This window comes from Camelus bactrianus, chromosome 9, assembly GCF_048773025.1.
Source record: "Camelus bactrianus isolate YW-2024 breed Bactrian camel chromosome 9, ASM4877302v1, whole genome shotgun sequence".
Lineage (NCBI taxonomy): Eukaryota > Metazoa > Chordata > Mammalia > Artiodactyla > Camelidae > Camelus > Camelus bactrianus.
This window is the reverse complement of record NC_133547.1, coordinates 46,087,126-46,663,841: the sequence shown is the minus strand read 5'-3', so window position 1 is coordinate 46,663,841 and position 576,716 is coordinate 46,087,126. Positions and strand designations below refer to the sequence as shown.

At 41.5% G+C, this 576,716-nt stretch overlaps 6 protein-coding genes, 1 long non-coding RNA gene and 1 pseudogene across 23 annotated transcripts; 3 read left to right on the top strand and 5 right to left on the bottom strand.

Annotated features, from left to right (window-relative positions):
* Positions 1-29,090: 29,090 nt before the first annotated feature.
* Positions 29,091-178,243, bottom strand: MAN1A2 (mannosidase alpha class 1A member 2). 4 transcript variants are annotated; one of them, XM_074370275.1, is made up of 13 exons: positions 177,248-178,230; positions 148,833-149,088; positions 142,140-142,236; positions 130,350-130,468; positions 124,841-124,921; positions 106,056-106,150; positions 101,894-102,017; positions 97,421-97,514; positions 80,054-80,169; positions 77,531-77,750; positions 74,616-74,710; positions 70,956-71,071; positions 29,091-29,464 (listed from the first exon to the last, which is right to left on the bottom strand). In XM_074370275.1, the coding sequence occupies exons 1-13, from the start codon at positions 177,547-177,549 to the stop codon at positions 29,461-29,463; spliced, it is 1,719 nt and encodes a 572-aa protein (XP_074226376.1). In that variant the 5' UTR covers positions 177,550-178,230; the 3' UTR covers positions 29,091-29,460. The 4 variants fall into 4 exon arrangements, with proteins under 4 accessions (XP_074226376.1, XP_045361815.1, XP_010966399.1 ...); XM_045505859.2 differs by having other exon boundaries at positions 29,094-29,464; positions 74,538-74,710; XM_010968097.3 differs by lacking the exon at positions 29,091-29,464 and adding an exon at positions 35,483-41,392 and having other exon boundaries at positions 74,538-74,710; positions 177,248-178,243.
* Positions 178,244-282,447: 104,204 nt separating this feature from the next.
* VTCN1 (V-set domain containing T cell activation inhibitor 1) lies at positions 282,448-346,544 on the top strand. The gene is made up of 5 exons (XM_010968120.3): positions 282,448-283,162; positions 327,372-327,436; positions 338,227-338,574; positions 341,619-341,897; positions 346,409-346,544. The coding sequence occupies exons 1-5, from the start codon at positions 282,897-282,899 to the stop codon at positions 346,531-346,533; spliced, it is 1,083 nt and encodes a 360-aa protein (XP_010966422.3). The 5' UTR covers positions 282,448-282,896; the 3' UTR covers positions 346,534-346,544.
* Positions 343,134-373,234, bottom strand: LOC105079391 (uncharacterized). 6 transcript variants are annotated; one of them, XR_006719805.2, is made up of 7 exons: positions 372,696-373,042; positions 372,395-372,511; positions 370,888-370,968; positions 366,768-366,901; positions 364,911-364,999; positions 360,693-360,789; positions 343,134-356,626 (listed from the first exon to the last, which is right to left on the bottom strand). It is a non-coding gene; the product is annotated as an uncharacterized LOC105079391 (long non-coding RNA). The 6 variants fall into 6 exon arrangements; XR_006719806.2 differs by lacking the exon at positions 370,888-370,968 and adding an exon at positions 367,354-367,458; XR_012509199.1 differs by lacking the exon at positions 370,888-370,968 and having other exon boundaries at positions 343,134-351,456; positions 355,319-356,626.
* LOC123612688 (U4 spliceosomal RNA) lies at positions 365,476-365,603 on the top strand (annotated as a pseudogene).
* TRIM45 (tripartite motif containing 45) lies at positions 373,128-381,991 on the top strand. 6 transcript variants are annotated; one of them, XM_045505885.2, is made up of 7 exons: positions 373,134-373,433; positions 374,284-374,534; positions 376,094-376,827; positions 378,012-378,141; positions 378,854-378,968; positions 380,649-380,775; positions 381,728-381,991. In XM_045505885.2, exons 1-7 carry the CDS (start codon positions 373,260-373,262, stop codon positions 381,874-381,876), a joined length of 1,680 nt encoding a protein of 559 aa, XP_045361841.1. In that variant the 5' UTR covers positions 373,134-373,259; the 3' UTR covers positions 381,877-381,991. The 6 variants fall into 6 exon arrangements, with proteins under 6 accessions (XP_074226373.1, XP_074226372.1, XP_074226374.1 ...); XM_074370270.1 differs by having other exon boundaries at positions 373,136-373,433; positions 374,002-374,534; XM_010968140.3 differs by lacking the exon at positions 373,134-373,433 and adding an exon at positions 373,474-373,543 and having other exon boundaries at positions 374,002-374,534.
* Positions 381,148-429,154, bottom strand: TTF2 (transcription termination factor 2). Of its 3 annotated transcripts, XR_006719797.2 has the most exons (25): positions 429,049-429,154; positions 428,866-428,968; positions 426,906-426,992; positions 419,959-420,025; positions 417,931-418,932; positions 417,488-417,602; positions 416,956-417,135; positions 414,918-415,045; positions 413,397-413,478; positions 411,463-411,582; positions 409,670-409,820; positions 407,500-407,605; positions 405,349-405,530; positions 404,477-404,630; positions 404,059-404,150; positions 403,144-403,226; positions 402,492-402,625; positions 401,352-401,522; positions 398,377-398,435; positions 397,376-397,526; positions 396,583-396,665; positions 395,139-395,213; positions 391,812-392,057; positions 391,033-391,121; positions 381,148-381,958 (listed from the first exon to the last, which is right to left on the bottom strand). XR_006719797.2 is itself a non-coding variant. In XM_010968151.3 (23 exons), exons 1-23 carry the CDS (start codon positions 429,074-429,076, stop codon positions 391,913-391,915), a joined length of 3,498 nt encoding a protein of 1,165 aa, XP_010966453.1. In that variant the 5' UTR covers positions 429,077-429,154; the 3' UTR covers positions 391,176-391,912. The 3 variants fall into 3 exon arrangements, 2 of the variants coding, with proteins under 2 accessions (XP_010966453.1, XP_045361828.1); XM_010968151.3 differs by lacking the exons at positions 381,148-381,958; positions 391,033-391,121 and having other exon boundaries at positions 391,176-392,057; XM_045505872.2 differs by lacking the exons at positions 381,148-381,958; positions 391,033-391,121 and having other exon boundaries at positions 391,176-392,057; positions 416,971-417,135.
* A 17,767-nt stretch (positions 429,155-446,921) lies between these two features.
* On the bottom strand, positions 446,922-486,466 carry CD101 (CD101 molecule). 2 transcript variants are annotated; one of them, XM_010968163.3, is made up of 11 exons: positions 482,394-486,466; positions 480,576-480,691; positions 478,577-480,478; positions 470,970-471,350; positions 469,195-469,611; positions 466,534-466,920; positions 463,194-463,577; positions 462,088-462,492; positions 458,749-459,159; positions 455,793-456,188; positions 446,922-447,845 (listed from the first exon to the last, which is right to left on the bottom strand). In XM_010968163.3, the coding sequence occupies exons 3-11, from the start codon at positions 478,617-478,619 to the stop codon at positions 447,610-447,612; spliced, it is 3,060 nt and encodes a 1,019-aa protein (XP_010966465.1). In that variant the 5' UTR covers positions 478,620-480,478; positions 480,576-480,691; positions 482,394-486,466; the 3' UTR covers positions 446,922-447,609. The 2 variants fall into 2 exon arrangements, with proteins under 2 accessions (XP_010966465.1, XP_074226368.1); XM_074370267.1 differs by having other exon boundaries at positions 447,703-455,698.
* A 154-nt stretch (positions 486,467-486,620) lies between these two features.
* On the bottom strand, positions 486,621-558,092 carry PTGFRN (prostaglandin F2 receptor inhibitor). Its single transcript, XM_074370268.1, has 9 exons — positions 557,734-558,092; positions 527,174-527,542; positions 524,176-524,589; positions 518,821-519,201; positions 507,995-508,420; positions 504,661-505,080; positions 494,357-494,464; positions 489,896-490,201; positions 486,621-488,366 (listed from the first exon to the last, which is right to left on the bottom strand). The coding sequence occupies exons 1-9, from the start codon at positions 557,780-557,782 to the stop codon at positions 488,200-488,202; spliced, it is 2,640 nt and encodes an 879-aa protein (XP_074226369.1). The 5' UTR covers positions 557,783-558,092; the 3' UTR covers positions 486,621-488,199.
* Between the last annotated feature and the right edge of the window lie 18,624 nt (positions 558,093-576,716).

The window sequence follows — 576,716 nt, the reverse complement described above, 5'->3', positions numbered from 1 at the left end:
GTAGGCCTGACCTCTCTGAGCTCTCGCTCTGGGTCTGCAGCATGAGAGCCACAGAGCTTAGAGCCTAGTGCCCACTCGGAGGAGCTGGCCTCACTCTCACTCTTTATTTCCTCCCCTCAGAACCCTGCTGGATTTCTCAGGTTAAAACACTCTTGCCCCCACCTTCACTCTCCAGCCCCACTCCTCCATCCCTCCTTCCTGGGTTCTGGTCACTCCACTGCCCACCCAGACAGGTTTGGGATGAGGTGTGAGTTGAGGTTGGGGCCACATTCCCAGCTGCACTTCAACAAAGAACCAAACGGGCTGAAGAACAGGGCGGGGCCTCGTTCACAGCAGAGAACATGCCGGCCCCCTTTGCTCTCCACCTGGGTACGTGTATGCACGTGCACACGGAGACGCACATGTACAATCACATGTGCATGTATATAACACACAAACATACGTGCCTGCACACAAACACACACATAGCTATGTGCACACACATGTGTACACACATACGTGCACACTCATTGACACTTGTACACATATACAGAGACACACATATGCACACACTCACACACATCCACACAAACATACCCATGTGTATACGTGCATATGTATCCTCACACACGTGCCAACATATCCACACGCACATATACACACATAAATACACGTATACACAAACACACACACACACACACACTCCCCACCTGCACCTGCTCCGCCCCTGGATCATGTGGCTTGTGGAGCATATAATGCTGTCTGTCCAGCCAGTTCCTCCAGCGAGGGTGGAGATGCTCTTCTGGGGGCGGGGCCTCACTCACAGGGGAGAACACGTGCTGAAGAGGCCCTGGGTGGTCAGGCCTCTCCCCGAGCCAGCATCTTGCAGGTGAAGGAACTGAGGTTCAGAGAATAATAAGAGCTTACAGTCTGCCGGCCAGCTTCTCAGCTCTACACGTATCAACCCGGGGAACACTCACCATCACCCTCTGTGGGACCCATTATCTCATTTTCCTACTGGGGAAACAGGCCCGGGGGTCACCACCCCCTAGGCAGTGGTGTCAGTTCAGGCCCCGCCCCCGTGCCCCGCCCCTCGCCCCCTCGCTGGGCTGCCTCTCTGCCAACTATGATGATGGTGATAGTGGGACAGAGCAGGGCAGAGGCTGGTGGCAGCGCCAAGTCAGGTTAGACCCAGCCTCTGACCCACACTGGTCAGCCTGGATAAGAGGCTGTCATTAAACCACGTGGTCGTTTACAGGGACACGATGACACGGCAGACAGTTGGGCCTAGGTTGAGAGCTGCCTGGGCATGGAGTGCGGAGCTCTGTTGTCTGTCCGTCCTGCTCCGCCGGTGTGAATGGCCCATGGGTCCCTTGAGGAGGGAGCCCAGTATCTAAGCAGGCCGGATGCCCGGTTTCTTTGGCGACTTGGCTCACATTCTCCTGGCTGTGCTTTTTGGGGCTTGATTGAAGTTTAATTCCAGCCGGAATGACTGGAAATACCAAGTATTTTGCTAGGATTAGGGTTTGGCTGGAAGAGTCAACTGCCTCTACCGCAACCAGGTACCATGGACCTTGGAGGATCGTTAATCCCAAGGAAATCTCTATGACTCAGCTCCGGTGGCTTCTTAGCCCCAGGAGGGCCAATGCGATTCACAGACACCTGGCCTCTGCTGGGCTGGGGGAAGGGAGAGGCGGAAACAGGATGGCTTGCTTAGCTCAGCGAAGCCCTGCCCTCCCACCCACGACAGGGGACAGGGACCCAGTCCAGCCCATCACCCATCAGCACACGCTGCAGAGAGTAGGGAGCAGGGGGCTCAGGGCACACGCACCCTGTGGGCACAGCTCTGTGTCCTGGGGATGAGCAGGCACCGTGAGGGGGTCTGGGGCACTGCTCCCAGCCCCATCACCACTTACAGTTTCTCCGCCTTGGCCGTATTGTGTAACTGCCCTGGGCCGTGGTTTCTCTTCTCTAAGTACAGATGATAAAAGCACCTCCCACACAGAGTGCAAAGATTAAATGAGGCAATGTTTTCAAAACCCACAGCACAGCGCCTGGCACGTGGAAAGCCCCAGATACATACTAGATATCGTGTAAAACGTATGATCCTCACACCTGCCAAGCTTTCAACACTCTGTGGAAGAAAACAGTCAAAAGTGTGAAACACCCTCCTTCCCAAGGTGATGGAGCTGGTTTTCCTTCCTGCCCGTCGGCTCCAGCCTTATGAAGATCTCAGCCAACTACACCAGAGAAAGATCTAGCAACAGGATCAGCCCCACCTGGCGGCTCCTGGCTCCTACGTGGCACTCTGAGCCTCCACAGCACTGCCCAGGGCAGGTATCCCAGAGTGATGCCTTTGCCCCACCCCATGGACTTGACTCCATCTTCCCTGCCCGGGTTCTTATGCCTGGTTCTGAGCAGACTCCTGCTGGCACCGCAGATGCCCTTCAAGGTGGAATCCTGCTCTGAGCCTCACTTGGTGATCAGTGAGCAGGCAGGGAGATGGCCCTTCCTTCTCTATGCCTAACTTCACAGGTCCTGCCATGCACAGATAGATCCCCACGGGTGCCCTGGTATCAACCGCCTCCTGGAGTCCCTGCCCTGTACCTCGCCTCTCCACAAGCTGCTGGAGCAGCTCCAGACCCTGCTGTGTGACTGGGAAAGTCTGCAGTGCCTTGCACCCAGTACCAGATGATCATTGAAGGGGCAGACCCAAAGAGAGGCAGGGGAGTTAGAGAGAAGAGAAGAGAAGGCCATGGGGAAAGGATGGCAGATGCAGAATGCCAGAGAATGCCAATTAGACATAATTTGAGGTTGAAAGCAGTCAGTGAAGACTTGCCCACTCTGCTCTCCAAGATACTTGTCTCACTCCCCAGAATCACTCTTGTTTACTCCAGCAACCCAGCAAGGACTTTATCAGTGATCCTAGCTCTATACCCATCATGGACCTTCAGTCCTCCCAGGCCCTGCAGAAACTATTCCTTCTGCAGCAGTACCTGCTAACCTACACTACTATGTACCATGAGTGAACTCCCATTCACCCCATTCACCCTTCTAAACCCAGCTCAAATGACACCTCCTCCAGGAGGTCCTCCACCTCCTCAGGCTTTCCCTGCACACTTCCAAAGTCAGTCTCTTGTGGAGTCCCATATTATGTGCCCTGCATCTATGTCTCTCTCTGTGTTGTGGTTTACTGGCTCATATGTCATCTTCCCATGCTCTGCTCGGGGCAATGAGTGTGTCTTACCCATCTCCACCTCTCCCACTCTCGTCAAAGAGCTCAGCACTGAGTGAAGCCTCAGCTAAAATTTGCTGTAATGGACAGCAACAACAACATCTTTTGACTAATTCTTGGTGCCCCTCTGGCAAAGCAAACCTAAAGTCCCAGCTCAAGCCCTCTGAGGGGCTGGCCATCTAAGATGGACATCAAGACAAAGTCCCAAACATCACATAGCCTAATGGATGTATCAGGATATGTCCACCCTCAGGAAGCTTCCAGAGGGGCTCAGAAGTCACCCACTGGCGTCCTGCAGTGAGAAAGTCTTCCTGGCAAGTGGAGATCTGAAGCTCCAGCAGTGCGAAGAATGAAAAGGCAGAGTGTGGCCAGAGCTGAGAGGTAGCCACTTGCAGGCCAGGAGCAGCTGGAGGAGCAGCGCTGGAGGAGGAGAAACTGGGCCAGGCATGCCCGCTATCCTGTGGGTCCCCAGGCAGGAGAATAGCACAGTAATGTCCCTCTCAGGCTAGGAACCTCACCAGGACTGAAAGTCCATTTCCAAAGAATACTCTGCACTGCCCCAGCACCAGGTCTGACTCTGTTAGGACCCTCCCGCCCTGGGCATCACCAGCAGGTGGGCGGCAGCTCCAAGTCTGCCAGCACACTGCCTGCTGCCCTGGCCTCCCGGCCCCCAGCACAACTGACCTCACATGTGCTGCTGCCACCAACTGCCTGCCCTCCCAGAGTGCTCTCCTCTCTGACCCACTGCCCCAGGCCACTTCTCAACCACCACCACCTTCCACCCAGAGACCTAGTGCCCAGCCTCTGGGGCCATGGCTCTCCCAGCCTTGCCCCTGAGATGCATGCAGACAGTCCCCCTGATACGCGTCCCAGACAATGAAAATGCGGAGGCAGGAGTGTGGTTGGCAGCACGGCGCAGGCTCGGATGGGCGGAGCTGGTGTCCTGTGTGTGTGCACGTGGGTGTGCCTGTGTCCCGTGCTCTGGGGTGGCCCAGGCCTCAGTCTCCTCACTGACTTCTGCAGGTTGAGCCCTGCTGGTGGAGGTGGTACTTGTCGGCATCGTCTGGCCATCTAAGCTGGTGGCCCCTGGTGGGCAGAAACTGTGCTTTACTTACCCCCACATCACCAGGAGGCACCGAGGCGGTGCCCTGTACACGGTGGGTGGAGAGTAAACTGCGCTGGTTCCATCTGAATAGCACTGAAGGGATCTGAAGCTGTCTGCAGCAGTGGGCGTCCCCCAAGCTGGAGGAGTGGGGCCCAGCCGAGTCTGTTGTGAATTTGGGCTGGGACAATCCTGTCTCTGGGGCTCACCTGTCCCAAGGTGATATAAGGCGGGGCCAGTCAAGGCCCACTGTTTGTTGGGTGGATGCCAGGCTCTCTCCCTTCCACCTGACACCAACGGCTCCAGGCCATGTGTGGGCCAGCAGCCCTCAGCCTGGACACTGTCGGCCTCCTCTGTCTTCAGGGCAAGGGAGGAGGGTGGAAAAAGACTGACCAGCAACTCAGACTCCTCTCCTCCTTAACTCAGGCTCAAACTCCTTGAAAGAGGTTGACTGGCCGTGGTCTTAAATGCCTTATCTGTGTGTGCCACGGCGGGGAGGGGTGCACAGCTTTGGAGACTCTGAGAGCAGAGCATGAGCAAAAGGTGCACTTTGAGGGGAGAAGAAAGCCCACATTTCTAGAGCAAATGCCCTGTTTCAGGCGCTGAGCCAGCACGTCACACGTGTCATCACTTTATCTTCACTGCAACCTGCGAGGCACCGGGATCCTCATTATACCGACAGAAAATAGGTCGCAGACGGGTTGAGTCATTGTCCGCAGCAGATGTGGGCAGAACTGAGGTTCAGATCATGTCTTTCTGTTTCCAGCATCAGTGCGACCTAAGAGGTGAAGGAAGGAAGGGGCCGCTGTGAGTTGCTGAGTAGGGCCGGGGTGAGTGGGGTGGCGGTAGCTGCAAATGGGCTGCTTTGGCCAGAAGCCAAGGGATGGGTACAGATCTGGGGCTCTGCGCAGAGAAGGCTCTGTTTTCCCGAGGCCAAGGTCAGTCAGTCTGGTAGGGGCCTGGGGTGGGAAGAGGGTCAGCCCCGGGAAAAGAGAGTTGCCGCAGCAGGGCTTTGAGCCAAGGCTGACAGGAGCCCAAAACAGAGGGGAGTCCAGGAGTCCTCACTCTTCATCTAAGGACCAGGAGTCCCTGTGACTGTGCCTCACCCAGCTGCACGACCACGGTCGCAGCTGGCATCTGCGTGGCACTTACAAGTGTCTGCACATGACCACGTTCCATCTCACTAGCAGCATCGTGAGGGTGTCAGGGAGATGAGGCAATGAGGGCTGCAGGAGTTAAGTGGCTGCCAAGGTCACAAAGGAATCAATGGCAAATCAAGGCTTGTGTCGCCCACACAAAGGGTAACATTGATCCTCTGTGCGTGCACTCGTACACAGGTCCCTGTGCCTCTGGAAGGCCGATGACCAGACTGGGTTGCCCTGGATGGGAGCTGGAAGAGTGCTAAAGACTGGACATTTGTATTCCTCCAAATTCATATGTTAACACCTGGGCCCCAGTGTGATGTATTAGGAGGTGGGGCCTTTGGGACGTGGTTGCATCCTGAAGGTGGAGCCCGCAGGGATGGGGTTAGGAGGTTAGTGCTCTCGTAAGAGGCTCTGGAGGGCTCCCTCGCCCCTCCCACCACCTGAAGCTGCAGGAAGATGACAGCTGACTGCGAACCCGGAAGTGGGCCCCACCAGGCACAGTGGCGGCCGGCACCTTGATCTTGGACTTCCCAGCCTCCAGAACTGTGAGAAATAAATGTCTGCTGTTTAAGCCACCCAGCCTGCGTTTATGTTACAGCAGCCTGAACAGACTAAGACGCAGAGTCAGACCAGGCCAGGGATGCCGGGACCCAGCCTTTGGAGGAGTGATGTCACCCGTCCAGCCCGTGCTCCCCAGGGCTCGGGCTGACTCGGCCAAAGCAAGTTCAGTCAACAGCCATTTGGTTTGGAGGCTGCTGAGGGACATTCGTGTTGGCACTGGGGTGGGCAAACATGCAGAGAGTCAAAACCAGCCAGCTAGCCAGCCAGCCACCCCGGCACGTGTGTGTGCACGAGGAGACCGCTGACCCCAGGTGTTCAGGCTATTCATGGTCCTTGGCAGTTATCCCTTTGGGGGTCAGGGGTGAGGGGAGTGCCTCCCTCCAGCCTTGCAAGTGGGAGCCTGGAAGGAAAGGAAACCCTGTCCTTCCCTGGGCGCAAATGCTGGTGCCTCCGGTGCTCCGCTAGGAAATAAAAATTACTTTCATTCCAGACCCCATCCATGTCTTCCCCCAGGTTCCCAGACAGGTATCCAGCAGACACGGGCCCTGGGGCCAGTGGGCCTGGAGCATGGTCCTCAAGGCCTGAGCAACCCCAACCTGATCCAGGCTCACAGAAGTCCCCCTAGTACAGGGACCAGCTGATATTTAGTCCCTCCAGTGTTTCCCAAGTGTTCTGTCCTCTGTCCCATTTTGGGTGTGTAGCACTACTTAGCCTGGGACACCAGCTGCCAGCGAACTCACTGGAAGTCGCTCTGCCAGAGAAACTTCCCCCCAGGGGCTCCCGTTTCCCATGTTAAGTCAAGTGCTCTAGGCCTTTGCCTGCACACCTGCCGGGCTTTCAGTATCAACGTGCTTTTTCATAAGAGGCATTTCTGAGTGCATCAAGGAAAGTCGCTTTTGTGTTCTCTTATTCAACAAATATTTATTGAGCTCCTTTATTGCCTTTTCCTTTGTTAAATAATTGCTTCGTGTGTACTTTGCAGCTGGATCCACAGAAGGCAGGCATTTCTCACCAGGACCAACACATTCCTGAGCCTTCGGCCCTTCCCCTACTGCCCCTTTGTGGGGCCGGAGGAAAGCTCCAGATAAGGGGCCCTGGCCAAACACAGAGCCCAGACAGATAAAGCCAGCAGAGGCATGTGGGAAAAGTGGGGGGAAGGCTGGGGCTTCGGAGACGAGAGAGGGTGGCCCTGTGAGGAGGGAGGCGACCCCGGGTGAGCCTGGGGACGGCCCAGGGAGAAGGCTCTACATGGGCCCTGAGCAAGACTGCGTGGGTTCCTTCCCTCCACGGGGCAAGGAACCCCAGAACTGAGGCACATTCAAGTCTGAGAACCTCTGGCCGAAAGGAATCCCTGACTTTCCTTCCCCTGGCGTGTCTCGGATCACCTGGGGGCTTCTTGATAGATGGCAGGGCCCACACCCGGAGTTTCTGACTCAGTGGTCTGGGGTAGGGCCTGAAAGTCTGCATTTTTAATCAGTTTCCCGGTGATTCACACTTTGAGAACCACTGTGTAAGGCTCACCCCAGCCAGGCCTTCCGATTCCACCCAAAATGGGGCTGAGGTCTGGCATTGTTCAGACTTGATGTTGCTGGCTTGTGGCTCTGGGCACCTCTCTGGCTGTTGACTCCCATGTGGCTCAGTGTGCAGGCCCCCAAAACCTGCTGTCACTGCAGGGGCTGGTTTCTGTCATGGTCTGTCCCACAGCCGCTTCCCTTCTGCTTCCCGTTCCTCCCCAGACCGCCAGGGGCACCCAGACCTCCAGAGGGGCACCCAAACCTGGACTGAGATCTGGGGCTCCTTGCCTCATCCTAAGCGGGACTTGGACCAGGGCAGGTGGGGCCTGTAGGGTTGGGCTCCTGAGGAACCCACGCAGGAGCACAGGAAGCTGCGTGGTTTGGGTCCGTGAGCCGTGCCCTCCCCTGCAGGGAAAGCTGGGGATCAAAGGCAGCACCTGCCGTCCTGCTGCTCCGCCACTGGGTCTGCAGCCTGGCTTCCCACAGGCCCCTCCACAACCTGCCGCCCGGGAGTGGGTCTGGGCCAGCACATCTTCGCATGCAGGGACTTCCCTGGCCCTGAGCAGGACCCATCGGGGCACCGCATTTCATCCCCTTTTAGCCCCATGCCAACCCTACTGAACTGGATACTTTCAGGACCCGGGTTTCACAGGTGCGGTTTCATGTTTTAGTCGCTTGGTTGAGGCTTGTGAGGTGCAGAGGCAGGACTTGAACCTGCTCTGCAGGTGCTTCTCCTGTCTCAGCCCCGACTCCCTGCATCTTCCCTGTGAGGACACCTGCTCCCCATCCCTACAGCTCGAGGGGCAGACTAGTGTCTCAGTGGCCCGCGGATTCCCTTTCAGGGATGGGCATTTGACTTGTTCTCCTGTCCCACAGCATGTGAAGGTGTCCGCTTTGTCCAGCGGCTCTGAGGAGTCTGCTTATGGAAGGGGTCGCTACTTCTGAAGCCTCCCCTCCCAGCCCTCCCTCAACCCAGCCGCCCGCTGGCATCCGCAGTGGCCTGCGGGCAGCAGCGAGACAGGTGAGGAAAGCCCACCCTGGTGGGTCAGCCTGGCGAGGCAGCGCCTCGCTGGGGCCCTGCTTCGTGCTGCTCTTGATGGCTTGTTTCCACTGTGTGTGCACGCAAGGACCCCACCGCTGGAGGAAAACAGATGTGACCGTTGTGTGGGCAGGAAACCACAAGGCAGCCTCCTGCCTCACCCATCCCCGTAACTCGAGGCAGCCTCACTGCTGCTGGCGGGGGAGCTCCCCGGCTGTGATGCCCCTGAGCCCCGGGGTTAACCTAGGATGCAGAGCGAGGGTGTCCCAAGGCAGCCGGAAGGTTGAGCTCAAAGCTGGGCAGCTGTCAGTAGGAATGGCCAGAAATGCAGATTGTCAGCCCCAACCCAGACCTACTGAATCACAGACTCTGGGGGTGGGACGTGGCAGTCTGAGTTTTAACGAGCCCTCCAGCTGACTGCAGCACCCCACAGCGGGGATTCCCAGGGGGCCCCATCCCTGTTTCCAACCTCTCCCCTCCCCACAAGCCCACACCTGGCGCAGTCCGGCCTGCTTTGCCCACGCTCCTCCTTCAGCCCGGCGTGTCCCCTCACCATCTTCCCCGCAGGCAGATTCCAGGTTAGCCTTTGTCACCCCTGGCCCACACGCAGCATCTTACTTCACGCCCTTTCACGGCTGTTTTCCTCCACATCTGACTTTCCCTGCCTGGGCTGTATGTCTGTGTTCCTGACTCCAAAAAATTAAAGCCCTTGTTCAGAGCGCACCTGCCTCCATCTAACACCTGTCAACTATTTAGCACGTGTCGCGTAGCGCTAGGCCCTGGGATGCGGTGGTGGACAAGCAGCAGGGCCACCGCTCTCATAGAGCTTGCAGTGCATTGGGGACACATGGAAGAGACAGGATGAGACCCTTACTGAGCCGTCTGTTCACCTACCCCTCCAGGCACCCATCAGGCCCTTCCTGGCTTCATCACCTCTGAGCTTGTGCTGCGCCCGACACCACGCCAGGCCAGCGCAGTGCTCCCAGCCGACGCCAGGCCCAGCGCTCAGCATGCATGAGCAATCCGTGAGCCCCACACACGGGCACACGTGTGCCCAACACACCACCCTCCTCACAGCCCTGCTGGGAGGTAGGGGAGAAGGCAGTGGGTGCAGCTGGGCAGGACCCTGGAGGCTCTCGGCGGCCACATCGTACGTCGTACAGGTTGCTGTTGGGAGCACAGGAAAGAGGTACAAGGGAATGTCTCCCTTCACTGAAAGCAAAGGATAATGGATGCAAACCATTTCCATACCTTGACTCCTCCGATGGACCAGCACCTCATTAGGTTGCCTCGAGCGTTGCTGAATCTTCCTTTGAGTGCTGTTCTCACAGATGCTGACCAGACGCTGGTCCCAGCCGTGGGGTCTCAGGCCTCTGCACCCTCCTGCCAATTCAAGACTGGCTGACCAAGAGTTCCTGCTGCCCATCGGCCAGACGGTATATCAGCGGGACAGTGTGCTGGGGGAGGGTGTGGCCTGTAGAGTCAGCCTGTCTGTGTGTGGTGTCGGGCACAGCATGTGCTCAGAGAGGGGACAGATCAAGTCCCTAATCCATTACCTACTTGCTGTGTGCCCTTAGACAAGTTACTCAACCTTTCTGTGCCTTCATTTCCTCATCCCACTCTTAAAATGAGATACTAATAAAGTCTATCTTGTAGGATTATTATCAGGATTAAATGAATTAGCACATATAACTTATTGAGTAAATACTCAATAGATGTTAGGAATTATATGATTGGTTGGTTGGATGATGACAGACTCAAAGTCCCGTATCTCTCATGGGGACAGGCATTTTCAAGCAGCAGATGACACCTGACATCTCAGCACCAAGCTTCTGATACGAGGCTGTCAGCAGGACAGGTAACGCCCTCTTGATTTACTGTCTGCCTTGCCAATTCGGGTTCCGTGGGAAGGTGCCCTGGGGCTTTCCACTGACCCATCGAATAGATTCATGGAATTGGCTATTTCCAGTTACTAGTTAACATAAGTTTTAACCAGTGTGAGGTAAGGTCAGTTTTCAGGGGATCGTCCAGGTGGATGAGAGAGAGAACAGACGCCTAAGCTGGTTACTAATCTACCTCCAACTGGCACTGCCAGCACCGCTCGTGGGACCGTGGGTGTCTCCGCCTTGCTTTTCTGGAAGGCTGCTTGGCAACACATGAAGAACAGTAAATGAGTTCACACCCTTTCACCCGGTAACTCCTCTTCCAGGAATCCTCCTCAAGGAAATGAGCAGAGAGGTGCACAAAAATTTTTGTAAGTTTGTCCATCATGGCATGGTTTGCATTTTAAAATAAAATAGGAACGAATGTCAAATACCAAGGAAATAGTCAAAGGAGGTACGTGCCCCGGACAGAATATTATACAGCCTTTAACAATGTCTTCAAGGGCTATTTCCCAGTGGCACATGGGCCGGTGTGCCTCTGTTTGCTCCTCTGTGAAAGGGGGTGAACTCACAGGCTCCCCTAAGCTTTAACTGAGGCCCTGAGTCTGGAGGATTGCAGGCCAGCTGGTAAGCACGCGGCGGAGGGGCTGCCCCCAGCTCCCATGAGATAAGGCCTAGCCTGCCATTTCAGCAAGAAGGAACACAAAGCTCGGGGGCCGCAGGTTGAAACAATGTTGTGTCAGCCTCACAGGAAGTGAGTGTAGGTGTGACTCTCCTCAACACTCCTCTCCGTCCTCGCTGGCTACCAGGACGCCTCCTGTCTGTGAATCCCCTTTGGGCTCTCAGAACACACTCTCCGACATCACTGCCGCCGATTCTCAGCCACCCGTGCCCCGGGCTGCACCCACATCGCTCCAAGCGCCCAGCTTGAGGGAAGTGGATTCAAATCCAGATACCGCCACTTAGTGGTTGTGTGAACCAAAGCAAGTCACCCTTGCAGGGCCTCAGGTTTCCTTTCCGTGGCTTTCATCTCTTCCTGGAGATGCTGCGAGGAGCAGATGTGGATGTGTCATTTCATCTGCACAGTACAGAGTCACGGTCTGGGCCGTGTATTTCAGGGGAGGAAACTAAGGCTTGAAAAGGCTTTAAAAAATCTTGCTCCAGGTCCTGGAGTTGGGCAGGCAGACACAAAGTTGGGAAGCACCCAGCTCTTCCAAAGTCCTAATCTTTCTTTTCTTTTTCATAACAGCTTTATGAAACATAATCCCCACGCCATGAAACCTCCTCCTTTAAACTATACAGTTCAGTGGGTTTTAGCATATTCACATAGTTGTACCCCCGTCAATACAATCTAATTTCAGAACATTCTTATCACCTGAGAAAGAAACCCTGTCTCCATCAGCGGTCACTCCCCATTTCTCCCCAACTCCCTTTGCTCAAGGCAACCACTAATCTACTTTCTGTCTCCATAGATTTGTCTAATCTGGGCATTTCACATGACTGGAATTACACGACATGGGCTTTTTGTGACTGGCTTCTTTCCTTTGGCATAATGTTTTCAAGGTTTGTTTATGTTGAGCGTCAGCACTTTATTCCTTTTTATGACTGAATAATATTCCATTGTGTGGGTATTTTGGTTATTCATTTATCAGTTCCTGGACATCGTATTGTGTTCACCTCTAAACTATTATGAACAATGCCACTACGAACATTTGTGTACGAGCTCTGTGTGGACATGTTTCCAGTTTTCTTGGGCGCATACCCAGGAGAGAAACTGCTGGGTCACCTTGCTTTACTGTACTGTTTCTCAGAACCTTTGACATAATATGCATTTTCCAAACTTACTTGGCCAGGAAACCTTGTTTCCACAAAGCATCTTGGAAGACTTTGGGAAAGCCTCATCTAGCCCAACCCCCCTCACTTTGGGGAAACAAGCCCAGAGGGGTTGAGCACCCTGCCAAGATCATACAGGAAGTAAGTGGCCAAGCCGTCGCAGAAAAAGCAGCAGCACGTGACTGTCTGAATGAGAAAGGCAAACCAGAAGAAGCATGAAGAACCTCTTCAATGGGAAAGCTACTGAGGAAACCGTAAAGGAAAAGAAAGATGAACACGGCTGCATACATAAACATTTCAACTTCTGAACCTCTAACTGCCTGTAAACAAAGTCAGCAAGTAGATGATGATATTAAAACAGACCACCCTATCCCAACCCTGGCTACACAGGAGGACGGTCTCAAGGGTGCTAAGAATTCCCATGCCCAGGCCTCGCCCCCAGAGATGGATGTCAGTTTTATAAGTTTGCAGGTGATGTGCATTTAGAATTAAAAGGTAGAGGACCGATTGTTAATGTAATTGTCAGATAAAGACTTACTGAAAGGGCAGTCAGAAGAAGTCCTATACTTCAGTAGAAGATCGGGCGAAACACGCACATCATTTGTCAGAGAAGACAGATAAGAAATATGAAAGAAAGTCAGCTTGACCACAAGCCAAAGAAGTGGAAACAATACATTCCTTAAGCACCTACCATGTTCCAAATAGCTTATGTTACAGTGTTTAAACCTCACAACAACTCCATCCTACAGATGGAGAAGTGGCCTGGGTCACACAGTCTGAACAGGGCCGCGTGCCCCTAGGGGGCAGGGCCCCCACACCCACCAGTCTGCACCTAGAACCTGAACTTAACCCAGAACAGCATCCTTCTTCTCCACAGTGGGGCAGTTTTTTACCCACCAAATTGGAAACACTCTGGAAAAGCTAACTCTCCACGTTGAAGAGGACACGGGGAGAAAAGCGCTCTCACCCACTGCTGGTGGAATTTTCGATCAGCACAATCTCTCCGGATAACCTTCTGGCGATGTGTAGTGCGGGTCTTAAAAGTGCTGACACCCTCTGACCAGGACTTCCACTCCCAGCAATCTTTTCTGAGGAATACGTACAAGTGAGGACACGAGACGTTCCCAGCAAAGCAGACTCCTGACCCCATGTCACAAAATGAGAAAATGGGGGCTCAGGAGAATCAGAATTTGCCAAGGTATCCTGGCTCACTGAAGACATGGGGTTGCCAAGCAGAGTCAGAGGCACTGAGCCAAGCTTAGTGGTGGGGCTGGCATCTCTCTTCCTATGGTCCAGGGGCCGTGTATGGCTCCTGCTGTAACAGCCCTGACCCTCCCAGCAGCAATGGGCAGCCCTGGCTGAATCCGGACAGGGCTGGTGGCAGCCATGGCAGGGGCTGGGGTGAAGGGAGGGCCCATAGACGGAGTTCAACACATTTCTCCCTGTATATTATATGTACGTATGTGTGATGATTATTCTTACTTGCTCAAGGATGCAAGAGGAGAAGTCATCAACCCATCACCGAGCACTCTGCAGGCACCATCACCCAGCAGTTCTGAGTCCACCTCCTGCTCCAAAGTCCTGGTGTTCAGGGTCCGTGGTTTGCTCCTATCTTAATCCCCAGCCCCTAGCCCAGGTGCCATCTGGATCATCTGAGATCAGGGACAGAAAATGTTAAATATTTAATCATTATTAGTTACCCTTCCTTGGTGACCCTTGCCCATCGGGTCTGTTCTGCGGCCGGGCAGTGACATCAAGGGCTGTTCGAGGAACAGGTCCTCATTGCAGAGGCCGGCAGGTTAGAGAGACAAGCCCTACCCCCGGGGGTATGTGACCTGGTTTCCAAATTATATGACCTTTGGAAGTCACTTAGCCTTCTTGAGTCTCAGGCTCCTTATCTATAAAATGGCTGCAATGATAGATTAGGTAGCCAAGAGGCATTCTTAGTAAGGCGACCTGGCTTCATCCAGATTCTGGCATTTCAGGGCCTGTCACGGGCCAGAGGGCAGATACGCGGTACATGCAGGCCTTCTCCATCTCCTTGGATCACATACTGCTTCCCCATCAGACCCACGTCCAAAAGTCAAGGCATTGCGCGGCTCCGAGCCAGGACTGGGAACCCGGTCCTGAGTTGCCCCGCCTCCACCTGGTCTAGGAGCGCTCCACGCAGCTCGACTGGGTCTCCTGAGGACAGATGTGGTCCCTGCCCCACCCCTGGCCTGCCTGAGTCTCACAGTGAGCACCTCCCGGGGTTAACCAGGCGGATAACAGGTCTCCCCAGCCCCTCCCCACCATTTTCCATTCTGTCACCAAGGTGATGCAGAGCTTTGGTCTGTGAGAGGAGAAAGCAGGTGCCTGAACTCTCCCAGGTCCATTAGTTGCTAAGTTGGAAATTACCCTGCAGCCTGGAGCCTGCGGGGCAGGCAGACGCCGTGCACCCTGGGGAGGGCAGCTCTCTCGGAGCGGTCTTGGAGGCCTCCACGTTTGCTAGCCTTGTCGCAGCCCCACATGTGCTGGCTGCCCCAGCTCACTCAGAAGTGTCCAGCCAGCCCTGCAGGGGAGGTCTGGCAGGGAAGTCCGGCCCCACAGCTCCTACAGGAGCTTCCAGAGACAGGGAATATGGTCATCTGTAAGGCAGGCCCACCCGCCAAACTTCACCCCTACCTTCCAGCCACAGGATCTAGAATTCATCTTTTAACATGTACAATTTTCCAGGCACTGAGCTAGACCTTTGAGAGACCAATTGCAGTCCCTGCTTCCTGGAACTCACAATCTAGTTGGGGCACTGACAAAAGGTATACAACACAAAAAAAGCCATGACAGGGGATGTGTGGTTTCTTTGGGAACACGTGTGGGGTTGAAGCAGGAGGCCTTCCTAGAGGAGGGGCTGCAGAAGGGCTGCGCCCCGGCTCATCCAGAGAATGTCTTGATTGATTGATGATGTCTGTTACTGAGCGGGAATAATGACAGGACTTGTACCAAATACTCACTGACCCTGTGTTAGGCCTTAGCATGAACGAGCTCATTAGATTCTTTCTAAGGAGCTGACAAGCGGAACTCAGGTTATTTTGATTACAGCAAACATTTATTGATTATTTCTTGTATGTCAGGCATAACCCTTGGGGATTTCACAACCCTCTGAGGTAAGAACTATTTTTAATCTCTGTTTTCTAGATGAGGAAATTGAAACCAGGAGAGCTTAAATAACTTGCCTAAAATCACAGCCATCAAATGTCAGTGCTGGAAGGAACCTCAGTGAATGCTGATTTGAAAACTCTTACAGGCGAGGAAAAGGAAGCCTTGAGAAGAGTTGTTTTGCCCAAGGTCATCCAGAGCTGGGAGGATGAGAAATGGTCCCCAGACCCAGCCAGCTGGGAGTTGGCTGTGGGCAGCCAGGGCCTGTCAAAGAGAGCCAGGCATCGTTTAAGAGTGGGACAGCGAATCGAAGACCACTAAGTGCCCTCAGTATCCATGCCCCCTTTTCCATTGGAATAAACCTTGTTGAGTTTCAGCTGGGCATGTGGCTGTTGCACTAGAAACTACATTTCCCAGGTGACTTTGTGGTCCACGTGACTAAGAGATGTCAACAAAAACAAGCCTACGTCACCTCCTGAAGACCAGCTGCACGCCCTCTGTCTCCTCCCTGCTGTCTGGCCCTGGACACACCGGTGTTGAGGGTAGCGGGGCCACTAGTCCCTGGATGGCCTCAGGGCACAGACCTGCCTACTCAGGAAAAAAGAGGACCCTTTAGGGTCTCAGGCAGGTGATGAAATAGCCATCTCAGAAGGGGTCTGTGCCACTTCAGCCCTGAACTACCTCCATGCATCCACCCAACCGCAAGGGGGCGGGAAATCTAACCCCACCACGCGCCTAGAAAGTGGATGGCCCCTGTGAGCAGCAATAGTGAACACCGCAGCCTGCTTTACCGTGCTGCCTGGGCTGGTCCTGAGCGGGCTGCCCTGCATGCAGTCCAGAGGCCAGCGTCTAGAACCACAGCTCCAGAGGCTGGCCCACAGGCCAGCATGGGGGCGGAAAGGCCTCCTGGGTCCCCTGGGCCACATGCCCTGCCGCGCCCAGAAGCTCCAGACGAGCGGAGAGCAAGCAGTGTGTCCTCCACATTTGCGTTCCAGCACCCAACCAGGGCCTGGCCCAGAACAGCAGCTCAACCCCAGGGGATGGACGTATGGATGAGGGGAATGCGGAGCGGCAAGTAGAGGAACTAAGGGCGTAAGCCTGCCTCGCGGGCGGCCTGCCCGGGGCTTGTCTGCTTCCTTCCAGATGCAGCTGAATCTGCTCCTCGGGTTTCTCAGTTGGTCTGATCTGACTGAGCAGTTCCACAGGCACTGACGGAGCATCCGCCCAAGGCCAGACCCTCTCCTGGACCCTTTGGGGCGACAAGAATAGATCAAGCACAGCTCCCCGAGGCTGGGGCTTCTTGGCCTGGAAGGACTGAGAGACAATACCAAGGAATGAGTCACCCAAGGTGAGACAGCCTCAGTGCGACAAGACAGGAGGCGAACCTGTGCTTCAGGAGCAGTGAGGTCTGTCACCTGGAGGTGGAGGGCGGGGGAGGGGATTTGGAAGATGCCCTGAAAAAGTGATAGATGAGCGAGGCCCTGAATGATGAGTGGGTCCTTAAGTGTTTGGGATGGAGCGATGCCAGGTAGAGGGACCTGCCTGAGTGAAGCAGGAAGGCGAGAACGTGAATGCCAGGCCCTGGGTCGGTTGGGCAGAGCCAAGAGGGCAGGGACGGTTGTCTGCCAGGGGGGTGCCTCTCGCTTCCAGCTCAGTGAGAGCCGGCCCTCCTGCTGCCCTGAGCGGAAGGCCTGGGCAGACCTCGCTCTTCTCCTGCTGTTTACCTTGGAGACTCATTTATCTCTTTGGGCCTCAGGTTCCTCCTCGTGAATGGGGGGCCCTGAACTGCAGTAAGTAGCCCAAGAGCCTCAGCAGGAGGGAGCTGTGTGTGGGAGGCGGGTCTGCTGTCCAGGGGCTCCGGTGCCAGGTTCTGCTCTGCCCCGAGGGCCTCTGGCACCTGCCAGCCGGCAGGCTGGTTCCCCGAGGCCCCACCCCTAGGGCCTGGGGCTGCACGTTCTCTCCAAAGGTGAAGGGATGACGTAAGCCAGGTCCCTGTGGACATTTCCCACTGGCTCTTCCTCCTCTTCCCAGGTGCTGATGACAGAAATGTGCCCCGGCAGCTGTGGGGAGAAAGGGCCTTTGACGAAGGGGGGCTGGGAGGGGTTCGGCTTTATTTGTTGACTATAAAAATGTCAGCTCCTTTGGGCAGCTTCTTGAATCAATATTTGCTGTTCTGTGGCTGAGTTCAAATGCTCAGTAATCCGCTCGGCCTGGCTTCTTCCTTCCTCACCTGGGTGAGGCCTCACACCCACAAACATTTGGCAGTGCCCCTCACTGCCTGGGATGGGGAGCCTGCTCCCTGCCCTACACCCCATCCCTCAGAGGGGCGGCCCCGAGAGCTCCGTGGCCCAAAGGTAGCTTACTAGAAAGAAGGGTTCCAGGAGAAAGCATTTCTTGGAGTTTCATTCTGTTCCTCTGAAAAATGGGCAGAATGATAACTCCTACTTCCCAGGGTGTTGTGAGGTCAGATAAAAGGAGGGACGTGCAAGGGTTTTATCAGTTGTCAAGCAGTGCAGCATAAGAGCCATGATGACAGTGGTGACGATGGCGATGATGGTGGAAGCCATCTGCTGAAGCTTTCCACGTGTTGCCTCAGGGCTGCGTGATCCTCCACTCCAGTCTTGTGGCAGTAATCTGAGAGCAAACGATTCTGCAACACTTTTCCTCGGGAACTTCCACACCAACTGGTAGTCCTCCACCTCCAGCAGCCAACCACCTTAGGTCTCTTTCTGGTAAGAGGCCAGTGGCATGTTAGCGGAGAAACATGGAGCTCTGAAGGTAGATGGATCCTGACTCCCCACTTAGTGCTGTGTGCCTTTTGGCCAATTACTTAACCTCTCTGAACCTCAGGTCCTCATCTACAAGATGGAACAACAAGGCTTACCCTGCAGAGTTGTTGTGGGGCTTAGGGACAGTACACATGAAACAGCAGGCAAGGGTATCGGATAGTTAGTGGGTGTATCACAAGTGTTCATCCCTGTGTTCACAGCTGGTGTCTCCCAGTCTGACACAAGTCTCTCTCGCACACACAGAACCTGCACTGGGAAACACTGTCCCGGGCATCAGCCTGGACAACACCATCCTGAGAAATCTTGAGGCTTCTTGGCTGGCGGCTAAGAAGCTCTCACTGTAGTGACTGCTTTCAAGTTACTCTGCCCCTCTGACTGCTTCTGTCTTTGATTTTTGACATTTTCATTCTGATGTGCCATGATGTGACTGTCTTTGTATCTATGCTACTTGGATTTCACAGAACTTTTAAATCTGTTGTCTGAATTTTGGAAAATTCTTGGCTAATAGCTCTTAAAATACTTCTTCTGTCCCATTCTTTCTTCTCTCCGAGACTCCAGTTGCATTTGTATTAGACCTTTGCGCTATTTCATGCGTGTCTCATGCTCTTCTCTATATTTTCCATCACTCTTGACCTCGCTCTCTGCTCTTCCGTGTGGACTTTTTTCTATTAACCTATCCCCCTAGTCATGCATTTTCTCCTCTGCTGTCCTTAATCTGCAGTTAAAGTCATCTGTGTAATGCTTAGTTTCAATTATTTTATTTTTTCAGCCCTATAGTTTCCATTTGACTCCAATTCTCTGGTGAAATTCTCCATCTTGTCATCATTTATTAAAAATATTAATCAATTATTTAAAAAACTGGATAAACTCCAATACCTGGACCATCCGTGAGACTGTATATACCATAAGTTTTTCTTTTCGTGGTTTTGAGTGATGTAGTTCTATTCGCTATCTTGCCTGGTATTGACTGGTGACTGTTGTGTATAAAAAGTTGCAGAGAGGAGCTGAGGCTCTAGATGATACACATTCCTCTGGAGAGGAGTTACTTTTGCTTTCTGATAGAGAAGGACAGATTACGTTAATCCGGTTTAGGTTTTAACGCTTCAAGGCTGGGTTTCAGTCTTTTATGAGCACCATATATTTCTAGTTTACCCTGATTCCCAGAGTCAGGCTCTTGGGGGTTATAATGGGAGGTCTGTGGTGTTTATTAGGATGTGTTCTTTGTGATCCTCAGACTCACATTTTTTTCCCTTGCAGCCTTTTAGACTACTGAAAGCTCTGTTCATCTCTCTAGCTTCTCAGCTCTGCTCCTCCTAAACTGGCAAAGGCCTCCAGGGAAGGGCACTGTGTTCATCTCACTGCATCTTTCCTCTCTCAGGGATCTGGCCACTCAAGTCCCAGGTACCTTATATCTAACTCTCTGATGCCTTCAAAAAGATGCTTTTTTATTTGCAAATGATGCGACAGACAAAGGCTTAATTTCTAGAATATATAAACAGCTCATAAAACTTAATAACAAAAAAACAAACAACCCAATCCAAAAACGGGCAGGAGACCTAAACAAGCATTTCTCCAATGAATACATACGAATGGCCAATAGACACATGGAAAAATGCTCAATATCACTAATTATCAGAGAAATGCAAATCAAAACTACAATGAGGTATCACCTCACACCAGTCAGAATGGCCAGCACTAAAAAACCCACAAATGATAAATGCTGAAAAGGCTGTGGAGAAAAGGGAACCCCCCTACACTGCTGGTGGGAATGTAGTTTGGTGCAGCCATTATGGAAAACAGTATGGAGATTCCTTAAAAAACCAAAAATAGACTTACCATATGATCCAGCAATCCCACTTCGGGGTATATATCCAGAGGGAACTCTCATGCAAAAAGATACATGCACCCCAATGTTCATAGCAGCACTATATACAACAGCCAAGACATGGAAGCAACCTAAATGTCTATTGACAGGTGACTGGATAAAGAAGTTGTGGTATATTTACACAATGGAATACTACTCTGCCATAAAAAGAATAAAATAATGCCATTTGCAGCAACATGGCTGGACCTGGAGAATGTCATTCTAAGTGAAGTAAACCAGAAAGAAAAAGAAAAATACCACATGATATTCATATGTGGAATCTGAAAAAAAAAAGACACTATGAACTTATATACAAAACAGAAACAGACTCATAGACATAGTAAACAATCTTATGGTTACTGGGGAAAGGGGGTGGGAGGGTAAAAATTGGGGGGCTTGAGATTTATAAATGTTAGCCACTATATATAAAAATAGATTTTTTAAAGTTTCTTTTGTGTAGAACAGGGAACTATGTTCAATATCTTTTAATAACCTTTAATGGAAAAAATATGAAAAGGAGTACATGTATGTATATGCATGACTGGGACATTGTGCTGCACACCAGAGATTGACACGTTGTAATCGACTGTACCTCAATTTCAAAAAAATTTTAAAAAATAGATGCATTTTTGTATTTTGCCTAGCTCTTATACTTTTTTTGGTGGGAGAGTTGATCTGCAACAAAATACCCCACCATTACTGGAAATATAAACTTTAATAATGTTATTCAGTGTGCTACTTCTGTAAACGTACTTCAGTCATTTAGATAAGCAGAACCAAGCAGAAGAGTTTGTTTTTCAGAGATTGTCATCACATTGGTTAATGATAAATGCTTTCCAAGGAGTAAGACCAGGGAATGGGGGTAGGGAAAAGGCAGTCGCAGCAAGAAATGGCGAAACTGAGAGAAGACATAGTCACAGAATAGAAAACCGATCTTCAGATTGACATTGGAAAATTCATAGTGAATAAATTAAGTGATTTAAGAATTACAAGCAAAAAATTTTGAGCACATCCTTATGTTGTGTCTTAAGAATTATAAACAGTGTATTTTACAGAATTACAGGCTCAAAAAAAAAGACAGTGGGCCATTTTCATCACTCTTCAGTAAAAGAGAAACTACGTGACTTTGGAATTGATTTGTCATTTACTTATATATGAGATGGTCAAACAAGACTGAACTGCAGCTGCTACATATTAGAGATGAGTTGATTTTTGTTAACTACTTAATATTCTATCTTAAGTAATAATACTAAGTTAGTGGGATTTGCTAACACCCAAAGATTCGTTGCAAAGAAGTAATTAATTTGCTGGACTCTCCTGGAGAGAGAACCAAAATAACAGACCTTGAGAGGGCTACTGTTTCTTAAATTATATATGTTAAAAAGATCCTCTTTTCATCTTTCTCTAGGAAAGATGCTGAAATTGGTGTGCATGCAGTACAATCTTAGACACAGATGGAAATTCATAGAAGATTTTGTTATTCTGAAATCCAGTTATGTTACTTCATTTCCGTACGTGTTTATCCCAGGTTTAAAGAATTACAAATCTAAGGGAGAACAAAACTCTGAAGTCTCCTTATGAAAATATCCCAACCGTACAAAACTTCAGTTTGCAGGACTGCTTCCATCAAATGGCATCTTCACCAGGAACTAAACCTTTAAATAGGACTTGAAATCAGCATTGTCTTGGTCACAACAGAGAAAAGAAAAGATTAATATGTTGGGGACATCACCGACAGGGCACCCTGTATGGGCAAGGAGACACTAAAAATAGATGGTCGTCCACCACACCTCGGCTGAAAATGAGCATCTGTCTGTGTGACAAATATAATGATCACAGGAGCAATCTAGCAATTTGTCTTGAAGCGTTGACAAATTATTGTTCCTGCATATATTATAATGCCGAACTTTAAAAATCGACCTCTGAAACTTTTAATAATAAATCATATTTAGTAAGGAAACTCTAAAAATAAAATTTCTGGTTTAGTCATGTCTCAAAAGTTCACTCAGTGATGGGTGATTTTTGGCTTCAGCTGAATAACAATTTTAGCCTGGCCATTCTGCAGCATTTTTATAGGGAGTAAATTTTTAAGATCTTGCTTGTCTGAAAATGTCTTAATAATTTGGCCAAATGTAAAATTCTAGGTTGGAAATAATTTTCCCACAGAATATTAAAAGTAATGGTCTATATGTTCTTGCTTCCAAGGTTGCTGCTGAGAAATCCAAATCCATTCTGTTCCTGATCATTTTTACCTTTTATCCCCTGACCCTCTTTAGAAGCTCTTCAGGTTTTTTTCTTTTTTAACAGTGTTCAGAAATGTCACAGTTTCATATATATAGTCTATTTTCATCTTCTGTGATGAGCACTCAGAGAGTCCTTTCAATGTGTAAATTCATGTTTTCAGTTTGGGAAAATTCTCTTTATTTCTTTGATGATTTCCTCTTATTCTCATTTCTCTCTGAGGAACTGCTACTATTTGGATGTTGGATTTTTCTCAGGAACTACCTTCTGCTGCTTGATTTGAGTCTGTTAAAATCTAAATGCAAGGTTTTTATATTTATCTTAGAAATTCCCTTATTTGTTGGGGGAAAAAAAAACCCCAAAGAAGAAAGACTAGTGGGTGGGGCGGTGGATGGAAATACAGGCTGGAGCTGGCCGGTTTCTCTCCCACAACTCCCTCCCACCACCAAAACAAGCTCCCACCTGACAGCAGAAAGAGAAACTGGCCCCACACCAGACAACCTGGTTTCCATTCGCAGCTTTGCCACTTACCGTCGAGCGATCCTGGGCAAGCCACCTCCATTTCTGGGTTGGTGTTACCTCAGACGTAGAAAGAAATGTGAAAAACAATAATCTGGCCAGCCAAGTAAAATTAAAGGCTCTCCTCGCACGGTGAAGTATGAAAGACTTGTGAGAGCAGGGACTTGAGATCATCCAAGTTTTGCTCAAGAGGGAGAAAATTTTATTGCAGCAACGTTAGAGTTGGTAGTTTTAAGATTCTGTGTGTGTCTGTTTCTCTCTTTCCCCCATGTTTTTCTAGTTTCTGAGACAGCAGGGCCTCAAAGGACAATTCCAGAGACAGGGTTTTAACGTGACATTTTGACAGCCACCTCCCTCAGCAGCAGGATTAGAAGGTCCAGATGGCTTAGAGCACTAGTGATGTCAATTGCAAGTGAAAAAAAGGTCAGCCTCTCGCAATTCCAGAGGCCTTGACGTTGAGCTCAGCGTTCAGGCCTGGCTCTCACACAAGGGCTTATGCGTCCCTGTTTGAGATCAGAGACCTGCGGCTGTCATTTTGACTGCAAGAGCATGGCCAGTTTGGGCTTGACCCCGGGGTAACTGCCCCTGCCTGTCCCTGCTGTCGCTGCCACAGCCGCAGCTCCGGCCCTTGTCATTCCTAGTCTCGACTCTGGGGCAGCTTCCTAATTCTTCTTCCTGCCCCCAGCTCGTGCCCCCGCAGTCTGCTCTCCATGCTGCGGGCAGTCTCATCCTTCTGAAGCGCAAGCCTGATGAGTCACTGTTTTGTGATAAACCCCTCAACGCAGGCACTTGGCGCTTCCCTGCCTTTATCATTTAGTCTCGCCTGGCATTAACAGCACATCACTGTTTTATTTTAACCGGACAATCTCTGCCCTTCCCCACTCTTGCCTTTAAAAAAAAAATGCATCAAGTTATTTCCTTTATTCATTTTTTTCTCCCTCTCTACACACTGGGAATGTCTGCATGCTAGTTCCATCCTTTCAGTGGTTACCTTCAAAGTTTACCATACACGTTTAGCCTAAAGTCTTAAAGTTGAACTGCCTCTTCCTTCCTCTCACAGAATTCAGCTCCCTTTGCCCCTCTCTGAACTCACACAGTGCTGTTTAGAGTATTTTTTTTTAACTCGGCAAAGGCCTTTTTGAGTTTACTGATATAGTTACCACTTATTTGCTTCCTCTTTTTCCTTGTGTATCATACCATCCTGTTGGCACCACTTTCTTCCTTGAAGTTTATTCTTTATCATAGTCCTCTGGTGGTAAATGATCTCAATTTTGTTTCCTATAACTACTTTGTCCTTATTCTTGAGCAATACTTTTGTGAAATACATAAATCTAGGTTGACAGCTTGTTTCCACTCAACCCTTTCTGGTCTACCTTCTGGCTTCTATTGTTCTGCTGAGAAGCTAGCATCACTTTTTAAGTGATCTGTCTTCTCTCCATCTTTGACGTCTTGCCATTTCACTACAATGTGTCTAGACATGGATTTCTTTGTATTCATCCTGCTCCTTGAAGTTCAGATCCAAGTATCCCAACTGCCTGCTCAGTATCTCTGCCCAGATACCATATGGCATTTTACGCCTGCTATGTCCAAGCTTGAGACCCTGAAGCCCCTCACCCCCAGCCTTGCTCTTCTTGCTATATCCCTGTATCAGAATGGTCAATTCCATTTTTGTTTCTCAAATTGAAAATATTTCACAAGTCCTTCTTGCTTCCCTTCTTGACTTTGTAAAGTTTATTAGCAACACACAGCCACAATCTTTTAAAAATACAAATCACATCATCTGAGTCCCTGCCCAAATCCTCCAGTGGCTTTCCGTCACCCGGAGAACGTAAGCCGCCTTCCTGATGTTGGCCCTTCCTCACCTGGCCCCTGCGTGCCTCTCCACCCCCACTCCCTCGCCCTTCTGCTTATTTATGATGACCCTGCCCCTGGCCATCAGACATGTTTCTACTTCTGCCATTCCCTCTACCTGGAGCCCCCTTCCCCCAGGGCTCCCAAGCTTATCAGCCACTTCATTCAGGTCTTGGCTCAAAAGTCCCCACCTCAGAAAAGCCTTCCTTCTCTAACTCTGTATTTGAAAATGAAACTTCAAAAAAAAAAAAAATTCAAAAGAAAAAATGCCTTCCACATCCATACTATTTGTCTCCTCCACCCTCTCAATTTACAACACTTGTCATCACTGACATTATGATGTATTTATTTATTCATTTGTTGGTATCTGTCACCCATCCCTGCCCTACTGGAATGTATGCAAATGTTTGGGACTTTATCCGGGTTATTCATCGCTGCATCTCCATGTCTAGAACGTTGCCTAGGACATAAGCATTTGGTGACTGTCTGGATGAATGATTAAATGAATGTATAGCTTGGCTGGGAAGAGAAAAAGAGGACAGGACAGATAGACAGAAGGGGGCGCAGAACTGAGGAGGGTTGTTTGAATTCTCTAAGACCAACTTCAGAAAGCTTTCCTAATTTCCAGCCGTGTGGTCTTCCTCTCTCCACCCACAGCATGTCATGCTTTTTTACCGCATGTAATCCACCTTGTAGTTCGGACGTGTTTACACTGTGATCTTGAGAACACGGACTTACTCACCTCTGCATCCTGGTGCCTAGCCTAGTACCTGCCATGTAACAGATGCTCACTTAATGCCTGCTGAGTTGAATTAAATCCACATTGGCTACACTAACTCTAATTCAAAATGTCTTTGCCTAATTGTTCACTGAGTCACTTTCGCAAAAAAAAAAAAAAAAATCAGATTTAAATTTTATTGACAAAAAGACTAGATGGAATGAAGCCCTTTTCAGGGCGCTTTTCCTGATTCGAAGTATCCTGAGAGCAAAGTTGAAATTATAATATTGATAGGTCCTTGAGGGTAGAGACTAAATATAACTAATCTTTGTAAACCCTCTAGTAACTCGGCACTGATTACAGAATGTGCTTTATAAATAAACAAGCGTTGCATGAATGGATGTTTAAACAAGCCTCCTCCCTCTTCATTTTTTTTTTTTTTTGGTTTCCTAATTTGCAAATTATCTCCAAGGAGAGTGTCTAGGACCCCTTCAAGCTAGATATTTTTAAAACTTCTAGCTTCTTTTAGGAGAGGGTTAGTGGTTCTTAAGCCCAAGAAGGTGAAAGCTAAGGGACACTCAGTCCGGCTAAGGTGTGCTGGGTGGCTAAGGGTTTTGCCCTTTGCATCCTCTTCTCTCCTGATATTGCTTGGAAACCAGGAAGCATGTCACTCAAGGTTCCTTCTGACATCCCCCGGCTCCTGGAGAGGCCAAGGAGAGCTCTGTCTCCCTGGTCTTGCTTTTTAAGAAGCTTGGCTGCCTAGGAGCACAGGCTTCAGGCTCTGAGTTAATGAGGGCGTTCTCCTTTCCAGGTGGTCTCCCGCAGTCCTCCTCAAGGGGGCAAGGCCTTGTGAGCTGAGTGTGCCCAGCTGGTCCAGGCCCTCGGCCTGAGCGGGGCCAACAGGGAGCGTGGGTGGAGGAAGGAGGAAAGGACCAGAGTGCGCGGAGGGAGGAGTAACGTGTGCCCTGTAAACCACAGATGTTTGCCAAGTGGAAAAATACCCAACCCTCAGAATGTTTCATTTTGTGTTTCTTAGAAACATTTCGTGAAAGGGGTCAAGTGAAACGCCATCTCTGCTGAAGCCAGGTGTGGGCCGCTTCCCTCTGTCCTCCACAAACAGGGCTGCTTTTCCCAGTATTTGGTCTGAGTGCCCAGGGGGAACTGCACACACTGCGACACTCGCCACTCGGGCGCCCTTTCCAGCAGCGGATCTCTGACATGCCTGGGAGGCTTCCAGCGGTCTCTAGTCCTCTCCTCAGACTGCGCCCTGGGCCGCACAGCTCTGAAAGCCACAGCCCGAGCCAGAGGAAGCTCAGGGCCAGGCTTCCGAGATCTGTCAGGTGCAGACTCCCGCGGGTGGCCCGGCGCTCCAGCTAGGCTCGTCCAGGTCTGGCAACACTCTTGGACCAGGATGGGGAAGAAGGGGCGCACCCAGCACTGCAGGAAATGTAGGCCCCCCATAACTTTTCTAGGGGGCTCTCAGGGGAGGTGGGCTTCATGCCATAAGCTAAAGTGGCCAGCGCTGGGCCCGCAGGTGGGCTTGATCAGCCCTTGGCAGGGGTGGTGTGGCCTAGCCATTAGGTTCCAAATGACCTGTTTCAAATGATTATGGGGGAGCTACTTAGCCTGAGGCCGTGTCCTCATCTGGAAGTGGGAGTGATCACAGTACCCTCCTCATGCTGTTATGAGGATTAGATGGGACAATGTTTGCCACGTGGTTAGCAGGGTGCCTGGCATTTTCGAAGGGCTTGGAATACAAGGGCATGATGGCTAAGCTGAATGATGAGAGCCTGAATTACAGAGGGGCTGACAGTCCTCACAGGATGTACAGCAACCATCCTCCACCAATAAAAGCTGCGGTCGATGGGGAGTTGTTGGGCAGGGCTGGAGCCAAGTGGTGGGTGACTCCTCAGCCCGGGATCCTGTCCCACGGGACGGACAGTTTAGGAAGCAAGGCTGGTCTGAGCCTCAGCTGGGTTCGTCTACTGGTGCCATGTGGGACAAACTATTTAATCCTCCCGACCACCCTGTGAGAGGTATGTATTAACCCATTTTTCAGATAAGAAGATTGAAACTTAGAGATGTTGGCATCGTAGCTCAGGGTCACAAAGTAAATCTGCACCAAACCTGCGATTTGAACCTCTAGTGCTCAACTTCACAGAATATCTGTCATTTCTGTTGTTGTTTCTTGCCAGCACTTAGACAGAACTGCCAAGTTTTAGGGACTCCCTTATTACATGAGTCTCTGGGTGAAAAGCTCCTTGCCCCTGACAGCCAGAGTGAGCAACTGAACCCCTCTCTACTGTTCATCAAACAGAAACTTCAAACCCCGTGTGAGGTTGCAAAGCAAAGGACCACTAAGAACAGGTCTGTGATGGTCCCACGATGGGGGCTGCATCTGACAGTGGCCTCCTGCCCAGGGGTTTCTGTGTCCTAGCTTCCTCAGTCCCTAGTTCCCACCCACTCTCCAAGCCTGTGCCTCCAGCTTCCTGCAGCTTTTCTCCAATAGGAATTGCAAGATTAATCTGTTCAAGAACACATTCCTAATTTCACCCCATCTAAATCTTACTGTTTCCTGTTCAGTAAATGGTAACTGCATTCTGCCAGTTGCTCAGGCCTAAAACTCTAGAGTCAATCTTGTGTCTTCTCTCTTTTACAGTCATAGCCAAGCCATGAACAAATCACGTCAGCTTCACCTTCAAATTACACACTGTCCTCACTGGTCCGAGTCACCATTCCTCACCTGGATTATTTCAGTAGCCTCTAAACTGGCCGCCAAATATCTGTTCTCCGCAAAGAAGCCAGAGTGACCCTTTAAAAGCACGGAGCAAATCACGTCGCACATTGCTCAGCCTCCCAGGGGCTCCTACCTCACTCAGCGTAAAAGCCAACCTCTCTGCAGCAGATGCTAAGTCTCAGGTGACTGGGCCCGTGGTCCCTCCAGTGTCCTCCCCTTCCACTCTCCCCAGCTCTTCTAAACATGTCATGCAGCCCTGCCTGGAAGGACTGGTTGCTGTAAAGTGTCATCCTGGCCTGGCCTTAGCATCTTAAATCTGATCGTACTAAAGATCACCTCTTTCCCTAAAATGACTTTCCCTTGTGTGTTGCAACCGGACTCCACATCCAACAAACCTTTCATTCCTCAAACTTCAGTCAAATGCTTCTGCTCTGAAAGCTTGAGTTAGGATGGTTTGGGTTCCTCTGCATTCTGTTCACCACCAAGTAGCTCTGCCTGCTCCCGAAGGAACAAATCTAGCCTTTAAACCTTGCTTTACTTAGGAAACTCACGTCCCCTGCTTCACGGTGGGGAAGACTTGGGGCTTGTTACCAGTAATCATGTTGCTGCCATGTCCTTCTGCCTTCTTGCCACCAGCAGTTTCTGTTTCCTAACCTCCAGTAGCATTTTGGGACACACTTTTACTGGAAAACATAATTTTTGGCTCTTCTAGCCCAGCAGATCCCCAAGTGTCACAGTGGGCTCTGTATCTTTAGTGCCTTGCACGATTATTGGCTTACAGATATTCAATAAATATTTAAAGAAAAATAATTCCTAAAGGACTTCAGCAGAGCTGTACAAATAATAACTGCGAGCAATTAGAATTCGACTCATAAAGTGTCATTAAATACACAATTCCACAGCATTTATCTGTTGTCCTATGTGAGCCAAAATCATTTGTAGGGTTCAAATTAGAAGTTTTCTAGGTCTGTCTTCTGATATGAAACATTTTTCATCTTTTAATAACTCTTACCTATTAGTTCAAAGCCTTTAAAGGAAGGGAGGTCATATCAAGAAGGAAATGGAAAAGTCTTTTTTAGGCAATATTTGTCTCGTTTGGCAAACGTTTCAGCACTGCCTTGGTTTCGGACAGGCATGCACCCTGGCTGGGGCAGGCGGAATCCTGTGCTGGGGCCGCCGTAGGTCCCAGCAAGTCCTGAGTATGGGCTTGCCTGCGCAGCCAAGAGCTGCGGCATCGCTCTGCTAGCCAACGGCAGGGTGAACTGAAACACTTAAGCAAGAGGTTCCACTGTGTCTCGAGCCTCCCAGGCTTCAATTAGCTGAAGATTAAAAAAAAGAGAGAGAGAGAGAGAGATTATCACTCTGTGGTGGCATCTATTTCTGGCTTCTTACTGATGAATCTTTTCAAAATACTGTGCCCACGCTAATTTGTTTTGGAGTCATCCAAAGTTTTGGTGAGAATTTTTGGAAGGTATTTCCAGGGAAGCCCCTTAATCTCTTTCCTAAATAACATTTGTTTTGTGTTATCTCACGGGCTCTTTGGTATTGGTGGATGACTGAACTCAGGTGTTCAGAAGGGAGAGTCCCTCCTGGGATCTTGGTGGGTGCTCCTATTGGCCTGCCCTGGGCCATGGACAAAGCGGTCTCGGGGTCTGAAAAGGACTGCACGAGAGGATTGCTTTATGGGTCTCAGTGAAGTGGGTGTCCTTTCCCAAGTCCATGGCTGATCTTCCCACCGGTGCTCTGGATCTCATATCTCCTCCTTCTTTAGGTATCTCTACCTTATCCAATAGCTCCTTTCCCCCTTACCTTCAAACTCTACTTCCTTTTAAAATTCAGTTCAAGTGTCAAGTACTTAAAGAATCTTTCTTGATTATCTTCTCCCCTCCCAAGCCCACCCTAAACGTGATAACATGCTCTTCCTACTCTGCCCCTACCATATGGAATGCGATCCTCTGCTACTGCACTTGTCCCAGGAGTGACTGGGCCGATCCCTGTTTGGGGGGAGATTTTATTTTGATTTCTATATACGTGAGGCTTCTGGAAACAGTAGGTGAAACCTCAGTAAATATGTGTGCAATATAATAACCATATTAACTACCTCATAACTCACATGCAAATTTTCTAGCCCAGGTTCCTCATTTTACAGAAGATACGCAGAGGTTCAGAGAAGCTGAATAACTTGCCTAAGGCCTTACAAACATTCAGGGGAAGATAAAAGACTACAATTTTGGATTCCTGACTAATCAGAGATCCCTGTTCCTCCTACTAGGCCCTTCTGACACTCTGTGAACCAACAACACTGAGTATTTCCCACATTTGCATAAAAAGGACACAATACATGACATAGCCCTTCTCTGATGTTTACACTCTTCCTAGTGTATATGGCTTTGATAAAGGTTTTGTTGCTAGAAAATTCCAAATCAAGAGAAATGGACCCTTCAATAGGGCAGCCTGCTCTGGTGGAAACACTGAGGTCTGGGTGTTTATTTAACAGATACATGAGTTGTTAAGTGAATTTAAAAAATGGCTACTATACTACATTCTTAAGTCTCTGACAAGCTAGTAGAGGACATTAAGGGCAAGTCCACAAATAAATATAAGGCAAAATGTGATAAATCATAAGAGAGTTAAGAACAAGAACAATGATGTACAAATACAGAAGAAATCGTTCAAACTTAGGGAAGTCAGGGAAGGTTCTGTAAAAGTTTCAGTGTATGAGAACACAAAAGACGAGTAGGTTTTGCTAGACATAGGTAAAAGCCTTTCAGATAGGAAGAGAATTGCTTTAAGGCTAACATTTCTAGAGGAATTTATAAATAATACTGATAAAAATATCCAGCCAGCCATCTTCTATTTATTCCTGGAATGGCAAAAGGCAGAGCGAGGAGCAAATTCTTTCCCCCAAAAAGAATAAAATAGAGAAACTTCTAGAAATTGAGCAAAGGCATACAATAAATCAAGAAGCATTTATTCAAGAAGAATTACTGACCGTTGGCTTAGAACAGCATATCTGTGGTATTTTAGCCTAGGGCTGCTCCCATCTCCTTCCAGCTCCCATCAGCAGGGCTGTTCTCCCAGGCAGGACAAGTTGGAAGGAGATGACTTGATTTGGAGAGGAGTGAGTGCAGAAAAACTCCATTCTCCTGGGCATTCTCAGTGGTAAATGAATAGGAAAGATTAATGCAGCTAGCCTGAGGTTTTGGTTCTGGATGGGACAAGCAACAGATTGGCAGACTGGCCAGAAATTTGACAGGGAGATAGGTCCGTGGAATGAGACAACCATAGTCTGCCTTGCTACATATTCCTGGTGGTTTGGAAGCCTACAATCAAGAACAAGGCAGCGTATATATTCAGGGGAGACTCGAGAGAGCCCTAGCTATCTGCACGCATTCCTGGCTGAATGTGAGGCCTTGGACACAGGCAGCAACTCACGAGGGCCCAGGGTAGAGGAAAAGCTGCATGAACTTGTAAGCTGCACGCATTTTGAACGTGTTCTACAACCTACACACAGATCTACTGGCAAGCGGTAAAAGCCCTTACTGGCTAAAGATATTTGAGGACAACTTCTGACATATCATTGGCCGACCACTAAGCTATGCTGACACAGAGGTGATTCCTAGGGAGCCACACTAAAAAAATACAAGTAAGATTCAAAACATGTAACACTGAGCAGAGACATCAATGGCCATATATGCCACAGGAAGGACGATCTCTATAGAATTAGTCCAGGGAAATCACTAAACAAACAAACAGAAAAATGGCAGGAGCAACGATTACTACCTCCTTGGGGGGAGGAGATAAAATCAGAATCCAAAGTTTCTATAATATTACCTAAAATATCTAATTTTCAATTTAAAAAAGTGATAAGATATGCAAAGAAACAGGAGCGTGACCTATTTTCAGGGAAAAAAAAAGTAGTCAGTAAATACTGTCTCTGTCACTGACCTCCACCCACTAGATGCCAGGAGCACCACCCCCGAACTCCCCAAGTCATGACAATCAACAGTGTCTTCAGACATTGCCAATGTCTCCTGGGGGAAGCAGGCAAAATCATCCCTTGACTGAGAGCCACTGCTCTAAAGCTACAGTAATCAACATAACGTGGTGTTGGTGTTGGCGTAAGGAAAGATAAATATCAGAGGAACAAAATTAAGAATACAGAAATAAAACCATACATTTATGATCAACTGATATTTTACAAAGGTACCAAAGCAATTTAACAGGGAAAGGACAGTCTTTTCAATAAATAGTACTGGGATACATAAGCACACACAAAGACAACTTTGGATCATACCATACATGAGAAGGTAAGTCGAAATCAATCATACACCTAAATGTAAGAACTAGAAACTATAAAACTTCAAGAAGAAAAGATAGGTCAAAGCCTTCATGACCTTGAATTAGGCAAAAAAGGAAAATCCATAAAAGAAAACATTATTAAATTATACTTTATCAAAATTAAAGTATTTTTCATTCAAAATACACCATTGAAAATGAAAAGACAAACCACAGTCTTAGAGAAAATAAATACAAAATATATAAAGAACTCTTACAACTCAATAAGACAGTCCAATTTTTTCAATGGGCAGAATATTCCAACAGACATTTTACCAAAGACACACACATAGCTAACAGCACAGACTCAACACCATCAGTCATCAGGGAAATGCAATTAAAGCCACATGCAGATACAACCTCACATCCGCTAGAACGGCTACAAAAAAGATAGACAGTAACAAATGGTGGTGGAGATACAGAGAAACGGGTACTCTCACTCTTGTACATCATGGTGGGTATGTAAAAACAGTCACTTTGGAAGAAAGTATGGTGATTTTTTAAAGTTATACGTAACTTTACCATATTGTCCAGCATTTCCAACTCCTAAGTACATACTCACGAGAAATGAAAACACATATCCACACCCAGATTTGTATGCAACGTTCATAACAATGTTGTTCATAATTGCCAAAAAGTGGAAACCAAAATGTCTATCAACTGATCAATGGGTAAAGAAAGTCCAGTATATTCACACAATGAAATATTTTCATCAATAAAAAGGAAAAAACTCTGGATACTTGTTACAGCGTAGACAGAGCTTGAAAACATTGTTAGGTCAAAGAAGCCAGATGCAAAAGACCACGTATGTATGATGTAATTTATACCAGATGCCCCCAAAAGGCAAGTCTATAAAGACAAAAAGCAGATTAGTGGTTGTCAGGGGCTGGGTTAGGAACAGAAATTGACTGCAAATGTGCATGGAAGAGCTTTGTGGATTGTGGAAGGGCTGTAAAACTCTATAAGCTTACTGAACATCACTGAAATTCCCCTTATAATGGGAAAGTTTTATTTTATGTAAACCATATCTCAATAAAGCTGTTAATTTTGAAGTTAAACAAAGCAAATAGCAAAAAAACCCAATTCTCTTATATTCCTACCATACAAAGATAACTGCTGTTAACTTTTAGTGGTTTTTTTTTTCTGAGTATGTGTTCTAACAAAAAGTGACTTTTATGACAGTTTTTAAACTGCTTAGTTCATATAGATTATTAATATATTTGCATGTCATTAAATCTTTAAAATAACAACGAAACTGCACATTTCATAAAATCATGAATAAAACTGCAAAACCACTTTAAAGACTATCCAATGTCTTCATTTTACCTGCTTTTGGTTTCAGTTTCCTTATGTATAAAACAAGGAGGTGGAACTAGATTGCTTTCTTGATTCTTTACTGCCCTTCCCCTCTTTATTAGGTTGTTTCTATTCCTTTTGGAATCTGTTGCTAATGAAAATAATTAAAAATAGCAAATAAAGTTGTGAGCTTATTTCAGTCCAGGTACATGGATTTTTCTTATTTAATTCTCCTAAAAATCCTGTATTATCCTCCTTCTACAGACAAAAAACATTAAAATTTTCTTAGGGTTAAGAAATTGAAATTTTCTTAAGGGGAGAATAGGAAGTTATTGCTTAATGATTTCAGAGACTGGAGTGATGAAAAAGTCTTGGAAATACATAATGATGATGGTTGTAAAACATTGCTAATGTAATTATTAATGCCACTGGATTTTACACTTCTAGCAAATATCTTATTGCAAAAAATTTCATTTAAAAAGAAATGTTAGGTCAGTCAACAAATTGCAGTCTCTCACCATCTGAACCCATCCATGCTCTTTTTAAAAAAATTTACAGCCTTATTGAGATATAATTTTGGCATAACATGGTGTAAACTTAAGGTGTATATGATTTGATACATGCATATATTGTGCAGTGATTATAAGGTTAGCTACCACATTCATCACCTCACATACATCTTTTTGGTATGTGTGTGGTGAGAACATTTAAGACCTACTCTCAAAGCAACTTTCAAGTATACAATACAGTGTTGTTAACTATCATCCCTAGAACTTGTTCATCTTATAAATGGAGTTGGTACCCTTTGACTAGCATCTCCCCATCTCCCCTCAACCTCCCAGCCCCTGGCAATCACCAGTCTACCCTGTTTCTATGAGGAACTCATACTCTTAACATGAATGCTATCTGCATGTTGACAGTCTTTTATAAACTAATGGAATAATGATGAAAATGTCAGGTACCTGGCAGACAGAGAGAGGCCCAGATTTTATCAAATTACAGTCACTGAGAGATCCTTATTCTTTTATCTGGTCCTGTTTTAGTTGCTTCTGAAAAGGTAAGTTCACAATTAATTTTGATGTATCTATAATGTAAATTTCCTCATTTAAATTTTTGATCAAGTTAAAATCCACTGTGCCAGGAAGAATTAGATCTCAAGGATGTAAACTGGCTGCTATTTCAGGTTTTACTACCACCTATTTGATGCTCCATGGGTACAGACTTTTAAGTGTCCTGTGCTTTTACAGTATCAACAGATTAAACCGCTGTCTACAGTCTAGCTGATCCTACTCCTCAAGTCTCTTGGGCCTATCTTTGCCTGAGAATCACTTAAAGAGGGTCAGGTCAGATTCTAATGTGACGGAATGAGATCCAGTGATAAAGGCAACTTTTAAGCTTGAAGGTCTCAGAGGTGGGACTAGACTAGATCTCAGAGAGAACAGGCAGAGTCATAGTATAAGATTGTCACACAGGTCTATAGTTTGTTTTCTTAAAATCAGATGGCATGAAAATTACCCTTTAAGCAAACTCTTCATCTTTCCATGACATCAGGAAATGTGAAGATTAGCTGAACCAAAAGAAAGACTCTCTGAATGTGGGAGACCAAAGACTACCAGTGACTGTAAAAGCCAAAGCTGTTCTGTAACCAGGAAGATCTGAACTCTGTTGTCATCAGTGGGAACAAATGAAGGCTAAACAGACTGTTCGCTTAAAGAGCATCTTTATTTAATCTTCAATATACAATATTACCTTTACTTTATAAAAATTACATATGGAGGACATGACTGGAAGTCCGTTCAGGAGTGGCCAGTGGGTACCGATTTAGGGGGTTATACTTGCCCCACCTATTAGTTTAAGGAAAAATTATACCAAAGACCTAGACCAGTGAGATTGAGAAATAGCATTTTAACTTCCAAATCCAGTGTAAAAACTGGGGATGCTTTATTCAATTAATCCAACAAAAACTAACTTCCAAATTTTCTAAAAACTGACTTTTCCCAAGAAAGAGCTGAGCTTATCTCCACGGGGTTTTCTGGTACACAATCTGCAGGAGAATTCTGTAGCATCTGACAGCTGCAAGACATTTGTAACGATGTAAAATCCTCGGCATGGCAACATGTATGTAATGTGGACGTATGTCTCTGTGAATTCACACTTAACATTCACACTGAGCCGAAGCCATCTGTAAGGTATGCTGGACCTAGAAAGGCAACTCATTTATAATGTGTGCTTCCCCTTTCACTCCGAGTACAGGCTTCCCCTCCTCTAAAATTTCCAAATACAGTGAAATATTTGATAAACTTCTTAGTGGAAAATCTATTCCCAGGACAATTGGTACACTGTATGTACGCACTAGCACTGTTGTGTCATTTCACGAGTTCTGCTGGGCTCAAGGTTTAAAACGGGTAAGTCGTTAAACAGTAGAAGTGTAAGGCTGAGGCTGAAGATGCTTTAATTTAAACATGATGCAAACTGACATTCTGAAATAACATTATTGACTGGAAAAGGATTTGAGGCAAGTGCAAGAAAAGAAGATAGGGAACTCCTCTTTCGGACACATCTTTTCTCTGCACTCCTCAGCCTTAGGCTGCTCTAGAGGTAACAGGGGCGGTGCCCTTCTGCAGTCTGAAAAAGAACAGTGGTTGCCAAATGGCAACTGAGGCACATAACCCATTTTCTGTTGCTTAAAAATTTTCAAGAGATTGGTTTCTTCAGCACAAAGGTCAGAAATTCTATCATATTCCTGTCAGAGGCCTCTCAAAGTATTCAAGTGGAGGAACTTTTGCAGCTCCAGCAATTCAGAGTCCTGGCCCAAAGGTCACTGAGCAGACAGAATGTGGAGCCAATATACTATTTTGACACCGCAGGGACCCTTCCTTTTGCACACTCTGGAATTGTGGCATTAAATGACAAGGCAAGGATAAGGGCTGATAGCATACCCCACGAACAAAAAATATGCCTCTTTCCAGATAGCTGTATCATATTGAAACCTGAACAGATTCCAGTAGAGTGTATCTATCTTCAAGACAACAAATATATAGCTTTAGGTTACACAAAAACATACAATTGTACATACATACATCTTTTTGCTTTGAAAGTGAATTATGTACTCAAAACCCAGATAAAAGATGCATATCAAAGATTTCAAGGTCTTACACCAATTAAATTGGGATCAAGGGTTACCAACTATGATCTGTGGGCCAAATCGAGCCCTTCGTGTTTCAGTAAATGAAGTTTTGCTGGAGCACAGCCACGCCCCTTCCCTCACATAGTGTCTACACCTGCTTTCACGTCTCAACAGCACACTGAGTAGCAGAGAGAGACTGTACGGCTCGCAAAGCCTAAAATATTTATTATCTGGCCCTTCACAGGAAAGCGGGCTGATTCACTATAGATCACAAAGAACATGATCTGCATGAGCTGAAGGAACAGAAAGTCATCTTCACCAGTGTTCCTGAAACAGAGTAAGTACATTAAACTCCAGATCATATTTGGTTATTCAAATATCCTGCTTAGAATTTGTGCAGCCAAAACCAGTTAACAACTCCTGTTTGTTAATTAACAAACACAGACAGTATTAACAATGTCTCTGTGCACAATTATATTTATGTATATACCTATGTAAAGAGTGGATAAGATAGGAGCTAGCCAATTTGAGGGTAAGAGAACCTAAAGAAAAACAGGAACTCAAAAATACCATTACTAGGAACTGTTATTAGGAACTTAGAAATATTTTAGTTTTCTTTACATTTAAAATGGGGCCATTACTAGGACCCACAGCAGAGCATAAATCACGTACAACTGTAAATTTTACCCATGAATTATGTGACAAAATTTTTTGAATATAAAATAACCAGCATTTCTATAAAACATTAACTTTTAATTATGTAATTAAAGTGATACAGCAAAATAAGAATGTTTTTATTTATTTCTAAAGTAAATATTTTAATCAAAGTTGCATCAGAAATCAAGTATTTCTTTGACATTTCCCGAGGCGTTAGTTATTAACTACAATTATAGCTGTTAGCATTATATAGTAACACATTGTTTAAAATATATTATAAATCACTTCTTTTCTTCTTTAATTTAAATGAAATATAAAATTAAGGATTTTGTAACATGAATCGTACTGGAAAACATTTAAAATGATACGAACTACTCATACAGAAAATGCCACTGGAATCACAAAATGTTCTAATACTTGAAAGTGCCTAGCACAATGCGTGGCACACTTTAGGTCCTCTGTGTTTGTTCACTCACTCTCTCATTCACTCATGCATTCATTTGAAGAAATCCAGGCCTAAGGAGAAACTGCATGGTGAGAATGGCAAGCACAAGTTTTACCAACAAATTTGTAGTTTTGACAAAGATTTTGGCAATGGAGAATGGAGATGAGAAGTTCATGACCAAAATGTCAAACTACTTGGTTAGCATCTACCAAGTGAAGCCCTGGGTTGCCCGAGAAGACACCACAGAGAATCAGGGTCAACAGTCTACAAAAGGAATACATTCCTTCAATACTCAGGTTTGATTTTTACATATAAACATCTGCTCAAAGACAATAAGTTGGTGTCAGAGATACATAAAACAGCACATCTGTGCAACCCACCAGAAAGTAAGAACCCTGTGACTGGGTACTTACCTCTCTGCACTGAGACTTCTTTTTGGTTGGGGCCACATTCTCTTGGTTTAACAACTTTATACTGGTTTGAACCAAAAAGTGTGATTCTAAAATTCTAACAGAAAAATAAATATAGAAGGTAGAGGGGTGTTCAACATCTCTATTTTATTCTTTTGTGTCCCAAACGTTCTATCTACTCCGCCTGCTTGTGCCAAAGGCACAAAGTAATGTGTCAGATTTTAAGGAGGCACCTGAAAAGGAACATCTCTAGGCTCTTTGCAGAAGGTCTTATAAATGTAGTAAGTATTTAACCTGAGTAATAAGGATTACAAAATGCAAAAGACTGTAAAAGACAGAATGAAGCGAAGAATTGGAAACTAAGCAGAATATGGGATAAGGACTGATCTTGGAGAAAATAATTTTTAAAATCTGTAACAAAAATAAAGCATGACACTGGCAAGCCATTTGTAGCTGACTTAAATTTAATTGCCTTTGGTATTCGGAGAAGGAAAAAAAAAATGGAAGCATTGTTATAAGCTCTAGTTATCTCATCATCAGGGAAGGCAGGGAGATGGTGAAGACTCTTCCTCTGTCCCTCTCAAACTTTTTTGTTTGTACCAGAACTGGCCGTGACTGTACACTTCTCTGCCTTCTCTCAAGCTCAGTCATCTGAGAAATACAAACAGAGCACTTGGGGTGGGGGTTCTGTCTTCTCATTTCTTGAGAAGCTCCTGGGGAACCAAGGAGGCCCCTTTCCTCTGTATTCCTCTAAATGAAGTGAGGGAAGGTTCACTGCCATCTACACAACTGTTCTGGGTCTTTTGCCAAGTCAAGCTTTTCATTTTTTTCAGTGACTCATAAGTGGGCCTGTGCTATTTTTGGGAGAAAAGCTAACACTTTTGAGAACCAAATACTTTCCCTTTTTCTTCTAAAGTTAGTTATCTATCCTTCTCATTTAAAATTAAAAAATTTTCAACTAGTAAAAGATATTACAATTTGAAAAGATTTACTAAAATTTAACTCTCCTAAAGATTTAAATAATGCAACTGGCTCTACATCCTTGTTTTCTATGTACACTGAAAATCTTGAGGTGGTTATCATTTTATGGATCATTTGCTGAACTGTGAGGACTGTCTGACTACTTGTGGTAGAAGATGATCACCCTTAGAAAATATTTAATTACACTAATTTATTAAACCTTTTTCCAATTTAAACCCACCACATGCTAATAAAAGATTAAAAAGAAAAACTATCAAATAAGATAAGCCTTCAGAATTCTAAGATGGGCTTCCTGCACACTTTCATAAAATCTTGAAATTCTGAGTAAATATCAAACTAATAATACTGCTCCCAACTATTACTGTCATAGAAGCTGTCTGTATTAAATGTAAAAAAAAGTATCTTGCATTGTGACAGAAATTCAGGGGACAGAAAATTTATGCCTTAGATATTTATCTTATAGTTCTTGATAAAATTTAAGTTCTTCCCGCCAAAATATAAAGAAATAATAATTTCTTTAAAAAGGAATACCATTGCAAAATCTATTGATGGAAGAGAAAGCCACTTAGCTATATCCCAAATTTAGTGTAATATGATTAATTATACCACATTTTAACCACTAAAAATTATTTTGAAGCTATTCTGATTAATTCTTTTGATTTCTGTAAGTATTCTTAGAGGAAAAAAGAGCTGAATTTATTTTTTACATATTTGTGAAAAGCTCACTCTTTGATGAGATAATAAATAAAGGATCCCTGGTCCCAAGAATAGTTAAGGAAGTTTGACTGCATTTTGTTTCTGATTTAATAAATTATCTAAGTAATTTGGCTCATCAAGGTAAATTCAGAGCTGCACAATAGTATAGTGAATTTTGCCAAGCCACATAAAGAAAGTTATAAATTGAGGGATTCTACTAAGTTTATAATGAGGTTATAGTGGACAAAATTTACTTTGTAGATTTGCTGGTTTGGAAAAATAATCTCCTATCAACAAAACCAAGGCTTTCTCTTAGAACAGGTTTCAAGGCAACAAACTGCAGCATTTCCCCCGCTTTTGTCATGCTACCAACACTAGACTGAACAACATGCACAAATCCCAAACCCAGGCTCTTAAAAAGTGGTTATGATAAATAGCAGTTTCAAGGATTCAATATGGAGACAAAGACATGAAAAGTACTCTTTGTGAGATCATGCTCCCAGAGAAAGCAAGTTTAACCACAAAATTTCAATGGAATAGACTGAGATTTGAAATGGTTGCCCGTCTGGTCATCTAATGGGGAACTTGAAAATTCACACAGAGATAGGTACTCTGTTTCTTTTTCGAGTCTTCTTGCTGCCGATGCAGTTACACAGTTCTTTTGTTCTTGTTTATTTTAATTTATTCTATTATTAAAAATAGAGGAAAAAAAAGGATAAACAATGTATAAATATTTTGATTTGAGAGCTGCTCCACTTTGGGAGGAAACAAATATATAATTGGTTCCAAAGGCCATCTCTAATTCCTGCAAGGTGCTCCACACTCTCGGCTTATCCATAGGAAATCTAGCCTCCATATTCTAGGACTCTAAAAACAATCTAGTAGTTACAGGCATCATTTCTCATGTGACCATCTCGTTAAGAATCAAAGCACATCAGGTCTCTGTCCTGCACACACCAGGGTATGTTTTGGTCAGGTATAAAATGGAATCATTTCAAAGCTGAGATATTTACAAGGTGAAAAGTCTTGCGGGGAATAGTCACGTTTCACCCTGCCATGTTGACTTAAGAGGTCCAGGTTTTCAAAAGGCCCCTCTCCAGACTAATTTCTGTAGTGGTCCATGTAAACAAAACACAGGTGAGAATGGTCTTTCTGGAGCTGCTTTCATCGAACAGCAGGATTTCTTGAAAGTGTGGTGTTGGCTAAATGTAACACAGGCAGAGGGTGAGCCTCTGTATTAAATACCCAGTGGTCTAAAGGTAAAAGGTCATCACTGGAGAACAGCAGATACAAATATCTGAAAATAAAAGGGGGAAAATGAGTTTCAATTAGAATTCAACACGAAGATCATGTGATCTTAGTTATAACGGCAGAGGATACCAATAACCTATTTTGAGCAGCTTTGATAAAAAAAAAACGTATCAGAGAATAAACCTCAGTCATTCAAATGATTAAAAACACAAAAACAATGTAATCCAAAACAGTGCATACGAACAGCCAGTAAGATGAACAACTAAACCTCTAAAATATGACAATTAAAAAACAAATTCCACATACCTGTCTGAAGCACATAAAACAAGGCTGTAAAATGGCACAAAACAAACCAATTCATAATTTTTCAGATATTCTTTTAAAAATCAGATGTAATATTAATCGTATGTTTTAGCAGCTAACAGAGCTCATAGTATAACCAGAAATAAATTATTTCACATTTATTAATAAACACTGAGGAAAATAAGTAAAATACATTATTTGGACACAGTAAGGACTTTTACACACTCCTAATATATTATTTTTTGCAGTTCTTGGAGCAGGGATTACAAACTGTTAAATAAAGGTTTCAGAAACATTATGGATTTATAGGAGATTTAACAATTTATGTCTCTCTTAATTGGTAATAGCATTATTTATATGAAGGCAAGGACTCCTGACCTCTCCATGAATACTGCAAGCCACAGTGGTAACTTAAAAGTTAAAAATGATAGTTTACACACACAATGATTTTTAACTATAATATCAGGCAAATTCCAATCTGAATTCTATTAGGAGGTCATCAAAGTAAGCATTAAAAAACAACTATACAGAGTCAGGATATCTGGGTTCTAACTCCTCATCTTAGCAGTAACTAGTTGAGCCATACCAGGCTTCAGTGAAGAATTCCTTTACAGTATTTTAGCTAAACTTACTTTGGGTTGCTTATCAACTTATAACTGGCAATGATGGAATGGAGAGTAACAGCGCTTCTAATCTTACTCCTTGAGCCTAGGCCTTGAGATCTGCTTGACTTATTTATTCACCAGGTTACAGGCAGAGAAGTTGGAACTGAAAAAGACTTGGATGAACATAGCAAGAGCCTCTCTGTATGAAGACCAGAAGCATGAGCTGTTTGTGTCCTGGGCACAAGTAGGTCCAGGGAGCTATGTTCCGTGCAGTTCCATGTCTCTTGGTTGTATGTGGGCTCACGGATCAGGCTCACCCTAATCTCACCACTTCTTGGGAGAGGAGTAAGTGAAGGAATAGAAAGAGAAAATGCAACATCCTGCGAAATGAATCCTTTCCATGAGGGATGTTACAGAAGTATAAACACAATGTTGTAAGAATCGGTAAGATAATGAACGTGAAGGTTTTAGATAACAAAAGTGGTACTATTATTTTTAAATAATCATTAAAAAAAATACCCTTAATACTATTGTAGGGGGTTGATTAGTGCCGCTCCTTCCTCTGCCTCCTACCAATTCATGTCCACCTGGAGCCTCAAAATGCGACTTTCTTTGGAAATAGGGTCTTTGGGGATGTAATTAGTCAAGGATCTCAAGAGGAAATCATTCTGGTTTTAGGGTGCACCTTAAATCCAACAACTTCTATCTTTACCAGAGAAAGGCAAGAGACGTTTGGACCCAGAGACACACAGGGAAGAAAGTCATGTGAAGGTGGAGACAAAGACTGAAGTTATGCTCCCACCATCCAAGGGATACCTTCAGAGGAAATTGGTTTCAGACTTCTGGCCTCCAAAACTGTGAGAGGATAAATTTCTGTTAGGGCACCAAGTTTGTGGTAATTTGTTACGGCAGCCCTAGGAAACTGGCACACCTCCCACACTTGGGCTTTCTAGGACACCTCTGGGCCTTAAGCAGGGGTTTTAAATAAGACTGACCACTTCTTGGAGAGTCAATCTCTAGAAAGCAGAGGCCACACTACAGATATCCAGATACATTTAAAATTTTATAGCAAAATAAATGTTAGAAATTAAAGTAATAAAGCTAAACAATTCATGTCAAGGACATGGTACACTATTGTTGATTTAAGTTTAAGAATTTTAACCTGGATTTTAAAAATAGAACAACTGGAGAAGTGTGTGTGTGATCTTTGCTGTGAAAGTTGGGAAAAGTCTACAATCTAACTTAGGTATCAGACTACTAGATATTTTTTCTTCTCATAAAGATTTTAAAACTGTAGTTCAAAGTTAAAGATAATAGATGACAAATGGCATGTTGACAAAGGCCTGTAACTATATAAAAAGGTGCTGTTAAGTACTTCAGCTTTATTGGATGTCTTGCTTGCTTTTTAGAGCTATTTTCGGGGGGGTAATTAGGTTTACTTACTTATTTTTTGGAGGAGGTACTGGGGATTGAACCCGGGACCTCATGCATGCCAAACATGAGCTTTACCACTTGAGCTATACCCTCCCTGCACCAGAGCTATTTTTAAATACTATTCACATACATCTCTTTCATCTTCCTCTTATCTTTAAAGACAAGACATACAGAGGTGATGGTGCTAGAAGTCATCTCAATCTAAGTGTTGGTGGTAACCACCAAACAGGTTAAGTTTTACAGGAAGAACAGTCAATTAAGTCTGAGGAGAAACATTTAAGTGTCTATGGAGAAATGGTAAGGCTAAAAGAACCTTAAGTTAAATTGTTCTTCACTTAATCCTTTACGTTTATCAAATGAGCCTTGATGACTTTGTTTATTCTTTTTCACAACTACCAATGGCAATGCCCAGGGTATTATGGATAGATGTTACAACTCTAGAGGCTTACATCAGGGACTACAAATAACTCATAAGAAAACCTCAGATTGTTTGAAAAATAATTTACTTAAACCTTCCATTCCCTTGTACTCCTAATGTTTAAATAATGTCTTAGAAACAGACTCGTGAGAAATCAAACTAAACTGAAGACACTCAGTGGAAATTATTTCTAAAACCTCTCCAAAAGATCTGCCTTTCTCCACACTTTTTCTCAAATCTCAGAGTTGTTTCTTGCGGGAAAGGAGTAGGGAAGAAAAAACTATTGAAACAAATGTGGGTACATTATAGATTCAAATGTAGTTTTAAAAAGATGACCTGAAGGAGGCAGAACATTTCTGGTATCTGCAATGGTTTAGGCTTCCTTTATATAAGGAAGCTGGAGAAAATTCATTTTCCTCTGCCTTTAGGGGTCAAATAAGTTAGGATGATTTTCCTTTAGGTTAGAGGATACCTAAACTACATAAACAGTGGGGATTATCTCATATAACAAAAAGCCTAGAGGCAGATGATAACAAAGGTTGGTTAATTCAGTAGTAAAACATTGTCAGATCTCTGGGCTTTTAAAGATTAATGAAAAAATATTAAATTTCTTCTGATGCCAAAAGACCTTATCCCTTTTTCCCCTTATCTTAGGTCATTGCCTTGAGAAAACTTCCAATTGTCCCTTTGATTTGTATGTAAATCTTTTTAAAAGCTTCATAAACCTCTTGCCAGCTTTATAATCTAGGAATGTTTTTCTTTTTTGGGGGGGGGGTTGTTACTCTTTTATTAAGTAAATAAGCTCCATCAAATACAGCCATTGCCAAATCTTGAAAAACTTTCAGAGGCAGACAACAAGAGGATTGCATTTTTCTCTTGGTTTGCTTTTACTGTCTAGTTTACCACAGATCAGTTAATACTCATTTACATTAAATAACTCAAAAAAGCTAAACTCAGAGATTTTATTATGATCTTCTTGACATTTCTTTTTTTAAACATTTTTTATTGATTTATAATCATTTTACAATGTTGTGTCAAATTCTAGTGTTCAGCACAATTTTTCAGTCATACATGGACATATACACACTCATTATCATATTTTTCCCTCTGTGATTCCCTGTGCTATACAGTATAATCTTGTTTATCTATTCTACTATTTTGAAATCCCAGTCTATCCCTTCCCACCCTCCACCCCCCTGGCAACCACAAGTCTGTATTCTATGTTTATGAGTCTATTTCTGTCCTGTATTTACACTTTGTTTTGTTTGTTTGTTTTTGTTTTTTAGATTCCACATATGAGCAATCTCATATGGTATTTTTCTTTCTCCTTCTGGCTTACTTCACTTAGAATGACATTCTCCAGGAGCATCCATGTTGCTGCAAATGGCGTTATGTTGTCGGTTTTTATGGCTGAGTAGTATTCCACGGAGAAAATTTTTGCCAAATGAAACCAACAAAGGCTTGATCTCCAAAATATATGAGCAGCTCACACGACTCAATAAGAAAAAAACAAACAACCCAATCCAAAAATGGGCAGAAGACCTAAACAAGCAATTCTCCAAGGAAGACGTACAAATGATCAAAAGGCACATGAAAAAATGCTCAATATCACTAATTATCAGAGGAACGCAAATCAAAACTACAATAAGGTATCACCTCACACCAGTCAGAATGGCCATCATTCAAAAAACCACAAATGACAAATGCTGGAGAGGCTGTGGACAAAAGGCAACCCTCCTACACTGCTGGTGGGAATGCAGTTTGGTGCAGCCACTGTGGAAAACAGTGTGGAGATTCCTCAAAAGACTAGGAATAGACTTACCGTATGAATCAGGAATCCCGCTCCTGGGCTTATATCCAGAAGGAACCCTACTCCAGGATGACACCTGCACCCCAATGTTCATATAGCAGCACTATTTACAATAGCCAAAACATGGAAACAGCCTAAATGTCCATAAACAGGTGACTGGATAAAGAAGATGTGGTATATATTTATACAATAGGAATGTTTTTCTTAAAAGGCTCGGGAGCCATGCCTTTGAAATGTAAACACCAGAGAAGACAGCACCCCAATCTCCTTGTCCCTGGAAGGTTAGGTGCCTTTCTCCAAGCTCTAACTACCCACTTGTTATAAAGATAAAAAAGAGTTATTATTTTTCTCTTGGATAAAGGCAACGAATATAGATGGCCACCCAATTACCAAATGAATTTAGAATGAACTATGTAGAATGAACTATGTATAGCAAGTGATGCTGTCAAGAAAGTGCCCTTGACCCTTGAACAATGTGGGGGTTAATCCAAGTTCTGTATCCACAGGCCCTCCCCATTAGTCGTTCCTCCACGTCTGCGGATTCAACCAACCTCGGGTATGTACTACCATAGTATTCACTATTGGTAAATATCCACGTGTAAGTGGAACTCACGTAGTTCAAACCCGTGTTGCTCAAGGGTCAACTGTGCTCTCAGATTAGGACAGTACATCATTTATCTTCAGATCATGTATGTAACTGATTATATCTGCCTCGTTATATAGAAAGGTGAGATTTCTTTCTGTTTTTGCAATCTGCCTGTGATGCAAACTGTAGTCTGGTTTAATGCTTTTTCAACAATAAAAATGTTTTCTTTCTCTGCTGCATGTGTGGGGAGGATTTTCTGAGTTGACAGGAGATTTTGTTTCTAATTTTTTCCCCCAATAATCATAATTTACATGATTTTCTTGACTTTCTCCTCATAATAATAAGATGTTCCGTGCACTGTATCTCCACATGAAAAGTCCAAAGTCAGAAAGTAAAGAGACGTATCTTCAGGTGTGGGTATATTTTGACACTCTACTAGGTATGTAGTGGTATCTCATTGTAGTTTTAATTTGTTGTGCTAATGATGTTGAGCATTTTTTCAGGATCTTAGCTTTTCAGTACAATGCCAGCTATAGGTTCTTCACATATGTCCTTTAGCAGGTTAAGAAAGTTCCTTTCTATTTTTTGTTTGCTACGAGCTTATTTGTCATCCTTACACCTTCTTTAAAGTGACGTGTCTGTTAACTCTTTTGCCTAGTTTTAAACTGGTTGCACATTACCTTATTGTTGAGTTTTTAGAATGTATTACATAATCTAGATACAAGCCCTTTAGCAAATATATACTTTTAAAAGATTCTATTTCAGTGTGTGACTTGTCTTTTTATCATTTCATTACATTTTCTCTCATTCTCTTTCAAATGTCTTTCAAAGAGAGATGTTTTTGATTTTTAGACCAATTGATCAATTTGTTCTTTTATGGATTATGCTTTTGGTATAATACCTGAGAAATCTTTGCCTAGCCCAAGGCCACAGATTTTCTCCTATGTTTTCTACTAAAAGTTATATATTTTTAGGTTTTAAATTTAGGTCTATAATCCACTTTGAGTTGATTTTTGTATATGGACATAGAAATCCAATGATTCTAGCAGTTTTTGTTGAAAAGCCTACCTTTTCTCATTGCACTGCCTTTGTACCTTTGTCAAAAATCAGCTTGCCTATATACACACATATACGTATATGGGGTTCCCCCCCAGATTCTCTTCTGTTTCATTGATGCTATTTGTCTACCAGTTACTATTATCTATTACACCAATACCACCTTGCTTTGATTATGACAGCTTTATAACAAATCTTGAAATCAGGTAGTATTAGGTTTTCAACTTTGTTCTTTTTCAAACTTGTTTTGGTTATTCTAGGTTCTTTGCATTTCCATATGAACTTCAGAGTTTATTAATTTCCACCAAAAAAGGCCTCCAGGGATTTTACTGGGATTGTATAAGTATAGATCAACTGAGGGAGAATTAACAGTGTAATGCTGAGTTTTCAGGACCACACACAAAATGACTCGCTCTCCATTTATTTAGGTCTTTAATTTCTCTCAGCAATATTTAGTTTTCAGTGTACAGGTCTTATATGAGTTTTGGCAAGATTTATCCCCAAATATTTCATATCTTTGTGCTTTTATTATAAGTGGCATTTTTGTTTTAATTTCTGCTCCTTCACTGTTAGTATATACAACTGACTTTAACATATTGATCTTCTACTTGCAACCCTGCTAAATTCACTTATTAGTTCTAGGAACTTCTTGAGAAACTCCACAGGATTATTATACAGTACAATCAATAGCCTCTTAAAAAAAAAAGAGGTAGTTTAATTTCTTCCTTTTCAGTCTGGATGTCTTTTATTTCTTCTTCTTGTCTGACTGTGCTGGTGAGAACCTCCAGTACAAGGCTAGATAGAAGTGAATAGATATTCTTGTCTCATTCCTGATCTTAAGAGGCATTTAGCAGGATCTTAGCTTTTCAGGACAATGCCAGCTACAGGTTCTTCATATATGTCCTTTAGCAGGTTAAGAAAGTTCCTTTCTATTTTTTGTTTGCTAAGAGTTTTATCAGAAATGGATGTTGGATTCTCTCAAATGATTTTTCTCTGTCTACTGAGGTGATAATAAGGTTTTTCTCTTACAGTTCATTGACTGATTTTCAGTTGTTAAGTCAAGCCTCCATACCTGGAATAAACCCACTTGGGTCATGATGTATTATCTATTTAATATGTTGTTAGATTTGATTTACTAGCATCTTTTTAAGCTATTTTATAGCTATGTTCATGAGGGATTTTAGTCTTATTTTCAGTGAGCTCTCTGCTGTCATTCTTACATTTGCTCCTTTTGTCTAACTTGTCTTTCTCCTCTGGTTGCTTCTAAAATTTTTGTCTTTATCACTATTTTTGAGCACTTTGATTACAAAGTGCCTTGGTTGAGGTCTTCTTCATGTTTCTTGAAGTTTGTTCAGCTTCCTCATATGTGGGTGTAGTGTTTACATCAAGTTTGGAAAGATTGTGGCCAGTTTTTTTTTCCTTCATCCCTCCGTCCTTCCCTTCAGAGAGACTCCATATATATACATACATGTGCAGTTGTTACACAGCTCACTGATGCTCTTTTCATTCTTATGATTCTTTTCTTTGCTCATTTCGATTTCTACTGTTATGCCTTTAACTTCACTCGTCTTTTTTTCTGCAATGTCTAATCTGCTCTTAATCTTATATGGCATACTTTTCCAATTCAGACACTGCAGTTTTAACTTCTAGAAGTTTGATTTGGGTTTAATATCTTCCATGTCTCTACTTAACTTTTTGAATATATAGAATATAGTCATAATAATTGTTGTTTGCTAATTCTAACATGTATGTAAGTTTGTAGTTTCAATTGATCATTCTCATGATAGGTCATGTTTTTCTGCTTCTTTGCATACATGATACCTTTGAGTGGATGACAGGCATTGTGGATTTTACCTTGTTGGTTGCTGGATATGTTTTTATTACTATAAATCCTGAGTTTTGCTCAGGAATATAGTTACTGGGAAACAGTTCGATCCTCTCAGGTCTTGCTTTCACAGTTTGCTGTGCAGACCCAAAGCCTGTAGATTATCCCCCACTACAGGCAGGACTGTCCTCAGTACTCCACTCAGAGTCCTGTGAGTTAGGAGTTTTCTCAGTCAGGCAACTGAAACCAGGTACTGCTCCTGGTCCTGTGCGATCATGATAAATTGAACCCTTTAATCCCTCACAGGTGATTCTTTCCTTTAACTCAGGCAGTTTCTTCATTCTGCTGAATGCTCCAGGGGGCTCTCCTGGGTTCTCTCTGTACAGCTCTCCCTTCTCTGCTACTCTCCTATGAACACTAGCTATCTTGGCTTCCTTGGACTCACAGCTCCATCTCCTCAAGGGATCTGCTAGACTGTGCCTCAGGGCCCCCTCCCCGTGCAGTAGACTGGAAACTCTATCAAGACAGCAAGCTGGGGCAAAAGCAGGGCCCTACCCAGTTTATGCCATGTCCCATCTCTCAGACACTACAGTCCTTCACTGCCTCTTGTCCAGTGTTTTGAAAACCATTGTTTCATACACAGTTTATCTGTTTGTTTCAGAGGGAAGGGTAAATCTGATCCCTGATATCCCACCTTGCAGGAAACAAAAGCCCTGCTCTTCCATCTTAAAATACGTTGTCAAATGATTTGCTGAACACCATTAACTATGTTTATGGAATCCCTTACCCTCTAACAGTAACCCAGCTCAAAAAGAACGTGCGATGCTGTCCAGCAAGAACTTGTTCTTAGGCACCCTCTCTGCTCTTCCTGATCACTGATCCCTAAGAAAGGCTTCATACCACGACTTTCTAGAATTTCATGAAAATGGACATTAAATTAATCTATTTTTATTTTTCTCAATCCAACCTTTCCCTTCTTTAAAGTTATATAAATCTGTTCTGTTTCTCTCCATCATTCCTGAAAGAACATTAATATTGATTATAAAATCACATTTGTAGTAGTATCTTGATATGTAATTTCTTTGGATCCTGGCAATCATTTAAAACAAGTTACTTCTGTCCCTTTGGGGCTCCAGTTTCCTCTCAGTCATATCTGTTTTCCCTTCATTACATTCCAGGGCAAGCTATAGGGGTTGGAGTTAAAGTACAGATGCTTTGGCATTTTATCTTATGATTCCCTTTGTAGCACACCATTGCTCCTCTAAGTTTCATTGTGGTAAAAACATGTAACATAAAATTTACCATCTTAACCGTTTTTAAATTCAGTAGTTAAGTATATTCACATTGCTGTGAAACGTATCTCCAAAACTTCTTCATCTTGCAAAACTGAAACTCTATACCCTTTAAACAACAACTTCCTTTTTGTCTCTCCCCAGCCTCTGGTAAACCACCTTCAACTTCCTTTTTGTATGAATATGATTATAAATACTTCACATAAATGGAATCATAACAGTATTTGTCTTTTTGTGATTGGCTTACTTCACGTCACATAATGTCCTCAACGTTCATCCATATAGTTGCTGTCCTGATTTTGATTCTAGACACCTATCTTCCATTATTTCTAGTGAATATTCTTTAGTCAGGCTAGTTTCCTTACTGTCTTTTTAAAGAAAGGTAGAATTTATTATCTCAAGCGGGATCCCTCTTTTCATGAAATGACTTTCTGCTTCCCATCGCCTATTAATATCTTATATATCATTTAATATCATTTCGATCTTTTTTCATGACCACTCTAGCTCACACCAAAGTTCTCTTCTCTGAATTTCCAAAACATTTATATTCTATTTAGCATCTGACTATGTATACTTTGCACTTCTACTGAATTTGCCCATGACCAGAAGAGATTTCTTAACTAGACTACATGCTCCTTGTGAGTAGAGAACATGTTTCATACACTTTAATTTTCAAATAGCACAATCCTGAGAAGAGAGCAGCTACTTAATAAATACTTATTGACTTGACTTAAGTTTGTAAAACAGCCTCAGGGTTAAGTGAGCAGAGAATAGCAGATAACAGGAGATTCAGCGCTACTTTTCTCATCCAGCTGAAAAAACACTTTCTCTAATGGTAGAAAGTTAACTTTAGGATACAGTTACAGACAAGAAAAAATATAAAACATAAAAGATAAATGGAAGAGAATAGTGGCTTTGTTTTTGAGTCTTCCCTCTTGAACTATTTTTTCCTGTCAAAGAATCCTGACCTCGACCATCTATCTCACTGATTCTTCCTCTCTCACAACTTTATTACTCAGATACTTTTGATGACAAACCTGAGTCATACTATTCTTGATGCTTTGTTGACAAAACCATTACCAGAACTGCCTTTGAACTTACTTCAAAACCTTGTTCACTAGGGAATTAGCTTTAATGGTCTGATAGCTGGCTAACTATACATTCATTTGCTTACACTGAGAATAACTTTACAGGCAAAGGAAGATAACAGTAGCTATGAAAAGAAGGACCGGAACTACTGGAGGATGTGATAACATCAGTCTCCCAGACAACAGTTTACTAGCTTCTTCCCCTCCTTCCTCTACTCCTCAATATTTTATTATGAAACTTTCAAACCTACAGAAACTTTAAAAGAGTTTATAGTGAAACCCATATATACTTACTTCCTAGACACTACAATTAACATTTTGGTATGTTTCTTTATCACAAATCTATTACTCTATTCATGTATTACTAGCTTCTTCATAATACTAAAATATTCCCCCTAGAAAAAGCAGCTAACTAGCAAACCCAGCTAATATCGAGAAAAATATGCTTAGTAAAATTGCTTGCAAACGGAGAAATAGAAGTCTCACTGGAATTTTTTTTTAAACCAGGACAAACTTAGAACAATAAACTTCATGCAACAATTTTACTTGAGTTTGGAGAGGAAAACTGTTGCCACAGATTTTAGCTCCTACAGTTCTTTCTTTGCCATCTTTGCTTTAAGAAGCACCAAGATTTAAAACATTTAGAATTTTATTTAGTAGCAAATTAGATGACATTAGATACTTTAAAGGGAAGAATTAAAAAATTCCTAGACAGGAAAAATTAAGAGCAAGCCACTTATGTGTAGCCAAATGGTAGACATAATTTCTTTTTTCCTTTCAAAACCGTATGACTAATGGATCACCAAAAAGTGAATAAACAAAATGTGAAGTGAATAAACAAAATGTGACATTGCTATACAATAGAATACTTACCGAGAGAGAGGAATGAACTACTGATACATGCAACAACACTGACTGAGCTAAAAAAATATGCTGAAAAGAATGCCAGGCAAAAATAAGTATTTAATGCATGATTCCAATTCTATGAAATTCTAAAACAGGCAACCTATAGTGCCAGAAAGCAGCTATGTGTTCAGGGTTGGGGTGGAACTCATTGCAAGACTAGGATGGAAATGTTCCATCTTACCTATGGCATTAGTTACCCAGGCTTACATATTTGTCAAAATACAATGAACTGTACACTTAGAATACTTCAATAAAGCCAATTTTTAAAGTTAAGAAAAAAAGACTGATAGAAAAGGAAAATAATCTTATTATGTTTTATTGCTACATAACTACAATTTGAGTTTTAGCTCCCTCTACTGTAGCAAAAGAAAACTGGCAAGGATATTTCAAGTACAGAAGTTTGGAAACTGAAAAAAATGCTTATTTAAATAGTGCAAGTAGAACTCACTCAGTGTGTGTGTGTCCCCTAGTGTCTATTATCTGGATTGCACTGACACTGTGGTTAAGTCCTAACCTGTTGGGTTAAGACCTAATAATGGTCCTTCATTGTTACCATTTCAGGACACTGGACTACATGAATACAGCAGTTAAGCAATCATTTGCCTACCTGATCTCATGGTACACTAGCTGCTCCTTTTCAGTATAGGAATTCCTTGCTCCCTGACTGCTTCTGTAAGTGGTCTACTGAGTCACAGGTGTCAGTGATTCTCAAAGTGCAATCCTCCAGACCAGCAGCATCAGTATCACCTTCAAACTTGTTAAAAATGCAGATTCTCAGAACCCACTCTAGACCAACTAATCAGAAACTGCGGCAACGGAGCCCAGCAATCCGTGTTTTGAGAAGCTTTCCAGGCGATTCTGGTGCATGCCCAAGTTTAAGAACCGCTGCGCTAGGTTTATCAACTCTGTGTGACTCCTAACACCGGTCAGTCTGTGCTGTTTCGGCTTCACTCCTTCACGTGGGCATCTGAACCTTCAACTCTCTACTGAAAACAGATCAACTGCCCCGACTCCCCCACTTTTCACAGATTGACTTGGGCCATTTCCTCTTGCTTTATCAATTCCTTGGCTCACTCATTTTTAGCTATATTCTAGCACTAACTGAATTCTGAGTTCAAGCCCTGAGCCTCAAGCAGGAAATAAGTCTATTATTCTCTTCTTCCTACTTCAATTTTTGTAAGATTTTAAAAAATTGCTGCTTTAAGTCAACTCTGTCTCTTGGAATCAAATGATTCAATCTTTTATTCCACAAATAATACTGAAACAAGAATGTGCGGCCCCACCACTGATGCTGGGGATACAACAACTCACATAAAATCGCTGCCTGCCTGGAGTCTATATTCTAGGTTGGGGGAATGATGCCTGAGGAAATCCTACAATATGTCAGAGGAGAGGTGCTATGGAGAAAATTAAACTAAGGGAAAATGAGGGACTAAGGGGGCAATTGGAAATTTCATATAAGATAATCAGGAATGTCCTAACATACACCTAGAAATTATAAAGTGATACAATTAAAAACTACTGCTTAAGACCTGAAACTGTAAAACTCCTAAAAGAAAACAGAGAAAGAGTTCCTTGACATGGGTCTTGGTAATGACTTTTTGGATATGACACCAAAAGCAAAAGCAATGAAGGCAAAAATAAATAAGTGGAACTAGATCAAACTAAAAAGCTTCTGCACAGCAAAGAGAAATCATCCAAAAGATGAAAAGGCAACCTACAGGAGAAAATAAAAATATATAAAGAACTAGTACAACTCAATAGCTAAAAATCAAATAATCCAATAAAAAAATAGGAAGAGAAACCAAATAGACATTTTTCCAAAAAGACATACAAATGGCCAACCACCGGTACATGTGAAGATGCCCAACATCGCTAATCATCAGGGAAATGCAAATCAAAACCACAATGAGATACCACCTCACACCTGTTAGAACAAGTATTATCAAAAAGACAAGAGGTAAGTGTTGGTGAAGATGTGGAGAAAAGGAAACCCTGTGTACTGTCGGTGGGAATGTGTATTGGCACAGCCACAGTATGGCGGTTCCTCAAAGAACTAAAACTAGAACGAATGTATGATCCAGCAATCCCACTTTTGGGTATATATCCAAAAGAAATGAAAACAAGATATCAAAGAGATACTTGCACTCCCATGTTTACTGCAGCATAAGCCAAGCTTCACAGTAGCCAAGATAAGCAAACAACCCAAGTGTCCCTCAACAGATGAATGGATAAAGAAGATGTGTTATGTGTGCGTATGCGTGTGTATATATATGCCACACTGTTTATAACAGCAAAAAACTAGAACCAACTTAGATATCTATATATACACACTAGTCATTCAGCTATGAGAAAAGGAAAGCTGCCATTTGCAACAACATAGATGGAACTTGAGTGCATTACGATTAAGTGAGATAAGTCAAAGACAAATATTGTTATGATATCCATATGAGGAATCTAAAAAAGCTGAACTTGTGTAGAAACAAGAGTAGAATGGTGATTACCAGGGACTGAAGGGTGGGGTGGGGGGGATTGGGCAGGTGTTAGTCAAGAGGTACAAATTTCAGTGAGAAGACAAATTCTGGGAATCTAATGTAGAGCACTGCAATAACAGTTAACAAATGCTGTATTATATACTTGGAAAGTTGCCAAGAGAGTAGATCTTTAAACGTTCTCACAACAAAAAAGAAATGGTAACGATGGGACGCGATGGAGGTGTTAGCTAGCATTATGGTGGTAATCACATTACAATATACAGGTGTATCGAGTCATCCCCTTGTACACCTTAAACTTACACAATGATATATGTCAATTATATCTCAATAAAGCTGAAAAAATACTACGTAAGAGCAGGGTACAGATGCAAATGGCCAACTGTTTTTTTCTTACATAACAAAGGCTAAAGATTTATTCGACACATTTATTGAGTACCTCACTTGTGTGCTAGGGAGGTGAGAAGAGTTAAAAGGAAAAGTCCTTGCAGTTATGAAGCTCACATTCTACTGGCGGAGACAGATAAAAAATAAGCATATATGTCAGGTGGTGACAGTGCTATGACGGAAAATAAAGCAGGCCAAGTGGAGAGAATAATGGAGTACAGATGATACACACATGTAGGGCATATTTTCACAGGCAAGGGTTCAAAAAATATAGCAATTATAAACGAGGGAGAGCGTGAATGCAATGTGTAAGTTTCTGGCTGTCAGGATTACTCTCTACTACATTTACAGGTGTATCCCTGGCACATATGACTGTAGTGTGGGTTTGAGGAGCCTTGTGTGTAAGCGGTCCCACAGGTGCAGTCACCCTCTTGTCACCTTTCACAGCACCTCAGTTTAATGAAGAAAGAAAGAAAAAAACAAAGCCTCAAGCTCTTTGAATTCTTCCCTTACCGTTAAATGAGCATGGCTCTAACAGCTGAAGATGGGCCTTTACGGGAAACAGCCCCTCCTGCCCCTCACCTATTCCTCACTCCCATACTCAGTGTCTCATTCCCAGGTGACAATTAGTTGGCTAGAGATTTGAAACTTTTCTCTAAGTCTAAACTTAGATTATGTTTTGTTGTAATGTTTTGTACCCTTCTGTTAAAGATACATAGCTGGCCTTTTTTTTTTAACTAAATAAACTATAGCCTTTCCTCTGGTCTCTGGGGGATGTGAGCTGATGGTCTTTAAAAAAAAGTACCTGTACTTTATAACAATAAGCATATGTTGGATGAATTATTTCATATTTTACATTGTATCATCACTATATTTTGATCACTATTTTCTCAATAAAGAAATAAAGCTCAGATCTATAATAAAGAGCAAAGAGGTAGAATTAAGAATCCCAGGAAATTATAATAGTTTAAAGGGGTGAGCAAATGTTGACTTTTCTTTTTTCCAAATGCTAAATTTTTATTCTCATTTATTTCCTAAGAACCTCCGATTGACTTTTAATCTGTGTTCTTAAACTATAGAAAAAAAAGTGATTTATTCTGAGTTTATTCCAAATCACTTAAAATTCAAAATAATTTAAAATAGACTTTAAAAAAAATTCTGCTCATTCAAACCTTACTTCAAGTATTATCTAAATGTTTCTTTACTTCTCAAATACTCTCTTGATTTGAACATTTACAGTTAGTTAATTTTCTGAAACACATATATTTTCCCCAAATTTCCACAGCTTTCTATCTGTGAGTTTTGTATAGAGTTAGCTCCCTAGGCTTATTTTGTTTAATTAAAGTTATCACAATTCAAATGCTTATGCCCTTTGACCCAGCCATTTTACTTCTAGAAATCTAATCAATATTTATATTCACATAGGGAGCAGAGATATATGCAAAAGGGAATTCACTGCCACACTGTTTATAACAGCAAAAAACTAGAACCAACTTATACACCTACAACAGGGTACTGATTAAATCAATCAGGATATATTCCTTGCTGGATTCATATATGTCTACATGTAAACTTTTTCTAGACAAAGAGTAAGACAAAAACATGCAAGTTTCAGAATAGCAGGTATATGTGATCGTACATGTGGGGAAAAAGTAAAAGGCTACTAAAGGATACACATTATAAATTTGTATGTTTGTATATGCCCAGAAAATTTCTAAAAGGATACATCAAGAACTGTTTAATAATACAATTAATTGACCCTTGAACAACGTGGGGGTTAGGGGCCCTGTCTCCATGTGCAGACAGAAATGTGTGTGTAACTTTTGACTCCCCCAGAACTTAACTACTAATAGCCTAATGTTGACTGAAAGCCTTACAGATAACATCGCTGATTAACATATTTTGTATATTACATGTATTATATACTGTATTCTTACATTAAAGTAAAACAGGGAAAATAAAGTGTTATCAAGAAAACCATAAGGGAAGAAAATATACATGTACAGTACCATATTTATCAATACCATAAGTTTATGTCATCTGTTTATAAGATGAATTTGCTGTCTGTACCTACATCAGTATTGTATATGATACGAAATAGTGCACATGTCGTATGTGTTACTGACACTAGACATCAAAATTGGAAGATAATGTGAAAAAGAAATTCATATTTATTTACAGGTATAAAGATTCATGCACTGATAACAAAGCAGCAGCAATATGACTGCTTAATGGTAGCCTAGTGTGCTTGATATGATTGCCTCACAGTAGCCTAGCCTATACACAAATAAATAAATTGGGAAATATTCATGGCATAGAGTTTTACAATCATATTTGTAATACAGAATTAGAAACATTGCTACATATTTCTAAAAACCACTATCTGTGGTGATAGGCTGATACCCAGTTTCTCCAATAATGAGAGAGGGGCATGCATACTGCACAGTAATTCTTTGAGAGCAAGTTATAAAATAGTAAGAAGACTAACACATTATTAATTTTATTTTAAACATTACTCATCTTATGCCGATGTAAGGATAGGGTATCCACTTCGGTACAAATCTTGCACACAATGTTCTTTCTACACAATGAATATGTCAATGATGATGACACAAAACGTCACGTACGGTACAGTTCTTGCCATACAGTTATTAGATTTTCACAAGAACACGCACACACGCACAACAGACACAGTTATTAACTGTATAGCACGATGATCTATTCATTAAGTGGAAGTGGATCATCATAAAGGTCTCCACCTCACTGACTTCACACTGAGCGGACTGAGGAGGAAGAGAAAGAGGCGGGGCTGGTCTCGCTGTCTCAGAGGTGGCAGAGGTGGAAGCGGGGGCAGGAGAGGCAGGCACGCTCAGCGTAGCTTTACAGAAATACATCATGACTTCTGACTTTTCTGCTTTTTCATTTCTCTAAAAATGTTTCTATGTGGTACTAATCCTTCTTCCGCTGTTTGCTTTACTTTCAGTGTCCTTATCTTAGAAGGTCCGTGTCGTAAAAGAAGTCAAAAGCAGTCTTGAATAACTGGAACCTTTCTTCAAGACTGTGTAAGGTCAGTTTGTTTTCTGGCACAGCTAGCTTCTTCTGTCTTCCTCCTCATTATCTGCCACTGGTTTGGAAGCACTAGTCTTCTGCTAATTCCTCTGGTGAGGCATCTAATAGCTTTTGAATTTCTCCAAGAGGTATATCTTGAAATCCTTCATCCCCCTCCTTTTTGCCATATCCACAATCTGTTTCATGATTTCCTTAACTGGCTCTGTCATAAATCCTGTGAAGTCACGCACAACATCCGGACACTGTTTTCTCCTGCAGGAATTTATTGTTTCAGGCTTGATGGCTTTCATGGCTTTTTCTTTAACAATGATGGCATCTTCAATCGTGTACGACTTCTAGACTTTCATGATGTTCTCTCTGTTGGGTTCTCTTCCACAGCACTGACCATCCTTTCCGTAGAGTACCATGTATAATGAGCCTTAAAGGTCCTTATGACCCCTGATCTAGAGGCTGAACTAGAGACGTGTTTAGGTGCAGGCAGACCACTCTGATACCTCCGGTGTTAAACCGGTGTTCTAGGTGGCCAGGGGCAGCATTGTCCAGTAACGAGAACTTTAAAAGGCAGTCCTTATTGGCAAGGTACATCCCGACTTCAGGGACAAAGCATCAACGGAACACTCTAGGAAAAGAATTCTCCTCCAGGCCTTTCGGTTATTGTACAACCAAAAGATGTTTTGCATGTGTTTACCTTTCCTCTTCAAGTCTCAAGGGTTAGCAGTTTTATAGATAAGGGCAGTCCTGATCACAACCTAACTGCATTTGCACAAAACAGTCGAGTTAGCCTATATCTTAATGCTTTAAATTCTGGTACTTACTTCTCTTCCTTAATACCAAATGTCCTCTATGGCACTTTTTCACAGAATAGGGCACTTTCATCTGCATTAAAAACCTGTTCAGGCAGATACTCTTTCCCTTCAATGATTTTCTTAATAGTGTCTGGGAACTCGTCTGCTGTCTCTTGGTTGGCAGAAGCTGCTTCTCCTGTTGTGTTATCTTGACATTTTTCAAACCAAATCTCTTTCTAAAATTATCAAACCATCCTTTACTGGCATTAAATTCTCCAGCTTTAGGTCCTTTACCTTCCTTTTGCTTTCAGTTGTCAAAAAAATGACTTTGCTTTTTCTCAAATCATGTGAGTCTATAGGTATGCCTCTTTTACAGCAACTCTACACGGATACAAAAGCTGCACTTTCAATACAAGACAAAAAGGTATTTTGCAAAAAGTGCAAGGTCCTTGTGCCTGCTGATGTAGCTACAGTGAAAGCTTCATGAATTTCCTTTTGATTCTTTTTTTAAAAAATCATCCTTACATTGGATCCATTTACTGTGCAATGGTGAGAAATCCCAGCAGCAGACCTCAATCTACACACATATCAAGGAATTCAACTTTTTCTTGTAATGTCATGACTTTTCTCTGCTACTTGGGAGACTGTCCAACATCACCAGTGGCACTCTGTATGGGGTCCTATGGTGTTAGTCAAGCTTTATGTTATCGCACTAAACATGCTGAAAAATATGCAAGGACTGCGAGAGATCACTTTTTGCTTGATATACAGTTTACTGGAGAGACAAACCACTCAGATGGAGATGATTAGCATCACTTGGCATTTTAAGCAGATACTCACAACACGAGCTCACTGCAACAGCAACAGGAGGTGGCTACAAAATTACTACAGTAGAAAGGATGTGCTGCAGCTATAATTCAATACTGCATCTTTACATTTGTTTCTATTTCTCTTGACTGTGAATGGTGCCATGTACAGTCTGCAGGTATGTAAGTTTTGACAAATTTTAATTTTTAGTAATAGGTGTATATTTTATGGTAGTAAATGATAAAATAGACTACTATGTACATATATTTTATGAATTCATATGTACCTGATTTTTTCCTTAATTTTTTTCAATATTTCTAGGCCATGTGGTTCATCTGCAAGTTTTTTCCAATTGTCACAAACCTACAAAAACTTCCTAATATATTTATTGAAAATAATCTGTGTGTAAGAGGATCTGCACAGTTCAAACCTGTGTTGTTCAAGGGTCAACTGTAGTTATCTTTGGGAAGTGAAACTAGAGATGGGATACAGAGAAACTTTAACTTTTCATTTTTTCTATTCCATACTACTTAATTCATTTTGCTATAGCCTCATACTATTTTTATAATCAAAACAATCTATATGAAAAACAACACATTACTCTTGATTTCTGAGGATCTACACAAGACAGAAGATAAATGTTTTATACAACTAATTTTAATGTAAGTCCTATGCTGTTAATTCTGTACACTGCAACAAACATTTGCACATATACTCTACCCCAAACATGAAATCCAGCACTGAGGACATTAATATTTCATGTAGACAATGAGAACAAGAGAAGTATTTTAAGTATACCTAAGGATGGATTAATTCTGTCTTAGTGTTAGAGAAGATTCATAGAGACAGTGATATTTGAGCCAGGCCTTGAAAAAGTAAAAGGATTTTGTTAGGGATAAAAAAAGAAATGATAAATTCCAAGCAGAAGAGAAAGCAAGAGTAAAGACAAGTGAAGATGTATGGTGGGCAGGTATGGACCAAATGCAGGGGAGAAGCAGTCTACCAGGAGAGGTGACTAAAAAGGAACACGCAGCGCTTAATTATTCAGTATAAGAGCAAAGAATATAAACACTGTGGAAGTAAGGAGCAAACTTTCCCACATGGGGAAGTACACCTGTAGAGTATAGTCCTAGAAGCAGGACTACTGTAGCAAAATTAATGTGCTCTTAATATTTCAACAGTTTCTTTTCCAAAGATTTCACCACCCACATCAAACAATATACACTCTCACTTCCAGTGTTTGCAAGTGACTAGACACTCTTGATCATACCAGAATGCAAACTTTTAAACTCTTAAGTAACTGGACAGTAAAACATGGTATTTGATTACTAATTTTCATTTCATTTCTTTATGAGTGGGTCAAATATTTATTTTTCATGTATTTATGGCATTTTCCATCTGTATTTTATCTGTATTTTTCAGTGAACTGCCTTTACTTACTTTAACTTAATACCTTTTCCTGAAAATTTTCACATTTTAAGAAAATCTACCCATCAAATGTATTGCAAATGTTTTCCCAGTGTGTCATCTGTCTTCTAATTTGTTTAATGTTCTTTTTTTTTTCTCTTACAGATGCCCATTTTTATGCAGTTAAAAATTTAAATCTTTTCTTCTATGGTTTCTGGGTTTTGTGTCATGCCATCTTCACCCACAGAGCTGGGAGAAAACAACTTCTATTTTTTTCAGATTTTATTTCATTTTTTATATTTAAAGCTATGTTCTATATAAGATCAATTTTAGTATTTATAGGGATCCAGTTTTATTCTTTTTTTTAATGGATATTTTTTCTAGCTTCATTTAATTATTTAACTTTTCCTCAATGATCTGAATTACCTTTTTTCAAAGATGACATTTCCACATATAAGTGGGCCTATTTCTGAACTCTGTCCTGTTTCATTGTTTCATTTACTCTTTTACCCTAATAAACCCTTTTAATTAGTACAGCTTTATAATAGTTTTTTAAATGATCTCTTTAATATACAAACATTATATACTATATGATATAAACTAGGTTATAATATATTTCATTATCTGGAAGCTCCTGTCTCCTGTGGTGATTGCATCCTTTGTTGGCATAGCTAAGCTGGAATTATATTTGTCAGAATTACTTTCTCTGTATGATTCTCGATTAGGGTTAGCCACAAAAAATATGCATATGATGTGGAGGGTGAAGTAAAGCAGGAACTATTATTCTTTGAGGGGCAGTGCAGGGTTGCTATGTGCTGCTCAAGTTACGCATGTTGTCAGTGATAACCTCGCTCAACTGGGAGGTGTGGGGCAGCTGCCAGAACTTCAATGTCTGCAGCTCCTATTGGACGTCCTTATCAGTTTCTCCAATTCTCAGGCCGGATATGTATAGCCCCATGGCATAAAGTGCCAGCTACTTCTGCCAGCTACCTGCTTATCAAAGCTGGAGGCAGTGAGGCACAGGTGTGGGACCATTTGTCCTCACTGAGTTCTAGTTTGCCCTTGTTCTCCTTTGTTTCACATCTATCTTTTTTCCCCAACTGCTAGCCCTACTGTCCCACAGTGACTTTATACCTGCTACCTTGTATTCTGTGTCAGGTATAATTCTAAGGGCTTCACTATACTAACCCCCATAACAACCCTTTGAGATGATACTATTATTAATTCCTCTTTTATGGATGATGAAGCTGAGGGAGAGAAATTAAGTAACTTGTCCAAAGTCACACAGCTATTAAGGCAAAGAGTTAAGAAAAGATAGATAAATATGAACTGGTTCAGAATACATGGTTAGATGTCTTTAACGTTTGACTAGCTTGGGTATATACAAGGTATACCTATTAAGTCTGTGAATGACACGAAGCTATAATAGCTAATACATTAAATGAAAAACTCAAGAATTCAAAACATTTCAATAAATTAGAAGAATATGTTAAATCTAACAAAATAAAATTTAATAAGGATAAAGATAAAATGTAATAAAAGTCAGAAAAGCTAATCATACCAATATAAGGGAGAAAATAATTATCTTAGTTCATGTTAAAAAAAAAGAGAGAGAGAGAGAGAGATCTACAGCAAAATTTCAAGCTATATTGACAGGGCTACCAGAAAACAATACAGTATTACCTTGCACTGAGGAAGGTATAATGACCAAATTAGGGATTGGTACTCTGCACTGGTTTACCCACATCTTGAATGTACTGTTCAGGCTAGAAAACCATGGAATCATCTCCAATGAAGCAAACCAGACTGGTATCAAGAAAGAAATATACAGAAACTTGCCATCTTTAGCCTGATAAATACAAGCATTTTTAGTTCTCATTCATGCAGAAAAGTCTCCATATTTCCAAAGGGCAAAACATGGATCCCTGAATGGAACTCACAGTGAAACAGATTTTAACTTAATATGAGAAAGATCTAATTAAAAGCTCTTGAGCAGTGGAATGGGTTAGCCTTATGAGGCAGCGAGCTGCCCATCAATTGAAGAGGTTAACAAAACACTTTATGACAAAACATTCTGTATATTGTAAGGAAACTTTTAACATTGGGAATGTCTGTGTGTGTTGGAGGGGGGAATGGGCTGCAGTGGTGCTGGACCTCTACATTTTTTTGTAGCTCAAAAAATTTCTTTTGATTCGAGGCACAAAGACAGCAACTGAATTTGAGGCAAAAAAATATGACTGCGGTTTAATTTATTTTTTAAAAAATTTTTATCTGATTACAAAAGCAAAACCAGAAATGGACTTAAAAGAGTAACACCAATTAAGCTAAGTCACAGTATACATTTTGATGTTAAAGACATATTAAGATGTTCATCTGTATGTTTCATATACACATATGTATATGCGCACTTAACAGCCTACTTAATATTATACTGTGACAAGTCTATAATCGCTATTGGTCCATAATATCCATTGTGGATGTGCCACCTTTTATTTCTTTCAACTAATACTGAACATATAGTAACGCCTTATTTTTATAACTGCAATAAACATCCTTGTACATAAATCTCATCCCATAGCTTTGACTATTTAAGAGTCTTGACATATTCTTATATAGTTTTCCAGAAATTTGCCATTAAATTTATAGTTTGAATTTTAAGAGACAGGAAGGGGAAAAAAAGCACACTAGCAAGATACACAGACAGACAGACAGGCACACACACAAAACAATTTCTGCCCCAGAGATTTTGATACAAGTGAAAGCAGGCACACTGTGATAGTAAACTTGGTCTTAATTTTACAGTATTTCTCTTTTCTTTTAACAACAAATTCATTAAGAAGACTATGATTCCAACTAACCTGCGATTTCTCTGAGCCAGTTAATGCCTGATAGATATGAACTCAAGAAAAACTGACTGAAAGGTAGCCCCAAGATGTACACTTTCCTCAGTTTATCAGACCTTCAAATAAAAATGCAACAGAACTGAGCTACTGTTTGACAAAAGCCCAGTCAAACCTGGGTTAATCATTATAGATACCGAGGTTACAGATATAAAATAATGCACATCTCCCTGGAAGTTTTTGTTAAGAGGAACTGATTTATGGCAGTAAATGGTACAAAGTGATAGAGCTATAGAGAATCCAAATGAGAAATGTTCATTTAACAATTCAAGGACTGCTGCTAGAAAACCGCTCCCAGAAGGCTCGGTGTTCCATCTGCTATTTCCCTTGGAATTCTTTTAGCTTAAGGGGCTTTTGCTCAACTGCTGTTTCACTAAAACCAATGAAAAGACAATCTGGGGAGGAAACAAAGCCATTACCAAAAAATATATTTCTATTTCCTGCAACTGGAGAAATGCAGCAGAGTAGTATTATTTTACCTACTTTTGTAAAACAATCCAGATTCCAAACAAAAGTCTAAGTTAAGGAATTTCATATGTTAGCTGAAAGCTATTCTTTCTTTCTTGCATAATTAACCCCTTACCTAAAAAGCAGACCGACTTGTATTTATTACTACTAATACAATAAAATCTTCAATTATCTAAATCTCCCCTCAAAACAGATATAAACATTCTGTAAATTTAATCTTGAAAAAATCTCTCCAGAGCCTTCTGTCCTATTCAATCTGGACTGATGACCCTCTTAATCTTCCTTTCACCTGTTCCCTGTATTTCATGTCTTCCATTCTAGTTTACACTCAGTTTTGATGGAGTAAGTCCTCTAAAACATTACTGAGAAAAAGTGCACAGAAGTAGATTTTTGAGACCTCATACGGCTAAAAACTGCAAATTCTAACTTGGAATTAATTTTCGGTCATAATTTTGAATGAACTGTGCCACCGCTTCTAGCCTCCACTGTTGTTCCTGAGAAATCTGAAGCCATTCTGACTCCAGATAATTTTTTCAAGATTTTTATTTGCCTCCTTTGGAAGTTATTAGATCTTTCCTTTATCCCAAGGGTTCTGAAATTCCATGGTGTTGTGCCTTGGTGTGGGTCAGTTTACATCCACTGTGCTGGAATCTTGATGGTTTCTTTCAGTCTGGAAACTTATGTCCTTTAATGCTGGGATATTTTCTTGAATTACCTTATATTCATATTTTACTTTTTAAAATAAATTTTAAAAACTCAAACTAGTAATGTATGTAATGCACATAGCTTTTATGCCTATAGTTTGATAAATATCTCTAACTCAGTACACTCTATTAGTATTTAGTGGGGCACTAAAATGCTCATTGGAAACTTGTAGGCATGTTATTAGCATTCACCACTGGGGGATGGGTGAGGAAATGGCCATTTTGTTGAGGGAAACTCACATATCAGTATCTATAGTTTCTTTTTCTTGTAGGCTAATCAATTTTCCCAGAAAATAATCCTCCAAGTTTCTATCCACTTTCAATTGTGCCTCATATCCCTAAGTCCAGAGCCTCCCTGATTTCGATCTCTTCATACAAGAAATCTCTAGTTTCATTTATGGTAGAGATCAGGCAGGGGTGAATTTAGGGTCTAACTACTCTTTATATATATAAAGTTCAAAAAAAATTCTATAGTTTTCAATCCTACTTTGTACCCTAGTCTTGGGTCCTGCAGGTTTTGAAGTTCTTATCAGCTTGCTTTATATTAACTTCCCCTGATACAGGTACTTAGCTTTCTCAGTTTTCCATCTTCTAAAAATAAGCTGATATTGCCTGTCTGCTGTTCATTTCTTTCTCATTCTTTTTATCCTTGTCCTTTACACCTTCCTAGTCCTCTAGTCATTTTAATGGCTTTTAAGAGGGAGTTGAGGATAAATGCAAGTGTTCATTCTCTAAGCTAAACTGTAAATCCCTTTCATTTGTTAGAAGTAGGCGTCTTCAAAGGTTCAGGTATGTCTTTTCTCTTCATCCTTAAAATCTTTCTGAACTTATCTTCTGAGCTCCAGATCTATATTTGTAAAAGCCTCTTGGGAACATATGTCAAGACTAACTCATTATCTTTTCTGAAATCGATTTCTTTTTGCAACTTGGTGTTACAATCCTTACAGTTACCCACAATAGAAACTTTAATGTTATCTCTGACTCTTCCTTCTTACTGAATCTCCCTATATCTAATGAGAAACTAGGGCTTGTCAATTCCACCTTTAGACCACTCTTATCTCATTCTTAACATTCCATTGTCTGCCTGATAACTACTTTCCTGACTACTAATCCATCCTATTATACCCACCCTGCCTTCCAGTCTGGTTTAAATGCCACCACTTCCATGAAGTCTTCCTTTATGCTTTTCCAAGTTCATTTAATTTGTCCTCCTTTCAAAGACTTGTACTTTATTAACATTTCTCTTATGCACTTAATATACTAACACTTCTTGCAAATTTGCATTCATTTTATTTCCTCTATTAGAGTGTAAGAGTTTTAAGGGAAGAGACTGAAGGAATCTATCTCTGATCTTCCTTATTAGTTTTTGTTTTACCATCAGCGTATACACTAAATGAATAAACACATTTGGGATGCTTGAGAGAAACAAGAGAAACAGAGGACACAGTCTTGTCTTCCAGAGAAGAAGGTGTATCAGTATGTATAGCTATGATGTATCTATACAGTAGAGCATCCATGATGAAATGTAAAAGGTAAAACGGCTCTCAACTTAAGTCAGGAACACAGGCTTTGTCATTTAATTGTGCAACTGCCCAGCCAATCTGCTGCCACCTCTGGAAACTAAAACACATGGATTGTTGCCTTTTAATGAATTCACAATAAATTTCAACCACTTGATACAATCTTAAATTAACAGTTACTCAGCTTTCAACAAAAGCTTATTTGAATTGACATGTGAGAAAAATCCGCCAAGTCATACTAATTTTCATTCCTCTGGAGTTTTACACTGTATTTTAACAATGAGAAAAACATAAACCTACAACTACCATTACTCTTCACAGAAAAGTCTTAGTTCAATTGCACTCTAATATTATGCCATCAGTTTTTATAAAGAATAAATCATATTAAGTGTTTTTCTGAGTCGTATTAAGAGTCTTCTGTAACATCACTGTTTAAAGATATTTACCATTATGTTGTAGGCTGAATCATATGAAATTGCCAATGTTCAACTGTTTACGACTTTTAAAAACAGCAATTTCATTTAGTTCATCTAATAGTTCAATATTTTAAAATTATGAACTATCAAATTAAGTCATCTTATAATTTAGCAGTAAGAAAAAATTTTGTCTCATCTGTCAACATAATCTGTTCTCCCAACTCACAGAGATGATAATGACACTGAGCAAGCTGCTTCCTTTTTGCTTTTACCTGCAAGGAAGCTTAGTGCTGTATGTAGTGCTTAACTGTGATAATTTTCTTAGCCTAGGTTTTGTTATAATTATCTCTGAGTCCTAGTTTGACTTTTTCAATTTTTATTGATCCAAATGTATGTTTGTGTGTGTGCGTGTGTATATATTATATATTATATATTATATACATATAAAAAACTGGGTACTTAGAGTACTATGTTGAGAAGCATTCTTCCTGAACTTGGCAGGGAAAAGTACGAAGGTCAACTAGTCACATCCCATACACATACTGCAAGGGGAAAAGCAGCATGCCACATATGTATTTGCAGCCCTACCCCCATGTGCTAAAGTGCTCAAGGTCTGTACTGATGAGGCATTTGAGAATTAATTAGGAAAGCCAATCTGCAAGAGCTAAGATCTGAACTTTATTTAGAGACAGGATAGGGGCATTAATTGATAGAAAGTGTAAAGGTATTCCTGCCAGAACCAATGAAATATTAACTAGACAATGAAATGCAAAGGAACAAATTTTATATAAATAGTTATAGAAAGACAGATAGATAAACTTGGTTTAAGAACAGAACATTTAAAGAAAAGAAGTGAGAAATCAAGCTAGACATGAATGAGCCATTGGAGCTTTTGGGCAAAAGAGTGACATGAAGAAAACGGTATGGGGATGTTGAAAATCAAGTAATTTCTTTTTAAGACTAGAGGAGGCCTCAAAATTAACATTTTACCACTACTGTAGTAATATTCAATTCAGGCAAAATGCCAGTAACACTGAGTAAAAGACTGCTAGAAAAAGGATATTCAGAGTCTCAAAGTTGTCATTCCACAGAGTACTTTTTTTTTTTTAATCTTTAAAAATTTTTATTTATTTATTTATTTTGGGGGGGAGTTAATTAGGTTTACTTATTTATATATTTATTTTTTAGAGGTGGTACTGGGGATTGAACCCAGGACCTCATGCATGCTAAGCACGTGCTCTACCTCTTGAGCTACATCCTCCCCTATTCACAGATCACTTTTTACCAAAAAAAAAAAAAAAATTTTTTTACATGACCTTATAATCAAACCTAAGCTTACGATTAAATTTAAAATCATCAATAATGAACTAAACCATTATCATGTTCCTGTTTATAAGATGTAATGAGGTCATATCATCTAAATAATATTCATGCCAAAAATGTTTAACCTAAATCTGATCAGAAGGAAACAATCACAAATATCAAAACTGAGGGACCTTCTTCAAAGCAACTAGTCTGAATACTTAGTGTCAATGTCACAAAAGACAAAAGAAAAATAGGGAAACTTTGTTCTAGGTTAAAGGAGACTAAAGAGACATGCCAAGCAAATGCAACAAATCATCCTCTATGGGATCCTAGGTTGGGATTTTTTTAAAAAGTTATAAAGTACAGTATAAGAACAATTGAGAAATAAAAGTGGACTACATAAGGAACAACAGTACTGTATGAATGTTAAGTTTCCGCAGTGTGGTAACTGTATTGTGATTACATAAGATACACCCTTTTCTTGAAAACTCTTTCATAAGCATCAGAATGCTGTGAGTAACTCTCAAATTTACAGCAAATAAATAAATACACAAACAAACGAAAAACCCAAATTAGTAGAACTGTGTGCATACGTACACATGAGGGTGAGGGAATGTGGCAAAAATTAACAAAAGGTAAACCGAGGTTAAGGCTAGAGTCATCATACTATTCTTAAAAATTTTCTGACCTTAAAAAGCTATTAAAAAAAAAGATTTTACATAATTTGGGTCAAATTCTAGAGTTGACAGATACGAAAACTGAAAGCACAGACATTTTATTTTGACATGTTCATTCAGCTAGGTTGTAGCAAGTATAGAATTAAAGCCCCTGCGGTTTTATCTCCGTCTGGTGCTCTTTCAACTATCTCATATAGTCTCAAGCTTAAGCACACGGGAAAAACCAACATAAGGGGAGGACTGGAAGCAGAGAACTGACTGAACCATCTTAGCAAAATAAGGGTCTTCACTAGGACTATAGATATGGAAGGGAGGGGGCAAAATAAAGAAACAATGTAATAAGAAAGTGATACATTAGAATAAGAAAAAAGAAATAATTACAATGTACAAGCTGAAAATATAGGAAAAGAAGAATATCAAGGATAATAAAAGAAAAACTGGATTAAGATGGTCATTTAGGACAAGACACTCAGTTTGAGATATGTACATTTAAATTATAATATACGACAAATGTAAGCTACAAGTATACGAGAATGTAAAGTCCAGGAGAGTAAGAACTTTTGTCCTTTTTGCCTACTGATAAATCCCCAAATAACCTGAACAATGTCTGGAAATAATGTTTTTTGAACAAACAAAGTGACAGTTTATGAGGAATTTAGGTAGAGACTGACAAGAAAATAGAAATGTGAGATTGAAGAGAAGGTATCAAGAACCTTACTTTGCAGGTCTTTAGGGAAGCAGACATATTTAAAGTCTCCACCTTCTTCCAGGAAAATTCATAGAGCGTTCTGCCTGGGGTTTTGAGTATAAGCCCAAACAATAAAGTGGTCTTTTCTCTTTTCCACTGTTCCCTTTAGATGTACCTTTACAGGAACTCTCATTGGGAGGATGAGTGGCTACGGTCATATACCCTCTAGTACCATCAAAACTCCACTGTTCTGGACAGATTTCATTAGCTAGAGCAAGGAGTCCAGGTGTGGTCCCAGGACCAGCAACATCAGCAGCACCTGGCAGTTTGACAGAAATGTAAATTCTTAGGTTCCACCCTAGATCTACTAAATCAGAGACTGTGGGCATGGCCCAGTTATCTGCGTCTTAAGAAGTCTTCCAGGTGATTCTAATGCCTAGTAAAGCGCTAAGCACAAAATAAAGGTACTCTGACAAAACATCTACCTCACAGTCCAACATCATTCTTCATGAGATGTAGCTAAACATTTAAGACTCAATTACATCAAAAGATATTTGTAATAAAATTCAGTGTAACATCACACAGTCGTAATTCATCACATAGTGACCATAGAGCAAATCCAGCCTACAATTAAAAAAAGGTTTTAAAGGCACCCACTTACTTTAATGTTTCAGCAAGAAAGAAGCTCTGCTGTACATCATCATGCGTAGGAGTAGAGGAATATACATCCTTCACCCCAGAAAATCCACCACTGACTCGGCAATACTTTTCAATAGCCTGTGAAAGAGATCAAAAGAATCAATTCTACATAATTTCAAGCTTTAAAGGACAAGTTAAGGAACCACAGTCAAAAGTTCACAGAGATCTACAAGAAAATTTAACAGTTTCAAAATAAGATTTATTATCAAATGGGAATAGTCTCATATTGGAAAAACTGACATATCTCATTTCCTGTAGAATTTCTCTCTCCAAAACTAATCTTTGTAGGACATCTTGTATTTTCCTAACTTAAGAGTCAAATTTAGGCTATTCACACTGAGTTAGAGACCTGTCTGGCACAATAAAACCTCATTAATTCTGACAATTTAAGAGGGAATCAGCTTGAATTTAAAATTTTAAATATAATTTTATCACTTCCAAGGATAAATAATAATCCAAAACATGCTAAAACTGTATTACTTAGGAGCTCTCCACAGCAATAGCAATGAGATATATTTACTGCAAACATCCTAAATGCCAGACAATGTATTGTCATAATCCTATGAGTTAAGCATTATAGGTGGTACCAACTGACAGGACGTGCCACCCACACACCTATTACAATAATAATTACAATACTGAGAACTAATGACACTTAGGTATTCACTACATGCTGAAGGCTCTTCTAAGAGATTTACATGCATTAACATTTAAATTTCCAACAACCCTATGAGGCTGTCTTAACAGTTGTACTTTTCAGATGGAAAATTGAGGCAAGGAGTAACTGGCTCCACATTATTAACCACTATGCTCTACTGCCCAAATGAGAGCTCATATTCTTATTTTATATCTTTTTGCATCTTTGAACATGTCTGAATAAAATACACTGAATCAAATGGAATCTATTCAAAACCCTGTTTTTAATTCAAGGTAACCAAATTTCTGCTTATGAAGATCTATCACATTCAGAATTAAGCCATTCATAAAAAGTGAAAGCATATGTGGGTCTTCTCTCTACTCCACCTAATCCAGGGAGATTCTGTCGAATGAAGGTGTGGTTATTTAACTCATCAATGCTGCTGTGGCCTGCTGTTTCTAGCCTTGCTACTTACTCTTCTGGCCTTCCTCCTTTCTAGTAAGAAGCTAATTAACAGTGGAAGTGTTTATTTAATCAAACGGTTCATTTTTATATGGTTCCATTTTGATTATAGCTGGGTTTAAAAGTCTCCTTACCAAAAGGTTTGATACTTTTCTCCACCCAAATATTTTAAACATACTTTGAAACACATGTTCTTCACGACGATCATGTGTCTTTACCACCACAGAACACTATCAGAGCAGTTTAAGGATACTATGAAAAGTAGTAGGGAGGCATGACTGATCTCTAAACCATTTAGAGACATTTCTCCAAGGCAAGTTTTCATGCATAACACATTCAAGTTTGGAAATCTGAAGATGTAAATGGAATAGCTAAAGCTACAAAAGACAGTGAGATACCATTATTCTGTCTCTACCCTGCAGCCCTCTTCTCATTATATCATACTTTTAATCTTGAATTTAAATTGTAATTATTTCAGTTCTCGTTCTTTATACTGAGTTTGTGTATCCACATAGGCTACAGAAGCAAAATTCTAACTCTGTAATTCAATATGGACAGATATGTTTTAAAGTTTGAGCTTGTCAAACCTCTTTTTAATAGATAAGAGTAGGGCCATACTTTAAGAAAGTGCGCAGGAAAAAAGAACCTTAGGAAAAGGCTAAAATTATCCTATGGCATTTCTCGATGAGAATATGTGTTTCTGTCACCACTCCTTACCACCCTGCCCCACATGATTCACATGTTTCTCCTATATTCCTCTAAATGAGAAGCATTAACTATCAAAGGACATTCAAGTCATACTCACTGCAGGGTTACTTTACCTGTTTCCCCTATATAAAATATTGCTCGACTTATGTAAGCATTAGTAAGCTACTGCTACCCAACAGAAGTGTGTGCATGTCCTATTCCTAAACCACTATGCCAACATTTAGGCTCTCTCTCAACTGTGACAGGCCTCTCCTGCATGGGAGGGTTTCACTAGCAGCTGTGTTCCCAATTTTGGACCCAGGTAGTTGGAGGAAAGCAGCACCAATAAATGCTGCATCTGTTCCTGTTCTATATTTGTAACCACCCTGCTTCCATTAATATTCTCTTGTCGTTAAACTCTATAAGGACCATCTATTCCTGAATGACAAATGACATATGAGTGTCCTTACCTTATTCCAAGTCTTTATCACATTATTCCTAGATTATTGCAGGGGTCTCCAAAACCCACATTTTGCAGATTATAATCAGATCCTTTTGTTATTCCCCATGAAAAACCCTTCAGTAGTTCCTTCCCCTTTGAAAAACATTTAGTAGTCCTGTAATGGGTCCTTAAAGTTAGGGAGCTTTGGTGGGCAGGAGACAGTGAAGGAGGGGCTTTTTAGACAGGCAAAGGACTTTCTATCCCCACCTCTCGAATGAAAAACACTTGCATAGTAACAGAGAAGTGTGTGTGTGTGCGTGTGTGCGCGTGTGTGTTATTCTTTAAACACTGAGTACGCACATCCCTTGATCTGGTATGTGAGGCCATCTCCACATAATGGCACACAACGGCTCCAAATGTCTCTTCCTCTGGATGTCACTGTGAAATCTTCTTTTACATAAATTGGTCTACATTCTGCCCTAAAACACATTTTGCACATTCTTGTCTGAGCAATTTACTAACACTACTTATCTCACCTGGAATGTCCTCGTTCTACCTAGACTGCAAGTTTAAACTAAACAATCTGAATATCCATCATAATTAGCGCTATTTAGCATAATTAGTATACCTCAGAGAATAAAATATCCCCTCACTCCCAGAGATAAGCTATACTTTCATGAAAATTCTAATGATTTTCTTCCTCCCAGGTACTGCTAACCATGGGGTTCTCTGAAAGGCTAGCATTTTATGAGTAAACCATTTGCTTCCTTTACTTACAAACCATTAAAGCTCCTCATTTCAAATACATGTGTACACATACATATGTGCGCATGTGTGCTAGGATGGTTCTTTTCGTCTTTCAATCTAGAAGAATTTTAACAATTCACTAGTCCTTCTGATGGTGATCCACTAAGGAATTACTCTGAATACAAGCTGAAGTAACAGGGGTACCTACCCAGGCTGTGAACCTGGGCAGTTTTACAATGATTTATTTTTTTCTCCAGAAGTTCAGCATTAATAAGCAAGTACAGAAATTCTATAACCATAGTGGAAAATTGCCATTTAAATTACTCCTTACGTTATTCAGTAAGAATGAGTGAATACCAGTAGGAAAATAGTTCTAACAGAGAACTAAACTGGATTCTAAGGTTTACCTCTACTTCTTAAGAAACTTACACCGACTGAGTTTTTCCATTAAGTAAGTGAAAGTAGCCCAACAGTTACTGAACTTGAGGTAACACGGATGAGGATACACGGCACTATAGGAGGCTTAACTTAACACTCTTGCACATAAAATGAAATAGTGGCTTATTTACCAGTGCTGCTTCCCAGCCCCACTCCCTATATCTTGGATCGTGAGTGAATCGCCATAGGTACCAATATGTTTCAATTACTTCTGGACGGAGGATGTAATACTTTTCAGCCTGCCGGACTGCCACGGCCTCGACTGCACCATCAAACTTGAATGATTCAGGACCCAGCTTTAAAGCTGTAACATGACAAAAGAAATAAATGAGCACAGTAAACCATTTGTGTTTGTTCAGCAGAGATTTTTCTTCCCCTGAAAGAATGCAGTATGAAGTAAAGTTATTTCTGTTGTTTGTTTTATTTTTATTGTTGCTGTTTTGCAAAATCAGTGAATTTAAAAGATCTACATTTGATTTTCTTATAAATATTCCCATTATTCTCACATGAAATATTTCTCATAAATACTGCATATCAACATACTGTTAAATCTAACTAAACCAACCAGGGTCTAGTAATCCTTCGGAAACAAATTCAAAGCTAGACATAAGCACATTACACACTCTGTTTTATTCCAAAATAAAATGAGACAGATAACTGTACTGTGCAGAATTACTTTTTAAAAAGTGAAGACAATTTAAAAATCGTTTTAAATAACACACATATAAAAGAAAGCATTTTAGAGCTCAGATCTTGAATTAGATTTAGTTGTAGATTGTATTCCTTTAAAGCATACTATAGTATGTACGAAACAGTGTATTTTAAAACTTAAACCAGTTTTAAAAATCATCTCTCTTCTTCTACAGCCTCTGTATATACAGTTAGGAAGAGATTCAAATTGCCAATTACTAAGAATTTATCAGTTTGAATAAATACCTGAAACCAACACAATATTGTAAATGAACTATAGCTAAATAAAAAAAAAATCGTAATTAAAAAAAATCATCACACATATATTTCAACATTACATAATATTCCTTAAAATGATATGATTTCCATTCAGGCTGGACTACAGTATTACATGAAAGGCTTTTTAAGAACCCCTTTCTAATCATACCCGGCACTCTAAATCCGGGCAGGATAAAATCACCTTCCATTGGGATGCTGGAGTCACACTCAATTATCACTCTCATCTGCCATCTTTCTTTTTACTAGTTTGTACCAGTGGCAAATACTTTTAAGGTCACTCACTTTTTCCGAAAAGTGCTGGACACTTTTATATTTTCTCATAAAAGGCAGCACAAGAATTATACCATAAATAAAATTATGCCACAGTTGTCAGCATGACAAGTGTTGCTGTGGCCAATTTCAGCATTACAAGGGTGGCACCATAAACGACAAATAACCACAGTTCAAAGAAGGTGAAAACACAGTCTTTCTTACCACACCCTACTCGCAAAAAACTCCCCTACAAAACCAGAAACACTGTAGTGATGCTAGACAGTACCATTAGAAGCAAAACATGCCATCCAAAGAGTAAATAACCATAATTTGCTTACTGCTAAGTCTCGGAAAACTAAAGCAGAACTTACGCAGGGGTTTTTAACCGTGAACTATATGGTAGGCTTTGGAAGAGAGTGATAATGTTGTATTCAAGAAGCCTCCGAAATTGTATCCAAAACTACATGTGTGCTCATAAAGCTCTGACCACCTCCTCAATAGGATTTGAGGTTAGGACTAATCAAGAAATTACCGGTATTTTGTAAGAATACTTCTATCCAGCTTACTGACAAGGTCTGATATGTGATCAAATCTTATTTGGCATTTAATAAATGTTTTTAAGTGATAAGTCAAACATCATAAGCACCAAGATGATGATAATCCAATAAATAGCAAGATACGTCATTTTGTCTGGATTTCTTGTTTTTCTTTTCTCAAAGACTGATTAAGTGATCACATAGAGTTTTCAAATGTTAATCTTAAGGCTAACTTTAAATTAGATAATAACTTCTATAATTATGATATTATCACCTGAATTGAAGTAGAAATTGGTTGCATGAACTAGTATTTTAAATTTCTCACTAAAACTTTTATTTCACTTATTGGTCATTCATAATGTCACAAATAAAACATACCAGAAAGATAACATATTTGTTCTATGAGGAGTTGGTGAGTAAAAATGTACAAGCCTAATATCACATCCATTACTTTGGCCAAATCACCGATTTCATGTTTCTGAGGGCATTATTTCTTAGGTGTTCTTTTGTTTAAGAAATGTAAAAAAATAATTTCATAACATTCTACCTTGCACTTAATTTCTATTCTCTATCTTAAATTTCCCATTTATACTTGCTATATCATTTCTAAAAGGAAAATAACTAATCTAACAAGTAAAAATTGGGTCAAAACCATAAATAATTTAGTGCCCAGGCAAAAAGAACTTGAGAAGATGCAAAAATTAAAGAAAGAGACATGCACAAATTAAAAAAAATTAAAGTAAAACATCAGATGTAATAAAAGTCAATTGTACGCCAATAAAAGATAATTCAAAGGCACAGATTAGTTTGTAAAATCATGGGAAAATAAAATTCATACAAGTCCTCCAAGATAGGCATCATCAAAGGGTCTTTTTAAAGGTATGAACAACTTAAAAATTATTGGTGAATTTACTGACAAACTACAAGTTATCTAGTTACCAATTATACATTCAATTTAACTGATATCTTTTGGTTATTCTTACTTTCACAAGAGGAGAGGCAAGGCATGTAACCTAAATCAATTCTGTAACTGATTTTAAGAAGCTGAAATAAATGGCTAAAATGGATTCTTCCATATTAAAATAAATTATGTTATCACATATATTCATAAAAGTCCTACCTATTGTCTTTAAAACAACTTCTTCAAAATCTTTATTAACAAAACCAGAACTCAGAATAATAATTTTAAAAAAGATGCAGGAACACATTTTCAGAATTAAAACTCAAGTTCTTGAGAAGATGATTTACTATATTAAATTATTTTGAAGTGAAAAATGCCTATATATTTTCCTTCTAATTCCTGGATATATTTTTAACTTTTTAGAAATTATTTTAGACTAAGTAATTAACATTATTAATATTCTTACCAGTTCTGTCATATGACTCATGACATGTACGTGCAATTTCCGCTCCGAGCTCTAAATAATGTCCAGCTTTATCCATTCTGGAACCATCTGCTCCCAGGACAAACATTCCCCCAGCAAAGCAGGCCAAATGCCCCATCTTCTTTTCTAAGTGCCCATTCTTCCATTCTCCAATAAAGGTAAGACCTCCACGGGACTTCTTAATAAGATGCTTTTCTATAGCCTACGAGAAAGAGTAGACACTCAAAGTTTAAGAGGCAAAGTTGCTAGTATTCAAATTTACTACATGCTTTTGGCTAACACAAAACCTTGGTAATATGACATTCTACAAAGCAGTAACCTTCCCAAACTGGAAGACAATTTACCATAATTAAGTTTGGGAGTAAACAATCAAGTTACACATAATCTTGAACAAATACCCCAATCATCACTATAACAAGACAAGGTGGGAGAGAGGAAACTGGCCTAAAGATTACCTTTCAATATAATAGTACCCATATTACAGGTTTTTTCTTCTTGATCTAAATGAAATTCATAATAATCAGTCAATTGGAATAACAAGTTGTAACTCAAAGGCTCTGCCGACTTATTTCTATTTCATACAACAAAAAATGAATAGAAAGAATAATATATAAGTTAATCAGAAAATAGGATTTTAATAGTTAAAATGGTTCCTTTTTCATGTAACTATACATCTTGTCAAAGTATTTTAAAAAGGCACATTAGGTGAGAAACCTTGTATGTTCTAAAACTTATAAAAATATTTGACAGTTCAAATTTAACTCCTTAGTCCCTTACTTCACAAACTTAGGCATTTGTTTTGGATGCTGTGCCATGGTTAAGAGGGGACACATAATAATGTCAATTTTATCCATCCTCCAAAAATGGCAATTTTACTTCTGCAATGTCAACTTTACTTAAGGGAGTGGGAATGGCAAGAGAAACTTGAATATAACACAATGTAGAGTCCAATAATCATATTTAATTTTAAAAATGAAAAACTTGTTCCTCTGAACCATGTTCTCAAACTTTGCTGAGGGGCCTAAAGATTAATTCTCTACCTTTAGAGTTACTTCTTTGTAAAAGTATAAGGAATTGCATTAATTCAGTTCTCTTTGGTAGAAATTATTATAAATGGCTAAGACTATACTTTTCTGACAATAAAAAGGAGTAAGACTCAACTGACATTTTTATTGCAGGTTGTTGTCTAGCAAGCTCAATAACAACCAGCTTTGGAAAAACTTAGCCTATACGCTTTAAAACAACGTTTGTTTTATAGAACTATAAGGACTAAGCCTTATTCATCATCTTATAGTCCACAAAGCCTATAAATGTAGTATGCATTTAACAAATGTTCAATTAATAAGTCATTTTAAATAAACAGTACTTTTTAAATAATTTCTAGGTTTAAAGTTTAATAACAAAATAAAACTCCAAATTTTCAAAATGTAGATCTTCATAAAGTATTTTAGAAGTCACATGCTAAAACAGAGATTCTTGATTACACATCAATTTAGTTCAATTTCTTAGTCAACAAAATCCTTCAATCCCTACTGAAAGCCTACGATGGGAAAACACTATATGTCATATATCACTTCAACGCCTGTATGTTTTTATAAACAACTATAGGGATTAGTTCCCTAAAAAGGATGTAAATAGGCCAATAAGATCCTTGGTTTAACTTTGAGACAAAACAACAACTATAACTCCAACTACTAATCACTGACTAGAGTCAGAATGGTGGTGTTATATACAAAACACACAACTTTTAAAAGTGATTAAATTATTACAGGGACATGGGTTTCTACCAGACCAGAAAACAAATAATTTGTGAAGTGATTAACATACTTTTCTATTTCACAGTTTTCACTTGGAAATATCACATATAAATGTTTCCAAGAAAGAAACTTGTTCCAATTTTAAACTGTCACAACACTGTGGTACAAGGTTATATAAATATACAGCAATAAAGAATGGTGGTTAATAAGTGGTGAAGACTTTGAAGCTAGACTCTTCAGTTCCAGGCTCCAACACTAACTAAGCTATGTGACTTGCAGCAAGCTCCTTAACTTCTCTGTTCCTTAAGGTCCTCATGTGTAAAATGGTAGAGAAGATTAAGTGATTTCACATATGTATGTAAAGGGGTCAGAACAGTGCCTGGCATATGCCAAGTACCATAAAAGTGTTTTGACCTTTCTATTTACCCATAAAGTTCTCAACGTGTAGATTTAATGGGTCATTTGAAAAAGGAGATGTCTATGGAAATGTATGTGAAGTCAGGAGTTTTTCCAGTCTCTGAAGGCAACAACCACAAGTAATTAAATTTTCATACATAAATATGCTACACTAAATTCCTTATCAATTTCTTTAAAGTGAAGTGCCATAATAAAGGAAAACTTTATATGATCATGTTATTAAAATACTAACAAACTCTAAGTGAATATATACAGTAAAGTGTTCATCAATCTCTATCAAATACATTATATATTCAATATATTAAGTAGGTAAATGTTCTGTAATAATTACCTCAATAGCATCATCATACATTTTCCTGGCCTCATGGTCTGTTTTATCTGACATCAACCATGCTTTCAGTAAGTATTCATAAAAACTGTCTCCCAGCCCGCCAACTGATGTATGATCTACAACAAAAGAGAAAAGAGAAGGATGGAAGCGGAGGAAAGATAAGACAGAAGACAAAAAACAATGTTCTTCAATTACAGTGACTGCACTATAGGTCAATAATTTAAACATTGTATTGACAGCCATATTTCCAACACATTTCAACTTTAGTCCATTAGGAGTACACCATAACCACTCTCCTCCACGTATGTATCCAGTTTTCTAGAAAATCTTTTTCTGCTGCATGTAGTACTTCGTTAGTAGTCTTTTCATCAGTTACAGTTTGTACATTGTCATACATCCAAACTTTTCCAGAATTAAAAGCAAACATTTTAAAGTATTAAAGGCTTTAACTATGTAAGCTGTGAGAGTAAATATCAGATATGCTTCAATCTGATGTTAACCAAGAGCTCATTTTCCAGTAGGAAGGTTAATGGTGATTTCTGTGGCACATGCAATAAATTAAAATAAATCTACCCAAGGAGCCCAAGAATTCCTTTGCAATCCCTTGCATAACATAATAAGCTGTTGAAATAAGACTCCTAATTACTACTTCACAAGCTATTACTACATATCTGTTTGTCCTACGTATTATCTATCTCATCTATATTTTTAACCCCATCCAATTTAGCACTATAACCCAAGGCAACTATACTTTTTTTCTCTCTTACTTTTTATAAACCCTGCCCTACATCCTTGAATTTTGTTTCAAAATTCACACCCTCCCTGAGAAGAAAAATACCACATTTCTTACAACCCTTCAATCACTCATATAGAACTATCGTTGGTTTTCCAAATTAATGAAAAAATATGGTCTAATTGGTAGGTTATGGGAACAACTGGCTGTTTGGAGAAAAATACGTATTAATATTTATATCTTTAGCTAATAAAAATAAATCTGTAGTGGATTAATGACTTAAAAGTAAACACAAAACCATAAGTATACCAGAAGAAAATACAAAAAAAAAATCTGCTCTTCCTAAGCAGATGATCTTCTTAAGCACGACACAAAATGAAGGTGCCATAAAGGAAAAGATTTAGTGTCATATAATAGTACAAGATACCGTAAGTGAATCTGTAAGACAAGAATAGAATGAAAGAAGATACCCGCAACATACGTAACGGAAATGAGGGGTAATGCCCCCAACAAAGAATTCTGATGGCTAAATAAGGAAGACATACAAGGCATGCACAAGTAATAAACAAACAACATAAGAAAGCTCAACTCCACCAGTGATCAGAGAAAAGGAAATTAAAACGAGATTCCATTTTTATCTCTTTAAATTGGCAAATACTGTAAAAGACTGTTAACAGCCAATCTTTTTTTTAACTTGAGGTAGAGTCGATATACGATATTATATAAGTTTCAGGTATAAAACATAGTGATTCACAATTTTTAAAGGTTACCTGTATTATACAATATATCCTTGTAGCTTCTTTGTTACACATAGTTTGTACCATTTAATCTGCTAATAAAAGCCAATCTTGATTAAGTTATAGTTCATAGTTGCTGCAACTGGAGGGCAATTTTGTAGTAGTTATCATAATTTAATCTAGGTTTTCTAGCTCTGGAATTATCCTATGACAATACTTGCACAAATACACAAATATAGATGTAAAAGAAAAGTTCACCCCAACACTATTACATTAGTAACAAAATAACCTCAAATGTCTAGGTAATTGGCTACAAAAACTACACTATAAACATACTATGCAATCATTAAAGAGAACCAGGTGAGTCTATAATCTGATAAACTGAAGGCTATCTATTCCATGCTGCTGGGAGTGGAGGGGGGAGCAAGTTTCAGAATTAGTTTTGATATTACTAAAAATTTGTATGTTTAAAGAATATTGTTGCAGACATAGAAAAGGTTTGAAAAAACAAGAGTCCTTCAATTTTTACTTTATGTAAAACTACTGGAATACATGTAACATGAAATTACGTTACCTTTTGTTGTAGAAAGTAATAATTGGGAGAAAAGTGCCATCATTCATTTTAAACAATATGTATAATACTCTAATAAAGTCACGTGTACCTTAAATAGCCTGCATTTTGAATGCTTTTTCCCACTTTTTTCTTTAATCATAAGTATACATTTCAACGAATCTTTACATATTTTGTGGATTGTGTGTATATACCCACAAAACCACTAGATAGATAGAGCGCTTCCAGCATCCCAAGTGTTCCTCATGTGACCCTTACAACCAATACCCAAACCTCCAAAGACAACGATTTTTCTGACTTCTAACACCATACATTTGTTTTACCAAGTTCAAATAAAATGGCAAGTTACTTTTAATTATGATGTTAGCTTAACGATCTTCTTTGTTTTCCATCTAAATATCTAGAAAAAGAACACCTCTGCTTTATGTAGGCTTCCTGAGTCTCTAACATTGATGATTATCAGAGAAGAGGCTTAGAGGAATAAAAGACAGAGTTACAATATGATTCCGTATTCCAAGCTTCAGACTGCATGAGAAAATCACAATTAAATTTCTAATAGCTTTAGCACTCATCAGATTTAACATTTAAGAATTTTATAGCTAGTAATACATGATGATGGGTTTAGAGGGTAAGTTATACTTAGATGCTAAATTAATTCTAACAGATTTAAACATTTTATACTTACAAAAAAATCATAAAAGATAACACATACTTGTAAAATATTAGAATCGTATTGAATACACCAGGAAAAGTCTCCATTACTTAATGGGTATTTGGGACAGAGAAAGGATTAGGGATGCCTTCTGAACACGCTATTTGGTAATGAACAAGAAGACAGTGATCTTATACTTAGAAAGCAGCTATTTTTCTTCATTTTTCAGTTTTATTAGGTAGAATTGAATTGTTACAATTTGACTGCACACATACTATATATTGCATGTAAATACATATACTCAATATAATGCATTTTTTTAGTTTACATATAAGTACTGATCATTGTTTCTAAGAACAGTTTAGAGTTTAAGCTTTTTAAACTTACATAGTTATCAAAGGAATAAAGACAACCACAAAATAAGAATCAACAGAATGCAGTAATCCAATCATAAAAGACAGTCAGATGTGCTTGCACATATTCAAGAAATCAATCATCTAAGTTATAAATAATAAGTAGTTCATTTGAACCTTTTTTCTTTTTTTTAGATTCCACATATAAGTGGTAATCATAGCATTTTTCTTTCTCTTTCTGGCTCACTTCACTTAGAATGACGATCTCCTTGTCCATCCATGTTGCTGAGAGCAGCTATTTTAAAATTACTGTATCAAAACAACCATGACAAAATATCCATATCAATACTGCTACCTCAATATCGTGGTTACGTCAAATGTCTTGACTCACTCAGTGAATGATACCATTAGAAACTTACCAGCTGCCTAGTCTTTTCTTAGACTTCATCAATTACTTGAAATCATACCATATTTTTGTTGTCCTCATATTTTTAACCATGACTTTCTTGTATAGCTTTTCTTTTATTCCCCCCAGATAATCTAGTTGCCTTTCTATTGTCTCCCACCCTTTGTTTTAAGCACAGTACAATATTTGGCTTTGGTGAAGAGAGGATATTCTCTTTTATGTTTTGTTTGCTTAAAAGGGCATTTTTGTCTACTGTATTAACCTCCTGGGTTTACACTAGTATCTGAATGCTTTTTAAAGTATCTAATGACCTGCAGTTAATTTTCATTCTTTCCTTTTGTCTATCTATAACTGTGTGTGTGTGTGTGTGTGTGTGTGTGTGTGTGTGTGTGTGTGTATGCGGCACATATATATATATACAAACACATATTTATTTACATATATAATATACAGTCTATTGGGAGAGCATGGATAATTGAAACTCTGGACAATCACAAACTTTTATTTTACCTTCTTCTTGACCCAAACTTTTCTCAAGTGTCACTCCCCTTTCTTTGTGCTATGTGACATTTAAAAGTAGTAAAAAGAGACAAGAAATAGCAGGAAGAAGTAGGGGAAATAAGGAAGACAGATATTCAAATGCTTCTTTTCACTGAGGGCTTGAATTTTGATCTGAAACACTGGTAGAACTTTGTGGAAAATCAAAGATGAGCCAGTTTCCCATCATTCTTGAAGACTGGGACTGAAGGTCAAATATTTAAAGTTGGTTATTGGTCATTCTTATATGTCTACAGTCCATTGGACCAGGAATACTTTGGAGTTGCTAACTGGAAAGTAGACATTTAGAAGATATTTTCAGCAAAAGAAGAGAATGAGCAATATACCTTATAACTCAGCCATTTTATTCTAATCTTGTCTTCTCTAACAATAGCTCCCTGCTACATGCTCTTAAAATACAAGTGCTAATATTACGAAAAGCGAATTACATGGAAAGCAATCTAATCTTTTCAAAGAGTGCTAAAAATACCAATCTGCAACCAAGAATGTTTAAACTTTCTTCCCTTTGCCTAGGATGCTAGGCAAAGATGAGATTTCAGAGAATACCCCAAGGGCTGAGCATGAGTGAAGCCTTTAGCTTACAGGAGTAAAGATCTTCAGACAAGGACATTCAAAGTGAATGCCTTATCATTACACTTCATACCGAGTCTTTAGATGCACAAGTCATTATTGTCCATGTCAATTCTCTGGAAGTGGCTGGTGATGGAAGGGTGTTTTTTTTTTTTTTTTAATGAGGAAACTGAGGCATAAGAGATTGTATTCCTAGACTTAGAACCTAGTGTTAGGTCCCATCTTTTTTTTTTAATCATTTTTGTTTCCCAGCCTTTCAGTCATGTTACTTGTACTTACTACTGAGTCACCCCCAACCCTCGTATTTCCCTAGAGGGATTCCTCCCACTCAGGTTATTATCTAAACATACTGTACAGTATCACCTTGAGACTTCTCTTTCCTTGCTTTCTGAGTTAGACCCATTATTTCCTCAATCCTATGTCTCAGTTTACACCTGTCATACTGAATCACATAATTTCCCAAGAAAGACTATATGGGATGTGACCGTAGTGTCTGAGAATGTCTTTACTATAAGCTCTACTCTTTATTTTATTTTGTATAGATATCAAATTCAAGATTGGAAATTATTTTCTTTCAGAGCTTCTGGAAGGCACTTCTCCAATGTCCTGTACACTGGTGAGAAATCTGGTGTTATTTTATAGCCTCAATGTGTTCTCAATTTCCCTACTCACACTCAACTCACCTTTCCAAGCTTTAAAATCTTAATTTTGACATTGGTTAAATTTATTTTCTACATTCATTGTGTTGGGCACTTTTCAAACTAAAGATTAGTATCTTTCAGCTCTGCAAAATTTCTCTTCTATTATTTCTCTGATTATTTTGTCTACTTCACTTGCTCAATTCTCTCTTCTAAAACTTATTAGTTGGAAATTGGACCTCTTGGACTGATTTTCTTTTAAAATTGATTCTCATATTTAATCTCTTAGTCTTCTTCCTCTGTATTCTGGAAATTTTTTAAAAATCAATTTTATCCGTTGGTCCTTTCACTGAAGTTTTAAATACTTTACATCTCTGAGCTCTCACCTATTACCTAATTGCTTCTTTTTTTTTTATAGTATCCTATTCCTATTTTATGAATATATTATCTCAAAGTTCTTTGAATAAAACAGGATGAAGAATATTTATTGACTTGCCTCAGTCTCTTCTAGGATCTCCTTTTTGACTTTAAATGTGCTTTACTCTGAAATCAACATGTAGAGAAAAGCATTAAAACATATATGTTATGCTTATTTATGATTATGGAGAACATATAATCTCTGTATAACATATAAACATTTGTATAATCTCTGCTTAGAATAATGCCAGTACCCCAAAAGTCTTTCATGTACCCCTTCTCAATCACAACTACCAATCCCCAAAAGGTAACCAGTACCTTTATTTTTTAGGTAATCACTTTGATTTTTTTATACAGGTATCACCTAATTCCTTCTCTCAATCATTATTGCTTTGTTTTTCCTACTGGCATATTCAACAGATGGCACCATTCATTCTCCTGTGTCTGGCTTCTGTATTGCAACACTTTGTAAGATTCAAGCATATTGCTGTACACAGCTATATATCATTTACATGCATTGCTATATGATATCCCATCATATCAATAAACTATTATTTATTTATCCATGTTTAAGTCTGAAGTGCTGGGTAGCTAGTGTGGGTTTCCTCCACTTACCAGCAGGTGTTCCTCCACTGAGTAGACCTGCTTGTCACTAGGTCTCCCTCCTGAGTGGGAATTCTGACTAGATGCTTTCTGTGTAGGCCACGTTAAGGAAAGGTGGGCTAACTGGCAGGCTTTGCTTTACAGTCAGGAATAGGGTGTATATTGTGAAACTGCAGATCAGCTCAAATTTTAGAATGAAAAGAGGCTTTATTCTGGGGTACCAACATTCATATGAAAAGTCTTACCTTTCCTCAATGAAATCATTCAGTTTTTTTAAAAAGAGCTTCATAGTTATGCCTACTGGTAAACGCCAGGAGTGATGCGGTGACTAAGAATTTCAGGTGGAGCCCATGTTCCCTATAACGACCTTGAATAAATATCTGCTTTTAGCTCTATTTTTCAGTTATGTATTCAATTACTTCTTCGTATTGTTTATGAACCCAAAATATCTCTGGGATTGCATCCATTGCCTTTTCTCTAGTCCTTTATAGTACATTCTAGGTGGTACCTCTCTTAGTTCTAGTCACCCACTCTCAGCCGCAAATTTGTTGAAATATCTTGTCCATTATGATCTCCCACTTGCCTCCGATTTTTTTTTTTTTTTACTATTATGTGTTTATTCCCATCTATATTTCTGTACCTTCATTTCACTGTGGATGGCTAGCCATAGTGATAAAGTTATATAATTTAATCTTCTACCATAAGGCAGAAATCCTAATAAAACTTTCTCAAGTTGACTTCTTGATAATGGATAACTCTGCAATTAGTTAATGTTGTATGTGTCTGACTTATCCCCCCCATCTCCTGGATCTGCTCCCACTGTTTATTCTATCACAAACAAAAACTAAAACATGTGGGAGCTTAGGGAATCTGTTTACTCCAGTATTTGCTGATGGTGTAGAACTAGTAAGCTTGTAACCACCATGTTATTCAAGATGATTCTACCTGTTATATAGAAAAACTTTAAAAAAATTTTTTTTTACTGAGTTATAGTCAGTTTACAATGTGTCAATTTCTCGTGTATAGCACAATTCTTCAGTCATACATGAACATACATATATTCATTTTCATACTCTTTTTCACCATGAGCTACTACAAGACATTGAATATATTTCCCTGTGCTGTACAGTATAAACTTGTTTATCTATTTTATAGAAAAGCCTTGTAAAAACTGTAACAGTTATATAATGACTCTTGTCAAGACAATCTTTTAACTTCATGCAAAATCCCACCTCCTTCCTGAAACATATACCAACAATAAATGACAAAATATTTATTAAAAAGCACAGCCATACTTGAAAAAAAAAAACTGTAGTGGGTGAGAAATACAAAGAAACTCAGAGTGTTAAACGTAGAAGTTTCTATTTCTTGAAAGTGAAGTAAATAAAGACATTTACAAGTTTACTTCCTCTAAGGTAATGCGGTTCAAAGCAATCACTGGTGGTGGGGACTCTGGGTACAGAATGAATTACCTAGACCAGCAGGAGGAAGCAGAAACAGCCGCACAATTGAAACTGGGATAAACTGCTATATATTTTGGGAATCAGATGTGTAACAGTCTCAGGAAGGCTGAGATTCCAGTATAAAAAAGGCAAAGTTCTGAACTGATGAGCCAGTGAAGGTATTAATAAAACTGCCAGAAATGAAAGAGCAAGTGAGAGTGGAAAGAAAAATACACACACTGTGAAGTTCTGGCTCAAGATAAGCTTGCAAATGAAAATCCCTATGCACATTAGGAAAATTAGTCACGAAAGAACTGCTAACAAATTCAGCTTTACAAACAGGAGAATTCACTATTCCAAAGAAAAGCATATAATGGAGTAGACTCTTAAAAACAAGTTTAAAATTAGTATATTTAAAAAGTGTACTAAGAGAGAAAATAAATGTATAAAGCCAAAACTAATACAATTACACTGAAAAATTGGCAAATACAGCAGGAGGTTTTAATACAACCTACTTGACAAGTGATAGATCAATAAGAAAATAAAATAAATAATGATCCTTAAAGTAGTTTTGTTAATGTGCTGAGAAGTTTGAGTTACCTTAAAGGAAATGAGACTCTGCTAAACTGTGAGCAACTTGACAATATTCATATTATTGGCTTAAGCTTCCTCCTATATCTTATAGCACCAGCATCTTATAGCATCTTATAGTAATGTGTGCTCAATAAGTCATTATTAAATGAAGGGCTAAATTTCCATTTTCAAGTGTGAATAGCATTTCACAATTATAGTAACTTGTGTTTAAGGTTATCTTTTCTTTTTTTAATGAACAAGATCACATTTTTAATAAAATGAATCCATTGTCATACTCTTTTACTCTTTCCAGTTTAGGGAAACAAATAATCAGGGGATGAAGAGCAATACCTAGCATAACACCTACTACTTAGTAAGTTCAACAAAAAAAGAAAATGAGCGTATTAAATACCCAAAGTACTCATTCTTTTAAGTTTTAATAAAATTTCCATACAAACATTTAAAAAATTTTCCTAATTCCCCCAATATGGAGATGTCCCTAATTGTAGTATATTCAATGTTTACATGCAACATACATTGGAAAGATTAAAAAAAAACCTTATAATATCTCATCAATGTGGATTATCAGAAGAATGCACAAAAAACTTGATACTAAAATTTCCTTTTTGGAGTTTCAGCATCTCCTGTAAACAAATCTTTGTGCTTAGGGCTTTTTAATTTTCTCACAGCTCAATGTCCGGATAAAATATTTCAAACTACTCAGTTGACTACAGTGGTAAGAATGTATGCTGTAAAAATACCCAAATATCCAATTCCATTCCTCTCCTCTCTCTTAAAAGAGTTTGAACTTACTGCTGCTTCTTTCTCATTATCTATTTGCTCCCTAATCTTCTGCATTTTTCTGGTTGTACCCTACCGCAGAGCCAGACCAAAATGGCAACACTACACTTTAACAATCTTTTCTTAGTCCCAACACATCAAATAAATTTTAAGTGTGTGATAAGATGATTAGATCATGCCGAGAGCATCGTGGAGGATAAATTTGTAAGAGGTGATAACTGAACTGAGGGAGAGAACTGAAGGTCTAAATTAACAAAAGGTAAGAAGTGAAGGAACAGATTTTTAGAGTTACTAAGAAGTTAAAAACAACAGAACGAGAGTCTGATCGGACGGTCAAGTTCCTGGCCTATGCCAGACTATGTGGAGTGTGAGTGAAGTAAGTTACAAGGAGTAAGTTCTAAAGATGAGATAACATTTTGTACATATTGAATTTAAAGTACCAATTAAATAGTCAGGAACAAATATCCTGTACATATGGGGATATGAGTTTAAAGCCCAAGACAAATCCGTAATGAAATACTGACTTATATTAGGCGAGGAATCAATTTTTTCTGTAAATAGATAACATACACGCGTTGTTGCATGCTCCTCTTCTGTTGTTATTGCTGCTGCTGCTGATTGCTTCAACAACCCTTTAAAAATGTATAAAACCATTTTTAGCTCACAGGTCACACGAAAAAACCCAGGCCACAGGTTAACCTGCTATAGTTTGCCAACCGCTGATTCGGATCTCATCAATATATAAAACATAGTTCATTCTGTAAGAAGAGATGAGATTGGTGAGGCAAATATGGAAAGGATAAGAAGTAGGAATTCTTAGGAATACATGAAGAGTATGAAATAAACTCTCATTCCTTTAAGGAGGCCTGGCCTTGTATCTTGCTTTGTACAGCTGAATGTGTAAAAAGTAACACTGTGCCAGTTTCAAGTCTAAATCTTAAGAGGACTTATATGCTTCACTTCTTTTCATGGGACCCTGTTTCTGCCATAAACAGAAGCATGGTATAGCCTGATAGATGATGAGAGACCACATGAAATAGAGCTGAATCTTCCCAAACGCAGCCAAGTTAGATCAGCCAGCCTCCAGGTGACTTGCCAGCTAACTGTAGACACATGAGCAAGTTCAGATAAGATCAGTAGATTGCCCAAGCCAGATCGGCAGAACCTCTTAAGTCAATCTGCAGATTTTGGAGAAATAATTAATTGCTTTAAGCCAGTAAAGTTTTAGAGTGACTTGTTATATAGCAATAGCTGACTAATACATCATCCTTTTTGGACTATTCTATAGGACAGTCACTGGGCCACATAAGAAATTAATTTCAGTGGGAAAGTAGAGAGCAGAGCCCAGAATGCAATGCATTGAGAAGTTAATAGGAGATACAAGAAAAATCAACAAACATAAACTATTCCTTTGGAAGGTTTTATCATAATAGGAAGAATAGATATGGAAGAATCCACGAGAAGGAGGCTATGGCACTAAAGAAGAATGAAAGGAAATACTGAGAGATTTACTGGCTAAAAAGGGACCAGGTAATTTAATATACATATAGTATAACTAAAACGGGAATTCCAAAAAAGAACGAGTTCAGGAGTTAAAAGAAGATGGAATACAGAACACAGCTCAAAGGACAAACACTAGACAGGACAATTAGTGTGCTGCTTTCTCTGAGACTGGAAAAACAGATAAAACCAAATGAGTAAGTAAATGAAAGCATAAGTAAAGAGATTTAGTCTATAGGATCTTTATTCTCACTTTGACTTAGAAAGCAAAGTCATCTAGGAAGGGGTAATTAAGTTAAAATTCAAGGACAACTGTTAGGAAAGAGAAATATATATATATATAAAATTTTAAAACCAGTAAAGAAAAAAAAAACCAATGAAACAAAAAATATAAGGCTGCATGGGGGAAGATATTTTAAGAATGCATAATAAATAGAAAAAAAACCCAAACAACATAATAGAAATTGATTTAGAAAAAGACTTGTGCTTCTTACCTGAGTTTACTCTGCAACCTGAAACAACCAAAAACATTGGACAATATACATGAAATGATGGTTTTCAAGACACTGAGCATCAGGCAACAAAGGACAGTGATCTCTGAGAAATGGAAAATGAACAAAGTGATTTCTATGACTAACCCCAGATTACAGCCTCAAAAGTTTCTTGGCAGAGGCACTGGAAGAAATGAGGCATAGTCAAGAAAAGACCAAGTCAGCCAGAGTTCATAGCCCAGTGCACCAGAAATAAGAGACTTGCACAGAAAGAGACACTCACATACCTACAAAGGAGTCCCCTTGAGCATTCAGCAGAGTACCTAGAAGCACATGCATGAGAGGAAACTGAGACTGATCAAAGTTAAAGAGTTGTTGGGGGTACCGGTGATCCAGTTGGAACTGGAAATGATAGATTTATAGTGACTTAAAGCTGTATTACTGATGATTTTCAGCAGCAATGCTCAGGAGACTCTGTGCGTGAATGGGGAAGGTACATCACTGGGCTGATTCAAGTATTGGGATTTGCAGGACAGATAACACAGAAGAATAAAAGTACTTGAGCACTGTCACACTGGTCTGGATTCTATGCAGTCTAGGCTGGATAAGAAAGGAAGCAACAGGCAATCCTGTGGTTCACACATTCAGGATCCTTGCTCCACTGCTCACCTATTTCACTGCTCTACTATTATCCCCAAATTCACAATTTTTACCATCAATGAGAACCTGAGCATTGCTTGTCAACTCTTCTATGACTCCTTGGTTAGTGTTCTTTCTCATTTCCTAAAGCAGATTTAGAAATGCCTTCTTCAAAAGACCTCTACAGTTCTACCTTCTTACTTATTGTCAGCAGACAACCAAGCCTTCAAATTCACAGAAAAAAATACAGATCACTGACCCCAAAATGTATCTTTCAGCTTTCAGCACCCCATCTATCAATTTATCTGTTCCCTTTGCCTGTTAAAAGGAAGAAATGTTCCTTCTCTGCTCTATACACTCCATCTAGCTCTGGATCCTAACCACTTCCACTTCCTTTTCAGGAGTCCCCTTCTTGGTTTATCTTCAACTTCTACCCTTCAGCTGAAACTACCTAATTATTATGCTTATAATTAACATCTTAAAATAACCTCATCTTTCTTGTTTCTACCATACTCTTTTGGGTTTGATATCTATCAAATGTTTATTGAAATAATGAAGAAAGAGAAATCATGGATGATGTCTAGACTTCTTGCTGGGACAAATGGGTGAACAATGAAAACTGGCAGTACTAGAGGGGGAAATGGCTTAAAGTGGAAAGAGTTTGAATTTGGGGCATGTTGCATTTGAGGGACTAGCTGGGTATCTAAAGAGATATAACAGACAATCAGATTTGTGGAAATTCAGAGAGCTAAGTTAGGGGTATACATTTGGGAGTTATATAAAAATGTATTTGAGCCAGGGGAGTTCATTCAGAGAGAATGCATGAAGTGATTAAAGGACACAAACTTTGAAGTATGGCATTCATAAAAGTCATTAAAATTACATGTAGGGCATTTTTTAATTTTGTACTTTGGTCTCACACATATACTTCTGGATATGTTGTAGATCTGAGGATTAACAAATACAGGAAAAGAAAACATAAAGAAGATGTAACAAAATTAAAGTAGGTGAAATAACAAGAAAAAAGCAGGGAAAGGCAAAAGTCCTTGGCATCATGGTTTAGGGGGAATTATTTTAGATACGTGAATTATTGCCAGGGTTACAGATTTAGTTACAGGTTACTTAGGTTATAGGATTTAGTTCCAGTCCTGCATGACAGGTTCTCTCTAGCTCTTCTAAACTGCTGTTTCAGTGGAAGTTTATATGCTTAATAAATAAACACACAGCAGAAGTCTGAGATCCATGGTTAACTATGGAATTTATCACCCAGTAGTCTGCATTTCTTACTTGAACCATTAAACCATGACTGCCTAGGTGTCAAATTTGATGAACATGTCACTCCCAGGTTTGAAATTTAGAAACTGGTAACACATTATAAAGTACTACTGAACACCAATGGTTCATATTATCTGTCTCAGCATGTCATGAAGTTAATGGCAGATTTCTAAGAATCTATTTCTTGAAGTGTTCTTACAGAAAATTCTGAAATAAAAGTTAGTATTTGTATCTTGTCGTTCAGTTTATGTAGCATTTTCAAATATATTATCTCATAAATAGACCCACATGATTATTTTATTAAAATAAGTACAATTAGAACAGATGAAGAAACAAAGGCATGAGGTTAAACAACTTACCTCAATTATTAAGCAATTATTAAGCAGGAAAGCCTGGATTAGCCTTCTAACTCTAAATATTATACCAATTCTTGTTTTTTCCATAAGGTTTAAATCAGTAGTACAAAATTTAATAAATCAGTAATGACAAATTTCCTATATTTTATTCACTTAAGTCATTAAATGTCATAGGCTAAATATTGTACTCAGAAAACTAGTGAAAAAATAAAGTTAAAAAAAAAAGATACTAATGATGTGCCTTTAAATCTAGGTCTCTTACTATAATCTTTTATATCTGTTGCCAAGTACTCTTCCTGAAGGTAATTACCATAATTATTCTCTGTGATTGCTGTGTGCATGTCACAGACATTATCATTACTCTAATTATAATACAGTTAGCCAAAGCTGAATTGTTACATTTCAGCTCAACTCACTGTTTGTTTTGCAGACTATTTATAGTTATGACAGATGTATACTGTTCAAAATATAATAATGGAACTTGATATACTTTTCAGAAGCTGATATAAAATATACAAAAACACTAAAAGGAACAAATTGGACAATTTAATAAGGATTGCAGCTGCTAAAGGGGATATTAGGGCAGTTCCCCTAGAATTTTAAAAACCTCTTGCCAAAACAACCAGTGAATAGCTCTTTATATAACATTCTCAAAATTAATAACTGCTGAGAGTGAATATACTCTAAAGAAGTAACTTGAATTTATTCTGTGGGAAAAACAAGCATGAATGAAAAAACTTTTTCACTGCAGTTTTGTGTTATAAATATATATGTGTATATATATATATATGTGTGTATATATATATATATATACACATATATATATATATATATATAAAATGGAAGTTGCCATTTTTACCATTTTTAAGTGGACTATTCAGTGGCATTAATTACATTCACAGTGTTGTACAAACATCACCGTTATTTCCAAAACTTTTTCATTATCCCAAATAGAAACTCTGTACCTATTAAGTAATAACTCCTCACTCTCCTCTCACCCAAGCTCCTGGTAACCTCTAATATATTTTCTGTCTCTATACATTTGATAATTCTAGGTATTTGATATAACTGGATCATACAGTATTTTTCCTTTTGCAATTGCCTTTTTTCATCTTGGCATAATATTTTCAAGGTTCATCTATGCCACAGCATGTATAAGAACTTCATTCCTTTTTATAGCTAAATAATATTCTATTATATGTATATATCACATTATGTTTATCCTTCTGTTGTACACTTTGGTTGTTTCTACCTTTGGATATTGTGAATGAGACCTTGCTTTCAGAATCTTTTGGGTATATATACCTAGGCGTATCAGATGGAATTCTATGTTTAACTTTCTGAGAAACCACCTGTTTTTCACAGTGGCTGCACCATTTTACATTCCCACCAGGAGTGTGAGAGGGTTCCAATTTCTCCATATCCTCACCAACATTTATTATCTGTCCTTTTGATTACAGTCATCCTAGTGACATCTCATCGTGCTTTGGACTTGCCATTTCCCTAATGACTAACGATGGTCAGCATCTTTTTCATGTTTATTTCCCATTTGCATATCTTCCTTGGAGGATGTCTATTCAAGTTCTTTATCCATTTTTTAACTGAGTGTTTGTCTTTTTGTTGTTGAGTTATAGAAGTTCTTTATATATTCTGGATATTAAGCCCTTTTCAGGTATATGATTTACAAATATTAACTCATTTATTTGCTATTTGATAAACTCTCATTCTGTGGGCTGTCTTTCATTCTCACAATAGTATCCTTTGATGCACAAAAGTTTCTGATTTACTAAAATCCAATTTATCTATTTTTTCTATTGTTGACTGTGCTTTGAAGAAATCACTGCCAAACCCAAGGTCATAAAGATCTTCCCCTCTTTTCTTTGAAGAGTTTAATAGTTTTGGTCCTTAAATTTAGGGTCTTTGAGTTATTTCAAGTTAATTTTTGTATCTGGTATAAGGTAAGGGCCCAACTTCATTCTTTTTCATGTGCCTATCCCATTTTCACAATGCCTTTGAAGAGAAAGAGTTACAATTTTAATAATTAAGATTCCATCAATACAACATTGTTGGTCATTTCAGAGGCTGGCAATTCTAAAACTGATTTTTTTTTCAGTATTCTTAGATTTTGGTGTGGAAGATAGCATCTTCTTTTTGTTTAGAAGTGTTTTTAATCTTACTTCAAAAATAATAGATTTCCATTATCAAACCTACATTAATAGAGGTAAACAAAAGAAGAAAAACCATTCAGAAAAAAATCACAGGTAACACTTTGGTTTCTATTCTTGTAGTGTTTGTTTTCTCTCTTTTTCTAAGTATCTTTCTAAATATTTCATATTTATCTAGGTCAAGTATTCTATAACATAACTTTTAATGGCTGTATTGTATACCACATCTGGAGGGACTATAATTTAATCAACTCTCTTTCACAAGATGTTTAAAAACTGCACTGTACGATGCGATAGGCTCTACCCACAAACAGCTTTTAAATTTAAATTAATTAAAGGCAAATAAAATTTAAAATGCAGTTCCACAACCATATTAGCAACATTTCCCATACTCAATAACCACATGCAGCTAGTGATTACTATATTAGATAGAAAAGATACGGAACATTTTCATCATCATAAACTTCTACCAGATAGGACTGCTTTAGAATGTTTCCAAATGATCCCTATTATAAATAACTCCAAAGTTACTGTAAATAACCTTTATGTATATATATGTACGTGTATATATATATATATATGTATATGTATGTATGTGTGTGTGTGTGTGTGTGTGTATATGTATATATACACACACATATATACATACACGTATATATATAGAGCTCCAAAAATTCCTTTGGAATACATGCCTAGAAATGAATTGCTGGTTCAAAGGTTATACAAATTTTCATACTTTCAGAAGCACTGGATTCAGGGATGTGTCCATTTCCTTTATCAGTTTGATAGATAAAGAGCAGTGTCTTCTGTTTAAAAGCTGTACTGATTTGATAAGGGATGTGGTGAAGTGGGAAGACAGAGGGATAAAGGGCTCTGGTGACCAGTCTATGGCAATGCTACAAACATGGTACCAAAGATGGTAGTTTCTGTAAATTCTAATAATGTAGCACTGGTCTACACAGAAAGAGTGTATTGTCACACTGCATTGTCTCCATGAATCATTAATTTACATTAACACCACTTTTAGGGTTAAATATGAACGTCTGTTTATTGTCCATTTATGTTTTGTTTTTTCATGAACAGAAAATATTTATTTACTGTTTTAAAAAAATCAATTCCTTCAAAGAGCAATTCTAAAATTCTAATAAAATCACCTTCTCCCCAAACAAAATACTGTCTCCTGAGACAGGACATAACGTCTACCACAGTCTCACGTAACAACTGGTATGATCCTCTACTACAACGTCTATCATGTTACATTCCAACTACCTCTATGTGTCTGCCTATCCCGCCTGCTAGCCTGGGAGCTGCCTGGATTCAGACCAAGTCCCATATATTTCTTTTCCATCTCTAGTCGCATCCAAGAGCCTGGTAAATAACAGACACTGATACCTTCTTTTAAAATGAATGACCAGGAGCTCCAGTTACACAATTGGTTAGCGCACGGTACTTATAAAATGAATGACCAGATGTGACTTGTCCAAGAGCAAGCACCCCATTTTCTAATCATTTAACATACTCAATTGTCCTTCATATTCCTTTACTAAACGCTTACCTCAAGTAAGGCTCTTATTTATGTGCAGATACAGTTTACAAATAAGGGGTTAAAAGCAAATGTCATATTATATTTTAGCAAAGTAATTACATATACATAAAATAAAATACTCTTGTGAGACGGGTTATTAATGTTTCCATTTTACAAATCAAAAAACTAAAGCTACAAGAGATTGGAATCTTGCCAAAGGTAACAGTACTAGTAGATCTCAAGGTTATACACTAACTGGGGTTTCTAACACTACATGTTAATGTATTTTTTCACTACATCAAGTAAAAGTTTTCAGACAAATAATCTTTGAACAAAGCACCAGCTGTAATAGAAATACTTACACTGACCCCAGCGACCTGTTCTTGGGTTCAAATAATTTGGATAAAGACCATTTGGACGATCCATTTTCTGAAGCAGTTTCCGAATATGCATGACCTAAAAAAAATAAAATAAAAATGCAATTAATGAATAAAAAATATCATTAAGGTTTTATATTAATCTAGACTTTGTTTTTTCACTCAGAACCTACACCACCTCCTGCCCTCCACTTCGTGTGTATGTGTGATGGTAAGAAAAGGCTTCTAGTTTTTAAATGACTCGTTATTTTAATAAGATGATATATAATCATTATTTAAAAGTCAAGCAACAATAAAAATATAAAGAAAAGATCACAGACAGAAACTAACTTCAATGCCAACATCAGTGATAAACATCATTCTAGACATATTCAATATGTACATAACTAAACATACAAAGAGAAATAATTTCATAGACATATAATCATAATAGGACGTTTATAATAAAAAGTAGGAAACCATTCTGCTTTTAATAGATGAAAAAGTAAAAGAAGTAAAACTAAACTGCTGAACTTTAAATATTGATCCCATAATAGATAACCCTAAATTCCTAAAATTCTAATTCCTAAAAGATGTCTCTAAAGTTAAAGGGGGGGAAAATCATGAAATATATTATGAAGCTGGAGACTTTCCCAGGGACTTCTGTTTTGATTCTTCTCTACATTGGATGATGATTTTTTTTAAGTGCTTAAAGAAAAAAAAAAAAAGAAAAATCACTAATGCATTTTATTTCCTGTATTTACTTGAGAATGTTATCTTCACATCCGAAAGATAACCTAGTTGGCATAAATGACTTGGGGAAACATTTTCTTTTTCACAAGGCCTTATATATAATTCACTATTTTCTGGACTTGAGCACAGCACTAAACATTTTAATACACAATTTCAAATCATCTTTCATTGCCGGGATTGTGTCATCATATCGTTTTAGGCTACATGGGATGGGCTCCGAGATGTCATATTACCTGTGTTCTTTCATGTCAGAGACTAAGTCTAGTACAACAATCTCAATCTGAAAAATTCCATGAATCAGGTTTAGTCAGTTCAGAATGATGTTGTTATGAAAGATGAAAAAAAATCAGCATTCTTTAGTCTTCTGGAAATTACGCATACATTGAATCCTCTCTTCTCTTTCACATCTATCATTTCCTCTCTTAATCTTTTTATCTATCTTTCAATGTTCATACGTTTACTAGCTTGTCTCAGTTGTGTCTTCTAAGACTCTTATTATACTTTGAATGTTTTCTTTTTGTTTCCATTTTGCCTTTCATTTTCATAATAACTTTATTTTTTTTTTACACTTTATTACTGATAACACATCTTATTGTCCTTGAGCACTTTAATCTCTATTTATTTATTTCACAGACGAGAGCTTCATTATCTTCTCTCTCATGGTGATGTTTGGCCTAGGTCTTCAATTGCTATTTTTGGAAAAGTATTTTTTGGCTGTCATTTATTTCTCGTGTTCCTTCCCTCTTTTTTTCCTAGTAATATTTTTGTATAAATTCTATACCTGTTTTTCGGGGGGAACTACTCATTGCTATTCTTCTTGAACCAGCTATTCACCAGTTTTGACATAAAAGGCCAAGGAGAGTCCAGAGGTCAACGTGCTTTTTTAAGCCTTTGCTTCTCTCCTTAGGCAACTGAAACCAGCAATGCAGCACTGCTCATAACAGAATCTGTCACTCATTCTCTTCCTTCACTGAAGTGTGTGGGCTTTGGTGCGTCTGTGAGATTCCTAACTGAATTCTGTTTTTATAGCTTCTCAACACATCATATTCAGTGGGATCCAAAGAAGCATCCACCATCAGCCTGTGATCCAGTTCTCATGTTGTTAATAAGGATTCAGTTTTGTGCCTCAAGATGTATCACGTACTTTACAGAGAACTGCTCTATTAGCTTTTTATTTTTGAAATCTGCAACCACAAATACCCTCTGTAGTTACCGAAACCTGTCTGTGACCTTGATTGCTTATGCCAACTTTTCTTCCTGTTTTGTTACATGAAGTATCAGTATCTCTTTCAATTCCGTTGAAAGTGGAGTTCATAGTTCTGTTTCTAATTTTTGTTGCTTTTAAGTGTGTTAGGTCCTCTACTTAAGAAATATCATGTTAGATTATCTCTGTTTCACAAGTTTATCATCTTTTTAATCTATGTTTTTCCCTATTTTAGCTATGAATATTTATTGCTTTTATTCCATGTCAGTAATTCAGTTTTCAACTATGTACAGTAAGTTATTTGTTGCTTTTCATTTATTTATTTTACAGAAATATATTATGTAAAGTGTCAATTTGTTTCTTTAGCTCTACAATCTTCTTGTATCATTTTATTGTTTTATTTTATTTCTGAGTTCTAATTTTACTGAATTCCATTTCTATTATAGTATGAATTGCTCGTGGTGACTTTTAAACTGTCAAACGGTGTTATCAGTCTTTTATATGCTATTTGCTGCCCTGCTTTTGTTTCCCAGAGTATGCCTGCATAATTGTCATGCTTTCTCTTTCCATCGTGCTCATATTAACTGTTAGGTAAGCTCTAGCCTGAACTTTGGTCTGATACAGTACAGATGAATTGTCTCAAATTCCTTCCTACTGTGTGTGAGCGGGGGCATTCCTCCTCTCGTGGATACAGTTTGAGATCTGGAGTACTAGTGTCCTCACTCACTTCCTGCAGCTCAGTGAGGATGGGAGGGGAGAACTCCTCTGGAGCTGGGGGCAGCGGTGCACTGGACACCCAGAGCACTGGCCTCCCTTGTAAGATTAGCAGGGAATATCAGGAGTTTACTGACTTGCTTTCTCTGCCCGGTAAGGATTTAGGATAGGGTAGGAGACAGACTTAACATACTATAGCAGAAATCTATTGTTGCTGCTGCTGTTGGTTTTTTTTTTTTTTTTTTTTTTGGCTGTCACATGTTTTGGACATGAGGTTGCAGCCTTTCTTTCTTTTCATTGCCATTGATGAATTTTTGTTGGTATTTATTATTTTTATTGTCATTGTTCATTTAATCAGGAAAGGAGAAATTCTGTGATCTGGCTCCATTTTGCTATCCTTACCTGAAAATTCTCAACTGATAAAATATTTCAGACACAGAAACGAATATATATAGATTCTACTCACACAGGACAACACTACACCACCTCTGCCATTCTGTTTACCATGACCCATTCACTTACCACTACCTTTGTCTGAGATGTGGTCACAGCCCTGAATTTTATGTCTATCATTATCTCGACTCTATTAAAACCACATTTGAATACCTAAATAACACACCTCTGCTTCTGGTCAACTTTATAATAAAGTTGTAGTATACTCTTTTGATTGATGAATGTTGACCATAATTAATTTTTTTTCACTGCTGTGTTGAATCTTATCACATAAATTGCTAATATAAAACAATGCTTTTATGTATATAATGTACATGTACATACAAAAGAGTGGAACTGCGAAGTTAAAGGGTATATATATTTTCAACTTAACCAGATATTGTCTTTTAAATTTAAGCCTTTCATGCTCCTGGAATTGTTATAGTCTACAATGCTACACTTGTCATAATGTTTCCACATCTATATGGGTCTGCTTAAGGGCTGTTTATCCTGTTCACCTGTCTTACTTGTGTCTATCCACCAGATCTATACTGTCAGTGTTGATAACTGGGTAATGCAAATCCACCCAACATGTTTTTCTTCAGGAGTATCTTGAATGTTTCTCTTCTATTTAAATTCTACAAGTGTCTAGTCAAGTTCCATTAAAAAAAACCCCAAAACAAAAGGGAGGCACTGAAGAATTCTTTGGCACTGAACTGATGCTAGAGATCAATTTGGAGATAACTGAAATTTTACAATATTGTTTATCTATACATGAACATAATACAACTCCCCATTTATTTAGGTCCTCTACAATGTCATTTAATAGTTTCAAATTTTATCTTTTGTTAGATTTATTTGTGAGATATTTATACTTTTGTTCCTACCACATAAGCTATGTTTTTAGAAATGATACCTTCTTGCCTGCTGTAGCTGGTACAAAGAAATACTACTAATTTTTAATATCCATATTGATCTTTCATTCAAAAAATAGATTAAGCTTATTTCTAATAATTTAAATGTAGATTGCCTTAATATTTTAGGTAATCACGTAATATGTGAATAATTACTATTTTCTTCCTTCCTCTTCAATTCTTTACCTTTCCATTCATTTTGTTTGTATTGTCTTGCCATGCTAAGTATTTCAGCACAATGCTAAACAGAGATAGTGAAGGAATTTTTTAAAAATCTACCTACTAGTGGTTATATCTTCTCAAATAACAGTAAGTATTTTAAATATGTTCTAAATAGAAGGGATATTTCTTTATATTATTTTAAAAAAGACAAACATCTTCTAAGCATTAATCAAATCTTTGGGGTAAATCTTAAAGACACTTTTATAACAAAGAAAAGAAGGCAAGAAAACTAAAACTAACCTTTTTGTAGTACACCGGGTCTCCTGTCAAGTAGCTGAGGTGGACAAACTCCATGTGAAGTGTACCAAATTCAGCAAGAATGCTGCTACCTGCAGATGCCCAGCCCCAGTTTCGCCCTACTCCACTGAATGAAAGGCAAGGTAAAAGGAGACAGGATTGGCAAAACAAAACAAACAAACAAACACAAAATTTCTTAGTGAATACATAAACTTTAAATAAATCTCAGAAATTATTATCTCAAATAAAACAGCTTACTTATATCTAAAATTTTTTTTTATTGTTTTAAAATTATTTAACAGAACATCCACATGTTCTAGAGATCAAAACAATGTAGAAAACTGTACATTAAATCTGTTTCACCCCATTCTCATTCCTCATCCCCTACCAGGCCCCAAATATAATCATTTATCAGCTTTTCATGTATTAGTACAGACATTTTTACACATACATAAGCAATCCAAATATATATTCTTATTTTCCTTCTTTCTTAAACAAAACATAGCAAAGTATACTTACTGTTCTGTACCTTGGATTTTGCTATTAAGATGTACCTCAGTAGGCTTCTGATATCAGTTCATAAACAACTTTCTCATTTTGTTTTTGTTACAGATGCACAGAATTCCACGACAGTAATGATTTTCAGTTGAAATGTCCCACCCCAGAGGCATATGAAAATGTCTGAGAGCATCCTGAATTGTTTCAAACCTTGAAGGTGCAACTTGTATTTATTGCACTGGGGTCAAAGATGTAACAGGACAGTATCATACAATAAAGAACTGTCCTGCCCCAAATGCTAAAAGTGCCTGTATGAAAACTACTACATTACATAAATAGATATAATTTATTCAATCAATCCTCTACTTGTGGTCCTTTAGCATATTTCTAATATTGTGCTATTATAAAAACTTACAGTGACTAATCTTGCCTACATTTCATTTGTGCAGGTATATCTCTAAGATATCTTCCTGCTGTTTTTTTTTTTTTAAAACCTGACTTATAAACTTTCACCGGAAGCCAGGCTACATAAATGAAAAGTGTAGATGCTTTGGATGTTGTCTTCTTTCTCAAAGTTAAGTTTCTTCTGAAACATAGATCATATATAGGCAGATTATCTTGGCTTTAGGCTTTATTCAGCGTAGTCTATTCCAGTTTTACCTTTACATCCAGGGAGTGGCCCTCTGGCATCTCAGCTGAAAGCCTGGCATGTTTACTGAGGGCCCTTCACACTGGCAGCCTTAAACACTAACCACTGTCTCCCCACTACCATGTAGTTGTTAAGTTTTCTCCATTGTATCTACTTGTATATTGGCAATTCAGCATGCTATGTTTCATTTATCTGTGTTGGAAAAAACATTAAAATAGGTATGAGGATATATCACTACCTTGCTTGAAGCTCTTTAATTTTTTGGTGCTATTTTTATATTGTTTTTGAAATTATGGTAGGCAAACGCCACTAACAGGTTTTTTTGAAGCCACACATGAGAGTCAAGGAAGAAATATGGGTACAGTAACTATGTAGGGTAGTCATTCATTTCACAAATATTAAGTGTCTACTACGATCTGAGAGATCGTGATATATAACCTGATATATAACATTCCTGTTCCCATAATAAATAAGACCATTTTAAACAATGATAATTGTTATGAAGAAGATTAAATAGTGATAGAATACTGAGTACTAGTGACAGAATGAGTCAGAAGACTTTACGTATAATGTTAACAGAAAGTGTTTCTGAAATGACACAATTTAAACTGAGATCTAAATGATGAGAAGAAGCCAGTGATAAAAAGCGCTGGAAGAAGAAAATTCCCAGCAGAGGAAACAGCACATGTAATGGCCCTGAGGAAAAAGAAGGTGGCTGGTGTGGCTAGAGCTCAGGAAGGGGAAATGAATGACACAGGACGAGGTTAAAAAGCTAGGTATAATCCACACCATGCAGGAGTTCTGTAGCTACGGTAAAATTTTAAAATTTTTATTCTAAGTATGATGAGTGTGGAGAAGAAATGTAACATAATATTTAAGGAGTAAAGCATACCATTTAGAAAGATTACCTAGGCGTCAGCATGGCAATTGGATTATAGTGTAGTCAAGTATAAACAAAATCCCTCTTCCATGTAAAAAGTTTCTGGCCAGAAGTCCCAAATGAAAATTTCATTCATAGTACATGTAAACACTTCAAAATACTAAATTCTAAACAAGGTTTTTCACTTATTTTACACACAGCCTCATGGGGCCCTCCACCTTGGCGGCCTTGAACACTAACACCTGTCTCCCCATGTACCATGCAGCTATTAAGCTTTCCCTTTGCCCTTTAGTCCCCAAACGCTGTTTTCTAGTTTCCTTGAGTCTTGTCCCGGGCATGTGCAGTTACAGAATCAGCCAACAATTTGAGAGAAATTTGTATATAACTTTTGGGGCCTTTAATCTGCAGTTCTTTCCTGTCTTGAGATTTCTGTCCCTCATGTTTCAACTTCTGTCAACTCCAAGGCCTGACCATAGTCTCCTTTGCTCCAAATGACCAGTACTTTAGGCTTGGCCTCAGCTGCTCTGCACTGTAATTTAGAACACGACCTCAGAGGGAGAGCCAGTGTTTCTACAGAGATGACCTTCTCGTAGTATCAGGACCCCTTGAGTCCTCCCCTGAGTTAGCTGCTCTCCAGTCCCTTCGAACCATTTTGTTTCTATGATTATTTTTGGTGGGAGAGTTAACCTGATAAAAGCCATTCCATGGTTGGAACTAGAAATCTAGATTAATCATTCAAGTAGCAAACTTCATGGGTTATTTCTCCTTCTACTTTCATTTCAGTCTAAGTTTGAAGTTTGGCAATGCTGGATTTCTCAGGTCTTTTCCATACAGATTATTATTATTAATAATCATAATCATAATCATAATAATCATAATAATAATACCCTGCAGTCTTTCTTCATCTCAGACTTAAATTGTAAGCTAATTAAATTAAAATGCTCATCTAAGAAAGTTATATGACTCTGACAACGGTATTAAAGGAAATCAGAAAATCTGTCATGAAGCTAAGGAAGGAGAACAGATACACGCACAACATCACTGGCCATATCCTTTTATGGAGGTTTGTCTGGAACTCCAGTTAGCTTTTTCCTCACAAAGAGGTAGTTTACATTATATACAGTGTATGAAATCAGAGAATAGTCAAGTCAGATTTAATGTTTAGTATTAAATACTAATTTTTCGACGTGAATTTAAACTCCATAAAGTTCTCCACTAGAAAGAAATAACTAAACTAGATTAGTTTTTCCAAATAAAGCTGTCAGAGAATCATGCCTCCAGAAAAACAAATGCTTCTAACTTTTATTCTCAAGAGCGTGGGGGCAAGGGGAATAAGAGTCAAATTTTCATGTAATTTCCAAGTTCCAATATTTACAGTGAATAATAATTTGGAGAAAAAATGAGCAGCAAAAATTTCAGTCAGTCCAAATGATTTAATTGCAAGTTAAAATACAGTGACATTATTGAAATTTTAATTTGATTTTTGCATGATTTAAAACCTTTGCATGATTACAAAGTTGTCCAAAAAATTTTTCATCTATTTCTTTGTGAAACCAGTGTTTTCTATTAGAACAAAACAGATGCCAAGAACGTTTTAAACACTCACTTTGAATTTCAATAGTGTCACTATTATAAAAAGGACCCTATAGTCAACATCATGAATTATGTCTTCCCTTATCATTGGTAAGACACTGAGCAAAATAGGAAGCCCTGATTTTAAGTTATACTGTGTTCCCTTCTGACTTAGAAAATGATCAACAGGTCATGTACAAAAAAGAAGAGAGGGAAAGTACTTTGAATCCATTATAACACTAAACGGAAATAAACAAGCAAATCTTAAAGAAACAACAATATTATAATACAGGTGAGGGAGAGAAATCTAGGCTTAGAAATAAGCAATAGAAATTGGAATACAGCTAAGGTAAGTGAACTGTTTCAAAGTAAAGAACATATTTTAAAAATCTGAAAATGTTTTAAAGAAATATGCTTTTGCATATATGCAGAGAAAAACAGTTTAACGCATAAAAAGTATGGTGGAGGCAGAGAATTAGAAATCTCTAAGACTTTTTAAAAAGGTCAAAAAAATCCGATAATCAATTCGTTTAGAACAGGAATAATCACATAAAAATAGAATTTACCTTTTCAGATTCACCATTGCCCAGGGGATCCCTGTAGGTGTGTTAAAGGCAGGAAGGAGTTTCTCAGCCAGTTGGACTGCTTTAATCTTGAATACCTGAGATAAAAATATAAACATTCATAAATTATAAAATTATTGGTGTCAAAATACTTCCTGATCTCTCACAGGATGCATACTACAATGTACTGGATACATCAAAGTACAGGGGGAAAAAAAAAGAAATTTCTTTTGGTACCATGGAGCATACAGCAATCAGAGAAAATGGTCGTAAAAGTGAATGGATACTGAAGAAAGCTGCGCAATGTTTAATGGCCTGAAACTACAATTAACTGAAAGGGAAGAACATAGTTTGGGTGTTGATATTATCTACATTTTCAGCTGGCAAAAAATCTGAGAGAAAACAGTAGGCTACGAAATTTCAATCCAGGGTATACAAACTTAGAACAAGTATTAAAACAAAAGAAAGAGACGCAATCCAATTTAGATAAATACCCTTGTATTACTATAAACATGTTTATGTCTCAACATTTCCCACTAAGGTTCAACCACATTTATTAAAAGAAAAGAAAATGTTTATGTTCACATTTCCAAGTTTTTTTTTTTGTGAGTTACAAATGCTTAACCCCTTAGTCACAATTGCTGCTTTTTTTTTTTTTTGGTACTCAAAATAAAAAATTACCTAAATATCAGTGGTTCCCAAAGTTTTAAACCCATGTACTAATACCAAGACATATGCAGTAAAATTTCCAATATTCTTAGTATATACCAACCAATAGATTTTTCAAATAAGTAGTTGAAAGTGTGGAACAGATCAAAGTTCTAAGTTGACATTATCTTAACCAAAGCACACCAAATTTATTGAGGGTATAAATTCAGAGAGGAATATGTGCACGTAGATAAAGCAATACGACTTTAAGATGCTTTGTGCAAGGTTCCTTAAATAAGGAAAAACTACTTAGCAGAACTTTCAATTAGATATTCTCATACATCAACAATTTACTATTTCCTTGAATACCTACTTCAACACAAAAATACCAGTGAAAAATGTAACAGTTTACGGTAAAGGTTTTAATAATTTTCTCATATTCATCCTATTAATTCAAAAAAGCAAAGATAAAATTTAGTTCTCTCTGCATATTAACATTTGTATGCTAGCAAAGAGAAATTACATTATATAGTAAATAGTATTGCTTCTTTATGAGGACAAAGGGACCAAGTTCTTATCTAAAAACTAATATTAATGTTACATATTTGTTAATCATATATTTTTGTATCAGATCTCTTATATATAAAACTAATATTCAAAATGGTAAAATGACTTACAACTTTTTCTAAATAGAAAGCATTCTCATTTTATTGCCAGAAGTAATCAGTGACATATTTTCTAACTTTCAACTACCTATGTCAGTTAACATATAGAGTAACCAATTATAGTACTCAGCCCCAAAAGAAAACACCACCCTAACGCCACTAAGAAAAACGTAAGTGTCTTTTCCAGTACTAACCCCTGACCACTCAGTTCCTTCTACAATGCAAACAGCTATCAGTTTCTTAAATATCTAGTAAATATTTTGTGCTAAATCAGTTCCACGGTACACATGGTTCCTAGCCATGTCACATCAAATCCTCATTTCCCATTTCTCAGAAGTAGAAATTCTATTACAGTTTGCACACACATAGTCTTTGCTTCTATCTCTCTTGCAAACACAGAATACGATATACACTCTTCTGAACTTGCTTCTTTCACTTACTGTACTTTGGAGATCTTTCCAAATCATTCCACAAAGGTCTACCACATCCTCCTGTTTAGTGGCTGCAGAATTCTCCCTTCTACAGATAATACTGTAATTTATTTAGTCAGTCTCCTAGTGATAGACATTTATTTGCAAACTATGTATACAATAAATTTCAATAGTGGAATTATTGAATCAACGGATATGTTTGTTTGTAATTTTGAGAGTTAATGCCAGTTTGTTCTCCCCAAGTTTCACAAATTTGTATTTCAACCAGAATTTATGACCAGTTGTTTCCCTGTATTTTTAACACAAAAGTTATCAAACTTTTAATTGCTGCTAAACTGATAGTTGAAAAAGGATACTCCATTGTCATTTTTATTCTCATTTCCTTTACTGTGAATGTGGTAGATACTCAACACTCATTCAAATCTCCTTTCAAGCATACCTTCATACATTGCAGAGGATGGAAAACTATACGTAACACTTCTTAGACTCCACTCCAGCTAAAAGTTCGAGATATGGCCTTGGCATTGTTGAACATACATAAATATGCATATTTGGAAGGAAGTAAATGATCTGAAGCAGTGGTCTTTCAAGCATAGTGGTGATGGCGTCTGATTCTTCTGTGCTAACTGACAGAAGTTCTAGTGACTGGTCCCTAGCATCAAAAGAAAACAGCTGGCAACAAAGGGAATGGCGATGGTGCTGGATAGTACCATGAAAGCCACATGGTATGCTTGAGCTTTTCTCCTGGCTACATGTTTCCAAGCTACATAAAAAAAATATATCTGATTTCATGGCCCTCTCAAAGATTCTGTTAGCTAGTCTGTACCTTCTAATAAATCACTAGATAAAACTGTTTTCTGCAACTAGGACTCTTGACTAGTAAGATAATGAGTGAATTGTTTACATGTTTAAGAACTTCAACATCATTTAAATGAAAATTTCCAAAACATTTCATTTCTTCACAGAATAAAACTTTTATGTATTCACTGTCCATTATGTAAAACTTCCCAGTTATTTTTACCAGAATAAATTATAAATAATGGAACTATGCTAAAACTGGTCGTAGGTTTAGAAGAATTACCTAGGTCTGTAAGAACTGGAAGAAATGGGATAAAACAGAATGTGGCAAGATTATGAAGCGCTTTAAAACTTAAGCAGTGAAAGTTAGGGTAACACAACAGATAACAGAGAACCACTGTAGATTCTTGAGGAGGAAAGTTATATTAGAATTCATGTACGCTTTTAGTTGTTTTTGTTATTGGAATATTTAAATTACTAAAGTAATCATCTTGCAGTCTGTTTCCAACCTGTCAGAGTTGGAATGTAAAACAGAAGTCAAGAGTTTATAATATTCAAATGACTCCTCACCTCATTCAGGGTAAAAGCCACAGTTCTTTAAAAGGCTATAAATCTTTTTATGAATGTATTACTTCTATGGCCTCACTCCCTCTTTTCTTTCCCCTTCAGTAACCTTCTTCAGCCCCACCAACCTCTTTTGTTTTGTCTGAGAATGCCAGTTACTCTTTTTCTCCACCAATTTCAACCAACTTTCATTTGCTATTCCTTTCAAATAAATACTCTCATAAACAAAATCCTCAAGCCTCTCTCTTATCTACTGCAGGTCTTTATACAAATGTTATCTTCGCAAGCTCTTCTTGATCATCCTACTTGAAATGAGAAAACCCCTTACCCACTTCCATGCTTTAGTTTTCTCCCTGGCACTTATCACTAACAGTGTATACATGTGTACGCATATGTATGTATACACATATTCTCTCTCACATATCCGCCTTTATTGCCTTTTACCCTCACAGCAGAATGTCAGTCATGGTTGAGCAAGAATTTTTTTCTTGTATTCACTGTTATATTCTTAGCACTTAAAAGAGTTCCTAGGGAACACAAGGTGCTCAACAAGTGCTGAATGAATTAATTTAAGAAGCCAAAAGGTATGCAGATTTATAATAAAGCAGTAAATTATCTTCTCTTCCAAGCCAACCCCATGTCCCTGAGATAGCTGATGTTAATATACAAGGGATGGAAGGACTTTTTATGATATTCTACAAAAATGTTGGGATGATGATGATGATAATGGCAAACATATATTAACCCACTTAATCCTCACAACAACCCAATGAGTTAGGTATTACTGTTACTCCCACTTTACAGAGTTGAACTGAGGTATAAAACAGAAGTTAACTTGCCCAAGGTAATACAGCTAGTAATTGACAAGCTTGAACCTAAACCTAGGCAAACCAGCTCCAGAGTTCATGTTCTTGCTTGACTACTTCACCATGTTAGTAAATAGAAATACAAACACAGACGTAAATATTCTATACCTTGCATTATTTAATCTTATAGTCAATAATTCCTTAAAACATTTCACTAATTTATTGCACAATTTTGCTCTCCTTGATCATTTGGCTAATATAAAATTCTATGTTGGCAGTTATTTTATCTCAGCAGTATAAAGATATTCCAATGTTTTCTGGCATCTACTGCTGCTGAGAACTCTGCTGTTAGCTGTCATTCTTCTGTAAGCAATCAGCCCTTTTTGGGAGGTAGCTCTTAATACTTCCTCCTCATTCCTGCTATTTTTCTCAAATATTGATTCTCTATCATTTATTTCATTAAACTTATCTAAGACTCCTCTGAACATTCATTGAAACTTCACAGCTATTTTATTTCTCAATTCTTTTTCTTACTTTCTCTCTTTGGCTCTCTACACTGTATTCTAGATGACTGTAGATTTTTTGTAGACTCACCGTCACCATGAACAGGGGCATCCTTACAGGCTGGACAGGTGTTCCTTAGGACCAAGTGAAGGTTACTACAAAACTGATGGTTAACATAGAGGTAAAAACACACCGCCTACTCAAAATGAGTCTGAAAACAGTATTTCACAACTCATGATGAAATCTAAGATTTTATTCTACTTGATAACAAGTTAGGCTGTCAGAGCTTTATGAACACTGGCAGAAGACACAAGACCACTGTGCCAGAGATAAAAGACTACATTATTCATAGTAAAGGGACAGCTAAAGCTTTCAAGTTTATTTACATTAGTCGTACACAGCCCATCCTCACCCCAACCTAAATCTCAAAGAGATGACCCAAAAGGTCCATGATGGATTCCTGCACACACAGAGCATTGCGTTACAGGAGAAAACAGCTCAGAGAATCTCTTTTGTATTAAATGAAAGCAAGTCTATTTGTCCACAGTAAGACATTAACTCAGTCCTCTAAGTATAACCTTGATATCCTGAGTAGAGAGCTGTCAGGAGCTTATATTCTTGGTATCCCAGCAAAAATGTGCAGAGATGCTAAGGCCCCATAGTGGGCTGCTTTCCTTAACTTTCCACATCAGCAGCAAAAGAAGTGCCTTCCTGGAGCAGGTGAATCCACTTTGCAGTTTTTCCAGCACTTGCAGAATCAGCCTCATTGCCCTCAACCCCCCACTCAAAAAGACACCTGCCAGCACACTTTCACCAGAGGTCTGAGTTTCCGCTTTGTACAGCCCTTCCTCTAATTTAGTTTCTAAGTTTCAGTAACTAAAACTCCTTCCCCATATTCCCTCAGCTCTGGCTGCTTCCTATAGGAGCAACCTCCATGACACCTTATTCTTTTTAATCTAGCGCTTTCCTAGTTAACTTTATACCTAGTTAATAACTATATATGAAATTCTCTCATTCAAATAACTGACCTGGTTCCTGTCTCTTTACTGGATCCTGACTGATAAATAATCCATATTTTGTTATTACCTATTATTAAATATTTGCTTATTTAAAACAGGAAAATGAAAAAAAGGAAAACTTAAAATAACACACAGTTCCTCTATTCTAAATCAAATTTCAATTTTTTGATATATTCCCATCCTCTATTTTTCTGTACATACATACAATTTTTTAGTAGCTGGATATTTTTATTGTCCTTTCCTGCTAACATAGTAAGTATCTTTCCAATTTTTACAAAATTGCCTAATTGACTGTATCCATTTCCTCTCCTTCCACTCTATTTCACCTGGCTTCTGACCCAATCATTCTACTGGAAGGGATCTTGTTAAGGATTAGCTACACATTTGAGCAAAAAGCATTTTAAGACATTATTGACCAGTTCCTCCTTAAAATGCTTTCTCACCTGGTATTCAATAATACTACAACCTCCCTGCCTCTTTCATCGACTCATCCTCCTCGTATTTGACCTTTAATGTTGTGCTTCTTGAGGCTTGATTCTAGGTCCCTTCCTCTTCCTATCTAAATTGTTTCCCTAAGCAAGTTCACATGTGCCTGTTTTCAACTATCAGCACAGCAACTGACTCTCAAATTTATAATTCCCATCAAGACTTCTCCAGTAAGTACCAGATCCTTTACATCTGTCTGCTACCTATTTCCCCTTAAATATAGCAAAATCCTCTCAAACTCAAAACACTTAAACTGATGATCTTCCTCTTCCAATCCAGATTTCTTAAAGTTGTTGATATCTAATACCACCATCAGTCCAGTACCATAGCCAAAAAATTGGAGGGAGGACCAACTCCTCCTTCTGCCCTGTTTCCCCCTCCAAAATATCAGCTAATCCTTCTGAATTTATCTTCCTTGAAATCATTTATATATCTCATTTCTACAACCTATTTTAGTTCAAACTCCTATTATTTCTTGTCCCAAATACTGCAGTGGATAACTGATTGGATGAATGGAACACATACGCCCATACACAACCCGCCCCCCACTCACGCTGTAACTAATAGTCTATAACTTGCTTTTGTAACTAAATATATTAAACATGTTTCCTCCTTGAATATATCAAACTTATGTTCAAGTTCAAGTTATATAGTATTCTACAGTAGCAGATGTATCAATTTATTCAACCATTCTCTCTAGATGAATATTCAGGTCTTTGCAAACACTATTACTATAAATACAACTGCAATGAAAAATCCTTCTGAATATACCTTACGTATCCATGTTGTTACTTTTAAATAGTTTCCTAGAAATGGGTTACTGGGTCAGAGATTTTTAAATTTTAAATGTTTACTCCACACACATCAAATTATTTTCCAAAAAGGTTGTTTATATTTTCTCATTTATATTCTCTCCAACACTGTATTACACATTTGTTAAAATTTAAATAAATTTAATTACACACTATACATTTAAAGTGGGAGCACTTTACTGTAAGTAAATTAACTTCAACAGAGTTGCTTAAAATAAATAAAGTAATCTTTGAGCCTTTAAGTTTTTTACCTAGCAGATAATGTGGAGGGGTAAGAGTCTATTTCAGGCAGAAAATGAAGATACAGCTCTAAAAACATATAGGGAAATAAAAAAAATGTGGTCTAAATACACAGTTTCATGCAAGTGGAATTTGGGGCCTCTCCTATATGACTCCTTCCTGTCCTGGATTTTACCCTTAAATTTCTAGCAGCTGTGGTAGCTTTAAACTTTTGTTCCTAAAAAAAACAAAAACTTTTGTTCCTGACATGATTTTAAACCAGATTGTTTTTTTCAACTTTCTTTTTCTGATATTTCGTTGTTAGTGTAAAGAAATGAAACAGACTTCTGCATATTAATCTTGTATCCTTCTACCTTACTGAATTTGTTACCAGTTCTAATAGTTCCTGTGTGGAGTCTTTAGGGTCTTCTATATAGAGCACCATGTCATCTGCATATAATGACAATTTTACCTCTTCCCTTCCAATTTGAATACCTTTAATTTCTTTTTTGTGTCTGACTTCTGTGGCTAGGACTTCTAATACTATGTTGAATAGAAGTGGTGAGAGTGGGCATCCTTGTCTTGTTCTGGAATTTAGTAGGAAGGTTTTCAGCTTTTCACCATTATTAGGTTGGCTGTGGGTTTGTCATAAATGGCTTTTATTATGTTGAGTTATGTTCCCTCTGTACCTACTTTGGTTAAAGCTTTTATCATGAGTGGATGTTGAATTTTATCAAATGCTTTTGCTGCATCTACTGAGATGATTATGTGGTAAACTGTCTTCTGATCAAACCAGTAATAACCATAATTCAACTATGAAATGGCATTAGTATTGTGACTTTAAACATGTATGAATGTATACAAATGTGTAGATGAACTCACACATTTAAGATTAGATGTTGGAGAGAATATTTAAAATGCTATCTGGGTCAGCAAAGCTTAGTGAAATGTTTTGCCTAATTATCAACCCATCTATAGAAAATGCAAAGGTGGAATTTTCTTTTTTGGTTTTTTTTTTTTATAATTCCAGTTCTTCTTTTTTTTTTTTTTTTTTTTTTTAAATGAAGGGGAGGTAATTGAGTTTGTTCACTTACTTTTATTTTGGAGGAGGTACTGGGGATTGAACCCAGGACCTCATGAGTGCTAAGCATGTGCTCTACCACTGAGCTATATCTGCCCCTCTAGAAAATGCAAAGGCAGAATTTTCAATTGAAATTGCAGTAACTTCTGGAGCAAAAATAAAATGAGAACTAGTACAATAAGGACAATAATGGCTAATATTTAAGCCAGAAAAAAAGTAACACTCTAACATTTCTTTTTTATTCAGAACTTTAGAGCAAAAAGGAGACACTATTTGTCTTAGAAAATATCCCTGTACCCATTCAGAAAGGATTTTACCTGTAGGCAACAGAGTACACATTTGTGTTTTAGTGAAGAAAAATTTTATTATTGTTATTGTTTCTTTTGTTTTTATATTCTGTGAAACATGTATTAAACCCCACATAACCACTTCTCTACTTAATCTGACAGATTTCAGATGGAGTTATCCACATAAATTACATTATTATGTTACTCAGGAAGGGATGTCATTTTGATAACCATTAAAAAAATGAGAAGAGACAATCCGGTAAAAGAAATATCATATATTTCAGGCTTACAACAAGTAAACATAATAAATCATCAAGATATTTTAACTTGCAAATATTTAATATAAATATCCTTGTTCTTAAGAAAATGATAAAGCTTCACATTTATAATATTAATAAATCACAAGACAGAGGAACACTTTGTTAGGATGGCATATAACCCTCATTTGGTTCCCTATACCAGAAAATAGAATGCATATAATACGTTCTTTATTCTAGCTACACAATACCTAAATATAACAAAGGCACTTTGCCATCTAAATTATAGTGAATTTTCTGCCATACATGAGACATACAAAGTTATTGTCTATTCAATATTAGAACAATTTTATATTCAATGTTTTATTTTTGCCAGATCTCAGGGATTTATTTTTGGTTTCCCAGAACAGATACAGATCCAAGCTTTCAGTGTAAAATGATCAAGTAGAAAAGTAAAATGGTCAATGAAATCTGATTATATGATAAAGTCAGAAAAGTAAAACATTCTCTCTGTACTTTTTAGTAGACTCTATCCTAAGAAATTACCTTATGGTATCAATTTTCAAATAAGTAAAGGAATTTCCCACCTGTTAGAAACACAGTATATTTACCACACAGGATAAAGTCAAAGGAGGAGGGTAAGTGTAGGAGTACCTAGTGAATACTGTAATACACTAGGCATCTTCACATAATTAATCCCCACACAACTCTCAGGTGAACTCTCTCACACTTTTATAGGTGTGGAAACTTAAGTTACAGAAGGTAACCAGCTTGCTGAATATTATTATAAAAAGGAGGCAGACAAGGGGTTTAATCCTCTAACTCCAACGTACCTGGGCTTCCTTCCACTTTAAAATGTTTCTTTTTGAAATCTGAGGAACTAAAAATGAAAATGCTGGTAACACTGTACGCTTTTTCAGCATTTTAGTGCTCTCCTATGACAACAGCAACCAAAATTTCAATATTTTGCTTCAACCTTCAGATAAGGAGCTAAATCAAACAGCAGAGGCTAATGTTTCACTTTCATAAGCTGTTCATAATTAATTTTGAGATCATATGCATTTTGATATGAAAATTAGTGAACTACACACAAAATTTAGTACTCCCTATACACAGATAAGCATGAAAGTAAGAAAAAAATGCTCTATTTCAAAGACTTCTTATAATATCAACCCAGTAGAAGAAAAATCTGAAATTGAAGTCATCGAAATAGTTCTATTTTTCTCTGTCATTTTTTAGTATTTCACTCCAGAAGCTCCAAAAGTCAGAGGTCTATGCCCATAAGTTATGCCTAGGATAGGTGGCAATGTCCTAGAGAGAGGGTAGGACCAACAAGTGGAAAGTGAAACCAGCCAAGTAAATGAGAGTGATGATCAGAGAGGTCCATGTGAGGACAATGCACTAAACAAGGCAGCTGCCTAAGAATAGGAAAAGTGGTTTCATACAGCAGGACTAAGCAAATAGGTAAATATATTAGAAATAATAGGAGGCAGGTTTCCATTACAAAAGAAAATGAAAAATATGAAAAGGCAGAAATCTAGAATGAACTTTATGGTGTTGGGTAGAAATTAGAGCTATTTACTGGTCTAAACCCATGGCTTTTAATACATATAGATTAAAACAGAGATGCATATGGACATAAAGATTAGGACGCATGCAGTAGCAACTAACAGCCGTTCATGGCGGGGAGAGGAACAGGGTGTAGAGACAGACCCTCTCTGAGGCACAGGCAGACAGAGTATGCCTAAAGTGGAGGGTAGAGCAATAGCGTTAAGGAAAACTTGCCTGCAAAGCAGGCCCACTCTAATTATAAGACAGTGTCAGAGGGATGTGAAGCCAGTGGTACACTGCAGGTAATGTCAGCAATAAAAACCCAAACTTGGTTCTACATACATTTTTCTTTCAAAAATGAAGAAGAAATGAAATAAAGACTTTCAGACTAACAGAAACTGACAGAATTCACTACCAGCAGATCTGCACTACAAAAAAAATGTTAAAGTTCTTCATTTCACTTACTCAAGGAATACATACAAGACAGAAATCTCAACCTACCCAGAGAAAGATCGATGAAAATAAATGAAGACAAAAAGGAATGCTCCTTTCTTTTTTAACAGTTCTAAATAATTGGCCATCTAAAACAAACATCAGTAGCAATATACCATGGGTTTTTAGCATTTAAAATTTTTTATAACAATGGAAGGAGGGGGATAGCTCAGTGGTAGAGTGTGTGCTTAGCATGCATGAGGTCCTTGGTTCAATCCCCAGCACCTCCATTAAAAAAAAAAACTTGAAAAAAAATTTATAACAACAAAGGAGCAAGCAACAAAGAAGCAAGAAAAAAAATAAAAGAACTGAGAATATACTCTTATAGGGTTATTAAAATACAAGTGGCATAATGTTGCTCGAAAGTAGACCAGGATTAAAGACGTGCACAGTAAACAAAAGGCAACAAGTGAAAAGCTAAAATTAAGTTTAAGGACCTGCCATAAGGTTATCAGCTGATTTTTCAGTAGAAACTCTACAGGCCAGAAGGGAGTGGCATGATGTATTTTAAGTGATGAAAGGGAAAAACCTACAACCAAGAATAATCTACCTAGCAAGGTTCTCATTCAGATTTGATGGAGAAATCAAAAGCTTTACAGATAAACAAAAGCTAAAAGAATGCAGCATCACCAAACCAGCTTTACAACAAATGTTAAAGGAACTTCTCTAGTCATCAAACCATAACAAAAGAGAATAAAATGAAGAAAGAGAGAGAGAGAGAGAGAAAAGACCTATAAAAGGTTGCTTTAGCATTTCATGGTCTTTTTGGGTTCCATATAAATTTTGGAATTGTTTGTTCTAGTTCTGTGAAAAATGTTGTGAGTACTTTGACAGGGGTTGCACTGGATCTGTAGATTGCTTTGGGTAGTACAGCCATTTTGATAATGTTTGATTCTTCCATTCCAAGAACACAAGAAATCTTTCCATTTCTTTGTATCATCTTCAATTTCCTTCATCAATGTTTTACAGTTTTCAGAGTATAGATAACCTCCTTAGTTCTAGGTATTTTTGGGTTTTTTGATGCAATGGAAATGTTTATACCAGTTATTCAATTCTGGTTTTTGAAGTGGAAAAAAAAAAGTGAGTGAAGGGCTGCAAATGGCAAAACATCCTTCTTTCTTATGGGTGATTTGTACTCCATTACATATATATTCTGCATCTTCTTTATCCATTGATCTATTGATGTGCAATTATGATGCTTCCATATCTTGGCAATTATAAATAATGTTGCTGTTAATAGCTGGGTGTATGTATATTTTTGAATTAATTCTTATTTTGTGGTTGGCTTTATTCCTTTGATAACTATGCAAGTTTAAAAAACTAAAGCTCTAAACATTCTTAGAAACAATGAACAGCACATAGATGTAAATTTTAAAAAAGTGTAGTATATTGTGTTGATGTATTTATATGCAAAACATTGTATATGTGCAGTCAAACTGTAACAATTCTACCTAATAAAACTGAAAAAATGAAAAAAAAAAGAAAAAAAGAAGAAAAAATTAAGTTTAAGTAGTGAGGCAATCAGAGATAAAAGAGAATCACCAAAAAATAAAACAAAATTGAGTAGAAAAAAAGGAAAAGAGGAATGAGGAACCAGATGGAAAAAACTAGGACAAACAGAAAAGAACAGAAACAGTAGATTTTAATAAAACCGTATTAATAGTTACACTGAATGTAAGTGGTCTAACACAAATTATAAAGACTGTCAAAAAGGATGATTCAGCATATGCAAATCAATTAATGTGATACACCACATCAACAAAAAAAGGACAAAAATCACATGATCATCAACAGATGCAGAGAAAGCATTTGATAAAATTCAACATCCATTCATGAGTAAAAACTAACCAAAATGCATATAGAGGGAACATATTTCAACATAATAAAAGCTATTTTTGACAAATCCATAACCAATATAATACTTAATGGTGAAAAGTTGAAAGTCTTCCCGCTAAAATCTAGAACAAGACAAGGATGTACATTCTCACCACTTCTTTTCAACATAGTATTGGAAATCCTAGCCATAGCAATCAGAGAAGAAAAAGAAATAATAGAGATCCAAATGGAAGAGAAGAGGTAAAACTGTCACTATAGGCAGACAAGATACTATATAATAGAAATCCCTATAGACTACACACAAAAACTACTAGAGCTGATAAACAAGTTTAGTTAGGTAGCAGGATACAAGACTAACATACAGAAATCTGTTGCATTTCTTTACAATAACAATGAAATATCAGAAATGGAAAGTTTAAAAAATTCCTTTTAAAATCACATCAAAAAAATAAAATACTTAGGAATAAATCTGACCAATGAGATGAAAGATTTACACACAGAGAACTATAAAGCAATGATTAAAGAATGAAGAATGATTTAAAGAAATGGAAAAATATCCCATGCTCTTAGATTGGAAGAATTAATATTGTTAAAATGCCCATACTCCTCAAAGCAATCTACAGATTTTATGTGACTCCTATAAAATAACCTAGGACATTCTTCATAGAACTAGAATAAATAGTCCTAAAATTTATATGGGAATCTCAAAAGACCCAGAATTGCCAAAGCAATACTGAAGAAAAAGAATGAGGCTGGAGGATTAACTCTCCCAGATTTCAGACAATACTACAGAGCTACAGTAATTAAAACAGTGTGGTATTGGCACAAAAACAGACATAAGGTTTAATGAAACAGAGTAGAGAGCCCAGAAATAAATCCACACACCTACAGTTAATTAATCTTCCACAAAGGAGGCAAGAATATACAATGGAGAAAAGACAATCTCTTCAGCAAGTGGTGTTGGGAAAGCTGGACAGCCACATGTAAATCAATGAACTTAGAACACTCCTTCACACCATACACAAAAATAAACTCAAAATGGCTCAAAGACTTCAACATAAGACAAGACACTATAAACCTCCTAGTAGAAAACATAGACAAAACATTCTCTGACATAAATCTTAGAAATGTTCTCCTAGGGCAGTCTACCCAGGCAATAGAAATAAGAGCAAAAATAAACAAATGGGACCTAATTAAACTTATAAGCTTTTGCACAGCAAGAGAAACCATAAACAAAACAAAACAACAACTTACGGAACGGGAGAAAATATTTGCAAATGATGCGACTGACTAGGGCTTTAATTCCAGAATATACAAATAGCTCACAGAAGTTAATAAAAAAAACCAAACAACCCAATCCAAAAATGGGCAGAAGACCTAAACAAGCATTTCTCCAATGAAGACATACAGATGGCCAGTAGGCACATGAAAAGATGCTCAATATCACTAATTACCAGAGAAATGCAAATCAAAACTACAATGAGGTGTCACCTCACTCCAGTAAGAATGGCCATCATTAAAATGTTCACAAATGATACATGCTGGAGAGCGTGTGGAGAAAAGGGAACCCTTCTACTCTGTTGGTGGGAATGTAGTTTGATGTAGCCATTATGGAAAACAGTATGGAGATTTTTTAAAAAACTAAAAACAGAGCTACCATATGATCCAGCAATCCCACTCCTGGGCATATATCTGGAAGAAACTCTTAATTCGAAAAGATACATGCACCCCAATGTTTATAGCAGCACTATTTACAATAGCCAAGACACGGAAACAATCTATATGTCCATTCAACAGATGACTTTATCCAGATGACTGTACAGTATACACACACACACACACACACACACACACACACACACACACACATACACACACAAATACTACTCAGCCATAAAAAAGAAAATAATGCCATTCGCAGCAACATGGATGGACCTGCAGATCTTCATACTAAGTGAAGTAAGCCAGAAAGAGGGGAAAAAAAATATGACATCACTTACATGTGGAATCTAAAAAAAGGACACAAATGTGGAAAACAAACTTAAGGTTACTAGAGGGGAAGGATAAATTGTGAGTTTGAGATTAGCGGCTACTAACTACTATATATAAAATAAACAACAAGCTTCTACTTTATAGTACAGGGAAGTATATTCAACATCTTGTAGTAACCTATAATGAAGAAGAATATGAAAAGAAATATATGTATATACATGTATGACTGAAACATTATGCTATACATCAAATATGACACAACATTGTAAACTGACTATACTTCAATAAAAACATATATCTTCTTTAAAAAAATCAAACAGCATAATTCACATTATCAACATATAAAGAAGAAACAGCATATAATCATCTAATTAAATGCCATAAAAACATTGGACAAGATTCAATATCCACTCCTGATTTTAAAAATCTTAGCAAATAGGAATAGAAAGGAACTTCTTCAAGATGACAGAGGACATCTACAAAAAACCTATGGCTAACATTACGCTTATTGATGAAAGACTAAATGCTCTTCTCCTAAGATCAGGAATGAGGCAAGTAAGTCCACTCTCAGCACTCCCATTTAACTTTGTACTTAGTGGAGGTTCTAGGCAATGTGATACAGCAAGAAAAAGAAATAAAAGAACTATACAAACAAAACTGTTCTCTATGCAGAGAAATAAAACATTTCTGTTCATTGATTACATGATTGTTTACAAAGAAATTCCAAAAGTATGTATCAAAATCCACTTAAAAGTGACTAGAATTAACTAGTGAATTTACGATAACCTCAGGGTATAAGGTCAAAATAAAAATAAATTGCACAGTGCACAACAATGTGAATGATGTTCTTTGTGACACTGAACCGTACACTTAAATATGAAAAATTTTAAGTTATGTGCATTTTACCACAGTTTTTTAAAATGATAGTATCAGGAAAGTTATCTAGAGAAAAACAAAATATCTTGAGCCAGCTGAAAATCTTAAGTCTTTATTATAGAAGTTTTTTTTTTAAATCAACTGTATTTATATATACTGGCAATGTACAATTAGCAACTGAAATTTTAAAATACAATACCACTTAGCACCAAAAAAAACATGAAATAGGTATAAATCCATCAAAATATGTATAGGAGCTGTAAAACCTACAACATCAATGAAGAAAATTAAAGGACTAAATAAATGGGAAGATATATTCATGGACTGGAAGGCTCAAAATTGTTAAGATATCAATTTTCCCTAAACTTATCTATAGACTCAATGTAATACCAATCAAAATCCCAGTAAGATATTCTGTAGAAACAAGCAAACTGATTCCAAAATTTATACAGAAAATAAAACTAGAATAGTCTAAAGAATTTTGTTTTGAAACAAAGTTGGAAAACACACAACCAGATTACAAGATCATAAAGACCATGATGATTTCACTTCCATAAAGCTATAATAATGAACACAGTATGGTAACGGAAAAAGGACAAATGCAGATTAACAGAACAGAGTCTAGAAGTAGACCCACGCTTGGTCAACTGATTTCATGTATCGTTAATTGATTTCAAGAAAGGTGCAAAGTCAATTAAATAGAGAAAGAATAGTCTTTTCAATAAAGGGTGCTAGAATTCTTGGATATCCATATGGAAAGAAATGAAGCTCAACCTATACCTCACAGCATATAGAATTTAACTCAAAATGAATTATAGATTTAAAAGTATAGTAAAGTAAAACTATAATACTTTCAGAGGAAAACAACAGAAACTCTTTGTGACCTTGGATTAAGCAGACATTTCTTAAATAAAATACCAATTGGACAAACTACAAAAGATGAAAACAATAAACTGGACTACTTCAAGATGTAACAACCTCAATTCAAGATACTTTTAATTCACTGAAAAGCCATAGACAGAAAATATTTATAAATACATAGGTTATAAAAGTCCTATGCCCAGAATATACAAAAAACTCTCAACAATCAGTAATAAGAAAACAAACCAAAAAAAATTTAACGGCAAAAGATCTGAACAATTAAAGAAGACATGAATGACAAATAAGCACATGAAAAGGTACTCAACGTGATTTGTCACTAGAGAAAAGGAAAATAAAACCACAATGAGATAATATTACGTATCTATTAGAATAGCTAAAAATAATAAAGAAACTCTCAATATTGATCATGATGGAAGGGAACTACTGGAAAAGTCTGGCAGGTTCTTCCAAAATTTACTTACTGTTTGATCCAGCAATCCTACTTCTAGATATTTACCCAAGAGAAATAAAATTTATGGTCCCACAGAATCCTACACTAAAATGTTTATAGCAGTTTTATTCATAATCTCCAAAACTAAAAACAGATTCACTGGTGAATGGATAAACTGTGTTATAGCCACACAACGGAATACCATACAGCAGTAAAAAGGAATGAATTACTAAATACGTGGATAAATCTGAAATGCATTGTGCTACATGAAAGAAGCCAATATTCCTAACTGCAGGGACAAAAAACAGATTAGCAGTTACCAGAGGCTGGCAGTATGGGGTGAGATGACCATAAAATGGTAAAAGGGAATTTTCTAGGATGACAGAGGTCCATATTTTGATTGTGCTGGTGGTTACTAGATTGCATGTACTGTCAAAACTTGTAAAAGTATATACTATAGTGGGTGAATTTTACTCTATGTAATAAGTAAAATCTCAACAACCCTGAACAAAAAAAATCCTATCAATTAATATACAATGATTTTATTCATATAAGCTAGGTCAGAGACTCTCAAAGTATAGAACTATAGTTTCCAAAAGCACCTTTAACAAGGAGTACTTGATAAAAAACATAAATAATGGTCTCCACTTTAAACCAACTGAGTAACAGTCTTATGAATAGGGCTTGGAATCTTCATTTTTATAAAACACACTATGTGATCTTGATAAACATTGCAGTCTGAAAACCTCTTTGCCAGAGTATAAATATTTTCTTTTATTTTATTAAATGGGAAGTGAAGTGTCCTGACAACAGAAAGATAGGCTGGAGATATAATCAAAGTACACAGTACACAGTACAAAGTACACAGTAAAGTCTGACAGTAAAATTACACTTTAAGATAAATATTATTTATCTAGTATTATAGATTAATGCCATTATCTTCAAACATATTTCTTCTAAAAAAATAATAGTACATGGGTATCTCACTCTTTGCAGACAAAAGCACACAAAGATAGATGAAATATTTAAATATAAGCATATACAATCATAAAAATCCAAAAAAGTAGGAATTTTTGTTTTGTAATAATTTAGACATAGGGAAGGCTTTCTAAGGACCAAAATCTAGAAGCCATAAATGGAAAAGCAATCCTAAAAATGACTATTTTAAAGTTAAATGTCAAAAAAAAAAAAAACAAACAAAACTGAAGACATTAAAATCTATCTTTATAGATTATAGACCTATAAACAAAAGATGCATTTTCTTAAATTTACAAAGAGCTTTTACAATCATTTAGACCAAGAAACCAATTAAATATAAGGGCAAAGTAGTTTCTCAGAAAACAAAAGGGAAATGACTATAACCTCTTCCTTTAGTTTCTCTTTCTCATATTCTCCAACCCCATCCTTTAACTCATCTGAGTAGTAAAAAGGAATTTCCCACACCCACTTCCCCACCACTGTACATCTCAAGTATGTCTTTGAGTATCACACCAAGATTTCCAGAAAGGAGAATCCAGAGTTGTTGTTTTTTTTTTTAATTCATAGCAATAAATTGCATTCAATTTCCAAATAGGCATTTTTATTAATTTTTAGACTTATGAAAGATCCACACTCATTCTTACTGATTCACTTAATTCCAATCTTATTAATTTATTTTCTCCCTTTGTTTCAACCATGTAATTAATTACAATGGCAAAATCCTAGAGAAGTATCACTCCTACAAAGGAGATGTGCATATAATGCTAGAATCTGTGATGAATTTGTTTTACTGAGATTCTCAAAATGGAAAAATCATTATTCCCAAGGAACAGAGCTCTATCTGAAGATCTAGTTATTTCAGCAAACCTGTAGATTAGTTCAATATCAGACAATTAAAAAAGATGACATGCTAGAGGGGAGGGTATAGCTCAGTGGTAGAGTGCATGCTTAGCATGCATAAGGTCCTGGGTTCAATCCCCAGTACCTCCATTAAAGATAAATAAATTTGAAAAAAAAAAAAAAAAACACAAAACCTAATTACCTACCCCCTCCGGAAAAAGTAAAATAAAATAAAAAGTAAAAAGATGACATGCTGCTAGGGAAATCTTTCATTTTACTAAGGTTCATTCACAACCTTTTCCCCACAAACAATATATTACTTGATTTTGCTCACCTCCTCTCCTGAAAGGTAATATGCTGCAAGTAGGCCTCCGATAAATCGAATATTGACTTCAAAAACAGACACCTCTGAATTCTGTGAAAACATATTGAAAATATTCATATATACGTAAAGCTGTAGAGGTTTCAAAAATCTTCAATAGTTCCTTTGTTCCTCACAAACACATTGAGAATTTTTTTTCCACTTTCTAAGTCTTCATTTCTCATGCAACTGCAATCTCACCTCTCATTTGTTAACATTATTGAAACTCCTCTATTAGTCACCACAGCTTCCTAACTGCCAAAACCAATGGGCCATTTTCATGTGCCTCACTGCGAAATTATCAAGCTATTTAATGCTGTTGACAATTCTCCCTTATGAAAGCCTCTGTTTCTTAAATTCTGGAATGGTGCTCTCCCTTACTGGTCCTTTTTTTTCTGTTCTAATCACTACTCTGTAATGTCTATTTTCACTTCTAGCTCTCTTCATGAATTTTCAATATTTTTCTGGATATAACTATACCAGTGTTAAAGGAGGTACCAAAAAATAATGTTAGATGATGGGCTTTTCAATTAATAATGCCAAAAAAACTGACTTGTAGGTAAGAAATCAATTTGGATAGTCATTTCATATTATATATATATTTATGAAATCCAAATGATTTAGAAGTACATATAGAAAAATTGCAATAAAAAGTAGAATAAATGTGACAATCTCTATACTTCTTGGAGAAAGCTTCTTTGTAAGGCTAAAATCAACAGCATTGGTAACAAATGATGATAGGCTTGAATTTCTCCACAATAGAAATTACTTATAAGAAAAAACCATGAACAAAATTAAAAGGCAAACAACTTACAGAAGGAAATTTGCCACAAATATAGCAATATTTATAACTTTACCACATAGTCTATAGGTTTGCATTTAGATATGGATTAAAGATATTGCTAAGAAAGACTCTAATACATGGAAAGAAAAATAGAAGTGGCAAAGAACTGACCAAAGAATCTAAAGAATATACAAAACTGACTAATAAATACCATTTATAATTAATTTTTAAATAAAAATTAAACAGAACTTATATATTACCCTGAAGTCTTTCCAACTTTCATAGGCAGAAGACATCATTTGCTAACACAAGCATAATTCCCTAATGTAGAATTTTCACAATACAATGTAATTTTTTAATAACATAACTGTCATCCCACCATGTTCTGGTGGCTAGAATTGACTGCAAGTGGTTTATATTACTTCACATATTCCCAGTATATAGTACACTGCAGGGTACACAATAGACATTTCACTAAACATAGAAAGGAAGGGAAAGAGGGAGAGAGGGCCTCTCTCTCTCACTCACTGGAACAATAATACCTTCTAATCAGTTTCCCTGACTTCATGCCCTCCTCCCAGCACTCCATTTATTCAGCACCATACAGCCGACAGTGGTGATGAACATTTTCAATCTTAAGGCAGCTTAGGTCACTAATCTGTGCAAACCCTTACCATGACTTCTGGCTACACTCAAAGTAAAATGACTTATAAGATCCAACATAATCAGGTTCCTCACAACCTCTCTGACATCATCTCCTTCCAATATTCCTTTTACTCACTTTATTGTTACCAAATGGGTCTACATACAGTTCAAGAATTGTCAAACTCACTTCTGCATCAGTCTTTATACTTTATCTGCAGATCTCCAAGCAAATTTCACTTAGAAAGTTTTTCTGACGACACCATATAAAATAGTGAAGAAATCCTCATCACTAATATCACTTACATTGTATTATTTCCCCAATTAATACTTATCATCATCTGAATACTATGTAATTATTTGTAAAATTTATACCTTCCCTCATAAAAGACAGAAATTTAAAGAAGTCCTAGAGGGAGAAAAGGGAGAGAATGAAGCAGAGGCACTATTCTCAGGAGTAACGACTGAGAATCTTCCTGAACTGATGAAAGCAAAAGTCTTTAGGCTGATAAAACACTGAGTCCTTTAAGGAATAATCTAAATACAAATACATGGTAATGGAATTCCAGAACAACAAAGCAAAAAAAAAAAAAAAAAAAAAGGAAATATTAAAACAAGAGGAAAAAGATTATCTTTTAAAATTAAACTGACAGCGTACTTCTCAATAGCATAAAGAAACAGGAAGACAATGGAACTGTATCTTTAAAAGATTAAGAGAAAATAATCAACCTCTAATTCTATACTCAGCTATAATACCTATTAGGAGAGAACTTGGCTCTCTGATATCCACATGGCTTTCCTTAGGTTTCTTCTCAAAAATGTCACCATAACAAGAGTCCTTCAGTAGCCACTGGACATAAAACAGCAATCTCTCACCAACACTTACTCCAATTCTACTTACTCTTCTTTAAGAGTGAGCACATATCACTATCTGACATGCTATACAGAACTTGAATATATAGTTACGATTTTTTTCCCAAAACTAGAATATACACTAGAATAAATTAGAGATAACTGTTTTTTTTTCCATTTCTATATCCATAGATCTAGAACTATGTCATGGAGAAGGCACTCAATAAATATAGTAATTTATTTATTCACTCATTATTTAATAGGGAAGTTTCAAATGTAAGTCGAGACCAACTAGACAACAATTACCAATAAGACAAGAGAGAGATAAGCTAAATTAAAGCATTCTAAGATTCTTATGTTTCTCAGAAGAATAGAGAAATTGGTTAATTTTAAACTTTGGTAAGTATACATATTAAAATTTTAATGGTAACCCCAAAATAAGTGGAAATGGAAAGTATAAAGTCAAACTAATAGAGGGAAAAAGAGATCTAAACTAAAAACTAGTAGAGGAAAACAGACATGAGTAATTTAATCCAAAACAAGGAAGACAGAAAATAAAAGCAAATGAAAAGTACAATAATAATATAGGCAGCAAAACAATGATGGAAAAGCCAACTCTAAAAATATATTATCATACTAAATGTTAACATTTCAGACTTAACAGTTAAAAGACTCCAAGACTAGACAAAAATAACAAAATCTAAGTACACACTATAGGTAAAATATACAGCTAACATATATGACACAGAAAGGTTAAAAGTAAAAGAGTGGAAAATGACTGTGCTGATTATTAAGCCATTTTTTTCTCAGCTTCAAATCCATCCTTCTACAGTTTACTTTGGTACACTGAAATTGGAACTCCTCAAATGCATTTCTCATTTCCCTTATAGGCCCTGCCAATAGGAGGTTCTACAAAGATAATACAAGGCTGAAGGAAGGAGAAGGAACTTACTCCTTCCAGTTTGCCTTTAGTTTCTGACAGTATCAAAGCAGCCGTGGTTTTTCACCGTGACAGTGGCAGTTAGTTCCAGGTTACAGTTCCCCCGCCACATACACATTCCCCAAATCAGCCTTCTTATGCCCCTTACAGATACCAAGCTCTAGCTGGCTACCCCCTCCTCAAAGGTCTAAGTCCCAGTTCTGAAATAGCCTGAGGCCCAAGCTACTGAATTTTAATGATCTCAACCACTTCCCATTATTCGTACAGATCCAGGCATGGCAATTGTTTACTGCAGTTCCTACCTCTTGGAATACCACAATGTTCTCTTTTTGTCTTGTCAGTTCCCCATTAATTGGTCAGCAATTCTAAACATTAAATCCTCTAATTTAAAAAACTATACAGTTCCAGTTCTTGATTGAGCCAACTGATACAATGATATACCAACAAATTATTAAGCATAATAAAGATGCCATGTTAACAAACAGGAGTGAGATTCACAAATGCCAATTCTCTCCAAATTAATCTATAAACTGCAAGCAATCTTCATCAAAATCTCAACATCGTCTTCCAAAACTTACAAGAACAAAGAACTGAGAATTGCTAAGATAATTTCCTAGTAGAACGAGATCAAATATCAAGATTCAGATATAGCTATCAAGCTTCTTGTAAAAATAGTGTAGTTAAGACTACAGTAAATATCTAGACTACTAAAATACTGATGTAGAGATAAAGAGAAAAGCCAGTAGAAAAAACAGACTAATATAACTAATATATGACTAATGTGGCATGTAAAAATAGCAGGGAAATAAATGTGCTAGGATCAGTTGACAGTTGCTATCTCACCCTACCTACATAATCAACTACATAAGGATTAAAGACTTAAATGCAAAAGTAGAACTTTAAAATGTTCAGAATTAAATATAGGAATACATTTTCATGATCTTGGAGAAAGAATTTCTTAAATAAGATACAAAAAGCATAATCTATAAGGGCTACATAACTATACAAGAAAAAAAATTACATTTCTCAGCCTCCTTTTACAGTAAGGCGAGCCCTTATGAGTACAATCCACTCAATGATATACAAGCAAAACTGGAGTAACCAACTTCTGAACATCACGTATCTTTTCTCTGTACCTTCCTCCTTTCTGCAGCTAGGAAGGTTTACCCACCTTGTCTTGAGGAATCATCTTGTATCATGAGGTTGAAGCTTTACACTGAAGCTCACAGAGCAGTAAGACAAAGGAACCTAGGTCCTTGGTCATGGAGGAACTACCCAAACCAGCTCTAAACTGCTTATATCTGCACTTGATTTGCATGAAAGAGAAATAAACATCTATCTTATTTAAGCTATTTTACACTAGGTTTTCTGCCATTCAGAGCCAAACTTAAACCTAACTGATTAAAAAAAAAATTGTTCTAATTGAGGTATGTCCAAAATGCTAAAATAACATAAAGGAAAGTGATCAGTTTTTGTCTAATTAGCATCAGGAAAGGCATCAGAGAAGAAATAATTATGGACTTAAATCACAATTTAAATGATTCAGAGTCTACCAAAGACAAAAACACATAACCAAGCCGCTTCTCACTACAGTCAGAAGGAATGGTAAATACAAATATCATGAAAGGTGATTATGAATATGACAAAGAAGTACACACATCTTTTAGGTGAAGACTGGTAATAATGAAAATAACTGCTATCATTTACTGAATACTTAATATGTACCAGATTATCCCAAATAATTCTCACAATACTGCAATAGGATTATAATTTTAATGACAGATTTAGAAGGAATAAGTAGCATGTAAGTTTCCCAAGCAGCACTGAAATGTAGCTGTGCTGGGCTTCGAACCTAAGCAGTACCAGTTAAAACTATGCCAAAATGCTGGAAGCATGAGCACAGGCCTAAATATGAAGGCTCATCAAAGATGTGCCAAATCATCACATCTTCAAAAAATAATAAAACACTTATTATTTAAAAGGTAATTGATGGTTTCCTGATATTTCGAGTTCAATGTGTGTGGTTTTTTTTTTTTCCTAACTCTTAACACATTTAACACCTTGCATTAAATGATAAGGGCAAGAAAAGTAAAAGGAAAATGGTGAAAAAGGATGCATATTTTATACAAAAATTAAACAAGAGACAATACCGAAAGAAGAAAGGGGACTTAGGATTTCCTTAAACTGCTAGTATAATGATCAAAACTATGGTAAGACTGTGCCTTTTCACACTCAGTCAGATACATTATCAATTGTATACTTACCACACTGAAATCAAGGTTGTTTTCAATCCATTTTTGCCCATCTCGGAACTCATCATGAAGTCCCATGATATAAAGAGTATCCAAAGCATCTACAATAGTAGCACCCATTTGTGAACTTCCTAAATTGGAAGGGGAAAAACTGTCATTAAAAAGATGTCCTTCATATAAGACCTATTTTAATTTCTCATATATAAAAAGTAAATCAAAGTAGGAATGTAAGGATGAAAAAGAATATCCAACGTGGTTCACTTTTCCATAATAGATAATATACATTGTTTAAAACATTTTCCTAAAGATGACACATTGCTAACTAATAAAAAGATAAAGGAAAACTAAATTAAAATTCTCCTTAGTTTTCTTCCTGGTCAGAATATGAGATATCTATCTACTTAACTGAGGTAGATTAAAAAAAAAAAAGATTAGTTTATGAAAGGGGGAGGGTGGTAACCATGCTCTTTTGGTTCAAATTAATAGAAAGGGCAAAAAAAAAAAATACACTTTAAATAATAATAGAAGTATAACAAGGCTATATTATAAATCATGGTAGAATATAAACTATAATTTAATCCTTAACAACCAAAAAGCAGGTAAAGCACATTGAGTATATTGAAAGTCATTAAATAAAACGTGAGTAGAGAAAATCAAAATAGAAAGATCTACCCATCTTCAAGAAAGATACCATCTTGATCTTACAGAAAATGCTTCAGGGAGCAAGGAACTACTTCAACAAAGCTAGCCCAATTGATAGCAAAACCAGATACTGTAAACACAAGAAAAGAGAACAGGACAATCTTACTAATGAATGTAACTGCAAAAATCTTGAATAAAATACTAGCAAAACAAATCTAGTAGTGTAATAATAATAATAGGGAGCAGCTGGGTCCTCCCTAACCCCAGAAATGCAGTTATTATTTCTACCTTCTGAGAATGAAAATCACCCACACAGCTTATTGTCTACATCTACATGACTTTACTATTACATTGTCTTCATCAACATGAGTTTACTGTTCTAGGAAACTCTTGCTCAGAGAGAAATGCTGCAAAATAAACTACTGTTTATTCCAGGAAATACTTGGAAGACCCATCAACTTTTTAACACAAAGTATCATATGATGGTTAAGACTCTGAAACTCTAAACCCTTTCCTTCTAAATTATCCATTTCGCAATCCTAAAATGTTATATCACGATCCTTACCCGATCATATCCAAGCTATAATCAATCATAACCCCTGAGCTGAAAGGCCCACGTTAAACTAGACTTAAAATCTTAATACATATCTCAGCTTTGTCCTTCCCATCTGAAGACTTACTAGGGCTCTGGTGAGGCAGTGATCTCCCTTACCATGGTAAGCATTAAACTCAGCTTTGTCTTATCAAAAAGTTATCTTGGTGATATTTCAGAAGTCGGCATTCGACACTACTTAGTTCACATTTTCTATTTCCTAGTCCTTCTTTTCTTTCCTTTCTAATTTCACTCCTTTTTCTCCTGAGTAAATACTGTTTTCTTGTTCTGGTTTACAGCTATACAAATTTGTTCTTATAATGGTTCTCCTTAACTTAAATCATATTTTCTTATCCACGTGTTTCTAATAATTTCTTTAACTTATCAAGAAGTGTATATTCTCACTAACAAGACAAATACACCACCCTCTGATAATTCCTTGGTTTTCTCCCCACTCAGCTCCCTTCATGTTGGTGTTAACCAGAATATTTGTTCTGTGTTATTACAGACACTTTCCTTTTGCTTTTCTTGATCCTCAGCTTTTTATGAAGATAACAAAAATTCTATCAAGCCATTTAATCAACCATATATCCATATCTCTTGCATAAAAACACTTGAATATGTATCTCTTTTTGTCCACAATTATTATCATGCTTATTTTAAATCCATAAGAGCAACTGTTTTTGTTATTTCAATTTTTATATGTACTGATGCTCAGTTCTCTAGTTAGTTATTTAGTCCTGTAAGTTCATGTTTCTCTAAGGTGCTGACTACTGTGAAATGGAAAAAAGGCCTGACCCACATATTTGTACCAATTCTGGTTTTCCAAAAGGAGAAGTTTGTGCCATGAGCTTAAACAGTACAAGGAAGAGAAAGGCAAAACTGAAATTAATCACTATGACTGTTTACCTAGACAACTCCAGATCTCAACTGGAAAAAAATTAAAAGTCTAAAACTACTTTGGGTCAAATAAGAATTAAAATGACACTACAGAACATTTAAAACATTAATAAACTTTTATTATGAGAACATGGGAATCAATTAAACCAGTTCTCAGAGAAAACCTTGTAACTCGAAAATTTGATACTGCTTAATAAGAACAAATGAAAACAACTACATTCTGAACATTCTACTGAGGAAGTAAGAAAAAGAATGACAAACTTGAGTAACAAAGTAGAAGAATCAGAAAAGCTAAACGCAGAAATTGATGAATTAGAAATAAAGGGGGACCTAATCAAACATACAAGCTTTTGCACAGCAAAGGAAACCGTAAACAAAAAAGACAACCTATGGACAATGAGAAAATATCTGCAAACAATGTGACTGACAAGGGCTCCATTTCCAAAATATACAAACAGCTCATACAACTCAATAACCAAAAAACAAACCATCCGATCAAAAAATGGGCAGGAGATCTAAATAGGCATTTCTCCAAAGAAGGCAAACAAATGGCCAATAGGCACATGAAAAGATGTTCAATATCACTAATTATCAGAGAAATACAAATCAAAACTACAATGAGGTATCTATCACCTTACACCAATCACAATGGCCATCATTAAAAAGTCCACAAACAATAAATGCTGAAGAGGGTGCAGAGAAAAGGGAACTCTCCTATACTGTTGGTGGGAATGTAATTTGGTGTAGCCACTATGGAAAACAGTATGGAGATTCCTTAAAAAACTAAAAATAGACTTACCATATGATCCAGGAATCCTACTCCTGGGCATATATCCAGAGGAAATTCTAATTCAAAAATATATATGCACTCCAGTGTTCACAACAGCACTATTTACAATAGCCAAGAAATGGAAGTAACCCAAATGTTTGTCAACAGATGACTGGTAAAGAAGATATGGTATATATATAAAGTGGAATACTATTCAGCCACAAAAAAGATTAAAATAATGCCACTTGCAGCAACATGGATGTACCTAGAGATCATCATACCAAGTGAAGTCGTCAGATGGAGAAAGACATATATTGTTATCACTTACATGTGGAATCTAAAAAGTGATACAAATGAACTCATTTACAAAACAGAAACAGACTCACAGACATTAAAAAAAAAAACTTACGGTTACCAATGGTGAAAGAGGGAGAGGGATAAATTAGGAGTTTGAGATTAGTACACATAAGTACTAATAGATACAAACTACCATATGTAAAATAGATGAACAACAAGGTCCTACTACATAATACAGGGAACAATATCTTGTAGTAACCTATAATGAAGAAGAATATGAAAAAGAATATATATGTATAACTGAATCACTTTGCTGTACACCAGAAATACAACCATGTAAATCAATTATACTTCAATTTAAAAAATTATTTTTTTAAGAAAAAAAAAGAAAGAAAACTGCCAAAATAATAAATTCAAGAAATGGTGCTATGAAAAGAACTATAAAATATATCTACAACTAATTTTTAAAAAGTAGTCAAAGGAATATAAAAACACAAGAAAGGAACTGAGAATGCATTAATAGACAAATACAAAGGAAATGAAGAAAACTATTTTTAAAAGCCCAGTTTAGTCATAGTTTCCAAATAAATTTGAAAATGAGTGAACTGATGATTTTCTAAGAAAATAGGTTTTATTTTGACTTACGAAAGAAGAAACAGATAATCTAAATATAAACAGACCAAGAAACAGAGGAAATTAATAATTTTCAAAGAGCTACTTGCTATGAAAGTATCATACTCTGAAAGGTTCACAGAATAAATTCTATTTTAATTTTAAGGATAGTAACTCCTATATAAATTTTTATAGGACATAGGAAAAGAGAGCTTAAAATTCAACTTACAAATTCTGCATACCATTGATGCAAAAATGTAACTTAGTAAGGAACTAAAACTATTATCTGATCTCATTCATGAGCATCGAGGCAATATTTAGGAATGTACTTGCCAGGTGTACGGTAAGTTTATGTTTAACTTTATGAAAGACTGACAAATGCTCTCCAGAGAGGATGATTTTACACTCTCAGCAGCAGGGTATGAGAGGTCTAGTTGTTCTACCATCCTTGTCAATATTTGACATTACTGGTCTTTTTAATTTTATTCATTCTAATGGCTGTGTAAGAAACTGCACTGTGGTTTGAATTTTAATTTCCCTTGTGACTGACGTGCTTATTGGCTTATTCGTTTACCTTCTTTAGTGGAGAATTACTTACATATTCTGAATACATCCTTATACATATATCACAAATATATTCTCTAATTCTGTGGCTTGCCTTTTCATTTCCTTAATGTCTTCTGGAGAGCAGAAATTTTTAATTTTCATAAAATAAAATTTATCAATTTTTTTTCTCATGGTTTATTCTTTTTGTATCTGAAAACTCTTTGCTTACTTCAAGGTCACAAAGATTTTCTCAAATGCTTTTTACTGGAAATTTCATATTTTTAGTTTTTACGTTTAAATCTGTGACCCATTTCCAAGCTCATTTTTGTGTACTACGTTGAAGAGTCAAGGTTTTTATTTTTCTATACAAATATGTAACTGATCCAGCACCACCTGTTGGAAAGACTTTGCTATAAAACCCACTGAATTATACCTCAGCACCTGTTAAAAATCAATTTAAAATGTATGTGCAGTTCTATTTCTATTCTTTTCCAGTGATTTCTACATATAACGTAATGCTAAAACCATACTGTCCTCATTACTGAAGCTTTATAGTAAATCTTAAAATCAAATAGTGTGTATCCTTCAACTTTTTCCTACCTTTTAAAAAATTACTTTGATTTATATGGAAAAGTAATTTTTACTGGGATTGCTTTAAACCTAAATATTGAATTTCAAGAGAACTGACATTTCCACAACATTGAGTATTCCAACTCATAAACATGGCAACTTTTTCATTTAAGTCCTTTTAAATTTCTCATGATAATCACAGTTTTCAGTGTACAAGTTTTGCACATATTTTGTTAAATTCATCCACATATACTTCCTATATTTTATGCTACTGCAAATGATATTATCTTAAATTTGCATTTGTAATCTTTATTGCTAGCATCTAGAAATATAATTAATGTTCGATATTGAATTTGTATCCTATGGCCTTATTACTAAATTTGTTTATTTGTTCTAGTGCTTTTTTGTTGTTTGGTAGATTCCCTAGAATCTTCTTCATGAACAATCATATTGACTACACGTAAAGATAGTTGTACTTCTCTGTTTTTAATCTTTGTATATTTTTGTCTCTGTCTTTCTTGACTGCACTGGCCAGGACCTCATATGTAATGTTACATAAAACTTGGAGAACAGAGATATCTTTGCCTAGTTCACAATCTTAGGGAATGGCGTCTAGTCTTTCAACATTACACGTGGGGATTTTTTACATTTGTTTGGTTTTGGGTGTGTGTGTTGGGGGCATAGTGGTGGTTAATGGGCTCTTTATCGGGTTGAGAAAGCTCCCTTCTAGTCCAAGTTTACTGAGAGTTTTTACTATGGATGGATATTAAGTGCTGTTAAATGCTTTTTTGGCAACTACTGAAATGATCATATGATTTTCCTCTTTTAGGCCCTTAATGTCTTCAATTACATTAACTAATTTCCAAATGTTAAACCAACCATGCATTTTAGGATAAACTCCACTTGGTCATGAGGTATTATTTTTTAATGTATTGCTGAATTAGAGTTACTAAGGTAAATCTAATTTGGTCACAGATTTTTGTGTCTATGTTCATGAGGGACATTGGTCTATAGTGTCCTTTTATTGTAATATTGTTGTCTGCTTTTGGTATTAGGGCTTTGGTGGTGCTACCAAGAAGACATAATAATCCTAAATGTGTAAACATCTAACAAGAGTATCTCAAAACATATGAAGCAAAAGTTGATAGAATTGAAAGGAGTAAGAAAGAAATCCAATATTAGAGTTGGGAACTTCAACACCCCTCTCTTAGTAATTGACAGCACTGCTAGACAGCAAACCAGACAGAGGGAGCCTGAACAACCCCATTAACCCATGGGCTCTAACTGACATGAATAAAACATTCTACACCGAATAACAGTCACAACACATATACACACTCTTTTCAACCACAAATAAACATTCGCCAAGATGAGTGTTTCTGGGTCATAAAGTAAATCTCAAATAATTTAAAAGACATGGAACCAAAGTATATTCTCTGACCATAATAGAATTTAGTTAGAAATCAGTAACAGAAAGATAACAGAAAAACCTCTAAGCATTTAGTAATTAAACAACAAACTCAAAGGAAGTTTTAAAACATACTTAATTGAATAAAAATGAAAACACAACATATCAAAATCTTTGGGATGTAGCTAAAGCAGCACTTAGCAGAAAATTAATAGCACTAAATGCTTACACTGGAAAAGAGGATCTTTAAACTACTCTAGGCTTCTACTTCAAGAAACTAGAACAGCAAAACCAAAATCAACCCAAAAAATACAGAAGAGTGGAAATAATAAAAGATAAGAGCAGAAATCAAAGAAATTGAAAACACAGAGAAAATATCAAGAAGAATAAGGAAAGCAAAAGTTGCTTCTTTGAAAATATAAATAAAATTGGTAAACTTCTAGTAGGACTGACAAAGAAAAAAAGAGAAAACACAAATTAGCAATATTAGAAATGAAACTACAGCTGCCACAAATATTCAAAAGGTATCAATACTCCAAACAACTCTATGCACATAAAATCAACCACTTAGATGAAACAGACCAATTCCTTAAAATCACCAACTACCAAAACTCACCCAAGGTGAAATAGGTAAACTTAATGGTCCTTACAGAGGAAATGAAATTGAGAAACTGAAGTTATAGTTTAAAAACCTCCCAGAAAAAATTAAAACAAAGAACAAAAAAACAAACTCCAGAGGCAGGTTATTTCACTGGCAAATTGTATCAAAAATTTAAGGAAAATATAAAACCAGCAGTACACAATCTTTTCCAGAAAAATAAAGAGCAGAGAACACTTCCAAACTCATTTTATCAGGCCAATATTACACTGACACCAGAACAAGACAAAGATAATACAAGAAAAAATACAAAACAATATGCCTCCCAAAATATGAATACAAAATCCTCAACAAAATATTAGAAATCATTAGCAAATTAGAAATGACAAAAAGAGTTTATACATACACACATGGAAAACAAGACACACTTCAAAAAGCATTGTAAAATCAAATTAATACTTCTTTTCCAAATCAAAATTATTTTAAATGCAAAGAGATTTATCCCTAACAAAAATCTTTCAATCTCCAGAATATCTAAGTAAAAGTAATTCATTGTGACTATTAATCACTGTTGGAAAAATTACTACCAGTGCTAACTTATGTCTAACAACATTTTCCTCTCCCCACTCACAAGTTACAGCTGAGCCCTAACCAGGCAAAGCCAAACGAATCTATCCCATCCCTCTGGGTATAGCATCTGGGTCAAGGATGGACACAGGGCCCAAATACATTAAAAAAAAAAAAAGTGGTTTTTGAGAAAACCAGGTGCTCTCTTCACTACAGTGTTCTCTTTTCTATAGATGTGGTAGTTTCTATAGATGTGGTAGTTTCTATAGATGTGTGATACGAAGTTTCCAGGTGCTGCAGCCATCCCACCTAAGAAGCCAGTCTGAAGACATAAACACACAGAAGAAAACAGAGGAAAGAGATAAAGAAAAAAGCTTAGTCTGGAATCAGATCTACTCTAGAGGATCATTGATCTGATTCAATTTCTTTTTTAGTTTAAGCCATTTTAAAATGGATTTTTGGTTATCTGCACATAAAAAACCCTCTGATGCCAAGCACGAACTAGGCAGAAGTCAGAGGAATATGATTTCCGTTACCATATAAAAGAATGTTTTAATAATCAAGGCTAAGAAAAGGAAATAGACAAATTTTAAATTGTTTTCCTTATAATCTAGAATATTGTGATTAAGGGTTCAATACCTGCCTATATGTTCCTACAGTAATAGGCTAGATTTGTAAAGTTCCTTCCAACTCTTTAAGATTCTGATTCTGTAAAAGCATACTGAATTTGGGATGTCAAATGAGACACTCAGAACTAGGGGTCACCCTTTGCTTAGACTTCTATTTAAACAAAATAGTGAAAAACAGATTTTTTTTTTTAAATGCCAAATCATACTCACTAGCAAGAATATGAGATATAGAGTGGGGAGGATACAGCTCAAGTGCTCCATTATTTAGAAGCTGTGTGACCTTGGGCAAGTCATTTAACCCTAATTGTGCTTCAGTTTCCTCATCTGTAAAATGGGAACAGTAATAATAGCACGTGCCTCATAGAACTGTTGTGAGTACTAAATAAGCTCATTCACATGCATCACTTAAATCAGTCCCTGGCACATAGTGCTTAGTTTATTAGTCTGTTCAGGCTGCCATAACAAAACACCATACACTATGAGGCTCAGACAGCCCAGAAACTTATTTTCTCACAGTTCTGGAGGCTGAAAGTCCAAGATTAAGATTCTAGTTTTTAGTGGAGCACCTTCTTCTTGGTTTATAGATGTCCACCTTCCTGCTGTTATCATACCCACGTAGCCTTTCCTTGATGTATGTGGCATGGGGAGAGAGAGCTTGTAGGTCTCCTTCTCTTTCTTTGAGGGTTCCAGCCCCATCTGATTAGGGCCCCAAACTTACAACCTCATTTAATCTTAATTACCTCCTAGAAGCTCTATCTCCAAATACAGTCACATTGGGAGTTAGAGCTTCAGTGTATGAATTTACAGGGGACAGGATTCAGTCCACCACGGTAAGCACTATAGAAAGATTGTTAATGTTAATACTATTAATGTGTATGTGACGATTGTTCTAACGGAAGATACAGTTTTATTCACAAACCCAGTTACAGAATCTCTAAAGCAAATAACTGTCCTCATGCCTCAATGAAAATTTAAACTTTGTATTATAAAATACTTAATTGCTATTCATTTATGTGATAATCCCTCAGAAAGGGAGGACTAAAGCTGACAAAATCTTGCTTTTGTACCAAGTTAAAAGACTCATTTTGTGAAGTCTCCCTTTCCAACTCTAAGCTCCTTTAATTTCTAAGACCTCAAAAATAACTTTACCCAGTAAATCAGCTTGAGTGCTCCTAATGACCAACTGGCAAGAACTACCCTGACAATAATCTGAACCTGCCATGCCCTGGTCATCATTTACCAATCTAACCAATAGTGATCTACAAAGGTCACTTTTGAAGAAGTCTGACAAAATTACCACAAATTAAAACCACCTTCCATTAAAAAAAAAAAAATGCTATTATTTTTAAAAAGAAAAAAACATTAAGTCAAAAGTTACCCATTAGGATTTAAAATTCAGCAATCTTTCCTTACACAGTTATTGCAATGATTAAATAAAATAAACGTATGTTATTTACCTACTACCTTGCCTAGGATTAGTATCCAACTGGTAAGTGTTAGTACATTAGATGTTCTAAGAAATACGGCTTAAAAGACCAAGCAGAAAATTAACATCCAACTCATTTTCAATACATGTTTATATTCCAAGTTTTTAAAAGGGCTCAGAATTTACCACTGAGTTTAATATACAGGGATGGTTACTTGAAGAGAGGATCTAATTTTAATTAATCACTAAATACAGTGTCTTTTACTACACTAATGTCTCATTGTGGCATTCATAAAGCAACAGGAACTCCTTCATCTGTAACCTCTGCTGAGGAAATAACCTTTATTTCATTAAATGATAGCTGCTAACTTCAATGTCATATATGAGATCACTGGTGACTTTGATTATCTAAAAGAAAATTTTTTCCATTATCCTTCCATTCCAACATCTCTCAAACCCAGGAGAAATTATCCTTTCAGCCATTTCCTTTTTTGACAGAAAACAATCAAGCATCAAACATATTATAAGAGAAATCGTAGAACTAGAAAAATTCTTCCAGAATCACAATAAAAAAAATATTACTTGGATTACTGTGGTGGTAGAGACAACTGCACTGCATATGACTAATATATGTGCCTTCTAACCCCATTAATATTTTCTTGCCTTCACCTACCATTATTTAAAAGATATACATCACATCAAGAAGGCTTTAAAATAGGGGAAAGAAGTGAAGACTACAAAAAACAGCTCAGTAATTCTCAAGACTAATCCTTGAGTTAAGTAAAAGCTGTTAGTTAAGTTAGTAAGTAAGTTAACTTACTCTTTTACACTGAGAAGTTTAACAAGTGACCTGAAGTCAAGAGAGGCAGAAAGTTAGGGCAAACTCTAAACACAGCTCTTCCCCAAACCTCCATCCCTACACACACTGCTAATGTTCCCCTTGGAACTAGAAATATACAATATAACTCACTCAACTTACCAACCAAATCACCTTGGGCAAGATACTTTTTTTTTTTTTAACATACATCGATAGTACTACTGGAATTTCCCATCTTTTCCTCCTCCTCTAAAATGTGTGAGTATTAGAATTGGCATGTGTTAAAAAAAAAAAATAGAAATAGGCACCTATCTTCCTTGATAGTAAAGAATAACAATGCAGAAGAAGCTTCAAAATACTCAAATAAATGACTAAACAATCTTTATGTAAATAGAAAATCTGTCACATATCTGTGTTTTCCAAAGCAAGTATAACTAAATCTTGACTGAAACTTGCCAAAAAAAAAAAGTTGCTTCAAGTTACAGTTTCATAGAAATACAGTCGTCCTCCCTTATCCAAAGGGGAATCATTCCAAGATACCCAGTGCTGCCTGAAACCCTGGATAGCACTGAACTCTATATATACTATGTTCTTTTCCTATACATACATACCTATGGTAGAGTTTAATTTATAAATTAGGCACAGTATGAGATTAATAATAATCACAAAATAAAGCAATTACAATAATATGCTGCAATAAAAGTTACGTAAATGTGGGGTCTCTCTTTCCTTAAAATATCTTACTGTACAAATTTAATCCCTTTTCCATCTTAACTAAGTACTAACTGCACTGTGGCCGTAACTTCTACAGTTTGAGGTGTGACAGCAAAACTAGCACACATTTCTACTTTCTTCTTCACAATTTCACAAATAGAAGATTTGTTCTTACCTTACATCTTTACAACCTCAGCATATGATTTTTTTCTTTCCTTACTAAGTCAGGAACTTTTACCTTTTCACTTAAAGGAAGCATTTTACAGCTTTTTTGGCAAATCCAAATTGTTGGCATCACTACTTTTATACTTTGGGGCCATCATTAAGTAAAATCAGGGTTACCTGAACACAAGCACTGTGATACCTCCACAGCTGATCTGGTAACCTAGATGGCTACTAAGTGACTAATGAGCAGGATAAACTGGACAAAGGGACGGTTCACACCCCAGGCTGGAGGGAGCAGGATGGCATGAGATTTCATCATGCTACTCAGAAAGGCACACAGTTTAAAACTTATGAATTGTTTATTTCTGATATTTTCCATTTAGTATTTTTGGACCAAGCTTGACTATAAGTAATTGAATCCAGGGAAAACAAAACATTAGATAAGGGGGGGACTACTGCACTCAGATTTTAGGAAGTACCTAAACAGTTAGATCCTACTTTAAAAATAAAGGTAGAAAATGAAAACAGTACTTAGAAAAAGTAAACTTACCAAATATATTAGTGGAGTGTCCTTTCCTTGCAATAGGTCTGAGTTCATTATGTCCCCACCCGTACATCCTATAATTATCCCAGGCATGTTTCATCATCTGAGAAAAGAAAAATTATAACTCATCAATTTACATTTTTCACAGACTCTTATCTTTATATTTCATGTAACTTAGTGATTCTATCCTTACAAACTTCTGTATCTCCTACATTAGTATATTATTCTATTAACATCTATGTCAGTATGAAAACACACATAACCATGTTTAACTTAAGTCTACACAACAGAACAAAAAATCGGATGTAATAAACAAGCTCTTTTTTACTGGGGAGGCAGGTGTCTGGCATTCTTTCCTTTTAGGAAGAATGAATCCTTTTGGAAATAGCTCCCCTTCCCTCACTGTGATTATACCAGAGTTGTCAATCAAGGGGCTCTGATTCCACAACCAATTAACACAGCCTGGCTGGAGTATCCCTTACCCTTAGACCAAAGACTAGCAAACTCTCCCTGTAAAGTAAATATTTTAGGCTTTGCAATCCACACAGTCTCTGTAGCAACTACTTAGCTGTTACAGCACGAAAGCACCCTAGATAACACAGAACCAAACAGGCATAACTGTGTTCCAACTAAACTTTATTTTAAAAAATGAGGCAGTAGGCAGAATTTGGCCAGCAGGCTGTGGTCTGCCACCCCATGACCTACACAACGTGACTGGGTACATGTGATTCAAGTAGGGGCAACAAAGTCCTTTCAAACATGTTGTTATAGGCACCAGGAGTCAGAGGGACTCTCTCATTTTGCAATCTCAAGGTCTATGTAACGTATAACCCTGGGGCTGATGGGAACTAACTCTCTCCCAACGTGGAGAAACTAAATAACAAAAGAAAACAGATACAGACAGATGCGTATTACTGACAAAAACATCTATAGAATTGGATTTAGCCAAGTTTGAAGTCCTAGTTTAGAACCACTAAGCTAATAAACACTTTTATATCAATTAGTTTGAACTGAGTTTCTTACAACCCAAGGAGTACTAAGCTACACAACAGCAGAGTACATAATTATGTATCAGCTGAATTATGTAATAGTAGTCTGTGGTATATCAAATATAATATTCATTAAAACATTTCTCAACTTGCTTTTTGCAGCCAGCATTACTCAGACACCAAAACTAGGCAGAGACATTACTAGGAAACTAAAAACCAATGTATCTCAAAAACAGATACAAAATTTAAAAAATTCCTTAATAAAAATTAATAATACATTAAAAAGGAACACACAATGACCAAGTGCAGTTCAACCCAGGAATATAAGACTAATTTAACATTCAAAACCCCATCAATATAATTCATAATGTTAAGAATAAAAAGGAAAAAAATCATACAATCATCATTCTAGATGCAGACAAAGCATTTGACAAAATTCAACACCCATTCATGATAAAAACTCAGTAAACTACAACTACAAGGAAATATCCTTGTCTTAATAAAGGGCATCTTCAAAAAACCTACAGTTTACATCATACTTAACAGTAGAAGATCCTGCTAAAGTTGAGAACAAACCAAATACATCTGTTCTCACCACTTCTTTTCAACAATGTACTGAAAGTCCTAGCCAGTGCAATAAGAAAACAAATAAAAGGCAAAAAAAAAAAAAAATCAAAAAGGAAAAGTACCTCTATTTACAGAGGACATGACTATGCACAAGGAAAATCCTAAGCCATCTTAAAATAAAAAGCCACTAAAACTAAAAGACGACTTCAGTAAATGAGATACAAGTTCAGAAAAGTAAAATTAAATATATTACTAAATGCTGGTAATGAAGAACAGACATAGAAATTAAAAAACAATTTCTTTTTATAATAGCATCAAAAAACATGAAACATTTAGGAATAAATGTAACAGGATATGTGCAAGAACTATACACTAAGAACTAAAACACACTGCTCAGAGAAATTAAAGAAAACCTAAATAAGCAGAAAGATGTAACCTGCTCAGGGAATGAAAGATTAAATATTAAGATGACAATTCTTCTCAATTCACCTACAGATTCTATGAAATCCCAATCAAAATCCCAGCAATCTTTTATTTTCACAGAAAAGTTAATTCTAGAAAGGCAAAGGACTTAGAATGGCCAAAACGATTTTTTAAAGAACAAAGCTGCAGGACTTACCTGTTTCAAAACTTACTGTAAGTTAAAGTATTCAACAGTGTCATATTCTCATTAAGGATAGGAATACAGACTAATGGAATAGATATAAATCCAGAGAGAGACTCAACATCTATTGATTTTGTCAACTGATTTTGAACAAAAGTGCCAAGGTAATTCAATTGGGAAAGGATAATCTTTTCAACAGATAATGTGGAACCCTAGAAAGCCTTACGGAGGAAGAATGAGGTACAATCTTTACTTCACACAATAAACAAAAAAACTTAACTCTCAACAGATCACAGACTGATATGCCAAAACTAAAACTAAACCATACGCCCACACAAAGACTTGTACACAAATGTTCACAGCAACTTTATTCATAATAGCCAAAAACTGGACCAAATGTTAAACAAATGTTCAACAGGTGAATGAATAAAACAAATCATGGTATATCCCATACAACAGAATACCACCGGGGGAAAAATTACCTTTATATGCAATCTACGTAGAGGAATCTCAAAAACATGCTGACAAAAGCCCAGAAACAAAATATCACACAACTTATAATTCATTTGATTGACACTCTAGAAAAGACTAATCTAATCCATAATGACTAAGAGCAGATCAGTGGTTGCCTGGAGCCAAGGAATGGAGTGGACTGACTAGAAAGGGGTACAAGTAAACCATTTTGAGATTATGGACATATTCACAGCTGGAGCACAATTGTTACACGGGTACGTACACCTGTAAAATCTAACATAAAGCCGTACTCTTAAAATACATACATTTTATTGTACATATATTATGTCTCAATAAAGCCGAATTTTTAAAAAATCTAATAGCCTGTCCTATCTTCCTCATTAGTAATTTTCGCTCTCCTGAGCTAAGAAGTTAAAGCTTTTTCACTTGTTTTTCTAGTTACCACTATATTTCTAAGTATAGTTTGTAGTGCTATTTCTTGATTTTTATAAAAGTTTTAGCTATTTAATATATTCCCCCATATTTAAGATAATTTAGCTCTCTCATACACTATCAACTCACCTCCACATATACTTCACCACATATATTCCCTGGCTCACATCCTCCTAATATAGTTAGCAACATGTTTTTCTTATAATTATTATATGACTTTATTCAACTTTTATTTTCCCTGCTGTAAACTACTGGTCTGAAGTTTAGTGGGGTTTTTTGTTGATGTAGTTTTTAACGTAGCAATTATTAATTTACTTTCAAATTATACTTGAGTTTCAAAACTTGCCTCAATATAATCAAACAGATCAAATAAACTATCAGTTCCATTTTATTCTAATACACCCTTCCTGAGGCTCTCTATCCTCCCACTCTCATCTGGACTTCTGTTCTCCAACCTGAAGCACAGCCATCATCCTGCTGATTCCCTTTTCCACATTCCTGAGAATGCCCTTCCTTTCTCTCTCTAGTGACAAAACCCCTGTTTCCAAAATTGCTTATCTTCCTATTTTTATGATGAAGCATATTTTCCAGTAGCAATCTGAGACAATGTCTAAAAACATCTTTACTCTCAGATTTGATTCAAAATTTGGCTGAATATGTAACTCTTTCTAAGCCATTCTCTTCCAGTTTCTAACATTATTGTTGAGGAATCTAATGCGCCACTATGTACAATCCCAATCTTCTGGGTGGAACTATTAAACTTTTAGGATCTGTTTTTTATGCACTTTTTCTAAAATTTCAGTAGGAATCCGCCCCCCCCCCCCCCATTTGGTTAGATGCCTGGCAGGTCCTTTCAGTCCAGAGACTCACATTCTTAAGTTTTAGCCCATTCTCCTCAATTGTTTCTTCGACTTCTTCCCCTCTATTTTCCCTGTTCTTTTTCCAAAACCCCTAATTAATCACTTGTTAGGTGCTCCAGATTGAGCTTAACATTTTTCTTGTTTTCTCAATCTTTTGTCCTTCCAAGAGATTTGATCAATTTTATCTTCCAACTCTTCTACTGAATTTTTTACTCTATCATATTTTTAATCTCCAAGAACTCCTTCTTATTCTGTAAATGTTCCTTTTTATAATTTACTTCATGAATTTAATTTTTTTGGCACCCAAAGATGTGAATTCTTTTTTGATATTTTTTTCCTGCTCCCTGTATTGTTTCTGTATCCTCTAAATTCCTCCCTTCCATCTGTTTCTCTCATGCGAGAAACTTCCCTTACACGAATGGTGATCTTCGGTTTGTTCTTCACATATGAGTGAAGCACTTACAAGATGATCAAAGGCTGTCAGTGAATAGGCAACACTTGTTGACCGAGCCTAGTCTCAAGGAGGTCAGGTGAAACCCAGGGGTGTCCTACTGAGGAACACAGTAGGTCTTTTCTCTTGGGCCAGTCAAGTCTCCCAGAGACATGTCCTTCATTTTTCTACTTATTGAATATAAATCTGCCTGCCACAATTCTAAAAGTTGTGCAGGAGAAAGTGGTCTCAATATTCAGAATCCACTTTTCACTTAATTCCCTCCACCCCCACCTCTCCATTTTTTAGAATGACCTCTGCCCTCTCCCCTCAGCTATACTTGGTATTCCCAAAATCTAGATGCTTTCTAATTCATCCATCCAAAAGTAAACTTTTGATCCTCTTTTGGGGAAAGGAGGGCAGCAGATAGGATTTGTAGGCTAGAAAACTGGGAATCCAGGAGTTAAGAGCTCCTTTTAAAACTTTCAAATAATCCTTTTCCAGCTCTATTTTATACCTCTGCCTTCAGAGTGTTTCTAATTCTTGAAACTTTCAGATATTCTGCAGGTATTCATATCACCCTGCCTCTTGTTGGCTGCTGCTTCTGCAGGTAAGTGTCATTATGTTTAAAAGAACCTACACAGGGATTCTTAATATGTTTTATGTTGATTTACAGGAACACTAGACAACATGATGTGCTCTAAAGGATTCACTTAACAGGTCTGGGTTGTCCAAACCCTTCATATGCCCAAGGTTTGGCCTATGGCAGCCTCCTGGAAAATAACCTCAAAACCTTTGTTATCCTGCCTGTTAAGAGCATCTCGGTTTACCTGAAGCCCTGGGCAGTGTCAGATGGTTCATGCTAACAATGTGATTTATGGCAGGGACCACAGTATCGGCCTGACCTCTGGAGGTGCTAGAAAACTGAGGTCAGCCAAGCCTATACAATGAACTCCCAATAAAAGACCTGCACCCCAAGGCTTGGGTGAACCTCCCTGGCTGCCAATACTTTGTGTGCCCTGCCATACATCACTGCTGGGAGAATTAAGCACGGTCCATACTACTCCACTGGGAAAGGACAATCAGGAGCTTGGGCCTGGTCTCTACCGCACTTAATCCTGGGTGCTTTTTATATTAATTTTAATCTGTATGTTTTTGCTGCAAATAACCAAGACTATGAATAGAACAGTTTTGCTAAGTTCTGTGAGTACTTCCAGTGAATCACTGAGCCTGTAGGTGGGGTGGGTCCTTTAAACACACATTGTTATCCATCTGAATTATTATGTACATGAGACAAGTATTTAGATTCTAATGACATCTAAAATTAAAAAGTCAGGCACCCGAAAAAAAAAAAATCTATCAATGTCTAACACTGTCCAAAGAAGGTGCCTTAAGCAGCCTGTGCATAAAACATAGACTCCAGAAGCAAGGTGAAATCAGAATACAGAGCTGTTTGATTCCACTAAGGTCAAAGTTTTATACTAATTCATAAGGCCACACTTAAAATATCTGCAAAAGCTTCCATATTCATTACTAGAAGATATCTGACTATTTGGACTAAATTTATTATCTTATTTTATGATAAACAACTGATTTGAAATATTGTTGATCACATTACACACTAACAAAATCTTTTTCTTCAAGTCACTAAAACTGCAAACTCCACCCAGAATTAGCAGGAATTCTAATTAACAAAGTTCAACTTAAATATAGATTTCCTCTCTGTCTAGTATTCTCTTTATCTCCAAGTAACTCCTAGACTAACAAATTGAAAGACGTCTGTGACCAAACAAATTTCAAGAATTCTGAAATCAATCCTTCCCCCCTTTTCAACCCATTGAGACTCTCTGGAAGGATGTGTTCTTAATCTGCAGTATGGTTAAGCTGTATCATGATGTGTTCCTTAAAAGATGGCATATATAACGCTAATGCTTCAGAAGCATGTTTATGAGAAGACTTGCATAGTATCTAGCAGAATTTCTTGTAACTAAACACTTAAAACATTTCTTATTAAATGATAAATTGCTTATGGGTTTATCCTATGTTATTAACAAAATACTGAATATCAAAAGATCTTTGAACACAGAGTGAGTGATGTAACTATCCAAACAACATTATACCAAAATTTTTAAGTATCCTGTGTTATGATCGACATTAAGAAACAGTTTTATCCCTTACTGCCAACTTGCAAAATGAACTGAAACTTTGACCCCAAAACAAACAAGATCAAAATATGACACCACAGATGGTACAAATAAATATAGACAGATAAGATACTTTAAATCCAGTCAAATACATATCCATATCCATGACCACCCCATATCACAAATCTCAGCTTATTACCTCTTTAATTTTTTCCCTTTTCTCTCTCAGTTCATTATCTTCTGGGTCCCCACCATTTGTTCCTATAAGGTTTGGTATAGGAACTGGTGGCAGTGGCTTTTTCTCTTTCATCTTCATTTCTAGGACTACCTTATTTTTCTCTGTCTGAATTTCTGCTCGGATTTCCTCTCTTGATTTTTTTAATTTTTCTTTTGCTTCTTCCAAGGCCTTCTCATGATCAGCTCGGATTTTATTTCTCAGACGTTCTTCTTCCTCCCTGTAAGAAGAAGAAAAAAAAATAATAATAAAATAAAACTTAGTTTCCTCCACCAAACCCCTGATAGTTGTTTTCTACGCCTGCCATTAAAAAGAAAGAATGATCCGTGAGAGAGGCTTGCATCTATCTGCCCAAAGAAGAGGATAAATACATCTTAGTATGAGAAAGAAGATGAGCCCTGGATGCTGACGAGCAAACACTTTACAAAGTGGAGGAAGAGAGAACTCAGAAAGTTACAATTTAAGGACCAAGTGAAACAGAGAAAACAGCAATCAATAATTTATTAGTAGACACATAATAGAGAGAGAGAAACTAGTGAAAAATTAGATGGGGGAGAGAAAATAAAAACCAAAATTAAGTATCAAGAGGGAACAAAAATATAAACATAGGGTCAAAGAAAGAGAGATAAGCAGAAAAGGTAAGAGGATGGGAAAGTTTTTATTTGTTAAATATACATCATATCCTTCTAAAATTTTTACATTTTGTAAATAATGTAGATCTTATACCACAATGGCCTAACTGATGTGGGCATGCCCACTTAAAATTCTCTTGAGTCCTTGTTAAAAATACAGATTCCAATTTAGCAGATCTGTATTAAACCCATGAATCTGTATTATTAAGAGCTCTCCTGATGATTCTGGGGTACATACAGATCTGGAAATCACTACTGCAGCAGACACCTACTGGGTTTCTAGTCGGCCCTAAATCTTTTCTCCACCTCCACCCCAATCCACATGAATGAATATAGGCGTAGTCGTCACCATTTTCCAAATCAGCCAGTGACGACTACTCTAAGGGTAAACAACTAACCCAACAGTCACCAGAGTTACTGCTTCAGAAATTTAATTCAAACTCTGGCCGTACAACACTGCTGGTGAGAATGTATAAAATGGTATAGCCACCCTGGAAAAGTTCAGCAGTTTCTTAAAAAACTAAACATGTAACCATCACAGAATCCTGCAATTGCCCTGGACAGTTATCCCAGAGAAATGAAGGCTTATTTACACACAAAAACCTATATACAAATCAGTTACAAAAAGATAAATACTATATGATTCTACTTATATTAGATTCTTAGAGTAGTCCAAATCACAGAAACAGAAAGCAGAATGGTGGTTGTGAGAGGCTGGGGGAAAGGAGAAAATGGGAAATTATTGTTTAGTGGGTATAGAGTTTCAGTTTTACAACATGAAAGGAGTTCTGGAGATGGATGGCAATGATGGTTGCCCTATTCATACTGTACATGTAAAAATGGTTAAGATGGCAAATTTTATGTGTATTTTACCACAATTTTAAAAATTGGGAGAAAAATCCTATACACAAATGTTTATAGAAGCTTTATACACAACAAGCAAAAACTAGAAACAACCCTTATGTCCTCCAACAAGTAAACAGTTAAGCAAATCACTGTTTATACAGTGGTAAAGCCACACTACGGAATATTACTCAGCTATAAAAAGAAATGAACCACTCATACACACAATTTGAATGAATTTCAAAGGTATTATGTGAGTGAAAGAAGCCAGTCACAAAATGTTACATTCTGTCTGATTCCTTTTACATGATATTCTCAAAAAGACAAAAATAGGGGGACGACTAGTATATCATAGATGCTAGTAGTTATGGATGGGGAAAAGGTTAAATATAAAGGATAATACAGGATTTTTTTTATTATAGCAGTTACATATCCTAATTTCAGTGGTTACACCAATGTGAACACGTGTTAAAAACCATAGAACTGTACATCAAGAGAGAAAAATATCAATCCACAGCTTAGTATTAAAACTAAGATGTTAAATGTTTAGAGAAAAAGAAAATTGAATAGCCAACAGTGAAAAAGGGCTGATGAGGAAAACAGAAGAGAGAAAAGAGGACGAATTGCAGCAGAGCCAGAGTGTCAGGGACAAACACTCGGGTAGCAAGAAAAAATGGGGCCTGCAGACAAACTCCATATAGGAAATGTAAGGCAGAAAGGAGCCAAGGTTAGCCCCAGTGTGCATCCAAGAGTAGTTCTGGGCTGATCTGTTCAGGAGACTCAGGCAGATGAAAGCATCAGCAGCAGACAGGTACTGAATGCAGTCTCAGACAACCAAGGTAAATACAGGCAGGCACCACTCAACTGCCTTCCAATCTACCAGCAGGAAACACTGTGCCTGGGCCCAGAGAACAGATCATAATCCATCTACACCAATCAAGTCTTCCTCAGATGCCCTTTTACCTGGGGTGACCACATAACCCCATTCCAACCAAAATGGAAAATGGCAACAAAACTAGTAATTGTTGCTGGTTTACATGCACCAGGCGCTGGCTTAGTCAGTTACTTAGATTATCTTATTTAACCCTCGTACTAATTTATAAAGTACCCTCTATTTGATACTGTTCTCCATTTTATTAGGAAAACACTAAGGTACAAACAGAAAAATTCAGTAATTTGTTCAGGGTCACAGAGCTAAAAAGCAGAGAGCCTGGATACAAACATGTGCATCTGGACTTCTTACACTACACAAATACCGCCTTCCACACGAAAGGTGAATTTTATTTAAGAGACTGTCTCACAGTGTAGACACTAAAACCTGTCTCTCAGTATCTTGCTCCCTTCCTTCCTTAGTCCTAGAGCCATCAAGTTTTAGCTAAGCATATGCTCCTGCAAAATAAAAATTCTATTTTCAGCCTCCCTTACTGAAACTGTCCTACAGACCATAAATAAACTTCTACCTTGCGTGAGCCACTGCTATCGTGTGATTTTATGGCTGGTAAGTGACCTAGTCTCTACTCAGCCACTCTCCATCCTAGATGTTCTCCTTCCCTGAGACTCTCATTAGCATCTGAGGACTGATTTGCCAGAAATAAACTAACCAAGCAATAGATTTCCTTCTTCAATTAAAGTGTTTAAATAAATCATGTTTGGAAACATTCTGTAAGACAAATAGAATCCTAGATTACAGAAGAATAGATAAAATTACACTGAAATCTTGTTTGGCAAAGATTTAGGTGGATACACAAATATCTCCCTTTTATTTTCACTCTATTCTTCTTTACTAAAGCTTTACTCTTCACCTACAACATGAAGTCTCATCCACCCTTAAAAAAATTAAATAAAAACTTCCCTCAAAACTGCCTCCACCTCCACCTTCATTGGTGTTCCTGTCTCCTTCCTTTCACCACTATACTTTTTCAAAGAGTACTACACTTGCTATTTCTACTTCCTTTAACCTCGCATCACTCTTCTACCACAGCTAAAAACTAATAGCTAAGCTTATCCTTCCTTTGAACTCCCTCTTCCTCACAACTGCTTTTCCAACAAGCCTCTGGCTTTACCATCATCAATGCATCTCAAAATGTTGTATTCCATCCTCACTTCTGTTCTTACTCTATATATTTTTCCTATTCAACATCATCCAACTGTATTTCCTCAACTCCTATATCAAAATACATACGGTCAGTCTTTTCCAGGTTACTAAGTACGCCAGACTCAAATTTCAAAACATTATGTAAGGCATTTGCCAAATACCTCTAATTTAACATGTCCAGAACAGAACTGAATGATTACTATGGAAAAAGGATAATCAGAGGCTAAGTTCATTCATCAACACAGATTTTTTTTAAATTTAAAATTAACAAAGTTAATCAGCAACATTAAAAAAGCAGAAACAAATACATCATTATAACTAATTGGACTTAACCCAGAAGGGACCAGTTTAACATCAGAAAAGTCTATCCATGTAATTAACTTATTATTAGATTAAAGAAAAACCGTATAAATCATTCAGTAGAAACAGAAAAGGAAAGTGACAAAAATTAAACATCCATTCTTAAAACCTCACAGCAAAGGAGAAAAAGAGAACTTCAAACTAATAAAATATATCTTCCAAAATTTACAGCAAATATCATTCATCATAGTGAAACATAAGGATGCTCACCATCACACTTCCATTTGATTGTACTTAGATTAAAATAAGATTAAAATATAAGAAAAAGAAAGTTTAAAAAAGTCTTCTGTCACAGGTAATACAATTTCTATATAGAAAATCCAAAGTATCTACAAATTATTATAAATAAAAGCGCAAGAAGGATGGGAAAGAAACTATATGACAGAAGGTACTCAGTAAATGTAATTTTCTTCTCTTCCTACTCATTGGGTCTCATCTTTCTAGACACCAAGCGTTTAAACTTCTATTGATACATTCTTTCCTCTTAATGATAGCAGCGATGTTTACATCAGCTTTCATTCACGTCCACTGTTTCATTGCTAAGATTTCAAGGCTGTGTTCTTCTGAGTTAGATTTAAGAAACAGGAGAGCCCTTAAAAACTTGGGCAGATAACTATGAGTATTCTCAACCATTATAAGAGGAATTTTTACTAAATTGACCCTTACTAATTTCCAAATTCTATGAACGCTCACCAAGGCCACTATAAACTGATTATGTAAAAAATGCGAATAAATCAACAATGTGATTCTTTCTTTTAAGAGATAAAAGAATGTCCATACAATGGCCTTTGTTTTTAATAACAAAATTAGATAATAATCTTTTCAAACATCGAATATTTTAATATCATGCTAAAGAAATCTCAGAGCATCCAAGAAAGCACAAAAACAGCGGAAACAGTATGTTAAAAAGAACTTACATACAAGTACAGGCCAAGAATGGTTTTAGGAAACAACTACAAGACAGTCAGCAATTGGTATAGAAAATACTGAAATAACAGCATTCTACAGAGCTCACAGGCAAATGTCTAAAGGAATTTAAGATCTTCCAAACGAAATGCCACTCTTTGTCATGAAGGAAGATCTCTTTAAACTTAAGGTAATCAAGAGGAACCAACAATTGTAAGGGAGCTGTTCACAAATACAGCCTAAGATGATTTGCAATAGCAAATGAATAGATCTTATTTGTAAGGAATAACACTGTTATATAAATGACAAAGAACTTGCTGAATGTTATCCTTTTAAGTTAAACCATGTACTCTCTAGTGTATCAATTTGTAGTTAAGAACTGAACAGCACAAATTCTGTCAAATTTGGGCTCACAAATTCTATGAGTGAATCCCATTCTTAAGAAAACATGTTAATAGAAAAGCCCAATTGTTTCCCAGTACAAGTAACTGTCAGCCACCTGAAAGAAGATGAAAGCAATTCAAAGCAAAGCACTGAAAAATCCACCGACCCTCAAGCCTCTATGACAAATCCAGTTACTCTGGTGAAGTGGTTCCCACAAACTACCAACTTCTTTATTCCTACTTTAATAATGCCGCTCATGGGCCATCAACACAAACTCACTGTCTCTATCTTAAATTTAGTTAGGTATAGATCATTTATGTGGCTATTAAAAGATTTGATTTACATGGAGAGCTATTATAGATTAATCTAACTTGGGTTTTAGGTGATTTTAGCTTGAATTAATGGTAATTTCAAGTAAAATAAAAAGTTCAATCATTGAATTAACTTCAGCTTAACTCAATAATAATCAACAAACATTTATCAAATGTGAGGGGCATTGAGTCAGGTCCAGGGAAAACAAGAAAAATAAGACATATTATTTCCCAAGGAGTTCACAGTATAATAAATATGTAAACACAGGAAGCACAAAACAGGTGGATCATAGCAGAGGAAATAAATAACTACAGGTGCAGTATCAGAGGACCACAGGTTAGAAGAGGTAAGATAGCCACATAAAAGCGTAGGCGTCTGCTAAGCATAAGAGTACGACCTGAAACAGATTTAAATCGGAAAATAGCATTAGAAAGGTATGATCTTCATTAGAAATTAAAAGGAAAAACACAAGTTTGCCAGGCAGTTCGAGAAAACAAGGGCATTCTAGGCATAGAAGGGATAGTGTACAAAGGTACAGAAGAAGTTATGCATTACACCATTAGCAAGTTGGTATGGCTGCTAGGGTATAGTGTTTGGGGGCGCGGGGGAATAGGTAGGGAGCAGTAGAACAGACTGGAAACCAGAGAAGACAAAAGCTCTATCACGAATAGAGCTTGTATTACACGCTGAGGACGAAAAGCAAGCCATTTAGGGACTTCTAACTGAAAATGGAACACTTGTACTTAAATCTTAGGGAAAAAAACACCTCCTCAGGATTGGAGAGAAGAGGTAGAAAGGGAGATGATACAAGAGTGGAAACAGGAAATGGAGACAGGTGGTCACCAGGCAAAAAATGACAAGATACTAGGCAAAAAATGACAAGATACTAATAAAATCCACGTGTAGTGGATACAGAGAAGAGGCGCAAAATATCAGAGACCTTAGAAGGGCAAGACGAGTAAGCTGAGGGAAGTGATTAAACATGAAAGGGAAAAGAAGTTTAAAGATGATAGGTTTTCACTATAGTGACTGAACAGAAAGAAGTACCATTAACTTAGAGACGAGAGAGCAGGTAGCTTGGAATAAAGGAAAAAAGTGAGGAAGAGATTAATAGGCATGGTTTTTAGACATGCTGAGTTTAAAAGGTCAACAAGGCACACAGGTTAAAATATCCAGGGCTGAAAACATGGATTTGGAAACATCAACCAATAGAAGGCAACTAATGCTCCCACTTAACTGTTTATTTATATGGGTGAATTTTATGGTACATAAAGAAAACCTCAGTAAAGACGTTTATTAAAAAGTGGAAGCAGCTATACTGACATCAAACGGTAGCTTTCAGAGCAGAGATTAACAGGTTTTATAATAACAGAATCAATAAAATAGCAAGAGACTATAACAATGCTAAACATTACACATCTAATAAAGAGTTGAAATATATGAAGTAAAACTGATAGAAATAAAAAGTAGACAATCCACAATATAGTAGGTAAATTCAACACCCCTCACTCAGTAATTCATAAAAGAGGAAAGGAAATCATCAAGGACATAAAAGACAAAAACACTATCAACCAACTCGACCTAAATGACATCTATAAAACACACTATCCAACAACAAAATACACATTTTGTTCAAATGCAAACAGAACATATACCAATACAGACCACCTTCTGAGCAGTAAAACAAGTCTCAATAAATTTAAAAGGGTTCAAACCATACAAAGTATGTTTTTGCTACAACAGAATTAAAGCGGAAATCAGTAATGTGAAGAAGGTATCTGGATAATCTCTAGAGTTGCCCCTTGAACAAGAGAGTTAGGAGCCCAAACTTCTGAGCAGTCAAAAGTCTGTGTATAACACAGTCAGCCCTCCATTTACATGGTTTTTCTGTGTACAGGTTCTGCATCCTTGGATTCAACCAATCTCAAATCATGCAGCACTACAGAATTTTACCACTGAAAAACATCCATGTTATCAGTGGACCCAGACTTCAAATTCGTGTTGTTCAAGGGCCAACTAACTGTACTTGGAAGTGAAATAACATACTTATCAATGATCATGGGATCAATAATCATGGGTCAAAAAAATTTAGTGAAATTGTGCGACAGTAGTGATGGTTGCATATAAATGTACATAAACTGAAAACTACTGAATTGTATAGTATAAGTGAGTGAACTGTATGGTATGTGAATTACATCTCAATAAAGCTCTTTTTAAAAAACTGGGATAAGAAAGTACCTTGAACTAAAAGAGAATACAAACATCAAAATTTGCGGATGAAGCTAAAGGAATCTTTAAAGGAAAATTCACATCACTAAATGTCTATATAAAGAAAAGAAGAAAGGTTAGAAGCAAAGTCATAGCATTAACCAATATATATTAGAAAAGAAAAAAAGATCTTGTACAAAGGATCTCAAGCTCTACCTTAAGACAGTAGAAAAAGAGAAAATTAAACCTAAAATTAGCAGAAGAAAGGAAACAATAAAGATAAAAGTAAAAAACAGAAAGAAAGAAAGAAAACTGAAGACTGAGAAAAACCAACAAAACCAAAAGCTAGTTCTTTGAGATTAAAAAAAAAAAAAAAAAAAGACTTCTGACAATAGTAGGGGAGGAGGGAGAAAAGCCACAAATCAGAGTAACACAACGAAAAAAAAGAAGCATAACTACAGTCCTATAAAAATTTTTTTAAAAAAGTAAAAGACTATTATTAACAATGTTAACATCAAAAACTCAACAATTTACATTCCTTGTTTAAAAAAAAATTCTCAAGAAAATTTAAGACCCAGATTACCTGAACAGCCTGTATCTATCAAAGAAACTGAATGGATAGTTAACAACTTTTCCACAAGAAAATCCCAGTTCAGATGATTTCCCTAGTGAATTCTACCAAGTATTTAAAGAAGAATTAATATCAGTTTTACAGGTCAGGAAATTGAAGAGGGAATACTTTCAACTCATCTCATGAGGGTTATTATTACCCTGATACCAGAACCAGACAAAAAGAATAAATAAATGAAAAAATAGACATGATATTTTCCTAATACCATTTATTGAAGACTATTCTTTTTCCATTGAATATCCTTGGCTCCCTTGTCAAATATTAGTTGACCATACATGAGGGTTTATTTTTGGGCTCTCGATTCTGTTCCATAATAATAATAATAGGTAATAGTACACATAATAATAGACAATAGGTCTAGTGTCTATTTTTATGCCAGGACTATACTGTTTTGATTAGTATACTTTATAGTATAGTTTGAAGCAAGAAGTGTGATGCCTCTGGCTTTGTTCTTCTTTCTCAGGATTGTCTTGACTATTCAGGGTCTTTCGTGGTTCTGTACTAATTTTAGAATTGTTTTTTCTATTTCTGTGGAAAATGCGATTGGAATTTTGATAGGTGTTGCACTGAATCTATAGATGGCTTTGGGGAGTACGGAAATTTTAACAGTATTAATTCTTCCAATTCATGAACATGGTTTATCTTCCATTTACTTGTATCGTCTCCAATTTCTTTCATCAAAATCCTGTCATTTCCAGAATATAGATTTTTCATCTCCCTGGTTAAATTTATTCCTAACCATTATTGTAATTGATGCTATTATGAATGTGAATGCTTTCTTTTTCAAATAGTGTGTTATTGTATAAAAACGTAACTTTTCTGTATGTTGATTTTTACATCCTATAACTTGACTGATTTCATTTATTAGTTTCACAGTTTTCTGTGGAGCCCAGGATTTTCTATACATAAGATCATATTATCTGCAAAGACAATTTTACTTCTTCCTTTACAAGCAGTGAGAGTGGGCATCCTTGTCTTGTTCCTGATCTTAGAGGAAAAGTTCTCAACTTTTCGCCACTGAGTATATTAGCTGTTGGTTTATCATACATGGCTTGTATTATGTTGAGGTATGTTCTTTCTATAACCAATTTATTGAGTTTTTGTCATAAAACAATGTTGTATTTTGCCAAGCGTTTTTTTCTGTGTCTATTGAGATGATCATCTGATTTTTATGTTCCAGTCTATTAACACAGCGCAGCACCTATACTCATTTGTGTATTTTGAGCCATCCTTGCATCCCAGAGATAAATACTGTTTGATGACAACGTATGATTCATTTAATGTGACGCTGAATTTGGTTTGCTATACTTTCTTGAGAATTTCTGATTTATATTCATCAGATGGCCTGTAGTTTCCTTTACTTGCATTATCCTTATCTGGCTTTGATATCAGGGTAATTCTGGCCTGATTACATAAGTTTAGGAGTATTCCCTCCAGTTAGATTTTTTCAAGAGTTTGAAAAGGATTGGCATTAAGACATCCTTAAAAGTTTATCGAATTCACATGTGAAACCATCAGTCCTGGGCTTTTTCCTATTGGGAGATGATGATGATGATGATGATGATGATGATGATGATGATGATTACTACTACTACTACTAATTCAGACTTTCTCTTTCTTCATGATTCACACTTGGTAAGTTGTATGTTTTCAGGAATGTGTCCATTTCTTCCAATTTGTTGATGTATAACTACTCATAGTACCCCCTTATGATCTTTTGTATTTCTGCAACATCAGTTGTAATGTCTCCTCCTTCATTTTGATTTTGAGTCTTTTCTCTTTCTCAGTTTAGCTAAAGATGTCAATTTTTTTACCTGTAAAAAAAAAAAAAGCAGCTCTTAGTTTTCTTGATCTTTTCTACTTTTCTATTGTTTTTCTGGAGTCTATTCATTTCTGCTCTGACCTCTGACATTTCCTGCCTTCTGCTAACTTTGGGTTTAGTTCTTCTTTTTTTTAGTCCCTTGAGGTACAAAGTTAAGTTGTTTATTTAAGAGCTTTCTTTTTTCTTAATATAGACAACTACATAGCTAGAACTGCTTTCTCCTAGAACTTCCATTCTAGAACTGCTTTTGCAGCATCCCATAGGTTTTGGTATGTTGTGTTTCCATTTTCTTTTGGGGTGGGATGGATTCTTTTATTTTCTATTTGACCCACTGATTGTTCAAGAATGTGTTGTTTAATTTCAAAATATTTGTGAATTTCCCAGTTTTCCACCTGTTATAGATTTCCAGTTCCTCTATGTACTTGATTTTTGACAGTTTTATTGTAATATGTCTTGGAGAAGATCTCCTTAGGTTTAGTTTGTTTGGAGACCTATGAGGTTCATGAACTTGGATATCCAAATCTCTCCCAAATCACTATTTCTTTAAATAAACTTTCTGCCCCCTTCTCCCTCTCTTTTTCTGGAATGCCAAAATTCTTAAACTGGTTCTAAACATACCCATAGATCACATAGACTTTCTTAATTCTTTTTCATTATTTTATTTGTTCTCCTCTGACTGTATAATTTCAAAGTTCCTGTCATGTCTCACAGATTCTTTCTTCTGCTTGGGCCATTCTGTTGTTGATGCCCTCTCTGCATTTTTTTTTCCCTTTGAGTCATTAAATTCTTCAGTTTCAGAATTTGTTTAGTTCTTTTTTTTATGACTTCTTTGTTAACTTCACATTTTGTTCATGTATTGTGCTCTTGTTTTTGTTGAATTAACTGTATTCTCCTGTAGCTCACTGAGTTTCCTTAAAACAGCTATTTTTGAATTCTTCATCAGGTAACTGTAGATCTCCATGTCTCTAGGTTCAGTTACTGAAAGATAAATGTCATCCTTTGGTGGTGGCATGTTTCCTTGGCTTTTCATGTTTCTTGGAATTTTGTGTTGCTGTTTTCACATTTAAAGTATCAGTCACTTCCTCCAGACTTTACTGCCTTCTGGGGAGAAATACCTTCCATGAGCCCCATTAAGAGATTCTGAGGCTTTCTCAGACTTTCTACAGATATACTTGCTCCCTGTTTTTTGTTCCCTCTTGTGGAAGAATTCCTAAGCTTGTATGCTTCCTCTAAATCCTGTAATGCACCAGACTCAGTGCTGACAGCCTCTCTTTTGTATTCCCAAAGGTGGCACTGTGGCTCAAGTTTGCAGTCCCTCCCTGGCCCACAGATTGGGTATGCCAAAGCTTGCTCTCACCACTGCCTTCAGGAACACGGAGAGCCAGCTGCAGAGTGGGAGGGTATATGAACGATGCATATGGGATGCTAGGGATGCCCACGAGTCTGTTAAAGGAATCCACAGGTGAGGCTTTCCTCGCAACTTGTGGTGGGCTTCTTGATGGCGTCCATGAAACAGTTAATAGGAATCATGTCCCTTTAATGTTCTCCAAGAGTCCTATCTGCCACTATCCCACTCTTTTCTCGCCCCCCAGTCGTGGAGCTCATAATTAGTACTCTGGATGGACTGAGAAGAGAAATGAGCCTCTTGAGCATTATCCTGCACAACTAGGGAAGCTGGATACTCACTCACCTGCTCTCCCTTTCCCAAGTGGGAGAAATCACAGGCTGAGATAGGCTCTCTTGGCCCTAAGCTGTGCCACACTGGGGGAGGAATGATTCAGGTAAAGGCAAGCTGTTCCTTTCACCCACTCCAATGAGTCCAAACTCATATTTCTTCCGCTCCAACAGCTAGAACTTCTCCTCTGGAAACTGAGATGTCCACCAAGGTTCTCTCATCCATGAATGACCAAGTCAGAGGTCCAGACCATAGCCAAGAAAAGCTAGAGATGGTTCACAGGCAACTGCATGGTCCACAGCTAGGACCAAGGTCAATTATCTGATTCACAGTTGAGTGAGACTCCTCCTAGGTCCCTTGGTGTATAGTGTTGGATACCACAGCACCCATAAAGGCATTTTTGTTCATAAACAGATGCCAGAATTTTTTTGGAGGGGGGGAATGAAGGATGTCTTATGCAGCCATGATGCTGATGTCACTCTTTCCTTAGCCCTTTATAAATCTTATTTTAATATTTATCATTTTCCTATGAGATCCTTAAGCTCTTTGAGTTTAGGGCATTGTCTTACTCTCTGTTATATCCTTACTGTTTGAAACATAGTACTAAATAAATATTCGATGAATGATCACATGGAAAGCCACCTTAATTCTCATTATATACCTCAGATCCTATATCATTTCAAGCTGATCATCTATGTTGATCATACTATTTCATCCCCCTATAACAAATATGGTGCTGTGTAAGTTTCTGTTTCCTTCATGGAATCATTTCGACTATTATTTCTCTCATGTATGTTGTTTTTAACCAAGCCAATTTTTATGATGTATTTCAAGAGCAAAAAAAAACCTTAACAAAATTTTGTTAATTCATTTCTCTCCTCCCTCAGATTTCACCTATAGCCTGAAATTAAAATCTAAGCACATGGAGACAGAAAGTAAATTTATGGTTACCAAAGGAAAAGGCAGGGGTGGTTGAGAGATAAATTAGGAGTATGGGATTAACAGACTACTATATATATAAAATAGATAAGCAACAAGGATTTACTATATAGCACAGGGAACTATATTCAATATCTTGTAATAATCTATAATGAAAAATAATCGGAATATATATATAATTGAATCACTTTGCTATACATCTGAAACTAACACAATATTGTAAGTCAACTATATGTCAATTAAAAAACAATTAAAATTCAATTTTAAAAAGGCACAGATGATATAGACACAGATAATTAAACCATATATGTAAAAACTCATCTTAAAACAAATCTTATAAGACCTTCAAATTGTTTTTTTGCAGTTTAAAAATACGTAATAAAAAAAGTAGTAAAATCGCTACCCCAGTATACAGGTTCTAAATAAAACAAAGCCCAGCCTTTCTGCAATAAGTCAGAGACTGAAAACGGGTATAAAGCTCAAAGGAAAAAGAAAAACCATCATATGTACTAGCTCCTCCTCCTTTCTTTAAGCTCCAGTATTTTACAAGGCTTTCACTTTCTGTCTTAGAAGGTGACTTGGTATTTTAAGTAGTCTTTTGATTGACTAAAAAAATATAAAGGATAAAAGTTGCATGGTTTTCTCATTATTCTAAAGATCCTCTCCCTAAAAATTATATATGATCATCAAAAATTACCATTAAATGGAGAGATGCCAAAGACAACACTAATATATTAGACTGTTCATTATGAAAAATCGTCAGTGCAAAGCAAAACATCACTACAGGTCATCTGTCAAGACTTGAAAAGAGTTTATATAAAATTTTATTTATAAAACGGTTTTGTTAAGTTATTCATTATTTGCCTGCGGAGTAAAATATCCTCCATTCAGGCTTTAGGGCAGCCCTTGGCCCAAAGCTGCTATTTTCACCGTTTAAGTATGTTCACCAAGTAGCCTCAACAATACCTAAGGCAGTAAGACCCAATAACAAATGCGATGGCCTCCTTATTCCAGGGAATTTCTCTAATCCCCGCCGTCCCATTTGCTGGTTTTGAACTTTCCTTTTCTTGTTTCTCTGATTTTTGTCTTATTGGCTTACATCTTCCTTCTCTGCCTGACAAACTGACCCTTCAAACTGACAACTTGTTTCTGTGGTCTACCTAGGTTTATTTAGTTTCCCCCTAAGAAATTATTTCTTAAACTGAATGTTTGTGTCATTCAAAATTCATACTAACTGAATGTCTGTGCCTCTAAAAATTCATATGTTGAAACTCTAACCCCTCAACATGATAGTATTTGGACACGGGCCTTCAGGAAGTAATCAGGGTTAGATTAGGTCATAAGGGTGAGACCCTCATGATGGGATTAGTGGCTTTATAAAAAGAGAAAGACAGAAATAGATCTTTCTTTCTCAAACTTTCTCTGCCCTCCTACCACATCACTAAAAGCACAAAAGAAAGACCATTTGATGACACAGCTAGAAGGTGGCCACCTACAAGACAGGAAGAGAGCATTCACAAAAAACCAAATCCTGCTGGACCTTGATTTTGGACCTTCCAGCTTCCAAAACTGTGAGAAATAAACTTCTGCTATTTAAGCTGTCCAGTCTATGGCATTTTGTTATGGCAGCCCAAATAGACTAAGACACCCCCAGACCCTCAGCTCGAAGCCCTATATAGTCCACAAATTAACAACAGCACAACAGTTTTTAATTTTAATGAAGTCCAACTTATCTGTTGTTTCCTTTTGCTGTCTGTGCTTTTGATGTCAAATTCAAGAAATCATCGCCAAATACAATGTCATGAAACTTTCCCCTAATTGTTCTTTCAAGAGCCTTATAGTTTTAGCTTACATTAGGTCTCTGACCCACTTCAAGTTAATTTTTTTATACAATGTCGTAGATAAAGATATTTTTCTTAAGGAATTAAGTACTTTGAACAAAGGAAAGGGAACAAGAAGCAAAGACATGACAAATAATGTTCAAGCTATAGTACAAGGCAGTGAAGCAAAGGAGGCCAGCAGTAACTTTTAGCCCCTCATCAAAATAATCCATATAATCTGCTGGGAAACAAGCTGCTAGAAGACAAGCCGCACCTAAATTTCCATGAGCTTAAAATATTATATTCACACCTGCTTGCTTAAAATGCACACACTTGCTTTGTTTTAATGTTTTATGCAGTAGATGACCTATAGTACGGATTACGCTAAAGAAAATTTGGGGTGAGCAATCCTGAGATTGACGGTAAGGGCACGAAGGAGGGCAGATATTTCCTTAGGGTGAAACAATAGCTGGTCCTAGAAAGCCAGATCATCCGTTAACAGAACTTTGTTTTGGCATGAAAGTATGCTGTTTAACCCAAGGGTAGTATCTGCTATCTTGAGATGTCCCAGAGGCAATAACAAGATAGGTACAGAAATTTTGCATACCTGAGGAGGGTGATTGTTCCTGGAAGGGATAGGCCTGAAGTTAATCAATTAATCAGCAAGCAGAATGTGGTGCTTACTGCATGGAATATCTAAAGCCTCTCCTCTTTGACCACATTTTTTTCTGAGCTGTATGCTCCTAATAAATAAGATGTCGACCAGGCTTTCGGGACCCTGGATCCAAGAGATCTTGAGCCCCCTGGTCCCATCTTTGCTCTTTACTTTGTCTCTTTGTTTCTTATGCCTTGCGTCACCCGTCCTCAGACACGGTCCCGAGCTGTGCTGGACACAGCAATAACCTAGTATTTCTCAAATGCACTATGGACATTTGGGGCAAGATAATTCAAATCTTTTTTGTGTAGAACCACCAGGCACTGTGGAGTAGTCAGCATTCCAGGCCTCCATACACTAAATGCCAGTAATGCCACCTTTTCCATGGTGACAACCAAAAATGTCCCCATGTTTCCAAGAACCCTCTAAGGGGAGCATTACCAGCCCCTTTTAAACCCCTGTACAGAAAGTGCTGAAAGGGTAGACAAGAGTCTAGAAAGACTATTTATATCAACATTTCTAAATAGCACAACACAAGTAAGAAATTCGTCCCTAACTATAATACAAGTCACCGTAATAAACTTAGGGTTCTTTTCAGTTAACCTTGTTTCTTAAGCTGTTTACATGTAATTCCCCACCTAAATTCAGGAATTCACCACTATATTGGTAGCAGAATCCCTTCTCTTCCCATAGAAGCCAGAAGGTTCAAGATACTTGAATCTTTTTATCATCCAACAGCAAGGCAAGGACCTATTACCTACACTTAGGCAATCATATGCTCTGGCTGGGACTACAGATCCAAGTGATATAAAGAAACAAGAAGTCAATTTTAGAAATCACTCAGGAAGCAGAGGAATCCAGTGTCCAGTGGTAGCAAAGCCATAATTAGTGCTCAGTGACCAGCAGCACTGACAGTGGTACACTAACTCTTCCTTAACCTTCACCACAGTTCTGCATACCTGGGTTCCCTTAATGACTGACTATACTCTAAACCTAGTTCTCCAGACTTTATGTCATTTCTGAAAGCCAACCAATTTCCTTCCAACAAACACCTTTTTTGCACACATTACAGTTGGTTTCTACTATTTGTACCCAAGATTCCTATCCTTTCTTTTTAATGTAAATGGAAGAGGAATTCTGGGACTATGATCTAAGCACATCTCTTTGACTCACTTCCTTCAAATCCTTCTAAGGCAATTCAACCAATGCAGAATGGAAAATTCTGACCCATCAACACCAATGAAAAATAGGAGTCTCACCTACATGTTTAAAACTCCAAATTATTCTGAATATGGCATAAATGAGAACAAGGTAGAATGCAAACAACCAATAAATATGTTTAAAAAATATTTCAGTGGGGTGAGTCTAGCTCAGTAGTAGAGCGTATGCTTAGCATGAACAAGGTCCTGGGTTCAATCGCCAGTACCTCCATTAAAAATAGTAATAATAATTGTTTTAATGTTTTAAATATTCCACCTTACTAGTCATAAGGGGGGAAAAACTAAAATTGGCATTGGATTGGTAAAGATTTTTAAAATCTAACTATACCATGGTTTGCAAAGATTCTGGTACAACTTCTTTAGGGACTAACTTAGCAACAAAATTTGGAGTTAATGATACTCATACTTTACAACTCAATAATTCTATTACTAAGTTTTCACCTTGGAGAAAAAAAAAGTGCCCAAATACACATGTACAAGAATGTTTTCACAGTAAAAATATGGAATTAACCTAAAAAATCTATCAACAGGGGCATATAAAAACAATTTGAGGTTTAATCACACAATGGAATACAAGGCGAATAAAATAACTGAACCAGAACCTAATATGTTAACATACATAAATCATTTTTAAAACGCTAAATTAAAAAACTTGCTGAATGAGATATTTAATGTTTAAGAATATGCAGAACAATATAACTATATGCATTTATTTGCATATATAATTTATATCAATATATACATTACAGAAGTATAAAAGCATGTACTGAGAAAGACAATGTCAAACTCAGGCTAGAGGTTTACCTCAAAAAGGGTAATCCTCATCTAAAATAGGAAAATGTTAAGATCTGAAATAGTGGATACAGTGACATGAATATTATCTGTTAAGACTTTTATGTATGCTTGTAACTTCTTAGAAATCAAGAATGATGGAAAGGACTTACACCAGATATCAAAAAATACTATTATATACTATTATAAAACTATTAAAAGTGTGTTTCTTTGGGGAATAACCAGAAAGATCCATAGGGGATTTAAAGAAAAAACATTCTACGTATTCTGGGATATACTCTTTTATTTAAATAATCCCCTGATGACAGACATATAGATCATTTACAGTATGTCATGTTAAAGCTTCAGGGGACATTCTTAAATTTCTCTGTGCACTGATGTAAAGATTTTCCAAAGATAAGTTTAGAAGAATTGCTGAATCAAAGAATGTGTACTTTAAATTAGTTAACATTACTAAACTATTCTTCACAAAAATTCTATTAATTTACATTTACACCAGCAGTGTAAGTGCAAGAGGAGCCAGCTGCTCAGTGTTTACTGCACCCTATATATTACCAACCTTTTTTAAGCAGAGGGAAAAACCTAGGTCATGAAAAGGTAAAATGCTTAATGGTATCACAGATTAACAGAAAAATAATTCACATTTTTACATACATCAAGTAAGTATAAACTTTGTATCACATGCTACCTTACTGCAAAGTAATTGAGAAAGTCATGTATGCACATGTAACTTTACTATAAACTTACAAATATAACCCTATGAAGCTACATATAATTAGTTTTAGATACATGAATACATACAATTGTGCCAGATCTCAATTTAGGACAATGATCTACATTTTTTTTTAGATGCCAGGGTCTGGTTCCTTACTGAAAAAAGTTTCAGAACATTGCAACTCACTTCCATATAACCCAGTCCATATGCCAGAAATGCATAAATTAACGACATAAATGCATTTTAGGAAAAAAAGAAAAGGAAAGGAAGAAAGATTAACACTATAACGTACCTGAACTCTCAAAAAATGCCAATGATCAGAAAGCATATACCTGAGCCTCACCCTAGATGAAGTTATCTCTAAGACCCCTAGAATCTGATTCCAAAGATAACAATATATGCTTTAAGACAATGTTAAGATTTGAATCTAAGGTTTAAATTTTTCAGTAGTGTCCAAGTAAAAATTAATCTATAATATTCTCCAATAATCTCAATACTTAGTATAATGCTTAGTACATCATAAACACTCAAAAACACTTGCTGAATAAATGAATGTGACCATTTTTTTTAACAGTAACATCAATATCACTAAGCAGACACCAAGAGATCTGCAAAAGAGAGGTTGATAATACAGATAAGTAAATGTCAAAAATGTAAAAGGAAAAACAATACATTGTTCTTTGTAGTCTCCCGATGATTTCATATCCTTTTTCTTTTAACTATTTATATAACTTATCTATAAAGTTCTTATTAAGATATCGAGAATGAAAGAACACTTTCAATGGCATCTTTCAATATTAAGGTTAGGAAATTATAGTTCTAAATTAAAGAAAATTTAGCATCAAGAATAGTAAGAGCCTTCACAGGATATGAGGTCCGAATTACTCAAGGACTCTTGTTTTACACAGAATCTTTCCTAAAGTCTTAGGTAACAAATCAATAAATGTAATTGTTAACTGAGCTCAAAAATGACACCTAGAAACTGTAAATAGTATTACCTCAGGCCAGTATTAAAAATGTTCAATAAATTATACTTTTAAACTTAGAAATAAGAATGTATAAAACAGCATTTCAATAACTTATACTTTTTAAACTGGATTATATTTAAATCTATATAATAGACTTCATTATGTAAATGAATTCATCATTTATGAAATGATTTTTAAACCTTAATTTTTATATGTAGAAATGACACTAATTCCTATTTAGAATGCACTGTATTTTCAAAGTATTTGTCATGTCTTGAAATAAATTACTACACATTCTTCAGCCTCTGCTTCATAAAATTACTAGTATTTCATATGCATGAGTTAGAATCTTTAAAGATTCAGTCAATTCCCTCATTTTGTAAATAAGGCACAGAGATGTTAAAAAACTTAACAAAATAGATCCAACAAGTAAGGGTAACACTGAAACTAGGGCCCCTGTCTTTTAACACTGAGCTCAATGTCCTTTTAAATATACATAATGGCTTCCTTTGGACAACATAAAATTTCATGATAGATTATTGGAGGAGATTTTCCTTTACAATAAATCCTAAAACCCAATCTGTAAATAACCCCCCAGGGCCTGCTTCATTACAGCCATATTCTAAAAGAAATAAATTCCAGCAAAAATTTAATGCCAATCAAAATAAACTTTTCTGACAGAATTTGCACAATTATGGAAAATGAAAGTAGCAAAGTGATTTTCCTAGCCAAGAATATGTAGAGTCAACCTAAATCATAAGTTAAGTATTTTTATAACTTTCAAACAATAGTAAACATAATCATTGCCCAGTTAGTCAATTAAATTAATGTTTATTACCATGTACTACTGATTTCAAATAGATGTTTAGCTTCTTGGTAACAACTTTCCAATCATGGCTTGATCTAAATTTTACAGTGTCCATAATACCCAACTTACAGCTCTGATGTGAAGACTAAATGTTAAATATGTGAAAACACTTAACACCTACTTTCTATTGTTTTCTTCCTTTTTTCCTAAAGAAGGAAAAATTCAATGTGAAGGCATGCAAAATACCTTAGGTACATGTGCACCAATAAGTATTTTCTAGATAGGGTCGATACGAATAATTCCCTAGTTTTAAAAATTATTTTTAATAAAGTGTATTTTATTAAGGACTGTATCTTTCTCATTTTATGACATCATTTGTCCTACTTTTGCAACTTATCTCTCAATACTTCCTTGCATTTTGTTTATATCTCCTCTTGTGTAATGTGTCATCTTGCCATGGACGTCATTTATTCAACAGATATATGTATTTATTAAGGACCAAACACACATCAAGCATTGGAGATATAAAAATAATTCAAAGACAGTCATTTGTCCTCAAGCAACCCTTGTTGTATTGGGAGAGACATACACAAGCAAATGACTATAACTATGCAATCATAGACAATACATGAGGAAAGATAAAAGTACATGGGTATAAAAATACCTAAAGGCAGGGAAAGTAAGGAAATAAATCTGTGGATGTGGGTAATCTCAGCTCTTAATGGATAAATTAATGTTAGCAAGAATGCTGTAGATCAGAGAACGTTATTAGAAATAAAATTAAATGCAAATCAAAGTAATTCAAGCACAGATTTACAATACTAAATAATGATATTAAAAAATAAAATTAATCTTAAACTACATACTACAGAGGCTACATAATCTACTTAAGTCTATATCAATAACATGGAAGAAATATTCTGAAACTGTATGTCTGAATCTTTAATAAGAAAAATCAAAAGAAATATTAATAAATAAAAGTGAATAAACATTTCATAACCCTAGGCACTTGTTATAAAACCCAACAGAAAAGTTGGGGAAGGCAATTTAGTTTTAAAGCAAATAAACTATGCTCAAACAAATTTAATTTCCTTAAAACATTTAACTTCATCCAATAAATAAGTTCACATATTAACATTCAACTTCTGGGGCACTGAACAGTATGTCATCTACAGGAATTTCCAACACTGACTGACCAACATGAAAATCAGGACTTACACCTTGGCATTCTGCATTTTAACCATAACATACTAATATTTTATTCTTTTCTGAGAAGAATGAAAAACATACTGATTTTATAACGCTGAACTAATAAAAGCGAAGTCACTATCACTGTGCTTAGGATCAAAATTAGACTTTAAATAAGACTATACAAAATGTCATCTGGTGAGCAGCCCCAAAATACAGCCTCTTCCAAATCACTATTAACACTCTGATCACCTACTGTGGATCGGGTGCCCCTGAGGAAACACAACTGTCACCCAGATTTCGGTGTCAAGGCAATTAACATGTTAATACTTATGAAAGATGCAGAAAAGAATAAAAACTCAGACTATCAAAAAAATGAGTCATGTTAGAATCTGGAAGAATTCCTTAGTAACTTATAAGCCATACCTTTACTTCATGAAACAAAAAATGTCCAAACTACTGTCCTACCCCAAATGTAAATTATCTCAGAGACCCAAGGGTCTGCCCCCATGAAAAAACGGGACAGAGAACTCCATATAGTCAGAGCACTGTTCAACTTGCCTTTCCCCAAGATCTCTTCCCAATTCTTTCCTTACCATCTAACTAGCTCCTGGAGGATGAGGGCAGAGAGCACATGGAAGTAGAGTGAAAACCTGTTCTAGCTGGTAGAAGGCAAGACAAAGAGGATCTCAGCAGCTGTCCATGCTGCCTACTGTACTCGGAATTGTGAAAACTACTCTAGAGCCCAAACAGTTGAGAGGGCTAAAGATAACAGTAGAACAGAGGAAACAGACTGAGAGCTATACAAATTAATCTGTCCTCCAACTACAGAGTTGAAAAGGGTATTCACTCAGTATATAAACAGCTCCAAGAAAAAAAAATGCAACAAAGGCATCTACATCAGATTGCTGATAAATGTCAAGTATAAACTGACCTTACCTTATTCACATCCAAACAAAGAGAAGTAGGAAAAGTAACCACAAGCCAACTGGGGAGAATACATTACAAGAGAAAGTCCAGCAGACATAGAGGATAAAATGTGTGACCTCCCTAAAACAGGAGTAGAAAGCCGTAAGTGAAGAACAGGATGGGGGAATGAGGGTGGGGAGGCGGGGTGAGGGGAAGGCATGGAAGAGACAGGAGATGAGGAAAGATAATAAAAATCATAACAGTGAGATTTAAAATTTCTACTCTTGCAAGAAAAAGAAAAACTGAATCAAGTTAGAGGTATAAATCATGACATGAAAAACCTATGCAACTCTCATTATAAAGCACACTGCAATCTGGACTAGCCGTATGTCAAGTTCAATAGCCACGTGACACTACTGAGAACCATACTGCCTAGGACAAGTTTACAGTGGTTATGTTTAGTACAATCACACAGCTAGTTAGTAAAAACCAAGACGCAATTTTAAGTCCTTCTTAACCCCAAAGCCTATTTTATTTTTTTACCTCACAGATTTTTTTATTGAAGTACAGCTGATTTTTAGGCTAGTTTCATGTGTACAGCAAAGTGATTTGGTTATACACACACACACACACACACACACACACACACACATATACACATATTCTTTTTCAGATTATTTTCTATTATAGGTTAGCACAAGATATAGTTCCCTGTGCTATACAGTAAATCCTTGTTGTTTATCTATTTTATACTTAGAGTGTATCTGTTAATCCCATACTCCTAATTTATCCCTCCCTCACCCCTTTTCCTTTGGGTAACCATAAATTCATTTTCTGAGTCGGTTTTTGTTTTGTAAGTAAGTCCATTTGGATCATTGTTTAGATTCCACATGTAAGTGATATTGAATCGTATTTGTGTTTCTTTGTCTGACTTACTTCACTTAGTATGATAATCTCTAGGTCCATCTGGGTTGCTGTAAATGGCAAAATCTCATTCTCTTTAATGGCGAGTTATATTCCATTGTTTATATACACCAAATCTTCTTTATCCATTTATCTGTTGATGGACACTTAGAGTGCTTCCATGTTTGGTTTATTGTAAATAGTGCTGCTGTAAACACTGGGGTCCACGTATCTTCTCAAGTTAAGTTTTTGTCTTCTGGACATATGCCCAAGAGTGAGTTTGCTGGATCATATGGTTATTCTTAAAGCTTTTAGTTTTAAAGGAATCTCCATTGTTTTCCATAGTGGCAGCACCAATTTACATTTCTACCAACAGTGTAGGAGGGTTCTCTTCCTTCTACATCCTCTCCAGTATTTATTATTTGTAGACTTTTTAATGATGGCCATTCCGACCCATGTGAGGTGATACCTCATTGCAGTTTTGACCTGCATTCCTACAATAACTAGCAATGTTGAGCATCCTTTCCTGTGCCTGTTGGCCATTTGTATGTCCTCTTTGGAGAAATGTCAGTTTAGGTCTTCCACCTGTTTTTTTATTGGGTTGGTTTTCTTTCTTGATATTTAGTTGTATGAGCTATTTGTCAGATTTTGGTTTTGTTTTTATTGACATATAGTTGATTTACAATGTTTTGTTAGTTTTTGGTATACAGCTTAGTGATTCAGCTATACACATACATACATCCTTTATCATAATCTCCAAAGCCCACATATTTTAAAAACAAAACAGCAAAGCCCATTTATATAATGCCATTATATAAAACAAATGTCAGTTTTAAAAGGGAAAGAAATTAATAAGTAAAATTTTGATTAGATAGGTCTATTATGTATACAAATCACAAACATGACACTTGATGTATATCAGTGTATACTTACAACAACGTTCACGTGAATGATAACCAATATCTGTTCTGGTGACTTTAAAATCACAGGTGCTAAAAATGACTGTCATAAACATCAAACTATACATTTTATGTCATCATCTGGAAGGTATGTTGTTTGAAAACTCTGAATTATTTATGATTCACTTAACAGAAGGGAATATAGGTTTTCTCATGAAAATATTTTATCCTAAATTGATGCAATATGAATTATATATTCCTTAGTAGTCCGTAACCATGTCACCCAGACACTGGTGGTTATCCTGAACTACCTCCTCCTCGTGTCTTAGGCCCCATATTCAGTCAACCACCACCTTCTGTGAAACTTAACAATTTAATATCTCTTGAATCAACTACTTTTCTCCACTAATTTCTCTCCTTCTCCACTCTCACCACTGTAGTCTAAGCCAATATTCTCTGTGACCTAGACTCTCCTGATTGCACTGCATTTCCTCCTGTTCTCCAATCTAGTGTTTACACTGAAACTAAAGTGATTATTTAAATTTTTCAAAATATTAAGTGATTACAGCATTACCTTGTTTTAATGCAAACTCTTAATGACTTTCCATAATATGTAGGATAAAGATCAAAATACTTGACTAAAAACTCTCCTGGATCCTACCTAGGGATTCCAAACTCAACAACAACCAGGTTACATATTAATTCTAATGAATTTACAAATCTAATGATTTATTTATCTGGCAACTTAACTGAGTGACATAAAATAAAGAGCTCATGCCCCTGTAGAGGAAGTAGCTGTTGCCTGGATCCAGCTGAGTGTTGCCACCAGAAAATACAGACTTGGATGTTGCTATATCCTCCAATTTTTTAAGAGAAATCAGAAATCCAGACTTTTCTGTGACATTTCCCGATATGTGAATGCTGGCAACTAATTCAAACTTTTCGAACAATAAGGAGGCCGAATCTGACCTCTCATCTAATCTCCTCACCTAGCCCCACACCAAATAATCTCTACACCAGCCATACTGAATATTTCTGTGATAAACCAAAGCCTTTCTGTGTGTCCCTAGTTTCTTGTTTGTAGGAAAAAGGCTTTCAGCCTCCTAGACCTCCCCTGAGTTCCAAAGGGCAGATTAAAACAGTTACTAATTAGGGGAGAGAGGGAACACCAAAAGAATAACAATAGTGCAGCCTCTTCCAGGACTGTGCATAACCAAATGATACATATCTCTAAATTCTTCCACTGGAACTAAGGCTCCTACCCTGGTAGCGGATGGTAACTTCAGGCTGAGCACAATAAGCAGGTAGACCCCAGACTGCTTGGAACCGGAAGGCTGATGATTGAGATTCCTGGAATACCACCGTTACCTTACCACCAATCCATGAGAGGAAGGTCACAAACCCCGCAGACCTCCTCCCCAAATTTTGCCTATGAGAACACTTCCCAGATAGCCACGGGGGAATTTGAGTCTTTAAAGGACGAGCTGCCCCATTTTCCTTGCTTGGCCTTTGCAATAAACCTTGCTCTGCTCCAAACTCCCATTTCAGTATGGCCTCACTTTGCACATGAACTTGGGTTCGACAACAATACCAAGCTTTTTTCTACCTTTAGGGCTCTCACACTTCGTGTCCTCTGCTTTGACCACTTTTTTCCCACATCTCTATTTTGCCTAGCAACCTCCTACTTTTAAGTTTCTGAGCAGCTGTTTCCTTAAGAAAGCTTTCCCTATTCCCGTTGCCTATCTCTGAGCCCTCACCCTCAATCCACAGGCTAAATCACATACTTACGTGCCCTTATAGCACTGAGCACATGAAACTCACCACATCTAAAGAATAAATTTATTTATTTATTGCCTGTCATCTCCCCCCACCACCCCCACCACCATGGGAAGCTCCATAAAAGCAGAGCCTGACGTAAAGCAGGTATGCAATACCCATTTGTTGTTAAGTAGTTTGGTTATAAAATGTTCCTTTAGACAATAAGGTTTTGGTGTACTTTAAAAATATTAATTAATCCTTACCAAACTTTTCCTAAACCAGCACAGTATTTAAAGGTTAGTAGACTCAGAATTAAAATAATTAAAACTATATAACTATTGATAATAACAGCTAATATTTATTGAGCATTTACTAAATGCTAGGAACTATGCTGAGCACTTTGCAGGTACTATCTCGTACAACACAACAATCTGTAAAGTGGATGTCACTGTCATCCAGAGGAAGTAACTTAGGCACAGAGTTTAAAAATTCGCTCAAAATTAAACATCTAATCAGTGACAAACTAGGATACAAATCCATGTAGTCTGATTCCAGAGCTTAAGCACCTAACTACTACACTAATTAATTAAGAAGAGCCAATTCAACAAGTATCTTTTAAATACTATGAATTAGAAATAATGGCCATGATTTATTTTTATTACTTATCCATTAATGTAAGGTTCCTCATCCCTCTATCCTGCACCCTTCTCCACACACACAAAATTATGATAAATTACCAATTTGTATTTTCCAAATTAAGAAAGATGGTTTTCTGACCCACATCCAAAACAGGTACGATCTTGGTACCAACTAAGTCTGTTAAAATATTATCTTTCTGAATTACTTTTAAATATGTTGATGTTTATATATTAATATTTTATATTTTACATTTTAAACATCATTTGAATGATCTCTAAATTGAAATGTATTTCATTGCTTAAATTAGAAGAATTCTTATAACTACAGACTGTGTTTTCAGATAGGGTGACAATTGATAACATACTAATAAGCAAACAAAAATAAACTGATATAACCACATAAATATGCACAGAAATAATACAGGGATTCCTGGATACCTGAACTCTCATTATTCAAATTCTTGCTTTCAAAAACTCAGGATCCAAATAGATTTGAATAAATTCTCACATATATCACTTGTTATCCAGACTCTTCCTATCAAAAATCCAGGATTTGGGAGAATTCAATAATCAAGCTCTCACTCCAAACTAAGGAACCAAGTAGCTTCAGATAGCGAAATGCAAGCATATGTATTCAAGAGCTACATAAATCTAAGAATTACAGTTTTAAGAGATTTAAATAGTCTTTTAAAAATGTGAATAAAATGCACATATCTGTATTTTCATTCAAATTTTAAATTTTCCTATGTGAATGTTTTTAAACTAGAATGTACCGTACTTTTTAACTTTTAGACCACACTTAAAATATAAAGGAAACTGTTAAGTATATACTGTTAAGTATATGATAGATTACTATAATAGAGTTAAATAATGTTAATGTGTGGCTTCAAAGATTTCTGAAGTCAGTCCTAATATATTTTTTTTTAATACTTATCATAGCTGGTATAAACACCAAGGGAAATAAGGTTTTCAAGGAAAACAGTACTTTCAAGTGTTAATTTTTCAGCAACATATTTCACAGAATGTATCAGATTTTTCTTAAAGTCACAAAGAGTAAGGGGCAAAATAAAAGAAAGACATGAAAAGAGAACAGAGGTTGAAAATAATAGCAAAAATTTCAAATTAATTTGGTTACAGAAGAAAAGTATGGAAAAATTTTAGAAGTAATTACTCCATAAGGTTCAGCCAAAAGTCAAAGCAGCAGGGAAATAATCAACTAGATTGAGAAAAGAAGAAACCAGCTCTCATTACAGCAGTGCATTTTCCCACAGTATTTAACTTACGATCGCACCTCAACACAAGCTTTTCCAAAACCATCATGCTTGATGAAAAGTTAAAACTAACATCAGTTGAAAACAGAATTCAGGCTTATGATTTTTTTTTACATACTCAAAAATTATTTTAAAACATAGAGAAAAGAGGGGAAAGATTTAGAAGGTTAAAAAAAAAAAAACTGTAGGTCTGAAAAAAAGTAAACTACTGTCCCAAGTTCTTCTTTTGACACAAATTATACAAATGATTTAAAAAGACTGTAACTAGAGCTCCCATTTTAAACTAATTTGGCTATATTCTCCCAAGAGCTCACTTAAGATTTGGTGATTTGAAAAAATTAAATCAATCAAATTCTAAGAGTTACTTGACACATTCCAACTCTTCCATTAAAAAAAAAAATCAGAGCAAAAACTAAATTAAAAAAAAAATCACAAAATCCTGTCTACAAGATTCACAGAGTGACATGACTTAAGATTCAATGATACCTTTAATTTAACTGAGTACATATAGAACACCAGAACACATCTATGGTCCCCATGTTTGGCTTCCTAAAAAGCTAAGATCCACTACTAAGCTTTAAGCCAGAGAATGAGGGCCCTTTGGGAGAAAACAAACCCTTAGGCGATGTCAGGAGTCAATGGAACTATTTCGCTGGGTGGTACAACGACTGAATGCAACACATTCTTAATAAATGAAGGTACAGTATATGTCACTATTTCTTCAGGTTAAGTTCTCATACTCCCAATCCCCATTGGTACAACACCATCAGACACATCAGACTCAACTCCACAAACAGCATCTCTGAGCACAAATGTTCCTCCTGTATAAAAGGAAGGAGCTGGACTTTAGATGGGGCCCTAGAAGTCCTTCTGCTTTATAGTTCTATTTAACCGGTTCTGAAATAACAATACAACTCTCACGACTCAGGGAAAGTTACATTTTACTACCAAAAAATGACCCATTTGATGCAATAAACCATACCTTGCTCAGCTAAAAGTTAATACCAGAACTTCTTAAATAAACAAACCTGTGTCTGTGTTCATCTGGTCCATGGATCAGGAAAACTCCAGGGTTTTTAGCCCCTTTGCCGGCATCTACATGAGGAATTAACACATCTTCCAAACCCAGATCAAAGCGTTTGTGTTTTGAAGAGTCTGGAAGGAAGAAGAATGCCCCAAAACACAGGGTGATGAAGGCACTTAGAATAAGGAGGAGGATAAACTTCTCGGAAAGTCTCAATGTAGCCCTGTGATGCGGGAAGGAAGGTGGGCCCAGGTTCAGAGGTGGTATCCTTCGTCCAGAGAGGGGTAGCAGGGCTGGGGTAGTCATCGTTTACGCTCTTGGGCAGAATATTTTATAAAGTTCTCATCTTTTACCAAACGTACGATACACTGAACAGTCTTCAAAATCTTGGCCAAAACGGAAGAACTCAATTTTTCGCCTCCTAAAGGACTGTTGTGCTTTTCAATAAGGTACCTCTTTCACGCCCGTCTAATTACATGCAGAAACGCGTGTAGCTCCCAAACGATCACTAGTTTCTGTCCGGTAACAAATTTTCTGCCATTTGTCTTTCAGTACCTCATTGGATAATTACAAGTCTCCTTCTCATTCCCAAGCGGAGATCAGGCAAGCAACACCGCAGAGAGGATGCAAGGTGGGTTCTTCCATTCCTGCACCTCGGGGAGATGCTCCAACGGGATCTCCCGCCCCAAAAGGGAGCCTGGCGTGAACCGAGGAGTTGGGGAAGGTTCGCTTCAGTTCCTCCGAAGCTTCGATTCCAGAACCTCTTACCCTCAGTGGGGGGAAAATAAGGGGCTGGCTCCTCGGAAGTCGGCCAAGCTGGAGGAATGTCTCCCGCCCAGCCGGGAAGCCGAAGCAGCGGCGCTGGGCGATAAGCAGGAAGGAGGGCTCGGACGCCCGCGCCTCCCGACGCAGTCCCGGGGCTCCCGGCGCCGGCGAAAGCTCCGACGCTGCCCCGTCGGCGGCCGGCGCGAAGGGCATCCGCGTCCAAAATACCTGCGCCCTGCCCGCCGCGGCGGCCGCGGCCGCTGTTGCTACCGCCCGGGTCTGTCAGGGAGCGGAACTTCCTCCTCGGCGGCCACTGAGAAGCCCGGGCGTGGGCAGGGGGAGGGGACGCGCGGCGGCCGCCCCCGCCCGGCACCTCCTCCTCCTCCTCCTCCTCTCTCCGCGGCCGCTTAACTTAACCCCGGCGCGGGCACCCGAGCGAGGCCGCCGCTGACCCTGCCGTGCCCGGTCGCGGCGACCGAGCCCCCGCGGCCCCGGAAGAAGACGAGCCGCGGCCCCCCGGTCCGAGAGCCCGGGGCAGGCGCCTGCTCATTCCTCGCTCAGCCCGGGGGCGGCGGCAGCCCCGGGCGCACGGGAGGGGCCGCGCCTCGGGCGGGCAGAGGTCAGCTCTGTCTCCTTCCTCCCTGGCCGCCGGCCGCCGTGGGGGCCTCCTCCGCGCCGCCTCGGGCCCCTCGCAACTGCTCGCTCTGGCTGCACCGGCGGCGGCTGCGGGAGAGGCAGCGCGTCCACGCGGTGCGGGGCTGCGGCCCGGTCCTCGTCCTGTGGCTCCCTAGGCCAGGAGGGCGCGGAGCAGCCGGGGGCCGACACCCGTTGGGCACACGCCTGGGAAGGAGCTGGCGTGTGGGGGTGGGGCGGAAGGCGCGGGCCGGCCTCCGGCCCGGACTCGCGAGTGGGCGTCCCCGGGCGGCGGAGTGTGAGGTGCGCGCGCACGCTCCCGGCCCCGCCGCCGCCGCCGCCGCCCCTCCCCCTCCCCGCCCGGCCCGGCCCGGCCCGGCCCGGCCCGGCCCGCGCGCCCCCCGGAAGCACTCTGCCCCCGCGGCTTGGGCACGCGAGGCGAGAAGGTCGCCCGTCCGTGCTCCACTTGGAACTTCACTGGTGCCAGGCTTTGCCATTGCCAGTTCGTGGGATTGACCGGCTTTTGGGGGACGGGGGAGGGCTCAGGTCGCCAAGGCTTCGCCGCAGTCAGGGGTTACTAGGACTAGAGGGTCCTCATGGCTAAGGTTAACGTTTAATCATGGTCTGGAAATCTTGTCTTTGATTATGGACCATTGGTCCCTAGGACTCAACGACTGGGTCTTCAACTCCTTACGTGCAGCGCATGTGCACGTCCTTGGCACCCGAGGCTCGATTCATCAATACTGGGTGCCCACCGTGTGCCAGGTTCTGTTAAAAATAAAATGGTGACCTTCGGTTAGGTTTCCTGTCCCAGGGGTCTGACAGCCGCCCATATGACCCTACATGACAACAGCCTGGTTGTGGTTCAGTTTCTGGAAGACATTTCTCTCTTCATCTCCTTCACGTTTCTCACCGCCCCCTCTCCCATAAAAGAGATAACAGGTATGAGCCCGGAGGTGCTAAAAGCCCAAAAAGACTCATTTTTAAAGTATTGTTTAAATTCAGGCTTGAAAGCAATCTAAGTTGAGTCTCTTATCCATAGGATTGAGAAGAACGTTTATGATTAAATACAAAAAATTTCTTTGTAATATATACTCTCACTTACAATTTACTTTGAGATTGTGTTTTATTCTGATACTAAGATAAATTGTCATTCGCTCTACACATCCCTTAGGGGTGACTGGGAATTGGAGAGGAGTCCCTTAAGTGGCAGGGACGAAAGTCAGCCTTAGTTAAAAATCATGCAAAAAATGCTCATGTTCATTGGCACAATTCAAAGTACATTCCAGTCTGCGCTATTTCCAGAAGCTCTGCATATCTAACTACCTACCATATGACAAAAGAAGTCATTGTCATTGATCCATCAAATAAAATAAAGACATAAAAATGTTAAGGGCCACTCTCACCCAGTCAGGCTGGCAGTAAAAAGTGTCCGATTCAAAATGAGATTTGTGTTGGACACTTGTGAAGAGTAGATGTAAGACGTTCCCTGCCTTCCGAATGCGTCTTTATAAAATGTGCCAAATTTATTAATGTCTGTAATGCTAAGCCTCTCTGTAAGCCAAAGGAAAAGAAACACTTTGGTTTCCAACTGTTGAGGTCATTATTTTCCATGGAAAGATCAGAGGAAATAAATATTGACCTCTGAATGAAATAGCAAGTTATATAAGCCTTAAAAAAAAAAATGTTACCTAGGTTGATACCAAATCGTGAACCACAGAGGTTTCAATCATACGAAATCTGCTATAACCTCGCTGACAAGTATGACTTAACCAAGCTCACCCTCATAGCCAGTGTAAAAGGCTTATGTGTCCCTTCCTCTTTCTTGCCCTTGCTTGTTTTGCAAAATTCATTTTTCCTTCAGGACAGTAAAAAATCATTATTTAAATTAGGAGTCATTGCAGTGTCCAAACGCAGTCTGCAATTCTAAGGCCCCTGACGATGCTATCAGTTATTTTAATTCTACACCAGCTTCAAAAAGTTTTTTGTGTGTGTATGTGTGTGTGTGTGTTTGTATTCTCTTCTAGAGAGTAGGTCCCTCTTAAATGTGTTTTAAAAGAATCAATATTGTTTTGCTGATTTTCTAAAGCAAGTCTCAAATGTATTCATAAATTATGATTACAAGTATATAAAAAAGCATAAAAAAGATTAAAAGGGAATATTTGAAAAAGATTATAGCTGTTGTATTAAGATGTTAGTATTATATATGATTTTCCTTCATGTGTTCTGTTTGTGTTACTTTTATAATAAATAAAAATTTTTAAATAAACTGGTACTTGAGAAAATTAAGGTCAGATTTCAAACAAGTAGACTCAGTTCTATCAAGGTGAATACACATCCAAGGGCAATCAAGAAAAAGCAGAGAGTACATAAAGTATATATATATATGCAACAGGGAAGTATCTCATTCTACAGAATTCAAAGAATATTTCATTTTCAAGGAGCAAGTATGCTTTGATCAAAGGTACAGACAAGATTCCAAAGTGGCAGATAAAGTGATAATTTCCCTTTTACAAATCCATATAAATTAATATTTTAGGAAATTAGAATTATTAAATTCCTAACAAAATTTACCCCTATATATTTCAGATTTATAGGACCATTACTGAGATCCACTTATGTATTGCAATGTAAAAGTTATTTGTATTTGTTCAATCATATGCTAACTTCTCTGTTATTAAAACAATATAATACCTATTACACACACACCATCTAGCTCTGTTTTAAGTGAAACTGAAGTCATATGCTAGAGAAAAAAACTACAGCTGGTATGCAAAAATAGGCTTTTGATTTACTTATACAACCTGTTCCTTCTTAGTTTCAACTGGTTCCTAAAGTATCGAAGGAAGATGTTAGAGGAGAAATTACCAGACCACTAAATGTGTAGAAAAATAACCAAACTTTGGCCCGGCTCTTTCCACTCTGGCATTCTTCTATGAAGCTTTTTTCCTTAGAGGTCAGGGATAAGCTGACGTTCAATGTTATGCAACTCTCAAGTTAGCTCTAGCAAAAAGCTTTGGCTGTCCCTCTGAGCCAAAGTATTTGAGGCTCATTTGCTTCTAAAAGACACATTTGTTGAAGGACTGCAGTGTGATGCAGCCTCTACTAGGTGCTAGAGGTTTGGAGAAATAAGTCAGAATCCTTACCTCAATGATCTCACAGTCTGAGATGGGCAGATATTCGAGCACTGGCAATTACATGACATGACAGGAAAGATGCTAAAGCCCTGGGGGCTCACGGGTTCACTGAAAGGGTATACCAAAGTGAGTGGAGGAGGATTGAGAGTGTGTCAAGGAAGGCTCCTAGATCAAGTGCCACCTGAGCTGAGCCTTTAATTCACCAGCAGGAAAGAAGGGTGGTGTTCCAACATAGAGAGCAGGACATGCACGGGCATCCACAGCTGCTTTTTCCTGCCACTTATCCAGAAACTTACCTGCTTTAACCTTCCAATAAACAGCTTGTCTGGCCCTAAACCCCCAATACTCTTGAAAGGGGAAAGTGAAATTTTCCAATTTTAGAAAACCATATGACTCTGTAAATACATTACATATTACTAGGGACTCTCCCAAAGGTTAAGACAGGGCCAGGCAATCAGGAACCCTGTGCTCATAGTAAATCTGCTTCTGCTCAGAACGCAGCCATATCTAAGGCTAGTTCATCCTTTGAACTTCTCAGTTACACAAGCCTATATATTGCTTTTTCGGTCAGAATTAGTTTCTGTGGCTTGCAATGTAAAGAGTCTTGGCTAATACACAGCATGTCAGTGCCATGGCCGCCTGGAGGATGTGAAGCATCAGTAGTTTTACAAGTGTAAAGTTTCAGGGACCAGAAGAAACCCACTCTTTCAGGCAGCCAACAGGCTTAGGCCAGGGACAAAACAAGGGTAGAACCAAGAGAGAGCACTGTCTTCTTGGGCAGCGGTGGGGAGAAGACCTAAAACTGAAAGGGCTGAACAGAAGTGACAACAAATGTGTATCAAATCTAGCAGCCCCTATAGGAACCTTCAAAGTTGGGTGCTCACATCCACCTTTATAAAGAGCAATCTGATGCCAAAGGAGGTTAAGTGTTCTTTATAAATCCTCATATTTAAGTTGTTCTTAATCCACTCCAGGCAGTTATCTTGACAATATGTTCATTGATTTATATATTCATTCATTAAATACTATTGAGCATCCACTCTCTGCCAGTGCTATGCTATGGCCTAGATATTTAAAGATAAATGAAACATAGGAAGCAGCTGCATATGATGAAAGGAATCTAGACTCTGGACTAAGAGAATCCTGAGCCCAGTCATGCCTCTGCCATTTACCTGTGTGACCTTGGAGGCATTAGAAACCTTCCTTAAGCTTCCTTCATCTGTAAGATTGAAATAAAAACTACATAACCTCATAGGGTTGTTACGAGGATAAAATAAGATAACATATGTGATGGTGCTTCCCCCATAGTTGGGATTCGGTAAATATTAACTATTGTTTGCATTATAGGCATCAGGATGAATAGGAGTTGGCAGGTGAAAAAAGGCGGGAGGAGAGGAAGGAGAAAGAGCATGGCGCATGTCAGGGGAAGCTCCTTTCCCTTGGCCCCATTTTTCCATGCTGGCGGGGTGAGTAGGGGGGTGTTCCGCTAGAATTCACTTTTTGGCTCCTTAGACCCACTATCTTTCACGCTCAGGAATAAGACTTGATTGGTGAGTACCATTATATTCACTGGCTCATCGTCCTTGACTGTATGGAACTAACTTATTAAAAAGCCCCAATCACTGAGGATTCAGTCTCTCATTCCCTTTCTGCCCCAGACCAGTGCAACGATCTTGGGTAAACATGACGTTCCCCTTTGGTGGGCTGTTCTGAGACTAACTTCTGTGGGGGCTGGGGTCCACTGAGAGTGTTAGAAGTCTTTTTGGATTACAGATCTAGAAACGTGTACCTTATTAGCTTATCTATAATGGAGCTGACATTTTTAAAAATCTCCACTTGATTATCCTCTGTGTCTTATTTTACACCAAATCAGTGGTGAGGGTGGGCAGGCAATTTATTGATCCTCTCAAGTAATTAACTATGCCTAAAATGTAGACTGTAGAGGGCAGAGTGGTTCGAGATAAAGTCAGAGGGGTAAACACAAAGATTTCTGCTCAAGTTGGTGCCATAAGGTTATACTTTGATCCACAAACTTCACACAAATAGTAATGATGGTCAAAATATAGAAAGATAAAGTCAAAAAAACCTAACCAAGCTCAAAAACAAAGTAACCCTTTTCATTGATCAGAAATAGAATTGAAACAGAAAGGCCTTAGTAAGTCTGAAGCCACAAGCCCACTGAGGCCCGAATTTCGAAAGCCAAGATTTTTGTCTCCTGCAAGGTGACAGGAACTGAAGAAGATCCAAAAAAGGTGGAGGACAGGAGGCAGGCTTAGTTCTTAAAATAAGGAGCTTGTGAAAGGAGACTGAAAAGAAACTGCTGCCAACCCACTGCCCAGGGAAGCAGAAGGACAAAGACACAGCCTTGGAATCAGGAACCAAGCCGAGCATTGGGCCGAGTGACTGGCTCTGCAGTATCCCCAGCATCGCTGTTGGGTGGGAGCATCAAAATGCCAACATTAGACTCCATCCCAGAATGGAAGTTCAGGGAGGCAGGTGGAAGCAAGAGTCACTAAATGTGGCTGAGTGAGCACAGAGTGGGTGAGAGAAAAAACACGCGTGCGCGCGCACACACACACACAGACACACACACCTAAAATAAGACAGAAAAAAGCAAACAAAAACGTTCCACTAAAAATGAGCCTGACCACCAAGTTCCAAACACATACAATGTCTAATACTGAGAAAGGTGGCCAACAAAATGAACACTCAGACCATGAATTTACTGCAGATAATATTAACCCTTTGGTACTGTGTGACAAAGATTTTTTTTTAATGAATACATTTGCATTCTCAAAGTGATTAATGATGGCATAGCACTCATTTTAAAAGAATAAAAAATTGGAGAACAGGTACAAGTGGAATAAAGAACAGGTAAATATAAAAAAGAACTGATAGAAATCTTGAAAATAAAAATATGGTCATTGAAATTTTTAAAAAATTAATAGATAGCTGGGGTTGACTCTAGAGCTGGCCAAAATTGAAGAGAAAAACTAATGAGTTAAAGAGGTATCCTAAAGAATTCACCCAGAACACAGTATAGAAAAATAAGGAGATTAAAAAACAGGAAAAAAACCTTTAGATTCACAGGGTTCTATTGAGTGGCTTCAGCGTATGTCTCGTAGGAGTTCCAGAGGAAAAACTAAAAATTGAAGGGAAGAGTGGATAAGCTATACTTTAAAAAAAACAGGAAAGAAAAGACTGCAGTTTCTCTAATCAAAACATCAGAACACTGCGTATACTGAGCAAGATAACTAAAAATAAGTTAACACTTTTTTCACATTATATGAAATTACAGAGCAATAAGGATAAAGATAAAATCTCAAGTTACCAAAGGGAAAACACTGATTATCTACAAAGGGGCTATAACTAGAGTTTTCAAAAGCAACAACGGAAACAGGAAGACAATTGAATATCTTAGAGGTAGCGAGTGGAACACTGTCAACCAAGAATTTGATTTCCAGATAAACTACCATTTAAGGGACAGAGCAAAACAAAGACATTTTCAACCCTGAAAGACAAGGGAGTTGTCCACCCACAGACCTACATACACCAAAAGAATTAGTAAAGAATGTATTTCCCCTAACAAGAAAAACAAGCCCAGAGGGAAAGCATAGGATATAAAAGATACTAGTGAGGGAAGAAATTAATAAAATATGATGGTTGAATTAAAAATAATGACTTTAGGAGTATGGGGTTAACAGATACAAACTACTACACATAAAATAGATAAGCAACAAGGATTTACTATATAGCACTGGGGACTATATTCAATATCTTGTAATAACCTATCATGGAAAATAATCTGAAAAAAAAGTATATCTGAATCACTGTGCTGTACACCTGAAATTAGCACAATATTGTAAATAAATTATATTTCAATTAAAAAAAACTAGGCTTTAAAAAAATAACAAGAAAGAAGGAAATGGTAACAATGGATGGTTAAAACATGCTAAGGCCTTTGCCATGTTTGAGAGAAGAGTAGAAATAATAACTTTCTCTGAACTCTTTGTCTATAAAATATTTTATATTAATAAAAAGCTGAGCTAGAACTACTAAACCTGCAGAGAGAAAAGAATAGCAAGGAATGGGGAGGTTTGGTATGGAAAACTGATCGTTTAATAGAAAGCAGAAAAGAAGAAAAATAGAAGAAACGGTATGTTAAATAAGACACACAAAATAAAGAGAATAGTAGAATTAAATCCTAATATCAAGCACAATAACTAAACAGATTTAAATTACTTATTAAAAGACAGATTATCAGATTGGTTTAAATAATATTCAAGTATATAATGCTAGCAAAAAACATACAAAACTGAACCACAAAAATACTGGATATAAAGAGATAAAAAAAAAGATGAATCATCAGAACACTGTCAAATAGAAAGCTGATGAAGCATTATTAATATTAGACAAAAAAAGTCCTTTAAACCAAATGTACTAATAAAAATAAGGATCAGTACCAAGAAGCTGAATGTACCTAAAACATAGCTTTCAATTACAGAAAGCAAAACCACCGGAATTACAAAGAGAGATTGACAAGCCTACTGTCTGAGTGGGAGATTTTAACAATCCATCAGACACAGCTAGATCAAGCAGACAAAAAACCAGAGGTAACAGAGATTGAATCATGAAGGGCCTCTGTGGAGGTCCCATTAAGGAGTTGGGTTTTATTCTGAGAGTAATAGGAAGCCATTAAAGGGTTTTAAACAGAGTGATGATTAGATCAGATAGGCTTTTTTCAGAAGGATCACTCTGGCTCTAAAATGGAGAAGGAGCTTTGGGGGTTGTCAGACTACATAAAGGCAAGAAAGCCAGTTAGACAACTCTTCCAACTCTGTAGCAAGAGACAGTAATGACCTGAACTATAGTAGTGTCATTGGTGAAGAAAAAGAGCAGGCATTTCAAGGGACAGTCAGATAGCATAGTTGATCGGATGACAGCAGAAGGGATCAAAAACAGCATCCTTATCTGTGCCCTCCAAAACCTGATGCCTAGCAATGAGGGGAAGGAGCAGGGTTTTGCTGCAGGGAGACACTGCTTCCTTGTTTCTGATTATACCTCTTAACTCTCAGCCCCTCAATTCTGACACTCAAACTGGTTCACTAAAAAGTTAAATTATACTCAGTGTACAAGGAGTATGTAAATCAATTTTAAAAGTTGTCTACCAAAAAATATTCTATTTTAAACTATTAGTGCTTAGGGGATGTTTCAATAATCTGGGGGGAAATGACACTTTAACAATAACAAAAAAATTGTGTGTATTATTCTAAATAATCATTTTCCATCATATAAACATAGTCCTTTAAGATTATTTATATTTTTATTGCAGATTCTCACACTTTTCTACACATAATGTATTTTCAGATACACCTATTTGCCTAACTACTAGTCATGACTTTCCTTCGTACACAGTTGGTATCAAGAACAAGTAAATCCAATCTGTTGACCTGCAAATTCTTACAGAGTTCTAGATTTCATGGCACATAACTCCTTTCCTTTGCCTGGTTGTCATTAATTACCTTAAACTAATGTCCGAGTTTACAATGTGTGTTTATCCTTCAGAGAACAATGATTTTACACTGACTGAAGTTGGGAGGGGCATACAAACTGAGGTTTGGTTTTTTCCCCCCACAGGCACTTTATTCAGTAGCTTCAAGCATGAAAAAGGTTTAAAGGACTTACAGATTTCCAATTATGAATTTTAAGGTTTGCGTATTTATTCTACAGCCATTCCAAAATGCAAACAAGGTTCAAAGTTCCAAACATGCTATGCAATTTCAGGCTAATATTCTAATGCATCCAGTAAAGTCTGAGCCTGTAATGTAGAAACAGGGCTGCTCGAACAGCTGAGAAACCGTTTGGAACCTTGTAGGAAATCTGCTTGGGAATCTGTAGACTGGAAGTTTCCTGATAGGAATAGAGCCATAATGAGATGGGTGACTTTAGTATTGCCTCTTAAGTGATGGCAAGGATGTGTTTTGAAAAGATGAAACCTTTTTTTGCGGCTGATTTTTAAAGTTAACACTGATTGCATGGCTAATACTGCATTAAATTTCACACACAGAGTCTGCTGTTTATTATGAGCCATTATCATCTAATTTCACTTCAGACCATGCTGCTTCTTCGATTGCAGCCTTCTGCCTTCAGGGGTGATGCAAGCAAAATAGTGAAGTAGGCTCTTCGCCTTTAGGGCCCGTTGCTATATCACTCCACCTAAAACATGATTTTGTTTACCACCATGCTGCATAGACATCTCTGTGTTGATGGAGAAAAGGTAAAATCAGAGATTTCACTGTCAAGATGCTGCAGGATTCTTCCCTATAATGTAAGCTGAAAGAACTGATGCAATACACTTGTGACTTTTTTGTTTTAAGCAGCATGAAAAAAGTTAGACCACACCAATAAAATTCGTTTTATTTCCAGTTGAGCCAGGTATGTATTAAAGTTCAGGGGGGTGGTTTTCATCTTTGTTTTTGTGTTGATGGTAATAATATTTTTTCTATAAATCTTTGTACTTCCTGGAAATACATAAGCAGGGAAGGAAGGAAGGTATTGGGGCACCACTAGATGTGAATAATGCTCGAGATTTATACACACTGTACAGAAATTACTGCTACCACTGCAATTACTTCAAGATTTGAAGGTAGAAACAGCAGCCAATGGGGAAAAAAACTAATTGTATCATTTTCACAGTAGCAATGTTAATCATTACATTAATGTAATAACAAGGACCCTGAGAAGGTCTTTAGGGTTTTCTCTCATGTTTCAGCAAAACATCCACAGTGTTTCCACAAGACAAGAACTATCTTATTTTTATGAGTTTGGGGAAAATGAAGACTCTTCCAATGGCTGTCTTGCTATTTCATACAAAGTTGTTCTCTGCATCTAAACTGAACTTCTCTCCTAACTCCTCATCATCACCGGTGTCAGGCATTCTTCACCTTTCTTTGTTAATCAGAGATTAATTCCTCCCATCTGATTGACCAATGCCAGGTGTTCTCAATTCTAGCTGTATCTCATAATCAGCCATGGAAGTTTGGGGGTTTTTTGTTTTGTTTTGTTTTGTTTTAATCTGCAAGGCCCAGCCCCTTCCCTGAGCCACTAAATGAGAAATTCCTGGGGCAGGACGTGGTCATGTAATGAACCCTAAGACGCTTCTCTGGAACAAAAAGCTGCCATGGCGTCACTGAAATCCACCGTGGGCTGAGGATTTCTGGAGCTCCCTGAGGAGGAGCCAGGGTTCAAGCTTGGGTCAAACAGACACCCACCTGCAGACAGTGACTCTGCTTTTGGGGAGCCAAGGTTCAGGCTGGATGCCTCTGCTTACTGCTCTACTGAAGGTAACAAGCTTTACCAGTGTCTGATTGCTTGGGGAAGGTATAGAGGGAATGAACTGAAAGCACTGGGGGTGGGGTGGGTGGCAGATTTATCCACGAGATTGCCTGTAAATGGTTTTAATCTATATACTGTCAGAGAATGGACCTATGGCTTATCTTCCACAATTTACATGTATAACATCGTGAGCTTTTGGCAATTTTAGCACACTTGCCACACTTGGAGGGAGGAGGGGGTATGGGACTTTGAATAAGAGGACAGACTCTAGGGCCATGCTGCCTGGATTTAAATACTGTCTCTGGCACCTCTGCCCATGAGCGAGCATGGGCGTCTTACTTTTAAGCTCCCTGTGCCTCAATTTCTTCATCCAAAGCATTAGGAATAATTGCTCTTACCTCCTAGGGGTTGTTATGAAGATCCAATGAGTTAGTACCTGAGAGGCTGAAGAACACAGCTGGGCACAAAGTCTAAGGTGTCCAGGATCAACCGGTGGTGTTAGGAGTGATGTCTTGCCCCTCAGAGACATCGGGATCTTGCACTGGGCCCACACACACGTGCTGTGTCTTGTTTTGATCACCTCTTTGGGGGAATTTGATATGTTGTGACCCAGTCAGGGCTGCCCCTCAGCTCACACTGAGTCTGAGAACATAGCAGCAATCCGAAGAAACCTTGAGTTCTGCTCTTTTTTGGAAAATTCTAACCAGAGCAATGAAACAGTCAACTTTCGGGCCTATTATTATTGTTTTGGGAAACATCAGAGAGTCAGTCAGCAGTCTGTCAAACTCAGTCTAACTGTCCCCAAGCAGAGACAGTGGTCCCCTTCCCTGAGAGCCCACAGTCCTCCACCTGCGCCTTTATTTATTATATAACACTTAACACCTCAGTGAATTTCCTACAGTTCCCCAAAACGCCTTGTTCATTTCTGCCCCTGGGTCTTAGCAGAGGCTGTTCTTCCTGCATGGAGTGCCTCCCTCCTCCTCCCCACCCCACCCTGTGATACGGAATTACAGTTGCCTATTTATTTGTCTGCCTTCCACACGATGCTGGAAGCTCTGTGAGGACCAGGATTGGGTCTGGCTGTCTCACCATGGTGTCCTCAGCACCTAGCACAGTGAACAACACATAGCGGGGACCCCAAAAGATCTAGCTAACAGATAGTTAGATCTATTGATCAATTAAGACTCGGCCACTTGTCGCTGGGAGACTTGGAACAGGCTACTTGACATCTCTGATCCTTAGTAAAGTCGAGCTACAATTACTTCCTCGATGGTTCTTGCAATGACTAAAGGATGGAGAATGAGGACAGCAGCTGGCACAGTGCCCAGAACAAAGTTAATGTTAATAGTTAACACACGTTTAGAAAAGCAGTGTAGCCAAGTGCAGCCAAGCCTTTCATTTTCCTAATTTTGTCTTTTTCCTTATAAAAATGGATGTTACAACCATAGTACATAGATTATACAGATGGTGTAATCGTCACTATCAAAACCCCAGCAAACAGGGGAGACAGGATGAAAGGTCAGAGGTCCCTGCTTGCAATTCTCTCAGACACTTATTAATAGAGGCTTATTAATATTCATTAGGCAACTTGTAAAGACCAGGTAGAGCATAAAGGGAAAATGGCCAACTAAGAGCTCAGCCTACTTTCATACCAGCTCCTCTGCACAGAAATTAATCTGACACAAAATCAACATTTGCAGAACTTCAGCAAAAGATATCATTTAAAGCCCAGCTAAATATGCCACTCTTCCCTATTCGAGAACCTGGGGTCAGGGACAAGAGAACTATCAGTCACACATCAGATGCCATTTGAAAAATCTGTCTGTTTTGCTTTTTTTTAAAAAAAATAATGTATCATTATTCCATTTTCCCTCAGTTTCACTGAGATACAATGGATGTGCGTCACTGTATAAGTTTAAGGTGTACTGTATAAGTTTAAGGTGTACAGTATAATGGTTTGATATACATATGTCATGAATCTGTTTTGCTTTTGATAATATCTAACATTTACTGAGTGCTTGCTACAATCTGTACATGTTATCTCGTAACTGTCAGAACATGTTTTCATATTAGTGATAAGGAAATTCAAGGCTGCTGTTGAGACGGTAGAGGTTTGGAAATGGGCTCAAGATCAGTTGGTTAGTAAGAACCAGACTGTCCAACCCCACAGCCTGGACTCACACCCACTGCTCTGAGCTGCCTTGTCTGACTTCAGCCTTCCCCCTTGGCCAGGCAGGTCTGGCCTCCATCCTGCCTTCCTACCTCATTCCAGTGTCTGGTTTCCTGAGGCTGAGCTCTTCTGGTCCCTGAGCTTAGCAGTATCTCTCTCAGCCTGATGAATCTGGGTGATATTTACTGCCGGTATCGGAACTGGAGGGAGCCTGGCCCTTGACCTTCCCACGGTGGAGAGAATGCTGTGATTTCATGGCGGGATTCCACTGGGGTAACTCCTCTCTCTGCTCACTTATTTAGGCATGCAGACCTAAACACGCGCCCCCACTGAGGGACTCGGCCACTCAGGCAAATGAAAGGGTCTATTAACCAACAGCATGAGCTCTGGGGGAGAAAGAGAGCCAGGAATAAGACAGGTCATTAGGGACATCTATTCACTATGTCGGGACTACAAGAGGTGGGTTGGAGAAGCTGCCGCTTCCATTCTGGCTGTGCATGCTGTCCTCACTTTGACGTCCAGCCCCTCCTGATCTCCATCCCTAAGAGGAACGGTTCTCTGGACTTCATGTTGCAGATGAAGGATACCCTATTTTGCAGAAAATTCTAATAATCTTAATTAAGAGATCTCAAAACATCATAACAACCACATTCCCTCATATCTCATCATGCTTAAAGGATACTACTGTCTGTAGTGACCACATAATTTGTGGCTTACGTGCACTTGAATGCTATTTTCAGAAATAAGAATGATGAACCTTGTTCTCCAAGTGTCAACCACTTACAACCCACCCCCATCCCCCACCACACCCCACCACACCCCATCCCTGATGGAAGATGAAGAATGACCATTTAATATTTTCAAGAATACTCTCTAAGCCACATTTTTGTACTGATTCTGCATGTGGAATGTTTATTTGCTGAGAAACAAACCTCACTTCATTCCAACCTTACCTTGCCTGGGTTCTAGTTCCTTGAATGAGCAGGAGGAAACTGAATAAAATATCACTGCGTTTCCCATTTTCATTTTTCTGCATTAGGTTAGCAGTGACGAGAACCTGCTTTTCAAAGCAATTGCATCTGTGGCAACTGGCCAAAGTCTGAGACTGTCAGTCCCCAGCTGGCCTCGAGGTAGTCACCGAAGCAGGGAGCTGTGTCCAAGACCTTTTTCTGATTTAGCTGTTATTCCAGGGAGAAAACCCACACAAGAAAGGATCATAGCAAAGGCACTGACAACAGATTTTTTTGAGGGAAGAGGATAGTGGGTGTGGGAATAGAGATGCAGAGATTGAAGGTTTTATACAGAATTTCACAGCAGCAAAGCGAGCTGAAAGATAGATTGATATTGCTATTATGAAATCCAGGATCTAATAGAAGAGTGCCCCTCACCCTCTCCTCCACACATACCCACCTCCCTCCAACTATTTCTGTCCAAGTCTTTGCTTTCACTTGGGAAGAATATTTTCTTACGGCAGGTGTATAAATACAATTATGAAACACCGCCTGATTCTCTAACCCACAGTGAGGCTACCTTCATGCTCAAACAAAAGAAAACGGAGCTGTGGTTTTTCTTTCCCCTGCAGGTATATTAAAATTAGTTGCTGAATTTACTATTCTCTGAATTGTTTAATGGCAGTGTTTTTTGGAGTCTTCACAAAAATAAACCTCATTTAGGCAGGCTGTAAGCCTCTAATTGAAGTAAATCTTCACTTGCCTATAGTGATTAAAGATAAGTGAGTCCATAAGTTTGATTTAACCCTATTTGAAATTCTTCTCTGTCCACAAAGTATATATAAATCTATATGGGATGACCTATTAACTGCCTGCTTCTGGGACCAAGCTTTGGGCTTTGTTTCAGTTATAAAATAAGGTCATTCTGCTTTTGCTAAAAACTGATGTAGCTGCTTTGGTAATTAAAATCTACAGGGTCCTGAAGAGTTGATATACTTAAACCTCTAAAAAAAATAATGTGGAAGCTATAAAATTACAAAAGGAGAAGAGATAAGGGTTCCCTATTACTGCTTGTCAAATTATATGTTAGTAATAGGGTATTTATGTCATTCTTTAAAAAAAGAATTTCAGGAAGTTTTTTTGAAATCTTTAAATCCAAGCCCTTGTCTGGCAGACCTGCTCTACTGCCGCAGGGCACCTCGAGCAAGGGCTCCGTTTCAGGGGGTATCATTTAAATGTCTTCAGCTTTGTATGAAGCATCCTACTAAATAAAGCCACTGACGCTGCTGATCAAGGAGCTGGACTCAGAGGGAATCCATGTGGCCCTTAACACAGTTGTTGTGTTTGTTTTGTTTTGTTTTTTAACACGATGCCATTCTTTTATTTCCAGAAGCCAGAACAATCTCTTGCTTATAATAGGTGCTCATTAAATGTTGACTGAATGGATGCTTATCTGTTATGAATTGCATTTGACTGCTACTAACACAGATAGAATGTCATTAAGAAGGAAGTTTATTTCCCTCACACACAAAAGATGTCTAGAAGTAGACGGTCCAGGGCAAATATGGTGAAACTGTAACATGGGGTTTTTACCCATAAACAGATCTATTCCTTGTAAGCTTGTAGGCCCCAACCTACCCTAGAAGTCCTTTCCTCACTTTTTTTCTGCTGTAATTCAGATCAGGTGCTTTTGGCTCAATTGTGAGAACACCATCTGGAGAGGCGGTACCTAGAAATGAAATCAAATGCCTTACTCCTCGTGTGGTTCCAGTGGTCTCATGGACCAGAATTTTTTTTTAAGTTACTTGAGTCGAAAAACTTTTAGTCTAAATCTTTGAGATTTTTGTAACAAAGTTACCCAAATCCCACCTTGGTGATACTTAGCTTTGCTAAGCCTCATTTTAATCATTCACAAAACAAGTAAACCATACTTTATTTATGAATCACAAGATTGTTATAAACATTTAAAAAAAAATGGTGCCTATAGAGAGAGTGCTGAGTGTAATGCTGGCAACTGGTAAGGGCTTCTGAAATGTTAGGTCTGATAAGGAAAGTTGGGCAAGTAGTTTTAGGTCCATTTCACAGATGGGGAAACTGAGGCTCAGAGAATTTAAGTGGTGATGTATTTAGCATACAAAATAAACAGTGAGGCCAGGATTCCAAATTAGATGGCACTAGCGACACAGTACCATCACTTCTAAGTGACGTGGGCTACAATTTGCTTCTTGTAGTTGGTTGTTCTACAAATCCTCAAGTGGCTGACTAGTCCAGTCTTGCCTCCAAATGGGAGGAAGGTCTGCACCCTGGCACTCCCTGTTGCAATGCTTGCCTGGCTCTCCCCTAGACCCACTCACCCACCTCTGCCCCCAGAAGACAGCCTTGCTCCCCAGACCAAGCAGAGCAGTACTCTCTCCATCCTGTCCTGCCAACTGCTCACACTTGAGTTACTGTGGGGCGCCCCAGAAACGCTGAGATTTACTTCAACTAGAGGCTACATCCCAGCCCTCCCTCTCTTTCCCCGTCTCTTCCTCTTCCCCTTTCCTTTCTTTCTTGAACCCCTTTACCTCTCTCTTCCTCCTCTCCTTCCTACCTCTCCCCCTTGTCGCTGTTTTCCTCCCTCTCACCTCCTTTCTCAGTCCACCCTCTTCCCCTCCTCCACTGTCACCAAAATCCCGTATCCTCACTACCACATTCTCTCCCATAAGGTCCAAGAGTCTTGAAAGCAGATAGATCTGGGTTTGAATCCTGTCTCTCACACTAGTGGTGTGACTTGGGGCAAGTTAATTAACCTCTTTCTGTCTACATTTCCTCCTTTCTAGAATGGGACAGGTGATGATAAGAAATACCAGTAATAATGGAACTGAGAGTAACAATGACAGCACATTATAAGTGTCAGTCCATGTCAGTACCTTTCTCTCCTTGCGCATTCCTCAACGCCTACCTCCCTCCATGCCCATCATTTACTCTCACAATTGTAGTTTGTCATCCCACGTGATTCTGCCACAGGGAGAAGGCACTGCAGTGCACCTGCAACTGCATTCTGTTTGGTTGACGTGGTAGTAATGTTTCTCACAATAAACAAGCCAGCCTTCTGGTGTAGACTTTGGCCCCATATGGGTTTGTTCTGGGTGCTTCAGTTGACTTTCAGATCAAAATTCTGGGACATTGACAAGCAAGGAAAGATCTTGCAACCTGGCGACCCAGTGGAGTGAGGCCACCTGTGAGGTGTCTGAGGAGACAGACAGCCTCTCTTCCCCTGGCAACGCACCAGTTTCAACCCGTATTGAAAGTCAGCCTCATTTACTGGCTCTGTAGGCTTAAGTCACTTAACCTTGTTGGACCAGTTAACTCCTCTGTACAGTCTACCTGCCTCTCAGGGTCACGGTGAAGATTAGTGGGGGTAACCTACATATGGAGAATACTCTATAGACTGCAATGCACTATATAATTGAAAATTATTATTTTTAAAAAATTTACATTAAAATCTGGGAAGTCATCATTCTGCTTCATTCTGTCAATGTGAGGACAAACCAAAATTGAAAGGTACTTGGAATCCTTAGAAAATCACATTTGGAATGGTACTTGAGAAACACCATGTTGAAGCTTAAAAAAATACATATATTTACGTCTTTTTATATTATGTATATATTAAGTATATTATTACATATTTATGGTTATTATGTTGAGTCACTGTTACAACCCAGATGTTTAAAGCAATGAAATACAGTTTTATGTTAGTTAGCATATGTGTAGCTTCTGATGTAATCTAAACATATCTTTTACCTTGAGCTTCTTTGGTCTTCTATTTATCTACCCTGCCCCAATCATTAGAAATTATTTTCTGGGGCATAAATGTCAACTATAGGAGCCCCAAGTGACCCATCTTTGCTTTGCTGTAAACTAGATTATACAGCAGAATAGCTAAAGGTACTGAATACCAATGCTTTGAGTTTGGAATTTTATCACTCTCTCTGGCCGTTGAACCTACCAGTTATAAATTACATTTTATTACCTCCTAGAAAAACAAATTAAGTGATGGGCAATTCACATTCCACATGCAAAATAGCTATCCGAGAAGTAAGACTCAGCAGGACAAATTCCCATTTTTTTCCCCTGGAGGGAGAGAGTTGGGGTGCAAGAGGGTTGAAGACTGTGTTTTAAAGGAGCTGAAGTACCTGACCCGCCGCTGGGTCCTGTTACTTGAGCCAGCTAGTTCTGACCTGTGAAGATCCAACAGCGGGCAGTCATTGGTATCTGTTGGCCGTCACTCCCACACCTCCTCCCTGGCCCCTCAAGAGGAGAGGGCAATGAATGACAGCTGATAAGGCTTCCAGAGTTAGCCCACATGCTTATTTGGATAATTTCTGCTTGTGCTTATCTTGGTTGGAGGTGATGTCACTTACACTTTCAATCTTTAAATAGCTTTGCTTTTTCTTTTTGTTTGTTGTCTTTGTTTACATTCAAATGCAGCTTCTTTTATGGTTTGCCTTATGTTTGTTCATTTTTTTTCCTGCTTTGTTTCTGTTTCATATTTTTCCTAATCTTCTTTCTAGACTTTTAACAATATATATCTTATTTCTCTGACTCCCCATCTTATTTCTACTGCATTCAGGGTGGATGAGGTTTACATCATTTTGGGAGGGTCAAGAACTGTGTTCTCCAAAGTATGCAGCACACAAACTGTGATTTGGGCTTCAGTGGCTCTGGAGACGATTATCAGTTGCACCCAGACAGTGACATTAAATGACACTGAATCACACAATGAGAAAGTTATTCCCTTTCCAGTTCTCTCAGTCCTGCTGATTACTTCAAGGGAAAAGTTTCCATTTGGTCCTAGTACATTTATCACTTCCTAATCTCCCTTTTTATTTCCTTTTCTTTTTTTTATTTTCTTAATTTTTTAATTGAAGTATAGTTGATTTATGATGTTAATTTCTGGCTCACAGCATAGTGATTCAGTTATACATATATATATTCTTTTTCATTATAGGTAATTACAAGATATTGAATATAGTTCCCTGTGCTATATAGTAGGACCTTGTTGTTTGCCTATTTTACATATAGTAGTTTGTATCTGCGAGTTCCAGACTCCTAGTTTATCCCTTCCCCCTTTCCCTTCTGGTAACCATAAGTTTGTTTCCTATGTCCATGAGTCTGTTTCTATTTTGTAAATAAGTTCATTTGTATCATATTTTAGATTCCACATATGTAATATCATAGGATATCTGTCTTTCTCTGTTTGAATTCACTTAATATGATAATCTCTAGGTCCATCCATGTTGCTGCAGATGGCATTATTCCATTCTTTTTATGGCTGAGTAGTATTCCACTGTATAAATACACCACAACTTCTTTACCCAGTCATCTGTCAATGGACACTTAGGTTGCTTCTGTGTCTTGGCTATTGTAAGTTGTGCTGCTGTGAACATTGGGGTGCATGTATCTTTTAGAATTAAGGTTCCCTCTGGATATATGCCCAGGAGTAGGATTGCTGGATCATATGGTAAATCTATTTTTAGTTTTTTAAGGAATCTCCACACTGTTTTTCATAGTGGCTGCACCAAATTGCATTCCCACCAACATTATAGAAGGGTTCCTTTTCTCCACACCCTCTCCAGCATTTATTGTGTGTAGACTTTTTGATGAGGGCCATTCTGACTGGTGTGAGGTGATACTTCATTGTAGTTCTGATTTACACTTTTCTGATAATTAGTGATATTAAGCATCTTTTCATGTGCCTGTTGGCCATTTGTATGTCTTCTTTGGAGAAATGTCTAGTTAGGTCTTCTGCCCATTTTGGGGTTGGGTTTTTTGTTCCTAATCTCCTTTTTTAAAAGAGAAAGCAGGTCTCCAGCTGAGAGCCTGTAGCATGCAATAATATCTAGCTAGAGTTTTATATTATTGTTTTGGTTTTTATTATATAAATACTTGTTTTTATTGTTACCTCCTATTTATGGCAAGTGATACTTTTTTTTTTTTACAATCTTGATATAAAGTTTCCTCTTTAAAAGGGTATATGGAAGTTTAAAGTGCATATCAGTTTAAAGAAAAACGTTAAGTGAAGTAAGTACAAAGAAATGGCAAAAATGTTGAGGCTGATAGCTTGGGAATGACTGAAGTTTGGGAGCTAACGGCCTACAGTCATCCCATCAACATTTGTTATTTTCTTACTGCTTTATGGCATTAAATGTTAGTTTTCAAAGCATATTTGTTAATAACATCTAGGTCTAGACACAAGTCATTCTACTTTTGAATATCTCCAACTGAAATTATACACAGATAATTTCATGGTCTCTTTTAATTCCCTTCAGTCATGAGGTTTTGACAAGCCTCTTTTCAAATAGACACTGAAAATCACTGATGTTCTAGTAGGTCCAGAAGACGTGATGTCCAGAAGACAGTGGTCTGGTTTAATTAATTAATCTACTCAGAGTGCTAAAATCTATACCTTCTTTTCTTTTTTTTTTTTTTTTATAACCCAGCTTCCCTCTTCTGCCTTGAGGAAGAATACAGGCCATAAGACTTCGAGACTTTGACATTTATTAAGAATTCTTCAAGATGATCTCAGTAATCCCAAGCAAGGCAATCTTCACAAACTGTTCCCTAAAGGAAAGGGGTCATGCTCCTCTCTTTTATACTGTTTTCTCTGAAGGCCACTTAGTCCCATTTATAGAAAGAATAACTTTGGTCTCAGTAAATAACTTTCTCCTCAACCTCTCTTTTCACCCAGCAGTGAAACTCTCTTGAGATTTCTAAGTTTATTCTTGGGGATCCAGTTGGAACATCCCTAAGAGTGGAGGCCTTTGGCTCTGCCTGAGTCTATCTTGGTAGACCCCAGTCTGCAGGGGGTGAGGGAGAACTTCCAGATCTCTGTTCCAGCCTGCTGCTCAGCATGGAATAGGCTCTCTGAACAAATGGAAACAGAATCTCGTCCATGCAGCTGCTCCTTGTCCTACCTTCTCATTTCGGGCACAGAGCACTGCCATCTACACCCACCTCTTCCTTGCCTCCAGAAAAATCCAAGCCTTACACTCACAGTTCCAAAGTGGGTAGGGGTCAAACCTGTATGCTAAAACCACATAATCCTAATCCACTCAATTCTTATAAAAGGAGGTGGGTTAGATGTAGGGCACGGAGTGATTGAGAAGTACTAATTGCTCTGAGCCACTGTCCTGCACCATTTGACACCAAATCCCTCCTTGTTCCTTCTGCCTTCACTCTGACATCCCTGACTCTCTGCACACCTGGTGACTTACGGCAAGGGGTAGAGCCAATTTATGTCTCAGCCGCTTTGTCGTGTCTGACTGTGATACTTTTACTTCGGGAACACTAAAGATGGTTTTTTGTTTTTTTTTTCTTGATCACAGCCTTTTTGGATGTAGCCTCACTTCCCACACCAATAACCCATTAAAAGGCAATTTTGTTTCTCAATTTTCTGAGCACTACTCCCCACATTTTTTCTTGGAAGACTGAGTCGTGACTGGCAAGGGGCCACTGGTAGGTCTTCTCAGAAGCCCTAGATCCGAGGTCAGGATTCTGCCTTCCTGGTAGTTCAGTGGCTGCCCAGGCTGATTTGGGTGACCCTTTGCTTCTCACCCCTAGTCTTGGCAGCTGGAGGAAATTAGGAGCCTGTTCTTAGACTGGCAGCTGGAGTTTTGATTGAAGTATTCTGTTCAAGGCAGCCCCAATAACTGCTTGTTCACAGAGAGCCTTCTTCATTACCATCATAGGGTCTCCAATTCTAATAAATAAGCTTTTTTTTTTTTTCTTTTTTGGCTCACTGATGATATAGCAATTTTGTCTGTGTAATTCTACAGTTGATAACACTTCCAAATGCCTGCTCAAGAGGCCATAAATATTAGGCCTTCTTACTGACATACCACATGACTTAGGATATGTCTGACCTCAAACATCAAGCTTCTAAGGCTCGCCGTTAACCTTCTTCAATTTCCTAAATGAGGTAATGCTTATAAAGTGCTTTGCACAATGCCTGACACTTAGGAAGTAATCAGTAAATGTGAGCTATTGTCATGGTTGTATTTGGTGCTGTTATTTTTCATTTCTAGTACTTCCCATTTTTGTGGAGTCTAAGTGGTTTTCCCCTAGCCAGAGTTTAATGTTTTTTTCCCCAAGTGCCATGGTAATACTCTTGAGGAACACACCATATTTGCCCGCAACCCCCATGGATTCCCCAACCGTCTGTCCCAGAATATGAGCTTCTGTCTGCTTGGCGGCAGGTGGCTTGCTTAGGTTTTAAATCCATTGGGTGATCTTTTATCCAAGGACTCTGGTCATGTCTGACATTCATTGTCTGTCTTGATCCAGGAACGGGTTCAGTCTTTACAGAAATTCAAGGTAGAGAGGACAGGGCTGAAAGACTACTTTCCAATACTTATCTCTCCAAGGGATGCAAAATAATTAAGCTCTAGTTAAGCTGCATTTGCTTTCTCTTCCTTTCTGAAGAACTTGCCAAGCACTTTATCCCTTTCCAGGATCATTAAAGAAGACTGTCAGGTGTTTTTAATTTCACCTTCTCTAGTACCCACTGGCACTCACACACAAGTTGAGAATCCACACCTATTTAGGACTTCTGCAACATCACTGCTATTTCCAAATAGCAATTGACTATAATTCTTAGAAGGAATAATTAGTCCTTGTGATGTGTGTGTACAGCAGTAGGATTCATACAAATCCTGGAAGGAAGCCTACAATGTAACAATATTCAGACTTTATCAAACTGTGAGAACTCCTGGGCATTTACACACAAACTGCAGTGACTCAGCACCCACTGTTCCTGCCCTCACCCCCTCTTCTGGCTGATTTGCCCTAAGTCCAGTCTTTTCTGGGTTTTACTCTTTAACGGTTTCCCTTTATTCCTGTGAGTGTTTGCACACATCCTCCCTGGCTTACTCATGAAGTTGGTACTCGGACACTGCCCATCTTGATAATGTGCTTGGAGACAATCTCTCTCCTTCATCCTCTTATTCAGGGTTCCGGGTGTGATGATCCACCTTACTCTCACCGTCTCCTCTTCATCTTGTGTCTCATTCTCAGGGTTCCGTGACAGCTCCGTCATCTTTTTTGGAAGTGGAAAGGAGTATATTCTCTCAGCCAGCTCCCCAGGGTCAGACTCAGTTAAGGGGACCCCACCACAAAGCTGCCTGGGCCCCAAAGTATTGTTGCTCTTCTGATCATGCTGTTCTTCAAACCCTCTTACACACACACACACATCACAAACACTGAGGTTTTGTCACGAAACAAAAATGACTAGACTGTTATGAGTCAGTGGCCTTCCTAGATACCTATTTCCTACATTGTAAATCTTCAGCATTATTCAAAAAGTCTCATTAGAAAATAATAACTTTGGAGAATAAAATCACAGCTATACTAAAAAAAGTCTACTGCTCAGCCCCTGTAAGCTCCGGTCTGTCATGCTTAAGAAACAGCTTAATAGAGGATACACACTTTACAAATACAAATGGGACACACACGGAAATTCCTCTATAGACCTCTGACCCAGTTCCTAATATTTTCAAAATTGATCAATTTTACCATTTTGCTAAGGGAAGTCACATAGATTCAGTCACAGCTTCCCTTCAACAAAGTATCTTTTAAAAATAGCAAAGTAGTAGCTTGTGCTGAAAATCCATTTCCACAAGGAATCAAACAGATTTCACCTGCCTTTTCATTCTTGCTTTTCTTCCCTCTTCTATGACTGAGACCCACCTTCATGGAGGAGTGGCAGGGAACCCTAGGGATCTGGTCACTCAGATCCATCAAGTCAGCCTTGACTGTCAAACAGGCCACATGTTTCACCTTTACATTCATTCCTTCCATTTTTGAAGCCTCAGACAGCACATCACATGTTTTCCTGCATTAAAATCTCCCTAGTAGTAAATTGTGAATTAGTTGTAACTTGAGACTGGGAGGAAACAAATAGTGCAGGATACAGAATACTGACTCCAGTCCTGGTTTTGACTGGCTGTCTATTGTCACTTGAGGTTGTCAAGCAAGACTGATATTTAGAAGGCATGCCAGGCCGTGCAGGCCTGCGTTACTAGCAGGTTTTAGCTCCAAATGCCAATGTAATTCTTTGGTGAGGTCTGTGTTTCTAAGGGACTGATGTTTGCTATATAAAACTCCAATTTTTATGTAATCAAATTTATTGGTTGTTTCCTTTATAACTTCTGGAATTTGTGTTATATTTTAAACAGTCTTGCTCATTCTAGCATTACAAAAATATGCATCCATGTGTCCTTACATGATGTCTGTGATTTCATGTTTTACATGTAAATCTTTGATCCATCTGGAACTTACTTTGATAAAAGAAGTAAGATAAGGACCCAGTTTTACTTCGTGCCCCCCCAAATGGCAAATCAGTAAATCCAATTACCATTTATTGAATAATCTACCCTTTAAAGAAGTCCTTTAAATTGCAAACTTCTCTACATACATTTTAATATGATTCAACGTATACAAGCTCTATATATGTGTTTATAAAAGTTCAATTTAAAACATGATGTCAGGAACAGCTATGTGCTTGTGGACGGTTGTTTAAATGCCCCCCTCCCCGGTTCTGTATCTCCACCTACAAAAAGGAAGACAACACTATTTTGCAGTGTTCTTGTGAAGATGTCAAGTGTAGAGTATGTAGGTGCCTCTACTGTAATAACTGTGAGTTTCTTTCTGTTCATTTTTCTGTAATAAAGCAGTTGGGGCCCCCTTGGAGCAAGGATCCAACTTGAGTGTAAGACCGAGTTTCTCTGTTTACTTCCCGAGCATGAAGAGATGGCAAAGGGGATCATGCCTTTTTCAACAGTGACACATAATTGTTTTCCTCTCTGATCAGTGCCTACAGAGGTGCCTTGTTTAAACCTCTTAAGGTGCCAAACTTCTCCTTTTTGTTTCCTAAATTATTTCAGCAAAGCATAGTAGGCGGGGCAAGTGGTGCCACACAGATCTGAGTGTGAATTCCAGGTCTGCCACCTACCAGTTGCGTGGCCATTCTTAAGGAATAATTTAAAGGGGAAGAACAATATCCCCTGTGTTGTAGAGTCATGGGAGGACACATAAGAATCCTTATGGAATGCAAGTTCTCCAGAAGGACAAGAACTTTGTCTTGTTAACCACAATATCCCCAGTGCTAGGATAGTGCCTGGTGTGAAATTACCACTTATTACATCAATACTGAAGTAAGGAAGGAGTTAGGGCACTTAGCAAGGTGCCAAAGTAAGTGAGCTACAACTGTTACCCATAGGCAGAGGTCAGAGGTAAGGAAAATGTGGACCTGCTTTTAGGGCTAGAATCTGGATCTGAACACTAAGGTAAACAGCATGTACACTGAGTCTTAATGAAATGCGTCGTATAAGTGCAAGCAAAGTGCTTTATAGACAAATGGGAAGTAACAAATTTCAACTGGAGGATTAGGGAAATATTCATGAGAGAGGGCTATGGTTAAGCTGGGCCTGGAAAGAGAATAGATTTTTTTTTTAAAGAGAGATGATCTTCTAGGCTGGGGGGGAAAATACAAAATGCTGCGAGTATTTGGCATATTCCAGGACTGGAGCTAAGTATGAGTGATGAGCACACAAGTCAGGGAGAAGAAGGCGTGTCTGGCAGATCAATCATGGTATCATGGTGGCCCTGAGTGTTCTGCTGTGGTGTTTAAGACAGTGCACAAGCTTGAAGGTTTTTGAGTTGCTGAGTCATAGGAACAGGCTCAGATTATTATTAATGTTATGTTTTACTTATTTATTATTTGTATCTATTATTCAGAAAGCAGCGCAAAGGATGAATTAGAAGGGGTAAGCATTTGAAAGCTGTTGTAATAGCTTGGGGGAAAGTCCTGACAGTCTCAACTAAAGAGTGGCAGAGGAAAGGGGGAGGAGGAAGGCACACAATGTGAGAGGGGATGCAGGGTCAGAGAGCTGAGAGTCTGTTCGGCAATTAGGTGATGTTGTTTCCTGAGGTTGGCAATACGTGAGGACAAACTGGGTCAGTTTACTCTGGGAAGTGTTGAATTTCAGGATGTCTTTTGGACACTTAGTTGGAAATAGGCCATTGATGCCCAAGAAGATGTCAGAACAGGAGCAGTGGAGATGTGTCAGCATTCCTCCATTGTTAATGAGACGATCAAAGTTGCTTTTCTAAGATGTTTACAGTCAACATAAAATACAGAAATGGAAGTATCTCAGATCAATGAGGAAGAATGAATTATTCAATATATCGTCTTGGTGAAATTGGCCGGCTATTCGGCCAAAACAAATGTGTCACTCCTTCTCACACTGTACTCAAAAATAAATCCTAGATGATGTAAATGTGGAATTGAAAATATAAAAAGGTCAGAAAAATATTTAGGTAAGGAATATATATGTAAGTATATACACACATGTGTATATGAACGTAGACATATATGTAGACATAGATATACATAAACATATTTATATCTAAATTGATTTCTATATGTATATGTATTTATTGAAAGCTGTGGGCTTACACTGATACCTCCAATATGAATTCAGCATTACAGTGTTCATTCTAATTTGCTACTTTTCCTTATTTCTAGCTGTCTTTTATGACCATGAGAAACTTGGCTCTCATAATTTTTAATATATTTATTTATTCAGTCAACTTCCCTATAAGTTGGCTGCCCCCTTGTCTGACATCCTACTTGGGCTGACAACCCACAACAGGCCACTCATCTGAATTAATGTCTATCTTGCTTTGCCTCATATAATGGCTTTAAGACTGACTTATTCAGAAAGGGGAAGGGAAGAGTAAGAGGAAAAGGAAGGAAAAGAGAAGGCCCTTCTATTCTTTGTTTATTGAGCGTGCATCACTGGGGCCCACCTTTGCTGTCTGGGTTCTCTAAGGTGGCTCACAGCACCCCTGTGTGACCTGGCATAACCCAGTCAGCCCAACCATGGTCTTTTCTGTTGTTATTGTTTTTTAGAACACATATCCAAGTGGTCTTTTTTGAATGGGAAACTTACCTTAAAGTGAGGAATTTAATTATCAATGTGCTGTTCATTGGTTTAAAACAGAAAATAAATACTCCAAAATGCATATATATATATACACATATCTCCATTAAGCACAGAAAGTATTTGATGAATAGTAGTTGAATGAAATGGAATCATATACATAATATATACTATATCTATATATGGGTCACAGTCTCATTGGGGAAATTAAACACAGAGACTTAAAGCAGACAAATACAATTTTAAAATAAGCAGTTCAACACAATATTGATGCAAGCTGGTATCAGATCACTGATTCTCATGGAGCCAAATTGATGAAGACATAATTTCTGCCAGCCTGGCTTATCTGGGGCTGCCACTGACAGCCTCGGAGAGCACGTTGAAGACTCACTCTTAGTAAAAGGGAGACAGCCTGGAAGAGCAAGTTTTCTTTCCAAGGACATTTTATCGTTAACTGCTTCTTCTTGCCAACTAAATAAAAACTGCTACCACCCTGTACTGGGCAGAACAAATGGCTGTCTCAAAATCCTAATGGATCATTGCTCCATTCCCAAACAGAGTAGGTCTGTGATCCTGGGGCCTCCACCACTGAGACTCTAAATGAGAGCTCCTCCAGGAAAAATGGGCATGGGGACTCTGACATCCTCTCCTTTGGTTTTGTTGTATAAGTGATGCAAGTTCTTTTTTAAGAAATTACACACTTCCAGAAATTTCTTTCTATGCGTTTGTATGATCTCAGGTAGGTTATGTGATTAATTGCTGTGTGTCAGTTTCCTCATCTGTAAAATGAAGATAATAATATTATGATCTACCTCCTAGAGTGACTGAGGGCAAAACATGAGTGAATATACACGAAGTGCTTTGAATAGTGATGGTGCAGGGTGCGATCTAAGAACGTATGGTGACCGATATTTATCTAGCATTTATCTACCTAGATCCAGCTGTGTATATTTTTAAGTGGGAAGAAAGTATTCATATCTCTTTGTAGTAGCCTGCTTTTTTCATTTAATGATATAACGTGAACTTCTTCCCTTGTATGGCAGTTTTAAAAGTGCAGAAAGAGACCATTAAATCTTTCAAGTGATTTTTCAAAAGTGAAAAGTAGTGTGGGGAGTGGACCCTGGTCCTGCAAAGGTATTAGTTCAAGGTGATGAGCTAGTTTAAGGCGAGGTCTGGAGCTAATACTTTTTGGAACCAGAAGGTTGGTTGGGATGCTGCTTGTTTGTCATCTCAGGGTCAAAGCTGAGCACAACTTTGAGCTCTGCCAGCTCAAGAGTTTTCAAATGTTTTCTTGTTAAAACAGTAAAGCCGCGCTTTCTTCCAACAAACTCTTAGGTGGGACTCTATTCAGTAAAGTAAAACAATTTTAAAACATCAGAGTAAAATGGTAAGTTCAAGTGTACAATATTTGCTTATTATAAAGCTTATCAATAAGATCACTAAGACTACTTGATGAAGAAAGATTGGAACTCCAATGATATGGGTGATAATCCCACTTTTATGTCAGTGTCCGCTTCCATGAGGTGAGATAAAGCCTCTGTGAAGTCCTGTAGCCCCACTGCCATAGAATGAAGTAGCAGAACCAAAAGTTTCAACACCCTTATTTTATAGATAAAGAAATGAAGGCTCAGAGGTACTGTGTGCTGCTTGGGCTTTTAACATAAGAAGTCCCAACCATAAAAACAATCCGATAACAGGACAAAAATAAGCATTTCACTGAAGAAAGAATCTAGAGTGGTTAAATGTATTCTCCCCCAAATACAGTTCTTTTCCATTTAAATGATTGCCATATAGTTCTCCAATTAATAAAAATGGAAACGGTCAATTAACTAGCAGCTGTTCTTTGTTGTTCTGCATTATCCTCCTAGCTTGTAAGCCCTGGATTGTGCTGACTGTGTAATTTGTATTTTATTCCATTAGGAGATATAAAGATTTACTGATTATCTCTAATAAGTAAATTATGCCTTTCAACGTATGAACCAGCATCCCATTTTCTACCTATCAGCTCTTCTTGTCTTTTAAATATCCATTCCATTATCTATAATTTCAGTTGTTGCCTCATCATGAGACTTGCCTACGAACCTCAGGAAACCACAGTTGACAATTTCCTTCATTAATTAAACAACGACAAGCTTCACTGATGGAAACTTGAAAAGTTGATTCGACATTTTCCCTGCCACTTCCTCCTTACACCCTGGACATTTGACATACACGTCTTAGTGTAGTTACTGCTATTCTACCCTGTTTATCTGAGGACCGACAACCCCCTGACCTCTGTGTGGGGCACAGTCCTGCAGAACTTTATGTACGTTTCATTTTTTTAAAAAAATTAAAAAGGAAAAAAAAAAGTTTTCACAAATGACCCAAAGTCAAGTTTTCAAAAATTACATTGTGAAACATATTATACATGCAAAAAAGATATATAAGATATTGACAGAAAAGGAAGGTCATTTGTTCTTTTAAAAATTAATGGTATTGTCAAAACATACTTGCTTATTGTAGACAGTTTAGAAAACGTGTTAAAAGTATGAAAACATCTAATAGCATGAATGAAAATCACCCATAAATAAATCTACCCTTTGTTGTTTTTTCTCTGTCTCTGTATATCTATCTCCACAGCTATAGATATAAATATACATATACCAAACATACGTATATATTTAAATTTTTTGTGTCCTTGATTTTCACTCAACAATAGAACATGATTATTTCCCCATGCATTAAATGTTTAAAGCAATCATGATTTTTTAAAGGCATCTTTTTTTCTTCTCCCTCTTATTTTGACCATTGGCTTTTCTTGCAAGAGTTTTCTTATTATGGATAAGATAGTGGTGAAGAATTTTAGGTATAAATATTTGTCTTCATCTCTGAGTTTTTCCTTTGAGTTAAGGTCGTATCTTCTCACGTCAGATTTTGTGAACAGATTGATTATTTCCTCAGTAATGCTGCTAAATGTATTCTTGTCAGTATATAAATGATTCTGATGTTAAAGTTCCTGGAGAAATTGTTATAGGCTCATGTCAATAACACTGGTGAATTCTGGTTCCTGCTGTTAGTTGGTTTACTAAGCTTTAGTTCCTGTAAATCTTTTGGCTTCTGGAAGTTTCTTTTGGCTTTTGGAATTTTCTTTTGGACTTAATTCTAATCACATGATGATAAATATGCAAATAAAACAGACTGAGATCTGATGGATGTCCAAGGTTAACAGGAAGACTTGGATCCAGCAAAGGAGAGATGAGGGAGGTAGGCAGAGAGGTAGGAGGAAACGTAACATCAAGTTACAGAACTTGAAATTCTGTAAGAAAGAGAAAAATCAAGTGAGTTGTTGGGCAATGGTTCCAAAGGCAGCAGGAAGATCAGGATGAAATGAGTCAAAGAGACATCATTAGATCTGGTCAGAAAGTGAGCATCATTTACTCCTGAGCAGTTAAAGTGAAACAGAAATGAGGATAGATGACAAGGGGTTGGGGGGGATTATGTCAAGGAAACTGAGTTAACACCACAGAAAGCCTGAACCTCTTTTCTTGCCCCCAAGTTTACCCTGCTGGTTAGAGTAACATGGTACCTGCAATTTCATCTGCTTTCTCATTACACGGGTGTTTGTTTAGCATTATTCTGTTTGAGGCACTGTGCTAGGGCAGGGGCAGAGCAGAGAGTAAGACAGACATGGCTCCTGCTCTGATTAAGCAGATTCTAACAGAGAGAGACAGTCAATTAACAAGGAAATAAATCATCAATGAAAAAGAAAATGTGACATAGTGGTAGATGTAAGTGAAATAAGACAGAATAGAGAGATTTAGAGAGAAATTATTTAGGATTGGGGTGAAATCTCATTTACCTATGATAGTTAAGGAAAGTCCTTCTGAAAGGTGGTGTTTGAGATGAGGTCTCGGAAGGAGCCAGCCAGAGGGAATGAGCATTTCTGGCAGAAAGAACAGCAATTACAAGTCTGGGAGATGGGAATGAACTTGAATTCCTCTAGAAACAGAAAGAGAAGAAAGCCTGTGTGACTGGAGTGGAGTAAATGAAGAAGGAACTGGGGCGGCTGGGCAATGATAGGGAAGGCGATTAGAGACACAGGTGTAGGTGGGAGCCAGATCTTATCGGGCCTTACGGGATTTTGGGTTTTGTCCTAAGTGCTGTGGGAAATCAACTTTGACAGAGAGATAATCCTCATGTCATATGATTTTGTCCTTGCCCCATGTAGCTTAAGTGCCTCCTTTAAGTACTCTAAAGATCCAGAGTGCTAATACTTCTGAAAATAAGATTAGCAGGTAAAGGAGATATCTTCGTGTTTGGTCCTCTTAACTAACCATTCCCATTTCTTCTGGTAACTGTAGCCACTTGACCTGCTGCAAACCAGGTGAGTCTACTACACAGAACCTCACTCTCTCTGGCCTCAGGTAGGCACACATCACATGGCTGTAACCAATCAGTGTCCCATTCCTCTGGCCAGAGTGGCCCAGACACAGGTATATGACTTAAGCCAGGACTATCACAGTTGTTCCTCAGAATAGAATTAGACGCTGGATGGGAAAAGCTGTCTCCATCCTCTGGGGTCCCCAAGCAGGGATGCTCAAGCTTGACAATATCTGTGACCCCTTCTTCCCTTCCCCCCTCTGGATTTCTCCTGCTCCTACCTCCTCTGCATAGAGGACCCGCCCCCCATCCCCCGTGTAACTGGAAAGAATTAGGTGAACACCCAGAATAAAGCTGAAAATGGAGAGGGAGAAAAAGATCTGGAGCTGGCAACTGGCAGCACTTCCCAACTCCAGGGATCCCAGAGGCCAGTTCCTTCCTGGACTTCCTGGCTAGAGGGCCTGATCAAATAAATGTCCCTTTTTGCTCAAGGCAGTTTGAATTCAGTTTCTGTAGCTGGCAATCCAAAGAATTCTTGCGTATGACAGTATGTTAAAGAGGGAAGAGGAAAGCTTGTTACCATTTACACACGCTCTCCACACTTTTTCTTCTTTATCACTAGAAATAGAGGTATGTGAACAGATGGGATGTGTATCACTCGAGACTTCAGTTTCCCCGCCAAAGACATTTACCAGTAAGTTCTCCAGTGACCATCCACGCTCTCTCTCCTGCCTTCCTCCCAGTGGTGCTGGTAAACTGACTCTTTGAGAAGAAAAAAAGAACTGATTTGTAACATTTGGCAATTTCTGTTCTATAAATTCTCCCACTATGGCAGATTAAGCTACCAATGGTGTGGCAACCAGCTAGCAAAGTGCCTGGATGTGAGAGGCGGTACAAGCAGTCTTTAGCACGCCATGGCTTTCCTCTCTCTTTCTTCATATGATCTCACTTTTCCCTGTTTTTCGCAGTTGCCTTCCCTCTGCTACCACCACCCACAGCTCACCTAGGGTCTCCTCCCAGGGTTTCTTCCTTTCCTCTGAGTCTCACCAGCAGCAGCATCCTGCCTGATGCCAATGACGAAAGGTTCCTGGAAAGAACGGAGGCCTTGGTGTCATATTTAGATTCAGTCACTTGTGACCTTGAGTAAGTTACTTAATTACATTGAGCCTTAGTTTCTTAATCTATAAAATGATTAAAAAAAAACAAAACCAACATTCCCACATAAGGGATATGAGGACTATATAAGGCCATTGATATGAGAAATGCCCAGTGAAAGCTCTTGTCTTTTCTGCGGCCTTCAGAGAGGGTGAGTGGTAACACCCCACCTGTGCCATCACACTTGTCTCTCCCATCACTCAGGGAACTCTTCAAGTGCAGGGCTTTGTCTTGTGTATCTGCATACCCCAGATCCTAGCTCAGTGTCTGGAACATGGTAGATGCCCCCAAAATATTCAAAGCATGCTGTCTTTCTTACCTGTTCCCTATTTGATCACGAGAAGGGTTGGGACAGAAAGAATTGGGCTGCAAAAGAAAACGGGAGGAAGAGGTTCGGAGCCGGTCTGGATGTGGGCCGCCAGCACAGCAGGTTGGCAAGGGTGGGAGGGGTTGCAGGGAAAGCTGATTTGTTAGCATATGGATCATTGACTTCTCCCACGGGCCCGCTCATTAGTTTACGTGGTACACAGAGCTGAACAGAGCCCAGGGGAAAGATAATTCACTCAGCAACATCCACTCTTTCTTCGTCTCTTGTTTATCTTAGTTGCTGGTGCTCATGTCGTATCTTTAAGTTTGTTTCACTGAATGCCTTTTTGGTTTAAATCTTTAAGTTATTTTTTTTTTCCTTCCTGTCCTGGAGATATATGAACCAGAGCCAATAAAATAAGAGCTTTTTTTCCTTCACAGCTCTGAAAGCTTTACATAAGTGTTTCTTCACTTCTATTTTATGGCCAGGACCAGATGCAGAAGTGCTAAAATATTTTGATAAGAGCTGTCCTGGCAGTACTTCATACTCTTACAGCTATCCAGAGGGAGAGAATTAGCTAGGAAGTCAGCCCACAGAGACGAGAGATCGAAGCTATGAAATCTCTCTACTGACCGAGATTCTCAATTCGTTTCAAACATCAGTTGGATGAGGAAAGAAAGTAAGTTCAGGCCATATCAATCTCCAAATGAAAAATAGTAAATAAATTTGAAGGCCATAATAATCCCTAATATTTATGGCAGTGGGTTCCTTCAAAGTTTATAAAATGCCTTTATATGCAAATATATCCTGAGACCTCTTGAGTTAAACACATACTTCCTGATCTCCTAGTACTTATGAGGGTAGGAAGTATTAATATCCTCATGGAACTAAGGCCCAGAGAGGTTAAGAGACTTGCCCAAGGTCACATAGCTGGTCGGTGGCGATGCTGGTGTTTAGCTATGCGCTGGTATTTAGCCTCTCGTCTGTTTTGCAGAGGAAAAGTCAGGGGTGCAGGGAGGTCAAGTGAGTTACTCAGGATCACGTGGAACAGGAAGCAGAAAGGCTTCATTCCCTTCTCTCCCCACTCTGCAGTGGGGTCCTCACCTCACTCTGAGCCATGCCTTTGCCTCATATTCTTTTCCATCTTACAATTTTCCCTTCACCCTGCCCATTCTGTTCACTTCATTTCACCTCATTCTGTCCTCTTCGTGGCCTATGGGGGCTCTGTTTTCATCCCTCCTTCTGTGTCCCACACATGTGACTGTGTTTCAACTGATGTGCCTCGGTCCTTCCATGTGCCAGGTGCCCATCCACCTGCGTGCAGATATAACTCCCTTGTATTCCCCACCACAAACTGATGAAGCAGACACCATAATTATCCTTATTTTACAGATGAGAAAACCCAGTCACCTTACCTGTCCAAGGTCACACAGCTAGCAGGTGAAATGGCCCAGATTCAAGGCTGAGCAGTCTGGCTTCAAAGCCCTGTTCTAAATCATTTAGCTACAGCTGCCTCTCATTTGGGCCCTAAGTGTACCTGTGTCTGTCCTTTAGGGTACAGTCATACCTGGGTTTGCCTGGACATAGATACTCTGGATAATGTTGTTTTCTGCTCCTTTCAATCTGCTGTCATGTACGTTTAGACAGTGTGAGCTGGGACCCTGGGAAGTGGCTCTGGAGAAAGGAATTTGTAAAGGATACATCTGAGATGAAATCAAAACTCAGAGTTTCTGAGCCTCAGTCCAGGATTCTATTTATTCATTAGTTTGTTCATTCATCAGCCTGATGTTGCCAGCTACCTACTTGAGAAAAAGCAAAAACTAAATAATTAAGCTACTTAGAGAATGGTTCATAATGCTAAAATAAACTGTTTGTTGAATACTTCATGCTGTTTGCAGCTATAGGAAACATGTCTTTTTCTAAAGGGAGAGAGGAACTTAGCCTGACAGAAGGGAGGATAACCAACATGGGAATAGTAATAAAATAAAAATTCTGAATCCAATTTCCTTTGGTGAGATGTATTAGGTTTTTAATCAACTAAACCAAATGGCTGAAACCCATTTAAAGCCAGATCAGCTAAGTTTTGCCGTGTGTTTGCTCATGTAAGTATCTTCCTTCATTTGCCACTAGACTAAAAGCTCCTCGGATATGAAACTGAAGGTTACTCATTTTGATCTCTCCCAGAATGCTTGGCACAGTGACGGGTACTTAGCAGGTGCTCAATAAATGTTTATTGAATTGAATTAAAAAGAAAACATTCACTGCTTATCAATTTTACACTCACCCCAGGAGAAAAGAAGAATGAATGTGATGTTATGCTCTATTAAGTGCAAAAATGAAAACAAATGCCATCTCAAGGTTGTTAATTTAAGAATATGGGGACTCTGAAATGAAGCTTTGCCACAATGGAGAATTGCTTGCAAAGCATTTTCTATATCAAGGTTGACTATAACAATACCATAGAATAGCCCAAAGCCTTTCTATTTTAGTTCCAAATTTCCCAAGATCAAAGAATAAAAAACTCTCTGAAAAGCACAAATAGTCACTCATTATATTTGATTTCAGTTTAAAGTTTGTCTTTTAACCTACTTGTATTTGAGTAGAAGAACATGGGAATTAACAATAAGCATGTTAGTTTTTCTGGATATATTCAAAGTTTTGGGGGGGTGAAGGGGAGCAAGATACAATACCCCTGTCCCTCCCACTGACAGAAGCAATTGTATGAGACATACAGGGGTCAGGGAAATGTGAATCAAAAATAAAATCTTTATTACTCGTGAAGATGTTTGGAGAGGTGGATTAGATCCGTTGGCAAGTATGCTTGCTGGTACGATGCCCCGGATTGAGTTTACCCACCATGCTGCTGTGGCAGCCTTAGGCAGAATTAAATAGCCTCAGGCCTCTGTTCAGAGCCCCTTAAAACTTTATGGGATGACAAAGGGCAGGAGGCTGAGTACCTGCTCCCTGCAGGCACTTAGATTCCAAGGGGAGAGTGAAATGGACTGACACAAGCATGCCCAGTTTGGTCTTCCAGATAGAAGGTCACTCCTCTTTTCCTGGGATGGGTAAGAAAGGGGATGTAACAAAGGCTTGGAATGTTACTCTGATGGTGGTCCCTCCACACAAAAAGATGATGAGGAGGGACTAATTGTTCCCTCCAACATATGATATATTTTACAACAGATGTACTCTATTGCCAATAACTTGTAAGCAATTTGAATTTTATCTTTCAGCAATGATTTATTGAGTCCTATGTGCCAGGCACTATACTAAAAGCTTTACAAATATGTTGGCTCATTTGATCCTGAAAATAACCCTATGAGGAAAACAGTTTGGCGTTTCCCCAAAAAATTAAACTTGGAATTACCATATGACCCAGCAATTCCACTCCAGGGTATATACTCAAAAGAACTGGGAAAAGGTGTTTAAATAAAAATTTGTACATCAATGTTCATGGCAACACTATTTACAATAGTCAGAAGGTGGAAACAACCTAAATGTACATCAATAAATGAACAGTGAAACAAAATGTGGTAGATTACAGTGGAATATTACTCAGCCATAAAAAAGGAATGAAGTACTGGTTTATGCCACAACCTGGATTAACCTTGAAAACAATATGTTAAGTGAAAGAAGCCAGACACCAAAGGCCACAGATTGCATAATTCAATTTATATAAAATATCATGAACAGGTGAATCCATAGAGACAGAAAACTGATTTGTGATGCCAGAGGCTGGGAGGAGGGGAGAATGGGGAGTGATTGCTTAATGGGTACCAGATTTCCTTTTCGAGTGATGAAAAAATCTTGGATCTAGAGAGTGGTGATGGTTGCACAACATTGTATACTTAATACCACTGGACTATACACTTTAAAATGGTTTAAATGGTAAATTTTATTATATGTCATTAACCACAATAAAAAAAAACACAATCCTGGGAGGTAGGTATCATTACCCAACTTTGCAGATAAGAAGTTTGAGGCTTTAAGAAAAATCAAGAATGTTACCATCAGACAGGGGATGAATCTAAGTTTTGTGTAGTCTAAATTTCCTACAGTTTAAGAAAAGGGTCTAGGGAAGGGTATAGCTCCGTGGTAGAGCACATGCTTAGCATTCAAGAGGTCCTGGGTTCAATCCCCAGTACCTCAGTTAAAATAAATAAGTAAATAAAATAAACTGAAGTACCTCTCCCACCAAAACAAACAAAAAAACCCCAAAATAAACAAAATATTTTTAAAAAGAAAAAAGTAAAACCAAATCAAACCAAAAAAAAAAAAGGCTCCATTTAAGAAAAATCATACAAAATTATGATTATAAAACTGCCAGGGCACCTCCAAAGAACTTGGAAATTATATCTGCAAGGGAGAGCTCTGAAGCTTAAGCTGTGTTAACCTCAAGGTAAATTCACATTTGTTTTTAGTAGGTAGAATTGAAAAGTAAAAAAATTAAAAACTTGTAACTCCATTTTCAATAACAGCAAAAACATATAGTACTTAGGGGTAAATTTAACAAAAGCTGTGTCAGACCTCTGCACTGGAAACTATAAAACATTGCTAAGAGAAATTTTAAAGGACCTAAATAAATGAATAGTTGTACCATGTTTATGGATTGAAAGACTCAGTATAGTTAAAATATTAATTCTCCCTATATTGATTTATCAATTTAAAGCAATTCCCATCATAATCCTACCAAAGTTTTTTGTAGAAATTCTCAAACTAACTCACATTTATACACAAAGAACCAGATTGCCCAAAGAAATGTTGGGGAAAAAAACCCCCAAAGTTTTTAAGGACTTGTACTGCCTTTAATACTTACAATAAAGTTATATGATCAAGACAGCGTGCTGTTAGGAGAGATGAATAAATCAGTGGAACTGAATAGAGTGCCCAAGAATAGACCATTTATATACACAGTCAAATGATTTTCAACAAAGGCACTATATATAGCAGTCCAACCGGGAAAGAAAAGTGTTTTCAAAAGATGGTGCTGGAACACTGAACATCCATATGGAAAAGTGAGTAGGTGGAGCTAGAACTTGACCTGAGTTCCGCCTTCCTCTTTCTGTATCCCTTCACGACCTCTCTGTTCCCACCCTGGCCTTGTCCTTGCCCTGCCTACCGTTGCTTGCCGCAGTCTTCAGAAAAGTGAATCTAAAGCTTGAGGCAGTCGCGCCACTGGATCAATCATAGTGTCACCTGTTTGCTAGGAAGACTGAGGGAGTGGAGTCTTGACTCTGAAGGGGTCTACCTACCCAGGTCTTGAGGTGCCTGGGACCCCACTGCCTATCATCAGGAAGAGATTTAAAAGTCTGCAAACTGGAAAGTCATAGTACCTTTTCACTGTCAGTTGAATGATCAAAGCCTATTCTCAGAGGTGACCTGGTAGAGAAGGAGGAATCCTGACTTGCACTCAGAATCCTGTTCTATCTCTGCCTCTGTACGACTTTGGGTATGTCACTTTAATCCTTAGTTTCCTTACCTGAAAAATGGGGATAGTAAAAACCTCCTCTGTTTTACCCCATGGTTTGTCATTAAGTCAAATGAAATAGAATATAGAAGTATTCTTTGAAAACGATGAAATATTACATAATATAATTTACCACAGTTCTGTGTATACTCTTTGCAAACTGAAATGAGTAATAATACTATGTTTTAAGTTCAAATTTTGCATATTAAGTTTATTGGATAATTATTTTTCTTGTTCCTTTTGTGTTTACAAAAGAAATCTAACATTCTAATAATGGTTCAAAAGTCCTTTATTAGTGCAATTTTTGAGCCAGAGATACCTGTTTTTTTCAAAATTTCATTGATTCATTTATTTCACTCAGTGAGTTTTTAAAAATTTCACTCATTAATTAATCAGTTCATTTTATTCAACAAGTTCTTGCTTATCACCTACGATGGGCAAGACACTGTTAAATGTAAGAGGTAAATGGATGAAGAGAGACACAATCTCTGTCCACCAAAAGCTCAGCCTGGCGAGGATACAGACATAGCCTTAAAGAGCCAATTACGAAATAATGTCATCACTGCTAGAAAGGACCTGTTTACGAGGCTGTGCACTGAGGAGGAACAGCTAAACCTGTTAAGGATCTGGGCAGGCTTCACAGACTATGGGATGTTCCACGTTGGGACTTGAAGGAGAAAAAAGACTTTACCAAGAGAGTTTAGAGTAGGTGTAAGTGCATCATAGTTCAGGGACTTGTACCAAGACATTAAGCAGCATGTTGGAGAATTGCAAGAGAAGTTAACGTGCGTGGAGTTTAAGGGTAAAACAGATGTGGCCAGAAAATGGACCAGAGGAGCTGGCAGGAACCAAGCCACGCAGGGCCTCGTCAGTCCCACAGAGGAGTTTGGTCTTTATCCTGTAGATGTCAGAGTCATGGAAGGTTTCTAAACACAGAGTAGTAAGATCAGCTCTGTATTTTAGAAGGGAAGGTATGGCCAGTGGAGGATGATGTGGGAGACTGGGGCAGGGGAAGGAGGCAGGGCAGGGGGGACAGGCAGGGGTGGGGAGTCAAGCAGGGAGACCAGGGAAGCGGCCATCGCAATATGCAGCTAAACTAGACTCATGGGAGTAAGGCTGGCCAAGAGGAGACTGATCTGAGACTCATTTAGGAGGCAGAACCAATAGGATTTAGCTATTAGTTAACTGAATGCAATGGATGAAAGAGAGAAACTTGGTTCTACCCCATATTCCTGATGTGACCCTGGACACAGTGCCTGACCTTGTCAAGTCTCAGCTCCTCATTTAGAAAATTGGGAGTAAGAATACCTAATTCATAAGTTTGTTGAGAGCCTTTAAGGTACTCAGTGTAAAAGCACCTATCACAGGGCCTTGTAAAAAATAGATTTTCCACAAATACTCATATTCTTACTTTTCTTCTCCTCAGCCCATACTGCAGAAGAGCTCGTATGAATTTGCAGATACTAACTACTATATATAAACTAGATAAACAACAAGGTCCTACGATACAGCACAGGGAACTGTATTAAATGTTTTGTAATAGCCTATAATGAGAAAGAACATGAAAAGGAATACATGTATAACCGTGAATCACCATGCTGTACACCAGAAATTAACACAACTTTGTAAACCAACTAAACTTCAACTAAAAAGAAAAATTAAAAATTACATTACACATGAAAAGAAAGAAAAAAGAGATTTTGCTTTTAGAGAAACTCATGCTGGACACTCAAAACATTTGGGGTTTGAGGCTTTGGGGGCAGCGTGTCCTCCCCTAATACATCTCTAGAATTTTCCTGATAAGGCAGCTTCTAGGCTGGCAGGATCATGTTTGGGGCTCTTGTGGCAATCCTGGTGTTCTTAAGCTCTCTGAGGAAGCAGCCAGCAGCTCCTGGTAAGGTTCTGGAAGTTCACGAATGAGGTCTGAAATGTAGACCATGTTTTTGGGGCCCTGCCCTTCAGTTTACATGTCCTCACTCCAAACCTCTTAAGATACAAGCTGAGGGGAGCTGGCACCCTATGGCTCTCCTGGGAGCCAACAGGGCTCTGTGTCTCTTTCCTTCTCCTGCTTAGGGCCAATGAAGGATTCTGGAATTTCTCTACAATCCCTCCATAAGATCTCATTGCTTCCCATTTGGAGACCCCGAACTTTTCTCATTTTCCTACCACTATAGAGGCCACTTCGGCCTTGAACGTGACTTTAGGAAACACTATGCCAATCCTCCCTTTTCCCTCGTTGGAAAGAAATGGGGGGAAAAAGAAAACCCAAACTACAATGCTTCCTCCCAGTGTCCTGGCTGGATGTCCAGGTGGCATTCGAGAAAGCAATACTTAAAGGGAGAGAAGCCACCGGGTGACACATCCCTGAGGAGGAGGAAGCAGATTTTGGAAAAAGTAAGTTGACTCCAAAAGCTACTGCCTGGAGAGATGTTGATTGAAAGGCCTGCAGTCTTCAGAAGCTAAGATAATTAAGAATTTAAGAGCTTTCTTAAATTAAATGTTCCCTTTATTTCTGACTGGCACTTCTTGAATGTTATTGCTAAAAAGGAGGGACTGTGGATAACTCCGCATTCTTAGCCATGAATAATAATTAACTACCTTCAGCTTCCACACTCACTATAAGCCATCAGGATTTATACGGCTTTAAAAAAAAACAAAACAAAACACTAGAGCAGCTCTGAAGTTTTTCCTTTGTTAGCCCATTTTCCTTTTGTCAGCAGATCTGTAGTACAGACCATTCAGATCCTGAGCTCCTGGGAATCCTATTAAGACACACCAGAGGGAAGTCGTTAATGATCTGCCTGCAAAAAACCGAAGCTCTGCTTCTCGTCCCTGGTACCCTCCGTTGTGATAAAGCCTTGTCTAATGGTGTGCACAAATGTGGCAAAACTGGGAGGGAAATTGAGTTCTCCCACAGGAACTCCTGGCTGAGGGGTGCGTATTTCTTCCTCTTGAATGGCATCTGCAGTGGGGGAGAGCTGGGACACTGACTCTTCCCAGCAATTCTGCTGGGCTGTAGGATGGAGAATTGTAGATACAGAAGACGGTCCTTTCCCGGCTACTCAGCACCCAGTTCACAGATGTATTCAAGATAAGTAAGTTGGGGGTCTTGTAGGAGATGTAATTCAGGGTAGTCCTGGGAGCCAAGTTATAATTATTACAATAAAAATTCTCACACAGTGATTCTTAATTATCTGATAATGAAGTTCAAGAGAAGACACCAGAAATTGCAGAGCACAGAAAACCCAAAAAGCTAATTTCAGATACATGTTCTTTTTCATCCAACATTTATCCAGGGCAACTATAACTCAATAAAAAATGTTTAAAAAAATTTATCCAGGGCAATGAATTTATCCTGATGATAATAGCTCATGTTTATGTGTGGACCTTTCATATGCTAGTGAGTTTCAAGGACGTTTTTAGCAGCAGACACATCGTTTCAAACAAAATCTCCTTTGGCACCTCAGTATATAAAGCAGATGAAAGTAGGGCTACTCTGGGGTAGCCAGACCTGGAGACACCTGAGCTCCCGGGGATAATTCCTGCCCTCCCTCTGCTTTGTAGCTGTGGCTTCCAAGGGACCGCTGAGGAAGCCAGGAACCAAGAAGAATACAATTCGAAAAGCACTGACCTACATTAGTTCTTGACTCCCCTGCCCTGTAAGGTAGGTAGGTCAGGAATTAATATTCTTATTTTACAGATAAGAACAGGTTCGGGGAGGCTGATTCACACCAGTGGAGTTGGGACTTGAACCCAATCTTCTGATGTCAAATTTAACATCCTTTTAACTATACCTGAGCCATGCCCTTTGCTCACTTCCTCAGCCTCGTGTTGGGACGTCACGAGGAGAAAATTCACCAGAGGAGAATTGAGGGATGAGGCACACACAACACACAATCAGTTAAACAGAAAGTAGTCCACATTTGTCGAGCTGTCCTTTCCCCATTTGAGAAGTGACAGACGATGAGAGTCAGAATGGAATGAGAGCTGTTCCCTGTTTCACTGATCACCTTCAGTGATTGGAATTTCAATTTCTTAATAATTTCTGTCACTTCCTGGCTGTGTCTAAATATTTAGGCAGATCTGTGTGGAGTGGATTTGTCTGTTTGATGTGTTGCATATATTTTTGTATTCTGGCTGTCAGTCAGTGAGGAAACCATGCCGCAGAAAGCAGATGTGATCTGACAGTTGCCAAATGTGGCTCTTACTTTCCCCAGCATTCCCTGTGCCTCTTAAAGGTAGAACTAGTTTCTGCCTTTGGACCGCAGACTCCTGGAGAAATCCATCACCTGACATTTACCTTCCACATTCATTTCTCTGTGAAATCTTAGGCATAACCATATCTTTAACTATATCCCCAAACTCTAATGATTCTTGATTCTACATCCTCAGCCCTAATTTCTCTCTTAAGTTCCAGACCTACATTTTTAATGACCCCCTGGACATGGGTAATTGGAAGCATCCGTACTTACATATTCAAAATTAGACTAATTTCTAGCTGAAATAGTGCCTCCTGAGTTCCTATCTTGGTGAATGTTGCTGCCGCTTACCATCTAACTAGAAAACTCAGTTTCCTTGAACTCTTCTCTTTCTTCACCACCACTTTCAGTGAATCTACCAAGTCATTCAGATTCAACATTTTTAATATCTCTTGTCTCTAATTCCCACTTCCCTGCCCCCAGTTCCCACAGTCTTAGTTCAGCCTTTCCGCCTGACTTAATGGGTATTTCTCCAATTAGCCTCACTGTGCTCTTTCTATTCTGATTCATCAACCGCTATGCTGCCCCAGCGCTTGACCTTTCTGAGATTAACTTCATACAAAGGATCCATGCAGTCTATCCCTGATCCATCTGGCCAGCCTCAACTCCCATCACACAACTCCATCTTCTCTTTCCCTTAACCTCACATCCATTCAGTCGGAAATTTCTCCTGGCATTTTTATGAAATGTACCTCATAGCCACCTTCTGTACTGTTCCCATTGCTATTCCACCAAGATAATGTCAAGCCTCATCTTTCTTTGTCTGCACTTCTGCAGTCAGCTGAGATTATAATGGATCCTGCTGTCTCTAGTCCACCTTCACATGTTATTTTTTGCAGTGTATCAATATATTATTATTACAGCTTTATATTAGAGACTTAATATCTGGTATAGTGAGTCCCCTGCTGCTTCTCTCCTCTTCTCCCTCCCTCTTGCCATTTATTCATTATTTTCAAAATTGCTTTATTACTTATAGGCCTTTATTCTGTATGACATTTAGTATCTTAAAATATTATTTTGAAAATATTATTGAAATTACATTAGGTAGATAAATTTGGGAGAGAATTACTTCTTTATAATTTTGAGTTTTCTCATCCATAAACGTGGCATATCTTTTCATTTATGCGTGATCATTTACATTATTTACTAGAACTTAATATTTTCCCCTGTGAATTTCTTTTTTCTTAGGTTAATTCTTAGATCCCTTATTGCTTTGTTGCTCCTGTAAATAGTATCTTATTTTCTGTTATTTTCTCAGCTGGATTTTACTGGTAGAGAAGACGCCTCCTTGTACTTAGGCAATTTTGAAACCTGGTTCATATGTGCTTCTTAAATTGAGTTAGGTAGTTTTCAGCCTTTAACATTTTCCTGGAACGTCTTTGATAACAGTGATTATCCATTCCTTGAAAGTCTGATAAAATTTACTTGAGGCACATACGTGTGCATGTATATGTTTAGGTAGAAATCTTTTGATGACTATTTTAATTTACAGTGGTTGATTCCAATTTTTTATTTCTTTTTGCCTCAATAATTTCACCTGAAGAGTTACTCCCCTCATTTCATCCATGTGAGCAAATTTATTAGCATACAGTTCTTCATGATACGCTTTGATTATACGTAAGGTCTTTGTTGTGTCTTAAAGTACTCTTTCCTTATTATTGTTTTATTTATTTGTATCATCTCATTTTTTTCCTCATTACTCCTGCCAGAGGTGTGTCTACATTTTCAATCTTTTCAAACAAAAGATTTTGCTTTTATTCTTTGTAATCTTTTGTCTTATATATATATTTGTTCAGATACATTTGTTTTTATTTATTACACTTAACTTTCTGACTTGATAAATTAACTCCCTAGTTTTTGGTTCAGGAGTATTTTTAGGAGTGACTCTTGCATGTAAAATTCCTATAGCATCATTTACCTAACAATATCTTTATTGAAGCCTCATATTTAAATGAGATAGTTTAACTCCAGGTTAGAAGTCCTTTTTTTTTTCCTCCTTGAAAATAGTACTCCGTTGACTTCTTGATTTCAGTGTCACAGTAGATAAATTTGATGTAAAATGAATTCATGCTATTTTGTAAGATATATATTCTCTTGCTACATTTCTTAGAATTGCCTTTTGGAATTTGAAGTGACTACATTACACTATAAATCTTAGATGATAATTTTTTTCCTTATCCTTTTTCCACTGTACTAGCCTTTCAGTCTCAAATATTTTTTATTTCTGTCTAAAACCTTTTACCCTGGGAATTTTAGGTCATTATTTATCTGTACCTCCTCTATGAATTTATCTATTGCTGCATGCATAATAAATTACCCCAAACCATAGTGGCTTAAAAAAACAATGATTTTTTAAATGATATTTCCTAGTTGCTTATTTCTTGTGTAGAAGAATTTTATTGATTTTTATGTTTTTGTCATTTCTGGCAACCTTATCAATACTTTTTTATTATTCTTAATAGTTTCTTGGTTGATTGTGTTTTTAATTAATATATATTTTCCACAAATACTGTTTTTCCAATGGTATACAGAGTTACTCGGTATTTATAATTCAGTACTGAAAACTCCCACGTATGAGGAAATCTTAACTTGCTTTTGTTCCTTCATTCAGATCTTTCTCTTTCACTATAACCTTTCTTGTTACGATACTCTGGAATTTTCTTTCGTAATGATTTTACATTTCAAATCAACACTTGTTTGTTCTCAACTGTAGCTTCTATTCTTTGCTTGTCTCTTGGACTCCATGTCTTCATTTACTTCCGTTGTGATTTCTTAAAATCCTGAGTTGGCTGGGTGGTTCTTTTAGTTTCACTGGGCATAGCCTGCGTCTGCTTTCAGCTGAAGGGAATCAGGGGACCGGGTGCGTCTGAATGGCTGGCATGACTTCATGGAGTTGTTCTTCCTCAAGGAGGCTAAACTAGGCTTACTCACGTGGTCAGGGCAGTGTGCGCAGGTGCTTCCTAAGTCTCTGCTTGGTTCAAGTTTACTGATAATACCTTAGTCAAAGTAAATCAAAGTAAGTCAGGTGATCACATGTGCCCCAGCACACATACTTCCATCTACTTGCTTCACATTTACTGGCATCCCATTGGTCAAAGTAAATCAGGTGATCACACGTGCCCCAGCACACGTACTTCCATCTCTGCTTGCTTCACGTTTACTGGCATCCCATTGGTCAGAGCAAGGTATGTGATCAAGCTCAGCATCAGTGTGAGAGGGGATGGACTCTACATTGTGAAAGGTGTGATCCACTGGGGCCCTCCTGTTACAGTCTACCACATCTCCCTCTGTTTACTTCTTCTGGAATTCTTGTTAAAATCCCTACTTCTCGCTTTCATTATTCTTACCTTTGCTAATTTATTTTTCTTCATTTTATTTCTTCCTAATGCCTTATAAGATAGTTCCTCAGCCTAATCTTTTGTTCACTGGGTGCAAATTGGTCTTGATCCATTCTGTTCTTTATCTGTTCAACTGAGTTCCTTAATTAAACTTACATTTTTCCTACCTGGTATTTTTACTTGAGCTTTTAAAAAATTATTGTATTCACTTCGTGTTAATATCCTATTTGTCCCTCTCTGATTTTATATACTATACTTACTTCAATTTTTAAAATCTGTCCATCCCATGTAGTATGGATAATTCCATTTATTACCTTTCTTTTATTAGTGGCTGCAGTCCTCAGCTATCTGGTACTTGTTTCTGCAGTTTTGTTTTGCCTTATAGGCGTTAGCTATTCGGCTGTGCCCTTAGTGCAGAGAAGCCTACACTCAGCCTCTCTTTTGTGTCATTCCTGCTGATTTAAAGGAGGATGGAGAGGGCCTCCCAGGGAAGAGAATCAATGGATGAGAGCCTCGGTCTGACCATCTCTGATTGCTGCCTTCTCTTCAGGCCATCTTGTCCCCATAGTCTAAGTCCCCAAACTTTTGTTTGTTTCTGTATTGTTTTGCTTTTGTGTTATCAAGAGTTTTACTCTCTCGACAGGAAGGCAGCAGAAAGGGACTCCTTGGTCTAACCTTTGCTCCTGTGGCCCTCCACTCACTCTGCCCCATACCAGGCTTCTGGACACACACCATGTTAATACACCAACCCTCTGCTGGCCCAGGATTTTATCTTCCTGGCTCTCAGTAAAGTTGGGCCAGGCAGCGATCCATTCAGGGCAGTTCTCTTTTTAAATCTTTTAAAAAGTTGTCTCCACTTTGACTTTCCCTCTCAAGGTGCCAACTATACCACCACTTGGAGCCTGAAGGCCCACCTCACAGTCTCAGCTGAGTCTGTCAAACTTGACACCTTAATGAAATCCCCTCCTTGTGATGGTGAGTACTTATCAGTAATCTCGAAATTCTCTGGCTCTTAGAATTGTCATCCCCCTGCTGCCTTCTAGTCTGGTGGCTTCCTTCTTGTTTGTTTGGCTGTCTTAGTCATCCATCTCTATTTTTGTTGCAGAGAGTCAGGAAGATTAAAAACCACACCGTCACAGCCACCGTCTTGCCTCTATTCCCCTTCTGGCTTCATTTTTTTGTCTCATTGACAGGGCGATTTTCTGACATACTAAACTGATGAGATTCTTTCTGGCTCAAATACATTCAAGACCTTTCTTTTCCCTGTTGGACAACAACCAAAATCCCAGAGGCCCTCCACTATCTCAGGTCCCCTCCTTGTTTCTCATCTCACACAAGCCCTCTCTTTCTTGGGGAACAGATAAGGCTCCTTCCTGCTTCTGCCTCTGCTCAGAATGTTTCCCTAACCCCGAATACCCCTAGCTTTCCCATCTTGCTAGCCAAGTCTTCACCATCCTCAGGGACCCATTCAAGTCTCACCTTTCTAAGACCTCCCCTCCCACCCTCTGTTCTTTCAACATCTCGTCACTGTGAACGACTGTATTTATTGAGCACTTATGTTTAAATGCCAGGCATCAGACACTACAAAACGCTCTACATACATTATCTTAGTTAATCCTGAACCCTATGAGACACAACAATTACTATCCAATTTTAGGAAAACTGAAACTCAGAGAGGCTAAAAATAACATGGACAAGGTAATAGTCAGGGGCAAAATAGGGATTTAAACCTACACTGTGTCTTCAGAGACTACATTCTCAAGCTTTTTGCTATGCAGGTCTCAGAGATGTAACTTAACTTTTTTGGTGAACATCCTTCCAGACATTCCTTTATCTGTCCTTCTGTTTCTAGATTCACAGATACACGTTCTCTCTCTCTCTCTCTCCCTCCCTCTGTCTTTCTCTCTCACACACATGTGCGCGCATAGATAAAAGAAGGTTTTGCATAAATTTTATAGAAATTTGCATAAATCACTCCCTTGATTCTTACAGTTATTAGCTATAGAACCAGAAGCAGTTCTGTCTAGTTTTGCCTTCCAACTAGATTTTAAGGTCCTTGGTGGCCTCTTGCTTCTGAATATCTCCCTTCACTGCAATTAATTCAGTCCTGAGTACTGAGCAGGTACCTTACAAATGCTTGTTGATGGACTCACATAAGAAAAAATATAACTGGAAACAGCTGATTTACAGATAGAGTCACCGATATGCTGTCACAAAGGCCTAAGAGGCAGGAGAAATGTCTCTTATCTCCCTCTGGGCTCACGCTTCCAGGTGATTTTAGGCAAGATACTGTGGTGGTGGGGGTTAGGAAATGAAGATCCTGCGTGCAGCTGTGAAGGAAGGCCAGGCCTGTCTGTCATGGTCACCAGCCCGCATTCTGCGGAGGGAGGTTCAGAGCCGAAGGGAAGTAACATCTATCAACTGCTAGGAGCTTCCTGCAGAGGCTGGACCATACATGTACCAAGGATAATTGCTGGCGGGAGGAGAGGGCAGGAACAGGAGAGCCAGTCCTTGTGCTCACCCAGCAGGATGTGAAAAATTCAGCTGGGTTCTTTTTATAGTTTCAATCATCCCTGGTAATGAAGATGCTGCAATTAGAACTCAGCTGGCAGTTGTGTTGGGATGTGTGAGGCAGAATAGAATCCTGGGTCTGCAGGAGGGCAGGCCGGTTTGTCAGAGAGGCTTGAAGGCACCGCTGGGAACAAGCAATGTGATGTAAAGGCGAGAGCTATTTTTACAGACCATTTTCTAGCCATAATCACTCCTTAAATAAGTTCCACTTGGGCATTACAGCTTAAACATTTTATTTAGACTGCATTCAGCTCTCAATTATCTGTACAAAAGGAGGGAAGTATTAACACAGATAATAAAAAACAACGACGCCACATTTGTTTAAGCCACCACTAATTTGGAATTTATGATCATTTCACCTGGGCTTGATTAGAGTTTGCTTGTATATATTCTTTGAAGAGACCGTTTGTTGAAAATAATTCAAGGTAGATTAGCCTACATAAGAGGACATACTGTCTTCAAAGACTTCAGCATATTGATACATAAATTTTCATTGAGCACTTCCTATGTGTTAGGCACTGTACAAAAACCTTTACGTGTATTATGATCCATAATTCTCTTAGTCACCCTATTAGATAGGCACTCTTATTAACCATTTTACAGGTAAGGAAATGGACCTCTTGTCCAAGGTCACAGAGCTAGTAAGTGGCTGATCCTGGATCTAAACCCAGCCCATCCTGACTTGGCCACTCTTACGCGAAACAGTAAGCTGGTTCCAAGCCAGGCTCTTCTAATCACAAAACAACTCTGGTCACCTCTGCATGGCATTTGCTGTTAGCCGTTGGAACTAACATCACTGCTTCTTAAAAATCTTCGCAGTAAAGGATGAGGGGGAAGCATCTGTTTCTTGCTAAATGGTAAAATGCCTCCCTCGTTCCTTGCTTGTGTATGTACCTCTTTGGTTCCTTCTCTACTGAATTTAAAACTCTCACTAAAACTCCCACGCTATGACAACCATCTCATTTCTCTAAACTGTAGTATAAAAACAGAAAACACATCTGCTCAAATGGACATTTCTATCCTGGCAAACTCATCTGGTGAGCCCCACGCTGCAGCTTGCTGTTCAAGTCACGTGCCTACATATGGGCTAGGCTGACGCTGCCTCTCCCTTCTCGTGGTATAAACTCTGCGGTCCCTTGTAGTAAGTAGACTGCTGGGGGTGGGGCAGTGGACACCGCATGAAAATACGAAAGAGAAAGAAGGAAAACTTACTGCTTCTCAGTACTCTGATGGTTGTCGAAAACAGGGGTCTGATTTACACTTTGTAGAGGGTCATATTAATTGGCCCATTTATTACTATGTGAACTTAATTCTGTCATGTGAGGAGCAGTCTTGGTCTGTGGACATGTTACCTGATAACATGTGACAATATTGCTAGATCAGGCATAACCATCACAAAAGGTGAGTAAACACACATACAGCTAGCACACGTAACCCATGTGCTGGAAAACCCCCATTTGCCTGATACCCTAAGCCTGAAAATCAACAGGCAAAATGTAAAGTTCCGTTTTTCACTTGTAGCTATGACAATGCAGCAAGCCTTCCTTAGTGGCATTTATTGCCAACATCCTAAAAATTCATAAGCTGGTGTTGCTTTCCTAGGAAGATTAGACCAGAGGAAGTGGGTTGAAGCTGACTTAGAGACTCAAGTGGTTCCTACTAAAATAAGAGAAGGTTTTGGATGCTTTATAAAATCATGTTTACTAATACCACACATGCACACAAAGGAGTTTTATTAAAGATGAGAAAACATTTTGAAGAAATGCTACTTTGGCCTTAGGTTGAGTATTTAGTTTTATGGAGAGGCTGCTATGTTATAACAGAGAGAGAAACCTAAGTATGGTTTTAAATATAGTGAACTCAGCCCTTCTGTGCAAATTATCCAAAAGAAATCTTTAGTCTCTGGTTTCTTTAATCTCTGGTAGATTGCCTCTACCTTCCTTCAGTCTTTCTATAGTCAATAGATACAAAACAGAGAATACAAGTTCATTTTAGCTTGTTTTTTTTTTTTTTGAGTGGGGGAAGTAATTAGGTATGTATGTATGTATGTATGTATGTATCTATGTAGTATGTATGTATTTATAATGGAGGGACTGGGGGATTGAACCCAGGACATCGTGGATACTAAGCACACTCTCTACCACTGAGCTATACCCTCCCCCCAACAAGTTGATTTTAATTTAAACAAATTTATAATGGAAAAAAATCTATATAAAAAAGGATGATCAAGTACATTCCAAGGACAGCTCTCCAAAGCCCTAATTTTGTGATCATCTGCTATTTTGAATGATATGTGCCAATGCTCACTGCTATCTGTGTGGATAATTAAGAGCTGACTCTCCACACATGGTAAATGTTGGCACACTCACAGGCAGAAGTTGGGCAACATGAATATGTTCTTCTGACTATTTCAGGTAAGTTGAGGCGGCTACTTGAGTTCAAGGCTGGGCGTGGTGGTGGGTAGGTCTGGAGTTGGAGTTAAGCCCTGGACTAGGGAGTAGGTGGCTAGGATGTCAAGGATGCTGTGAAGAGGGAAGTTGAGGAGGACGGGTTAGGAGCAAGAACCAAATCAAACTGTGCTGCAGATAAAGAGTTGCCAGCAGTGAAAAGTAACAGGAATTGCTGTGCAGAGCTGCCACCCGCCATATGGTGGCATTTTGGGAGTTAGAAAAAGATGTGCCTCTGGGTGTATGCCATCTGGTGCCAGGGATCCTGGCGAGGCAAGCATCCCTCAGGCTGGATTTCAGCTCCCACTTGTCCCCTGGGCTGGGTGCTTGTGTTCAGAAGGCAACCTGTACAACCCTAGAAGGTTGCCCTGGAGTCAAGAGGAAGCGTCTGGAAAGATCCTTTGAGGGCTGGCCAGGGAAACTTGGGGAAAATATTATAAAGTTAAAGAGCACTGTACACTTAACATTAAAAAATTCTGAGAAAGAAATAAAAATGAAAATCTCTACCTCACCAAAAGAAGCCACTGTTGACAATTTCTTGAAGGTTCTAGAAAAGACTTTTATGAATAGAATAGCATATATAGTATTTTATTTAAAGTGTTCCTATTATACATACATTCTGCACCTTGGTTTTTTCACTGAATTTGTTTTGAAGTTATTTCATTTCGGTGTATGTTAACCAACTACTCTCTTTTTACTGGCTGCATGGTATCCTATCACATAGATGGACTCGAGCGTATTTCATCAGTTTTTGTTATTGGATGTTTAGATTCTATATGATCGCTTACTATTTCAATACTTCAATAAATGTCCCCTATACCCTTCTCGGCATATCCGTTGGGTAAGGAGAATGAAATGGAGTCACAGTGCTATGTTCACTTCAGGGTATTGTGACCAAAAGCTGAAGTGGAGAAGTTGGCCTGACCAATCTCTTGTCTTCTACAAACCTGACTTACTGATAGTGGCTGGTGCTAAGCGGGCTCTGGGGACAGAAGGACATGGGCAGTGCATTGGAAATGCCTGCTTTGCATGTCGTGGGTCGGACACAAACTGCAGCTCTCTTTCTAAAAAGAACCATAGGGTGACATGTGAGCTCACCTTTGCAGGGCCCACCCTCCCACCACCCATGAGATGGAGAAAGATCTCCCCCGACTTGACACCACGGGCTGCATGACAGAGCAGGTAAGGCTGTGAGAACAGTCCTCTGAGGGATACAGATCTTGAGGAGCAGCTGGGGATCTGGCTCCACTTGGCAAACTTATTTCAAGAAATGGGTCTTTTGAGAATTTCTCTGACTCTGTGGTTACAATCCATTTTGGAACCTCTGTGCTCTGTGGATGTTTTCCGGGGAGAGTGGCACAGTGGGCTGAATTTGCTGAGGGATGCCTGGCTCTGCTTCCTGATTTCCTCAAATGAGAAATTGAGGAAGAAGTTACATTAATGACCTTCCTTCTTCCTGAAGCTTCAATCAAATGATAGGAAAGCAATCTGCATAGTAATTACAGCACCCCTCCGAGTGAATCCCTGGGCCCTGGCAGAGAAGAAGAGAATGGAAGTCATATCTATAATGAAATTCGGACCCATCAGGTTCTAAATCACAGGAAGGTTAATGCAGGCTGCACAATCAAAATTGCAGGTGGCATAAAACCCCGGTCACTGGGACCACTCACGTTCTTCACAGAGGAGCCATAGGAAATGGCTGTCACACAGACATGGCTTGTGCTAACAGGGACCTTAATCTGGGACTGCTTGAAATACTTTATGAAGGTACCACTGACCATTCTGAGTTCTGAGTGGAAGGCTTGCCTTTTCCAGCATCTAAGCAGAAAGTACAATGGCCAGAGTCCTTGTCCTAAATCCTCAAAACAAAGGATCACAAGATGAATGGATGCTTATGGTGTTTTTCCTGGATCATACTTTAGGGGAGTTAGAGGTGTCTGGAGGGAGAAGTGCCTAACCCCAACCTTTTGAGGGTATGTACCCACAAACCTCCATTGGGCAGTCATCTCGGTCTGTGATGCTGGCAGGATTTATTCATTCTCATGCCCTAGTGTTGGTATTTCTCACGTCCTTATTGACTATGTCAATGAAATTAAATCAAGTCTCTCTGTGATTAAATAATATTTATCTTTGAAAGATGTAATAAATCATCACTATCCTCAAGTCTCTCATGGTGACTAAAGTACTCTGACCTGGAGTTTGTGCCTGCTGGCGTTCAGTGGGCCCTCCCCTGGAGTCAACTTGCCTCTCTGTTGCTGGGTTACCTCCAGCTCTACCCAAGACCAGCAAATCAATGGGATCTGGGCCATTGGCTCTGCACATGGTCTGGCTGGGCTCTTCCAACAAGAAGGCAGTTTAACTCCTTTTCTGTTCTCTCCTGACAAGAGCTTCAGCCCCAGCAATGTTTTGAGAATGGCTTCCTACCCAGGGACCCAGTGCAAGGCTTATCTTTGTTAAGCTCGAGGCTCTGGTTGGTCCTGGGCTGGGCCTGGTCACCACAGGTGGTGTCATGTGTGAGGTGAGCCTTTAAGCAAGTGCTGAGTGAGAGGTGCTGAATGACCACCAGTGATTCCACAGGGGCTAAGCCATCTGCATCAGCAGGCACTGCTGCCGACAGCACACGCTTTGATGTTAGATTTCACCCTGTCACTCTGTATTGTTGGTCTATTTGTGTGTGTGTGTGTGTGTGTGTGTCTGTAAGTCAGCACACCTCTTTCTCATCTCTGCTCCAGACAGCTGAGCTGTTTCCAAACTATTATTTGCTGTATGGGTTTCTGTGGCTACTGTAACAAATTACTACAAATTTGGTGACTTAAAACTATAACAACTTACTCTCTCATAGTTCTGGAGCCAGAAATCTGAAATCAGTACCACTGGACCAAAGTCAAGATGGTAGCAGGGCCATGTTCCTTCCATAGGCTCTCAGGAACAATCCGTGCCTTGCCTCTTCCAGCTTCAGGTGGCAGCCAGCATTACTTGGTTTGTGGCTGTGTCACTCCAGTTTTCTAGGCCAGCATCTTCAAATCTCTCTTTGCTGTCTTCACATGGCCTTTGCCTCTGTGTGTGTGTGTCTCATCTTCCTCATCCTCCCTGTATAAGCACGCCCATGTGTAAGGATACATGTGATTGCATTTAGGAGCCACCCAGATCATGTAGGATAATCTCCTCCTCTCAGGATCCTTAATTTTACCACATCTGCAAAGACCCTCTTCCAAATAAGGTAATGTTATCAGTTTTGGGAATTAGGATCTGATTGATATCTTTGAGGAACATTATTCAGCCTACTAGGCATGCTGCTTCTATATATTTCCCATGTTGCTGTGTACACATGATAGGGGCTTTATAAATGCTTCTTTAATTGTATCAAACATTTATTGGAGTGAGCCCCAAAGTTTGAAAGATCAGAACTGATTGAAAAGGAACTCACACCAGATTTTCCCCTTCAGGAGGAAGGAGACCAACACATGGGACACATAAGGCACTGTCCTAGGCTTTTCCCATCCTCTGACTCACTGAATTCTCCCTCTAGCTTGTGTTCCCTACTGGAGTGAACCCCAAAAGGAGGAATGGAAAGAGAAAGGAGGTAACCAAGTAGAAGAGGAAGTGAGAAATTGTGTTGGGATTATTTTTCTCTTGCCCAGAAGGTGGAGGATAAAATCAAAGTCTTAGGGAAAAGGACTGGAACATCGATTCCATTCCTTCTGTGCACTCACCCGTCAAGTTCTACTCACATGAAAGGATAACTCCAATGAGCACGGGAACCTCTGAGTGTGATGGTCACGAGTATGTCTGAAATCAGGCCCTCAATAGGCAGTCAATTTTCCCATGAGTCTGGGACAGCTTCTGTCTCTTCAGACTTCTGTGTAGTTAATATGTTCGTAAATCAGTAGAACACACCTTCCTCTCCCTGCCCAGAGAGACAAACTGGATTTGGCTTTAGAATAATAATAAAAAAAAAAATCCAAGAGGAATCTGAAGTTTGGGGCTGGAGAAAGAAAACATTTAGTTTAGAGAAAGACTGGGAATAGCCAGAATACAGATTTATTGGACAATAAGGGCAGGGACATTTATCAGACAGAGTAGGAGAGAGGAGTCATCTGTTGCCCAAGGACACGAGGATAACTGGGCGCAGAGACAGCCGTTCAGACTGCGAGAAATAAAGGTTAGGCAGCAAAGCAGAGAGGAATGTTGTCTGTTCCTGTTTCAAGCAGAACTTCCTTCATGACAAAAAGAGTCTCTGAACCACTTGTGTTTCCTTCACTCTGTACTTTGGTATCCAGCTTAATTTCATTTTTCCCTCCCTTCTCCAAATTCCACCATCTTCCTAGATGCTAGTTGTTGTAGACAACCCGTCTCAGACCTGAGGATGACATTGATTCTCCTCTCACCAAAGTCACTTGAAACCTAGCAAGTACACTAATGGAGACTTCTCAGACCCTAATTAGCCTTTTCTGTCTCTTGCCTTTGACCCTGTTGGCCGTTCCCTCCTCCGAAAGCCTCTTCCTTCCCTACCAATGCTCTCTATTAGGTCTTCTACCTCTCCGGATGACTTCCTCTCCTTCATGAGCTTTCTTTCTCTAAGTCTTGTTCATCCTCCAAAGTTCTCACATCACATTGCTTTGTGCTTGGCCATAGATGCTCTCATCCACTCCCATGATTTTAATCACTATCTTTTATGCCTCCCAAATAGCCTCTCCAGCCCAGCTCTCTCCCTTGAGCCCTGGACCTATGTATATACAACTATTTGCAGAGCATTCTGACCTGTATATCCTCCCAAACTTCCATTTCAATATATTCAAACTGAACTCCCTATCTACCACCTCAAGCTAGCTCCAATCTTGTATGATTATTTGTTGATTTAAGTATAATTGTTAGCATCACTGTGAGCTCTTGAGTTCATTATTCTTATCACTGTTTTTAAAAATTAACTTTTTACTGAAGCCTAAGAAACCTGCAGAGAAATTTCCAATCCCTAAGTGCACAGCTTGATGGATTATCAACAAGTGAACACACTCATGTATTCATTTGGGTCTGCAAGTGAATCATTCATCAGAATCCCGAGGGCCCACCTTGCACACTTTCCCAATCGCTGACTCTTTCTTAAAGATAACCAGGGTATTGAAACCTAGCATCACAAATTAGTTTCATCTGTTTTTAACTTTATACAATTAGAATATGTATTCTTTTGTGTCCAGCTTCTCTTGCTTAACACCGTGTTTGCAAGATTCATCCAAGTGATCACTGCAGTGTAGTTCTTCATTCTCATTCCTGTAGAATTCTCCATTATGTAAAACACCAGAAGTCATTCGTCCATTCTGCAACTGATGGACCTTTGGGCTGTTAACCACTTTAAAAATCTCACAGATAATGCTATTTTGAACATTCCAGTGCGTACGTTTTGGCATATAAACCTCTTTAAGCTTTTGCCCTTGGGTCTGTCATTTCTAATGCTTTAATTAGTGACATCAAAACCAAATCACACAAGTACATTAGGAAAGCCTAAATTCAAAAAGCTGTTGATACATTGTAGTAATCAGTAAAAACTAATGAAGTTAAATTTAATGGGGATAAATGTAAAATTTTACATTTAGCTTAAATAAATGTATCATTGCACAGAATATCAGTTAAAACCAAAAAACAGACCCAATGATATGAAAATGGTTAAGTAAATTATAGTTTATCTTCTCAGTGGAATACTAAATATTCCCAAATGAGAATTTAAAGATTATTTGAGCACCAGAAAAATATTTCTGATATATTGTGTAACAAAATGTGCATATATGTTATGATTAATTTAGAATAATTATACATACAGATGGCAAAACCTTGAAAAAAATGAAGGAAAATGCTAGAATGATGAAATTAGATTCAATTTACTTTCAAAATCAGCTTTAATATTTTTATGATGTTATTTCAGTGAAAATTAAAAATACAAATTTTCAAAATTGTTGGGCAGGTACAGATACAGGTAAGGAAGCAGAGATGTGAAAATGAGATGCTTCACCCTTTTAACCCACTTGGGGATAAAATGCATTAATCTTGTAGGCTGTTATGAAGACGAAAAGTTGTACAAGCGCAGTAACTGTTGGAGACGGCCGTGCTGCCGGCGCCAGGAGGGTGTGAGGGCAGCAGGACTATGATACAGGAAGAGTCCACGGACGCAACATCATGGGGAATATGTGGGAGCACATGCGTGATCGGACCTTTTCCCTTCCGAGTGAAAGCCAAACCAACCGACCAACAAACCTCCTCCCCCATCCCGCCACGTCTTTCCACCCCGCCTCCCCCCGTAGCATGAAAGTTGTGGGGAAGACAGGGAGGATACAAAACGGCAGCATCAGAGGGGTGTGGAGGGTGATGGTGCAGGGCAGGAACGATTGCGGTTCCTGCTGGTCCAGCTGTTGCCGCTGGGAAGCAGGTCAGTTACCTAGGGACCAGTAAAGAAGGGGCATGCTAGCGGTAGAGGATGTCCCAGCAGCGGAGGCTCGGATGGCTGGCAGTCTCCATCTGTCATTTCCACCAACTGGAAATTTATGGCACTGCACATTCACTCTGAGGCGGGGATTCTGGGAGACGGTTAGCCTTGATGATTTGTAAGCTATGGATTTAATGTTTGCTATATATTTTCTCTATAACTAAACCTCTTTCTACATGTTATACCAGTAGAATGCGTAATGTGGTTGAGCAAGACACCGTTTGCCCCATTTCATGGTGAGTCACGTCAGTGCTTGCTCTAGAATGGTGATCATCCTTCAGCTGCTGACCTTCAGCCCTCTCTTAGAGAGAGATGACTTTGAAGTTGAACAACGCTACTCTTTGTCCTGCTGTATTCGTTTCTATCTCTGTCCAGTACATTTGCAGTATATTTACTCATGTGTATGCATGTAATGTAACAAACACAAAGAAAAGTTTTAAAAATAAAGATATGACTGAACAATTTATAAAACAACCACCCCCTGAAACCTGCCTGTGTCAAGATATAGAACAGTGTTAACACCCCGGAAACCTTCCTGATTATAACCCCTGTTTCCCCCAGAGGTAAATACTCTCTTGATTTTTACAGTGTTTAATTCCTTACTTTTCTTTATAGTTTAAGTCCTAAAAATTATTTACTTCGGCCTTGATAAATTTTTAATATAAATTGTATCATGCAGTATGTGCTCTGTACTGTTTGGCTCTTTGCATACAATAGTGTGTCTTTAAGATTTATCTTCTGTGTCTTATAGCTGTGCTTCCCCCTAGTTTCTCACCGTATAGCAATTCATAGTCTGAATAGACCAGAATTTGTTATTTACTCCACTCTCGATAGAAATTTAGCGTGTTTCGGTTTGGAAGCTATTATTCAATACTGCTTTGAACACTCTGAAATATCTATACCGTGCACATAAGCATACGTTTTACAGGGACATATACCTTGGAAGGGAATTGCTGGGTCGTAAATTATGCATGTCATCTATTTTACTAGATGATGTCAATCTGCTTTATATAGCAGCGTGACAATTTACTGTTCCCCCAACAGGGTATCACAGTTCTTGATGTTCAACATCCTCACAACACTTGGTGTTGGCTCTCTGCCAAGTGTGTATCGGTGTGGTTTCAGTGTACCGTTCCCCGCTAACTGATGAGGCTGAACACATTTTCCTGTGTATTGTCTATTTGGGATTCTCTTTTGTGGGATGCCTGTTCAAATCTTCTGCCAGTTTGTGTGTGTGTGTGTTGTTTGTTTTTGTTTTCTTTTTGATTTATAGGTTTTTCAGAATTCTTTATAAATTCTAGAAATGAACCCCTTGTTGGTTAGACTCATTGCAAAATGTTGTCCCCACTTTGAGGCTTGCCTTTTCCCTCTTTCAGTGGGACACTTTAATGAACCGATGTTCTTAGTTTTAACGTCACCTTTTCCGAACTTTTTTTAATGGCAAGTGCTTTGGTGTCTTGTTTAAGAACTTTTTTCCTAATACAGAATTAGTAAAAATGTTCTCCTGTATTATCTAGTAGAAGCTTGATTGTCTTGCTTTTCCCATTTGATTTATGATCTAGCTGGAAATGATTTCTTTATATAGTGTAATGTTAAGTGTTTATTAATTGATTTTTAAATGATTCATCTCTCTTTTTTTGGTGATGTTGAGCTTCTGCACACTTGGACCTACATACCCTAAATTTGAGGTTAATCAAGGTGGCAAGTCTACCAAACACCTAAACAGAGCAGAGATCTACCAGGTCTTTAAAACACCCAAAACAATATATATTATACAATTTATACACACAGTACACACTCACATACAAGAAACAAGAGTGACAATTATCTATCAAAGATAGGAGGATGTATCCCTTTACAAGGAGATGGAAAGAAAGGATGATGAAGGTGACAATGTTTTGAGAGAAGGCAGAAGATAGGAAATCTGAAGGGCTGGTTGTTGACAGAGGAGTCAGGGGTCTAACAGTTGGTAGATGTGGTGGACATCTATTATTTTTCCTGTTCAGAAAGAATGCTTTTTCCAAAAGCCTTACTAGAATGTTTGCTTCATGAGACCAGTCCTTGACGTTCTTGTTCTCCACATGTGGTACAGTACCTAGCACGGCAGAAGTACTCAATAAATATATGTTGAATGACTGAATGAAATACTCCTTCCAATATCACAGTGCAGACGGGAGCTGCATCATCTTTTCATAGACCACCTACACAGCCTTCATGATAACTTCTGCTGCATGTTTACTATGTGCTAGGAAAGATGCTACATGATTGACATCTATCACCTCATTTACTCCTTGAAATCACCTTACAAAGTAGAAACCATCATTACCCCCAATTTATAGATGAAGAAAATAAAGACAGAGAACAGCTGAATAACTTGCTTAAGGTAAAGCTGGCAAGTGCCAGAGCTGGAATTTGAAACCAAATCATCAGACCACAGGGTTTACGCTTTTAATCTCTCCATTAATTTGCCACAGTGATTGATCTAAGCACGGCCTCCTCACCCTGCCAGCTAGACCAGTAATGATTATAGCTAATGATTATTGATTGCTTACCTTGTGGCAAGGACTACATAAAATTCTTTACTGCATGTTTTATCTCCTTTAACTATCACATGAAACCTAAATGTAGATACCATTATTATCTCCATTTTACAGAAAAGGAAACTGAGGTAAAAGAGCTTAAAAAACTTGCCCAAGATCATGCAGTTAAGGGAGTCAGTATTTAGACCTCTTACCAGCCATGTTATCTGCCTCTCCTAAGACCCTATATCCTTTATTTCAGAAAGGAACACCTCAACACGAGAAGCCCATTAGAGCCCTTCTCTGTTTTGAAGGACTTTTCAACTTGAGACTGTTGCTTTCTGGTAAGGGAACATGTGAAGTTCTAAGCCAATGATCAGCCATGGGGTGGCTGATCCCATCGGCAGAGGAAGAGACGGAAATTGACCAACAGAGAAAAGCACATAGAGAGAAAGCGTGAGAATCCTGGCAGCTCTTTCATTCACATCCATCTTTTCCTTTTGGGATGAGAGCTTTCCAACAAATTACTCCCTTCACTCCTTCTTAGTCTGCCAAAGCTAGTTCAATCTGGTTCTTGTCACTAGCAACCAGGATAGTCTTAGCTAACTAACACGGAAGGCTGCGGTGTTCTCCCAAATGTATTCACGTTTATGAAAAGGCATCAAAGCAGTTTAGAGTTTAACACACACTGTATTTCCTGACTTTCCATTTGACCTATGAATGAGGATGATGACTTATAAAAGTGCCTTCTGTGGGTTTATAAATGAATATTAAGTCTGGTCTTGTTTTGTCAAATGTGGCAACATCATGTGCACATCCTTCCAGGTGAGGGGATGGCCTGATTCACACTCTTTTAAACTAAGCACTTTTCTACCTGCTGTTCTAATATTTCAAAATGTGTACTCTTTGCAATGGACAGCTCCTCTGGGGAAAATGGTCATGAGTCCTGGACTCGCACAAAGAGATATTATGGTTATATTTCTTCTCTGGTTTTGAGAGTATACTTTCTTTATGGCTCTCTGAGTCTCCGGCCTTATTTCCAAAATGAAAGGATTAGACTGCAAAGGGACCTTTAGGACTCTGAACTTGGTGATTGAAACTGAGTCAAATGTTAACTCAAGAGGTATGGGTGGTCGTTTTCTCCATTGGTCCTGGTGTTGGCGTGGGTGGGATAACGCCAGCCTTTTCACAACGCGGAGGGAGCTCTCTCTTTCTTAGTTCACCTCTGCAGTGTCTCGTGTCACTTTTCTACACCCAACGCTGCAATGTCAGAGTCATCTGCAGGATGGGACACTGGCACTTGGAATCCTCCTCCATAAAGGATTCATTATTCCAAATCTGTATGTGCTGTTTCCTTCGGGGATTCATAGCTACTAATTCAAAGGCCCTGAGAAATTTTTTTAGTACAAAACCTGTGTAACTTTCCTTACCCTAAGATTTCCCAAACTTATTTGGTCACAGATCATTTCTCTTTTTGAAAAAAATGCACATTGAACTTCACATTTGGGAAGTGCTGATTTAACAGCTTCCCTCTAGGTCTGTTCAGTAGAGTAGATGTCACCGCCACCTTAGTGTGACCGTATTTGAACTGCAATCATATTATCTTTAATTACCCCACTTCCTGGGTATAGCTTTTTGTGAGTTGAAAGTCCTAAGTTTATTTGGAGATTATGACTTGGTTTTATTACTAGTTACCAACAGATTAGTCCTTTCCCTGAACTGTGGCTGGAAAGAGTCCCTCCACTTGACCAGAAGAGGGAAGCAGAGGACCTGAGATGGTATCTGGGATGGTACCTGAGAACTTGGGAACCAACCTAAGATAAGGCAGCCACAGTCCAGGAGCTTGTCTTGAGAGGATCATCTACCAAGCAGAGTGATCCATCCACATTTCAACCACATCGTCTGCAGAATGTGGGGTCCCATGTTGGAGGCTGTCACCTCGAACCATCATATGTTTCTCGGAGTTTCTACAGGAAACAGGTTTCCTTAAAGCTGGGGTGTACCAGGAGGTCCGTTAGGAAGAGATTGATGGAGGCAGCAGAAAGCAGTGAGGCACAGCCAGCAAAGGTGCAGACCTAGAGGTCACAGAAATGATTCTCAAGAGCGAGGGCCTCCACATGCTGATCCCCCTGAGCAGCCACTGCCCAGCTGGGTTCAGATCAGAGAAGTCACCTGCCCAAGCATCAGACACAAGTGGTCTGAGAATGGCAGGTCTATCATCACCCATGCTGCTTGCTTTGTATGACCTGGTATTCATTTAGGTTAGTAATAGGCTTGGACCCAAGGTTCTGAAAACCAGAACTATGTCCTTGCCTATGGGGTCTGCAAGGGGGATATCATGCTCAGAGCACAGGGCCAGGCAAATATATGCATTATGGTATTTTGACTTCAAACACTGCTCTAGGCCATTGAGAAGCTGGGACTTACCACCAAAATTTACTTACTAAATTACTTACCTAATTTAAAGGCAAAGGTCAATATTAATAGCAGACCAAGTGACTTCTTTGGCATCTTCCCCCTTTTTAATCTTCTTTCATGGACTTCTATATTTTAGCTTTCTGATGGCAAGAAAAGATGAATCCAAGGAAAAGCATGTCAAAGAAAGGAGAGAGAAACAAGTTTCTCCTAAAGATCTGGAGCAGAGATAGTGTAAGCCACTGACTACAACCCTTCTTAGCACACTGGGAGTACAAAAGAGAAATTCTCAAGACATGTACACTCACGAGAACGATGTGGCCAAGAAAATACCTTTGAACTTGACTCATCCTCATTATACTTTTTATCACTCGCTTCCTTGGATATGTGGGTGGGAATTAATGGGGTGGGGAGTGAGGTAAGGGGAATAGAGTGGGGAACGTAGAAGAGGCCATTTTCTCCCCCACTCTTTCTCCTCCCATTTCTGCCTCCTCCTCCTCTTCCGTCTACCTTATTCCCACCTGTCAGAGCCCCTAATTTTCAACTTGATGGTGACTGTGTTGACATGTCAGAAGCATGCTGTGTTCTCTTGCACTTCCTGCTTCCTCTCTCTTGGTGGTTCTGTAAGAATGAGAGAGGGGTTTTGGCGTCACTTGATGGTGGTATTTCTCATTTCCCCTGAACCAGGGAACCAGGAACAGCTGAGTCCTGCCCTTTCAGTGTCTGTTCTTACCGTAAGTTTCCCAAGGGGTTCTCTGCAAGGCCAGGAACAGAAGCAAATGAGAGTCCATAGCTGAACCAGTGTAGGTTTTCTGGCAAAAGAGGAGCTTGAGCACATGCCTTAAGCCTCAGTGTCTATGTGGGATCTTTTACTTTTCCTCAAATTGAAAGCTTAGGCACATTGGTAGATAGAGATCTCTAGGCCCTCAGAGGAGTACTAAATTCACCTACCTTCCTAGCACCATGTTAAAGAAGAAATAAGAGATCTCATGTCTGTGTATAACAGAAATAGAAATAGAAAGTACAAAAGGACAGGGCATGGGTACTGATATTTCAGTATAGTGTCCCTCCCTACTAATAACTGGGTTTTAATCAAAACCTTGGATGGAAAATCGGTTTACAGAAATTCTTCCCTTGAGTTGGGGGAACTGGGGTGTGAACAGAGGCAGAATCTCCCTCATCCATAGAGAGGAAATTTCCTGCACAGCTTTTAACATCTGAAAAGAAGTCATTACAGATTTTTGACTCTTAGGGAGAAGACCAACATTTACTGAACACCTATTATGACCTTCATTGTGCTAGGCAAGTTTCCTCAGGGTATCTAATGGGTTTATTTAGTTGTAAGTAACAAAAATAATTCTGATCTATTTTTTTGAAGCAGAAGAGGAATTTATTTTAAAATTTTTAATGTAATTTTTTTGTCCATAAATTATATACTACTAGAGATATTCAGTCAAATTACTATGTCTTAAAGTCACATCAGGTGATTCATAGAACCGCTAGTCAGAATGGGCAATCAGGCTCAGATATTCTGTAGTCACAATCAATTTCAAAATCAAATTATCCCATCTTACACAAGAGGAAGATGACTCAACTTAGTTCCTGAGGCCTTTGAAGTAACTTTAATAACTTTCTTGCTACCTGGGATGATAAGATATTCTGTGCTCAGCCTATTCATTTCCCTTCTCAGGCCTGGAATCAGACATTCTCTAAGGAGCTCTGGTTCATTTGAACAGGAATGGGATTTTGAGACTATAATCTGTGCTCTAGTGGTCTCATTGTTAGTGCATCGGTCTTTGCTTCTAGGTCTTTTCAATGGATAGATGTAGTACACATATTTATGTAATATATTGTATAATGTATTCTATAACATGTATTATATATATTAAAATTAACATCAATTGTGAATAATTATTCATATAAAATACATCATGAGCTCATACCAATAGTTTCATTCAAATTCAGGACTACAGAGTTTTTATTTAGCTTTTTCATCTTAGATCCTTATTTCCTTTCTCCCATATCAGAAATTTCAGTTCTCAAGGATACCTAGTATGGACTGAATTGTGTCCCTACCAAATCTATATGTTGAAGCCTTAACCCCAATGAAATTGTATTTTGACCTTTAGGAAGGTGATTAAGGTTGAATGAGACTGTTAAGAGTGGCAATTGTAAGAAGACTAGGAGATACAAGAGAGCTCTCTCTCTGCCTGTGCACAGAGGAACTACAACTAATTACTATTTCCCAGTCTACCCTTCTTGACTCTCAACTTCTTTTTCATACTTTCTATTCCTTTATCACTTTGTGTTATATTCTGGTTAATTTCCTTAGATTTACCTTCCAGTCCACTAATTGCTTCTTCAACTGTGTTTAAATCTGCTATTTAATTTTTCTTTTAAATTTTAATTCCAATTACTAGATTTTTCTTTTATAGAAGTTCTTTTAAAAATCTACCTCCTTTTATATCTTAATCATTTAAAATATTTATTTGTTAGTCTCTTCAGGTTATATTATTGTCTAAAATTTGTGAGGCTGCTTATCCTACTATTATTGAGTCTACTGACTTTCCTAAATAGCAGATGGATTGGTCACATTTTTTTTTATTGTAAGCTGATGTTTAGTGGGGGACAGTTTCCCCTTTGGGCTCTCTTTTTGCTCTGGATCAGGGGTTGGCAATCTTTTTCTATAAAGAGCTAGAGACTAAATATTTTTGTTTTTGTAGGCCACATTCAGTCATACAGGTTCTATCTCTCTCCCCCTCCTCCTACTTCCTCTCCTTCATCTTCCCTTTCATAATGTAAAATCATTCTTTTTTTTTTTAACATTTTTTATTGATTTATAATCATTTTACAATGTTGTGTCAAATTCCAGTGTAGAGCACAATTTTTCAGTTATACATGAACATATATATATTCATTGTCACATTTTTTTCTCTGTGAGCTACCATAAGATCTTGTATATATCTCCCTGTGCTATACAGTATAATCTTGTTTATCTATTCTACAATTTTGAAATCCGAGTCTATCCCTTCCCACCCCCCCGCCCCCATGGCAACCACAAGTTTGTATTTTATGTCTATGAGTCTATTTCTGTTTTGTATTTATGCTTTGTTTGTTTGTTTGTTTTTTAGATTCCACATATGAGTGATCTCATACGGTATTTTTCTTTCTCTTTCTGGCTTACTTCACTTAGAATGACATTCTCCAGGGACATCCATGTTGCTGCAAATGGTGTTATGTTGTCGGTTATTATGGCTGAATAGTATTCCATTGTATAAATATACCACCTCTTCTTTATCCAGTTATCTGTTGATGGACATTTAGGCTGTTTCCATGTCTTGGCTATTGTAAATAGTGCTGCTATGAACATTGGGGTGCAGGTGTCATTTTGAAGTAGGGTTCCTTCTGGATATATGCCCAGGAGTGGAATTCCTGGGTCATACAGTAAGTTTATTCCTAGTCTTTTGAGGAATCTCCATACTGTTTTCCACAGTGGCTGCACCAAACTGTATTTCCACCAGCAGTGTAGGAGGGTTCCCTTTTCTCCACAGCCTCTCTAGCATTTGTCATTTGTGGATTTTTGAATGATGGCCATTCTGACTGGTGTGAGGTGATACCTCATTGTAATTTTGATTTGCATTTCTCTGATAATTAGTGATATTGAGCATTTTTTCATGTGCCTATTGATCATTTGTATGTCTTCCTTGGAGAATTGCTTGTTTAAGTCTTCTGCCCATTTTTGGATTGGGTTGTTTGTTTTTTTCTTATTAAGTCATATGAGCTGCTTATATATTCTGGAGATCAAGCCTTTGTCAGTTTCATTTGCAAAAATTTTCTCCCATTCCATAAGTTGTCTTTTTGTTTACTTATGGTTTCCTTTGCTGTGCAGAAGCTTCTAATTTTCATTAGGTCCCATTTGTTTATTCTTGCTTTTATTTCTATTGCTTGAGTAGATTGTTCAAGGAGTGTAAAACCATTCTTAACACATAAGTTATACAACAACAAGTTATGGGCAAGATCTGGTCATGGGCCTTAGTTTCCCAGCTATCACTCTTGATGTTGGCAGTGTGTGCTTCCACCTGCTGAGGGTCACAGGGTTTTGCTAGTCCCAAACAAGTTTTACAATAATTTCTTGACTTGGGGATGCCTACACCTCCTGGGTATTGTGCATTTGGGTTCCACACTCATGCAAAGCACAGGCTTATAGTTTTTTCTTTCTTTGGAGCCTAGCTATTTTTTAATTGTAGTATTGTCCATTTCTCCACATTGAGTGAAGCAAGAGGTCCAAGTTAGCTTATTCTTCCCAGTTGCCAGAAAAACTCTTAATCAGAAAAAGTGTGGAATTTTATCAGAAGCTTTCATTCATCCATTATAATTTGAAAATAGGTTTTATTCACTGGAAAAATGATATACCGTGTTATATTAATTATATTAATAAGTTTCTCTAATTTCAAGTTATCTTTGCATTTCTGGAATGAAGGTTTCTTGATTGTAATGCAAGAGCCACTTAATATACTGTGAATTCAATTTGGTAGGTTTCTGATTGCAGATGCATAAAGAAGTTTGCCCTAAAGTTTGATATGTTTTTCTTTCTTTCTTTCTTCCTCCCTCGCTCCCGCCCTCTTCTTCCCCCCACCCCCAAATTTTATATTATGATTGTCTTTATTATTAAAAAATTGGGTCACTTTCTATATTTATTTTAATATTTATGTTTTAAAAATCTTTATTAGATGCTTATCTTTTATACTTTTCCTCTAAAATGAATAAACCTTGGATTTTAAAAATAAATTCTGGGTTTTTTTTGGTTTTGTTTTTGCATTAATTATTTTGGTTATTTTCTTTATTTTTCCTTTCTCCTTTAAAAATAAAATTTTATCCTTATTCTAACTTCTTGAATTGAATCAATAATTCAATTATTTTCATTCTTCCTTAAATTCTGAGGAAATTTAAAAGTTACCAATTTTTACACTGGCTACATCCAAATTCCTAACTTTGATACACAGTGTGGGTCATCTTTCTTCTGGAATGTTCTTTTCCCAAATCCTGATGTGCTGAATTCTTCCTGATGTTCAGATCTCAGCTTAAATGCCACCTCAGAGAGGCCTTCCCAACCAAAAGTACTCCCACCTCCCCCTCATGCCAGTCACTCCCAGTCACATCATTCTGTCTTATTTTTATTAAAGCAAATATCACCTCCTGATATTTCTTATTTTATTCATGTCTTGTTTGTTAGCTATCTTCCCCCTACTGTAGTGGTAAAATATAAGCCTATAAGAACAGAGTTTGTCTCTTTAGTGCCGTATGTCCTGCTATTAGACAATGTCTAGCATCTAGTAGGTGATCACTAAATGTTTATTACATGAATGCATGAAAAGTATTCTCATTTCTTATTTTAAAAATAGCACACCGGGGAACGGTATAGCGCAGTGGTAGAGTGGCATGCCTCGCATGCATGAGGTCCTGGGTTCCAGTACCTCCATTAATAAACAAATAAATAAATAAACCTAATTACCTCCCCAAACAAAAAACATAAATAAAACTATCACAGTGTCATATTATATGTCAATTATACCTCAATTTGATTGTCTAATTAAAAAATAATAAGTACAAATAGCCTATACCTGTAATTTTTACTTCTTTTTGTCATAATAACTGTTTGGGAGTTTGCCCTCCACCTCAAGTGAACGTTTTATTTGTTTGTTTAATTTCCAGTTTATCGCTTTCTGATAAGATAAAGTGGCTCATAGAAATTTTATGCTTTGAAACTTCCTGAGTTTATCTTCGTGTCTTATTTATGATCACTCTTTGTAAATGTCCCACAGAAGCTTAAAAAGATGTCATATTTTCTCTTTGTGAAAGAAAAATTCTATCTATGATTTAGATTTTCTATGGCTTTGACAACTTTTGTTTATTTCAGCTGTCAAAGTTTGAGATATGTGTACTTAAAAGCCTCCTACAGCTATTGTATTTCAAGCATTTTTTTCCTTATGTTTCTAGCATCCTTTGTTATTGTTACAGAAAGATTTCAGCTATTAAATCTTTGTTGTAGATTGTACATTTTTTCAGTATAAAATGTTTTTCTTTGACTCATTTAATGCTTTTTGACATGAATCCTGTTTGTCTGAAATAAGCCACCCCTGCTCTCTTTCTGTTTGTGTTTGTCTGAAGAGAGAATCTGGGAAATTCTGATGGCTCAAGGAGCCCCTTTCCTGATGTACAGCAAGAGGTTAAAAAAAAAAAGCCCTGAGGACCAGTTGACTTCCAATGGGAATTAATGCACTCTATGTTTCAAATACTTCTCCTGTAAGAAAAAAAGACGATGTATTGGTAAATCCTCCAAGAGTGCTGAAATTGCAACTTTTCTAGAGCCAGAAATCACACACCTGTCAAGCCAACTTAGAAATGTCCAGACATCAAGAATGTTCCCCAAGTGGTTGCATTTGGGATTCACCCTGGACTATGTAATTGACTCTTTTGTGAAGGTGTCCCTGGTGTTGACTGTGATTTGAGGTAGCCAGACAGGTTCCTAACATGGCTAAGGGAGCAGGGTGAGGTGAAAGGTGTGGAAAGTCCTGGCTTCTGGGTGTCTGGGCAAGAAGTTCTGTCTCCCACAGACTCCCCTGGTTTGTTTGATTGGCAGTGATTTGAGACATCCTTGTCCACTCCCACCATTAGGAACAGCGATGTGGGAGTGGAAGATACTTGAGAAAGTTCATGATGCTTTTGTAATGGGACAGAGCCCTGAGAAGTCATCCTTCTCCATGAAACAAAACCAACACAGTGTTCAGATTTGGCTTCATGGCACCTGGGTACGGTGGCAAAATAAGAAGTAAGCAATAACGCAGTAGCAGAACCCTGGTTGAATGGCAGGGGACCTGTGTGTGATTCTGTGTCACTTTTCATTATGTGCAAAACGGGCATGAGCAGGGCAGGGAGCATCTTACTTCTCAAGAGCCTTCTGCAAATGGATGAGAAAATGTGCTAGTTTGTGAAGTGCTGAGAGCTATTTGGAAGAAAAAAGTACAGGTAAAAAAAAAAAAAAGACAAAAACAGTACAACTGAGCTGTAGTGGAAACTGGGATTTGCCACCAAGCGCCCCTTCCCTTTCAATGAAGGGCTGGCTGTCCCAGGTGCTTGGGATGCCATCTGCTGATGACCTTCAGCTGGCGCCCCCTGCAGAGAGCCTCCCCACCCAGGTTAGTCCGTCTCATGGTGGCCCACATCCAGTGATTGATCTGTACAGGGTATAAAGCTCTTGTCACTTTGTTCCAGCTCAGGAAACCCTGAAGGTCAGTCCAGGTCTGGAACTCCCAGGAGTGCTCTGAGACCTTCCCTGTTACTGCTCAGCCCTCCGGCTTTTAGGGGAAGCCCCACTACAACACGAGCCGTGCAGAGTAGTGGGCGTAACTTCTCTTCAGTGTTCTTCCTCCAGAAATTAAAGCATATCCTCAGTACAGGCATACCTCACTTTAAGGAAAAACTGTTTTTTGAAATGTGGATTTTTTTAAAAAAGTTAAATTGAGGGGAAATTTTAACAATAGCTACCACTCATTTAGCACTTAATATGCATCAGATCTAGCTAAATGCTTCATATCCATGAGCTCATTTGATTTTCAGAACAATCGTCTGAGGTAGATACTAATAATAGGTTCATTTTATAACTGCTGTGGGAAACTGAGCTTGGAAAGGTTCAGTGGTTTGCCCAAGTTCACATCTAGGAAGTGGTGGGATAAGATTTGAAACTCAATTCTGCCTGACTCCAAAAAACTGGCTAGTGAACAACCACAAGATAACACCTCTTAGCACTATGCTAGAGCGTGCTTCCCTGTAACTCCTGTAAATAATGAATTCTTTTGGAACACTGAAAAAAGAACTAGATTTGAAAAAAAAAAAAAAGGAGGGTGTATATGTTATATTTTCTAGAAAAAAAAGAACACTAGGTACTGCATAGATATTAAGCCCTTCCTCCTGGTCTATTAGCTTCCATGTCGGTAAAGAGAACTGGAATTTATAGAATAAGAAGCATTTGCCAGGATTCAAATACATCAGGAATTTGTAAAATATTCAAGACAGTAGGGTCCACAGAACAGTGCATCTTGAAAATAAGCCTTACCTGTTGCCCAAGAGTTAGGGGGCTATTTATAATCTCAATGACCTCTGGTTTAAGGAAAATAACTTTTTTTAAATGTCTTCAGAAGAGAGTTAATCCTACCAAGGCTGTTTTCCATGTTTCGGTCCCTCCTGCCTGAGTATGCATATGTTCTTCCATCCTAACTGTGCCCACCGGGGACCACGCCCTTGGAAGCCCTGCTTGTCTCAGCAGCTATGGTATCCCCTGAAGACATGCATCTATGACACTTCAGTGAGCGGAGGCGAATTTGCCTGCATTTGCACAAGGTCACTAAGACCCCCAGATACCAAGCCCCATTGTCAGTTTAGCATCTCTCTTTCTCAATTTCTTTCCAGCCTTGCTGGGATTTTAAGTAACACCCAAAGCACCAGTTGGGCAGCTTCCCAAAGAGTTTTCAACAACATTGAAGCCCTCCTGCCCCTCATCAGGCACTGCAGGCCAGATCCCCGTGTCCTGCACATCTGCCTGACTGAGAGAGAACAGAGCCAAACTCTGTCAGGTCAGAGGCCACATTTTCTTTCAATTTATTAAAAAAATTTTTTTTGTAGTATAGTCAGTTACAATGTGTCAATTTCTTGTGTACAGCATAATGTCCCAGCCATGCATATATGTACTTATGTTCATTTTCATATTCTTTTTCATTAAAGGTTATTGCAAGATATTGAATACAGTTCCCTGTGCTATACAGAAGAAATCAGTGATTAACATTTGCAAATCTCAAAGTCCCAAATTTATTCTTTCTACCCCTTTTCCTCCAGTAACCATAAGGTTGTTTACTATGTCTGTGAGTCTGTTTCTGTTTTCTAGATGAGCTCCTTAGTGTCCTCTTTTTTCTTTTTCTTTTTTTTTTTTTAATTCCACATATGAATGATATCATATAGTATTTTCTTTCTCTTTCTGGCTTACTTCACTTAGAATGACAGTCTCCAGGTCTATCCATTGTTGTGGCAAATGGCATTATTTTATTCTTTTTTATGGCTGAGTAGTATTCCATCATATAAATATACCACAACTTCTTTATCTAGTCATCTGTCAATGGACATTTAGGTTGTTTCCATGTCTAGGCTATTGTATATAGTGTTGCCATGAACATTGGGATGCATGTATTTTTTTTGAATTAGAGTTCCCTCTGGACATAGGAGTGGGATTGCTGGATTATATGGTAAGTCTATTTTTAGTTTTTTTAGGAATCACCATGCTGTTTTCCATAATGGCTGCACCAAACTACATTCCCACCAACAGTGTAGGAGGGTTCCCTTTTCTCCACACCCTCTCCAGCATTTATTGTTTGTGAACTTTTGAATGATGGCCATTGTGACTAGTGTGAGGTGATACCTCATTGTAGCTTTAATTTGCATTTCTCTGATAGCGATATTGAGCATTTTTTTCATGTGCCTATCAGCCATTTGTATGCCTTCACTGGAGAATTGCTTGTTTAGGTCTTCTGCCCATTTTTGGATTGGGTTGTTTGTGTTTTTGCTATTAAGTTGTATAAGCTGTTTATATAGTCTGGAAATTAAGCCCTTGTCAGTCTCATCTTTTGTTAATGTTTTCTCCCATTCCATTGGTTGTCTTTTTGTTTTAGTTATGGTTTCCTTTGCTGTGCAAAAGCATACAAGTTTAATTAGGTCCCATTTCTTATTTTTTCTTTTATTTCTATTGCCTGGTAGACTGCCCTAGGAGAACATTGCTGAGATTTATGTCAGAGAATGTTTTGCCTATATTTTCTTCTAAGAGGCTTATATTATCTTGTCTTATGTTTAAGTCTTTAAGCCATTTTGAGTTTATTTTTGTGTGTGGTGTGAGGGAGTGTTCTACCTCCACTGATTTACATGCAGCTGTCCAGTTTTCCCAACACCACTTGCTGAAGAGACTGTCTTTTCTCCATTGTATATTCTTGCCTCCTTTGTGGAAGATTAATTGACTGTGGATCTGTGGGTTTATTTGTGGGTTCTCTATTCTGTTCCATTGGTCCATATGTCTGTTTTTGTTCCAATATCATGCTGTTTTGATTACTATAGCTCTGTAGTATTGTCTGAAGTCTGGGAAGGTTATTCCTCCAGCTTCATTCTTTTTCTTCAGTAATGGTTTGACAATTCAGGGTCCTTTGTGATTCCATATAAATTTTAGGATTATTTGTTCTAGTTTTGTGAAAAATGTCATATTTTTACATCAGGTAACTTGATCTGTTCCTAGACGGTTGTCAATCTCTTCATCAAACACCCCGGGCCTTGTGCCTGAGTCATGCTTTCCTTTGTACATGCCCTGGCCCCTGCCACACCCTGGCCCTCCAGGACTCCCAGGGGTGGTCTGAGCCACCTACAGTGTCTGCTTTTTCTGTTTGTCCAGCCCCACAGAGACAGGCCACAGGGACGTGCACGGGTGCTGTGTCATGCTAACAGAAGATGCTCAGCAGGGATCACAGGGCCACAGAGGACATTGTGCCAGGAGCTAGCGGTGAAGGATGATGTGTGCTGGCTTCCTTTAGAAAGCTTTGTGGATGGAGCTCTGATGAGGGATGTTCAGGGCATCATAATTCAGTGTTGTATCAGTGGCAGTGCTCACTTTTATTGACTATTGATTATGTACCTGGCAGCCATCTGAGTGCTTCACCTACATGATGTCACTTAATCTTCCCCAAAATGCTATGAAATATGACCAATATTTTCCTTGTTTTATGGATGAAGAAACTGAAGGTTAAAGAGGAGTTTTGCCCGAGGTCAGAGAGAGAAGCTGAGCCAGGATTCACACTGGTCTGTCTGGCTGTATTGCTGTCCCATGGGCTGAGCTGAGCATAGCCTGCCAGTGTTTTGAATGACATTTAAAAATGTGAGCCAATATTTTAAGTGCAAAAGAAACACATATAAAATTCTAGCATCTCTTAAAAAATGGGTATGTATGACAACATTGGGCCCTCAGTCCAAAGCATCCCATTTATGGGAGGTGTGTATTAGCTGCCTCGTTAGAAGGGGACTGTGCTCCCAGTTTCCACAGAACCTAGTACAACAGGCTGGTTCTGTTCAGGTACTGTGTGACTCCCATGTGCTCCTGAATTGCCAGTCCTGTTATGCTGCCCCCTGTTCCATGGTTTTTGGGCAGCAGGTGTTTCCCTGGCTTTGCACTGTCCTGGAAACAGAATTTGGGGCTAACATTCCTGTCTTCAGTTGGTTAGGAGCAGAGAACACGGATGCAAGCATGGAGCAACATGGCGGGATATTAGTTTAGGGTTAATTTCAAAGTCAGTTCATCACTGAGGGGGATGGCAGGCTGAAGGGCTGGCATGGAAAGTGCTGGAAAGTGACCATGGCCCTGGAATTTACACCAGGTTGTGCCATAGACTCGTTGTGCAAGCCAATCTGAGTCACTTTCCTCTGCATCTATAAAAGGGAGAGACCGAAGTTGCTAAGTTGTAGGACAGATGTCAGCTCTGAAACTCTTCTCTGCTACTGCTTATAAGTCACGTTTCCACCTGAGAAGGACTGACTTTGGGAGCATCTCTTAAGGAGGTGGATAGGTTTGGAAATTGCCTTCAGTGAGTACAGATGAACAAGTAAGCAGCAAATGACTTTGGCTGGCACAGCTTCAGAGCAGCGGGGAGGCCCTGGACCCAGCCCAGTGAAAAAAGGTGGGGCCTGAGTTATTGGAAACCTTTGGATTCCAGAGCTTTCCTTTTTATGAATTCAAGGGTCAGGCCAGGGCTTGGTTCTTTATTTAGAAAACCATGATAATAACCACTGAAATCATTGCTTGCCAGAACAAATGTTCTTGCCAGAACATCTCGCCCCAAACAGTATCTCTGGGAACTATACTGGACGGAATGTCACAGTCTTTCGGTACAGTTAGAGGACCTCACAGGGACAGTATTGTTTTCTCCTCTCTCTTTTAAAGCACAAACCTTATCACAACAAAGCAAACCTGTTTCTCAAATTAGAGCAGCCATGAAAATAAATAAGTAGTTATCTAAAAGATAGACCAAGAGATCAGGCACAGGTCCAAGAAAAAAGAGCCTCATAATAGATTTTTCTTATATGCTTTTTTGTACGTCTGGAGGCCTTGTAATTCCCTCTGGCCTGTCACCATCTCTGAGTGTAAGTTTCCCTGGCTTCACAGAGTTAGCCCTATTTTCTCTGTGGCAAAGGTGATGTGTACAACCCAAAGTTTAGATGCTCATCTGAAAATGATCTCAGGCATGACTTCCTGGTATCCCCCAAACTTGGGCAGGTTTGAGGGTAGATGTGGGGTCCTATAGGAGAGATGTGGCCTCTTCTGCGAGCCAGTTGCCGATTGAGACTCTTTGAGAATCTATGGGGAGGCCAACTTGACCGGGACTGTGCCTACTGGCTTGACCTCATAGAAGCTTGCCTCTGTAGCCAGGGCCAACTGACTTTCCAGCTTGTGCTGGAGTACATCACTTGTTAAAATGAGACTTTTGATTCAGTAGGTCTAGGTTGTGAGCAGAGGGAGTGTCTCCATTTCTAACAGGCTCCCTAGCGATGCTGTGTGGCTGGTCCATGGACCATGTTTTGAACTGCAAGGTCCTACACTCGTGGTTCTCAAAGTGTGCCACCAGGACCCCAGACAATAACATCACATGGGAACTTGTTAGAAATGCACATTCTTAGGCCCCACCCCAGATCTCCTGAATCAGAAACTCTGGAAATGTGGCCCAGCAACCAGATTTTAACAAATCATTTGGGGTAGGAAGGGTTAAATTGGGAGATAGAGATTTGCAGATCCTAACTACTATATGTAAAACAGATAAACAACAAGTTTATACTGTACAGCACAGGGAACTCTATTCAATATCTTGTAGTAACCTATGATGAAAAAGAATATGAAAATGAATATATGTATGTATATGTACGACTGAAATGTTATGTTGTACACTAGGAATTTTTCACAAAATTGTAAATAGACTATACTTCAATTAAAAAAATCCCCTAGGTTATTCTGATGCATGATAAAGTTTGAAAACCACTGTCTATACTTTGTTATGGGTGGAATTGTGTCTCTCCCCAAAATATATATTGAAGCTCTAACCTCAAGTACATGTGGCTGTGACCTTATTTGGAAATAGGGTCTTTACAGATCTAATCAAGGTAAAATGAAGCCATTACCATGAGCCCTATTTCAATACAGTAGGTGTCTTTATAACATGACCATATGAAGACACAGAGACACACAGGGAGAAGATGGCCGTGTGATGAGGGTGACAGAGATTGGAGTGATGCCTTACATGTGTTAGAGGGAGCATGGCACTGCCAACACCTTGATTTTGAATTTGTAGCCTCCACAACTGCGAGACAGTAAATTTCTGTTATTTTAAGTCACCCAGTTTGTGGTACCTTGTCATGGCAGCCCAAAGAAAGTCATACAGCCATGAAGGCTTTCTCTGCTCTGTGATAGAACAGCAGGTGTTGACAGGGCCCAGGTGCAAGGTTTGCCTGATGGGTAGCTGGATACAGGGAAAGAGCAGAACAAGGTGAAAAGGAAACAGGAAGCAGTGATAATATATTGTCTGAGGTATATGTGGGTTTAATGATTTTAAAAAGTTATTTGCAAGTTAATTTAACAAGCATTTATTGAGTCCTTACTAAGTGCCAAGATCAGTTTGAGGCCCTGGGGATATAAAAGAGCTCAAGACAAGATCCTATTCCTCAAGAAACTTCCAGTCATGAGTAAACAGGTACTTACCATTTAAGGGCAGTTGCTACTCTGGAGGGAGTATAGACAGAGTATACGAGTGGGGCAGCCACAAACAGTTGTGCAGGTTGTGCACTGTGCAACACATAGTCTCTAATGTCAGTGGTCTTTGTTAGGGTTCTGTGGTACACAACTGCTCTACTGAACGTGGTTCCTCCATTGGGAAGATACAAGAAGGACATTTAATTCATTCTTGAGGGGCAAGAGAAGCTTCCCAAAGGAAGTAGAATCTAAACTGAGATCTGAGGAGTGAGTGAAAATTAGTCAGGTGACGGAGGCCGAGTGTGGGGAATCAGAAAGGAGAAGTGTTTAGAAAAAGCAAAGAGCACATGCCAGACTGAGGGGTGGCCAGAGCAGCAGTGAGGAGTATGTCCAGCCAAGGACTCTGTAGGAGAGGAGTCAACTATTAACTAGGAGGAATCATCCTCTTTCATTAGCACCTAGAGCCCCCCCAGGTAAGTCCCATTTTGTAGCAAAACTTCTTTTCTTTGTTTACCCAAATATCCCCCAAAGGAATTAAGGCCTGTTACATCTTGGTCATAAAACGAATGCAATTTTCTTGTAACAGAATAGGTTAGGTGTTGGTTAGGATGGAATAAGACAGATGTCAATGATGTGTTTAAAGTGTTTGTGTGTGATTGACTAAGAAACTGTAACTTCAACTTTCTTCTTTGGCCTGGGGTCCTCCCCTCCTCCCCATTGAGGGTCAGGAACTGGGGAGGCCACATGAAAGCTGGTTTGTGTTTTGAATGTATTCTGTTGGAAATCCGAGACCGTGCTTGGATCCATTCTCACAGAAAGAAAGGACCTGCTCAAGTTATACTCTTGAATCTAGAATACGAGTTGGGAGTGATCAACGGTAATAATAATAATATTGTGCAGGTTATGTAGCACCTACAGTATAGTAGGCACTATCCTTTGGACTTGATATATGTTAATATATCCAATTTTCATAAATATGCTATGAGGTATAGTATATTTTAATATATCCAATTTTCATAAATATGCTATAAGGTATAGTATATTTATACTATATAGAATATGCTGTATGATATGCTGCATCATCTCTATTCACCGATGAGTAGACAGAAGCACAGAGAGGGTAAGCAAGCTGCCCAAGGTAGCCAAGTGATGGAGCTGTGATTACATCCAGGCAGCCTGGCTCCAGAGATTGCTCTTCACCACTCTACTACATTATGTTGATTAATTAATGGGATGGATGAATGAATGAATGAATGAATGCTAAAGCTTTTTTAAAAAATGTTTTCTGGCTAGGTCTCCAAAAAGAAGAATCAATGAAGCAGTAAAGTTTAGTCCCAGGGCTTTCTGCTTAATCAAGGTTCTACAGTTTATCTTTCATTGCAAGGTAATGGGCTGTTTATACTCAGAGCCATCTAAATGCTGAAAAAAACACTGATGTTAACAGTTGTTGATGAGTGACTGCGAAAGGCTGAACATTTTAATTTTTTTGGAACACTTTAATTTAAAGTGAGTGCAAGAATTAATTGCCAGTGAGTTAAAAGGCTTTATCTGCCATTTCTCTGCTCCTCGATCTTCTGCCTTCCACTCAGAACAATAACAAGGGCATTGTGAGCACAAGCGTGACTGGCTGGTTTTTCCTTTCCAAGCTGCCTGGTTTTGCAACTTGCGCTTACATCTGGCGACCAGGAAATGTAGGAAAGAATTCTTATCCCAATGGTATCTCTATGTCCTTAAGGGACTGATAGGGCCCTACCCCCACCCCCATAGATTGCGAGTTCTTGGAGTGGAGGACCCAGATTTCATCCCATCTGTATCCTCGGCATCTAAGAATGCCTTGCACATAGTAGGAGCTTTACATTAGGACAGGTTATCGGTGCTGTCTGATCAGGGGCAATTTTGATGGTGTAGAGGAGGTTCTAAGGAAAATCATAAACACTCCTTGATTGAAATGGTGTTTTCTAAATCTTCAAATAACAATTCATTTGCTTTCTCTTTCCTGCTTCAGTTACCTCCCAAATCGTTTTCCCTCAGACTCTGTATTCTTCCTCCACAGAGAAGCCCACTCACTCAACTCTGTTTTGTTGGAGTTCTGTGTGTGTGCTCAGTCCTCTGCGTGGATCTTATGCTGATCTGGATGGGTGTCCAGGAATGTCTGTGCCAGTGTGTGTGTGAACATGTGTATCTGTGTATCTAGGTACGTAGGGATCAAGGACTTAAAGCAAAATCATGATGCTAAACCTAAACATGCCGATTTGCTAAACTAAGGCAACCTGAGAGTTAAACTTTTCTTGAACCAAAGCTTAAAAGAAAATGACTTGGTTCAATTTAAGACAAGCAATAGAAATTTTCAAAAATCATGTAACATTTTAGGGAGATAATCCATTTATATGATTCAAAATTAAATAAATATACATACATAAATGTCTGTTTTTTATCCTTGTTCACCATGTGTCCAGTGTCTCTTCATCTTCACAAACCAGTAACCATGTTAATGTTTCCTTTGGATTCTTCCAGAGATTTAAATATGTACACAAGCAAATACAAATTAACAATGCCATCTCCTCCTTCCTACACAAACGAGAGCATGCTATGCTCTTTTATTCTGCATCTTACTTTTTTTCACTTTATAATCCATCTTGGAAATCTTTTTTTTAAGTTTTTTTTTTAATTCACACATAGTTGATTTACAATGTGTTAATTTCTCATGTACAGTATAGTGATTCGGTTACGTATACATATATATTCCTTTTCACCTTCTTTTTCATTATAGGCTATTACAAGATAGTGAATATAGTTCCCTCTGCTTTACAGTAGGATCTTTTTATCTATTTTATATATAATAGTTAGTATCTACAAATTCCGAACTCCCAATTTATCCCTCCCTACCCCTTTTCCCCTTGGAAGCCATAAGTTTGTTTTCTATATCTGTGAGTCTGTTTCTGTTCTGTAAATAAGTTCATTTGTGTCCTTTTTTAAGATTTCACATTTAAGTGATATCATATGGTACTTTTCTTTCTCTTTCTGACTTACTTCACTTAGTATGACGATCTCCAGGTTCAACCATGTTTCTGTAAATGGCATTATTTTATACTTCTTTATGGTTGAATAGTACTCCACTGTATATACATACCACAACTTCTTTATCCAGTCATCTGTCAATGGATATTTAAGTTGCTTCTATGTCCTAGCTATTGTAAATAGTGCTGCTATGAACATTGGGGTGCATGTATCTTTTCAAATTATTAGAGTTCCCTCCAGATATATGCCCAAGAGTGGGATTGCTGGATCATATGGTAAGTCTATTTTCAGCTTTTTAAGGAATCTACATACTGTTTTCCATAGTGGCTGCACCAAACTACATCCCCACCAACAATGTAGGAGGATTCATCTTGGATATTTTTTGTTCATAAGAAGGGCCTTCATTCTCTTTTCACAACTACAACAGTATTCTGTTGGATAGCTGTATCAAAATGTGTTTAACCAATCTCTAATTGGTGGACATTTGGGTTGTTGCCAATTTCTTATGACAGAAAACAGTACTGCAATGAATAACCAGTTCTGATGGTTTATTGCTAAATTGCTCACCAATGGGTGACACTAATTGGCATTTACAGTAGCAGTGTAGAAGAATGCCCATTCCTGTTTCCTTTTAATACACTTGGAGTTTTAATAATTTGATAGCAAAAATGGCATCTCATAGTTTGAATTTGTGTTGTTCTCAATGTAAGGGAGGCTGGCTCTCTGTGTATTTAAAAGCTATTGTATTTCCTTTATTTGTGAACTGTTTCTTTACATTCTTTGCCCAATTTTTTTCTGGGTAATTGGGTTTTTTCTTATCGATCTATAGGAGCTCTTAGAATATTAAAGACATTAAACTTTGTCTGTGAATTGAGTTATAGACAATTTGCTCCCAGTTTCCATTTGTCTTTATTCTTTGCTCAAGGAGATTTTGCCAAGCAATGACTTTGATTTTTATGGAATTTAATTTTTAAATCTTTTACATTATGCCTTCTAGATTTTATATCATAGTTAGAAAGGTCTTCTCTGATTTATACAGGAGCTTCCCTTTTAGGATTTATTTTTTACCTTTATTATTTGATACATTTGGAATGGCTCCTAGAATAATGGATTTTACAATTTCAGTATGAACCTGAAAAGTAAGGCAAGGAAGGAGGTCAGAGGAATGTTCCCATGTGGGCTGAAGGCTGGACTCAAACACATTCAGAAGAACCCTGTAGCTTCGCCATGTTCTTCATGTGCCCCTGCCCACCCAACCACAGTCCTTTGACCCGGAGGTGAGTATCTGACCCAAGACAAGCCAGTCAGAGCCCTGCTCAGAAATCTCTGAACTTGGGGCCAGAACGAGAATCAGGCAGCCATAAAAGGTAAGACTGGTGACTTCTGTGGGCCGGGCTTCCTTCTCCATGAGATAGCCAGGTGGCAGCGAAAGAATAAAATTAACACAGGAAAAAAGGCAGAGATGATGGAATACTACTCTGGAGTACAGAGGAATGAACTGCAGACACACACAGCAGGAGTCAACCTGAGTGAAAGAAGCCAGATAAAAATATGTACCTACTATATGATTCCATTTATACAAAACCCTTGAAAATGCAAACTAATCTAGAGTGTCAGAAATCAGATCAGCCATTGCTGGGAAGAGGCGAGGAGCGTGAGGAGAGGTAGAATGGGGGGGGTACAAAGAGGCGTAGGGGAAATTGTAGGATGGTGGACATGGTCCCTGTCTTGATTGTGGTGATGATTCTATGGGTGGGTACCTATTTCAAAACTTTTCAATGTGTAAATGTGTCCTATTCATTTGATGTCAATGAGACCTCGACAAAGCTGTTTTATCATGAAGCAGAGGATGGGTGGGTTAGCTCAGTGGCAGAGGGCGTACTTAGCATGTGCTTAGCATGCACAAGGTCTTGGATTCAGTCCTCAGTACCTCCAATATTTAAAAAGTTTAATAAAAGCTAAAAGTAAATAAAGCAGAGATGAGGGGGAAAAATTTACCCAGAAAGAAGTACAAATGAGGACTCTGTGTAAAACAAGAGAAAGAACGAATTTAGACTGGTATCCAGTTCTCTCGGTCTAGGTGCCCAGCTGCACCTCAAGTTCCGTATCTTAACTCAAACTTGGATGGTCAGGCTAATACATTTACCACTTCACTCAAGCTGAGTTTCTATTCTTTGCAGACAGAATAATCAAACCATACCCACCCCATTCCCAAGAAATAGCCTTAGGGTTAAGATTCCAGTTTGGTTCATTTTCTCCCTTACCTTTCACACCCAGTTATCACCAAGTACAACCAATTCACCTGTGAACACTTGTCCTCTCCCATCCAGACCTGCTGGGAGTCCAGGCTCATATCCTTCTCCAATTAGACTCTTTGCAGCCCATCAGCTGGGCTTCCTCCCACTCCTCCCTCCATATTGTTTCCAAAGTTGCATATTTAAAGCGCCCTTTCATGCCCCTTCTTAAAACAATAATACCAACAACTGGTGAGAACACGTTGCTCACTGCACCTCCCAGCCTGGCCCCAGCATCCCTCTCTAGAACAAATAAATTGTTCTTTGCACATTCTCACTACCTACGCTGGCAGGCATCTGACTCCAACAGCACCAGGCATATTTGCCTTTGAGAGCTCCTGTCCTATTTGTCCACATGACAAATTTCTAACCTATTCGAAGTCCAATTCAAATGTTACCATTTTTATAGCTTTTTCGGCTCTCTCAGGCTGAATTAATTGCTCCATCATCTCTGTTCCCATATCTCTTATCATCTGTTGTGGTGATGGATGAGTCTTTCTTTCCCATAAGATGATAAACTTCTGAAGAGCAGGAAGTGTGTCTTATTCATCTTTACAAACCCAGAAACCAGCATAATTCACGAAATGTAGCAGGTGCTTCATTAATATCTTTCAATTGATTTAAATTGAGGGACTCAAAATAGATCAATGGTTTTCAAGTCTTTTTGAACACCCTTTAATACAACTCTTTTTCAAAACAAAATGTTACAAGGAATCTCAATATGTAATTCACATAAAGGTGGAATTGACCTCGTTGAAGAGTCAGTGAATGAGTTTGATCTGGAAGCTATTTTATCATTTCAGTAGTTTTCTTTCTGTCTGCATCCATGTGGAGCACACTTGCTTTTCTACCACCTTCCTCTGGTTCCTCATCTTCTCCACCACCTAATGAAGGCTCCACTTATCTTCTGCAGGAGCACCCAGAACCCTCCTGTATCACGAGAGACTCAAAAAGACAATTCCCCTGTGTTACCAGATACTCCTGCTCACAGCTTTCCTGGGCCAGAAGAAATTCCAAAATTGTGGGGCAGGAGTGGAGGAAGAAGTTTCTGGACAAAGAGATCCCTAAACACAAAGACAGATCTTATAAAGAGGCCTCTGGCTGTTTGCTTAAATTAGTAAACTAGTTTCCAAAAAGTTAGATGAAAGAATAAGCATTATCTCCAAAGTGCCAAGGAGTCTGGGAGTTAAGCCACTGCTGTTAAGTGACTCTCCTATTTATTCATGCAGAGTCTTAATTTAAAATTTTGAGTCTGTGGTCTTTTCTTTCCAGAATTCCACTTTATAGAATTGATTCTGATATTATTTTCTGTCTTGAATTAATTTCTCCTTGAAGTTTTATAAACAGAGCCGGTTTAATATAAAACCCAGTAGGTTCCGTTTGGAACGCATAAAAAACATTCTGAGCATTGTGGCATGCAGAATTTATGATAAAGATAAAACTAACAATTTCATTGTGCTTGTGGGCCAAATGAGGGTATTGGACCAGATGACCTCCAAGGCTCCCCCAACCTTGGGAGTCTATGATTTCTGGGCAGGCAAGAACAATAGTATAGGTTTGGGGTGAATTGTGTGAGAAATAAATTGTTCTTTGCACAAATGAATAGAATATAATCACAATAAATCTCAGAAAGAACATTTCAACAGAAAGAACATTTCAAAAACTCTCTTCAATGTCTCATTGTAGGTAGTTTCATTTTTGTTTTATTCTTCTTACTTTCTAAGTAATACCACTAGCTTGGGGTTTCAGGTGTGATTCAGCAAAGGGATTATTTCTATACGCGCAGGACAGAGGCCACTAGAGCCACGGACCTGGAGACATTTGGCAAGGTCAGTAGGACAAAGTGAAGAAAAGAGATAACTTTTTATGGCTGCTAAAAATGGAGAAAGAAGATGTTTCAAAAGTTGATCTGTTGATAGAAATTCAACATGTATTTGTCCAAATCATTAAAGTTCTATGGTTAGTTACCACGCTAGATCCGAAGAGCCATTTAACCCAAAATATGAGAGGACCATTAAAAACTTTATTTTGATATATTTAACCTCATAGATAGCATCATTTTCTTGGGGAAAAAAAATCCATTCTGGCTGGGTTCTCTGCTTTGATGCCACGGACATGTCTCCCTCAGCCTAGCAGAAGAAACAGACCTGCAGTGGTGGGGACGACCGTGGGCACTGGTCCCAGCTACTCACAGTTCATCCAAGCTTTACATCTGCCTAAGAGAAGGCAAAATTATTCCAAACTGGGGAACAAGGAAAAGTTATCTTGAAAGGTGGAGTTGTGAATGTCGATTCTCCTCACTCTTCTGTTTATTCTCTAAATTGAATATTCACCACAGACTGATTGTCTTTGCATTAATTTAGAGTCCTGTTTTGTGACCATGATTGAGAGCTCAGAGGTGTTTTTTCTTTGCTCTTTGTTATAATTAGTAAATGGTTTTATGTTCCTTGATTATAATGAATTTTTGAATTTCATTATAATATCTAAATTGATCATTATCACAAATGGATGTCAGTATTTGGCTGTGAGTGTTTTTCTTTTAGCAGAAATGAATGATCCAAATTTCTTGAATTACTATCTTGGGTTTCTTTTTTTAACTACTGGAAGAGAAAAAAAAAATAGAATGATAAAGTATATTTTGAACCAAACACAAGCTCAACCATTCACTCAACAAACATTTATTGAATATCAACCATTGGACTGAGTCCTCTGGAGTAAACAAATATGAATAATTTACATTTCCTGCACTCAAGGAACTGATGAATTACAGGAAATAAAGCAGATAAATAAATAACTCTACTGACGGTAAAATGAGTAAATACCGTAAGAGATGACAGGGTTCTTTGGGCAACAAAGAAAGGGAAGAAAACATTCAGCTGAGACAGAAGAAGTTTCCTGGAGAAATTGGTGCATAAACTAGCACTTCTTCGAGAAACAGAATTTAAGAAGTGATGGGAAGGGGCCCCAAGAGGAGGGAAATGGAAAACCATTGGTGGTTTTAGAAAGGGGAAGTGACATGGTTTAGCCGAGTGGTTTAGAAAGCAGACAGATGCTAGCCCAACAACGACTGTAACGATTTAAATGAGGTTGAGGTGCTTGAACCAAATGAAGCTGGTGTGTACAGAGCACGCAGATTTGAGAGGTGCCAAGGAAGCAGAATCTACTAGCCTTGGGAAAACTTTAGAAACAAGAAGTGGAAACACAGATTTGAAAATCAGTGCAGGCTATTGTTGAAATTATAGACTAGTGGTTTTCAAGCTTATCAAACACAAGAATTACCTGGAGAGCTTAAGTATCAGTGCAGATTCCAGGCTCCACCCTTGGGTGTAAAGATTCAGTAGGGTTTAGGTTTGCTCCTGGGAATTCGTACTTTTCAAGCAGCATCCCAGAGGTTCTGGGTGAGGTTGGTGCACTGATCACACTTTGAGAAACTGAGCCATGGAAATAGAGATGACCAAGAGGGCGTGCAGAGAACCAAAGGTGGCTGAGATGGCCCTTTGGAAAACGAGGAAGACAGTCTGCACGCTGGAGCTGCTACCACGTGCTTCTCCGTGACCTGAGGTCAAAAGTCACCTTCTGGGCGCTTATGTTCTAATGTAAAAGAATATGTAGATAGACAAACACAGAAACAAAATGGTTTTAAATGGTCCCATGGAGAAAATAAAGCAGAATAAGGGCTTGAGAGGGATGGGGTTTGGAGGTGGAGGGTGAAAGGAGGTGGGAGAAAAGTAGGGGCAGCGCTTTTGAACTGAATCATGAGGAAAAGCCTCTTGGAAAATGACAGTCAGTGGGCACCTGAGAGGGGGATGTGGCCCCAGGAAGTCAAGAGGAAGAGCATCGCAGGCATAGGAACATGACGTGTGAAGGCTATGAGCTTCGAAATGGCCCCGTGTGTTTGGGGAGTGGCTGCGGCGCCAGGGTCCGGCGGGGCTGGAGCCGAGTGAGGCAGGGGTGAGAAATCAGAGGTGAGGGCACAGGAGCAAACAGGAGCAGGTGGTGGAAGGAGGCCTTGTAGGTCATGGCAAGGATTTTAAAGTTGATTCTATGGTGTGTGGGGAGCTCACTGGAGGCTTTGAGTAGGAGAGTGGCGCGATCTGACTTGCTTTTTTGGAAAGATCACTTTGCCTGCTGCGGACTGCAGAGAACCAGTGTGGTCCTGGGGATGAGCTGGAGGGACCAAGGTCATCCCAGGTAGGCTGTGGAGGCTGAGACGTGGATGGCAGCAGTGGACACGGTGAGGAAGGGGCAAACCTGACGTGTTATGAAGGTAGAAATGACATAACTTGCTGATGGATGAGCTGTGGGGTATGAGGGAAATTTCTAGTTTTTTGAGTCTTTGTATTTTGGTGCCAGGAACAATTGAACACTTATGAGATGAAGCTGATGAGGTGTGATGGGAGCTAAGGGAAAGAGGGCTTCAGGCTCTTATTTGTCTTGGTTTTGCTAAAGCCTCGAACCATGATGGTGCTTGGTAAGCTCTTAAATATTTCTTGAATGAATTATTGAAAGACTGAATGTTGCAGAATAGCAAAGAAGGAAAGGAATGGGGGGAAAAAAAAACCTGGGATGGGGGTTGGAAATGTGTAGGGGCACTTTTGATTGTCACAATGACTGAGAAATACTATTGGCACCAATCACATCGAAGCTCTTGAAGTCACCACCAGGTCTACTACATTAACCATTTTAAAGTGTACAATCCAGTGACATTTTGTACCTGCACAGTGCTATGCAACCATTATCACTATTTCCAGAAAATTTTCATCACCTCAAAATGAAACACTGTGCCCCTTAAGCAGTTACTCCCCAATTTCACCTTCTCCCTCTCCTGGCAACTACTAATCTGCTCTCTGTCTCTATGGATTTGCTTATTCTAGATATTTCGTACACACTGAATCATGCAATCTGTGGCCTCTGTGTCTGGCTTTGTTCACTTAGCATTATGTTTTCCAGGTTCATCCGCACTGTAGCATATATCAGCATGGCATCCCATTTTAAGGACAAATAATGTTCCATTGCATGGATATACCAGATTTGGCTTATCCATTCATTCATTGGTGGATATTTCAGTTGTTTCCGTCTTTGTGAATAGTGCTGCTATAAATATTTGAGTACAAGGTTGTATTTGTACCTGTCTTCAGTTTTGGGATGGAATACATATAGGAGAGAAATTGCTGAGTTAGATGATAATTTTATGTTTAAACTTCTTGAGGAAATGCCAAACAACTGAGCATCTTTTAAGGCATCCTTTCTGAAGTCTCTCTTGACCTGTCCTTTCTCCTTCCACCGGCGTATCCCTTATCATCACTGTTCCCAATGTCCACATGTCTCCTGGCTCCTGAGCCTTGAATTTAGTAACCTTACATTACCTGTCTCCTGTTAGTAGATTGTAAACTCCTAGAGGGAAGAACCCAGGCCTTATTTTTCTTTGTATTGTTTGCTGTAACCTCATTTGCCTCTGGTGAATTATAAGCTCTCAATTAATCTTTGCTGGGAACATGACAGTTCTCAGTGCAGAAAAGACTTGGCTTCAAACAGGGTGACTTCTCATCTGGGGAGTGAAGAACTTCAGATGCTACAAAGTAGTAATTGCTATTTTTCTCTGTAATTGCTGGGGCTGTGCTGGCATACCCAGGTTGCTGTTACATTTATTTAGGCAAAGAAGAAGAGGGTGTATGTGTCTGTGTATATGGGGAAGAGGAGGCTGTGTTTTTCATGTTGCAGCTTTGTGACAGCTACATTTGCAAAATCTGTCCACCAGCCAAGTGAGCTCAACCAACATACAAGAAACTTCTCAGGATTTCATCTTCAAACAAGCCTGAGTTGCTGGGCTTCTCCACTGCTATGCTGTTTATCTGAAAAGGTTGCATTTTATAAGCCATGGTTCTGCCTAGAGAGCCCGAATTTTTGGCAATCTTGCAAAATCCCAGGGTTTTAATTAAATTGCTTTCAAAGTAGCTTTACTTAATGGGTCATAGGACCAAATGTTGAATTAACATAAAGCATTTCCTAAATGGAGTGAAAACAAATGGGAGGTGGCTTCCCGTGTGAGCTTCCTGTAATTGGAACCACCAATCAGAGGTGTCGCATGAGGGCTCCCTGATGGAATGCTTTTTGTCTTGGAGTCAGCATATGAAATTAAATGCTGAAAAAGTGTCGACTTTCCAAGTGCAAAAGCACTGAGGATCAGACAGAGAAGCAAAGGGCATGGCTTCTGCTTGCTAAGAGCTTATAATCTAGCTGGGGGAGGAGGGGGAGGTGAGAAATAGATGCATAAATGATAAATATCAATTTCAGACATGCAGGAGCTAAAAGGGTAATGTAAACGAGTAGCAGTATTAGGTGGGGCAGGGGTCGGGGTGGCGGTGCGGGGAGAGATGCTGCTGGAGCAGTCCATGAAGTATGGAGAAGTACGTTAAGACAGGCAGGAGGGTTGTATGTTCCAAGTGAAGAGTGTGACGCATGTCAGGAGCCAGCCATGGTCAAGGGTCATCAAGTCAACTAGCCTAAATGGAGCAGGATATTCAGGTAAGGGAATATGGGGACACTCGAATGGCAAGGGCATTTGGGGCAATCAGACTGAAAAGAGCATGGGAAATAAAAATAAGTTTAGACTTTATCCTGTAGGGAATGAGAAGCCATTTGGGCTTCTGAGAGGGAGAGTGACACATTGACAGTTATATTTATGGAAAAGTAATCTAACAAGGTTTAATAGACTGACGTCAAGGTAGAAAATAATGGAAAAGAGAAATAAGTTAAGAGGCTATTGAAATAGTCCAGCCGAGAACTGAGAGCTTAAACTAGAGCAGTGGCAACAGAGATGTAAAGAATTGTGGGACTGTCCCGGCGAGTAGGTTCTTGTCTCGTGGCAGAAAGAATTCAGAGAGGAAACATGGAGGTCAAGAGAGTAAAGTGGGGATTATTAAGGGATAGATAGCCTGCTTTTAAGGAGAGAGCGGGTGGGCTCAGGTGAGCAGCTGCCCTGAGCTTCTTTGGCAAGTTGGTTACATAGGGTGTCAAAATGAATGGGCGGAATATTTGTTGGGGAGGGAAGGGTTTGGGGTTGTATTCTCATCTCAGCTCCACCTTCTGGAAAGGAGGGATTTTTGTCCTTTAGTCAGGATCAGAAGTGTCATGGCGTCGGTGCATGATGGGTACTTCTAATCTGCAAGGCTAATTTTATTGTAATGAAGGCATAATGAGCAACAGGTTACATTCGGACAATGGAGATTCCTGCCTTTTCCCACCTTTCTTTGTGGGCCTCCCAAAATGTATGATTTCTTACCAGTCCCAAGGTTCTGGCTTTTCTCTGTTGGCCCAGGGACCCCTGTTGTTTACATGATGTATGGTTTCCTGCATTTGGCTCATGCCCCCTTTTTTTAAACCCAATTCCTACCATTTGGTCTGCGTCCCCATTTCTCTGCTCATATCTAGCTATCTGCCTGCTCTAACAGGACTAGGAGGTGGATTCATAAATAAAGCTGGGCTTTCTTCAGTTTTAGACAGATTTTTTTTAAACTGTTAGTTTTTATGTTTAATTTTTCTATTTCTACTTGATATTTTCCAGACACTGCTCTGTTAGAAATTGTGACCTCCTTATCTCATGAAAGGGATCATAATGTGCCACCCCGAAATATGCCACTTTGGCTGAAGGATTATTTTGAGCTGAAGGCAATTAAGAAATAGCAGACCTAGGAGAAACTCTCTGCCCTCCCCCTACTGCCTGAAAACGGAGCATAAATTTCCATTTATGAAGGTTTCTCCCTCTCCAGCACCACAGAGAGGGGAACAATTTTAATCACCAGAGATGACTCTTATCACTGGAGACAGCACTGACTTGTGTCTGCGTAACAAACCTTACTAAATAACCTTCATTTACCATACTTTTCCTAGCCACCTTCCCACAATTTACTACCGCTAAAAGCCCAAACCATTCCCTTCCTTTGTCTAATCACTTCTCTACAATTCAGCAGTTAAAGTGGTATATGTAAGCCCTTGGGTCTAACCTCTTCTTTGGGTTTTCACTTCTTTTATGTGAAGACCCCATGTGCATGCAAAATCAACCTTTCTCCTGTCAGTCTGTCTTTTGTCAGTTTAATTTGCAGGATCCAGGTATTGAACATAAGAGGATAGAGGGAAAGTTTTTCTTTATCTATACTGAACATTCAACAGTGCCCTCAAGCAACTGCTCAATACTAAATCATGTGACCACTTTCATCTATAGCCTTGATTCTAAATCTTAAGTGGGTCCTAAGTGCTGCCTGGTAATATGAATACATTTCTCTACGAAATTCACTGGAGTGTGAGCTCTACATGAGCAAGGATTCCTGTTCTGTTCACTGGTATATCCCACGAGCCTAGAATACTGCCTGGCACGTAGCATGTGCAGTGATTGTTATGGACGAGTATTCCACACTTTGTCCTGTTCCCTCAGACCTTAAGCCCTTTTACTGCAATACTCAGCTGTTAGCCTTGATACTTGCTTCACTGAGAAAGTGGAATTAATCTGAGAAGAATATCCATATGCTCCCACAACAAAGTTAACCACCCCCTTGCAACCTTACCCATATTTGCTCCTTCCCACTTACCACAAAGGACAGCTCGTCCCAGCTTCTGTCTACGTCTGATTCTCCCAATTGTGCACTGCATCCCACCCGCTTCTGCCTACTCAAGATTTTGCTCCCAAAGTTGACTCTTCTCTCTCCTGCATCATCAGAATAATTCCCATCAGAATTCAGATTAGTTTAGGAGAAATCACTGGGGCAGAAAAGTTCAGAGGTACTCTGCTGTGTGCTTGGGTGCTGGCAACCTGCATAGAACTGTCAAACAGAACTGACTTTAGGTGGCCGTGGGCAACCGAAGCATCTGCCAGAGGAGTGGACTGCAGTTTTCCCAATGCATCATTCTATGCTGTACACTTAGTAGGTGCTCAATAAATACTTCCTGAAGAATGAGTAATATCCCTCATCTTAAATTGTCCCTCTCTTGACTGTACATCCTTTCAACTACCGTTCCGTTCTTCTGCACCCTTTTATAGAAAAGTCCACAAGAGCATCACCTATATGCTTGCTGTTTAATTTTCTAGCCTCTCAGTCTCTTGTGATCTCACTCCTGTCGTGCCTTCATCTTTACCAGTCTGCTGAAACTCTGAGATCACCGATGACCTCCGTTTTGCCAAATCCAGTTCTTAGACCTCATGACTTGACCATTCAAGCGTTCATCTGACCCAGAGAATCACCCTTCCTTCTCTTTGTCCTCACTGGCCTCTCTTTCTCAGTCACATTTGCTGGTTCCCACTCTGCTCTCCAAATTCTTAGTGTCGGAATGTTCCAGTCTCTGCCCTCAGACGTCTCTTTTCTATCACACTCATTCCCACACTTTACACCCTATATGCTCAAATTCATTTCCAGGCTCTGAATCTGAGACTCGTATCTCCTCTTAGATTTTGAATAAACATCCTTCTCTCTCTCTTCTTTTAATGTCAGGTGCATAGAAATGAATTAATTAAAACTTTTGTTGACAACACACTTGTTTTTTTATCAATGCTTGGCCTTCTTTAAATTGATTGATTAACTGATTGATTGATTTAAATGCTATAATAAATATGAACACACCACCCAGTACAGAAAATAGAACATTTACAATAATGTAAGTTACACTCTATGGTCTTCCTCCACCGCATCCCTGTACCACTCCCCACCCAGTCAACACCCTCTCACCATCTCCATTACCGTAATTGCCCAAACTACCATCACCTCTCTCTGGGACTTCTGACCGGTCTCCCTGCTTCTTCTTTTTTTTTGCTTCACCTCCCACCCCTGCCCCCAGCCAATCTATTCTTTCTTTTTATCCAGAGTGATTCTTTAAGGTCAGCTCACACAAATTCTATGTGACCCTATTCATAACTTCCAATGGCTTCCCACCTCATGCGGGATAAAATCCAAAACCTTATAATCGATGACCAAGCCCTACATTATCTGAGCCTCTGGGTCCTCATTTGCTATCATCCTTCTCCCTGTTTCTTCGGCCTAATGTCTTTGAAATTGCTATTCCAACTGCCTACAATACTCCTTCCCGAAATATCCCCACGTCACTCTTCCTTATTTTATCCAGGTTGTTACTCATCAGTGAAGCTTTCTCAGCGAACCTCTTCGTGAAGAACAGCATCCATCCTCCACTTCCTGAGTCACTTCCCAACTCCCTCATTCTGTCGGCTTTACCTTATTACATGTGCATTTGTTCATCGTCCCTCTCCTCCCAGCAGAAGGAATGTTCCACGGGGCAGGGATCCGGTCTTGTTCACCACTTTAACCCCCAACTAGAAGAGTGTCTGGTGCACAGGAGGCACTGTTGCAGCTTAGATTTCCTGGGAAGGAGACTCTGAGACAGGGTTTAGTGTGCATGACTTCCATCAGGGCGTGCTCTTGGGATCAAGAGCTATAAAGGGAAGGGAAGGAGACAAAATTGGGCAGAGGGAGAAGCTGGGGGATGATACAGCCTTAATAAATCCTCAGCCAATTCCAAGGATGGCCCTTCGGAGTTGTACCCAGGGCCTGGGACTTTAGAAACCCATGTAGGTCAATCACTCATGGGGCTCACCCTAGGAAGGGGGCACGACCTTGGAGGAGGGGCTCTGCTTAGCTCGGCAATAGTGTAGTGGGCTGACAGCTGAGCGCTTCCTGCCAGCAGAGCTCCCAGGATCTGGGGAAATCATTCGCTCATTTCTGAAGAGAGGTCCGGGTGCACAGGGCTCAGTGAAGTGGTTGAACAAATGAACCTATCCAGGAACAGTGCAGATAGGGTGAGGGTTCATGACATGCAAAAGAGGAAGGAAACGGAACCCAGTCAGTGAATCCCCACTCCCAAAGCCCTCCATTTGCCCACCGTGGGCAAGGTCTTGGGGGAACTGTACGATGGGGTACAGCGTTATAAACGATGGGACACCCTTCTGGAGAAAGAGAATGAAACAGAGGCACAGACATCCATGGTACAAAGCAGCGTGTTCTAACAAGGTAGTGCTTATGGGGGGACGCGAGGACAGGGCCCCTCCTGGCTAGGAGAGTGAGGGCAAGGACTGAGCAAAGCAACATGGCGGAGGCTTTGGAAGCCTTGAAAGATGGATAAGGTTTGGCTGGGCACAGCAGGAGGGAAGGCAGCCAGCAGGCTGAGGGGTAACAGATCAAGGGCTCGGATGCAGGAAACCCCGAGCCATGGCGTCAGCAGGCCCCCTCCGCTCTCTCCTCTGACACTTGAGCTCTTGGCGGCGCACGAATCCCTCCAGTGCCACATAACATGTACGTTCACATTAAATCCTAGAAGAGGAAAGTGCCGCCTCTTTGCCACCAGTTCTGCCAGCCTCGGGGAGATAATCTGTAGGAGTTTTATGTGACCTGTTCTACTTTGAAACTGTAATGAACCAGTAAATCCAATTATCCAAACCATAAAACTGATTCCCGTTGTATTTGGGAAACAGAACACAATTTACACAGAAAAGACCACATCTTTTTGAAGAGAAACCAACAGGGTGGTCGCTGGGTCCCTGGTTTAAATGAATAGGTGTAAACAACAGCACCAGTGGAAACTTACAGATGAAGGACCTGAGCACAGAAGGCTCCCGGGGCTTCCTCAAGGCCACACGGCAGATCCGGGTCAAAGGGGAACCCAACAGTAAGCGTATGACCCCCAGGCCCCTTAAAGGGCCACCTCAGGCTTTGGCCAAGTCTCCTTCAACGATGCCTGCCTTCCCTCTTCTTCCATTAACAGCAGCAGGAGCCCCTGGCCAACCCAGTTGCCAGGTCAAGTGGCAGCTCTCACCTAATTGTACCCCTGCAAAGAGGGATGACCCCAGTGAGTCAGCTTGGAGTCGGGTTTCCTGTAGCTCATGAATGGCAAGTGGAGAAATAAACCGCAGGCTTCATTGTTGGGGTAAGAGAATGATTTACAAGGCCCTGGCAGGGGTCATTAGCCTTGGCTCTGATGGAAAAAAGAACTTCTCTAAGGATGTGATTTCAGAGAGTGAAAAATAGTCACTTGAAACCATGGTTTCAGCTTGAGGTTCCAGCTTGGCTCTGCGTTTTCCTGCCAGTTAACTGATGTCTGTTTGCCTAACCAGTATCTGAATTAGCCACTTCCTGGTCTGTTTCTAAAATAGCCTCCCTTCCCACTCCTTACGGTTCTTAAGGAACCAGATCCCTTTGACTGTTCAGTGGCGACCTCTGGCTTTAGCTTGGAATGTGTGGGATACCTTGTGACCAGAAAAGGGGCCAAGATGAAGAATGGGTGCCAAAAATGGTCACTGCACGTTTGACTTCCTAGAATCAGAAACGTGATGGGACATGACATGGTTAGAAATTAGGCCTGAAAGATATGAAATTACATGTATACGAAATAAAGTCTGATCTCAAGCCGCAAGAAACTTAGAAGCAGGTGGAGGAAATTAAAAGAGGGAGGCTCCTAAACTCTAACCATAAATTATTATTTTTCCCAATGTGATGGCTTTAACTAGTGAAATGGGGTTTAGTTTTTTGCAACCATGAGTCACAAGACCACAAATCCCTGGATGTGGGCCATGTGAATCCTTTATTCATAATTACGGGAATTCAAATGGTCCACACTTTGCCTAAAAGTTCCAGCAGGGACCAAGTTCACATAAACACTTTGTTGATCTTTATTATCCTATTTGTCAGGACCCTCCGTAATGCCCAATTTCAAGATAAAGTTCTGGTAGAATGAAACTTTACAGAATTACATTCAGTTTCAAGCATCAGTATCAATGGATAAAAGCCAGCTAATACTAATCTAGGCAGAAAGTTTCACAACTGTTGCAGTGGTGTGATGGCTCTTAGTAGACACTAGTGGCCCACTGGCCTGAGTGGTAGAGAATTAGTAAAAAATGTTTTTGTTCGTCTAAAAATCTTAGATCAGCCATTCCCTGTGGGTCATTCTTTGGAGATTAGAGTTTAACATGTCAATCATCCATCCCTCATGTTTCCATCCTCTCTTGTTATTCACTTCCGTATGCCCAATTTTTGTTCAAAGGTGCATTAACCTTTTGTTTTGTTTGTTCAAAGGTGGATCATTCAGGCCAGTAACTTGTTTCTCAGGTACTAGGCACCTATTCCTATCACTCTCCTCATGGTTAACTTACTGAACTCAATCATTTCCTAATACTCAGATTTAACCAAGATGTGTCATGGTGGTGGTGACAGTGATGGTGTGTGTGTCTTTGTAGGTGTATCACCACCTAGTTGATGCCAAGTTTTCTCATCTGTAAACTGGGGATGACTATTCTGAACTCAAGGCTAGTTGGGAAGATTAAGTTAGTATATACCATGTGTGAGAATCTCTGACACACAGTAGGTCACCTTCAATATGTTTGTGGATTTACAGAGGTCTTTCCAAACTTACTGGGCCACACCTGCCATCGGTCATTTGGGTTGAGTAGATGTGGCCTCGGGCACATGTGCGTGAGACTGCCCACTGGGGCGCGGGTACATGGCTTGTTTTGGAAGGCCATGGCAGACTGGGGCAATGTGATTTTCTGGACAAGCTCTGGAACTGATTACATTGGGCCAGCACTTCTGAATCCCACTAATTGCCAGTCTCTTCCCTGGACATTTGTCTCTTCACAGTCAGTTTTCCCTCTCTTGTGTGTCTCATGGTCCCTCAAGATGGCTATGTTTTTAATCAGCAATCCTTGGTGAGCAGGTGTCAGGCATTGTGACACAAGGCATTGTGTCAGATGTTGTGAGGGGGACCCAGAGAATCACTTCCATTGGGCATTTTCTACGCACCACGCTCTGCGCTAGGCCTTTTACATACATTATCTTATTTTCAAAGATGAATAAGACAGTCCTTCAGACCATAAGGAATGAAGCATGATTTAAGGAAAATAATACACACACAAAAAGATAAGTAACTACTCCCAGTGTATGAAATAAAAACCAAGACATTAAGAGCAATGAGAATTTAGAAAAAGCACAAGTCACTGCTAAGGGATGGGCCGTGAAAGTCTTCAAAAGGAAGGATGGATTTAATATGGGCCTTGATGGATGGGCAACATTTGGGCAAAGAGAGAGAAGAAAAGGAGGCTACCCACAGGGGATTGCATGAACAAATCTACAAACGGAAATAAATCCCACCTGTGCCCATCAGACAGTGAGGAGCTTGTTTCTGAGGATGGGGTAGGATCATCCCTGACACACACACACAAACACACACATACACACACACAGAATAACTGAGAGGCAACTGCTTCAGTGTCAAACAAACTTGGGTGCAAATCCCACTGTGTCACACACTAGCTAAATTAGTAAACTGCTCTGGGTCTCTATATCTTCATCTCTAAAATGGGAATGAAATACTTCATCTAGAGAGTTGTCATGAAGATTAGATGAAATGATAATATCCATAATGTACTCAGCCTTCCTGCCTGCAATAGTGAAAGCAGAAAAAAAGGTTGTACCTCATTTAGTATGGGGAGATGGATTGAGCTGCCATGACTGGAGCCCTCCATGGTTTACAAAGCACTGTCACAAGCGCAGACTCATCAGAGTAAGCCTCCCAATGGTCCTGTGTGTGGGCAGGGGTGGTGTTACTAGGATTCCCATTTTACAGTTGGGAAAATGAAAGTTTAAAGACACTCTGTGGTCAACTTTATACATCCACAACTACGGCTTTTCCTAAATATTTTTGGGGGGGAAGGTAATTAGGTTTATTTATTTCCTTTTTAATGGAGGTACTGAGGATTGAACCCAGGACTTCATTCATGCTAAGCACGCACTCTATTACTGAGCTATATCTCCTCCCTCCGTTTCCTAAATATTTAATTTGAGTATTTAAATAGATAATATTTTATAAGTTTCAAAAATCTAAAGCGACAAAAAGCCACATGATGACAAATCTCCTTCTCACACTTGTCTACTATCCATCTCATTCCACCACATCCAGTAAGTAATCTCTCATCCTTCAGCAGATGGCTGTGTATGCTTACCTGAATCTCTTTGCATAGAGAAGAAAATCCATATGCCTACATATATGCTTCTGCAGGTTGCTTTATTTTTTAACAGCACATCTTGGATATTTCTTTCCCATCAGTAGATCCCCGCTTCCTTATTCTTTTTCACAGTTGCATGGTATTCCATTATCTTGTTGTGCCAGAATTCACTCAGCTGGTCTCCTATTGATGGGCATTTAGGCTGTTGCCAGTCCTTTGCTATCACAAACAATACTGAAGTGAATAACCTTGTACATATGCCATTTTGCATGTGAGTACATTTGTAAGATAAATTCCTAGAAGTACAATTACTAGATCAAACATTTTGTGCAGTGTCATTTTCATAGCTGTTGTTAAATTGCCCTCTATCCAGTTATACTCCCACTTGCAATGTATGAGAGTGCTGTTTTCCTACAGCCTTGTCAACACAGTGTGTTGTCAAATCCTTGTACTGCTGCCAATCTGATAGATGCAGATAGCATCTCAATATAGTTTTTTTGTTTGTTTTAAATGGAAGTATAGTCAGTTACAGTGTGTCAATTTCTGGTGTACAGCACAATGTCCCAGTCATGCATATACACACATATATTGGTTTTCATATTCTTTTTCGTTAAAGGTTATTAGAAGATATTGAATATATTTCCCTGTGCTATACAGAAGAAATTTTTGAAATCTATTTTTATATATAGTGACTAACATTTGCAAATCTCAAAATCCCAAATTTATCCCTTCCCACCCTCTTTCCCCTGTGAACCATGAGATTGTTTACTATGTCTGCAAGTCTGTTTCTGTTTTGTAGGAGTTCATTAGTGCTTGCTTACTTTCTTGCTTGCTTGCTTTAGATTCCACATATAAGTGATATTGTACAGTATTTTTCTTGCTCTTTCTGGCTTACTTCACTTAGAATGACAATCTCTAGGTCCAACCATGTTGCTGAAAATGGCATTATTTTATTATTTTTCATGGCTGAGTAGTATTCCATTGTATAGATATACTACAACTTCTTTATCCAGTCATCTGTCAATGGACATTTAGGTTGCTTCCTTGTCTTGGCTATTGTATATATTTATTTATATTTTCTTTACTGTGAACTGCACGTTCATATCTTTTGCCCACTTTTCCATTGGGTTGTTGGTCTTCTATATTTTATAGTAAGGAAATGTATACAAGGAAAATTTTATCTTAGAAACATAAGCCCTTTGTGGTATGAGTTGTAAATTACTGTCTCCTTTTGTCATTTGCCTTTTGATTTGGCTGTATTACATTAGTTATTTGTGTGTGCTTGTATGTGTGTGTGTAAGAAACCATCCCAAAACTTACTGGCTCATTTTCACAACCACCACTTATTTGCTTGTGATGCTATGGTCTGGGCTCACCTGAGAGTTTATCTCTGTTCCACCAGGTATCAGCTGGGCTTACTTATGCTTTAAAGTCAATGGGTGTTTAATGGCCTCACTCCAGGTCTGGTGGTTGCCTGGCTGTCAGTAGAGGTAACAAAGGTAGTTAGCCATCCTGCAGGCTAGTCCACTCTTCTTCTCATGGTGTCACCAGTTCCCCAAAACAACAAGAGTACAGGTACCAATGCCAGGTGTCTTTAAACCTCTGCCTGTGTCACATTTGTTATTGTCCCAGTGGCCACAGCAAATAACATGTCTAAGGCTGGATTCAGGTTAGAAAGGGAATACCTAAGGATGTGAATAAAGGGAAGAAATTTGTGGCCGTTTCTACAAACATATCTGTCACACATAGAATTCATTTGGGATTTTGTTCTTTTTCTTGGTGTTACTGTTGTTAGCTTGTTTTTCTAGAAAGTTTTTTTATTTTTATATGATGTAATTTGTCAGTCTTTTCTTTCATAGATTGTAGATTTTGAGTCATAAGTAGAAAGCTCTTCCCCCATTTGAAGGTAATTCCTATTTTCTTCTAGTACTTTTATGGTTTAATTGAGCACATTTCGTCCATTTGTTTTTTTTTTTAACATTTTTTATTGATTTATAATCATTTTACAATGTTGAGTCAAATTCCAGTGTAGAGCACAATTTTTCATTTATACATGAACATATATATATTCATTGTCATTGGTCCATTTGTAATTTATCCTTGTGTTCACGCCACCTTTCTATTCTTAACTAAAACATAGTCCTCTTCTACTGGGGAAGGTGGTTGTATCAGTCAGGATAGGCAGTTATACCCAGTAACAAGCAACTCTTAAATCGTAGTGGCTTTTAACAAGAAAGATTTATTTCAAGTTCATGCTCCATGTCCACCATGGTCTGGCATAAGCTCTGCTCCACATCAGCTTTACTCCAGGACACAGGCTGATGGATCACCCTCCATCTAGGACACCTCCCATCTTGCACAGAAGAGACCAAGACTGAGCACACACTGCCTCTTACAGCTTCCTCTCAGAAGTGACATGTTCCTTCCACTTGCATTTCCCTGGCTAAAGCAAGCCACACAGCCAACCCTGATGCCAATGGCTTAGGGAAGTATAATCCTCCACTGAGGAGGGACAACAAATAATTGAGAAACACATTCAGTCTTTCATAATTGTCCTTCCTGTGAATGTGCAGCCCTGGGAAAGGACACACATGGAGCCTGAAGCTGGCTGGGGACCGCATCTCACCAGCGAGGTCAGGAACATCATCGCTGGCCTGTGGTTATGCACACCAGCGGCAGACGGGCCTCACACCCCACCTTCCTCCCCCAGGTCTCATAGCCTGCTCAGAGCAGAGGGCTCGTGTGTTGTCTGGAGCAGCAGAGTATAGAAAGGAAGGAGCAGTGGGCCTCACCTGGGATGAGCTGAATTGTGTCTCCTTAAACATATGTTGCAGTATGAACCCCACCCCCGTACCTGAGAATGGTACCTTATTTGGAGCCAGGGTCTTTACAGAGGTAATCAAGTTAAAATGAGGTTATTAGGATGAGTCCTAATCCAGTATGACTGATACCCTTACAAAAGGGGGAACTGGGATACGGACACGTCAGAGGGAAGATGGTAGGAATACACAGGAAAAAGACAGGCACCCACAAGCCACAGGGGGAGGCCTGGAACAGATCCTTCCCTCACAGGCCTCAAAAGGAACCCACTCTGCCAACACCTTGATTTCACACTTCCAGCCTCCAGAACCCTGAGAAAGTAAATGCCTGCTGCTTAAGCCCCCCAGTTTATGGTCCTTTGTTATGACATCCCTCACAAATGAATACAGGGAACATCTCCAGTTGCTGGGTAGGGGCTGCCTGGATGCTGTTTTGGAAAGGTTTCTGGTGCCACATCAGGCCAGCGGGAAAGAAACCCATGATCAACTAGCAGCGTCTTCCATGAACGTGGAGTGGGAAGCAGCATTGAGTCTGAAGTCCACTGGCCCAGGAATGTACCCAGGCCCCTGCATATTGTGACTCTGTGATGACTGCAGGGTCCATCTAAACTTGTAAACTGGTGAACTGATGGGCAGGGCTGCCAGGAACCCATGGCTGAGGATGAGGCAGACGCCAGCCAGGCCGGTGATGAGGCAGCCAGCCCTTCCCTGCTGAGCGGGCACTAACAGCCAGCAAGAGGGAGTCAGAGCTTCAAACGAAATGAAAGCTCCTTAATATTTAACTAGACGTCAGCGTTCCTGTCAATTAGCCTTTTTGAAGTCTGCTATATTAAGACCACAAGGTCTGCTCTTCCCAGCTCTGCTGAGTATCGTGAAATCTCTTCGCCTCTAGCAGAGCATCATATGATTCCACAGTCCTGCTAACCACAAGGTTTTTCTCCGAGCAGGTTTTCGAGTCGACCAGTGTGTAAGAGAAAGCCTGAAATATTGACGAAAAGGTTCGGAGGTGTGGGTGTAGCGGCTGATTCCGGCAGGTATTTCCTTCCTGAAGGCTGACTCAGTAACAAGAGCAACAACAACAAAAACCCTTTTTAAAAATTTTAAATTCTGTGTGTGTGCGTGTGTGTGCGCGTGTGTAACACGTCATGGTCTTCTGGGGGCTCCGTGGAACACCACTGCAGTGTAGAAGCCAGCACTTTGGCTGTAGATACAAGGGTGGCTTAGCGGGTCCCCAGCACCAGTGATAATGGTGAGATGTCTTCGGAAGTGACCTCAGAGGCAGTGACCACCAGAGAGCAAGCAGAATGAGGGGAAAGAACAGTGTAGCTACTGCTTATGTAACAAACCACCCCAGAAATAGCGGCTTAGAACAAGCATTTTGTTTGTTCCTTACGTGGGTCGGCAATTCGGGCGGGGCTCAGCTGGGCAATTCTCGTCACCCGAGGTCAATCACGGGCTGTGGTCAGGAGGCTGGGGGATGTCGGGCTCTCGGCTGGGAGGGCTCGTCTCTGTGCCAGAGGCTTTATCACGAGGTGGTGGAATAGCCTTCGGCAGCCAGAGAGGCAATCCCGAACGCGCGCTTACCTTTCGGGCCTCTGCCCACATCACACTTGCTGACATCCCAGTGTCCAGCCCAGAGTCAGGGCGGGAAGGGACTGCACTGAGGCTTAGATCCACGAAGGCATGATTCCTTGGGGGCCCTCGTGGAAGACTCTTCCACAGTTGGCTTTTCTGAGAACGTTTGTAACACATCCTGAGACTCTCAAAGGTAAAACTTGCAGACTGCCGGAGGTTCCGCCTTTAGATGTAAGGCTCGGGAGCTGATGCAAGCTTTGTTACAGTCACTCCCATCGTCCCTTTCATACACACGTGCGAGTAGGCCTGGGAAAACTCAAATGATTGACCTTGAACACACTCCCTTAATCTCTGAGACTCGGGTTCCCATTGGTAAATCTCACCCCATAGGGGTGTGGTCAGGATCACGTGATCTCACAGCCTTTTGTGAAAAGTACAAAGCCCCACATGTATGTGGCTGCTCTTCTAATAGCCAGGATAGGAGACTATGAGGGAACTTTAAGCTGGTGCCCAGGGACGTGTAAAGATACTCAATGAGAAAATAGAGCCCAAGGTGACTGGGCTGCTTGTTTTTAATTCATGAAAAGACCTTTCAGTTCTAGATACTCTAAGTTCATCTTGATTTTGTCTCTCTCTCTCTCTTTTTCTCTCCCAAGATCGACAAGGGGAAAACAGATTTCGCATTTGTTTCACACGCCTGCTTTACCTTTTGTCCTAACCCTAAACTGTTCTTCCATCTCAAATGCAACGTGTTCTCTCCTGCTTCTAACAGCTTCGATCCAGCTCACAAGACACCTCTCCAGAAAGTGTCTGATGGATCACACCCCAAGCTGACCCCTGCTCACCCATCCATCAAATATTACCATGACCTGTGTATGTGTCAGACATGGTGCTAGGACCCTTGACACAAAGATGAATGAGGCATCATTTTTATCCTCCAGGAGCTCACAGACTAGCGATGAGACAGACGAACAAACAGGAAATGGTACTACCATTGTGTGCTGTGAAAGAAAATCGTGCATTTATTCCACAAACATGTCACACTCCTGACTCTGTGTGTGCCTTATGCTGGTGTAAAATACAAACATGAACAAGATGCCGTTTCTGTTTTTAAGGAGTGTCTAGTGAAAGAGTCAGAGAGATCAGTAGTCATAATTTAGGAACGCAGTGGGGAGGGTACAGCGCAGTGGTAGGGTGCAGGGCTTAGCAGGCACGAGGTCCTTGGTTCAGTCTCTGGTACCTCCATTAAAAATAACAATAACAACAAACAAATGAATGAATAAGTAAACCTAATTACCTCCCCTCTAAAAAAAAAATAACTTAGGAATGCAGACGTAGGCATGAGGGTCAAGTGGGAGCCCAGAGCACGGCACCAGTCGGCTTGAAGTGTTGGGGACATTTTCCCATAGAGTTGATCACAAACAAGGAAAAGGCAGGAGCTGGACTCCAGGCAAACAGAGCAACAGGTACAAAGGTGGCTTGGGAGAGTGCGGCGTTCCGGGGGAACCCGCAGCGGCTCCGCATGCCCAGGACGCAGAGGGAGAAGCAGAAGTGTGAGAGCAAAATCTGGAGGGGTCGGCAGAGGTCAGACCACAGGTAGGGGGAACCACCGACCATTTTACCCCAGGAAGTGGTCTGATCAGACTGGCATTTTAGGAAAATCACTCTAGCAAACTGTAGGTAGACTGGCACTTACAGGGGCAGACTGGGGGCAGGACAGTGAAATAGGAGACTGTTTGATATTCCCCTTAAATGGGAAATGAGGAGGGTGGAATTACTGTTAGGGGTAGAGAGAGGGGAATGGATTTGGGAGGCATAAAGGGGTATTCTGCAATGAAATGTGTCCTCCCCTGAAAAAAAATTTGTATGTCGAAGTCCTAACCCCTAGTATCTCAAAATGTGACTGTATTTGATGTTAGGGTCTTTAAAGAGGCCATTAGGGTGGACTCAATCCAGTGTGGCTGCTGCGTAAGACTTGGGCACAGAGACATACAGAAAGGAGACCGTGTGAAGACACAGGGCAAAGGCGGCCGTCTACAAGCCAAGGAGAGAGACCTCAGAAGAACCCCACCCTGCGGACACCACAATCTTAGACTTCAGCCTCCAGAACTGCGAGAAAATAAGTTCTCTTGTGTCAACCACCCAGGCCGTGGTGCTCCCTTGTGGCGACCAGAGCAAACTGATACAAGCAGGACGAATCAGGAGACTTGGGGCGCACGGGGGTGTAGGGGTGAGGGGGAGAGCCAGGAGAGGGCGACTTCCAGGGTTCTGACTTGGGCAGTCTGGCACATCCCCATCTGCAGAGGGGCCGGTTGAAACAGAGGAGTGGACAAGGTCGCCCAGGGGACACGTGCAAAGAAAGTGCCAAGGGAGGCTCCCAAATCCTGGAGAGATCAATGTTTCAATTTCTCTCTCTCTCCACACACGCCTTTATATTCTTCTTCTTCTTTTTTTTTTTTTTCTTTCAGTATTGGCCTGTTGCTTTGCCATGATTTTCCCGTTATTTCATGTGCATCACTCTGGGTTTTGGTGTCAGAACCAGACGATGTCTGCTTGCTTCTGCTGTGAGCTCTACCTCCCTGCCTGGTGGTGCTCACCCCACTCTCCTCCTGACAGGAGCTGCTTGTCGGTCACTTTACCTCTCAGTGCATCGGCTTGGTTTCTCCTCCAGGCCATCCTTAGCCCACCCTGTACTGCTGATGGATGGCTGGAGGAGACAGACTCAATGGCCCTGCTCTGAGTTGTCTGAGGTAAGGCTGCTCTCTTTAAGGCTTATTGAGCTAGGCAGAAACCTTGCACCTTGAGGGTGGATCAGATGAATAGGTATGATTAAAATCACTGCTCCCACTTCCTTCAGCCTCCCCAGGCCTGGGGAGGGATCCAGTTAGCTTGGGCACCTCCTAAGTCCCAGGTGTCGCTCCTTTACTTACTCTGAGGGAAGGAAAATTACGTGGACCCCCTCAGGCACTTCGCACTCTAGCTCAGTAAAAGATGCCTTGAAGAAAAGTAAAGCAATTTCCCCAAAGTCACATGAACTTTAATTACGAACTCGGGATTTGGAGCTGGCTCTGGCTGACTCTAAAGCTCTTCCCACTGTGAAGTGACCCTCTCCTCTGCCGTCTTCGCCCCACCACCCGGTTCTCCCTTCCTTCCTTGGCTGTACTCCATGCTTATTCCAGCAGCGCGTGCGCCAGCACTGGACTCGTTCTGCTGAAGTCCTGGGGCATCTCTGCCCCGAAATAAACACAGTCTGTCAGCCAGCGGCTCGTGAACCAGTCAGCCAGTCAGTGGGTGTGTACCATCCAGGGTTCCCCCCCAGGGGTGGAGGGATGGAGGAAACAGTACGAGAGAGCGAGCTTCACACCATAGACTTCCTGTGCCGCTGGAAACCTGAGTGCTGGATGTTCTAGCCCGACACCCCACAGCAGTAGCTTCTATGTAATGCACATTCCGTGTCGTTCTGGTCTCAGATGAGTTGGGAGGTGGGCAGAGTGGGCCCTCTCACCCATTCACTGAAATGAAGCCAGCAGAGACCTGCCCGTCCAGCTGGGCAGGCCCCGGGGCCCGACGCAGGCTGTCTTGAGTGACAGACTCAGCAGTCTTGTCATTTTGGCTCACAGCCTTTCTGAGGTTACTCAGCAAGAGCTTCCTCCACGAGAGACCCCCCTGGGACGAGCCAGCCTCTGTCAGAGCATCAGCTGCTACAGGAAGTCCTCCCAGCCTCCCCGTTCAGTGGGGATGAACTCTCCCGCCCCAGCGCTCCCTTTCGCAGTCAGGAGAAGAGACGTCTGTGAACACAAGCCCTGGAGCCGGGGGCCTGGGAAGGAGGTCGAGTCTTGGCAAGGCATCTCCGCATGCCTGGCATCCCTGGCTGGGACGGGCGGCCTCTGTGCCTGCAGGGACTTCTGCACAGCAGCGCCGTTTCCTCATACCTGAGCTATCCACAGCTGCACCAGCCACTCCCGGGGAGCCCACTATTTAAGGCCAGCGCACCCGCGCTGGCTGTGAGTCACGGCTCCAGGAGGGCAGCGGCAGCGCCACTCACCCCCGCATCCAGCGCGCTGCGGGAGGGGTCCCTTCCCCTCGCCATGGCTTCCCCAGGGCAGTTCATCTTCTGGAGGTAGTGTGCTCGTCTCTGTCCTTACAGGGGAAGGGAACAGGGGTGAGGTCTTTTGTGGGGTGCTGAGGACTGCTGGGCTGTCCCACCTGCACCCTTATCTGATCGAGCACTGGGCTGGTGGGAACCTGGCCAGACCAGAGCCTAACCGGACTCAGCTTAACATCACTCCCCAGCCACTTGAGGCCCCTGGTCAGGGCTAGGTTGGTGTTCTGCCCTAGAGGGCTGGCACCTGCCAGGGCAGCTCTGGACAAGGAGCGTGTGTGCCAGGCTGAGATGTCAAGGCTCTTGTTGGGGCATCAAGCCGGGTGGCACAGGGCTGGCTGCTTGGTGGGTGGAAGGGAATCAGTGACTGATGATGGGTGGAATGTAGGGGGATCCTCTGTCCAGCCTCCAGGATGAAGGAGGCAAGCATGCTCTGTGGGTGTGACGTCTCAGCACTGCTGAGTAATTCACACCGACACCCCTCCTCCACCCTGGCTCCTGGGTGGGGTCCCTAGTTTTGCTGGGGGCTCTTTGGAGAGGAGATCCCTATTGCTGCTGCTGAGAAAACAGACCTTTGTGGAAGGCCAGAGTCAGCCCACCCTGGGGCCTGGGATGGGGGTGGGGAGGACGTAAAGAAACAGCAGGAGACGAGGAGTGAGGGGACCATGTAACTGTGGTTGCGCACATCCATCAGTAGAGCTGAGAGGATGGAGGAGGAGGATCTGTGGGGTGAGCCGAACCCCCCAGATGAAGAAAGCCCCACCTCTTACCTTTCTCTCCTCCCATGTAGCGACCTCCAGTTGCCTCTTTATCCCTCAGGCTGTCACTAAGCTTTCTGGAAGGAGAGAGATGGAAAGTGAAGGAAGGGTTTTCCTGAAATGGTTGGTGATTCAATATGGGTCACAACTCAGGATGGTGTTTAGGGAGACTGGTGGCTCTGGGGGTTGTTTGTGTCTTTTCCAGTGAGAGGGAAAGAAGGGAGGAGGAAGAGAAACCTCAGATTAACAGTGGCATTTTGGCAGGGGGCGGGCATAGCTCAGTGATAGAGTGTGTGCTTAGCATTCGTGAGGTCCTGGGTTCAAACCCCACCACCTCCATAAACAAAAAGTGTTTTTAAAAACAGTGGTTTCTAAAGAGACTGAGAGAATGTTACTTCCCAGAGACAGCCTAGAAAGTTCTCTTCCTTAGAACAAAGCGTCAGCTAGTTCTAGTGTCCATCTAGAGCCTGCAGCAGAGTCGAGGGGACTCTGGGTGATGCCCAGGTTCCCGGGCAGCACCCCCATCCTGCGCCCCACAAGGACACTCTGCTCCCGTCCATCCGCACTTGTCTGCCCTGCAAGGATGTCCCAGGAAGCACCCGCGTCAGAGGAGCTCTCGCTTTGCCAGCTCCTTCAGTCTCCACGCCCTGGGCTAGGTGTCTTACAGAAGCCTCCTTTAATCCTCACCACAGCCTGTGAGCGTTCATTATCCCCTCTGGGAAGTTAAGTCATGCGCTCACGGCCACACACACAGCCTGGAAAAGGGCAGGGCCCTGTTGAAATCCACCCTACCTAACTGTAACCCAAGCTCTCTCCCAGGTGCCGCACATCCCCCAACTCCCTGCCGGTCCCAGCCCCTCCGCCCCTCATTCCTTGGTTCCGTGGATGTGAAACACGCCTCACGCAACAAGTGGCTCTGTTGTTCCGAAGAGGGATGTGTGGGCTTTCTAATAATACATTGCAACCAGCCTGACTGGTTTTGCGGGAGGGTTAGCAGGAGGTGGGTGTTCAAAATGAGGACCCCCCACCCTCTAGAGACCCAGTGGCTCCACAGAGGCTCCTCTTGTTGGCTCCGGCGTGCCTCCGGAGCTGTTCATCCTCTGCAGTTGCAAAAGCAGTGACGAGCCAGCAAGATCGGTGCAAGGAGACCGCCCGGGAGGAGGGTCGATGCGCAGGCTCGGTGGGAAGCAGGTTTGGAGGGCTGTCCAGGGGAGCAGGTGGAGCCCCCTGGGGGAACCCGGTGTCCACTTTCAGCCCTAACAAGGCTTCTTTCTTCACCATCATTTCCTTAATTGGTAATAATACCTTTTATTGAGGTGATCATGACCGTTGGTGGCGTGGGAGAGTTCATGGGAGGATCTGCAGTCCTCTGCCGACCCTGTGGATTATTTTCTTTAATATTTACCGGAGAGCTTCCTACCTGCAAATCTCATGCTCGGAATGCATGCCACTCGGGGATGGAATGCTGGTGCGCAGGTCCTACCCAGCCTGACCTCCACGGTACATTTAGAAGCTGTGTGGTCAGAACTCTCTTCCCTTTTTCCCTTTGTGGCTGTCAAAGGGAGCAGCCTTCACCGGTGGAGCAGTTTTTTTTTTTTAATTAAAGTATAGTTGATGTACAATATTATGTAAGTGACAGGTGCACAATATAGTGATTCACAATTTTTAAAAGTTATACTCTGTTTATAGTTAATATAAAATATTTGCTATATTCTCCACGTTGTATAATATATCCTTCTACCTAATTTTTTACATAATAGTTTGTACCTCTTACTTCCCTAACCCTACATTGCCCTCCCCTCTTCCCCCTCCCCACTGGTAATCACTGTTTCGTTTTCTGTATCTATGAGTCTGCTTCTTTTTTGTAATATTCACTAGTTTGTTATATTTTTTTAGATTTCATATGTATATGATATCATACAGTATTTGTCTTTCTCTGTCTGACTTATTTCACTTAGCATAATGCCCTCCAAGTCCAGCCATGTTGCTGCAAATGGCAAAACGTCATTCTTTTTTATGGCTGAGTAGTATTCCATTGTGTATATATACCACATCTTCTTTATCCACTCATCTGTTGATGGATACTTAGGTTGTTTCCATATCTTGGGTATTGTAAATTGTGCTGCTATGAACATTGGGGTGCATGTATCTTTTCAAATTAGTGTTTTTGTTTTTTTCAGATATATACCCAGGAGTGGGATTGCTAGGTTATGTGGTAGTTCTATTTTTGGTTTTTTGAGAAACCTCCATGCTGTTTTTCACAGGGGCTGCACCAATTTACATTCCCACCAACAATGTACAAGGGTTCCCTTTCTCCACATCCTCACCAACATTTGTTGTTTGTGTTCTTTTTAACTATAGCCATTCTGACAAGTGTGAGGTGATATCTCTTTGTGGTTTTGATTTGCATTTCCCTGATGATTAGTGATGCTGAGCATCTTTTCATGTGCCTGTTGGCCATCTGCATTTCCTCTTTAGAAAAATGTCTGTCTAGTTTCTTCTGCCCATTTTTAAATTGAATTGTTTGTTTTTTTGACATTGAGATGTATGAGCTGTTTATATTTGTTGGATATTAACCCCTTATCGGTCATATCATTTGCAAATATTTTCTCCCATTCAGTAGGTTGTCTTTTCATTTCATCGATGGTTTCCTTTGCAGTGCAAAAGCTTTAAAGTTTAATTAGGTTCCATTTGTTTATTTTTGCTTTTAATTTCTTTGCTTTAGGAGACAGATCTAAAAAATACTGCTGCAATTTATGTCAAAGAGTGTTCTGCCAGTTCCACTAGGAGTTTTACAGTATCCGGCCTTACACTGAGGTCTTTAATCCATTTTGAGTTTATTTCTGTAGATGATGTTAGAGAATGTTCTAATTTCATTCTTTCACATATGGCCGTCCAGTTTTCCCACATGACTTGTTGAAGAGACTGTCTTTTCTCCATTATGTATTCTTGCTTCTTTTGTCTTAGATTAACTGACCAGAAGTGTGACCTGTGGAAAATTTGAGTGCCTGCTAGGGGTCCATGGATGAAAAAGCCGTGATTCCTGCTCCGAAGGGGTTACATTCTGGTCAACAAAATTAACTAAGCACCTACTGTGTGCTAGGCACTGTACAAAGGGAACTAAAATATTGATAAGATTATAAGCTAATGGGGAAGAAAGACTCCCAAACCAACAATCCCAACCTGCTGTTCGTAAGTCATGAGACAATAGGGCAGAATGCAGCAGAAACATGTCCCTAACCTGAGGCTCTGGGGAAGGTATTCTGAGCTAGGTGATAGCCGGGCTCAGTCTTGAGGGAAAATTAGCATGATCCAGGTGAGGAAGGATGGGAAGGACCCTCTAGGCAGAGGGAGTGGGACAGGACAGGATGGGGTGTTGGAAAGCTACAAGCGACTCTGTATCATCCTCAGGACATGACGTTGGAGGCAGGGGTGCTGAGAGGAGGCTGGAGAGGCTGTGCCAGGCCATGTGGGCCTTCCCTAGCAGACGCCAAGCCAGGAATTTGGTGTGGGCGATGAGGAGTCATCGAAGGTCACAAACAGGGGGACCTTGGTGGTTTTCATCTCAGGCAGGTTATTCTAGAGGCAGCGTGGAGGGTGGAGACAAGGACGGCGAACCTAGAGACCAGGAGAATAGGCAGGGAAACAGGTGCACAAGGAATGATAAGGACCTGAAGTAGAGAATGACAGCAGGGACCCAGAGAAGGCAAATTCAAGAAATGTTTAGGACTTAAAATTGGTGATATTTGGCCAATGACTTTAGGGGACGGTAGGGCAGTACAGGATAGGAACGGGTGAGGCAAAGGGTGGAGCCCAGAATGACCCCCATGTTCCTGGATTGGATACAGTGAGTTGGGGGAGAGGGAGGAGAGGTGAGAGTTAGTAAACTTTGGTATCTGTTGAATTTGAGGCTCCCCTGGGAACTTTAAGTGGAGATGCTCAGTGGACAGCAGAAGCCTTCAGGCTGGAACTGACATGGTCAGGGCTAGAGATGTCACTGTGAGAGTCACAAGCAGGAGGCAGGGGACAGTCACCTGGGAAGCCTTCTAAGAGCACACAGAAGGAGAAGAGCAGGGACTGGGGATGGGAGGCAGAAGAAAGTAACGTTTAAGGATGGGCCGAGGAAGAGGAGTCAGAGAAAGAGCTGGGAGCAAATGGTGGAGAGGTGGGACAAGACTGGGATGGAGGAGTATCATGCATGGGTCAACAGAACAGAGTTTCGTGGAGCACCCAAGGCTGGTAGGAGCATCATACAGGCCTGGTGCTGATGGGTTCGAGGGATCCAAACCAGACAAGAACATGGGCTATGCAGGATTTAAGCAGAACTCATGTGGCTTTTCCCAGAAGGTGAGGAGGATGTGCTGCCAAGTAGCTCTTGAACCCAAGTGCAGCCAGGAAGGGGCAAGAATCCTGAGTCAAGGCTCATGGGTGTGTTGAGCATTAAGTCAACAGAGAACATCAAAGAGCTGTCGCATCTGGTACCTCTCCTTCTAGACAGCAGGGACGCCAGCTAAAGCAGAAGTGAGGCCCAGCTGGCACCATTTCAAATTGTTACTCTGCTCTCCTTCCTTTCCTCCCCACCTGCCTGTCCCTTCTTGTTTCTTTCCTCCTTCCCTTCCTCCCTCCCTCCCTTCCTTCCTTCTCCCTGGAGTCTTCATCTGTCCCCTGGCTCTTCTATCTGAAGAGAGCTCTTAGGAACATTTAGGATTGGGGGAAATCACCAGTCAAAATGAGATTGATGAAGACGTGTCAAAGGAAGGAAGCTACGGCCTAGAGAAGGAGCAGAAATCTTTCTACCAGAGGAAGGTGGGTGGAATAGAGAATGAGGGAGACCAGAATAAGGGATGCTCAGGGAACCTTGCTCCAGAATCTTGGTTTTCCATTGCCCCCAAGTTTTTTAGCTGATGGCTGGCTCAGACATACCAGAATTTGATGGCCAGACAAATGGTGGTTGGCAACAGAATGAAAGTTTGCCTAGTAAGCAAGTCTTACCCAAGGCTTGGCCTAGGGAGGACCTCAGCACAGGCCATGTTGATGCTTGACACCCCACTGAGATAGGAAAATATGGGCCTGACTTTCAGACTCTCTGAGCCTATGAAACCTGAGACCTCAGGGCCTTCAGAGCTCATCCTCACGAACAGGACAGGGAGCTGGAAAAGGAGATGAACTGCACATTGGAAGAAAGACTTAAACAGGTGGCACCTGTGTTTCTGCCCACATCCAGGGTGGGTTGTTCTCTGACAATGGTGCTCTAGCCCCATCTCCACCTGTTGCAATGCAACCCATCTCTTTCAACATTCAGCTCAAGTGCCACTTCCATTCTGAAGTCTTTCTGGGTCTTTCTAGTTGCAGTTAGTGGCTCCTGTTATGTTCGTGGTTGGCCGCGTTGATGAATACCTGCTTCCAGTGCCCGTCTCTTTTCCTCAGCGGAATTGGCTCCTTGAGGACCTGGCCTTTGTCTTGTCCCTTGGTGTAAGGAGGCAGTGTAGCTCCATGGCTACACATCAAGGCTCTGGAATTAGACTGCCTGGGTTCAAATCCTTGTACCACCTTGAATTCTGTGAGCCTCAATTCACCTACCTATGAAATGGGCTGATAATAGAACCTAAATCCTAGAGTTGTATGAATGACATGTGATAATTATAATTATATGCCTGGCAATCCTAAGAGCTATTGCTAGGATCTTTGTAAATCCTTCTACAATGGCTGACACATGGCTGTGAAATACACATTCTAGAGGGTAGTCTTAGATAAATTGCCACTGAGGTCTCTTAATGACAGTAACAACACCCTGGAAAATATTCATAGAATTTTTCAGCTTCTTGTTTTGAAAAAGAAAAATCAAGTCTGCCCCCCTTTTTGTTGTCTGTGAGTCTGAGACACAATCCTTCTGTAAACCTGAGGATGATGAGTGTTTAGAATAAATGTCTGACTCTGCCAGGATCAAGCATGAAGGTGGGTGAGGTGAGTCTGGGAGTCCAAGCTCAGAGTCTAAATCTTCTGAACGAGGCACTGCTGATGTCAAGAGCTACAGCCTTCAGGGGCAGCTGGGGCTACGGAGCTATGACCAAGCACTGGGTAGTGGTTAATTACTAAACCACCCCACACTCCTGCTAATTATCTCCATTTCATAGATGCAAATGTTGAGGCAAGTCAACATGCTCAGTGTCTCCCGGGCAGCCGAGGACAGGAACCAACAAGTTCCTACTAGACCTCGGTGCTGACTTTTATTAGAAAATTATCTTTCTAATCAGCTCTGCCTCATCTCCTGCCACTTAAAGCGGAACCCAGCTCATCACTGGCAAAACTCACTTCCTCAGGGACCAATGACTGTTAGGGCAGAAGAGTCCTTAGCTGGAAAACTACTCAGCCATAAAAAAAGAATAAAATAATGCCATTTGCAGCAACATGGGTGGACCTAGAGATTGTCATACTAAGAGAACTAAGCCAGAAAGAAAAAGAGAAATATCATATGATATCACTCATATGTGGAATCTTAAAAAAAAGAAAAAGGACACAAATGAACCTATTTACAAAAGAGACACAGATTCACAGACATAGAGAACAAACTTAGGGTTACCAGGAGGGAAAAGTGGTGGGAAGGGATGAATAGGGAGTTTAAGATCTGTAGATAGTAACTACTATATATAAAATAAACAATAAGTTTCTTCTGTATAGCATAGGGAACTACATTCAATATCTTATAGTAACTTATAATGAAAAAGAATATGAAAATGTATCTATGTATGTATGTACATGTGTGACTAAAACATTATGTTGTATGCCAGAAATTGATACCACATTGTAAACTGACTAGACTTCAATTAAAAAAGAAAAAAGAAGGTCTCTTAGCCAGCCGAGGAGGGCGCTGTCCCCAGAAGAGGCTGGCACCTGTGGATTATCAGCCTCCGCCTGAGATGTTTCAGATGGTCGCTCTAGGTGAGTGAGTGCAGGAGTGAGAAGTGACAGAAATTCAGTGAAAATTACATCCTTTCAGAGCTTGAAAATTCAGAAAGTCACTACCTCTCCTCATTTTATTGAAGGGATAATAAGAATAAATTGTGCAACTTGCCTAAGGGTCATGCAGTTTAAAAATGGGGTAGAACAAGGCTCTTTCAATGATTTGATATTGCCCAGTGACTCTAGCTAAAAAACTGTGGTGGACCCCAGCTGACCACAGTTTACCTAGACATCAAGGATCCTAAATCTGAGACCAGAGCTTCAACCATCTTTACCTTGGACAAATGAAGAAGTGGAAACAATGTCGGTGTGGGAGTTAGTCTGACCTGTGTTCAGATTCCAGCTCTCTGCTTCCTAGCTGGGTGACCTCAAGTAAGCGCCTTAACCTCTCTGTGTTCTCATTTCCTCAGTAAGTTGGAGTTAATAGTAGTACCAACCTCATAGTTGCTGTGAAGACTAAATGAGTTAATACATGTGAAGAGTTTGGGACATTGTGCTGTACACCAGAAACCGACACATTGTAACTGACTACACTTCAATTTTTTAAAAAGGGAGTTCAGAGCAGCACCTTGCCATAGTTAGCACCGTGTGTGTTAGCTACTCTCACTCAGCCCCTCCCGTGGTTTTTACAGAATAACAAAGTGACTCAGAGGGAGGGAGAGGAATGACAAGTCCAAAAGTAGCAGCTGGGCTTAGGGGACCTCTGCGTCCAAATTCTTCTGGGATTTCAGTGGACTCGAGATACCTTCTCTAGTCCTAGTTCTGTGAGATACAGGAACGTGCTTGGCCGCCTGGGGTGATAGCACTCCCTCCATAGACCGTGTGGTCTCCTGAGGGCGGCAGCCGCAGCACCTGGGCCTGTCAGAAGTGCCAGTTCTCACTCCCTGCTCCAGACCTACAGAATCCCACACTGGGGGTAGGGCCGGGCAACCTGCGCTTTAACAAGCCCTCCAGGTGAGGCTGTTAGCCTTCTCTCTGGGCTCCTGGACTCCTCCCCGCAAGCACGAGGGCTGAATCCAGGTGGAGGTAAATTTCACCTGGGACCATCTATCACTCCTCATTTCTCCTTAAGACGCGTTCTAAAGAGGATGCAGACGGGCCTTGGCGAAAACAAAGGGGGAAAAACCATGGCGTTTCTGCAGGTAAGAAACCCAGGTTATATTTCTCTTTAGGTTAGCTTTCCACAGCCCCAAACCGTCTGCCTGTAATGTTTCAGATTTACCGTCTCGTCACTTCCAAATGTATTCCTATGACTCCCAGCAGAGCAGTAATGGGAGAAAAGGCCGACAGTTTCCCCTCTTTCTTTCTCTGCAGATTTGGAATGAAAAACTTCATAGAATAAAAGGCATGAAGGATTTGAGAGGTACGGAGAGCATCCATAAAATGTTGGGGCACTGAATTGTCTATTTTAGCTTTCTGTCTCGGCTCTTCACGGCATTCTCCTCCCTCCTCTCCCCAAAAAGCCATTTCACCCCTCTCTTCTCTCTTCAGGCCTCCTGCAAGCCTCCTCTGCTCCAACCTCCTACCCCGGTCTCAGATGATTATCTTGCTTTATCCTTCACTGAGAAAACAGGAGCCAGCAGAGGGGTACTTTTCCACACATACTTGCCGTATCATCTGTGCACTTTTTCATCGCCTCCCCTCATGGTACCAGAGGACGAGCCCAGCTGCTTTCAAAGAGCAAGCCCTCTGCACCCTGAATCCACCTCATCCCGCCCGCTCCAGCCGGCATCCTCCCCTCTCTGCTCCCCCAGTACCCCTGCAGCATGCAACCCGAGTGTCAGTGTTTTCCATCTTTAAAGACAAGCCCCCTCTCAGCCCCCTGACCTCTCCAGCTCCCGCCACACCTCTCTTTTCCCTTCTTGGCATACTTGCTGAAAGCCGCCGGGAATTAGTGGTCTTATGATTTGCTGGTGTTGTAGAGGGAACGTGAGGTGGTGGCATCCGGTGCAGACGGGAGCCAGGCGGCCTGGGTACAAGCCCAGCTCTGCCCCTTTCACACAGGTGCGTTGGGAGGTTGTTTAACCTCTCTGTGCCCGGGTTCCTCATCTGTAAAATGGGCGTGACATTAGAATCTAATTATAAGATTGTGAGAAGAATGTGAGTTAATTCATATAAAGCACTTAGCAGACACGTATTGTAAACCATGTATTCTATTATTACTCTCTCCGCAACTTACTCCAGTGAGGTTTTGTCCCCACTCCACTGAGATATAGCTGTTGTCCACGTCTCTAATGACCTCCATGTCGCCAAACATAACCTCGATTTCTCTGAGCTGATCTTGTCTTCATAACAGCATTCAACACAAATGTCCTACTACCTCCTTCTTTTTCTAAGTGTTTTAAATTTTTCTTATTTTTTATTGAAGTACAGTCAGTTAACAATGTTGTCAATCTCTGGTGTACAGCATAATGCTGCAGTCATACATACACATACATATATTCCTTTTCATATACTTTTTCATTATGGATTACTACAAGATACTGAATATAGTTTCAAGAAATTTGTCTTTTTTATTGGAGCATAGTCAGTTACAATGTGTCAATCTCTGGTGAATAGCATAATGTTCCAGTCATGCATATATTCCTTTTCATATTCTTTTGTACTACTGTCTCCCCCTTGAAACACCTCTTTGGTTTCCATGACCATGCACTCTCCTGAATCCTGCACCCCTACCCCGACAATGACACTGGTCCTATCTCCTGGGGATGGCCTGGCCTCTGCTTCTCTCTGCCTGGTTTGGTGCTAGCCGCCCTCCTCTACTGCCCCACACAACTCAAAACTAGGTTCTGCCCCCGGGGAACCTGCTTCTGGTATGAGGAGAGGACATAGTCTTTCACTCATTTCCTATATTTGATGATTGACTGTATCCTTTGCTAAAAAGCCTCACAGTCCAGGAGCAGAATATAACAGTATAGGGACAATATAGTGGCTGGTATAAGCTTCAGGGTCAGGATACAGTCCTGTAAGGCGTGGGAAGGTGCGTCATGTACTAGCCAGCTCTGTGTGGAAAGGAGCTTCTTCCAGACCCCAGAAGAGCTCCAGCTATAAGCCCTGAAGCCTGGGGTAAGCTTTCCAGACAGGTCCTGGTGGGAAGTCCTGCGGCAGGGTAGACGGAGATGAGGAGTTACTCCAGTCGAGAAGAAGCTGACCTGTCCTGACCTGTCCAGGGAAACTGCTTCCCATTCTCTTCCTCTGTCTTCCCTTTTTGGAAGAGATTCCAAGTCTTGGTGACTCTCTGCAGCCAAAAGAAGAAACCAGAGTTGATGGGAGAGTCATGCTGCCATTCTGGTGGCCTTAGGTCAGGGCGTCTTTGTCTAAAGACCTTAATACAGCGTCATGACAATTCAGAGAAGCCGCGGAAGTTCCAAGCCCCTGCTGCAGTCGCCTCTGCGTGGGCCCCGCTCTGCGGCCTTCCCTATAGAGGGCTCTGTCTCCTGGCACTTTCTCATGCCAGCTCTTTCAGGACACGTGCGGGGAATGTTGGGGACGGGCTTTGCAGATCGCTGCTCACCCAGAGCCTAGGAACGAGGCTGATTTGGGAGTGAGACAGGGAGAGGTTGCAGGACTCTCGAATGTCCCCCGACCAAGCCCCGGGGAGGGGAGGGGGGTTCTGCCCTGGGAGTCTCTCCTGCAGGCCAGGCTCCGCCTGAAGGCCGGGACAGAGGAATTCTTGGCAACAACATCCTCACCCTCTACCAACAGACTGCCGAGGGGCTGTTGGGGCAACATCCTATGCAAGACCAGGAGGACTTTTTTTCCCATGGACACAGCTTTGTACATGAGGGCCGGATTCCCAAGGTAGCCCGCAAAAGTCTACGCACTCCATCCTGTAGCTGTGATTGTACGCTCATGGTAGGAGTGTTTTCTGCTATCTTCCTTTCCCATTACAAATGGACAGTATTTCTGAAACACTGGGATTCAATAGGGTTTTGAGGCCTTGCTGAGAAAGCTAATCGTCATTTATACAGAGTGTTGCTATAGGATCCTGTTCAAAATTTCAAAAAGAAAAAAACAACCTTAAACGCAGACTTTAGCAAGTGGCTGTTGGGTGCTGGGAATGCCTATAGGTTCGGGGATCTGTTTGGATGGGCTGGTCCCTCATCTGAGTGCGGAGACAGAGGGGCCAGGAAGGGTAAAGGTTTGACTCCTCCCAGCTCAGTGAGGGGCCAGAGGGACAGAATTTACCAAAGTCCTGGCTCAAAGATCATCTTCTCCTTCATACTACCTTCCCCTCTGGAAAAATGGGGGAGGGGGATGGGGGAGTGCATTAGGACTTTCCCAAGACATTCTGGTATGAATTCAAAGCCTAAGGAGTAACCGGTATTTTTTTTTCCACTGCAAGATAGTATAATAACAGCATTTAAGGAAATTTTGAAAAGAGCAGACAAAAAGTCATTCATGGTTCTATCACTGTAAATGACTATATTTTCTTTTCTGTTTTTGCCCTTTTTAAGCCCAGCTGTAAATCATTTTACATGGATGTTAATAGAGTATGTACCCTTTCATATTCTACTCCTTCCATTGTGCTTTTGTGTACTAGAATTAAATATTTTAAAGCACTTTTGCAGCTAAAAAAAAAAATCTTGGCAGCTTAACATAGCAGCAGTTGTAACTCTGGGCATTTCTGTACTTTTACTGGGTTGAGAAATGCCATATGGGGCCACCCTTCCTGGAAACTCACCCCCAAGGCCTGGCAGGATTCCCCCATCTACCTGCCTCTCATTCTGCTCAATCTGTTATCCTGTTGCTTCTGAGCATCAGAGGGTCCAAGCAACATACATTACTCAAGCACCTAACAGGTTTTGTATTTAAGTACTTAGGACAGCGGTTCCCAAAGTGAGTTCTGAGGACATTGGTACTGCAGAATTTTCCCCAGAAGAGTTCTGTAGTCAAGCAAGTTTGGAAGTGCTGAATATTGTTAGGCTGGACACATGAAATTGCCAACATTCAATTGTTTTCGGCCTACAGAACGGTAATTTCAATTGGTTCAGCCTAACACATACTCTTCTGGGACATTCACTATGCATATTAGCATGTTAAAACTTTTGAAAAGTCCTATAGTTAAAGAAATCTGTTTGATGTGATTGAGTTAATGTAATCCTTTTTTAAAAATAATACTTATTAATAGCCATCAGGATGCACTTTGGGAAACTAGGGCTTGGAGTAATCACAAAAGAACAGAAGTCATGAACAGAAAAAAAGCGCATGAACACAGGAGCCCAGAGCAGCAGGGACGGCTGAGCAAATGCTCAGGAGGGAAAGAGCAGGTGGGCATTTTCCTTCCCAGGACTGCCCACCCACCTTTAATACCCAAAGTCATCATGTTTTCCTGCCCATCCCCTTCTACAGTGACTCTTCCTTGACCAACCTCTGCTTTTCTCTCCCTCGTAAACATGTAGGGAGGATTCGCGCAGTGGCAGCCTTGGCTTGCCCCATATTCCTCAAATGACAGACATTAAGTAAACATGGGTATTATTTTGGCTGCTCTCTCATTATACTTATTAATTAGTCCATCTTTTCAGGGTGTCATTATCATCCCAGTTCATAGGTGTGCATCTAATTTGCTTATGACTACAAGGTGAGCTAAGCTAGTCTGGGCTCAGGGAGGAGACTCTGCCCTGCTGGGGTGCCTCTGGGAGTGCCCCACACACGCTCCAGAGAGAACGTGGGCATGTAGCGAGCTCTGAATATTGTTTTCCAGGCACCAGAGCCAAGTGTCCAAGACAGAGAATTGTTGGACGGGGAGATTCCGGTAGCGTACAGGGAGACAGTGGCTTGGCTAGGGCTGAATCCTCAATGCTTCCCCCACATCCCCCACCACGGAATTCTTCCACAAGAGAGCCTTTAACAGGGTTGTCCATCATTCACACACTGCATGGTGGACATCAGTGTGACTGCTAGGCATTTTAACCTCACTCAGGCCCTCTGGTCATCTAGCAGGTGTTAGTATGGGCAGGAATTATCTGATACTCCAGGGAAGCGTAAGATGAGAATTGAAAGGTAGGGCGTTGCCTCCCCGTGAGAGCACAGAGTTCATTTAATGTTGTTTATTGTTGCATGGTGGGATTTAAACGACACTAAATGGGACCCTGATGGTTTTGTGCCCTGCAGCGGAAGGCACTAGCCAGAGTTAGCATGCTTACAGAAGACATTTTTGACTTCTCAGGGGCATTGTTACCAACATGCAATTACCATGAAAAGTAAGAACAAGCCTGTTTGATTTCTCATGATGTGCATGGAAATAAAGCCTTTGACTTAGGCTCACTGAAAGAGTGAATGTGGATGAGCTTTGAACAGACCACATCATCTTTCAGACCCTCACGTCTCACTTGTCCACTATCCGTAAAAATGAAATAATCTTCATGATATCTGCTGGGAGCTCTGAGGGCAGTAGGAAAGGGAAGGGCGTGGACATAGCTATTTCTCTTTGGCTACGCGGTGCATGGGAAAAGGACAGAATCTGGAACCAGAGGGGCCTGATTTGACTTTCCTTTCCAAATTTATCCTGTGTGATCCTATGCAAGTCACAGTTTTTCTTGTTAAGTAAGGGTAGTAAACAGACCTCCCAGAACTGCCTTGAGGATCAAAGGTGATAGAGTACAAAAGATGATCATGACAATGACGTTGACGGCAACACATAGCTCTCCTGCATTATCTGACACATATCTTTCATTGAGAAGCTGCCTTGCCCATTAGAGGAAGATAACTTTTTTTCATTTTTCAGTTTTATTAGGTAGAACTGATACAATTTGACTGCACACATATCAATATATTGCATGTAAATACATATATAAAATATACTGTTTTTTTTTAGTTTACATATATGTACTGATCATTGTTTCTAAGAACAGTTTAGAGCTTTAGCTTTTTAAACTTACATAGTTACCAAAGGAATAAAGCCAATCACAAAATAAGAATGAGCAGAATGCTCATGTGCTTACACATATTCAAGAAATCAATCACCTAAGTTATAATTAATAAGTAGTTCATTTTTGTGTCCCTTTTTTTTTAAATTCCACATATAAGTGATATATGGCATTTTTCTCTTTCCAGCCCACTTCAGTTAGAATGATGATCTCCAGGTCCATGCATGTTGCTGCAAATGGCATTATTTTATTCTTTTTTATGGCTGAGTAGTATTCCATTGTATATATGTACCACATCTTTATCCAGTCATCTGTTGATGGACATTTGGGTTGTTTCCATGTCTTGACTATTATAAATAGTGCTGCCATGAACATGGGGGTGCATGTGTCTTTTTGAATTACATTTTTCTCAGGTATATACCCAGGAGTGGGATTGCTGGATCATATGCTAAGTCTATTTTTAGTTTTTTAAGGAACCTCTATATTGTCCTCCACAGTGGCTGCACCAATCTATACTCCCACCAACAGTGCAGGAGGATTACTTTTTATCCACACCCTCTCCAGCATTTATTGTTTGTGGACTTTTGAATGATGGCCATTCTGTCTGCTGTGGTTTCCTTAGCTGTGCAAAAGCTTTTAAGTTTAATTAGATCTCATTTGTTTATTTTTGCTTTTATTTCCATTACTCCAAGAGCTGGTTCAAAAAATATATTGCTATGATTTATGCCCAAGAGTGTTCTTCCTATGTTTTGGAGGAAGATAACTTTTACAAAGTACCAAGACCCATACATATACTCTTGACTTTAAAATAGGCAGAATATTAAAAGTAATGGTCCTATATGTCCCATTGTTCATTTCTCTTTGGGTTCAGCTTCCAGAAAGTCTGTCTGTATCAGGGATGTAGCCTAACATTTTAGATCTCTTGGCCAGCAATTTATGTCAGTTCTGGGGTTGGCCCTCCTGTGGGTTCACCACACAGTCCCACAACCTCAGAAACATGGTCTCCAATGTTAGGTTGTCCCATGTGTCCGTACACTTCTACAAGTTCTGCATACATCGTTGATTAATTTAACACATTTTTATTGATCATCTACTTTGGACCTGGCACCATAGCTCCTAGGGTCATGGTCATGTACACGGTATAGAGGCTACCATCATTTAGAGTACAGACTAGAAAGGGAGACAGGTAGGTAAACACACAGTTACAGCACTGGATGCTCAGGGCCACCACAGGCCAGTTTCAGAATGATTTGGAATCAACTTCTGATCCACTTGTGGGAGTGGTGATTGTGGAGGATGGTTAGAAAGACTTCCTGAAGGAGGAAGTGGCTTTCAATCTTGAGTGGGACTTAGCCAAGCAAAGAGGAGTGGGAAGAACCTCCAGGCGAAGGGCAAGACCTATGAGGTGGGGTGGGAACGGGAAGAGGAAGGCAGCGTGGTAACTGGAGAGATGAGCATGAGCTGGGTTTAATCTTCTCAACAACCAAATAAGGTGGACTTTATCCTCCCACTTTGCAGCTGGGTAAATCAAGGCTTAGAGAGAGATGAGAAAAGCGAAGGGGGATGTTTGGGAGAATGACTGAAGATGTGAAAAGCCAGCAAATGAAATCAGATCACTTCTGAGAATGATTTTCAAATAAGCAAGGAGAGGTGATGAGGTCAGGAAGCCGCTGGTTACTGGCCGGACTCCACTGGGCCCGTGATGTCTTCCCTGACTCTTTTCTCCTGGGGATCATCAATCTCACTGCTTATCCATGATCACATTGAATACAGTGTACGCAAAGGGAGTGACAAATAGATCTACTTGCCTCCAAAGTCTCTACCCTTTCCTAGTCTAGAAAAAAAAATAATTTTATCTCATTTTTAATACTAAGATTGAGTGTGTGGAGCCGCTGGGGAAGTCGGGGTGGCTAGGCTGGTGCAAGGCAGGTCTTAGGAGGCAAATCCCCTTACGTTTAAGGTCATGGTAGCTGCCCTTTACCAAGAGCCCAGGAGCCCAGCTTCCCAAGAGTCTCAGTGATAAAACCCCAAATGCTATGTTCCACAGCCTTTCTGTGAAAGCCTTTAGAAGTAAAACTCTAAAGTGTTAGGAATATTGGTATGAGAAAGCAGTGTGTGTTTTTTTTTTAATTGAAATGTATTTGATTTACAACAGTGTGTTCCTGGTGCACAGCATAGTGATTCAGTTATATATAACTGAATTTCTTTTTCATTATAGATGACTACAGGATATTGAATACAGTTCCCTGTGCTATACAGTAGGACCTTGTTGTTTATCTATTTTATATATAATAGTTTGTATCTGCTAATCCCAAACTCCTAATTTATTCCTCCCCCCCAACAGAAAGCAATGTTTTGATCCTACAAAGCTGTCAAGATCTTGGCTCTTTTGAAATGCCAGAAGGATTTTTTTTTCCCTTAAAAAGATCCCCCAAAACTTCTGTGCTTAAACTGTAGGAAAAATCTAAAGCCTTGAAAGCTTTGAACATGACCAAAACTTTGAAAAAAAAATCTAGCTGTTTTCTCATATTCTAGGTTGACATTTCTCATAGACAAAGTACTAGATCAATGAAATGCTTGACTTTAATAGATTCAGCAAAAAGTCATTATCTTTTCACTAACAGTGACCCCAGCATGTTCCATCTATTCTGGTAAGGGTGTTACCTGAATGTCGGTGCTAATTTTCTGAGGCAGAAAGTGTGGGGCCTACAAGAGAATCTTTTTAATATGTGTAGGGGGTCCTGCTGGCTTCCTGGTTTTCTACCCTTAAGGCAAATAAAATTGTAAAAAAGTGAGGCGTAATATGGCTTTCATTAGCAATTCCCAAAAGATGTCAAAGGAAGTGTTCAGTTTATCTGAAAATTCTGGGGCTCCTGGTGCTGTTCACCTGGGCTCCCCAAACTAAGGCTCTTCTCTGATCATGAACAGACTATGGGTTTATGAAGAACATGTTGACCTAAAGGAAGAGAAACAAGTTATGGATATTTCAAGCACACATTCACTGGGTCCTGGCTCCTCCCGTGGGAGCTCTACTGAGAGTACAAACCACTGACCCAGGAAGCTGTTGCTAAGTTAACAGCCCCATGAGAGCTCCTGATTGAAAGATTTCTGTTCGCTGACCATCTAAAAGAGAGGTCACACCTAAAAATAGAGCGATATTTTCCTTATATGTTTTACAAAAATTAATATAGGGTTAGTGGGGAAATTTTGGATAATACAGGAAATCGCAAAAGAAACATATAAAATATCAAAGTCTGTATCATCTCTAACCCAGAGATAACCACCATCATGTTGCGGAAAAATGTGTTAGAGCTCAGTGTTATAGCTCAGTTGTGACAGCAACCTGGATCCGGGCGAGAGATCAAGCAGCACTCGGAGAGCTGGAGAACTCACGTTTATTCCAACAGAGGAGTTAACACTCCAAGCTCTAGACCCTGTCTGTAGGTTTACACCCGCTTTTATAGGCTGCCAGTTTACACTTTGCAACATCATATGCAAATGAGGTATAACAGAAGTTGACTAATTAGGAACAAGCTTTGTAGAAATGGACCAATCAGGAGGGAGAGAAATAAACAATCAGGAGTGAAGAAAATAACCAATCAGAAGTGAGCTCAGGGAGCCAATAGAATTTTAGGGGTAAGTAAGCCGGTTCAAAGGCAAAAAGTGAGATAGAGCTTCTGGGTCAGGGAACTGGATTGTGCTGGCAGGAGAGTAGTGGCCCTGCCTGGGGGTCCTGCCTGTCTTTTTATGGGGCTTCCCACCTCAATTAATGTGCCCTTCCAGTCTTTTTTCTCTCTCTTTAAATTTAATAAATGGTAGCATACAGTACGTATTATTTTAGAAACCACTTTCTACTGATCAGTTTTGTGAACACTTCTCATATAAATAAACATTTCTTCTATGACGTGATTCTTTACAACTGTATAGTATGCCTCTAGAAAGGAACCTTAATTTACTCAGTCAGTTCCTGATTCTTGGCCATGTAGGTGCTTCCAATTATTTGCCCACAACTACTGTGGTAATTTTAATCAGCACTGTAGTTAACATCCTTGGAAATGCATCCTGTTGGTTCTTTAGAATGAATTCTTAGAAGTAGAATTACTGGATCAAAACTCACTAGGCACATCAAACCTTCTGATACATGTGGCCAAATTGTCCTCCTATCTGACCCTAAATTTCACTCCAGCTCACACTCCTATCAACCATCTAGATCCCCAAAATAATAATTTCTGCGTAAGTCTTTTTCCAGGAGCAGCACTAACCCCTGCCAACGTTTTGAAAAAGAAAATGGCAAATTTTGTATCTAATGATTCCACTTTTTCCAAGTTTTGAGACTTTCTTTCTCATGTCTTAGCCATCTCCTTCTTCATTTACCACCCGACCCTCCTCTCAGTAAAGTAACAAATAGACTCATTTACACCCAGGTGTCAATGACTAATGAGATAAAATATATACATTTTTATCACAAACAGAACCAAATAAATTTCTTTTTTGTATATGTATATATTTATTGAAGTATAGTCAGTTTACAATGTGTCAATTTATGATGTACAGCATAATGCTTCAGTCATACATGAACATACGTGTATTCATTTTCAGTTTTTTATAAGTCATAAGATATTGAATATAAGTTCCCTGTGCTATACAGTATGAACTTGTTTATCTATTTTATATACATTAGTACCTGCAAACTCACAATTTATTCCTTCCCATCCCCCCCTCCAGTAACCATAAGTTTGTTTTCTATGTCTGTGAGTCTGTTTCTGTTTTGTAAATAAGTTTGTCTTTTTTTTAGATTCCACATATGAGTGATATCATATGGTATTTTTCTTTCTTTTTCTGGCTTACTCCACTTGGAATTAGAATTAGACATTCTACAGTTCCATTCATGATGCTACAAATGGCATTATTTTACTCTTTTTTATGACTGAGTAGTATTCCATTGTATAAATATACCACAGCTTCTTTATCCAGTCATCTGGTGACAGACATTTTGGTTGCTTCCATGTCTTGGCTATTGTAAATAGTGCTGTTATGAACACTGGGGTGCATGTATCTTTTTGAATTAAGGTTCCCTCTGGATATATGCCCAAGAGTGGGATTGCTGGGTCATATGGTAAGTCTATTTTTAGTCTTTTGAGGAATCTCCATACTGTTTTCCATAATGGCTGCACCAAACTGCATTCCCACCAGCAGTGTAGGAAGGTTCCCTTTTCTGCACACCCTCTCCAGCATTTATCATTTGTGGACTTTTAAATGATGGCCATACTGACTGGGGTGAGGTGATACCTCACTGTAGTCTTGATTTGCATTTCTATGATAATTAGCGATATTGAGCATTTTTTCATGTGCCTATTGGCCATTTGTACGTCTTCATTGGAGAATTGCTCGTTTAGGTCTTCTGCCCATTTTTCAATTGGGTTGTTTGTATTTTTGCTATTAAGTTGTATGAGCTGTTTATATATCCTGGAAATTAAGCCCTTGTCAGTCTCATCTTTTGCAAATATTTTCTCCCATTCCATTGGTTGTCTTTTGTTTTACTTATGGTTTCCTTTGCTGTGCAAAAGCATACAAGTTTAATTAGGTCCTATTTCTTATTTTTTCTTTTATTTCTATTGCCTGGTAGACTGCCCTAGGAGAACATTGCTGAGATTTATGTCAGAGAATGTTTTGCCTATATTTTCTTCTAAGAGGCTTATATTGTCTTGTCTTATGTTTAAGTCTTTAAGCCATTTTGAGTTTATTTTTGTGTGCGGTGTGAGGGAGTGTTCTACCTCCACTGATTTACATGCAGCTGTCCAGTTTTCCCAACACCATCTGCTGAAGAGACTGTCTTTATTCCATTGTATGTTCTTGCATCCTCTGTCAAGGATTAATTGACCAAAAGTTTGTGTTTGTCTGGACTCTCTATTCTGTTTCATTGATCTACATTTCTTATTTTTAAGTTCTCACTTTATTATAAAGCTAAAGATGAGTTATGGTGGGGTGGAGAAAGTGCCAGAGGTAGTAAAACAGAGGCCAGTTTTAAGAGAAATAAATCCCTCTTACTCCTAAAGCTGTCCTTGGACAAGCTTGCCCTTCTTGGAGTAACAGGGGAAACAATGAAATGTTCACAGCCTCTTCCTTCTCTCTCCAGCTCCTCAGGAAAATCTTGGTATTTTCTGCCAAATCTCACGTGCCAACTCACAGCTATGAACTCAGTGGAGTAAACCATGCAGAGAAGTCTGAAAAGAGTATAAGAGAAAGGAGAGGGGATAGTGAATTTGCTGGTGAGAGTAGATCTGAGGCTGTGAGGGAGAAGAGACTAGAGAGTGGATTTCAGAGTTTGGGGAAATTTTCAAAAAGCAAAATGTTTGGGGAGATAATAAGAGCAGAAGATGGGAGAGGATTTTTTTAAAAGGAAAAAAAGTTTTACTGTGCATTATTCATATAATGTCTTTTGATGTTTTCCTAGATGTCCATTGGTTTCAGTTAAACTTTTCTATTGGATTAATATTTCTTTGGCAATAATATTGTCAAAAACTGGTCCCCAAGATGTTTGGGCTTTACATAGGTTATAATAGGAGCATATCTCTGGAGGTAGACAATATTTACATATAATAATTAAGAGCTGATTTCTAAATGTACATTTATATTGAGCTGCTAATTTTAATTGTTTCCATGAAAATCTTCCCCAAAGTGTAATTTAAGTAGACATAACCCCAAAATAAAAATATGGACTGCCATTCAATTGGGCTGCTTCGCAGACATATTTTGATTCAGTGGAAGAAGAGTATGTTCCAAAATCAGTCAACTCAGTGTGACATTTATCAAATGTCTAGGATGAGTCAGGCACTGTCTGACACTTAGGGGAATAAATGTGACTGACATGTGGATCCAGCATGACCAGTAGGTTATAATCAAACCAAAATTTTATTGTCTCCTTCTGACCTTTTAAAGTACATTCAGCAGGGAAATACATGTTGAAATTTCTGAAGCCTCTTTATGGAAACTCGTCCTCTCCATCAGCTGGCTGATCCCTGCCTCAGCCCCTGTTTCCCCGCAGGTCCACTTTGCACATGACTCTCAGTGCTCAGGTCCCCTCTCCTGGGTATTCCTGTTGGTGAGGACTCATCATGGGTCTAGGATATCTGGCCTGTTGGACAAACTCACCTATTCCTTGCCTCATAAAGGAGTAGTGCCCCCCAAATACATATTCTCTTTCTCTGGTTGACCTATTCTAGAACACATTAAATTTCTCAGGTATGGCTTTGCCTATAGTCCATGGTGTCCCCACCACTCCCCAGCTTTGTGCATTGTATTTGTGTGTTGGGAAGAGGGAGGAGTATATCCCCATAGCACAGAGAAAATTTTTTTTCTCCCAAGAAATACCTTCACAAATCTTGCTCAACTCTGAGCTGTCTTTCTATGCATCATCTGATGGAGGTGGCTAAGAATCACGGCACTGGTTGTCAAAGATTTCCTCTTTAAATTCTGCATAGTGACGCAGTCTCTCGCTTTGGTATGCAGGATCTATTGTATTTTGCAATCTTGGTTGAAACTTTAAATGTAACATCCCAGTGTTACACAAAAGTAAAAAGATACGGTGCCTGTCCTTGAGAAATTGAGAGGAGATTAAAGAAGACACAAATGTGTAAACAGATCATTTCAATAAATGTGATGAGCCTCTGATAGGGAAATGTACAGGGGACAGCGAGGACACGGAGACAGCTTATGATACAAGATATTGTCACTTTTTTCCTTCAAACATCACTTGGAAGAAGGCCACACACAGAAGAACGAGGAGTCTGTGTAGCTTGCAAGTGAGCTGAAAGAATGTGGTATCATCTCGGGAACTTCATGCTTCAGAACAAATGCTATTGATTTGTCCCCCAGTTACTCATGTGCCTGGAGGAATAATTAAAGTATAGGCTTGGGGTAATACTGTATAATTGGTTAAAGTGGATAGAAGAAAGGATCCTTTTTTAAGGGTTTGAAAGGAAGCCCAGAAATCTTGGCAGACAACTGTGAAAATAGTAATCCTCTCTGAATCTGCCTCAAGATATTGTAGAAACAGGTCTGGTTCTGGAGCCCAGCCCCCTCTGATGTGTCTCAGTCCTGTGCTCTTGGCTCCACGGCATCTGTGACCACGCAGAGGACACCTGGACCAGCACAGCCCCAGACCTTAGAGGTGGACAGGGAGAATAGGGGGCCCATCCTCCACACCTGCCGCCTTATCCTCTGCATTCTCTCTCCTACCCAGTTCTTCCTCTTCATTTTCTGTGAATTTCTTTTCCATTGCACTTTCCCAGCCGCTTAACCCCAACGTGAAATATGGCATTGCAAAACTGCTTGGAAAATAGCAGGAAAGTCTAGGGATGAGCTTGCTCCTCTAATGCTGCTAAGGCAGGAAGAAGGGAGCTGGGTCCAGTTAAGGCCTTAACTGGAGTTACTGCTTCTGAGCCCCAGAGATGTCCCATCTGGCTGTCCAAACAGGTACAGTCCCCTTTACACACTGAGAGGACCACACCAGGGTTGTGTGTCAGTGTCCACAGGACTGTTGTCATTTCAGTTATTTTGCCTATTGTCTGTCCAAGCCATTGAACGATCCCAGAAATTCAAATTCAAGTAATGCAAACTATGTCTTTCAGACCTCTCACACTTGGAAGTAACACTCATGACCATTGTCAAACCACGGTTTTCACTTTTGGAAAGATTTCTCCCATAACTAGAGACTATTTCAGAAGAAGCAGCAGCATTTCATGCAAGAAATGCCACTTGGAACTGACCAGGGAATTCCCAACCCAGCTAAGTTCTGACTCTCATGGCCGCCCTCAGAAAACTTCTCTGGGAGAAGGTGGTTGCTTTCACTGGGTAATAAGAAAATTGCCTGGGTGGAAAATGACCGACATCCCGGTCATTCCTGCATCTTTTCTTCTGGGCCCCCTGTCCGTGCTGCACAATTCCATGGTCTTCCTGGAATTCTTAGCTCTGGAAGCAATATATCTGACGAAATGTGAAAAATTGTTTCTGTCCTTGGTTTGAGTAAGATTTGCCTAGGAAAAGGGAAGAAACTAGGAAACATTGTAAACAGGACACTAACAAAGCTAGTTTCTTATCCTGACTTCTGAAATCCAAGTCAAGATTTAACATGGGTGGTTAACGTGGCAGCTTTAAGGGTACCAGCATTGGGTCCTTGTCTCATCTCCCTCTAGGTTAGGGGGAGAGTAATGCTAATCAGTTTCTAGACTGAGGGAAAACTGGGGAGGCATTCCTCCCAAGCCTAGTAGGATCCCTGGTCCCCAACAGAATCTGCCTGTGGAAGAGACCCTTCTCCCCTAACTCCACCTTCCACTCCTTTGGCCTTGAAATACAACATACTTTGTACCCACAGTTATCTTGTTTCTTGATATGGGCCTTAGCCTCTTGGTAGCAGGAAAAAGAACTAACATTTTTAGGGCATTTGCTACATGCCAGGCACTATCCTACAGACATTATATACATCATGAAGAAAGGCACCAATTGGAAAATGTAGTTCCCTCTCTGGCCTTCAAATATTTCTGAATTTGAGCTCAAATCATAGCTTAAGCATTAAAAAGATTGTGGTGGTGCCCACCAATGCCCCCACCAACCAGCATGTAAGTCTTCAAATAATACAAAGGTTAAAGGAGAAACTGAGGCAAAGAATACTCAACTGATAAATAAGGTAAAATTTGACAGGCTTGATGGCAGTTTTGAAGGAGTTTCTTAAATCGTGTCGTTTCAGGGCAGGTATGACTGAGGACAAGATTAAGGCTTGACTAAGGGTAGCTATGAACCAAAAAGTGTTTGCACAAGTTAAAAAACGCTTCCTTCTAGATTTCCTGATTGTAAATTTCTGGATACTTTCATTGAACCTTAGGTCTGATTTTTGGCCCCTGTTTGCAAGTGTGTTGGTCAAGGGTGGGAGAGACAGGTTGCCAGCCCTGCTTTGCTAATGGCCTAGGGACAAGCTTATCTGCCTTGTGAATATTCAGTGCTGCTGGGCCGCAGGTCACCCTCTGCTGGCCCAGTAAAGCATGTTTCGGCTTACCTCCTAAAGTTCCTGGTAGCTTGGATCCCTGGATAGTGAAGCTTTGTCCATGACTTGTTTCTTTAAGCTGTTCAATATGCCTGAAACACATTCTTATGATGACCATTAAAGCTGATTCTGGCCTATGGTGAAGATATAAATCTTTTAAGTTTTTCTAGCATCATCTAGTAGTGTCTCTATTGGGCATGAAGCCTTAATGGTGGATACCATATTCTCTCCATATCACATCAGCATCCATAACACCTACTGGGTACTCCAGATGAACTTCACATCTCAAGTTTCCTTTTCTCTTAGCACTTTGAAGATGTAATTCCATCATTTTTTCTGGCTTCCCTTGTTACTTTGGAAAGTAAGCTATTAGTCTAATTTTCATTCCTTTTTAGGTAATCTGTCTTTTTTCTCTTACTGCTTTTAAGATCATTCAGGTATTTGTTCTACAGTTTCACTATGAAATGTCTGGTAGCTTTCTTTTTATTTATCCTACTTGAGATGAATTGAGCTTTCTGAACTGGAAGATTAGGATATTTCATGAATACTGAAAAAAACTCTCACTTTTTCTCTTCTAATATTGCCTCTTATTCTCTATTCTCTCTTTCTGGATCTCTGGTACAATGTATATTAAAATTTCTCACTTTGTTTTTTGTCTTACCTTCTATTTTATACATATTTGATGTATATATAATACCATTACAAAAAGTATTATATATACACCATTGTTTAATTGAAATGTAGTTAATTTACAATGTTCTATTAGTTTCAGGGGAATAGCAAAGTGATTCAGTTATACACACACATATATATACACACACACACATATATATTCTTTTTCAGATTCTTTTTCATTATAGGTTATTACAAGATATTGAATGTTGTTTCCTATGCTATACAGTATAACCCTGTTGTTTATCTGTTTTATATACAGCAGTGTATATGTGTTAATCTCAAACTCCTAATTTATCTGTGTCCTGCTTTTTCACTTTTGGTAAACATAAGTTTGTTTTCTATGCTTGTGAGTCTATTTCTGTCCCACTCATGCATGTACATACATATATTTGTTTTCATATTATTTTTCATTAAAGGTTATTAAAAGATAATGAATATACTTCCCTGTGCTATACAGAAGAAATCTGTTTTTTATCTATTTTTATATATAGTGGTTAACATTTGCAAATCTCTAACTCCCAGATTTATCCCTTCCATCCCCTTTCCCCTGGTAACCATAAAATTGTTCACTATGTCTGTGAGAATATTTTTTGTTGTAGATGAGTTCATTGGTGCACTCTTTTCTTTTTTTCTGTTTTTTAGATTCTACATGAGTGGTATCATATGGTATTTTTCTTTCTCTTTCTGGCTTACTTCACTTAGAATGATGATATCCAGGTCCATCCATGTGGCTGCAAATGGCATCATTTTGTTCTTTTTTTTAATCACTGAATAGTAGTCCATTATATAAATATACCACAGCTTCTTTATCCAGTCATCTGTAAATGGATATTTAGGTTGCTTCCGTGTCTCAGCTATTGTAGACAGTGCTGTTATGAGCATTGGGGTGCATGTATCTTTTCAAATTAGAGTTCTCTCTGGACATAGAAGTGGGATTGCTGGATCATATGGTAAGTCTATTTTCAGTCATTTAAGGACTCTTCAAACTGTTTTCCATAATGGCTGCACCAAACTACATTCACACCAACAGTGTAGGAGGGTTCCCTTTTCTCCACACCCTCTCCAGCATTTATCATTTGTAGACTTTTGAGTGATGGCCATTCTGACTGGTGTGAGGTGATACCTCATTGTAGTTTTGATTGTATTTCTCTGATAATTAGTGATATTGAGCATTTTTTCATGTGCCTATTGGCCATTTGTTTGTCTTCATTGGAGAATTACTCGTTTAGGTCTTTTGCCCATTTTTGGATTGGGTTATTTGTTTTTTTTTTGTTATTAAGTTGTATGAGCTGTTTATATATTCTGGAAATTAAGCCCTTGTCAGTCTCATCTTTTGCAAATATTTTCTCCCATTCCATAGGTTGTCTTTTTATTTTGCTTATGGTTTCCCTCGTGTGCAAAAGCTTGTAAGTTTAATTAGGTCCCATTTGTTAATTTTTTCTTTTATTTCTATTGCCTGGTAGACTGCCCTAGGAGAACATTGCTGAGATTTATGTCAGAGAATGTTTTGCCTATATTTTCTTCTAAGAGGCTTATATTATCTTGTCTTATGTTTAAGTCTTTAAGCCATTTTGAGTTTATTTTTGTGTCTGGTGTGAGGGAGTGTTCTAACTTAGTTGATTTACATGCAGCTGTCCAGTTTTCCCAACACCATCTGCTGAAGAGACTGTCTTTATTCCATTGTATGTTCTTGCCTCCTTTGTCAAAGGTTAATTGACCATAGGTCTGAGGGTTCATTTCTGGGCTCTCCATTCTGTTCCATTGGTCCATATGTCTATTTTTGTGCCAATACCATGCTGTTTTGACTACTCTACCTCTGTATTATTGTCTGAAGTCTGGGAGGGTTATTCCTCCAGCTTTGCTCTTTTTCTCCAGTATTGCTTTGGCAATCTTGGGTCATTTGTGAGTCCATATAAATTTTAGAATTATTTGTTCTGGTTCTGTGAAAAATGTCCTGGGTAATTTGATAGGGATCACATTAAATCTGTAGTTTACCTTGGGCAGTATGGCCATTTTAACAATATTGATTCTTCCAATCCAAGAGCATGAGATATCTTTCCATTTCTTTAAGTCATCTTTAATTTCCTTAATCAATATTTTATAGTTCTTCATGTATTACTCTTTCATCTCCTTGGTCAGATTTATTCCTAAGTATTTTATTGTTTTGAATGCAATTTTAAAAGGCATTGTTCCTTTACTTACTTTTCCTGCTATTTCATTGTTAGTGTAAAGAAATGCAACTGTTTGTTAACCTTGCATTGTGCTACCTTGCCAGATTGTTTTATCAGGTCTAGTAGTTTTCCTGTGGAGCTTTTAGGGTTTTCTATATATAGTATCATGTCATCTGCATATAGTGACAATTTTACCTCTTCTTTTCCAATTTGGATCCCCTTTATTTCTTTTTCTTGCCTGATTGCTGTGGCTAGGACTTCCAAGACTATGTTGAATAGAAGTGGTGAGAGTGGGCATCCGTGTCTTGTGCCAGATTTTAGTGGGAAGACTTTCAGGTTTTCACCATTGAGTATTATTGCTGGCTGTGGGTTTGTTATAGCTTTATGTTGAGATAAGTTCCCTCTATACCCACTTTGGCAATTTTTTTTAATCATAAATGGATGTTGAATTTTATCAAATACTTTTTCTGCATCTATTTAGATGATTGTGTGATTTTTGTCCTTCCTTTTGTTGATGTGGTGTATCACACTGATTGATTTATGTATGTTGAACCATCCTTGTGACCCTGGGATGAATCCAACTTGATCATGGTGTATGATCTTTTTTATGTGCTGTTGGATTCTGTTTGATATTTTGTTGAGTATTTTTGCATCTATGTTCTTCAATGATATTGGCCTGTAATTTTCCTTTTTGGTAGTGTCTTTGTCTGATTTTGGTATCAGGGTGATGACGTCTTCATAGAACGACTTTGGGAGTACTCCCTCCTTTTCAATCTTTTGGAAGAGTTTGAGAAGGATCGGTATGAGTTCTTTGTGTGTTTGGTAGAATTTCCCAGTGAAGCCATTTGGTCCTGGATTTTTGTTTGTAGGGAGGTCTTTTGTTGCTGATTCTATTTCATTTCTAGTGATTGGTCTGTTTCTTCTTGACGCAATCTTGGTGGACTGTATGTTTCCAGAAACCTGTCCATTTCTTCTAGATTGTCCAGTTTGTTTCCACATAGTTGTTCATAGTAATCTCATGGTTTTTTGTATTTCTGTAGTATTGGTTGTAATTTCTCCATTTTCCTTTCTTATTTTGTTTATTGTGTTCTCTCTCTCCTTGGTGAGCCTGGCCAGAGGTTAGTCAATTTTGTTTACTCTTAAAAAAAAATCTCTTGGTTTGATTAATTTTTTTCTATTATTTTTTATTTCTATTTTATTTGTTTCCTCCCTGATCTTTATTATTTCCTTCCTTCTGCTGACTTTAGGTTTTGTTTGCTCTTCTTTTTCTAATTATTTTAGGTGACAGGTTAAGCTGTTTATTTGAGATTGTTCTTGTTTTTTTTGTTTTGTTTTGTTTTGTTTTGTTTTGTTTTGTTTTTTGAGGAAGGCCTGTTAATCACTATAAACGTCCCTCTTAGGATTTCTTTTGCTGCATCCCATAAATTTTGGTTGTGTTTTCATTGTCATTTGTCTCAAAGTATTTTTTAGACGAGATCGGGCACATTCAGGGTGGTATGGCCATAGACCCAAGGTATTTTTTAATTTCTTCTTTGATTCTATAATTGTATTTGTGCTTTTCCTATTGTGATTTTTCCTTTTCCTATGGAGTCTTCCTTCTTTTCTATTTAAAGAAGATATTTGAACATTTCTTTTAGGGTAGGGTTAATATTACAGAATGTTTTTAGTTTTTGCTTGTCTGAGGTATTCTTTATTTTTCCTTCTATTCTAAATGATAACCTACATAGAGTAACCTAGGTTTCAGAATTTTTCCTTTCAGGACCTTGAATGTATCATGCCACTCCCTTCTGGCCTGCAAAGTTTCTGCAGTAAAATCAGCTGATAGCCTAATGGGAGTTCCCTTATAACTGACTGTTTTTCTCTTGCTGCCTTCAGAATCCTCTCTTTATTTTTAACTTTTGCCATTTTAATTATGATTATGTCTTGATGTGGGTCTGTTTGGGTTCATCCTGTTTGGAACCCTTTGTGCTTCCTATACCCGAATATGTTTCCTTCTTTAGGTTTGGGAATTTTTCGGCCATAATTTCTTCAAATACATTTTCAATCCCCTTTTCTCTCTCTTCTCCTTCTGGGCCCCCTATTATGTTTAGGTTGGCACATTTTACATTATCCCATAGATCTCATCTATTATGTTTATTTTTTAAAATTTATCTTTCTGTTTGCTGTTCTGATTGGGTGATTTCCATTATTCTGTCTTCCAGATGACTTATTTGTTCTTCTGTGTCATTTATTCTGCTCTTCATTGCTTCTAGATTGGTTTTTATCTTAGCAATTGAATTGTCTAATTTTGATTGGTTCATCAGTATAGTTTCTAGTTCCTTATTACAGTGATCTGCATTTCTATTGGTAATCTTTCTGAATTCCTTTAGCATTTTCATTACTTCCTTTTTGAATTTGGGTTCTAGTAGACTGGTGAGGTCCATTTCATTATTTGCTATTTCAGGGGATTTCTCTTGTTCTTTTAATTGAGAGTAGTTCCTCTGCTTTTTCATTTTACTTAACTTTCTCTTTCTCTGTGAATTTAGGAGAAATAGTTATCTACTGGGATCTTGAAGGGGTGTTTTATGTGGGAATGTCCTTGTGTGGACTGTGTTAGTGTGATATTTTTGGTACAATGGCTGGTTTTGGTATGGATGCCAGCCATTTCTTTCCTCAGAGTATGCTGGGTGTTACCCCCTTGACAGAGGGTGTGATTGATGTTGTTGGGTTTACAGCCTGTGCTCTGTGGCTGTCGCCACCCTGTCGGGATGTGGTCTGCTCCCCAGTTGTTGGAGTAGAAAGCCCCAGATTTGATCAGGCTCTGTTGCCCTTGAGTGCATGCCCTGTTCCAAAGGATATGACCCCAAAGCAAGTGAGTCCTGTGTGCTCACAGGGAACCTATGCACTCACTGCCCACACAGGCTTTGCAGTTCCACCCAGAAGCAGCCCAAGGTTAATTCTCTTTCTCTGTTGTGTTCCTCCCAGACCTAGTGCTAGGCTGTGGTGTGGAGCTGAGTGCCAGGGCACTGTGGCTCCAGGAATTGAGACGTATGTGCTGCTGCCTCTGTGGTAGACCTCTCCCAGGACCTGTCTGCCCCAGATGCAGTGCCAAGCTGCAGCGTGGGGTGAGTGGAGCCAGCGCTCTCCCCCAGGGAATTGAGCCACCACGTACTCCTGCCCAGGGCCTGTCCTCCTGAGACGGCACCCAGCTGCTGCCATGTTCCTGCAGTGCTGACAGCGTCCACTGCAGCCTGACCCACCCCGACGATTCGCATGCCCTGACAGTGGGCCCTGTGGTTCCCCCTGGGCCATACCCCAAGCCCTCTGGGCTGTTTAGCGTCTGAGCGCAGGTAGATCAAGTCCTCTCCCACGCTGGTCTGCCCAGCATGCAGCGCTTAGCCTCTGTGTGTTCTTGTGGTGCCACCCAGCGTGTGCACTGACAACGTCTGTCTGGCTCAATCTGCTGCCCCCATGTGTGCGCTGACCGTAGTCTCTGCGATTTGGTCCGAATCACACCCCAGGTGCCCTGGACTGTTTCTGCGCAGGTAGACTGAATCTTTGCCCTGATCTCCTGCCGGGCTGTGGTGCAGAGTGAGCAGAGCCAGGACGTTCCCCTCTTTGGATTGAGGAAAGCAGTGAGGTGGCAGCCACCAGCATGGGTCTCTCTCTGTCCTGATTGGTAGCAAGCCAGCATGCATGCACTCCTGGCGAGGAGAGTCTCGGCTTCTCCAGCCCCTCTATCTGTCCCCACAGATTTCCCAGCAGACAGGGGTGCTCCTTGCCCTTTGGGGGAGTAGCGATCCTAGCTTATGTGAGTCTCCAATTAGAGCCCCTTGCTTGTGTGGGGCTGCCTGTGTGGACCTTCTGCTCCTTAAAGATCACTCCCAGAGGCACCAGTTCCACCCTGATGACTTTTTTCTCTGTCCTACCCGGGTATGTGGAGATCTCTCTTGCAGCTTTGGTTTTTATAGGATATCTTCTGCCAGTTTCCAGTTGGTTTTCTGTGAGAATTGTTCCGCATGTAGATGTATTTTTGATGTGTTTGTGGAGGGAGATAAGCTCCTGCTACTTTGTCATTTCATCCCCCTCCACCCTCTCTTTTATATTTTTAACCTCTTTGTTTCTCTATACTGCACCATGTGTAATTCTTCAACTCTTACTTCTGATTAACTAATTCTCCCAGTGGTATCCAATCTGCAACTTAACCTGACCAGTGAGTTTTAAAAATCAATTATTTAATTTTCATTTCTAGATATTCTGTCTGGTTCTTTTTCAAACTTTTCTGATCAGTTTTTTAAGTCTCTTACTCAGGCTTCCATTCCCTTTTTCACTGAACACATTTAAAAGGGTCATTTTATATTCTGTACTAATGGTTTCAATATTCAAAGACTTTTCATTCCATATCTCCTGTTTGTTTATACCAACTCTTGTTCGTGGTAGTTTTTTTTCTATCTGTACTTAGTGATTTTATTATGAGCTTATATTTTGGGGAATTCCATTTGCTGAAATTCTTTGAGGCCTGGGTTTAGAGTTCATTTCTTCCAAGGATATTTCCTTTTGCTTATATGAAGCATTGGAACTTTACCAACTAGGAACCCTTTAAACTTCATTCTTGGTTGAGGGTTCTCTGGGGCTGGAGGTGTTGTGAATTCAGGCCTCAAACCTACAGGGTGACTGGCTGGTATAAACATAGTCTCAGGGGGTGTTTTTCTCTCCTCACTCAGAATCAGAACCAAATGAGATAATTGCCCTTTGGGGGAGTAGCGATCCTAGCTTATGTGAGTCTCCAATTAGAGCCCCTTGCTTGTGTGGCACCTTAGCTGTGTCTCTGTATTCTGCGTGGCTCTTAGGACAGAAGCTTTTGGTCCCTGGGAAATGTAGATGGCCGCTGTTCTGTACTGTCTACCTGTCTGGTTTCGTGTGTTGCCTTCATTTTTGGCCTTCGGAAAATCTCTCTCCTTTCTTGCCAGCAAAATCATGTGTTCAAAAACAGGTGTGTGGTTTTGCTTTGTTTTTGTTTTATTCAGCATTTTAAACATTTTAAAAGTAAGATTGTTGTTTTTTAAAGGATATTTATATTCACTATTGCTGGAAATTTACATTTTCATTCCCAGCAAAGTTCCTTTTTCTTTTAGAGTCATTTGTAGAGTATTTTGTAAGTCATTTGTGGAGAGAATGACTGAAGAGGTGCAAGTTTCACACATAATCAAGCACAGCTGTTATCCATTAATTCCTTTTCTGGGTTCCCTTCTTGACCGCAGCCAACCAGGTCTTCTCCTATTTCCTAGCCTCCAGGGCATTTTGTTATAATTCATAGCACCAGCAAGACTTCACATAGTACAATTTTTAAACGATTATTTTCTTTCAGAGAAGAAGAGAAATGATCATTTCCCCCATAAATGGCTGCTCAGAAGTTAAGAATGTGTTAGTTTCCCTTAGTAACAGTGTTGATGCTTAATTTATTCATTACTTCAGTAAGTTTTAAAGTCCTATGTGCTAGACGCTCTGAGGGAAGCATTCTCTATGGTGGAATATTTGCTCAACAAATATTTATTAAGTTCCTACCATTGTACCAAGAACTGGAAAAACAGCATGAAAAAAGCATAGAGACAAGAAACAGTTTGGCCTCTTTAGGGGCCCAAAGTGGTTTAGAATAGATGGAACACGGAGGAGGTAGGGGGCCAGAATTGGGGCCAGAAATTGAAATTAAGTATCCACAGATTTATTTATCTGCATGAGCTTGTAATTGGGCTCCAACTTTCTAAACTTTCAGAAGTTTTATGCATTTTTCACTTTTGATGTTCAAATCAATACTTGAGGTTTAAATCTTAAGCTTTTACTAGAACCCGGTGTCTGGATGTGTTAAAGTCTTAATGAAAACATAAAACAGAACACTTGTGTTTCATCATAGCTCTGTAACCAGTCTCTGGGTCAGTGCCAGGCCCTGGGCACAGTGGGTTATGGTGGCCCACAAGAGTCTGGGAAGGGAGTCAGGGTTGGGTATGAGAGAACAGAGTATGACCTTCTTGCATGTCGTGCCGGGGGAAGGCAGGAAGCCTGAATCTACGGGAGAAGCTGAGACCAGGAGCCTGGAACTCAGGCTGGACCAGAGGGGAAAGACCAAGAGCAGAGTCTGAAACTACAGGTGCCCTGGGTTCAAGCCCAGCTCCGGGGCAGGGGCAGGGGCAGGTTCCAGGAAGGCCGGGGGCCTTCCTTTGTGTCTGTAACAGACAGGTCCACAGAGGAGTTCAACTCGAAGACAGCTGTGGATCCTAGCACAGGGAGTGTCTCCCCTGCCTCGGGTTTCAGAACTGTCCTTGCTGTGGGCAACCAAGCCTTGTCGTGGTGGACAGGGCAGGGTCGGTGGCTGATGAGTGCAGCTCAGACAGGCCAGGCCCTCAAGGAATAGGCCTGGCCACCTGATTGCCACGCCTCCATCCTCACAAACTTTGTAGAACTGTCCCCGTGTCTAAAAGATGAGAATGTGGGCTCTAACAGGTGAGGCTTTGCAGTGCAACTTCCAGTGGGACTTTTGGAAGACTGCACAACTGACCCATACTGATTTCCAGGATACAGTGGCCTGCTTTTCTCTGGGGATGCTTTCTAGTGTTACTAAAATAAACGGAGTGGGTGGTAGAAGCCTTGGAGTGTACAAATATGACCCATTTCAGAACACAGAGGCTTTAGACTGCCTAAGACAGATGGACGTGCTTGGGTAGAGAAAAGCTCTGAGGGTCTCAGATGTGCTTGTTTCCAGCTTTCTTTTGATAATTAATTTTGAGGAGGGGGAGTAATTGGGTTTATTTATTTTTAATGGAGGCACTGGGGATTGAACCCAGGACCTTGTGCATGCTAAGCACACACTCTACCACGAGCTATACCTGCCCCCAGCTTTCTTAATGCATAAACAATGAACTGATCCCAGGGCTAGGCTTTCTGAGAGGAGACAGCCCAAGTACTTCTCGGAATCTCTTCAGCGAAGTGCATGTTTCCTGAAGGCAGGACAAGGGGTGAAAAGTCAGCCACTGTGGCTTCAGGGTGTGGCAAAGGTGATGTGGATTACAGACCATCAGAGCTCTGTGGCCTTCCATCTGCCGGAGGCTCAGATCACAGTGACTGATGGGGGAGAGGGTTAACAGAGACAGCCTGCCCTGTCCTTTCCCCTCAGACCTTCTCAGTTCCAGCTCCTGCCTCCCAGCTGCCATCCTAAACCCCAGGACTGGCCCTCCTCCTCTCTCCTGGGTTCTGAGGTTCGCCTTCCTGCTCCATCTCTTAAATCCATGAAGGAAAGAGAAGGGAGAGCAGACTCTAGGCTGGGTCTTCAGGAGAGATGTCAGAGGCCAGTCAGAGCTGAGCTGAGCCTTGTGTGGGACCCGCTTTTGATAAGGAGAGAGAAGGTGGATGGATGCACTAGGCAGAGGGTAACATGGAATGATGCACAGATAAGCCTGATAAGAACATGGGCTCCAGATGGGGAGGAGGGTTAGGGAGGCAGCATGGGGCATTTTGGGATGATCTTAAATTGACTTTTAACCTACAGCGATGAGAAGTCATTTAAACTGAGGGGATACTAAGAAGGGGTAAAAAATAAAAATTAACATGTATAATTTTAAAATAATAGCTAATACGTACACTTTACAAATCATGGTTTGCTTCTTCATCTCCAGTCCTGTGGAGACAGATGTATTCCATCTGGACACAGGTGTTGGATGGAGTGCAGCATTCTCAATGTCCAAGTCCCGGCTCTCACTGGGGCTTCCTTGGGTGAAGAACGTCAGGTCCTCTGTGGAGCTGATGAGGAGGGAGGGATGGGAGTGCCTTCTCTCTGTGTCGTCCATTCCAGAAATGACCAGGCTGTCACCGGGCAATGCCCTGCCCTGTCAGGGCAGGGCCAGAGGAGGAGGCAGGCGGAGAGCAAGGTTATGTGAGACCAGCGGGGGAGGAGGCCCTGGAGATGGCCCAGCAGCCCAGACAGCGACAGTGGTTGATGGTGGAAGAGAAAGTGCTCACCTCTAACCTCCCTCCAGGTGCTACGAGCGCCCCTGGGAATCTCTGTCCACCTCCAGCTGGAGAGACAGACAATTAGGCCATTTCAGCTCAGACCACACAGACCGCTTAGGAGTCACCCGGCTTTTCTAACAGTACAGACTTTTCGTGGGACGTTCAACAAAGGGTTGAAGTGTGTTTGTTACCAAACACAATGGGATCAGTTATACTGGAAATGTTTTTTCTCCTCAGTGAGAATAAGGAGGAACGGGAAAGACAGGTGTGATTAGGGAAAGGACTAGTAGTCAACTCTGTGTTGACTTTTGTCTGGCTCCGCTTGTGCGACGGGAGAGCGGTGTGCACCGGGCTGGTGAAACACTCATGTGCACTTTGTGGGCGTTCGGGGGAAGGTATGAATGAGCCAGCTGAAGAAGGAACAGAATGCTTTGCCACAAACTCGGACACTGTTTAGCGGAAGGTGTCTAGTTAGGAATGTTGTGTATTTTTCCACCTGGCACTCCCCCTTCCCGTTTTCTTTCCAGAGTCTCAGACAAAAGGTAGCCCCAGAGAGAGAGGGACTTCAATTTGTGTAAAATTGGGCATGTTGTCTCTCCGTTGGTTACAACTCTACAAAGTGTGAGCCTGGAAATGGATTTGAACCCTGGGATTTACAAAACTTTGGATTTATATAAAATACAGTGTAATAATGAAGACCATAGATGGTGGGGTCTAATTTCCCAGGGACAAACCCTTGGATGAATTAACACTATACCTTGGGTTTCCCATCTGTAAAACAAAGATAATAGTACCCACCTCAAAGGGCTGTTGTGGGTTTAAAGGAGATAAATGAGGTCATGTACTCAGTAAATATCAGTGATCGTTGTTGTTAACAAAGGTTTTAGGAGGCATGTGCAGAATACTTAACTGTGCAGGGGCAAGGCCAGAGCAAATCCCAGGGGATAGCAAATTACAGAATCATATAACTACTGAACTTGAAAGAGACTTTCAGAATTGTTCCAACCCTTATTTGGTACCAGAAACTCTTCCCTACCCACTTGTCTCCCTCGGTGGTTACTCAGGCCCTGTGGTACGCCCACGCCCAGCGATGGGAAGCTGCGGTCTTGGGCCCGTGCCAGAGAGCTCTGTTGGAAAGTTTCTCTGTATGCTGAATCTAAGCTTCATCTTTTAGAACTTTCACCTACCAGCTTTGTTGCTTCCAGAGTGATGGAGAATTGGCCCACAGAGCACCTTTCAAGTCTGAAATGATCATCGCTACAGTTAATCCTAAGTTAACTTACCCTGCTTTCTCTATTCTTCAAAAGACATGGCTTCTAATCACATCACCGCCCTGGTCCTGCTTCTCCTAGATCAGTGATTCTCAACTGGGGTGACATATCTGGAAACATTTTAGGTTGTCACAAGAGGGGCAGAGGTGCTACTGGCATCTAGAAGAGGCCAGGGATGCTGTGACAGATCCCACAATGCACGGGACAGCCCCCACCACCAAGAATTATCTGGCCCAAATAGTCAATAGGGCTGAGCTCAAGAAATCCTGCCCTAAATATATGTTAATCAATGTTCTTCTTCAAGTATGGGCCCAAAATGTGAACAGAAGAGTGTCAGCTAACCCTGCCATTGGGCTGTCATTACTTTGCTATTAGCCTGAGACTTTAGTTTGAAGTTATTGTGGTCAGTTAAAGCCCCCTTTCGTGTGTTGCTACTAACTCAGGGATGGCACACAGAGGGCCAGCATGCACGCTTAGAAATCTCTAATCAGTGGGGGCCCTCTCTCCTGCTGAGCCCCGAGGCAGCCTTGCAGACTTTTCCAACACAGTATCCAAGGACACCACTATCAATTATTCAAAAGAAGTTAGCATGTGAGATGGGATCTATTTGCTGGATGTGTCTCCCTGATTTTGTGGCGTTGGGTCCCTGATGTGATGTAATCCTGGAGCCTGTGCATTGGAGGAGCATCCCCCATCCCCCACAGTGCTGTCTCACGACCCCTAGTGGCAGCTCGAAAGAAGAGGGGATGCCTTGACCTGACACAAGACACCCAAGTGTCTCACAGGCAGTTTTCTAAAATCCCTTTCCTGAGCACAAAGCCATGCTGCCTGCTGTCAGCATGGACAGAGCAGGGCTGCCCAGAAAGGATGTCCTCTCTCCCACACACACTCGTCAAGCTCCACGGAACAGCTCCTCCTCTTTGCCAATTTCTTCCCCGACCTCCACTCGCCACTCTTGACACTCATACTCTCAGTTCCCTGGATCAAAACTGGCCTTGCTTTTCCCAATATAAAGTGATGCAGGAGAGGAAAGTAAAGATGGGAAACAGGATCTACACCCTGGATTTGTCAGGAGAAAAAGAACTTGAGTACAGCCATCTAAGTTTCTCAGAGGCCTAAAACCTACACCAATCAATATGTAGAAAATGGTTATGGGGTGAGGGTAGAGCTCAGTGGTAGAGTGAGTGCTTAGCATGCGTGAGGTCCTGGGTTCGATCCCCAGTATCTCCATTAAAAGTGATAAATAAGTAAACCTATTACCTTACCCCCCCCCCCAAAAAGTATTTTTTTTAATTAGAAAATGGTTACATAATTTTACCTTGAAGCCCAGTGCTTCACATTGTGTTTAAAATAATTCCTTTTCTCCTTTTCTGGGGGGGAAAAATAGAAAGAGAAACTTTGGATAGGCTGAAATAGATGTCTTCAGTTTCAGCATTCCTTCATAAGCCTAGTCACTTTGTTAGTTTACACAGTAATACGTCTGATTTATTCAAATATTGACTTGACTTACTCAAGTATTCTGCTTGTAATATTTAAAACAATTTATTGAGTTTAATCGGACACTCAACTCACTCAGTTTTCAGAGTGTGAATCATTTATCAGGTACAGCAGTGGAGGTCAGCTAATGATCTATAAGGAATGTGGTATCTCTCAGTTTCCTAAGTATCTGAGAAGGAGGCAGAAACTGGAGAACACAGAAACCATTAATGTCTGAATGAAACAAAGAGCACTTTGTGTCTTCCAGGATGAGGGCTCGACACCACTGCGTAGCAGATCCAGAAAGCCCTTGTTTGCAGAACCTGAGCTGGAGGAGCTGTGCGGGGTGGGGCTGCGGGGAGCCTTCCCAGCTTGTGGCCTCCTGCCAGGTGGGACTTCTTCTAGAAGTATGGCTCACAGGGGCACAGGCTCACAAGCTGGACTCCCTGGGTTTGAGACCTGGCTCTCCCATTTTCTAGCTGTGAGACCTTGGGTCATTTACTTAAGCTAAGTTACTTAAGTTCCCTCCTGTAAAAAGGTAGCGATGGTGGTACTCACCTCACAGCACTGCTGTGGGGAAGGAGCAAGGCTGTCTGTATAGCACGGGTTCACAGAACCTGACCGACAAGCACTATTGTTCTATCGCCCTCGTGGGCCTCTGATTCAATGAGCATTTGTCCCTTTGTCTCTATCCTGGTTGATCTCTTGGTAATTCACTCATACAGTCTGTCTGCTGCAATACCGATTTCTATGGCACCAATTAGCTTGTATGTGGTTGGAAAACAGGGGAAGGAGAAGAGTTGAACACGGATGTAGTGTTGGTTCACAGGCAAGTTTTCCGCAAGGCAAGGCGAGATGAAGTAGAGACGAATGACAGCTTCAGTGGGAAGGGATCAGTGTGGCTTTCTGGGGTTTTCTTCTTTTAATTTTAAATGAACACCTGCACGTGGGACTCCCTTCCCAGAGAAGCACATCCTGGCCTCGCACCTCCCAGGTTCCACTTCCCCCGTGATACCCACCTTCACAGCAACCTCACTGGCTTGCAGCATCTTAAGTCCAAGTCTTCACTCAGTTCTTTCTGAGCATTTTTAATTTCCCCCAAAGCAGCTTCTGGGCCTCCTGAGCTGCCTGCACTGGCTGTCCAGGTTATCTCCCAAGGTATCAATTACTGTGTCTCTTAGAGACCGATGACAGAGTCACACAGGTTTTGAATGGTCTGCCCTTAACCCTGATTTTTCCCATAAGTCCTATTACTGTCATTGTGTGACTTTTGTAGAATGTGAGGCTTTTCAGGAACACAGCATAGCATGTCTCAACAGAAATGCCTCATTTCTTTCAAGTGCTGTAGAAGGCGGCAGCCACTGAAGCAAAATCATGTGAAGGAACTGAACAAGGCTGCCCTCGGGGAGCGTGAATGTGTTTGCAGGATCCCAGGCTGCAAGGCTGGTCCCTCCCCTGCAAGGCTGCAGACCCTGAAATCACCTTCTCCTGGCCTCGAGCACTAAAGTGTGATGCTCAGGTTCTGACCCCATCCAGTGTAGCAGAAATAACCACTTTTCTTTCTGGTTCTGTCTTGGAGAGAGCGTACAGCAGTATGAATTAACTACATAGATTTCTGAATAAAGCCTTTCTCTTTACTTTCTTTGAAATTTGTTCATGAAAATACACTTTGATTCTCAGGCATAAATAAGTCCTACCTCCCTAGAATTCCTGTGAGAACTTGTTCCCTTCTTTACTGAAGCCCTGACCACCTTACGTCTTACCAGAGTGACGTGTGTATGTGCGTTCACATGTATGTCCCTGTATGTTGTATTTGCGTGTGTAAGTGCGTGTCTTACCTCAGTCATTGAGGACAGGCACTTTGCTTACTTCATCTATTTCCTCCATATTGACCAAAACAATGCCTTTCGCGTAGTAAGTACTTAATACATGTACCAAATGGACAAATCCTCCACAGGCATTGACTTCCATTGGGCCCCCTTGGAAGGAGTTTCTGACAAATGTGCGCTGTGAATTACAATGCAGTGGTTAGAAGACATGGTTTTGCATGAAAAATTTCTTGTAGCATAGTTATTGGAAATTATTCTGGGGAAGTCAAAACCAAAAAGCAATATAAGAACACCTTGTGTGAAATATTTTATTCATCTTTTTAAAAAATTAATAAGCAGCAGACAGGAATTATTTCATTTGGCTGCTCTGATGGTTCCTGCTTCTTTCCAAGGTCCTGGAGGGTGAGTTGTTTCCCAAGGGAATACCAGTTCAGAACAAACCTCAAGGGGATTTCTGCTTCGACAGGGAACTGGCTGACAGATGGCAGGGTTCTAAGTTCACAGCAAGGGAAACATATGGGCCTGGGGGTTAAGGGAGACGGGCTCAGCCGCTTTGACTGAAACACACAACCTCCACTCGTCCCTTCCTATTGGTGAGTATCCAGGTATCTATCCAGTATCTTTGCTGTCCAACCCCCACCTTAGGGGGGATCTATGATGTACTCCAGTGTGGCTGGAGTGCAGGGTCCCAGAGGATGTGTGGGGAGAGGCAAGGCTGGAGAGAGAGGGCAAGACCCCTTTTGGAAGGCTATGTTGGCTACATCAAAGAGTGGATTTGTATCATGGAGGAGATGGAAAGGCACTTGAAGTTTTTTTTTAATTGAGGTATAGTCAGTTTACAATGTTGTGTCAATTTCTGGTGTACAGCACAGTGCTTCAGTCATACGTGAATATACACATATTCATTTTCATATTCTTTTTCACCATAAGCTACTACAAGATACTGAATATATTTCCCTGTGCTATACAGTATAAACTTGTTTATCTATTTTATATACACCAGCCAGCATCTGCAGATCTCAAACTCCCAGTTTATCCCTTCCCTCCCCCCTCCCTGCTGGCAACCACAAGTCTGTATTCTATATGAGTCTGTTTCTGTTTTACTTATGAGTTCATTTATCTTTTTTTTTTTTAAGATTCCACATATGAGTGATATCACATGGTATTTTTCTTTCTCTTTCTGGCTGGCACTTGAAGTTTTAAGCAGAGGACTATTACGATTAGTTTTGTAATCATTCTTACCAATAGCTCAGTAGCTAACCAATGGGTGGTCTCCATAACCATTTCCATCAGCACCACCAAGGAAGCATTAACTTAGAAATATGTGCTTGTTATAGGACCATAGCAAAAACAAAACAAAACAAAACACAAGAATGAGAATAGCTAGGACTTATTGAAGCTTTCTGTGTGCCACACCATATCCTAAGCGATCTTTTAAAATGCGTTAACTCAATCTTTGCACGAAGGAGCGGACACTTGAGGTCACACAATTACTGAGTGGCGGTGCTGGGACTTGAACACACCCAGGCCAGGTCCAGAGGCCATGCTTGTTACATTACAGCACTCAGCTGTCTCAGTGGTCACCCCCGTCCTGGCTCTCAACTAGGTTGTCTCTCCCCAGCCACGCTCGCACAGAAATTCTGAAATCGCCACTGCTTCTGGCTGTGTGAAGGATGGGCTGGAGAGTTCTAGACTAGAAGCCGGACTGTCAGGAGAGTGTTACAGTCACGCTGGTGAGACACGGTGGTGACTGGGAGCAGTGGTAACAGAAAGGGAGAGGATATGAGAGATGAAGGAGAACAGGACTTGGTCAGTCAAACAAATGAGAAAATGCACATTGCATGCTTAGCCTAGTACATGTTATTTTTGATATTTCAAAATACTGTAATATTTTTACCATTACCAGTTGGGTTATTCTTCAGATTTAAGTCAGAGCTTTTCTATAGTAAATACTAACATATGAATAGCCCTTTCTGGAATGTGCAACTTTTATTGTAAAATCTGATCTTAAAAAACTCGTTTATATCGGTTTTGGAGAGCTGCTGTAACAAAGTACCACAAACTGGGTGGCTCAAACAACAGAAAGAAAGTGTGTCACTGTTCTGGAGACTGGTAGTCAGGAGTCTGCAGGGCTGGTTCCTCCTGAGGGCTGGGAGGGAGAATCTGTTCGAGGCCTCTCCCCCGGCTTCTGGTGGTTGGCTGGCCATCTTTGGTGTTCCTCGGCTTATAGGTCTCTGCTTTCATCCTGACATGGTGTTTTCCCTGTGAGTGTCAGTGTCCAAATTTCCCCTTTTCATAAGGCCACCAGTCATACTGAATTAGGCTCCCCCAACTCCGGTATGCCAGTATGTCATCTTCACTAATTACACCTGCCATGATTCTATTTCCAAATAAAGTTACATTCTGGGGTACCGGGGCTTAGGACCTCAAAGTATGAATTTTGGGGGGACACATTTTAACCCATAGCACCTTTATAGCAGGTAGAGAAGAAATTACTCTTATTCCCATTTTAAAGGTAAAGAAACTGAGTCTCAGGGAGCTGAAGTAACTCACCCAAGGTAAACAAATTCCTGGGTCACAAATGCAAGTCTGCTCTCCAGTTCAATAGTCAAAGGGAGCCAGATAGTGCCTCTGGCTGAGTTTGTCTGGCTGTTCTCACACACCTGGACCAGTAAGATCTGAGGTCACACCTGGGTGTGTAAAGAGAGGGGAAGTGGTCACATGTGGTCTCTTCTTGCAATCAATTGCAAATAATCTATTGTTAAAAGCTTCCTTTTGCTTATTTAATTGCTGCCCCTGTGGCTGTACCTCAAGATGGTTTAACCTCGAGGGGAACTGTTGACTCAAATTGTTTCCTGTGAATCTGTTGTTTCTCCCCGTGGGCCCATCCCTGAGCTGAGGGGAGCTGGGTACAATGAGCCTATTCAGGATAGCACGTAAAATGCCCTGTGTTCCCCTTTTCTCTATAAGCAGCATTCTTTGCCCCCTTGTGCTTTTCTTTTGTCCTGCCCATTGCATAACATCAGTATGGGTGTGGGGAGTGTGTGAGTTGCCAGCAATGAGAGTGTGGCCGAGGACACCTGCCTGATGACTTATGCACAAGAGCAGACGGCGCTGGGCAAGCTTCCCAGGAACTGATCTGCCACCATGCCAGCGCTGGCCTGCACCTTCTGTTCTGCCCGAGTCCCTCTCACCAGCTAAAGCTGGTGTACCCTCGTGGCTTCCTCGGGGCAGAGAGGAGGGACATACCCCATCTGTGAGACCCCACCCCCTGGGAGGCAGTGTAGGAAGTAGTCAAGTGCAGATTCTGGAGACAGATTCTAACCCCAGCTCTGCCATTTGCCATGTGACTTCAGGGAAGAAGCTTCACCCCCCCACCCCATGTCATTTCATCTACAAAATGGAGATGATAAATTTATATCCCTCGTAAGGTTATCACCTGTACAAATGGCATAATCTATAAATGGCGCCTAAAACAATGTGCCTGCTACATAATACCAGCACTCAGTAAATATGAGCAATACTTCCTTATTTGTTTCCCAAGTGTCATTTGTTAATCTGCTCATTGGAAACTGGCAGGAAACGCATCAAGAAGTTAACAGCGGTTATGTCTGGATGGTGGAGTTGCAGGTGATTTTATTGTCCGAGTTTTGCTTATTTGTATTTTCAAAACTTTCTGTAGTAAACATGTGTTACTTTTTTAACGAGAGAAGACAAACTCCCGTCGAGAATCTACAAGGTGAAGTGGACTAGGGATGAGCAGGTACGAAGTGAAGACAGGACCACTGTCCTTAATGGAGTTTAAAGCCTATGGGAGGAGCCAAAACAGGTAGATTAATGATGTAAGAGGAATGGGCTATAATGCTCGGGGGGGCTGGGTACCGAACCAGACCCCTCACGTGGCACCTGGCACTACATAAATGTCACCGGTCTTTCCCCAGCAGTGTTTGTGGGAACAGGAAAGTAGGAAGACACACACAGTCAGATAAAAGAGCCACCCCCTTCATCTACCCCAGCGCCCCAGGGGGACGGGGATCGTTGAGAGTCCTTTCTAAGATGCCTATTTCTAGGAAGGGGCTTATGTTGGAAAAAGGTGAGATTCTTTACGGAGCACCTCTTACGAATGACAAGTATGAGCCCAGGTTGCAGAGCAGTGTGTCAAGTGGAATAAGTAATTTCCTGTTTCTCTCTCTCCATAGCATCATTAGCGTCATCATCATTCTGGCTGGAGCAATTGCATTTATCATCGGTTTTGGTATTTCAGGTATGTGATGTCTTGCCTTACCACGACCCATTCACCCATCAGTAAGCCCCTAATCGTTCAGTGTGGTAGAGTGGAAAGAGCACAGGGCTTGGACCCAGAAAACCTCAGAGGAGAGCACTGGTTCTTCTACTTACTGACTGTGCTCTCTGCACTTTAGTCATTTAACTCCCTGGGCCTCAGGTTCCTCATTTGTAGAGGGGAGGAAATCAGCCCACATCACCGTTTGGCTGAGCAGATTAAATGGAATGTCCATCAGAGTGTTCTGTCTGCCAGACAGTGCGAAGACCCATTCTGGGATCTTAGGTAAATGCTGTGGCTGAGCCATTCTGTCAGTTGTTGATCTGGGTAGGTGTTTCCTTTGTGATGAAGCTTCAGCTGAAGTGTTAGAATATCAAGACTTTGGACACAGGGGTCTTAAGTAAAGGGAATATTCGCTGGCCGTAACTGCTGTTCCATGTAGGAAACAGATGTCATTGTGGCGTGGATGGTGAGTTTCTGAATGCAGCTAACTGATGTCTTCTCTTCCGTGTGGACCATGTCTCAGAGACATCTATTATGGACGCCAGTTTGATTAAGATACTGAGTGAGTTAGACCAGCAGCTGTCCTCTCTGAAGCAAGTTCTTTGCTTCATTTCCCTTAAAGTGCATGACTCAGGCCAACCCATTTATTTTAACTTAGTCTGTGGCCAAAGCTGTCACTTTATAACTGCAGTTTTTATAGTTCCAGCTGTCTTTTCTCTCTGTCATTCTCCTCCAGTGTGAGTGTCCTGCCATTACACAGTAATCACAAGGCCTAAATGAAGAAAACGCATTGCAGATGTGTTTGCCTAGAAAAGACATTAGCATCCTTCCCCACTTTCTTATCAACAAAAATGTGTATTTTGTCTTTCATCCATTTTTCTATTGAATTATCGTTTTCTTTTTATATGTGGGAATTCTTTATATATTCTGGATGCAGTTTGGTTTTATATATTGCAAAATCTCTTCTACTCCATGGCTTGCTTTTTCACTCTAATGATGTCTTTCAATGAGCAGAAGTTTTTAATTTTAACATAGTCCAGTTTATCAGCCTTTTCCTTTATACCTGGAGCTTTCTGTAAACTGCTTGGTTAAGAAGTCTGCCTATCCCAAGGTCATGAAGATTTTCTTCTAGGTTATCTAGTGGAAGCTTTAATGTTTTACCCTCACATTTATACCTACAAACCATCTAGAAAAATTTTGTGTGTGGTCAACGATAGCGGTCAAGATTCCCACGTTCCGTGTGGCTTTACAGTTGACCCAGCACCATTTATTGAAAACACTATCCTCCCCTCCCCTTCTCACTGGTGCCATTTTTATCATAAATCATTTATCCAAATGGGTATGGATCTGTTTCTGAGCTCACTGACCTGTTTCATTCTAATATTCTTTTTTTTTTTATTGAGTTATAGTCAATTTACAATGTTGTGTTAATTTTTGGTGTACAGCAGTTTTTGACATACATGAATATACATATACTTTCATATTCTCATTCTAATATTCTTTTATAATTTGTTTTCTCTCTCTGTTATTTTGTCTTTTCGTTTTCCTAATCTTGGGCATTATCTCTCTCTCATCTTAAAACAAATTGACAAGGTATTAGTGGCTTTGTAGTAGTTTCGAAGGAACAAGGTTTTGGTTTCATTTTTACTTTCTCTAATTGTTTCCATATTTAACTAATTTTGGCTTTTATCTTTATGTCCCTCTTTCTTTGTTTTGCAGTCTTTTAGTTCTTTCCCTAATATCTTAAAACAAGCACTTCACAAAACACTACGTCCAGAAAGCCAATAAACAGCTCTTAGTAGACAGATACTGCCATTTAATTTTCCAAAGTGATTTCCCAAGTTGCTCTTCACCAGAAGTGTGTGAGAGACCCAGAGCGCCATGTCCTCACCAACACAGGATGTTGTGGAGTACTGTTGTGATTTTAATTTCAATTTCCTGGAGACTGAGGGGGCTGGGTATATTTTCACATAAGAAACATGTTGAGTGACAGAGCCAGACACAAAACAGTACATACTGTATAAAAACCAGGCAAATGAATCTCTGCTATTAGAAGGCAGAATAATGGTTATCACCCTGGGAAGAGGGAGAGAGCGGCCATTAGGAGAGGGCATGAGGGGGCTTCTAGGGGATAGCAAAGTTCTAGTTCTTGGTGTGGGTGGTGGTTACATGGGATGAAGTTGTGATAATCCCTCAAACTGCACAATTATGATGTGTACATTTTAATGTATATATACCTTGCATTGGTGGTAGGGTTTTAATATTATCTGTGGTACACTGCTGAACTGAGTGAATGGTAACTTTTATCTATGTATTCACCCCTCCATGCTTCTGTCCACTTGTCCATTCAGAAAGAACTTGAAGATGGACATTTAGGTTACTTTCATGTCTTGGCTATTATAAATAGTTGTAATGTATGTCATACTTCTACAATTCCTATACACTATATATGTAAATAAAATACTGACTGGTAAAGCAAATATTTTGGGCTTTTAAAGATATCAGCTCATATATTTTGGTACCTTCCTCACTAATGCTCAACTTCTCTTCCTTGCTTATAATTTACCCTATTCTTGATCTGATTTATCACCTTGAAATAAAAACCTAGTGTTTGCCCTTCCCTCTAAATCTTGGTGCCCAACCCTTTGGTGGCCTGGGGCTAAATGGCTTAGTGTTAGAGCCCTTCTGGAGTTATCTTTTGCTTGTTAGTGGCTTTGATCACCCTCGCAAGAATTTTCACATCGTCACAGCTTCCCTGTGACAGTCAACATTTTGCCACTTACACTTTTTCCTGTTGCATAGCCATAGCAACCTCAGGCACTTAGCTCAGTTCCTTGAATACAGAAGGTACTCTTTTAAGTCTTTTTAAAATTGTTTATTTTTTATTTTTATTGAAGTATAGTTGATTTACAATATTGTGTTAGTTTCAGGTGTATAGCCAAGTGACTCATATATATGTATATATCTCTATTCTTTTTTTTTATTCTTTCCCATTATAAATTATTACAAAATATTGAATACACTTCCCTGTGCTTCACAGTAGGTCCTTGTTGTTTATTTCATATTGATGGTGTGTATCTGTTAATCCAGTACTCCTAATTTATCCCTCCCTCCCCGCCAATTTCCCTTTTGGTAACCATAAGTTTGTTTTCTATATCTGTGAGTCTGTTTCTGTTTTGTAAGTTCATTTGTACTATTTTTAAGATTCCACATAGAAGTGATATCATATATTTGTCTCTCTCTGTCTGACTTACTTCACTTAGTATAATAATCTCTAGATCCACCCATGTTGCTGCAATGGCATTATTTTGTGGGGGAGGGTATAGCTCAGTGGTAGAGTGCTTGCTTAGCATGCAAGAGGTCGTGGGTTCAATCAGTAGTAGCTCCACTAAAATAAATAAATAAACCTGATTACCCCCCCCCCAATTCAAATGGCATCATTTCATTCTTTTTATGTCGGAGTAGTACTCCACTATGTGTGTGTATGTGTATTTATGTATGTATAAATATGTATAAAAAAATGTATACATCTTTATCCATTGCCCCAATGTTCATAGTGGCACTATTTATAATAGCCAAGACTTGGAAGTAACCTAAATGTCCATCTTTAAGTGCTTTTCAAATGGACAAGTGGACAGAAGCATGGAGGGGTGAATACATAGATAAAAGGTACCATTCACTCAGTTTAGCAGAGTGCCACAAATAATATTAAAACCTTACCACCAATGCAAGGTTTTCTGCCTTCTTCCTATTTTATAAGGTGAAAGCTGATTACTTTGGATACAATGGGCTGTTTATTAGTTTAACACTATTTAGTTGGATTTTTCTCAATTGCCTCTATTAAAAGGACAATAACCTGAGAGCATTATATTATCACACTTTAAATAAAATTGGTAAAATGTTAGCTGGCTTCACACACAAGACAATGAAACAGCATTAGGTAGATGATGATGATATGTTTTGAATCCTTTTTGCGTGTGCCTTACTGTACTAAATAACTTTGCATATATTGTCTGGTTTACTACTCACAACAAACAGAAAAATATTACATTGTCCTGATTAGAAACTCGCCTGAGGTTGCACACCCCTAGCAAGCAGGCATAGCTGTGGTTCAAGCCCTGGAAATGTGCTTCCAAACCCCCACTCTTACCCATCACCCCATACCAATGATAACATTTGTGCAGAGTTGTTGCAGAGAGGGGTGTTCTCTGGTTTGCCTTGCAGGCACTCTTCCTGAGGCCACAGCTTTTAAAGATGTAAAGATATTCATAAATACAGAAAAACATATGTCTTTGTAACTCTCCTGAGCCATCTATGTCACCTTCTCATAGCCACTCTACTCCTTACAAGTTCTAAATATGGACCTTACAAAACATAAAATGCGTTGGGGGTGGATTATTTGGAAGGGAGGCTGAGCAGCTCCCATTAAGCCCCAGTTATAGGACAGCCTTGTGGGTGACCCTTTAAGAAGGAGGGAGATGCAGTGGAAAGGCCCCTGACTGCTTAGCCCAGGCCCCATGCTGTCATTCACCCACTGGGTGCCTGTGAATAGCCCTGAGTGGCAGAAGCATTTAGGAATCAGACAGAGTGGTTCTAATCTCAGGTCTGACACTAACTGTGTGTCCTTTGGGATATAGCTTAACTTTCCAGAATCTCACTGGTAAAATGGTCAGTGTCGCTGTGGGAATTAAATGAGGGGGCATTTGTAAGGTGCTGGACACATGTACGTGTAATAAATGGCTCTTTGTTACTTACGTTGATACCATCAGTGCCATTAATAACAACTTGCTACTACTAATACATTCATGTAGCACCTCCTAAAGCTTGTACGGTTTCCTGACCACACCAGGAAACTCCCCTGAAGTTAGGGAAGCCAGGGCAGGAAGCCACAGGACACTGCCTCCTAATTACGCTCCGTCTTTTTGGTCCCTGGATAAACTGATCGATCAGGCATGTGCTTGTGGCATCAAAACAGGAGCAGTGAAGTCTTTTGGAAAGAATTTGATACATATTTTTAAATTACAGTCAGCTGAGAAAATAAACAGCTGTTGGCCTTTCTGACCCTTGTTTTATGGTTTTTAATTGTTTTTATTTTTACACGAGGTGGGGACGCTGTTTTAGTGGACAGGCTCTGCATATCTCAGTCTGGCCGTGGGTATGAGTGAAAAGCAGTAGAAAAAATAAGGCTCAGCACGAACTTAGACAAGACTGAATTTGATAGTGGCTCCACTACTTGCTAGATCCAGGGCTCTGGGCAAGCCGTCTAATACCACAGAGCCTCTTTCTCCTCATTCATCAAGTGGGTTATTATCAGCATCCCTATTTTAACAGATGAAAAATATTACAGAACAGAAAAGTCCAAAAACTTGCTGGAGGCCCCATATCCAGGGAGTGGCAGAGCTGGGACTGGAACCCAGACAGCCTGATACCTGTTCTCAGATGCCGTGCTCTGCGGCTGCCTCCCTACCTTGTTCCTTTATCTAGCCTAGCCCAGCATCCTTTCTAATGTCTTCTCACAGGAGCAGCTCTTAAACCCCAACCCTGCCCTCTTCTCTGGCAAGACTGCCACCCGCAGGGGCCACCCCGGGTTCCACTGGTGCAGGCTTAAGCCTGTGTGTTTCCACCTTTAAGCCACGTGCTCTGGTGCCCATCTGGGCAGCTGGGGATGCTCTCTGTGCTACTGGCATCTACAGAGCTCCTCTCACTGAGTCATTTCAGAGAAAGTTCATTTTCCAAGATCTCTCCTGTGGTGCTGGGCACCCCAGAATCATAATTTCTGTAAAGAATCCTTGCCTTGTGTTACTTACCACCCCACTTTCCAAGAGATTTCTGCTCCTGCTGGAAAGGGCAACTGAATAGTGCCCACTGAGTGTGAGAACAGAATAGCCCCGATTTCAGCCTGTTCCCCTCTGACACTTTTCCCGTGCAGACCAGAGCTGTGATGGTAATTAGCTCTCATGAGCTGGAGAATTCATTTTTGGTAAGCGGCTGGGGCTTCTAACTTTGGAGGTTTGATGGAATCTTAGAGGCCAATGGAATCCTTAAAACCCATGCCTGTTTAAATGAACAGAACTCTGCATCAGTAGATAGCTGCCTCTAACCAGCAACTTGAGCCCTTCTACCCTCGATAAACCACAGGAGAGCCCCTGGTGGTGAAGAGGCCTGGAGAGTCACATCAGGCCAGACTGTGTTTCCTAGAACGTAGCTCCTTAAGCAATATTTGTTCGCAAGTTTGAATACAGATTTCTTTGGGAGAGAAGCAATACCTATATGCTGTTGCTTACAAATTAAATCTCATTTGATCACTTTTAACCATAATTTATTCACCCAACAAATGAGTATCTACTGATTGTTTTCTGGGTGCAAAGCAATGGCTAGGTCTTCTTGGTGTTTTAAATTCTCGCTGGCTTTTATTCCTCTTGATTTGCTACAAGGAGCGGGGATTTCATCAACACGTACTCATTCCATCTGCCACATCCTTAATGCAACTCGAAATGAGCTGGAGCCTGCTGTGGGTCCCTGGGGCACTCCACAGCTGCCTGCTCTTAATCATTAAGTTTTCTAAGATATTTCAACAAATTCTCCACCTGTGGGCTCAAGGCCAACACATTAAATTTAATTCGGTAACACAATTACCGAACTAAGAAATGTCATTACCATTTCATTCTCTCCATAAACTGTGCTCATCAGGTATTTTTTTCTGAAAAGTAATTTTTCAATTCAACTTTAATGGAACTTTATGAACTAGAATCAAATTTACCCTTGCTCTAACAGAGCTACATTTGCTCCGTGATTTTATTGAGAATTGTGGTGTTTTCTCATTGCTTTCTTTTTCACTGGCTCATATTTCCCCCAAATTTAGGTGGGGTAGTCCTGCCAAGTGTGCCTTGTTCCTACAGTCATTTGGGGTAGAATCATTTATTCATTCACTCAACAGATATTCTTTTTCTCTGTAGAAATCTAGCACTAGGCACTTGCCTTAGTCTGCTCTGACTGCCATAATAAAATACTCTACCCTGGGGAGCTTAAACGGGGACATTTGTTTTCTCACAGTCTGGGAGCTGAGACGTGCCCCCAGGCTCCAGATGGCCCCGTCTCCACAGCTTCCATCAGACGCCCTCCGGCCTGTTGAAGCACAGTGCTGAGTGACGCTGTGGTCTGGGCTGGAGGAGCTAAGAGGTCTGGCAGCCTTCCTTCATTTTCTCTCATTGTTCTGTCCCCGTCAGCTTTTCTGTACCAAGCTGGCGGTATATAATCCTGTCTCCATCCCTGGCTTCTCTAGAGGCAGGTGTTAGAATCCACGAGTCATACGTATGATCTCCTTATCAAGTGGTTGTTCAGCCTCGCCCTGAGCGCTCTCTTCAGAATGGCTTTCTCAGTTTTTGCAATGTGGACAGGTTGAGAATTTTCCAAATCTTCAAGTTCTGGTTCCTTTTTGCTTAACAATCCCATCTTCAATTCATCTCCCTTCTTTCCCGTATTTTGCTATAAGCGGTCAGGAGTAACCAAGCCTCTCTTTCAACACTTTGCGTAGAAATCTTCTCAGCTAAATATCCTGTTTCATCACTCGCATGTTCAACCTTCCACAAAACACTAGACCACAGTTCGGCCAAGTTCTGTGCCACTTTATAACAAGGATTGCTTTTCCTCTAGTTTCCAATAACATATTCCTTATTTCCCATCTGGGATCTCACCAGAATTGCCCTTAACACCCGCATTTCTAGCATGCACCTCAAAACTCCTCCAGCCTCTAACCATCACTCAGTTCCAACGCTTCCTCCACATGCTCAGGTACTTATTACAGCAGTACCCACCCCACTTCTTAGTAACAAAATTTATATCAGTCAGGGTTCTCTAGAAAAACAGAACCAATAGGGTGTGTGTGTGTGTGTGTGTGTGTGTGTGTGTGTGTGTGTGTGTAGGGAGGGAAGAGGAGAGCAGGGGAGAGAAAAAAAGGAGAAGGGGAGAGAGAGAGAAAGAGAGATGGAGATGGGGTTTAGAAAAAATTGATTCACACGATTATGGAGGCTGAGAAGTCCCCGAGATTTGCAGTCAGGAAGCTGGAGACCCGGAAAGTTTAGTTCCAGTCTGAGTCCAAAGGCTTGAGAACCAGGAGAGCCAATGGTGTAGTTCCAGCCCAAAAGTTGGCAGACTCAAGACTCAAGAAGAGACGATGTTTCAGGTCAAGTCTGAAGGCAGGAAAAGACTAATGTCCCCAGCTCAAGGGCAGCGCAAGTTCCCTCTTGCTCAGCCTTTTTGTTTGATTTAGGTCTTCAGTTGATTGGATGAGGCCCACCCACACTAAGAAGGGTGATCTGCTTTACTGATTCAAATATTAATCTCCTTCAGAAACATCCTCACAGACACACCCACAATGTTTGACCAAATGTCCGGGCACCCTGTGACCCAGTCAAATTGACTCATAAAATTAACTTCTAAGTCATAGGACTTAGAAGTATGATTAAGACAGTTTTGCCCTTGAAAAGCTTACAAAGTCGTGCCAGAGATAGATTAGAGACAAGGTAGAGGGAGACAGTTGCTAAAATAAAGGCAAACAACAGTGTTCAGGAAGAGCAGAGAGAGAATCTGTTGATTTTGTCTTGGCAGATCTGCGGGTGCGGCCATGTGAATAGCCTTGACTACAAGTTTGGATAACTGGTGATAACGGAGAGGAGGGAAGTACACATTGTAGGTGCAAGATGAACAGGGGTGTGTGTGCAGATGCATAGTGTAATTATAACCAGCACTAGCCTGGGAGGTCTTGGACATCAGTCTGTCAAGTAAAAGATCATTAAAAAGCAAATTAAATCTTTGAAGTAGTGTTGAAGAAAATGCCAAGGCAGGGGATGAGGTGTGTGGCACAGCTAAACGTCTATGATCCTCCTTCAGAATTTCTCCCCCAGATCTCCCACGTGAGCGACCATGCATGGCAGCTACTCCAAAGGCTCTCTTCTCCCACACCCGAAAGCCTCCGAAACATCCCCCCAGCCCAGCCTATGCACATATTCCTGTTTCCTCTGCCTCCTCCTTTTTACCTGTAATTTTTCTTCCATCAGTAGCTCTTTGTTCTTTATAAATTCAACTAGCTTAGCTTCTCCAGTTCTGTCCCTCATTCATTGCCTCCATCTACTTCATACAGGCCTAGGAGCTAATCAGACAATTCCAACCCCGTGGGCTGGAAGAGGCGAGATGCCAAAGATATCCTTATGCTCATAATGTTTCCTTCTAGCACTTGAAAAACAGCAAGAGTGCTTTGCTTGTGTATTTTTCCATTGAAAGCAGCAAATCAACAAGTCACTTGATATGCATCCTATGAAAGGATGTAGTGGGAAATGAGGCTGGAAGGTAGCAATAAGGGCTAACAGCTATGGGTGTCTCCTGTGTGCCACGCAGTATTTAACTTTAAAGGCCATGCTGGTTAGTCTGAAGTTTACTCCACCGCCCTTGAAAGCCATGGAAGATGAGTGATCAGAAAACTGACATGTTCAGATTGTGCTTTAAGGTCTACTGGTAAGATTAATGCATGTAAAACAGATGAGAGGCAGGAATACTAATAAGGAAGCTGAGAAGTCCAACTGAGCGAGAAGTGCTCAGCACCCATCATGTTGGACTTTTTTGCTGTAATAAAGAGAGGTTTGTGCAGACCATTTTAACATAAGGTGTTTGTTTAAAGGATACTCAGAGATTGGGACAGGAACTAGACCTGAAAGCCTGTAGGATCTGAGACAGCTCCAGGGGTGGGGGACTCCCTTCATCTCTTCCTCTCATGGCCTCTCCCTCATATTTCTTTGGTTCTGCTCCACTCTCGTCTTGGGCTCAAAGACCCATCCTCTCCTTTAGCTTTACATCCAAACCACAGAAGGAGGCTCTCAAGAATATTCAGTTAATTAAATCACCCCTCGAGCAACTTCAGTCAACAGTCTCCCCTACAGAAAGAAGAGCTGGTCAGTCTTTTACAGACTGAGTGGGCTACCAGCTGGACAAGTGGGAAAGTGGCAGTGGACATGGCGGTCATCATAATTAATACTTCTATTTGTGATATGTTTGGAGAAGAGGGTGTGCCTTCTATCTTAGGCCAAAAATCAATTTAATTAAGTACTGTTCTTCATTACGCCACAGCTAGCACTCTAACCTTGACCAAGTCACTTCTGTTCTCTCTGCCTTAGTTTCTTCATCATTCAAATGGAGATAAAGTAACAGCACTTTAGAACTTAGCATTCTTCAGAATTATCAGCCACATTACTTAACATAAGATTTCACTCCTGTGCCACTTCTGGTTAACTAAGAATCACAATACCTTACACGTATAATTACAGTTTGCAAATCAAGTTCACATCCATGTGATTTGATCCTCACAAGAGCTCTTTAAGGTAGGTAAGACAGATATCCTTACCTCCATTTTTCTGAGATCCTGAGACTTCTTCAAGGTCACATAGCTCTTAAGTGACAGAGCCAGGATTTGAATTCTCATCTTGAAACCCTAAGTCCAACACGTTCTCCTCTTGTTGGGTCTCAGCGTTTTGGTTGCTTGGTCTCAAAAAGCTATGGTGTAGTTTTTTATCTGCTGTGGGCAGATCTGTGGTAGGTATCAAAACTCCTGTCTTCATGCTCCTTCTATTCCTCGTCTGTCCCCTTTTTTTTATACCTCTCCTGTTTCGTGTATTTCTAATTTATTACAGAAGCCCCTGTTTGGCTCTTCAGTAACTAAGGATTTGGTTGTTGATTTTCCAAAGCTGCCTTGGCATTAACCCTTTGTTCCTGAATTGTAGGAAGACACTCCATCACAGTCACCACTCTCACCTCAGCGGGGAACCTCGGGGAGGATGGAATCCTGAGCTGCACTTTTGAACCTGACATCAAGCTTTCTGATATCGTGATACAGTGGCTGAAGGAAGGTGTTATGGGTTTGGTCCATGAGTTCAAAGAAGGCAAAGATGACCTGTCAGACCAGGACGAAATGTTCAGAGGCCGGACAGCAGTGTTTTCTGATCAAGTGATAGTTGGCAATGCCTCTCTGAGGCTGAAAAATGTGCAACTCACAGATGCCGGCACCTATAAATGTTACATCATCACTTCTAAAGGCAAGGGGAATGCTAACCTCGAGTATAAAACTGGAGGTAAGTTACTTTTGAAGACAGGAAAAGAAGGTGCCAGAAGATATTTGAGACTGGAGAGCATGACTTGCTGATAAAATGTCTTATTATGCCCACGAGTGACTAATAGCAGACAATGACCACTCGAATTCTGCTAGCAGCCATCCTTGCTGTCCAAGACCCACACCAACTCCAAAAGTAACCCACTATAACATTAGGTCTTAAAATCTTTTATTCTGGACTCTACTTCTTCTAAATTTTCACATATATTCCCTGAAATATTTTGCCAAAAATATTTTACCTGTACTTTTTTTCTCCAACAGTAGCTCTCTTCTTTCTCTTTTAGGGTAGTGAGAGAAGCCAATAATCTGGCCTGAGACCTTTCTGTGCTACGTAGGCCTGAACCCAAGTCTGAAATCAGTACCTCCAGGGACTCACGACACTAGAACCCATTAGAGGAGAGGTTCTGACTGACCAACGTAACTGCCCAAAACAATACTGTCCTGGGGGAGGAGGGTAGAGCTCAGTGGCAGAGCGCATGTTAGCATGCATGAGGTCCTGGGTTCAGTCCCCAGTACCTCCTCTAAAAATAAATAACCTCATTACCTCCCCAGCTTAGAAAAAACAGAAACAAAAAAACCAATATTGTCCTATAAACTCACTAATCCTCCTCCAATGATATCCATGCTTCCTTACCAACTAAATTTAACATATGTTTTCTGAATTTACGTACAAAGGACTCAAGAGAGAGATACTGTAAAGAGTGAAAAATGATTAAGAAAACAAAGATGATTGCCTCTCCTTCTGTAGAGCTCATACTGTAGAGATTATAGGGTAGAGGGGTCAGGGCAGAGATAAGAAATATATGTAAGAATCTATAATAATTGGTAAAGTATATTAAATGCTTTAAGAGAAATGTAAATAGAGTGATTTGGGGATTCAGAGGAAACGAGAGATCACATCCAAATACACTGGGAGGAAAGGGATAGGAAAGCCCTCATGGAGAGAATCCGACATTTGAGAGGAGCCTTGAAGGACAGGCAGAAGGCATCCGGAGGCCTCCTCGCCTAAGCTAGTCAGCACAGGCCTTTCTTGGACCCTTATAATGTGTATATGTAATGGTTTGAAGCACAGATCTAGAGTCAGACCTGGGCACATACAGTGGCCTCGGCGAGGCAACCTCACTGAGTCTCAGTTTTTCATCTTAAAACAAGGATTAACAGAGTCTTGTCAAAGGGACACTGGAGCCACTTGATAGGGTTTCCAATGGCAAAGCTGGGACAATTTAAGCAACAAAATAAACAATATAGTGTTAAATTATAACTCCAAGTATAAAATAAACACACGAGTCCATACTTATAGAAATATGAGGGAGATGAAACAAATCTTTACAGATGAATTCCAAATAATTCACATTTAGCTCTCTCCCCCTCGACGTGGAGCTTAGACCTCTCCCACCCCCACAATTAGGGCGTGTTAGACTCAGTGAGGTCTGGCTTCCAAAGAAACCTGGCAAACACTGCCTCAGCCAGGTGATCAAAGTTAACATCCTCAGTGCTAAGTCATGTTGATAGCATGCACTGTCTGATGGGATAGGATGAGAAGGACACTTAACTTCTATAGTTTTTCTCTCCAAAACCCATAACCTCAGTCTAATCAGAGGAAAACATCAGACAAATTCCAGTGGAGGGGCATCCCACAAAACACCTGACCAGTTCCCCTCAAAACTGTCAGGATCACAAAAAACGTGGAAAGATTGAGAAACTGTCACAGACCAGAGGACCTTAAAAAGACATGACAAATAAATGTAATCTGGTATTCTGGATGGGATCCTGGGATAGAAAATGGACATTAGTGGGGAAACTGGTAAAATCCAAACAAAGTCCAGAGCTGAGTTAATAGTAATATATCAATAACAGTTTCTCAGTTTGGGCAAATGTGTCATGGTTATCCAAGATGTGAACACTGGGGGGAACTGCGCAAGGAGGACACAAGGACTCTGTACTATCTGTGTGACTTTCCTGTCAGTCTCAAATTATCCCAAAATTAAAAGCTTATTTTTTTTTTAAATGGGCACAGTAAGAGACATCCCTAGGACTGTTGTGAGGAACAAATGAAATAATGTCTGGAATTTGGTCTCCAGCACAGAGCACACCCTCAGCAGATGGAGGTTCCTTGTCACGTCATGTCATGTCAGTTTCCCACATCCTCTCCCAGGAGCGTGCCCCTTGCCTGTTCCAAGGGTGTGAATCCCGTCTCCCCTGCTAGGCGGCAGGCGCTTTAAGGGCACGGCTAAGGCCTTCCTTCCATCACTCACTCAGCACTAGCACAGTCCTGGGTAAAGAAGGATGCTAAATAAATTAATCATTTAAATCTTGTCATTTTGGCATCATAAACATTTTACAGGCCAAAGTCCAGGCCTCCATATTTTCTACAAGTGTCTCTCTGCCTAGATTGATGGGGAAGTTAATCTTAATTTCAAAATGCAGTTGCTTGCATCCCCAGTGAGGAGAATCATCTTAGAAGAAAACAAATGCCTGTCTCTCTCCGTGGATACCAGGGCTGGCAGTCTCTATCAAAGCGAACTCCAAGTCCCCAGGATGACAGGGCCTGTGTGTGGAATTTCTGTGGGTGACAGGTGAATGCTGTTCGTTCCCTCCTTCTCCCTCCGCACCCTAACTTTACCCTCCAGGCAGAAATATACATAAAATTCAGGAGGCTTCATAGGTGCCTGGGAAAATACCAAATTTCCCTAATGGATAATCTTTTGGGGTAGGGGGATCACTTGAACTCCTCTTACTTTGAGAAATCTATTTGTTGAAACAGCTATACCTCGAACTCTAGGTCCTTGGAGTTTGTGATATTGGCCAAAGTGTTGTGATGGATGACAATACTATGAGCAAACCATTTTTTGCATCTACAGTACAATGGGTCATACACAGACAGCCCACTGGGAAAGCATTGAGTCACTTCAATGTGTTTTGTTTTTAAGACCTAGCACTTCAAAGGCTATATTGTCTTATCTGTCTGACCTTGACATCTGTCCTTTTTGACCCTCAACCCTGCAGCCTTCAGCATCCCAGAAATGAACGTAGACTATAATGCCAGCTCCGAGAGCTTACGATGTGAGGCTCCCCGATGGTTTCCCCAACCTACAGTGATCTGGGCATCCCAAGTTGACCAGGGAGCCAACTTCTCTGAAGTCTCCAACACGAGCTTTGAACTGAACTCTGAGAACGTGACCATGAAGGTTGTGTCCGTGCTCTACAATGTCACAATCAACAACACATATTCCTGCATGATTGAAAACGACATTGCCAAAGCCACAGGGGATATCAAAGTGACAGGTGGGTTCCTTCACACTTGTGGTATGTGTTTATTGGGGTAATAATCAAATGTAAATTAAAAATTGAATTTCTTCAGCAGATACATTATGTACCAGGGCACAGAAAGCATCACTGAAATCTTGATCACAATTCCAGTATTCCAGTTGGGATTGTATTACGTAAGGAAAAAACTAACACAAAATGGCGTTTATGGCATATAGGTCAAAGGTGGCCATTAGTTTTCATCTTATATGCCCTCTTACTGCCTGGAGAGCACTGTTTAGGATTCTGAGGCCCTGTCTAACTCAGCAGGACTACCTTAGGAAAGCAAGGCTTTTGATTTAAAGACTAAAGGTCTGCCGTAATCTTATTCAGTCCTTCTGGGACTGGCTCATGATCCCTCTAATACTGGCTCAAGATTAATCTGAAAGTTTCTAGATTGAGCTGGCCTCCCAGGCTGAGAAGTCCAGGAGCCGGAAAGGCCCAGCACCCTTGTCTCCCTTCAGTGCTTTAGTATATTACAAAACCTAGGGCTGAGCTAGTGTCAAGGAAATGCATAGATTGAATTATGAATTTTAAGACCATCCCTCTTTGGGTTAAACTGAATTCAAGCTGTAGGGAAAGGAGTATGTCGGAAGAATTGCTGTCTTATATCAAGCCTAGTACCAAGCAGAATATCTTGCATTGCATATTTTAAGTGCCCTATAAATGTTTGCTGAATTTAACTGAATAAAGCATATTTTCATCAGCTAGCTTTAAATTTAAAATTATATATATGAAAGGCAACCTATGGGAGAAAATATTTGCAAATCATATATATATAAGTGATTAATACCCAGAATACATAAAGAACTTCTATAATTCAACAACAAAAAGTCAAATAACCTGATTTAAAAATGGGCAAAGAAAAAAAATGGGCAAAGGAATTGAATAGACATTTCTCCAAAGAAAATACACAAATGGCCAACAAGCATATGGAAAGATGCTCAACATCCTTAATCATCAGAGAGATGTAAATGGAAACTACAATATCATCTCATGCCCATTAGAATGGCTACTAGCAAAAAAACAAACAGAAAATAACAAGTGTTGGTGAGGATGAGAAGAAACTAGAACCTTTGTGCATATTGGTGAGATTGTAAAATGGTGCAACCACAATGGAAAAAAGTATGGGAGCTTCCTCAAAAAATTTAGAAACAGAACTACCATTTGATCCAGCAGTCCCATTTCTGTGCATATGTCTACAAGAACTGAAAGCAGTGTCTCAAAGATTTATTAGCACACCCATGTTCATAGCAGGATTATTCACAATAGCCAAGAGGAAGGAGCAGCCCCAATGTCCATCAACAGATGACTAGATAAACAAAATGTGGTATATACATACAATGGAATAGTATTCTGTCTTTAAAAAGGAAGGAAATCCTTTGACATGCTACAACATGGATGAATTCTCAGGATATTGTGCTAAGTGAAATAAGCCAGTCACAGAAAGACAAATAGTGTTTGATTCTACTTATATAAGGTGTCTAAAGTAGTCAAATTCTAGAAACAGAAAGCAGAATGCTGGTTACCAGGAGCTAGGGGTAAGGGGAAAGATGAGGAGTTGTTTGATGGGTATAGAGTTTCAGATTTGCAAAATTAAAACATTTTGAAGATCTGCTTCACAAGAATGTGAATATACTTAACACTACCGAACTGTATACTTTAAAAAGGCTAAGATAGTAAATTCTGTATTATGTGCTTTTTTACTACAATAAAAAAGTAATTTAAAAATTGTATTTACAAGAAAGAGAAGAGTTCTTCGACTATCCTGTGGAACAAATTGGTGATTGTACCAGTTAGAACATTTTTAGTTACTTAGAAAACAAAACCAACTCAAATAAGCCTAGACTAAAACTGGGAATTTATTAAAAGGGTATTAGGAGGTCTCAAAACCAAGGACAGGAAGTGCAATATGGCTTCAAGAACAGCTGGAACCGAGAACTTAAAGTCCACTGGGATTCTAATTTCTACTTTAGTCTCTTTGCTCTCTAATTTACTCACTCTTGTTTTAGTCTATGGGGCAGAACATGGTTGTCAAGAGCACCTACCTTTAAAAGTCTCTTCCACTCAAGGGTTACTAGACTGAAGCTTAATTCCTCAGTCCTAATCAATTTTTCCAGAAAGGCTCAACTTGGGTCAGCTGCCCACACTTAGACTAGTGAGGCAGTACCTGATGGAAGGCCTTCCCAGAAGAGAAGGGGGAAATGAAGCATTAGGTATTTAAAATAAAGTGTTAACAACAGTATCTCAGTTAAAAGCTCCAAACTGTGTAACTAATGCCTTCTAACAGAAATGGCAATAACTGAAAAAACCACAGAAATTGAGCTCAACTGCTATTCAGTAAACAGGTTCTTTTTCCATACATGCTTACTGGATACATCAGAATATGTGTTCATGTGCAGCACTAGGATTATATACAACTTTTAGTAACATGACGTAGCTCAAAAGTAAGATAAAATAACATAATTCCTTCTTGTCATGCACAAAGTAAGTTTCTGAACAACTAGATGAAGCCATGGGGTTTACAGCCTGTGTTCTCTGAGTATACTGTAATTTGGGTCATTCATTCAACAAGTATCTATTGAGTGCCAAATATATGCAAAGCAATTTTTAAGTCCCATGAAATACTAAGATGAAGAGTACAATTGTCATAAGAGAAGTTAACCACAGTGTGGCTATGATACCTAGAGGAACAAGTCATTAATTATGACTGTAGTGGCTCACTAGGTAAGAAAGAGTTCAAGCTGAGCTTTGAAGAAAAGGAAGGGTTTTAATAGAACAGAAAGGCATGAAGTCACGATCCAATGTCAATGGCCAGGGGAGAATGATGAGGGCCGTAACCAGGGCAGTGACAATGGGAAGGAGAGTAGGAAGAATCAAAAGTTAATGAAGAAAATAATCTACAGAACTTGGTGACAGAAATGTGAAGGACAAGAAGGAACAAGTCAAAATGGGTCTGATATTTCTACCCAGGTTGCTTAGGAGGTTAGTAATGCTACCAACAAAAAACATGAAAATATCAGAAAAGCAACGTGTTTGGGAAAAAGGTGAAGAGTTTAGAGATGTTGAGTTGAAAATGCCCCTGTGTACAAAGGTGGGGCTGTCCGATGCTTAGCACATTACTGGGCAGGTAACAAGTTTGGGGAGAATGCTTCATCCCTGCTCTACATATTTCCTTCTACGAGAAGAGATCCCCACCAATGTAACCCTTCTAGCCTCTCCTCCCCTCTTTCATTCTTCCCCAGAGGAGGAGGAGTTAATTTATGTGACTGGTGAGTTTATTAGAAGTTGGGCGTAAGTAGCTCAGTTCAGAAGTATGCATTCTACTCTGCTCCTCCCAGCCATCAGTTGTCAGGGGCAGAATCTGCCCTCGTGGAACGAAGCCTGCCCCAGTCCTGTGCTGCCTGTCACTGGGGAAGTCCGGGCTGCAGCCCACTTCCCTGCAGACCAGGCGTAATCCTTAATCATCAGATTTATCAGTAACAAAGGTGATATTTTAGCCTTCCAGTTGCCTCATTTTTTTTTTTTTTTTGGTCTTACTCTTTAATTGGTTCAAAACTCAGCTGGAGAGAGAGTATTTATTGGACTCCTTTGAATCCAAAGAATAGGTGCTCAAGAATATTTGCTGAATAATTATATTTTTAACTGGCATACAGTAGCAACTGTAAATCCAGATGTGAAACTCAGAATTAAGGCCAAGGAGGTGGACTTGGAAATGATCAGCTTAATAGGAGTAATGTTTATGAGGCTTGAGTGGGGTTACTGTTGATTTTAGAGCTAATACTTACCCAGTGCTTACTATGGTGCTAGGCACTGTTCTAACTGCTTTGCATGTATTAACTCATCAATCCTCATAAGAACCCTATGAAATAGATCATTACTATTTTAGCCCTGTTTTATAGATGAAGAAACTGAGGCACATACAGACTGAGTAACTTGCCTAAACTTGTCTGAAGTCACACAGTAAGTGTCAGAGCTGAAATGGACTAAATGACATTGGATTGTCTAGGGAGAAAACAGAGTAAAGAGTAATTTAATTTCTTCTGCCTTTCTCTACTTCAAAGTGAGAACAGTACTTTCTCATTACTTTGCGGTGGTGTGATGAAAGCAAATGGCACAGAACCTGTAAAGGTCACTGCCTAGAGGGGAAAATGTGCTCGAAACTAAGGCCTGGCCACAGCTGTTTGTCTAGCCTATCCTTTATTTGGTAACCAAGAGCAATCTGTTTCTTGGCATGGTTTGCCATTTGGCTGAGTGCTCACTGGTCTGGACCGCAGAATGGAACTGCTTTGAAGAAAGCGAAAGCTCTGCTGTTTAGCCAGTTACAAAAAAGGTGAAGAATGGGCTACAAAATTGCCCCCAAATTAGGGTACAAGTTATATTAGGAACAGTTTATTCTGTTTTAGAGGTACTTTTCTTGCTAACCAGCCATGTGAAGAACACATCGGCTTTTCCTCTATGACCCTGAACGTTTTTCTTTCCCTTTACAGACTCTGAGATTAAAAGGCGAAGTCACCTACAGCTGCTGAACTCAAAGGCTTCCCTCTGTGTCTCTTCTTTTGGTGCCATCAGCTGGGTACTCTTGCCTCTCTGCCCTTACCTGATGCTAAAATAACATACACTGGCTGTACAGAAACATGCAAAGTCACTGGCACAACAGGTGAGGTGAATCACGAGTGGTGTGGGGGATCCACTGTGTGTGTGTGCTTGTGTTCCTAACAAGAACCAAGCAGCCCCCAGCATCAGCCTCAGAGAGAAACATTTCATAATGCCAGGGCAGTAGGCATTATTTCCACTGGTATTGTGGAAGGTAAGCAATTGTTAACAGAGTACAGACCGCACTGACCGGCTTACAGGAAAAACAGCTCTATACAATTCAAGTATTTGTGTAAATTCAAATGCCTTTTCATTTATTGAGTCATCCATGAAGGTAAACATACCTCACTGAGGAGAAAGCCGTTTGGCCCTGACTCATTACGCTGATCTCACAACAAAGCATCACTACATGAGCAAAATCCCTCCCAGACCCCCTGCTGGCTGGGACCTGACAAAGCCCTCTTGCTGACACTTCTCTCCTGCTTCAGTCCTCTGGCTCTGATTTTCATCTTCCTTTGTTACCAGGTATTTTTTGATTTCTTCAGTGACCCATTGGCTGTTCAGTAGCATATGGTTTAACCTCCACATGTTTGTGTTTTTGCAGTTTTTTCCTTGTAGTTGATTTCTAGTTTTACAGCACTGTGGCTGGAAAAAACACTTTGTATGATTTTAATTTTCTTAAATTTGCCAAGGCTTGTTTTGCAGCTTAGTATGTGGTCTATCCTAGAGAATGTTCCATGTGCACTTGAAAAGAATGTGTATTCTGTTGCTTTGGGATGGAATGTTCTATAAATAACAATTAAGTCCATCTGGTCTAGTGTGTCATTTAAGGCTAATGTTTCCATATTGATTTTCTGTCTGGATGATCTGTCCATAGATGGAAGTGGGCTGTTAAAGTCCCTTACTATTATTACTGTCAACTTCTCCCTTTATGTCTGTTAACATTTACTATGTATTTAGGTGCTCCTATGTTGGGTACTTATATGTTTACATTTGTTGTATCTTCTTCTTGAATTGACCCTTTGATCATAAAGTTCTTCTCTGTCTCTTATAACAGTCTTTATTTTAAAGGCTATTTTGTCTGATATAAATATTCCTATATCCTGGCTTTCGATTTCCATTTGCATGAAATACCTTTTTCCATCCCCTCACTTTCAGTCTGTGTGTGTCTTTAGACCTGAAATGAGTCTCTTGTAGGCAGCATATGTATGGGTCCGGTTTTCGTATCCATTCAGCACCAGTTTTTATTTATTTCTTTTGACTGGAGCATTTAGTCCATTTACATTTAAAGTAATTGTTAATATGTGTGTTCTTATTGCCACTTTGTTAATAGTTTGGGGGTTGTTTTGTAGGTCTTTTTTGTCCTTTTGTTCTCTTGTGATTTGATGGCCATCTTTAGTGTTATATTTGGATTCCTTTTTCTTTTGTGTGTATCTAGTATGGGTTTTTGGTTTGTCATTACCATGAGATATTTATATAGCAATCCGTATATATATACATATACATATTTATAATTAAGTTTCTAATCCCTTAATTTCAAATGCATTTTCACAACCCTGCATTTGTACTCTCCTCCCCTTGCAATTACTATTTTTGATATCATATTTTACACCTAATTATTTTGTGTGTCTCTTAAGTGTTTGTTGAGGATACAGATGATTTTACTTTTGTCTTTTAGCCTTCCTACTACTAGTTCTGTGTGTGAGATGATTCCCTACCTTTATGCCTGCCTTTACCTGTGAGCTTTTTTCCTTTCATAATTTTCATGTTCCTAGTTTTGGCCTTTTCTTTTTATTTGTATTTTTCATTTCAGTTATTATATTCTTCATCTCTATTTGGTTGTTCTTTATATTTTCTAACTCTTTGTTAAAAGCTTCTAACTTCTCTGTGTCCATCCTTCTCCCTAGATCTTTGATCATCTTTACAATCACTACCCTGAACTCTGTCTTGGGGAGATTGCCCATCTCCACTTTATTTGTTGTTCTTCTGCAATTTTATCTTGTTCCTTTATCTGGAACATGTTCCTCTGCTGCCTTATTTTGCCCAAGTTCCTATTTGTATTTTTATGTATCTGGCAGGTTGGTACATTTTCCGACCTTTGAGAAGTGGTTTGTTGTAGGAGATGTCCTATGCATACCAGCAGACACATCTCTCTCGTCACCTGAGCTGTATGCTCTAGAGTTCTTCCCATGAAGGCTGTGCGGGTCCTTCTGTTGTGGTGGGCTGACTAGGTGGGAAGTCTAGTAGGCTTCGTTGACCCCCAGGCCAGTGGTTGCCAGGCCTTGCTTCATGTGGAGGTTGCCAGCTGCTGGTTGGCAGGGCCAGTTTATGAGGCAGCTGACTGTGGAGCTCCAGGAGGCCTTGGGCCTAGTGCTGTATCACTGGTGGGTAGAGTCAGGGTCCAGAAGACTCTGGTGCTGTTGCTCACCCACTGGTGGGTGAAGCCAGGTCCTTGGGTTAGTGCCAGTTGACTGGTGGGCAGAGCCAGGTCTTGGAGTCTGGTTACAAGACCCAGCTGGTATTGCATTGCTGGTGGAGGGGCCAGTTCCTAACACAGTTGGGTCTCAGGTCCAGAGTGTCTCAACGCTTGTGTTGACCTGCTAGTGGGCAGAGCTGGGACCCAGCTGGTCCCCAGGGCAGGGTCTCACATGCTCTGGCACCCAAGGCAGAAGCAGTAATCTGATAGGAGCCTGGGTCAGACCTACCTACTGATCCAGAAGAGTCTCTTGGAGAGGCAGGAGGCAACTGCACATCACCTTAGGAACACAGGCACTGGTGGCAGCCCTTTTGGGGAGCTCCTTCTACCATGTGGACACTGGTGCTGGCAAGAGCCATTGTGGGATTCTCCCTCTAGCTCATTAATGCCAAGACCTGACCCCACCCAACAGCCCTCTGATTCTCACAAAAGTAAGCCCAGCTGGCCTTCAAAGCCAAATGTTTGGGGGCTCGTCTTCCTGGTGCGGGACCGCTGGGCTGGTAAGCGCCACGTGGGGCTCAGATCTCATTCCTTTGGGCGATCCTCTGCAAAGTAATTATTCTCTAGCTCATGGATCACCCATTTGGGGGTATGGGATTTGACTATATAGTGAGTCTGCCCCTCCTACCTGTCTCATTGTGGTTCCTTACTTACGTCTTTAGTTGTACATCTTTTCTGGTAGCTTCAGTCTTTTTCATCAACGGTTGTTCTGCAAATGGTTGATTTTGGTGTCCCTGTGAGAGGAGGTGAGCTCAGGGTCCTTCTACTCCACCATCTTGGCTAGGGATGTGTTGCTCTACTTTTCATTCCTTCTCCTGTTCTCCACTTACTATGGTGCAGTGCACAAAAGCAGAATTCTTTGTGAGGAAATCTGCCTGTTTCCATCACTTCTGACCTCCATGGTTGTCAATGGAGGAAGATTTCTCTGAGGAACTATCCCTTGAGGATCTCATTAGTAGAAGCCCTTCTTTCCTTGTTTCCCACAATACTGTAAATGAGTTTTTAATATCCTGCAACTAGATAATCTGACCTACAAAATGTACCTTATTTGTCTTTATCTTGTATTCCCTTAGAAGAGTAATTTGCAATCTTTTTTTTTTAATGATCCATGGCATACATGTAACAGTTGGTGTTCACATGCAGTACACACATGGTTACATATTGTTACCTGGTCAACTGCAGCTCCATCTCTCTCTCTCTAGAACTATAGAGGGATAACCTTAAATTAATTTTTTAAAGTAAATGAATAGGTCATACTAGAAATATACATAATAACTGATCATGACACTTTAGGTCACACACATTCCCTGGCTGAGATCTTTTTGCTTCTACCCAGGAGCCTGCCCCTAGCTCCTCTCTCAGTTCCTGTTTGCTGAGGATGGTCCTCTATCTCAAGGGGAGACTCAAGCCATTTTCTTTCACCCAGCAACCCATGATACCATGTGGTCTCAATAGACTATCATCAAACACAGAAAAACAAGCCCATTTCTGAACAAGAGACACTCATGCAGTGGAAGGGAGACTGTCCATTCTCAATAAATGTTTGCTGAATGGCTGTAATGGTATCTTATTGCTGTTATTCTGTTATTTTCAGAATCCCAGGAATCTGCAGAACTATTTCACCACAAGATATGACCTACTTTTATATTTCTGGGGGGAAATGAATTCATGTTGAGAAGTCTGGAGTGAAAAAATAAGATCAAGAAGAAAGAAGCAGCCAAAAGCAACCCACAGAAGACTTCAATATGAACAAGATAAATTTATCTTCAAAAACATATATTAAAAGTTGGGAAAACAGTTCTTCTGAACTAGAGAAGTGTATTAAGACTACTAAGTAAAATGCTTGTGGAGACATGTATATTCCCATATCTCAGGGACCTCCCCATACCCATCCCCGTCGGGGGAGTGAGAAAATGGGATATTACATCTCTCTTGTCTCTGAATCTTTAGTTATATTGCTGTAATGTTGCTCTGAGGAAGTTCCTAGAAAGTTCTGATTGCAATATACACACATTTTATAATCCACAAATTAAACTGTGGTGGATCCAGTAAGAAGCTGCTAATCAGCTGCCACTTCACAATTCAGAGGTGGCTGCATTTTACTGATGGCTCAAATGATTCACTTTTCATTACAATGCAAAAGTGCCTTGGCCCCTCCTCCCACCTGGCATATGTTTAGGATATGTGGAAAATGATTTTAACATAAAAAATGTTTACATTAGTTGGGTGACACTGATTTTCTAAATTTTTAAAGACAAACTAACGGCATTTTACTTCTCAGATGATGTTCCTCCTTGAATGGTCCAGGAAAGGACTGCTCATCCTTGACTGCACGGAGCATTATGCCATCACAAGGTTTGAGGCTTCTACTTTCTTTTCTGCATGGACAGTGATCACCTCAGCTTTCAACAGCATCTGGAGCAGTGGGACTCAAGCAGGGTAACTTTGCACCACCCCAGGGGACATCTGGAAATTTTGGAGACAATTATGTTGTCAGCTTGGGGAGGGGTGGGGGTGCTATTGGCACCTAGTGGATAAAAAGAACCCAGGGATGCTGCTCAACACCCCACAACGTACAGGCAGTCTGCCCACAAGAAAGAATTATCCAGCCCAAAATGTCAATCGTGCTGAGATTAAGAAGCTCTGATGTAGAGTAGAAAAGGATCTAGAAGAGAGGGGAGCAAACAAACCTGTTTGCTTCCTAAAACAGGCATTAGCCTCTGTTTCTTGGGCGGCTGCCTCAGCACAGAGCCAGGACTCAGCTTCAGGCAACCAAGAATTCCTGATGGGATTATCTTCAGCTGCCTGAGCTTCTACGTTCCTTTCCCTTCTACTCTACAAATCAAGTCCTGTGAGAGAGCTGCCTGAGTTCCATCTCACTCTGAACTTAGGTTTCAGGACCCCGCCTAGGCAAAATTCAGAGTAAGGCCAATAATAACATGTAACTTCCTTGAAACCCATAGACTTCTCCAAGCAGGGGCAATGAAACTTTGAACTGAGGCCCTGAGGAACAAAACTTCGATGATGTTTTAAAAAAAAGAATGTTTCCAGCCTCCTTCCCAGACTTTTCACATATTGACCACTGCCTCCCTGGCACTTGGACTACTTCATTTTAGAGTTCACTAGAATAATGAAATACACATTCCCTATGCTATTGTCTGTCTGGTTTTCAGAGAAGGTGTAGGAAAGGGAAGATGGATAAAAAGCCATAGATCAGGATCTAAAGATTAGTACCTAGCACACAACAGGCCTTCAATAAATGTTGAATGAATGGATAAACGAATGGGAGGGAATGACGGGAGCCTGTGAGCATGCGCAAGGTGGCTGGGTCTTGTTTCTTAAGGAAACTGCACTAGGCTTTACCAGCCTGCCAGGTCTCCATCTGGGAAAATCAGTGGTGACAGTAGGCTCATGGCAGATAAATGTGGGAGAATAAATATAGGTGGACAAATGCATTGCTCTGGGATCAAGAAGTCTGACTTTTACTTCTCAGGAATTACCAAATTCTCAAATCTTAGAGGTAGGCGGACCTCAGAATCCTCTTTCCTAGTCCTTTCACCTTTTAGGTGAAGACCTCAAGGCCCAGGGTAAAGGGGCGGTAACTGGCCATCCTCAGGCAATATAACTTGCCAAAAACACAATGGTAGTTGGTGGAGGAATAAAATCTATAGAAAACTGAATTGCCAAAGGGCGAATTCCCAGGGGACTTTTGCAACACCTCTGCTACATTACCAGCTTGTTCCCAGTAGGCCTTCTGCAGGAAGAGAATAATGCTGAACCACACTGAGAAAGCAAACGGTGAAAGCAAGCATAACCACTCCCACCCCAGGTAAACTCACTGACCTTGTCGGGAACACACAGTGGTGTGCACAGATGCATTGTATGAGCTGAAGTAGAAGGACCAGAATATGATGTACATCACGATCATCGGGGAAGCTCAAATCTGGATGATGCCAGAAGCTAAGACATTTCAACAAGTCAAACTTCAGGCAGCAGCACTGGCCACCACCTGTACCCAGACTCGTTGTAAGTGCGAAGTGACCCAATCTGTGCATAAATTGGGGGATGGGGGATGCAGGGGTGTCATTATTGCATAATAAGGCTTCTGCCCAGTGGCATGTGTGGTGTGCTTTGGTTCTATTAATGAAATTTGTCATTTCTAATCTCCCTCCAGCTGGTGAAGTCTCCATACATCTGACTGGCTGCTCTAATTCAGACTATCTTACTATTCACCTGAAGGTCTTGTTCCTTCTAACAGTGTCTTATTCCCTCGTTCACAGCAATCATCTCCAGGAGTTTCAGTATGGGAGCCATGAGTAAAAATTAACAGTCACCAAAAACAGAACTTTAGATATGCTCTCTTGTCTTTCTTTGAATTCTACCTCCTTCAAGCCAAAATTCTTCTTTCCCCATGAAGCTGTCCCTGAATGGTCCGAGGCACCATGATTTTATTCTCTTCTTTAGTCTATATATGCAATTTAACACAAAAGCACACACTGTTTTGTCAACTGTTCTTCACTGCTGAGTACTCAGAGACTTCCACCCTTATTCTGTCATCATTTTCAAAGTGTCCAAGTACTCAGCAATGAAGAACCATGACGACGACAAAATAAGGGTGGAGGCCCAGGCAGTCCTTGGAAGTTTGCTCTTAAAAGGGATCAAGCAGACACTCCTGGAAGCCTTGTTTTCTGAGTGTCTGCTGGGCCAAAGGAGTTAAGTCACAGCTTAGAAGGGGGTCTGCAGTTATCACTACAGGAGCCTATGTCTTCTCAAAGTCATAACCTGACCTTCAGCTTAGCTTCTCTCTTCAGCTCAACTCTAACTGCCTGGCCTAAGAAGTATCCTTAGCATTTTCAGTTATAAAGTCTCTTACCCAAAACTCTAAACAATACAAATAAGAACTTTATGGATACCTTAGTCTTATATCTGTTCTTTAGAATAAGCCAAAAGTGATGCTCAGTTAATCTAGCCTGTGAGCAGTTCATAGGAAACCAAGACTATGTCTTTTCTCTTTGTCTTCTATATTTGCAGCTACCAAGATTTATTTGCAGCCATTTATGTATCATTATAGGGAGAACTATTAGGTTTTGACAGATAAAATTCCAGGACCTTATGGTACTTAATATGAGTTGGCTCAGATAACCGTATGACTCAAGCAGTGGGTCAGGTCTCACACCTAGGGTAGGTGAGACTGGAAATGTGACAGATTTACAGCATAAAGGGAGCAGTTTCTATTGAGAGGCAGTAGCTGCCCCATGAGAAGCCAAATGAGGCTCACAGTCTGCTGAGGACCTATTGAGAAAAATGGCAATCGTCTTCAGTTCCTCTCACCTTCCCTTTTATTCATTTTCTTCCATACAGCTCAATCGGCTCTCCTCTGGGCCCTGAGTACTCTGTCTTCCCATCAAAACTCCCCCACATACACCACCTCCCCTGACCCTCACCACACACACAAAGCTCCCTGGTAACTAGCTACACAGGAGAAGGTAATGTACTGACTACTACCTTCTTCATTAGCTTAATGTATTATCTTCCCAGGGAGGCAAATCCTCACTTCACTGAAATAAAACTGTGAGTGAAAATATCAAACAAAAATATCAAACTAGTGGGAGATCCTTCGGGTATCAAAGTACAGACCAGTGATTCTCAGGGAGGGTGGAGGGGTGCCTTTTAACAGAGGCATCACCACCTCCACCCCCACGGCTGGTGTTAAGAATCACCGTGTTACACGAGACATATCTGAAGAGAGTCCATTACCTGTATGAACATGTAACTGTTGTGGAAATTGGAGGTCCACTGACACAATCACCCCTTAGAGAAGGAACGGAAATCGAGTGCCTCCTACATCTTAAACATCAAACATCATACTAGGTATTTCTCAGTCAGTCCTTACTTTATAAGGTAGGTATCACCTTGACGCTAGCACCATCACCATCATTTTACAGAGGAGAAAACAGGTCCTGAGAGGTTAAGCAACTCACCAAAGATCATACAGCCAACAGGTTGAAAAAGCATTCAAACTCAAATCTCCCATCACAACCCATACTACCCCTGAAAAAGTATGGACATGTGTAAAAGTGCCATAAAAAGTTTAAAACATCATATAAATATTGGCTATCATGTTCTTATATGTATTAAACTATGAGGATTCGTCACGAGCTCTTGGCTGCATTGCTCACAAAGCCCTGCAGCCATCTGCAGGGAAGATCAGCCCCTCCCTGCGGGGACTGCAATGCATTCTCCATTACCACTGGGCATTTTCCACCACCGCCCTCCCCTGACTCACAAAGGGCCTGGCAGTGAAACTGCAAGCCTCTTCCCAACTTACTCTAAGAACACCACACTGCTGTGTTCCCAACAGTTCCTTGGGGACTATCTCCAAGACTTCAGAAGATGGTTGTAATCTGCTGAGGTGAAGTCTTTACCAGATGATCGAAAATGTCTCCTGAGACCAGTTTATATGTTCTATGTTAACTGACCTCAAACACACCTGGAAAGAATAGGTTTAATTATTATAAATTCTTCCTTGAATCTACAGATGTTGAGCACTGGACCGCAGATGGTCCTGTCCACTCTGCCATGACCAACCACGTTGCTTTTATATAATCAAGTCTATCAATTTTTCCGCTTATTTCTTCTTTTAGTACTTATGTTTACATGTTTCGACGTGATTTCTATACCCCTAGATTATATAAAAATGTCCATCTTCTCATATTTTAATACTTTCATGTTTCTTTTTTAACACTTAAACCTTTATTCCACCTGAAATTAATTTAGTATAATCTGAGGGAAGGGAGTTAACTTTTTTCAAGTGATTCTCCAATACTATTTATTAATTAACTTATCGTCACCCCCAGTAACTTTTTAAAGTATTTTACTATATTGCATGTTGTTATATATGTACTTGTATCTGTTTCTGAACTTTGATAACCTTTGAGACCTACATTTTAACCAGTAATATGTATAGGAAAGGAAAAAGAATAGTTATTTGGAAATATATTTACCTGGCTAGTCCCTGGAGATGAGTAAGAAAGAGACCAAAATAGAGGAAAAAATTAGAAGTGAATAGTGAGTGATCAGAAGGGACTTATCAGTTCAGCGTGTAAACCCTTGTAAAGGCTTGCCCTGGTACATTAGGGCTTACCACTCCCCCGTAATGTAAGGAACAAGGAGTACACATGGTTAGACACAACCAGGAGAGAGATGCACGTGTCAGGAAAGTGCTTGGTTCCATTTAAACCCTCTCCCCACCTCAGCCATTTACGAGCCAGAGCATTCCACCTACTTACTTTCAGGGTCAGGCCTGAGCCTACTCCGAATGCATTCCTACTGTGAGCAAAATTATGTTGGGAGTCCCTGTCTCAGTAGTGCCTGCCTCATTTGGTAACTGTGACTATTAAAGAGATAATTCATAAAAAACAGTTATTACACTGCCTGGCTGTGGCTGGCTCAAACAATAGAAATTTTCTCACAGTTCTGGGTGCTAGAAATCCAAGAGCAAAGTGTCAGCAGCTTTGGTTCCTTCTAAGGCCTCTCTCCTGGGCTTGCAGATGGCCACCTTTGCAGTGTGTCCTCACACGCCCTTTTCTCTGTGCACTTGCATCCCTGGTGTCTCTTCCTCTTCTTACAAGAAAACCTGTAATATTGGACAAGCGTCCAGCAGTATTATTCCATTTCACCTTAATTATCTCTTTAGAGGCCCTATCTCCAAATACAGTCACATTCTGAGGTACTGGGGGTGGGAACTTCCACATATGAATTTGTGAGGGACACAGTTCAGTCCATAACACTGGCATAAAAGAAGGAACTAATAAAAATTAGCTATTAAATGTATTGGGCAGGGCAAATGAATATCAAGGCAGCCATCACAGGAAAGATGACCAACTTAGCTTTTTTCCCTCCATATTCAACCAAGAATAGATGTTTAATGTTTGAACAGCTGGGATACAATAGAGAGCCTTGTCCAAAGAGCTGCTGATTCAAACCAGGTCAGAGGACACTTCAAGACTTGAGCACAATGGCTCAGCAGGTGAAGGAACTGAATTGGCTAATGGCCTCCTCAAACCACAGGTTACTATTTTAAATGTTATAAAAGACCACAGAGCATGAAAAGATGAAAAATAAAACCAGTGTGGGTCCAATCTTCAAACGAGGAGAACTGAGTGACAGGACCAGTTTGACTCCATGAGACTAAACTAAATTGCCGGGTACTAAGGCCACCTTTGGGCTAGAGGTAGATTACAATCTTTTCTGTCCTGAGGCTCTCAGAATAGAAAATAGCTTTTCTCTTTTCTGTCCTTCTCACTAAAATCCTTTTCGCAGTCCTCAAAGAGTGAAAACATCTCTATGTTGGCCAAAGTCATGCAAAAGGACACGAACAAAATAGTCATGCAAAAGGGACACTAACCCTAGTGCTACATAATGTAAAGGAGGCTTATTTGACACCATATACAAAAATAAACCCAAAATGGATTAAAGACCTAAATGTAAGACTGGATACTTATAAAACTCCTAGAGGAAAACAGGCAGAACACCCTGACATAAATCGCAGCAATATCTTTTTGGATCCAACTCCTAAAGTGAAGTAAATAAAAGCAAAAATAAACAAATGGGACCTAATTAAACTTAAAACTTTTGGCACATCAAAGGAGACCACTGACAAATGAAGACAACCTACTGAATGGGAGAAAATATTTGTAAATGATGTGAGTGATGAGAGATTAATATCCAACATATATAAACAGCTCATAAAACTCAACATCAACAAAACAACCCACGTGGCAGAAGAACTGAACAGGCATTTTTTCCAAAGAAGAAATGCAGGTGGCCAACAGGCACGTGAAAGGATGTTCAACATCACTAATCATCAGGGAAATGCAAATCAAAACCACAATGAGTTATCACCTCACACCTGTCAGAATGGCTATCATCAAAAAGAACACAAGCAACATATGCTGGCGAGGATATGGAGAAAAGGGAAATCTTGTACACTGTTGATGGAAATGTAAATTGGTAAAGCCACTGTAGAAAACAGTATGGAGGTTTCTCAAAAAAAACTAAAAACAGAACTACCATATGACCCAGCAATTCCACTCCAGGGTTTATACCCAAAAAAACCAAAAACACTAATTCAAAAAGATACATGCACCCCAATGGTCAGAGCAGCATTATTTACCAACCTAAGTGTCTATCAACTGATGAATGAATAAAGAAGATGTGGTGTGAATACTACTCACCATAAAAAAACAGAATTTTGCCATTTGCAGAAATATGAATGGATATGGAGGGCATTATGCTAAGTGAAATAAGTCAGAGAAAGACAAATAGTGTATGATATCATTTACATGTGGGATCTAAAAAAATACAACAAACTAGTGAATATAATAAAAAAGAAACAGACACAGATATAGAGAACGAACTAGTGGTTACCAGTGGTGAGGGGAGGGGAAGGGACTATACAAGAGTGAGGGAATGAGAGATACAAACTACTGGTTATAAGGTGGGTTCAGGGATGTATTATACAACACAGGGAACACAGCCCATATTTTGTATTAACTGTAAGTGGAAAGTAACCTCTAAAAATTTTATTAAAATTTTTAAAAAATTTTTTAAAAAGAGGGCTTATTTGGGGGAAAAAAAACTAAGCAGATTTGAAGGAGGAGAGCCATCTGAGCTCTTAATAGAGTGGTATGCTTAGGCTGGGCATAGCTGCACAGGACTCATTAGGGTCAAGTGTTCAAGCAGAGTGGTCCCCCCTCCCATCACAGTAGAGAGTGACCCTTCCCTGCACTACTACTCTACTCTCTGTTTGTAGGAAAAGAAAGAGTAGGAAGTTTTCCCAACTGGGAAAATGGCCTTGCTAGAAAGAGGATTCCCCAAAGCTCAGGTGCTTGTACTAGGTCGTTCTCCCAGGGGATTCCAGGGCCCTCCAGATGGGCACCTCACTCAGTCAAGGAAAAGGAACAATCATACTACCTACCCACCAGCCACCACAGGGAGGGTCCGGCAATCCTCACTAATACAAATGTCACTGGACTACTACTGATCAGGTGAAATGGCAGCACAAAGGGTGACCAACTTTCTTTAAGAGCTTCCACGTGGGTATGGCCACACTGGGCCAGCCCCCTGCCAGGCGTCCAAAGAAGAGGCCTGCAGGACTCTGCTCAGATTTGCATTAGGACCCAAGTTGTGATTTATTAACTCCAGAGGATTTTTTTGTTTCACAGCCAGAAAGGGCCACGATAGTGGATCTCTAAGTTCTCTTTTGCAATTTGAAGACCACCCACAGTCTCTTATTCCCACAGCACAGACAGCTTCTGAGTTGGCTAAATGATCAAGTCTTTCCCTCTGGCTTTCCTCTCTGCTTCAGGTACTCAGTTGCTCCCTGGGCAAATGATGGTCCAAAATCCTATCATTAACAACATGAAAATAGTACAAATGTCTCAAACATGGATTACGGAGCAGCTGTGATTTACAACAAAGGAAGCGGGTCACTTTAACTGAAAGATCACATATATTTTTTGGTAGTTAGCAAAAACAAAAAAAACAAAAAAAACCCCTGAAAATTCTCAAATTTTTAATCTCCAGCTTTCATCACCCTCTCCTGATTCAGACATGTTCCCAACTACTGACCAGGCACCTCCATCTGAAGTTACCTCATTCTAAACATACCCAAAACAAACTCATTTTTGTGAGTTGTTCTATCTGTTTAAGTTATCCAAGCTAGAGGACATCTTTGACCCCTAAGTCCTAATTAATTAGTCATCAATTCTTGTCAATTACACTGTCAAAATGCCTCTATAATCTATCTTCTCCTCTTCATCCTTATTGTTCCTGCCTAACTCATCATCTTCTCTCGAGGTGCCTCTAAACTAATCTTCCTGATTCCAGTTTCATTTTAATTTTTGATCCAAGAACCACCCCTTTGAAGCATGGTGGAAATACAAGACTGACCTCTTCTGAACAAAGTAATTTGCCTCAGGAGGGGAAAACCAAGAATTCATTAGGCCTGATTCACGACAGAGGAGCGAGAGAGTTAAGAAACAGAGGAACAAGTCTTTCCAGGTCAATGTGGCATGATGCTGCGCTTCAATCCAGTGATTCTGGCAGAGTACTATGCATGTTGCTGAGAGGAGAGGGGAAGGGAGTTGGAAAGACAGAGGGAAAATGGCCATGCAACTAGTGGGTTAAATTAGCTAAGAATCTATTAAGATTCAAAATGGGGACCATTAGTTTTCCCTAACTGATATGCTAAAGAACTCAAGTATGTACATACTCTAAAAATTACAGATTTTTAATTTTACAGAGAAAAAATTGACTCCTAAATCCACCACCCTAATAATGATTCTCATCTGTACATGCCCTTTCGGTCTTTGTCTACTGCACACATATTTTATACAGCTGCATCATAGCCTTCATCTTGGGTAAATATAGAGAACTGTATACCTAAAGATTTGACAAGTTGGAAAAACAACTGGCTGTACTTAATCTCATGCATTTCAATTGAGGAATTTTCAGTCTGGAGTACATCATTCATTAAAGAGTAGTTCCTGCTGCTGAAGACTGAAGTTGCAGCCTGGATTGTATCTACGCGATATTAGACAGAAGTGCAGAATTTGGTAAGGTATTAGAGATTTAAAACTGGTAGACCTCAGATATGAGGGAAATACCTAATGTCCAGAAAATAGAAAAGAATCTCTTACCTTCATAGCACCTTCTGGCTTTTATTAGCAGCATCTTTAAAATGGAGGAACAATGTCTATTTCACAGGGCTTTTGCGAGGAATAAGTGCACTGTAAACTACAAAAAAAAAAATGGTATGAATGTGAGGAAAAATGATTAGTATCACTCATGAGGCTGTATCTCTCACCAAGCTCCAAAACTGAAAAACCACACCCTTGCTTCCTATTTTGGATCTGCCCCACCAACCCTCCCAGAATGCTACAACAGAGAGGCAGAAACAGAGCTCGGCTGGAGCTGAGAGAAACAACCAACCGGTTTCTCTTTGGACCGTCAGGGACATTTCACAAAGGGTTTTACGGGGTTCATACTAGGAATCTGGGAACTATTTTTACTATTTATAAAGGTCTAACCTGAAACTATACTGTTATCAGCAGTAAAGCTTTACAGGCTAAATAAAACATCAAGGCTCACTTTATTTTTTCTCATTTTTTCCTGTTAAATGGAATTACATAAAATAAATATGTATTTCATAGAAAAACTACTCGTTGATTTATTTAATAAATATTGTATGAGGCCCCACAGTAATCACAGAGGACAAAAAGATAAGTCATAATTCTTGCCTTTAAGGAACTCACAGTGTAGTGAAGACAGATAAGTTTAATGGGCGGGTATAATATTTTATGGCAAGGGCAATAATGAAGAAAATCACAATAAAGGGAATAAATGAAGGGCTCTCAACCTAGGCTTGAGTGGGACTAGGTGGTCAAGGAAGGCTTCCTGGAGGAAGTGAAATCTTAAAAAAACTTCTAGGAGTTATACAGGCAAAGTCGGTGTGTGAAGGAAGAGGGGGAGGCCAGATGATACATCCAGGCAATGGGAGCAATATATGCAAACAGCCAAAGGTGAGAGAAAATGTGTTACCAAGAAATTGTGGGTCAGTAGGGCCCCACTGTAGAATTAGGATGCAGGAGTGATAGAGACAGCGTGCAGAGACAATGGCATTTTACCCCAACTTTTATTTGGAAAATTTCCACACTTAGAAAACTTGAAAAAATAGTGCAATGAGTACCTATATTCTGTTCACCTAGATAATATGGGTGGGGGTCAGGGGGGAAAGAGAATGAAACCAAAAGCTGGTTCTTTGAAAAGATGAAAAAAAATAGATAAACCTTTAGCCAGACTCATCAAGGAAGAAAAGGGAGAGGGCCCAAATCAATAAAATGAGAAATGACAAAGGAAAATTACAACTGACAGCACAGAAATACAAAGGATCATAAGAGGCTACTACGAGCAACTAAGTATATGCCAGTAAGACGGGCAAAGGCACAATCTCCCAAGCCTGAACCAGGAAGAAATAGAAAATATGAACAAGCCAGCTACCAGCACTGAAATTGAACTAGTAATTAAAAAACTCCCAGCAAACAAAATTCCAGAGCCAGATGGCTTCACAGGTGAATTCTACCAAATATTCAGAGAAGAGCGAATGCCCGTCCTTCTGAAACTATTTCAGAAGACTGAAGAGGAAGGAACACTTCCAAACTCATCCTATGAGGCCACCGTCACTCTGATACCAAAAATATCACACACAAAAAAAGAAAATTAAAGGACAACATCACTGATGAATATGGATGCAAAACTCTTCAACAAAATATTAGCAAACCAACTCCTACGATACGTTGCAAGGATCCTACAGCATGGTCAAGGGGGATTTATCCCAGGGATGCAGGGGTTTGTCAGCATCCTTAAATCAATCAGTGTGATGCACCACAGTAACAAACTGAAGAGTGAAAAACACATGATCTGGGGAAGAGGGATAAATAAGGAGTTTGGGATTAACAGATACACACTATTATATATAAAACACATAAACAATAAAGACCTACTGTGTAGCACAGGGAACTATATTCAGTATCTTGTAATAGCCTATAATGTAAAATAATCTGAAAAAGAAAATACATATGTCTGTGTATAACTGAACCACTTTGCTGCACACCTGAGACTAACAAACTGTAAATCTACTATATCTCAATTTTTTTAAGTAAGATAAATTCTAAGATTGCTAACAAAAAAAGTTGTTAACTCCTAATGCTTTCAGTTCTTCTAAGAAAATGTTTTTTATTGTTGGCCACTTGGCCACAGACTCCACACTTACATGCTCCAGAGAACCTAGTATAGTGGTAAAAGACCTAATTAGTCAATTATCACCTGGTGCTGTCAAAATGAATTAAATAATATAAGTCTTTGTTGGGTGGGGTTGGGGGAGGAGCATGGCAATCCCAAGTAGTTTGAGGGGTAACAGAGGAATCAAACCAAGGCAAGTCCTGGAGGAGAATACTCTTTGTAGGAGGCAGCAAAGCTTAGGTGTCAGAATGAGAAAGTTGTACTGAAGATAAACTCTAGCAATACTGTTTTACCAAGGCTTAGAGCAGTGCTGTCCAGTAGAAACTTAATGTGAGCGGTCTATGTAATTTTATTTTAGAAGTCACATTTAAAAAGTAAAAAAGAAACAATTAAAAAGAAATTTAATAAGAGATTTTATTTAATAGATTTTAATTAAAATATTATCACTTTTAGATAAATAAACTGTAGGAGATTCATATATTGGAATATATTATTCAGTGCTAAAAAAAATGAGCTATCAAGCTATGAAGACATGGAAGAATCTTAAATGCACGTTGTTAAGTGAAAGAAGCCAATCTGAAAAGGCTACATAGCGTATGATTCCAAATGTATGACACTCTGGAAAGGGCAAGACTATAGACAGTAAAAAGATGAGGGGTTGCCAGGGGCTTGGGAGAACAGAAGCAGGGGATTTTTAGGGCAGTGAAACTATTCTGTATGACATTGTAATGGTGCAGGTCATTATACATTTGTCAAACCTACAGAATGTACAAAACCAAGAGTAAACCCTAATGTAATGTAATGTAATTATGCATCAATGATGCTTCATTGATTATAACAAATGTTAACTCCCTAGTGCAGAATGTTGGTGGGGGGGGAAGCTGCAGGGTGGGTGGGGAGGGGATATATAAGAACTCTCTGTACTTTCTGCTCAATTTTGCTGTGAATTGAAAACTATTCTAAAAAAAGTCTACATTTAAATATATCTATATGTATATTTTTTTAACATGCAATCAATATAAAATATTACTAAATGAGATTTTTTGCATTTTTTCATAATAAATCTTAGAAACCAACATGTATTTTACACTTACACCATTTGTAATTCATATTAACCACATTTTAAATGCTCAAAAGCCACTTAATGGCTAGTGGCTCCCATACTGGACAGCACAAGTCTAGAGCCGTGGCAGCACCAAGCCATACTGGAGACATAAATGAAGAACAAGTGTTTTGCTCTGCAAATGAAGCTTCCCAAGAAGTCTGAGTCTTTTTTCCACCCAGATTGCTGGCTCTCAACTCCTCTCACACAGACACTCAGGTGCATCCTCCCTGTGAGCCCCCTCCCCAGTCCAGCCCTCCCGACAGTATCACTCTGAAGATTTTTCTGATGGGAATCTGTCTAAAAGAGAGGCACAGGGGGGAGGGTATAGCTCAAGCAGTAGAGTGCATGCTTAGTATGCATGAGGTCCTGGGTTCCATCCCCAGTATCTCCTCTAAAAATAAACAAATAAACCTAATTACCTCCCCCCACCAAAAAAATAAAAAAATAAATAACTAAATGAATAAATAAAAATAAAAGAGAGGCACAGAACAACAAAGAATAGAAGGAATTTATCACACCAGAGCTTCCTGAAACACGTCATTAATATTAGGCGTACTCCTTATTAATAACAGGGGGAAAAAAGCTTTCAGGCCCTAAACACTATGCAGAAAGTGAAGAATTTAATAAAATGCAGTGCAGACTTAAACGCTACCTAGAAAATAGGTACTTAAGAAAAAAATTGCTGCTGTCATTATAGAAATAAATAACCAGGTTTTGCCTTAGTTGGTGGGGATTATTTATATTTCCTTGCAACTAGAAACATCACTTATTTATATTTCATAGCAATAGTCCTGGAACTAATGTATAGACTTCTCTGTATGCCATGAAATATTATAATCTACTCATGTTCTAAATGCTGTTACCAAGCTGTGGGTGCACTTTAGTTCAGAAAAATTAGCTGTCATTTGAATTACAAAAGGCACATGTTAAATCACAGCCTGCCTTTTTATAGTCATCATTTTCAGGTTCTATCATGCAAAAAAATGAGAAAAAAAGACATTTTTTTGCTTACCATTTCCAATAGCTCTTCCAAATGAAGGAAAAGGAAAAAACAGAAAAGTGGACCAATTATAACAAAATACAGTGCAGTCCCACAGAATCCTGCAAAGAAAACAAGCATGGCATAAAGCAGAATGCATACAGACCCTGTAAGTTTTATTTATAGTCACAAAAATCATTATTAAATGCCTAACTCCCATCTGAATCCTCTTTGAAATAAAGGAAGAAATCTAAAAATAAATACATAAAATTGGCATTTAATTGAATATGGCATTTTTAAATATATAAATTCTACATGAAAAGTCAAATTTTTTCCATCTTTACATCTAAACCTTTTCAAACAAGTATCTTAATATAATCTTAATATAATTTAACAAAATGACATGATCATCTGGGATTTGACTTAAAATACTCCAGCAAAAAAACATGATCATAAAAGTTGGGGAAATATGTAAGAATGACAGAATGCTGTTAACTGGTAAAGCTGAGCGATGGGTACTTGGAGGTGGGCCATGCCTTTCTCACCGCTTGTACACAGCTTACATTTAAAGTTTTCCAAATCAAAAAGTTCAACAATTAGCTTTGCACAGTGGCAGTACTGTAACCAGTGAGGTTTATCCGAGGCGCAACTATTGCTAATTGAAAAAAAAGTTCAAAAATTGTTGACGGTAAGTTTTAAAATATATGGATATCTTTAATGAAAAGAATTGTTGATTGGTTGTCTCTGACTCACGGCCTGGCACAGGAGATTTACTATTTATTTACGCTCTTCTAAACTGTTCACATGTTTTGATCAAACACTATTTTATCAATGAAAAAATAATCTAAATACACACATATATATGTATGTATGTAACACATACACCGAACTACACACATACATACACTTACATTATATATCTGTGTGGATGTATGTGTTTTGGTAAGTGTAGAGCACTTAAAACTTCTTGAGGATACTGGTAATGCATTTAGCTCTGCATTTTATCAGCTGTGGGTCCTTAGGCAAGTCACTTCTGAGCCTTCTTAAGGTTAACATTTAAGTGAGAAAATACATTTGAAAATACCCAGCATAATACAGGTATTCACTCAGTGTTGGTTTAAATGACATTTAATATGTGGAGAGAACCGGGTTTATTACTGAGGTAGGCCTGCCCCTAACATGAGGGACCGTGAGCAAGGGGAGAACAGAGGCGTCCAGCCCATGGTCTGTTCTCTGTCCGCCCAACAGAGAGGCCTCACACATGCACGTGTGGATACCCCAACAAACCTGATTAAGCTCCACCACCCCAACAGCTGCCCTCTGACCACTCCTGAAGCCTAGGTATGGGCACACTTATCCTGTCTGCTCCCAAAGAAGAGCCAGCACAGGCCCTGGAAGTGGACTTCTGGCTAACTATCAGGGAATTTCAAGGAGCCCCAGCAGCTAGAAGCTAGTCTGGAATGTGCGCTTGTCACGGGGGGGGGGGGGGGGGGGCGGGGGGCAGGTGTAGTGGGGAGATGTACTGGTTGAATTCCTTGGCCCCTGGGAAAGGATGTGACTGGAGAAGGGCCATAGTGGGTCCCTTCAAAGCAAAGGGCCCAGAGCAGGGGATCCAGGGGTCTGCTCTAAAAGCAGCACTGATTAGACACAAGGCGTTGTACTGAACCACTCAACAGAGTGGCAGTCAGAGACATGGGTTCTTGTCCCACTTCTGCCAGTAACTTCTTGTGTGACCCTAGGCCAATGTCTTTACCTAGCCATACCTTAATTATCTCACACATCCATTCAATACATAATTATTGGGCTCCAATTATGGGTCAGGCATGCATCTAGATACTGTGGATATACACAGAATTCAACAGACAACAGTCTTTGCCCTCAAAGACTTACCATTTTGATAGGAAACAAGCCATGAAGACATCTAGAGCAAACATATTCCAAACAAAGGGTCTCTTCTAAATCAAAATTTTCATGATTAATCTTGCAAGTTGGTGTATTCATTAAATACAAATCACAAAAGAATCCTAAGAGGAAAAAAACAGCATGTCAAATTATAATGCAACACTATAAAGGTACAAAGCATGACATTTATGATCCATTCTCTAACACAACAGCACTCCACACCTGCTACTCTAATTTTAATCACAAGAATCATCACCATATGCAGCACAACAGCCAATCCCTAAATATGCATAGTTTTCTTTATATTATTACCAATTTTAATTATGTATATTGTGTATAGAAGATATTTATATGGAAGATATGATCACAAAGCATTTAACCACATTAATTTATTTAATAAATACATTAATACAATGTATCAGATGCTTTTTAAAACGTTAATAATGAGCTTTGTTTATTTATTATTTAATTTACACTTGATAAATATAGAAATGTTATTTACACAAAGAGATGAATAGGGTGTGCAATAATGTACAGATAGTCTAAGAAGAGCTTATATTTATTCCAAACCAACCGAGACTGAATGCAGCTTCCTGACTACATCAGTAATAGATGTTTGGTGGTCATGGCAGAGCATCTGGTCAGATGACTAGGAGTCAAGTGAGAAGACCTAGAAGATCTTGGATAAGACAGCGAAAAATGTTTTTCTGAAAAGGCAGGCAGTTAAGTAATAACGGAACTTCTGTCTCGTTTAGTTCCAGTTCGACCTAAAAGCAGTCACACAAGGGGAGCCCCAGAGCTCAGATCATTCTAGCCACTGCATCCTACACCTTCTCAAAATTGAAGTTTCCCATTTATCACAAAATATCCACTATAAGGAACTATTAACACTTGTTAGATCCCACAATTAGAATCATTCATTCAAGGTACAGTGAATTTCTAGATACAAATCAAAGCACCCATAATGCATTGCAGTCAAGTTCTCCCTTCTATGCTTGGTTCAAAATAAAGCAGAACAGCGTGCATGCACTGTCCTAGCTTTATTAGTAGCAGTGTTTTTTATTGCAGCTACTTCCACTAGATGGCACTAAAGACTCTGTTTTAGAAATCAGGTTCTGGGGGAAGGAATCAGAAGGCAAAAATGATCCATCTGAAATAAACAATACATTTCTCCAGTCTTCTGTCCCATCATTATGATCAGTTTCTTAGAAATTAAACATGAACCTTGGCCATTTACTCACTCATCAAACATTTACTGAACCATACTATGTTTGAGACATGCTCAATGTTAAGAATGCAGAAATAAAATACAATTCCTTGTCCTTAAAAGAACGCAGTGTGGGAGGGGTGGGCTGCAGAGAGGGCAGAATCAGACAAGCAAGTATAAAATTGAAATGCAGAATGTTAAAAGATTTAATATCAATAAAAAATGTTAAAAAAAATAGATTTAATAGAGGTCATGACAGAATACCACAGGCAGCACATAGAGGGGTACCGAATAAAGATGTGGTCAATGAAGGATTCCTAGAGAAGCTGATGTCTGAAAACTGAGCTCTGAAGAATGGGTAGGAATTAACTAGGCAGGGAGAATGGGCAGGACGTCCTAAGCAGAGCAAGTGGCTTGTACAATCATACAAAAGGCTGACGCTCAGGTGCAGGCTAGGGTCAGGCTGGGGCAGTGCAAGAAATGAGGTTGGCTGAGCTGGTAAAGACAGAGTCAAGGGAAGCCCCCGCTAGAAGATAGTCTGCTTGAGAGCAGGGATTTTTGCTTGTTCTACACAACGATACATCCTGGCACATGGCCAAAAGTCCCTCCCTTCATGGGATGTATTGTTCTAGGGGGGAGCAAGCTGTGAAGACATTCAGGGAAAACATTCCAGGTGCTTAAAGGATATTTGATGAATAAACGGAGGTACTGAACAGCTACTCAAGATTATGATCAGACTGCAGTTTCAGAAAGATCTCTAACAGGATTATAGCGAGTGGGTTGGAAATAGGGACACTTAATTAGCAATCCAAAGTATGATAAGAATCTGAACTAAAGCAGGAACAGCAGGGAGGGAGGGAGTAGATTCAGAGACATGATGCAGGAAATAATGATAACAGTAAGAAGACCCCCTAGAAGAAGTGGGCTGGCACTGTACATGTATCACCTCCAAATCCCACAACAGCCAAGGGAGGAGGAAATGTTTCGTTTTGTTTAAAAAAGTGCCAAAGGACCCTGGGAAACAGCCACGTTTAAGAGCCAGGTGGAAGAAGTAGTGTATCACAGGGAGAAAGACGAAGAGTGGTTAGAGGGGCGGGAAGAGGAAGGAAAATCTAGAATAGTGTTATGGCAACCAAAGAGGAGAGAGTCTCAAGGAGAAACTGTCAATGTCAAAAGCTATAGCCAATTAAGGTAGATAATACCTGCGAAGTGTCCACTGGATGTAGCCAAGCGGGAAGTTACCAGGGACTTTGCCAGAAGCAATTTCAGGGAACGGTGAAAGGGAAAGCCAGACTGTACTGTGCTCAGGAGTAAAACGTGAGAAGAATTAGAGAAGCTAGTGTAGACTGTTCTTTTTAAGAGGCAGAGAGAAAGCAGGAGCCAGAGAGGGGCACAGGGTAGGAGAAGAGACTTAAGCATAGGTATGAGCTGAAAGGAAAATCCACCAGAAAAGACAGGATGAAGACAGAGGAGAAGGGGGAGGCAGATGAGACTGGGCTTCAGAAGGCAGACCTTAGGAGAAAGGATTCTCCTTGCTTTGAACTAAGGAAGAAGGATGGTGAGTGACAGAAACAGGTATAATGGTGGAAGGTAAGTCTGACGTAGCTCTAGGGTCCACGTTCTAAACCCTTACTCAGTGTCTGGTAGTGCTGATCAGGCCAATTGTCCGATCCAGGCCTGCCTGATTTCCCGATGCATCCTCCTCCCTTCCTGGCCTTCTTGTCTCTGGTACTTCCCCTGTCTGAGGCCACAGGAGTGAGCTGAAACCCTTCAGACACCTTGCTGGACCTCATCGCTTTCATCCATCCTGTTCCTCTGATCCCATCACTTCCGTACTTCCTGTAACTGTTCTGCTGCCTGGGGTCCCCAGAAAGATGAAGCCGTATGTGAGCACAGAACAAAACACCAACTAATTCTGGGGAAGGAGAATCCTTACACAATCCTCTCCCATAATTTCACCCCATGTTGCTTACAGTCTGCACGACCCACAAAACTCTTGGTTGCATGTAGTCCTGTTTGTTCCACTTTGAGGTCACTGATTTGCCTCACCAGTAACAAGTCTTTGAGATGTCTACTGTGTAGGCATGGGGCTGGCTGCCAAGGGTTTTTCATCGTAACAGACAAAGAATACATGTGCGTTTGTGTGTGTGTATGTGTATATCTATATATACATACACACATATATATACACACATATATAAACATATACATACATAATAAACAAAAAACACCCAATACCAGAATGTAGCACAAACTGAAAAGTGAAAGTACAGGCAAAAGTGTTTCTGGAGCTCAAATGTGGAGCTCTGAAGTGACAGGGAAATTCAAGGAGTTGGTGTGGGGCAGCTTAGCAGAGAAGGGCGGGCAGGTCTGGAATAATAAAGGTGGAAGAATTCTGAAGGCAAAATTGGAAAAGGCCAAGAAGTGTGCTTGGCAATGTTTAGGTACAACTAAAAGGCCCATCTTATGGATCTATTAAGGAATCCAGATTTTATTCTCTGGAGATTGGGAACTACTGAAGCTTTCAGAATGAAAGACTGGTTTGTATGATATTTGTACAATTAATTTGAAAAGACTGCATAGAATCAATTGAGAAAAAAATGGAGGGTAGGAATCATTGAGACTTTTCTAATACTTGAGGTAAAGGTGATAAAGTCTTTATCGTCCTAAAATTCTACACAGTAAGGTGTTGGCAGTGGAGATGGAAAGAAATTGGTACCACCACCTGGATATGGAAAAAGAGAAAGGAGGCCAGGAGCACTATAGGGTTTCAAGCTGGAGGGAAGAGAGAATGATGACATCTTTGAGACAATAAAATAGGAAAATTCAGAGCACAGTTTAATGAACAAAGACGTTCAATGAAGTTTAAGACACGTGGGACTTTAGGTGATGGGGCCATACCTGGGCGCAGGTTTATAACAGATGGTTGTGATCAAAGCTCAGGAGAGACGTCAGTACTGAAAGTGTGAACCTGAGAACCACCTGCATAAGAAGAAAATGTAGGGAATAAAGTGGAGAAAGGGGAACCAGTGAGGAAGGAGAATGTGAGAAGCAGTCCAAGGAATCAAAAGGCCAGGAGAGCAGAGTATTTCAGAAGGCAAGGGGGAGACAGGTGTTAAGGACAAGAAAGTACATGACAATGGTAAATACTAAAGAGACTGCAGTGAAAAAAGGCCAGTGACATGGTCATTCATGATCTACAAGAGAAAAGTTTCAATAGGAAAGAGGAGTTAGTTTATTTAGGGGAGGAAAAAAAAAATGGGTGGTGATGGTGATACTGGGAGACGGTGATGAAAGCAGAAAGTGAGACCACTCTTGAGAAATGTAGTGGTGAGAGCCACAAAGGTAAGCTAAAAGGCAGCCTAGTCAAGGGAGGATTTGGTAGAACATGCTAGTCAGGGACTGACTGAAAAAACAGCCAGGTTTTGAGAAGAAAGGAAAAGTTGGAATAAAATGCAAAGGTCATGTGGGGTCACCTTGGAATAGAAGAAAAGCAGTCAGGAGAGGGATGAGGAGGTGTGATGAATCACAGATTTGTTTTTAAGTAAAAAGTCGGGGGAGTTGCTTTTCTCACTCAATTAGAGGCAGTTAGCTGCTGAATATATAAGGGATTCAATAAGAAGCTGGGAAAGGGAAGGGTAGAGGTAGTTGGGGTAGAATCTTAATGGTATCATAAGACAGAGTTCAAATCTTGATGTGTTACCTTGGACTGGCCACCAACCTTGAGACTTTCCTCATAGAGTTGTTAAAAGATTAAATGAGATAATGCGCATGTAAATTATACAACACTTCTTAAACAAGAGAAGCTTGGAACATCTGCTATGGGAAATATGATAGAGCATGAATAAGAGATGAAGTGAAGCATCACCAGGCAACAGGGAGGGCTGAGGTAGAGTTCAGAGCAAGAATATATAGCAAACCCAAGTCTGCAGTTTTTGTGACATACTCCAGCATCCTGGAGTGGAGAGAGCAGATTCTGAGTCAGCAGGCACGCAGAAGGACAAAAAGCTGAAGAAAACTAGGTAAGGACTATTTTAAGACCTCAGTAGGCATGCTTACTTTGGGAAATTACCTGTAATTTACACACAAAAGTGGCATTTGACTCACTCACATGTTATATTTTAGAAATGGCCAACCATTTCAATTTCTTATTTTATAGTTTTCTTTTCATAGTTTGGAGTCGACAAGCTTTTGTTTCAGATTCCATATTTTTTAAAGCTTAGGTTCTAGGCACTGTGCCTATAGCATGTAATGGATATTGAGGACATCAATGAGACAGTGGCCGTTGGGTCAAATCAAGTAGTGGAGGTAAAGAACAAAGCAACCAGTGAGGTACTCAGACAGGCTAGACGCGCTTAAGCGGCTGGAGATACGAGAACAAGTGGAGAGTAAGGCACCAGAGTGTTACCATTTCTGGAGATGCAGGTGTAGCCAATAGAGGAGATCCCAGGTGTAGGCAACAGAGGAGACCTCAGGTGTAGTAGCGCCCTCGTGCGGCCAAATCAGGAGACTCCTCCTAGGGACACTTAAAGGAGACAAAGAAATTGTGAAGTAAAGGGTGCCTGATGTATCGTTCATCCTGCCATTAGTTTGTGAGCCCACAAAGGACTTATCCCTCTTTGACAGCCTCCACTAACCCATTGTGACCAGTCACAGGCCCTCCTTGATTGATTAAAAACAGCGGGACAAGCTTGCCCCGTTTCTCTTACACAAACTGTAGAATTCTGGATGACAAACAACCCCTTAGTCTGGACGGGTGAAACATCGGCTTCTCCAGCCCCAGGGAACGAGGAGTCGCGCTCCCGGGCGCTCGCAGAGCGCACGCAGCGCTAGACCTCGGTCCAACGGTCTCCCTGAGGGGCCCTTCGCCCCGGAAAAGGCCAGGAGCCGGCGAGCCGCTCCTAGGAGCTCTTGTAACCGGCACGCTAGGCCTCAGGGGCTCCTGAACTAAAATAAGCTGGGAGGCCCAGAGGGGAACTTGCAGGCTCTCAGCAGCGCGGAGAAACGCCGACACCGCGTCCCGCTCCGGGGGAACAACCAAAGCGCCTCCCCTTTCAACTCCCAGCAAGCCCTGGGCGGTGCTCGGGGCTAACTGACAGCGCCACTCACCAATGAGAGGGCCTAGGCTGGGTTCATGGGACCAATCAGAGGGCGCAAGGGAGGCGTGCCCCTGCCACATCAGGGCGGCTTCTTAAGTGGTCCTCTGGCCTGTCTGGTCGCCACAGCTATAAAGAGAGGGCTAGTCGCCGTAAAATGGTGACGCTGGCTACACTATGCCGCTCACTCCCGGTCTTACTCTTTTCCTCTTCCGAGGCCCAAGCCCTCAGGCCGCCCCTCCCTGGAGAGGACAGGAGAAGATGTGGAATTTCCAAAGCTTATTGGACGCCGGTGGTGTCGCTCTGGGGGGCCGCCGGGCCCGCAGCGGCGAGCACCGCCCCTCTCGGACGGTGATTGGGCTCGCCTGAGTAGACCCGGGCTGGGATTGGTGCGAGGAAGGGCCAGAGCCTTCGGGCACCTTGGACCGGAGCGTGGGGAGGCGGTGGCAGCCGAGAAGCCGGTGGGGGCTCGCAGCTCCCTCGCCCGCCGCGTGCCTTCCGCGGAGGGCCCGGTGGAGGGAAGGAGCGAGCGGCCTCCCTACCGCATCACGCGGGGGGCGAGGGTGGCACTTGTCGCGTGTCGGGCGCGGGACCAGTGGGGTGGGCGGCGGGAGGGGGGTGGTAGCGGAGGGCGTTAGAGGTGCAGAGATCCAAGAGTCGGCAGCAGGACTAGCTGGAGACCTAGACCTGGAAGCGCTTCTGGGGAGGAGGACGTAGGGGGCAGAGGAGGGCGTGGGCGTGTCTGGTATGGGATGCCAGGCGAAGGAGGGGGCCCTGCTGAACAGATCTGTGGGTGGATACTTTGAGGAATCCTCTTCCTTTTTTCCCTTTGATTTGCCTAAGAGAGAGTCCCCATGGTCTCTGTTCAAGTTTCGGAAACCTCTTTGGGTGGGCCTAATCACCTACTACTTCTTTATAGAACTGCCCAGGGCCTTTTCTGATATTGAGCACAAACGTGGGGAATATGGCAGAAAACAGGAAACCGCTGCTGGGCTTCGTGGGCAAACTCCCCAGTGGGACCACACTTGGGAACTCAGGCAAGACTCACTGTCCTTTGTGCATGGGGCTTTTCAAAGCCCCCAGGCTCCTGCCTTGTTTGCACACAGTTTGCACCACCTGTCTGGAGCAGCTGGAACCCTTCTCAGTAGTGGACATCCGAGGGGGAGAGTCTGACACAAGCTCTGAAGGGTCACTATTCCAGGAACTCAAGCCGCGCACTCTGCAGCCGCAGATCGGCATTCTCTGTCCGGTATGTGATGCTCAAGTGGACCTGCCCATGGGTGGAGTGAAGGCTTTAACCATAGACCACCTGGCCATGAATGATGTGATGCTGGAGAGTCTGCGTGGGGAAGGCCAGGGCCTGGTGTGTGACCTGTGCAGCGACAGGGAAGTGGAGAAGAGGTGTCAGACCTGCAAAGCCAATCTCTGCCACTTCTGCTGCCAGGCTCATAGGTAAAGATGGGTTACCCCACCTGGTGTGGCTTAAGAGCGGAGTACAAAGAGGTGTCCGATGGAAAGGAAAGCTCAAATGCCTTGGGAGGTCAGAGGGCAATATACGATGTGACAACACATCCTCCAGAACAGTAGTTAACTCCCGCAGCCTTTATATAATACCCGTGGTAACAGTAACATCCAGGGTTTGCAGAGTCCTTTTCAGTTTACAATTCACGTTCAGCTACCTTGGTTCATCAGTCATTTGTATAGTGAATAATTGTACTAGGTGCTACAGAAAGAGAATGAATATAATAGCATAGCCCCTGCCCTTGATATCATTTGATCCTTGTAACTCATAGAAAGGCAGGCACCATTTTCACTCCTATTTATTATCTGAAGCTCAGCAATATGACTTGCCAAGGGTCCCATAGGTGGTAAGTAGTGTATAACAGAACTGAATTAGAAATCCAGATCTTCTAACTGCTTTCTGTGCTCTTTCTACTAATCTATGCTGCCTTCCCTTATCAGTATAAGGTGCTGATTGGTGGGGCCCCACCTCAGCCTTTGCCAGGTACCCTGGAGTTACTCTGGAACTTGGGGAGGTGGGCTGGTGGGTGCTCATTGGGATACAGATAAAGTCTTTTATGGTGTTTGGTGAACAGTTTGTCACATGAATCACTTTGTCCCTTTTCGCCCCCTTCCCCTACTCCAGGACATCCCAGTGTAAAATGGCCAAGGTTTTAGGATTAGCCTAAAATAGTTTTAAAGTCCTGCTTTCCATGTGTTCTCTGGCCTCACCAACGGGACAAGTTAGCAGCCTTCAGTCTATTTTTAACTTGTAATGATGACTACCTTGCTTTCTGCTAAACAGCTGACCCTGTTTTATCTACAGCCACCCTTCTGGAGTCAAAATAGGCATGTCACCCTCACGTCGATATGATGCTAACAGGGAAACTGAACAGTCACTGTGGGTTCCTCGGGATTTCCCTGGATCGCTAGAGGGCTACAGAAAATTAAAAGAGCTTTGATTTCTATTGTCCACTGATTTTACTCTTTCTAATAATGCTGACTCAAAAATCCTTAGCTTGCTGGGTTGGGTGATGTGGGAAGATGAGGGACACTTTCTGTTGGGGCCAGCCAGCTGCTTTTTAGTTGTCTGAGGTTGACTGCTGCGCCCTCTGGCACAGTTTTTGCCTCTTGCTGCGGGGGTCTCCACCAGTGCTCTCCCCTCTGGCTGGCTGTGGGAGTAGGCTATGGCTCTTGACAAATTAACTCTTCAGGGCAAGTTCCAGGATGTAGCCTTAGCATTGCAACCTCTTGCAAAGTCATAAGCCAAGCCAGGGAGCCCTAGCCTACTGTCATTCAATGCTATACAACAGCCCTTCCGGGTAGGTGTTACCCCCACTGTTTAGAGGAGGAGCTGGACTCAGAGATGGTCATGTGGTTTGTAGGAGGTTCGAGCAAGGATATGAAGTCAGATTTGTCTGACTTCAGAGCCCAGGCTTTCAAAAGTGCCCAACTGTTTCCCAACTAGAGTTGTCCCCTAATTTCCCGTTCCTGGCTCTGTTGGCCCCTAGGCGGCAGAAGAAAACAACTTACCACACCATGGTGGACCTCAAGGACTTGAAAGGCTGCAGCCGGATTGGGAAACCCATCCTGTGTCCTGCTCACCCTGCGGAGGAGCTGAGGCTGTTCTGTGAGCTCTGCGACCGGCCGGTGTGCCGGGACTGCGTGGTCGGGGAGCACCGGGAGCACCCGTGCGACTTCACCAGCAATGTCATCCACAAGCACGGGGACTCCGTACGTGAGCTCCTCAAAGGCACCCAGCCCCACGTGCAGGCCCTGGAGGAGGCCCTGGCCCAGATCAAGGGGACAAACAGTGCCCTGCAGGCGCGGGTGGAGGCTGTGGCCAACGACGTCCGAAGCTTCTCTGAGGGTTACATCAAGGCCATTGAGGAGCATCGGGACAAGCTGCTGCAGCAGCTGGAAGACATACGGGTCCAGAAGGAAAACTCCCTGCAGCTGCAGAAGGCACAGCTGGAGCAGCTGCTGGAAGACATGCGGACTGGAGTGGAGTTCACCGAGCACTTGCTGACCAGTGGCTCGGACTTGGAGATCCTCATCACCAAGGGGGTGGTCGTGGAACGGCTCACAAAGCTGAACAAAGTGGAATATAGTGCCCATCCCGGGGTGACCGAGAAGATCGCCTTCTCCCCTAAAGAGAAAGCAGGACTGTGCCGGGGCTATGAAGTCTATGGGGCCATCAGTACCAAAGAGGTTGATCCAGCCAAGTGTGTTCTTCAAGGAGAAGGTAGGGAGGCATTTCCCATTGGCATCAAGAGGGCAGTGGACAGGGACATGGTGTTAAAGACGGGTGGCTTTTTCTGATTTGTTCTGGTCTGGTCGGGATCCAGGTAAGATCCCACTCACGGGCGATGCTTGACCTTTTTCCCGTTGAGAAAAGTAGCAACAACCAAGGAGCTCCGGGACCGTGCTTTCTCTCCAATGACAGAACAGAGGCAGTGCCCGTGGGAGGTAACGGCACAGGCTGGCGGCAGGGCGCGGTCCTGCCTGTTCAGAGAGGGTGGCTGGGGCCAAGTTCTGAAGAGAGTTTCAGAGAGGTGAGGAAGACAAGATGATGGTTTACTTTCTTCTGTGCCCTTCCGGGTTCATGTGAGCCACATATGGGCATTTTAAAAAATATGGCAGGCATTTCACTCAGTAGGGGGAAAAGACAATTTCTTTTGATCACCTCTTCCTAAAGGAAGCATGTTATTCCTACATGTATGTCACAGATCAGTCCTGACAGGACGATTGTATCCTAGGGTCATCCTGACGCTGGCTCAGGAATTCTTAACTGTTTAGAGGTCACAGGTCCCCCGCTGAGAATGATCTCTCCCTGAGAAATACCCACGAATTTGGGCATACTATGTCAGGAGATTCTTAGAGCCTTCATAAGACCTCACAGTAGTTCCCCAACCCCAGGTTAAGAAGCCTGTTTCATCTGACTTCTGGACCAGAAGCTGTAGCTACTGAATATTCCCCCAGCACCTTGACACAGTGACCAGGTTGTGGAGAACCTCACAGCACGAAGAATCCAAGCTGGTCAGCTGTTCCCCCACCTTTTCCAGCGCTATTGGCAGCTCAGAGAGGGCAGTTATGGGCTTACCAGCCTCTCACGGTTTTTTTCTAGAGGTTTTTTTTTCTCTGAATACATACATCAAGCCTGAGTGTTTTCAACGCTTCCTTAAGGCTGAAATTAAAGTCCAGGATCCTTATGTGCTCCAAGAGGAGATGCTGGCTGAGAGAGAACCAGGCTTACCAGGATGGACTCCCAAAAGTATGCGCTGGGAGACAGATGGGGAGAGAAAAGGAGGAGGAAACAGGAAGCACAACCTTTTGTTCTAAAGAGAAAACACAGGGTGGTGTCTGATCCGGGGATGTAGTCACTGCAGTTGGCCTTTGAGGTGGGTTCTGAGTGCTTATCTTCTGCAGATCTCTACAGAGCCCGCGAGAAACAGACCGCCTTTTTCACCCTGCTTTGTAAGGATGCAGCAGGAGAGAACATGGGCAAGGGAGGAGACAACATCCAAGTCGCAGTAGTCCCTAAGGATAAGAAAGACAGGTTTGTATTATACAGTCAGGCACGTGGGTAATGAGCGGTGATGGAACTGGAAACTTGAGGTCCTCTGTAGTGGTGAAGCTCTAACTGCAGTAGTTACAGCCCACCCCACCCCCATGATGCTGCTAAAAAGGCAAAAGGACCAGTTGGACCAGATGAGTTTTCCTGTATGGGTCTTATGTCTGGAGTTAGTTCTGTTCCAGAGGTCTGATCTGCCCTTCAGACTGTCTTCATCCCAAGCTTTGAATAGACTGAAACAAACTCTGTGTTGGACTGAATGGTCCCACTTTGCTACTAAATTGTGCTGGGAGCAAAGTTATGTCTCTGGAATTAGAGGAGGGAGGAGAGAGGCCAAAGAGTAGGAAGTCGGTTGGAGAGAACATAACATTTTCAAGAAATTCATCTGAACATCAGATTCAATCATTATGTATGTCGCTTACCTTCTGTTGTAAAATCAATCTCAGAGACAAGTGGAAGCAGCATCCTGCTCGGGGGACGTTTAAAATTAATACTGAGGGGGAAGAGTGGTAGAGCAGTGGTAGAGCGCATGCTTAGCATGCATGAGGTCCTGGGTTCAACCCCTAGTACCTTCATTAAAAATAAATTAATTAAATTAAATTAATACTGAATTTATGGTATTGTGTACATCTTAAGATAGCGGGCAGCTGAAGCAGGCTTGTGAATGAGTGGCGTTTGAACTCTCCCCTCTATTCAGTCCAGTCAAGACGATGGTCCACGATAACAAGGACGGGACATACTGTGTGTCCTACACCCCCAAGGACCCTGGTGTCTACACTGTGTGGGTGTGTGTCAAGGAGCGGCACGTGCAGGTGAGGGCAACTCGGCCTATGCTTCCCTGACCTCCTTCACCCTAGCCCGCCGGCTTCTGTCATCTTAGGGTGTGGAGACATTCCTCACTGGACCAGCTGTATAGAGGGACTGAACAGGGTTCTCTCCTTCCTTGCTTCTCTTCACTTTAGAAAGGCCCAGATGTGGCAACTCTTATTCTCACTAGAAGATGTTGGTGAACTCTCTAGACCTATTTCGCCTCCTGGCAGTTATGCTTGGCTTGTATTTTATCATTTTCCCAGTTGGTTTGTTGGAATTCCTAATTTGGGAAAGATGCCTTGGTCACAGGGGCAAACTACCAGCAGACAAGCATATATACTCAAGAAGTATAATCCAGGATTTCCCAGTGTTGTTCAGACTATGACCAGATACAGACTTACTGGAACACAACTGGGAGAGTTATGCCCTCTCCTCTCAACTGACCAGTCCTCTCTCTGCCTAACCACATGCCCATGTAATTCTCTACTCTGTTTACATATATGTGCTTATCTGTTACCATGGTTACTACACCACCTCCACAGACAAGTGTAATATTTTCTAGCTTAGAGATTATGCATTTTTTTTAATTGGGTAATACTGAGCATGTCCAACAGAATCTCTGTTGACACTCGAGCTGTCAGTGGTTTCCCCCAGTCGGAGATCAGCACTGACAAGGGCAACAAGACACCGTAGGGCGTCGTGGTGTGTTAAGCTTGTGGTCTGGGCACTAGGAAGATTCCTATTCAGTAGCCACTTACTGCTTGCCTAATTACGGGGTACTGGCGTGGGTTAGGTGTTTTTGCAAACACTATTTCACGTTTCTTCCCAGCCACTCACGTATAAAGGTCATCGTCCAGTTAGACTAAGAAGGCAAACTTGCACAATACACAGAACCTCGGCAGCAAAATCAGAATTGGAACCCATTTCTTTGAACTTCAACTTGTTTTTAAAACAGATTGTAAACTCTTTAAAGAAGAGAGATTTAACATCTGGAACGCTTCTAAGGTGCCAGCCTCTCTCCTTTTGTAGACTGTGTGGTTCTCACATAGCAATAGGCACACAGCAATGCTTATTAAATGTCTGCTGTTTAGCATAGGTGGAAACTGGAGAGTAGAAGTTGTCCTTGAAGGAAAGGAGGCAAGTAGGGGAGTTTCTAATGTAAGAATTAGTAACACACACTCTTAACCTTCCCCGCCCTATCTGGCTTCACTGCCCCGGAATGAGTGGATGGGTAAATAGTTACTCCAGAATGGAGAGGAGCTGGCTCAGTCATTGAGGGCGGGTGGGGAAGTGTGTGGCTGAGCAACTGGAGAAAGGACCACTGATATCCTAGCCTTGTGGTCACGTGCTCCTCAATTAGCGAGATTGCTCAGGAGCGGAGAAGACAGAGACCGAAGTCGATGACATGAAAACACAGTTGGGTTTACTAGTGTGTCAGGTGGTCTGCGTGCTAGGAGGGCAGCATGGGTTCCTCGATGCCCCCTCTCACTGCATTTGTATCTGGCTCCATCCAGCTGAGCACCCAGCTACTCGGTGTCCCATGGTCACTGCTTCCCTCCTACTGTCCTTGCCCCTCCAAAGGCAGACGCGGTGACTTACACTCCGTTTAGTACACGTGATGCTCAGCACATCCCTGTCGACTCATAAGATGCCATTCTTTGCTCTTGGTCTGAACACTGAAGGGCTCGCCATTCACCGTGACCGTGAGGAAAAGGCACCGCTCACACCCAGGCGTGTTTCACTGCTGCACGTTCTGCTCCAGCGGAGGCCAGAAGACTGCTCGCTGCGCGTGCGGAGGCACCATGCCAGGTGAGGAGAACCAGTCGCTCTTGAAAGTCCTCCCTCACCCTCTGCGTGTCTCCCAGCAGTGGGAATCAGCCACCACACCGCCACCAGGTCCAGGATGTCGACTCAGGCTTTCCCTTTAGGAATGTGGTCTGTGCATATAAACGTATCAAGCATCTTTGTTCTGAAAATTGAAGTAGCAAACTTAAAAAGTCTGAGTTCTTTTAGTTTTGATACAGTTAACCAAACCTAGGAGCCCTGTGCTCCTCCTTGGGACACTAGATTTCAATCTGTACCCTTTCCAGCAGCCAGAGTGGTGGGGAAGACGTCAACCCATCCTGTTCCTTTTAAAACCTTAGACATGCTATTATAAAAATGATGATGATGATAATACTATAAGTAATAAACAGGAGCTTTATTGTGAAAAAAATGATAAAATAAAATAAAACCTTAGAGAAATTCCAAATGAAGCAGGGTGAATAAACCAACTAAATCAGGTCTGGTTTTGGGGGGGGGGGGGATGGCAGGGAAGGAGGGTGAGCAGGAGGGTCAGCTCAAGCAAGAAATCTATTTTTTATTTGAGTATTCTGTAGTGTCCTTACTCTAATGGTGGGCCTTAAGATAGGCTTTTGCAAACTTTCATATAAACACTTCAGGATCTACTTTCTTTATTTCCACCACTCTGCCCTTCCCTTTTGCTTAATTGTTATAGTTAAAATCCAAACCAGTCGGTCTCCTTGAGTTAGCAGACTGTTAAAATAACACTGTTCTTAGAACTGAGCTAACCTCACTTGATTTGCTGTCATCAGTTTTGAGAATCCTCCTGACTACAGAGGCATCTGAAATCTCTTTCCTCTCGCCAGGTTTCCATTTAGATGTTTTCACGTCCCCTGAATCTGAATGTTGCCATGAGTTTAATTTCCATGGGAACTGCTGGACTTCCCTCTAATGGTGGTTTTCTCTTTGTACCACGCAGGTGGGTACCTAGGCTGTGGCCACGGACACAAAGGCCATCCGGGTCGTCCCCACTGGTCTTGCTGTGGGAAGTTTACGGAGAAGTCTGAATGCACATGGGCAGGCGGGCAGAGCGCACCGAGGAGTCTACTGAGGACGGTGGCGCTCTGACGGCTTCCTGGGTACATGGTCACAGCTGCCGCCAGCGTGACTTCAGATCATCAGAGGACCCCGACCTTAATTCCGCAGAAACCTATAGAATTAAATTAAAGGGCCTTATGTTATACCCTCGAATTCAAGTACTTTTTTGTGAGTTACTCACGGATCGTATGTGCAGATGGTTGAGCACCAGAGAACGCACTACGTTCCTCTTCCCAACGGGTTGGCAGGGTCCTTTCTCTACCAGGGAGACTCCCTTGGCTTTGAACAGGCATGGCGGTTCCTGTGCCGTTGATCATGGGGGTCATTTAGTTCCTTACTTTTTAATATATAACTCTTTAATTTCTCCCTGAGCTGCATGGTATTTATTTCCCTCAGAGAGTAAAAACCTCCTTTGAGCGTATCCACTTTTTGCTAGCACACTTTAAATGGATTGTAATGTGATATTGCTGTTAGGGTGGAGGTCCTCCACGTCCCCCCTGCGCCACGTTCATCACCTACTCCCAGAGCCTAGAAGATTTACTCTGTGGTCAAGGGCACACACACAGTCAGTTAAGTAAAGGGGAATGCTGTCGACACAGAACCTGATACATTTCTTGCAGATGGTACTCATGCCAAGTGATCCAGATACCATGGTCTTCCTCAGTCTCTCAACGCTCTGCCCTTTAGAGAATCGCCTTCACTTTTGTCTGTAGACCTAGGAAATTAACTAGGAGCTTTGACTCCTGTGATGTGCCTGCTTAGCTGATGAGAATTCTTGGGAGAGGAAGTACACAGCCCTGATGCCCCAGCCCTGCCAAGGTCGTCACTGCATGTAGTTTGTGTGTTCTTCTGGGCCTCTTGACTTTTATATAGCAAAAACGCAGCATGTATTAAATAAAATTCTTGGACTCTGCATTGTAAGATCCATTAAGAAGTGATTCAGTTGAGTGGTGAGCTGGCTCAGGCAAAGGAAGTGAAATAATTAGATGAAACACATTGTCAGGTCAACGTGGAGTACATTTCCTCCTTAAGTCTGACAGCTGTGAGATACATCAGAGCTGTAAATACTAATATAGTCACTGCAGTCTCACCTTTTCTGGAAAGAGTCCCTCCAGCCCTCCCTCTGACCAAAATCTGATCTTCCCGGAAGACACTGATGGCCCCGAAACCCTCTCAAATTATTAGCGATTTGCTCTTCCTCACTCCTTATAACCACGGGGCCCTGAGGTCGGGTGGGTGTCCTTCAGCTAATCACTGCTGCTTTACGATCAGTGGTTCTCAACCAGGAGTGAATTTGCCCCCCAAGGGCATTTAGTAAAGTCTCAGAGACAGTTTTCCTTGCCACAGCTGGCGGCAGGGTGCTACTAGCATCTCCTGGGTGGAAGTCAGGAATGTTGTTTTGCTTAGTTCAGGACAGCTTCCCACAACAAGAATGATCCAGCCCAAAGTGTTAACAGTGCCGCTGTGGAGAAATCCTGTTCTAGACCATTATTCCTCTTTCTTTAAAAATGGCCGGCCAGCCTGGAAGTTCATGCCTTTATACAACCTGCTACCCCTACATGATACAGCCATCTAGAGCCTACATCATTCCGCCTAATTCTTGAAGACTTCAGCACCAAACTTGCTGCCACTCCAGTACCACTCCTCATTGATCGTAGAATAATTCAATATCCACACTGACTTCTTCATTCCATGACCAGTTCTCTAATGTTCTTTTTCCCCTAACTTAGCTGTACAGTCAGACATACCCTAGACCTTGGTTCCTGCTGATTCCTCTGCATAATCCAATTTCAAGCATCCTACAACCACAAATTCACATCTTCCCGGCTCACCCACTATAATAACCTGACTCTGCGAATCCTTCCTCCCCCCTAGAATCCCCAACATGGTGATTCTACCACCTGCCCCTATTCCCTTCCCCTCCTCACGTCCTTTCCTTCATCCTACTCGGCTTACACCCTACAGACCATCGTCACACCCTTACGTGTAGTCTCCCTCTGTCCTTTTTGCCTGGCAAAACCCTAGGTTACATCCAAGTCTCCATCTAACCCGACTGAATGATCCCAGAGAAAATCACGAACGTATGATGACTAGTCTCACTTTAAATCTCTGACCAATTTCGGCGGGCTCTTAGCAATGCCTAACAGTCTGACAACATCTCTAGTCCATTTACTATTCCACTCTCCTAAACAATTATTTCACACTTTCTTCTACTCAAACTCCAACCTGTACCCCACATCCCCTTTCCACTTCTGATCTTGCCTCCTAATTCACTGAGAACAAAAGAATTCAGAAGAGAATCTCCCAACCCTCCCACCACATCCTCAAATCCACCTACTTTCTTATCAAAAGGCAACTTCTATTCGGGATCTCATTCCACCTCTACAACCCAGGAACCTTGCTCCAGGAATTCCCCCTCTAATAGGTTGCTCATTTCAGAAAATACAGTATTGCGCATCTTAAAAAACGAATTCCCCTCGACTTTGATATTTGTCTGCTAGGGCTGCCATGTACAATACCACAGACTGGGCAGCTTAAACACCAGAAGCTTATTTTCTCACAGCTCTGGGAGCTGGAGTCCGGGATCAAGGCGTCAGCAGGGTGAGGCTCTCCTGAGGTCTCGCTCCTGGGCTTGCAGATGGCCACCTCACAAAGTCTTTTCTCTATATATGCAAACCTGGCATCTCTCCCTCTTCTTTTTTTTTTTTTTTTTTTGTTTGCATTTCAAAACTGGCTTTAAATACTCATCAGGGTGCCATGCAAAGGGGCTAGGGTGAGAGCTTGTTATATGTGAGTGGGGGCTGGGGTGCCCTGAGAGACAAGAGACCTACCCATCAGGGCAGCTGGGGTGCCCCACCCCAAAACAGGGATAAGGGAAACAGAGTAGAGGCCCTCTCTGGAGGGTCCCAGGACCAACGGGGAGCCAGCCCTCCCTTCGAGGTAGATCATCAAGGGGGCAACTGAGGAGGAGCTCCCACGGTGGCGGTGATAGGCGGTCACTTCCTCAATGGTATTGCTGATAGCTGGGGTAAACTGGGGCCGGGGTACCCTCCTTAGGGGGCAGCTGGCTGGGGTCCTCCAGAAGTGGGGGTGCATTGCAGAACTGCTGGACGGTGTAGTGAGTGAGGAGGATGCAGACACCCTTGATGAGGGCCAGCAGGATGCCCCCCATTGTGGCCGAGCCCACCATGACCAGTGGTTCACTGCAGGCAGCCAGCACAGCCCCGGTCAATGCTCCACTGGTGATGGAGTTCAAAGGATCTTCCCCACCCCACAGCCACACCAGACCACAGTCAACGGTGGAGAACAGGCCTCCCCTCCACACCGCAAAGCTACTTCTGGTTTGAGGGGCTCAGATTCTCACAGCGTTGACAATACCTCCTTATCGGTGCCGAATTCCCAAGGTGCCCGAGCGTACTCCTCCATGGCGCTGGCGTCCAGCCTCGCAGTCTGGCTAAACTCCAGCTGGTCTCTCCCTCTTCTTATAAAGACACCAGTCCTACTGAATTAGGGCTCACTCATATGATCTCATTTAACCTTAATTACCTCCTTAAAGGCGCCGTCTCTAAATACAGTCACATTAGGGGGTAGGGCTTCAATCTATGAATTTGGGAGGAGCACAGTTCAGTCCATAACAATTTTTTCATCCCCCTCTGACAGCTGCTCCATTTTTCTGCTTTCCTGTAAAAAGACTTCAAAAGTAACCGTGGTTTGCTCTATCAATTTCCCCTCCGTGCATCCTCTCTTGGTTCAACCCAGTCTTTCATCCTCATCACACCACTGAAGCAGCTCTGGTTAAGGTCACCAGTAATATCCACATTATGGAATCCAATGGTCAATTGTTGATCCTTATCCTTTTTGACCTATCAACAGCGTTTAACAAAGCTGATCACTTTCCCTTCCAAGAAATATTTTCTTCTCTTGGTTTATCTGGCGTTACTCTTCTTAATTCACCTACTTCAGTGATTTTTCTTTCTCAATCTCCTTTGTTAGTTCCTCCTTATTTCTCCAGTCTCAACACATTTAAGAGCTCCAAGGATCAGTTCTTGCATTTCTGTCTTCCCCCACCGCTTCCTTCTCATCCTCTCATGAGTTTAAGTACCTTTGGTACACTGATGACTCCCAAATTTATCTCCAGCTTCAAACTCCGTGTGATTATATCCAATAGCTTAGCAATCTTCACTTGGGTGTATCATAGGTACCTCATATTTAAGCTGTCTAAAACAGAACTCCCAATTTCCAATTCTCACTGCCCACCAGCACCAAAGGGTTTTGCCTGCAGTCTTCCTCCATCTCTTTAAAAGCAAAGTCTAAATCCATTCTTACAGGTGGTGGAGCCAATCACTTTGGAAACATTCGCGACTCTGCTCTCAGGCATCACACCCAATCCACTGGCAAATCCTATCAGCTGTCTCTCCAAAATACATCTGCTGAGCACTGCTCTCTGCCTCCACTGCTAGCCATTCTGGTCTAAGGTACCATGATTTCTCACCTGGAGTTTTGCACCAGCCTTCTAACTAATCTCTGCTTCCACCCTTCACCCCCGACTGTCTATTCTCCCCCCAACAGTCAGAGAGGTCCTTTTAAAATACATCACAACATGCCACTCTTCAGCTCAACACCCTCCAATGGCCTCCCATGTTACTCAGAATAAAGACGGTCTTTACATCAGCACATAAGACCCTACAACACCCGAACTCCTGCTCTTCTCTTGTTCCTACCCATCCCCCCTCCATCACTCTGTTCCAGCCAAACAGGCCTGTGGGGGCTCCTCACACTCTGTCTGGCAGCCTTTACAATCACTGCCCCTCCATCTGGAGTGCAATTCTCACAGGCAAATACACAACTCTCTCTCTCATTTGCCTCAGGTCTCTGCTCCTTTGTCAGATACCATCTTATTGGAGAGATCCCTAACTACCCCGTATAAATCGCAACTCTCCAGCCTGAGACTCCAGGTCATCTTTACTCAGCTTCATCACCATCCAACATACATGTTCTATTTCTTTCTTGTCTGTGCTCTCACACGAGACTGTAAGGTCTATGAAGGCAGGGATTTGACATTAACCCCTTCACTGCCGCCATGTAGGGCAGTTCTTGGCACACAGTAGAGGCTTAGTCAATATTTTGCTGACTGAATAAAGATCTAATTGGTAGAATTTTTAGTTTGAATCTCCTTGGTATCTGTTTCTACAAGCCTTCCTTTCCCCTAAACTGATATTTTTTTCCTTCAAACACTTGGTAAAAAAAAACTTCAGCCTTCTCTCAAACCTGTTGGATAAATTATATGCACCTTAGGGACCAGCCTTGAATTTTCCGATTACCTCAGACAGCTAGGGATTTGCTTGCCATGAAGAAGCTTTCTGTATTACAGCATTTCCCCCCATATGTCTTTTAATGAGTCAGATTTCAGAACTGAGGATAAAAAGCTTATCATTTATCTCAGCTGGAAAAAGGTTTTGGTAACTGGATAACTCTAACATTTCTATTGCAACAGAAAATTTCTATACATCTAGATTCTGGCAAATGCCCTAGACTTTAAGCAATATTAATGGTAACAGTTCCACTACAAATATTAGAAAAGTTTGTGCAGGTGGTGATGGGAAGGGGGAGGCTATTTGGTCTGCGCCACAATGGAGTCTAAACCCAGCTGAAAAACTTGGCAAAGTAAGAGTGATCTGCAGGGCCCAAGATTCCAAGGTGAGGACAAAAAGAAGTTCGAGAATTTATGAACTGTCCCCAGTGTAACAAAGTGCTTCAGAAATCACCTTTGAGCTGTGAGCACTGAGGCATCAACAAGGTGCAGCATTATGATGTAAGCCACATCTCTGGGGTTACGGGTGGGAAAAAAAGAGCCACAAATTACAGCCTTCATCCCCTGGGATGTTGTAACGGGATAAACACCTTGGCTGCCTTGGATAACAAGCATACACACATAGCTGTCAGTCACTCACTCTCTAATCTAAAAAAGGCGATAGTCACTCAGCTTTACTCCAGAGGAGGTATACCTGTGTGCTAGGTTTGTTTCAATTAAGAGGTGGACGGGTGAAGTGAAATGCTAACCAAAAGCAGAATATAGGAAGAGGCATTTCACTCTTTGTCTTATTAGCTTCTGCACAGTGATTTCAATTCCTTCATCACTTCCTCAAAGAAGTCCTCCTTAACTAGGTCAAATCCCTGTCCCATGCCCCCCCAGCCACACATACCTCCCACCATACAACTCATCACCACGGCCACCTCACAGCCGGACGTGATGATTGCATTAACGCCTGTCCCCCCCCCCACCTGGCTGTGAGCCTCAGGAGGACAGGGACTGGTTTTGGTTTTGGTTATCCTTATATTTTCAGTGCCCAGGAGTGTCTGGCACATTTAATATATGTTTTTAAATTAGTGTATGAATAATTAAGCAGTAAAAGTGTTCCTCCCATCCTTGCTTTTGTATGTAATCTACACTCAGATTTAGCTGAGGATTCTGGGTAAAAAGGGCTTGAGCTAGTGAAGACGTCATCTCCTCTGCGTCCCCCTCACCTTCCCCCACCACCCGGGGTTAGATGGTTCTTTCATTTCCATCCCTGTCCCCTGGCTACTGACTCCTGTGGCACTTTGTATTAAAACTGACGCTAATTTCATTTATATGCCTACAAATTCTAAATGCCTATGATTCTCTTTGCACTTGAAGGTAGACCTTTTCATTCTTTCTGTCTCTTCCTAGGGCTAGATGCTCCATAGCAAAGAGCAGTACAGTATCCCACTGTGTAGGCCCAATTTTCTCACGGTATTACGGTAGACATCAAGATTTCAGACAACCAGAGAGGCCACACTGACACTGGCATTTCCATGACTACCCTGTTAGTGCAGAAGAACCTGGCTTCAGCTCTGAGCCCTGCTGCAAGCTACTTCATTGGGCAACAGACAATCAGAGAGGAAACAGCCCAGTGCTCATACACAGCCACCCCAAATCACACACGATCGCTAGAGGAAGGGGTCATGCCCCACAAAGACATCTTTCTCCCTACCGTATTCATAATAATTGCGTGGCAGCACAAGTCCTTGGCAAGGTTTTAAAGGGCCCAGGCTCCATCCAGTCATGCTGTCACTATGCCCTTTTTTGATTTACACTGCTAAAGAGAAGTCAAACTGTATACCTTCCATGGAGGCCACTCTGTCCCATAAGAAGCACCTTAGAAACTGGGTGCTCAGCGATGTGGCACTTTGCTGACAGATGCTCACCATCTGGCCATTTCAGCTGCACCTAGGCTGCTCTTTTAATCTCATATTCCAAGACTTGGTCCCATGGCAATGACACTAGCATTTGGATGGCACTTCATGGTTTATAAAGCATTTCTTATATTTACTATAAAGCATTATTATCATTCTGTCCTTGCCTAAGCCTGGTCCCATGGCAATGACACTAGCATTTGGATGGCACTTCATGGTTTATAAAGCATTTCTTATATTTACTATAAAGCATTATTATCATTCTGTCCTTGCCTAAGCCTGGTGAGGTAGGCAAGTAGATATAAAAGGAAAATCTGGCAGCTGTGGTGTCACATAAAGACAGGCTGGTTGACACTGGCAGAGCTCATAAGGCAGCACCTCCATTAGATGGCAACACTGCGCAATGTCACCCATTGCAAGGGGGTGCAGGGACCCACCTAGTCATGCTTCAACCTAAACATGCTTCAACAGTCACTAAAATGAATGTGGGCCTGAGACAGACACCAGAATGCTACTTATGTTAACTCAAGAAACATTTCCACGCCCAGGCGAGGATTCAAGGACGCATGTTTGGTTTAGTCTAACCTATTAGGACGGTGGTTCCAATTTTTGCTGTACCCACCTCACATCAACAGCATCTCACTGTTACAGGAACACCTACCCCAGACATAACTAGGTGGCTTTGCTAGCGTAGGCTCAGAATGAGAACACTAGAGAAACTGGTCAAGATACCAGAGGAATCTTAGAGTAGATTACATCGGTCAATGGGCTCTGATTATCTGAAGATTATAAGTTATAATCTCTGCATCCATCTCCAGACTAAAAGCAAGAACACTTGAACACCAAAGTGAACACTGCCTCGCTCCTAAACAGTGCTTGGAAAGGACATGGACAGCGTTCACCTGACGCGCCTTCCGACTGACATGGTCCCGTCTGTCGATCTGGTCACGTAGGTTACAGTACGTATGTGTGTTGCTAAATTCCCAGTGGAGCAGAGTGAGCTGTATGCTAATCCTCACACCTCACCGATGAAAGAACTGAGGCGCCCAGGGAATCTGTAACCAGCCTGATGTCAGACAGTCCACAAACGGCAGAGGCAGGGTTTGTATGTTCCTGCTGGCTCGGGAGCCACTGCTTCGCAGGTGATGCTATCCTTGCTCTGGTGTGTGTGCTGATCTTACAGCCTCCATTTCCTGATTTTTTTATCAGGGACCTCACCATAGCTGCTGAGTTCTAAAAACAACGCCTGCCACAAATGCAGAAACCAGAATGTAGAGAAGTGAGTGATTTTTCCAAGGCTATACCCTCAGCCAAGGGGAACCTCGAACTCAAGTTAAGTCAGAACTCTTCCTTGCAGGCCTTACTGTCTTTACCTCTGTATTTTCAGACCTTGTCTTTAGAGGGCATCTTTGCTTAGCCAGGTCTTAGTGCCTCTGTCCATACTGTGGCTGGGCTAACGCAGGGCTTTGTCTCCTAATCCTAACTCAGAGGAGAGCAACAGCTGTATCTAGGAAGAAGTACAATTCTTTCTAGCAGAAATCAGCAGAGCAAGTGTTTTGGAAATGACTGCTAATGGGAAGATGGGAGTCTGAACAGTTTCCCAAAGTAAGAAAGTCTCAAGAGTTTGTATTAGTCAGGATACTAATCACTGTATAAACAACCCCCGAATCTCATGTTTTTAAAAAAAAATACTTCTTGATCGTGTCATAGTCCAATGTGGGTGTGCTGGATTGAGAAGGGAGGCACATACGGGCAAGGATTTTCTCTGCCGACGTTCAGGAACTGAGGCTTACTGGTCTACCAAAGGGCCCATGGCCAACAACAGGTTAAGACTCTGATCCAGTGGTGTCACAATTCCCTAGGGCCTTGCAGTCTTCCACCAGTTCCTTCATATTCAGTGGACCAACGACAGAAGAAACACCACAAAGAATCACTTGCGAAGTTTTAGAGGGCTGGTAAGAAATGACTTACATCACTTCTCTCCACATTCCACTGACTTAGATAGAACTCAGTAATAAGGACCCGCGTAACTGCAGTGAAGACTAGGAAATGTAGTCTCTCTGGACCAGGAGAAAAAGGAAATGGGCGTTAGTGAACAAAAGCATTATCTCTGCTACACTGTCAAACACGTATTTATTGGATTATACCAAGGATAATACAAACACTAAGTGATACAACAATACTAAATGAAATGATGATTCTAAATGCTACAAATACTGTAAATTTGTAAAACTACAAATACTATAAAAATGAGACAAATATTAAATTATATGGCACAAATGCTACATGATATGATAGCAATAATAACATTAAATGATACGATACCAAATTCTAAATGATATGATGACACAAATACTAAACATCTATGTGTTATGTAGAAAGCATCTCCCTGACCTTCCGCCCAAGAAGAAGAACTGCCTGGGCTGAAACAACTGCAGAGGGATGGCTGTAGGAACCCACCCTCTGCTTGGCCCATGGAGGTGGTTATACGGCAGGAGGGATGAAGAGATAGGGTGGAGCCTGTGTTAGAAAAGGCAGTAACACTCAGTCATCAGCTGAGACAAGAAAGGCAACAGAGGGATTTTTGGGCTTTTACTGAAGCTTAGGTACAACTCTCCCAGGGTTGTTTTCCAAATTATCTGACTTTAAAGCACTTTCTTTTATCTGAAGTAATTCATTGGTTTCTATGTCACTCAGGAAATAAGTTGACTAGTTAACTTAACTGGTTAACAAACTGCTTAACATGATACCTGATCCTCAGTGTAAGGCGGGCGTCAGGATTGATGGTGAAAAGGAATGCCAAGGAGAGCTCACCAACAGTGGTGCCATTCTGAGACCTAGAACCAGGAAGTTAGATGCCAAAAAGGACTTTGAGGTCAGCCAAGGTGAGCTTGGTGACAAATTCTCTGGATCCTGATAGAATCTGTTTGGCCAAATCCTTCTTTCTTTCTTGAAGCTGCAAGATCTTCTCTTCCACTGTTCCCTCACAAACAAATCTGAAAAGTAGACAAATAAGCAAACAATCAAATACCCAAAGCCGCATATCTAATGACACATGCAAATGTCTATTTATGCTTTAGTTTTCCAATGAGATTTCTTCTGTTATTTAGGTTTCCTTAGGTTTGGTTAAGAACTCTATTTTTAGGAGATCCAAACAACTTTGACTAAATACATATCCACTTAAAAATGATGTCTGACCTCAAATTGACTTTTTCTTTCTTTCTGAAGCTAAGATAATTGAGAAATGCCAAAATAAGCAAAAGGTATCCTGATCCAAAAAAGTGTAGAGATCTAGCTTTCACACAGAAAAGTTTATCAAGTTTCTGCTAGGAATATGTGTGCTAGTTTAGGTACAGTGTGTCTAATTTCTTGGTGAGTTCACACTGCAAATAGGTTTTACAAACTGAGGAAATGCTGCCATTGTCTTTTATTCACACATTCAACAAGTACTGATTTAGATTCACTACATGCCATACACTATGCTAGGCATAGGAACAGAGTGATGAACATAGTCTTACTGTCAAAGGGAGCACAAGAGAGAGACATGAAAACAAACAACTACAATAATATGACCTGGAAAGCGCTGTAAAGGAAATATGTCCAGTGAGCAAGAGGAATAAAAGGAAAGCTGTCTAAAGTATTCAGGGAAGGTTCCATTCTACCTAAATGTCCATCAGACAGATGACTGGATAAAGAAGATGTGGTATGTATACACAATGGAATATTACTCAGCTGTAAAAAAGAATGAAATAATGCAACAACATGGATGGACTTAGAGATGATCATACTAAGTGAAGCCACACAGAGAAAGAAAAATATCATATGATATCACTTATATGCAGAGTCTAAGAAATGATACAAATGAACTTATTTACAAAACAGAAACAGACTTACAGACATAGAAAACAAACTTATGGCTACCAAAGGGTAAAGTAGGGGAGGGATAAATTAGGAGTTTAGGATTAGCAAATATAAATTACTATGTATAAAATGTATAAACAGCAAGGTCCTACTGTATAGCACAGGGAACCATATTCAATACCTTGTAATTACCTATAATGAAAAAGCACATGTATGTATAACTGAATCACTGTGCTGTACACCAGAAACTAACACAACATTGTAAATCAACTATACTACAATTTAAAAAAAAAAGTTAACTCATAGTGCAACTTGTAGGATGAGCCAAGATTTGCTAGATGGACAGTGGGGAGGGCATCCCAGGGAATGGGAACATGTATAAAATCATGGCTGAGTTTTAGAACATGGTATGCTAGGGAAGTCGTCCAGTCTGGCCAGGGCAAAAGTCAAAAACTATGTTTTATTACAAAAGTCGATGCTCAAGAGGCTGGTGGGGACCAGATCTTGAGTGACTTAGCACATCATGCTAATAAATCTAGATGTGAAAGGAAGGGGCATGGGAAGTGGGATGGGAAGAAAGGGGTGGTTACAAGAAACACATAGAAAATAAAATGAATGGACTTTACTTGTGAAAAGTGAGAAAGAGGGCGGAGCCTAGTTTCTGGCTCTATGATTAGATAAACAGTGATCCTGTTCACAAAGACAAGGACTTCAGAAGAATCGATAGATATGAGGTCAGAGGGAGAAACAGTATCAGCTTGCGACATTTTGAGTCCCTGGAACATGCACATAGTGAGTGCTCAGTAGGGATTAGTTTTCTGAGCTGAATGAAACAAATACACGAGTGAATGACTAATGAGTGCATACGTGGACACACAGATTCAGATATTTCCCAGGGATGTGGATATCTAGGTCTGAAGTTTAGGAGACCTTGGAGCTGAAAGATACAGGTTTTGGACTTACTGGAGGTGACAGGATTAAGAGAGGTGCAAACAAAGTGAGCTGAGAAGAGAGCGGAAGACAGAACAACTGATATGATCACTGTACTTGGCCAGTTGTGAAATGCGTTGGTGCCCCCCCAGCAAGAGCAGTCTCAGGGCAGCAAGTGGGGGGAAAGCCAGTTTGCAAAGGTTGAGGAATGAACAGAAGTAAAGAACGGACAACAATTTCTAATTCTTCAGGAAACTCGGCCATGAAAAGGAAGGAGAAAAAGAGGTCCACAGCTACACTGGACTGGACTGCTGAGGCCGGTTTGGTGGTTGTTTTTAGAGAGGAGGGTCCCAAAGAGAGGGACATTGTACAAAATAACTGGCCTGTGCACTCTGAAAATGTCAATGTCATTAAACTCAGAGAAAGACTGAGACACTGTTCCAGATTAAGGGGGAACAAAAGAAGCGTGACAACTGAATGCGAAACAGGGATTTTATTTTGCTGAGAAGGATACCTCTGGTACAAGTGGCAAAGCTGAGTAAGGTCCACAGGTCAGACTATGTAACTGTTAACATCCTGGGTTTGATAATTTTACTGTGGTAATGTAAAAGAGTGTCATTTTTGGAAAATGCACATTTTACTATTTAGAGGTCAAGGGGCATCATGTCTGCAACTTACTGTCAAATGGTCCAGAAAAAACCTTACACACACACACATGCACGCACACATGCGTGTCACAGTATACAGGAATTTTTTGGTATTGTTCTTGCAATCAAGAATTTGGGTGGAGGGAGAGTATAGCATAGTGGGGAGTGAATAGAGCAGTGGTAGACTGCATGCCTAGCATGCATGAGGTCTTGGGTTTAATTCCCAGCATCTCTGTTAAAAACAAACAAACAAACTTAATTACCTCCCCCCATTAAAAAAAAAAAGAATTTGGGATAATCTTGTAAGAATCCTTTTTTTTATATGTCTGAAATAAAGTCAAAATAATTAAAAGTGGAAAAAAAGAGAGAGAGAAAGAGAGGAGGGACCTTTCATGCACTGCCTTAACTAAGATAAGGCTCATCATTGTACATAAGCTCTTCTTCTTTTGCAAGGACCAACACAAAGGTCACCCCCAAATTGCCTGAGTTCCCTTCCTGACTGTGAGTACCAAGGAGAAGGTGCCCCACGAGCACCATTAGTACAGTGATCACCAAATACTTCACATTCTATTAAAACATCACCCAAGAAAGATTTTCACAAAAGCAGAATTCGGTCCTGGGAGACTTTGACTTGCTTACCTGTGTATGACAACATCTTTCTGCTGCCCTACTCTATAAATTCGGTCACAAGCTTGATCTTCAAGTGACGGATTCCTGTGAAGAGACAGATAAAGCTCAAACTTACTGACATCCTAGACCAGGGGTGGGCAAATCCCATGGGCCAAATCCAGCCTGCAGTCTGTTTTCATATGGCTCTCGAGCTAAAAATGGTTTTTACATTTTAAAAGGTTTGTAAAAAGTCAAAAACAGAAACCTACAACAAAGAATATATGACAGAGACCTATGTAGCTGGCAAAGCCTAAAATATTTACAGAAAAAGTTTGCAGATTTTTGTTCTAGTCCATATGGGACTCAGAAAGTCCCAGATATCCTCTCTTAAGAGAAACTGGGGTCAGATGGCTAATAGTAACTCTTCACAGTTGAAAACTCTAAGTAACAGAGATTAAACCAATGTTTAAATCTGGTCACTAATTAGCTAGATGGCTTTGGGCAAATCATCTAACCTCAACCCTTTAGGTTTCAGATGGCTACTCGGGAACACGAGGAGTGGCAAATGATCTATAATGCTTTTTCCAACTTTTTGATATTTCATGATTCAACTAAGGAGGCTTAATTTGTTTCCTTCTTTATAGATTGTCATTATCAACTCTAAACTAGTTTCTCATCTCACCTCTAAAACCTTGGATAATGTTTCTCCTGTTCAGAAACCAGCATAATTCTTATTCTGCTTTCCTCACTTACATGCATATGGGAGTCTCAAGTGAGGCCTAAACACATTCTCCAGGAAGACAGTAACAGGCTGGCCTGTTTGTGCCCATCTGGGCTGCCTGGGAATTAACAAATGACAATCCCTGGCAACAGTGCCTGGTGCAGCAATCCCTGATTGACATAATTGGAAAATCAAAACTGAGATGAATTATGACATTTCCTCCTAGCAACATATGAACACATTCACCTGGCATCTAGGAAGGATGCTGCTATGCTCTTGGTCTTAATACTATGTGCAGCGAGTCCAAAGCTATGTGTTAAGTGTGTGTCTAACATAATTAGAAAATTCCTTTGCCTTTTCCTTTTGGAGCACTGGTTCTCCCTCTTCTTCAAGGTTGAGATTCCTTAGACGTCAATAAATATGTCTGAAATACGGTGTTTTGAAGACATAAAACCCTTCATCGAGTGGTGTAGCCAGGAGGAAAAGCCCTGATCCATTTCCATGGAAACAGATGTTAAGAGTAAAGTGAATGGACTATTTTAAACAGTCATTTGAAGCCTTGTTTGCTTAGGAATTCGGGGCTGTCAACTAGCCCTACACCATTCTGATCTGCATGTATACACACGTATGCACAGAGGCATCTCCACAATACAGAAGGAGCACACTCAACATGAGAAGTCCCCCTACCGCCCTTCTAGCCTGCTGGTCTCCTCACTCTGCTGTGACAACTCAAGAATAATCCAGAATTGTTACCAGTGCATGTCCAGGAGAAAGAGATGGTTTCCTCCAGTCAGGTTTAGGCCAACACCTCCAGCCAAGAGAGAGATCAGCATAACCTTCAAAAGGAAGCACACCGTTAACTTTACATGGAATCAGTCTCATAGTGGACCTCTCCTTCTGCCTCAGGTTCAAGCCCAAGATCAACACAAAGAGGCAACATGCTCTTATCAAATTTCCTTCTGCTGTTGTGAATGCATTGTTTCGAAATTTTGAGATGCTCTCTCCCATGCCTTGTCTTTGAGAAAATGCTCATTTAACCTTTTTTTGTGAGTCAATCTCCAAACATTAATTGTGTGCCTGCCAATTACATAAATACTACAATTTAGAGCACGGGGGGTGGTTAGCTCAATAAACTTTCCTTTACCCAGATTCCGTCTGTTCCATAAGTGCCCCCACCATTGCTATGCTTCTCCTATCACACAACTAGTGCTTTCCAACTTCCTGTTATGCATAATTAGATGCCTCTGTTCCTCTACTTCCCTCCACCTTCCCACCTATCAAAATCCCACCTATCCTTCTAGGCTTGCCTCCTCCACAAAGATTCCCTTGATCCTAACAGTTCTGCTCTTCCTCTCCTTTTAGACCTCAGATTTTATTCTTAGAGGACTTGCACACTTTGATATGTACCCCCAGTAAATGTCAAAGAAATGAGAAACACCTGGAGAGAGCAGGGCTATGAATATTTTTGAACTGAGCTATGTTCGGATCTGTATAACCAAGAAAAATTTGTTCTTAATTATATAGCTCTGCTGTGATTGGCTCATACCTGAGGGCCCCTGGCGCTGTTAAATGCCTCTACCAAGTCCATTCTCTGTTTGGGGTTGACAGAGCCATCGATGGTGGCATAGGTCAGTCCATGCCTCTTAAGGTGCAATGCTACAACCTTCAGCATGCTGGTCCACTGAGAGACAATGACACTGGAGGAAGGAGGCAACAAAAAACCAATAACCCCCACGAGAGATTAAACAAACTCATCTACAGGGCTTTCATGCCTGTTATTTTAAGATTCAGTTATCAAATGTGGCTGAGGTAAGGCTTTCTGCTACCTAAGGGGAAGAGGCACACATTTAAGTCATGTCACACGATTATAATGCTTCTGGTTACTTCTAGATCCAGTCTACAACTTACCTGCTAAATGAAGTCAAAATAAAGGGATGGCTAAACTAAAGTAACCACTGTAGGTTCCGATTTTCTGGGGGCTCATCCAGAGGAGGTCTGTGCTCCTGCAGAATAAGGTTCAGGCCCCTCCCTCTGTCAATCAGATCAATAAGCCGCTACGGATTCTCTGTTTCCCCCCATGCTACGCTTTAGTTAGAGGTTTAAGTTTTTAGATCAAAATATTTCCTATCTACAAATGCTGTGAATAACATACAGTAAAGTATAATAAATAACAAATGAACTTCCTTATATCCAGACACCCAACTTAGGAAAGTTCCCAGCACTCTGGGGCTCCCTTCTGATCACACTCCGCTTCCTCCCTTTTTTGCATCTGTTATTCTGTTGCTTTTTTTTTCAAGCCTTCTTCCCTCCTCTTAAGCATCTCTTCAGATGCTTAGCTTACTCTGGTCCTCTAGGGATTGCCTTTTCAATCCGTGCCACAGATATTTTCATTAGAAATCACAGGGGATGTGTGCTGTAACCTCGGTGCTTTCTGCTGCGCCCGACTCAAGTCCTTGATATAAAGAGCTCAGATTTATAACTATCTGCAATATCAAATTTTCTGGCTTAATTACAAGCAATACTTGGGTAATGAAATAACACATTTACCTCTTTTGGGACCCTGAGTTTCTTCGGATTGCCTCCAATTCTGCCAGCAGAGATGAAATCTGGGAAAAGGTTATATTAACATATGCGGGTTTAAGCAAATTTGCTTTTCTCCCTTTTCTCTCCCCTGAGTGAAAGGATTGGTCTCCTCTGTGGCCTCTCTGCATGGTCTGACTCCTACTAGTCCACTCTTCTCTTTGCAGCCAGAGGGCTAGTTCCAAAATGTCAGTTTCCTATTTTCCTCCTCTGGCTGGAGCCCTTGCAATGGCTTCCCGCTGAGAATAAAGCCCAGGCCTCTACAGTGACCTCCCAGATCCCTGCTGCTCTGCCTTCTGCTCACATCTCCAGCCTCATCCAGCCTCTGCTCACATCATCCAGCCCCATCAAAATTCTTCCTCCACAAAGCCATGCTTTGTCCCATCTTTGTCCATTCTGTTCCCTCTGCCTAGAACAGCCTTTTCTGTCAACTTAATGCCACTTCTTGGCGATCCTCCCCAATCCCAGGTGTCCACTGCTTATGTGCTACGATAGCACATTTTCTTTCTATAATCATGGTCTTTTTCATTCTATATATTAATTGCTTGTTAATCATCTCTTGCTTTCACAGTCTGAGATGTTCCAAAGAGGCAGAGCCAGCATGTGTCTGGTCTGTTTCTGTACCCCTGGCACCCAGCATGTATTGCTGGACCAGAGAAGGCACCAGCCTAACATTTGCACAAGGAGAAAATGAAAGAGCTTGACCTAGTTTGAGACCTGCTTCAAAGGCTGTTGACGAAGAAGACCTGTCCAGACTGAGGAACACTTGCTAAAGCTTCCCAGCAAGTTCTCTGGGTATTTATCAGACCCCACATTCAAATCTACATGGGACCAGCCAGGAAGAACACATGGGCAGGACCTTGGAGAGCAGCTGGGTTCAATCTTCCTGACCGCTAATGGGAATGATCTTTCAAAAGGCTCTAAGGGACCTAGAGTTCATCCCTAGAATGGCAGAGAAGGAAGAAAATTAGACCAGGAATCAGGAGATGCAGAGAGTTCTTACTCTGCCATCACAGGGCTGTATCACTTTGGAACTCCCAGTTAAGAGCTCAGCTTCCTTATCAGGGAAAAAGGTTGTGGTGTTAGTGGTAAGCTGTGGAGGCCCCCACACATGAGGCTACCTTCCAATCTAAACAAACACGCTGATGCCCGGGCAGGAAGACCATCACAGGACTGTGCCATTTTGAACCAGTAGGAAGACAAAAAGCAGGTAGCTGAAGTGCCTGGTGTCTTGGCAACTTGTGGTTGTGGAACACACTGATTTTCATACGGATGTGAAAAACCTAGCGATAGGTGTTTTGAGAAAACTGCAGCAGTGGGACCGGGATTCACGGTGTAGGAGCTGGGGTTGAATCCCAGTAACATGTATGTGTTTAGGTTTGTGCTACCAAAGAAAACTCCCTTCCCCGACATGAAACAACTTTGAGTTTGAACCACGACTAATGGGCTTACGTTAAGAAGCCCTGTACATAATTACCTGAGTATCAGACAAATGGTTGGGAACACAAATTATTAGGAATGTTATGTTTTAACCCAATAGCTAACTGAGGTTGCTAGGACCTGGTGCCCAGCCACATATGGTCTCTTTACCTGTTCCTCTCAGTTACTAGTGGTGAAGATCTAGGTACATACTTTAAAAATCTAATGAAAGGTCATCATGCTATTTATTTGGCTTTATTTACTAACAACATATAGGCTATATATATAGCATTCCCTTTAACTCAGATGCAGAAAGAACCCTGTACATAAATTTTTGAGTGTGGATAGACTGAATGGATGGATGCTGAGAAAGGAGCAAGGATTAAGCACATTCACGATTATGACAAAACAAGCCCAGCACAGGAAGGTATATGAGCACTGACAGCCTCTGTGTGTTTACTTTTCTCACCTGTGGTATCTTAGAACATTTGCTTGTTCTTTCCTGTCCTTGGAAAACATGGCTTCTCTTTATTTTCTAAGGGGCGCTTGCTCCCAAGTAGTTTTTTGAGAGGCCAGAAGGAAATAAGCTGGTTGATCTGTTTTCAAAACATGTATACAGATAGGGAAACTGGATGCATGAATGTGATGCATTTTAACCTTTTGGTTTAATATAAGAAACCAAGCATTCTTCCCTTTTGCAGAGGTGAATGATTTGTTCAGGAGGATAGCTTGGAAGATTATACCTGGGAATTCAGTGACTGAGGGAAAAATCCATTTAAAGTGAAGCGTAGACTGTAACACGTTAGCACAGTATACTACTGCCTAGGTTAAAAGGGAGCAAGCAAGTGCACCATTCCCTTGGCGGTGACCTCCCTCCTAGTTATATTTTTTTAAAAGCCTGGGAAGAGAGATTGAGACTAGGCATGGCAGCCTCAGAAGGCAGTAGAAAAAACCAGCCGCTCAGTGCAAGTTAATGGGCACATTCCCGGCAAGCCAGCAGAGAGGCAGGACTCGAGGCCCACATGCCCCGGCGTTCCCCTGATAGAACTCTACAGCCTTAAAGTGCTTCAGTGAAAACAGAACAAAGAGACTTATGAAGATAGGAGGCGGGCAGGAAACGATATTTGCAGATGGAAGCCTTTCAACAGAGCAAAGCAATTGGCACTCAGACATCTTCCACAGTCTGGAAGGTCAAGCCTTTGTTGTTTTTCTGAAACCAGCTGCTCACTCGCCCGGGCCCTGTCTCCAGCAGAAACCTGACAGGCTCCCTCCCTAGGAATCCATGACAGATGCGCTGGCCCAAGTCACCCTCTGAAAAAAATCACTAGGTAATAAGATTTTAGTTTTTTTCATGAAATGAAATTAGAATTTAAGACTGGAGGGGGAATGTGACCAGCTAACACCTAACCGTTCTAGCCCTGCAGTCAAACGGCCGTACCTGTGCGGACAAATGCACCGCTGTCACGCAGGGAAATGTGGGAGGAGTCCAAGTCTTTCTACCAGAATAGAGGAGACCCCAGTACCTTGGTGCTCTCTCTCATGTCATCAAAAAGCTCCACCTTGAAGCACTGGCCGTTAAGGGAGACAGAGGCAGCCGGCTCTGCATCACGGAGCTCGGACAAGGTCAAGGCGCTGAGCTGCTCCTCCAGGGAAAGGACCAGGCCTTCGTTCTTCAGTTCTGTTGGATCCAGGGCCTGGGCACAGTCAGACAGGGGACACAGTGGATGGGGAGCTGAGGCCACGAGCCATGGGACGTGCCAGCGGAGTGCTGACTGCTTAATATATCACACAGCAAAATGTCTCGTGACTTACCAACAGTGTCTCCACAGGTAAACCATGATTGAAATGTAATCTGGCAAGTTTTTTCACCAGATCAAAAATAAATCAAATAATGGAAGTTTTTAGAGACTTGTCAGACAGATTACAAGAGCGTTCTGTTTTCCCCAGCTGGAATGGTACAGTTAATTAAGCTACTGATCATCAAGATACAATTTACCTCCTAAAAAGAGATGCATTATTGCAGCTCCTCAAAAGAATAACATACTTCAATAAAAAAATTTATTAATAAAGAAAATATTTTCAAATACTAAGAGTAGTTTTTTCTGTTCATTATAAAACAGTATGCTTATTACAGAAAATTTGGGAAAGTTCAGAAGAGTATAAAGAAAATAAGAATCCTTGATAATCAAGGAGAAAATAACTGTTAACTGCCAAGAAAAAAAAAGAGTAACAGATTCCTCTTAACTACAGATGTGCCTCTATCCAATGTAATGGCAACTTTTCCAATTGTATAAATACTTGAGTTTTCACAACTAGATTTAAAACTAGTAACTAAATTAGCTTTATGGCATCTTAAAATAACCAAAGTATTCATAAAGTGGTTTCTTTCTTAACAAAATGCCACTTTCTATTCTAAAATAAAGCTTATTGAAAATAAGACAAATAAAAAACTGTTCTCAACATCATGGGAATTATCTCAAGATCGATAAAGGTTAATATAAAATAAAGTAACATAAACAAGTCTCTTCTTTTCTGCCCCACCAAAAGCCAGAAACACCCCCAAGTGGCATTTCCCTTGCTCCAGCAGACTGTCCCGGTTGCAGGAGGTGGAGGTGGACTTGCCCGCAGCCCGACTGGGGCCCCACACACAGGGCTTCACTTACCGACTTCAGTAAAGAAAGATGACAGCAGCACTGGCGGAGTCTCAGCAGCTGTGACAGGATGTGGACGGTGCTGGATGTCTGAGAGTCTGCGGACACGGAGGCACCAGGCCCACTGGACCCGAACTCCTGGGCCACTGCCAAGAAGGGACACAGGTGCGGGAAACGCGCAGGGTTTAAATCAGAAATATGGGGAAGACCCGTGAATGCAATGAGGCGACTTTAAACGTCTATGATCTGAGACTCAACAACACAGTTCTAACTCACTTCTCTACCAATGAAGCCAAATGAAATATGGTTTTCTTTCTAGTCTTACCTGTGTTTTAATAAAACAGATGTCAAAAGTGACTAAAAAGAAGTTTAGATCACCAGGTCTGGTGCTTACGGATCAGTATATTTTCCTTTGGTTTGAGGTCCCTAGGTCAAGTCTCTGAGATCAAGAATTCACGACCCTTGGGGAGTGGGTATAGAAAAGGGGGGAGGGTGGGCATAGCTCAGTGGTGGAGCACATGCTCAGCACGCAAGAGGTCCTAGTTTCAATCCCTAGTACCTCCATTAAAAAAAAAAAGAATTCACGACCCCATTTCTAGAATTTACCAAATCTGAACCTACATTTCCATTAATTACATGTCCTTCTGAGTGCCCCACTGCTCACCTCTCATGAACGGGTTATCAGGGCTTCTTCCAGGTTCCTTGTCCCCTCTTTCATGTCTTTTTAGGTAGGACTGCAGAGCTGACCTGCCTCAGATCACGAAAGAAAATGCTCATGTAACGTTTGCTATGACCAAATAGGTTTATAGTGGTCACTGCTTAACCGTGCCTGCAGTGGGACCTTGAAAAATTACAAAAGTGGACTTGTTAAATGAAGTCAGCCTCATAGCAAGCATGGCCACATGTAATTTAAAAAAAACCTTAAAAGCCAAATTGTTCAAAAATAATAACTACTAACAAATACATTAATGTTATAAAATATTAGTATTGTATTTAATATTAATATGTAACATAGTAATATATTATTAACTAGTATGGATAATCTATATTATTTATTAATTTTTATAACTTATTATATTTACTTTAAAATATAAGATATACAAAGAGAAGAAGCCTACTCACACTGGAAGTGAGAGGTACCAAGTAGGAGAACATAAATCTTGAATTCAGGGAAGGATGAGAGTTTTAGAGAAAGTGCAAAGAACGGATGACAATTAGGATTACCAAGCAGTTTTTGTTAAAGTTTCAGTAAGAGGCTGGATAACAGGTCAAAGGTCAAAGAGATATGCTTTCCTCATATGGCCCCATGAGGGCCAGAAAGACCTCGCGTACAGTGACCACAGCCTAGAACTTCTAAGCAAGGAAGCCAATGAGGAGCAGGTTTGATGGGAGACAAAGGTGAGCTGGGGAGGGGGTAAGGAGAGAAAAAGGGGGATTTAAAAAAAAAAAGAAACACAGATAGCCAACTTATCAGTAATACCACAACTGCAGTTTGAGGAACCTTGACCCTTGACGCACTCCCAAGCAAGAACAAGAATGAAACAAGAGACGTGAGAAGGTGCTTCTTCACTGCACACACCTTGATCTTGCAAAAAGGACACTGTAAACTGTCTCTTCATCTTCAGAAAGCTTTAAATGGTGCAACTGAAATTTCCGCTGGGGCAGCACCACCTGGGGGAGTGAAAGAGACGGCAGCCGGGATGAAGTCATACAACTCAACTGAGTATCACAGAGTCTGCTCCCTAGGGCTGACCCTGGAAATCTGGTCAAGCCCTGGACAGCGGCTCCCACCCTTCCCTGACAACAGGACCGCTCTAACACACGGCACAACAGGACTGCTGTGACTCCAGGTGTGGGACAGCGGCCCGAGGGCCTCCTCGCAGGAAAATGGAAGACTCAGAGGTTCCCAAAGCAGAGCAGACAGCTGTTCAAGCCGAGACCAGGACATGGTCCCTCTCCTTCTCGGCCTCCCCCAGGGACAGGTCTCATGGGATTACCAAGGGCCTGCCGGTGGAGTCCAGCTGGTCTTTTGTTCTCCTCAGCAAAAGGCTCTTTGTTAAAATATTTAACCTTTCTCCTCCTTTCTTTGAACCATTGTCAACCTGACTCCGCCACAGATTGAAGTCATCAAACGGAGAACAACGGAGAAATCTATTTTGTTGAGGAGGAAGGACAGAGAAGAGAAATGAAGATTAGGAGGATGGAGGAAAAGTTCAAAGACAGGCATAGATGAAAAGCAGATCAGATTTTACATGTCATCCAATCACCTTTAAAAGCGAATTTCATAGCAAAGCTCTGCTAGACGGAGCAAAGGGATCCAAGTCAATAACCACATTATAAAACCACATTATAAAAATGTAGATTTGCCCATTAATGGTGTTTGTATCATTACAACAGGACATATAACTGATAGCCAGAATTCATTCCCAAAATTTCAAAGGCTAGTTAAGAAGTTTTATATCCTCTTATGAGCTGACTTGAATAAAAGCAAGTATTTTAAAATCAGCATTCTTTTCTGTTGGCTTCACATAAATTGTAGTCTTGACCCCAGGCCATAGGTTTTAAGGCCGAAATAGCCCAAAACATTCCCTGGACTGAAGAAAGATGACTTTTGTTTCTTTTAATTTAATCAGACCTATACTTTCCCATATAGAGGGGCTGGATGTAATCAAAGTCCTCTATCAGCCAGTCAACCAACAGATTATTTTCTCATAAATATTAATTCTTTTGCCCTTTAAAGGTTGATAGGCTTGCCATCTGCTACACAAGATAATGTGGTACACACTGGAGCTTTATCATGAGATATGAAATAATTATGAAGGGTTCCCGACCAGGTTCACATTTACATAACCCCAAAGAGTTAACTTACTTCAGCAGTGAATACATGTCCAGCAAGTTGTTCTGAATGGGGGTCCCGGTGACAGCCCAGCGGGCTTGGGCTTGGAGCTTGCACACGGCTATGGAAGTCTGCACTCGGGGATTCTTAACGTTGTGAGCTTCATCCAATACGATTCGAGCCCAGACTACTCGAAGCAAGGGTGACGAGATACCCTGGAAGAAAGACACGTGAAATCCAACAAGAGCACGGGGAAAACGTGCATGTCTTCAAGAAGACAAGGGGAAACAACAGGCAGGTATCGGAGACACATCCTTACCTTCAAGTTTGATGGCTTAGGTCAAGTACGCTGAAATAAGAACTAAGCTTAAGAAACCAAGAGTAGAAACTCCAATGAGTACAAATAAACAACTCACTTGAGGTCCCAGTCCTTGAACATAAGATGCTTAAGGGTAACCTGTTTTCTAATTTAGGTTTTCTGTATTCTTCTAGCTCACTTTTGAGCAATGGCCACGGGTCAGGGATACACTGTTGTGCCTGCAAATTCACTCAACCGATAAAAGTATTTACTAAATTTTTCTAAGCTTCTAAAAATTTACTAAAAGTCTACTTTTATATGTAAGATACTAAGCCAGACACAAAGAACAATTCCTACCCTCAAGGAGCTCACAATCTAGCTGTGGAGAGAAAACAAAGTAAGCATAAAGATAATGACAACACAGTGCATGTATGGAAAGTCCCACTGGATAAGTCAACACAGAACAGTAGGAAACTATGGTTACCAAAGGTACAAAGAGGGGGAGGGATAAATTAGGAGTTTGAGATCAACATATATACGCTACTATACATAAAATAGATAAACAAAGACCTATTCTATAGCTCAGAGAACTGTATTCAATTCAACTATATACAATGAAATGTCATGGAAAAGAAACTGAAAAAAAAATATATATGTATGTATGTATATGTATAACTGAATCGCTTTGCTGTACACCTGAAACTAACATTGTAAATCAACTACACTTCAACAAAAAATAAAAAACAAAACAAAACAGTCCAATATAGAACAGTGAGAATCTAGTCAGTCTTGTTCCCTGCTGCATCCCTAAGACCTGAGTAGTGTCTGGCATGTATTAGGTAATTCAGTATTTGTGGAATTGATGGAGTGCCAGGACATAAGTAAGCACAAGGTGCTAGGAGATGCACTTGACCAGAGGGGGAGGCAAAGCATTCTACTGAGAGGAGAACAAAGGCACAAAGGCACGGCAGGGTGTGGAGCGAAGCACCCTGCCCCCAACCCCCGGGTAAGGCTGAGTATGAGGCTCCCCAGGAAGGGCTGGGGTGTAGGAGATGGGGGACACTCAGGTAGGGCAAGAGCATAAAAGGCCTAACATATCATTTGAAAGAATTAGGGTTTTAGCCTGACAGCTATGAGGAACTATTGAGGAATCTGAAAAGTTAATACATGTAAGACGGCAGAATCGGTCAGGAGATGGAGAAGCATGCCAGAGCTCTCCCCAAGCACACAAATCTGGAATATCCTTTGTACTAAAAATAAAAGCATATGCAAAAGAGCAGCTCTTGGAACAACTCTGTATTTCCAGGGGAAGCACACAAGAGCTGTGCAATAAAGCCTCTGCAATACATAACTGAGACTACCCTGCACGCAGCAACAAACGCTTGGGTTTTTTTTTTCTGATTATTGTTTAGCCTCTGCCCATTGTAGGCTTATTATTTGCAACCCCTTTTCCCGGGAGGTGGAGGATGGCAGGGAATAATGGCTTAATACCAAAATACTAGTGCTAAAATACTCGTCCTAACACTAAATTTAAAACACATCCTGAGAGTAGACCCCAAAGACTCTCAATGGAAAATTGCAACAAGGGAGGCTCTCCTATATTCATGTGATGATTACCACCACACCTACAATGTAGTTGTCATTAGTTCTAAAAACACAGCTAAATACTGTACCAAGTCTCCACCTTTATCGCTGAGGAGGTTGTCTAGAGTAAAAGAGAAGGGTCAGAGGGAAGAACTCTTTGCTTCCATCAGTAAAACAGCTCGACATTCATGACCTTCTGGGAGGAGGGCACCTTTGCCATCTCTGATGCTGTGAAAAGACTCCTGTTAACCGGTCTTGTGGTTCCAACTCTGCTTCCCTGGCAGCCAGCCCCCCCGCCTCACCTCCACACTGAGGTTTGCACCTGGGACCTCTCCCTCTTGCTTCTTCGTGGGAATCTCCTTGGCTAGAAGGCTGTAGGTAGTGATCACAATGTCATACGTAGAGAGGCTGCATAGATATAACACAAAGCAAACGGTAAACGATCCCTCCATGACACGGACAAGGAAAGGCAGAGTTGATTCCTTTACAAAAATTCCTGCGGCTGGAAGGACAGACAGCAGAATTCATCAATTTATGTCCTTAATTCACACACACACACATGACTCTGGAGAGGTCAATTTTATACACTTGGCTTCCTATGTCTGACCACTGATCATTTTTACAATCTACTCACTACAGCTAAAACAGCCTCCCTCTTCCCATCCAGGTCAGAAAGGATAACCTTTAGCAGGTGTCCTATTATGCTTGATATGATCTGGCAAGAACAGAAAGTCAGGTAGGGTTGGAAGTTAATATTCAGAAATGATTTGACACGGATGACACTAAAGTCCCAAGGAAGTAAGAAACCCTCAAGGCACAGCTCATCTTCCATCAGTGATACTTTCTCCTGACTGTTTTGTGACAGACTTGTGAAAACCCATTTAGCTAGCTTTGACATTTGGGCATAAAATACACATTGTACACTTTCAGCTTACCTCATCTACACTCATTTCTTCTTTCTTTTTTTTTATTCAAGTATAGTTGATGTGTAACATTATATAAGTTACAAGTATACAATATAGTGATTCACAATTTTTAAACATTATAATCCATTTATAGTTATTATAAAATATTGGGTATATTCCCTGTGTGTACAATATATCCTTGTAGCTTATTTTAGACATAATAGTTTGTACCTTTTAATTCCCTACCCCATTACTTCCCCTCCCCGCTTGCCTACACTCTTTACATGTCAAGATTCTTAGCAAAAAGCACAAATCTTTTTCCAAGAAAGTTTAATATCATGCACCTCAGAGAAGTTCAATACTTTTGTAAAAATGACATGCCTGGGTGGGGGGTAGAGCTCAGTGGTAGAGTGCGTGCTGAGCATGCACAGGATCCTGGGTTCAATCCCCAGTACTTCTGCTAAAATAAAGAAACAAACCTAATCCTCCCCAAAAATAACCCACCAAAATGATATGCTTAATTTGGAAAGGCAGCAAATGTCTACAGGTTGCCTTAGCAGCATGGAAAGAAGTACAATTGTGAGTGATTCCAATCAGTCAGCTGGTGCATTCTGAACACCTAACCCAGTATGATCAAAGCGCAAATCAAGTAAGATGCAATTTACTTCTAAATAAAAATCTAGGGCAAAGGCAGGTCCCTTACAGTACTCAGTGCCAGAGAAGGCATGCAGGACAGCCACCGCGACCCTGATACCTTCCGTCTGCTGAAATGACTACCAGTCACCAGAGGTGATTTGGTGTAAGCCTGAAGGTCACCAGTTTGGCAATGTACCCCTGAGAGACAATTGCCCTGTTCTTTAGGATATAAAATATCCACGTCAGAGGCTGGGGAGAGAGATCAGAGCCAGAAACAACTTAGCTCTTGACTCAGTCAGCAAGTGTTCCACCCAGACCACCTTATCACAATTAGGAACGAAAAACAAGTCCTTTTAAACCAAAAGACAAAGACTAGAACTAAAATCACCTTTTGAAAAAGCATTTTCTTTCCTACTTCCTGATCAAACCCCTTCAGGAATTCAGGAATTGAATCTAAAACTTCTTAGATGGCTCATATATGAAAAATATAGCCATAAAAATATAACCAGACTATATCACCTAATTATTAATACTGTGCCAAGATGCTTGGCAAGACTAAGCTGGTTCCTTTCACACTAATAGACAGAGAATGTGAATTTGGAATCAGAAATTCAGCAATTGTGAAATAACCATGACATAGCCCCTTTTACCAGGGGAATGCTGCTGCCCCCTGGCGGACTATGCAGGCATCTCAGGCTGACTCACGCAGCAGCTTACTGAGGACAGTGACAAGGATATAGCAACAGAACATCATTCCCATCTCACAAGACGCATGTCTCAGCACAGGTCTGGTGATGAGCATGCCTTTGATCTTCACAAATACCATTAGCCCTGACTAAATGAAATGCCCAGGAGAGCAGGTGAGGTCAGTATGGCCCCTTAAGCCAAGCCACTGAGCACCGCACACTGACTGCAGTATTTCTGCACTTACACTTTTGCACGTTTATCCCGGTTTGGCCCATGATAGAGATAAACTCTTAGTTTGCTGTTGCTCACACGTTTCTCCACCTCATTTTTCCAGTGATGGATCAGAGAAGCGGGACAGATGATTAGTGTTCCGTGGGAAGCGAACTCAGAGGAGTCTTGGGAGGGGGGAAAAAAATCAACACCTAGTTACACTCATTGAATAGCTTTAACTTCTCAAAGGCATTATCTCTTTCCCTTGCCTGACTTTTATCCCTTCAATTGATATTTTTAACAGCTGCTGCTCTTATTTGTACACATAGCTTACACAGGCATACCTCAGAGATATCACGGGTTTGGTTCCAGACCACGGCAATAAAGTGCGTATCACAATAAAGCGAGCCACACGAACTTTTTGGTTTCCCAGGACATTATAAAAGTTATGCTTACACTACACTATAGTCGTTAAGTGTGCAACAGCATTCATTTCTTTATAAAAAAAAAAAACCTTTATTTAAAAATACTTTATTGCTAAAAAATGCTAACATCATCTGAGCCTTCAGCAAGTCATAATCTTTTTACTGGTGGAGGGTTTGAAATACTTTGAGAATTACTAACATGTGACACGGAGACAAAAAGTGAGCAAATGTTGTTGGAAAAATGGCGCCGGTAGATTTGCTTGACACAGGGTTGCCACAAACCCTCAAATTGTAAAAACTGCAATATATGTGAAATGCAATAAAGCAAAGTGCATTAAAATGAGGGTCTGCCTGAAGTAGAATAGAAAATGAAAGAGACGATCTTTTAATTCAAAACACTTAATTATTTCTTTATGTGCCCCTATAAACGTGTCAGACAGAGAGAGGCTAAATAAAGATGGAGAAGACAGTGGGGAATACATGACCTCAGTTTAAAAAAAAAACAGTGCACTCTCACAGTGGCCAGAAGGCAGAAGCTGGATGGATTTCCTAACTTGCCCTGAGTTGATTCATTACGGGAGAGTATTATTACTTTTCTCTGAAAAGCATAACATAATTACAGTTCCATTAAAGTGTTAGTACAAAACCCCCTAAGAGAAGCAAACGTGACTCTGGAACCAGTTAGTGATGGAGTATTTGGCCCCTGTACCCTCATCCTCCGTGCGTGTGTATGTGCACACATGTGCTGTTACTCCACACAGGGACACAGGGTCCAGCTGTAACCATGATCCCTAGAGGCCCCGAGGGCAGAGAGCCACAGATTTTTTCACTGTCTAACCAACTGAGAAACGTATTTTGTACACAGCAACTTACATGTGGCATTGTCTATGCATAATATATAGGACCTTTAAGGTACTTATACAGTTATCACATTTTAAAAACGGCAGCTGATTAAGAGAAATTGTCTAGAATCTGGAAACTCCTGGAATTTCAGAAATGTGGAAAACAACATCTGCTGTGTGGATAAAATCTGAGTTTGTGACAGATCTTTCTTCAAAAAATAATATATTAACTAATTTGGATCTACCCTGTAGTTACACTCTCAACATTAACAGAAACACTCACTAGGTTTAAACTAAGTTTTCTAGAGCCTTAGCTTTCTTCATAAAATTGTTTCTAATCACAGATCGAGCTAAGCTTACATTAAGAGGGAAAAAAATGATCACTTACAGCTGGCGTATCCAGCAGCAGAAAGGATACCACAGGAAAGTAGTCTGATACTAGTTTTCCAGCAAGTTAATTAAACATGACCAAAGGAATCCCTTCATGGCTGAAAACCTTCCACCCTCCACTGCCTCACAGGATCTAGAAAACAGCAGGCTAGCAAGGGACATCTGAATACCATTTTTAGAAAGCCAAGTCAAAGCTGTTTTTTTGTCCTTTTCTTCATCTTTCTCCTGATTCTTCTGGGTCAGGATGAGTGCAATCATGGTCAGGGTTTTTCCTAATCCCATATCATCCGCTGGAAAATAAAAACAAAAATAGGGGAGGTCAAAGGTCTTAGGGCAAAGATGCAGCTCAGCCCCCAGAGAAGCAGCCCCAGGCAGACGTCAGTGACCCTTGTCCTCTGCTGTTAGCACCATTCCAGTCTCTATTCTGCGCCTCCTCTAAGGAAGCCTTTGTCTTTCTTACTGAAATGAACACTAAGACATTTACTCTGACTTTTAGAAAATGTAAAACTCATTATTTAGACCTTACCTAGTCGCCGTGCTATGTTGTTACTTATCTAACACATTCATTGCTATCTACCTCCGTTTGATGCTGCTGCCCCGTCTTTTTCTTTACTACCTGCCAAAGCAAAAAGGGCCAGCAGATATATCCTACCACCCACTTTACTACCAGACTTCTAGAGTTAGTGTTAACCCAAGACAGTCCTCCATCCCCTTAACTTACTCATTAAAGAAGGAAATAAACGAGCCTTTCTTGGGTATCACCATTGTGCCAGTTACTGTGCTTACCTAATTTACTATTTATACCCTATCAAATATTATTATTCTCTTTCTAACAGTTTAAATAATCATTCTGATATGAGCAGAAGTAAAATGTCACAGCAAGGGCTCTAGTTCAAATTCGGGCCCTGCCACTGTCCACAGACTTAACACAGCAGCCGACTGCTCTCCCTTAAAAGGCCAGCTTACCGGGCTGGGCCTTGGCTGGCATGTGGGAACTCAGGTTTCAGGAGGGCTCCCCTCATTCCCACAGCTGGTAAGAGGGCTCACTGTACCTAAACTGCCTGTACCAATAGTACGGTTTACTCTGAACACCTGCATTCCTTCTGGGAGTCTGGAATTTCAGTCCCCACCAGGCTGAAGCTGCCTATGTGACCAGCCCCCACTAAAAACTTTGGGGATCAAATCTCTAACCAGCTTCCCTGGTTGGCAACGCGTCACATGTGTTGCCACAGGTCCCTGCTGGGAGAATTAAGTACCCGCTGTGACTCCACTGGGAAAGGCCTCTGGAATCTGCACCTGGCTTCCCCTGGACTTTGCCCCCTGTGTCTTTTTCCTTTGCTGATTGTGATTTATAATGAATCAAAATAATTCAATTTATTTTACTGTAATAAATTACAGTTGTGAATATGGCTATATGGTGTGCATCTGAGCAAATCACCCAAACCGGAGGTGGTCTTGGGGACTCAGACACAGACACCTTCTAGCGATACTGGACATCTGTCATGTTTTCTGGAAGTTGAGCACCTTGGAAAATTTTAGGTTGACGAGTCCCCAGAGCAGAGACTGGAAAACTGGCTTCCTGCCTCACCTGCAGCTAAGGCACCAACAGAACCACCGGGCTGTACAGACCACAGACACTCACACTGGTCTTCGATTCAGATGTGAGCAACATCAGAAAAGAGGCTTCCTGTGAAATGCTTTCTGCAGGAAGTGGGGGAGACAAGTGTCTCACTTTGGGGTGGCAGTGCTTTCCTCTGCTGCTCCATGGACCAAAGCAGCTGTGACAGTTCCCACAGGACACTCTGTTTGTGACTTAGCTTTGGCCATTGCTCCCAGAAGTCTGGCCTCCAGCCTGGCCCTCCACATCTCCCAGAGAATCCATGGGCCCCCTCTGCCTCATCAGCCAGTCAGCTTCCACTGCCTGCAACCAAGACCTGGCTGATCGCAGGGCTGTGTACCCTTGAGCACATGACTTAAGCTTCCCGCACCGCCGTTTCCTCATCTGTCAGATGGGGTGTTAGAGTATGACCCACAGAGTTGTCGAGGCTCAAAAGAAGCAATGCAGCAGAACTTTTGCTGGCTCTTATCCTCACACCAGACTCACCCAGAATTCCTCCTCGTGGCTTCTGACTTTCCCGCCACAGCAACCAGGCTAATGCTTGCTTCTGGTGCAGCAGCAAAGGGACCTGACGACGGTAACAACCGGAAGTTAGGTATAAATGCTGGAGGAGAGGCTCTACTGGAGCCTGGCTACGTGGATTCCATGCCCCACTGTTACTTTCTGTAAATGACCCTCCCAATACTCTTGTTGCCACATAAGTCGCTCTTTTCATCTTGGAAGCCCTGGACTCCACCCTCTCACCGCGGGTAACCACACGTCCTGGTCTGCCCAGGACAGTTGTCATTTCTACCAATCATCCAGCATGCCTGTCTAGAGCCGCCCCTCTCCCCGTCAGGTGAGAGTCCTGGTTTGTCTGCTCAGTCAGCCCAAGTCAGTTCCTACTGCTTGCAGCCAAGACCTCTGACGGGTCACCCTACTTTCACCGGCTTTTCCTCATAATCTCCTAACTATGACTCTCCGCTCTGTAGGCAATGTCCCAGTCTGCACTGCTAGTCATAAATTAATAGCCCTTTAACTGGGGTTCCCCCATCGCGTCTTTCCTTACTCCAGTTTATCTTGTACTCTGTGACATAAATAACCCTCATAAAACATCCTTGCTCAAAATTCTGCAGTGATTCCATAATATCTCTTCAGCTATTCCAATCTAAGTTCCCTGGCCAATGCCAGGCCCCACAGTGAGGGACTCCGCCTGCTTAGCTATGTCACGTGCTGCTCCCAGCTCAGGGACTGATGTCACTTGATCATCCCTTACTAATACCAACCTCTGTAACTTCCCTCCGACCTCCACCCCCTCTAACTGGAGTGTTTGGTTTCTATCCCCTCTATCTTTAAGCTTCCATTTTCTTTAAGGCACAAATGATTGTTGACTTAAAGAGTATTTTTCCCTTTATTTCAAATCCCTTTTGTACTCTGTCTGCAGTCTGTAGCACGTGATACCACACATTCTCTGTCTGTCATAAGTCATTTTCTAACTGTCTTACAAATGTTTCTTGTACACACACTTTCACCCCAACTAGTTCATGTAGTGCAACAACTTTGCATCCGTGGGGCACCTACCAAAGCTCAGCAAATGGATCTGTTACTGCTCTGGACATAAGTAACTTTACAACTTCATGAAAAAGCAAAGTGTTTACTATATACAAAAAAGATAAACAACAAGGTCCTACTGTAGAGCACAGGGAACTCTATTCACTATCTTGTAATAACCTATAATGAAAAAGAATATGAAAAGGAAGATAAATGTGAATTACTATGCTGTATACCAGAAAGTAATGCAACATTGCAAATCGACTATACTTCAATTAAAAAAAAAGTGTTGTTTTTTCTTCTCACTGCTAAGCAGAGAAAAAGAAGATACCGTGAGGGAAGCCACTCCATGTCACCTATAGAAAGGGTACATTACAGTGACACTCTGGTGGGTGCGTTCACAGCAGCTGGCCCCCCTCCTTGTGGGCGCTGGGACTCTGCTACCGGACCCTCTGCCTGGGGGCCTTCCTGGCTCACCTTCAACCCAGCTGGATCCTCTGCCACCACTGTCTCCCCAGGACGCGACTCAAGTGACCGATGCAGCTCATCAATGGCCTCGCTTGTGATCTTCCATACCGCATGGAGGCGATCTTGGTTCATAGGGCCTGCATACAAATAGAGGTTACCTAAAGGTGTTGCAAGGATTACGTTCTGGCCAGCGCTGCAAAAAGGCAATTCATTATTTGCCAAGTGATGCACCTGTATGGTCTAAAAATTCTTGTCTCTGGATTCTCCTAGACTCACAGACTCCTTTATCCCAACTGCCTATTTGTCTGTCTGGTTTTTTTTTTTTTCAAATCACATTAACAGGAGCTCTAGTAAAGGATACACCATTAGAAAGTAGAAGTTAAAAAAAAAAAGATAACCCCTAATATTTTTGGTATTTCCTTTTCAGTTTTGAAGAGGTGGCAGAGACCAAGATAATGCCATCAGAATTTTAGGAAGAAAAGATCCCTAGAGTTGGATGCAAAGAAGAAAAGCCAGCAATAGAAGAGCCAGAAGTCTGCTGAGGTCTAGGCAGACGGGGGGAGACGACCCCGAAGCGCACGTCCCGAGCTGCCTGTGCTGTACCACTCACCCTCCCCTACACAGAGCGCTTCTCCTGAAGTCAGTTCATAAACACAAGCACCTTAGCTGGCTGCAAGTTTAAGAATGAAGTATCCAAGAGGTTTCTATACAAACAAAAATGAACCACTTAAATATCAAAATGTTTTTAAATGAAAAGCTATTTTAATGGAATTCTTTCCAAAACATGCTACATACCATCTGACCTTAATAATCTATTGTAATTTAATTTTTCTCTAGGCGACTGGGTCACTGTGGTGATTACTGAATGAGGCTGTGACACAACAATGTTCTCCAAATAGTCCTGAGTGGCCACTGCTGTGCCCCTGGGCCAGGCAGAGGGCCCTTCGCTTCACCTGGCACCATGTCTATTCCTCACCCCCTTGCTGACCACTGCTCTTCAACCATCTCCCCTCCCTTCCTTCTCTGCACTTTCTTTCCTTTTCCCTCTCTACGTCTCAAGCAGCACTTGGGAGAAAAATGGCTGCAGCCTTTCTAGTCACTGCTGCCAGCCCACCCGAGCTCCTGTCTCCTCATCGGCAAACCAAACGGTCATATGATGTATCTGAGGCTCTACCTGGGATCTTCATTCTGCAGTTATTTCTGAATTCATTGTTTTCTGCAGAGTTGAGATGAAAACACTCATTTAAATAGAGTGTTACTAATCCCCAACTCCTAACTTATCCCTCCCAGCTCTTTCCCCTTTGGTAACCATAAATTTGTTTTCTATGTCTGTGACTCTGTTTCTGTTTTTTAGGTAAGTTCATTTATACCACTTTTCAGATTCCACATATAAGTGATACCATATGCTGTTTGTCTTTCTCTGTATGACTTACTCCACTTATTTTGATCATCATCTCTAGGTCCACCCATGTTGCTGCAAATGGCATGATTTCATTCTTTTTATGGCTGAGTAATATTTCATTGTGTGTTTATATATATATATAAAAATAACTGAATCACTATGCTGTAAACCAGAAAGTAACACAGCATTGTAAATCAACTATATTTCAATATAAAAACCCCAATAAATAAATAAATAGGACTTCACAGCTCTCTGTGAGTCTACTGGGCATCAGGTTCATTCACATACTCCTCACTCTGCATCAGTGCACACAAACACACACACACAGAACACAAACGTGTCGGCTGGTCTGCCTACCTCATCACAATGTGAGTTCCAGTTTTCACTTACAAATATTTACTGGATGACTCCTGTGCACCAGCCAGCGGGCTGAATGACCAGGGACCGAGAACACGGCAGATATGGTCTCTGCCCTCACAGAGATCTAACTGACGCTGCGTAAGAACTCGGCTGAGCATCACGAGCTCTCTGACACGGGCAGCTCAGGATGACTTCTCCCTGCGCACGGGCACAAAGGCACCTACGAGGCAGCATGTAACTCGCAGGCAGAGCTGTTCCCACTGGGGCCAGCACCTTGGGTCTCACCTCCACCGCACTGACCAGATCCTCCAGCAGCCTCCTGGCGGGCAGCCTTTAGTCCTAGAGGACCCAGCTGGAGATCTTGGGCCTGCAGGGGCTGGGGAGGCACCATGTGGGGAGGGTCAGTGGTCGTTTTGGTGAAGTTACTCTGTTGTGGCACCTGGGTGTTACTCGTCTCGTTAGGGCCTGCTCAAAAAACAAGGGGAGAAGAGGTTAAATTTCTGAAAAGTGAAGGAATTCTATGCATGAGGGAGGTGAGGTTGCGAGAGGGTGGGGTCACTATTCCAACGAGCGGGGGAAGGCTCTTCCTGGAGAGCGTAGCATTTAAGCTGTTTCTGAAACAACGGGAAAAAGAGTTGAGTCCACAGGAAATGGGAGAAAGTTTTTATAAATCACAGGTATAACTTATAAGAAGGTTCAGAAACATGTAGTAAAATGGAAAAGGTGAATGAGTCCACATATCCTTTATTGAAATGGCTTCTCAAATGTCTCGTGAAGCTCACGCAAACCCCAAGTTCTGGGGCAGCACCCCTTTTACCTCGCTCTGGGGAGAGGGCCAGGGCGCTGAGTGCGTCCTCCAAGTCCTGAATTTGCTTGAACAACTTCTGACCCTTGTCTGGAAGAGCCTGGATGTTCACCGACGCCAACGTGCTCTGGAAAACAGATCCTATAAAGTGGACGGCTCCTCTCAAGTTGTTAGAAAGACAGTTTCAGATCAGATTAAAACAGCCTAAAATGCTAGAACTCTAAAATCACGGTCTTTTAACCATATGTATGAAAACCTGAATCTTTTTTTCTTTTTCAAACGCAGCTCACTTACCAATCCTGAAAATATAAACATAGAAAAAGGCAGAAACTAGACATCCACCTATGAAACCTTTCTCACGTTAATATATCTGGCGTGTTTGTGATGTCCCTTAATCTGCTTACAGCAAGCAACATGCTGACCTTACAAACAAGACATAGATCAGCAGTAGTTACCTTCTTCTGTTTCAGTTGTGTTGTGAGGTACACACGTTGGGCCGCTGGGTCTGAAGGTTCTCCCTTCTTGGAAACACCCAAGACAGTGTTTCTCTGCACGCTTTGACCAGGGAATTTAAGATTCTCCTTCCTCTGCGAGTCTGGAGTCAGGTCAAAGAGCAAGGGGCTCCCCGGCTTAGAGGACACGGAAACAGCGTCATCTTCCTTGCTGTCACTGCTAGTGTCAGCATCTGGCCTCTCCCCCCGGGGACGCCCTGCGGCCGGTGGTGCAGGCTGAGGGGCTGGTTCCTTCGGAGCAGACACATCGCGGGTCTCCGACGGCGCCGGACAATGGCCCTGGGGCGGCCTCCTCTGGAGGGTCTGCGCGCTTGGGTCGTCCTTCGCCCTTGTTTCTCTAGCCTCCCAGGTCTTGGGGTGCTCCTTGCTGAGTTGTCCCCCAAGCAGGGGCTGGCTTACTGGGTCGTGATGGTGAACAATTCGAGGCCTGGCTTCCTTTTCCCTCAGAGGTTCTGATTCTTTTTGGGCGTAATGACTCTCCCCATCTGACTCCAGAGGAGACACAGACGGCTTTCTCGGCTCACTCCCATGGACCTGTCTGGACTGAACTTCTAAAAGGTTTCTTTCATGGGTCCCTTCAGTCTCCTTTGCTTCACCCCGAAACACCGTTTTCTCCCCTTGCGGCTTCTCCTGAACTACAGGTTGCTTTTCCTTTACCGCCAGGCCAGGTGAGAGATCTTTCTCCCTCCAGCAGTTAGATTCAGGCTTCCGCTCCTTCTTTGGATCCAAGAGCAGATCTCCCTTTTCCTGTTGTTTCCGATCAGCTGTCTTTTCCTCACCTTCACCTTGGGTGAACTGTTTCCAGAGGGACGGTTCTTGATTCTTGTCAAGCACCTTGAACGGGTTTCTCTGCTGGCTGGAAGGATACAGTGGCTCCAACACATGCTGAGACTCAGTGGTCACAGAATATTTTTTGGTTACAGAATGTTCTTTGGAATTAGGATCCTACAAGACAAAGGAACTAATGTGAATATAAGGCGTTGATGCAACCTTCACATCTAGAATGCCTTTTTTCAGAGGAAACGGAAGCAGAGTAAAAGCAGTCCAATTTTTCTGAACATCCCTGGGATCACCTCTCCCTGCAGACAGGGCTATGTGCCAAGCTCACCAAATATTAGCTTCTTAACAGCACTTGAAATTCTTGGCTTCTTCTCTGTCCATGATCACTGCTTTTCCCGGCCTCAAGGAAAAGTAGTGGCCAAATCAAAGTGTTTTTTATAATAGCAACAGCCACAATGTGTACTCTTCATGAAAATCTATTCTCTCAAGATGAACTTCCCCCCAAACCCAAACACTATCCTGCGCTTGCCTGGAGTTGGCTTTAGGAAGCCTTCACGTGGGAATCTAGAATCCGAAGTTCAAGCTATCCCTCCACCAAAACAAGTCTCATGACCTCCCTCGGTCTGGGTATCTGTAGGGTCTCTCCTAGTTCTCAAGTTCTGGAAGCTTATGAATTATACTCCGCTTATACCAACATCAAGCAGATTATCAGTCTATGACAAGATGCTAAAGTTAGTCAAGTAAATTTAAATTTTTCCCTAAATAGGAGATACTGACTAAATTTAAGACCTCAAAAAACATTTAGTGAAACAGGAGGCAAATAATTAATTCTCGAATGTAACCAAATAGTCCTTTGAATTAAAAGTCCCAACAGGGTCTGCCTTGCTTAAAGAAAAGAACAGTTGTAGGAGGAGGGTACAGCTCAGTGGTAGAGCATGTGCTTAGCATGCACGAGGTCCTGGGTTCAATCCCCAGTGCCTCCATTAAATAAATAAATATATAAGCAAACAAACAAACAAACCTAATTACCTCCCCCATCCACCCAAAAAAAAAGAAAAAAAAAGAAAGAAAGAACTGTCTTTCAGAGACACTATGATGAAGACCAACCAGTTTATACTGGATGTCAGGCTCCCTTCTGGGGATGCCGCAGGTTAAGCAGAGTCAGGTTTGAAAACAGACGAGCAGCCCTACCTGCCATGGGAGGCTTCCACACCACCGCTTCCCCTCGGCCTTACTTCTGACGCACCGGAAGAACAATCTAATGAGGCAAAACACACAAAAAAACCAAGGTTGTGAAAATCCATTAAAACCAGAGATCTATTTGTTTTCAGTCCAAGGAAACATCTTACAACCATCTGATACTGGTTTTGAAAGGTCACCTGAAACCAATGACTCTCGTATGTAGTAATTCTTTACTGCACACACAGCACAGGATATTTATGAGGGCTAAGAAGTGAAAGAATACAGATGTCATGGTAACCAGAGGGCATGCATAGATTTACTCTTTTAACTCTACAGAAAGACTGAAATGGAAACACTGATCAGTAAAGGCTCCTAAAATCAGAAAAAAGGAGATAACCAGACATTACGTGTCCCTAATGGGGAGCCATAATATAATCTATAAAGTAAAAAAAAAAAAAAAAAAACCAAATATGCCAAATCAAAACAAACAAAAACTAACCCGACTCTGGTCAAACCTCTGGATCCAATTACCAATTCACCGGAAATATAAACAACAGAGGAACACATAAAACTAGACCATGGCGATACAGTCTGTAAAGTCTTCAGAGTGGGAAATGCAATAAGACAATACCTTCAGTCCTTTAACAAGGAAATCACAAGGGAGAAAAAAAGATTGGTGGCAGGGACCTACTTATGAGACTTAAAAGACGTATCAATCAACAGCAATTTGTGGGCCTTATTTGGATCCTGACTTAAGTAAAATAACAAAAGCTACAAGAAAATAAACTATTTATAACATTTATGAATCTACCAGAAGTCTGTACACAATTGGTTAAAAAAAGAGAGTCCATACCTTTTAGAGCAACAGACTGAAATATTTACTGAACAATGACACTATCTGGGATCTGTTTCAAAATACGGCAGGAGTTGGGTGGTGGAGTGGGTAGGGTATATATGGAACAAGATTAGCTGTGAGTTGGTGACTGGTGAAGCTCATGTGCTGCATTAATCTACCCTGTCTACTTTTGTATATATTTCCAATGTTCCATTAAAACAAAAAAAGACTAATACAGACTTACATCCCAGTGCAAGACAGTTCCTGCTCACACAAACACTACCTACACTCCAGCTATGCAGAAATGGCTACGCTGTGCCATTCCCAAACTAAGCCACGCACTCTCCATCCTACCAGACTTTGCATGTGTACCACCCTCCATCCAAAGAATGTCCTCTTATCCCTGTTTGCCCACCATCTCCCCCCATCACCAGCTCTCAAAGTCCAACAGGGCCCTCAACAACCAGTTCAAGACATACTTCCTTTGCACGGTTTTCCCACATTCCTTGCCCTGTTCATCCATCGTACTGCTTCTGTGTTTTTGTTGTATTTGGTTGTATTACACTGGTGTCTGCCTGTGTGCCCAGCTATATATTCAGCAACTAGAAGGCAATCACTATATTTGATTTCTTCATTCTTAACTATGCCTCGCCCTTTGTACATAATAGTTAAGTACTGCTGTATTAAACAGAACCAGCTGATTTTTCCCTTACCCCAAATGACTCCTCAAAAACATTTAATCAGTTAAATAAGAGCTTTTACAATGCATAATTTGAGTGTTTAAATGGGTAATACACTTGGGGGGGAGGGTATAGCTCAGTGGTAGAGAGCATGCTTACTTAGCATGCCTGAGGTCCTGGGTTCAATCCCTAGCACCTCCATTAAAAAAAATAAATAAGTAAACCTAATTACCTCCCCACCTCCAAAGAAGAAAATAAACTGTAAGAAAGTAAAATAAATGTTCAAAATAAATAGGTAATATATTCAATCAGAAAGTATGCAATGGCACTGAAAAGTACCTCCTTCCCTGTCTGCTCACTTCACATTCCCTGACGTAACCATTTCTATTGGTTTTTTGTTCGCCTTTCCAGATGTTTTTAATGCATATTCAGATCAATATATTTTATTTCTTCCTTTTCTACTCAAATGGATACCATAGTATACATATTACTAACTGCTTGTTTGCTTTTTTTTTTCTCCTCCTTAATATGTCTTGGAGACTTTTTTATAAAAACATACACATAAAGGACTTCCTCATGTGTGTGTATGTGTATATATATTTTTTTCTTTTTTTTTTTTACAGCTGCATAGTTTTTTTACATAGCCACAGTTTTCCACTATAAGGATGTTTCATTATTTATGTAACCAGACCCCTCTTGATGGATAGTCTGATTGCTTCCAATCCTTTCCTATTAAAAGCAATATCACAGTGAATAACCTCTTGTATATGTCATTTCACATGTATTTTAATATATCTGTAGGGCAACTTTCTGTATCTCGTACTATGTGTATTATGGCCTTCTCCGCTTTTCTTCATCAATTAGCTTCTGGATTTTATTTATTAGTTCTCCTTTTGTTGCTTTCTAACTCATTAAATTCCATTCTCCCCGCATTAATTCCTTTCTTGTGCTTTTTTTCCATTTAATTTCTTGCTCTTTTTTGAACTTCTTCAATTAGTCCCGTGATCTACAACATGAATCATAGCAGGCTGAGTCCTAACTCAAAAACAATCCTGAGCACAACATTGTAAAATGATTATAAATCAATAAAAAAATGTTAAAAAAAAAAAAAAAGAATCCTGAGCAGGTCTTGACTGCTCGATGCCATTACTTCACTGGGACAGAAGCAAAGATAACAAGCCCCAAATGGACAAGTAAGTATTCCATAAAACTCACTTTAAAAAGAAAACAGGACCAGTCACTCTCATACAAACTCACAATTTTCCCATTCATGCTCACAAGTTTTAAAAACATTTATTAGTCTCCTTAATTCTTCTTACTGCAATAGGCCACTATATTGAACACAGAGTTCGACAAATTTCTGAAATGCTTTGAATGCACAAAAATTAAAAGTACCAGCTACTTTTAGGGAGTCCTGTTACTTATGGAAATAAGACAAAACTGCTGCTGTTGTTTAAAGTGTATCAAGTACTTGAAATCTTCACTGAAAGAACGTTTTATAAATAGAATCTATTTTAAAACCCAAGCCTCAGAGACTTTCGGGAGAAGGGTAAGATTTGGAAAAAGGGGGAAGAAAACAATACATTCTGAGCATTTACTGTATGCAAGGTACGGTGCTCAAAATGCTTCCACTCACGTCTTTATTAAAATCAGTCTGGATGGGCTTCTCTGTTTTTAGGATAAAAAATTTGTTATGTTTACTAAATTGTAAAATCAACAGAGAAAGCAGTGGAAATACATTCTCATAGAGAAACCAAACATTGATTCGTATAAAAAAGAGCATAATTTCTGTAGTATGTTCATGAATTATTTTCCAGGACATAGGCTATGAGCAATAATGATGAAGAAATCAGTAGCGGTCATTCAAGGCCAAGTTCAAGTCTCAATTCCTCCATTTTCTCCGTAACCTTCATCAGCCTTAACCTCTTACTCTAGGTCTTACAGTCACAGAAGCATCTGGCACTTGACCACACCCAATTTTGCATTCTAACACGTGCGAATCCAACTGCTTGTCGATCTTCGTATGTCTAACTCTTACCCCAACTGTGCCACAGGGCCCTTAGGAGTAAGGGTTCACTTCTTTATAGGCAGCAATGGAAAAACATACAGCTACATTTCTACTTCATTCTTTGACACAAAAACTCAAGATGGAACAAAATGAAAACGTAAAAAAACAAAACTGTAAATGTTCTAGGAAAAACACAGAGGTGAATATTTTTGCAATCCTAAAGCGAAAGGAGAATGACAAAGTCCTGCGGCTGAGAGATAAAGGATTTAGTAATTTGACTACATAAAAGTACTAAACTTTCATATAGTAAAAATATTATAGGCAAAATTGTAACACAAAAGGCAAACTGGGAAAAGTAATTGCTATGCATATTATAAAGGGCCAATATCCTCTTCCTCCAAGGATGACTTTTGTATAGCTCAGTGCGTGACACTCTACAGCACCCAGTGAAAGCACTGGCTTTATTGAGTGGGCTTCTTCATGGGCTGGTGAGGCCGGAGGTCCTACTGCATGGGTCTGGCTCACATCCAGATACCTCTATGTCATCATCTTAGACAATCATGGTTGGGTTAGGTAATCTGCATGCCAATTTGACTCAGTAACCAACCACACAAGGAGCTTCCCAGACATGCAAAGATCCAAGTGTTATCAAACATGAAGTACTCTGAGCATCCCACCCCAACCAGTTACTTAAAGAACTAAAGCTTGTTTTACTCGACAGACAAAAGAATATTTCCATCTATTTTGACCGCGTATCCTTGAGAATAAAAGTTGAGAGAGAGAGAGAGGGAGAGAGACTGAAAGAGAACATGAACTCAGGAGCCGGATGATAATGTCCAACATTTGTGTATCAACACGCACCACATCATTTACATCAGGGCAAGAGTTCTTCCCTCTGGTTCTACTGAGAGGCCATCATGGTTTTCTTCACTGCCCATAAACAGAGGGTCTTGGCCAAAGGGTCCGTCAAATGCTGGTGAGTGGTACCACCTGGTGTTTAAGTTAGAGAACTGCACACAAAAGCAGCTTCACTCCAAAGTAAGAAAAATGGACACCTTAGTCTTACTTCAGTGTATACCTCCCCTCCATTACACTGCTACCCGTCTCCTAGCTAGGTTACACGTTAAACATAATGATAGTAATTCAAAGACGTAAAGTACTTTAAGTTCTTGAGAAGAAAACCTAGTTGAAGGGAAGGAAAGGCTGTACTCCCTGACGTCATTCTCCAGAGTAGGGGTTCTGGCGAAAGGCCCTACTGTCTGCTCAGAAGGTCATCATCCATAGAAACATGACCTACTTCTGCTTAAGTTTCCAGCCTGTACCGCCTATCAAGGTACTTGTTGGGTTTTTTCTTCTGTTTTGTTTTGTGTGTTATAGAACTACATTTTACTTGTCCTAAAACAACCTTTTAAAGCTTTAGTAAGTACCTCTTACTAAGTGTTCTAGATTTGGGCTAAAAGAAATACATTTAGCATTCTTTTTCTATTTTTTTGTTTTGTTTTGTTGTGTTGTTTTTTTTTTATCAGGTTTGTTTATTTATTTATTTATTTATTTATTTAATGAAGGTACTGGGGACTGAACCCAGGACCTCATGCATGCTAAGCATGTGCTCTACCACTGAGCTATACCATCCCCTGCTTTTACTATTTTAGAATAATGATCACCTCTCAGGCTCATCTACCTAGTATGAAGAACATTAAAGACAAGTTCTCAAAATTCTACCTTCAGCCTAGACCTTTTTTCAGAGCTGCACACTCATTTTTCTAGCTGGTTTCAGATATACATAAGACACAATATATCCACAGCTCTACCTGTAAGCCACACATCTCAGTCCTCTACTGATGTTACCTTCCCTTCCTTGTCTTGCTTAATGGTAAACTCATCACCCATAAACCCCACCTTAGCAACCATGTCCTGAGCACTGACCACGTGCCAAATGCCAGGCTAAGGGCATCACACACATGACCTCACTGAACCCTCAAAACCCAGGGAAGTGGGGGCCGCTGTGATCACTATCCCAGGGGAATAAATGGAGGAAGGACCATGCGTAAATGTCCTACCAGGAAATGTGCCTCATCAATTCTCTTTCGGCAAGCATTCTCCAGTCTGCCTGCCCCCAACTCCACCGCCCTGGCCTCGATCCAAACCCATCTTTCACTTAGAGACGGTGGGTGTGCCTGCAGTCAGACCGAGGCTGGAATCTCAGTGATGTCACACCATAACCATGGGACCTGGGATTGATCCCTTTTCTAACTTCTCTAAATGTTTCCTCACCTGTGTGTAAAACAGGGGTACTGAAACCTATCACAGCAGATTCTGTGAAGACAAGAGGTAATGACTATGCCACATAGTAGGCATTCATTAGTAGCTATTATCTCAGTGGGCTCCTTGCCTCCACTGCCTTCACTTCCTAATCTAACTTCCCTAGTTCTTCTCCCCCGCCCCATTCTATTATTATTGCAAAACGAATCAAAAACTCTTCAGGGACTTCCTACCACGCAGACAATATTTCTATATGATACAGGTCCCCCAGTCATATATAAATGGTTTTAGGTGTCAGGACATCCTAACTTCATGCACTAGAGGCTTATCGGCCACACTGTACTAGCAGAAAACAACAGAAAAGTGAATTATTTAAAAATTCCATTTATAACAGGGTCGCAGGGGAGAGTATAGCTCAAGTGGTAAAGTGCATGCTTAGCATGCATGAGGTCTTGGGTTCAATCCCCAGTACCTCCTCTAAAAGTAAATAAATAAATGAACCTAATTACCTCCTCCCCGCCCAAAAAAATTATTAAAAAAAAAATCCATTTATAACAAGGTCAAAAAACAGAAATGCTGAGGACTAAACTTAACCAAAAGGGTTATAATGAAAACTATTCAACAGTGCTGAAAGAAATTTTAAAAGTCATAAATAAATACACCACGCTCATGGACTGGAAGATCAACACTGATGTCAGTTCTCCCCAGATTGGCCCATATAGATTCAATGTAATCCCAGAGAGGTTTTTCTGAGGAAATTTTATAAGCTGATTCTGCATTTTATACGGAAATATAAAGGACCTTGAATAGCCAATCTTGAAAAAGACATTTTTAGACATCACCTCATTCTACTACCAGAATGTGAAAGTTGACAAGTTAGTGCAAGTGAATGACTGCTGGTGGACTGAGGTTACTGGCTACTGGAGAGCTGGAGAGGGAGGGAGGCGGAGAGTTTATCTGGAAATTAACCAGAGGTCAGGCTTCTCAGATTAACCAGCTGCTTAGTGGTTAGGAAGTAACAGCCCAGAAGACATTCAATACATATAGAAACACCATCCATTTATGAATGACTTTTAGAGAATAGTCAATCCAAGAAACCACCCGACTGTAACTCTTCCAGGCAAAGGAAGAAAAAAAACAAATACACTGAGATGTTCTTTTGGACACTTACCTGTATTCTTTCTTGCCCTGTGGTAGAGACAGACCCTGAAGCTCTACCACAACGTCCTCATGCAATAAACAATGTGAGACAGGAATGCTGGAGAAAAAAAAAATTGAAATTTTGTTTTAGGAGGCAAAGAATAGAGGTCGGTGTCCTAAAATTAAATTCAAAAGATGGATTTTAAACTTAAGGGTCCATGTATGACTTCCACTGGCTTTGTAAACCCCACACACTTTTAAATCCACATGCATACCTCTGGGGAAAGAGCCCAATTTTCATCTTTTCTCACTCCCCCATATAAAGTATGACAATAAATGTATCTTTTTCCTGATGACTCAAAAGTTTAAAATTATGCTGTGCTATATGACGACTACACTGTGATACCTCCAGGCTGGGAATTCTCCCCAGGTTCTGCCATCATCCTTTTTCCTTTAATAACCTGTTAGCTGTCACTCAGTGTTGTTCACATACCTACTCTAGCAACAAATTCTCCTAACTTGCTTCATGCTAGCTTGGTATAAGCTTTTAACTCCTCCCTTCTAACTTCTTACTCTGAAAAAATTTATGTGTAACATTTGAGAGGTTTGAGTGAAGGTGATCTGTAGCATTTTCTTTCTTTTTGCTTATATTCTGCCTACCAGACATATTCCAAATAGGTCAAATTTATCAAATAACCATTTTCAAGTGAAACATAATTGTACTAGTTTTGTAGAGCAGTACGTTTTTATAAATGGTACTTTACTTAAGGGCATGTTTCTTTTCATTTAAAGCCCGATCTTATGCTTCCATTAATGTTTAATTCTGAACATGCTTTCATGTTTCATAAAAACCTGAGCTAGGTACTAAACCTAAGAAGCTCTGTAGAAAAGAAATTAGAGTAAATAGTAAATCTGACAATGATATGTTGTTGACAGCTTGAGTATTTTTGTTTGGTCTCATCTATTTTAAGATTTAACACTGATTTAAATAAAGTCATTTCGTATTTAATTAATCTAGATCCTAGTAATTTCAAATGAAAAAACAACTTATTGGAAGACTAAGAAAATATTTTCTCTAAAAACTTATCTTGTAAATCTGAAAAAGGGTAAAAATCTCCCACTTAGTTTCAAATCATAGAAATACAAGTAATCTAAATCATGTGGGGGAAACATGAGAAGTTAATATACATGCTGAAAAAATACTGCATTTTCTAGTACTGATATCCATTATGTGCCCTATACGTTATGAAGAAAAATACCTTTTCTCTACCAACTTCAGTAGAAAGCAGGAAAAAATACATAATGATGTGACAGTTTAAAATATCACTAGAGACTGTGGACACCTGGTACTGTGAAAACATTAACAAAACTTTACGAGAACAGTATTAACTTTCCTGACTTCAAAGGTGCTTAATATTTCCGGGTCTCAGCTTTCAGTTTGGTAAAAACTAGAGTGCTGAATCAGATTTGTGCTATTGCTTCTGCTTTAATCCCTAAAGTAACTTGTTTATTTCCATTATAAGTCTCACCACTTAAATGCAGAGAACCCTATTTTTTTAAAGGGGCTGATAAGATGACTACCAGAATGTTTTAATCTCAAATATTTAAAAACCAGTTTGGCCTAAAACTAGTGCCAGTTATTTTCTGCTATGCCTGTATGTCCTCACTTAAATGGGGTAGTGGGTAACGTCAGAGCAGGAGAAGGAAGTCGTCAAAGCATGACGGTTGAAGAGAAACCCAGAACCGGAATGGGCTAGAAGTATCCAAAGGTAGCCGATCCTCCATTTTATTGGTGAGGAAATTGGGGGCCCAGAGAGGGAAGGTAACCAGCCTTGGGTCACACAGCAAGCAGTAGCGGAGCGTCTCCCGAACATGCCAAGGGCCCTAGCTCCCAGCTCTCCCAGTCCTTGTGGCGCCAGGCAGCGGGGAGCCGCGACTTCCCCGGGAGGCCGCGCGCGGTCGCAGGGAACCGTGCCCAGCTCGAGACCTACTCGGTGGCCCGCACGAAGCTGCACGTGTCCGCCCGGCACACGTAGAAGCTCTTTCCTTTATTCGGGCCATGGCGGACGCCAGTCTTCAGGAAGCATAAGGTCCCTGAGGAGAGAAGGTCCACAACGATTACGCCACGCTAGATGGACAGACCCCCAAGGGACCCTGGGACGCTGACCTCCTACCGTGCTCGGGACACCTAACTGCTTCCATCCCGCTCCTTTTTTCCTCTCCCCCGAAACCACCCCACCCTCAAAGCCGGCTTCCGCCTTTTACTCCGCCCTCATCATTCAGGAACCAATCACCACCCACCTCCTGTAGCCTTAACCCCCATAATCCACCGCCGCGGCCGTAGCCATCCCCGCCCTATCATCAGCCAATCAGACGGGAAGTTTGCTCACCTCCAACCAATCACAGCCGCTTTCAGGCTTGGGGGGCGCCAAAATCAAATAAGAGGCGAGTGGGTGGGAGAAACCTGGCCTTTGGCTGGTGGGGTGTGGCTGAGGCTGGAGTAGGGTTTGGAGGCTGGTGGGGCTTCCGGGCCGAGGGGAGAGTTGCTTTGTAGGTCCTGGAAGAGCAAAGAGCAGGACCGTGAGCGGGGCGAGTCTAGCTTGCATTCTTTTAAGATCTCGAGATGGCCCTAGAGGCTGCAGGTGTTACAAACTGCAGAGACGAGCTCTGCAAAAAAGGCTCCCTTCTCCGCCGAGAGCGCCTGGAGCTCCGCGGTCATCTGCGAGCAGGGGCCTGGCGCTGGTGGGCGCTTTGCTGCCGCGCTCGGCCACTGGGAGGGGAGGCCACCGCAGGAGCAGCTACTGGATTTGCAGTGCTGGGGCGGTGGGAGAGGGGGCGAGTTGGGGTGCAGGTGAGGGCTGATGCGGTATCCTTTAAAGCTGTGCAGTGAACAAAGTTTGTCATAGAGCAGGCATAAGGGCTTCTCTGGGACCCCATGACACAAAGTGCTTACCCGTACACGTCTCTCTTGACACCCTGGTGAGAGGGGCAGCATTTTAAGGACCCCGAGACTCATAAAAATTTGAGTAACTCACCCAAGATCACAGAATTAGTGAGTGGACGATCTGCAGACAGATGCCCAGGGGACCGCGCAGCTGCCTCCTGTTTGTTCTGAATGTTCGTTCTCTAGGCGCTCAGTGTAGGAGACCTGAGTTAGAAGTGTCAAAGTGGAAACAACAGGGGAGAAAAAGATTACCTTTAGTGAAAGTTTTATTTTGTACGTTTTTATTGTCAGAGTTTTTCTACTAGTATTCTTTTGTAATATTAAAAACCGAGGATGAAGTTAAAAGAAAGGGGACTATTTGAAATTATAATCAGATCTATTAGTCAACAAAAAGAGCAATAGCAATCAAAGACTTATTGCAAGAGAGATGGCTTCATATTACAACTATTGAGGAACATATGTCCAGACATATGGTGTGGCATGTGCAACTGTACTTACAGACAGAGGAGGACAGAAAATCTTCAAGTTCTAGGAAATTTGGGCTCTATGATAAATGTAAATGTCATATAGGAGCCAAAGGAGGGGTGAGAAACCTGAGGTGTCATTTATTTAAAAAGTATTTACTAAATAGCTTTTAGCTTTTTGTATGCCCAGTGCGAAGCCTAGGTGGTTGAGAAATATAAAATTCATTCATACACAAAGTTGAAAACAACTATTCTAACCACAAAGAGCTTGCTCAGTATTTGGAGGAGACTGAACTAGCATATACTGAACACTTAAATAACAACGTACAAAAAAAAAAAAAAAACAATGTAAAATAGTATTTAAATGTCAAGATGAGTGGAGTTAGCCGTAAACTCTGTAGGACTAGACCTGTAAGATGTGTCTGGAAGCAAAGTGGAGTTGGCTTATACATAACTGTCCCCTCTGGAACACCTATAGATAAACTTAAAGATAGAAAAGGAGCAAAAAGGAAACAAATAACAGGCATTTTCAGTATTACAGTTTATAATAGATTGTAACTCTCACACTGAGAGATTTTTATGCACATATTTAATAAATGCTGTATGGGGAAAAGTAGACCATGAATACTGGACTTGCAGGACAAAGGGCATGATAATTTACTTATTTCTTGAAAAATATCTTTTTGAAACAAAAAGACAAAATCAGGGCCTCTTAAATATCCCATTAAGGAAGAATCTCTTCCTCTGCAAGCATTCAAGCCTGTATCTCAGGTGCCACCCCATGAAAGCATGCGCAGCCAAGTCACAGAGAGGGGTAAACATTTCCTCCATCAATTCAGGATGTCCTAGAACAAAATACTTAAGCTCTGGAGGGTTTATTCTATCTAATCACATTCATAAGGCTGAAAAAACAAACAAGTACTTTGTGAAAGGTGGCCATAATATTGGCATAAACTATAGTGAGTGATACAGTATATACTTTTCAAAATATACACATATATTAACTTATCTTTAATTCATATCCTTAATTAGCCTGCAGACCCCTGGAAAGCCCTTTGGAGAATGTGCTATTTTGAGTAAAGTTGAGTCTGTTTTTCTTTAAAACGTGATTTATTCAAAACGAATGCCTAGACTCAGTCTTAGAGCTCAACGATGGTTTAAATCCACAAGTTAATGAGCCAATAAATTCTTTCTGCATGAGGCTGGTCAAATGTAAAGTATGTGATGGAATTGTTCTAAAACTGGACTGTGGTAATGGCTGCACAACTGTATATACGTTTACTAAGACTCAGGGAACTGTGCACTTTGAATAGGCGAATTCTGTAGTGTCTAAATTATCCTTCAATAAAGCTATTAAAAACAAAGATACAATGTATACGCAATGCCAAAACATTTACATGGAAAGCAAAATCTAGATGTTTTGACATCCTAAGGAAATTAATGGGTGAAGGAGCGAAACAGCAGAAACTCTTTAATTTTAGTTGGTTTTAATCTTCAAGCCGACTGGTTCTCTGAATAAAATCCAGAGTGGTTCAAACGCTCATTTTAATTCTTGGGGAAATGAAACAGCTGTATTTCATCTGGTCAGCATTTGTGCTGGCTGGCATATATTAAACCTGCCAGACTAGGATATTGGTGATAAGAGTGTCAGAAGAGTCGCCCCTGAACATCCCTATCGCTGTCTGTATCGTTTTAAAACAATCAGCAAGTCCAAGTTTCAAGTTATTTGTAAGATTTCCAGTTCTATGCAACCTTTACATTTACTCATTATTTTGAAAATTAAATTGTTCAAATGTGTTTTTCCAATTAGCTGAGGATCTAAGTATATTTTGTTTTCCGAAATTATGTCCCTCTGGGTTTTTGTTCATTGCTTTGGGGTGGGGTGGGGAGGGGTTACTAATTTTAAATAATATATAAAGGATTTTTCCCCCCATAAGGCACATGGTCACTAAAGGGAACCATCACAGTAGCCTAACGCTGAGGTGTATCCTGAAATGACTATTTTACATGCATTCTTACATGTAATTCTCACAGCTGCCCTGGCAGCGGGTATTCTCTTATCCCCATTTTAAACAACAGGATACCAAAGTTTAGAGTAGTCAAGGAGTTTGCCCCAAGGCCGTGCTCTTAGCCATTTCTTTACAGAGCCTCTCCTTGGACTTTGAAACCAACAAATTAATCTTTTCCTGGCCCAAAGTCACAAAGCTGACACAGATCAGGAACTAGAAGCTGTTTTGGAGGAACTCCCAATCCAGTGCTTGCCACCACAGTATTTTTATGAAGCATAAATTATTCAGTGATTCATTCAGATGTTTAACCTACACATAGCCAAGCATTCAGATATTTGTGTCATACAGACGTGGCTCAACAAATCCAAGATAAAAAAAATTTGCAAATCCTAACTACTATATATAAAATAGATTAAAAAAACAAATTTCTGTATAGCACGGGGAACTACATTCAATATCTTGTAGTAACCTATAATGAAATAGAATATGAAAAGGAATATATGCGTGTATATATGTATGATTGAAACATTATGCTGTGTACCAAAAATTGACATATTGTAACTGACTATACTTCAATTAAAAAAAAAAAAAGAAAAAAGAAAAAAACAAACCTACGAGCCAAGTCCTGCCATTCTATAAATGACCACTAGGTGGCAGCATATTAACATTAAAAACCTAACACAAGGCCCACCTCTTCTGCCGTTTTCATTCTTTCTATTTAACCATATGAAATGGTAATTCAATTTCATTTTATTTTGTGCCTTTCAAATATATGATCATTTTAAACTTGCTCTTTGACAAAGGCACAGTCAGGATGAGACTATAATAAGGACAAATCTAGTTATAATTGGAAAAGTGAAGAGACTTTACAAATTCTTTTGTTGTACCAATATTTTGTATTACATTCCAAATATTACTGGTCTTAAAATATCCCCCAAATGCTTCAAAACAGGCCCTCTTACTCCATTTTTCTTTTCTGATAAGTGTACAATTTGGTACTTTTTTGGTAAATTTAGAAAGCTGTGCAAACATCATCGCAATCTAGTTTTAGAACATTTCCGTCACACCCAAAACTTCCCTCAAACCCGTGTGTGGTCCATCACCACTAACACCCCCAGCACCAAGGCAGCTACTGATCTGCTTTCTGCATTTATAAATTTGCCTTTCTGGGGCACTTCGTATGAATGAAGTACACAATATGTAGTCTATTGCCTCTGTCTTCTTTCATTTAGCATAACGTTTTTGAAGCTTATTCATGTTGTATCGTGTATCAGTGTTTCGTTCTTTTTATTGCTGAATAGTATTCCATTGTATTTATCACCAGCTGATATACATTTAGATTCTTTTCTCTTTGGGGTTATTAGGAATAATGTTGTTATGAAGATTAACAAGACTTTATGTTGACATTTGTTTTCATTCTTCTTGGTTAGATACCTAGAAGAGGAATGGCTGGTCAGGTGGTAAGTCTATGTATAACTTTTTAAGGAATTAACAAGCTGTTTTCCAAAGTGGCTGTATCATTTTATATTCCCACGAGCAATGTATAAATGTTGTAGGTTCTCCACGTCCTTACCAACACTTGTTATTGTCTATCTTTTTTTTATTACAGTCATTCTAGCAGCTGTGAAGTGGTTTCATTTATTTTATTTATTACTTATTTTAATTATTTATTTTACTTCTCTTTTTTTCTTTTTAAAAAAAATCTGGGCGTGGGGGAGGTAATTAGGTTTACTTATTTTTTAATGGAGGTTCTGGGGGTTGAATCCAGGACTTCATGCATGCTAAGCATGCACTCTACCACTTGAGCTATACCTGTCCCCTCATCTTGGCTTGAATGTGCATTTCCCAATGACTGTTGATAATGAGCTCCTTTTCATGTGCTCATTAGCCATCATCTTCCTCTTTTTTAATTGTCTTGAAAGGTTTTTCTTCCTTTAAAGGTTTGTATGAAACTTAAAACTAAAACCCAAGCAAAAATGACACTGTTATTAACTCAAGGAGATCAAAGAAATAGTAATGTATAACGTTAATGTTTGTAGACTGTTCAGTAACAAAATTGCACACATGCTGCAGTTACAGTCATATGAAAAATATTTTTAACCACAACAAACTATTAACTTTTAAGACTACATTCCATTCAGATACCTCTGAGAGGCTGAGTTGGGAGATGAGGGTAGTTTTCATTTTCCACAAGTTAACATGTATTGCTCTTATGACTTAATAAAAAAAATCCAGTAAGACATTAAAAGCAGATGCATAGGAAAATATAACAGAAGAAAGGCACCAAAATAATAATAATGGTTATTTAAGATGGTAGGATTATTGGTAGCCTTTTTCTCTTTTCCCCGTTTTTCTACACAGCATGCAACGATATTACACTGTCAGGTAAAGCAGTTGTAGGACCCACATCTCCACACCTCACTAAGCATCTCTTAAACTTGCTTTGTTCTCAGTTTAGCTATATAATCCTGACCTTCCTGTAATTAATCCATTCTTTTATATTCTTAATTCCTTTCATTCCCTTTTTTGGTAGCTAATTTCAATTTTATAGCAAGATCTCTTTTCCCTTAACTCTACTCTAGTTATTTTGCTTAATTCTGACCTTATGCTCAACTCCAATTCCAAATATTACTAGAAAGCAAGGACACTTCTCACTTGTTTTCTAAAACCCTTGCCTCTTTAGAAGTGAGGTAACCTAGAGTCTCAAGGCCTCTCATGGCTGTATACTTGTTTGCTGGCAGTCACCCTGAGTTGCGTTTCTTCTGGAAGGCAGCAAATGACATAGGGTAGATGCCAGGTTCTCAAGCTGAGAACGAATAAACTGCCCAGTGCTCCAAAGACTTTTGCCATGATGTTTGGAGTCTCCCTAGATGCTGGGATCTTGAGGACTGAAGAAACTCTGGCAGAGTTCTGGCCAGTTCTCCATACACGTCCCTTCGGAGTTAACCTAGGGGCTGGAACAGAATAGCTTCTGTTTGTTTGTTTGTAAATTTAAAAAAATTGAGGTATAGTTGATTTACAATGTTGCATTAGTTTCTGGTGTACAGCATAGTGATTCATTTATATATATATATATATGTATGTATATATACACACACATATTCTTTTTCATATTATTTTTCATTACAAGTCACTAAAAGCCATTGAATAAAGTTTCCTGTGCTATACAGTAGGAACTTGTTGTTTATCTATTCTGTACCTAGTCGCTTGTATCTGCTAATCCCAAACTCCCAATTTATCTCTCCCTCCCCCTTTCCCATTGGTAACCATTAGTTTGTTGTCTATGTCTGTGAGTCTCTTTGTTTCGTAAATAAGTTCATTTGTGTCATTTTTTTAGATTCCACATTTAAATGACATCATATGATAGCTGTCTTTCTCTGTCTGACTTACTTCTCTTAGTATGATCATCTCTAGGTCCATCCATGTTGGAACAGCCTCTGTTTTCTGCTATTTTTTTCAGTACAAAAACGGTCTTAAAGAACACATCAGCCTTTGAATAGCATGAATCAGATTCTGTTACTCCTTGCTTAAAACCCTTCGTTGGCTTTCTGTCAAACTTGGAAAAAGGTTTCAGGCTTCATCTTTGTTCACACAGGGCCCCATGTGATCTGGCCCTGGCCGCTTCTCCCTCTCACCTCTGCTCCTGGCTCCCTGCGCTCCAGCCACCCTGATCGGTTCCCCTCCTCAGTGCGCCCAGCTTGGCCTTACCTCAAGGGGGCCTCTGTCCATGTTGTGCTTTCCACTGAGGATGCTTTTCCTAGTTCTTTTTTTTTTTTTTTAAACTTTTTTATTGATTTATAATCATTTTACAATGTTGTGTCAAATTCCAGTGTTCAGCACAATTTTTCAGTCATTCATGGACATATACACACTCATTGGCACATTTTTTTCTCTGTGAGTTATCATAACATTTTATGTATATTTCCCTGTGCTATACAGTGTAATCTTGTTTATCTATGCTACAATTTTGAAATCCCAATCTATCCCTTCCCACCCTCCACCCCCCCTTTTCCTAGTTCTTTAAAAGCCTCGTTCCTCAACCTTCAGGTCTCACTTAAATATCCCATCAGTGAGGCTTTCCCTGACCACTTACCTAACGGAGGTCCTTCCTCAGCGCTCTGCCTCAGCTCCCTGCTTGCTTTCTGTACAACATTTTGCTGGTAGCGCGTTGTCGGTTCACCTGTTGCTTGTCTGTCTCCTCCGTTGATAATATATGTAGATGCCAAGAGAGCAGCTTCTGATTTGCACTATATACACGGGGCACAGAAATTCACTACATACCTTTTAAGTGAAATAAATTAAACCATAGAGTGGAAGGGACCTGAAAGTCACCCAGTGTGTCCTCCCCGTCCCCTCCCCATCATCCGTGATGGATTCAGCATAGAAACTTCGGGTCACAGCAAGTTCTCTACTTGGGTATCTCAAAATGTCAATTAATTCTAATGTGTATTGAGTAGAAATCCTTCTGTCTGAAACTTCCACTTACCATCTGGAGTTACACATAATACACAATTTTTTCAATGTCACTTTCAAATATTTGAATATGATGATCTCATCCTCCCCACACTCCACCTGGGTTCTCATTCCTCAGGGAAACTGCTCCAACCGCTTCAATTACTTCTCTCCTCTCCAGATCCCCTCACCAGCATTTTTCAATGAATCTCTGCTTAATTCGAGGCATCTCAAATAGAACTCAATAGGAAGAATGATGTGGGATAATTATCTCCTTTATTTTGGATATGACCACTTTATAAATGCAGTATAAAGCTACAGAAATCTTTTTCTCTCTCTTCTCTAACAAATACGTCATGCTAGTAATTTATATCAAGAGTTCAATCAACCAAAACCACTGCTTTCATTATCACACATGAACTCAAGCCTCCCTTACCTGGTGCTTCTAATTGCCTGAACTTAACTATGAATTCTAGCTTTCATCCTGTTAGTTTTGATCCATCATTCTAACCTGTCTAGATCTCTTTGAATCTTGTTTCTGTCAGCTGACTTGTTAATGTCATCTCCTGACTCTGTGTCGAGTGAGCACTTGACAAGCCTGCTCGCTTTGACTTCATCCAAGTTGCCAGTAAAAATGCTGACTGGGGTAGACCCATTAGCACACCCTGGAGAGGTCTCTTCCAGGTAAACATGGTGCCTTGGTCATCATGCTTTGGATATGGTCATTCAGTCAGGCATGGACTCTCATTAATGCCACGTTGCTCCTTCTTATTCAGATGCCTCGCTGTGGCTCACACCCGCTCTCTATAACTGCCCTGTGATTTCCCAGCCAGCAAAGCATAGCAGAAAAGGAAGTGAGGTTGATCTGGTTGATTTTTCCTCTTGGTGAGCAACACAGGAAGGAGCCTAGAAGCCACAGGGGGATGTGGTTCTTCAGGGCAAAGGTACTGGGCTGGTGATTCATTCAGTCACACCACCTCCTGTTCTGTCAGTTTGCCTCTCAGCATCTGTCACTTCTCACTTATCTAGTCTGCCACCCTCTTCCTCTCCCTCTTGGTCTTCTTTCAAGGTTTACACACATTTGAATGAAGGCTGGGTAGTTCAAAGTGAGGAATTTGCCTCGGTCCAACAATGAGAAGAAGGGTTAATAACTCTTTTGATGAAGATCTGAGGCAGCCTTCCTGGGAAGCCTAGGACATCCCCTTCAAAAGATCTAGCTGGTCCTCTCTCTTCAGTTCTTCTTCAGTACTTTCTCACGCTCCCTTGCCTGGACTGGCTTCCACCTTACTCTAAGTGGGAGCCGACAGACCTGTCTCCACCCACAGTAGACAGAACTTACACTCTCTGCTCTTCCAGAGAGACAGTGAGCCTTACCTCACGCTGGAGGGCTTGCTGCCTCTCCAGGCATCGGAGGGGTTTCTTCCTGCAAGCTCGCAGTCTTCTCTCTTCTCACAGAAGCTGCTGGCACCTGGGCCAGGGCATCAAGAGACCCACCTGAGCCAGAGAGAAGAGCTTGGGTGGGTGGGGCAGGGGCTGTAAGGTTCTTCTTTCTGTAGTTTGTGGCTTTTATTTCTGCTTTCTCATTCTTATGCTTATTACCCATGTCTTCTCTCCCAGTCCTCTTTTTCTCCTACTTTCCCCACTGCTCCTTCCTCCAACCCTCCACCCTTCTCCTTTGGTCCAGGGGAGACAAAAGCAGCATTAATGATTGGCTGTGGAGGATGATCTTCCGGGTTCTTTGTCTTCGCACTCACAGCTCTGCATTGAGCAGATTCGTTTCATCCTTAAACTTTTTCCATGATGACACAATTCCTGCCCCTTTAGTAATCACCGGTTTTCTGATGGAAGAGCTGAAGCACAGCTAAGTGGTAGGTGGGGAAATTCTGCAGGCTTGAATGGTTTTGCTTTTAAGTTGTGTACCCTACCCATGAGTGTGTAAGTACAATAAAAAATACCAACATGTAGCACTCAATTTATTCCATCTGAACCATGTAAACATGCATAAAGAGCACAGATACAGGGCAAACCACAGTGCAGTTCATTCATTACATGGTCAGTTCTGCTATGGGCCAAATTATCCCCCACCCCAAGTTCATATGATGAAGCCCTGACTTCCCAATGTGATGGTATTTGGAGATGGGGCTGTTGGGAGATAATTCAGTTTAGATGAGGTCATGAAGGTGGGGCCCTCATGATGGCATTAGTGTCCTCTTAAGAAGAGACACCAGAGAGCCTCTCTCTGACCTCCCTCCCTCCCCCAGTCTCTGTCTCTCTCCATCACACAAGGACACAGTGAGAAGCTGACAGTTTATAGGCCGGGAAGAAGGTCCATGCCAATCACCTGGCACCTTGATCTGGGACTTCCCAGTCTCCAGAGCTGTGAGAAAATAAATTTCCATTGTTTAAGCCACCCAGTTGATGGTGTTTTGTTATGGCAGCCTGAGCAGACTAATACAAATTTCCAAGCTAATTGTTTGCTACCTGCCATAACATTTGTTTTCCAAATGTGTCATTTGCACTCAAATCTACATGTAAATTGAACGAGCTAATTAATACAGGTATAAAGTATCTCAGTATAAGAGTCTCTGGTGACTTCATTTCCCACTGATTCCACTCTATTTGCATATCTTCACTCGGAACTCCTGGACTAAACTACACTGACTTCTCATTTAACCTGTAAAGCACTCAGACAATTTTCTCTAAACACTTCTCTGTCCACGTTACTACGATATCCTGACTCTTTCCTGAACTTTTACACTTCTCTTTCCTGAAATGAGTCTCCTGGACTGTGGACCCAAGCAAGGATCCCACTTTGTGGCAAAGCCCAGGCTTGCCTTTCATTTCCATACCCTGTCTCTCCACTACTGTGTTAAAAACTAGGAGGCAAAATGCAGGTAACTGGTAGCCTCTTCAGGAGCAGAAAGGATTAATATGGCCAGTTTGTCAATCATGGTAATGACGTCTAACATTTATGAGTTCTAACTTCCTTACATGCACGTCTCATTTAATCCCTACAACAAACCCTCTGAAGCAATGGATAGTCCCTCCATTTGATGGACGAGGGAAGTGGGCAAAGAGATTAACTGCCAAAGGTGACCCAGCCAGTGAGCGATGTCATCAGGAGCTGAACCTAAAGCAGTCCAAATCCAGATCTCACATTCCTGACTTAAATTGGTGGAAGTGCTCATTGGACATACCATCTAAAAAGACCAAAAGGTCACCCTGGAAGACTCTAAGAAGGAGTAGTTAGCAGCCTCAATTTTATCTCACTGCAGCTTACTCCTTATGAGGACTGATATGTTGACTATTTTTCTGTGTGTGGAGAAGGGTTACGAAATATCACAATTGCATTTGGCCTGTTGCCAGGTGAGAAGTCTCCTATTTTACTGGATTTGAGTAATTCATACCTAATACTATACTGAATACTTTCCTTCCATCAAGAACAAGATCTCAAGCGAGGAATTTAGAGGTGTGTGTGTTGGAGCCAACACTAGCCATATCCAGTAACCCACGTTCAACATGGAAGCTACGGCCAGCCCACAGCCCCTTCAGTCTCCTGTAACGCTGCTCGAGTTTTTGCTTCAATAGCGATGCCTTTCGCACCAGCATCCCCATTTGTCAGTTGTAGGGCTAGAAGGTTTTGTGGCCCCCACATAGGAAATAAAGGCTATTCTGATAACTTGCATTGTTTTATTAGGCCGGTCGTATCTTGGGTATTGAGAACAGAAGACTCTTGAAATGATTTCCTGCTGCTAGTTGCATGGTGCAAATAGCTGCTGTCGGACAGACCGGTAAACAATACAAAGATTCCCCAAAGACAGACGAGAGCTCACAGCATCTGCCTTTAGTCACGGGAGATCATACAGAAACACGCTCTTGTGTGTCTGTTTGAACAGCATCACAAGGCAGCACAGGGCAACTACTCAATCATCATGCTCTGAGCTGGACGGAAATCTGTGGGAACCCAGGCGAGGAGTGCAAAGGGGTCTCCTGCTCCTCCAGCCCGAATTCGTCTCCCCTTTGTAGAGCCAATCGGCACTCAGAGAGCATGGGAGAAAAGAAGCACCCATCATTGTGCGGTCCCAATGAGCCTCTCATTACTGCGCGCGTACAGGTCTTTGCTCATAATGAGAGCGCAGGCTCTCTGCAGCCGGAGGAAGCATGCTGTGACAGATGCTGCTTCTGGAGTCAACGCACCAGCTCTGCCCCTTAGTGCTCAGTGACCTTAGGCACCGTACCTAACTGCTTTTTCCTGGTTTGTGCTTTAATCTCAGTTTCTTTACAGATTTGTCATAAGGATTCAGTCCTCATGATTTATTAACTCCTTTCTCCTTTTCTCTTGGAGGCAATGGATGATGTCAGTTATTTCTGCATGCCTTGCTCCTAGTGTGTGTCTTGGCACATGCTAAATATCAGAAAATGCTTGTAGAATACAGGAATCTTATTTCTCTTGTATATTAAAATCCCCCTCTCTGTGTTGGCCATCCAGTTGGTTCTCAAATACTTTTTGAAAGAAAGATGCTTTTTATTTAATTATTTTTTAAAGTTTATTTTACTTTATTCTTAATCTTTTTGGTGAGGGGAGGTAATTAGTTTTATTTAGTATTTATTTATTCTTAGAGGAGGTACTGGGGATTGAACCCATGACCTAATGCCTGCTAAGCATGTGCTCTACCACTGAGTTAAACCCCCTTTCCCCCAAAAGATGCTTTTTAAAAAAACTCAGGTTTAAGCTTACATGTAGTAAGCTATTTATTAAGTTATGCATACTATATTTATATTTTATATTTATTAAATTATATAGAATTAATTTCAGTTATTTATGAACAGTACAGTACTCAATCTTAGGAAGACAGTTCAGTGAACTTTTACAGAGGCATATGCCTATGAAGCCATCACCTAGATAAAGATAAAAAAACAGTTCAGTTGCTTCAGAAGCTTCCTTTATGCTACTTCCCAGTCAATACTCCTGCCAGAGGAAATCATTATTCGGAGTTCTGTCACCATAGATAGGTTTTGCTTGTTCTTGGACTTCAAATAAGTAGACTCATATAGGACATGCCATTTTGTGTCTGGATTCTTTCACTCAACAATGCTGTAAGATTCATCCACATCATCACATATGTCAGTAATTTGTTCATTTTTTTACTGTGCAGTATTCTGTGATGTATATAAACTATACCTTATCCATTCACCTATTGATGGACAATGGTTTTGTTTCCAGTGTTTAGCAACGATGAATAAGGCTATGCGTATCCTTGCGTATGTCTTAGTGGACATCGGCATTCGTTTCTCTCAGGTAATGTAAGGAACGGAATTGCTAAGCCATAGAGTCAGTGTATATTTAAATTTATTAGAAACTACCTGTTTTACAAAATAGTTGAAGAGATTTACACTCCCATCAGCAATGTATTGAATTCCAGTTGCTCCAAATTCTTACAAGCATTTGATATGATCAGTCTTTTCAAATTTAGTCATCCTGATGTAATGAATTTGGGTTTTCATTTAATGGTTATTCACAGCATATGAGCTTATTAATAATTCCTTATCCCATGCGGTCCTCCATCTCAGCAAATGGTTTAATGTGATGAATATGCTTCTAGTCAAAATAGCTCCATTTGGCAGTCAGAACTGGTGCAGAAGGAACCTTGGATTCAGAGATGACATGATAGAAACTCCAAATTTCTGACAAGTAAATTAAACATAAAAGCAAGTTTCAAAAATACAAAGTAAACAGAAAGCCAGTTAAGATAATGAACGACATAACCCTCTCTTATCTCTACACTTCTCAGTAGAAAATTCTGTCAACACGTATTTATTAAATTGAAGAAGAATCTCATAACATGTGTCATTGTATTTTACAAATACGTATTAGCTACCTCTATGAGCTTGACATAATACTGGAAACTTGCTGATAATTTTGTTCAGTTCTCCAAACTCTCACAAAATTGGTTTTATCTCCATTTTACAAAGTACCCACCCCGACCCCATCCCTCATCCATGCGGCTGCTTTTCCAATCCTCCTACAGGACGACTGTTCTTTCCCTACTAAGCAACAGTCAATGGCTCACCCTGTCCATCCAATAAAGTCCAAGTTCTTGCACAAGTTCACGATCTCTTTTCCTTCCCCTGTGTTTCTGTGTTAATCTCCCATTGCCCCCCTCCGCAAATCTAATGCTTAAATCAAATCAAATCTATTCTACATACTGTGCTTTACACGAGGCTACCTCTGCCCCTTGATGACTGTTTACTCCAACTTTTCCTGTCTAAATATTTCCGGACATTTTAAAATTTAAATGACATCTCCTTTGTGACATCGTCTCATTTCTCATTGCCCATGGCACTTTGCTGCATTAGGAGGTAAAGATTAACAGCCAGGGTAACAGAAGTCTGAGCTGAACCTATAGGTAATGCCGACTTCTCTGGACCTGTCCGATGAGTGGGGAGCCTCCCTCAAGCCTGATTTGCATGACCCACCTGCAGGAGAAAGAGGGCTGCTGATGAAGACATTACAGAGTTTCCTGGGAGCCAAGAATGTGAAATGGAGAGCACAGTGTGAAGTCTGTCTCTCAGACTAGTTCCAGACTGGCTGGTGTCTTGACCCTAAGGAGAAAGGAGATATTGAGCAAAAGCTGAAGGAGTTGTCACAGGAGATCTTTAGAGACATGGGGGCACAAGCCATCTTGGATTTTTGTTGTTTTCGTTTTCTGGGGGGAGGTAATTAAGTTCATTTATTTATTTTTAATGGCAGCACTGGGTACTGAACCCAGGACCTCATACATGCTAATCATGCACTCTACCACTGAGTTAAACCCTCGCCCACCATCTTGGATTTGATGGAAATCCAAATAGAGTAACACAAGGACAGAATGAGAGTTAGGTACTTTTCCTTGCTTGCCACTGTCCAGCTTGGGCATCTCAGGTGCTACAGCATCCTGACTGCAGTGGGAGCTGTAGATCTGAAAAGAGCAGCAGGAAACCATGTGAGAGTGGACTTGTTTGTGAACTCGGATGAATTCCCAGGATCCTAGAGAAGCTCCAGGAATGTTTGAAGAACACTTTCTAGATGGTAAGACTCTGTATAAGCTTGGGGCAAAAGTCAGTAGAATTTGGATTATTGCTGTTGATTTCATTTCATTTATGTGCACAGACAGGTAAGGCCTGGAAAACCTTGGGTTATGCTGACATTCATTTATGACTTGAAATGGTTTAAAACTTATCTTCATGTAAGTATCTGATTTGATCCTCATAACAACCATATGAGGTGGATAACATTATCACCAGATTTTTTCCAATAGTGATGGATTTGAGCACAGTATTTATTGGGGAAAGAGTCCAGGACTTGTCAGCAGACCTAATTTTGAGCTCTTGCCCTTCTGCCTATGGCTGGGTGATCCTGGTGAGACTTAACCTCTCCGAGCTTCAGCTTCTCACCTGCAGGACAGGAATCGCAGCCCTTTTGCGTGGGGTGCTGTGAACCTGAGATGAAGAACAAGTCCTGTGCGACTGTGAGAAACTACTGTGGTGCAGGACTTGCTGCCAACTGCACTCATCTTCTGCCGTAAATCGGTCGTTCCTCGACATGCCTCAGCAGACTGAAAACAGTGAATGGAGTGTATTCACGCCTCCTTCTTCTGTGTTACCTTGTCCTGCAACTCAGCAGGTTGGTGTGGAATACCTCAGGGGTGGTGAGTTCCTCATCTTTGATGGGAGTGTGATGGAGAGGATTCATACTTCAGAACCGCTTGGACTAGACCCCAATCCAGAGAGCCTAAGATTCTTTACTGAAGTAATCAGGTACATACCAGATACAGATGTAACAGGTTAAATCAAGTTCCCCAGGAACACAGTATGTGGCTAAGATACATAGAACATGACCCACCAGAAGGCTGTGTAGGTCACACAGTCTATTGTGGCAACTACTCAACCCGGCCATGCTATGGTAAGGGCGGCCATGGACAACACGCAGGCAGATGAGAATGCCTGTATTCCAACAACTTGTATTTTAAAAAACAGATGTTGGGCCTCATTTGGCTTCTGGGCTACAGAGTAGCCAACTCCTGAGACAGAGGTTTGTCCAGTTGCCAAAGAGGATTTGGTAACACAAGCAGCCAAAAGCAAAACCAGGCGGTGACACAGAATAGAAAAGTCAAAATCATTGAGTGAAAGTAACGTTCTCTGTTTAGCTTTAAAAACAAAAATGAAAGGAGGTGGGAAGGGATAAATTGGGAGTTTGGGATTTGCAGATACTAACTACTATATATAAAACAGATAACCAACAAGGTCCTACTGTATAGCCCAGGGAACTATATTTAATACCTTGTAATGGCCTATAATGAAAAAGATATGAAAAGAAATATATATATATATGTGTATATATGTATATGTGTGTGTATATATATATATAAATTAAAAAATGAATCACTATGCTGTACATCAGAATTTAACACAACATTGTAAATCGACTATGCTTCAATTAAAAAAAAACCTGAAAATGAACAAGTGCATAATTGGAGAGAGAAGGGGTTTCATGTAAAATGTCTGCTGAATCAGATGGAAACAAATTTTATTCTAAAGAAGTTCAGAAAGGTAAAAAGAAGACTCTAGGGTTTTAGCTGCTTGAAAACTCACTATAGGCCAAATAGCGTGATGTGATTTCTTAGAAAATCCAATGTGCTCTAGTTCCCATTAATGAAAGCAGGGCATCCAGAACAAACAGGGTGATGGTCCCCGGGGAGCAGGGCTGTGGAGTCATCCCCTGGAGCCCTCCCATCCCAGTGCTGGGCACATGGGAGGGGCTCCCTGGGGGATAATCGTTCCCGTGCACTGCTCTGGGTGGAGTAGTGGGATATCTGAGTGTCTTCCGTGCAGTCTCTGTTTTGAATTCAAATGTGAAAGACTGGTGTTTGAGCTAAGAGCTGAAAGGCAGGGTCCAGAGGCAGATGGGGAACAGCGAATGGGGAGAAAGGACCCCAGGTTGGGACACTACTAGAATCTACTCGGATTCTGTCAGGGCTTAAATCCAATCTCTTTCTCTTCAACATCCAATTAAAATCCAGGTTTCTGGAAAAGATGGGGGTGAGTATCACACCAAGAAATCTTAGCATTAGCTTTGTTTTCTGAAAAATATGTTCCCTCACCTGAGAGAGAAGAAACAAACGTGCTGGCCTGCTTAAGAAAACATTTGGAATATTTCAAATGAGGCTACAAAGGGAGATGAATTGAAGGAAGTGGTGGGTCTGCAGTGCGAGTTCTCACAGCCACCAATAATTCCCTTGCAAAGGAACTAATTATGCTTGGAGAGGACTTGTGTGCCTGATAAAATAATTAAAAATAAATTGCTCTCCTTGGAAATGCAAATTACCGTGTGTGAAAACAACCCCGTTGGTCACATAGATAATAAACAGATGTGTTTTCTCAAGTCTGTGAGGTGGCACTGATTGGTTTCCAGTTCTGGGTACCACAGGGCCCAAGCCACCTTAGAAACAAAGGTGGGGGAACCTCAGGCCTGGTGGGGACAGTTGTTATCTCCTCGGGGACAGCTGTTGAGAGCCTTTAGCCTTGACACTCCCCACACCCTACCCGGCTGACTTTTCCTGGCTGAGAACAGAGGATGCTGAGGAAATGGACCTGACCCACTCTTCCCCCTGAACTCCTCGCCCCTGCCAGAGTGGGAGGGGACGGTGGTGCTGTTAGACCCCCTGCCTTCTGATAAATACCCCAACGCCCTTTCCTGCTACCCAGTACTGTCAGGTCAAGGAAACTAAGACCTTGGCTACGAAGAGCCAGGAGCTAGATGGACTTTGCGTGTGGGGAGGAAAAGGGGATATGAGGTCTTGGGGAGATGACTGGAGCACTGTCGCAAAAAATTTTTTTTTAATTTTATTGTTTTTGGTGGGAAGGTAATTAGGTTTTTATTTATTTGTTTGTTTTAATGGAGGTACTAGGGATGGAACCCAGGACCTTGTGCATGCTGAGCACATGCTCTACCACTACACCCTCCCCCTCTCCAAAAAAATTTAAAAACAGGGGGTGTAGCTCAGTGGTAGAGTGCATGCCTAGCATGCACAAGGTCCTGGGTTCAATCCCTAGTACCGCCACTAAAAAAACCTTTTTTTGAAGTTTCTCCTTAGCAATGATGTAATAAGTCTTATGGAAAAAAGAAAAAAGAAAGAAACTCAGGCTACAAAATGCTTTATTATTTCGTTCAAGAACTAATGTTGATTAAACACCTACTGTGCAGAACTGGCCCTTGAGTGGCATTTTTGATAGGCTGGAGATGAAAGGGAGGACAGAATGGGATTTCTGCCTTGCAGGAAGTCACAGTCTGGTTGGGAGGCAGATCTGACATAAATGAAGGGCACATTCTCAACTCCTTTTGCCTTGCTGACATCAGATCCTTCCCTCGGCCTCTTATCCGGAGGCAGAAGATTACTTAAAGCCAGTGTGGCTGGACCCTGAGTGTTCTCCAGGGAATCAGAGACACAAGAGAGGCGAGCAGAGGGCAGCCTTGCCTGGGGTTTTGCCCGGGGATCTCATTTAATCCCCAGCACTGGGTGAGGGAGGGGCTCCTCTCCTCACAGACAGGAGCCTGAGCCTCGGGAGATACGGTAAGTGTGAAACAGGTACCGGGTAACGGTGCCACCTGGCTCCTGGGGGGGTGCGAGGGGTAGGCGAGGTAACACAGGAAGAAACAATTAACGGTGCCCGGCACTACATACGCGCTCAACGAATGTTCCCTCTGAGGCCTCGGGAACTTGCCCCAGGCCAGACACAGAGGACAGAACCAGGGGGTCACTCATATCCTGGTCAGGCCAGTTCCAAAGCCCGCACTCTTTCCAAAGGACTGCAGGTGCCTCTGGGGATTCAACTGTCTTCATCATCCTCTTCCATCCTGTTTGTGGTCCTGCCTCCAGCCCCTTTCAAGCCCACCCAGAGGGCCTTTTCTTTCTGCGCGTTTAGACTCAGCGTGGATAACTTCCTGGACTTCCAGCATAAGCAGAGGAGGGAAATGAGCAGAAGAAAGAGCATCACGAAGGGGCAGATGACGAGGAAATAGAGCAGAGGTGCTGACGAGCAGATCCTGGAAGGCAATGTTGGCTCTGCAGCAAACAGGGGGGAAAGAAAGAATAATTAGTCTCCAACGTATTTGTACGAATTAATTGTTAACACTTCTGGGATTTATTGTTACAGGCAAATATATGTGAAAGTCACGGGGGCCACATAGCAGTCGGCCCCTTAAATCACACGCGAGGAGCGAGGAAAGGGTGCGGGGAGAGGAGAGCTGCAGGTCGGCGCTCCTCCAGCCCCACTCCCTCTCGCCCAGCGATTTCCAACCACCAGAGGTTGCGATGACCTACTTAAAACTAACAGCCAGAAAGAAAAACAAAACAAGAAAGAAAATCTCTCCTTTAATCTTCTTTCCGCAGAAAAGATATCTATAATTCAACCCTCGTTCCCAACTCTGTTGCCGGTCCTGAATTTTTAACCATTATTCCCATCGCTGCTTCTTACACACACACACACACACACACACACACACACACACACACACTCTCACTCTGCACTGTCCTTATAAAACCACAGCACCCGCAAGTGAGAAGCACCCCCCCTTCCTTAATCTCCAAATCAGCCTCGCAGTCCCCAGGCACCCCCGCATTCGGTCCCCTCCCATTATTCTTACTGTCGCCTCCACCGGGCATGCTCTCTACACCGTAATCCCCTGGGTCCTGCTGGCCTAGCTCCCCATCACACTTGTCTTCCCACCTGGCCTCAGGCACAGTTTCCTCTTCTTTTTTTCCACTTCTCACACCTGCCTTTGTTTAGACCTCTTGTGTTCCCTTTAACCATCTTTATCATCATGGTCATTGGAGTATGTCTGATAGTGTCGCTTGTTTCTCCAGCCTCTGCAGTGCCTCGCACACCTCCTTGGTAACGTTTGCTGATCTGAATTAAACTGGATTGACGGCAACCACGTGGGCAAACGCTCTGATATAAATGCCGGCTGAAGCACACGGCCACCCAGCCATCGGGCAGCTGCAGTCCTCAGGGAAGCCCTGTCAGCACACGGACACTCAGAGCACGGACAAACAGCCCTGAAGCAGTCAGGGCCTGGCCACGCAGCCAGGGAAGACTGCACACACCGCAGGCTCCAGGAAAGAGAGCCTCAAGCTACTAGTCAAAGGAGGGGTATTTACAGTTTTTGATGCAGGACACCAAGACACCAACTACTAAATGTAGTCTTCCGACTACATTATATACGACAGGATATTTGAAATCAGGGCTGTTCTGAAAAATCTGATGCTAACAATAGCTGAGCTGTTATTAGAAAATCATAATGACATAAGCAATTTCTTCCTCAGAGGTTAAGCCATAGGATTCATAGGATTACAGACTCTTAGAGATAAAGACAACAGGTTTAAAGGTCATTTTGACCAACCTCACGCTGCAAGAATTTCACTTTTGGCATTGCTGATGCATTTCGCACCTTGAAGAACATCTCTTTGTTGGAAGTCAAGAAAGAATCTAAACGTGTCCAAATTCTGCAAAGAAAAACTCCTGGAGGACAGAACCTACGTCTCATGCATCTTTTCTCCCGCGTAGCACTTGGGCATCAATGGGGACTAAAGAATGAGTCAACTGCATGAGTGACTTCCACACCCAGGGACCCAGGTGCTGCTGCTGTCATGTTACACCGAGGAGACCATCACTGAACATTAGGCTGGCAGCTCTGAGCAGGGAAGGAGCTGCAGGGCTTTGTTGCTTGGATTCTCTCTGGTCTCGTTTATATTCTCCATCCTAAATTTGGTTTTTGTCTTTGAAAGTGTGGGCAAACGATAAAGCAGGAGTTTGAATTCTTTATCAGCCCCTCTCCACATCCTACCTGGCCCTTCCCTCCAAGGCCCTGCTTGACTACAGTAATTCTCCCGGGTCTCATCTGAATACATTTGAAGGCATACGTCTAAGCAGGAGGAATAGACTGCAAGGCTGAAAGAGAGCGGAGCTATAGAGACCAGTGGGTGAGGGTTCCGGCCTTGCTACTTTACACAACTCATATGCAGAGTAGTTGTTGTTGTTGTTTGTTTTTTGGGGGGAAGAAGGTAATTAGGTTTATTTATTTAATTAGTTTTTTTAAGGGAAGTACTGGGGATTGAACCCAGGACCTCGTGCATGCTAAGCACACACTCTACCACTTGAAATATACCCTCCTGCTGTGTGCAGAGTAGTGACTGGGCCCCTACTACATCTCAGAGAGAACTGGGTCCAAGTCCTGGCTCTTCAGCTTAACCATCATTGATTTTGGACAACTTACTCATCCTCTCTAATAGTTTCCTTGTCAATCAAATGAGGATAATAATTTGTAGAGTCGTGATGAGATAATGCCGAATAAAGCATTAAACAGTGTCTAGCCCATCTGTTGAGTCGGCAAGGAATAAATACCAGCTAGAGTGCTATTGAGAAAGTTAGGGAAATCATAGGCAACTTCTTCCCAAGTGACCAGGCAGAAAACAGAGCTGAGTCTGCTGATTTCCTCACTCAGGGACCACAGGCTTGGCCATGTTCTTCCACAGGCCAAGTCTTTCCCTTAAATCTCTGATCTCTCTGTCCCCAGGGCTGAGTGACATTCAGCGGAGAGTCAAGCAATTATTTAGGAGACTGTGGCTTCCTTTTCTAATCATGAGAGGCAGAGAATTGGGAGACAAGAGTCCATGCCACCCATGTGTCGCCATTGCTAGGATGATGGTGTGATGATGGGGAGATGGAACCAGCACATAGGAGGTAGAAATCTGGCACTTGGATTTTCTGCCACTGACACTCTCACCTTCTGCATGAAGGGACTGCATGAAGGGACTGCCAGAGGGCTTGACTGTCTAAATGGGGAGGAGTCCGTTCCACTGAGAGCAATCTGCCATCAAAGGTCGACAAAGGGCGCTCTTTGCGGTGCTGAATTGGACACCAGCTAGGAACTGTCAGCTCCAGTGCTTCTAAATGACCTCTCCCGGGAGGGCAGTGTTTGCTCTGGATCCCACAGTCACCATTCCCACCATCTGCCTCTCGCCCAGATCTGGATTAGTATTAGTGACATGCAAAACCATTAAGGTTTGGCATTTTGAATCAATCCGAGTAAGTGCCCAGGGCTCGGAGTACAAGGCCTGTAAGACAGAGCCAAAAATGTAATGGGAACACTTCATCACGAGGTTTAGTTTATAACCTGCTTCTACCCGCGGCCAAACCTATCACTAAGAGAATTCCTTTCTAACACTGACTTTAGAAGAAAGGTAGAAGATATTGAAGCCCCTACCAACTCCTCCCCTAACGCAACCCAGACTTGGGCAACTGGCCGTGCCAGGTGTGGCCACGTGGGAGAGGCGGCTCCAGCCAAGAAGTCAAAGCAGGGTTAGGGAACCTGATACAAGAGCCTCTCAGAGTAAGTGAACCTCTGACAGTGCTCGCTTCACCTCCATTGAGGACTCACTTGCTCATTCATTCATCGAGCTTTTTTTGAGCTGAGCACTGTGTGCCAGGCCTTATTGGAGGCACCAGGGAGCACAGACAAATGACAAATTCCCTCCAGAAACACCAGGGTGATAGGGGCCCATAGCTCTTCTGAAGATCCACTTCTAAATACAGCCTTACCCAAAGAAAATCTGGGAAATAGTAATAAATACTGTACTGCTACGAATAATCCAGCCCCCCTAAAGCTTTAGAACCTTGCCTATTAATTAATCACAGCGAGTTCTCTAGAATCAGGTAGCTGTAGCCCCTGCTTTGGCTTGGTCACAGCCAAGGATGTAAGATGGAGAGGAAAATGTGAGGTGCATTCCACCAGGGAAGTACCTCTCAACTTCTCTGCCTTCACGTTAGCCACATGCTTCACAGTTCTCTTAAACAGTCCTAAATTAAGCCAACCCAGAACTGCCAAGCAGAGGTGGTGGGAAACCATTTGAGAAGTGAGAATTCGTAGCCTATTATATTTGACATGGACCTTATTAATACATAGAGCTGGTCCTTACCAGGAGTGCAATTATACTGTGAATTCAGTAAGTATTTGAGCACCTTCTTTGTGCCAGACATTATGCTGTTGCTGAGAACCAGACAGTCTTAGCCTTCTCACAACGTATAGTCTGGCACTGATGATGGGTGATAAACAGGTGTGATGACTAAGAGACTAAGGTAAGTTGCTGAGAAAGTGGCAGTTACATTGGTCGGTGAAGGATTAGTAAGTGTTGAGCAGATGACATGAAGGAGCATTCCAAGCAGGAGGTGGTGTAAGTTCATGCAAGATGTTAGACTGCCAGTAATGTCCATTCTCTTCTAATCTTCATCTTCTTCTTCTCCACTGGCTCTTCTCCCTCCAGAATGTAAATGTGCTCGAGTCCCTACCATCTCCAAACCAAAACAGAACAAAGCAAAGCTTCACTGCACCTCCTGCCATTTGTCATTGTCTTCTCTCTTTCCCTTGGCATCAAAGCTCTTGATAGCATAATCTGGATTTGACGTGTCCACTTTCTCACCGCAGTCTGACTTTTCTCACAACTTTTCTGTAATTGCCCTATCTTGTTAAACCAATGGATATTTTCCCATCTTCACCTTAATTGGCCTCTTTGCACCAGTTGAGTCTGTTGGCTCTGCCTTCCCTCCTGATATCTGTCCTGCCTTTGGTTTCCGTGATACCACCGAACCCTGGTTCTCCTACCTCTAGGCTATGCTTTCCATTCTCCTTCATAGCCCCTCTTCTGCAGCCCCCGGATAAACAGTGGTGTATCTCAGGGGTCCATCCTTGGACATCTTTATAGGCTGTAAGATGATGACTTCTGTAACTCTGGCAGAGATCTCATTTGGAAATTCCAAAGCCTACTGGATAGATCTCCCTGGATAATTTTCCAGTACTCCAAACTCAGGTCCAGCCCAACTTATTCAAAATTGAACTAATGTTCCCCTTCAGATCTTTCTTCTGTATCACCTCATTTGGTGAGTGTCCCCACTGTGCACTCACCCTTGAGTCTCTTCTTCTGCTCATTCACCTTCCATATACACCTCATCCTCTAAATCCTGAAGACTGTGTCTCCTCATATGAGCACCTGTCCTCTCAGCACTCCTGGGTACTGCCTTAATTCAGGACTTCATCATGCCTCACCTGGGTCCCCACAATCAATTTCAAATAGTTCTTCCTGCTTCGTGCCTTCCTCCCTTTCAATTCATTAAAAAAAAAATTTGGGGGGTGGTAATTAGGTTTAATTAATTAATTAATTAATTAACAGAGGTACTGGGGATTGAACCCAGGACCTCACACATGCTAAGCAGCAGCTCTACCATTGAGCTACACCCTCCCCAACTTCAATTCATTTTTAACACCACTCCCAGGGGGAGCTTTCTAAAATGCAAATCTGATGGGTCACCCCCCACTGCTTGAACTTGTGCAATGACACTCTAACTTCCGGGATAAAGTTCACCTTCCCTAGCTTCCTACACAAGACCCATTGAGATCCACACCCTTTCCGTCTCACTAGCCTCATCTCTCGCCGTCCTAACACAGTTTCTCTGATCATCTTGCATATCCTTCCCTTTTCTTAAAACGTGTGTCTTCCTTTTTATAGGCCCCATACTCTCGGAACTCTCCCAGATCTCCTCCCCACCTAGCCCTTCATCTCAGCCCTGCCTCTCTCTGCTCCTTCCTTAGTCTCCTGAGACCATTTCTTTAACGACACCTTATCATGTTGGACTTTACCTCCCCCACCGGACTCTGAGCTCTGTGGGAACAGACTCTGTAACACATTTTTGTGTGCCCCAGGACCCCATATAGTTATTCACTGAACAAATTTAAATATTTTGTCATATATACGTATGTGTATATGTACCTGTATATGTGCATGTGGGTGCATATGTGTGTGTGTGCGGCACGTTTGAGACATAAGGGGAAAAGGAATTGACATTTGTTGAGCACTTAGAATATGCCGGGGTCTGCGCCAGATACTTTACATGAATTCCTATTATGATTCTCATTTAATGAGAAAGCTGAGGCTCACAGAGGTTAGGTAACCAGGAAATGATTTCACAGCGAGTAGGTAGGTGACAGAGCTGCAATTTGAGCCTAGGCTTGTCTCCTTCCAAACCCTGGGATTTTTCATCGCCCCATACTGCTTACCCACCTACCAGAAAGGACCAGCCAGGTAGAGGAAGCGAGATGCTCTAAGAGAAGGATTTCCTTGGGAACACCTGCCGGTGCTCACAGTGGAAACCCTCAGGTCGCCGTGGCACAGGCTTCCAAGCTTCTTCAGTTGTGAAGAATACAAAGACTACTTAGCTTGTCACGTTTTCTTTCCAGAGCTCATCTTCTTAAAACCTCACACCTGTTTTATAAGAATTCCACAAAGACTAACAGTAAATATACGCTATGAAGGACCCCATCTGTCTCAGAAGAGAGGTGCTTTTTAGTCACGGAATATAGACTTTTTACAGTTATTGTCTGTTTATTCTGCAGAAACTGCTGATTCTACAGGGCCTGGGAATTCCAGTGGGAAAACACGGATGGAATGTGTTCAGGGTGTGGGACTTCCTATAATTGTTGGAGTGGAAGAAAAGCTCATAGGAAGATAAATTCTGCCTGGATACTTGGAATAAAAATTCTGCTGAAGAATGGGTGGGAGGAGAATGATGACCCCTCAGGGAATAAGTTAGGTAACTGACTTCCCCCCCAGAAGCCCTGCTGGGGCTGGGATGCACGTATGCCTACTCTGAAAAGGTACCTCTCATTCCCTAGCACGCTCTCCCTCCCATGGAGTGTCCCAGGAGCTAGCTGGTGTTGTAGAGATGTTATCTTTATTGATCCTTTTAACCCTTCCCTGTATGGGGCAGGAAGACCACACCGCTGCCTCTCCAGTGACCCTTTCCCACTGTAAGTTTAACATAGAGCTCACCTCTCACCTTCTTGGTAAACCCCATCGGAAAGAAATGGCTCAGAGAATCAGCTGGCTATGGCATCTCATTGTGGCTCATTGATCACCGGGGGAGATTTTCTGGTCTAGCTGGAGACAGTTTTGCTTAATGAATGCCTATTATAGGCTTGGCACTGCACTGGCTGGAAGGAAGCCCTCTCCTCCACAACCTCTTGTTCCGCATGCCTCCGGAAGCTGGGCGCTCAGCACAACAAGGACGACCTTCCCACACGGAGAAGGGTCACCCTTTGGCTGATGGTCTTCAAGTCACTGCCTCCCGTGCTGGAGCCTACAGACAAGTTCCACAGGGCCCATTTCCTTCCTTGGTGCCTTTCAAAGTGCAATTAGGAGAGGCACGCCAAACATCTATCATTCTCAGGGTTAAGGTAGTTTGTTGAACCCATAGGTAAGAAGCTTGGCGCTTACTCATTGAGAGAGGCTTTTTTTCTTTGGTTGATTGGTTTATGACTCAGGCAGCATTTAGATGTGGCTGATTTTGGCTCAGCCAGATCAGACATAAAGTCCCCATGTCCCTCTTCCTCATTCCCACCCCCACTGTAGATGTGCTTTCTGAGACTGGAGAATCAGCTAAGAGGTAAGGATGTCTGCTTCAAACATTATTTGGTTACTTAAAGGGATACGATGTTGATGGCTTCTTCTGTTTAAGAGGGGAAGTGGGAGAAGAGGTCAGATGCCCCTGACATTCAGGATTAGCAGATACAAACTGCTACACATAAAACAGATAAACAACAAGGTCCTACTGTATGGCCAGGGAACTATATTCATAACTTGTAATAGACCATAGTGAAAAAGAATATGAAAAGGAATATAAATATACGTATAACTGAATCACTGTGCTGTACACCAGAAGTTAATACAATATTGCAAACCAGCTATACTTCAGTAAAAAGGAAAAAACTATGCCAAAACCTCATGTAGATCTTATCTGTCCAGATGAGTCACTACTGAGAGAAAGGGCAAAGTCATTTTCTTCAGGGAGTCTGTACATTGTTTTCAGCCTGAAAAGAAGCAAAATACAGCTGGAGGGAGAGCACAGGAGGAGAGACAAAGAGTCTCCCAGCCAGGAGCCACGGCTGGGGGATCCCTAGTTACCTGAAGGCAGCACCGTGAGCACCACAGGCTGTGACTCATCTGACGCTTGGGCGACCCACTTGCTTGGGTTGCCATGTAGCTGCCACTCTGCCACCTTGCACCAGTACATGCCCGCATCCTCCATCTCCACCCGCTGAAACTGCAGGACAAAGTCTGTAGGGGATGAACGGTATGAGAGCAGGCGCCTCCTGAGCCCCTCTTCACCGTACTCCAGCGAGCCGTCCTGCTGCAGGTGCGCCAGCATCTCACTTGCAGGATTTCCTCTGTTCCGGTACCAAGTCGCAGAGAACAGGGAGGCTGGGCTGCCGGCACTCTCCAGGCTGCAGCGGATGGCCGCCTCTCTGTGCTCAGTGGCATTTTCTGTCCAGTACACTTTGGAGACACGTACCTTGCTTCCTAGGAAATAAAATGGCCATAAGTTAGAGAGGAACCCACACTTCAGATTGGACACCTCCTCTGAACAGTCCAGCTGTCGCTGAAGACGACATCAGGTCCTCCACTGTGAATGCTTTTCCTTGACCCCTGTCCTCCTTCCATATTTGCCAGAACATTGTCTACTGTGAATCAAGCCAGCCACTTCCCTTCTTCAGCCTCCCTCTTGCCTACTGGACCTGCCACGAAAAACCACCCAGCTTTGGTGGGCACTCTGTCCTGCTGCCCTTAATTCTCCCAGGTCAGCTCTCTCTTCTGCTTCCCAGAGGGGCCCTTCAACACTTCCAGCCTCCCTTCAAGTTGAATATGCCACCACTGCCCCTTTTTCTAAGCAAATGACCCTCCTCCCATACACTCAGGTGTGTCACCTCAGGTATAGACACAAGGAACGAGGAGGCTATCCGAGAGACCGAACATCTTTATCCATGTGTTAGAGACTACGTTGTTGGATTAGACTAAGTTTTAAAAAGATTTTGACATTTACTTTTTAAAAATGTTCCCCAGATCACCAGCAGGTGAGAACTTGGAAAGAAGGCTAGATTAGTTCCAACAAAACAAAGAAACTACAGTATGCACTAAATTTTCAACTCTACCACAAACAGATTTATTAATCTGTCTTGAAAAGAACAGCTTTGTCCAATCTGGGGTTCTTTTTTAGTTACCATCTTTACTCTCTCCTTCTCTTCATGGAGGAGCATGTGAAATAGTTTCTGTGGTCCTGTCTCTCCTTCTTCACCTCAAATTACTCCCTACTCCATTGCAATCAGCCTTCCAACCCCACCACTACACTCTGGCCAAAGTACCCAATAAAGGCTCAATTTCCCAGCTCAAGAGACCCTCTAGTCTTTTTTGTCCTCTCTGCGGTTTCTGCCACTGAAATCCGTTTACTTCTGAACTCTTCTCCTCTACTGATTTCAGAGAAAATATCCCTCCTGCATGTCTGACAAATCCTTCTCAGTACTGTTCCCTGGGGCTTCTTCCTTAACTCACTTCCCACACCAGGGTGCACAGCTGGCTACCCCCAGTCAAACACACCCAGCCCACAGATATGTCTTATTCGACATCTTCAGGATTTTAAGAGAATTTGAAATCATTATGGACATTCTCAAACTGAGAGATGTCACCAAAAAAGGTTTTAGGCATCCCTTGATGTACTAAAAGGTTGGACAGCACAGGGCCAGCGTTTCTGAATGGGAAGTGTTGGCTAGAGTCAAGAAGTGGTGTGCGCTTTGTAAAGAGGTGGGCACACCCTGTCACAGTTTGTCTTGGTCCACCAGGAGAAAGGGGCGTTGGCCACACAGATGGAGAATGAAGGGTGCGTGAGTCTTGCGGGATGGCTAAGATGCGAACACCATGATGATGACGTGGGACATAAGGATGATTTGGGACATGCTGGGTAGGAGCCAAGCAGGAATGTGCAGCAGGCAGTTGGGTAGGAGGGCCTGGAGTTCAGGAGAAGGGGGCTAAGACTGAGGGCTGTTTCACTGAAGGTGGTAGTTGGAACAAAGGCAGTGTTTAAGTGGTTCTGAAGACAGCGGAGAGTAAGGAGGAAAATGGGCTTAGGTGTCCCTGAGGACACCTGCATTTAGCAGGGCGAGGAGAAGGGGTCTGGAGAGCATGGAGAACGGGGGCCGGAGCGGCAGGAAGAGACCCTGGCGCCGGGTTACTACTTCGCCCCTGCTGCTCCCAACAGACTGAGAGCTCCTGAAGGCGGTGCCTCAGTGGATCCCTAACTGCCTAACCCATGGCAACGTTCATTATAATCTTATTTTTTGATGTTACATTGAAAATAGAATTTTCGGCACCAGACTGGATTAACTTATTTGCATCGTGCTGTTGGATCTTGGCCAGTTCCCAAACCTTAGCTGTGACATTCATTTAATTTTAATCAATGCTGGAGGTGACCGAACTAACACTGACAGATCTAATCAACCCTGCCCACGTTTAGACCACAGCGCTCATGGACCAGTGCAGAGGGATGGAACTCCTACTGCATTTTTAAAGGCCTCCTGAGGTGGAGGAGACGCCCTCACTAGGCCATTCCAACAGCTAACTGCTCTTATTTGCCTTATGTTTAGGCAGCCAAATGTTGAAAAGCAATTTCTCCACACATCCCTATAGAGTTGTACGGTTTCTGTTCACAGTGGGAGAAATATGCTTCGTGTTACTCTTTCTCTGCCAAATTACAGTAGAGCCCCACTGGAATGACACAGCTTGCTGTTACAGAGATCGGGAGATACGGTACCCCGGGTAGCTGCAGAGACCAGGCTGCCGGGCTGAGATGCAAACCACTCTCAGAGACTTGCTCCCGTCCAGCCACCTCCAAATCTCAGACCGACTCACCGTAAGTGACCCCTGTCTCCTCTGGTGGGCCACCCGGTCCTGTGGTCCTCGTGCAGGTGGCTACTATTCCTACAACTCTAGGTCACAGTTTCACCTTCATATAATCACTTCGTAGAACAGCTGCCCAAGAGAAGGCGGCAGTTCTGCAGAAAGATGTGTGAGGACACCCTTGGAGGTTTACCTGTGGGCCTGAGTTTCAATTCCGTTAGACCTGACTGCTTTTCTCCAAGCTGGTGCCAAGTGCTGTTTGCGGACCGGAGCCATTCCCTCACAGCGCAGTAGTATTTGCCCTGATCGCTGTCTTCCACGTTCAGAAGGTGCAGCTGAAACAAGCCTTGGGAAACTCTCTCGGCATGGAATTTTTGTTTTCTCCGTGGGCTCTGAAATTCGTCCCCATATTTGACAACATTGGTTCGGTCCATTTCCAGGATCTTCAGCCAGGATGCATCAGTGGAAATGGGATGGAAGTACCAAATAATGGCTAAATGGAGGTTGCCAGTGGACTGGGACAAGATGCTACATTCTATGTCAGTGTTAGAGTTGATGGAGATCTCTTGGACTTGACTGCTTGAATTCACTTCCAGCTTGCTCTCTAAATGAAAAGAATGGTAACAGTTACTTTCGTTACTTTGCTAGAAAAAGAGAACTAGAAGGCAGAAGGGACATGAGAGGTCAACAAAGGCAATGCCTCCTACATCCATCAGATGTGTGAATTCCCTCTTGAGCAGCCCCACTAACTGCTCCTGCAGCCTCCGAACAACTCACTAACTGACCAAGCACCCATTCCATCTTTGGACAGCTCTGCCACTAGAGAATTCTTTCTGCAATCAAGTTGAATTTTACCTCCCCATAACTTCTGCCCATGGGTCCTGGTTCTGCCCTTGCCCCGGAGGAGTGGGATGGGGAGGGGAGGGCGGGGAGGAAGCATCATCCAGCAAAGTCGATCTCTTCCACTTGATAATGCTTCAGTATTTGGGAACAGACATCTGTAGCATTTCATAAATCGAATGGTGAGCAAGTGGCCATGTAACACTTTGCCTGTGGGGTCACTATCCAGTGTACGCCTGGATTCACAATTTGCCTAAGCCTAGTTGTATCGCCTGCGAACGTGCATAAACAAGAGGAAGCTGTATGTGAGCTATTAAAATTGTGCGTCTCTTTGCAGCCACTCAGCTGTGGGAACACTGTATGGATAGGTAGTCAACCATCCTTTAGCCCCGGAGATTTTCTGCTTTGTCAGAAAGATGAAGAGTAAAACCTGGCTTCCGAATCTTATTCTTAACTTCTTGCTGACACGACCAGTTCTACTCTGTAACGGCTTATTGATGTTGTCAGCAAGCCCCCTTACTCTTCCTTCCATAAACGTTTATTAAGCACATGCTATATTACGTGCCAGGCTATTCCAGGCTCTGTGGACGCCTCCCCTCAGTGGGTTTACCTCCTAGAGGGAGAGACTGGCACAGGCACAGCCGCTGAGAGAGGACAGGACTGTGTCACCCAAGCGGGACAGAGGTGTGCAGAGGTGGCCGTCCCAGCACACGGCAGGACCATCTAACCCAAACGTGGGAGTGGGGGGGGGGCTTCCTGAAGGAGAGATCTCTAAGCTAAGTCTTAAGGTTTAATAGGAATTAATCTGATGGAGATATTAAGGGATTCCACACAAAAGAAGCAACTTGAACAAAGACTTTAAAGATGAGAGAGAGCGTAGAGTGCTTGATGAACTGCAGGTAGTTCCGTGTGGCTGGAGCTCAAGGTCAAGATGGACAGTGGAAGGACATAAATGTACCAAATTATAAAGGACCTTGCCTGCCATGCTATGGGAGTCTGGACATGAGGTGGACGTGGAGGAGTGGTGGACGACTCAGGTTTCTTACTTGGGCCACTGGGAGATGGTGGGGACACACAGAGAACAATGTAAGAGGAGTAGCTTGGAGGGATAATAATGGTGTACTTATGTTTTGACATATTGAGCGTAGACACGTCTTGGAGGCAATTGCATAGATGAGCCTGGAGATCCAAAGAAAAGTCTTTCAGGATAATGGGTTTGGGAACTGTTAATATATAGGTTGAATCCAGGGGATTAACCCACTCTGGGAATAAGCCCACTTCGGGGGACTGTACAGAACGAAAAGAGAGCTCACTGAGGAAGAAACCCAAAGGGAAGAATCAGAGGAGGGGGAGGATTCTGCAAAAGAGACTGAGAAGGAGCAGCCAGAGTGCTAGGAAGGAAACCAAGAAAATCCTGTGTTATTAAGACCAAGAAAAAAAGAAGTTTCAAGAAGGAAGGATTGGACCAACAATTTCAAATACCACAGAAAGGACAAGTAAGTTAAGGCACAAGTTAATCAGCAGGAGATCATTGCTATTCCCAGAAGTACCGCTCGGTAGCAGAGACAACACTGACAGCTACCACGTCTGAGCATCAGCTTGGCATGTCAGGCACTGTACCTGCCACGTCACCACCTTTAAATTGCACATCCGCAGTTTACACATGGGGTCACTAGGTTTGGACGGATTACACGTCTTGTGCAAAGTGATGCTGCTATCCAGTGCTCGTCAGATCTAAATGACAACAAAGGCTCTTGCACACTCTGCCGTAGGAGAATGGAAGTCTCGGAGCAAGACACACGGCACAGAATTTGCGAAGGTCATGTCTTACTTTTATGCTCTGTGCTCTAGGACCAACTGACAAAGAAAACCGTGTTGACTATAAACATAAACGTTCTAATCTTAAACAGTAACACAGAAAAATAAGTGGATAAATGTGTTCTAACGGAATTTCTATTACCCATACTACTAGGGGAGACGTTCAAAACATTTAATGACCGTAAGGCATGGCCAGTGACCAATCTGAAAGAACGCCTCACCACTGACCAGCCTTAGGGTCCTTTGCTGTGCCACATCGTGCCCTTTTGTTGCTGAGTGGTGGGGACTGATGGGAAATGGGGAAGAGGCAACAGTTATTATTAGTCAGTGTGGAAGTATTTCAATGTTTTAACAACCAGCGTGCCCATTTTGTGCATATTAGCTTAACGTTAAACTGGATATCATTATTTTTTTGTTTTGCTTTTGTTTCTATTTCTGGTTGCTTTTTTTTAAATTGAAATACAGTTATTTACAATGTTTGAGTCATACAGAAAAGTGATTCAGCTTTATATATATGAGTGTGCATGTGTATATATGTGTGTGTATATATATATACATATACGTATATATATATATATCCTTTTTCAGATTCTTTTCCATTATCGGTTATTAAAAGACATTGAATGTAGCTCTCTGTGCTATACAGGAGGCCCTTGTTGTTCATCTGTTTTATATACTGTAGTGTGTATCTGTTAATCCCAAACTCCTAATTTACTCCCCTTCCTTTCCTGGATATCACTTATGTATGATGCTTACTTACACAGTACAAACATGAGGAGAAGGTATTTCATGCTTTAATTCTATACCTTACCCCAAACGGGAAAAATGTTTATTAAAAAAAAAAAAGCAAGGATTAATTTCAAGTGGTGTTCACCTGGTAGAGTGACGGCTATCCTCAGGGGGTGTGAGACGGCAGAAGCCCTCGAGGGGCCGTTTGTGTGAAGACAATGTCCACCATAAACTTCTACTTTACACTGATAAACCCCTGCTTCCTCCTCGGTGGCATCATGGATTAGGAGTTGAGAAAGAAACGAAGACTGTGAAACCTTCGTCTTCTTTTGGAACTGGGGTAGGAAGTCCCCCCATTCGATTGTGCCATTATGGGCAATTCGAACAAGCAGATCAAAGTCTCGAGACCCAGCTGGCTGGAACTGCCACATCACAGTGAGTGGAACCTTGAGGTCAGGGTAGCCAGCCCTCACGACGCAGGACAGGTCGAAGGTGTTTGTTAATTTCACTTGTGGTTGACGACTCAACAGATTAACTTGCAAACTTGACTCTGTGGGCAGAAATGTGAAACAGAATTTCAGACACGGTCATCAAATCCAGGTACAGGGCTCCCAAGTTTCCCTAGTCACCGCCTCGTCACACTGAACCATGTGTTCATACATTGGGAGTATCCAATATTTGGGGGTAGAAGTTGATTCACAGTACAGTCTGTCCTGAATTCTGACCTTGGTTTTCTAAAGCTGACCCTCTGCTAAGAGTGTTCTCAGCAGCGACAACAAACAGGCAGTGTTTCTCCGGTCTGCTGCTTAGACAGCTGCTGCTGAGTGGGTGGAGCGCTCCCCAGCCCCGCCGGCTGGCCTCGTCCCCTTACCCCGACTCTCGGGGGCAGTAATTCTCTTTCGCACATGCTGGGAGAGACTCTGCAATCCCAGGGCTGCAGCTGTCAGAAGCCTGAATGTACGAGGCTCAGCTCCAACTGGCATAACTCTTCTATGTAAGTCTACTCCAATTCATATGATTTTGTTTTTTAGCCTCGAATAACAACTTACAAGTTGCACTGGAAAGATGATTTGTATAAAGATGAGATCAGTGGACAGACACATGTGGTAGCCAGAGACTCTGTTCTGTCCTGGGGCACCTGTGCCATAACGAGGGACTCAGGATGACACACAGTCCAATTCCGCTGCATTCCACTGCAAAAGGAAGAGGCCAACGCTATGCAAGTTTAGGAAGGATTTCCCTGACACTTACTCAGAGGTTTCACAGTGACTGATATCTTCTGAGTCCAGTTCAGGTCTCTGCCCTGGTTCCGGGTCCTCTCAGACACCCTGCACTCGTACGTGCCGCTGTCTGTGACGGTGGTGGAGGTGATCTTCAGCTGGAAGCTGGCCCAGTCCATTTTCTCCAGCCTTGTGTTGCTGGGGTTATCGAGCTCGCCGTAGGAGGCACCCAGCTGCACGGTGCCATCCTGCCCCATGCCAGCCACAAACTCTGGCTGTGTCTGGTCTTGTGGGATGTGCCACCAGGTCACGGACAGGGGACTTTCAGCCCCATCTGCCTTGCAGAAAAGGGTTAACGTCTCTCCCTCCCACACCGCTTGCTGCTTGTTCTTGGTAGACACAACCACGTTTCTTGCTGTGGATTACAGATTTTAGAAGAAAAAAGTATTTCAAGTAAATAAAGTGAAATCTCATTAATTAGGACTTGGTTAGTTTGTGACAAATCAGAAGGATTTGCTAAACACTCAAACAGTGGAAACAAGACAGCAGAAAAAATACCAGGAGAAGCTTATTTACAGTTAAACAATTTATAATGTGCCCTTATTTTCAGTGACTTGTTCAATCAGCCGTCCTTTGGAACGTCTAGGTGGGAAAACATCTGCTGATATTTTGTTAAATTAATTCGGGTGGGTGTATGAGGTTGAAAGTAATCGAGATGTGTTTATTTAAATCTTTAGTTTTTTAGAATTCAGACTTTCACATTTCAAAATGGCCTTCCTCTGCTTCCTTATCTTTCCCTAATTACTATGTGTTCTGAACAGGGAAGTAGTATTGTTAGATTTCTGTTCAAAATACTGCCATTAAATAATTACTTGAGGAGGTGGGAAATGCACATATGTATATTTTTTTCTTTTTTTCAAATCAGATACTTATTCATATATATTGTTGGTTGAAGGGAGATCCTTCCTCTACCTGAACTATAGTATAAAACTATAAGTAAATGTAAATCTGGCTCCCAGATGGGAAATTCAAGGTGTGTAGAAAAGCAGATATTCCTTCAACAGACACTTTCTGTTCAACGCCTTGTCCTGGGTGCTTTGTGGGGAATGCAAAGACTCTTCAGGAGCAAATGCACCCAAGGCAGCCCAGTCTCATGTTTAAAGCCAAGGTCCTTGGAGTCAGAATTATCCTGAGCAACACAGCCTCAATTTCCTTTCCTCTAAATATGGTGGCAATGACAGCGCCTCCCTTATGCACTGCTGCAAGGACTGAATGAATAGCACGTGCAAAGGGCTTAGCTTTGCTGGCAAAGGGAAGTACCCAGTAAAGGTGAGCTATTAGCATTAATGTGTGAAGATAGGCATTTTGTGAAAGCATAAGAGTTCAAAGCCAAAAGAAGCAAATAAAACAGAACTGGCATTAGAAACCTTAATAGGATCTAAATGAATTTGCAAATTGTTCTTCCCTGTTGAGGAAGGAGTTCAGTCTTCACCGCTTTATGTATAAATGTATATGTTACAAAGGCAGAATGAAGGCTAATGCCCATGAATAGGCTAAAAAGAAATACACACACACGTGTATATGTGCGTGTGTATATATATATATATATATATATATATATATATATATATATACACATATAAAAATACAACTTGCTTCTAAATTTGGGGTATTAGAAGATAATTATACTTTATTTTTTTCAAGTTAAAAATAGACTCAAAACTGAAGTTTAGAAATTAGAGGGGAAATTATTACTCATAATCTCATTACTGTAACTATTATGATTAGTTTCAACCAACTTCAATTTAAAAAAAAAAAAGTCAAGGTTCTTTAGTTCATTGTGGTCATTACAGCCTCTTGGTAAGAAGTAATAAACTTACCAAGCATGTGTAAGTTACACAGTCATATTCGTAGTGAGTACCCCCTTCTGTTTAAAACAGTCATACAATGATAAAACTCTATGCATCATGGAAGTAAGAGTTTGACTTGCAAAATCAAATGCTCAACAGGATTCTTAATAAATCTGCTTAAAAAAAAAAAAAACAACCATTTCTGTTTGTACATATTAGGCCCAGTTTGGACTCCAGCCTGCACAGAGGGTTATTTTTAGCTTGGGAAGGCCACCTACTGATAGGCTTGTGATCTGTGTGCCATGAAGCACACCTTCAGACCCCTTTGGCCCAAATTCCCGCGTCCTGCATTTGAGAGAGATTCGCTCCAGAGCTGCTCCAGCGGAGGCTGAAATGCATGAAGCTGAGATGTAGCTCTGTGTAAATATGTAAACACGCCTACGTAGTTTTGTCTGAATCCTAGAAAGTCAGACCAAATGTTTAGTGTGAAAACTAACACCAACACACTTCCTGGCTCTCCACTCTCGGCCAAATCGGTGCATCCTCACTCCTAGCAAATGGGGTGATGGGGAAAAGCACGAAAGGGAACTGTACCTATTTTTGGAGATGCCTCTATACAACAAGGATATTTTCCTTTTTGGCTTGTTTTTGTTTTTGCTTTTGGGCAATTCATCTTTCTAGACACTGAATTTAACACCCAGCCCAGAGAATTCTAATATTAGTTGTGGATTTATCTGTTTTCTCTCCACATGAAAAGCAGTGATTATTCAAACATATTTAAAGTCACCCAGCCTTCCTAAACTAAACAAGAGTGGAGTGCCCTTCCAGATTCAAGCCTACAGACACTCAGACCCATCTGGACAGGCGTCTCACCACATCTCAGCAACGTGCAGGCAAGAGAGTCTGTCCACAACCATCGACTTCTTTTCTTACTCTGAGTATTGCTTTGATGCAGAATTAAGACTTAGGATCCTTCCTTGTATCAGGTTAAAATAACAGAGAATTGATGAAAGCCACCTGCAAGCTGTCTGGGGGGAGTAGGAGGAATAACGTGGGTGTTTATTTCCCAGAAAGGAGCCCAGTGTAAGCTCTTTCTTCTTAACCCACTCAAAACACACACACATCGAAAACGACACAGGGCTTCATTAATACAGGTGTTCTCTACTTAAAGAAAACCCAAAGTACAAAAATTAGGAATAACAGCAAATAGAATCACAGAATCTTAGGCAGCAAAAGGAACTTAAGGACAGTCTAAGTGGATGCCATTAACTTATGGCTGAGGAAGCTGAGATTTGGAGAGGTAAAGAGCGTGGTGTGTTCGTGGACACGGCCAATTCGACGGCCCAGGAAAAGGACTTAGGTCTTCAGCTGGTTTGGGTGCTTTCCTTTCTACTTCACCTTAAAGTGATCTGATTGACACCTGACTTCAGGGAACTGCCACTGTGTCCATGAAGGCATCCTGTGTCACAAAGGAGGGCACCTAAAAGCAGCCCAATAGTGTCTGGTCCCAGCTTCACATACCTGCTGGCTTCCTCAGGTGCACGAGGCTGTCCGGTGACTGCTTGCTCTGAAGCACCTGCCAGAGGCCCATCTGAGCTCTTGTCACCTCTGCCACTGCACATCTGTAGGCACCTTCGTCCTCTGGGCCCACAGAGAAGATCTTGAGAGAGAAAGCCCTGGGGCTTAACTTTGAAACCTGGAGCTGCCCCTGATTTGCTCTTTCTTGGTAGTCTTTCTTCAGGCCCAGAACTCCACCGGCATCAAGGCGGGCCGTTTCAATATTATTGAAGAACCAAGTGCCCTGAAGCTGCGGGTTCTGGCCGCCGCCCACGACCAGGCAAATCAGTTCCAAGGGTTTCCCTTCAGGAACCGTGCTCTCAGCCGTAATGTTGACGTGAAAATCTCTCACTAGGAAACAAAAGCAAGGCAGGTATTTATAGAGAGGCCACTGCATCTGTCCTTTCAGTACCAGAGAGAGAGGGCACCTCCTGTCAGGATAGCACAGGGATTGAATTTCATGTGGGACATTAGTTCTGAGGAATAGGGAAGCCAAAGAAATGCCTAGAATCAAAAATGCCCTTGACTATTCTTTAATCACCCAGAAAGAAGAGATACGTGGTTTTCTGACTGCAATCCTATTAAGCAAGATAGTAAAAAGTATACAGCAATGTATCTTTTAAAAAAAAATTTTTATACTATGTTGGATTGATGTAAATTGTGATTTCTTGCGCTCCTTTTTGGCTGAGAATATCCAGTGGAATTTTCCAAAGTTAAAAGCAAATGTGATATGTGGCAAATCCACAGCTAACATCATACTTAACAGTGAAAAGCTGAAAGCTTTCCATCGAAGATCGGGAATGAGACAAGGATGCCCACTCTCACCACTTCTATTCAACATAGTATTGGAAGTCCTAGCCAGAGCAATCAGACAGAAAAAGAAATAAAAGGCAACCAAATTGGAAAAAAAAAGAAGTAAATCTGTCACTGTTTACAGATGATAGAAAAAGATGCTCACCACTAATCATCAGAAAAATGAAGATTGAAACCACAATATCACCTCACACCTGTTAAAATGGCTAATATCAAGAAGACAGAAGATGGCAAGACAGCAAGAGGATATAGAGAAAAGGGAACCCTAGTAACTGTCAGTGGGAATGTAAGTTGGCGTGGCCATTAGGCCAAGGAACCCAAAGGAAATGACATCAGTATCTCAAAGAGGTATCTGCATTCCTATGTTCATTATTCGTAACAGCCAAGATATGGAAACAACCTAAGTGTCTGTTGATGGATGAATGGGTGAAGGAAATGTGGTACATATACACAATGGAATATTATTCAGCCACGAGGGAAAAAGGATATGTTGCCATTTTGACAGCATGGGTTAACCTGGAGGACATTAAGTGAAATAAGCCAGACACAGAAAGACAAATACTGTGGAATCTAAAAAAGTTGAACATATAGAAGCAGAGAAGAGAGGGGTGGTTGCCAGGGGCAGGCGGGGTGGGGAAAATGGGAAGGTGCTGACCCAAGGGCACAAAGTGTCAGTCATGCAGGATGAGTAAGTTCTAGAGATGCACAGCATGGTGACTACAGTTAATAATACTGTGTGGTGGTGGAATTTGCTAAGAAAAGTAGATCTTAAGTGTTCTCACCACACACACAACTATGTGAGGTGATGGGTATGTGAATTAGCCTGATTATAGTCATTTCACAGTGCCTATAGATATCAAAACGTGCTGTACATCTTAAACATATGTAATTTTTATTTGTCTAAATAAATAAAATTTTAAAATAAAGACTGTTTTATATTTAAAAATTATTTTTCAAGAGAGGGAAAAAAGCACATGTGATGTGTCTCCATAGGACTACTTGAGTATAAGGTGGACACTGAAGGCCATCAGGACAATTTTTAATGGAATAGAATAACCCTCCTCCTAAAAAAGAAAGAAAGAAAGGAAGGAAGGAAGCAAGCAAGCAAGCTTCAGTGATCCGCCATTGCATCATTGCTTTCAGCATGGATATATATGGTTTTAGACCTCCTCCTACTGGACCAAAGCCCATGTAGAGAGACCAGGAATCATAATGGAAACTTCCAGTTTGCTTTGGTAAAACTGCCAATGGGTCACGAAGAGCGCACCATTCCGAGGAAAAGGGGTCAGGTGGACGGAGATCCCAGCACTGATCCAAGACAAGGCTTCATGTTGGAAACCAGTGTCTGTGGTGAGTGGGCTCCGGAGAGACACACTTGCCTTCAAACGCCAGGTCCACTCCTCACCAGCTGGGTGAGCTCAGGCGGTGCACTGAGCGGAGGCTCAGCCTCCTGTTTTAAAAATGGGGACTTGACTACTTGCCTCAGAGGGTGGTTGTTAGGACTAAATTAGATAATGGAGATAAAGCGCTTACGCAGAGGCTGGCAAGAATAGCAACAAAACTACTTCTGTGCATGGCTCGTGGAATCTGCCTAACATTCAACAGATTTTATCCCATATACAGCCTCCTGTGGACACAGCCCACACTGAATGTCCTTATTTCTGCTTCCCAGATGACAAAACCAAAACTTACTCAAACTTTCTAACTGATTTGTTTAGATGCAACAAAAGATACAAAAAAACAAAAAACAGAAAGATAACCGCCTAGTATCCATAACCAGCATATTAAGAAATTTCCTGAGAAGATCAATACCTGCCGGCTGGATCCTCAGAGTTGTTTGATCTGTCTGCTTTTTCGTGATGAAAGTCCAGGTTTCGTCTGGATCCTGAATCCATTCAGTTGCCTCACAGAACAGCTGGCCTTGATCAGCGGGCCGGAGCCTCCCTATGGACAGCCTGAAGGTGGCGACCCCAAGCTTGTCGAGCCGCACGTCCCCGGCTGCAAACCTCTCTGTGTATGAGAGTCCAGGGATCAACATAAAATCTTTGGAGAGGGAAATAATCTTGCTGGCTTGGCTTCTTTCTCCATCCTGCATCAGGTACCAGGTGACGGAGAGGTGGGTATGCTGAGCTGTGGCTTTGGATGCCTCGCAGGTAAGTTCTAATGGCTCACCTTCCTCCTTACTGAGAGTCTGGGGAGTCATGGCAACAGAGAGGGTATCTGGAATAACTGGAAGCAGAGAAATGATGGTAACTGACGGGTCCAGCACCTGTCAGACTGGCCTCCTTAGGTGAAGATGGCGCCCTGCCCCGCCACCTGTAACGCACATACTTGGAGTTGCTTTTCCACCAGCCATCGGCTCTCCCTATTGTCAACAGGAACATTGGCAACTATGTACATACAGTCTATGGAACTCAGCAAAGCTAATAGTTCACTGATGTACTGATCCTGATTTCACATTTTTAGCATAGGCTTGAATCAATTTAGCTACTCAGACACAGAGGTTTTAAATGGGAAAAGCACTAGGAGCTAGAAGACCTATATTCTGATCCTGTATTTGTCCCTATTTGACTACATGAACTGGAGCAAGTCATTGCACTTCCCTGGGCTTTACCTGCTCCTTCATAAAGTTCTAAAAAACCTGTTATAATCTATCATTCAGAGCCAAAATGCAACCCTTACAAAAGTTTTGATAACCATCCTACTACCCTACCATTCTCTTCTTCCTCAAAGGAAATCACACAGCCTCCGCTCATGTGAAAGCAACACTCATATTCCACAAGGAATATTTATTGAGCATCTACTCAGTGCTAACTGCTGTGTTGCGGGGTGAGGTGAACGTTCTCTTCTCATGGCACTTGAGGTGGGTAGGAGAGGGTCATATATAACCACATGAACCGGGTGAGTGCTAATCACAGTGGTGGGAATAGAGCATCAAGAAGGAACAATGATGGGAATACTTTCTGAGACAGTCAAGAATGGGTTTCACAGAAGAGGTAATATGTAAACTGGGTTCGGAAGTATATGTAGGAGTTTGCTAGGCTGAAAAGGGGAGGATAAGACATTCTAGGCAAAGGGACAAAAGAGTAATTGCAAGGACTATGGCCCTCTCCCCAAAGGTAAATATGCTGGAGAATGGTAGTTTGAGAATAATTATTTCCAAGACTTACTTCCTATGATACTCTATGAATTTTATATATATATTAATATACACTAAATGCATTATATTGATACCAGCTCTTCTAGCTAAGTTAATAGTCTGCGTCCAAGAAGAGACATAACATGTGAAGTCCCCAAGATCTGTCTAATGGCGTTGCATTATCAACCTATGGAGAGCTGCGGGCAAGGTCTTGGAAGACCACATACTCTCTAACTCTTCATGACAAAGTTGATTGGAAACATGAATTGAGAGTTTTAGAGAATATGAGATACCTATTTGTGACAAACTCCAAAATATCAGAGGGGTACATGGCTCTTTTGCCAAAACAAACAGCACAGTGCAAAGCCACGTCACACTGCAAGGCCTTGTGATGAGGGAGACACTGGCTTCGCAGGGGCTGGCTAGCAGAGGAGGGCACCCGGCTTACCAATGAGATTAGTCTTCGCACTGTAACTGCCATAGTATCTTTCATCAGTGTTGGGTGTGTGACACTCATACTCGCCGGAATCCTTCATCTGGAGCTTTGAGATGTGCAGAAAGATCGAGTTACCCCGGACCCTCTCCACGTAGATTTCCCTGCTCCGCACCCGCTGTGCATACACTGCGTAAGAAAAGGTGGCATCCAGGGTGCTAATGATCTGGATTTCTTGGGCCGGGGCTGTCGGCAGGTAAACAGACCACTGGAAATGCTGCTCAGAAGGTCCCTGGTAGCCAGTTACATTGCAGCCGATGCTGACAGGGTAACCTTCAGCTCTGAACAGCGGTCCTTTCTGAACTGTTACTTCTCTCTGGCCAATGGTGAGCTTAGCTTACAAGTAGGAGGAAGAAAGGGAATAAAAACAGATTAGTGCTCCAGCTCCCAACGCGCCACATTATGTAGTTGCCTTTATTACAGTTCTAGTAAATGAGATCGCAGGTTATTAGCTATCATCAACTCAAATGTTCAACACCTTCTTCAGGCTGAGGAGCAGTGGAATGGCTTGATGAGTTCATTGTTTTTTTATAACTTTAACTTCCACAGGAATCTCTAGTCTCTTAAAGAAAAAAAGTTCAGCTTCATCAATGTAACATGACCACCTCCATAAAACATATCTGCTTATCTAAGTGCACCTAAAGTAAATATGATATATGATAATTCACCACTTCCATTATTTTACGGGAAAATTCGGCATGTACTTCCTCAATTTCTGGATACCTGTCACTGAGCTCTTCTCACAGAATTGATCACTAGGGCGGCAAAGTCTATGGCACTGTCCCTGGTGCCATGTTTTTCCTGCTGGTTGGCTGGAACTGTTTGCAGTTCCTGGCCAGGTCTGATGCAAGACTAGCTAAAATTAGCATCTGAAGACGCAGCAGAACTTCCTTTCTATACCGTGAAGGGGTTTTGGTTTTGTCATTTTTTTAGAGTCATTACAGCTTTATTGAAAAGCCTGTAAGAGATGGCTGTCAAGTCCAGCAGGATCTGGGATCAGACTGATTTCAGTTGTTCTCTTACCAAAGGTTTTCAGTTGGGGACCACTATGGAATGTGTCCAAATCTCAACCATTTGGTTCAAAGGAGAAAACATTATTCAAAGGTAACATTTCCTTTGACATACACATTTTCAAAAGCAAGACATTTTAAGAAATTAAAGTGTGTTTAGCTGACTATACTGCAATAAAAAATAAATTAAACGTATGTGTTTATGTTAACATTAAAGGCCAGTTTATTTTGTGTTACAGAAAGAACAAGGAACAAATGCAGAGACGCCACGAGGGTGAGCTAGCTCTTTGACTCGGGGCTGAGGGCCCAGTGGAAAGACATCAGGAGTCCCAACGGGAGCAATTGCTGGAATTAATGGAATTAACAGAAGAGAGTTCATAAGAAGATATGGAAGAAGCAGAGCATCTGTTGAATTGTCTGAATCCACAAGGACAAAGAATAAAGACCAGAGTGAAAAAAAAAAAAGGGAGAGAAAGGGAATAACATTACAGACACCATGATAAGGCCGAGTATAGGAATCTGGGAATGAAAACAATTCTGATAGGAGCGGATCTACAAAAAAACAGGGAGAAAGGGTAAGTGGTCACCTGATGGAGTCAACTAAAAATACTCACGCAAAACTGGAAAACAAACATCCAATCAGCCAACCACACACATTTCCAGTAATAATTTAAAATATACTAGCTTATTCATAAATCCCAGTTAACACTATATATTTATATCAAATTTCTTGTAATAAGCATCTAGGAATAGCAGTTAGACCATCCGAGAAAATTTGAAAATATCACTTACCAAAAAAATTATACTACAGAGGGAATTTATTTTTGGGGGGAGAGAGGTAATCAAGTTATTTATTTTTTAAATGGAGGTACTGGGGATTGAACCCAGGACCTCATGCATGCTAAGCGCACTCTACCACTGAGCTACACCCTCCCCACTACAGAGGCAGTTTAAAACATTGTCAGCAAAGCCAGCCAGTCTTAGACACACGTCTGAGAGAAAAGTGAGCAGTGTGCACCAGGCTACACATGCAAGAGCATCCACAGCAGCACTGTTCACTATCACCCCCAAACTGGAGGCCAGCCCTATGCCCATCAACAGAAGACAGGGCAGACTGTGGTACGTTCATAAAATGGAATCTCATACAGAAAGGAAAGTGGATGAATTGCAGTTGGTTGCAGTAACACGGATGACTGTGTTTAAACATTCAGAATACTTTAGAATCTTCTTGACTAGATACAGAAAGACTCTATACAAAATTGTTTAAAAGGCAGTACCACACCATCACCGTATTGTTTAGTGATACAAATGTAAGGGGTAGAACCATTAAAAAAAAAAAAAGCTAGGAAGTGGTTATCATGAAAGCCAAGATTGTGCGTGCGTGTGTGCATGTGTGCGTGCGTCTGTGCGTGTGTGTGTGTGTAGAGGGTTGTGATCAGGATGGGGTGCACGGCAGGGTGGGTGGGTGCTTCAAGCATCCTAGCAATGTTCTGTTTCTTGACCTGGGTAGTGATTACATGATTTTTACTCATTTGTTAAACTGCACATTTATGTTTTATTAACTTTTCTTATGTGTTATATTTCACAATAAAAAAGCCTTTTAAAAATATGGTTTCTGAGGTACCACTAACAGGTTTGTATCACAACATGTTTCCACAGTGTTATTTTTGGTGGCTAGGCAACACTTCCTCAACATTTTTAATGACTTTTCAGAGAGATGGGTACCACATTTGAAACATTTTATTGTGAAAACCAGCACTGTGTTTTCTACTGCTTTATTTGCTAATTCAATAAATATTTATTCAACCGCTTGTAGTGTTTCTGATATTTCGGGAACTAAGATTTGAAGATGAGTTTGGGGTAGTTTCTGACTTCTTTATTTTACAATTTAGTCAAGTGGGTAGTCACCTCTCCTGGAAAGAGATATGGTAAAAGTGCTTTGAGGAATTCAAAGAAAGGAGAGATTGCATTTTGGGGGAGGAAAATAGGTAGGGTATATGAAAGAGATAGTGTTAAAAATGGACCTTTGAGAATTGGAAGGATTATGACAATTTCAGAGGGGAGGCAGGACCTTTTAGGTGAAGGAGTCTTTATGACAAGACTGTACAAGTAGTAATCAAAAGAACTGTTTAGGAAATAGGGAGTAATTAGTTGGATTAGAGGAAATGTAACATAATGATTACATGAAGATTAATAGAAGGCGGTAAGATTGGGTAGGAATTTTGAGTCCAAAGCGTGAAGGACTTGAGTATCACGTTTAAAAGTTTGGGATTGATTGATTAAGCAATGGGGAGTCCACTGCAAGTGTTTGAAAGGTCTTAGGAAAATTAACCTGACAGTGTGTCGGATGATGGAGTTAGAAACAGACATCAGGTAATTACAGGTGCCCAAGAGAGAAATGATGAAGGCAATAGAAATGGAAAGAAAGGGGCTATAATTTAAGAGCCACTGTGGAGATAAAAATCTATAGAGTCTTTTCAGTGTCTTGGATGCTTGGAGGTAGAAGGGGCGATGGAGGGATGGAAGGCAGGAAGAAGTCAAAGATGACACCAGGTTTTGTAAGGGTGACTGAGAGTAATGATGCTGTTAATAGAAACAAGGATATCAGGAGGAGATAATTCTGTGTGCTCAAGGATGAAGGGGAAGATAATGCATTTAATTTTGGAAATACTAAATTCGAGTGGCACGGAATAGACAGGAAGGATACCCATCAAACATTAGGAAATAATATTGAAATATATACAACTGCACTTCAAAATCTACTCAACCTTTTGAAAATATTTGCCATCTAATCCTCTAAAGAACTCTGTGATATTCCCATATTTAGCAATGTCAAAGTTGTAAATGGTGGAGCCAGACTTGAATTTGACATACAAATGTCAAATTCCTGGCTGTCTCCATTGTTTCTCACTGGTTCCTATAAATGCTTGTTTGTAACTAGGGAGCGTTCTGGGCTGGAGATGGGGATTAGGTCAGTTACATTCTGGGAATGTACTGGGAAGTGTCAGGGAAAAGAAGGAGAGGGCTAGAGAGAGACTGCTAGAGAACCTCTCTATTTAGGGGGTAGGATGAGGGACAACACCTACAGAAGGAAGAATTAGGGAGGTGGGAGGGCAGCCAGGACAGCAGCTTGAAAACCAAAGGAGACAAAATATTCCAAGAAGAAAGAGACTGTCGGTATTGCTGGATGCTGCGGAGAGGGTAAGAACTCTAAAGGCGGGGGACGGTCATTTTAGCTTGATGATGAGGATGTCCGTGGAGATCTTTGTAAAAGAGATTTCAACAGAGCAGAAGCAGAGGATTTCAAGGGTAAGAAGTGACTGGAAGAAACATAAAGTACTTCAAGAAGTTTCATGGAGAAGGCAAACAGAAAAATAGGGTGGCAGTTAGAGTTGCTGGGTAGGGGAGAGCAGTGAGGGCGAGGTGGACGCAGGCACCTCTGCATATTTATGAGCAGAGGAGCTGGAGAGGGTAGAGGTGGATAAAGCAAGAGAGGACGATGAATAGAGTAAGGTCTTAGAGGCATGAGGTCAAGAACATGATTGGGAGGATACTGCTGTCTCAGAAATGCAAAAGAAACAGTGGGGAGGTTTAACAGGTATTTTGGAGGTGGAAAGGAATGACTGACAGAGGCCAATTCAAATGGTTACGCATTGGGATCATGCCCTGAAGCATCTTATTATAAATCTATTTTCTGCGGGATGCTGCACATGTCTCTCCTCCTAAAAATACCTTGGAGCACTGGCCCGTTGCTTTCTGTTTTAATGGACAGAGGTTCAGGCACCTCTGCACAGCAGGTCAGATGCTTGTTGACTGATGGGTGCACAGCTTGGCACTGACAGAATGCAGTGGAGTCACAGTTTTGAAACACAAAGGATTCCCTGCTGGTACTGGCTTTTTTCAAAAACATCACTGGGATTGCCAAATTTTCTGTTTCAGTATTATTTGAATGGAAGCTATTAGACTGAACTATATAAAATGGTCTACACTTGACCATTATGATACACAAAAAACCCACAACTTTAAATGATTCCACCTTATACAAAACTGACCTGGAGAACATTAAACACAACAAGAAACTTCTCTTTCTTTACATCAACAAAAATCCCGTATGCTTGGAGGCTGAGAGCACTTTTGTCCATAATTTAGTAAAATGTTTTTTTTTTTTCATGAACACAGTCTCAGTGAGACAAACAATAATAGCCCCTTCCCAGGACCCTCCTATGTTAATGGTTTTTATTTGCAGGGCAGCTAATCAGGGTGAAAGGTGACAGACCAAGTATACAAAGCTAAGTCCAAGAGCTCATTTATTCATGACATTAACCACATCTAGTCCCATATTCTCACATGATTAATCAGTCTTCATATTCATTTTATTTTATTTAAAAAATTTAAAAAAATATTTCATTTTATTATTTTATTTTTTGCGGGGTGAGGGCAGTAGTCCTATTTATTTATTATTAGGTTTTTTTTTTTTAAATGGACTGGGGATTGAACCCAGGACCTCATACATGCTAAGCATGGGTTCTACCATTTGAGCTAAACTCTCCCCCACCTATTTATTTTAAAAATTAATTAGGACAAAGTATACATTTCCCAAACAATGTAGTTGGTCAGTTGATCATCATTTAATTAATTTCCTTAATTCCCTACTCTGTATTCATAATGACAAATAGCAGGCTTCCACAGTTTTTTTTTTCTTCAAATTACTTCCTGATTGATGTGTTTTTCACATAAAAACATATAAAATTAGTGTTGAGGATGAGTCTAAATTCCGAAGAAGTAAATACGTAACCCAGTTTAGGTAATTCTTTAAATGGGCTATGAAAGGCATCCAGCTTCCCCTTTTTGAACCTTGGTTATTACATTCCTTCTCTCAGGCCTTTCAGCTTACTCATCAGGAGGAAGAAAAAAAAAGAGAGAGAATTTGCAATCATCTGACTTGTTGCACAACGTAAGCCCAGCTTCCTCCTGTATGCAGGCCAGACACACAATTCACATACACAAAGCACAGACACTTGAGCATCACACACAGACAACTGAACAGGACAAACAGGAACACACCAGCCAACGGTCCCTAAAGGTCCCCACGAGACCACCTAGCCATCAGCGCCTGCCAAGTCAGTCTGGCAGACATCGATTACCCAGCCACTGGTCCCAGGAACTCTCCCTACAGGTCAGCGCTCGCCCCGTCAGGCCCCTATCTGAACTTTACCTCATACTAGCCAGTGTCCTTTGAGACATGAGCCCGGTTCAACTCAAGCCAAAGTTTCTTAAGCCTCCCTTGAGCTGAATGCTGCACCCTTTTCACCCGTTAGCCACAGCCCAGGTCACACTGATTGTAAGCTCTTTTAGTTCCCTTATCATCCTAGTCATTCAAGTCCCTTCACTAACTCAATCCAGTCTCTCTAAAGCAGTTCTTAACCTGGGTCCACATGGGAGATTAAAGGGTCCATAAGCTTGGGTGAAAAAAAGCCCCTACATCTTTATTTTCACAAATCTTACTGGAAATTTAGTATTTTCTTCAGTCATAAATGTAGACAACAACCCATAGCTATTTTCCCATCACATCTATTGCAGGTATCTCAAAATATTGTTCCTGTTCATCACCACTTTGCAGTTTGGTGTTTAAGAGACCACCTCTAGATCTTGTTATGTGATGCATAAATAAAGGAGTAGTAAGTGACTACATCAATTTAGTTTAAAATATTTTGATAACTGGATTTCAATATGATTGATTTTCCCAATAATCTTAAGCATTTTAACGTAGGCACTTAAAAGTTCTTCTGAGATGGGGTCTATGGGCTTCACCAGATGCTAAAGGAACCTGTAGCATTAAAAAGCACCTACTACCTGCTGTCTGCTTGGAAACGATTGCATTCCCTGCCCAGCTCACCTGTTCTCCATTCCACCCCCTAATTTTCCCTCTGTCCAGCCTGTTCAAACAGGTACAAATGCTCCTGGGCCCACTGAGGTCCTTTCTGATGCCCCTCAGCAGAGCTGAGTGAATCTTCCTGACTCTTCTTGGTAGCCAGTTCCCACTTCAGTTCACAGCTAAAGTCCAGAACCTTCTTTTACGTTAACTTACATTAACTTACGTTAACCTAAAACTACTAAGCACTCTCATGACCTTCCCTTCCACCCAGCCACAAACCCAAGGCACACTTATCTAGACAAGCTCCAACATCAGGCAAACCTTAAGGTCACCTCTCAGTCTGGGGAGTCAAGCCTCTTGCTCTCTCCACGGACAGGTTAGCTCAAGAAGATAAGGTAAAGCCAGGGCCAGCAAACCAGCAGACCAGGCAAGACACACAAATGTGAAAGACAGCGGGGTCAGGTTACCAGGGGACTTAACCAGACATTGCACCTCCTGGGACTCAAGGATGTCTAGGTGAGCCAAGAACATCATCAACAGTCAAAAATGACTGCCAGCACCGGAGATGTGTGGCATCATTTTTCCTATAGGGGGCCAAATTGTCCCATTTTATCACCCATCGGTCTCTGTTCGACTGGCCCCACGATGATAGTAATGTACAGAATTATGATACTTACTCAGAATGAGAAAAAAAGATGCCACATGCAGGATGAGTGCCATTTGGACCAGTATAGACCTTTCCCGGCGGTGTCACTGACGGTGCTCAGATGCTGAGTGACAAATGGCTGTGTTCTCACTACAAAGACAAAGAGGAAGCAATAGTGTGGTTTTCAGCCCACTGAGAAACAGAGATGGCTTGCAAAAAGCAACACTGGTTGCTTTAGGTGGTTCTTTGCTAATCATCCAAATTTGGGTGGGAAAAGTGAGTTATCTTCAGGGGTAGGTAAAGTAAAGAGGAAGCTAAGAGAAGATGGGCTTCCTCCTGGCTAAATATATACCACTAGGTAATAATGGAGGAATTTAAGTAAACAGAATAAATTAAAACAAGCAGCAATGGTATCTTGTTAGCTCTTACTTTGCCTCCCATCTTGGGAGAGGAAAGGACTAAGAAACAAGAGAAGCGTCCCTGAAAACACAAACTTGGGGAGACATGAGGTGACAGTGATGAGGACACGCTGAGAGTCAGGCTGCCTGGCACACAGATTCTGTTCTTAATAGCTGATCTTAGAAAAGTTCATTCATCTTTTCTAACCCTCAGCTCCAAAATGGAAATGCTAATAGTATATACCCTGCAAGATTGCTATGAGAATTGGAAAAAAACAAAAAAAGATTGCTCTGAGAACTGAATGAACGAATTCACTTAAAGCACTTAGAACATCATCTAGTACACAGGCAGTGCTCCATGAGTATCAGAGACATCTAAGTGAATCTTCATCTGCCCAGTGTGGGCCTGGGCACCAAGGATGGAGGGGAGTGACCACTGTAACAGCTGACACCCAACCCAGGCCAACTTAATCCTTCCTCCAAGACAAGACCGTACAAGGGATGAGCTCACTGAAGACGTTAGTTCCCGTGGCTAAGCTTCTACTTACATAGGTCAGTAACAACCCAGTCTGCTTCAGGCCACAGTTACGGCAGATCCCTGCTCCATCCATCCACCCATCCAACATGCCGTGGTAGGTGCTACATGTACAAAGATGCTAACAACTCAGTTTTTGTTCTCAGGAAACCTCCACTTAATCAGATAATCACAACGTAATTTTGCAAGCACAACCATCAATGTGGCCCCTAAAGGGTGTGGGGGAGTTAGTGGGCGGGAGGGAAGGCCAGGATCACCGGGCCAAAGGAGACAACCAGGGAGGAAGGGTGCCAAGGTATGGTGGGGAGAAACAGCCCAGCATGGATAATGGCACAGCAGCCGAGCCCGTGCATTGGAGTAAAGCTTGAGGCTGGTGTGGAGGGAGAAGGGTCTCAGGAGGTCGGCTGGGGGAGACCTTAGCTGGCCATGCATGCCAGGCCTAAGAGCTTGGCTTTAACCTTGTAGAAAAGGGAAGCTATTCAGAGAGTTTGGTTTTTTTTAAAGTAGGAGAATGGCCTGGTCTTATTTTCCCTTTAAACTGAAGTACCAAGATGAGGAAGGGAGGTAAGGCTAGAAGCAGGAAGGCCACTTACAAGCTTTTTGCAGTTTTCTGTGGGAGCAATGATGACTGTTAACATCCTACAGATCAAAGCAAGTCACAGGGCCAAGTCCAAATGCAAGAGATGACTTAATAGACTCCATCTCTCTAGTGAAGGGAACTGCACAGTGACAGGGCAAAAGGAGACGGAGAGAACTGGGGCCAGCAGTGCAGTCAGTCTGCTATATGCACTGAAAAGAGAATTTAGAAATAAGTGTTGCCAACAGAGGCAATCATTGCCAATAATACAGAGTATCCTATATTCCTGAAATACAAACAACTAAGCAAATGCTATGCAATTTCTCATTCTTGGCTGTTACCAAAATTTTTTTTCCCTCCTTCCATTTTAGTGGCTCCATTTCTGCCAGAATTTAACATTGACAGGGTGATGCTGCTTCTTTTCTGGAGGGAAAAAAAAAAGAAGCTTTCTGTTATCAAAGGGGGGAAAAAAGAAGAGAGAAAAAAATACAGCTAGCGAGAGAGACCGTTATTCTATTACCTTGGGAATCACTGCAGCACATTGCAATTGTATCAGTTGAAAGGAATGTAAAAATGGAATTCCTGGTTCAGATCGACGGAGAGGGCCAGTGCTGGACAAAGCAACACAAGAATGTACTAAAGAAAAAAAAATCTGTTTCAGTTCCTAGAAGATTAATGAAAAGTGATGTTTTTTTTTTTTTTCAGGTTTGACATGCTCAAATATGAATTCCACAAAATCATAGAAACTTTAAGTATCTTGATCTCCTGTCCTAAGCATTCAGGCCAAAAAACATTTAAACGGGGACTTTTTACATGGCAGGTGCTGTGCAAGGCATTTTCACATATTCAGTGTTACAGAAGAACTCACATCATTATGTGACAGGCATTACTAATCCCATTTTACAGACGAGAAAACTGAGGCTTAGAGGAATCAACTAATCTAGACAAGATTGTATTGCCAGGAAATGGGTGCATTCTACGGCTGCCTTCTTACTTTTGGCTCTGGGCTCTACTGAACTTTCTAACTTTGCCATCCATGATCTTCAGAAAGCAGAATGTGTAGGACAATGAGTGACTGGAGGATGGAAAAGAAAACCCTGAAAGGGTCAGCAGGATGCTGATCATGATTTTGCCCCTTTCCCTACTTGACCTGCCAGAGTGATCTGAAATGTGAAAATAGCTATGCATTCTCCCCATTAAAGGTTTTCAGTGGCTCCCCAAATATTTCTAGACAATCAAGTCCAAACTCCTTGCCCTGACCTTTACAAGCTGGCCCCTCAGATCTCTCCCACAACCTCACCCTGCAGACAGAATCACTGTATTTCTCTGAACGTGTCCTTACCATCCTTTCTCTAACTCTCCATATGCTATTATTCCCCTCTGCTTAGAGCCTTTCCTACCTGGCGGATGTTTACTCACTAAAAAAATTTTAAATCTAGGTTTGCATCTCCTATGTGAAACCTTTCTTGACACCTTAGAGAGTTCACCCTCTCCTGTATGCTATGTCAGAGAAATAATAATAATTTTACTTGTTACTTGTAATGAAATGAATTCTTTACATGCCTCCCTCTCCTACAAGACCATAAACTTCCTAAGGGCAGAGGCCAGTTCTTACTCATCTTTCTACTTCTTCAACAGGTACTGAATGCCTAAAATCTCCAGGCACGGCAGCTGGTACAGTGATTTAGACCATGTACAGGCTCTGGAGTCAGAAAGATCTGGGTTCACATCTGAAGCAAATTAGTTTGTCTCAATCTCCCTAAATATGAGAATGGGGACAGTAACAGGAGAAACCCCATTATCTGACACAATTAGAGCTGTTAGTTTATTGATTAACAGAAAATGTCAGGTAAAGTTGGGAATCATTAAAAAGACTCCTCTGTATCTCAAAATTTGTGTTATCAGCTCAATTATATACCTGAATATTCATTCACCAATCTCTAGACACAGGCCCAGGTCTTTCCTTTGATTACTGGTCTGTTGTCTGGAGTCTCCTATGACTTTTTTTTTTTTGCATAAAGCAAACCTATGTCTTTTCTACAACTTTCAGCTTTGATTTCTCTAAAAAGGGGTAAAAATTTTAAGAACACTTGTGAAGCCAATGGAGTACAGAACCCTTCCATGTTTTTGTGATTTGTTCCCGCTCCGTCCTTTATAGTTGTTTTGCCTGGAACTGACAGCATTGTCTTTCCCCTTAACCGAGGCACCAGGGATTGAACCCAGGACCTCGTGCTTGCCAAGCACACACTAACACTGAGCTATACCCCCACCCAACTAGACAGCATTTTTTAAAAATAAGCAATTTCCCTCTTGAGTCTTTCCATAGAATTCATCTTACCTTTATCAACACCTTTCTTTGGCACTTCTATTCACTGGTTTACGTATTATTCAATGAAGTTCTGTCATCATAGCAACCAGTGCTGCTGGCACACATTGGCTGGAGAATAAACAGAACAGAGAGGGCTTGGGGGAGCATCGCCTCTGTGGGTGGAGCTGCGCCACCCAGGTGCACAAGCCCCACGTGGCCAATGTATTAATCATGTCATTTTATTTCTGGCTTTGACGCTTTGACACCTAGGACCTTGCTGATCCTGGAGAGACTGTTCATCCCAGGGCTGGCCAGCACCTAGAGAAAGGAAATAATTCGCATTTGCCTGTGAGCACACTTTTCCTGTGCAAACAGAACAATGCAGAGTCCATACCCCTCCATCTCCACCATTGGGCTCTCGCCCTTAGGACCTCTGTTCCCTGCTCTGATCACCCCCCCAGGGCCCGGGGCCAGGAACCGGATGTGTTGGGGGAGGCATAGCTGGTGTATTAAATTAAGAATATGCAGATTATGACCTGCTGAATGAGGAGGCACAGGCCACCCACACGGGGTCAGTAGGTGGCTCCCAGAGTATCTCAACACCCACCCTGGGGAAGTCAAACCCCAGGGTCGTTTTGATTGAAAGCAGTTTCAATACCCTCACACAAAGAAAGTCAAGTCACAGAAATTATTACTTACAGATCCCAGGAAGCAGAGCCGGTGGGGCCAATGAGCTGGGGGCAGGGCAGCCCTCCGACGTCCCGGTCTCCAGTGAGCAGGGGAGCGAGAGCAGGGTAGCAGGTATCTAGTACTTAGAAGGTGGTTGGGGCCGAGGTTGCAGGCTCAATTCAAAATGGTTATTTTAAAAGATGCCCCGGGAAAAGCAAAGGGGGATTCCCTTGGGTGGAAATCCTAAACTCAGGTCCTTATCTAAATGTCCAGACTCTGGCTAGGGCTATTAGACTGTCAAATCCTGGGCAGCAACTCAAAACAGCTGTTTTTTCATCACACCAAATAACTAGGGACATTCCCTAGGCCTCAGAGCCCGCGGAAAACTACCCAACCGAGTGAGCCTTGAGCCTGCTGACCCTGACTGGCCCGATCCTTCCTGCGAAAACCACAGCAAAGCTTGTCGCCCGTGCTTTTCCCTCATCCCCCTGCCTCCGGATGGACCCTGGTGCTTTCCCCTGTGACAGCCCCCCCTTGAGATCTGTGATTGTCTTTTCAAGGGCAGTCATCTCCTGATCTGTTGCCTCATTTAAATCCTAAGACCTGTATTTTAAAGCGGCGTGCTACACACATGGGTCTGTGGGTTAGAGGGCGTGGAGTGGCTGTTATTTGCAAGATCCAGTTACATGAAGAGCAGGTAAGAAAGCTTCTGCTGTAGTCACCTGGGGATGACCTGAGGCACCCGCCCAGTCACAGCACATTTAAGGATCCCGGTGTTAGCTATTGTCACAGTGGTGAGGGGTCCCTGCCCTCTTGTCGCTTTCAGACAACCAGAGCATCTGTCAGGGGTCCCACACCTAGCCGATGGGGGGCAGAAAAGGCCCCCTGGGACCTGAAGGAGAAGTCGGAGTTGGACAGATGGAAAGAGGTTTCCAGACAAGCAGACAGCACGTGACAAGGCCTACAGGAAAGTGAGTAGGTGGCAGGTTTTTTGTGCTGAGCACAGTGCCTAGGCCACAGGAGGTGTGCAAGCAAGTTTTTTCTTTTTAAAATAAACTGAGGCAGGAACAGGCTCAGCAGCAGGCAGGGGGCTGCTGAAGTCCAGCTCTGACTGTGTCAGCGTTTTGATGTGAGCAGAATCCTCCTGCTTCATGGAGAAGCAGGCAGCGGCAGGCCAGGCCCCACAGGGGTGCACTGACTGTGCTCCATCACTGCCAGTACCTTCCACAGGCCCGGCCCCCAGAGACCTTGCAAGTGAGGATGTCTCTGCCCAGGACACAAACGGCCCCAGAGGCGAGTGGGGAGTCGGGGCTCCCAGCGCGCCCTCCCATCCAGGTCCCTGCAGACAGCGGCCTGGGGAAAGCACTGTTTTTTTAACAGGGTAGAAGGCTAGCACCTTCTGGACTGGTTTGGCTCCAGACTGGGTCATGAGTCAGAAAAGCTGTTCTGTTCCAGTCACGATATGGTCACAGACCTTGGTGTGTTTCCTCATCCGCAGAGAGGAACCATCTCACTTCTAACTTCTCTCTTTCCTGACAGGAGACCTGAAGTGCCATGAGAATTCAGTGAAGACCAAGAGACCGTCCACCAGCAGCAGGATCCTAGCCCTCACCTTTCCGCTTGGTGGGCATCTCAATATTGATCCCATTACATCCATTTCTTCTTCCCTTTCTGGGGAAAATCTACAATGCTTCCATGGGGTCCAAAGAGGTCAGAAGGTGCACAGGTTGCAACTGATTCAGCCACAATCCCTCATGCAAAGGAGATGAAAGGAAAACAGGGGCCGAGATCAAGTTGCTTACACAACTTCAATTTAAATTAAACTTCCTTTAATGAAATAAAAAACAAATGGTGCATTGCATAATATTTTGTGGTCACAGTATAAAACAATACAATTAGTTCATATAACATTGGATATGGACAAAAATACACAAGACCCTTTCTTGGTCTACGTAAAATTTGGCAGATCGTTATGTGCCACGCTACAAAAGAAAGAGAGTCAACTTTTTTCTCCTAGTGATCTGCACACAAGATTTATCACTGAGAATTTGGTCAGACAGCGGAGGAGAACTTACCCCAATCCCAGTTCCCTTCTTCCTCTGTTGTCATCGGTGAAGCTAAAAAAAACTTTTCTGAAAGTAGCAAGTTGTGTAGTATTGCTTATTATTCCTGCTAAAAAGGTTCAGTCTTTGGCTCACAGATGTCAGTGACAAAACCATGGCTGCAGGCAGTCTGCAAAGCAAGAAGCAAGAGCCACCAGGGGAAACAGGAGAGGGTCTGAGCAGGAGGGGCCGTCTTTCCCAGGATCTTAGGGAAAGCCACGTGGATAGGAGGGGAGGAAACACACAGATAAATACATTCCTAAATTAAGACTGAAATCCAGTTGGTGAGTCAGGGTTCCACCGTCCCATGAAAAATCTGAAAAGTTGTTAAAAAGTCAGAGTTTGCATTTTCTTTTTTTTAAAAAAGTGAAAAGTGTATGTAAACATTATAAAGTAAACAATTGAAAGTAATTTTGAGGCTTTTATCTGAACATAGCTTAGGCTCTTTCCTGGGGATATTTTTATGATTAGAAAAAAAAAACCAAACTTTTTTTTAAATCAAGCATCTTTGCGTTCAGCAGTGCAATTTTATCCGTGGGAATCGTGGCTGGGCCCTTCTTCCATTCGTACCAGTGTTTCTGGCAGGAACCTCTTCCAGAAGAGCACTTTGCAGGGGGCGGTATTTGGTACAACAAAAGAGTGCATCTCACACTTTTAAAAGGACACACGCTCCAGCCAGGTCTATGCTTCTGGAAGGAAGGAGATCCTTGGTGCAACACCCTGGGGTTTCTCCCTACTTTGTACCAGACCAGTGGACAGAGGGTGGGGCTGGGTGGGGTGGGGGGAGAGTCAGTGCCTTGACAACCCCAGCTTTGAACTGTAACAGCAGTTTGCAAGGAACAGGTACAGTGTGTGAGCATGTGTCACCTTTACTGTCACTGAATGTCTGCCATGGCCCAGCCATGGATTTAGACATACCCGGGGCCACCTGGTCACACCCATAGCCAAGTACCCTTTCCACCCTACCAAGGGCCTGCCCTATGAACATCCTGAATCTTTTTTTAGTAGACATGATAACTGCAAGGGCTTAAAGGGCACCGGCTGTTATTAACACAGCACCTGTTTCTATGTGTTCTCTCCTGAATGCCGGTTTGCACAGCTACCTGTGACCCACCTCCTCTGAAATAGCACAGTTAGGAAACGGCATGTAGGAAACACCCAAATCTAGTGCTAGTGAGGCCTCCTGCCCGTCCTCTTGCCATCTAGGCTCTGGCATCTGCTGCCCGTCTGCCCGCCACAGAGGCTAGGCCTGGAATTCACTTGTGCTGCTATGGTTAGGGCAGAATCTAGCTTCTATCACGTGTGTGGTCTGGGCAAAACCAAAAGGAAGAACTCGGTGGCAGTCTGCCTCCTGGTGGGGCACTCGGTGCTAAGTGCAGAATGAATCGTGGGCAACAGAGCGAGGGGAGTGGAGGGGAAGATGCTGAGCCGGGAGGGGTACGGCTCGTCCGGCCCACTGTGACAAAGAGCCGCACATGAATGGCCATCATTTTCTACGACTTTATTGCTCAAAACAGACGAATCCTTTTTTTCCCCTTCGGAAGACAGAGCAGTGTGTTAGATCCTTCAGAGCCAGGATAAAAGCACAGAGGATTGCAATGTAGGGCATGAGTCACCAGCGAGCCTCAGAAAACCCCACTGGGATGCTTCCCGAAGGCCAGCGCTGTGCAGGGGGTGAGACACTTCAGGGAGCGGAAGATCTCTTTGGGTCCATGGTCCTACTCCCGGTACGAGCAATCGGGCAGCATGGACTGCTCTCAGATCTACTTTGTAGGCTGTTCACGTGGCAATAAATTGCTGGGTTTCCTCTGTTTTCCTAATAGGAAAGCAAACATACCACAAAGTATACCCTTTCTCACTAACCCCCTGCAGAGGATCTTAAAAAGACTTGAAGGACTGAAAAGGTCATAGAAAATGCATGGTTCTTCTAGGTAATTTCTGATTCCGTGAAGTCAGTCAGTTTTGCAAGCAGCAATTGGCCTCCATGTTAAGGAGCCCAAGTAGCCCGTGAAGGACGCAGGGGGTCTGTGGGTCCCCCTGCAGACCCACCAGGCCCCTACCCCCCACAAAGGGCAGGACAGGGGGTGGAGGTGGCTCCTTCCACCTGACACACCCCGGCACCACTGACCCTACAGGGACGAGCTGCAGAAATCTAATGCCCAGGATCCCCCCTCCGCCATCCTCGGGGCCCCCGGGGGCATAGTGGCCTCAGAGCTATGGAAGTGACCGTCTGCTCCTTTCTTTGTCCCCAACCTCCTCTTCCTTGCAGGCCTTCGTACTGCCCTGGACAGAGGTGGCTGTGTATTTCTCTTCATTCTCATTCTTAAGGCTAAGGTGGCAAGATAAGGTGCTTGGTGGAGAGCCAAATTCTCGATTCCAGGGCCATCTCAGCACGCGCACATAAAGTAAATACGAAAGAAATGGAAAGGGGGCAGAGGAGCAGAAAACAAAACACAACAGAATGCACTGGGGCTCAACAGGAAGTTACGTCCTGCAAGTTTAGATTTCAAATGTCATCTAAACCCCTGAAAATAGGGGGTGGGGGAGGGTTGTAAAAGCCACAAACAAGCCTCTGGCACTGGGCTGTGCTGTCCCTCGGCCGGGGTAAAGGGTCCTACCGAGCGGCACCCTTGACGCGTGCCTCCAGCGGGAAGCCGGCCCTCACGCGGGCAGTCCCGCTCTCACCCAAGACAAAGAACTCTGAATGCCATCACCCCTTCCTCACCGCAACCCCTTGAACCGAAGATAGAAACACACTCAGGTCAGAGATCTATAAACCAGTAGGAGAAAAAAATTAGACAAAGGTTAACCATTAAAAAGCCGCAGTTGGGAAAACACACACTCGACTGTTCTATCAGAAAGTGCCGTGGGAAGAAGGGCTGTGTGCTGGTAGACAGGTCTGCGCTCAGAACTTGACATGCAGAAAAGAGAGAGCGCCAAGTCCCACCTGAGATTAGAGAGGACTGGTTTTTAGTGTAACACACTTTGCGTTAAAAGATCACTGTCCTCTTCTCGCCCAAATTGCTCCTTGACCGTCCCTCTGTCCTGGCCTCTCCCGGCACTGTCTAGTCCATCTCCATGGACATGAGCCGGCGGCGCTCACGCCTTGTCTCCTGGACCTCCTTCTTACAGCACCAGTGGGAGCTGCAGTACCCGATGAGGCAGGACAGGAGCCCGATGACAGTGGACAGGCCAACACCGATCAGCAGCGGGTACTTGAAGGCGTTCAGCACTGGGAGGGGCAGATCAAAGGGAACCGGTTAGCGATGGGGGCCAGAGGGTCCACAAAGACCACCGCCTCCCCTCTCCACCCGAGCGGGGTCTCGCCCTGAGGGATCTGATCTCACGCACCTGGCACCTAGCACAGCGTTAGAGACAGGAGCAGCTCAGCCATACGTGTCTAAAAAGTGAGCAAATGTCTCCCCACCCTGTTCCGTGGAGGTGGGGGAAAAACCAGAAAAAAGATTTCCTTCCATGGCTTTGAATGTCAACTTGCTTTTTAGGGTTTTGGCAGGAGATTGATTTTTTAAAAGTCAGTATAAGGGCACCACACATTCGGTAGCAGATGCATCCTTAAGAAAAACCATACATAAATCAATTCTCCGCATCAAATAACTGAAGTGTACTAGGAGAGCTATTTTAAGGAACATTATAGTAAATTATCTAGCAAAGTGAATAATCACTCCCTACTTGTTTGGTAATTCTGGGTTTTCATATGGAGTATCTTCAAGCAAGAAATTTCAAAGATGCAAAGATGGTATAAATAGACGAAGTGTCAGGAATGCACAAACACTGTTTAGATCCCACATCCCAGAGTCCCATGTTCCCATCCCCCAAAGTACCAGCCTTGAGTGGATGCTGGCACCGTGGCTGTTTGCCTGACATTTAACACAATAGCCCCATGAGAGATTTTTTTATCCCATTTTACCAGAGAGGAAATGAAGGATTAGAGAGACTAAGTCATCTGCGGAAGGGCTGGGGTTCCAGTTCCAGTCAATTCCAGTCCAATTTCAGCCAAACTGACACATCACCAGGGAAATGCACTCAAAGGCTCCGACTTAACCCTCAGAGCCACCTGGACTTGAATTCGCTCCATGAGTTTTTTTCAATTAACTTTTACTCTGACAGTTTTTACAAAGAAGACATGTTTCCCGTTAACCAAGGAACAACCGCCCCCACTCTGGGACGCTCGGGGAGGAGAGGCGTGGGGAGTGGGCCCTCTGACCACTTGAGTAGGCAGACCACGGTGGTCAGCGTGGGCAAACAAGGCCGAGACCTCCCCCTCCCATCTCAGGGTTCCGTGAAGACCCCTCTCTGTGGTAGTGACACCAGGGGGAACCTCCCTTTTCCAAGAAGCAGAACTAACAGGAGGGCAAGAGAAGGCAGGGACCCACTCACAGCCCCTCCTGGAGACCTGAACCCACTCTCTTGGCACTGCTCTCTGCCTCTGTCTGGCAGAATCTGTGCCAATCCTAGGGCACAGCTAAGTGGGTGTGTATAGAATTTACAGAAAGCATCAAAAATCCTTCCAGTAAGTCTTAACAAATCATTTCCCAAGGATGCCTCCAGCACACACGATACCAAAGCTGGGAAAACAGCAAGGGCTGTGTGTGTGCTCTGTCTGGGTACAGACTGGGCCAGGTCTAGAGAGAAAGGGGGCACGTTCATCAAAGGGTAGGAAAATGGATCCCGTCCACGGGAGCAGAGCACAGAGAGGAGTCATGCCTCCAACACCGAGAGTGACCTGTGTGTCATTCTTACCATCCATCTTCACAGTTATAAAGATGGGCTTGGAGTGGATCTCTGCCTCCTTCTGCCAGGAGCCTGTGGGTGACTTCACCCACGGAGTCACATAGCAATAGTAGTTGCCAAAGTCCTGGTCCTCGGAGCCATGCACTTGCAGTAAGAATTCCAGCACGCTCACACGCTCCAGGCTGAGCCCGCTCTTCCACTCCCTCTGGGCTGTGCTCACAATCCCCTTCCGATCCAGGGACGACAGGTGGACGGGATCCTTGTCCAGGCCAAAGGAGTGCACCACAAACCAGGACACATCAAAGGCCATGTCATCTGTGGATTACCAAGCCAAAACCCTGGGGTTAGTGCAACAGGCAGAAGTACCAGGCATGGCTAACACGCCTGTATCCTGACTGCGGGCCAGCCCTGCACTATGTGCCGTGGGCCTCACTGTATCCTCAACAATCCCATGATGGAGGTACCATCACAGTCCTCACTCTACAGAGGGACCAAATACCTTGTTTGAGGTCACAGGGCCAGGAGGCAGCAGTGTGGATGGCTTAACCCAGGAGTCTAGCTCAGAGTCCACCCTCCTAACCACGCCACTGCCACGACCCAGTTTGACAAGCACAGCCAAAAACTGTCTCTTCCAGGGAACATGGGTTGTAAAGCTGGTATGCAGTGACATTGCATGCTTTGCCTCCCAAAGAAAGTAGGGTCCTTTGACATCTCAGGCAGAAGTCCCCCAAGACGAGAAGGACACTAAAGTTGTAAAGAACAACATGTACATAAAATCAATTGTACAAAATGGAGAGCTGTAAACAGTTTAGATTTCATTGTTTGCTGAGATTTTCCCCCCTAACGTGCTTAAGTTCAAAACAAGAAGGAAAAAAATGTCAAGCTGAGAAAATTGAACGCAGTTTAACAGTCCCAGTGACTAAGGAAGGTACTCTGCAAAATTAAGGTTCTAACAGCCTCAAATAAATTGATAAGGGCCTAAGAGAAAGAAGGCCTTGACACAAGCGCTAATTCTCCTAGAACATGGAAGTAGAGTGCACATCATAAGCCCTTGACCTCTTCTGGCTGTTATCAAGTGATACCAGCTGCGACAGGTCTGAGACTCACCCCGCAGACAAGAAAGGACTGGGAGGACACGGACTCTGCTTTATCTTAAACTCAGTGACAAGGCTTTCTATACAAATGTTAAATAGCACAATTTTTGTCAAACAAAAAAGAAACATTTATTCATTTAGTAAAAATACACTAATAATAAAAAGCACATTATAAGGCAACTAAATTATATTCAGATGCTTACATATTAAAAAAATGTAAGCAGAACTAAAAGCAAGAATTTCTACAAAATTATTCAAATGATGATTCCTTTTCAACTCTCTCTAAAAACATGAAGGGCCTCAGGCAAACCTCAACTCTACGGACGTGATGACAGCTCTCTAGTCTGAGGCACCAAGATACCTTTTTTCTCCCCATCGGCCCACTGTGGCACTTGAGCACAGCATCCGATTGCTCCCAGCATGTAGGTCACCTCTCGTCACGTGGACCAACTCCCTGGGGCAGAGGGAATGCTGTCACCATCCTCACACCTCCATGGTGTCGGGGCAGAGCGGGCACCCAGATGACTCCCAGGTACTCAGTGACAACTAGCTCAGGGCTGCTGTCACCTGCAGGCACCAGGTGGTTACTGAAGGCAAAATCACAGCTGTGTCCCCGTCACTTGTGCCCAGACTCTAACCCGGGTCTGCCCTGCCTTATGGAGCAGTGGGCAGGCTGCAGGGCACGGCTACCCGCGCTAGAATCCCAGCGCCAGCTCTTGTTAGCCATGTGACCCGGGTGAGTCACTTAAGTTCACTGTGACTTAGCTTCCTCTTCTGTAGGAGGACATTACAATAGCACCCATGGTGGGTTAACTTTCTAAAACACTTACAACAGCACCTGGAATGTAGTGAGCACTCAGTGCAAGTTGGCCGCCAGGGGCAGCCTCACCTCCACGGTTCAACACCCGCGCTCCGTACTGAGATGCTGTAACAGGAAGGGCGTTACTGCCTGCAGCAGGTGCTCCCGGTGCCCTGCCCTGATCAGCTGGAGCGCTGCGTCCCCAACTGCTGCCAGTGCTGGCTGCTAGGCTCTCACACCCGTACCCTTCTCCAGAGGACTGGCCTTGGCTGACAGAAGCCACCTTCTGGAGAGCCCACCTTCCCAGGTAAAGAAACACTACCCCTCCCCAGCCACTCACTGGGGACAATGACTGACCCACTGGCAGGGGTTTGGGAGGGGGCGGGGGATAAAAGCCCAGTCCTTTAGCTCACAGAGGCCACACTGTGTGGTACAACTCTGGAGCTTTCCGTAGGGAGCTAGACTTGTTTTGAGCTCGTATCTTTGCCTGGCTTCTTTCCCTGCTGTCTTGATTCCCTCTCTCCCTCGCAGTTTCCTCCTGAGAGCACACCTTCAATTAAAAATCACCTGCACACTCATCTCAGGCTTTGCTTCTGGGGAACCAGACCTAAGACACTGCCTCTAAAGGGCGGTGATCTTCCCCTCCCTCCCCCTGCCTTGGCGCAGGAGCACCCTGGCACTCGGCCCACTGAGGCCACATGTCCTTTCCAGAAGAGAATTCTTCACAGCCCATAGGATGTGTGGGGAAAACCAAATTACAACCTGTGTTTAATTATTCAGAATCTTCTACCCATGCAGTCCAAGAGTGCAAAGTTCTGGAAAATTGTGATCTGCAAGATAACAGTTACTTACAGCTTTTGCAGTTAAACTGGAGAAAAAGACGTTTATATTAAGGCCACAATTGGTGACCAATTAATTTACTGAGAAAGGACATTTAAATGATTTACTTGTGTACATCTCTATACATGAGCTTTACAGGTGAAAAGGGCATTGCATTATTCCAATTTTTAAAAAGGATTCCCCCCCCCACCCCTTCCTGGCGTCTCCACAGGACCAGCAGCTCACTGAAGGCCTCGGTTCCTCCTTCCTTACCCCCCGAGGACAGAGCTGACCACACGGTTGGTCTGGATGGGTTTCTCTCTTTCCCTTTTCTTGCATCTTCCACAAACCCTCCTCCTTGTTCCCACCTCGAGAGCTCAACCACAGCCCGGTTCCCCACAAGAGTCCCTTTCGGTATCAGTCAACTAGTCCAGGGGTCAGGACAGTGTAGCCTGCAGGTCAGCCCAGCCCACCACCTGTTCTTGTAAGTAAAGCTTCCCTAGAACACAGCCGGGCCCATTTGTTTAGATTATTCTCTTTGGCGGCTGGTTTCGCTCCACAACAAGAGTGGAGCAGTTGCCCAGAGACCACCCGGCCCAGAGAGCCGAAATACCTCCTCCCTGGGTCCTTTACACAAAAGGTCTGCCGACCCTGAACTAGCCGCCACCTGAACCTCCAACCGGGGGCCCCCGGGAGCCAGACCTCAGGGGATGTGCTAGTGCTAGTCACACTGCTCGTGCTCGTCACACTGGGTCCACTGCAGCCCACCCTCACTTCCCCGATAACCTGCCCTTTAACTCAGAATGAAGACCCGCGTCCAGTTTCCACCTCGGGCCACAGAACTTAGTGAACCCCACACAATCTGGCCTCCTCAGGGCGCGGATCTGTGCGAGGCCACGGCTCTGCCTGTTATGGGGTGTGCGGTACAAAGGCACCCCGGGTCAGAGCACACAGAAGAGAGACGGGCAGTGGGTCAGGGTCTCCACGGGCTCTTTGGGAGAAGCCGGAGGTGGGGACAGTCCTGCTCAGCAACAGAGACACCCAATTGCATCTAACGTCCTTTCAAACCCTGAGGGTCCATGAGTGAAACACCAACTGGCACTGAGGGGCCCAAGCAGAAAAAGTAGGACTGCTGGTCCCGGGCCCTCAGACATCCTGCTGGTAAAACTAACATTTTCTGCAAAGAAAAGACTTACAAAGGTTTCCTGAGAAGTTAAACTACAACAGCATGCCCTGGTTACTTGCTGACTCGTTTGCTCTGCTCACTACTTCTTCAGCGCCTTAATCGCTATCTGATATTACATCATACGATGGTTTCTTGCTTTTCTGTCTCCTTAGCTACATTGCCAGCGCCATGAGGGCAGGCTTGGGTGTTTTGATCACGCCTCTATTCCCAGCATCTGGACCAGCACCTGTTTACAGGGGTTCAAGAACTATCTGAATAAATAAACAAAACACAAAAAAGGGAGGGAGCTGGACTCTGCCAGTGGTCGCAAACCAGCTTGAGTGGCCACTAGATTGCCTTGACCACACAGATTCAAAGGTCTGGCTGTTTTCAAATGATCTCACCAACTGTTCCATCCATTCAATAAGCCCTTATTAGACACCTAGTGAATACAAAGTACTGAGCTAGGCAGTTTGGGGATAAGTAGACAATCCAATCCCTGATCTCCACATCTGGGTAACAACATAGTGGGGATGATAAAAAGAGACACTTACACAAAGCAAGAAGGGAAGGGGATGGACGGAGAGAAGTACCTGGGTCCAGGGCTGCTCCTTCGACAGTGATGATACAGAACAGCTTGATCAGATCTCCCCGGACAACCGATGGTGTGTCCGAGTGCACAGAGGCATTAAATACAGGACCTGGAAGAAAGTAATGCCACCTCATGATCTTCCACATTGTGGTTTAAATTCCATTCTTGGGGCCCGAATGGGCGTCTAAATGTGGGCTCCCTTTCCTTGAAACTGGGCTAGAAATTCAAATAGGTGTTCTAAGGCTGTTTTTCTTCTATTTAGAGAGACACATGTATTAAGTATATCCAAATGAGCTTCCTCTTAAGAAGACGGCCATGGTCTCATTTGAAGACCACACCACCTCCCATCCTGGTACAGCCTGGGCTGTTTCTGACCATATGTTTCACTCCCAGGCCAGAGTGGCTCACAGATCAGAGGGCTCAGGACCAAATCAGGGAGGATTTTGGTCCTGAGAGTGAGCAGCCTCATTGTGCTGGGCACTGGCAACAGGCCCTGCTGTGAAGAGGTTGAAATTCAGTAAGGAGACAGACAAGCTGACAATGACAACATTTCTATAAAGTATGGTGGGCACACAGAAGGCGATTCTCATCTGCTGGGGGAAATTGAGGCAGCATGGAAATTCCTTTTAAAAATACCACCCAGACAGGATTTGTCTTATATACCTTCCTGAGAACGCTCCCGCAATATCCCACTTACTGTAATAAAGATCCCTTTTCTTCTTCCACAGCCCAGAAGATGTTTCTACACAAACCACACTAACTCAGTACCATCTACTCACTACAAGGCAGACTTGTTCCAAGCTTTTAAGTTGTAACATAATGACTATACATATGAGCAACAAAACACGAAGGATTAAGTAAAAAGAATTTAGGGTCAGAAGTTGATAGTATTTATCATAGAGTCAGTTGGATGCATTTGACTGTAGGTATAACTATTATTGTGCTATTTCATTACTATGCACAAATAAATGACTTATTAAATGGAAAAAAAATATGCTTTGAATGGAAGAAATCTGCAGCTCTCTCCCCTCCTTAGGGAGAGAGAGGGGTCAGGTCCGCAGTCTTTGTTTTTCACCCCTTTACAGCTCACTTTTAGGTGAGAGTATCACACAGCTTTAAGCCAATCTAATCTTAAGAGCTTAACATTGACCTTATCTCAATTCCTAATATCAAGAAATAGGCAAACCTGAAGAAGATTCCAGAATACCAATGCTGAGACTTCCATTGGGTTTTCTGGAAAGCAAAGATAATGGCCCTGGACACTGATTCTGAAATTCATTAGAAGCTAAGGATACACGTGTGACTGCCTTTAAAATCAAATTACTAGAAAGGAGAAAGTACTTTTTAACATCCAAAAGACATGACCATGAGAAAGAGACAAAAAAGGTCATGTGAGCCAATGAGGCAAAGCATTGAAAAGGCTATATTTTCATTTCAGCATGAGTTGTAAGATGAATTCATCAGATCATGTTCCTAACACCAAGTCCACGAGTAACCCGTGTTTTGCTGGGAGAAAGGTGAAGGATGGTTGTAGAACATGGAAACCTGAGGGCGTGGGGCAGCCCTGGGTGGGTTCTGCAGAGAGCTCAGGTTAGCCAGAGAGCGGCGGGACGATGCTTCACCCCAGGGGACAGAGAACGTTAACAGAATGGCAGTCCCAGGACATGGGGAAAGGGAGGAAAGGACAAGGAACAAAAGGACAAGGAAACTTTACTTCTGGACCATCAAGTCCTTCAGTTAACTCGGCCCTCAGCCACAGTTCCCTCTGGTCTTTACCACCCTGGCTCTGCTCTGTTTACAGCAGTGAGGTGGGAAAGCATTAAGCCAGCTGCTCTGAGTTGGCTCAGCGGTAATGACTCGGGGACTGCATGCCGTATATGGCCATCTGTGAGGACAGGTTAGTAGCAACCATGGGGAGCAATGGGGGCCACATTTTTTCCTTCTGCCTCTGACTAAAAATTTCACGGTTATAAATAGAACTGTGCTATGAGGCTTTCTTCAACTGTCCAGGCCCCTTCTAAGAGAACACAAAAGGATAAAGCATAAGGAGATCCCCAGAAAGGATTTAGCTTTCTATTTGCTTAATTTGAAACAGCAAAGAAATTTGGACATATTTCCTTTTCCTTATTTGGACGAATTGCCTTACCTAATTTAGACAATTTTCACTTTCTTTTTATTTCCGAAGAAAACCCAAAATGCCTTCTAGGTCACAAGTTACAGTTCTCATTTGCCCTCGTGGCCGTGGCCGTGGCTTTGGGAACAACAGAGCATCTGTGCTGTGCTCACCATGCAGACAAGGAGGAGGGAAAAGGCCTTCATTGTCAACTATTCGCAGCAGTGGACTTCCTTCTAATGAAATCAACAACTCGCTGTAAATGTGGGTCATTATCCCAGGCTTAGAAATATTTTTATTATGGTCAATTTCTGGGGCAATGCTGTTTTTGTGAGGGGATTTGTCTGGTTAACTTCACAGATGACAGACAACAGCACAGATAATTTAAGCGAACAACCAGAGTCACTAGATTTCCTCCAATTCCGACGCTGCAGAAAGTACACAGACCACTTAGCTTTTAAACACATTGATACAAACCATGCTCCAAATCCAGTCCCTAAAATAAGGCTGTAAGAAAAACAGTATTTTTGTGAAAGCCAAAATTGCAGACCATCTGATGTCCATCAATAGGGTAATGGGTAACCAAATTCTAGTAGGTGGAGTCTTTAAAGTTAGTATTTACCTAGAATTTGTTATAACACAGAAAATGCTTATCCTCTAATGTTAAAGTAGCGGGGCAGCAGGTCATGAAATTGTATATATAGCCTGATTTCAAAGTCATCAGGAAAACATGCAAGGGAAGAATTCTAAGAAGATGAACACCACTAATGAACATTCTCTGGTAAGATTATGGATGATTACCTTTTCCTTCTTTCTATTTTACCATATTTTCAAATTTTCCCCATGGAGGAGAAGAACGTTCTCATTATTCTTTTAAGAGGCCAAAATCTTTAACACTGTCACATTTATACCATCCTACTCCACCTGATACTTTGAGTCAGTAAAAGTCATCTTTGAGGAACACAGTCCTCATACCAAGAGGCAAGTGTACTAAAACCAGGGGACAGAAAGGTGGATGTCAGGAAGGACCTCTTTGTTACATGTGTTTCAAGGGGTGCTGCTGACTTTTAGGAAGTAACGGCTCTTCAGTATCAAGTCAATGTTTTCCGGGAGCTCTTTAGGACTATGGCATTGGGCTGGGTGCGGGACTTGATGGCAGCTCCTCTTAATTAAACTGCGAACTGGCCATGACAACACTGTGGATTAAATAAAACAAAACCTTTAGGCAGTCTATTCACCCTGTAAGTTACAGGGATTTCCTCTGTTATGCTAAGATTTAAAGAACTGAGAAATAGATTCAATACCCATTCCTCACCCAGAAATACATGTGGAAGGTTTTATGTCTCCCCTCTTCCTCATAACAGTTTTAAAGAAACATCAAATAAGCAGCAAAACAAGGCGGAATAAAATCTTACAGACAACAAAACAGATACACAAAAAGGACAAAAACCACATAATCACTGAATCTCAAGAGTCACAGAAAAAGCATCTGACAACAGCCAATAACTCTTCATGATAAAAATGCTCAATAAGTTAGGAATGAAAGAAAACTTCCTCAACTCAATATTCGGCATCTGTGAAAAACCTGTAGTTACCACGGTACTTAACCGTCAAAGATACTTAATGGGGAACATTCTCCCTAAGATGAGGAACAAGACAAGGACGTCCACTTGTGCCACTGCTGTTCAACACTGTACTGGAGGTTCTATCCAGGGCAATTAGGCAAGAAAAATAAATGGAGGGTGTTCAATAAAACTGAATGGAAGATGTAAGCTTATCTCTGTTCGTAGATGACATGATCAAGACTCTTACCAAAGTGGGTACAGAGGGCACATATCTCAACATAATAAAAGCTGTTTATGACAGACCCACAGCCAGCATAGTACTCAACGGTAAAAAACTGAAAGACTTCTTGCTAAAATCTGGAACAAGACAAGGATGCCCACTCTCACCACTTCTATTCAACACAGTATTGGAAATCCTAACCACAGCAAGCAGGCAAGAAAAAGAAATAAAAGGGATCCAAACTGGAAGAGGAGGGGTAAAATTGTCACTATATGTGGAAACATGACACTATATATAGAAAAGCTCCACACAAAAACTACTAGAGCTGATAAAAGAATTCAGCAAGGTAGCAGGATACAAGATTAACATACAGAAATCAGTTGCATTTTTTTTACACTAACAATTAAACATCAGAAAGAAAGAGTAAAGAAACAATCCCTTTTAAAATTGCATTTAAAACAATAAAATACTTCGGAATAAATCTAATCAAGGAGGTGAAAGACTTATACATGGAGAACTACAAAACATTGATTAAGGAAATTAAAGATGACTTAAGAAATGGAAAGATAGCCCATGCTCTTGGATTGCAAGAATTAAAATGTCCATACTGCCCAAGGCAATCTACAGATTTATTGTATTCCCTATCGAATTACCCAGGACATTTTTCACAGAACTAGAACAAATAATCCTAAAATTTGTATGGACGCACAGAAGATCCAGAATTGCCAAAGCAATATTGAAGACAAAGAACAAACCTGGAAGAATAACCCTCCCAGACTTCAGACAACACTACAGAGCTACAGCAATCAAAACAGCATGGTACTGACACAAAAACAGACATATGGATCAGTGGGACAAAACAGAGAGCCCAGAAATAAACCCACAGACCTGCAGTCAATTAATCTTTGACAAAGGAGGCAAGAATATACAGTGGAGAAAAGACAGTCTCCAGCAAGTGTTGTTGGGAAAACTGGACAGCAGCATGCAAATCAACAAAATTAGAACACTCCTTCATACCATACACAAAATAAACTCAAAATGGCTTAGAGACTTAAATATAAGACAAGACACTGTAAATCTCCTAGAAGAAAATATAGGCAAAACATTTTCTGACATAAATTTAGCAATATTCTCCTAAGGCAGTCTACCCAGGCAATAGAAATAAAAGCAAAAGTAAACAAATGGGACCTAATTAAACTTAGAAGCTTTTGCACAGCAAAGAAAACTGTAATCAAAACAAAACAACCACCTACGGAATGGGAGAAAATATTTGCAAATGATGCGACTAACAAAAGCTTAATTTCCAGGATATTTAAACAACTTATACAATTTAGTAACAACAAAAAATACACTAATCCAAAAATGGGCAGAAGACTTAAGCAAGCAATTCTCCAATGAAGACATACAAATGGCTGACAGGCACATGAAAAGATGCTTAACATCATCAACTATCAGAGAAATGCAAATAAAAACAACAATGAGGTCACCTCACACCAGTCAGAATGGCCATGATTAAAAAGTCCACAAATGATAAATGTTGGAGAGCCTGTGGAGAAAAGGGAACCCTCCTACACTGATGGTGGAAATGTAGTTTGGTGCAGTCACTATGGAAAACAGTATGGAGATTCCTTAAAAAACTGAAAAAAAGACTTACCCTGTGATTCAGTATTCCCACTCTTGGGCATATATCCAGAGCAAACTCTAATTCGAAAAGATATATGCACCCCAATGTTCATAGCAGCACTATATACAATATCCAAGACATGGAAACAACCTAAATGTCCATCAACCTAAATGTCCAAGGACTGGATAAAGAAGTGGTGGTATAGTCATACAATGGAATACTACTCAGCCATAAAGAAGAACAAAATAATGCCATTTTCAGCAACATGGATGGACCTGGAGATGGTCATTCTAAGTGAAGTAAGCCAGAAACAGAAAGAAAAATACCATATGATAGCAGTCATATGTGGAATCTAAAAAAAGAAGACACTAATGAACTCATCTACAAAATAGAAATAGACTTGCAGACATAGTAAACAAACTTATGGTTACCAACGGGGATACAGGGTGAGAAGGGATAAATCTGGGAGTTAAAGGTGTGCAAATATTAACTACTATACATAAAACTAGATAAAAAATAAATTTCTTCTGTATAGCACAGGGAACTATATTCAAAATCTTGTAATAACTTTTAATGAAAAAGAATATGAAAACAAATACAGAAAAAATAAATAAAATTCCTAAAGAATCAACAAAATAACTATTAAAACTAATAAACAAGTTCAGCAAGTTTGCAGGATACAAGTTCAATACCCAAAAAGGCAGTTGTGTTTCTATACTCTTGCAATGGATAAACTGAAAAGGAAATTAAGGAAGCAATTCACTTACAACAGCATCAAAAAGAATATAATACTTAGACACTACTGTCAGAAACTTTAAGACTCAAATAAATGGAAAGAAATATTCATGGATTAGAAAACAACATTGTTAAATGGTAATACTCTCAAAACTCATCTTCAGATTCGACACAATCCCTATCAAAATCCTAGCTGTCTTTTCTGCAGAAATTAATGGGCTAATCCCAAAAGTCACCTGGAAATGCAAGGGACCCAGAATAGCCAAAACAATGCTGAAAAAGAACAAAGTTTTTGAAGTTGCACTTCTTGACTTCAAATCTTACTACAAACTTACAGCAACCAAACAATGTGGTAACAGTATAGGAACAGACATAAGGATCAATGGAACAAAACTGAGAGTCCAGAAATAAACCCTAACATTCACAGTTAAATGATTTTTGACAAGTGTGCCAAGATAAGTCAATGGGGGAAAGAACAGACTTTTCAACAAATGCTGCTTCGACAGCTAGGTATTCACATGCAAAAGAATAAAACTGAATCCTTACTCCGCACCACACACAAAAATTAACTCAAAATGGATCATAGCCCTAAATGTAAGAGCGAAAACTACATAACCCTTAGAAGAAACTGCAGGTATAAATATTCACAGCCTTGGATTAGGCAGTGCTTTTTTAGATATGACACCAAAAAACACAAGCAATCAGAAGAAAAAAATAGGTAAACTGGACTTCATCAAAATAAAAAACTTGAGTGCCTCAAAGGACACCACTGAGAACGTAAAAAGACTACCCACACAGTGGGAGAGAATATTTTTAAATCATACATCTTATTAAGGGACTTGTATTCAGACGCTATGAAAACTTCACTAGTCAACAATAAAAATAACAAATAACTCAATTTAAAAACGGGCAAATATTTGAATAGACGTTTCTCCAGAGAAGATACACGTCTGACCGATAACTACATCAAAGACGCTCAACATCAACTGTCAGTAGGGAAATGCACATTGAAACCACGATGAAATACTACTTCGAACCCACGAGGTTAGCTATAATCAAAAAGATGGCGAATAACAGGGTGAGTGAGAAGGTGGAACACACTGCTGGGGGGAATGTAAAGCGGTGCAGCTGCTTGAGAAAACAATCCAGCAGTTCCTCGAAGAGTGAGAGATACTGTATGATCCAGAACATTCCTAGATGAGAAATGAAAAGTTACATCCACACAAAAAACTTATATCCTAGTGTTTATATCAGCATATTATTACTCATAATAGCCAAAAGGTGGAAGGAATCTAAATGTCCATCAACTGATGAACAGTCACAGAAAAATGTGGTCCATCTGTACAATGGAATATCATTCAGCCATAAGGAGGAATGAAGAACTGACACAAGATATAACAGGAGGGACCGTGAAAACATTACGCTAAGTGAAAGAAGCCAGTCACCAAAGCCCACTTATATGAGCCAGATCGTATGAAATGTCCAGAAGAGGCAAATCTAGAGAGATAGAAAGTAGATTAGTGGTTGCCTAGGGGCTAGACGTAGAGATGGGAGTGACCAATAATGAGCACAGAGTTTGTTTTTGCAGTGATTAAAAATGTCTGGAATTAGTGGTGATGTCTGCACAATATATATCTGTGAATATATTAAAAAAAAACACTGACAACAGTTTACACGAGTGAATTTTATGGTATGTTAACTGTATCTCAATAAAGCTGTTAGTAAAAAACATACAAGCAGATGCAGAATGAAAGGTTTGTGTTTCTTCTGCTCTTTCCAAATCTAAGGGTTTAAATCAATATTTACTTTATATTAACCTAAAGGTTAAGAGACTGTTAGATGCCAGAATATTATTTCACTATACACTATAAAAGGTTATAATAATACAAACTAATGTTAGTAGAAAATAACTTTCACTAAAGCCTACTTTACATTTAATATAAATGTTAATAATTAAATTCAACAAATATCTTGCATTTGTTACACTGACTCAGTGCCTGGAGTTTCACAGATGAGTATTCATTTACACATTCAGAAATCTTTAGCTGGAACCCAGGGCAGATTTAGTGAAAATATTCAATATTAAACTCACAAAGGATGATCCTTTGCTTTGATATTCTAAATAAGATTGAGGATCAAAAAATTTTAAATCATCTACCTGCTGCAACACACACACATACACAGACAGACTTGTCAGAGGAACTCAGATGAGTAAGAAACATTTCCATTTGAGAATATGTACCTATGCAATTAAAAAAGGTGGATCTTTCCACCTCATGGCATAAAAACATTTACTTACCAAAGCTAAAATAGGTTCAGAATAGACATAAAAATGCTCTTGTTTTAACTAACCTTCCCATAAATGAACACAACTCATAATTATTCTTAACAAAACAGGCTGACAGATGTATCCACCCACACTACCACAGCTCTGGAGTCTCGACTATTTAGAATCTTTTTCTAGTCCCAAAGCAAGGTGAGGCAGAAGGCTGGGAGCCTTGTCCCCTGTAAGGAAATACTGCTCTGGTAAGTTAGGCCAAGCACAGCACCTGTCACCTTCAGTCCTAGGGACCTCTAAGAGTAAAGCCAAGGGCTGGATAAGACTTGGATCTTAGCTCTGAATCTTCCACTTTGGGCAAATCATTTCACCCTCTGGAGGCTGAGTCCCTCTTCTTTTATTTATACTTCATCATGTTCCCTAAAAGATGTGATGTAGGTGTGTTTCAGTTTATCTGTTAAAAAAGTGAGGGTCAAAAGGAGGGGTAGTATGTTCACACAAAAATTTGCATACAAATGTTCACAGCAACGTTATTCATAATAGTCAAGAACCAGAAACACTCAGATGCCCATTAGCTGATGAATGGATAAACAAAACATGGTACATTCACACAATGGAACATTATTCAGTCAGAAAAATGAAGTGCTGACAATTCTGCCTTAAATGCCACAGTACAAAAAAAGAAGAATGTGGTTTTTCTGCGTTTAATTTTTTTAAAAACAGTAATAGGGCTGGCAGCTGTGAGTTACATACATTTATGCAGAGAGAACGCAGTTTCCTATAGTTACAAAAAAAAAAAGTGTCAACACTTCCCAAGTATGCTGGGATTCCTAAACTCATTTTCTAATATAGAAAATGTGATATTTACTGGCCTTTTTTTTTTTTTTGCACTTCTCAAAACCAAAATGGTGTGTACATTTGATTCACATGTACTTAAAAATGTAAACTCTGCAGCTGAAAGAAAAGGTCCCCAATATTCAGATAACTATGTTTTCTTTTTCTGACTACACTATGGTGTTGATACGATCATTTATTTTATGAATGTTTTCTTTAAAGTACTGTTCTTTTTGACATTAAAGTTTTCATTGTACTACATTTTTCATATAAGACCAAATCCACTAGTGCCTTTTACAGTGTTTTTCCCTCTTAAAGGAGCCACTTAAAGAAGCGGCTATCATTTTGAATTTACACCCTGCCAAAGATAACATAGAAATTACACATATTTTCGTTCTTGTTAAAACTCTGTGAGCAACATTTAACAAGATATCATGTTAGATGGCTGGCATTCTCTGGGTACTAAATAAAAAGGCTACAATTTTCTAATGTTAAAAAAAAAAAAGAACGAAGTACTGATAATGTTACAACATGGATGACTCTTGAAAACATAATGCTAAAGTGAAAAAGCCAGACACGAAGGCTACATATGAGATTCGATTTCTGTGAAATGTCCAGAATAGGCAAGTTTATAGAGACAGAAAGTAGATGAGCAGTTGCTGGCGGATAGGAGGTTGGAGAGTTAGGGGCCGGAAGTGAAGGGTGTCAGCTAAGGGTGCAAGTTTTAATTAGATGCAATGAAAATATTGTACAGTTGATTGTGGTGATGGTCATGCACCCCCTGTGAATATACTGAACTATACATTTAAATGTGTAAATTGTATGGCATCTGAATTATATCTCAATAAAGCCGTTGGAAAAAAAATGAAGCCACTGGATCAAAACCCTAGGGTCTTTTCTAGCTCAGTCAATGATTCACCAGGGGTCCCTGCTCACCTGAGGTTTGGAAGTCTATCTCAATAGGATTGGAGAGACTGGTCGCTGCTTCCCGCCACAGGCTGCCCCTGACAGGAGACCAGGCCGTCACCACGCAGCGGTATAGCCCTGCATCCGAGACCTGAGTCTGGTACATTCGGTAGCGAAATTCATCTTCCTGCACTTTCTCTAACACCACACCATCAACCCGCGACGCATCTGTCCAATTCTCCAGCTTCACCACAGAATCCTGGTCCAGGGAGATGATGTACTTGGTTTCGTTGGGACTGGAGAGGTCCCCAACAGGCTTCTCAGCCGTGATGAGAACGGAGTAGCGTGGCGACTTAATATTTTTGGAAGACACTTTGCAAGTCATCTCAAACGTATTTCCTGCAGCAAAGAAAGGCTTTGGCTGCCTCGCCTTCACCACAAGCACGGAATCTGCAATGAAGCACCAGAAAGGGGTGATTTCTAACAGGATTAGCTAAATGGGTACGTATCTGAAAGCACAATGTCAAGGAAACAGGAATTTATTTGCAAACTGCCACACAATAGCATTTCAGACAATCTGGAAACCCAGAAAGAAAATCACGTGTACTGGTAAGCGGGCTGAACACCGCCACGCAGGAGGAAGTGGAGCAGTCTGAAATGATTTAGTGGGTATGAGGGAGGAGGGGATCGATGGGTGAGAATTTGGTTTTAAGGATTTTCAAGTCCTTGAGAAGTTTCACCCAGAGTGAGAATTTGGGAAGCTACTGGTGCCCCCAAGGATGTGAAGGAGAACTCGCTTCTAGCGACCTGGGGGAGACGTGGCTTCAGGCGATGCCTCTTGCCTCTCCCTCCTGAGGCTCCGCCGGGTACAGGCGAAGCACTGTTAGCTTAACCAGCCGGCTTGGAAGAGCAGAGCAAGGGAAAAATGGGTCCTCTCTCTGCTTAATCCTATGATGGTAATGTTACAGAAGAGGTGATCATTCCATTGATTGGGGCATCTGCTTGTAGATCTAGTCATTTCCTCAGAGATGCTGTTTGAACGTTTTGAACAAGTGCCCATGTCTGTCCTACCTTAAGGTTTAAGGGTGTTCCTCCCTGCCTCTCTGTCAAAAAAAAAATCCCTAAGCAAATACACATTAGAATTCATCGATATTATAATAATTCAATGTCAGGCACTTAAGAGGTACAGAAATATCTGTTGAATGGATGGGCAAAAGAATTAAGCACATCCTTTTTATCCTTTAATGAGATAATTCTAGAATCCATCCAGTTATAAAATAAAATTATGTTGGGTTTTTTGGGGAACAGCTGTTCCACCAAGCCTATCAGGAGCACACATATGTTAGGGTGTCTCTCCAGAGTCGCTGACTCCTGAGGGTCCACTGAGCCGTTCACATTCTTTCTTGGAATTCAAATTTGTGAGATTAGAAGAAATAGCCAAAGGTTAAAGAGATAAAAATAAGTCCAAAAACTAGGTCTGAAGGCAGTCTAATGTTGGAGGGTCAGGAAAATGAAGAGAAACCAACAAAGGAGGCCAAGAAGAAGAGCTACAAGGCTGGAGAGAAGCCCACAGAGGGTGGTGTCCCACAAGCCAAGGAAAAACCAAAGTATTTCCAAGAAGAGGAAATGATCACCAGTGTTAAACCCTGCTAAATCAGGCAAGATGACTAACAACTGGGTTTTGCCATATGTCCATCTCTAGAAATTATAACATGAGCAGTGGTGTGGGGAGGGTGGGGAGCCAGGTTAGAGCAGATTAGAGAGAACAGGAGGAGAGAACCCAGAGACACCGAGTACAGACAAATCAAATCCTTTGGCCGTCAAAGGAGAAAAACAGAAATGGTGGACAAAGAGAGTGGGGACCAGAAAGATGGAGGGGGAAATGAGATCAAGGTTAGTTCAGCTTTAAAAAACAAAACAAAACAAAACAAAACACAAGAGGTCTAACAGGACGTTAATAGGCCAACGGGAAACTGGGAGTGATCTAGAAAGATGGGAGTGTGTTCAGAGGACAGACTGCTTGGAGCTGAGGATGGAGGGCTCTCAGTTATCAGAAGTGAGACGTCTAACGTAGGGTGTGAGCTTGGGAGAGAATAACCCAAAGTGGACAAAGATCATGATGACTAGAGAGGAGGGCACGGGTGGAGAATGATTAGGGTTCTCAACCTTGGATGCACAGGAGAACAATCCTGGGAGCATCTAAAAATTCCAGTGCCCAGACTGCACATAACCTCACGCCAATTAAGACAGACTCTGGTGGGACTCCAGCATCAGTATTTTTTTAAAGCCTCTTGCATGATTCCAGTGTGCAGCCAATGTGACCCCATGCCGACACAGTGGAGCCAGCAAGAGAGGAGGAGTGCTGGAGAGAGTAGTTGTGAAGCCAGAGTGAGCATCTTTACACAGCGAGTGAGGAGGACCCAGGAGTCGACAGGTGACAGTAATGGAAGGAGGTGGAAGGATCCGATGACAGGAGAAGATGTGTTCAGGAAGGAGGGAAAAGGGTCTGGAGGCTGCAGTGGGGGACCAGGCGGGCACCTGCCCCATCCGGGCCCAGTGTGGGAAGAAAACACCACCACCCTGAAAGGCTGCAGGGGCAGTGGTGCCTTTGAGGAGAGCAAGGCTGGCCATGCTCACTGTGAGAAAAAGAAAGGAGCATTTAGAGATGAGGTCAGGAAATGGGAGATTCTGCTAAATTCTAGAGGGCCCTTTGTGGGGTTTGGGGATATGGGGTGGGGGGCAGTGAGGCACCAGAAATGTGGAGAGGGCCGTATGGTGCTTCGCCCTGGGGGCATGGAGGAGGACCGAGGAGGCCCGGGCTTCCTGGGCTGATGGATTAGACCGGGATAAAACAGCTGACAAGGCTGACGTCCCAAGGTAGACAGCGCTCTGAGCGTTCAGACAGAGATGCATCAGAGAAACTGTTTACCCTAAGTTCTTGTCAGCTCTCCCGAGAAACAATCTCTCTGAATGGGTGACTGGCCGCTCAGAGTAAGATGCCCACTCACTCTGGGGCATCTCTGGTGCCCGGACATACCCCCAAAGGCCTGTGCAAAGTTTGGCCTAAGATCACACAGCTAAGCCACAGTGTCGACAGCTTACCCCAGGCAGGCTGTGCACTCCCACCAGATGACCTTCTACCACCGGCCAAGCCCCAGCCCTCTCGTTAGGACTTACCTTCTCGGCGTCATCATTGCTAAGGGGCTGGTTCATGCTGTGGATGAGAAACAGTCACTTGAGCGTGCATTCCTTGGACTCTGAACATAAAGGGAAACCCGCAGGGTGACCGTGCATCTGAAAGTGCACCGTGGGATGACTTAAGTCAAAACCAAACAACGTTTATAAACAAGAATAAAGCGTCTACCTTCTGATGCCCAAAATATGTTGACCGGTTTGGAGAAGACATCCTTGCTCTTCACCCAGCTGTCGTTACGCTGTTTGGTCCAGGCAGACACAACACAGTAATAACTGCCCCTGTCTTCCTCTGTAGTCCTTTGGATTCGGAAATTGAACGTGTCTGTATGTTCCTTAGAAAAAATGAAGTCTCCGTCCTGGGCCCGTTGCTTGCTCCTCTCTCCGTACTTCAGCGTCCAGTCCCCGTTCATGACTGCCAGGAGCTCGCTGGCCACCACCTCATCACTGCGCCGGTTCATCCGGTAATACCAGGACACCGTGAAACGGACGCTCGCCTCCGCGTTCTTCATGTCCACTATCCGGCATTCCAGCGCCGTGAGGTCGTCTGAAAACTCGGCGACCTTAGAAGCATTCAGGTACACCTGATACTCTGGTTCTGAACAAGAGAGAGGGGCCAGGATTTAAAGAAAAAGAAAAAAATTAGAGCTACATACCAGGAATTAGCAGGAGGGATGAGACAAGCACCACTCCTGTCCTGACAAGTGAATGCCCGCCTGCTGACTGCAGCAGCAGGGAAAGGTCTTTGCGTGGCCCGGGGAGGGTCCTGTAAGAGCGCGTTATTGCAAAACTTGTGAACGCTGCCCCCACGATGCCCCTCAAGATCACCCTGCCAGGCCAGAAGCCAAATGTCCCCAATGAGAGTCTTGATCTGTCAGGTTGGGGTCAGCTGTCAGTTTCCCCAGGAGGTTGGAAGCTTCTAAGAAGAATCTCTAAAGAAGCTTGATGTCCATGCACAGCTAAGATTTTCTCTGGCCGGCCAGGCAGTGCCCAGAGACCTCCAAAGTGCCAGTGGGGCAGCACTGGAAAACCCCACCCTGGAGCACACGCTAGCACTGGCCAGACAGCCAGCCGTGGCTCGGGTTCCCGCCATCTGGGGCTTTGCCCCAAACGCAAGGCCCCCAGGTCACCATCTCCCCCGTGTATTCTCACCCTCAAACTCCCCAAATGATACTCTTTTCGCTAACACATGGAACTCTCATTCAGTTCCACTGGCCTTGAAGACCGCTCACCGTGGTCCTGGCTGGAGTAAAGCCCGCTCACTATGACCACCCTGCTTCCTGCCAGGCACAAACTCTGATGGGGCGGGAGGTGAGTGAGGAGTCCATGCTCTCCCAGAATCCCCACTGCCACCGTCACAGTCCTGTTATTTTTCACTTGTATTAAAAAACCCTGTATCGATTCAATCCATTCCTGCAACTCCACATTTCAAGGCCTCCCTCCACACTTGCCCAGGAACTGGCATGGGGACACTTTCGCTGCTTCCTTTTCCCCATCGCCACCCCTTACACATGCCACACCTCATGATTCGAAGTTCTCTGGTCACCAGTCTGGCATCACCGTGGTGACTGGTTTGCAGTGGCCTCTCCTCTTAACAGCCCTGCAAACTTGCATTCATTCTTCACTGTCACCTCCTCGGTGTCCCCTTCCTGGGCACCCAGAGTGTGACACCCTTCCTCTCTTTCCCAGAAACCATGTAGGTACTATTGCGTTGCAGTCATGCCACTCTGTTATTACTCCTTGCTTAAAGGTCTTGTCCCCAAGCTCCAAATATGCAGCCTTGCATGCAGTAGTCACTCAATAAACGTTTGCTGCCTTGGTGCTAACAACGTTTAGAAAAGGCTGCATTTTTCTCTGGTAGCACTTTGCCTGCTAGGGGACAAATAATTCTACCTGACCACAGAACTTCCCATTTGCCAACACTATATTCACATCATCTGCATCAAACAGTTCAGTTTTACTTAATGTTGCTTTTATTCATGACTCACACAAATTATAAACTGCTGAGGTCAAGCAACTGTACTTTCATGATTTACATTTCTGATGAAACGTGTAACATCACGACTTCCCCAAGAATGATTCAGTGGCCAGGAAACGGAAAGAACTCAAAATCCTAACTCCCTCCAATGTCATCTTCACAAGGAATTAACTGCACGCGAGGCTGGACCCTGTGCCGTACAAAGTTACACCCGCCCGGCTCTGCCTGCCCAGGGGAGCGCACCCTCAGTGACGTGGGCGCTGTAGAGAAAGACACTAGAGCGTTGTCAGCCACCTTGTTTCACAGGGGAAGCTGCACAGCTGGGGAGTCTCCTGCCCCTGGGCCGAGTGTGAACACACACACCGCCTCTCCAGCAACTGCAGTGGAACAAACACTGAAACGTATTTATATCCTCATGTGTAGAAGCCAAGATTACCCCCCATCCAGGGTCTCAGCCCCTTCCCTCATGTCAGATTTTGGCATAGCAAGCAGGGTACAGACAAGGACAAGCACGTCTATTTCACGTGGAAAGGACAGACTTGAACTGCTGTGCGTACACAAGACCACCCCCGCTCTGACCAGTCAGGACCAGCCGGGATCACCACAACATCGAATCCTCACGAAGCAGCAGCAGCCGGTTCCACTCCGAGTACAACTCGAACACCCTCCACATGTGTCACCACGATAACCTGACCAATAGACTGTGAGGCAGCAAAGAGCAGTGGTGAGGAGCCGGGGGTGTGTCTGAAAGCCAGACTGTGTCTGAATCCTGGCTCTGCTGTTACCTGCTGTGTGATCCTGGGCCAATTACTTAACCTCTCTGGTGTCTCATCTGTAAAAATGGGGAGAACAACAGCAACTACCTCCCTCATAATATTATTGTGAGGATTAACAGTTAAAATATATGCGGAAGTGCTTAGACTGGGGCCTGGTACGTGTGCATGTATGAATGTATGTACGCACGGGTGTGTGTATGCATGTGCATGTATGTGTGTGTGTGTTGGCAGATGTGGGTGGGAGTGAGATGAATAGGGTTGCGAACGTGCTTATCTTGAGATGCCATGAGAGACCAAGTCAAGTAGCCTAGAACACAGCCCGGTGCCAGTGTTTGAGCCTGAGTCTAAGGACAGATTGGGGCCAGAGAAGGGAGTGGACACCCCCCCCCACATACCCACACACACCCACACACACAGCTAAAACCTCACTCCAAATGAGCCAAATCAGCTCCTCCTTCTCTAACTTTCCAACCAGGGCTCCTGTCACTACACTCCCATCACTGATTCCCTAAGACTCCACTCATGAAAGGCACCCCATCTCCCACTCTCCACTCAGATGGTTCCTGAGGCCCCACCTCTACCTCCTCAGGGTCTCTTCCCATTCTCCGACCCCAGGCCTCACACACAGCAGGTGCGTGAAAACCTCACGACCACCCTCCTCATCCTGGCCCTCTGCCTCCAGCCAGGACTATTATAACGACCTTCCAACCCACCTCAGGGCTCACACCACCACAAAGTCATCTGCTCAAGAAGCCTCCCATAGCTTTTCCTCTTGCCTACCGAGCTAAGAACACACTCCCCAGCCTGGCATTCAAGGGTCTGCATCGTGTGAGTCTAACCCCTTTGTCCGGCCCCACTGCCCGCTGCCTTCTTGTGTACAATCTAGACTCCATTCCGATAGCACCTGTCACCATCCCTTTGTCACTTCCTCTGCCTTCTTCCCAATGTTGCCTGTGCCTCAGCTCCTGGGACACCTGCTCAATAGGGTGCTGAGTAAATGACTGAATAGATTCTCCCGTTCTACCCCCTCCTCTACCCCCGGATGGATCTGTTTAAATTTATGTATCCAAATTTAGAAAAGGGAGAGCAGGGGGAGGTTACAGCATGTGTGCATCTAGTTATAGGAATTCCAGCTTGACACAGGAGGAAAATGTCTTCATTGCCTGGTCGGTCTCCTTGTTCTCTGTTAAAACTAAATGTTAGGCCCCTCAAAGGAGGATCCTAAAATAAAGACAAACAAGTGGATTCTCGGTGATCTAAAGGATCCACCAGCCTTGGAGGTCGGATGGGACTTAACACTCCTAGAAAATATATAATTCCACTACGCCAGAATGGTAGGCGTGTGCGTGCTTCTTATTTCTTTTTTGTTTTGATGCGTGTGTGGAAATCTTCCTTTATTGCTGTTTCACGATTTAAAAAATTGTTGGCAGTGACTGGGCCTGTTCCTCAAGGTCCATTGTGCACAGACATCTCCCAGGTCGCCTCTCCTTAACAGAGGCCTCCTTTGAACTCAGCAGCCTGTCCCACCTCTGCTTCTCATTCAGCAAACGTTCACAGAGACCCAACCGCCCACCAGGTTCCCTGCTCTCGAAGGATTTTACTTGAACACTGCCTTGAACTTTAGTTACAGATCTGTCTGTCTTACGGACCTTGTACAGGGCTCTTTGCAGGGTCAGGGACAGCCTGCTTTCTTCATCTGCATGTGCTGTGCGTGCAGTGCCTTGTACATGAAAGACATTAACACACTTGCTGAATTGGACTAAATTTAATATTTTGCATTAAAAAATGCTCATTTTCGGTACAAGCATTCCACTACTGATTACTGCTATATTCTGCTTGATCTCATCAAGAAATCAGCTAAGAACGCAATGGTGGTTATGTTTAAAAAATGCTTATCAGTTAAAGATGCATACTAAAGTATTTAATGGCAAAATTACATGATGTCTGGGATATGTTTTAAATTCTTCCAGAAGTGGGGACGGGTATACAGCTCAGTGGTAGAGCACATGCTTAGCACACATGAGGTCCTGGGTTCAATCCTCAGTACCTCTGTTAAAAAAAAAAAAGAAAGAAAGAAAAGAAAGAAAGAAACCTAATTACCTCCTCCCCCCTCCAAATTCTTCCAGAGGGAAAAGGGTGGAGGGAAAGGTGGGAAAAAAGAGAGAGGGACACTGGTGTGCGTGTGCCTGTGCGTGTGTGTGTCTACCTAGGCAAGGGAAGAGAGATGAAATATGATCAGCAAAATATTGACAACTGAAGCTGGTGGTTTTTCCTACAAAAACAAACAACCCACCCACGCTGTAAGCCCTTTCACAGAATACTGAGGTCGGGCTAAGGTACCACATCCCTAACATTCCGAGAAACAAGGATCTGCTCCCCAGTCTGGCTCCCAGGGCGCCCTGCTCACACACCCGCCACCTCCTGGAGCTGCAGCCTCCCCCAACGCGAACCTCACCCCCACCCTCACTCCCACCAAGAAAAGACTTTTATTTTTGGAATATGGGTCATTAAACTCCTTTGTTGTAACTTGCAAGACAATGAAAATGCTCAGGATCATTGGCTAATTTGTGAAAGCGGGTATTTTGTGCCTACTGTGTGCAGGGACATGAACTGGGGGTTTCAGGTTACTTCCTTCTTTTCGTCTCACAACCATTCTACAGGGAAGGTGCAATGATACTAATACCTGGCTTTTACAGAGGGCTTCCTGCATGCCAGGGACCATGCTACGCACTTGCCTTGCATTCTCGTTGAATCTTCAGAACAGCCTGATGAGACAGGTACTGTTTTCAGGTACATTTCCTAAACGGGAAAAACAAAAACAAAACCAAAGCCCAAAGGAGGTAAGTTCAAAGACGGAGGCCTTGCACGGTGTGTGGGAGTAGAATTAAAGGAGAGGCTTTGGCTCCATGGCCTGGCTCCCACTAGGGCCAAATTGCATAACCTCATCACACACCCAGTCCTTAATGCTTTCTCAAAACTGGCTCCATCCCAGAAGACAAGGGCGATGATAACAGCTGAGACACTAGTCCTGAACTGTACAGCAGGGCCACGTTCTAATACCCCCTGTGAAGCTTAGTTAACATGGTAGAGCTAATCAGACGGACAGGCTGCATGCACAAGTGAGGGGAAACTGGGGGAAAAGCGCCCTTGTTTCTGCTGAGGCCGAGTTTCTTCTCTGGAATTGGGCAGGTGCTTTAGAGGCAGCTGAGCAAGTTGACTAATTACCAAAGAGTTGCCACAATTGTCATTTGTATGTAACAATTAAATATCCTCTAACATTTAAATAGGGAAGGCTGTAGATAAGGAGCTGTTATTTTGGGGGGCACTTTACCCCACTTCGTAGAGCCATTAATGAGGCTATATTCAGCATGAGTGATTTCAGAGCAATGAAGATAACTTTATTTGAATGGGACACTCATGCCGCACACCTAAAGTGACATTCATGCCGGTTTTTCTTTCTTCACCCTCATTAACTTAGCCTAGGGGAGGAGGAGAACGTTGTCAAAGTTGGGGGCAGAGGCAAGAAAGGGGCTTGGTGTGGTCAGCGCGGCCCCTCCTCCTTGGACACATGCACACTGGTTCTCCATGCCCGAAGATACCCCTATGCTTATTTGGTTAAGAACTTGGTGGGGAAGAGCATGTTCTATGTGGATTCTCCCCTCAAAACATGGATAAATCACCATGGCCACCATGGAAACGCGTAGAGCACTTAAGTGCCAGGCACTACGCTAAGGACTTTATATGCATTATCCCCCCAAGCCAAGATAACCAAAGCCCGGAAACCTTAAGCGACACACCCAAGATAACATGCTTAGACAGTGGTGGAGCTTCTGCCTTCAGAGATAACCTGGGACAGACAGTTGCCCATAAAATTCTGCAGATCTAAATCTCACCTTCTATAGATGGCAAAGAACTCGGAAGTCTCTACCAAGCACTTAGCAGATTAACAGCTCCTTTTAAAGAAAAATAATTACCTTCCTCGCTGGCACACTGCTGGAAGTGGGGACGGTCCTCTAGTGGGGAAGAATGCAAATCAGGTTCTTAAGCCTGAATAGCAGAACTCAGCTCTGCCTCCTCCTGCCCTTGTATCTGAAGCCTGTAGAACCCTCTCCAATTAACACCACAGAAGTCTGGGACTTCAGGCGGAGAGCTCAACCGTGAACCGATTAGTATCCAACTCTTGCCAAGGGCTCATTTAAGACATCTGATAGCAGAGAGAGATGGCTTAATATGCAGATTAACCAGCCACTCCTCCAGATTCTCTACAGTTTTAGCCATATACTAAATTTGATCAACACAAAGCAACTTTTGTCCTCCATAGTAACTCAGCTTCTTACAAAACCTCCTTCACACTTAAGATTTATGCCCTCAGTTTTTTTAGGAAGTGGATATAAGAAACATCCATGTAAACAATCACTTAGAGCCTTTTGTAAAAGAACAGTTGAAAGCACTGTCCATTATGTTATCCAGTGCCCCTTAAATAAAAAAGCACACGCTAAATTCAGTGCCAAGAAAAAGTTTGTCTCTTTTGTTTGTTTTCCTTCATCAGAGGAGAACTGTATAATCACATCTCTTTTTGCCTCGACTCTTCAAAACTTCAGAGGCAAATTCAGTGCTCAAATGCAGTAACTAATTCATCCCAACCATCTTGCAATATCTATTCTTTGATTTTTTTCTTTTTACCCCTTTTGATCTTGATTTTATTTTTATGTCTCCTGCTTTAAATTGGGCTTCATTTTGCAAGCCAACTTAAGTCCTCTTTTTCCCTTCAAAAGTAGGACATACATCCTAAGTAAAAGAGGCTTTTTCTTACCCTCTGAAAAAACCATAGTCCTCCCAGCTACTTACTACGAGTCCTCTTGGACCTGACAGACCCATTCACGTCACTGCCCGATCTGTCTGGTTTACACGATGGAACATGAAAAGACGCCAGTCAGTTTTAACCCCTCATCTACTCAGTGCACCAACCCCAAGCAAACAAGGACAAGAACAACCTAGCTTTCCGTTTCAGGAGTGCAGCTGATTCCCAAAACCGAAACTGCTTCCACAGAAGATGACGATACTTAGGAGAGACTCCACTTAAGATGAAAATACTTGGGACAGACTTGACCCAGGGCCATAACACGCCCTAAACCAACCTAAACATTTCTTCTGAAATAAAAGAAACAAGCACTAACCACTGCGTAGATTCTATCTTCCAAAGATGACTGCAGGAAGGTTTCCCATCCCACATGCCCTCGTGCAACGTGACCTTGCGACTCTCCCATTAAGAGATGGGGTCTCTATCCCTAACCCCTTGAACTTGGACAGACTCTGTGACGGCTCTGACCAATGGAAAACAGCAGACATGCACTGTGCCAGTCCTAAGGATAGCTTTTAACTGGCAGGGTGCTTCCACATCCTGTATCTTGGCAGTCAGCCACCAGGTAAGAAGCGTGACTGTTCTGAGAAGATAGCGCTGTGAGAAGCCCAAGCCATGTGGTGAGGGCCTGGATGAGATGCCATGTGGGGACAGGGAGAGAGGCTCTGGAACATGGTGGCACGTGCATGAGAAAGCCATCTGGAAGGGGATCCCCAGCCCTAGCTGTCCCAGCTGTCACCATGTGCAATGGAGATGAACTCCGCTGAGTCCCTCCCTAATTCCTGACCCTCAGAATTGTAAGCAAAATGAAGATCAGTAGTTTTCAGATGGGGACTGGGACAGTATCTCATTCACAATGTTGTTGTGGGGATCAAGTATTTAATGCATTAGAGCCCTTGGCCCAGTTCCAGGCACTCAGTAAGTGTTCAATAAACGATAGTTACTATTTTTAATCTGTCAAGTAGCAAAATTGAGCGTTTTGTGTAATACCTGCATAGAGAACCAGCTTTCTCAGGAGCTCTTTTGTGACAACATCCCACAGTCACACAACATAAGAGGACCTATATAAATAGAGTACTTGGCAGGTCACCTGTCCTCCTGTCACCTCTCAGTTACCTCCAGGGAGGTCCTGGAGAAAGGTCCACTGCTGTACTTGTGCCCGACTTGCCACCTGACAAGTGTCCAAGGAGCTATAATGTTGTGAGTCATAGAGACAGGGATGGAGGAGTGATTTAAGAGGAAGAAAGAAGCAAAAAAAAAAAAAAAAAAAAAAAAAAAAAAAAAAACACCAAAAAAACCCCAAAAACAAAAAACCACTTACACTCCTGGTAGGTTTCCATGTGCAATATCTCTGAATATTCTGAGTTGAGCATTATTGCTTTCTTTGCAATTCTTCTTTTCCTATGCACATATTTTAACACTAGCCATGTGTTGGTGCTGGCTTATCTACCCATCCAGCCAATGTTTAGTGAGTGCCCATTCCATGCAAAGAACTGGGAGAGATGTGGGATCTGGGGACTTAGATCAGCCAGGGGAAAGCACACTGATGGCTTTCATGACAACAGTGCTGGATTCTGAGGATAATAACTGAGCCTTTTCCCACAATTTAGTCTCTTGATTTCCTTCCACTCTCCGGAGAACAGCCACCAACAAATCCCTTCCAGCTAAAAGAGCCCACTCCCTCCCAGAGCTCCCCTCCAATTTCCTGACAGTTCCTGCATCTCCCCCGGGGTATACTGGGATCAATGCATGAGTACTTCAAAGAGGCCCTAAAATTGGAGTGCAGGCAGCACTTTAAAAAAAAAAAAAAAAAAAAAAAAAAAACCCCAAAAAACTCTTGAGCTGTGATTCTAGGTTGGCAGGGGAGGGGTGCCGAGAGTCAGGTCTGGGATCTGACAGCCCCGCACGATGCACAGAGGATCAGGGCTATGAGACACATTCAGCTCCAGAGATGAAAACTCTTCTTTCGGTGCTGACAACATCTGTTTTATTTTGAAGGTTGCTAAGGAGAGTTCTAGCTGGGCTAACATTGTTCCAGTTCAGTGCTTCACAGTGAGTCTCTCACACAGGGTTCAGAGGACTGGAATAAAAGCTCGCCAGGTAAACCCTGCTCCTTTCACTTTGCAGATATCAAAGAATCACTTTGCTACCAGGGATGACTAACACCCTGCCTAGTCTCGCTCTGAATTGGACGTACTCTCTGCTCATTCTCTTATTACTCTTCTTCTCCCTGCCCCCTCTGTCCCCACTTGCCAACTCCCCATCTTGGCCAAATAAAGGCTTATTAGGGAGAGACAGACAGTGAATGTGCCGCTAACCCGCGAGATTTCAATGCAGAGACAAGAGCTGAGCGTGAGCTGGGGCTCACGGCGGGAGGACATTCAGCATCACACGAAGGAGGAAATGATTTCCTAACCTTTAAAGATCTGTTTTACTCCTAACAGAGCAATGCCAAATGCCTTCATGTGGGCTCAGAACACTCAGCAGACAGTAGACATGAAGCTGAAAACAAGGAAGAGGTTGACCAGCAATCCCATCTCCATCTTTGCCATAACGGACGTGGGAAGCCAAGTTCTCTCCACTCCACTGGGCCCCATCCTGTCTAAGTTTACTTGCGATTAATTACAAGATGGTAACAAAATTAAGAAAACTCAGCCCTGGAAGGCAAGCATTAAAGAAAATAAGAGATAGGGAAGATGGGAATGTAAAAAAAAAAAAAGATACAACAATGACCTTCACATATGTGACAAGTTGCTATAACACAGGTGGCAATGTGGTCAACAGTTGAGGGCCACTTTGCTCTGCCCCTGGGAATCGTACACGGGGAGAGAGCCCACCAGAAGAGCGAGGGAAGCAGGAAGGCCCCTACATTTAATGGATATCTGTAAAAAAAAAATTAAAAAAAAAATCATTTTGGGACTCCAGGACATTGAGTGAAGAAAACAAGTTTCATGAACTGGAGGGATTCTTTTTCTTCACTGGGCTTTAGGAAAGCACCAGCTCCTGCCAGACAGTCCCCAGGAGTCTAGGAAAAGGAAAGGAAGAATGGCAGTGTTCTCCCTCCAACAAAGATCCTTCAAACAGCCATTCAGCAGGGCCCCTGATCCTGCAAATCTCGACAACAAAAGGAAACTATATCCTCTCAAATGAGGGTATTGAGACAACTGAGGCCACATTATCTAAATGTTTCCCTTGCCTGCCAGATTCTATTTCAGCCAGTTTTGTTTCACCTCCTCAGCTTGGGATCTATCCAGGTGACAGTATGCTTCTCCTGATATCAAGAACCCCAAATACTGCAAAACACACAGCACCCTGACTCCTCTCCATATCCCAGAGGAGGGATTAAGCTGGAGAGATTAAGAGCCATCCTTCAAACCACTCACCTAGCCAGGTCACGGCCACACCAGCTGGGGCCGACATGGCTTCTGCCACCTTGTGCCAGCTCCTGTTGTGCCCAGGTGTCCAGAGTGCCACGTGGCAGAAATAGTAGCCAGCATTTTCTTTGCTAACATCTCGAACCAGTAAATGGAAGGAGCGTGCGTCCACGTGACTCAAGGCAACGTGAGGAGAGCTGTGCACCAGGGAATCACGGTCCAGCCGAGCCAACACGCGGGGGCCGGGCAAGGTGCTGTCCGGGGTCCTGCTGAAGTACCACGCCACCTCGGGGCGAACGTCGTCCACTCGGTCTGTTGTGATGTTGCAGGCCAGGTCCAGCTCCTTTCCTTCAGCCACAGATACATTCCTGGCCACAGCGGCTCGGAGAACTGGAACGTTAAAAACACGGACACGGAGATAATCTGGATTACGTTTGCCCCTTCCACTCCATCCCCTTAGATCATCTCCTTCTGCCTTCTTATTTATGACATTCAAGTTAGAAGGCTTTGTACAGTTTGAAGTGCTTGAGATACTCACTGAATGAATTAGTGAAACATACCACATTTCTTTTTACATCATAAAAATAATAATTGCAGCAAACACATATATATGCCAGGCACTGTTCTGCGTGGTTTATAAATTTAATCTTCAAAACAACCCTACAAACTCACAGACAAAGAAAACAAACTTATGGTTACCAAAGGGGGAAAAAGGGAGAGGAATAAAATCAGGAATTTGGGATTAATAGATATATACTACTATATATAAAATAGATAAACAACAAGGAACCCACTGTGTAGCACAGGGAACTATATTCAATATCTTGTAATAACCTGTAATGGAAAAGAATCTGAAAAAAATATATATATAAAACTGAATCTCTATGCTGTACACTTGAAGTACTAGAAATCAACTATACTTCAATTAAAAAATGATAAATTTGAATTAAAAAACCCTACGAGGTAGTACCATTATTATCTCTATTTTACTGATAAGGAAACTGAAGTCCAGAGAAGTTAAGGAGCTTCCCCAAGGTCAAGGTCACACAGCCAATATGTGGCAGAGCTAGGATTCAAATCCCAGCTGTCTGCCTTCAGGGACTCTGCTCCTAAGTGTTACACTATCATCTCGTACACTAGCATTTGAAAACAAGTCTGCTGAACGTCACAAAACTAAAATCATCCTTTCTCCATATGCATGATAGGACTTGGGTGAGTTTCAGAGAAAAGACGGCTCAGCTCTGACCAGTACATATTGTCAGCTGGGGGCTAAGAGCTGGAGGGTAGGAAGTGAGGAACCATCTTCTGGGTAAAAGGGGAAGGCAGGAACCCTAGAGAAGGACTGGGAAAGTGAAACCAGACAATATGCCTAATGAGCCAAGTCTTCAAAATGCAATGCCCTCAGAGCATCATTTATTCCATTCAACAAACCCACCTTAATTAAAGCCAAGTATAAAGCATATATTCTGAAACCAACACACAATGATTTCTGGATTAGCCATGCCACTGCCCTCTCACTCGTGTGGATAATTAAAAGCAGGCTATATTTAGATGAAGCACTGAAGGGTTCAGTGTCACTGTCTCAAGGCAGATCTGGTTTCAGCATTCACCTGTCAAAGCTTTTTACAAGGAAACATTTTACTTTATTTGGGGTATTTTTGAAAAGAAGTTGTACATCTGTAATCAGAGTAGAAAAATATCCCACATGTGGTAATGCTCTGGGAACAACTGCTTAGATGAGAAACAGCCAACACCTCCCAGGGGGTTCAAGTGGACAGACAGCCCCGTCCTGGGCTTCCAGCAAGAGTCGTTCAGCATCAGCTGTGGTCCTGGGTCAGCTCAGCGACAAAGGCTAGCACTCAGTTCAGAAAAGACTCCACCCCAAAGGCCAGGCCCTCTGGAGTAAATGACTTTCCTATGAATAGTTTCAAAGCTTGACAACATTTTAAACAAGTGTTTCAGGCCACGTTCAAGATCCACCTTCATGAAGACAGAAAATAAGGTGGGCATAGCTTAGAAAAAGGAATTTATAGTCTAATTTCTCACCTCCACCCATCTTCCAAATTCCTCCTCCTCTTTCAACCCCTTTCAAGGGGCCAAAAGTAACATGAGGACATCTTTTGGGAGGAGTCAGTATGGAAACTGCTGACCTGCACCTGCGCTGTGGTAGGAATCACTCCATGTACTAACCTCGGTCAGAGACCCTAGAATACTGCTGGAAGCCCTCTATGCCTTCCATCACTGCTGGAGGGAAAAGAAGGCTCAGAAGGGAGCCGGCTGAGGCAAAAAGTGAGCAGTATGCAGCTGTGGACCGTATTAATGGACAAAGCGGGTTCTTGGGTTTAGAAATACTGGCAGAAATGTCCCTTTAACAGTATAGTTCACTTTCTAATTTCTTCTCTGCAAGTGGCTAAATATCTTGCCACATCACTGTTGCCACATGTTCTATGGGATTAGGGGGTTCACTGCTGGGACAGGATGGGGCATGCTGAAGGGAAAAAGAGAACCAGTTCTCAGAACTCATAATGTAAGAGAGGACCTCAGACAAAGCTGCAGTGGGGCAGGCTTTCTCCCATTGGATATAACTGAATCCATAAACTAGACACCAGGAGCTACATCAGCCAGGCCACTCCTAACATTGGAGGGGAGGAATACTGCCACCTAGGTGGCACAGCCCCACCATTTATCTTAACAATGGGATAAGAGTATTTAAGAAGCTAGCTACGGACAATGTTCACAGCGGCATTATTTACAATAGCCAAGATACAGAAGCAACCTAAGTGCCTATCAACAGAAGAATGAACAAAGATGTGGTGGTTATATATATACATATAATGGATTATTCTTCAGTCATTAAAAAAAAAAAAAAGAAATTTAGCCATTTGCAACAACATGGATGGACCTGGAGGGTATTACACTCAGTGAAGTAAATCTGACAGAGAAAGACAAATACTGTATGTTCTCACTTATATGTGGAATCTAAAAAAATAAAACAAACAAATCAATATAACAAAACAGAAACAGACTCACTACTAGATAACAAACTAGTAGTTACCAGTGGGGAGAAGGGGAGAAGGGGCAAGATAGAGGAAAAGGATTAAGAGGTACAAACTATACTAAACATAAAATAAGTAAGATACAAGGATGTAATATACAGCACAAGAAATGGAGCCAATATTTTATAATAACTTTAAATGGAGTATAATCTATAATACTACTGAAGAACCAATATTGTAAATCAACTATACTTCAACTTAAAAAAAAAACAGAAGAGGTTAGCTATGGAGAGTGCAGGTGTTGATAATGAGAAAGACTATCACTCTAGTGTGGTGGTTCTTAACCTGGGGTCCACAAAAGGAATTTAAAGAGTCTATGACATGGATGGGGATAAAAATTCTTAGTTTTACTAACTTCTACCTGAGATACAACGTATCCTCTTGTTATGAAAGTAAGTAACAAACCAGTGCAGTATTATCTTTGCTCCCAATAGAAATCACAGATATTTTCACATCACATTAAAATTGTTGCAGACATCTTAAAGTATCATTTACATTCATCACTACTTAGAAATTACAGGAGTTGTGAGGGCTACCATTATATCTTACTATTTAATGCATTAATGAAACACAATATACTATATAACAAATTTGTCCTAAGAATACTTTGATTACCCTTTCAATGCAATTGTTTTCCTTTGTCATCCTTTGTATATATTTTATGAATTAAAGCAATTAACTCAGAGAAGGGGTCTGTGAGTTTCAAAGGACTGTCAAAAAAGCCCATGGTACAAAAGGTTATAAACCTCCAGCCTTGGGTGAGAGTCAGGTGCTACTGCCTGCCTAATAAGCTTATAGTGTTCAAGTCTTAAAACAACACTACGAGTTTTGTGGCTTGTTTGAAATTAAAAAAAAAAAATACCTTTACAATGGAAATTCTTGCATAACAAGATAATTTGCTGCCAATCTGAAATTCTTAATCCTTCCGTCCCATAAAACAGTTGTTTGATGCAAGCTAAATATCTGAGGTTTCCTAGGTCAGATTCTAGGCTGATCGTTTCTGAAAAGGCAGGTGACCTGAGTCCATCCGGAAAGTGATTTCTGCAGCCAGGAGAACCAAGACTGAGTGTGACTGGCAGCCCCTCTTGTCGGCAAGGGCACCTCGACCTCACTGACGGCCACAGTCACTCAAGATCATCAGCCCTGCTTTCACCAAGTCCAGCTCCCGTGTTGTGATGCAAATGCAGAGTAAAGCGCTCGGAACAACGCAGCTTACAGAGGAAAAGCACTCCCCGGGTGTACTGTTTCCTGCTTTGCTTCCCATCTCAGCAACAGAGTGGTCATGCACCCTCGTTTATAGTCAGGAAATGAGTCCACCCAAGGTCTTCCCAGTTTACAAAACAGGAGGCAGAAGCGACGGCAGCAGAGTACTCTGAGATCTGAAGATGTCAGGCTCCCAGAAAGTCCACCCATCCGTCCACAGCAGTGACAACACCAGAGATGGTCTCTTTACACTTTGTCTCTGCCAAAGCCAGAAGCTCCAAGAGGTCTGGGAACGATCCTCAAACACCCCTGACCCCAGAGCCCAGCACACAGTAGGTTCCCACCGACGCTAACTGGACATGGAGTCAACAATGGCCTGTTTTTCTTTTATTTTTATGACTTTTCTAAAATGTATTTGGTATTTTCTTAATTCTTTCTCTAGTAGGAATAAGGAGGTTTTTGTTTGTTTGTTACTTTTGAAAAGGCTGGTTCACCGATGACGACAATTTCTTGCATAGACCCCAGGGCTGGATGCTTCTGGGGTATGGGTCATATAGGAAATAAGAAGTGGCCCAGCCCTAGAGAACCCCTCCTGTACAAGGGGATGTCACATCTGAGGGGACCTGGAAGGCAAGCCTAGAGGACCCAAGTCAGACAAGAGGTTTTGGGGTGAGCCAGACACATCCCCAAGTGCTGCAGGGAAAGGCAATCCACAACCTCAGGAAACACCAAACAAGATGAAGCCAAGGGAGCAGGTGGGGGCACCCCAAATCCCCTTTGAACACCAGGCTGGACCTCATCCTGGCACTTAAAGGGACTGAATCTCTCAGTCACAAAACCTTCTTAGTATCTTATGTATCAGCAGCTTCCTATGGGTGTGAATCCAGATGAAAAGCAGCTGCAAAGCAAAACTACTATTTGGCACAAAACAGATGCATCCTTCCCAGACCCTCCACACCACCCTACTCCCTCACCAGTCAACGCAAGGCCTCCCAGGAGGAGCAGAAATCTTGTCAGAAAAGGATGAGGCACCGGCCTGTTTCTCTACACCGCATCGGTCAGAAAATAAGATGCAGTCCAAAACATACAATTTCCAAAAGCTCACCTGTCGGCTGGATCACCACAGTGGCCACATCCACAGCTTTTTCTTGAATTTCTTGCCAGTTACCCTGCTCTCCGATCCACTCGCTGACGATGCACCGGTAGGAGCCCTGGTCGGAGGACAGGGCCCGGGACACGGAGAGGCGGTAGCCGTCGCTGCCCTCGGTGTCCAGGCGCACGTCCCCGCCGCGGTATCGCTGCTCGTAGCCGGGGCCGGGCCGGAACCTGCCCTCGTGGGTCAGGGAGAGGATGCTCCGCCGGGCGGGGCCGCGCCGCACCTCCCACAGCAGCGCCAGGTGCGTGTGCAGGGGCGACGTGGTGGAGGCCGAGCAGCGCAGCTCGAAGGGCTCGCCCTCGCGCAGGCTGGGGCCCGGGGAGGGCTGCGGGCTGGCGGCCACGCGCAGGGCATCCGGCAGCACTGCGGGGAGAAGCGGAGCCATCAGCACACCGCCGCCCGCCACTGGGCACGTGCCTGTCCCGCCCCCCTCCACCCGGGCCTGCAGGACAATTTCCTCCTCCCCTCCCCTGTTCTAATGCCCAGATGGGTACGATGGCCCATTTTGCTTCACCTATGACCTCAACTGACTTTCTGACTTGAAATTTTAAAGAGGCACTTATTAATAGACCCCCTGCTAGAACTGGGTGGTATAAAGTCCCTTGGGAGAACTCTGCCTTGGGCGACACACTTCTGCTGCCCTCAGGCACGTCACTTTACTCCTCTGTGCCTCAGCTTCCTCATCTCTGAAAAGGGATGGCAACTGGACCTACCTCAGGGAGCTGACTGACAGTTCAGCCAGTTACAAGGGAAGGTGCCTGGGACAGTGCTTGGCACTCAGCAATCACCATCAAATAATGGGCCATGACTGTCAAATACTCCTTTGCTAGGTCACAGGCTGGAGTAAGGAGCCTGGGGGATCTTCGAGGAGTTAAAGCAGCATGATCTGCAGGCCACAAAACCACAGGAGAGCTGGCTGTGTGCCTTGAGGACTGGGGAATGCCTGAGAATGACTAGGGTGAGCAGAGGGTCTCTGTTTGCAGGTTAGGAACCCGACAAGGAAAGCCGAAGCCTCGGCTATTTACTCCATTAGAGCCCAGAGGGAAAAGGCTGGGCTCCTCTAGAGCCTAGAAAAAGGGGCCCAGAGATCAGAGAAGCGTTGGCGAGTGCTACTGAGGAAGGGAAGCCATACATGACGTAAGCAGTGAGGAAGCCTCCACCGAGGGCAGGGACAGTCTCCCAGGCTCGCCTGTGGTCTGGATGGGAGAACCCCCCAACACCACCGGTCATCACCTCCTTGGTTATTCCTGCCATTCCGTGCTCGGAAGTGAATCCAGTGCCCTTGAGAAGGGATTATTCTAGAAAAAACTGCTACATCTTTAGAAGGACACATCCCAATGACCTATCTCACCTGCAAATGAATATGATGACCTTTGAGTATATACATCAGTTTGTGAGTCCAGCTAATGTGACTCGGTTCCCAAGACCCAGTTATCTGCCAGGGCATGGATAAGCTGAAGGCCAGAGAGACCCCAGACCATGCATGACGGCCACCAGAGACTCCACCTGGGCCAGTCTCTTTTGTGGCCATCCGTTTGTTTCCCTGACCCAAGGAAAGCCTCTCCTTGCTCCTGCCTTCCAAAGACTGGAGAAGAAACAGAAAGATACTTGGGGGGTTGGGGGAGGTTTCCTCCTGCTGCCTGCAACTCCTCAAGATGAGCAATACACAGGGAGACAAGGGTGCAACTGACCTAACGGAGGTGCAGCATGTGTGTGATGACTACAGACAGAACAGGTTATTTAACTCCAGTGCAAGAATGTCTTCTGGGACTTTTTCTAAAAAATATATTTGAATTTTCTATAGGAATGAGAAGAGAGAACAGAAGAGGTAGGTTTGACGTTTTAATACCTGCATAATGGACATGGCGTTTTATCCCCTCGTTAAGTCTAATGAGGGAATAGTTTCCGAGATACGGTAGGGGTCTACAAATCATTACAGAGGGAATGCGTGCCTGAATCAACACCCCTTTTTATATCATCATATACATCTTTTTCTTTCTCAGTCATTAAATGCACTACTACCCTGACTTAATTCTTTTTGGAGCAAGGCAGGATACAGATAAATGCATAATTAAGTAATAACAGTAATAATGTTTCTATTCTGCTAGCCCCAAATTAAGATTGTTTGTTCTTGCTCATTTACTAATTAGCTGTGTGATTTTAGGCAAGTCATTAACCTATGCTTTTCCATTTCCTCATGTGTAAATTAGGGAAATACCCTGTCCTGTCTCCTTTGGCTTCAGAGAATTGAATGTGTGAGTAAATCAGATAGGATTTGGAAAATGCAAAAAAAAAACCAACCAACCAATCAACCTGAAACATTCCAGACATATAAGATGTGATTACTTGCACAGTCAGGCCAATGAGCTTGCGGTGACCGCATCTGTCTTTATCTATGACCCATACAACTTCTAGAACAAACAGGTACTTAAATCATGAAGGGCACAAAGACAGACATGAGCTTTGAAGCATCTGTTATTCCCATAAAACTGTGCAGTGTCATCATGACCAACACCTTCTTGTCCCTAACCTTATAAAGTCCTTACTGTGGCACTGCCCTGAGGCTTCACAGGTGCTGACTTGCCATGTTCTTGTGACCTTTACGGGAGGCACTGTTTCCCAGAGGAGGAAGGTGAGGCAGGTGACATACCCTCGGCCACAGAGCTGACAGAGCAATGGGACTGAGTGCAGGTAACCCGGCTCAGAGCTGAACTCTCCACCACACACCAGGCTGCCTCCAAGTCACCAGCCACGGGATGGTTCAGAATAATAATGGAGTGAAGAGAAAGGGCCCTCAGAGGCCACCTGGCCCATCCGCTGCCTTTAATCTGGTAAGATACTATTTCTCCATTGGACAGAGGAGTTAAGTTTCCTGACATGGTCACCCACAGCCAAGTGACAGAGGAAAGTCTGGTCCCTGGGCACAGCAACCCCCGTGAGGATGTACCTTTAACCTGCACTGTATCCTCATAGTTGCCCTGGACGGTGGCGTCCGTGCTGGGAGTGGAACACTTGTAGTGGCCTTGGTCGGAGGGCTGGACGTTCTTTATGTGCAGCTCCACGGCATCGTTGGCTGTCCGTCGCAGCAGGATGTCGCCCCTCTGCAGGCGCTCACGGTACTGCTGGGCGGGGAAGCCCACCTCCCAGGTGCTGGCGAGCTCCACGAAGCTGCTCCCCAAGGCCGAGAAGCTCCAGTCAAAGTTTTGCTCACTGGGGCCGTCGTAGTCGCTGACGTTGCAGGGGATGACCAGCTCGGTGCCCACCACCCGCACCAGGCTCCCCGCAGGGACTCTCACCACGCGCCCTCGACAAAGAGCTGCAAAGACAAGAGGCGAAAGGTCGGTCTTGAATTGTGGAAAGTCTTCCCAGTACAAATGCGGCAAAACTGTGGGCACTCCTGCTCCCAGGTACATGGCGGAAATTGACCTGCCCGCCTGGGAAAATACGACATCAACTGTCGATGAAAGGCAGAGGATGGGCTAGGTGACATGGACTTAGTCACCGCTAAGACCCCGAGCCAGCAATAGCCCTGGCAGTGAGTACCTCTCATGCAACAGTCTCCTAGAACCTACAGGGAGGAAGAGAAGTACTGAAAGTAGGCTAACCATAAACTTGAATGGCTTTCTCCCTCCTGTTACTATTTAACCTACTGCGATCACTCAACTGGGATGTAGAAATATTTTAGGTTTTGTGTGAAAGAAAAGGACACAGCTAATCAAGTATTTACATTTCTGCCCACCCTGTATCAACCCTCATCCCAGAGACCATTCCCTGGGGCTCCTGAGACCTGATTTACAATGATGAATGCCAATTTTTAAATCCTAGAGCAGCCTGCTGATAAAATGATTTAACTCCGGTTATCTGACATTGCCTATAAATTAATTTTAAAATATGATGACTCTACCAAGTATTAATTTTCTATTTTCTGGCTCATTTCCTTCTCTCTACTACTCACCCTGATCTAAATTCAGAATGAGGATAGGGACGCACAAAGGGAGAGAGGGCCTCCTCTGGCGGGTTGCTGGGCGTTCCTAGGAATGCAGCAGTTTACGCTTATGGGGGATGAGCCTGGGGGACAATCCAAGAGTTCACTGGCATTCCCTGACCAGAGAACACAGGCCTCTGCGAGGGCCCACCATCTGTGTGTCCTTTGAGGTAGCTCCTTTGCAATGAGCTTCAGCATGATTTTATAGTGCGTTTACTACCTGTGTTAGCATTTTAATTCAGACACCTGCCTGGCTCTTGCCTGAGGTTCTATGAATAGGTACAGCATTGAGATATATAGCAGAAAGTCTGGGCTCTGAAATCAAGGAGACCTAAGTTTAAATTGGAAAGGCCTCTCTTAGCTTTGGCTTCCTCAACTATAAAATGGGGCAAGAAGAATTCACTGAGTTAATGAAATAAAATGCCTAGCTGAAAATCTGTCATGTAGTAAGAGCTCAATAAAATGGAATTTCTATTATTTATCTTCAACTTTGTGTTTTTGTCATTTGTGATGGGTTGAATTGTGTCTCCCTACCACTCTCCCCCTCCAAACCATTCATATGTTTAAGTCCTAGCCCCCAGTGCCTTAGAATGAGAACTTACTAGGCAGTAGGGCTGCTGCGGATGTAAAGAGCTAAATCATGACGAGGTCAAAGTGTGGGCACCTACTCCAATGACTGGTATCCTTAAATGGGGGGAAATCTGGACATAGACATGCACACAAGGAGAGTGTCGTGTGAAGATAAAGGCAGAAATTTGGGTGATAACGTCTACAAGCCAAGGAGTGCCCTGCACCCCCCGTCCCAGGGATGGACACTGGGGCTGAAACTAGGCTAACAGAGTCCTCCTGGCTCATTTTGGCTGAAGCTGCTCAGGAAGACACTTTCACTGCCTTTGGAGTCAGTGTACAGTAGTGATGGTTTGCTTTGAAGCTACATGTGAGCAGCCCTCCTGGCTAGGTGAGGAAGCCAGCTATAGCAGAAGTGACCCAGGCCAACACCTGGACCAGAGAGGTGGAGAGAATGTGCCCTCGTGACCAGATGGCATCATCTGAGCCACTAGATCTGGCCAGACTTTCTAAGTCATTCCACATGCACTGGACACACACACACACACACACACACACACACAAACCCACAAACCCACAGACACACACTTCTTCCCCTGGACATTTCAATTCCCAGCAATTCCACTCACAGTCACTTATGTTCCTTAAGCTAATTTCTGTCACTGACAACTCAGGGCGTTGGAATAACACATGCCTGTCCGGCAGTGAGGCCATCATCACCACAGTTCACAAAGGAAGCAGGCAATCTTTTTCACATTTCATTTCAGAGATGACCAGATAATTCTGACGCCCCCAGGGAGACCCTTCAGAAGGAAGCATCATGGCAGAGACCCTTAAGAGGGAGTTAGAGCTTAACGCTTAACCTCCTTATGCCCAGTTTCCTCATCTATGAAATGGAGACACAAACCCTTAGGATTGTGTAAGGATTAACTGAGAGCACTCACGACAGTGCCCTGCATGCAAAAATGGTCTGTGCATATCTGCTTTGCAGGCTGCCTCTAGAATCCACCCGATCACAGTCATTCACTTTGCTTCCTTGGGGAGGTTTACAGAGGAATTTCCTAATGCATAAATCGTTTCAGTTCCTATCCCCGGCCAAGAAGTTGACCAGAGTCAACAACCAGCTCAACAGGGCCCTGAGGCATGAGGCTACATTCCTTGGAAGGTCTGCGCCTTTCCTCTTCATGATTGGAGCTTGGGAAACTCATTCAGCTCCGGGTCTCAGCTCTCCAATCCTGCTTCCACAGAGTTGCCAACATCACCTTATTAACGCACAAATCATATGCTACTTCACCGGTCAAAAGTCTTTCCTGGCTCCTCATCACCCCCAGGATACACTCCCGTGGACACCCCCACTGGGATCCCTCAGGTTCAAGCCACCCTCCCTCTCGCCTGAATTATTACGACAGCCTCCCGACTGGCCGCCTACTAGACTTCCACACTAGCCCTCCGTTCTCAACGCAGCCAAGCCATCTTTTAAAAACTTAAGTTGTGTTACATCATTACTCTGCTCACAGCTTTCCAATCACTCCCCCTGTCACTCAGGTAAAAGCCAAATCCTCATCAGGACCTCCTAGGATTGGTCCCCTTTGCTTCTCCAACCCCGTGCTCCTCCCAGCCATGCTTTCTTCCTAAGACTCCGGAGCAAACCAGCCCTGCTCCAACCTTGGGGCTTCTGCACACTTCCTCGTTCTGGAGCCCTCAGGGACGTTCACCCTGCTGGCTCCATCACCAGCCTCACACCTTTATGTCCGTGTCACCTTCTCAGTCAGGCCTTTCCCGATCACCTTAAAACTGCACGCCTCCACCCTCATTCGTGCTCCTGCCTAATTTTCTTCTTCTCATTTATCACTAATATTCTTTATGCATATTTATATATTTTTACTATTATTTATTATCTGTCTCCTCCCACTCCTCCCACTAGAATGTAAGGGTTCTAGGAACAGTGATTTTCAGCTGTGTTACTCGCTGCTGAATGCCAGTGCCTAGAACTGGGTCTGCTACACAGCAGTTGTTCAATAAATATTTGCTAAACGAGTGAATGAATAAAAGACATACAAGATCCTTCATGGTCTGGTCCATGGCTACCGTTTCAGCTTCGTCAGCTACTAGGCTCCGAGCTGTTAACACTTTCACTCCAACTGTAAGCAGATCTCTTGCCTCTTCTGTTTGCTCTTCTCTGTCTTCCTCAGATCTTAATCATAGAGATAGGATCACTAGGCAACACTTGACGTGACTCCTGATTTTTGCTTTTCTGAATGTACACAATGCCTTGCCTAACCTGTTGATTCCCTTCCTGGATTAGAAGGAGTAAGAATAAAGAATTAAGTAGTTAAAGAATGACTGCCTCTCTACCCTTAGCTTCCCCCTTAGCCAATCTGCAGGCGGGCCACGCGGGCAAGACAGCATCCAAAGGAAGATGAGAAGTCAGCAGGTCTGCACGCAACAGAGAAACGATGAAGAATTTGACCTCCTACCCTGATGACTAACTGAGATTGTCTCCCCCTTTTTCCCTTTAAAAATTATCATGATTGAGCAGAACTTCAGAGCTTATCTCTAGACATGAGTCTACTTTCTTCCCAGATTGCCAGCTTTTCTGAACGCGGTCTTTTCTTTCCATTGACACTTGGCCTCTCAAATAATTAGCTTTGGAGTGGTGAGCAGCCACATTTGACTTCAGTAGCACAACAAAACAAATGACCCTCCATTTTCTAGAAATAGCATGCTCTCTTGGGCCCCACCGCCTCTGCTTCTGTCCTCCTTCCTCTGGAATGCCCTCCCAGCAGTCTCCTCAGCATCTTGCAAGAAGCAGCCCCAGCACCACCTCCTCTGTGAAGCCTTCCACGTGTCCCCTGGAGTCACTCCTGCCTCCGCGTTCCAGCTCAACCTGCAGAAGTACCTTCCATGCTGACTGTGTTATAGTGCCGCTGGGAAAAGTCAAGCAGATATGAACAGATGTTTGAAAGATAAAATTCTAATCGAAAAAGATATAAAACCTGAGCAGTGTCATACATGCAGATCTGAGATGTCCCCTCATCTATGCAAAGCAAGATTTTGAATTTTGGTTAACAGAACTTCAACTTGCTACCAGCAATCTGGTATTTAGCACAGATTTCCTTTAATATTGTTAAATAACAGCTAATAATATTGAAAAGTAAATATAACTTGTAAAACATAGAGCATATGGCTCTTTCCAAATCAAAAAGAATATCTGCAAAGCCACACATTGCCAACTTTTGTTCAAACCTCTTCTAACAGTTGTAACTAAGGGAAAAAGAACAAAATTTTCCTCTGGTTTTCCAAATTCTACCAGTATTTCAAACGAAGAGTCCCAAACACTTCAGCACCTTAACTGTGTCAGGTTAACTTTCTACAACAATGTCTTTACTAAGAAACAACTTAGAATTGTGGTTTCATTTATTTTCAGGGGCTAAAATAAGAAACCTTCATATGAAAAGCATTTCTTTATTAGCCTTAAAAGTACTACTGGGGACACTATTGTGTTGTTCAATGATACAAGAATCCATATGATAAAATTCTCCTAAAATTTACTACCAGGAAAAAAATACCTGTTGATGGACCATTGTGCATTCTTTCCCCAGAAAACAAGAACTATATAGCATCTCTCTCCACTCAGGCTAGTAATCACAGCCCAAGTGTCTTCGATACTCAACACAAAATGAGGGCACTTAAACCACATGTTTGTGCAGTGTATTAAGGCTTTGATGCTAAACCACTAGCAATCCCAATTACCAAGTGGCCCAGCACCATGCCACCATGCCCCAATTAGATCAGACCTGTTTAGGTAAGTCTCAGAACCCTCCATTGCTTCCTAATTCTTGTTTTTAAAAATTCTGCCCAAACCTACCAACAAAACAGAACAAACAAATAAACAAAAAAAAGCCCTTGAATACAATTGTTACTGCTAAGTTCATCGTCTCTCTTTTCTCTATTCCAACTTCCAAATCCTGTTTGTCCCAACATATATATATATATATATATATATATATATATATATATATACACATACACATACACACACACACACACATATATAAAATTCAGGTATCCTTTTGTATCTTAGCTTCAAGGAAGTCTAGGACTAAATATGATGCTGACCTATGGAAACAATCCACAATTTAAATTTCTAATAATTTCCTCTTTCCTTTGTCTCTACACTTTCCTCTGCCTTCTCTGCTGTCCTGGTACCTTTGATTTTTTTTTTTTTTACTCTTACTTTAAGGTTTATATTGCATGTATACACATATATTTCATTGTAAATTGCCTCAGAAATGTTTTGGGGGTGAGGCGCAGTAAGAAGGGTATAAATTTAAAAAAAAAAAACTGATAATGGAGACGTCTACCTTCAGGAGATTTTCACTTTCTGCTATGATGGAGTAGCTTGTATCAGATCAACTCCCTCCCACTCAGCTCCCTCACCTCCCCACCCCCAGAATAACCATAAAAGATGGATAAAATAAAAGAAACAGATAATTGAATGCGCTGGGGATCAATCCAGGTATCCATGATTAAGGGGCCAAGATTACAGAACACCCCATGTCCACTGCTTTTTCTCTTGAGACATTTGCCAATTTTAAGTTATGCAGTAAAATTAAAAGTTGTAAGTAAGTAGAAAAAGCTGCCAACACTTCATGGGGCCGAGAAGACAGTAACTAAAATTCAGGGCCATTAAGAAGGTCATAGTCTAAGGAGCTAAGGTTCTTGGGGAAAAGTAATAGCAGAGAACACGCCACACTGCTTTCCCCCCAAGGCAAATGAAAGCTGCTTGGGGGTGGGGTTGGGGGAGGCACAGGGGAAGGTTGGTACGTGTCTGAGAAACTAAGCAGAAAATGAATACTAAGAGGCTAGAAGGTTAAGCAAAGTTTTTGACCATCTCACAGTACTAGGGAAACAAAAACTGGAATTCTGAGTTCACAAAGGAAGTTAAACGATAGTAAATATCCCAGACTTTGAGTTACAGCCTTGGAAAGGACGCTGTCCTTGGAGTAAGAGCAAAACTGGAGAACGACCAGCTCTCATGAATACTGAAATCTAGTCTTAAAACATCTCAGTCCTTTATTGGATTATGGTGAGTTTCTATTACTCTACTGGCCTGCTAGTGGAGAAGAAAACTAAGGAAATCTTCCTGTGAAGAAGGTAACATCATACAGAGCCTTTACAATGTCTCAGTATTCAGTCAAAACCTACCAGACATTCCATATGACAGCACCAAATGACTGAAAACAAAAGACAAAAAAACAACAAAACTGTGGAAAACAGTATGGAGATTCCTCAAAAGACTAGGAATAGACTTACCATATGACCCAGGAATCCTGCTCCTGGGCATATATCCAGAAGGAACCCTACTCCAAAATGACACCTGCACCCCAATGTTCATAGTAGCACTATTTCCAATAGCCAAGACATGGAAGCAGCCTAAATGTCCATCAACAGATGACTGGATAAAGAAGATGTGGTATATTTATACAATGGAATACTACTCAGCCATAAAAACTGACAACATAATGCCATTTGCAGCAACATGGATGCTCCTGGAGAATGTCATTCTAAGTGAAGTAAGCCAGAAAGAGAAAGAAAAATACCATGAGATCGCTCATATGTAGAATCTAAAAAAAAAAAAAAAAAGCATAAATACAAAACAGAAATAGACTCACAGACATAGAATATAAACTTGTGGTTGCCAAGGGGGCAGGGGGTGGGAAGAGATAGACTGGGATTTCAAAATTGTAGAATAGATAAACAAGATTATACTGTATAGCACAGGGAAATATATACAAGATCTTATGGTAGCTCACACAGAAAAAAATATGACAATGAATACATACATGTTCATGTATAACTGAAAAATTGTGCTCTACACTGGAATTTGACGCAACATTGTAAAATGATTATAAATCAATAAAAAATGTTAAAAAATAAAATAAAATAAAATAAATCTAGTTTGATTCTTCAAAACAAACAAACAAACAAACAAAAACCAAAAACAGACAATAGAAACAGATTCACTGGGATCCAGATATTGGTGTTATCACATATGGACTTCAAAATAACTATGATTAATTCACCAAAGAAACAGGCAACAAGATTTCACCTAACTGAAATCTATTAAAATAATTAGGTTAAAATTCTAGAACAAAAAAAAAAAAATCTGAAATTAAGAGCTCAAAAAATGGGTTTGATATAAGATAAGATACAGCAGAAAAAAAGTCAGTATGAGATATCCAACTGAAACCAGGGTATAAAATAGATGAAAATACAGCAAAGAGTCTAAGAGACACATGAGAGACAGTAAAGATGTTAAGACTATGTGTAACAGAGTCTCAGGATGACAGAGAAAGAATGTGACAGAATTAGGCAGAATTAATTTCTGAAGAGGTAATATCTAAGGTGTTAAACCAACAAAAGGCATTATGTCACAGATTCAAGAAGTACCATGTATCATAAGCAGTATAAATACAAAGAAAACCACAGTAGGTGCCTCAGAGTAAAACTGCTGAAAGTCAGAGAAGGAAGCAACAATATAACTGATAACTGACTTTCGATAGAAACAATGCTCATGAGATAATGAATGACATCTTTAAAGTGATGAAGGAAAATAATTACTGACACATGCACTCCAGTGTTCACAGCAGCACTATTTACAATAGCCAAGACATGGAAGCAACCTAAATGTCCATCGGCAGATGACCGGATCAAGAAGTTGTGCTTTATATATACAATGGAATACTACTCAGCTATAAGAAGAGTGAGATAACGCCATTTGCAGCAACATGGATGGACCTAGAGATTATCATACAAAGTGAAGTAAGACAGAGAAAGATAAATATCATGTATCACTTATATGTGGAATCTAAAAAAACATGATACAAGTGAACTGACTTACAAAACAGAAAGAGACTCACAGACATAGAAAATGACTTATGGTTACCAAAGGGGAAAGGTGGGGGCAGAGAGATAAATTAGTAGTTTGGGATTAGCAAATACTAACTACTATATATAAAATAGATAAACAATAAGGTCCCAATGTATAGCACAGGGAACTGCATTCAATATCTTGTAATAACTTATAATATTTATTATAATAACTTATAATAAAAAAATACACACAACTGAATCACTATGCTGTACACCAGAAACTTAACACAACATTGTAAATCAACTAAACTTCAATTAAAAAAAAATACCAACATAGAATTCTACATAAAAATAAATCATTAAAAAGGAACACAAAATAAACATGCTTTCAATCAACTCTCAACAAGGGAAAGAGAATCAATAAAAATAAATGCTAAAGGAACACCAGAAAGATATCCTAAAGAGAGTTCTTCAAATAGGAAGAAAATGACCTCAGACAGAATCATGAAAATACAGGAAGAACAAAAGAAAGGGTAACTGTGTAGGTAAATCTACTGAATGGTGGCACAAAAAGTGAGGGAAAGAGTGAAACAGAGTTTAAATGTTTTCAAAAGTCTTGCATTCGCTAAAAGAATCATCAGTAGACACTAACAAGTCAACAATGTATGTTCTAACCTCTAGAATAACCACAAAAATGAAAGAACGGATAACAAACAAACTGATGGGGGAATAATAATAAAGAAATAGTTGATTAACCAAAGAATCCATAATTTCAGCTGAAATCATTAGCATTTCTCAAGTATTTATTTTACTCTTTTTTGTTGTTGTTTGTGGGTTTTTTTTTTTGTTTTGTTTTGTTTTGTTTTGTTTTGATTTTTTTGGAGGGGGAAGGTAATTAGGTTTACTTACTTATTTTTAGTGGAGATACTGGGGATTGAACCCAGGACCTCATGCATGCTAAGCTACCACTGAGCTAAATCATCCCCCAATCCCGAGTATTTATGTTAGAATGTATTCACTTTGATTCATCATCAAGTATCTCTCGACAAGACTGGGACAGAGTAAGAGGAGGAATCATAACACAGTGTCTCTCTCTTAACACCATGCACTGAGCTGGGCACAGTTCATGACTCCTCTGAATCAATCCACAGAACAGAACCATAAGGTAGATAGGACCACCCTTGTCAAAGAACTGAGGAAACTGAGACCCAGAGAAGTCAAATAACTTGCTGAAGTGAGGGACTCAACCCAGGTTTATCCAGCCCATGCAGTGCACTGTCAAGACAAAGATGAGCTGGGTTGGTTTTGTCTTCAACTGCATCATCGGTATTACCACCTTCTGTTGATTTTGTCTTTGCTCTGAGTCGGAAGAAGAAACAGCTTGCAATTCCCTATAAAATATTTCAGATTCTCCAAGGGCAATGTGAACCACACGAGCAGCAAAGTAGCAGAAATGAGTTACTAAGAGAAGAAATATATATTCTTGATATGAAGTAGACAGAGGAGAGAAACAGAGAAATGGGGTTGTTAAAAATAACTTCCAATTTCTTCAAAATTTTTTTCTGACAAACTGCCTTCATTATTTTAAGTGATGCTAGCTCTAAGATCTCATACTTTCATATTAAAAAAAGGTGAGGAGAACTTTATTCCAAAACCGTATCGGAAGGACTTTTGGAAGCCCACTGCTCTGACTTTTCAGCGGTACAGATAATTAACCAGCAAGAGGTAATTGCTTCCAGATTACCATTTGCCTCCCTTTGAAGTACTCAGGAAAATAATTAAATGCCTTCAAGTTTCTTCTATCATGTAGAATGGATGGGGATAGGCAAGAAAAGTCAGGCAAGTTTTTCAGTGCAATTATTCCTGCGATGTTTATTTCAATAAGCACTATTGGCAACCATGAGGAATCATTAGGAGAGACACGCTAATGAAGACTAAACTGTATTTATCTACCCTCTTCCACCCCCTCATGATATCCATGGGAAATAGATTTTTATTTCCTGGGTTATCATCAACATTACTCTACATCAAGACCTGCAGAGTACAGCTTATCTGCAAAGGATTTTTGCAATTGTTTCTATTATTGCTCAAATTTTATCACCTCACTGAGCTGCCTAGAAGCAAGCAATCTGACTTTCCAATCAGAGCCATTTGTAAGATAAGTATTGGACATTACTGAATCCAGTAGTACAGGTAGAATGGAAATAGTGAAACTAAAGTGCTTGTGGCATTTCAGCTTGGCTGTTTTCTTTTTTTTTTTTAATTTCTTTTTTTAATATTCTTTTCTTTTTTAAATCAAAGCTATCTAGCTTTGTCTTTGGGGGGGGAGGTAATTAGGTTTATTTATTTATTTATTTATTTATTTATTTATTTATTTACTTACTTACTTACTTACTTACTTATTTAATGGAGGTACTGTGGATTGAACTCAGGACCTCGTGCATGCTAAGCACGCACACGCACTCTCCCACTGAGCTATACCCTCCCTCCAGCTTGCCTTATAAAGTGACACCAAAATGCCCCTTCCTGAGACCTTATAAGGCCTTTAAGAGACAGGGGCCTATGGATTTCCAAGTGGAGTTCCCAGTCCACACATGAGCTAGAAGTGAATACTCAGAAGTACTGTAAACTCTCATACAGCCTTTACTGGAGCCTCTAACTTAATAAATGAGAAACCTTCGTCTGCATGTCCGCCACTGAGAGTTCTGGCAGGAAGGGGTCGTGCTGGCTTTCATCTCAACAGTCCCTAAGTGATGAAAATGCAGCAATGTACACATTAAACAACTTACAGCCAGCAGAGAATGTGGAATGAGGTCACATATGGCAGTGCTTCAAAATCCCATCCAAACGCAAGTAAGGTTCTACTAGAAAAGGCCTTATAATCATTAAGAAAAAAAAAGTTTCATCTAAGACCTCATCGAGATAAACTAGGCAAATACAACATGACTCATTTAACAAACAACTGTTGAGCAAGAAACCCCTGTGCTAGATGCAATGTGAGAGAGGAAGGTAAATCAGCCTTTGGACCTTCTTTTAAGGGACTTACGGTATGCTGAGTCATAAGGTGCACATGAAACTATAACTTCAGGAAGGACATATGTAACCAAAGAGACCTATATAACAAGCACCATGGGGTCCCAAAGAAAGTGAGGGTGTGTCCATCCAAAGAGATTCGTGAAAAGCTTCATACAGGGACAACATTTGAATTTGGCCTTTGAAAAAAATGGCTGGGGGGGGGGCGGTGCAGAGATAAGGAAGAGGGAGGTGACCAGAGTTAAAGGGAGGAGCCTAAACAAAGACCTAGGAGGGGACACATGGGCAGTGGTGAAGAGTAGGGCAGCTGGAGCAGTGTGTCAAGGGCATGCCGGAGTGGACACAAGGGAGGTCAACCGGGAGCCTGCTACATGGTGACGGGGAGGGGTACAAGGACAACCAAGGGTGAGGGCAGGAACGGAAAGGCAGCAGCTCCAGGGAGGGCCTTGTGAGAAGGATCCACAGACAGACCTGAGATGAGACGGATGTCCCAGGGAAGCTGAGAGCTGCTAAGGAAACACAGTGGAGAAGAGCAGTCAGTGAGATCCAGACAAGTGGAAAGGTCCACCAAATGGTGGAAGCGGAAACCCCTCAAAGGTATCTGAGCCCCAGATGAATGTGGAGTCACCAGCACAGAGGTCAGGGAAGAGGAGGTCTGCTGAAGATGTGGGAGATGTCCATGAGGTCCCCACACGGCAGAGTACAGAGAAGAGGGAAGGGGACAAAACCATAGCAAACTCCTATCATGTAAGACACAAGTAGAAGAAAAAGAGAAAAAAAGAAGAGGAAAAAAAGGAGGGAAGGAAGGAGGAAGGGAGAGAGGGCGAGAGAAAGAAGGAAGAGAAGAAAGAGAAAAAGAAAAAAGAGAGAAAGAAAGAAAGAGAATGAAAGAAAGAAAAAGAGAAAAGAAAAAAAAGGAAGAGGGAAAAAGAAATAGTAGCATAGTAGCCAGTTGGGAAGAAAACCAGAAAAGGCTTATATCCTAGCAGCCAAAGGATGCAAGGACTCCAAGAAGGATTTGGGAGTGATCCCTACTGTTTTACTTACAGACATATCCAACCACTTGCCTCTAGGAGGCTGCAAGCTCCTGAGACAGGCCCTGGTTCCTACACTATCTGCAACCTGCACAGTATCTAGCGATAGACCCCTATGATATGTTTCAGTTTGAAATAATTTAAAAAAAAAAAAGAACAACAATACCAAACTTGCAGAAAAGTCAAGGTAGATGGATGCTGAGAAAGGACTGCTGAACTGAAGACTAGGTGACACTGGTCACCTCCACAGAACTGCATCTGCCGTGACGTGGTGGTGTGGGACTTGGAGAGCAACAGCCAGGAGAAAGGAACAATCAAGATGCAAAGAAGAGAGGGTACAGCCATGACAAAGACCCCAAAGCAGGCAAAAGGGGATGACGGGCACAAGTGGGCAGTTTATCCTAGAAAGTCAGCCAGTCAGTCTTCTAAGCGCCTTCTCGACACTGGGACATGGGGCCAAGAGTCCCTGCTCACAAGAAGCTTGTGTTCCATTCAAGGAGAGAGAGGGGAAACAAGCCTAGAGCAATGATCAATGCCATCAAGATAAAATAAGCCAATATATTCATGACTGCGGGCTGGGGGCGGCTGCTTTTAGCCAGTGTGGTCAGGAAGGGCCCTTCTGAGAAGGTCACCTGTCAGTTCAGGCCAAAATGTGGGGGAGGCAGGGGTAGAACTCTGGGGTAAGATTGCTCCAGGCAGAGAGACCAGCAAATAGAGAAGCACTAAGATGGAGCAAGCCTGGGGGTTCAAGGGATAGAAAACAGATCAGTGCGACTGGATTATAATGAACAAGGGAACTCTGGTTGAAATGGGAAGCACAGAAATCAGGGGATGATGGAGGCTGCTGCATCCATAGAAAGTCCACCCTGGTTGCTACATGAAAGGTGGGCGATAGTGGGGCCCATTTGGAAGCAAGGACACCAGAACGGAAGCTGTCACAGTAAACTAAGCACAAGATGACACTTGGCCTCAGCTTGTGGTGGTGATTCTCAGGAGCAGTCAGACTCAGAATATATTCTGTATATAAATGAAAAGACACATTGCCATTTTGAAGGTGGAGAGTGAGGAAGATAGGAATTGGGGCGACACAGGCTCTGCCTCGAGCATCTGGGTGCATGGTGAAGCCATTTCCTGAGATGGGAAAGTAACTGGCGGGAAGGAGTTCACACCAGGCAAAGCCAGAGTTCTCTCCTGGCCATTCTGAGGGGCCCATATGACATGTGAGTCAGGGCGCAGCGCGGCGGAGCAGGCCGTGGATGTGGATGTGTCTAGGGCTCAGAGGAGGTCCAAGCAGAGACAGTCACTGAAGAGGCACCAGCACATGGATGGCATTCAAAGCCACAAGTTGCGTGGGGTCACACAGGGACAGAGTATACACATACAGATGGAAAAAGAGCCAAAGAAAGAGCCCTCACTTTTTTCAGAATTTAGGAGAAAAGGATGGTTAAAATACAGCAAGGTTTTGAGGCAAAAAAACTTGAGGAACCTTAAGTTAGTCCCCAATGTCTCAGTGAAGTCACGGAGAGGGGTTTAGATCCTGGAGATTGTGGACAAGGTGCAGAATAAGAATCAGAAGGAATATAATAGAAAACCATCACAGAATGAACACAAGGTTCACTGTGGTGCAGTGAAGACACCACAACTGGTGAGAAACTCAGGTGGGTAGGTTTTGGGATTTTTTTGTTCCCCAGTAAAATGACAAAGCTCAGACTTAGGGACTATGGTTGGTGTGTATTACTCAGCTACAGTATGAGAACTGGCAAAAAAAAAAATGTGGCAGAGGGTCCTCAGGGTGTTAACCAGCTCACTGCTGACATGCTGACCACCAGCATTAGAGCCCAGGAAGTGAACATAGCTTGGAAAAAAAGGAACTTTCGGGACCAGTGAGGATGAAGAGTAAGTTCAACAGGTAGGAGGGCATCTGAAAGGAGTCAGGGGACGCAGTGGTGGTCACAGAGGGAAACAGCAGAGGTGACAACCAAAAGGCGAACGAATTCTGAGTGATGACAAGGTCCAGGTGTGGCCATTCAATCTCACAAAGTGTGTTATTTTTCCCAGGGGCCAAGATTGCCATAGAAGGCACTCCCTGAGTCCTTGCTGGCCTGAGCTGGCTACAGGAACCCGAGGACAGGGCGGTGGGACTGACAGACCACGGCGGTGAAGAAGGGTGGTACGGAGAGCTAAACCTTGGTCTCCCTTAGCATTTACACGATGGTTTCTGGCTCTGGTCTGTGGTCATTCGTATCTGCAAATCTTTTAGCCTTCATGCAGGGCGAGGAGGAAGGGTAAGCATATGCTTCCCCGGGTGAAACAGGAGCTTAGTGAGAGGAAGATGACTTCCCACTGCTCTGGGATGGACAGACTCTTCAGTCAGTGCAACTTTCCTCAGCTTCTGCTGCTGAGATAACCATTCCCTCTGTGCTACAGACAGGAAAGGCATGGAAGACAGGAGGTGCGGGGTCACCAGCCACCGAGGAACCACTCAAGTCACTTCTTAAAGACTGGATCATTAACTAACCAAACGCCTTACCAATGAAGCCTAGCTCACGTGACCATGACATCGCCTCCAGTTCTGTGGCCTTTGAGAGATCCTGGGAGGCCAGGGTCACGCCAAATCCTTACTTCTACATCACGAAATTGTGTGGGTTTGCACTGTGTCAACATGGCTAAGTTAGAACTACACTCCCCAGAATCCTCCTCCCTGTGCAGTTTCGGGTCAGAGCTGGACAAGAGAGAAGTGCCTGTGAGACCTGGGAGGTGGAAAGGAAGCAGCAGCCATCATACTGTGGTGGTCGTCATGGTTAAAGGCAGCGAGAGACGTGCACGGTGCTGGTGGGGACCAGTTTGTCCCCACTCTTCTTTCTGCTCTGGGTTTCTTCCCAAATGCTTTCCTTACTGACCGATGTGGCTCTAAGACCACCAGATGCTCGGCTGCAAACTCAAAGGTGGTAGCTCTGAAGAGGCAATTTCCCTTACAGACTCTTATGCCAGCCCCCACCTCCCCTACCCCCACCTCCACTGCAGTCCCACTCTGCCTGGCTCCCCGATTCCTCTGCCACCCTCACCAGTGCTTCAGGAAGGCTGCCTAGTGGCTTTCCCTGACCCCTTTTCAGACCCTCATTTCCCTGGCTCCTCCTGAAAGTGTGTAGTCTAACTCCTCTCCTCCATGCCTCATTTCCTCATATTCGCAGTGGCTCTGCTCCTCTGATGCAACCCTGATACACAAGCCAAGTCTTGAGCGGGAAGCTTTGCCTTCAAGGGCTCGGTAATTGACAAAAACCACCTTACATTTATAGCATGGCTTTACGGTTTGCAAGTTCTGTTCACATGATTTAATACTCAACCTTGAGAGGATTAAATAAGGAAACTGAGGTTCCGAGAAGTGAGGTGACCAAAGAACAACAGAAAGGCGCAAAAGCCACTTCGAGGCACTCTGTACCAACGGGTAACCAAAATAACTCAACCATCATGAAATGATTCAAACAATTCTCTGTCCAGGGACCAGAGACAGAAAAAGCTGAGACAAGATCTATCCACAAGGATTATTTTAGAGTGTTCTATAAAATTAACAGCTGCTAGAGGCCCAAACACTGCCCAGCACCCCTCACTTCTCAGCCATTTTCCATCCTCCCCATGTTTGAACGGGCCAACATAGTCTGCCAAGTTCTGTGTGAACACCTGGTCCTCCTTTTAGTCTCTAGTTTAAACAGAACGGGAGATTCACACTGAGTTTCAACTTGCATCTGGGCATGAATGCACCTGAGATAACTGTTGGTAAAATTCTCCCTCCTTACCTTGGGCAGCTTTGTCCTCTCTCCCCCAGTTTAACTGTTTCCCACGCCCATTTTCTCCTCTTCCTTTGCCTTGTCCATCCCTCCTCCCCAGCACAGCCTTCAGCCTGCCCTCGATGTTTACAGACCTGCTGCCAGATGCCATGGGTGGTTTGGTGGAGGTCCATGCCAGCTTCCCCGCTGATGCCTGGTAGGAGTATAGTTTGGTAGTTTGACTTGAACAGAAAAGACTCTGAGTTCACATGCCCTTTAAGGAAAAGACTCAGACTCCATCAGTCTGATATTTCATTCGTTCACGCAGCAGTTCTCCACTGCACACCTGCTGCGTGCAGAACCAACTGTCAGGTAAGGGGATGAGCCAAGACCTAGCTGTGTCAGGGTCAAGGAGGGTGGAGCAGTGTGGCAGCTTCATAGGAAAGCTTGAGAGGAGACGAGTCCTCCAACAATGAGAATCTTCTAAAATAGCAAGTAAAAAAAGACATGAGGAACTTAGGAAGGCAGAACCAGAGAAAAACAGCCATCCACTCACAACATCAAGTTTAAACGCCTTCAGGTGACATTCCAGGTGCCTCACAATCTTAGGACTTGCCCTCCAGTCTCCAGCCTTTCCCTTTGAAACCCCTAAAACTAACTTAACCCTCCACTCCACCAAAAAGGAGTCTTATAAATAGGTGTTATTTCTCTACCCGTGTTCTTCCCTCTGCCTGAAACAAATAACCCACCCTTTCTCTGCCAGACAAAAACCTACTGATGGTCCGGACTTAATGAGATCCCACGAGTCCATCTTGTGGAAACTTTCCCTGATCCTCCCTCAGCCCCAGCCCGCAGCCCCAGGCAGAGTTCAGAATGTGCCTGCTGAGGGTCCACTTGGCACGGCCGCCATGAGCACCCAGGCTCCTTTGCTGGTCTGCCACCCTTGCTGGACATGAGCCCCGTGATGGGGCAGGCGGCCCCCTGCGCATCACCATGTTCCTAGCCTGGCAGTATGCCTGCTGATGTAACGACTGGGATCACTCCCATCTCAATGAGCCTCTGCAAACTGGAATCCTAGAGCCAGAACTGATCTTTGGACTGTCATCTAGGCGGGTTAACAGGAGTTACTTAACCTCACTTATATCAGAAATGGCCCCTCATTGATGAATTTTCAAAAAAGCTCTCCACTAAGCTCATAACAGAAAGTGAAGGGCATATGATTGAGTGACCATAACACACAGGACCACCAGTCAAGAGACCAGTTCTCAGCACCCCAGGAAGTGATATAATCTCAATATCCCACACCCACATCAGGCTTATTACCACTCTTCTTTGGAGCTAGAGAAGCTGACCTGGCTGCTTTGGATCCTTAGAAAAGGTTCCCAATCCAGAAGTGACACTAAAGCCTAAAAAATGCATATACAGGTAGAGGGGAGCTGCAGGTAGCGATACAAACAGGTGTAGAGAATTACGTCAGTGGTCCCACCTTTTCTGCAAGATCACCTCTGTTGAAACCAGACCAGAATGCATTCCCTTTTCTTTAAACTTTCAGCATTTTTTCCCCTAACAATCCTTAGACACTTCTTGGATGCCACCTCTCTTCCTGTGTCTACGTCGTGCCTCCACATTGAGACTGGCAGCTACAGGAGTCAAGGGACTGGGACCATGTCCTTATATGCCCAGGGCTCTAGACTCACACCTGGCACAGGGTAGATAATAAGAGTAGTTGCGAGCGGGGCCGACAGGGAGGTGAGGCACACGCTGCAGGCAGCAGCCCCGCCGCCTCTTCCTGCAGACGTGGCCAGAGCTGCACTTACGAGAACAGTGATGACAAGCAGACGGTGTGTGGTTTGGACTAACCCAGCCACCAGGCGCTTGAAGCATGCACTGGAACCGGAGAAGTCTGCTTCTCCACGCTGTGAGCAACCAAGATGAAGCCCAGGAAGGGAGCAGATGCCAGCTGGGGATGGGAGAGGCTCTGCCAACCCCCAAAAAGGGAGGAAAGGGTGGAGGGAGCAGAGAGACAATAGTCAGAACCCATGAGTCGTCTGTCTTCTACACCAGCTGCCAAGGAAAAAGGAGACAATCCCACGAGGCAGGGTGAGGACTTTCCCATCCCCTCCTCTTCACATGTGGACTCCATCTTCTCCTACCCCACCCCCACCCACGAACCTCCGTCTCAGAAATGAAGTCAAGAGCAATTATTTCGGAAATGCTACGGTAGTAACAAAAAAAGACAGTGAAGACACACAGATAACCTCTGTCCCCTTTATGGCATAAGGCCCACAATGCAGGCTTTTATGTATGGACTTCAGACATGTGCTGTACATGTCATATATTGTATGTGTTATATATGTATATGTGAGATATATACCGGCATTTTCTAAACACACACAATAATTTAATCATTCAAAGCCTCAAAGTCCTAAGACACCAGGGTAAACAGAAACAGACCTGGCCCTGCTCTCATGGTGCTTACAGTCTGGGGTGAGACAGACAGACACTCAGCCCAGTACACAGATCATTAGAAATTGCCACTGTGCTCTGAATGGATGGGGCCCAGTGCGACCCCACGACAGTGGACCGGATGCAGCTGTGTGCTTAGTTTACAGGGTCAGCAGGCATGCTCACCTCTCCAGGAAGTGAGCCTTGAACTGGGCTCCAAAGAATCAAATGGAAGCAACTCCCAGACCACGTACAAACATAAGACGGGCAATGTGCATGTAGACGACAGTCGTTTCTAAGGCCATGGAGTGAGGGGTGCTTGGGAGAACTTCAAGCGGAGTCATTAAAACGTGATTATGTGCTTCTTTGTCCTGAGGCCCAAATACCATCAGTGAACACGCTGGAGAGAACACAGAGCCTGCCTTACCACTGTTTTCTCAGGACCAAACACAGCCTGCTGTGGGATAACTCCCCTTGGGCCTGGGGCTCCTCGCTGCCTCTGTGACACTCCAGAGGTGCGGTGACAGCGGTACCGTCCCCAGGGACCTACAAGCCAGGTTCAACATGAAGCTTTCTGGGACTCACATTAATGGTCGGAAAAAACTTGTTTTCGGGATAAACTGTTATTAAAGTGGGACTCTGATGAATAAACCACATGACTGCATAAACCTTGTTTCCATAGAAAACCATCTAAAATTCCCCATCCTTCCTCTGAGTCTTTTCTGTGTCTCTTATCAGCTGAGGGTCCTTTGGAGAAATGCTCTGATAAACTACCTAAGGGGCTCATCAGTAATTGCTTGGTGAGCCATTTTCCTTGTGAGAAATGACCAAAAATATGATTATGGCCTGACTTACCACCTTAATTTAGCAGGCTAGCTTCCTGTGAGCCCGGGCAGACCTCACCAGCCTCATGCATGTGGGCTTTTACCAATGATGCCACTGACACTTTTCAGGGTGACTCTGCTCCCGTTCCGCCCCTCTGCCCACCTCCCTTCCCCAGAGTTTAATATCCATACCCCCTGAAGTCTCTCTTACTGTTCCAGTTCAAGTCAGCTAATCCCCAAATGGGACACCATCCTGCACACACCAGTTTTACTCCCACCTCTGAGAAACTGTGCCAGTCATTTTCAGATCCGAAATGCTTTTCCTGCTCTGGGCTCAAACCATTTTCCAGATCGACCTGTTCCATGGAGCCTTACTCTAAAGCAGCTCCTGGTCTCAGTTTTAGCCCTAAAATTCTGCAGCCCCATATGCACAATCTCATAATCTAATAATCTAATCCATCCACTCAGATGTTTAAAAACGAAGATCCATCCTGCTGTTCAGTTCTAACTGGTTCAGTTTCCACTTTGGACTCCATTTCCTAATTCCTTGTAATTCTATTTTTTTTTTAATTGAGGTGTAGTTGATTTACAGTGTTGTTGGTTTTAGATGCACAGCATGGTGATTCAATTATGCATATACATATATATTCCTTTTCATATTCTTTTCCATTATAAGCTATTACAAGATATTGAATACAGTTCCCTGTGCTGTATGGTAGGACCTTGTTGTTTCTCCGTTTTATATATAGTAGTGTGTATATTGTAATCTTTCACAATGTCAGAAACATGGTAAGTAGTCCCTAAATGCTGCTGAAGCACCAGAAAATAAGACCATAGGGAAAAAAATAGGAATGTTGTGTATGAAGAGTTGAGCACAAATTATTTACTCACTACTGTGTTTCCTTCGACCAACATGACTAAGTGCCCATCACGTGCCAGGCTCTGGGCTAGGCACTGCAGTTTTAGCTTACTGTATGGATTTCTCAATCAAAGATGATGGACTGTGATGCCTTCTAATAAATAAGAAAACATTTGGATGTGCCAGCCTTCGGAAAATGGAAAAATGAATAGCTGTGCCAAAAGTGGTTTGGTTTTGTTTTTTTTAACTCCTCGCTGCAGCATAAGCAAAGTCGCAGCGTACTGGACAAACACCAAATCAGCTAACGTTCTGTTTTTAGGATGTCTTAAAGGGGCAGTACCTTCAAAAAGGACGATCCACCCCTTCATCTCCAGAATAGCAGAAGGCAGCAGGCCACTTCAGACACAGTGGAGGATTCATTCCCAGGAGGTTCTGGATAAGCCTCAAAAAGATCTGCATCCATGATGAGTAAGAGAACCTCACTGGGTCAGTAGCAGCATCCATAGGTGCCCCTGAGAGTAGCCAGGAGGGCAGGGTGCAGTGAGGATTGCGGTCATAGCACAGGTTCCCACCAACAGCAGGGAGGTTTTCCAGGATGTATCCTTTCATTTGCTATCGTATCCAACGTCATTTGTGCCTTTCCCTTCCAGGCTAAGAGAATGAAAAAGAAGGAAATCCCCAAAACACTAGAACACATTGCTTAGCCAATTAAGGCCACTGATTGGAGATGCTGGAATTTGAACTTTCCTGCTCTGTAGGAAGGTGGAAAATCCAAAGCACTGCCAACATTTGGACCCAGCTCACAGTGTCTGCATCTCTTCTCGCTGTGGTCTGCCGGTGTCCGGAAAAAGAGGGCCTGTGGTGCATAACTGTCTACCAGCTCAAAGTGAGTGCTCAGTGAGGAAGAAAACACAAGTCACAGCGCTGAGGGCCAAGCCTTGCTCACTCAACGACAACTTACTTGTGGCTGACACCTTCCACAAAACTTGCAAAAAAGAAAAAAAAATCAGTGATAAGAACAGTCTGTCATCTAGAAACACTTTATTGGTTTCACTGTTTCTCTGACTTTTCTCAGAGGTCCATGTGAAAACGCAGTTAGTCCAGTGGTGGTGACACCCTGGTAACCTAGAGCACCGGGAGGAAAGATGCCAGCGTCACTGCACGGACGGGCGCGGAGGAGGAGTAACTGCTGCTGCAATGGCGGAACAGCTAACAGTCCCAGAGCCCTCAGGCACCGATGCCTGGTGTGGAGAGCTGCCAGGCAGGTGAGGGATGAAAGGCACAGGCTGCAGACAGGAGTGCTGGGGAAGACGGGGCGAGGAGCCAGGGCTGGACCGGGCGGCCCATATGGCCGGCAGCAGGGGTCAGCATGGACTCAAAGAATTCCGGAGATGGAAGGGGACTTTGGGATCAGCTAGCCCAGTCCCTTACTTTACAGGGGCGAAGAGCCATTCAGCAACTTGTTCAAGGTCATAAAACTAGCAGCGGAAGATCAAGGGCCAGAATCCCAGCCTCCTGTTTTAAAAGACGAGGACACAGATGTTATCACATTAGCTAAAGCTAACTGTATCATTTCCTTTCTGTGTTTTCAAACATGTCTTTGACCCTGAACATCTGGCCTAAGACAGAGAGGCAGAACAGTGTATTGTGGTTATGAGGCCTGCGTCTGGAGCCAGGCCAGCTGGACTTGAATCCCAGCAGCCCAGCCACTTACTGCGTGACCTTCACCTCTCTGTGACTCGGTTTTCTCATCTATCAAATGGAGGTCATAGTGGTACCTACCTCATCGGGTTATGAGACCTACTAAATGAGTTAATATATGGAAAATACAGTGCCTGGTGCAAAATAAGTGCTATGTAAAAGGTAGGAAGACATTTCTTAGGGAGGAAATAATCCTCATATTGGTTCCTCCCCAGCACACTTGCTCCCAACCCTCCATTCACTTTAGTCACAGGTTACAACTTTTCCCCTACAACACCTGGGACTAATACTTCTAAAAAGTCACACCTTTGTCTCCAAAGCCATTCAAGGCCTGACCCAGTCAGATGCTAGATGTAAATTAGCCAAAATGATGTGAGAGGTGAAAATTTTGGCTGCCACCCACCCAGACTACTATCCCTCGGATTACTCAGAAGTTACTTCTTTTAACCCTCGCCTCCTACCTTCCCGGCTCATCTACTCCCTTGAGCCTCTGAATCTGCTTTTTCACCCTCAACCTGTCCTCTAGTCCCTCAAACCTTCCGCGATTCCCCAGGCCCTCTGGCCTCACTCAGCTGCCTGTCCCACTGGACTCCTTGGCCAACTGTGTCTGGGATGTTGTCTGAGCTTTCTGCAGATTCCTGCATCCCTCACCCCCCACCCTCATCTTGTGGAGACAACACCCAGTCCCTGCCTCGCTCCCCGGCTGCTGAACATGGTGGGGTAAGGTCATGAAACCAGGCTGACCGCCCCCTCTACAGACCTAAGCTAGCCACACCCTTCATGGCTAACTGGACGCCTGCTGCACTCCCATGGAGCCCACGCCATCCCATGCCGCTCTAGCTCTGACTCTCTGACCACAGCCTTTGCCTCGGAGGTCATCAAGGAAGCCCAGGCCACCAAAACACCCACATATCAAGTACTCTTCCAGACAAAGCCTTCTCAAAATTTAGCGTTTGAATCCCCTGGGGGTGTGGCTAAACTGCAGACTCTGTTTCAGCAGACTGGACTGGGCCTGAGATATCCCAGGTGCTGCCTGCCGGTGCTGCTGGTCCCCAGAGCCTGCTCTGAGTAGCAAAGTTCTGGGATTTACGTATGTTAAGTTTAACGTGTGCATTTTTCTAGACATACTATTTTTAATTGTCATGACAAACCTGCGAGAAAGGTACTAGTCCCTTCTTACGTGTGTCGAATATGAGGCTCAGGGAGGTTAAGAAACCTGTCCAGTCTCACATTGCTGGAGGGAAGATCCAGATCCAAATGGGGGACTGATTCCAAAGCCTGAGCCCTATTTTTTTCTCTCCCTAAGTGATTCTGAAGAGCAGAAATAGTCATGTCATGGTTTACTTGTAATACAAACTATTGAAATCTTAGCTGATGAAGATGGGAGAAAGACGGGTTACAAAACTGCCAGGAAGTCCCCATGCTGGACATTCCAACTAACAGCTGAAGGCCTCAAAGCAGGTATTGGAGAGAAGGTTAATTCCACCAATCAACATGGAAGAAGACACCCGAAGGAACATGGGGGAAACTTCCAATTTACACAGAAAATGAAAGGGAACATATAGATGACCTTAGCTGACGTGGCTGGGGACTTTGTGGCCATCCTTACAGCTGAACAGGCTGGGAGCACTGCAGAAACCACATGCCCCAACCGCACTGCTCCCTGTCTGTCCCGCTCCTCCTCCTCTCCCCTCTGCCCTCTTCAGCCTCCAAGTCCAGGGCTTCTCTTTATCTTTATTTTTCTGGTTTTCCCGCAAAACAAATCTGCTCACACTCATCTCTCCTTGGCATCTGGGAGAGTGATCTCCTGGTTCTCCTGGCATCCCTGTGACTACTCCTTCCAGGACTCCCCCTTCCATTTCCCGTCCCCTAACTGCAAGCATTCCCAAGAACTGGTTCTTAACCCCGTCATCCAGGTGGTGCTGCCTCCTGGTGACACCACCAGCCACACATGCAGCGCGTCCTGTCCCACCCTCGGAGGGCAGCTCTGAGTCAGCTTTGTTCACTGTGGAATCCCCAGCGCTGGGAACAATGCCTGGCGTGGAGCAGGAGGCACTCTCAGTATTCACTGAGCGAACAGATGAGCTACTGGCCATAGCAACTTCCATCTTCCAACTGCCCATTCCAATGCTGGGCTGGGGATCAAGGTCTGTGGCTCCCAGGTAAGAGAGAGGACCGCCAATCTCCATCCACTCACAGCACACACAGGAGATGGCACTGGCTGTATGGCTCTCAGGGCAGACAGGGCTTCTGGTTTTGAGGTGGCTCTGACCTGGGGGAGCCAGGGGCTGAGGGTGTCAGTATCATGACACACCTACAACCCACCTGAACCCCATGTGGGTCCCTTACCATGGCCCACAAGCTAGGAAGTCCTGACCTAGTTCAGCCCTAAGTGAGACCAAGGAAGAGCCATTATCAGGACATTCTTGGCTTGGTGTCACTTTTAAGGTCTGAGAAGTAAGCCATCTGTGTGCACACGGCCTCCATTTCATTAGGATTCCACGGTAGCACCCATTCTAAAATATGCCCTGAATCCTTAAGCACAATTCTGTTCTTCACAGTTCTAAGGCAAATTCATCCTAGACAGAGTAACACCAGCCAAACACTGCTTCTCCATTCGCCTGAAATATCCTGAGTGATGTAAGTGCTCTCACATTCAGCTGCTTATAAAGGTGCAAAGCAGGATGCAATTAAGGTCCCAGAACATCATACTTAAACTTGAATCATGCTGCTTAGCGACTCCACAATCCAGCACAAACACACAGGGAGTGTTGTGGAGAAATCCGCCTTCGAAGAACACAAACGTGCCTGCCGTGCCATCATCTCCAGCCTCCTGGAAATCGCCTTGCTGGTCCACGACGGCGTTCACTACCAGGTCTAATTCTGCTGCTTTGCAGAGACTACAGTTGGTGTGGAGGAAAATATTCCAAGATCTGAAAAGCACCGACTGTGCCAACTGCAGCACTTCGCCTTTTCCAGAAGATAAATCATGAAGAATTTTTGCCAGTTCCAGTTATTTTCCCAAAGCAGAGTCAAATGGCCTTGCTACCCTGCCTTTAAGAAACCAAGGCAATTAAACAGAAGAGCTAGGAACTGCCCTGACAGCTTCCCCCAACTTCGTTTGATAAAGTGAGACGCAGACACGCATTGACAGACAAGCACACCTTATTTAACTGGCAGACACAGCGCTGCTATGAAAATATACATGCAACCTATGGGGTAGAAATCAGCTCAGCAGATCAGCAAGGAAACGAAATAACCATATAAATGCCCACTAGCCCGGCTGCCTTGTAAGGAGTGAGCACTGACAACCAGAGTTCCTATTCAGCAAGCTAATAGGAATAATTACAGCCAGGGCAGGCATTAATCAGCCTGGCAGATGCAGGAATTCTGTGAACAAGGCTGAAATGAGCACCGAGGACTCTCTGAAGGCGATAGCATTTCAGAGACCCTTAAGCTGGACGAAGTCACCAGGGTTCCTCCTGTCAGCCTCCCTTCTCCAGCGCTTTTGGGAGGAAGCTGCAGCTTGGCCCCTTTCCTCTGGGGTGGTGATGTGCTTGGGGGTACAGAGCTGCCACATTTGTGAGGTGCATCCTGGCACCGCCCCTCCCTTCAGGAACCATGCCTGGGCTGTGTTCATCCCAGACCTTCCATTTTTTTTTTTAAATTGAAATATAGTCAGTTGACAATGTTGTGTCCATTTCTGGTGTGCAGCATAATGTTTCAGTCACACATATACATATATATATATATATTCCTTTTCATATTCTTTTTCATTATAGGTTACTACAAGATACTGGATATTATTTCCCTGTGCTATAGAAAAGAAACTTGTTATTTATCTATTTGATATATAGTAGTTGGTATCTACAAATCTTGAACTCCCAGTATATCTCTTCCCACCCCCTTCCCCCGCCATCCCCGCCCCTGGTAACCATAAGTTTGTTTACTATGTCTGTGACACACCTTCCTATTTTTAACTGTACTTTTGCTTTCAAACCCCTATCATCCTTCGCCTAAACCACTCTCAAGCGAGACACACGTAAGGTTATGGGGAACCATTATTAACCTTTTCTTAGGGGTGACAAAATTTGAGTCCTGTGATCCAATGCTGGCTCAGCCATGGAGAGGCTGTATGACTCTGGACAAGTTATTTAACTTTTCTGGGCATCAGTTTCCCCATCTGTAACATGGAGGAAATAACAGTACCTTTCTTAAAGCACTGTTGTTAGAATTTAGTGAGAGAATGTACGTAAGAGCCTGACGCTAGGTATGCAGCTGTTACTACTCCATGCCCATTAGGTGCACAGCCCTGTGTAGACCTACGAGACAAGAACAAATATTCAGTTCACGGACACTTGTACATTATACACGAGTGGCTGTGCCTGGGCGGCAGGAGGGCGGGCCCGTTCATCCTTTTACTGTATACCCTTTATAAGTGACCCCGAGACTGTGAGCTGTCCCTCACATCTGTCTTCTCCTGCAGTAGTTAGCACACAGCTACCAGGCTCTCCGCACTGCCCAGCTTCCCTTGCAGCTAGTGTGGCCAGGACTAAATCCTTTCCAAAGGTGTGTATGTAGAAGAGATGTGGGCTTCTTCCCAGCTTGGCCAAAGAAGCCTCCATATATTCTCCTCCATGCTCTTTCCCTTTAATGGGGCTGGAAAGGCGTGATGACAACCCAAGTGATCTTAGAAACCGGGGGTTGAAGACAGCAGAACCGCCATCAGCCTAGGAGCCACAATGCCTGTGTGGAACAGGGATCCCGCCCAAGCATTTCACTGGAAACAGGACTGTTAGGAAAGACACTTCTATTGTTTGAACCACTGTGCTTTGCGTCTATCTGTTACAGCAGTTTAGCTTACCCAATTAATACAACATCCTTCTACGTTATTTGAATCTTAAAATATAGATGCTTTTGTTGTTTAAAAACTATTCCAATGGATTTGCAAAATTTTTTTAAAAGACACACATTAAGAGAGTATCTTAATCCCTCTCCACAACCTTTGTAGCTCCCACTCTCTAATTCATGCTGCGCTCCACGAGACTGCCCTTCCTCAAACACATCGCCATGTTGGAGTAATCTCACTCTGCAAATTTTCAAGGTAAAACGATGTATCCACGCATTCATTCAGTTAGCCAATATTTATCAAATGCCTACTCTGTGCCAGGCACCCGATTAGTAAGAGAAATACTACAGTGAACAAGACCAGCATGGTCCCTGGCCCATGGGATATAATTGGGCTGGGGACTGTGACCAGGAACAACGGCACACAGTGAGATGAAGAAGTGCTGCGAAGGGAGAGGCACAGGCTGCGTGGCAGCGCCCACAAGCCCACATTCACGGTGCGCACGAAGAGCCATCAGGATCCACCCCAAACCCACCTTTCTGGCTTGCCCTCCGAGGATATCCCCCTCCTCCACCTCCAGTCACATGGAACTTACATGCCCTTTCTGAATGAGCCAGGTACTTCCACTCATCCACACTGGATGCCTTTCCCGACAGCCTGGAAAGCTCTTCCATCCTTTCTTTCAAAATACTAATTACCCTCAAGGCTCAGCTCAAATGTCACTTCTTCAGCAAAAATCAACCCCAATCCCAAGTCAAAATTAATCATCCTTTCCCTTGCTTCCTAGCAGCACCTGGGTTTCTATGTCAGGTATTTCATTCTGGCTTGCAGTTGGCTGTTTTATTAACTGTCTGCCCATCCCCACGGACCACTCAGTGAGACGCTGTGTCTTGGCCATTTGTCTGGGATACTCTGATGGACATAGTAGGCACTCAAGAAATGCTGCATTGAATGGATGGACAAGACAGGGCAGACGCCAGCAATGGAAGTGAAAACCCACTCTTTCTGTTGTGATCGTGAAAGGTAGGCTCAGTCAGGAAAGCTTTATGGAGGAAGTAGTTGTGGGGGGGGGGAGGAAATATACAGGCAAAAGGAGAGAAGAAGGAGGGGCATTCCCAGGCCATGAGAAATGGAAAGGCCAGGAGGTTCACACGCATTCCAGGTAAAGGAGAGCAAACAGGTGACTTAGAAAGATGAGTCTGAATCAGAGAGAAGACTAGAGGGGAGAGGACACAAGGGGCAGAATACCCTTGGAAGGAAATCATAAGGAACCAACGAGCCAAGGTGGGACCACCAAAAACAATCCTTTAGGAAAATGATGAACTTAAAAGGGAGGCTGGAGGCAAAAGTCAAACAGGAAGATCTGTGTGGGGAACCGCCAGAACCGTCAGAACCTGGGCTAAGACAGTAGCTTTATATACGGGAAGGAAAGAAGATGCTGGAGTCTGCACCATGGGAAAAGCGGCAGAATTGAGGGACAGTGTGAATGTGGAGGTTGAAAAGAGTGACAGCAAGATTATGTCCAGGATGCAATACAAGAGGAAAGATGATCTAGCATATCAACATATTGGGTTTCAGGAATCAGAACAGTGCCACAGTGGTAGGGGAGGGAGGGCTTCCCAGAGGTCACACTGAAGTCACACTGAGTGAGATTCCGTGTGGCAGAGTTATCAGATGGAGCATGAAGTTCAGGGACTGTTAGGGGACGAGGCACTGGCTGGAGACACCACAGATATTCCCTTTGTGTAGTTGACATGAGACGTCCAGCCAGGGCAGGATACGCTGGAATACATCCAAGACTTCCCCCCAAGCTGTGCTTGCCCCACTTCCATTTTTGCTTTCACCAGTCCCTTTTTGTCCCCTCTCCTTTCTTCTCCCCTACCACAATTACCCACGGACATTCTCTGCCAATCCCTACCTGGCCCCACCCTCTTAACTGGTACACAGGTTGTGAATTGCCCAGCACAACTCTAGGGAGGGTCATTCACCCAGACTATGAAGTGAACGGCAGCTCCTAGAGTTGAGCAGCGCATGATCTGTACAACAGTGGCCACAGCCCTGCTGGACCCAGACACGTCTGCCAGTTGTGGAAGGGGCACGACTCCCACCAGCAGAGTACAACAAACGGAGAGCTGACAAGGGTCCCGGAGTGAAAAGTAGAGAATAAGAGCACTAGGACCTGAGACAACAGAAGAGACGCTCCCAAATTTACTGAACGATCTGGAAGCGTCCTGCACGTGGTGGCAGCTAAAGCAATATGCCTGGGTGAGCTCTCTTGGGGAGTGAGTTCCAGAAAACCCCTCAGAGGTGAAGGAAGAAAACACACTAGCAGCTAGAAAGGCTGCCCCCCCAGAAGCAGGAGTCATGGGGATTGGGATTGTGTGGGCCCTGATGCCAGAGGAGGGGAGTGGCTGCCGAAGGCCTCCATTGGGACCCTCCTCTGACCGTAAGTGCACTGTAGTCATTCACCCTGTGCACAGCTGGGTTCTCCTGGCTGGGACAGACACCACACACCACGCGCTTGCTCAGAGATTCAGACCTGCCTTCTCTTGGGGTGTGGGAGAAAACCCCTGGTCAGGTCACTGATTCCTTCAGTTCTGGTTCACACTGCCCAAAGGGACTCAGGAAAGCGAAAGCATTTAAGAGTCAGTCCTTGTGTTCCATGGTGGGCACTTAATAAGCAGATGGATTTCTGTGGCTGATAACCAAGTGGTTATATTCATATAATCGTATTAGATGAAGTGAAGATGGTGCCTGTGGATGGGGGGGGGGGGAGATAAAGAGGGAAAAATAATAATAATAAAAAAAAACCCACCAAAGATTCCTAGGGTTGGAGAAGGGCGCTGGGCCATAAATCAAGAGGCACCAAGGTTTCGAGAGGGTAGAAGGCAGGGGACAGTAAGGGAGAAAAAGTAACAGGTAGGAAAAGTTGACGAAGCCAAGGCTCCTAGGTCTTTGTGTCTAAATTGCAGCCAGGCAGCTGTGGAGCTGTAGGAGAAGGCTGAGGCAGAAGATCGAGCCACAACGAACAAGACGGGGGACCCGCACACCAATTTTTATCGTAGCGCTCGGGCCACACGGTGACCTTCGTAGGAGGAAGTTGGAGGGTCCTCCGGCTTCCCTGGAAAGGCAGCTGGGCGCGGGCTAGCGAGCGCGGAGCGCGGCTGGGCCGGTCCCGGCCATGGCGGGGCAGATCAAACCGCAGATTTCCGCTCCCGAGCTGGGGCGCGGGCCGGGACCGCTGGCACCTTCCGGGCCGGGAGTTCAAGGTGAGCCGGCTGCCGGAGGCTAACAGGTAGGGAGGGCCGGGGGAAGCCGGCCGCGGGCCACTCCCCCCGCACATGTGGGGACGGGGCTCGGCCTAGAGGACGACGGCTCGCACCCCGCGCAGCCCGGCCGGATTCGCGCCGACTCCGGGCGGCCCCGCGCCCGCTGCCCGCCGGGCCGCGCCGCCCGCGGACCCCGGCCGGGTCTCCCGGGAGCCGCCCCGGCACCCTCGGCGCCCCAGGCCGCGCGAGGCAGCCGCGCCCGCCGGTCCCCCCGCGCCCCGCCGGCCCCGCGTGCACTCACCCAGCGACAGGAGCGCCAGCAGCAGCGGCCTCGGCGCCAGGCGCCCCATGCTCGCCGGGCGGGAGCGACTCTCCCCCTCCTCCTCCTTCCCCGCCGCCTCTCCTCCTCCTCCTCCTCCAGCTCCGGCTGCTCCAGAGTCAGCGCTCCTCCGCCTGGGCCGCGCGCCTGCTCCGCTCTCCTCACGAGCCGAGAAATCCCAGCGCTGAGGCGGACGTGCGCCCTTCGCTCCGCGCCCGCCCGCCCGCCTCCGCCCTCCTCCTCCAGCCGGCCGGGCACCGGGAGCCGGGCGCCGGAGCCGCCCCGCCGAGCCGAGCGTGCAGCCCCGACCGCTTCCCGAAAGGAGAAGGGAAGAGCCGCAGCGCCCGCCCGCCCGCGCCTCCCATCCGGCGCTTTGCCAGCAACAAACACAAACTTTCCCAAGCCCCTCCCCGCTCCAGGTAACGGAGGCAGCGCCGGGGCCACCCGCTTAAAGGGGAGGAGGCGTCGGAGCCCACCCCGCTCTCCCCTCCGGGCCCCCGCCCCGCGACAAACTTTCCTCCGACCTTTAAAAGTTGGCCTTGGAAAGACTCTGTCTGGAAATCCCATCGCTTGAGCTGCATTCCGAGCCACCCCGAGTTCCATCACTCTGGAGTCACCCACGCGTGGCTACTATTCCCTCAGCTGAGTCCCAGCACATTCACCCACTCATCCCAGCTAAGCTCCCAGCCACCAGTCTCCTGGCCCTTGTGAAAAATTATTGGGATAAGACTGAAAGAGATGAAAGGACTTTCAAGGGCAGGGATTCCAGCCTCCAAGGTAGAGTCCTTAAGTATTTTGATGCCCTGCGCAGGATTCACAGCGGAAGTGGCGAGACCAGAACCCAGGTCTCACTCTGCTCTGCCCACTGCCCTGTGGCTGGGTGGGCCTCCCCTCCCCTCGCCCGCCTCCTTCCTTCTCCAGGGTGCCTATGGCACTGATTAGCGCTTCCCACAAATAGATCCATGGTGGGGGCAGGGGGTGGCAGCGAACTGGGAACCCAAGTGTATTAATAGTTACAGTACTTCTATGGAATGTATTCTTTAGACATTATATTTATTGCTTTAAGTGGACACAACTGGTTGCCAATAAAGCTTCCTTTTACCCCCACAATAGGGTTTTGTGCTTTTGATTTGAATACAAAAGGCCCACTATTGGGGAAAAAAATTAGTGTTCATTGTTTAAAACGTCACAAAGATGATTCAAGCATACAGGAAGAAAAAAGATTTTAAAAATGAGCTAAAAAAAGAAAACTACAGGGAGCAGCACTGCCCCCCCAACCCCCACACCACAGCCTTTTATTAGCATATGCAAAACAAATCACAGATGTTAATGGGAAACTGCCCAAACTGGGGAGAGGAACATTGTTTTTACTCTAATGCATCATTCTTTCCACTAATAAGTGTTTCTTATTTCCACTAACAAATGTGCCATTAGCCAGGTATGAACCCTTCTGTAGGAGACTCTTAAAAATTCATCCCTGGTGGGGCCATAATGTCAATGCCACTGAACTGCACCCTTTAAAAATGGTTCAAATGGTAGAGTCTATGTTATATATATTTTAACACAATTAAAAGATTGTTTTAAACTCATTTTTGTCACCAAGGTTTTCATGCTGTTCACCCAGCCTACAATTCCTTTCCATTTCCCTTCCCACAGAATCCTCTAGAATTTCTCTGGGAAATTTTTCAATTTAATTCAACCAACCTTACATGCAAGCATAATGTCAGGCCTTGTGAGAAGCTGGAGCTTCAGAGAATAGTAAGGCCTGGCCCTTCCAGAAGCTCAGATCTTTCCCTTTCTCAACTACCCACAGTGCTTAATGGCCAAAGCACATTCTGGTACTTAATCACATTCAGTTTAGCACATGCTATAGACTGAATATTTGTGCCCCCCCCCACAAATTCATATATTAATGCTCTAATCTCCAGTGGTACTTGGGCTCTTTAGGGGGTAATTAGGTCCTGGGGATGGAGCCCTCACGCATGGGATTAGTGTCTTTATAAGAAGAGACATGAGAGAGATTGTATCTATGCCATGTGAGATACAGCAGGAAGGCGTCTGTCTAACAAACCAGGAAGAGGGCCCTCAGCAGGGACTGCGTGGGCCAGCACCTTGATCTTGGACATCACAGCCTCCAGAACCATAAGAAATAAGTGTCTGTTGTTCACGCCACCCAGTTTATGATATCTGTTATACCAGCTTAAGCTGACTACATACATTCAGCTCCCATCTCTGTCTAATCTGGAAGGGCCAGAGAGACCATCACAGTCTCAATTTATACCCCCTATTTTACTGCAGATTTGATGTTTGCTAAAAACTCTTTTGTTTAACAAACAAGTAAAAGTCTGGCAGTGTGCCTGGCACAAGATAGTTATTCAATAAATACTTGTAGAGTGAATTAGTGCTAGGCACTGGGCTAGAGCCTGGGAATACAGAGGGAAATATGACAATTCCTGCCCTTGAGGTGCTTGCAGCCTGTGCATCCTGACCTCGCAGGTGTAACCGCTTTGCAAGGGACGGTTGTGACATAAGGGAGTGGTCAGTCCTGGGGAAACTTGTCCAAAAAAGCTTCTTGGAGAGGATGACTGAGAAACGAGTCTTGAATGATCAGCAGGTCTTTAGCTGTGAGGTGTCGGAATGAGCTTACAAGAGATGTTGTATATTTAAGGTGGTAGGGATTCTTCTCCCTCCCCTCCCCACCTCCAGGTGTTACTGAATGAATGGAGCACCTTAACAATCGTGGAAACAGACAGAAGAAATAAGACTGTCCAGGCAGGGCCAGTAGAATGAGGACTAAAGTGGGTAGCCTGTTGGTGGTGGGCAGCCAGCTGTGTCATGAGTCAGCCCAAGACAGATGTTTTTGTAGCAGAAAGTGAGGGTAAATGAGTAACTCCAGGTGCTTGGCCATAACACCACATCCTCTGATAGCCCTACTACCAAAGGATAAAATACACTCTGAACTAAGGGAACATCACACCTGAAGCAGACAGCACCATTTGTTTAGTCATGACTCGGGAATCCAGTGGTGCTTTTGTTGCAAAAGGTATTTATATGCCAGCGTGAGTATTCCCCTCTACAGGTAAGGCTTTTGCCCCAACCAGTTGTTCTCAGTTTGCTCGGTCTATATCCTTGCCTGGGGCAGGAAGGCTCACTCTCCAGCACCTCTGACCCACACCTATCCCCAAGGAGGTAAGTCCCTCTGCAAGTTTCTTTGGCCAATCAGTGACCCCCAGAGGCTCTGGTCACAGCAGCCAGCCATTATTGTCTCTTGATTACACGGATCTGTCTGCAGGTGCTGCCTCCTAAAAACCCCATGAGGGTCCCACACTCTCACTTCTAACAGATTTTCCTGCAGAGATCAGTAAAATCATCTTATTATTTAAAGGTGAACATGGAAATATTAAAAGATCCCAGTGAATGAATTTGCTGATTGTCTTAAGATTCCCCTAGATTTGGTATGTTAGCTTTGCTACCTCCACCAGCGTGTGCGCACAAACACACACACACACACACACACACACACTCCAGATGACCCTGACACTACTTCAGCATAATGGCCAGCACAGGAGTGTGTTCAACAGCAACATTTCATTCCACTAATCATTTTCATTCAGTTGTCCTTCTATGGTACCCAGGTGTCTGTTTCCCCTATTGAAGTTAAACGGGATTGCTAATCAAAACGAAATTTTAAGACTTAATCATAGAATTAGAGAATGGAGTTAAGAGTTAAAAGGGGAGGGGGGGACTTCATTTCCTGATGAGTGAGAGTCATTTAATACTGGTGAGGCCTCGAGGGAAGTTGTGGAATGCCCATCGGACAAGTTTCAAAAGCAGAAAGGGACCTCATCTGTTTGGAATGGGTTAAGCATGGTCCTGCCGAGGGCTATGCTCTGTGACCTCTGCCCCAAAAGACTGAAATGGGAGATAGTGGAGAATGTTCTTAGATGCCCAGAACTCTCCCTGAGTCCAGCTCGGCCAGTTTAGAAGGGCCTTCCAAGCGCACACCCTGTAGAGACACCGGGGTGAAAGAATTGGAGGATAAAAACAAGAAGATGGAAGGAGATGAAGCTTTTGCTGTAAAAGCTCTCTATAAAAGTGAGGCATCGTTACTCTATTAAGAGTATGCATGGCCCTTGCCCTACAGGAGTTTATAATCTAGTTCAATGTAGCAAAAGACCTGGAACTCTGCAAAGGAAGGGGAGAAGATTGATGCCAGAAGAGCAAAGGAAATTGAAAGGGAGGTAAGTAGATAAGAGAGGCACCAGTTATTGTGTGTCGTATTCTACAAATACTCCATCATCCCGGCTGAAAATACTTCCAACAATGAATAGAGACAGCACAGTCCATTATGAGAAAGAAGTCTGGCCACATCAGGGAAGTTTGAAATAGCCAGAGGGGACTTCAGGATGTGGGAGGAGATTCTTTACATAAAGCCAGGGTTGCCGACCTGATGGTACCCAAAGGTGCCCCATCCGGCCTGAATTTGTGCCCTGGCCCCAAGCTGGTGTACCAGGGAGGGGGCTTTATGCCCTCATAGGAAGGCACTTTAGCCTGGTCTCCACACAGAAGCATGGCTGGGGGCTGGGGTATGCAGGGGGCAGGGGGTGTCCTCCTCCTTTCCCCTTATCACCCCCCACCAGTCTTCCTCATCTCGCTTGAGCTCCGCTTCCGGGTTCAACTGGAAAATTACCTTAACTTCTAGGCACTAGATTTTTAAAATACTTGCAAACTAAAACACATGCAGAGTATCTAAAATATAGGATGCCCAGTTGAATTTGAGTTTCAGATAAACAAGGACTACATTTTCAGTATAAATATGTCCCAAATATTACATGAAGCCCACTTACACTGAAAAAGTACGCTTTGTTTATCCGAAACACAAATTCAGCTGGACATCCTACATTTTTATTTGCTAAGTCTGGCAACCCTCATCCAGAGAGGAGTTACCTTATATGGAAATCAGTTCTTCTGGAAGACTTGGAGAAGCCAATGGGGAGCTCTGAGTAGTTATCTTCAGATTGTGTTGAAGCTTTGCGTTTCAAAGGAGGAATAGACTTGCTTTGGGTTTTATGTTGAGTCACTGGGTGAAAATTGCCAAGAGACAGAACGGGCCTCATTTGTCATTATCAGAGTTAGTACTCTGAGGGGAGCTACGTTATTTGGTGTTATCCTGTCCTCTCTAAAAAGCATTCAGGGAAAGGTTACATGCCGACCTATAAGGGGGGGCTGTGGGGGAATTACTCTATTGGGTGGGGCCCTAGACAAACTGACTTTGCAGGAAGACCTTTCCAACCTCAAGACTGTGTGATTTACCTACATCCAGCCAACTCTCTTTTCTTCTTCCTCTTCCAAAGTTACATGTTTGCCCCTGCTTCTCCCTTTTCTTCTTTTTTCTTTTTTTAAATTCACTTTATCTTTTTTAATTTAAAAAAATTTAAAAAAAATTGAAGTATAGGCAACTCACAATGCTGTGAACTGCTCCCTTGTCTTGAACTTCCCTCCCTTTGGGCCGGACTGCTGTGTGCCCGTGCAGTGTCAGAGAACGGAGCAAGGTCATCTGCCGCCAGATGCCGGAGCTTTCCTCCGGGAAACTAAGGTTACTACCCCCGCTACCTACCCACCCTCTACCGGAGGGGACTCAGATGAATTATTGTAAAACCAAGCCAAATTTTGGGGAGACAGCTTTTTTGTCCACTTTGTAGCTCATAATCTCCCTCAGAAAGTCACTTAGCGGAGGGGTACATTTTGGCAACTTTGTTTCTCTTGGAAGGTGAATGGGGTGGCATTTTGCAAGTCAGCCACTTCGTGGGTCCTCTCTTGAATGGCTTTTCTTTCCGTGTGGCAGAAGCCAGTTTGTAGCCCCTTCTTTAACATTTCATCTGACCTAAAATTGTTGTATCCATGCTTTAGGATGTAAATCTTGTGGGGCCATGATCACCCATTTGTCTCTGAGTGAGGAAGAATGCGGAGTTACTTTCTGAGGAGAGTCTTGGCGGCCTGCCCGTGAAAACCCTGAGGTGTGCTGGTGTGGCCCGGCCATTTCACAAGAGATGTCAGACCTGCCCCAGGTGGGCTGATTGATGGGGAGAACAGGTGGCTTTGTGCTTAAGCAGCCACCTGGAACCGCCACCATCCAGATGAGGATGAAGGTTTCAAACTTTCTGCTGCTCAATATTTTTAAAAGCTCAGCAGCGAGGAACAATATTTATGGAAGACTCCCTGGTGTAAATACAGTCTGTACGTTCTTTTAGATACCCTAAGATCTCCCCCTGAATTATGAATTAAGGAGCCCATCAGCGAGCTGGCTATCTGGCTATATCATATCAGCACCCCCGTAAAATTGCTTTTACTGAATTGCATTTTGTCATGATGCCATCAGTCGGTATTGAGGGATGTCCTAAGGAGTGGCCCTAAGGAGAGGTTTACAGATGCTCTTCATTACATCAGGCAACAGCCTCTCTACTTAGGACCTGAGCAGAAATTTTACTCTGGTCTCAGGACTACAAAGAATTGTGCTTTTCCTTAGCGACTGGTTTCTTTTTACCTTGTGGACTCTGTAAATATTATAACTGGCAGTTTTCCTGTTATGGTAGTGGTTAGAAACCTTATGGTCAAATTTGTGCCCTTAGGGCTGAGAGTATCTCTCTATGTATCTATGTATCTATCTATGTATCTATGTATCTATCTATGTATCTATGTATCTATCTATGTATCTATGTATCTATCTATCTATCTATCTATCTATCTATCTATCTATCTATCTATCTCAGTGGTAGAGCATGTGCTCAGTATGCACAAGGTCCTGGGTTCAATCCCCAGTCTCTCCATCAAAAAACCAAAAACAATCTGTGGCCTTTCTCTAGCACATAGGAATAGGACTTAGAGCAGGATTTTTTTTAATTGAAATATAGTCAGTTTGCAATGTGTCAATTTCTGGTGTACAGCACAATCTTTTGTTCATACATATATATATTCTTTTTGATATTCTTTTTCATTATAGTTTACTACAAGATATTGAATATAGTTCCCTGTGCTATACAGTAGAAACTCATTGTTTATCTATTTTATAAATAGTAGTTAGTATCGAGCATGAATTTTTGAATCACCTCACTTCCAGCTCCTCCCTCCCTTGCCACTATTATTCCCCCTTCCCGCATTTTACCTTTTTTTCATTTTCATTTCCTCTATTTTGTTCAGGCAGTGGCACAATGCAGGAAACCATTTCTATTCTATTCCACACCTCCTGCCCTTCAAGAGACATTTAAATTCTAACTCCTCACTTGCAGATTAAATACAATGAGGTAATAATCACAATGAACTCCACTTCCAGGGGAAGGCTGGAAAGTGATTAGGCTGTGTCAGCCGCCCTTGAACTTGAGGACTGGTGCGATGACAGAGGGCAATGTGGCCCTTCAGAGTCACCAGAGCTCCTGAGAAAGGACGTCGTTTCCAGGAGCAGCGGGTAGCGGCCTCTCCGCTAATCCTAGAAAAGTGCACAGTTCATTCGTCTGCAAGGGTTAGCAAATATTAGAATGAGCTTGCTCTCTCCAAGCACACAAGGGCTGGAGGGCTGGAGGGCTGGAGTGTTCTGAGGGTGTCCTGGGCAGATGGATAGCAACTGAGCCCAGATTCTATGCAGGCAACAGCTCAAAGGTGATGGTCCAGTTAGCTGTCCTGCTGAGATGCCTCTCACACTTCCTCACTTGACCACCCGTTGGGGTTAGGTTCCCTCGAAGGCAAACATGAAACATCAATCTGGGTGTGAGTGCAAGATTCGGGAAGTGAGCTCAGCAAAACCTGAGACACTGACCTGGGTGTGAGTGACTGATTCAGGAAGTGATCTCAGAAAGCAGTGCTGAGGGAGCAGCAGGGTGCCAGTCCGGGCAGGAGAGGGAGAGAGAGGTTAAAGTCTGTGTTCTTGAGGGAGCACCGCTGTGGGTCATCTGTGTTCAATGTGCCTCAGAACTGTCCCCCAGGGGACACCTGTGTCTCTCCACCTGGACCCCTGGCAGCATGCACTGATCTGGCCCCCTTGGCTGCATGGAAACCCTGGGAGGGGCTGAGGGATGTGACTCGGGGCATCTTGTACAGTTACAGCTGTAGTCCTGTCAGTTTCCCTGGGCTGCTGTCCCCTACCCATGCCCTGTGCGTATCTCTAGCACTGCATTTAAGACATGTGTCTTATGGTTGCACAACTACCCTGCATTTATGTATCCACCCCCTTCGCTGAAGGAGAGCAGAGGCTGTGCTCCCAGCTTTGTATCCCAGCACCCAGCACGGTGTTCGACACACAGTAGACCTGCCTAGTAAATGCTTCAGCTCCAACAAGTGCTGGTATAGCGTGATTCCTTATCTACTGGAGTGCCACATACAGTTTTATTTGAGGGAAAAATAATTCAAAACACTAATCTACTCCAACCCTCTCATTTTACAGATAAAGCTTCAGAGGCCCAGAGAACCTAAGTAACTTGTCCGAGATTACACAGTAGATTAAGGTGCATATGGAATATTAAAATGATTTCACAGAGTATGCCAAATGCAGTCAGGGGAGCCGACTGGAGTTAGAATGTGAGTTATTAGCACTTCAGACGGAGGGTATGACCACCTCCGTGCTGGCTTTCCAGGAGGAAATGGCATAAAATAAATTAACCTGGAAAGTTCTTGAGCTCTGATTAAAGAGGTGAATGGCTTGAATGAGGCTTTCTCTTCTAGGAGGAGAAATTCACCCTCTGTAAACACATTTTCAGGTAACATACCAAGGACTTTGAATCAGAAGGACCCCATTGAGCATTTTCTTCCCTCCACCCTGTTCATCTGACAGTGGCAGGTATGGGGAGAATGATGTTTTTGTTTTTAACCAAAAAAATGAGGTATGGATGGTACTACCATCTTAATAACTGGACAAGATTTCTGCCAGCCCTCCCCCTTGCCCATGCTCCCCTCCTGCCTCTATAGACCATCATTCTACTGTCATCTAAGGTGCATGTATGACACAGAGTACACCAGGGATGGTCAAAGATTGTGATGAAAACCAAATAAGAATTTACCACTTGTCACTGCATGCATGCTAGTATTAAAAACAAAAAAACAGAAAGAAACCTAGTGAAACACTTTATTTTGTGGGGAGGGGGGAAGTGGGGGTTGTCATGTGAGTCATGAGAACTAGTCATTCCGGTCAAATGAGAGAGTCAGGATTTATTTGAACAGACATACTCGCACCAAACTTTTCTTATTTGCCCAGACATGGGTCAACATTACTCTAGAAAAGAGGGGCTGGTGCAATGTTTCCACTGTCCATGGCACCATAACAAAAAAAGAACTTGGTGAGTATAAGGCAGACCCCTGCTCCTCGTCTGTGTGGCCCATTCTTAAAAGTTTTCCTTCTGACACTCATCGGAGCCAGAAGCTCCAAAAGTCAAATGATGCAGAAGGAAGTGGTGACATTTTTCTTCGGGCCATGGAGGATACAGGTTAAGAGCTGTGAATTGGAGTCACAACGCCTAGGTGAACGTTCAGGCTCTGCCACGTGTAAAAGTTCTCTCACCTGACACAAGTTATCTAACCTCCCTGGGTCCTTTTCCCACGTCTGCAAAGTGAGAACAATAACACTATTGTTTGGGGATAATTGAGAAAGGACAGCACATTTCTGTGGTGAAAGCTGTTGGTTTGTCTCTCTACAGTGAGTGTCCCCACCTCCATGTCCACCATGGCAGACGACCAGCGTCTACCAAAATGTGTATCCCCCTCCACAGTGTGGAGTTATCCCAGGGGACCTGCTGTCCTGCTGGGGACTGTATTTCTGGCTCCCTTTCCATCCAGATGTGTTGGGTGAGCATGAGCAGAAATTCCACGTGTAACTTCAAAGGGAGCAGATTAAGAAGTAGTTAGGTGGCGTCTTCATAGTCTCTTCTCTCATCTGCTGGAGCCACAGGGTGGGGAAGCAGGAAGAGTCTTCGGATCTCTACGTGGAGGAAAGCTGCAGCCAGGAACACCTGCATTGTCCTGTCAGGCTAGGGAGAAATGAGCTTTGAAGGTGTTAAGTCACTGAAATGTGGGGGCTTACTTGTTACAGCTGCTACCATTACCCGGAGTAATACACCTCCCGTCCTCTTCTCTAACAGAACGTCACTGCTACAGAGGAGCCCACCCACCTCTGCTGAACCACAGACCTCAGGGGAGGCTGCTCTATCCCCAGGCCCAGTGTGTATTCCTGAGTGCTCTACAACGTCAGCTCTCTGAAGCTCTAAATTCTCATCTTCACATGTACCACCATGCCCTTGTCAGGACTGGCTTAAGCATGAACATGTGAGCAAATTCTAGCCAATGAGATGGGAAGGGAGGTCTCCTGGGAGGGGTTCTTAGAAAAGTCTTTTTCTTATATTAATAGAACTACTCTAGCTTTCTTGCGATTACTGTTTTTTTCCTTGTTTTCATTTTCTTTGTATTATTTTTTTCGTCATTTTTGGTATTATTACTTTAAAGTTTTATTGAGGTATCATTTGCATATAAATAAATAAAATTCACCAATTTTGAATATACAGTTTGGTGAGCTTTTACAAATCTAGACAGTCATATAATTACAACCACCACAATCATAATAAAGAATATTTCTATCTTCCAAAAAAGTGCCCTATGCCCCTTTGTAATCAGTCCCCTCCCTCTGCACTCTCTCCCTGGCTATCACTGGTCTGCTTTCTATCATTATAGCTTTGTCTTTTCTCAAATGTCACATAAATTGAGTCATACAGTTATACTCTTGTATATCTGGATTCTTTCACATCGTGTAATGCTTTTGATATTCATCCATCATTGTATGTATCAGCCATTCATCCTTTTTTATCACTGAGCAATATTCCATTATACAGATATAACATAATTTGTTATCCATTCATCAGTTGGTGCACACTTGCCTTCTTTTCAGTTTTTGTCTGTTATGAATTAGGGTACTATGAACATTTGCCAGCAAGTATCTGTGTGGACATACTCCTCTTCTCTTGGGAAAATACCTGGGAGTGGTAATATTGGATCATATGTTAGGTCTATATTTAAATTTATAAAGCACTGTCCAACTGTTTTCCAAGTAATATTTTGGAATATGTTATTTGGCATTTATACCTGAAACATCAGAGAGTTTCAGTTCCTCCACACTCTTGTCAACACTTGGTATTGTAAAACATTTTTTTTTTTGTCAGACATTTTTATTTTAAGCTATCCTAGTGGGTCTGTAGTAGAATCTTAAGGTAGTTTTAATTTGCATTTCTCTAGTGACTAATTCTGTGGCATATCTTTTCATGTGTTTATTTGCCATCTGACTATATTCTTTGGTGAAGTGTCTACTCAAATAGTTTGCCCATTTTTAATTGAGTTGTTTCTCTTCTTGAGTAACTTATAGGAGCTTACTATATGTTTTGAAAGCAAATTCTTTATCAGATACCTGTTTTGCAGATTTTTTTTTCCAGATTCATGTTTGCATGGTATATCTTTTTTTATCCTTTAACCTTTCCCAATCTGTGACTTTATACTTTCAGTGCAATTTTAGCAGACAGTATCTAATTGGTTTGCTTTCTTATCCATTCTGACGATCTCTGCCTTGTAACTGGATTATTTGGAACATTTACATTTCATGCAACTTCAATATGACTGATTTTAACTTTATGATCCTGCTGTTTGCTTCATATTTGTTTCATTTGGTTTTTTTCTTTTTCTGCCTTTATTTGTATTTAGTTTTATTTTGTTTTTTAGTATTTCATCTCTCCTTTTGGCTATATCTCCCTGCTATTCTTTTTAAAAGTGGCTTCTGTGTTTACAACCTGCATCTTTAACTTGTCACAGTCTACTTCATGTAGCTCTAAGAGACTTACAATACCACTTCCCCTCTCCCTTTCTCCTCCCTTGTGCTATTGTTTGCATTAATTTTCTTCTACCTATGTTATAAATCTCGGACTACATTATTGTTATTTTTTTCTTTAGACAGTCAATTACCTTGTAAAGTAATTTCAAAATAAGGAAAAATGTCTTGTATTAATCTACATACTTACATTTCCAGAGCTCTTCATTTCGTTGTGTGGTTCTCAATTTCTATCTATAGTGTTTTCTTTCCACTTGAGAAAATTCCTTAATATTTCTTATAAGTGTACTTCTTCAGGTGATAAATTCTCCAGCTTTTGTTTGCCTAAAAAAGTCTTTATTTTGTCTTCATTTTTTGAAGGATACTATTTCCCCTGGATAGAATTCTAGATTGTAAAATTCCCTTTGCTTTCAGCACTTTAAAGATGTCATTCACTATCCTCTGGCTTGCAGTGTTTTTGACAAGAAGTCAGCCTTGTCAGTCTCATCTTTGTTTTCCTTTATACACTGTATCTCTTTCTGTGGCTACTTTTAAGATTTCCTCTTTATCATTGGTTTCCAGTAATTTTATTATGATGTGTATGTCATAATTTTCTTTGTATTTAACCTCTCTTGGGCTTAGTAAAATTTTAAGATCTGTGGTTTATAGTTTTCATCAAATTTTGAGAAAATTTGGCCTCTATTTTTTCAAATAGAATTTTTGCACTTACTACCCTTTTTGTCTTTCTGAACTCTGATTATATGAATGTTTGTCACTTGATATGATTCCATAGGTCACTGTGGCTCTGCCCATTGTTTGAAAAATGTTTTTCTGTCTTTGTTTCGATTTGGATAGCTTTTATTGCTACGTCTTCAAGTTCATTGATCTTTTATTTTGCAGTATTGATTATGCTAGTAAGCCCATCCAGCAAATTTTTCATTTCAGAATTGTATTTTCCACTCTAGCAATTTCTTTTCATTATTTTTGTGGTTTCCATTTATGTCTTCATTATCTTTATGTTTTATCTTGAATTCTTGGACATATTTATAATAGCTGTTTAAATTTCTTTTTTGAAAATTCCACCATGGTGTCACTTTTAATCTGTTTCTACTGGCTGGCTTTTCTTCTGATTAAGAGTCACATTTCTCTACTTCTTTGCATGTTCAGTAGCAATTGGATGCTAGGTATTGTGAGCATTATATTGTTGAGTATCTGGATTTTGTCACTTCCTTTAAAGAGTGACAGGCTTTGTAGTTGCCTACAGATAAACTTGATTTTTTTAACTATGTTTAAAAATTTTTTATTCTTAGAAGTAATGTGTGCTTATTATATAAAAGTGGTAAGTCTAAAAAGTATAAAAAAGAAGATAAAGCAATGCAGAATATACTCATCCAGCAATAACCACTGTTAATACTTACATATTTCCTTTCAATGTTTTTTAATCTTTAAGAATAAATTTCATTTAAAAATACATAAATATGATAATAAATACAAAACTCTGTTTCCTGATTTTTAAATACAGCAATATTTTCTCATGTTATTAAAAATCTTTTATAGTTACTTTTTTAGCCTTGTATTTTGAAATAGTTTTAGATTAACACAAGAATTGCAAAGGTAGCACACAGTTCCTGCATCTCCTTGATCCAGCTTCCCTTGATGTTAGTATCTTCCATAACCACAGCCCAGGCATACTTGGCCATATTGTACCTCAATTTATTGTCCTCCACAGATACTGCATTTTTTACAAATTGAAGGTTGTGGCAATTCTGCCTCGACCAGGTCTATCAGCACCATTTTTCCAATAGGATTTGCTCACTTCATATCTCTGTATCACGTTTTGGCAATTCTCACAATATTTCAAACTTTTTCACTATTTTTATATTTGCTGTGGTGATCTGTGATCAGTGATCTTTGATGTTACTACTGTAAAAATATTGCAACTCGCTGAAGACTCAGATAATAGCACTTTTTAGCAGTGAAGTATTTTAAAATTAAGGTACGTATATTGTTTTATCAGACATGATGTTATTACACACTTAATAGACTACAGCATAATATAAATATAGCTTTTATATATCCTGGGAAACCAAAAATTCATATGACTTGCTTTATTGTGATATTTGTTTTATTTTAGTGATTTAGAACTTAAACTGAAATATGTCTGATGTATGCCTGTACATTTATCTAGAGTTGCCAGATTTAGCAAATAACACAGAACACCTAGTTAATCTTGAACCCCAGACAAACAATGAACAATTTTTAAGCACAAATATGTCCTAAATTTTTAAGCACAAGTGTGTCCTAAATATTGCAGGAGACATGCATATGTACACAAATAAATATATATGCACATACATAAATATACACATTTTTTAAAAAAACAGCTTGATTCTTTTGAAGACATTTTTAACCTTTGTTAAGGCAGGTAGCCTTTGCTCTAGGGTTAGTTTAGTCTTACTAATAGCCTTCTTGTTAAGGAACAACCCTTCTGGAATCTCCACTAAATGCTCAGGTACCCAGAAAAGACTCTTCAGTCTATCTGGCTGGAATGCACCTGTGTGAACACTGGGAATCATGCAGCTTTGAGAGTTGTTTTATTGCCCAGCCTTATATAGTTTTACTCTGAGTTTATGCAGCTTAATTATCAACCAAAGACTCAAAGCTTCCCCTTAAGCAGATTGCTGGGGGTTCTTCCTCTAAGTACCTTTTGTCTCTCTAGCTGTCTGCCCCCAACTCCAAACTCAGCATCCCCAAACTCTGGTCATGTCTCCCACACTCAGAGAGGCTGCATGCTTTGCTTGGGTCCCTCTCCAGCTCTGTGATCCAGAAATGTTTGCAGGACGATAGCCAAGGCAACTGTGGGGCTCATCTAATTTTTTGCACTTCTCTTGGGGATTGCTTTGTGCCGCTTGTATACAATGATGGAAAACAGTTTTTTCATACATTTTATTCAGTTTTATAGTTGTTTATGGTAGAAAGCAATTCCAGTATCAGCTACAGCTTCATGGCCAGAAATGGAAAAGCCTCTTTTTTCTTATAAAGAAAAAAACCCAACATACACACATGGTAACTTCTCTCTTGGATGCTCTGTGCTTGGTTGTGATGATGGTTGTGTGAGCCAAGTTATAGACATGAAAAAAGCTGGCTTGCTGCAAAGCCAATATGACAAGAATGGAAGGAGACAAAGGTGGAAATTACCTGGGTCCTTGGTGACACTGAGAATCCACTGAATTAATCAATTCTGGAGCCCCCCATCTTGGAGACACTGCTATTTGAAAAAAAAAATGTTTTTTCTTAATTTTTAAACTAGTTGGGGTTTTTGTTATTTGATGTCAAAAGTATCCTAATTAATACAAATTAGTGTACTATTAGTAAACATTCAGTTAATTGTTAGTAAGTAATCTTAAAATTACAATTGTAGAGCACTTTGTGTTATCTAGGTAGTATGCTGAAAGTTTTATATATATTACCTCACTTAATGTCATAGCCAACCCAGCAGGTGGTTAGTATAAAGCCCATTTTATAGATTCAGAAATTGAGGCTGAGAGAACAGCACAGTTTTCAAGCTTACAGAGTTTAATCTAAGGCACTGCCAGGATCCAGTCACAGGACCCTCTGACTTCAAAGTTAACACTGTTATTTAGTCTTTCTAACATTGGCTTTCAAGTCCCTTAACTTAATCGAGACCACAGTTCTTTTTATTTAAAAGGGCAAAACCGATCAACAACAAAAAAGTACCTTTCAAGTTGGGGATCCAGAACACCCGAAAGTTAGCCCAGTCAGGGGAGAGAAAGTTCTAATCTGAGTCCTGGGTCCTCACTTCCCCTGCCTGCCCGTTTCTGAGGATAAAGGTTTGAGTACTTTCTGTTAAGTCAGAACGGTTGGCCTAGTCCTAAGAAAGAATACGTGATGCCAGCGAGCACCTGGGAATTGGAGTTAGGTCCCCAGAAGCAAGACATCCGGATGTGCAGCAGGGTTGAAACAAACAGCCAAGGGGTCGCATCAGGGCCACCTGAGCTGAAAGAAGTTTTCAGGTCCCAGTCAGGGACACGGTGGGGTGAGAAACAGCAGTTGTGGGAAATCCCGGGAGTCCCGCGTCATGGTCCTGCTATGGGCGGTATACAGACACTGTAAATCCTTTAGGAAACTCTTCCCTTAGTCACTCAGTGTAAGTGAAGTTTCTAAGAGCTGTTATCAGCAGAGAGCAAGGGAGAGAGGGAGAGAGATGATAGAGCGAGCGAGCAAGAGAGACAGAGACAGAGAGGGAGAGATGAGATGCTGGGGTGGGGCGGGGCGGGGAAGAGAAACCCAGGAGCAGAACCAGAGGATGGGCAATAATGAAGCAGGGCAGCAAGCCCTGCGCTGGGCTCCAGTGTGTCCACGGTACCGCCTTCTGTGATGACTGATTCTAGGCAGACTTAAGACACGACTGGGCATGAGGCTACAAAACTACGTTTCTGTTCCTCACTAACTTCCCAAAGAAGCTGGGCAACGAAGGGGAGTGAGTCAGCCAGTCAGTGAAAGCACGTCACCCACAGATAGGAGGGCACCTAGAGGGAGGCAGGAAGAAGGGGTGTGTGTGTGTGTGTGTGTGTGTGTGGCGGAGGGGGAGCGGGGGGTTACGAGACAAGAGAGAAGGAAGGCCCTCACCCTTCTCCCCACCAATCCCAGAAACCTGAAGTTGACAATAATTTGGGTAGAACTGCCTTCAGAAGTGAGGAGGAGACAAGAGACATCTAGGCATGACTGATTGAGTAAAAAGAGCAATAAAAATTGCATTAGCTATGGAGGAGAACATGGAAAAATGAAAACACCGAATTTGCTGGTGGGGGAGGATGAGATGATGGATGATTTTTTTTTTAAAGTCTGCTATTTCAATAAATAGCTTTTTAAAAATGACATCCTGTGTTTGAGGGTCAGGATTTGGTCTGGATAGTCTTTGGTCTGGATAGTCTCTGTCCTGGAATTTAACTCCCTGCCGGGGAGGCTGGTAGCACTTTAAATTGATCCTGAGAACAAAGAAGGGAGCCCTGCCACATTTTAATGGCCTCCAGCTGCTGGACCAGCCCCTCTCAGGCATTAGCCTTGACCACACCCTCAGAGCACTCTGCTCTGGGGCAGCCTGTGCTCCCGAGGTTTGGCTGGCTGTCTCGAAGTTAGATCAGCTCCTTGGAAAATGTTACTGCTGGTGTCACCAGTTGCAGAAAGCGGCCTGCCTTTGGCATGAGGACCCTTTCTGGGCTCTCTGGTGGGAGAGAGCCATGCAGCACTGACCAGGGACGCCCCTCTCTTCTCTGCAGTGGCAGGGTGGGCAGAGAGACTGGCTGGAAGGCCTGGGCTGGCACATCAGGGAGAGCCAAGGCCTGACAGTTCCCTTGCCAAGTGGTCCATCCAGCCTAGGTAAAACTACGTGATGTGCAGTCTGCCTTCCAGCCCCACCTTCATGGCATCCTTAGGGGAGGTTTAGCAAGATAACCCATTTTATAAATCACCAGATTTGAAGGTCACGCCCCCTTTCTCCTAGCAGGGAGAACCTAGTTGCTTACATTGATTATCTCCTGTATCACTTAATTAACTTTTTAAAAAATTTTAATTAAATAAAATGGCAGGGAGTTTCCTCAAAAAATTAAAAATTAAAAATTAAAAATTAAAAATTACCATATCATCCAGCAGTTCCACCTCTGGATATATACCCCCAAATTGAAAGCAGGGACTTGTAGAGATGTTTGTACACTTGCATCCACGGTAGCATTATTCACAACAGCGAAAAAGGCGGAAACAACCCACCTGTCCATTGACAGGTGGATGGATAAACAAAATGTGGTATATACAGACAATGGAATACAATTCTGCCTTAAAAAGGAGGGAAATTCTGACACAGGCTACAACATGGATGGACCTTGAAGATATTATGCTCAGTAAAATAAGACAGTCACAAAAGGATGAATATCTTAACATCTGCTTATATGAGGAACCTAGAACAGTCAAACTGATAGAGACAGAGAAAAGAATGGTGATTGTGGGGCAAGTGGGGACTGGAGAGTTGTTAGTAAGTATGGAGTGTCTGTTGGGATGGTGAGAACTTTCTGGAGCTGAATATTGCTGCTGATTACACAACAATGTGCATGTGCTTTATGCTACTGAATTTTCCACCTAAAAGGACTGAGAAATGGTTGAGATGGTAAACTTATGTATATTTTACAACAAAAAGAAAATGAAGTGTATTAAGTAATTTAGTAACTCATTCAGTCAACAAGCAATTGTGGGGAAATTATATGCCAATGTTATACTACACAGAATACAAAGGAGAGTAAAAAAAGTATTCCTGGCTCCCAGAAAGGTCACCCCTAAGTTGCCAAATACAGTCTTGCCAAATTAGCCTCACTTCCTTCCTAGACCCTGTCAAAGGAATCCATTGATAGAAATCCGCCTATTTCTGCCGGACTTTTTCTTTTATTCTTTCTTTTTAAGTCTCGGTCCGTCTACTCAGTCCCTGCCTTCCCCTTACTCATACACTCTCTCTATACCTTTATTAACACCTATAACATCACAATGCAATCACTGCCTGTATATTTATCTCTTCTTCTAGACTCTAATTCACCCCTGTTCCTAGACCCTAATGCAAGAAAAGCTGTATTTATGTGTTAGGTGGAGAACATGAGATACAGTCTTGCTACTCAAATTGTGATCTGAAGACCAGTTGCATTAACATTCCTTGAAAGCTTGTTAGCAATTCAGACTCTCAGACCCCACCCCAGATCTATTTCATCAGAATCTGCATTTGTATAGGATCCCCAGACCATCTGGGTGCACAATCCAGTTTGAGAAGCCTGGGCTTAGAATATCGTTAGATAGTGGGCATGTATTTGAATGTTGTGTTCCCACACACTTTTATGGGGCCTGACCACCCCCTTAGGAGACTCTAATTGGTAGCCTCTAGAACCAGCCCTTCTGATCACTCAATCTGTCTCTAGCCTCACCCACAACTTTCCTCCAAAACAGTAGCTGAGTTAGAAGTAGAAGAAAATGAGCTGTAATAGAGAGGATTCCAGCCTGCCCACGTGAGGCTCCGTTCAGCAAAATGGAACGGTGACTACTTCCTCAGATCAAATCTTATTACCACGGCAAAACTGACATG

Excerpts from the sequence above, each read along its gene's own strand:
- MAN1A2 (XM_010968097.3), bottom strand. The coding sequence starts at position 177,549 with ATGACTACCCCAGCCCTGCTACCCCTCTCTGGACGAAGGATACCACCT. Across the intron at positions 80,170-97,420 it reads AACAGGTCGCTGGGGTCAGT|ATCATACATCAGTTGGCGGG; the intron begins GTAAGTATTTCT and ends CTTTTGTTGTAG. Across the intron at positions 74,711-77,530 it reads TGAGTCATATGACAGAACTG|CTTTAAAGCTGGGTCCTGAA; the intron begins GTAAGAATATTA and ends GTCATGTTACAG.
- TRIM45 (XM_074370270.1), top strand. The coding sequence starts at position 373,260 with ATGCCGCTCACTCCCGGTCTTACTCTTTTCCTCTTCCGAGGCCCAAGC. Across the intron at positions 378,969-380,648 it reads TCAAGGAGCGGCACGTGCAG|GGCTCGCCATTCACCGTGAC; the intron begins GTGAGGGCAACT and ends TGAACACTGAAG. Across the intron at positions 380,776-381,727 it reads GTGCGGAGGCACCATGCCAG|GTGGGTACCTAGGCTGTGGC; the intron begins GTGAGGAGAACC and ends TGTACCACGCAG.
- PTGFRN (XM_074370268.1), bottom strand. The coding sequence starts at position 557,782 with ATGGGGCGCCTGGCGCCGAGGCCGCTGCTGCTGGCGCTCCTGTCGCTG. Across the intron at positions 527,543-557,733 it reads GCTGGCGCTCCTGTCGCTGG|CTCTTTGTCGAGGGCGCGTG; the intron begins GTGAGTGCACGC and ends TTGTCTTTGCAG. Across the intron at positions 494,465-504,660 it reads GATAGACTTCCAAACCTCAG|GTCCTGTATTTAATGCCTCT; the intron begins GTGAGCAGGGAC and ends ACTTTCTTCCAG.
- CD101 (XM_010968163.3), bottom strand. The coding sequence starts at position 478,619 with ATGGCACTCATCCTGCATGTGGCATCTTTTTTTCTCATTCTGA. Across the intron at positions 466,921-469,194 it reads TCTGAGGATCCAGCCGGCAG|TGAGAGATTTTCACGTCAAC; the intron begins GTATTGATCTTC and ends TTTGTTTCCTAG. Across the intron at positions 459,160-462,087 it reads GATAGCCGTCACTCTACCAG|AGAGCAAGCTGGAAGTGAAT; the intron begins GTGAACACCACT and ends CTTTTCATTTAG.
- TTF2 (XM_010968151.3), bottom strand. The coding sequence starts at position 429,076 with ATGGAAGCAGTTAGGTGTCCCGAGCACG. Across the intron at positions 402,626-403,143 it reads TGATAACCCGTTCATGAGAG|TGGCCCAGGAGTTCGGGTCC; the intron begins GTGAGCAGTGGG and ends CCTTCTTGGCAG. Across the intron at positions 401,523-402,491 it reads ATCTTTCTTTACTGAAGTCG|GCCCTGGATCCAACAGAACT; the intron begins GTAAGTGAAGCC and ends GACTGTGCCCAG.
- VTCN1 (XM_010968120.3), top strand. The coding sequence starts at position 282,897 with ATGCCTGGCATCCCTGGCTGGGACGGGCGGCCTCTGTGCCTGCAGGGA. Across the intron at positions 327,437-338,226 it reads CATCGGTTTTGGTATTTCAG|GAAGACACTCCATCACAGTC; the intron begins GTATGTGATGTC and ends CCTGAATTGTAG. Across the intron at positions 338,575-341,618 it reads CCTCGAGTATAAAACTGGAG|CCTTCAGCATCCCAGAAATG; the intron begins GTAAGTTACTTT and ends TCAACCCTGCAG.